Raw genomic sequence first — 576,716 nt, forward strand, 5'->3', positions numbered from 1 at the left:
TCATTGACTCAGTGGACACGAGTTTGAGCAAACTCCAGGAGGTAGCGGAGGACAGGGAAGCCTGGAGTGCTGCAGTCCATGGGGTCACAAAGAGTCGGACAATACTGAGCAACCGAACAACAACGACAGTTCCCCTGGGGCTAGGGGGAACCCAGCACAAAGTATGGTAAAGTTCCTGAGAAACATACTCAGTCCTGGGACTCTTTCTGGATGAAACACCATGAGCAGCTTCTAACCCTAGGTCCCTACAGTAAAGGAACATTATTATGTTCTCTATCATTCATTGAAGTTCCCTGATGGCTCTGGCAGTAAAGAATCCACCTGCAATGTGGGAGACCTGGGTTCAATCCCTGGGTTGGGAAGATCCCCCAGGGAAGGAATGGCAACCCACTCCAGTATTCTTGTCTGCAGAATCCCAAAGACGCTTGGCAGGCTAGAGTCCATGGGGTTGCAAAAGAGTCAGACATAACTTAGTGACTAAATAATACCAACTATTATCCACATCAGGGCTGCGGGCAGGAACTCTCTGGAGAGTTTCAATTCCATCTCAGATCAGAGGATCTTCTAACCTTAAACTTCTCAGCGAGCAGGGGCATTCTCAGGCCTGTCTCAGACACGTGAGCTTCTGAACTCAGATGTCAAAGTGAGCAGTGTCTCAAAGTTAAATTGTCTGACTGCAGAGTAATAAAACTAGATATTACTTTATTTTTTAAAACTCTGGCCACTTAGAAATTTAAAGGCACATCCCAAACAGCTTGAGACAAAGAGGAAATCAAACCCAACAATTACAGCAAAGGAAATAACAATAATGAGAATACTGTGTATTTTAAAAATCACACGGGAAATACCCAAGGCTGTAATCAGAAGTGCAAGTCATAGTATTAAATGCTACTGTTATTGTATTTTAAAGGATACAAATAAATGAGCTGAGCATCAACTCAGGAAGTTAGAAAAGACAAAAGAACAATAGGGAAAAAATACAAATAATTATTAACAAAGAGAAAAGGAGAAATATGTGAGTTTAGATTTTTTTTAATCCAGAGCAAAGATACAAAACTCTGAGGGGCTAATCAAGAAAAATAAATAAGCAAGATACATATAATTAGGAGGAAGAGAGTTGGTGGAATAACCACAGTGATGGCAAAGATTAAAAATAGCAAAGCCTCTTAGTCATGTGCAAAAATGTTTGCAGCATGTGCAAGGTTCATGTTTTATTTATTAAAATAGTTATTAATATTCCTATATAAAGCATACTTGAAAATGAATTTTAAAGCTGTATGATAGAAAAATGAGCAAAGGGCATAAATAAGCAACTCAGAACAGAATGAATACATATAGGCAACGGACATACCAGAAAATGCCCAGCCACACTGTAAATCAAAGAAGGAAACATGCAAATAACTGTGATGCCATCTTTCCCGCTATCAAATTAGCAAAGTTTTGTTTCTGAGGTGGTTCCTACTGTAAACGGCTACATCAGTGAGAACAGAGATGAGCTGAGCCAGGTGGTCTCCCATCCAGGTAAGAGTAATGTAAATTACTGAAAGACTCCTCGGAAACATTCCAGGTGAGTGTTTGGCAATCTCCTTTAGATGGAAAGGTTTCAATCATAACTCTCCTTTACAACTGCTTACAAAACAAGACCTGATTCCTGCACATTTGGAGTTTCCAAGATACCAAAAGAGTCAAATTTATGGTGCCCAAGGATGAGATCAACAGTAAAGAACTCACCTGCCAATGCAGGAGACCTAAGAGATGCAAGTTTGAAGCCTGGGTCAGGAAGATCCCCTGAAGAAGAAAATGGTAACCCACTCCAGTATTCTTGTCTGGAGAATCCCATGGACAGAAGAGCCTGGCGGGCTATAGTCCCTGGGGTCGAGAAGAGTCAGACACGACTGAAGCGACTTAGCACGTGTGCACGCAAAAATGAGATCAAGCCAAGAGGAGAATGCCTGGCTCCGGGATCCTGTTCTGCCACCAGCAACCTAGATGACCTTGACAATTCTTTTAATTTCTCCCAAACTCTACTTTATCACCTAAGTAATGCAGGAGCTAAATTTGACCTCTAAAAGCTTTCCCTCCCCCAGTCAATGCTGACATATTGTTTCATTTTCTTCTCAGCGCCAGGATCTTCTTGGTATGTTTAAGATGGGCATTTCTGCATAAGAGGCAAAAGAAAGAATAATGGAATGAGAGTCAAGAAAAATGGACATAAGTAAATTTTGTTTAAAAATTAATATAATATCTATAAGGGAACTATTTTATTATCAAAGTAAATGATTGTTCAGAATCATAAAACACATTTAATCAATAAAACTTTAGTTCTATATGCATTTATAGAAAAAAGTAAAAAAAAAATTGGAATTTTAAAATATTTCCTATATCAAATGTTTATAAAAGATTTGGTTACAAAGCTTAAATCTTTTAAATTTATGGGAGATGTAACTTACAGGCAAACAGAAATATAAAGTTGTCAAACAGAAAAAAAAAGAAAAATGGACTAACCATCCACAAAAGACAGTTTCTAACCTTTCCTCTGCTTCACTTCCTGCATTTCTTAAATGGGCTATAATGCTTTTGTATGTTAAAGCTCTCAATAAATATTTGCTGAATCCAAAGAATCAATAAAAGATATAGAAAGCTTATTTCTGTAAGTTTTTTTTCTTACTGATCTCCAAATCACTGGAAGAATATAATAAAATTTATATTTTGTTGTTGTTTTTCAGTTGCTAAGTCGTCTCCAACTCTTCGCGACCCCATGGACTGCAGCACACCAGGCTTACCTGTCCTTTACTACTTCCTAGAGTTTGCTCCAACTCACGTCCATTGAGTCAGTGATGCTATCTAACCATCTCATCCTCTGCTGACCCCTTCTCCTTTTGCCTTCACTCTTTCCCAGCACCAGGGCATCAGGTGGCCAAAAAGTACTGGAGCTTCATCTTCAGCATCAGTCCTTCCAATGAATATTCAGAGTTGATTTCCTTTAGGACTGACTGGTTTGATCTCCTTGCAGTCCAAGGGACTCTCAAAAGTCTTCTCCAACACCACAGATCAAAAACATCAATTCTTTGGCACTCAGCCTTCTTTACGTACATACTGATAAGTTGATGAGGGTCCCTCAGAAAGAAATTGTGAGTCAAGGAAGGATACACATGGACTCTATATCTTTGCTCTGTTACTTATCAGTGGCAAAAGCAGAAAAAAACACCAGTCAACGTGACCAGATAATCCAGAGCACCTAGTCATTCCAGAGGGGAGAAAATCTAGTCAAGCCAGTTGCAGGTGATTCTTCAAAGGTGAGAGTTACATGGCCAGTGCAGTCAGCCACGTGGACTCAACCATGTCCATCCACTCATCCACTGTCGTTCTCAGCCCCTTGGTCAGGATGAGAGGAACTGGCATGGGTAGAGCCACATTCTGGGTATAGCCACCACACCACTTGACTCTGTGAGAATATAGACTAAAGCCAAGTCACAAAGCAGGCCAGCTCAAGTTGGATTCAGCCGTCAGGACAACCCATCACATGCGTATCACAACTCTCCACGCTTCACCAACAACAGACATCATCAATCTTCCCTCCTGTGCCCAGAGGGGACCTCAGAATCCTTCACGGCACTGAACCTTCCAGCCCACCAGAACTACCTGAGGAGAGTCATCACACAGGAAAAAGTGTATCTGTGGTTTCCGGTTCAGCAAATACCTCATGTTTCAATAATGGGGACTATGAGCTGGGTTGTGTCCTCCAAAAATTCATACAGTGTTTTCTAAAGCCCCAGTGTGTCACCCCAGGATGCGACAGCATTTGAAGACAGAATCTTTGCACAGGTGGTTAGGGTAAAATGAGGTCACCTGGATGAGTCCTAATCTCATATGACTGAATCATCTTAAGAATAAATTAGGACACAGACATACACAGAAGGAAGACCATGTCCTCACACAGGGAGAAGACAGCCATCTACAAGCCAAGGAGAGAGGCCTCATAAGAAACCAACCCTGTTGTCATCTTGATCTTGGATTTTTGGCCTCCAGCACCATAAGAAATGAGATGGTTGGATGGCATCACCAATTCAATGGACATGAATTTGAGTAAACTCCGGGAGTTGGTGATGGACAGGGAGGCCTGGCGTGCTGCAGTCCGTGGGGTCGCAAAGAGGCGTCGGACATGACTGAGGGATGGAAATGAACTGAACTGAACCATAAGAAAATTAATTTCTGTTGTTTAAGCCACCCAGTGGGTGGTATTTCGTCATGGCAGCCTCAACAAACTAATACAGTGGATGTGCTGATAATTTGTTAGGTGAAAAATTACGTTACAAAAGAGTACATAAAATATCAGTTTTATGTAATTAAAGGTACATCTGTGTGTATGCAAAAGAGAGAGTGTACACTCCAAAAGGAAAATGGAACGTTATAGACCAAAGAGTTCACAGTGATTCTTTCTAGATGGTGGTACTACAGGGGATTTGAGGGAGCAAAGATGTGATTTCTTGCTCCTGCTAACCAGTGCTGCCTTTTCAGTGGCCATGTATTAACTGTAGCTTCCCTGGCAACTCAGCAGTAAAGAATCCGTCTGCAACGCAGGAGATGTGGGTTCAATCCCTGGGTTGGGAAGATCCCCAGGAGAAGGAAATGACAACTCACTCCAGTATTCTTGCCTGGGAAATCCCATGGACAGAGGAGACTGGCAGGCTACAGTCCATGGGGTCACAAAAGAGTCGGACACTACTTATTGACTAAACGACAACAATGAAATATTTATACCAGTGTACACATATCCAGCAGCAGCAGCAGCAACACATATCCAATAGTTATAAAAGCTAACCCAGAGGTGATACTGTGCGTCAGGCACTTGCTGTTTTATTTGTTTGAATTCATTTATCCTCACAATCACCCCGACCAGGTAGGGACATTTTTTATCTCCATTTTCCAGATGAGGAAACTGAGGCACAGAGATTAAGTGACTGCCCAAGATGATAAAGTTGACACATGGCAGAGTTAGCCTTCAAACCAGGTGGTCTTGTTTCACATCTGAGCACCCCAGCCTCCCCATCACTGGCCAACTCACTGCTTTCCTGAGAGTTTATCTGAACACAGTTTTGTTTAGTACAGCATGATATGATACAAGCGTACATGAACACACACACACACACACACACACACACACACACACACACCAGTCAAGCACATTTAGCTGTGCTTCATGGCTCAGCAAATTACCTAAGTCCTTTCCATTTAAGGCACGCAATTCAGTTGGGTTCAAGACCCCACACCTGAGAGGGTACACCCTTCTTGTAAACCTCAGGAGGAAGACCGGAGAAGCTCCATAAGTTCCAGGGTGGGGCGGTGACCCTTATGCTCTTGGACGGAAGGTAGGGTAAGCAACCTATTCATATTTTATAAGTTTGTTTAATGGAGCCTTATTTTGGAGGTTTATGTATTTTTAAAGACCATACAGCTTAGACTGATGGAGATGCGATGCTGATTCTCCTCTGAAAGCCAGAAAGCTAGAGAAAGCTTAGCTCTTCTGGGCCCAAGGAAGGACAGGGAATAGTCGCAAATGGATAAATGCCCATCAGAAGGAAACTGGTTAAATAAATTATGTTCATCCCCATAATGGAATGTATGCAGCTGTTAAAAAGAAAGAGCTCAGGCTATAGGTCCTGTCAAGGAAGGGTGTTCGTGATATACAGCTAAGGAAAAAAGACAAGCTGCAAACCACTGGGGATAATATGACGCTATCTGGTGATAGGAAATTGTGATGGGTGTGTTGTGCTTGCGTAATAATCGCTAAGGATATGGACCCTGGTCGAATCAACTGGAATTTACATCCCAATTCTATTACTTCCTAGCTGTGTGACCCTCGATTTTCTTAACCTCTCTGAGCACCAGATCCTTCACCTGTAAAATAGAGAAATCGTACTACCCATCCAATCCATGATGTGGTGTGAGGGTGAAATGAGAGATGGATGGAAGGGATTTACATTGGCTTGGCACACGAAGCACTGAAAAAGTGCTTCTAAGATTATGATGATGATATTTAGAAGGTCCATAAGGAAACCTGGCAAATTTTTCATAGTGTTCACCCCTGGAAAACAGTATCGAATAGAGCAAGGCTCTTTCTTACTGTTTACATCGCACATTGTAATTCTATCATATTTGAATTTCTATCATGTATATATTTGACTTTCCTCATTAAAATACAATAAAGCGGAGTTTTGTTTATTAATGAATAAAGCTGATTGCTCTCCTGAAAGAAATCATAGGACTCCTGAAGTTTCCAATAGGCTCATTCCTGGTTAGCTGCTCATGTTACAGCTGCAGTCCTGGGACAAGTCTTCTCTGTGAGGTAGAGAATAAGAGTGAGTCTTCCTGAATTGCTTAGGTGGGAATCAACAAAGTCATTTGCAAACTCCCAAGACATACACGTTGGCAATAAAATCTGCCCTAACTTGATTGCTACAGTCCCCTTATTTCAGTTCAATTCAAGCGCTCTAAACAGATAAAGCTGAGCCAAGTGAGCAAACCTACCAAAGTGCAGGGGCTTTGAGAAGAAATCAAATAGCAGCAATAATTTCTCAAATCCTTAAAAGTGTCAGGCATGATGCTAGATACTTCTGTACCATCTCATGTCATCTCTCATAGAAACCCTTTATGGTAAGTACTGACTGATCCCCTGTTTTACAAATGACACAGTAAAGGCTCAGAGAGTTGAAGACACTTGCTCAAGGACACACATCTGAGAACATCAAAGCCAGAATTTAATTTGATGCCAACCTGGACACAAAAAGAAATGGCCTTCCCTGGTGGCTCAGACAGTAAAGCGTCTGTCTACAATGCGGGAAACCTGGGTTCAAGTCCTGGGTTGGGAAGATCCCCTGGAGAAGGAAATGGCAATCCACTCCAGTACTCTTGCCTGGAAAATCCCATGGAGAGAGGCGCCTGGTAGGCTACAGTCTATGTGGTCGCAAAGAGTCAGACACGAACGACTGAGCAACTTCATTTTCACTTTTGGCCACAAAATCTAAGCCTTCCATGGTCCACAACCTGTGTACTCTGTCAGAGGGAAAATGGATGGACTCTTACATGGTCAGTTAAGACCTAGACACCCTCTACTATATAAATAATACCAAAGATGAGTATAAAATACTTCATGTTCACAAACTCTCTTGAAACTTTATGCCAGCTCAAATTCATTGATTCTGGGATCCCGTTCGGTTTTGTTTTGTGTCACGGTGATAAGTGTTTTGCAAGCAAAGAGTTTGAAGTTCTAGTGATTTTAGAAAGTTCTATTGGTTTTGTTGAGCACATTTCCTTATTGCAAGACTTGTCGAAATCATTGCTGTGCCAAGTATGTTTGATTACCTAAGAAGGCACGACTGAGTACAGTGCTACCCAGACTTACTGGTCACAGAACACTTGAAACCCTTTTCCTTACAAAGCATCTCCCAGAGCATAATTCACTTTGGAAAATGCTATCCCAAACCAGACATGCCTTCTTTTTTTCTTGCTTGCTTTTCCAAGCATGTTAAAAACACAGAAAAGTTTTAAAACATTTAAATCTAAACCCCAAAGAAAAATGATACATGGCTCTTCTCATATCATCCCTGTGCCTTCAAAGATCCTGTGCCCAAGATCCTTAGACATACATCTGAATATAAGAGAACTCCAAATGTAATGTAACCCCACCTGTAAGATGAGCCTATGCTTCTCCCAACAGGAAAATCTAAAACTAATTTTTAATTATATTAAAATTAAATTATTAAATTTTTAATAATTAAAATGTAATTATACCTTTAACTTAATTGTATGTATTTGGGCTTATATATATACACACATAGGCTTCTCAGGTGGCTCAGTGGTAAAGAATCCATGTACCAATGTAGGAGATGCAAGAGATGTGGGTTCAATCCCTGGGTCAGGAAGATCCCCTGAAGTAGAACATGGCAACCCACTCTAGTATTCTTGCCTGTAAAGTCCCATCAACAGAGGAACCTGGTGGGCCATAATTCATGGAGTCGCAGAGTTGGACATGACTGAGAGATTGAGCATGCATACACGCACATTTATTTATATATATATAATTATATATAATATATATTATATATATAACATATATTATAAATTATATATGTTATATATATAATATATATATATGCTGCTTAGTTGCTTCAGTCGTGTCCAACTCTGTGTGACCCTATGGACTGTAGCCCACCAGGCTCCTCTGTCCATGGAATTCTCTAGGCAAGAATACTGGAGTGGGTTGCCTTGCCCTCCTCCAGGAGATCTTCCTGACCCAGGGATCAAACCCAGGTATCCTGCATTGGCAGGCAGATTCTTTACCACTGAGCCACCAGGGAGGCCTATATATATATATATATATATATATATATATATTATACACACACAGACATAAACATATGTATATAACTTGACTTTACAACTTTTAAGGATTAGATGGAGTCAAACATTCATACTTATCATATGTAATTATTGAGTTTGAGATATACTTTTTAATAACACGTAATGTCAAATAATGTTGATGTAGACAATCTACTTTCTCCCACTCTCTCATACCATGAAACATTTTCATTCAAGCTCTTTGCCTGTATCTTTGTCTTAAGAAAGTCCCTTTTAGTGCTTCCCTGGTGGCCCAGTGGTTAAGAATCTGCCTGCCAATGCAGGAGACACAGGTTCGATCCCTGGTCTGGAGAGATCCCCCATGCAGCAGAGCAACTAAGCCCAGGCGCCACGCCTCCTGAGCCTGTGCTCTGGAGCCTGGGAGCCACAGCTACTGAGCCCGTGAGCCACAACTCCTGGAGCCCGCATGCCCTAGAGCCTGTGCTCTGCCACAAGAGAAGCCAAAGCCCCAAGAAGCCTAAACACCACGACTAGAGCCGCTTGCCGCAACCAGAGAAAAGCCTATGCAGCAACAAAGACCCAGCACAGTAAAAAATAAACTTTTTTTTCAGTAACCATTCTCTTTTTAAAAAAATAAAAAAAAAGCCCCTTCGTGTACCATCTCACACAGTGTTCAGCTAAATCACATTCACTTCAGCCCAAGTCATTTAGAATCGCAGCCACTTTAAACCTGTGCCATGTGCAATCCCTGGAAATGTTACTCCAGACCATAAGTACTGGTACAGATAACATGGCGACAGTCAGGACAGTTGTGTTTCACCCTCATTCATCTTGTAGGTGTCTCGACACGACCTCTATGATACCACTGCTTCCAGGGTTGTTTGTAAAGTCAGCTTTGGAATGCTGGTTTACACGGACATCAAACACTGGCATCCCTGAGTCATAGCTCCTGGAATTGCTGTTACATCTCTTTGGTTCTGACAGGTGAATGCTGGAATCTTCCAAAGACCCAGCTTTGGTGTCCAAGTCATTCGTAAACAGGGCTTTGCTAGTCTAAATAAAATCGCTGCAGGAGTGTCCCGTCATGTGACACACTTCGCAAGGACCTAAGTGTCTGCGGCATTTTCTCTGCTACAGTGTCGATATGGGAAGAACCTCTCATGTTATAGTTGGGCAGGTGCCGTGGATACAGAGGAAGTTGTTGTTTTAGTCACTAAGTTGTGTCTGACCCTTTGCAACTCCACGGACTTCGCCCGCCAGGCTCCTCTGTCCATTCTTGCCTCTGGGATTCCCCAGGCAAGAATACTGGAATGGGTTGCCATACCCTCCCCCAGGGGATCTTCCCAACCCAGGGACTGAACTTTCATCTGTTGCACTGGCAGGCAGATTCTTTACTGCTGAGGCACATGGGAAGCCCTGTATACAGGAAAGACCTCCCCTCTAAATGGAAGGCTATGCTGTGTCAGCAATGAGCGGCTTAAGCACAAGCTATGCACCCCAGCTTGAGAAGGAGTCAGGCCAGATCTGGCATGGGCCTCTTTCTGCCCAGGACCAGGAAGAGTGAGGGCAACAGAGGAAAAATTATTGACCTAGGGAGAGCATTCAATTGCAACCTCATGAGTAAATGGGCCATTTATCCCCCAGTCCGGAGCTCCTTGAAAAGGTGACCGTCCATCACTCCCTTGTCCGAGCTGCCCCTTGATGAGCTGTTCTATCAATGGGCTAATTTAGCTGATTACAGAGGAATTTGAGAGGAACGGGCCGCCAGAGCCTGGGTCTGGGCCAGCAGTGCATTAAGTCCGCCAGTGTCTCCATCAGCCCCCACTGGGGACCGATATGGGCGTCTTATTCCTGAAAACATGTCCCATCTGATGGGCTTTCTTTAAATTCAGCTCCAGCTTATCAGGTGCTAGGTGGAAACCCTGCTGCTACAGGGCATGGATTGTTCTGTCCTCCAAGTCCTTGATGGGGTAGGACAGCCTCTGGGACCAATGCCAGGCTATTCTCGGCTGCTGGTCAGCAGCGTGTCAACGCCCAGCTCCATAGGATGGGAGTGCAGGGAGAGATGCAGAGGCCCAGGCTGGACTGTCCTTGCTCCTTTATCCCTCTGACTTTTTACAGCACACAAGGTTTAGAAAATGCCCCCACCATCCTCCAACACAGGAGAAACTAAACTCACATACAGGAGGAACAGGGGCACAACCACGCTGGGAATCTCTCCACTCCTTCCAAAAGGGATCACCTGCAATCGCCTCTAAAATTTCCTACCATTCCCATCTTTGAATTAAAGTATTGCCCCATCCAAATATTCCACTTAAAATATGGAGTTATTAGCCATTTACACTTTAGTATGATGTAGTCCCTAATAGTTTCCCTAATGGCTCAGTTGGTAAAGAATCTACCTGCAATGCAGGAGACCCCAGTTCGATTCCTGGGTTGGGAAGATCCGCTGGAGAAGGGATAGGCTACCCACTCCAGTATTCTTGGGCTTCCCTTATGGCTAAGCTGGTAAAGAATCTGCTTGCAATGTGGGAGACCTGGGTTTGACCCCTGGGTTGGGAAGATCCCCTGGAAAAGGGAAAGGCTGCCCACTCCAGTATTCTGACCTGGAGAATTCCATGGACTCTATAGTCCTTGGGGTCTCAAAGAGTCAGACACGACTGAGTGACTCACTACACTATGATTTAATCTGACCACTCTTATTTAAGGTTCAGAGAACAGGACATACAAGGATATATCCAGAAGATAGAAATCTTAGATAGTTGGAAATCTAGAAAGGAGGGCTGAGGGATGCTATATGGAAGAATATTAAGGCATTTAATTCTCTGCACAGTTGGGTCACAACAGGTTTTGATGGAGGGGGAAGTTCAGTCAGTTCTGTTCAGTCACTCAGTTGTGCCTGACTCTTTGAGACCCCATGAATCGCAGCACGCCAGGCCTCCCTGTCCATCACCAACTCCCGGAGTTCACTCAAACTCACATCCATTGAGTCGGTGATGCCATCCAACCATCTCATCCTCTGTCGTCCCCTTCTCCTCCTGCCCCTAATCCCTCTCAGCATCAGGGTCTTTTCCATTGAGTCAACTCTTCGCATGAGGTGGCCAAAGTACTGGAGTTTCAGCTTTAGCATCATTCCTTCCAAAGAAATCCCAGGGCTGATCTCCTTCAGAATGGACTGGTTGGATCTCCTTGCAGTCCAAGGGACTCTCAAGAGTCTTCTCCAACACCACAGTTGAAAAGCATCAATTCTTCAGCACTCAGCTTTCTTCACAGTCCAACTCTCACATCCATACATGACCACTGGAAAAACAATAGCCTTGACTAGACGGACCTTTGTTGGCAAAGGGAGATACTAAAAGAGGAGGGAAAAAACACCCTAGCTCTTTGACTGAGAGGGATCCCAAATTCAGAACATCATGAACCTTCCTGCTCAAACTTCTATTTAAAGGAATAAGAGCACAGGCTCACAGAGGTAGCTATAACATGACTTGAGTATCATTCATTTCTATTAAGGAGGGTCTGAAATGACCCTCTCCCTTTTAATGGACCTTCCTATTAGGACTGTGTTGTTACACAAGTAATCACCCTTGTTTATTTCTCCAACTCAAAACCCAAGCCCTTTTGTATTATGCAGAAATCATTTGTGGCAAGTGACAGAAATATAATTGAAAAGTTCCAGTGTTAAGTAAGATGGTCAGGGTGAGTCTCACTGAGAAGGTGATACCTGAGCAAAGACTTGAAGAAGGTGGGTGAGGGGGTGAGGAGGTGGGGAGAATGGTGTTCCAGATGGGAGAAAGCAGCCAGCATCAACGTCCTGAGCAGGGAATGTGTCTGGTATAGTCAGACACGCCAAGGAATGCAGTGTGGCTGAAGAAGAGTAAGCAAGAAGCTGGACAGAGAAGAAACAAGGAATCAGATCCCATAGGAGCTTGTGACCATTCTAAGGACATAAGTGCGTGAAATGACTACCACAGCTTAGCCCAGAGAAGATTCCAAGAAGTGGAAGAGTGGGGACAAAGACAGCAATCAAGACGCTGGTGCTGATGGCAAAGATGCTAATGCTAATGGTGAAGATGCCGAGGTGGTGATGACGGCCGTGACGACCGTGACGTGATGTGATGTGGCACCCAGCCGCCCAGCGACAGCATCCTGGCTTCACACAGACATACTCTCACCTTTCTGAGCTGTGCTGAGGATTTCCAAATTAACACAGGCAATTTGCACTTTGAACCCATGCTGAGAAAACTGCTGTGTCAACACAGGGTGTTTCCTGCCACCACAAGTCTTTATCAAGTGCCTGACACCATTATCACCGAGAGGTCACCAGGTGGCACCCATTAGCAGGGCTCACACTTGTTCTGCTCGCACCTCTCTGTTCTTCATTTCCTCCTGATATCGGCAGAAATTCCCTGAATCCAACTAACCGCCCCAGTGGATATCGTGTGTTCCTCACGCATGGCCTTTTGCCCAGACCAAGTGGATCATATCACTGGGTAATAATATGTGGTGTGTGGGTCCAAATTATCTGGATGTTATTAACAATCACTGACAAGGCTCCAGGCTATCGGTATTGACATCAACTAACTGAGCGCCTGCCTCACCCTGACTCTTGACTCCTGGAAGCCATTCCAAAGTGTAACTAATCCTTCTCAGACGCCCAGCGCCCCAGCAGAGTGGTACCACAGCACTGCTTGTTCAGAAAGGAGTTTTCCAAACATTTCCAGCGCGTGGACACACACGTGGGAGGTTGTTGAGCTATCCTTTGAGAACGTCTCCTCCCCTTACCTCTGACCTGGCTAAGGGTGCTCCTCCCTTCACCTACACTCGTTTCCCGGGGACTTCCCTGGCAGTCCAGTGGTTAAGCGTTCACCTCCCAAGGCAGAGGGTGTGGGTTCGACTCCTGGTCTGGGAGCTAAGAACCCACATGCCTCACAGCCAAATAAACCAAGTTATAAAGCAGAAACTATATAACAAATTCTAGAAAGACGTTAAAAATGGTCCACTTTTGGGGGGTGGTGGGAAGAACATATCTTAAAAAAAATTTTTTTAAGAAATTCATTTCCCAAATCCATTGTGGCAGAAAGTCCCTTTTTGAAATTTAAACATGGAATTATCAAACTATTCGGCTTCCCAGATGGCGCAAGTGGTAAAAAATCAGCCTGTCAATGCAGGAGATGCAGGAGACGTGAGTTGGATCCCTGGGTTGGGAAGATCCCCTGGAGGAGGAAATGGCAAACCACTCCAGTATTCTTGCCTAGGAAATCCCATGGCCAGAAGAGCCTGGCGGGCTACAGTCCATAGGGCTGCAAAGAGTCAGACATGACTGAGCACATACCTACATATCAAATTATTCAGCATGTTCCAAACGCCTTTAGGAAGGTCCAGACTCTTTAGAACACTGGCAAGGCTCCCCATGACTTGGCCTCTGCCTTCCTCTCCGGCTTCATCTCCCACCAGGCTGAGAATGCAAGAGCTTCGGTACATACACTTCCCCATTGTCCAGGCCATTCAGGTCTCACGAGTCCTCCTCCTCCACAAATCCTCTGCAGAACTCCTCAGCCTGGCAGAAGCCCCTGCCCTGTGCACCTGGGTAACCAGTCCAGAATCCCACTTCGGCTCTTCCCACCTGTCCTCCTGTGTTTGGAAGACACTTTCCCATCTGCCAGGCGTCCTGTCTCATTCACCCGTGGGTCTCCATCTCTGGGGAAGGGGTCTACTCGCAGCAGATGCTCTATAACTGCCTGTTGCTTGAACAGCAGAACCAGTCGTGTGTTTAGTCAATTCCATCCTCACCTTGCCTTCTGAAGCACATGCAGATGTACGGTCCACAGGACACAGTACCAGGCTGGTTCGGCAGACCTGGGTCCAGATCTCCACTCCATAACTTATCAGCCGTGACTTCGGGTAAGTCAACCTTTCTAGTCCCAGTTTTCCTGTCTCTAAAAGGGAAGGGTAACACTTCTTACAGCTACACAGAGGATTTTTTTTTAATTTATGAGTTTTATTTCTTTCTTTCTTTTTCGCGGTGCTTGGGTCTTCGTTACTGCATAGGCTTTTCTCTAGTTGCGGCAAGTAGGGAGTACTCTTCCTAGCGGTGCACAAGCTTCTCATTTCGGGGCCTTCTCTTGTGGCAGAGCACAAGCTCTAGGTTGCATGGGCTTCAGTAGTTGCAGTTCCCAGGCTCTAGAGCACAGGCTCAACCGTTGTGGTGTGTGGACTTAGTTGCTCCTCAGCATGTGGGATCTTCCCAGAACAGGGATCAAACCTGTGTCTCCTGCATTGGCAGGCAGATTCTTTACCACTGAGCCACCAGGGAAGCCCTACTGCTACTGCTACTGCTACTGCTAAGTCACTTCAGTTGTGTCCGACTCTGGGCGACCCCATAGATGGCAGCCCACCAGGCTCTGCCACCCCTGGGATCCTCCAGGCAAGAACACTGGAGTGGGTTGCCATTTCCTTCTCCAATGCATGAAAGTGAAAAGTGAAAGTGAAGTCGCTCAGTCGTGTCCGACTCTTAGCGACCCTTGGACTGCAGCCTACCAGGCTCTTCCGTCCATGGGATTTTCCAGGCAAGAGTACTGGAGTGGGGTGCCATTGCCTTCTCCGGGGAAGCCCTACACTGAGGATTAAGTAGGATATTCTACTGAGTATTCAAGAAGTGCTAATAATCACTATTATTATATTCTCCATAATCGATGAAGGGGGTCATCATATCCTCAAAGCTAGAGATTCTTGTCTATTTGTTCACTGATATACCCGAGGCACCTACCATGGTACCTGACACATAGTAGGTATTCAACAAAGATTAGTTGAATGAATAAACAAGCTAGTCTTGCTAGACTGAAGGAGAAATTCCCTGTATCCCTGTAATCTTTAGATTCACACATAGGATTCTCAGGGCTTCCCAAGTAGCTCAGTGGGTAAAGAAGCTGCCCGCAGTGCAGGAGATGCATTCTATCCCTGGGTTGGGAAAATCCCCTGGAGGAGGGCATGGCAACCCACTCCAATGTTCTTGCCTGGAGAATCCCAGGGACAGAGGAGCCTGTCAGGCTATGGTCCGTGGGGTCACAAAGAGTCAGACACAACTGAAATGACCGACAGGTACAATTAGGTGTAGAATTCTCAAGATGTCTTTTTCCTATTCCCAGAGGTTCTAGTTTGGCAGGGCATGGATGAAACCCGGAAACCCAAATTTGAATGGGTTCCTCATGATCACCCCATTCTTTATCAGTTCAGGAACCTCAGAGCTACATGATTTAAGTCTCCATCACCTCCCCCTCTTTCTCAGCTCATCCCCTGTTCCTTTCCAATTGCAGTCATCTGACAGTCCACTCTTAGTCGCAGTCATGATCATTGCGCTGGGGCTGATATTACTTACGTCGGACACAGAGACCCAGCAGAGGCTTTTAAGTGAATACTTGGTAACAGAACAATCAAGTTAAAAGAGCAGTGTGACGCAGAGCATGAAATAGGAAAGTCTCGTGGCCAATTGATTTGGACCACACTTATGGGTTTGTGAAATGAATTTCATTTTCTGGACCAAATGGAAGCCCATCTTATAAATCACTGCCGCTCTTAGAGATTAATAAAGGAAACAGGCTTGATTAAGAATTCAGAGCATTGGTCCCATTGCAGATTTATAGACCCAGAGGTCTTGCCACAGGGATTTCCCACCTGTTGTCATTTAGGAAGATTAACCCTAGGGCTTCAAGCTAAAACCTTCAGGCCCAAGCCCTCCTGGGACAGTAAAGGTCGATTCTAGGAAACACATTTCTCCATGTACTTCCAACCCTTCCCAGAAATGAACTAGTTATGTGGCCTCTGACATAACGTTCTCTGGGATTTTTCCTAGATTCTGGACAGGTGGGGAATTTGATTTAAATGTCTTTCTGCATATCTGCTCAAACTTGGCAGAACAAGGTTGAGTCGAGATTTAAAAATAAAAGCAACAAGAGTAAAAGGTGTTTAGGGGAATCAACTAAATGCAAAATAATCTCCATTAGCCCCAGTGTTTGCACACCCTTCGTGTAGGAAGGTTTACAATGAGTGCTGAGGCATTTAGCGTCCAAGATCATCTTTGGTATTCCTTATCTGTCAAAGCCTGTCTGTGCTGTGTGCTCAAGTCATGTCTGACACTCTGCGACCCCACGGACTGTAGCCTGCCAGGCTCCTCTGTCCATGGGGTTCTCCAGGGTTGCCATTTCCTTCTCCAGGGGATCTTCCCAACCCAGGGATCGAACCCGTGTCCCCTGCATCGGCAGGCGAATTCTTTACCACTAGACCAAAAAGAGATGAACTCATGAAACTTGAAATGGAGTCAAGACCAAAAAGAGATGAACTCATGAAACGAGATGAACTCAAGACCAAAAAGAGCTGAACTCATGAAACATGTAGGGGAGGGCACGGGACCACACTAACAAGCTTTTGGGGACAGAATCAACTCCTGTTATTCTAGCGAAATGTCCTGGTTTGGGAACCAGGACACTTGTAATAAGTGTGCTCTGCACATAGGAAATCACGCTAGTTTGACATACATTTTACTCTTTAATATTTGGAGCCCTGGTGGTTTACCTTGCAGCAAAAGTTAGAAATCAGGAAGATGTCCATACCAGTGAAAAGGGAACACAAGAGAGGCTTTTGAGGTGCTGAGAGTGTTTCATTTCTTGATCTAGGTGTGTTCAGCTTGTGACTTTTTCTCAAGCTGTACACTTAAGATGTTCACTTTTCTGATATTTTTTATATTCAATAAAAAGCTAAACATTTAAAAAGTAGCACAAGGCTGTTGGAACCAAACGAGTATGTCTGATGCTTCTGCAGGGTTCTGGCCGGTTACTTAAGTCAAAACAGCAGTGAAGAAGCCTTCTGTGTAATTTGTTTCATTCATTCACACATTCTTGCACTCATTCATTCAATAGATGCTATGTGCCCACTCTGTTTATTCAACATGATTCTGCTTTACCTTCTTCAGGAAATTTGTCATTATCAAAAATTATCTTATCATTTATTTGTTTCATTTACTGGTATACCATCTGTCTCGGCTCCAATAGAATGCAATCTTATGAGAGCAGGAACCCCAGAGCCTAGGAAGTGCCTGGCACATAGTAAACACTCGGTGAATATTGGTCAGTTTCCCAAATGAGAGAATCAAAGTAGTGCCTTTAGCTCTGGAGTATCCAACTCAAATCTCTGTGGTAGCACTAAATCCCATGGTTATTTTAAGCCAGTGAAAATCGCTGCTCAGACCTCTCTGGCGGTCCCGAGGCCGGGAAGATCCCACAAGCCTCAGGGCAACTAAGCCCGTGCACCACAACTACTCAGCCCAATGCAGCCAAAATAACTTAATTGTTTTCCAAAAAGGAATATGTGTGTGCGTTAATTGTTAATAATTTTTTCTCACTAAGTCGTGTTCAACTCTTTGGGACCTCATGAACTATAACCCACCAGGATCCTCTGTCCATGGAATTTTCCAGGCAAGAATACTGAAGTGGGTAGCCACTTCCTTCTCCAGGGGATCTTCCTGACCCAGGGATCGAACCCAAGTCTCCTGTGACTCCTGCATTGTAGGCAGATTCTTTACCACTAGCACCACCTGGGAAACCCCGTGTGTGTGTGTGTATGTGTGTGTGTGTGTTTCTTTAACAATTAAAAAAAAAAAAAGACCACAACAAGATCTCACTTCATGGATGATAGGGTGACAAGACTAGACAAATGCTAGTAAGGATGTGGAGAAAAAGGAATCCTTTTGCACAGTTGGTGGGAATGTAAACTGATGTAGACACTATAGAAGACAGTACAGAATTTCCTTTAAAAAATTAAAAATAGAACTACCAAATTCTGGGTATATATCCAAAGGAATTGAAATCAGGATCTCAAATAGATACCTGCATTCCTGTGTTGATTGCAGCATTATCCACAACAGCCAAGACACAGAAGAACTTAAATGTCCATCAGCAGATGACTGGATACAGAAAATATGACATATACATGTTGTTGTGTGGTCACTAACTTGTGTCTGACTCTTGTGACCCCCATGGACTGTAGCCTGCCAGGCTCCTCTGTCGATGGGATTTTCCAGGCAAGAATACTGGAATGGGTTGTCATTTCCTTCTCCAGGGGATCTTCCCAACCCAGGGATCAAACCTGCATCTCCTGCATTGACAGATGGATTCTTTACCACTGAGCCACCAGGGAAGTCCCACCTTATTTAGACAATAGAATACTATCCAGCCTTTGAAAAGAAAGACATCCATTCTGCCATTTTCAACAACGTGGATGAACCCAGAGGACATTATGGAAAGTGAATTAAGCCAGACACAGAAGAACAAATACTGCCTAATCTCACTTATATGTAGAATCTGAAGTAGTCAGACTCAGAGAAACAATGATGCTGACCAAGGCTGGGGGAGGGGAAACAGAGAGGTGATGCTCAAATGGTACAAAGCTTCAGTGATTACAGTTAACGACACTGTATTGTATAATTCAAATTTTGCTAAGAGGATAGATCCTATGCTGAGTGTTTGAAACTTCTGAAGATGATGGATACGATTATAGCATTGATTATGGGGATGGCTCCATGGGTACCTAGTTATCTCCAGACTCATCAAGTTGTACAACAAAAATGTACAGCTTCATGTATGTTGATCAAACCTGAATAAAGTGGTGGGGTTTCTTTGTTATTATTTTTTTATACTGTGCCTCTTGCCACATGGGATCCTATCACCCCAACCCATGTCCCCTCCAGTGCAAGTGCAGAGTCTTACCCATTGGACTGCCAGGGAAGTCTCAAAGTAGTTTTAATAAAAGAAGTGAGATGGGAAAAAGTGGATGCTCACTGTATACGCTAGCTGTTACTTGGAACTTCCCAGCATGCCGCTTAAGTCTGGATGTTTGCTGGCCCAATTTGGGGATGTTTGTGCTGTTACTCTTCTCTATTATTTCTATTTCTCTTTTCTTCTAATGATTGTATATTGAAATTAAGTTAAATATTAAAATAAGATGAAATCATTGTTAACGCTTTGAAAAGAAAAACAGACAACTGACCTTCAGGGTAGAAGCTAGAATATAAAATCACAGACTAGCTTCTGAGGACCCTAGAGCCTCTTCCACCAAGAAGTCCTCCTGAATTCTCCTTATATTCCCAGAATAAGTCCTTTTATCTCACATTAGCCTAAGTCAGAATCTGTTTAAGCCAAGCGTTATTATCAACTGAATTTTGTCTCCCTGTCCCTCCCCCATTTCCTACTCAAAGCCTTAACCCTCAACTAAGGGAATTAGAAAGTGAAAGTGTTAGTCACTCAGTTGTGTCTGACTTTTTGTGACCCCATGGACTGTACCTCACCCCTGTCCATGGAATTCTCCAGGCAAGAATACTGGAATGGTATCCATTCCCTTTTCTGGTAGATCTACCCAACCCAGGGATCAAACCCAGGTCTCCTGCATTGCAGGCAGATTCTTTACTGTTTGAGCCACGAACTTTTAAGGAAGGAATTAAGACTAAATGAGATCATAAGTGTGGGGCCTTCACCCCATAGAGCTGCTGTCTTTACAAGAAAAGGAAGAGACTGCAGTGCTCTCTCTCTGGGTGCACACACAGGGAAAAGGCCCCGGGAGGACATAGCAGGCAGGTGCCACCTGCAAGCCAAGGAGAAGAGTCTCACTAGGAACCCACCCTGCTGCTCTGGGCTTTGATCGCGGGCTCAAGCCTCCAGAACTGTTTGAAAATAAATTTCTGTTTTGTAAGCCACCATATCCAGAGTATCTCGTTACAGCAGTCCAAGCAGGCTTACACACCAAGTGACTCTGGTTTTGTGGTTTTCAATTATGCATATTAGTTGAGACTCCACTAATACCGATGTACCACAAAAGGTCTTCCTGGGAGCAGACTTTATTGGCCCTTTAAGAGTAATTCAGGGACCTCCCTGGTGGTCCCTCAGTTAAGAATCTGCCTGCCAGTTCAGGGGACATAGGTCCATCCCTGATCCAAGAACTAAGGTCCCACATGCCATGGGGCAACTAAAGCCCACGCGCTACAATGACTAAGCCCATGAGCTCGGGAGCCCTTGTGCTGCAACTGCTGGTGCCCATGCTACAGCTAGAGAGTCCATGAGCCTCAGCCAAAGATCTCACCCTACTTGACACAACTAAGATCTAATGCAGCAAATAAATATTTCTCAAAAAAAGAGTAATTCACCATCAGTATATTAGCAGATGTCCCATAATCCTGCTACATGTGATCAGAGGGGGTTGCTAAAAGCAGCATAAACATCATCCATATTTACTTTCCTCTGGATCATTCATTCATCCAACAAACATTTATTGAGCACCAACTGCATACCCAGGGGTTCCCTGGTGGCTCAATGGTAAAGAAGGCGCCTGCAATGCAAGAGACATGGGTTCCATCCCTGGGTAGGGAAGATCCCCTGGACGAGGAAATGGCAAACCACTCCAGTATTCTTGCCTGAGAAATCCCATGGACAGAGGAGTCTGGTGGACTACCATCCACAGGGTCACAAAGACTCAGACGTGACTTAACGACTGAATAACACAACGTGACACAAAACTGCGTATCTAGCAGTGTGCTAGGCCTGGAGACGCAACAGTAAATGAGGCGTAGCAAATCCTGCTGCTGAGGGGCTGATGGTCCAGTGAACAGATATAGAAAACAAACAAGTGAGTGAGACCATGTCCAGGAGTGATAAGGGCTCTGAAGGAAATAAAATAGCGTGGCTCACAATGAGCCTGAAAGAACTGTAGGGGCCAGTCAACAGGAAGACCTGAAGACAGAACGTTTCAAGAAGGCGGTACAGGGACTTACTGGAGGGTCCAGTGGCTAAGACTTCACACTCCCAACTCAGGGGACCTGAGTTCAATCCCTGGTCAGAGAACTAGATTCCAACCTCCTACTTCACATGACGCAACTTAAGAAAGATCACACGTGCCACAGCTAAGACCTAGTGCAGTCAAATAAATAAATATTAAAAAAAAAAAAAAAACAGTCTCCTTACTTTAAAAAAATGGGTGGGGGGTGAGTATAACTTCAAACACCCTGAGACAGAAATAAGGACATGTGAAACCTCTCGAGCCAAAACTTAAAATCATCACTGGGCTTGAAAAAAGAACTCAGTGCTCAGTACCTATTTGTTGCTTGAACAGAAGAACCATTCATCTGTTTAGTCCCATGCCATCCTTACTTTCCCCACCCAAGCCATTGAAAATATACCAGAAGTCCCTAGAGCACTGTAGCAGGCTGGTCCAGCAGACTTGGGTTTGAGATCCTACCCTTTCTTGAGTTTGCCTGGTGGCTCAGTGGTAAAGAATTTGCCTGCAATGCAGGAGACTCGGGTTTGATCCCTGGATCAGAAGATCCCCTGGAGAAGGGAATGACTACCCATTCCAGTATTCGTGCCTGGAGAATCCCATGGACAGAGGAGCCTGGCAGGCTACAGTCCATGGGGTTGCAAAGAATTGGACACAACTGAGCAACTAACACTTTTGCTTTCACTTTTCCATTTCTTAGGGTCTAGTATACTTGCAAGAGTGGGGAGAACAATGTTTATCTAGATGGATGCTCTTTATTCAAAGCTTACCCAACCTTGATATTCAAAGTCCTCAGACCAGCAGCACCGGCATCATGTGGGAGTTTATTAAAAGTGTAGCCTCCCTGGTCCCACTCAGATGTACAGAGTCAGAACCTGCTTTTTTAAAACATCTGCGTGACCATTATAGGTTGAGACTCATTGCTCTATGAAACACTCTGTACCCATCATTTAATTCCATCCTTGGAAGAAAGACATTAAAAGATATGGACCCATAGGCAAAATATGACTACGTCATCCTCCCCCTCATCTTTGACTCATGGCAATTCTTTTAATAGCCCAGAGAAATATTAAATGACCATGTGGACTGCAGAAGCACAACTCAGGAGAAAGACATGGATCTGAAAAGGGCTTGGAAGGAAGGAAACTCAGAAATATTTGACCTTTGTTTTCTGTTCAGTTTATTCCTGAAATCAGAGTCAAAAGGGGACAATCAAAGGAAATTAGAGTCAAATTCCCCTGAGAACAGCCCAAACCAAACAGCCACACTGAGTCACGACTAGCATGGGTTACACACAGCTTCAGCATCTCCAGGCCTTCAGGAACAGAGGTCTGTCTTCCCCGAGGAATCAGGTTGGGATACCTGTGAGTCAGTGTTATCTTTGGTGGGGAGGAAGCCCTGGAATTTGATTAGATGCAGCTGGTGCAGCCAGGGGTCATTTACCCGGAAAATTAGGGCTGTCTTGCTTACACAGCCCTAAGTGGGGAAAGTGCAGGGTTGGTTGAAATGGCTTCAGCATCCATGGGACAAATTAAAAGGCAAAGAGAAGAATATAATCTATAATTCACGAGGCCAACCAGAGCAGGAGAACTATAACAGAAGGAAAAGTACCCGCACATGCAGGATGGGCTCCGTCGCCCAAACATCTTTGGGGAAATGATTATGATTGTTCTGTACGGGAAGGAAAAATGTTTCCAAGAATGAGTGAAGATTCTTATTCAGAAATGTCCATAAGCTGGCGTAAGAGATGGGACAGGAAGGATCTGAGTATCTATTTTACAGAGCATTTAAAGGTGGTGATGGCATGATCAATTACTCAGGCCATTTTCTAATTTGAAGAGCATCATGCACAAGGCAGATACTTCCATGCCCACCCCTCGATTCCCTCCTCCCAGGTCAATTGATTCTGCTCACCCTTCAGCAGCAGATCAGGAGACAAAGGGGGTGAACCCTGCCTTAGAGTTGCTCACAGAAGTTCAAAGGCCACCCTTGCCCACCCTCCCTCCCTGTCACTGCATTGAGATGGGAAGCCGCGAGGGAGGAACATACATACCCTACCCCCAAGGTCACAGAAGTGGAAAACCAAACCCTAAACAGTACAGATTCCCATACAGATTTAATTGAGAGTCCTCTAGACCAAGAGTCAGCAAACATTTTCTGTAAAGGCCCAGATAGTAAATATTTAAGACTGCAACTCATAAGGTCTCTGTAGCAACCACCCAACTCTGCTAAGAGTGGCATGAAAGCAGCTGTAAATGATGTTTTGAGAAATGAGTGTGGGTTATTCCAATAAAACTTTATTGACAAACACAAGTAGTGGGCCAGATTGGACCCATGGGCCAGAGTTTACCAACCCATGATCTAGAACAATTTGGTCCTGTCTTCTCATTTTACAAATAGAAAAACCAAGGCTCAAGGGGGAAATGACTTACCCAAAGCCACACACCTAGATCAAGACAGAGCATAAGCTGAAAGCTTAAAATGTTGACTGCACCTTTTAAAACTCTCTCCACTGTACTAGATGGTCCCTTCCTCCCTTCCCTCCTGACTTCTTCCTTTTATTATGTGCAAAACAACTAGGGATAGGTATACAAACACACAGTACATGCATTCATGCCTCCAGCCTAGTGTTATACTGAGAAACCAGTTTAAAAATAAGCTTACTTTCAGAAGTAGCCTTAAGTGCATGCTGATTTGTAAATATTAATATTCTAAAGCCACTGCAATTAAAGTATTAGAATAGTGCTGACCTGGAGCATGCAAAGCGTCAAAGATGCTTGCACCTCAGAAGAAAAACTATGACCAACCTAGACAACATACTAAAAAGCGGAGACATTACTTCGCCAACAAAGGTCCATCTAGTCAAAGCTATGGTTTTTCCAGTAGTCATGTATGAATGTGAAAGCTGGACTATAAAGAAAGCTGAGCACCGAAGAACTGCAATGCTTTTGAACTGCGGTGTTGGAGAAGACGCTTGAGAGTCCCTTGGATGCAAGGAGATCAAACCAGTCCACCCTAAAGGAAATCAGTCCTGAATATTCATTGGAAGGACTGATGCTGAAGCTGAAACTCCAATAGTTTGGCCACCTGATGGGAAGATCTGACTCATTTGAAAAGACCCTGATGCTGGGAAAGATTGAAGGCAGGAGGGAAAGGGGACGACAGAGGATGAGATGGTTGGATGGCATCACCAACTCGATGGACATGAGTTTGAGCAAGCTCCGGGAGTTGGCGATGGACAGGGAAGCCTGGAGGGCTGCAGTCCATGGGGTTACAAAGAGTTGGACACACTGAGAGACTGAACTGAACTGGAGTGTGCAATACTCTTAGAAATGTATTTTCTCTTTTCACAGGTATGTTTGCTGCTTAGAAACTAATCATGCTCATTGAAGGGGAAAAAAAAGCTCTTTAATGTAAATAACAGATGGAAGGAGAAATTGCCCATTATCTTGTTATTCACAGATAGCTACATTAGCAATTTGATGTATATTTTACTTTTCTATAGACATGGATATATATGTGTGTATATATGTATGAGGAGCTTCCCAGGTTGCACTAGTGAATCTGCCTGCAAAATGCAGGAGACATAAGCAACACAGGTTCAATCCCTGAGTTGGGAAGATCCTCTGGAGAAGGACGTGGCAATCCACTGTAGTATTCTTGCCTGGAGAATCCCATGGACAGAGGAGCCTAGCAGGCTACAATCCATAGGGTCACAAAGAGTCAGACACTACTGAAGTGACTTAGCACACAGGCACACACGCGCACACACACACACACACACACATATATGTATACACACACACATATATATGTATATATACATATATATATGTATATATATAAGTATATATATATATGTCTCCTTCCATCTTATATATATACTTATATATATACGTATATATAAGTCACTCAATCGTGTCCGACTCTTTGCCACCCCATGGACTGTAGCCCACCAGGCTCCTCTGTCCATGGGATTCTCCAGGCAAGAATACTGGACTGAGTTGCCATTTCCTTCTCCAGGGGATCTTCCCAACCCAGGGATCTAACCCGGGTCTCCTGCATTGCAGGCAGACACTTTATCCTCTGAGCCACCAGGGAAGCCATATATATGTATACACACACACACATATATATATACACACACACATATATATATATATATATACATACACACACATATATATATGTGGGTATGTGTGTGTATGCCTATGACGGGGGTTAGGAGGGTGGTAACAGAAATGAGATCTTTCTAAGGGTACCACTCTGCACAGGTATAATATTGCTTCTATGGTAAAATGCCTGTTCATTTCCATCCACTGAGTTACCATAAATTTTTGAAACACAGCCCATTCGTGAGTTGGCATTTATCTGGATCTCTCAAGAGCTTCTGGGGCCTCAGATGGAATGGTGGTGATGGTGGTGGGTGGAAAGAAGCAGGAAGACCCACGGAGATGCTCACCATCTTAGGAAAGGTGAAAGGTGAAGGTAGTCAGCTAATCCTTGAGTGTTTAATTTTTTAACAAGTTGCCTAATGACCTCACTGTTTAGGATGACTTTGATGGTCCAGAAATAAGCGTGCCACCATTACTAGAGGGTAAATTTTACAAAGATCCAGACCAAAGAGCATCTAAAGATAAACAATCCATGGCAGGGAAATATTTGGAATGGGCCTCCAGGGAATGTACCGAGGGTTTTTTGTTTTTTTTTTTAACCTTCTCCATCTCAGATTTATGAATCTGACAAGCAAGTAAAACATGAGACCCTCTTAGTCTAGGGGACTCAGGGTTGTGACATATAAAACCCCATGAGCTCAGAGGTTCCCTCCTCTTTGAATGGTGCCTCAGGTCAACATAAATCATCCATGTCCTGACCCAATTCAAACACAACCATTTTCTGAAGCTGGTGAGGGGAGGGCTTCATGATCCACATTGATTAATTCCATTTATCTGTTTTGGAGCCCTGGCTCTACACAAGCAGAGTCATTTAGGGTTTTCTCAGTTGTAAATGTGCCTGCATGTTCAGTCATTAAGTCGTGTCTGACTCTTTGTGACCCCATGGACTGTAGCCCACCAAGCTCCTCTGTCTATGAGATTTCCCAGGGAAAAATACTAGAGTGGGTTGTCATTTACTTCTCCAGGGGATCTTCCTGACCCAGGAACTGAACCTGCATCTCCTGCATTGGCAGGCAGATTCTTTACCACTGAGCCACCAGGGAAGCCCTCAGCTGTAAGGAGCAGATGCCAACTCTGGATTCTGTAACCAAAGCAGTACCTTCTTAGAAGATTACTGGATAGATCACAAAGCCTAAAGATAGGACTCAGCAAAGACAAGAAGCAGAGACTGTGTCCCAAAGCAGGAACTAATGATGACACTCTTCAAGGCATCACAGTTTGGATGAATCAGCTCCAACCATTTCTACTCCTTGCATCAATCTATTCAAGACTTCAATTTTCCAGACATCACAGCTGATCCTTCTTTCTGGTTCTCATGCTACCCTGTGACTCAGGGAAGATGGAACTTTGATTGACATGCCCACCCATGGGAGAGGTGTTGCTTCCCCAAAGCAAAATCAGACAGATATTACTGGAGAGAAAGGTGAATGGATGCCAAGTCAATGGAATTCACAGATGTCTGCCCCTGTAGGGGATATGCCAGGGTTCACAGCTGAAATGCACAGCGTCAGAGGAGCTCACAGTGCACATGGTTGATTGTCCCTTCATATCCTAGTCTATGATAATGTGATCACTCACCTAGAGCCAGACATCCTGGAATGCAAAGTCAGATGGGCCTTAGGAAGCATCACTATGAACAAAGCTAGTGGAGGTGATGGAACCCCAGTGGAGCTATTTCAAATCCTAAAAGACGATGTTGTAAAAGTGCTGCACTCAATATGCCAGCACATTTGGAAAACTCAGCAGTGGCCACAGGACTGGAAAAGGTCAGTTTTCATTCCAATCCCAAAGAAAGGCAATGCCAAAGAATGTTCAAACTACTACACAATTGCACTCATCTCACACGCTAGCAAAGTAATGCTCAAAATTCTCCAAGCCAGGCTTGAACAGTATGTGAACCGAGAACTTCCAGATGGTCAAGCTGGATTTAGAAAAGGCAGAGGAACCAGAGATCAAACTGCCAACATCCGTTGGATCATCAAAAAAGCAAGAACGTTCCAGAAAAATATCTATTTCTGCTTTATAGACTATGCCAAAGCCTTTGACTGTGTGGATCACAAACTGTGGAAAATTCTTGAAGAGATGGAAATACCAGACCACCTGACCTGCCTCCTGAGAAATCTGTATACAGGTCAAGAAGCAACAGTTAGAACTGGACATGGAACAATAGACTGGTTACAAATTGGGAAAGGAGTACATCAAGGCTGTATATTGTCACCCTACTTATTTAACTTATATGCAGAGTACACCATGTGAAATGCCAGGCTGGATGAAGCACAAGCTGGAATCAAGATTGCCAAGAGAAATATCAATAACCTCAGATACGCAGATGACATCACCCTTATGGCAAAAAGTGAAGAAGAACTAAAGAGCCTCTTGATGAAAGTGAAAGAGGAGAGTGAAAAAGCTGGCTTAAAACTCAACATTCAGAAAGCTAAGCTCATGGCATCTGGGCCCATCACTTCATGGCAAATAGATGGGGGAACAATGAAAACAGTGAGAGACTTTGTTTTGGGGGGCTCCAGAATCACTACAGATGGTGACTGCAGCCATGAAGTTAAAAGATGCTTGCTCCTTGGAAGAAAAAGCTTCCAAACTAGACAGCATATTAAAAAGCAGAGACATTACTTTGCCAACAAAGGTCTGTCTAGTCAAAGCTATGGTTTTTCCAGGAGTCATGTAGGGATGCGAGAGTTGAACTATAAAGAAAGCTGAGTGCCGAAGAATTGATGCTTTTAAACTGTGGCGTTACTGAGAAGACCCTTGAGAGTCCCTTGGACTGCAAGGAGATCCAACCAGTCAATCCTAAAGGAAATCAGTCCTGATTATTCACTGGAAGGACTGATGCTAAAGCTGAAACTCCAATACCTTGGTCACCTGATGTGAAAAACTGACTCATTGGAAAAGACCCTGATGCTGGGAAAGATTGAAGGTGGGAGGAGAAAGGGACGACAGAGGATGAGATGGTTGGATGGCATCACCAACTCGATGGACATGAGTTTGAGTAGGCTCTGGGAGTTGGTGATGGACAGGGAAGCCTGGCGTGCTGCAGTCCATGGGGTCACAAAGAGCCAGACACGACTGAATGACTGAACCGAACGGAACTGAATCCTAGTCTACCCTTCTTCCTCAGGCACATGTTGCCTAGGGGTAGGAGGGGAGGGAATGACTTGAAAGTGGCCTTTTAAGTCCCAAGAGCAATTAAGGGACTTAATGGAGATCCAGTGGTTAAGAATCCATCTTCCAATGCAGGGGACATGGGTTCGATCCCTGGTCAGGGCACTAGATCCTGCATACTGCAACTAAGACCTGGCTGGGCCACATAAATGGATAAATAAAATATTTTTTTAAATGTCACTTAGAGACATTTTAAGACAGAAGACAGTCAGTCTTCTCTGATTACCCAGGCTAATTAGCTCCCCTACCTCTACCCTTATACTCGTTGTACCCCCTGTTCTATGTAAAATGTACATTTTAAGACATTTAGGAGGTAGTCAGTCTTCTCTGATTCCCCAAACTACGTAGCCCCTCCACCCCCATACTCATTGTACATGTGCCTTCCCTCTGTAGCACTTCAAAGCTCAAATCGATGATTTGTTTTATATTTATCTCCCACCACCAGGTTAAGTCCCATGGTGTAGGGACTGTACCACCACCTTTATATATCATTTCTGGTGATCAGCACATATTACGACCTCCACCCATATTTGTCCAATGAATGAACCAGTCACAAACTAGTCACAAACAGTGTTGCATGAGGTTTACAGGCTCAGGTTTCAGAGGCAGACCCACGAGGTGTGAATCCCACCTCTACTCCTTCCCAGAGGAATGCTCTCAGTCTACGACTCAGTCTTCCCCTCTGTAAAATGGGAATAATAACATTACCTCCTTCCTCAGGGTGTCCAGCAAGTTAATGCACATGGAAAATGTACAACTTGCCCAGGGCAGGGCAATAACACAATAACATTAGTCCTTCGGCAGGAAACACCAAAATAAGCATAGGAATGATTTTTCAGAGACAAAAACCATGTTGCTTTTACTAAGTTTCAAGGCAGTGCTCTCTCACATCTCACAAGGTCTTGGGCCCTGGTCTCCTTTCATCCCTGCGTTTTGTATTTCTGGTTGGTTTGGCCAGGCTTCTCCCTGGAATGCAATTTCACACGGTGTGGGAAGAGATGATGTTCCTTGAAACTTCCGCCCTGTGGCTGTCCCGAGAGGACTCAGAGATACAAAGACAGATATGGCTCTGTTCAAAACCTGTTTTGAACATTCGTTGCACATACTTCAAAAACCCTGGTCCCTTGGACTTCTCACCCATTTACTCTTGGCAGAAAGCAGTTTCCTGCTTCTGCGACATTAAGGCTTTCAAGCTTAGGGGGAAAAGCTTTTTGGACAACAAACAGCCCTTTAAAAAACAATATTTTGATGAGTTAAGTGTAAATGAATCAGAAACACATGGATTAAGCTTCTCTTGAGGTACACATGGGTTTAATAATTATCGGAGGTGGGGGAGAAGGGAAATGGGGCTGGAAAAGCCGTGTCTTGGGTTTTATCAAATCTAAAATGTTTGAGAAGTAATTCAAGACATTCTGCACACCCCCAAATGTAGCCAGATTTTCCGATTCCACTTCCAAGGAGCCACACCGGATCTTTCTAGTAATGATCTGAGTGTTCCAAAGCGCCAGGGTTTTGTGGCTCTGATTGGCCGGGCATGAAGCTATGATTTATGAGACCATGCAAAGATTTATATATTGCCATTATAAAAAAATCCCTTCCAAACTGAACGGTACCCAAATGCAGCTTTATAAATATCTTTCCTGTTAGACGCCTCCTTTCTATTCACAAAACTCTCCTTCTCTGCTTTTTTCCCCTCCCCAGCCCCCCTTAAGCCACAGATTCCCCCATGAGGTCTCAGGCCAATGAAGAGAGAGGGAATTAATTTTACCACGGCTGAAACGTGTTTCGCTTTGGATTGAGTTTTAAATGACTTGGGTCCATATAAGCTGCGGGTCATAAGAAGGTTATAGCTAAAGGGCTCATAAGTTAGGTGAAGGGTGGAAGGGCTGGAATTTTATAAATGCTTATTGCTTTCATAAAAAGAAAAGCGAAGTTGTGTTCGTGACGAACACAGCCAAACACTCAATACATCAGGGCTCACCGTTTCCTAGAGGAAATGTCCTTCGCCGGTTTGGCCGGCTTCTGTCATCCTCCACTTCAATGACGTCATTAGCATTGGGTGAGTAACTTCTTCCACATGGCACCCTCCATGGGTCCTTCCCCCAAATAAATTTTGAGTTACTCATAGCTCGGAGGTACTCTGAATTGCATGGCTTAATGGGCAGCAGGGAGGTGGGTGAAAAGTGGTGGAGGGGAGGACTTTCTGGTTTTCTAATTCAGTATCCCATAGGTCTTGTTTCCAATGATGGGTTCACAAGCCCCCTCCACCATGGAGTACAGAAGTTATCAGGAAAAGAAGTAACAGAGTCAAATCAGCATGGGTTTCAGAGCCAGGTACGTGATTGCAAAGTTGGCAGAGTTGGCTGATTTATCAAATACAATTTCTAGGGGCCACTGACCCAATAGTGCTGCGTAGGAGAGCCGTAGCTCAAGAAACCTAAGTCATCTGTGTTAGTCAGCCATGCCACAGCAGTGCCGCATAACAAAATATCCCAAAATTCAGTAGATGGTAAGGACAATCAGGTATTCCTATGTTTTCAGATCAGTGAGTTGAACACAATCAGCAGAGATAATATGGACTTCAGCCTCCAGATTCTGACCATGGGCTCCAGGCAGTGAGGCCCTATATGCTTGGTCATGTCTGTCTCTTTGTGACCCCATGGACTGTAGGCCACCAGGCGCCTCTGTCCATGGGGTTCTCCAGGCAAGAATACTGAAGTGGATTGCCATTTCCTTCTCCAGGGGATCTTCCCAACCCAGGGATCAAACCTACATCTCCTGCATTGGCAGGTGGATTCTTTACCCCTGAGCCATGAGCCTGTGAACTGAGGTCAAATCTGTTTCAAGTGTCTTTCATCTTCCTTGTACCAGTGGTCACTCAGATCATGTGGCCTTCACCACATGTCACATTCCAGAGCTCAGATCTGCAATTCATTCTCAGATATAATATTTTTCAGATATTCTTGGGTCTATAATTCATGGGTTTCCTCTTCTGTAAGACAGGGTAATTTGATCTCCCCTGCACACCTCAGATGGTTGTCACCTGAAGTCCAAATGACCAAACAGTTGGGAAAGCATGTATACTTCATGAAGGCAGATTTTTATTCTTTATTTATGCTGTATCTGCAATCCCTAGAACACAGCCTAACACATAGTAGATGTTAATACATATTTGTATAATAATAATGAAGTTGAAACCCAAGCCATGGCTTCTAGAATCCCACTGGAGTGGATTGATAGCCCCATCTACCTAATAATGGGGTGGATTGTACAAACTAAAATTTCCCTGAGGCTATAGTCATTAGATCTGCCTTATTAATAGACTATGCATTCAGGATAGGTCATTTCATAAATTGAGTCATGATGGTGATGGTGAGTGACAGTAATAGAATCATATCATCCTCTAGAAAGAATAGACACCCAACTCTAACTCCACCAAAAAGGGGTGGGGAAGATTGGGATTGACATACTTGCACTATTGATACTATGTATAAAATAGGTAACTAATGAGAACCTACTGGATAGCACAGGGAACTCTACTCAGTGCTCTGTGGTGACATAAATAGTAAGGAAACCCCAAAACGAGGTGATACTTGTATACGTATAGCTGATGCACTTTGCTGTACAGTAGAAACTAACACAACATTGCAAAGCAACTGTACTCCAATAAATGCTTTTGAATAAATGACTTTTTTTTAATGAGATGAGGGATGTATTGTTCCACCTAACCAAAAATTCCACGTCAGGTCAGGCAAATTAAAACAAGGACCCAGGAATTAAAACAAGCACCCAGCTGCTCTCCATCTTTCCATTCTGTCTTGGAAAGTGACAGCTTAAGATGGTGTTAGTTCACTGCTGGACTTCTGAGCAAGACCCTGTGATGCTCATAAAGCATGGTTGCCAATGGCTCATTCTGAGGAAGTAAGAGCGTCTCCACTGGGCACCCCTGCAGAAGGGGAAGAACCCTAATCTTCAGAAACCAATCAGATGACTTCCCGCACTTCACATGCTCTGATTGGTTAGATATTCAACCCTGAGTCAATGACTACAGTCTGGATAGAGATCTGCTCATTGCTTGCGCAAGTTGGACCTGGGAGCTGGGTGTCAGGGACATCCCACCTGTGCTCAGTCGCACAGTCATATCTGACTCTTTGTAACCCCACAGACTGTAGCCCACCAAGCTCCTCTGTCCATGGGATTTCCCAGGCAAGAATACTGGAGTGGGTTGCCATTTCCCTTTCCAGGGGATCTTCCTGACCCAGGGATCGAACTTGTGCCTCCTGCATCTCTGTATTGCAGGCAGATTCTTTACCATTTGAGCCATCAGAGAACCCCTCCCACCAAAGCCTTGTGGCTGAAAGGAATAAATACCTGCAGAGAGAAACTCTAGGTAGTGTTAGTGGGGAAAGAGTGGCCTGAGTCCTGGTATATTCCATAGATGTCACCACTTCACACTCAGGTTACCTTTTCACAATTTCAAAAGCTCTTTCCCACACATCGTCCCTATGGAACCCTACAGAGGCTCTGTAAGGGACATAATAAAGTTATTTGGCTCTGGCATTTCCCACAATGCTCCCCAAGAGGGCATCCATCTCTTCTCAACTCTGCATTTGTCAACATAACATTGGGCGTCAGAATTAGCCATGGTGGGATATTTACCTGGAATGGGTAAAAGCTACAAATCATGACCTTTTTATTTTTTCATACCCACCAAGAGGATCAGAGAAGGATCTGTTTAGCATCCCCAGTCAATCCTCCACTCCACCTCCATAACAGGCTTCAGAAGACACAAATCTGATTAAAGCATTCCATATTAATCCTTAGCTAATTTGCCTTCAAATAATCTTTCCAGATTCATTCCCTTATTTATCCTTTGAGCTCCAACCATAACAAGTCATTCCCTATTCCTTAAAATACCAGGTGCTCTCTCAGCTCTATGATTTTGCACGTTGCTCCCTCTTTCAGAACACCTTTGTCACCATTCTTCACCTGGTGGACTCCTACTCCCCCATCAAGACCCAACTCAAATACTCCCATACTTTGCAACCTCCAAGCAGAGCTGGTGAATTATTCTCTGGAGTCCCATTTCACCTCTACTCCAAGACTTGTCATTGCAAACTTAATTACTCATTTACACATTTGTCACCCTCCTAAAAGACTATTTTGGTTCACTGTTGTCTTCCAAAGTCTTGCACAGAGCCTCACATACTGTAGGTCATTCCAAAATAATCCTCAAATTAACAATAGATAAATGGCAAAACCAATACAATATTGTAAAGTAAAATAAATTAATTAATTACACATACGTATTTATCAGCCATTATGTGTCAGACTCTAGACTTTGTGACGGTGACCAAACATGGTCCCTGACCTCAAAAAGCTCAGATGAGGCAAATAAGCAAAGATAGAGACCTAGCCTAATCATCATGACATCCCTCCCACCTAGCCTCTATTATGTGCTGAACATCTGTTTGTGGTAAGAATGACAAGTCAAACTCTTTTTTTTGGCCGATTGGAGCCAGTGGGAGAGCATTCTTGACTCAGCTGTCATTTGTAATACACCAGCGTCGCCCAACACTATTAAGCATCCTTGCAGTATAAATACAAAACAGGTTACAGACACACGGACCTTGATGTCTGGGAGCCAGCATGAAACGAATGACATCAACCCTCAGCAAATAGGAAAGAACAAACAAGCAGAGAAAGAGCTGCATGCTTCTTGGGGAGAACAGAATGGGTGGCACCGACTCGTCATGGGATCAGAGTACAGGGACACAGAGTACCGGGAACTCCGGCCAGCTGCCCTATTGGGGTGGGAGAAACAGCATGAGTCACCACCTCAGTCACACTCGAAACTCTAAGGAGTGTCTGGGGTAAGAGGTGTGTAAGGCACGGAGATGATAATTAGCCACAGCCAACATTTTTCTTCTGGAGCACCGTTGTATGCACCAGGCATTGTTCTGAGCATTCTCTCTACCAGGTCACTGAATACCCACAGTTAGCTTGATGTGAACATTCACTTGATACAGATTAAAAAGTTGAGCCTCAGAAGAGTTAAGTCACATGCCTAAGATTGCCCAGCCAGTAAACTAGAGGACTGGGTTTCCAACTCAGATTCTGTTGATTACTGAACCTGATTTTTCGCCATAGCTTCACACTAATTCAGAGAAGTTAGCCAAGAATACGGAGAAGGCAATGGCACCCGCTCCAGTACTCTTGCTTGGAAAATCCCATGGATGGAGGTGCCTGGTAGGCTGTAGTCCATGGGGTCGTGAAGAGTCGGACATGACTGAGAGGCTTCACTTTCACTTTTCACCTTCATGCATCGGAGAAGGAAATGGCAACCCCCTCCAGTGTTCTTGCCTGGAGAATCCCAGGGACGGGGGAGCCTGGTGGGTTGCCGTCTTTGGGGTCGCACAGCGTCAGACACGACTGAAGCGACAGTAGCAGTAGCAGTAGCCAAAAATACAAGACAAGAGTTGACCCTCTTCTTCCAACAGTGATCAAGTCTGGGCCAAGTGTGTGTAAAAGTTTGTGAATTAGTCAACCTTCAGTTTATTCTTGACTCTGAAGACCCTTTGCTTGGTCTTTCACATGCTCCTGTTCCTCGTCCTCACTGATGTTTTTTTCTCCTTTATTTCTGGGCTCTTAAGGGGGTAGATACAAGAAAAGATTCTAAGATCCTAAAGGAAGAAAAATCTACAATATAAATCCATAGCCTGAACAAATGGCCGGGGTAGACTATCTTGTCTGCCTCTTTGTTCAGGATCGTTTGGGGAGTGACCTTTATTGTATGGCAGAGTCCTGGAAAGACAGAAATGACCCCCTCCATCTGAGTTGCTGAGAGGGTTATTTACAAAGGTTTAGCAGATCAGGGAGAATCTATGAGGGACAATGTAGTACCCAGGAGCTGAGCACAGCTGGGAAGCATTCCTACCCTGGTTCTCAAGAGGGAAGGGGGAAAATGGTTACTAGAACCTGAAAGAAAACTGTAGATGAGGCAGCCTTGATTAAGAACAGAGCGTTGGTGGAGGGCCATGATCAACCTGGCAGGAGGAACCTGGATTATAAACACTCTGAGCTCCACCTCTCCAAAACCAACACACACCTCATGCTGGTTACTCCCAACAGCTGAATTCAGTCCAGAATGCAGATAACCCTACTGACACAGTCCAGTTGGAACAGCTTCCCAGAAAGAGAATGTGGATCTGGAAGGACTAACGGGAAAAAAAAAAAAAAAAAAAAGGCACACCCGATTTATGAAATCAGTCTCCCAGAGGTGGAGCCCAAAACTCACTTCCCCAGCTTCCCTTGCAGCTAGAACCTGATCATGTGGCCCAGCCTTTCAATCAGATGTGTTCAGGTGTGATTTCCATGGGGCTGAAAGGGGATGGCCTGGAATGCGCTCTGACATTGTGGCCTCCAGAGGGACCAGTGGCAGCTGTCTTTGTCGTGGTGTTCTCAGTATTGTTAGTGGGGCACGTTGCCCAGGTCTAGTGTAGCAACCCAGGAGTACGATACAAATGGTACAGGTTTTAAGCTTTATTTTCTGTCCAGGAAATTCAGTGAAATTTCTGATATGCTCAACACAATCCTTTTCTGCCTAAACTAACTAAAGTGGATGCTGTTGCTGACAACCATAAGCTCAGACTGATGCACTTCTCTTCTCCAGAATATTCTATGGCTCCCTCTTGCCCTTGAAGTGCTAAACCCCTTCACAGGATTCTCCAGAACTCAGATCAAATCCAACTTATGTTACAAGCCTGAATAAAATCTTCTCTACAATCCCACCTTCCCCTCAAGTGCCTCTCCAGTCACAAGCTCTTTATTACCTCGGTGCCTCCATAAAGGGTCACTCCCTCCCTGCCTGCCTAAATCACCATTTTCCCTCCTCCTTATTTAAAAAATTCAGTCTTTGAGAATGCAGCACAGTCACCTCCTCCATGAAGCCTTCCCATCCAGCCTCTAGGAAGATTTTGTGATCCTTTCTCTGTGCTCCTTCAGGGCTGGACTGACATGTCTACTGACATTCTTATTAAACTTTCATGTGTCGATCTGCTCCCAGTGAGGATGGGAAAAGGGTCTGTGTCTTAGGGTCTGTCATAATTTCCCAGGGCTGTCAAAACAGATTACCACAAACTGGGTGACTTAACAGAAACCAGATAGTCTCTCACAGTTCTAGAGGCCAGAAGGCAGAAATCAAGGTGTCTACAGGGTCTGTTCCTTCCAGAGGCTCAGTAAATGCTTCTCTCTCTCTTTAGTCTCTAAGTCGTGTCCAACTCTTGTGACCCCATGGACTGTAGCCTGCCAGGATCCTCTGTCCATGGGATTCTCCAGGCAAGAATACTGGAGTGGGTTGCCATGTCCTTCCTCAGGGGATGGGGTGGCGGCAAGAACATTGGAGTGGGTTCCATTCCCTTCTCCAGGAGATCTTCCCGACCCAGGGATTGAACCCAGGTCTCCCGCATTGTAGGCAGACGCTTTACCATCTGAGCCACCAGGGAAGTTCAGTAAATGCTTAGACAGGGTAAATGAGGGAATGGAGTAGATGGAAATTTTCCTTGTGGATCAAAACTCAGTGTCTCCTACCAACATTCCCTTTCCTTCATCCATGCCCTTGTCCCACTTCTCCACCAGGGGCCAGTCAAGTGTATAGAGCATCTGTCAGGAGAGAAGGCAGCTGCATGTCTATTTCTCCTGACCCCACCTCCAAGAGCCCCCACCAACTTTTTTTATATTGTTACTATTGTTCAGTAGCTCAGTCATGTCCAACTCTTTGCAACTCCATGGACTGCAGCAGGCCAGGCTTCCTTGTCCTTCACCATCTCCTGGAGCTTGCTCAAACTCACATCCATTGAGTCGATGATGCCATCCAGCCATCTCATCCTCTGTCATCCCCTTCTCCTCCTGCCTTCAGTCTTTCCCAGCATCAGGGTCTCTTCCAATGAATCGGTTCTTCACATCAAGTGGCCAAAGTATTGGAGCTTCAGCATCAGTCCTTCCAACGAATATTCAGGGTTGATTTCCTTTAGCCTTGACTGGTTTGATCTCCTTGCTGTCCAAGGGACTCTCAAGGGTTAACTTTATTTCTTTTTTAATTTATTTTTGACAGCACTGGGTCCTCGTTGCTGCGCATGGGCGTTCTCTAGTGGCGACGAGTAGGGGCTACTCTCTAGTTGGTGCATGGACTTCTTACTACAGTGGCTTCTCTTGCTGCGGAGCACAGGCTCTAGGGTGTGCCGGCTTCTGTAGCTGAGGCTCCCAGGCTCTAGAGTGCAGTCTCAGTAGCTGTGGTACTCTGGCTTAGTCACCCCTTGGCATGTGGGATCTTACTGGACCAGGGATCAAACTAGTGTCCTCGGCATTGGCAGAAAGATTCTTAACCATTGAACCACCAGGGAAGTCCCCCTTCACCAGCTCTTGAAGTCGAATGTTTTTATCATTGATGAATCCAGCCAGGCAAACAGGGTTGGCAGAAATTTCCCTTTCATTCCTAGACTATCTGATTTCCATGTTTCCCAGGTTTACTGAGGCATAATTGACACATAAAAATTGTATATATTTAAGGTGTAAAATATGATGTTTAGATACATGATATGTTATGAAATAATCACCATAGATACATGTGTATGTTATGAAATAATCACCACAATTAAGATATCCATCACTTTACTCACCTAGTTACTAATTTCTTTCACTTCTGTGTTGTGTGATGAGCACACTCAGGATCTACAGATTTATTCTCTTAGCAAATTTCAAGTATACAGTACAGTCCTGTCAATTCTAATCATCAGGTGGTACATTAGGTCTTCAGAACATATTCATCTTGCATAACTGAAATTTTGGAGTGGGAGAAAGGATTTGCAAACCATCTATCTGATAAGGGGTTAGTATCCAAAATGTATATAAGAAATACATACAACCCCAAAACAAACACACACACACACACACACAAATCATCATTACCTGATTAAAGAAACAGGCAAAGAGATGGAATAGATGTTTCCCCAAACAAGAAGTGCACATGGCCAACAAGTACATGGTAAGGTGCTCAACATCACTTACCATCAGGAAAATGCAAATCAAACCACAAGACATTATCTCACATCTGTTAGGATGGCTACTATCAAAAAGACAGGAGATAAGAGTTGGTGAGGGCGTGGAGAAAGGGAACCCTTGTGCACCGCTGGCGGGAATGTGAAGTGGTGCAACTCCGTGGAGAGCAGTATGGCAGTTCCTCTGATTTCTTTCGCACTTCTGGGCAAGCGATTGCCTTGGTATAAGTAGAACGTTCTCACGAGAGGTAACCTCAGCACTTCCCTTCACCACCCTTCTGTTCCAGCCGAAAATGCCCCCCTGGTGTCCATCTGGGAGAGGAAGTAAGAAAGAAGGAGGCAGCTGGGGATGTGAAGGAAGTTAGAGTGTGGAGACAGCAGCAGCTCAGACACGCACCTAGTGAATGACTGGACCAGGGTGTAAGGTAAGGACCAGAGAAAGAATGAATCTAAATGCAAAGTCAAGTTTCTTCTCTCTCGCTCAAAAATTAAGAATCTATGCTTGACACAGACAACTTCATGCAAAAAAGAGAAGTCAAAAGCAAGCCAGAGGCCCCAGGTCTCTGGTAAAGGAAGCTCACTACCACTCTGAGCTTTCTAAGGAACAATCCTTGTAGCACGTGTCAGTTAAATGCATGGGCTTTGGAGTTAGTCCCATCTGGTGGTGATTCTCTGCTCCAGCACTTGGCAGAGATGTTGTATTGGGTTAAATACCAGTGTCTCCAAATCTATGTCTACTTGGAACCCCAGAATGTAATTTTGTTTGCAATAAGGATCATTGTAGAGGTAATTAAGGTAAGGATAGCAAGATAAAACCATCCTGAATCTGGGTGAACCATCTATCCAATGAAGGGTGCCCTTATACAGGAAAGAAAAGAGAAGACACACAGAGGAACCCAGAGGAGAAGGCCGGCTGAAGACAGAGGTGGAAGTGGGTGTGATGAGTCTTCAGCTCAGAGAATGCCAGGCATCACTAGAAACCAGAGAGACAAGGAAGGATCTTCCCCACAGCCCACAGAGGGAACTGCAACTCTGCTGACCCCTTGACTTTGAACTTTTCACCTTCAGAATTTAAACAATTTCTGCTGTGGTAAGCCACCAAGTTTGGTGATCCGAAAATCCAATAACAGATGTGATGCCAGGCAAGCCATTTTATTTCTCCTCCCTAAGCATCTGTTTTCTCATCTTTAAAATGGGTACAACAGAAGACCTCCCTCGTGGTCCAGTGTTTAAGGCTTGGCCTTCCAATGCAGAGGGTGCAGGTTCAATCTCTGCTTGGGAAACTAAGGTCCCACATGCCTCCCGGCCAAAAAACCAAAACATAAAACAGAAGCAATCTTGTAACAAATTCAGTAAAGACTTTAAAAATGGTCCATGTCAAAAAAAAAAAAAATCTATAACAAAAAGGAAAAAATAGAAACCAAGAACAGTGTTTAAAAAAATAAAATGGATACAATAGTAACATGAGGCTGTCTTCAGGGACAAGGTCTTTAAAATTCTTACAAGCTCATCAACTACAGAGGGGAAACCCATGAACAGAGTATCCCCACACCTTGAGACAATTGTCTAGCACAGATATAGAGAAGAAGAGAGAGCAATGTATGTATCATTTTTGTGGATCAGTTCCAGACATCAGAGGGGAGAGCTGGAAAGGGCAGAATAAAAGCAGAGAAGACCTCAGATGATGTGGAGAGAAAAGGGACCCCAGAGATAGGCAGGAGAAAAAAAAGATCATGCTCCTTCTGGTGCTTCTAAGAGGGCCTAAGATACAGTACTTCATCTCTCTGAGCCTGTTTGTTTTTCCATAAAATGGGGATAATAATAGAATCCCTCTTGCAATATTTTTCTGAGGATAAAATGACAGTTGGTATAGCAAGTCCTTAAGACAATGCCTGGTATTCATTCATTCATTCATTCCACGCATAACTGTTGGACCCAGGTTTGGGCCAGGCACCAGGCAAGTAAGAAGCACCCAGTAAATTCTATCTGTTGTTGTTATTATTGTTATTGGGTGAACTGGGAACATCTGTGTTGGTCAAGGGCTTCCCTGACTGTGGAAGAAGGATGCGAAGGGACTAGCCATTTTCCTCTGCCTCAATCCCAATCAGCCTCCAAATGTTCTCCTCGGCACCCTGCTGAAGTACCATCCATCAGCAAAGATTTTTCAGGACCACAGAGGACTGGGGGTAAAATCGTCCCACCCCTGCACATGGACATCTGCCCTGAGGACACAGCCCTCACCTCCCAGAAATGCAACGGGAGTGATGGAACAGCCATAAATCTCACGCGTGACTTCAAGTTAATCAGTCACGCCACTCAGCTGAGAAACAGGACGCAGGGACTTCACAAGTTCCCTTGTGCCCTCAGACCCATGAAGAAAAGATCACTTCATTTGTTCATTCATTCATTCCTTCTTTCGATAAATAGTTATTGAGCATCTCTATGTGTTGGGAACTGTTCCAGATTCTGAGATGATAAAAGGGAAAAAATAAACAATGTCCCTCCCATCATGGAATTACCAGCTCTGTGTACTATACAGATAAGTATGTTATTTCAAACCATAGACAAGAAGTTATCCATTGTGATGAGAACATTTATAGAGGGATCTGACCATGGGGTCAGGAGAGGGGACTGATGAAGGCCAAGAGCTGAAGAATAATATGTAGGAGTTAAGCAGGCCAGGAGGGAAGTGGGAAAGTGTTCCAGGCAGTGGGAATAGCTGGTGCAAAGCCCTGTGGTTACAGGGAGGATTGCTGGAGGGTAGAGAAGGAGGAGGGCTATGGAGAAGAATAAGATAGGACTGGAAGGAGGCAGCAGGCTTGTAAAGTTAATGCTATATCTCAGCTCCATTTCACAGGTAAGAATCCAGATGTCCTTGACCTGTATTAACTTAGGACTTTTGGTTTTTTCTTTGCTTGCTTCCATAATCAAAGGGAAGATAAGGAGAGATCTTGGAAAGGAGATTGGAATAAGGTAGGGGTAAGGGATGGACATGCATGGCTTAAGCACATCTCCCCTCCTCCATCCCAGACAAGCTGATAGGCCAGAATATTATTATCACTTTGCCTTTACACAGCACTTCTGCTTTTCTTTTTTGTTTATTTTGTTTTAGGGTGTTTTGGGTTTTTGGTTTTTTTTGGTGGTGGGCAGGGAGGGTTTTCTGCTCCGCCCAGCATGTGAGATCTTAGGTCCCCTACCAGGGATCAAACAGAGCCTTAACCCTCTGGAGCACCGGGGAAGTGCCACACTTATGCTTTTCTATCTGTGATTTCCTTCAATTGTCAAAGTAAGAATTATTATCCCCATTTTCCTGGAAGGGAAACTGAAGCAATGAAAAGTGAAATGTCTTGCTCTGAAGCAGAGGGCCCCTGGGGCTGAAGCCAGGGTTGAACTCCACTTTTCTGACTCCTAATCCAGCGGCCTCCAGCTGCTCCTCTGGGGCAGCCATCTGTCTTTTCCCCACTTGTCTCATGCCAGACACCATCCCGTGCTAAGACTGTTCTCACAAACACATGGGTGACCCTGGAAGAGAACATCTTCATTCGGAGCCTAATTAACTCTAATCTGATTCCTTTTCAAGTGGCAAAGGTTAAAAAATGAATACATAATTGGCAGGAATTTCATTTTCAAGTACCTCTCTGTGGATCACGATGCGTATTTTCATCCTCATTCCCATACTTTTCACACCTGTAATGTTAGCCAAGTTTAGCCTTATGTCGCTGAGCCTCCTTTTGTAAAAAGACCACTCGTCTGAGAATCACATGAAAAACAAGTGGAGACCTGGACGCAACCCCTGGTGAATAGACTATGGTCTGCAGAGTTAGACTTTACTGTTGCTCTGAGGATGATTAGAACCATAAATGAGATTTCCTGAAGAATGTCCCTCATAAAGAGTCAAGGGCAAAGATTTCGCTGGTAGTCCAGCAGTTGAGAATCTGCCTTGCAATGCAAGGGCCATGGGTATGATTCCCAATCCAGTAACTGAGATTCCACATGCTGATGGGATCTGTAGAGAGATCAGCTAAGCCCAGTTGCCTCATAGGTTCCAAATGAAGATGTTCTTTTCCAGGGTCACCCATGTGTTCGTGAGAACAGTCTTAGCACGGGATGGTGTCTGGCATGAGACAAGTGGGGAAAAGACAGATGGCTGCCCCAAAGGAGCAGTTGGAGGCCACTCTGGATTAGGAGTCAGAAAAGTGGAGTTCAACCCTGGCTTCAGCCCCAGGAGCCCTCTGCTTCAGAGCAAGACATTTCACTTTTCATTGCTTCAGTTTCCCTTCCAGGAAAATGGGGAGGCAAGTGAGCCTGCGAGCTCTGGAACCCATGAGCCACAACTGGAGAGTGTGCAAGCCAAAATGAAAGATCTCATGTGCTGCAAGCAACAAAGACCTGACACAGCCAAATAAATAAACAATTAAAAAAAATAATCAAGTGTCAAAAAGACTCAAGTCACAAGGCAAGGCACCGGGCCATTTTGGAAAGACCCTTAGCAAACAAGCTTTGGGAAAACAACCACAGAAAATCAATTATCTGCTTTGGAAAAACAACCACAGAAAATCAATTATCTGATGAACCATTGATTAATCACGGGGGAAGATATATACGAACTTAAATTATCTGGGAGTGTTCTGCTCAAACGGCTTCTAAGTGAGCAGACAGACAGATGTCTGCTGAAATATTCCATGTGGCCACATCTTCCCTGTGATCATACTTCAAGGATGCTGTGTTTCCATCAGACACCTCAGCTCTCCTGGCTATGAAAAGAAAAATGGAGTTAACAACTCCCTTTTATTGAGCACTTATTCTTCCCAGATACCATGCTGGCGGTTACACGTTGCATTGGCAAAAAAGTTCATTCGAGATCCATACCATCTTGCAGAAAAACTCAAACGAACTTTTCAGTCAACCCAACACTTTAACATGTTACATCTCACATAAGCATCGTGTCAATCCTCTGTAGCATATATTCCTACTACCCGCACTTTACAGATAAGAACACTGAGGTTGGTTAAGCCATTCGCCCAAGTGGCAGAGGCAGGTTTGGAACCTTGGGCTATTTGGTCCTATATTCTTAGAACATTTTGCTCAATAGCCCCACGGATTGACATCCAAGCCCTTTCCAGATCTCAGAATTTCTGAGTTCTCAGGTGTAACCCCACCCTTATCCTTGCTTCCTGGAAACCCTCTCATACACATTATTCTTTCATAGGTCAGTCTTGGCAGCCCCAGGCAGGGTCAGGGGACAGGCAGGTCAGGAAAGTTGAGTTACTCGGCTATAAATTCTCATCTCTGACACACCCCTTAACTGCTTATCTTTGGAAAACGTGACCTGGGATAAGCCTAGGGGATGGCAACCCAAGTCATAAAGCAGATGGCCGGGGACACTGGGTGTCTGGGCGATGCTCCTGAAATTCTAGCCAGGTGATAGCAGCAGAGCAGCCCACTCTCCCCTCCCCCTGCCAAATGACCTGACCCAGAGAGATGCCACAGGGAAGTCACCAGAGATCTTCTCTCATCTGTCCCCATTCTTGCCAGATCCCCTCTGAGCCCTTACCTCGTCGTGTCTGTCCTTCACCCTCTGATGTGTTTCAGATGTGTGAATATGATATGAGAGCTCCGATTTCAAAGCCTGTGTGTACTGAGGCTCCAGCCTCTTGGGCCCCAGGCTCTTCATTAAGATCCTTTCCCATGGATGGATGGATGGATGGAACCATCACATATCATGGCAGTGGGGCCATCTTCCCAAAGGTCTCCATCATTCTGACAGAAAGGGCACCAGAAACCCCTCTCTTCAGAGTAAGGCTGGTGGAAGAAAGCTGGGGAAAAAATTAACCTCCAGCTAAACCCAGGAATGGGGCTTCCCTGGTGACTCGGTAGGAAAGAATCCACCTGCCAAGGCAGGAGATGCAGGTTCGATCCCTGAGTCAGGAAAATCCCCTGAAGAAGGAAATGGCAACCCACTCCAGTATTGCTGCCTGAAAAAAATCCCGTGGACAGAGGAGCCTGGCGGGCTACAGTCCATCAGGTCACGAAAGAGTCGGACACGGCTTGGCGACTAAACAACAGCAACCACCCAGGGATGAGCAACCAGAAAGCTCAGATGGCCACACACTGGGGTGAGGTGTGGGAAGAGTGCCCAGGGAGCCTATAATCACTGGAGACTGCTTTCCAACAGCAGTATCTTGGGAAGGACTCCTCAGACTCAGTTGTGCACCATCAACATGTGGGAAGAGCTTCTTAAATATCGTTGCTTGGATCAACCCTGGTGACTCTGGTTCAACTGGCCAAAAGTTGGACTTGGATGTTAGCAGTTGTAATTGTGTTTTTTCTCTAAGTTACTTAGGAGACTGTGTTAATTCTCTATTGCTGTATAACAAATTATCACAAATGTAGGGACTCAAGAAATACACATGCGTTGTCTCTTAGTTTCTGTGGGTCAGGAATCTGAGCATGACTCAGTTGGAGCCTCTGCTTCAGTATCTCTCAGGAGGCAACCAGGAGTGTGGTCTCATCTGAAGGCTCGACTGGGGAAGGATCCATTCTCAAGCTCCTGTGCCATGGGCAGGATCCAATTTCTGGCAGGTTGTAGGACTGATAATCTCAGTTCCTTACTGGCAGGTGGGACCAGTCAAACCTGTATTTCTCATGCTTTAAAAAAGCATATAAATCTCCCAGAGACCTTGCGAAAATTTAGATACTAGCTGGTGCCTGGAACTCTGCATTTCTTTCAAAGTCCCATGTGATAGGCATGCTGCTGGTCCTCAGATATTTAGAAGCAGCAAGGATTCAAGGAGTGCCATAGGCCCAAGCAGATGTTTTTAAGGTCCAATTCCTACCTCATCTTTAGCATCATTAGAGTTAAGGTGCCATACCCAGATATTGTAAAGCTTAAAGCTGAATCCCCTAGCACATTGGATTAACCAGAATCTCATATTCAGTAATGCATCACTGAACACATCTCCTATTTCCAGTCAACTGAGGTAGTCCCCAGACCCTAATGGTTTGGCTTTTGAGATTTCACTTTATAGATTAAAAGAGTTAATACATATAAATACATACACAGAATGTATTACACAGTGGAACTCCAATGATGTTACAGAAACATAACTTTTACTCTCAACCACCTAGAAGTGAAAAAAGACAAAACTTGGAAATAAAGAGAACAAACGTTGAGTTCCCACTACAGATTCTTTCAATTAAAAACACCCAGTGCATGTGTGCATGCTAAGTCGCATCAGTCGTGCACAGTGTGATGCACAGGAGCCCCCCAGGCTCCTCTGTCCATGGGATTCTCCAGGCAAGAATACTGGAGTGGTTGCCATGCCCTCCTCCAGGGGATCTTCCCAACCCGGGAACTGAATCTGGGTCTCTTACATCTCCTGCATTGGCAGGCAGGTTGTTTACCACTAGTGCCACCTGGGAAGCTCTAAAAACCATCCAGTACCCTTAAATTGAAAAAAGAAATTAAACTTGTTTTTTTTTTTTAATTAAAAAAAGAAAGAGACTTCCCTGGTGGTCCAGTGGTTGAGACTCTAAGCTTCCAATGCGGTGTCATGGGTTCAGTTCCTGGTTGGGGAAGTAAGATCTCACATGCCATAAAGTATGGCCAAAAAAATTTTTTTTAATTAAAAAAAAATAGATAAAAACATTCAGTGCCCTATTTCCTTGATTCTGAAAAAAAAAATTCTGAAATCCAAATATGCATTAAAACTGATGTGTACAGTTGATACAGTGATGTTTTTGTTTCCCTAAAACATGGCTAAAACTTGATTATATTATGATTGCAATCATCTCAGAAGTCTCCCTGCCTCCACATTTGCACCCTTCCATCCATCCACTCAGTGCTTTCTTGGTGGCTCAGTGGTAGAGAATCTGCCTCAATGCAGGGGACCCAGGTTCAATCCTGGGTTGGGAAGAGCTCCTGGAGGAGGGCATGACAACCCACTCCAGTGTTCTTACCTGGAGAATCCCATGGACAGAGGAGCCTGGCGGGCTACAGTCCATAGAGTTGCACAGACTCAGACATGACTGAAGTGACTTAGCAGCAGCAACAGCAGTCTATCCATTCAGCAAAGCCACCAGAGTGGGCCTCATCCTTTATAAGGATGAGTAAGTCGGATCAGGCCCCTCCTCTAAGCAAATCCCTGCCATAGGCCCTGTCTCACTCAGAGTAGAATGCAGAGTCCTTACTGCTGTCTACTGTGTAACCAGGTCCCTCGACCTCTGACTTTGTCTTCCTGCCCGCCTCCCGTCACTCACTCTGCTCCAGCCTTGCGGATCTCCTGGCTGTTTCCTGAATATGCCGAGCACAGCCCACCCCAGTGCCTTTGCACTTTTTGCATTTGCACTTCCTTCTGCCTGGAACACCCTAGTCCAATATTTGCATGTCTCACTTTCCTCACTTCCTCCACATCTCCACCCAAATGGCACCTTATCAGAGAGGTCTTCTGGGACTACCCTGCTTATGAAGACCCAGTATCCTACCTTAATTGACTAGATAGTATTGGGTTGGTCAGAAAGTTTCTTCAGGTTTTACCACGAGATGTTACAGAGAAACCCAAACAAACTTTTTGGAAAATCAGATACTATCCTTTGTTTCTCATCTGACTCCCCAAAGCAGAAGGTAGATCCCCCAAGATGAGGGCCTTTGCTTACTGCTGTGTCCTCTCCATCTAAATCCTGCCTGGACAATATTTGGAAGTCAAATACTTTTAGAAGAAATGATATGATAAATATGATCTTTAAAAAAAAAAAAAAAACTTCTCTATGACATAGTTAAGCAAAAATTGCTAACAGTGACAGATTTTATTTTCTTGGGCTCCAAAATCACTGTGGACAGTGACTGCAGCCACGAAATTAAAAGACACTTGCTCCTCAGAAGAAAAGCTATGACAAACCTAATAGGTATATTAAAAAGCAGACATCACTTTGCCAACAAAGGTCTGTCTAGTCAAAGCCATGGTTTTTCCAGTAGTCATGTACGGATGAGAGAGTTGGACCATAAAGAAGGCTAAGCACCAAAGAATTGATGCTTTCAAATTGTGGTGCTGGAGAAGACTCTTGAGAGTCCCTTGGACCACAAGGAGATCAAACCAGTCAATCCTAAAGAAAATCAACCCTGAATATTCATTGGAAGGAATGATGCTGAAGCTGAAGCTCCAATACTTTGGCCACCCAATGGGAAGTGCCAACTCATTGGAAAAGACCCTGATACTGGGCAAGATTGAGGGCAGGAGGAGAAGAGGGCAACAGAGGATGAGATGGTTGGATGGAGTTTCTGACTCAATGGACATGAGTTTGAGCAAACCCCAGGAGATGGTGAAGGACAGGGAAGCCTGGCGTGCTACAGTTCATGAGGTCACAAAGAGTCAGACACAACTAAGTGACTGAACAACAAATGAATAAAAGCTATTTATGACTACAAAGAGGAGAAATAGTATCATTTCAACATGCAATCAAGTGAAAAATAATAGAGATTTTACACGTTATATCATTCATGAGTCACATGCATTGCACTTAGCCCACCTCAGTTCAGACCACCCACACATTATGTGCTTGATGGCCACGTATGGCTGGTGGATGCTGTATTGGACAACACAGGTTGTCCTGGATGCAAATTCTCCTGCACGACTGTCATCTGAGATCAAGATAATTCTCAACCCGGCAATCCCTTCCCTCTCCCCACGGAAAGCTCCCATGTGTCCAGCTCCCTGTAGCTTTGTAGAACCACAGAAGAGTCTCTCCTGGCATTCCACCTGGGATAGGACAAGCTGAGCCCAGCCCAAGCATGCAGAAGGAGACAATGAGAGCATGGGTACCATGAGGTCAGCACCCTCTGCCAGCTCTGCTCCCAGGAAGCCTGCCCTGCCCTGCATTCTGTGCCCTTCCTTATGTCTGTCTTCTTCCTCTGGGTCAACATGAAGTGAGGAACACAGACCAGCAAAGAAAGCATTGAGTATAAATATATAGGTGTGTACAGCGGAGTGGTGGGGACTGTGGCTAACTAGAGCCGCATGCCCCGTCTGAAAGGGCTGCCTCTGCTCACCTTCCACCAATCTTGCTGGCAATCAGGACATGAGCCCAGAGTGCCTAGATTGCCCATCTTTTTAGGCTGAGAGGTTAAGATTATTAAATGTGATCTGATATTTAGTGTTGGATCAATAGATCTTTTTTGAGCAGACTTCATTTTTTAGAACAGCTTTTTAAATAATTTTTTTTTAATATTTCTGTACTGGCTGTGCTGGGTCTTCGTTGCTGCGTGGGCTTTTCTCTCGTTGCGGTGCACGGGTTTCTCATTGTGCTGGTGTTTCCTTGCGCTGGCTTCTCTCGCTGCTGAGCACAGGCTCCAGGGCAGGCAGACTCCAGCAGCAGTCGTGGCACACGGGCTGAGTTGTCCTGCTGCATTTGGGAACTTGCTGGACCAGGGATCAAACCCGTGTCTCCTGCATTGACAGGCGGATTCTTTACCACTGAGCCACCAGGAAAGCCCTTTCAGAGCAGTTTTAACAACTTGTTCACCGGAGACATATTAATACATCTTTTGTTACTGAATGTTATTAACCAGAGACGTTTCGATATTCACTTACTTAACAAATCACTAAGGCCACAGGCGTTAGTTTCTGCAGAAATCCCCTGGCCAATAATGTGTTATGTTCACAGCAAAGGTAAGCAGAAGGCACAGAGGCTTCCTATATAACCCCCCTAACTCCCTCACACACACAGCCTCACGCATTCCCAACATCCCCACCAGAGGGGGACATTTGTTACAAGCCATGAAATACACTGACTCACCATCATCACCCAAGTCCACAGTAGACACACTGTGGGTTTGGACAAATGTATAATGACAGGTATCCACTATGATAGGATCATACAGAGTAGTTTTGCTGCCCTAAAAATCCTCCTTGCTCCACCTGCTCATCCCTGATCAAAAGACTTAACACACCAAATTTAACTATGTCATCTCTAAAATCTGTCAACTGTGCCCTTGACTGTTGCTGGACCTCTTTTGAGTCATTCATGTACCAAGTATTTATGGAGTGTCTACTCTGAGCTTGGTCTGTATGCAGGCGATCTGGGTAATATTTCAGCTCCTGCCTTCCAGCAACTTATAGGTTGTCAGAAGAGCCAGGCTAGAAAAACCATAATGACAATTGTGAAACAATCTTGGGATCTTGATGACAGGCTGAACAAGACTTGGGGGTCAGGAAGGCTGCCTGAAGGAAGTGACATCTAAGGTTAGAACTGAGGATGCATGGAAAGAAGGGGATTGCAGGGGGAGGAAACAGATGTGAAAAGTCCTGGAGCAGAAGGGGAGAGGGATTAAGTAAACATAGGGCTGAACGAGACAGAGAAATTAGTGGGACCGTCCTGCTGGTCCAGGGGTGAAGAATCCTCCTGCCAATGCAGGGGACACGGGTTCGATTCCCGGTCCACATGCCACACAGGGCGGCTAAGCCCGTGAGCCACACATACTGAGCCCACACTCTACCGCCCATGCTCGGCAACAAGAGAAGCCACTGCAACGAGAAGCCTGCATGCTGCAACGAGAGGAGCCCTCACTTGCCGCAACTAGAGAAAAGTCAGCATGCAGCAACGAAAAACCCAGCACAGCCAAAAATAAACAAATAAATCAATAAATAAAATAAAAAAGAAACTGATGGCATAGAGCATCATTTCTAGCACGTATCCTGCTAGGAAGCCCCCACTGCTGCCTGCTGTGATGAGGAAAGCCATAGACATTCTGCCGGTGCCTAAACTGTCCCTGACACTTCCAAATGCAGGGGGCTCTTTCTGCTTTAATCCACAGAATTAGCTTCTGGCCCCACCAGTGCCATTCCCTGAATTGCTGGAGGGCAAAGGTCAATGCATTAAGCAGGGCCGATTAATACCCAGCCGTAAATCCCACGAGCACCATTTAAGCAACAGTAATATTTCACATGGGATTGCTCCAGACATCGATCAGCCCATCTTCGGGAGGGTGCGTGTTGTGTCCTGGGCTGGCCGTGTTTACGAGGCTCGCCAAGCCCTCCTGGGCAGCGCCCCCCACACATCACCCTTTGATCAGAGAAATCCAATAGCTGAGGTCTGGGCTTTATGGGCAAGCAAGTCTAGATTAAGGGAATTAACCACAGTTGATCACAATTAATAAAACGGTGCCTGGGCCCCACCACAGCGTGGCCCTGGGGGACAGGTTGGGGGGGGGGGGGGCGAGTGCAATAACCACCTGGGATCCCACCCAAAGGCCACCACTTCTAGCCTCCTCCCAGAGCTGCCCATACAAGGACACTGAGAGAGAGAGTGTGTGTATGCACGTATGTGTGTATTTCACCCAAACACTTCCGTATATTTTATTTTCCTATTCTCAACTTCCTCGCACCAACTTCAGTCTGAAATTTCCTGGAGAAACGGACCCCAAGACAATCAATTCATTCATTTCTCCATACAGTCATTCCTTCATCAAGTATTTAGGATGAATAGATGTAGCTGGCACTGTTGTGAGCTGAATTATGTCCCCCAAAGGATATGTCTAAATCCTAACCCCATTTACCTGTGAATGTGAGTTAATTTAGAAATAGGGGGAGCTCTGTTCCCTGGAGGTCCAGTGTGTAAGACTCTGCACTCCCAATTCAGGAGGCATGGGTTCAATCCCTGGTCAAGGAACTAAGATCCCACATGCCACACAGTGGCAAAAAAAAAAAAAATAGAAATGGGTTCTTTGCAGATGTCATCAGGTTAAGATGAAGGAATACTGGATCAGGGTGAGCCCTAAATCCGATGACTGCTGCCCTTCGAGGAAGACGGACACCCAGGGGTGAGGCCACGGGACAACGGAGGCAGAGACTGGAGTGATGCAGCCACAAACCAAGAAAGGCGAAGCATCACTGGTGACACTGGCTGCTGGGTCAGAAGCAATGGACTGATTCTTCCTCGGAGGTCACCAGAGGGAACCAGCCTTGATGACACCCTGGTTTAGATGCCTGACTTGCTGCGTCATGAGAGAATACATCTCTGCGTTTCAGTTTGTGGTGACTTGTTACAGCGGCCCCAGGACACAAGAACAGGCATCATGGTCTTAGCGATGAGTCAACCAGACCCAGCCTCTGCCCACAGGAGCCTCCAGTGTCCCTGGGAGACAGATAAAGATGAGGCCATTAAAACGCAATGTGGTGAGTTCTGGGAAAGAGAAAGCCCAGAGCTATCTGGTGGGCAGAGGAGGGGCACTGGGCATGGAGGAACCTGGGCACCCTCTCACATGTGCACTGTGCTCAGTCTCTAGGTTGTGTCCAACTCCTGGCAACCCCATGGACTGGAGCCCGCTGGGCTCCTCTGTCCATGGGATTCCCCAGGCAAGAATACTAGAGTGGGTGGTCATTTCCTTCTCCAGGGGATTCTCCTGACCCACGGATCAAACCTGCGTCTCCTGAATTGGCAGGCAGATTCTTTACCACTGAGCTATCTGTGAAGCCCTTAAAGTGCACGAAGACAAGTCAAACACATCATCCAGTCTGCAATCACGGAGCACAGACCTCCCTGGAATAACACAGAGTACGGTCATGTCCAGAACAGGGTAGGGACACCTGGAAGGAAGTCCCGATTGAGAAGGTAAATTTTGAGCTGGGGCGTGAAGCAGGTAATTTCAAAAACACAAAAGCAGTAATCGCAAGACTGAACATTTACTGAGTGCCCACTGTATGCAGCAATCACCATGCAGAGGGCTTTCAAATGGCTCGCTCTTTTTTTCCCTAACTTTTAATTTTATATTGGAATATAGCCGATTAAGAATGTTGTGATGATTTCAGGTGGACAGCAAAGGGACTCAGCCATACATACACATGTGTCCATTCTCCCCCAAACTCCCCTCCCATCCAGGCTGCCACATAACATTGAGCAGAGTTCCCTGTGCTATACAGTAGGTCCTTATTGGTTATCCATTTTAATTATAACAGTGTGTGCATGCTGATCCCACACTCCCTATCTCATCACCCTTTCTCCTCCCTCCAGCCCCCACCATTTGACCATAAGTCAAATGGCTACCTCTTTTAATCCACCTGACAGGCTGTGGGTGGTCCTGCCATACCCAATGGCCAGATGAGGAGTCTGGGCTGAAGGAGGTGACCTCATAAGGTCACACAGCTCTTCAGTGGCACAGCTGGGCTAAAAGCTCAGTTATGTCTTAACCTGAAGTCCATGCATTTAATCACCCACGCCATGCCATGCATCCTCTTCTTTTTCCTGAGTTTTGAACCAGAGGGTGAGGGAGGGAGAATCTAGGAGAAGAAATGCAAATCAGGCAGCAGTTAAGCCTCTGTTTAATTAAGGAGGGTAGTGGGGAGAAGGAACCCTGACCTCACACCACCGTGATATGACAGCATCCCAGTATCTCCCATGAAAGAGGTACCAAGCTCATCTATCAGCACCAGATGGACCAGGTGGGAAAATAAACCCCAGCCATCAATTCATATGGGCTTCCCTGGTGGCTCAGACAATAGAGAATCTGCCTGCAGTGCAGGAGAACTGGGTTCAATCTCTGGGTCAGGAAGATCTCCTGAAGAAGGGCATGGCAACTTACTCCAGTATTCTCGCCTGAAGAATCCCCATGGACAGAGGAGCCTGGTGGGGTTCATGGGGGTCAGAAAGAGCCAGGCATGACGGAATGACTAACACCACCCATCAATTCATGTATCCCATCCTCTTTAAAGGAGATCCATTCTGGGGTCTGAGAAGCAGGAGAGACATCAACTCTTCAAGACCAGTCTGATGCTTTGGAAACAACCCCAATATTCTAGAATGATCAATGGAGGAGGGTCTGCCCACCATGGGCCCTTGCCCCTCTCCTCCTTCTCTGTTCCTACTGCACACATCATGACTGCAGGTTTATTTGAAAGTGAAAGTGTTAGTTGCTCAGTCGTGTCCAACTCATTGCGACCCCATGGACTGTAGCCCACCAGGCTCCTCTGTCCATGGAATTTTATAGACAAAAATACTGGAGTGGTTTGCCATTCGCTTCTCCAGGAGATCTTCCTGACCCAGGGATGGAACCTGGGTCTCCTGCATTGCAGGCAGTTTCTTTACTGTCTGAGCCACCAGGGAAGCCATAAGGAAATTAGTGAGGTGTAGTAAGCATCCCTAAAGATGGCCACATCTTAATTCCTGGGACCTGTGACTCTGCTATGCTTCCGTGGCAAGGGGGGATTTGGGTACTGGGTAGAATTATGGCTGTTGCCCAACTGACGGTAACATACCCTGGCTTATCCAGGTAGACCCAGTGTAATCAGGGGATGTAAAGGGAGGTGAGCAGGAGGAAGAAGAGTCAGTTTCAAAGTGATATGATATAAAAGGCTCAACCAGCCAGTGTTGCTTTGAACATGGAAGGGGCCACGAGTTATGGAATGAGGGCAGCCTCAGGCAACTAGAGAAGGCAAACAAATGAATCCTTCCCTAGAGCTTCCAGAAGGACCACAGCCCTGTTGACACCTTGATTTTATTTATTTTAAAACCTACTTATTTTTATTTATTTATTTGGCTGCACCAGGTCTTCATTGCAGCATGTGGGATCTTTAGTTGCAGCATTCAGACTTTTAGTTGCAGCATGTGGGGTCCAGTTCCCTGACCAGGGATTGAACCCAGGTCCCCCGCATTGGGAGCTCGGAGTCTTAGCCACTGGACCACCAGGGAAGTCCCTGATACCTTGATTTCAGCTCAGAGAGACCACGTCTGACCTCCAGAGCCGCACATCCTGAGAACCCGGAGCAGTGCTTCAGGCATAGGAGCTGCTCAGTAATGACCTGTGAGTCACTTAGACTCCTCTTTCTTCCCATCTTGCTAAATATTACCACTTTCTGCACCAGCACTTATGCTAGAAACCAGGTCTTCACGAGCGTCCCCTGCTCAGTGCTGTCGAGGTCCCCACCTCAGCAGTGCTTCTGTTCATCCCCTCCTCTACATTTTCCCTGCCCGTATGCTAGCTAAGACTCTCAGCACATCTTGTCTGGAGTACTGCAATGGCCTCATGGTTAATTTCATGTGTCAACATGGCTAGACTATGATACCCAGATATTTGGTCAAACGTATGTCAGTTCATATGTCACCATAAAGGCATCTTAAAAAAAAATGAGATTACCATTTAAATCTAGATGTAGAGAATGGATTTGTGAACATACCAGGGGAAAGAGAGGGTGGAATGAACTGAGAGAGTAGCATTGATATACATATAAACACTACCACGTGTAAAATAGCTAGCTAGTGAAGACTTGCTATATAGCACATAGAGCTCAGCTCGGTGCTCTGTGACAAGCTAGAGAGGTGGAATTGGGGGTGATAGGAGGGAGCTGTATGTGTATATACATATGGCTGATTCACATCGTTGTACAGCAGAAACTAATACAACATTGTAAAGCAAGTATCTGCCAATTAAAAAAGTAAAAGAAGAATTTAAATATGAAATTACCATATGATCCAGCAACTCCACCTCTAGATATAGACCCAAAAGAATTGAAAACAGGAACTCGAACAGATATTTGTACATCCTCGTTTCTACAGGCATTATTCATAATAGCCACAAGGTGGAAACAACCCAAATGCTCATCAGATGATGAAAAAACATGAACAAAATGTGGTATCTATTAATACATACCATGCAGCATTATTCAACCTTTCAAAGGAAGGAAATCCCACCGCATGCTGCCACATGGATGTACCTTGAAGACATTATGCTGAATGAAACGAGCCAGACACCAAAGGACAAGCATTGCACAATCCCACTCATATGACCCCAAATAGTCAAATTTATGGAGACTAGTGGTGGCTGCCAGGGACTGGGGGAGAGGGGAATGGGGAGTTACTGTTTTCAGAGTATGGAGTTACAGTTTGAGATGACAGACGGTGATGATGGTTGGACAACATTGTGAATGCACTCCATGTTACTTAACTACATATCGAAACTCGTTAAAGTGTTCAATTTTATGGTACGTATATTTTAGCAGAAAAATTAAAAAAAAAAAAAAGAAATACAGTTGTATCTAATTTCCTTACCATTTCAGCCACTGGAAAGGCCCTAGTCTCCATGTCAAGGCAGAAGAATAAGTTTGCCAGAGGACACATAAAGAAGAAATCATTCCAGGCAGAAGTGAGGCAAGGAAGAAAAACCACTCTGCCCAAGTCATGGAGCAATTTTCATTTTCTTCTTTTGTTGCCACTCATGTTTTCAATTTTCTTAAATTGCTACATCTCTGGATTTTCAAATGTCAGAGGCAGAAGTTTTCTCCCCATGCAGAATCTCCCAGAACCCTGTCGTCAAATTATACACTGGACAATAATGCCGCTAACATTCATCTATGTCACCGATGAACAACATGTTTTATAGCAACTAGTCTTTTTTCAAAAATGCAACTTTAGGCCAAAGGACATAGACTTGGCCAAGGGACTGGAAAAAGAAGCAAGCAGAAAGGGAAATGTTTTTCAAGAGCTTTAAAGATGGGGAGAAAGAGATATTGGTGAGAAAACGTGAATTCTGTGGGAGGAAAACAGTGTAGTTTAAAGAACAGTATGGATTTATCCACTGTCGTAGGCAAAGGGGAGAAGGGCTGGGGATACACTTTGCAGGATTTAGCACAGTCATACAAGTGAAAAACTGACTACCATTACATAGACTTAGGGCTTCCCCTGGAGCTTAGCGGTAAAATATCTGCCTGCAATGCAGGAGACACAGGAGACTCAGGTTCGATCCCTGGGTTGGGAAGATCCCCTGGAGGAGGGCATGGCAACCCACTTCAGTGTTCTTGCCTGGAGAATCCCACAGGCAGAGGAGCCTGGTGGACGGGATCTGGTCCATGGGATCCCAAAGAGTCGAACACGACTGAAGCAACTGAGTACACACAGACTTAGGTAGTATGTAATTTTTTGACTCTTCCTCTTTATGCTTCCAAATCAAGGAGCCAATGTGATCCAAGTTGTGATACGAAACAGCAGGAATCTCATCAATGAGGGCTCCACCCTCTTGACCTCATCACCTCCCAAGGGCCTCATTTCATCATACCATCACCTATGGGTGGAGGCAATAAGTTCCAATATGGGAATTTGGAGAGGGACACAAACATTCAGACCATAGCAGAGGGAAAGACAGCCAATAGATAGAAGAACTTCCCTGGTGGTTCAGTGACTGAGACTCCACACTCCCAATGCAGGGGACCAGGGTTCCATCCCTGGTCAGGGAACTAGATCCCACATGCCACAACCAAGAGTAAAACAGGCTACAACAAAAGATCCCAAATGCTGCAACTAAGATCCAGGGCAGCAATAATAAAATTTGAAAAGCACATTATATGGGATGCAACATCTTAATAGACAGGAATTTTGTTTGGAGATAATGAGAATGTTTTGGAACTAAAAAAGAGGTTGGGCCACTGAATCATTCAGTTTAAAATGGGTAATTTATGTTATACGAATTTTGTCTCATTTTTGAAGCAAATGATCAAACCAACCACACTGTGGATAATTTAATCTCTTAATTATTTAAACTCAGTGCAGAACTTAATCTTGCTGGAGAAACTTGAGCTCCACATACATCAGTTATCTCCCCCATGCAGTGAGGGACCTGGGGCATTAATTTTCAGTCCAGGGTTGAGAACACTCCCTCTCGGGGATGTTATTTCCTTTTTTATTTTTCTTAATTAAATTTTTTTTTAATTTTATATTGGCATATAGCCGATTAACAATGTGATAGTTTCGGCGACAGCACAGGGACTCAACCATACATGTATCCATTCTCCCCCAAACTCCCCTCCCACCCAGGCTGCCACATAACATGGAACAGAGTTCCCTGTGCTGTACAGTGGGTCCTCGTTGGTTATCCACTTTACATATAGCAGTTCTAGCCGGCAATGGGAATAGCAAAATAAGAGGGCTCCAGCTGGTGGCGCTGAAGATAACAAAGCGCAGGGTCATGGGTGGAACAGGCGCCCACAGTGTCACCTGGGCCAAAGGTGTTCCCATCAACATCCTTGATTTTTTTTTTTTTTTTCCCTCTGTATTACATTTCATTGTTTGCAAACACCTCACGCCTTTCAGCCACTCTATCACCCACGGGCACTTAGTTTGTTTCTAGCCATTATTGTAAACAGTAGCTGAGAACATTCTTATTGCTCCTGGACATCCCTGCAGGAGAAAAATTACTAGGTCAGGGGATTATGAATTTTCAATGTGAGATGATGACACGAAGCTGTTTTTCAAAGCACTTGCACTGATTTGCATTCCCTCTGCACCTCACATCCTTTCTAACCCTGACTTGTCAGATTTTTTCAAATATTTTACCAAACAGATGAATGTAAAATACTATCTCATTCTGGTCTTGATGTGCCTGACAATTAATTGTTGTACAATCTCTCTTCATGTATTTATTAGCCACATATATCCTTCATTTGAAATATCTGTGTATTTTGCCCATTTTTCTATTGGGTTGTTGAGCTATACTCATTGATTTCTAAAAAATTCTTTACATATGCTTGATAATACTCTGCTTTGTGAGTTGTGTGTATTGCATTTTCTCCCAGTTGGTAATGTATCTTTCACCTTTTAACCTTTTAAAGTGTCTGTTGAGAGCAAAATTCTTGATTTTAACAGTGAAATTTATTAATCTTTTTTTAAAAAACTAAATATCTGACAACAGGGAACTGATAAGTAAAATATGGTATGCCCATGCAATGGGATATTGTATAGCTAGGAAAAATTATTTTGTTGAAAAATATTTTTTGAAACAGAAAGATGTTTGCAATTTAATATTAAATCAAAAAGCAGTATGTATAACAAGATCTCACAGTATGTTTTTGTTAAGTTTGATAATTTACCATGTTGACAAACTTGTGAGCTGATAAGCTGTCTCATTCATTACTGATGGATGGTGTACATTGATACAATCGCTAGGAAATGCAACTTGGCAATGTCTGTCTAAAATTTTAATGTATGTATAATTTTTAATATTCATTTTCATTAATTTATTTGGCTGTGCTGGTCTTAGTTGTGACTTGTGGAATCTTCAGTTGCAGCATGTGGGATCTAGTTCCAGGGATTGAACCCAGACCTCCTGTACTGGGAGCCCAGAGTCTTAGCCACTGGACCACCAGGGAAGTCCCAAAGATGGTATCTATCACACCCAATTTAGAGAAAACTGAGGCTCAGATAAGGTTAAGTCCATCAGGGCTCCTCACCCAGCTTTGCAGAGCATACATGGGGGCTTCCTGGAGGCAGCAGTGCCTGACCACAGGTTCTGTCACCAAATGAAATGAGATCAAATCCTGGCTCTGCCTCATTCTCTGTAGGAGCAAGTTGCTCAGGCTCTCTGTGCCTCAGTTTCTGCGTCTATAAAATAGGAGCAATGAAAGTACTGCCTCCTAGAATTATGAAGATGAGATACGCTCAGATGTGTTCATTGCTGCAGCCAGTGAGCCTTTTAAAAACATATATCAGATCACATCACTCTTCCACTCAAAGCCTTTCATAGGCTCCTATCTCATTTGGAATAAAAGCCAAAATCCTTACAATGAAGGGCCAGTTATCTCCCTCTGTGGTCTCATCCTTTAACTCACTCATCACTTTAACTCAGTCAACCAGCTTCCTGGTGGTGCCTCTGACACATCCAACTCCTCCCTGCCTGCAGGCCCTTGGACACTTTTTTCCCTCTGCCAGGAGGACTCTTCCCATAATACCCACTTCGGATCTTACTCAAGTGTCCCTTTTCGAGCCCATCCTTCCTGACCCTCTACCTCTTTATCCTGCTGGGTTCTCTCTCCCTGGCACTTGTCACCACCACATATCTGTTCATTGGTGTCTCGTCCTTAAAGATAAACCTGATGGAGGCAGGTATGTCCTCTGTTTCATTCATCACTGCATCTCGGACACTTAGAACAGGATTTCTCATCCTTGGGGCGCCTGGTAAAGAATAGTTCTCGCAAAAGGTGGGAGGGAAGGGTGTTTCAGGCAAAGGGGCAAAGCTTGCACAAAAGCAAGACCATGGGAGACAGTGCATGACCTCAGCAGGGAGACATGGACGGTTCCTTTAACGTGGCTCTACCACCTTGAAATGGAAAACGGCCTCTGAGCACCAGCAGCAGCTCAGATGTGTTGATCTCTTAGAATGCAAATCCTTCTTTCGTTCTTTCCTGGGGCTGCTGCTGCCTTAGTCTCCAGCCCCCAAGGCTAGAGGTATAGCCAGTACTCCCAACCAGCAGCATAGGGGATCTTGGGAGGACCTGTAGCTAACAGAATGAGAGGGAGACATTGGGGGATGAGGGAGGCCTCCCTGGAGCAAAGCCTCCTGGTGGAATATTGTCAGCTCATAGCAAGTACACAGAAAAAAAAAAAAAAAAAAATATATATATATATATATAGGATGGCCAAGTTCATTCGGGTTTGTCAGTACAATGTTGCACAAAATCCAGATGACCTTTTTGGCCAACCTATTATATATATATATATATATATATATATATATATATATATATATATATATATATATATATATATATATTGGAAAAGACCTGCATCTCTTCTACCCCTTTAAGAAAGACACCTCTGGACTCAGGCTGGAGGTCTCAGCAGGAAGCCAACACACACAGAAGGGCGGTCCAGCCAGATAAATAGACATTTATTAAGGTACTTGTCTCTGCAGCAGGAAACCACCATGGGGGTCGGAGCCTTCCCTCCCTAAAAGAGCAGGCATCTTGAAGAGAGAGCTGGGAAGAAAGCTTGATTTGAAACACTTGTCTCCAGATGGGACCAGTAAAAACAGCGGCCCTCAACCTGGATTCAAACCTCGCAGGAAAAGGAAGTGCAATGAATGGTTTCCTAGAACCTCCCAGGGCAGAAAGGCCTTCTCCAGGCCACCAGGCTGGGTACACAGCCTGAGCCTCCACCAGACGTGTCCCCACACAGCTTCCTCTGACTTTCTGGCTGGGGCTAAAATGATAGCCCTGCAGCACACTTTGTTTCTGCAAAGGGAGGTTGTCTGTGGAATGGAGCCAAGACGAGGTCTGAACAGGGAATTCCTGGCCCCAGTACATCCAGGAGGGGACCTCTCCAAGAGCCAGGTTGCCTCGCGCACTGGTGCTTACCTATCTTGAAAGCTGCATGCTCTCTCCTTCCACAGAGCCAGGCAGACTTATCTCATTTCGTCTGGAACATTCTCAATATTCTCTCCTGACCACCCCCACTACCTCCACCACCACGACCTCATCTTTTAGACCTCAGTCCACCAGGGAAGCCTCCTCTGATCACTGTGACAATTCAGATACTGTGTAATGGGCTCTCCTGTACATGCCCTGTCTCCACAATGTACACTGTCCATGCTTATCACAGCGGGCATTTCACACCTGATTCAGGTGTGACCGTTAATTGCCATGCTCACCATGAGGGCCATAGTGCCTGACACATAGTAGGCCCTCAACTAATATCTGTTTGATGAATAAATAAATGGACCCTGGAGGGAAAAAAATGTGAGTATACCTTAGGTAAGTGTCCAAACCCTTGATTGTATGCCTCAATGAGCAAATGAAAGAATGAATGAATGAGAAATGACTAAGAGAATGAATGAATGAATGAATGAGTGGATGGATGAGAGAATGAATGAGCCAAAGAATGCATGACAGATGAATGAATGAGTGAATGAGAATGAATGGGTGTATGAATGAATGAATGAGTGACTAAATGAGTGAATGAGTACATAAAAGACTGAGAAGGAATAGTGATGGTTCCCTCAGGGATCGCCCAAGGGTTCCCATGTTTTTTTCTGTCTTTCCTTTAGGTAGTAGAGTTTGGGATGAATATGACTCTAACCAAAACCTCTAAGAGAAGGAGGTCATTTCCCCAAGGGGCACCTGGTTGGGGGGCTTCCAGGCAGAAGCTGATCCCCAAGGGGCAGCTCTGTCCCTGACCCTTTTCACCTTCCCTTGTTCTGATCTTTATGGGGCCGTCTGCCTTTTAGCATCAAAGGAGACAGCAGGCCCCGTGATTTGTCCCACAACCGCTCTATAAAAATGTAATTACCCAATAACCCGCTGTCTGCAGAACAAACCATCTTCCTGTTTCTTCTCCCATAAAAAGCATTTGACAGCCCTGTTCTATCAGCTTATAAAACCTGGAGAGAGTTGACTTAGCCCTCTCTGGAATGAAAACCCTCAAGGCGGGGGAGTGTCCAAAGTGGGGAGAAACAACACCTCTGATCTCCTAGGCAGTCGGCTGCAAAGTCTCTTGGAGGCTTCTAGGGAAGGCAAGGGAAGGAAGTCATTGTGACCTGATCTGGGACTGGACAGTGCCAGACTCACCTAGAAAGGATGGGGGGTGGGGCTCGGAAATGCTAAGAACCCAGGCCTGCCACAAGCAGCACCCTCAGAGCTTTCTGGAAGGTCATGCTTCCATTCAATCACTCCACAAACACGGCTCAGGAGCCTACTACACACTGAGCAATAGGTGGGACCCTGAGGGTTCAGTACACCATGTCATTCAAGAAACTCATATCTATAAATATGTATTTATCTATGGAGCACTTTGATCTGAATGGATTGACATGCAAAAGGTGGGTAGAGTCCAGCATTACATGGATGAGGCAGGTTATAAAACAGTAAGGAGGGGACTTCCCTGGTGGTCCAGTAGTTAAGAATCCGCCTTGCAATACAGGAGACATGGGTTTGATCCTTGGTCAGGGAACTAAGATCCCACATGCTGTGGGGCAACTAGAGAGACTGCATGTCACAAAAGAGCCCAATGCTCAGCAACTAGAGAAAGCCTGCGTGCCAAAACAAATACCAAGTGCAGTGTGGCTCCATCTGGATTATCTGTGTGTTAGTCACTCAGTTGTGTCCAATCTTTTGCAACCTATGGACTAGAGTCTGCCAGGCTCGTCTGTCCATGGGATGTCCGAGGCAAGAAGACTGGAGTGGGTGCCCATTCCCTTCTCCAGGAAAGCTTCTCTACCCAGGGATCAAACCTGGGTCTCCTGCATTGCAGACAGATCCTTTACCATCTGAGCCATCAGGGGAAATAATGGAATCTGAGGAAAGGGTTGATAGAATTGTTCTTTATCTTGATTGGGGGAGCTATGCCACAGATTGAATTGCATCCCCTGAAAGACATGTCCAAGTCCTAGCCCACAGTACCTGTGACTATGATCTTATTTGGAAATAGAGTCTTTACAGATGTAATTAAGACAAGGATCAAGAAAGATCATCCTGGATTAGGGATGGTCCTAAATCCAATAAGCATGTCCTCAGAAGAGGACGGGAAAGGAGATTTGACACAGACAAAAGAGGCCATGGGAAGACAGAGGCAGATATTGGAGGGATGCAGCCACAAACCAAGAAACACCCAGAGCTGGAAGAGGAAGGAAGGATCCTCCCTGGAGCTTCAGAGAGCACTCATGCTTGTTTGCATGCTCCCATGTGCTCAATTGTTTCCAACTCTTTGCGACCTCATGAACCGCATCACACCAGGCTTTCCCATCCTTCACTATTCTATCTCCTGAAGCTTGCTCAAACTCATGTCCATTGAGTCAGTGATGCCATCCCACCATCTTATCCTCTGTCGCCCTTTTCTCCTCCTGACCTCAGTCTTTCCCAGCATCAGGTCTTTTCCTTAGTCAAGGGAAATGCAAATCAAAATCACAGTGAGATACCACTTCACACCTACTAGGATGGCTATTACCAAAAGGAAAACAAAATAACAAGTAAAAATGGTAAAAATGCAGAGAAATCAGAGCCCCCATGCATTAATAGTGAGAATATTAAATGGTGCAGCCATTGTGAAAAAATAGTTTGGTTGTTCCTCCAAGAGTTAAACATAGAATTACTATATAATCAAGCAGCTCCACTCCTAAATATATGCATGATAGAACTGAAAACAGAGGCCCAAACAGATACTTGTACATCAACGTTTACAGTAGCATTGTTCACAATAGTCAAAAGGTGGAAACAACCCAAGTGTCCATCAACAGATGAATGGATAAACTCACCTACAATGAAATATTATCCAGCCTTAAAAACAAGTGACGTTTTGACACCTTACTCCTTGGAAGGAAAGTTGTGACCAACCTAGACAGCATATTCAAAAGCAGAGACATTACTTTGCCAACAAAGGTCCATCTAGTCAAGGCTATGGTTTTTCCTGTGGTCATGTATGGATGTGAGAGCTGGACTGTGAAGAAGGCTGAGCACCGAAGAATTGATGCTTTTGAACTGTGGTGTTGGAGAAGACTCTTGAGAGTCCCTTGGACTGCAAGGAGATCCAACCAGTCCATTCTGAAGGAGATCAGCCCTGGGATTTCTTTGGAGGGAATGATGCTAAAGCTGAAACTCCAGTACTTTGGCCACCTCATGCGAAGAGTTGACTCATTGGAAAAGACTCTGATGCTGAGAGGGATTGGGGGCAAGAGGAGAAGGGGACGACAGAGGATGAGATGGCTGGATGGGATCACGGACTCAATGGACGTGAGTCTGAGTGAACTCCGGGAGTTGGTGATGGACAGGGAGGCCTGGCATGCTGTGATTCATGGGGTCACAAAGAGTCGGACACGACTGAGCGACTGATCTGATTTAACCACATAGAGGAACTTGAAAATATGATGACTAATAAAAGAGGTGAAACACAAAAGGACAAATATTATATGATTCGGCTTATACAAATTATCCAGAACAGAAAAATTCATAAAGATAGAGGTTGCCAGGAGTTGGGGGGAATAAGAGTTAGTGCTTAATAGGTATAGAGTTTCTGTTTGGGATGATGAAAAAGTTCTGAAAACTGATAGTGGTAATGGTTGTACAATATTTTAAATGTACTTAATGTCACTGAATTGTATACTTAAAATGATAAATTTTATGTTATCTATCTTATATATGTATATATAATATTTCTTTAAAAAAAATAGGAGAGATGCCTAGATGCTACTGAGGACTGGAGTGGTTTTTCTTTTCTTTCTTTTTTTTTTTGCTTTCTTCTTTATACTTTATGGTATTTTCAATACTTGGTTTACATGAATATATATTATATGAAGAATTCACAGTCTGGTTGGGAAATAGATTAGGAAATCAGCTATTATGGTACATGGTCATATACACACAGAGTTGGGGCATATGAATCAGATTGTGGGAATGCCATGGAAGAGTCTCCAGAGAGAGGGCAATAAGCAGGAATGAGCCAGGCAAAGAAGGGTAGTGGAGAAGAGAGGGTGTTCCAGTGGAAAACTGATATTGGAAATGCAAAAGACTGCCTAGTTTGATTCTTGGCCTGGCTACCTACTTGCTGTGTGTCATTGGGTCAGTTAATTAATGTCTCTGTGCTTCAGTTTCCTCTTCTGTAAAACAAGGCTCAATCATTGTACTTACCTCATATGGTGTGGTGAGAATTGAATTAATACATGTAAAGCAATTATAACAGAATCCAGCATATGGTAAAGACAATGTAAGCATTAGACTTTTTTTTAAATGACTGTAAAGGACAGGAAATTTCTGAAAATAGTATAAAAGAGAAATGGAATGGCTAAAGGAGCCTGGGAAAAATGCAATGTAAGAATTATCTTCAGTGAAATGTAAAGCAAATAAAGCCTTAGGGGAAAAGAAACAAAGGGAAATCACAAATCTGAAAATAAAGTATCTCATGATGATGGGATTACATTTTGGACCAAGATATTTATAGCTAAGAAAATTGAGTTAAAATGGGTTTGGACTACGTGAAAAGATGCTGAAAATGTATAAAGGAGTCAGGCTTGAAAGGCTGAATATAAGTCAGCCTCTTTGTTAGAGAAAGCTCCACTGTATTCAACATTTGGAATTGATGACTTGGTGGTTTCCTTTGGGGGAGAAAACATCTAGACATTTCCTGGTAAGTCTTCCTTCCTACCCTCCCTTGCTCTCAACGACCTTCTCTGTCAGCATAATGTCCCAGCTTGAGCATTGATGGGTGTGCGTATGTTGATGATATACAGGATATTAACAGTTTGGAGGCTCAGATCAGTGTCTGCCATCTTCATGAAGAGGCAAGCAATTCTACTGCCTAAGGACCCCTTACAGTCACAAATCACCATTCAATGAATTCCAGGATTTCAAAGCTGTGGCATAAATTTCCAAGCCAGAAGAGCAGTGTGGAAGCTTTAAGTGCTGGGTTTCAACCCTCCAGACTCCCTGGAACCACTGTCTGGGGTTCTGGCAGCATCAATGTGGCCCTTTCATCCTTCCAGGGGATATGGATAGTGTGTTAAGCCAATGAGAGACAGACAGCATGTGGTCGGTGAGTGGAAGCCACATCATGTACTTCAAGGCTCTTGGACTCTCTTTGAAATTCTGAATGGCAAATCTCTGCCCCTCACTCCTCTGCATGATCATCTTTTAGATGGGTACAGCAGTGTTTTATTCTGGCACAGAATGAAAGGTCTTAAAGTCTTTGAGGGAAGGAGGACTGGGTCAGTTTAAGTTCATAAATATTGGGACTTCATTTCACATTTAAGGGAAAGGGTTGGGAACATCCCTTTATCCATTAGCAATACATTCAGCTTCAAGTCATAGAATATTTCACCACAGTGCCTTAAATTAATAGGCATTCATTTTTCTTACACAACAAGAATTCGGGGGAAATCGGTGACATACTCTGATTCAGCAGCTCAATCAATGTTTTGACAGAAGAGCTGCCACAGCTCCAGCCACCACATCTAAATTTAAGACAGAAAAAAAAGAAGAAGAAGAGGGGGAAGGCACCACATGTGCCCCCTTTTTCTAGGAGAATAAGGTTTTCCCCAGACTCTCTTGCAACAGACCTTTTGGGCAAAACTGGGCCACATTCCCTCCAGCTATAAAGAAAACTGGGAAAGAAGGAGCAGAACTTAAAATGATTATGATCCAGAGCCTGGGTCTGAACTCACTAGTCATCATTGTACTGCCTTCACAGGCTGGTAGAGAGAATGAAATGAAACAATCTATAATAATAATATACAATGATCTACTGGCGCTGTGCTTGGCACACAGTGTATTAAACAACTGATAACTAGTACTCAAATTCTGAATTTCTGAGGTTCATTTCATGTCTTCTTTAAGTCTTCTTGGCCCAGGCTGTCTTTGGACCCAGCCATGCCAACTAAACAATCTCTAATAGGCGCTTTGAGATGTCCAAGATCAAAGTATGCCAGAGGTCTGTTCCTTCTTCTTTTTCCTTTCTACACAAATCAGGGAGTACCTAGACTAACATCTAACAACCTGTACATGAAGAAATACATAAAAGAGTGATGAGAAGTTTAATTCAAAATAGAGAAAGACAATGCACCCCCCAGATCTCTTAAAAACCATGGCTGTCGGGGACACCTTGAAATTAGACTCCGAGACTTTCTGCCTGGTTTGAACTATACATTTCTCAGGTGATGGAATTGGGAACATGTGTCTTGGTTCATCATCTGGGGCTTTGCAACCTCCTTGAGCCAAGTCTGGCGTGCTGCAGTCCATGGGGTGGCAAAGCGATGGACACAACTGAGCAACTGAACTGAACTGGGCCAAGTCGATAAGAGGAGTTATTTAAGTGACTTTGTATTCCATACCTAGGAGAGAGACAGAGGAACAGAGGAGGAGGAGAAGAAAAAGGAGGAGAAGGAGAAGAAGGAGGAGAAGGAAGATAAGGAGAAGAAAAAGGAGGAGGAACAGGAGGAGAAAGAGAGATTGAGCACATGTGTGGGGGAGGGGGGATGAGCAAGCAGAAATGGACCTTTGCCTAGAACCCGTGGTAGGCGTGGGGGTGTGTCTGGTATCTAATTTCTGTTGACATGTGCAGGAGAAGCACATGTGTGACCTGTCCTAGGAGGAGGTCAGAATGACCCACAAACAGCTGAACATTCCTGATCATTCCATTTCCAATCCAGGGGTTGTTTCCAGGAGCTCAGTAACTTCTGCCCTGCTCCACAGTGCCCCCCCACCCCCAACAGTCATGACCTCCTATGCACCCACCCCCAGTACCTCTCCCTGCCCATGGAAGAGCTCACTCAGACGTCAAGAGGTGGTCCAAAGGACCAGGAGGTGGGGGCGGGGGTGTAACACTGCAGGACTCAGAAGGTGACACTAGATGGCTTACTCAGAAGAAATGGAATCTGTCCTCCCAGGGACAGGCACCACTCACTCAGAGGCCATGAGCCACCGGGTATAATTAGACTAAAGCCCCAGCAACAGGCTGCGTGCCCCGTTCATGTCAGGACCCTGTTCCTGGCATGTGCTTCTGGTGCATATGTATTTCTGGCGTTATCTGGTCACTGATCCAGGGCACCCTCCCAGCAGAGAAGGGGTTGGCAGTGTGCTTTTTGGCAGTTTTTTTCTTGGCCATGGGCATGGCCATAACCATAATTCTAGGAAACCTAATAACAACAAATAGTTCATAATAACAATTGATGAGGAGAATAGAAATAATGATATTATAATCATAATGATCACCTTTGGAGGAGAGATTTTGTGACAGGTACTTGGCAAGGTATAGGTACTCAGTCGCTCGGTGGTGTCTGACTTTTTGCAACCCCATGGACTGTTGACTGCCAGTCTCCTCTGTCCATGGGATTCTCCAGGCAAGAATACTAGAGTGGGTTGCCATTTCCTCTTCCAGGGGATCTTCCCAACACAGGGATCGAACCTGTGTCTCTTGTGTCTCCTGTACTGGCAAGTGGATTCTTTACCATTGAGTCACCTGGGAAGCTCTGGCAAGGTATCAGGTTGGCCAAGAAGTTCGTTTGAGTTTTTCCATACAAACATACATAAAAATCCAAACGAATTTTGGCCAACCCAATATTTAATGCATGTCGTCTCATTGAACCCACCCAAAAAACCCCCTGAGGAAGGTAATATCCTCATTTTCCAGATGATGATAGAGAGGCAGGAATTGAACTCAGATTTTCTGGACTTACAAGCACAGATTCTTTTTTTTTTTTAATTAATTTTTATTGGAGTATAGCTGTTGATTTACAATGCTGTCCTAGTTTCTGCTATACAGCAAAGTGACTCAGTTACACATAACATATATCCATTCTTTTTAAAATTCTTTTCCCATATAGATCATTACAGAATATTGAGTAGAGTACCCGTGCTGTGTAGTAGGTTATTTATTTTTAATTGTAGGCTAAATACTTTACAATGTTGTGGTGGTTTTTGCCATCAGTCAGTTCAGTTCAGTTGCCCAGTCATGTCCGACTCTTTGCAAACCCATGAACAGCAGCAGCACAACAGGCCTCCCTGTCCATCACTAATTCCTGGAGTCCACCCAAACCCATGTCCATCGAGTCAATGATGCCATCCAACCATCTCATCCTCTGTCGTCCTCTTCTCCTCCTGCCCTCAAGCTTTGCCAGCATCAGGGTCTTTTCCAATGAGTCAGCTCTTCGCATCAGGTGGCCAAAGTATTGGAGTTTCAGCCTCAACATCGGACCTTCCAATGAACACCCAGGACTGATCTCCTTTAGGATGGACTGGTTGGATTTCCTTGCAGTCCAAGGGACTCTCAAGAGTCTTCTCCAACACCATGAATCAGCCATAGGTGTACATGTGTTCCCCATCCTGACCCTCCCTCCCACCTCCCTCCCCATCCTATCCCTCAGGGTCATCCCAGTGCACCAGCCCTGAGCACCCTGTCTCATGCATCGAACCTGAACTGGCAATCTATTTCACATATGATAATGGACATGTTTCAAAGCTATTCTCTCAAATCATACCACCCTTGCCTTCTCCCACAGAGTCCAACAGTCTGTTCTTTACATCTGTGTCTCTTTTGCTATCTTGCGTATAGGGTCATCATTACCATCTTTCTAAATTCCATATATATGCATTAATACACTGTATTGGTGTTTTTCTTTCTGACTTACTTCACTCTGTATAATAGGCTCCAGTTTCATCCACCTCATTAGAACTGATTCAAATGCATTCTTTTTAATAGCTGAGTAATATTGCATTGTGTAAATGTACCACAAGTTTCTTATCCACTCGTCTGCTGATGGACATCTAGGTTGCTTCCACGTCCTGGCTATTATAAACAGCAAGCACAGATTCTTAACTGCTATGTTCTATTGACAGATGACGGCTTTCAAAATATGCTGCTATTCTTCCAGCTTGAGAGTGTGTTCCAAATTCCAACCTAGGATTCTGAGAACTGGCTTTGCTGGATTCTAACCGAAAATTACTAGCCTTTTATCCTCTGCTTGGAGGCAGCCTTGCATACATGGTGGTAAGTAGTAGGAGAAAGTTTAAAAGGAAAATTGGGCCCTTTGGGGGCCAAAATTGGGGCAAAAATTGGAAGGCATTAAATAAGGTGCGTGGTAAAGACCCTCAAACAAACTGAGCTGGTTTCTCTTTTTATGTATGTATTCTGAACATCCTTCTCCGAGTCCAATTTTTGTAACAAGCCTCATATGCAAGTACTGGGACCCACGGAGTATTTACTAAGTCCTTGTTGGACACGGTGGACTTCTCGGGTGGCCCAATGGTGAAGAATTCACCTGCCAATGCAGGAGACGCAAGAGACGCAGGTTCAATCCCTAGGTCAGGAGGATCCTCATGGAGCAAGAAATGGCGACCCAGTCCAGTATTCTTGCCCAGAAAGTCCCATGGACAGAGGAGCCTGGCAGGCTACAATCCATTGGGTTGCAAAAAGTCAGACTCGACTGAGCACACGCTGGACACGCCAGGTGCTATAAGCACTCTATAAAATGCAGGCAGAGTCCAAGGAATGACTGTCTAGGATGGTCGAATCATCGTGACGGTGCAAAGATGCTCATCACTGCCTGCACTCCTTTTTTAATTTTTTTGGCCACACTGCATAGCACATGGTAACCTAGTTGCCCTACCAGGGATCAAACCCCTGTCCCCTGCAGTAGAAGCAAGGCGTCCCAACCACTGGACCACCAAGGAAGCCCCTGCACTTCTAATAGCTACAAATCGCTGTTTTGTAGTGCCTGAAGCAAGGCAGGTGAGTGGAAAAAGCAGATAATCTCATCTCTCAGGGTTTAGCATCCACAACCTTCCCACCTGTTCACGAAACAAACTTTCTCTGCATCTTCTTCCTGCTCTGAATGCATATTCTTAAGGTGAGAATGAACTGCCCTCCCCCATAACTTCAGAACCATCAGTGTCACTGGGGGCAGAGGTGCGCATGGAGCCTGACAGTCTTCTCCGATGGGACCCAGCCCAATCCCTCTTATGTCAGAATGCCTTGTTTACCCATTAGTGGAGCATTGGACACCAGCAGCAGACAGGCTGGCTCCAGGGCATTTAAAAGGTCACGGATTGAGAGCCCAGGAAGGCAATCAGCTGGGATTCTGATCAACAGAGCTTCCAGAGATGAGCATCATTTCCTAAATGCACCAATGATGTGCTTTGTCCTAGAGCAGAAGGGGACCCATCAGTCAGAGGTGAGCCTCTCTAGGAAATTATCTTTCTTGCCAGCCCTCCTTGGCTAATAACCCAGGGGCGCCTGAATCACTTTGACCTTGGGGAAACTGAGATAATGGCCTTGGGGGAATTTTCTTGGTAAAACCACTGCCTTGGAGAAACTGAGGCAGTAAAACTAAGTGGGACTCGTAATCCTCATACAGCTAGCAAGAACCTGCTATAGAGCACATGGAGCTCAGCTCAACACTCTGTGATGACCAAGAGGGGAGGAAAAGGCAGGGGTGGGAGGGAGGCTCAAGAGGGAGGGGATATGTACACTTGTGCCTGATTCATGGTGTTGTACAGCACAAACTAACACAACATTGTAAAGCAATTATATTCCAATTTTTAAAAAAGAATAATCTCTAATCCCAAACAGTTGAAATAATAAGGACTTAGACATAACAAGCACAGCTCTTATAAATCACTTGCAAGCATGGACCTAGTGGTAAAGAACCCACCTGCCAATGCCGTAGACATAAGAGTTTGATCCCTGGGTTGGGAAGATCCCCTGGAGGGGGTCATGGCAACCCACTCCAGTAATCTTGCCTGGAGAATCCCACAGACAAAGGAGCCTGGCAGGCTACAGTCCATAGAGTTGCAGAGTCAGACACAACTGAGTGACTTAGCATGCATGCACCAAACGTTCTTGCTGAGCTCTCTGGGTATATTCTCTCATTTAATATAAAAGCCCTAAGAGGCACTTACTTTTATTGCTATGTTATAGGTAATGCTAGAGAGGTTAAGTGACTCACCCAAAGTTAGCCAGCTAGTTAGCTGGTGGAGCTGGAATTTGAACCCAGGTCTCTAAATCTAGGTTGGCCTCATCCAACCTAGAAGGGAGAAAATGGATGGAATCTAGCAGATAGGAATTATAAAGTGTTAGGACAGAGAGCTTTGTTGTTTTAGACGCTAAGTCATCTCCGACTCTTTCGTGACCCCAGGGACTATAGTCCACCAGGCTTCTCTGTCCATAGGATTTTCCAAGCAAGAATACTGAAGAGAGTTGCCATGTCCTTCTCCAGGGGATCTTCCCCACCCAGGGATCAAACCTGTGTCTCCTGCACTGGCAGGCGGATTCTTTACCGCTGAGCCACCTGGGGAGCCCAGCACAGAGAGCTTGGTGAGGCCCAAATTGGAAAGAAATAGTATTTTTGTTCATTGTTTGTTTTTCCCAGCACAGTTCAGGTCAGAAAGTGCCCTGACAGGCTGAACTGGTCAGACTGAGGGTAATGGTATGATGGACATAGAAGATAAATGCTGATTCACCACTTGAATGTTTTATAGCTGGTAGAAAACACAAGGTGGGAAACTTGCTGGCTAGTATCTTAGAAGAAACTCTTCTTATTTCATATGAATAGATGTGGAAACTGAGACACAGGTGGAAATTGTCCTGACTTAGACGGAGCCTGGGATTATTGACTTTCTGGTTGCTAGAACACTCCTATTTCAAATAACAACAGTAATAGCCATAATAACAATAAAAACAGCCCACAATTTTCTGTGTGCTTCGCATGTGTCGGGCTCTGTGCTAAGCATTTTATATGCCTATAAATACAGCATTGTGCAAACTTCATCACAGCCTCACAAGTAAGTTCTAAGGCTCAGAGAGGTTGAGTCAACTGCCCAAATCACACAGTTAGTAAATGGCAGAAATAAGATTTTAAAATGTAGACAGCCTGACTCCAGAATCTGAGGTGTTTTCTGTCTTGTTTTGTTTTGTTTTTTAATTGTTTGGTCACACCATGCAAAATGTAGGATCTTAGTTCCCCAACTAGGGATCAAACCTGTTCCCCCTGCATTGGAAGCACAGAGTCTTAATTACTGAACCACCAAGAAAGTCCCCAGAATCTGAATTTGTTTAAACTCTTTGACTCTGCTTCTTTATAAAATAGCATTCATCAACAAATATTGATGGAGCCCCCATAGGATTCTGGATGAGTGACAGGTTCTGTCTCTCCTCCATGAACTCATCACTTCATCAGAGAAACAGATTCATATGTAGAGAATTGAATACAGTATAAAATGCTTCAGTGAGGGGACTTCCCGGGAAGTCCAGTGGTTACGGCTCCACACTACAATGCAGGAAGCACGTTTGAGCACCGGTCAGGGAACTAAGCACATGCACAGGGGTCTAAGGCCCCACATGCCGCGTAGTACTGTCAAGAAAAAGAAAAAAGAAACAGAAACGGTGGGCAGGTATAGGAGTTACCCTTGAGAGCACACTTCCCGCATGCATGACATCTTGTTACTAAGGCCAGGCTCGCTCTGCTCATCACACAAGAGGCCAGTGAATCCGAGAGATGAGGGGTTGAGGCAAGGAATATGCAGAAAGCTTAGCATAAGAAGCTTGACTAAGAAGATGGCAGACTAATGTCTCAAAATAACCGTCTTGTTGGGGTCTTGACACCAGGTTCTTTTATGGATCAGAGATGGGGGTTATGTGAAAAAACAAAGTAAAAAGGCCATTTAATCTTGCAAATATCTCCTAGAACGGCAAGCTTCAGGCAGGGGGATGTGTTAATTTCTTCATTCCTGCCATCTACAGGTGGAAAGGCTTCTCAACAAAGCCTCTTTAGTTAACAGTCAGGCAGAGGGGCAAGATTCTCTGAGGCAGGCCATTATGTATGATTATAATAACAAAAGCAGTTTTAAAAAAGGGGGGGTTAAAATCAAAGAAACAGATCTAGCATGGAAGAGTCAAAATTGACTCTTCCCTGTTACAATCTCTTGATCCTCACAACACATCCTGAGGAAGCTATCTCCATAGAAGCACATATGATTTGCTCAAAGTCACCCAACTGGTAATGCAAGGAGCCAAGATTCAAACTTGGGATAACTGACCCCAGTGCTAAGGAAAGTTCCTGACCACCATGCCATAAGAGTGCACAGGATCCCTCCAGGAAAGCATTCATCAAGGTAAGGCAGACTTTCCACTGGCCCATAGCTTTGTTGTCCAAAAGTTATGGTCAACTCGGAGAAGGCAATGGCAACCCGCTCCAGTACTCTTGCCTGGAAAATTCCATGGACGGAGGAGCCTAGTAGGCTGCAGTCCATGGGGTCGCTAGGAGTCAGGCACGACAGAGTGACTTCACTTTCAATTTTCACTTTCATGCATTGGAGAAGGAAATGGCAACCCACTCCAGTGTTCTTGCCTGGAGAATCCCAGGGATGGGGGAGCCTGGTGGGCTGCCGTCTATGGGGTTGCACAGAGTCAGACACGACTGAAGCGACTTAGCAGAGAGCAGCATGGTCAACTACTTCCTCTCAGAATGCAGTTCAAATCAACAAAACCCTAGGCTTCAGGAAACACTCCGTTTTATAGGACAGACCCTGTCCTTTAAAGGACAACTTCCCTTCCAGGTGTTTATAAATTCAAGGCCATTTTTGGACTCATGCATTTGAGGAAACCCTGGTGGCTCAGATGGTAAAGAGTACCTTCAATGCAGAAGATGCAGGAGACACAGATTTAATCCCTGGGTCAGGAAGATCCCCTGGAGGAGGGGATGGCAACCCACTCCAATATTCTTGCCTGGAGAATCTCATGGACAGAGGAGCCTGGTGGGCTACAGCGCATAGAGTTGTAAAAAGTTGGACATGACTGAAGTGACTTAGCCCAGCACAGCACATATCATGAAGGGGTTTCACAAGACCAAGTTTAAACTTGGTTCTCAAAATAGATTCACCTCTCCAATAAACCAATTCAGAATTATAACCAGTCTTGTTTAGGTAGCAGCAACCTGCATTTGTCCTGAAGACACAGTTTTTCCATATATTTTCCATATATTCACTCAAACGTTTTATTAATTGCTGGCAATGTGCTAGGCATTGTGATAGGCACTGGTGAACACAAGTTTTTAAAAGATAGAACTTAAAGTATCAGCAAAACAAGGGTTTCAAAAAATTAAGAGGAAAAATTTTTGAGTATTTCATATTTTATATCCCCCTAAAAAAACCATACAAGTAATCATAATAGCAAAAATTGAATTTAAGGCAATCATAATGTTTTCAGTACTCTAGGTCTCCAACTGCTTCCAAGAAAAAGACATTAGTCCCTAGTCTTTATGGAGCTGGATGAAATATATGTAGAAAATGTTTGAGCATGGTCATTTTTGAGTCAGACAGGACTTGGTTCAAATCCCATTTCTGCTACTTTCCAACTATATGATTTTGGACACGATCCTTAAATCATGAGTCTTGTTTTCTTCATCTATAAAATGTGAATAGTAACAACTTGCTCTTAGAGTTGTTATATGGATTTCATAAAGTGATGTCAATAAAGTGTATAGTCTAAATCAATATAAATGGAACCTCTTTTATGAGACCTTTCTTATCCATGGTTCTATTAGGTATCTATTTGTGCATAACAAATCATCATAAATTTAGTGTCTTAAAACAATGCACACTTATTACCTCACAGTGTCTGCACATCAGGAATTCAGGCATAATTTACCTAGGTTCCCTCTTTTCCAATCTCTCACAAGCTTGAAATCTAAGTACTGGCCAAGGTTGGAGTCCCATCTGAAAGCTCAACTGGAGAAGGTTTTTCTTCCAAGCTCACTTATGTTGCTGTTGTCAGGATTTAGTTCCTTCTGGGCTATTGGGCTGAGAGCGTCAGTTCCCAGCTGGCTGTCAACCAGAAGACACCCTCAGTTCCTTGTTACATGGATCTCCCCAACATCAAAGCCAGCCAGGGAGAGAGTCTGAGCAGGACAGAATTTACAATCTTAAATAATACAATCATGGAAGTTACATCCCATCATGTTTCCTATTTTACCTTGGTTAGAAGCAAGTCATAGGTCTTGCCCATCCTCCAGGGGAGGGAATTACACAAGAGGTGGGAGTTCAGGCCGGGGGAGGGGTGGGGGGCAGAAGCGGGGTGGGGAGGGGGTGGGTGGGGCAGTGGGAACCTTTTAGAAACTGTCTGCCACACCAGCTGACATTTCTCTCACCTTCAGCAGAGGTTTCTACTACTGGTGTCCTGCTTGAAATTAGGTGGTGTCAAATGGAACTCAGGACACCTTTGAACCCAAGTTATATTTATTCACCTAGCAAATATTTACTGAATATCTACTTATTCAACTCTACTGGTCTAGACATTGGATATACTGTTTAAAAAAACTTTAAAAAATAAAAAACAGGTAAAATCTCTGTCTTCATGAAACATACCATATTGGCAGAACAGGGAGGAGGGTTACAGAACACTCTCTGCACTATCAATAATTTATCATATGTGACTCAAGTGTAAAGTTTAAACATAAAATTTGAAATCCATGGTTTATTTCCAGAGAATTGCTTAAAATGTTTATTGACAATTGCAGTAACCACTGCCTCAGCGGAACAAGGTCTCTCCAAAAAGAAATTAATTTTTAAATAACTGGAAGTCTTAACTCATGCTAATTACATGAGTACATACATTTGTTACAGCTCATTGAAATGCCACAGCTAGAATGTGCGCATGTTATTGCATGTAAATTATAGCCCATTAAATAAATAAATAAAAATTCGTTTCAGAAAAAACTACCTAAGAAGTGCCTTGCCTGATGAAAGATTTTTCTAAATTGGCAGGATCATCAATAGACCACAAATTATCAGAAAATATTGATTATAACCTATAATTCATCATTTTCCTGAAATGAAAGTAAGAAAATACATTTTTTACATTACAAATATAGAGCAATTTGTAATTATATATATCTTTATTTTACAGCTCATTCAACATCATCTACCCATTAAAAGAGGACCAAGTCTTCCATGATTGTAATTAAATTCAGTCATCTTTGCTATTTTGCTGACTTTTCAGTTATTAAAAAACATATCACATACAAAATTTTTTATTTTGTTGTTATGAGTCGTATATGTCAAGATGGGACCCCATGGTGTGGGGAGGGGGATAAATTGAAAGACTGGGAATCACATATAAAATATATAACTAATAAGGGCATACTGTATAGCACTCTACTCAATATTCTGTAATGGCCTATCTGGGAAAGAATCTTAAAACAAGTTGGCTATATGTGTACATATAACTGATTCAATTTGCTGAACACCTGAAACTAACACAACATTGTAGTGAATATGTTGTTCAATAAAGTTCTTGGTGAATATGAAAAATATGCCTTTTATTTTTACTTAAAACCAAACAGACATTTTGATCAACCCAATAAATCAACTATACTCCAATAAAAAAAAAATTTTTTTTTAAGAAGGGACCCCAGAACATATTTTAACAGTTTTTTTTTTTGTCTCGTACACAGGGTTATTGTTATCATCTTTCTAAATTCCATATATATGCGTTAGTATACTGTACATATACACAATGGAGTATTACTCAGCCATTAAAAAGAATACATTTGAATCAGTTCTAATGAGGTGGATGAAACTGGAGCCTATTATACAGAGTGAAGTAAGCCAGAAGGAAAAACACCAATACAGTATACTAACAGTTTTTTAAAGTACATTACAACATGTAAATTTTAGCCTTTTGGGTATGTGGGTCTCCCCATGTCCTCTTGCCCTGGGTCTCAGAAATGTCCAGGGCAAGCCTGCCAAGGGGCTCAGCTTCCAACTCTGAAGGTCACACCAGAGCAATGGTTGAAAGTGAAACCAGAAGAATCACTACACGAAACCCAGCCATGCCCCTACACAGCTGTGTGACCTGGGCAAGGCCCCCGCCACTCAGAGCCTCAGTTTCTTTACCTGTACAATGGGGCTAACAACAAAACAATCTAGTAGAGATGGTGGGAGAGGTAAATGAGATAATGGTTTGTAAACCAGTTAAGCACTGGACCTGGTGAAAATGAGAAAGCCCTTGGTCTTTCTTTAAAAAAAAAAAAAAATCCTTTTGGGGGTTTGTGGTAGGGCAAATTTGGGAGGCAAAGAGTTTAGAGAAGTGGGAATGATTATGGGATAATATTCCCAGATGGTGCAGTGGTAAAAAGTCCACTTTTTCGATCCCTGGGTTCGATCCCTGGGTCGGAAAGATCCCCTGGAGAAGGAAATGGCAACCTGCTTCAGTGTTCTTGCTTGGAGAATTCCATGGACAGAGGAGCCTGGCAGGTGATAGTCCATGCAGTTGCAAAGGGTCGAACATGACATTCAAGGCAGAGGTAAGAAGTCTTTAGTGAGAACTAAGAAATAATTGGGGCTTAGCTCTACCCATGGTTCAGACAATGACTCAATGTGAGTGTGATTCCCATGGGGCCCAGGCCCACCTGGGGACTCAGGAAAACTGCATCACACACACTGGTGGCCACTAGCCCCTCCTAGGAAGCTTACCAAAATGCTGATTTCCCAGGGCCCACACCCCAAAAGTCTGATTTAGTAGGTCCTTGGGATGGGGTCCCAAGACTGATTTTTTTTTTTTTTTACAAGCATCTGCTTGTAAAATTACAAGCATTGTTTTCAGGGCAATTGCAAGAATCCCTGCCCTTCTCAGGTTCTAAGTGAGCCTTATTCATGTCACCCTTTAAAAATATGCATACTTGGTAATCAGAACACCCGCACCCCTCAAACTCCTGCATCTACCCAAGAGGGGCAGGAAGCCACAGGAGATAGCTTCTCCACCTCTGGCTAAGATCAAGCTGCATATCAGACCAGTGCATTGGAACCACCAGCCTTGGCAATCATGGTACATAGAAGAGCAAGAGATGAAAGCAAGCTGAGAACACAGGGCCTGGAGTAGAGGGAAGCAAACTTCTGTAAAGAACCAAACAGTATACAAATTCCCTGGTGGTCCAGAGGTTAGAGCTCCATGCTTCCAGTGCAGGAGTCATAGGTTTGATCCCTGGTTGGGGAACTAAGATCCCACCTGTGGCATGGTGCAGTCAAAAGGGGGGAAAAACGACCAAACGGTATGTATTTCAGCTCCACAGGCCAGACAGTCACAAAGGCGATGCACAAGCAGCCACAGGCCACACACATACAAATGGGTGTGGCCAGTTTCCAATAAAACTTTATTTACAAAAACAGGCAGTGGGCCAGATTTGGCCCATGGGCCATAAGCTTACCAACCCAGGATCCAGATTCAAATGGAATATCTGTGAAATTCCAGCTGCGCTGTGCTGTGTGTTCTTGTATAAGTTACCTAACTTCTCTGAGCCTCGGTCTCCCCATATGAAATTCAGCAGAATAAGAATACCAGATCCACAGTGTTGGTGTGAGAATCCTCACATTTTAAATACAAAGTATTTCACATCATTCTGGGAACTCAGTATACCAGGATAAAAGTCAGCTGTTAACTACTGTCTGGTCTAGAATGAGCGAGGCTCCATCCCTTCCCAGCTGGGTGACCTCATGCAGGTGATATAACCTCTCTGTGCCTGAGTTTCCCGGATATAAAATATGAATAAAAGCAGTTGTGAGAATTAAATGAGACAATTAATGCAAAATGCTTAGAAGAATGCCTGTGGGAAAAAAAAAGCACTCTGGAAAGTTAGCTTATTATTGTGTTATGATAAATTATAAATTATTATTTTGTTATTATATTTCTTACAGAGAAGAGATTGAATCAACAGAGTAAGGGGAAAAGTTCCTTTATAGCAAAGAAAAGAGCACCAAGATTCTTGCCTTTCCCAAAAGCTATTAAGACTTGAGCCTTTAGCCAAAGACACTGAGTGTAAAAATGTCTTTCTTTGCACCCACAGGTCAGCCAGGAGACAGCCACACTGAAACCAGCAGATTGGAAGCTGAATTGTATCCACCACACTTAGCTTTGCCTCTAAATTCCTACTAAAGATGAAACACAATATCTAGAACCTTCCTGGGAGCTTTGAGACAAAGCTATGGGATGAGATGGGAGGGGTATTTTAATGAATACCCCCCAGATTGTTTTTACCTGGTTTTAATCTTAGTTTCACATTTCTTCTATCCTTTATTTAGTCTCTAGAATTTGCCATCAGCTTGTCAAAGACCAGTGATGCCTCTTCAAATATATTCTCTTTTGTAATTTATATATCGAATATATGAAGGTCTCTTTGGCTGGGGGTTTTCCCAACACACACAGAAGCCAACTCAATTAACTTTCCTTAAGGAAATTCCATCGCCTTTGAGAAAAACAGTTCTTGATCCTCTCCTCTGGGCTGCTGCTCCAACACACACACACACACACACACACACACACACACACACACAAACACACAAACGCAAGTCCAAACAGCACTAAAGTAATTAAAGCAGCTGGGATTGATTGGGGTTCTGAGTGACCTTTTGGTAACTTACCTACGCCTGCCATTTAGAGAAAGAATAATTTATGATGCAAGTCGAAGTGCAGAAAACCAAGGCAGACAGAAAGAGAATTCTGATTAGCCAAGAGGGGTGAACTGTCAGGAAGGGGCCCCAGAGCCCCTTGTCAAAACAGGGAACAAAAGCAGTAAATGTCCAGGTTCGCCCAGACACAGACGCCTGCGGTTCCCAGGGTGAGTCTGCTCCTCTGGTTTGGAGAATCCAAGAAGTTCAGGGTTGGGAAGGTCTTAAAGGTCTCACTCAGCCCACTCATTTGACAAATGAGGAAACTGAGGCTCAGGGTAGAGGCTGACTCACTCCAGATTTGACTGTAGGTCATCTGCCTGTCGGATGCTACGAGTTTCCCACTTTATCTGGACCAGTGTATTCAAACCAGAGGGATCTTCAAATTCCAAAATGCCCTTTACTTGTAAATTATAAATAAGTTCGCGATTCAGATTACAAATTAAAATCGCAGAAAGCAAGCTCGACAACACATGGATTATTTTCTGCTTTGTTCTCTACTGTACCCAGAACCTAGATTAACAGCTGCCATGAGGTAAATAATGCATTTCTCTAGAATGAGCTTTCAGGAGCCACCTTTCCTGGATTCAACAGATGAACATAGGGCTGGGGCAGCTCTGTATCCAAAGTGCTACCCATTTGAGGGTCAGGAAAACAGAAGATCTAGATGCCACAGTATTGCAGCTGCATTAAGACTATTCCATTGCCTCTCCACCAGCAGTCCCACAGGCAGGAATGGCCACTGATGAAATCTGTGCCGCTACAAGAATAGATCAAACGGCTGAGACTCTCCTTAATGAATTCCCACCAGTGCCCCGCCTTGGCTTCGGCTGTTACTGTTACCTGGGAAATGCTTCACTGGCCTCTGAGTCTTCACATCTCACCCACACTTTAAAATCTAGCTTGTAGGACTTCCCTGGTGGTCCAGTGGGTAAGACTTCGTGCTTTCAATCCAGGGGGTGTGGGTTTGATCCCTGGTCCAGGACATAAGAGCCTCCATGCCATGCAGCATGGTCAAAAAGTAAAAAAGTAAAATTAAACCCAGCTCACGTGCTACCTCCTCCAGGAAGCTTTCTTTTCTTTTTCCTACACAGAAGCAACCCTTCCCTCTTTTGAGCTAACTTCCACACATCTTTTGGGACTTTGTTTAAATGTTACTTTGTCAGGGGAACCTTCTCTGACTTTCTGGATAAGGTTAGATTTTCCTACTTCTTATACTTTTACTATCACAGCACTGATTGTGCTTTCTTTATTATCTGTCTTTCCCCTTTGGATAGTAAGTGTCTTGAGAAGAGAGATCATTTCTGCTCTCTTCCACCATGTGAATTCCTAGAACCTAGCACAGTGCCTTAACCACAGGAGGCATGAACAAACTGAAGGACGGATGGATGGATCGATGAATGGTTGAATGAATCAATTAATGAATTAACCAATGAATGAATCAATATATGAATCACTTACATATTATTATCCAACCTCTAGCATGCTGTTGAATTTACTTCTCAAAGACAGAAGAATGCAGTGGTTAAAAGCGTGGTTTCCAACAGGCTCATAAACACAGAGAACAGACCTGTGGTGGCCAAGGGGACGAGGGTAGGAGAGGAATGGAGCAGGAGTGTGGATTAGCAGAGGCCAACTATTATTACAGAATGGATTAACAAGGTCCTATGGTATAGCACAGGGAACCACATTCAATATCCGGTGATCAACCATAATGGAAATGAATATGAAAAAGAATGTAAATATGCATAGCTGAATCACTTGGCTGTACAGTAGAAATTAGCACAGCACTGTAAGTCAACTGGAGAAGGCAATGGCACCCCACTCCAGTACTCTTGCCTGGAAAATCCCATGGACGGAGGAGCCTGGTGGGCAGCAGTCCATGGGGTCGCTAAGAGTCGGACATGACTGAGCGACTTCACTTTCACTTTTCACTTCCATGCATTGGAGAAGGAAATGGCAACCCACTCCAGTGTTCTTGCCTGGAGAATCCCAGGAACGGGGGAGCCTGGTGGGCTGCCGTCTATGGGGTCGCACAGAGTCGGACACGACTGAAGTGACTTAGCAGCAGCAGTAAGTCAACTATACTTCAATAAAATTTTAAAAATTGTGCTTTCTAGAGTGAGGCTGCCTGAGACAAAATTTTAACTCCATTTACCACCTGCATGGTGTGGAAGAAGCTCCTTCACACTTCTGAGCCTCAGTTTCCCCATCTCTAAAGGAGAACCATCGTACTGCCCACACATCACAGGACTGTTGTGGGTTTAAATGAGATCATGCATGTGAAGTGCTTGGCACATCACAAGTACTCAGGAAACGTTAGCTTTATTGTTCTGATAACTCTTTTGGCAAGAGTTGTCAAATTCATCTTTGTAAGGCCCAGTACCTGGCAGATACACACGTTTGGGTCTCAAAAAGACTGAACACTTACATGGATATTGTAAACCTCTCTGCCAGGACACTTCAAAACTCTGAGAATGTCAAATATGTCAGCTACATGGAAGGAAGCTAAAGGGAAATGACAGCTAAACATAATCCCTGACCCTGGACTGGGTCCTAAAAGAATGCTGTAAAGAACATCCTTGGATCCACTGACAGAGCTGATCTACAGATGAAGACGAGATGAAGGTACTGTGTAAATGTAAAGTCTCTCAAGTCGCCAACTGTAATATGCTTACATGAGGCTATCCACATATTACACGCTGAAATATTTAGGGGTAAAAGACCTTCATATATGCACCTTACTCTTACATGGTTCAGAAAAATGATACACATAGAGAGAAAAGGAAAAAGCAGAGTAAAATACAAGTGACTCCAGCTCAAGGAAGGATATACTTCATGCTACTTTTGTTCTGGAAATTTTTCAACAAGTTTGAAATTATTTCCAGATGGAAAGAGTTTTGCAAATTATGGAATGAATCTGGAACCACCAGATTACAGTTCTGGATTTTCAAATAATATTATAGTTACATCTGAAAAACAATCTAGTAAATTAATAATCTCCAGGCTTCCCAGGTAGTACTAATGGTAAAGAATCTGCCTGCCATTGCAGGGGGAGATATGAGAGATCTGGATTTTCGATCCCTGGGTCGGGAAGATCCCCTGGAGGAGGGGATGGCAACCCACTCCAGTATTCTTGCCTGGAGAATCCCATGGACAGAGGAGCCTCATGGGCTACAGTCCACAGAGTTGCAAAGAGTCGGACATGACTGAAGTGACTTAGCACGCGACTCAAACTAATCTCAGCAGATAAGCCTGCAGAGGAGGCAAACACTCGACTCCCCAACCCTTTCTCAGGGCAGACATTACTAATCAAGATGGCATCCTTAATTAGTAAATCCAGACACAACCTCTGAATCCTCAACACAGCTACTACCAAGCAAATAAAACAACTCCCTGGATGGAATAACCATGGACTTGACCTCCTTCTGAGAGCTTTCTGTTCTAATCAGGGACTCATCAGACTTCAAAGCCTTTCTAGTGGGGGCACCATAGCCCCTGGAACATCTAGATGGATGATCTACAAAGTACCACTCAAAGTCTTCTATACATTATTCCCATTGAAACTTAGGACTGATTTTACTTTGGTAAATTTACTAAGGTTCTATGTGGTCGGAAGATTCTAGCAGTCAGATTTCTTTGTCTGAATAGCATCTCTTCAAGGCCTTCCCAGGTGGCACTACCAGTGGTAAAGAACCCACCTGCCAATTCAGGAGACATGAGAGATGTGGGTTTGATCCTCAGGTTGGGAAGATCCCCTAGAGGAGGGCATGACAACCCACTCCAGCATTCTTGCCTGAAGAATCCCATGGACAGAGGAGCCTGGTGGGCTACAGTCAAAGGGTCACAAAGAGTCAGATATGACTGAAACGACTTAGCACACATGCACACCATCTCTTCAAACACACCTTCCAACTTGACAAGTCACTTTAACCTTCATGAACCTCAGTCTCCCCATCTACAAAAAGGAACATACAATAACCCTCCAGACTGTTATGAGGACTGGCCAAGGTAATGATCGTGAACATCTTATACCCTTTACAGCTAAATTATATGATTATAGTGATGGTGATTAACCACATCATCATCCTTCCATCTTTTTCTGCTCTCCAATCACCGCCCCCCTCCCCCCCACCACCCCGCCCAGTTAATGGAGTCCTATTTCTCTTTAGAAGGTAGGAAACAGCCTCTTCCCCAAACATCTCCAGCCTGGGTTCTTCAACAACCCATGGAGCTCTCCTGCCTTGAACCTGAACCATGCCTGAGTTTCAAGAGAGCAGTTATGTGTCCATTTTCTTCGATTATCAGTGAAAGGTTAAGTGCCCCCGGCCTCAGCTCCCAGATATCCATCTAGGCTTTCCATTATGAGCGGAGGTAGATCAACCGGGTCTGTGAGTTTCATTCTCTGGCCCTGGGCTCTCCAGCTAATAGAACCTCAGCCACTCTCTTGAAGGTAAAGCTTTATCTCCGGGCAAAGCCAACCAATTTAAATGGCACTCACAGCTCAGGCCCGCATGTTCATGGGCTCTGAGTACTCCAAGGAGCCAGAGCAATAAAATCTATTAGGTCTCCTTTGTCCCATCTTGTTGTGAACTTATAAGAAAAAGCCACTAAGAGGATCAGTACCCAGAAAAACCTTCATAATTGTGGCTTCTATGCAGCGAATGAGGACAATTACCAAGGCAACCGGCCAATCATTCTGGTTAAGGGCAGAGGGAGTTTATTCCAGAAGAGGCTGTTTCGAACCTCTATGGCACTGTAATCAGAGAGTAACCAACATTTTAAAAGGCCCTTGTGTAAAAACAGGAGGAACAGCAGGGGAGGCAAAGAGGAGAGGGGGGGAAGAAATTAATTTCCTCTTATTTCCTGCCTGCCTCATTGATTGCAGTCCAAAGGCAAAATGATGCACTCGCCCTGGTGCACCTGGGGCCATGGGGGCTGACAGCCAAGCCGGTGATGTTGTCTGATTTTATGCATGCATTTGTTTACTTCTTTTCCCCTCTGGATCTGGCACTTGCAGTATTGATCTCAAGACAGGTGCAGCCAGGGCGTCAGTAAGAATCACCAAAAAAGGTATGGAGCTTCTTTCAGTACCTTCTGGTCCCGTGAAAATAAAAACAGTAGCCCATCCTTCCTGACCCTGCCTCCATCACCTCAGTTGCTGATTTTGGCAGATCATTTTGTGATGAAAGTTGTTTTGCTCAGCAGAGTGTCTCCTATGAGTTTATGTTGGAAATCAGGGGAAACTGGGAAAACTCTAGATGCTTTTCCATCTTGGGGACTCTGGAGATTTTAGCTGATACTGAATTGGGGACTGACTTTTCCTGCTGGGCCATGAGAGGCTCCTGGGATGGTTGAGGACATGGGTGAGAATATATCTTTGGTCTACAGTCTCTGTGTTCTCAGCTCTGTGTCCCCATGATTCCTCCCTGCCTCCAACCCTCCCAGCCATGGGCAGTGACACACTAGATAACCTGCCCCGTGTTTGCTCATCTTCCTGGTAGGACTAGCAAAGCCATCCAGGGAAACAAGAGGCTGTCTTTTCCATTAGTGAGCCCCCATGATGTGAGGTGTGAAAGAGAGGTGTGCCCCATTGAAAAAAGTCCCTGATTCACTCGATAAACACAGGCCAGGCACTATTCTCTTAGCACCGTGTAGGAAATCATTTCCTTGTTTCTCCCCAACTAGCAGAGTCTATCATTCTAGTTAAACTGAGATAACAGTAATGAAAACAACAGGAGTATAATAATATGACCCCAGCAACAGGTGAATTGAACATTTGCCCTTATGTCACGATCTCCCTTAAGCCTCTAGGATATTATGGCATCAGTCAGGGTCCCAGCAGGAAATAAGTGGCACATTCAAAGGGTTTAACTGATGAGGGTTTAATAAAGGGTCTCTCTTTTTTGTAGATGGACAGCCATGTTTTTCCCCCCAGCTTTATTGAGATGCAATTGACGTGTGCGTGTGTGTGTATGCTCAGTCGCTGAGTGTGACTCTTTGTGATCCTATGCACTGTAGCCCTCCAGGCTCCTCTGTCCATGGGATTCTCAGGCAAGAATACTGGAGTGGGTGGCCATGCCCTCCTCCAGGAGATCTTCCTGACCCAGGGATTGAGCCTGTGTCACCTGCATTGCAGGCAGATTCTTCACCCACTGAGCCACCTGGGAGCCCAAATGACATGTAACATTGAATAAATTTAAGGTGTACAAAGTGTTGATTTGAGACATTTATATATGGCAGTAGGATCACCACCACTACGGGCTTCCCCAACAGCTCCTTCACGTCACATACTAACCATTTCCTTTCTGTGGTGAGAACATGTAAGATCTCCTCTCTTAGCAAATTACAAGTACATAATACAGTGTTGATAAGTTCTGGTACTCTAATAAAGGGGTCTATTTTCACAGGTGTGAACAGGGTTCAAGGAGTCAGCAAAGGATATTTAAATTCCTGGGGTCAGCCTTGGGTGGGGAGATGTTACCACCTGCAGCCAAATGAAGGGGCATAGGGCTCCCAGGCGAAGGACATGGAAGAGAGGCCACCCAAGAGGAGCTGGAGAAACAGAACAGCCCAGTCATTCCCTCCCTCCTGACCTCCAGCCTTTCTCCAGTGATTCCCACTGGCCAATCAATTGAGGTTGAATCAATCACCAACGGCCAGTAAGTTAATCAATCATGACTATTTAGTGAAGCCTTCATAAAAGCCCAAAAAGGAAGGGGTTGAGAGCGTCCTCGATGGGGAACCAAAACACATCCACGTGCCGTTTGTGCTCAGCTCCAAGTCCCAGGAGGCCAGAAGCCTCTTTTTCAGTATCTTGCCCTATGAATCTTTTCCATTAGGCTGTTCCTGAGTTGTTTTATAATAAACTAGAATCATAAACTGTACAGTCAAAGCTATGGTTTTTCCAGTAGTCATGCATGGATATGAGAGTTGGACCATTAAGAAGGCTGAGCGATGAAGAATTGATGCTTTTAAACTGTGGTGCTGGAGAAGACTCTTGAGAGTCCCTTGGACTGCAAGATCAAACCAGTCAATTCTAAAAGAAATCAACCCTGAATAGGGTTGAAATCAAGTCCTTCATTGGAAGGACTGGTGCTGAAGCTGAAGCCCCAATACTTTGGCCACCTGATGTGAAGAACCAACTCATTGCAAAAGACCCTGCTGCTAGAGAAGACTGAAGGCAAGAGGAGAAGTGGGGGGTGACAGAGGATGAGATGGTTAGATGGCATCACCAACTCAATGGACATGAGTTTGAGCCAACTCTGGAAGATAGAGAAGGAAAGGGAAACCTGGCTTGCTGCGGTCCATGGGGTCACAAAGAGTTGGACATGACTTAGTGATTAAACAACATTAATAAACTGGTAATCTAGTGAATTCATGGATTTCTTGAGTTCTGTAAGCTATTCTAGCAAATTAATTGAACCCAAGAAATGGGTCACTGGAACCTTCCATTTGTAGCCAGTGGGTCAGAAGGACTTCTGAACCTGGGCTTGCGATTGGATTGGTGTATGAAGTCTTGCACGACTGAGCCTTTGTTTCTTTTTTAATATTTATGTATTGATTTAGCTGTGCCGGGACTTAGTTTCAGTTGCAGCATGTGGGATCTAGTTCCCTGACCAGAGATCGAACCCTGGCCTCCTGCACTGGGAACATGGAGTCTTAGCCACTGGACCACCAGGGAAATCCTAGGACTGAGCTCTTTACCTGTGAAATCTGATTCTATCTCCACAAAGTTAGTGTCAGGATTGAGCTGACACCCTGCTGGTGTCTGAGAATTGCTTATTGGTGCAGGAAAGCTGAATTGGGGTCCAGAAACCTAATCTAGTTGGGATACTATTAGATGATGCTATGGCCAGAGGATTCAGGAATATTGGAACCCTGTCCCAGACCATATGAGGTCCCGAGGCAATTCCATGCGAGGGATGGACACATGGAAGGTGAATTTGGAGACTGACACTAAATTCTCATGCATAACTCAAATTATCCCAGGGGGTCATGGAAAGACCCACTGGTAACAACAGCCCTGGAGCTTCCCTAGTGGCTCAGTGGTAAAGAAACCACCTGCCAATGTAGGAGACACAGGTTTAATCCCTGGGTTGGGAAGATCCCCTGGAGAAGGAAAGGGCAACCCACTCCAATATTCTTGCATGGGAAATCCCATAGAGGAGCCTGGAGGGCTGCAGTCCATGGGGTTGCAAAAAAGTTGGACATGACTTAGTGACTAAACAACCACCACAATAGCCTTAGAACAAAAGCAGACCAGAGCTTTTTTTCATTTATTTCATTCCCTACATTTAAACTTACATTTCAGCATCACCAGTTTTTTTAACTGAAGGATGATTGCTTTACAATGTTGTGTTAATTTTTGCTGAACAACGTGAATCAGCTACATGTATATATTTCTCCCCTCCCTCTTGAGCCTCCCTCCCACCCACCCCCCGCCCCAATCAGTCATCACAGAGCACCGAGCTGAGCTCCCTAAGCACCTCCACTTTTTATGCAGGAATTCACCTTTTATTTCCCACCTGGATGATCACAACAGTCTTCTAATTGGGCTTCCTGTGCATTTTCCCTGAACTTTCTCTAATGTTGTTTACTAATGCTTTCTTGACATCTTCATTGAGGTACTGACAAATAAAGATGGTATATGGTATATGATTTGATGTCTGATATATGAATAATTATGGAAATAACTGCCACAATCAAGCTAATTAACATACTTCTGGTTGTGTGTGTGTGTTGAGAACATTTAAAGATCTACCACTTGGCAAATTTTAAGCATACTATACATTTTTATAATTGGAGGATAATTGCTGTACATCATGGCATTCTTTCTTTTGTACAACAACATGAATCAGCTATAAATATACGTATGTCCCTTCCTTCTTGAGCTTTCTACCACCCCCATCCCATCCCTCTAGGTCATCAGAGAAAACTGGGCTGAGCTCCCTGTGTTATATAGCACCTTCCCACTAGCTGTCTATTTTACACATGGTCGTGTATGTACATCAATGCTACTCTCTCAATTCATCCCCCCCTCTCCTTCCCCCACTGTGTCTATAAGTCCATTCTCTACCTCTGCATCTCTATTCCTGCCCTACAAATAGGTTAATCAGTACCATTTTTCTTGATTCCAAGTGCACAGATTAATACATGGTATCAATATTATTAACCGAAGTCATCCTGCTGTACATTAGATCTCTAGAACTTACTCATCTTGCATAATTGGAACTTCGTACCCCTAGACCATTGACCACATTTTTTCCTCCCCCACCCCTGGTAACTACCATCTTTTACTATTTCCATGAGTTTGACTATTTTAGGTTCCACATGTGAGTTCATGGCTTATTACCCTTAGCATAATGTCCTCATGACCTGCTTTGCCTAATAGAAAATGGTTAGGAGTGACATTTGGGGGTCCAGCTTCCACATTCATCCCCTGGGGACCCAGCACCATGCGGCAAAGATGCTGGTCCAGAATGCTGGAGGGAGAGAACACACAGAGAACCGAGACCCCCGTCTAAGAGCTACACCAATGGCCAGTTGTGTAAATGAAGTCCCCTCGGACATTCCGGCCCCAGCCGCATTCTCAGCAGATTGCAGCCGTATGAATGACCCTACCCCACAACCCCACAGAGAAGAGGTGTGCGGTCCTAGCACAGCCCTGGGAAAATCACAAAATTGTGAGCTAATAAACAGTTGCTGTTTAAGCCACTATCTCTTGTTTACAGCGAGAGATAACTGAAATAGTGCCTTTTAAACATCCATCCCCCAAGAAAGAGTTCTCCAGTCCAGTGGACTGGAACCTGAATTATGCAAATCAGTGATGCCCATTCCTGAGGTGGAGTAAAGGGGATGGCAGGGTGGGTGGGAGAACCCTTCTTATAGAAAGGAACAGAAGGACCAAACCTTTCATCCTTCAAAGTCCTGATATGTGTGTGCGGTTGTCCTGCAAGCCAGTAAAAGCAGTTCACATGAGCTGTTGAGTTTTTTATTGTATCAAAATACACATAACATAAAATTTACCCTTCTAACCATTTCAAGGTGTACATTTCAGCAACGTTAGGCACATTCACCATGCTGTGTGACCATCACCACTACTCACTGCCCCAACAGAAACCCCACAGTTATTAAGCAATCACTCCTCATTCTCTCTTCCCCTCAACCCAAGATAACTACTTACCTACTTTCTGTCTGTATGGATTTGCCCATTTGGGACATTTCATATAAATGGAAATATGCAATATAATGATCTTTTTTGTGTCTGGCTTCTGTCACTTAGAATGATGTTTTCAAGATTCAGCCATGTTGTAGCATGTATCATTACATCATTCCTTTTTATGGCTGTATAATACTCCTTTGCATGGATAGGCCACATTTTATTTATCTTTTCATCCGTTGATGGACATTTGGGTTGTTTCCACCTTTTAGCTTTATCATACAAATTTTGAACTAATTCAGTAGCTGTCAACCAAGGGTCCTTGTGATCCACCCTCAAGGGGACATTTGGTCCCGTGTGGAGACACTCCTGATTGTCAAAAATGAGGCAAGGTGCTACTAACATCTACTGAACAGAAGCCAGAGATACTGGTCAATGTCCCACGATTCACAGGAGAGCCCCACAAGAATGCTGCTGCTGTGACTATTCAGTTGCTCAGTCCTGTCTGACTCTCCATGATCCTAAGGACTGTAGCCCACCAGGCTTTTCTGTCCATGAGATTTTCCAGGCAAGAATACCAGAGTGGGTTACCAATTTCCTCCTCAAGGGGATCTTCCCAGTCCAGGGACTGAACCCACATCAACTGCATTGCAGGTGGATTCTTTACTGCTGAGCCATCAGGGAAGCCCTCACCACAAGAATACTCAAGACACAAATGTCCCCAGTGCTGTGGTAGAGAGACCCTGCTCTAATCCAACCTCTCCCAGCCACCATGGAGGTATGGGGACTATGCCACACTTTCCATTTAGTGTGGATTCTTTCAAAGCCCCCCTCCAATAAATGATCAACCTTCTCTCCTTCCCATCCCAGAATTCACAGCCTGGTGACCAGTTTAGAAATGTGAGATTCTTTTTTAACACCCACTATTTCCAAGAGGGAAATCAAAACAGAACCCTTGAAATCAATTTGCAGGAAAAAAAAAATAAAAGGATATTTCTGATGTTTTTCTAAGCTTTTCATCCTTTTTAAAAACAGGGGGGTCAAGTGGCAAGTGAAGAATAAAAGCAAGTGTTCAAAAGCACGAGCGACCAAAAGTCCACAGAAAATCAAAACAAACCCAGCTCTCAGTGTGCGTAATTACGGGTACAACCCAGTAATGAAAGCTTTATTGGTTTAATGTGATTCCATCAAGTACCAAAAAGCGGGAAGGAGTGGGAGAAAGAAAGAAAATGGATATGAAAGAGCAGAGGGAGGGAGGAGACATGAAAGAGGAATACGAGAGAGCAGAGAGGGTGAAACCAGGAGACACTGGTAATTAAGCTGCACGTTCCGGGTGTTGGACCAGTGTTTATTCAAAGGAGCAGCAGGAACAGACCTGAACACCTTCTCCAAAATGTGCACCTCTTCATTCAACCAACAGATCACCTGCCAGTGCTGTGTGCTTGACCCTGGTTTTGGTAGGGGGGATCCAGCAATGAATAAATTAGACAAAAATCCTGCTGCTTCCCCCTGGAGCTGACATTCAAGCAGGGAAAACAGCCATTCAATGAAATAGTAGGTGTGGGCCTTCCTGGCAGTTCAGTGGTTAGGACTGTGCTCTTCCACTGCTGGGGGCCCAGGTTTGATCCCTGATCAGGGAACTAAGATCCTAAAAGCCACATGGTATGGTCAAAAAAAAAAAAAACACAAAGAAAAGTAAAATACATTGTACCTTTGCAGAAAAAAAAAAAAAAAAAGCAGGGGGAGGGGACAGGAAGCACCAGGGATGGGGGAGATGCTAGAATTTTAGAGCAGGTGGCCAAGGAGGGGGTGATAATCTTTTTTTGACCATGCCACATGGCATGTGGAATCTAGTTGTCTGATTAGGGATCAAACTCATAACCCCTGCAGTGGAAGCACAGGGTCTTAACCCCTGGACCACCAGGGAAGTCCCAGGAAGGGGTGATAGATAGCAAAGATCTGAAGGAAGTGAAGGAGTAAGCCAAGGACAGATTTAGGGAAAGATCATTCCAGGTGGGGGGAAAGGATGTGCAAATGTCCTGGAGTAGGATGTGCCTGTGGAGGAAGAGTGAAGGGGTTAGTGTTGGGACAGAGCAGCGGGGAGGCCTGTGGGAGATGGGTCAGAGCCCAGGAGACCTCACTGGGCACAGGAAGGTCTTTGTTTTTCCCCTGAGTGAGAAGTGGGCCCTGGGTGGGGGCAGGGGGTTAGACATAAGATTACTCTCATAGGAATTAGTGTGAGGCACCAAGGGAGTGGCTGGTCCTGGGAGGGTCAGTTCCTCCAGGGTCAGTAAAAGCCCAGATATCATAGCATCAGGAAATAAAAACATGCTTAATACAGGGTGACCCACATCCAAGGACTGATCCACGCAGGAGTGTGGAGGTCTGGGTCTCCCATTTTCATTGCTGTATAGTATTCCTTAGCACAAATGTACCCAAATTCCCATTCTTCTTTAATGGATTTTGAGTCAATAGGCTTGTAGCAAAAATAATTTCTCCAAATGGCTAATAAACACATGAAATATTCTCAATATCATTAGTTTCCAGGGAAATTCTAGTTAAAACCAAAATGGGATACTGCTGCTGCTGCTAAGTCGCTTCAGTCACGTCCAACTCTGTGCGACCCCACAGATGGCAGCCCACCAGGCTCCCCCATCCCTGGGATCCTCCAGGCAAGAATACTGGAGTGGGTTGCCATTTCCTTCTCCAACCCATGAAAGTGAAAAGTGAAAGTGAAGTCACTCAGTCGTGTCCACCTTCTAGCAACCTCATAGACTGCAGCCTTCCAGGCTCCTCCGTCCATGGGATTTTCCAGGCAAGAGTACTAGAGTGGGTTGCCATTGCCTTCTCCAAAAATGAGATACTAATATATACCAACCAGAATGGCTAATGGTAAAAGTTGGAAAATACCAAGTGTTGGTGAGGATGTGGTCCCACAGTATTCCTCTTTCATCAAACCAAGCTGTGTGGTAACTGGGTTCCTGGATGAGAAAGTAACTGTGTTCCCCAAAACCAAAGGAAACCAAGAACCACAGCAATTGAGTACAGATTTTAAATCAACCAATTAGCTCTTCAGTATAAACACAGACAGCAGGCAAATTCACCAGCCCTCCCTCCTAAGCCCCTCATCCAGCCTGCTGTTCCCTGTTAAGGCTATAAACCCAACCATAGTTGAATGTTGTTGTTGTTGTTGTTGTTGTTAAGTTGCTAAGTTGTGTCGGACTCTCTGTGACCCCATGGACTCCAGCACACCCATCTCCCATAGTTCACTAAATTCATGTGCATTGCGTCAGTGGTGCTCTCTAACCATCTCATCCTCTGTTGCCTCCTTCTCCTCCTGCTCTCAATCTTTCCCAACATCAGGGTCTTTTGCACTGAGTCATCAGCTCTTTGCATCAGGTGGCCAAAGTCTTGGAGCTTCAGCTTCACCATCAGTCCTTTCAATGAATATTCAGGATTGGTTTCCTTTAGGATCGACTGGTTTGATCTCCTTGCAGGCCAAGGGACTCTGAAGTGTTTTCTCCAGCACAATTCAAAACCATTAATTCTTCAGCACTCAGCCTTCTTCATGATCCAACTCTCACATCCATACATGACTACTGGGAAAACTATAACTTTGACTAGACAGACCTTTTTGGCAAAGTGATGCCTCTGTGTTTGAATGTGCTGTCTAGGTTTGTCATAGCTTTCCTTTTAAGGAGCAAGTGTCTTTTAATTTCGTGGCTGCAGTCACCATCTGCAGTGATTTGGGAGCCCAAGAAAATAAAGTATGTCACTTCTCCTTTTTCCCTTCTATTTGCCATGAAGTGATAGAACCAGATGCCATGATCTTAGTGTTCTTCATGTTCAGTTTTAAGCCAGCTTTTTCATTCTCCTCTTCCACCCTCATCAAGAGGCTCTCAACACCAAACCAAAGGGGCAAAGATGGATATGCCATCTCTGACATAACTGTATGCTTGAACCTTGAGGCTGGAGAGCCAGCGGGCATGTGGATAGTCATCTTTCTTTGACATATTGCCTGAATGCAGGTCTGGTTGTTTTGATAGGCTTTCAAAAAATAAAAATTATAATCTAAAAGGTTACAGTGATGGATATTGAAATCCAAACCCTAAAAGCCTTCTGACTATGGTGTTCCAGGTGGCTCCAAGATATTTTTTTTTCCTTCTTTTTAATCTAAATCATGTTCTCAGACAGCACAGAGCCTGGTATAAATTCTCTTCTGCACTAATCTTTTATATACTTTTATGCTTGTCTGAGATGATTGAACATGACTCATTCATGGTTCTGTTTTCCACCACCGCTGGTCTCTTCCAGTCGGCAACATCTGGTTTTTTGCAGTAAAAGTTTCCCTTAGTCTGTCACATAACTCTGCGGTGTTCTGAGGAGAAGAGGAGTCTACACCAGGGGCTGGTCAAGTGCCAGGAACTGCCATGGACGATAGCAGGGCCGGGATCATCTCTACTATTTATCGATGGTGATATGAAACTGAAAGTCGGCTGAATAAAAACTGTCAGCTCTACAGTGTAGACTGATAGATTTCAACCTTTTATGTATATATAGAGAGAGAGTTTTTGCTGCAAATCCTTTTTTTCAAACAAAATTTCAATAAAATTGTGAAGAGTTCCTGTTCTAGGGGAGACACACCCTCCCCTTCACTCTCAAGACAAGTCATGAAGCCCCTTCTCTGAGACGCCAGTGTTCCCAAGAGATTCTCAAAAGCCACTGTGCAAAGCAGGTTCATACCATAGTTCTGGTTACCATAGGTTATCGCCAGGTGATCTTGATTTTTTCCCCCTGCTTTTTCTATATTTTAAATGCTCTACAATGAACATTTATAACTCCATCATCATAAAATAAATTGGAACATCTTAAAGAAAACTGGTATCGTTTGATACTCCTTAAACATACCCCATAAAGCATCAAGTCAGTCTCTGGCAATCAGTCTTTAAGTATAATAACCAAGTGGTAAATACATGCCAGGTACTGTTCTTGGCATAGAAGATACAGTGGTTAATACTGAGAGAGCAGCTGACTTCAAAGGTCTGACAGTTTAACAGCAGGAAGACAGATGCAGGAGGCTTCTGCCCAGCATCACTCCCCAGCAACTCACTTGAAGAATTCCCTGTGAGTTGGAATCCTCTGGGTCTAGAGACCCTAGTACTCAGAGAGAGGCTCAGTAATAATCCCAGGACTCAACAGTAATCCCACTCAACTCAAATCTATGGCTGCTTCCTGGTCACTTTGTGGAATTCACACCAGTCCTCCAGAAGGCAGAGCAATCAGCATGCTGGCATGGGTCACTGACCTTGATCATCATCAGGAGACTGGACTGTAGCACAATGGAATTTTTATGTTTTTTGTTTTTGTTTTTTATTCACTAAGTTGTATCCAATTCTTGTGACCCCATGGACAGTATAACCCGTCAGGCTCTTCTGTCCATGTGATTCTCCAGGCCAACAATACTGGAGGAGGTTGCCACTTCCTCCTCCAAGGGATCTTCTAGACACAGGGATTGAACCCATGCCTCCTGCATTGGCAGGTGGATTCTTTTATCTCTGAGCCACTGGGGAAGCCCAACACAATGGAGATAGGGAGGTAATTGCTTGTGTTTGGCAGTTTGCTAGGGCATCTCCTGTTGTCCCCATGCCTAGGAGTAACTGAACATGGATAATACAGCCACCCCGGCCTGATAAGGATGGGGTCACCGTGGGCTCAGACTCCTCCAGGATGAGGATCTGAGTCACCCCACCAGGCCAGTTGCTCAGACCAGAAGAGGGAGAGGGGAACCCGGAATGAATAGTGAGTGGGAGGAAGATGATGAGTGTTTGACATGGAAATACTCATGCATGTGATGGTTGATGACATGGAAACACTTGTCCATGGGATGGTTGATAACATGAAACCATCTGCAACAGTGGGGGCTCTCATCCAGCCCACTTCCCCTCCTCTTAGAAATGTCTTCAGGAATTGGTGACCAGAGTCCTGGAGATACTCCACCTAGATGAAATGAATGTATGTGAGAAGCAAATGGCTCTAAAGGGTGGATTGTAGCAGACAATGTTGGTGTCCTATCTGAACCCTCCTAGCTGGACTGTGCACCCATTCCCCCAGCTGCACTGTTGTTGGCTGAATATAACTCAGAGCTGACTCATTCTCCATATAATTGGCCAAAATGGAACCGCCTCTTCCAGGAGGCTAAGCTATCCTTCTGTAGGGGAGGCTGGCATGGTGGTACAAAAGCCCATAATGGGGTACCAATTCCATGGAGCAACTTACGTTCCAGATCATGAACTCCTTATTGCAAAATTCAGAGTTAAATTGAAGAAAGTAGGGAAAACCACTAGGCCATCCAGGTATGACCTAAATCAAAACCCTGATGATTATACAGTGAAAGTGACAAATAGATTCAAGGGATTAGATCCGATAGAGTGCCTGAAGAACTATGGACAGAGGTTCGTAACATTGTACAGGACAGTGATCAAGATCATCCCCAAGAAGAAGAAATGCAAAAAAGCAAAATGGTTTTCTGAGAAGACCTTACAAATAGCTGAGAAAAGAAGAGAAGCTAAAGGCAAAGGAACAAAGGAAAGATATACCCATCTGAATGCAGAGCTCCAAAGAATAGCAAGGAGAGATAAGAAAGGCTTCCTCAGTGATCAATGTAAAGAAGTAGAGGAAAACAATAGAATGAAAAAGACTAGAGATCTCTGCAAGAAAATGAGAGATGACAAGGGAGCATTTCATGCAAAGATGGACACAATAAAGAATACAATACACAACAAAGAAGAGAAACAGAACGGACCTAACAAAAGCAGAAGCAATTAAGAAGAGGTCCAAGAACACACAGAAAAACTATACAGAACAGATCTTATTGACCCAGGTAACCACAATAGTGTGATCACTCACCTAGAGTCACACATCCTGGAGTGCGCAGTGAAGTGGGCCTCAGGAACTATCACTACAAGCAAAGCTAGTGGAAGTGATGGAACTTCAGCTGAGCTATTCAAATCCTAAAAGATGATGCTGTGAAAGTGCTGCACTCAAAATGCCAGCAAATATGGAAAACTCAGCAGTGGCCACAGGACTGGAAAAGGTCAGTTTTCATTCTAATCTCAAAGAAGGGCAATGCCAAAGAATGTTCAAACTACCGCACAATTACACTCATTTTACATGCTAGCAAAGTAATGCTCAAAATTCTCCAAGCTAGGCTTCAACAGTACTTGAACTGAGAACTTCCAGATGTTCAAGTTGGATTTAGAAAAGGGAGATGAACCAGAGATCAAATATCCAATATCTGTTGGATCATAGAAAAAGCAAGAGAATTCCAGAAAAACATCTATTTCTGCTTCATTGACTATGTTAAAGCCTTTGATTGTGTGAATCTCAACAAACTGTGAAAAATTCTTAAAGAAATGGGAATATCAGACCACTTTACCTGCCTTCTGAGAAACCTGTATGCAGGTCAAGAAGCAACAGTTAGAACTGGACATGGAACAATGAAATGGTCCAAAATTGGGAAAGGATTACATCAAGGCTGTATATTGTAACCCTGCTTATTTAATTTATATGAAGAGTACATCATGCGAAATGCCAGGCTGGATGAAGCTGAAATCAAGATTGCCAGGAGAAATATCAATAACCTCAGATATGCAGATGACACCACCCTTACGGTAGAAAGCGAAGAGGAACTAAAGAGCCTTGTGATAAAAGTAAAAGAGGAGAGTGAAAAAGATGGCTTAAAACTCAACATTCAAAAAGCTAAGATCAAAGCATCCAGTCCCATCACTTCATGACAAGTAGATGGGGGAAAAATGGAAACAGTGACAAGAGTTTATTTTCTTGGGCTCCAAAATCACTGCAGATGGTGACCGCAGCCATGAAACTAAAAGACGCTTGCTCCTTGGAAGAAAAGCTATGACAAACCTAGACTGCATATTAAAAAGCAGAGACGGTACTTTGCCAACAAAGATTCTTCTAGTCAAAGCTATGGTTTTTCCAGTAGTCATCTATGGATGTGAGAGTTGAACCATCAAGAAGAATGATTGCCAAAGAACTGATGCTTTTGAACTGTGCTGCTAGAGAAGACTCGAGAGTCCCTTGGAATGCAAGGAGATCAAACCAGTCAATCCTAAAGGAAATCAGTCCTGAATATTCATTGGAAGGATTGATCTGAAGCTCCAATATTTTCGCCACTTGATGTGAAGAACCGACTCATTGAAAAAGACCCTGATGATGAGAAAGATTGAAGGCAGGAGGAGAAGGGAATGACAGAGGACAAGATGGTTTTAGACAGAGGACAAGATGGTTTTATGCCATCACCAACTCAATGGACATGAGTTGAGCAAGCTCCAGGAGATGATGAAGGACAGGGAGCCTGGTGTGCTGCAGTCCATGGGGTTGCAAAGAGTCGGATACGACTGAGTGACTGAACAACAATTGAGGTTTCTTTTTTCAAACATGTATCCAGTTGAAAAGACTTTCCTTTCCTAATGGAATTGGGGCATTTGCTAAAAATTGTGTCTGTGTGAACTTGGCTTCTGTTGCATTGATCTATTTGTCTATCCCTGAGGTCATACTCTTGCTTAGATTTTTTTCCCCCTGACTTACCATCTTTCCCTCATGCCTCATCTCCTAAGAGAACTCTCTTAATAAATTGGTTGGCTAACATTCCCATCACAGGCTCCATTTTCAGGGAACGAGATTTAAGATTGCAACAGACATGCAGGTTAATTGTTAAATGAGATACTTCCAGGTGCTAATCAGTACTAGGAATAAGTTAAATATGGTAATACTGCAGTAAAGGACTGGCTTGCCTGTGGAAAGCTAGTTTAGCAAAGGTGTCTCTGAGAAAGTGACATTTAAGTCAAGTCCTGAGTCATGACAACATAAGTGGATGGTTGAAAGGCAAGGAAAATAATCACTAGAGCCAAGATGGTCTAGGAACTGAGAGGGAAGAGTGTTGAATGTTGATCTTCAATGTCATGACTGAAGCCAGAAGCATGATGGTCAGAGAAATGGTAGAAACTGGGGCAGAGAAGAAGTTGCCAAGCCAGGAAAGAGTTTATTGAAAAGCCCTTCATATTAGCTGGGAGTTTTGATGAGGGAAGGAGTAGAGATCATTTCAAAGTGTCAGTTGTGTGGGAGGGAGGCTCAAGATGGAGGAGATTTATGTATACATATAGCTGATTCACATTGTACAACAGACAACACAACATTGTAAAGCAATTATCCTCCAACTAAAAAAAAACTTTTTTTAAATGTTTTTAAGTGTCAGTGGAAAGCAAAGAGTACACCCACCACATCTGCAGGTACTGAGTTCTTCAGGAGCTGGGAGAAACCCACAATCTCCCTGAAGAGGGCTGTAGGGGAAGGTGTCCTTAGGGACAAGATATACAGCCAAGATGCATATGGAGAAAGAATATGATCAGAATTTGAACTTGAACATGTAGCAAAATCAAATGGAGGACTTGTTAAAACACAGATTTCTAGGTCCCACCCCAGGGTTTCTGATTCAGAAGGCTTGAGGTAGGGACCCAAGAATGTGTATTTCTAATAAGTTCCCAGGTGACACTGATGATGGGAGACCAGGGACCACTCTTTGAGACCCACTGGCTCAGACAATACCAAGTCAGGAGACAGATAGTGGCTCAGCATTGGCAAGACCATGGACTGCTTTTGTTAATAAAGTTTTATTGGCACACAGCCATGCCCATTTGCTCACATGTCATCTGCAGCTGCTTTCCGGGTTCAGGGGCCGAGATGAGTAGTTGCAACAGAGGCTGTGTGATTTGCAGAGCCAAATATATTTATTAATACAACTCTGGCTCTTCATAGAAAAAGTTGGCTGATCTCCATTCTGTTTTATCACTAGACTTCTGGAGTTTCTTGATGGCGTGCCTAGGGGAGTTCAAGGCGACAAAGTACCCCAGATAAGGGTCATGATCTTTCGTAACCTAGTCTTTCCTGTTCTCTTCGAAACGGTAGGTCTGTGCTCTTAAAGATTATTCAACTATCTTTTTTAGCGACCTTCCAGTTAGAACTGGGGGCTTCTCTGGTTGGCTCAGTTGGTAAAGAATCTGCCTGCAATGCAGGAGACCACCTGCAATGCAGGAGACCAGGGCTCAATCCCTGGGTCACGAAGATCCCCTGGAGCAGGAAATGGCAGCCCACTCTAGTATGCTTGCCTGAGAGATCCCATAGATAAAGGAGCCTGGCAGGCTCCAGTCCATGGAGTCGCAAGAGTTGAACAAAACTGAGCGACTAACACTCACTCACTCAGTTGGAACTGAGATATTTGTTTTCGACCCACCAAGGTAATGATGTGGATTTTTAATAGAAGTATCTATGGGCCCATCAGACATGAGTCTTTACAAAACTCTAAGATGTAAAGAAATGCCTCTATAGAGAGAGTTGAACACATCGAGGTGGGGGGCTTCCCTCTTGACCCACTCTGGACCACCATCTGAACTGCTATCAATTCATAATGAAGACTTTAGGTGCCTGGAGCAAAATGAGAAGAGAAAGAAAATTTTTCTTTTTAAAATGAAGCTAACCATGCTTATTGTCCTTTCTTCTGAAAGCTTTTTCCAAATTTTTTGGTGTTAAAAATGTACTTTCTTTTAAAAAAAAAATGAACAAATGGTGATTTTTAAACAGCAGCTATTTTTAAATTTTTCTAGTACCTGCCAAACAGAGAAGGCAATGGCACCCCACTCCAGTACTCTTTCCTGGAAAATCCCATGGACAGAGGAGCCTGGAAGGCTGCGGTCCATGGGGTCGCTGAGGGTCGGACATGACTGAGCGACTTCACTTTCACTTTTCACTTTCATGCATTGGAGAAGGAAATGGCAACCCACTCCAGTGTTCTTGCCTGGAGAATCCCAGGGACGGGGGAGCCTGGCGGGCTGCCGTCTATGGGGTCACACAGAGTCGGACACAACTGAAGCGACTTAGCAGCAGCAGTACCTGCCAAAACAAAGAGTGGACACCTAACACTAGTCCAGGGCTCAGATGGCAAGGAATCTGCATGCAAGGCAGGAGACCCAGGTTCAATTCCTGGGTTAGGAAGAGCCCCTGGAGAAAGGAATGGCTACCCACTCCAGTATTCTTGCCTGGAGAACCCAAGGATAGCGGAGCCTGGTGCGCTACAGTCCATGGGGTCACAAAGAGTCAGACACTATTGAGTAATGGACACTTTCACATTAGTGCATCTGATTTTTCAGAAATTCCACTGATCTGTAAAATACCAAAGCGTGGGAAACAGTGTACTAAGATACTATAGCAGAACTGCAGTGCATGTCACCTCCTTTGCCCACACCCTAGAACATTACATTGAGTGGGATTCTACGGTCTGTCGGATCTCACAGGAAAGTGTGCAATGATCGATTGATTAGTGCTGTCTGCACAGGTGCAGGAAGTCAGCCTGAAGCCTGGGCTGCCTTCACCTGCCACCTTTAAACGAACACCATTATCAGCAAAAACACATTTCTAGATCTGATCTTGAGACCCAAGAGGTTCCATGAGCACAAAGCGTACAGCTTGCTCATAAACATGCCCTAAGACAATAAGAGGGAAATTGGGTGTAGGCACTAATACCCCCCACAGCTCATTTAAAGACCCCAGAGATGGCCTCAAAAAATAGAAGCAATCGAGTTATCATAAAGTAGATCCCACTTCCCCAGAGGAACAATGTTATACTTGGTGCACCCGGCCAATGACTGGGTCCCAAGCAAACCAGAACAGGACACAAAGTGGAACCATACATACACAATGATAACGGAAATAACATCTAAGATCTTTTTAACTCCCACCCTCACTGCTCTGCCAAAGAACCAAGTTTTGCCCCATTAGGAACGATGCTGCCCTCTTTCCATGAGCATGCACAGACTAGACTAGGTCACGAGCAATTTATAAGAATCTGCCTCCTTCAGGGAGAGACACGGATGACTGAGAGTCAGGGAAGGGAGGGAGATTCTCTTTATTTATCTTTGGAGCCCTTTAAACTCTCTACATATATTGCCTATTCACTAATAAGTTTCCAAAACTTAAAACCATCACCACTATCATTTCATAAGAATGTTTTCTAACCATGAAAAATAAAAGGACACCATCACAGAATATAAGATCATCTTTTTCCACAAAGAAGGGGTGGCAACTTAACACGGACTAAGAAATAAAACATGCAGTACAGTTTCATGTTTTGTCCAAATGCAAAAATAGAAACTTTCATTTTGCAATATACATTACATATAATTGTCTTAATAGAAGGTTGTTTTATGGGGGGAACACTTTGGTGATATATTTTGAAGTTAAACTCACCTAATTTCTTCCAGCCAATTATTTTCATATTGTTGACTGAAAAGCCGCTTTCCCCTATGAATGTAGAAAACACCCACAGCACCTTCACTGATCTTTCAGATCTTAACTATTTTGGGCAAAGCCAGAAAAATTCAGGAACCAGGCCTATAGGTTTCTGGCTATTTCTCCTGACTTCTCACTGCAGTCATTTAGAAAAAACAGCTACAGGTGTGAGTCGGAGAAGGTAATGGCACCCCACTCCAGTACTCTTGCCTGGAAAATCCCATGGATGGAGGAGCCTGGTAGGCTATAGTCCATGGGCTTGCTAAGAGCTGGGCACAACTGAAGCGACTTAGCAGCAGCAGCACAGGTGTGAGTTCCAACCAGCAAGTGTTACAAATGAATACACAATTTTTCAACTAAATAGTCTATTTAAAAAAAAAAAAACTAACCTACTAGCAGGCACTTTAAAGCCTATGAAAGTCTAAAAAGAGCCACATGAAGTACATCCTATTGGACCCACTTCCCAAAGGAGACAATGAAAGCTCAGAGCAGTTAAGTGACTTGCCCAGGAACACACAGCATGAAAGCAATAAAGAAAAATTCAAACCCCGCTCAGCCAGACAGCCAGGCTTACTCACTCAGAATGCATGTAGCTGGTGTTCACTCATGGCTGGCTCCCTTCTTGAACTTCTACTCCCAGTGGGTCCTGCCAGGAGTCTGCCAACTGAGGGAGAGAGCAGTCAAGACACACAGGCCTGGAACTGTTGGGGCTGGGAGTAGGGTTGGACACTGGCCCTCGGACTTGGCACTGCTTCCAGCACATGGCCGGAGTCCAGTTGGGCTTCTCCATAAATACAATCCCCAGTCAGGCCCCCTGGTCCAGGTACAAGTGAACTTCAACCTAAAGGAACGACTTGGGAGACACTAGGCCCCACGGGCTTGAAGAGCAGAAAAGGCCTCTGAGGATACATGCCTTCAAAACCCACTAGGCCAGGCCCCGTGTACCACTCCCTCCTCCCAGCCCCAAGCCTGGAAACCATTTCTTAAATATTCAAACATGGCCTCTAAGCTGGGAGATTAACCGAGACGCAGCCTTCTTATCGCAGGTAGGACTTTCAGAGGCCCTCCTGGTAGAACCGTAACAGGATCCCTCCAGGAGGGGAACTAATCACCCTGAAAGCTTCTGAGCGTGGAGGGGAGGCAGGAGCAGAGAGTCTGCCCAACCCAGGCCAGCCTCATCCCCGCAGTGACCCACATACAGGGAAGAAACCTACCTGCTGCAAGACTGGGCCCCAGCCTCCCCGAATGTGCAGAACCCAGAGCTGTGGACATGAGACACAAGCGATAACCAGGCCCATTTCATAGATGGGGTTCATCGAGTCACACTCAGAAAGCCCTCCAGGGCCCAGGACACCCAGGGTCCTCTTGCAGTTGTCCTAACCAGCATAGCCGGCCCATCTGAAGGATGCTCCACGTGCATGCTGGAAGCAGAAGGTTACAGTCAGGAGTTCTGTGAGTCAGTAGCTTGAATTCAGCCTCAGCAATTGTTCTCCTGGTGGTTTTTTGTTGTTGTTTTTTTTTTTAACAGCCCAGATTGTGGGCATTCTTTGAAAGCCCACATGCTTGGGATATCATGCAATGCAGGTAACTGAAAGAATTTGAACTTTAGAACCCCAAAGACCTGGGGAAGGGTCTCAACGCCTTAGGAACTGACTAGCTTCAGGTGCTTGATTAAGTCACGTGACTGCTTGGCCCCTATCCTCATCTCCTGAGTTAAAGTGAGAAAGGACCCCTACCAACGAGGCTGCTCCAAGGATTAAAAGAAACAAACAATTGTAAATCAAATGCATGGCCTTGCTGAAGGGCAGGGTGGCTGATGAAACTGACACAGGGGTCATTTTCAGGCAGGTCCCCTCTACCGGATTGTGAGTCCTGCTAAGGCAGGGTCTGGTGCTCAGTGAATTCTAATTGAAGGAAATCAACACAGAGGTATTTACAACTGCCTTTCTCATCTTCTGTTGCCAACAGCAGAATAAACATTCTCTTCAGGGGAGCCAGGAGAATAGATACTCACCCGGGCGTTGCCCTTCAGAAGCCAGTGGCATCATGGAACCTAAGCTGCTATTCTAATCAATACCTCTTTTTTTTTTTAACTCAAAAGATCTAAAGCCTGTATTTTTCCTATGTCCGTCTTCTTTAAAAGTTCTTTTTAGTTGCAGGATAATTACAATATTGTGTTGGTCTCTGCCATACATCAACAAGGATCAGCCATAGGTATACATATGTCCCCTCCCTCCTGAGACTCCCACCCCCCTCCCACCTCATCCCACCCCTCTAAGTTGTCACAGAGCCCTGGTTTGAATTCCTTGAGTCATACAGCAAATTCCCGCTGGCCATCTATTTTACAAATGCTAGTGTGTATGTTCGGAGAAGGCAATGGCACCCCACTCCAGTACTTTTGCCTAGAAAATCCCATGGACAGAGGAGCCTGGTAGGCTGCAGTCCATGGGGTCGCTAGAGTCGGACACGACTGAGCGACTTCACTTTCAATTTTCACTTTCATGCACTGGAGAAGGAAATGGCAACCCACTCCAGTGTTCTTGCCTGGAGAATCCCAGGGACGGGGAAGCCTAGTGGGCTGCCATCTATGAGGTCGCACAGAGTCGGACACTACTGAAGCGACCTAGCAGCAGCAGCAGCAGCAGCAGTGTATATGTTTCCATGCTACTCTCTCCATTTGTACCACCCTCTCCTTCCTTGGGCTTCCCTGGTGGCTCAGCTGGTAAAGAATCCACCTGCAATGAGGGAGATGTGGGTTTGATCCCTGGGTTGGGAAGATCCCCTGGAGAAGGGAAAGGTACCCACTCCAGCATTCTGGCCTGGAGAATTCCACGGACTGTATAGTCCACGGGGTCGCAAAGAGTCAGACACGACTGAGCGACTTTCACTTTTTCCTTCCTAAGCAACCCTCGCTGTGTCCGTAAGTCTGTTCTCTATGTCTGCGTCTCCATTGCATCTTTTTTTAACTTTTTATTTTGTATTGGGGTATAGCCAATTTAAAATGTGATTGTCTCAATTAAACAGCAAAGGGACTCAGCCATACATATACATATATGCATTCTGCCCCAAACTCCCCTCCCATAATCAATACCTTCTATCACAAGAGGTACACAGGGGCCATGTGGCCTGGTTTTTTTCATAATAATCCCCAATTTCCCAATGAAACAGACACTGTGTCATCTCCACGAGTTTGCCCAAGCCCTCTCCTGCTCTGGGAGTCTAGCCCATCCTTCCAGACTCAGTTCAGGTGCTTCCTGTCCAGTGAAGCCTCCCTACAGAGGAGGGAACCTCCCTCTGGCTCCGGACATGCTGACCTTCTCTGCTCTGGGCTGAGACACAAGTTCCAGACACACAGACCTGGTTCCCATCTGCTCTGGGTGACTGGGCAAACCACTTGATGTCCCAGAGGCTTGAGATTCCTGAAAAAATTCCCTAGAGCTACTGTAGACCTTAAACAAAAATATGTAAAGCACAAGACCTGGTACCTTAGGTACTCCTTCGATTAATGGGAGTTGTTCTTTTTACTGTGGACAAGGCCCATTTTCTCCAACTAAACACCCACCCCCCAACAGACACACACAGGTGCACCCCTCTAAACACAGGGGGTGCTCTGCTTGCCCTGGTTGGTAAATGGCTGGTGATGTAAGACAGCAGACAATGAATATCACACGCTCTCTCTCTCAAGAACCTACTATGTGCAAGAATCACACAAGGAGAAAAACAGGAATAAAGGAATGAGTTGGGGTCTGGACATGAGGGAGGCCGATTTGCAGGGAGAACAGGATTTGTCAGCTTCAGGGAACAGGACCAAGCTCTGAATCACCAATCTACAGAACTTCCTTGAGTCCCAGTCTTCCTCATTTGTAAGCATGTTCTAGGATCCACACCGTGTGAGCATTAAACATCCCGCATAAAGATCTAACATAGAGAAAATGTAAAAAATGTTAGTATTTATAAATGTGCTTGTTATTAGTGGTAATAAACCCCGGGAGGTATTATCACTGTGTACCTTGAAGTCAAGGGAGGAAAAAAGTGATGAAAGGAACCCGGGGCTTTGGGCTGTCCTTCTGTCTTCAAACAGAGCAAGGACCTGGGCTGGGACAAGTTGTGTGTGCTCAGTTAGGGTGTGCTCAACTGCAGGTCACAGACTAGATCGCCTTAAACAACCAAGTACAATTTCCCACCTAACAAGCCCAGAGCAGACTGCCGGGGTTCGCGAGCTCAGGGAGGCCAAAGTTCTGGATCAATATCACTGCAACTCTCTAGTCCTCCATTCCTAGACTCAGCTCCATGGTAGCCCTCGTCTGCCAGCCTCCAAAGCATTGGGGAGGGGGGGGGTGGGGAGGAAGGGACATTTCCCGGAACCCCTCACAGTCCCAGAGCTGCCATCAGGTCCCGCTGACCAGAGGTGGGTCACGTCGGTACCCAGAAGCCAAGGATACCTAGGCAACGGGACTGGGTTTACCGTGACTACTCAGAGTCTCGCGATGTTTCATCCCTGGGGCTGGGCCCAGCTTCCCTGCAAACTTGACACGCCCCTTTTTTTCCCGCAAGTGATGAGGTTCTGTTAGCAGGAGCATCAAGGAAGAGGCTGGCAGTGCCCAACACCTGGATGTACACATGGAAAGAGCAAAAGGCGGGGGCAGAGAGGATCCTGTCCCCAGTGCCCCCAGGAACTAAAGGTCAGTCAGAGCCTCAGGTGAGACTTATAAGATGCTTACTGTGTTCCAGGTCCACATGCCTGACACAGTAGAGGGTACAGGAAACCTGACTCCTGCCCGTAAAAGGACAATAAGGTCAAGTCACAGCTACAAGACACACACACAGCTGTCTAAAGAGTGGACGCTTCGATGGCTCCAGGCTGGTTGATTCTGTAGGCCTCAGTGTCCCGGGTCTGCAGAGTAAGGCCAGGGTGCCAGAAGAGGCAAGGGGGTCAGCCAGTGCCAGTGCAGAGAGGGTCAGTGAGCCCAGCCAAGAACCTGTTCCCTACACTTAGAACACTTACTTCTATGAAATGTCAGGGTTTGCCCCGGATGCTGGGCACAGAGGGAGGAGCCCTCGGCCCTGTCCTTCATGAGCTCACAGCCTTCCTGCACCTCACTCATTTCTGTACCCCAAGTACATAAAACAGCAACAGTAAATGTGTATCATTTGCTGTAAACCAAGCCCCACTTTGAGCACTTCACAGTGCTCAAATCTCAGTTGGTATAATCTCAGTTGGTCAGACAACCACCCTATGAGGAGGTACAGTTAAGGTCCACATGTAATAAATGAGGAAACTGAGGCAGAAGACATTACATACCTAGAAAAGCAGTGGGATGAGAGCGGTGTGAGTGAGAAGCAGGAATTCTAGTTCCAGTCTTGGCTCAGCCACAGACGTTCTGTGTGAGCCAGGAAAGCTCTCTCTGGACCTCAGCTTTCCTGCCTGTAAAAGGAATGATGCTCCATGAGCCAGAAGGTTCTGAGCAGGGGTTCTTGAACTTTGCTGCCCAGTAGAAACACCTGGGATCTTCCAAAACTCTGATACCCTCATCAGATCACAGGTCAATTAAGTCAGGAAGTCTGGGCATGAGAGCCAGGAATCTGCGATTTCTTGTTTTGCTTCATTTTTAAGTCATCAGGTGATTCCTACTTGCAGCCAAGTCTGGGGACAAGGATGATGATTTCCTGGCATCCTGTGAGAGTGCACAAGGATGGCCTGGTACAGAATGAAGACTGAGCCACAATTAAATATCCAGAATGGTCAAATCCATAGAGACAGAAAGCAGATTAGTTGCTGCTGGGGGCTGGGAGGAGGGGGAATAGACTGTTCACTGGGTCCGAGTTTCTAAAAGGAAATGGAAATGTTCCGGCCCTAGATCCAGGTGGTGGTTGCACAGCATTGTGAAGGTACTAAATGCCACTGAATTGCACACTTCAAAATGCTAAATTTTGTAATGTATATTTTACCACACACACACACAAAAAGGTTGAAAATGAATACAAATTCAATTGAAAATATGGTGTGTCTCTCAGAAGGTCAGAACTTTGTGCGCAAGCAAGGGAAGGAACAAGGTCAGAGCTGTCTCTGCAGGCAGACCTGAGTTCAAATCCCTAGTCTGCGACTTGCTAAGTGGATGCTGTGTGGCCCTGAACAAGTGACCTCACCTCTCTGATGCTCTTTCTGGCCTCCTCTATAAAATGGAGGTAAGAAAACTACTGACCTCAGAGAGCTATGCTGAGGCTGGAATGGGACATGTACACAACATATTGCTTAATGAATGAAAATTATTATTACTCAGAATCACAGGAAAGCACTTTAGGGATTTGGCAAAGACAGAGAATGCTGGGGCCCAGAGAGGGAAGGAACTTGAGCAGAGTCACCCAGTGGGGATGAGAGCCAAGGAGCACGAACATCCGGGTGCCAGCCTGGCCACCTCCCTCCACCCGCGGGGCCAGGGAGCCTGACTCACCTGGTCCCCAGGCACGGGGCGGGGCTGCCGGCTCTCACCTGGCGCTGCAGGCGGCCCCCACCCGCCACCCGCCTTTCATCTCCCCTCCTCGTGGCTCCGGGCGCCGCTTTCCCAATTGCCCAGGTGACGCCAGAGCCCGGGCTCTTGGCTTCCGCGGGGGGCGGGGCGGGCAGGTGAGGCCGCCACCAGGTGAGGCCGCCCCGCGGGAGGCCCGCCCACCGCACCGCCTCGCCTCCTCCCGGTCTGTGGCGACATCTGCTGGCCGTCTCCGGAGGGACACAACCTCTGCTCTGATTTCTGCTTCAATTCAGACTCAGTTCAGTTCAGTCTCTCAGTCTTGTCCGACTCCTCGCGACCCCATGAATGGCAGCACTCCACGCCTCCCTGTCCATCACCAACTCCCGAAGTTCACCCAAACTCGTGCATCGAGTCGGTGATGCCATCCAGCCATCTCATCCTCTGTTGTCCCCTTCTCCTCCTGCCCACAATCCCTCCCAGCATCAGGGTCTTTTCCAATGAATCAGCTCTTCACATGAGGTGGCCAAAGTATTGGAGTTTCAGCCTCAGCATCAGTCCTTCCAATTAACACTCAGGACTGATCTCATTTAGAATGGACTGGTTGAATCTCCTTACCATCCAAGGGACTCTCAAGAGTCTTCTCCAACACCATAGTTCAAAAGCATCGATTCTTCAGTGCTCAGCTTTCTTCACAGTAATCCCCATTAATCCCTGAGCACCTCCTAGGGGCCTCGTACCGTGTTAGGTGTCTGGGATTCGCACCATCCCATGTCTCCAGGAATCTCAGACTACCTGAAAGCTCAGATGCAGAGAAGACAAAGAAAAACTTGCAAATTGCAATCATTCTTTGCTCAGATACAGAATAACATTAGTTGGGGAGGTACCAGCCCATCCTCTCTGAGGAGATGTCCGTGGAAAGACTTAAAAGAAACCCAGAAAATCTCAGGGAAAGGAAGTCAAAGTAGTCCAGGCATAGGAAGACACCTGGCCTTTTACAGGTGAAAAGCCCAGAGGCTGGAACACCATGGCTGTGGTATGAAGTAGGCAGAGATCAGATGAGACCTGCTATCTATACTCTCAGTGTTCCCATGGGAAAACTAGGACCCGGGAAAAGGACTTTCCCTCTTAACAGAGTGAGGCAGTGACAGCCAAGCCTGGAGGACTCTTAGGCTCCACCACCCTCTCCAGCCTGGACTGCTGTTGGTATCCAAGGATCCATTCAAACATTTCTTGAGCAGTTATTTGTGTGCCAAAGACTGTGCTAAGCATTAAGAACAAAGTAGTAAATGAGACATATCCCTTGAGATCCTCCTAATCTAGTGAGGGCATCAAATCTCTCTAGGATGGTTAGACAAGGTTCTCCGTCCCCCACAACATACAAACCCAAAGGAATGAATCTCTAATGGTAGAAATCTGGGACAAGTAGAGGCCAGTAGAGGAGGTATCTCGGCACTCTCTAAAGCATACCATAGGAACAAATCATTTTAATCAGTCCCTAGCCCCAGGTTTTTTGTTTGACTGTTTTTGGCCGAAGGGATAGGTCAGAGGGATGGAGTCAGGATACACAGCTGGACCTCTTCTGAGATCAAAATCCTTGTGGTAGATTCAGCTCAGGGAATGTGTTGTAATAGGAGTTCACCCCCAGGTTCCCAGAGGAGAGAACTTGTGCTCAGAATTCTGTGAGAGGGTCCTTATTATATACCGGGTGGTCAGGCTGATGGGCTAGGGTGATCCACGCCCTCCTCCTCTTCATTGTCATCGTCTGGAATGATCATCATTGGCACTATTGAGAATTTACTCCCAACCAGCTTCCAGTCCTTGGTTTATTAAACCAAAGAAGGTTTATTAATCACCATTGCTGTCCCAGCATTCATTTGGGGTTGGGACAGACTCAGAAAGGTGAAAGCCACCTTTCAACAGCTCACAGAAGAGGCAGGTTGGTGTTTAAGCAAATTATTTCAACCTGGTGTGATAAAGTGATTACAACTGTGGTAATTTCCACTTGGGAGGATGGACGGAAGGCCGTGGATTCACTCTGCCTGGAGAGGTTTTAAGAGGGAAGTCCTACTGAACCTTGAAAACCTTCATCTAAATCTCTAGTCCTGTAGTTCTCAGACTGTGGTCCTGAAGCAGCAGCATTTTCACCACTCAGGCACTTTGTTAAAACTGCAGATTCTGAATCTGGAACTCTGGGGTGGGTCCCAGTGATGTGTGTTTTAGCAGCCCTGAAGCTGATTTTGATGCTCCCTGAAGACAGAACCTCTGCGTGAGGCAGAAGGACACAGCATGCCTGCGTGCTCAGTTGCTTCAGTTATGTCCGACTCTTTGCAACCCTATGGACTGTAGCCTACCAGGCTCCTCTGTCCATGGGATTCTCCAAGCAAGAAAGAATACTGGAGTTGGTTGCCATGCCCTCCTCCAGGCGCTCTTCCCGACCCGCGGATCAAATTCACATCTTCCTGTGTCTTCTGCATTGCAGACAAATTCTTTACCCACTGAGCCACCTGGGAAGCCCAAAAAGAGGCAGAGGAGCCTATAAATTGGTGTCTTCAACAGGGAACACTACTAAAGTTGAAATTACTAATTATTTTCACCCAGCTTTTACATTCCTTTTTATTTCTTTTGTCTCAGAATATTGTCTCATCTTAATTCTACATGTGTATCTGTTCTCAAAGACTGTCAGGACCACACCAAAAAAGAACAAGTGTGGTCAAATAGGGGACTGAATGACCAGTCATTAACTTGGGACACTCCTGTTACAGCACTGAAATTATCACATCCCATAAGACCTTTAAGTCATGGGCAAACCAGGACAGTTGGTCATCTTAAGTAGGAATTTATAGTTGTGCCTTACTGTGACTAAATATCAAACAACCCAAACACTGAGAGTATTGAATTATAATGTTGGCAACCTTTTTACGCCAGTCCTAATCCCAAGTTCAATTTTGTAATCTTCATCATAATCATCTTCATGGCTTCTGATCCACTTTAATAAAACTCATAGGCAAAATGTTACACACTTCATTTTTATGACTCAGGAGTATCCTTAAAACTTGACCGTAAGGTCGAAAATGTACATTCTACGGTAGAGCGATCCTGCTTTTAGGAGAAACTTCTAGAGAAATTAGGTGGAAGAAAGGTTAATTGGTGTATTGGTAGTTAGTGTCTTGAGAGATCCTTTTGCACTGAGATATGGAAACAATGTAAGTTATCATCAGAAGAATGGACCATCACATGGTACCAAAAAACAAATAAATCAAAGCTATAAGTATTTTGATTCAGCAGAACCCTAGGGGGCAATCCCAGGACAGACCCCTCCCCCAAATCCTCTGCTTTCAGCTCCTCTCTTAAGTACCTACATAACAGTACCTGATGCATATTTCCTGGGTAGTTTTTCATCTAAAACCCGCCACCAAATGGAAGAAATTAAGGACTTGAAGATCACGAGCACGTAGCCCTAGACCTTCTGACCCTTCAGGATTGGTCACCATCAACCAATCAGAGAATTGTCGGGAGCTGATCAGGTACCCTGGGACGCCCCTCCCTCACCTGGTCTTTTTTAAATGATTTGCTGGAAGCCTGGAGCTCAAGGAGCTCGAGGAGCTCGGGGGCGGGGGTGGGGTGGGGGCGGGTTTAGCACGAGCCACCTGTCCTCCTTGCATAAAGCTATACTTTCCTTCACTACAACGAGGTGTCAACAGCTTGGCTTTTACTGCGCATGAGCAAGGAATCCGTGGAGGCCTGTCTCGCGTGGATTCCTCGCGCGTGGACGCCTTGCCTGTGGCGTGTCAGAACCCGCAGCGGCGGCGGCATCTCCCGGGACCTAGCCAGCGGCTGCCTGAGAACCTTTGCCTCCAAGTCACCCCCAGAACTGGCCGGCGGGCGTCCCTGGCCCCTGGCACTTCGGAGTTTAGAGGTGATGCAGATGAGGCCCTCATAGTGGCCGACCGAAACGTCTTTGGTGAGTAATGGCGCTCGAGTGTGATGACGCCTGGGTACCCAGCGCCATAACGTTGGTCTTGCCTGAGGTAGAACTTTACTTGGGTCTTTCCCCCCTTGAACCCACCTTGGGCTTTCCTTCAGCCTCATCTCTGATGGGACTGAGGTTCTACCTCTCTGGGGCTAGGAAACTTTGACCCTGAGAGACAGACCTTTTGGCATTGCGGTAGATTTCACAACACCTGCGGTGAAGAGTTAATTATGGGTATTCAGATCTCTGTTTTCCATCTTAAAATCCCCCTACGGGTGAATTTTGCGAAACTGGGAGAACTTCAGCTATGCTATCAGAAATGAAAGAAAGTGATGTTTTTGTTGTCAGCACTGTGGGTCTCAGTTCTCCTTGAGATCTGGAGAACAGAGGCTTCAGCGGTTCTGCTACCATATCAAAGTGAGCATTTTCCATAGCTTTGGCTTTTATTAATATCTCGGGGGGAGAGGGGGTGTGTGTTTCCATACCTAAGTCCAAATCCTGTTCTCTCTTCCTGGTTTTGCTGAAATTGAGGCATGTGATTCTGAGCAAATGATAGATATATTCTTTTCTATAACTGTTGTTTGTTTCAACTGAATTTGGTGTTTGGAAACTGGGGGAACGTTTCTGAAAATGGTCAAGGTGGCCGGACAGTTTGCAAGGAGGAAGCTGCATTTCTCTTGTGTCTTTCAGATGAATATATCGGCCTGGAACCTCAGGAACTTACCTAGTAATCTGTGTTCCTGAGGCTGAGGAAAAATATATATTTTAAACTCAAGCAGAAAAATTGAAATCCCTGGTTCTGTCTTTATGTATTTGTAAAAATTAACTTGTAAAAATGCTCTATTTGAGTTAAAAGTAAGTGCTTACAAAATACTTCTAAGTATAAAAGATGCTAGCCAGAAAAATTGCAGTTTCACTTGGTCTAGGAAATATGTAATATCTAATTAGTATCTGGTATTGTCACTTCTTGGCCTTTTGGCCAAGATCTAGTGTAATATCTGGTATTGAAGCCAGTATAAGTTTGGTAGAATCAATACAGACATATATTTTGTTCTACCAAAATCCCATGGACGGAGGAGCCTGGTGGGAGGCCTTCTCTGGGGTCGCACAGAGTCGGACACAACTGAATTGACTTAGCAGTAGCAGCAGGTTACTGAAGATAGATAAATTTGTTACTTTTGTTGCAATTTGTCAGCGGAAAGAAACATTTAATTACCTTGTATGATGAAATTCTTATATGTAAATTACATGCAAATAAAACAACAGCTTTTGGGTGAACTTTTTACAAATAATTGTTTTAGGAATGTCTACTTAAAAATGATTTCTCTAGATAATGTGGTAACTTGAAATTTCAGAGTTGTGCTAAATTAAGTTAAATAATGGAAGTTTATTTTATAGTTAAGTCATTAGCAAGCAAAATTAATGAAACATTAATAACTGGATGGCTTCCCTTTACAGAGAAACTAAATGTGTTTAGGACTATTACTAAATGGTGCCACTGAAATGTTTTCTATTAAAAGCACATGTTTTTAGAAATTATTATTGGTATTTGTTTGACAAACTACAGAATGCTAATGTAAACGTTTATAAATACTTGGTTTTCACTAGAGATTAAGGCTCTTAAGAGTTGAAGATTCTAATTTAAATATGTAATTAAAGCAGTTAGACTAATAAAGGAAACACTTCAGTATACAGTAGGAAAATAGGATATATGTTTTAAGTAAAAGAAGGTATGAGGAAAGGAATTGCATCTTGTTAAGAAAAAGAAAGGGATTTGGTTCTGGAGCTGTTTGTTTCTAGATCGGGAAAAAAATAAAGGACAAAGCTAAGATGGATACAGAAAGCTGTGGAAGGTTTGTGGAAAGGGAGTCCTGAAAAAGGAGTTTTATGAATGGTCAGGCTGAGATTATATTAAACTAAGTAAATGGATTTTATTAAAAGTAGGCTGGTACAGAACTAGATTTTGTTCCTCTCTTGAGAGAATATGTTTACTTAGAATGCTAATTTTGATAACAGATTGTGTGAATTTCCTTGCCTTTAAGTGATCTGTATTTGCTTTTTTTAAATTGAAGAATAGTTGATTTACAATGTTGTGTTAGTTTCTGGTGTACAGCAAAGTAATTGTTTTGTGTATATATATACACACACACACATATACACATATATCTTTTTCATAGTCTTTTCCAACGGTTTGTTACAGGATATTGAATTTAATTCCTTGGGCTATACAGTAGGACCTTGTTGTTTATATACTAGTATCTGTTTATATGTAGTTTGTATTTGCTAATCTCAAACTCCTAATTTATCCCTCCCCTCACCCCCTTCCCCCTTTGGTATCCATAAATTTGTTTTCTATGTCTGAGTCTGTTTTGGTGGTAAATAAGTGCATTTGTATCATATTTTAGATTCCACATATAAGTGATATGGTATTTGTCTTTTTCTGACTTCAGTCGCTCAGTCATGTCCGACTCTTTGCAACCCCATGAATTGCAGCACGTCAGGCCTCCCTGTCTATCACCAACTCCCGGAGTTCACTCAGACTCACATCCATCGAGTCAGTGATGCCATCCAGCCATCTCATCCTCTGTCGTCCCCTTCTCCTCCTGCCCCCAATCCCTCCCAGCATCAGAGTCTTTTCCAATGAGTCAACTCTTTGCATGAGGTGGCCAAAGTACTGGAGTTTCAGCTTTAGCATCAGTCCTTCCAATGAACACCCAGGACTGCTCTCCTTTAGGATGGACTGGTTGGATCTCCTTGCAGTCTAAGGGACTCTCAAGAGTCTTCTCCAACACCACAGTTCAAAAGCATCAATTCTTCAGCACTCAGCTTTCTTCACAGTCCAACTCTCACATCCATACATGACCACTGGAAAAACCATAGCCTGGACTAGACGGACCTTTGCTGGCAAAGTAATGTTTCTGCTTTTGAATATGCTATCTAGATTGGTCATAACTTTCCTTCCAAGGAGTAAGCATCTTTTAATTTCAGGGCTGCAGTCACCATCTGCAGTGACTTCACTTAGGTCCATTCATGTTGCTACAAATGGCATTATTTCATTTTTAGGGCTGAGCAGTACCCTTATATATATATAATACATATTATATATATACACACATCACAGCCCCTTTATCCATTAAATTGTTAATGGACTTTTAGATTTCTTCCTTGCCTTGGCTATTGTAAATAGTGCTGCTGTGAACATTGCAGTACCTGTATTTTTTTGAATTAGAGTTTTCTCTGGGTATCTACACAGGCATGGGATTGCAGGATCATATGGTATTTCTATTTTTAGTTTTTAAAGGAACCTCTATACTGTTTTCCATAATGAATCAATTTTTCACTCCCAACAATGTATGAGGATTCCTTTTGCTATATATACCCTCTCCAGCATTTGTTATTTGTAAACTTTTTAATGATGGCCATTCTGACCAGTGTGACATAATAACCTCATGATAGTTTCAATTTGCATTTCTCTCAGTGATGTTGAGCGTCTTTGCATGTTCCTATTGGCTGTGTCTTCTTTGAAAAAATATCTATCCAGTTTTATGCCCATTTTTTATTGGGTTGTTTGCTTCTTGTTATGGAGTTATATGAGCTATTTCTGTATTTTAGAAGTTAAGCCCTTGTCAGTTGCATTATTTGCAAATATTTTCTCCCATTCCATAGACTATTTCATTTTGTTTAGGGTTTCCTTTGCTGTTCAAAACCTTAAAAGTTCGATCAGGTCCCATTTGTTTTTGTTTGCTTCTCTTTCTGTTGCCTTGGAGACTGACGTAAGGAAACATTGCTGCAGTTTCTGTCACTGTTTTGCCTGTGTTCTCTCCTAGGAGTCCCATGGTGTCATGTCTTTCAAGCCATTTGGAGTTTATTTTTGGGCTCGGTGTGAGGTTGTGTTCCAACTTCATTGATTTACATGTGACTGTCCAGCTTTCCCATCACCACTTGCTGAAGAGACTGTCTTTTCTCTGTTGTATATTGTTGCCCTTTGTTGAAGATTAATTGACCATAGATGTGCTGACTTATTTCTGGGCTCTCTATTCCATTCTATTGAGCTACATGTCTGTTTTTGTGCCCAAAATACCATGTTGTTTTGATTACTGTTGCTCTGTAGTATTGTCTGAAGTCTGGGAGAGTTATGCCTACAACTTTGTTCTTTTTCCTGAGTATTGGTTTGGCACTTCTGGGTCTTTTACAGTTCCATATAAATTTTAGGATTATTCTACCTAGAGCCAGACATCCTGGAATGTGAAGTCAAGTGGGCCTTAGAAAGCATCACTACGAACAAAGCTAGTGGAGGTGATAGAATTCCAGTTGAGCTATTCCAAATCCTGAAAGATGATGCTGTGAAAGTGCTGCACTCAATATGCTGGCAAATTTGGAAAACTCAGCAGTGGCCACAGGACTGGAAAAGGTCAGTTTTCATTCCAATCCCAAAGAAAGGCAATGCCAAAGAATGCTCAAACTACCACACAATTGCACCCATCTCACACGCTAGTAAAGTGATGCTCAAAATTCTCCAAGCCAGGCTTCAGCAATATGTGAACCATGAACTTCCTGATGTCCAAGCTGGTTTTAGAAAAGGCAGAGGAACCAGAGATCAAATTGCCAACATCCACTGGATCATGGAAAAAGAAAGAGAGTTTCAGAAAAGCATCTATTTCTGCTTTATTGACTATGCCAAAGCCTTTGACTGTGTGGATCACAATAAACTGTGGAAAATTCTGAAAGAGATGGGAATACCAGACCACCTGACCTGCCTCTTGAGAAATTTGTATGCAGGTCAGGAAGCAACAGTTAGAACTGGACATGGAACAACAGACTGCTTCCAAATAGGAAAAGGAGTTCGTCAAGGCTGTATATTGTCACCCTGTTTGTTTAACTTATATGCAGAGTACATCATGAGAAACGCTGGACTGGAAGAAGCACAAGCTGGAATCAAGATTGCCGGGAGAAATATCAATAACCTCAGACATGCAGATGACACCACCCTTATGGCAGAAAGTGAAGAGGAACTAAAGAGCCTCTTGATAAAAGTGAAAGAGGAGAGTGAAAAAGTTGGCTTAAAGCTCAGCATTCAGAAAACGAAGATCATGGCATCCGGTCCCATCACTTCATGGGAAATAGATGGGAAAACAGTGGAAACAGTGTCAGACTTTATTTTTCTGGGCTCCAAAATCGCTGCAGATGGTGATTGCAGCCATGAAATTAAAAGACGCTTACTCCTTGGAAGGAAAGTTATGACCAACCTAGATAGCATATTCAAAAGCAGAGACATTACTTTGCCAACAAAGGTCCATCTAGTCAAGGGTATGGTTTTTCCTGTGGTCATGTATGGATGTGAGAGTTGGACTGTGAAGAAGGCAGAGCGCTGAAGAATTGATGCTTTTGAACTGTGGTATTGGAGAAGACTCTTGAGAGTCCCTTGGACTGCAAGGAGATCCAACCAGTCCATTCTGAAGGAGATCAGCCCTGGGATTTCTTGGGAAGGAATGATGCTGAAGCTGAAACTCCAGTACTTTGGCCACCTCATGCGAAGAGTTGACTCATTGGAAAAGACTCTGATGCTGGAGGGGATTGGGAGCAAGAGGAGAAGGGGACAACAGAGGATGAGATGGCTGGATGGCATCACTGACTAGATGGACATGAGTCTCAGTGAACTCCGGGAGTTGGTGATGGACAGGGAGGCCTGACGTGCTGCAATTCATGGGGTCACAAAGAGTCGGACATGACTGAACGACTGATCTGATCTGATTTCTGTGAAAAATCTCATGGGGAATTTAATAGGGATTGCATTAAGTCTGTAGTTTTATTTGGGTTGTGTGGCCATTTCAGTAACGTTAATTTTTCTAGTCCAAGAGCACGGGATACCTTTCCATTTCTTTGCATCATCTTCAGTTTCCTTTATCAGTGTTTTTCTTCTAATTCTCGGCATGTAAGTCTTTCACCTCCTTGGTCAGGTTTATTCCTAAGTATTTTTATGCAATTTTAAAAAGAATTTTTTTTAATTGGCTTATGGTTGCTTTACAATGTTGTGTTAGTTTCTGCTGTACAGCAAAGTGAATCGGCTATATATATATATCCCCCTTTCTTGACTTCCTTCCCATTTAGGTCGTGACAGTGCATTTAAAGGTCCCTGTGCTATACAGTAGGTTCTTACTTGTTATCTATTTTATACATGGTTGTGTATATATGTCAGTCCCAATCTCCCAATTCATCCCACCTGCCTTTCCCCCTTGAGAGCCATACATTTGCTTTATACATCTGTTTCTACTCTGCTTTGTAAATGAGATCGTCTATACCAATTTTTTTCAGATTCCACATATATGCAGTAATACGATACTTGTTTTTCTCTTTCTGACTTCACCCTGTATGACAGTCTGTCTATATCTCTACAAATGACCCAATTTCATTCCTTTTTATGGCTGAGTAATAATATCCCATTTTATATATATATATATATATATACGCACCACATCTTCTTTCTCCGTTCCTCTGTTCTAGTTATTGTAAATAGTGTTGCAGTGAACATTGGGGTGCATATCTTTTTGAATTAATGGTTTTCTGTCAGTATATGCCTAGTAATGGGATTGCTGGGTCAGATGATAGTTCTATTTTTAGTTTTTTAAGGAACCTCCATATTCTTCTCCATGATGGCTGTATCAAATTACATTCCCACCAACAGTGCGAGAGGGCTCCCTTTTCTCCAGGCCCTCTCCAGCATTTATTGTCTGTAGATTTTGTGATTATGGCCAATCTGACCAGTGTGAGGTGATACCTCACTGTAGTTTTGTTTTGCATTTCTCTAGTAATTAGTAATGTTGAGCTTCTTTTCATGTGTTTTTTGGCCATCTGTATGTCTTCTTTGGGAAAATGTCTATTTGGGTCTTCCACCCAGTTTTTGATTGAGTTGTGTTTTTTTTATATTGAGCTGTTTGTATATTTTGGAGATTAACCCTGTTTCAGTTGCTTCGTTTTCAAGTATTTTCTCCCATTCTGCATGTTCTCTTTTTGTTGATGATTTCCCTTGCTGTTCAAAAAGCTTTTAATTTTAGTTAGGTCCCATTTGTTTGTTTTTATTTTTATTCTCATTACTCTAGGATTGCAGTCCCCAGCCTTTTGGCACCAGGGACTGGTGTCATGGAAGACAATTTTTCCGTGGACTGGGGAGGAGGGTTCTAGTTTCACCTGCCATTCAACTCCTGCAGCCCAGGTCCCCTAACACCCGGTGTTGGGTACCCCTCCTGTAGGAGATGAGCCAAAGAAGAGCTTGCTGAAATTTATGTCAAAGTGTGTTCTGCCTGTTTTCCTCTAAGACTTTTATAGGGTCTGGCCTTACATTTAGGTCTTTAATCCATTTTGAGTTTACTTTTGTGTATGGTGTGAGTGTTTTAATTTCATTCTTTTACATGTAGCTATCTAATTTCCCAGCACCACTTATTGAAGAGACTGTCTTTTCTCCATTGTGTATTCCGGCCTCCTTTGTCATAGATTAGGTGATCGTAGGCTTGTGGGTTTATTTCTGGATTTTGTTTCCTGTTCCATTGATCCATATTTCTGTTTTTATACAGAAATATAGTACAGGCTGAAGTCAGGGAATATAGTCTGAGGTCAGGGAGCCTGATTCCTGCAGCTCCATTTTTTTGTTTTTTTTTTTCTCAAGATTGCTTTTGCTATTTGAGGTTTTTTTGTGTTCCATACAAATAGTAAAATTTTTTGTTCTAGTACTGTGAAAAAATGCCATTAGTAATTTGACAAGGGGGCTTCCTAGGTGGCTCGGTGGTAAAGAATCCGCCTTCCAATGCAGTAGACTTGGATTCAATCCCTGGGTCAGAAAGATCCCCTGGAAAAGGAAACGGTAACTCACTCCAGCATTCTCGCCTGGGAAAGCCCATGGACAGAGGAGCCTGATGGGCTACAATCCATAGGGTCGCAAAGAGTCGGACACAACTTTTTAGCGACTAGATGACAATAACAATTTGATATGGATTGCATTGAATCTGTAAATTGCTTTTGGTAGTATAGTCATTTTCACAATATTGATATCTATTTGTATTGTCTTTGATTTCTCTCGTCATATCTTAGTTTTCTGTGTACAGGTCTTTTGCCTCTTTAGGTTTATTCCTAGGTATTTTATTCCAATGGTAAATGGGATGGTTTTCTTAATTTCTCTTTCTGATCTTTCATTATTAGTGTATAGGAATGCAAGAGATTTCTGTGTATTAATTTTGTATCCTGAGACTTTACTAAATTCATTGATTATCTCTAGTAGTTTTCTGATGGCATCTTTAGGATTTTCTATTAGGTTGATATAAAAGTAATTGCAGTTTCAGACCATAAATTTTAAGTCATTGTAACTAGGCCCAAACACATCTTTATTAATCAAGACAGGAACCATTACAATCAACACATTTTTGCCAACAAGAAATAAGACTTCTCATTCCTGTAGCATAAAAGTCCATGCTTCGGGATTCGATGAACTCTTGGTTGGTTGTGGAAGCATTTTCCCTGAAAAAAGTTGTCAAGATTCTTGTAGAAGTGGTAATCGGTTGGTGAGAGGTCAGGTGATAGATGATATGATAGATGAGGGAAAACGTCATAGCCTAATTTGTTCAACTTTTGAAAAGTTGTTGCGTGACGTGTGGTCAGGTGTGGTGGTGGAGAAGAACTGAGCCCTTTCTGTTGACCAGTGTTGCCTGCAGGCCTTGCGGGGTTTCAGTGCCTATCATTGATTTGCTGAGTATACTGCTATCAGATGTAATGGTTTCACTGGGATTTAGAAAACTGTAGGATCAGACTGCCGGTGACCATGACCTTTTTTTGGTGCAAGCTTGGCTTTGGGAAGTGCTTTGGAGCTTACTGTCAGTCCAGCTACTGAGCTGGTCATTGCTGGTTGTGATATAAAACCCACTTTTCATCACAGTCCAATCAAGAAATGGTTCGTTGTTGCATAGAATAAGAGAAGATGATATTTCAAAATGATGATTTTTTTTTGAATAGCATTTGGCTCCTGAGATACTCACTTATCAAGCTTTTTCAACTTTCCAGTTTGCTTCAGATGCTGAACAATCATAGAATGGTCGATGTTGATTTCTTTGGCAACTTCTCGTGTAGTTGTAGGAGAATCAGCTTCCATGATTGCTTTCAGTTGGTCATTGTCACCTTCCATGGCCAGCCACTATGCTGCTCACCTTCAAGGCTCTTGTCTCCCTTGCAGAACTTCTTGAACCACCACTGCGCTGTATGTTCATTAGCAGTTCTGGGCCAAATGCCTTGTTGATGTTGCGAGTTGTCTCTGCTGCTTTACAACCCATTATGAACTAAATAAGAAAATTGATTTTTATCTAACATCATTTCCATAGTCTAAAATAAATATGAAATAAACAGCAAGTAGTAAGTCTTTAGCAAAAAAACATAAAGCAAGAAATGTGCATTAAAATCATATGTAACATAACCATATTTATTGAGAATGTGTCCCAACATCAAGAGCAAATTTCAACAAAAACCATAGTTATGTTTGCACCAACCTACTATGTGTAGTATCATGTTATCTGCACTTCTTCAGGGCGAGTTTGGATTCCTTTTATTTCTGTTTCTTCTCAGATCGCCATGGCAAGGACTTCCAAAACTACGGTGAATAATAGTGGCTAGAGTGGGCATCTTTGTCTTTTTTCTGATTTTACAGGAAATGCTTTCAATTTTTCACCATTGAGAATAATGTGTGTTGTGGGTTTGTCATATATGGCCTTTATTATGTTGAGGTAATTTCCCTCTATGCCCACTTTCTAGACTTTTTTTTTTTATCATAAATCAGTGAATTTTGTTGAAAAGCTTTTTATGCATCTATTGAGGTGATCATATGGTTTTTATTCTCCAGTTTGTTAATAGGGTGTATGACATTGCTATTGTGTATACTGAAGAATCCTTGCATCCCTGGGATAAATCCCACTTGATATATGATTCTTTTACTGTGTTGGTGGATTCTGTTTGCTAGTATTTTCATGAGGATTTTTGCATCTCTTTCCGTCAGTGGTACTGACCTGAAATTTTCTTTGTAATATCTTTGTCTGGTTTTGGTATCAGGGTAATGGTGGCTTCGTATGAGTTTGAGAGTGTTCCTCCCTCTGCAATTCTTTGGAAGAGTTTGAGAAGGACAGGTGTTAGCTCTTCTCTAAATGTTTGATAGAATTTTCCTGTGAAACCATCTGGTCCTGGACTTTTGTTTGTTGGAAGATTTTTAATCACAATTTCCATTTCATTACTTGTGATTGATCTGTTCATGTTTTCTGTTTCTTTCTGATTCAGTCTTAGAAGGTTGTACCTTTCTAAGAGTTTGTCCATTTCTTCCAGGTTGTCCATTTTATTGGCATACAGTTGCTTCTGGTAGTCTCTTATCCTGTGTAAAGTGGATTTTTTTTAACTTTTATTTTCTGATATTTTATTGTTAGTGTAAAGGAATGCAAAAGATTTCTTTATGTTAATCTTGTGTCCTGCTGCTTTGCTGAATTCATTTATTCTAGAAGTTTTTGTGTGGAGTCTTTAGGGTTTTCTGTATATAGTATTGCCTTATCTGCATATGATGACAGTTTTACCTCTTCCATTCCAATTTGCAGTCCTTTTTGTTTCTTCTTGTCTGATTACTGTGCCTAGGACTTCCAATACTATGTTGAATAGAAGTGGTGAGAGTGTGCATACTAGTCTTTTTCCAGATTTTATCAGGAAGGCTTTAAGCTTTTCACTGTTGAGCATGTGGGTTTGTCATAAAAATTGATCATGTTGAGATATGTTCCCTCATTACTCATTTTTGGTAAGAGTTTTTATCATGAATGGATGTTGAATTTTGTCAAATGCTTTTTCTGCTTTTTCTGCATCTGAGATGATCAAGTGGTTTTTGTCTTTTCCTTTGTTCGTGTGGTTTATCACATTGATTTGCACATGTTGAACAATCCTTGTGACCTTGGGATGAATCTAACTTGATTGTATGACTTTTAATTTTATGTATTGTTGGATGTGGTTTGCTAATACTTGAGATTTTTGCATCTATATTCATCAAAGATATTGGCCTGTAATTTTCTATTTGGGTAATATCTTTGGCATTAGTATCAGGATGATGGTGGCTTCATACAATGACTTGCGGAGTGTTCCCTCCTCTTTAATCTTTTGGAAAAGTTTGAAAGGATCAGTATAAATTTTTATATGTTTGGTAGAATTCCCCAGTAAAGCCATCTGGTCCTGGACGTTTCTTTAACAGATCCTCTTTCACTTCTAGTAATTGGTCTGTTCAAATTATCTGTTTTCCTTCTTTCAGTTTTTGGTTGTATGTTTCTAAGAAATATTTCCATTTCTTCTAGGTTGTCCAGTTTGTCCTCATATACTTGCTCACAGTGTGGTACTTGTTATTTCTCATCTTTCATTTCTTATTTTGCTTCTTAGGCTCCTCTTGCCTCTCTTCTTGGTGAGTCTGGGCAAGGATTGTTGATTTTGTTTATCCTTTCAAAGAACTAGCTGTTGGGTTTATTTCCTTTTTTTTTTTTTTTTTTTCAGTCTTGATTTTATTTCTTCTCTGATATTTAGTATTTCCTTCCTTCTGCTGACTTTGGGTTTTGTTTATTCTTTTTCCAGTTCTTTTAAGTGGTAGTTTAGGTTTTTTGAGATTTTTCTTGTTTGCTGAGAAAGGCCCATATGGGTATGAATATCCTCTAAGGACTGCTGCTGCCAATAAATTTTGTATGGTAGTGTTTTCATTGTCAAATTTATCTCAAGGTATTTTTAAATTTTCATCTTTTACTCCCTCATTGACCCATAAAACTCTTCATTTTATAGATGAGAAAGCTGTGTCTCAGGGTGAAAGGCTTTAGCTCAGACCAGGTGCTAATACTACACTGGGAACATCATGCTGATTGATTCTGCTAAAATCTCTTGCCTAAGGTGAGAGACAACTTACTGCACCTCCCACCTGCTGCCACCCAAAGCCAGATGCCGTGTATTGCGGGTCCCTCTGAGATTCTGGAGGCAACAAGAACACGTCTGAGGGAGCTCCTTATCCACCTACAGAGCCACTCAGAAGGCTTCCAGCTTCAGTGGGAACCAGAGCAGAGAAAGGCTCTGCAGAGCATCTGGGCTACAGCATGAGCTGCTGACAACCCAGGTCCATGGTCTGGTGGACACACCAGTGCAGCAGAGGTTGCACAGAAGAGGGAAAGGAGAACACTCCCTGGATATTGTGGACTCCTTATACCACTGAACTGGCAAAGGAAACAAGTTAATTTACTGACAGAGGTTGATCCCTATTAGCAAGTGAAAATTAATAGGGATCAGTTTGAAGTGGGTGGCTTCAGTTCAGTGAGAGTAAGGAAGATGGTGTAACAAGGGTTTGGGTCACAACCACCAAATAAAGAACCCCCAGCAGCTGGCTAAGAGTGGAGGAAACACAGAATGAGGGGTGGGAGGATGGCAGCCTCACGACCACAATTCAGAAACAAGGATATAAGGACTTTGTATATTTTCTTTAGCTATGTTATAGGGATGTGTTTATTTTTATATACTAACAATTATATTTTCCTCCTTCCCATTATTTTACACATGACTGTTGGAAATTTATGATTTAGCCATTAGGGATTAGAATATTCAGCAGCACTGTGACTGAATTTCAGGGGTAATTTGTATATTATTAATCAGCATAGATTCAGTGACTCTTGAAACTGTGCATCCTGTCAATTTGGAGAAAAGAGTGAGAATTTATTTGTAAGAAGCATGGCTGTATCTTTTTTCAGATAAGAACATGAAGTTAATCAATTGTATATAAAATTGTATATATGGAAGCTGAATCGTGGAAGGAAGAGACTATGTTTTCAATTTATTGCCTCTAGTTCTAAATGCACCCTTTTTTGCCTGCTCTGTGGAGAGGAATCTGAGCTTCTAAACCTTGTTTTCCTTTCCCACATGGCACAATGTTACATGTTGCCAGCAGAGGGCGCTAGAGAGACACTGCAGGAGGAAGGTGGTTCTAGTGCTGATGGGTTGTTTACCAGGTTTCTCCTGCGCGCCCTCCAGTGGCCGACTGCTGCCGTGCGCAGCAGTCAGCAGCATCTAGGCTCCCTTCACCTCCGACCTGATCTCAGGGCACTTTCTGAATGGAGTGCCTCCAGGGAGACCCCACCCTATAATCGCTTTCCGTGACACCCTGGGAGGGGCGTCCACTGTGTCCCACCAGCATGGCACCCCAGCACTTCTGCCAGCTGGTGAACCACAGCCGTGTCCTCCCAACAAAGCCTGGATCTCAGCCCTGTTGGGGGATCTGGGTGTGGGAGTCTCTTGGGCGGTCTACCTCCGCCCTAGGGGGAGGAACTGCTCCTTAGGGCTGCTCTTCCTGGAGCTTTAGATGTCTGTACTTCTTATTCAGTTCACGCTAAGAACTTAGGACAAATTCAGACTGCCTGTGAGGAAGGGGGACTACCCGGCGCCTCTCGGGACTGTCCCCCCTCCCCTTCCCCCTCCTGTTTTCTTTGCCTCTGACTATCCCCCCACCACCGTTTCTCATCTGTTCCTCTCTGTCCCCTTCTCCTTCCTCCTCTTCCTTGTCTTATCACCACCCACCCTCCCTCTTTGAAAAGTAAGCAGCTCAGATTTTTGTGCACTTGAGATGCCTATTGCTTCAGAGCCTGGCAGAGGGCTCCTCTCTTTCCCTGTGATGACCCACCAAGAAGGGGTGGGCAGAGGCACAGGGCAGTCACAAAGGGCTGCATGGTCACTGCCCCAGCCAAGAGGCCCACACAGCACTGGCCTCCCTTCAGGCGCTTCCTGACACCTGCCTCTGCAGAACTCCTTCAGTGAATGTGGATTGAAAAATCTACACAGAAAAATCTGAGATCTCCAACCTGAAACCTGAAAGTATGAAATGCACAACCAGACTTAAGACTGGCTAAATCCCCTCTCCAGGCCTCAGTTTTCACATATGTAAAATGGGGAGGACTTTCTTTTCTTCACATAATTTTATCTTTATATTAAATATTTATTTATTTGGCTGTGCCAGGTCTTAGTTGCAGCATGTGGGATCTAGTTCCTCACCAGGGACCAAACCCAGGTCCTCTGATTGGGAGCGCGGTGTCTTAGCCACTGGACCACCAGGGAAGTCACCTTCAGATAGTTTTACCTATTTGAAAGGTTTGTAGAAACAGTTTCTCTGTTCCAGATACCATTCTAAGCACTGTATATTGATGCTGCTGCTGCTGCTAAGTTGCTTCAGTCGTGTCCGACTCTGTGCAACCCCAGAGACGGCAGCCCATCAGGCTCCCCTGTCCCTGGGATTCTCCAGGCAAGAACACTGGAGTGGTTTGCCATTCCTTCTCCAATGCATGAAAGTGAAAGTGAAGTCGCTCAATCGTGCCCAACCCTCAGCGACCCCATGGACTGCAGCCTTCCAGGCTCCTCCATCCATGGGATTTTCCAGGCAAGAGTACTGGAGTGGGGTGCCATTTCCTTCTCCACTGTATATTGATACATATTAATTGAATCAATATAACAAGCCAACACAGACAAGGCAATGGCACCCCACTGCAGTACTGTTGCCCGGAAAATCCCATGGATGGAGGAGCCTGGTGGGCTGCAGTCCATGGGGTCGCTAAGAGTCAGACATGACTGAGCGACTTCACTTTCCCTTTCCACTTTCATGCTTTGGAGAAGGAAATGGCAACCCACTCCAGTGTTCTTGCCTGGAGAATCCCAGGGACGGGGGAGCCTAGTGGGCTGCCGTCTATGGGGTCGCACAGAGTCTGACATGACTAAAGCGACTTAGCAGCAGCAACAAGCCAACAAGGGAGGGACTATTCTTCCCATTTTATAAGCATGTCTATGACACATTAATGAAACAAAACCAGTGTTTAAAAGTGTATGTGAACATGACATTTACTATTAAACCTGAAAGGGTTAAGCCCCACCTTGTTAAAAATCATAATCTCAAGGATGAAGGTGTTGAGGAATGCAAACACCGTCACTTTCAACCTAGGCTCTGGTGATGTTTGACTATAATGTGCATACAAGCATTTTGCAATAAAACAGATATTTCCAATCTGAATAATGAATGCATGAAATGCACAAACAGACTTAAGGCTGGCCAGGTCCTCTCTCCAGGCCTCAGTATTCCCATCTGTAAAATGGAAATGGCCTCTTCTTCGTGTTTTATGTATTTAACAAAGATTTGTAGAAACAGTGTCTTTGTGCCAGGTGCCATTCTAAACACTTTGATTCAGTTAATATGTATAATCCTTACAACAAGCTAATGAAAGAGGGGCAATTATTCTTCCCATTTTATAGATGGAGGAACTGAGGCACAGAGAGATTGAGTGACTTGGCCAAGCTTACCTAGCTAATAAATGCCAGAGCTAGGATTTGAACTCAAGCAGTCAGGCTCCAGAGCCTTGCTGTCATACAGTGTAGCAAAGAGTCAGTGAGAATGTATGTGAAATGCTTTTCATGTAATGTGTCACCCAATATTTGTGGAAGGTAAGAGGTGCTTCTCAGACTCTGCCTGCAGCGTGTGCTCCCCACAGCCCCCTAGAGTAGTCCCTGGCCCATAAAAGCCTCAGAACCCAACTGCTGGGTTAATGAATGTGCAAATGAACAAATCCACAGATGCCTGGACCATCACCTTACTTCTCTAAGCATATTTTGCATGGCAGCATCTAGCCCAGGAGCTAGCACATATTAAGGCTAAGGGATAAATGGGTGGAGAGAGCATTTGGGACACAAGTAGGGCATCAGGAAATGACTGGCTTACAGCAAGATGGTTATTCTTCTGTTTCCTTAAAGCCACACTCTGACTCTTCTGGGAGCTCCAAGCAGGCAGGGACCTTAGCCCAGGGCGTGGCACACAGTAGGTGCTCAGGAATGGGTGAAGAACAAATGGCTGAGAGTGGGGCCTGAGGGAACAGAGGGAATCGGAGCTGGGTGAGCCTCTGTCCTGAGAGCTCAGGCAGGATGACCCCAAGGTGCCAGCCTGCAGCCTCCGTGGGCAGCTCAGCATGGTGCCTGGCCATGCGTGACCTGGGAGAGAGGAGGCAGGATCTGCTCTGTGAGGGGAGGAACGTGAAGAGGAAGGAGCCGAGGGGGTGGCGAGAGCCCAAGCCCAGGCAGGGCTGGGAGGAAGCCTGCTGCCTGTCAGCTGTGGGTCTGCGGCCAAGAAGAACTTCCCTCACATTGTCTTCATGGGGCCCCTCCTAGGCTCCTGAAAGAACATACATGCAGCACCCCCAGAATCCTCCTTCCACACCCACAGCCCCAACATCCACCCTGTAAGGTCAGTGCACCCTAGGAAGAATCTCTCCCTTCCTGAAGCCCCCAGAGACAGAATTAAAATCAAGCCTTCCTTCTCCCTGTTCACCAGAACCTGTCCACTTCCCCTCCCCTCATGGAACCAGGTCCCTTTCAGCCTCCCTCCACCTCCTGCCCTCCTGGAGAGCAGGCTCCCATTACTCATTCTCACTAACATCCCCATGCTGCCAAGAACATGAGTCTCTAATTGTGCGGTTCTAGGCATGTCCATTAGAGCTGGGCTGTTAATTGTGCTGTTCCAATGTCTTCTGTGTTCTTACTTATTACCCAGCTGTCAACTGCTGAGAGGCCTGTGAAAATCTTCCACTGTTATTGTGCACTGGGGCCGTGTGACGTGCACCCAAGTTGGAAATGATGATAACTTCCAGTGAATTGAGTCTTAACATTACATTGTAAGCCTCTTCTTTTCTGACAGTGCTCTTTGCCATAAGGCTATTTGGCTGGATATGAATATAGTCATATAAGATTGCTAGTATTTGCCAGGCGTGTGTGTATTATGTACATTATCCTTGAACTTTGACGTGCCTTATAGGTTTAGCTGCATCTTCTATCAACAGTTTATAGCTGACTTTTATTTTTGTTTTTCATCCAATAAGATATGGCTTCTTATTGTTATTCCTAATATACTTAGATTTATTGTAATTGCTGGTATATTTTAATCTATATCTACCATCTTCTGTTTGCACTTTTTCTGTTTTTCCTATGCACTTCTTTTTTTATTTTTCTGTCTTCAACTTGATTGACAGTTTTCTGTTTCTTTTACTTTTCATGTTGGAGGCTGTACATTCTGGCCCTTTACTGTTGATTTTTAATTTTTCTCCATGGCTTCTAGCTAATTGTGGGTAGCTGAGTTAATATGTATATCTTCCTCTCTAGCAATACAAAGATTTAGATCACTTTTATTCAGATTATCCTGGGGTAGGTTTTATTTCCAAATGGTTTTATAACCTCAAAATACTCTGTTGTTGTTTTTTTTATAACTTGTACATTTTGATTTACCCATATGTATGGATTTCTCTTCACCTCTTCTTGCTATGGTCCATGCTTCCTCCTGCATTTGTTTTCCTTCTTCCTAAAGGATGTGCCTCAGTATTTCTATGTCTCAGGTAATGTTTAAAGCTGTTCTTTTGTCTGTTTGAAAATATCTACTTCAGCTCTCATTCTTCACTTGATAGTTTCCCTGGGTATAGAGTTCTGGGTTGTCAGTTACTACGTTCTCAGCAGTTTGCAAACGACTTTTATCCTCTGTTGTTGCTATTGAGACATGTGATGTCAGGACTTCCTTGCCAATCTTTTGTTTCAATTAAGGTTGTTTCTTTTGCTCTGTGTTCTGCAGTTGTATTATGATGTGGATGTATTTTTATGTATCCTTCTTGGTTTTTATATATGATCGAAAATTTCTAGGTATTTTGTAAACAGGGGGTTTGGGGTTTGGTAGTTCAGAGTCTAGCGGGGGTGGATCCAGAATCACTCTTGGGGGAGCCTGTGTGTCCCCAGCACTGCCTGGCTCAGAGCACACAGGCAGCTTGGGCAGGACAGGGTGCAGTCAGAAAGATCCCAGCCTCAGCTCTCAAGGGAGCCAGGCCTTCAGTTAACGCCCTGGGAGCAGGACATCAGGGTGGGAATAACTGACACAAGTAAGTAAGATCACTTGATAGACACTCAGTGATGCTCCCTCTGGAAGGGGATTCTCCTGACTGAGAGCAGAGAGGGGGAAGAACTCCTGCCTGAGGTGCTGAGAGAACAGGGATGGATTAGGGGAGGACCCCCTTGGGGAGCACACAGTCCAACAAGGCAGGGCTGCTCTATGTAACCGGGAAGACAAGGCTCCCAAGTGCCTGCCCCCTGCAGTTTTAGCAAACATGCACCCTAGTGGTAGGTGGTGCCTAGGCTGGTTCTCAGCAGCAGCAACACACTGATGAAACACTCTTCATAGCTACAAATTGATTTCATCCTCACAACAGGCTACTGAGCCCCCCCCCATTTAAACATGGAGAAACTGAGGCTCAGAGGGCAAATAGTGTAACTTCTTGTGCCTTAGTTTCTTCTTCTGTCATGTGGGATAATGGTAACAACCTCTATGGGCTGGTGTGAGAATGAAATGAGTTGATGTCTATGAAGTGTGTTCTGTAGAGCAGGAGAAGATAATAGGTGTTAGTGATGAATATTATCCACCTCACCCCAGAATCCAGCCTTCTCTTGGCCCCTCCCCACCCTCCACACAATGTCCTGCATCACTGTCTTCATAACATTTATCCCTGTATGAAATTACACATTCACTTGTGTGCCTGTTTACTGTGTCTTCCCCATAGATTCCTTGTGCCACGGGGACAGAGCCTCATGTTCGTTCACTCTGTCCCTGACAAGGTGGCACTCCATAGATGTTTCTGAGTCTGAGAGTAACTAAGCAACTGCTGGAGTCTGGATTTCAAGGAATCCCCAGTTAACCTAGATCCATGGGCCAGCCACTCACTCTGACCCATAGAAAGTAGCCTCTGAAATGCACATCCCTGGTCAGCCACAGCCACACTGAGAGTCACTGTTAACCCATGCAGCTCTCTCTCCTCCAAGGGCATCCTCATCCCTGGGCTACATTTATTTTCCGCTCCTGGTACTCTCTGTTTGGAGCTCTTTATAATACCTGTTGGCAATTATTGATTCCCTGCACAGCTGGGGAAGGTTCTCATAGGCAGAAACCAAATCAGTCATCTCTGAGTCTCTAGCACGTGCCAGGTATCTAGAAGGTATTGGAATGAAGGACAGAATATTGGATGACACCAGGAAAGGGTCACCAGATATAAGACACCAAGTTAAAACTGACTTCCCTGGGGGCTCAGTGGTTAGGACTCCATGCTTCTGCTCCAGGGGGCATAGAAGGGAACTAAGATCGTGGGTGTCATGTGTCAAAGTTTAAAAAAGCAAAGCGAATTCTGATGGATATTTTTAGTATTAGTATGGCCCAAGTATGGCATGGGATATACTTAAATGGAAAACCATTTTTTTGGTTCTCTGAAATTCAAATTTAACTTGATAGCCTGTACTTCCATTTGCAAATTGTAGCAATCTTATAGGAGAGGTACATGCAAGGGACAGGAAGGGGAGACAAGTCAAACGTGCCTGTGGGGCTGGGCTTGCTGGGGAGGTGGGCAGAGCTGGCAATGCAGCTGCAAGATCAGTGGATTCTAAAGTGTGACCTCCAAGTATCTGATCAAGAAAGGTGGCAAGGGCTTCCTTTCAACCCCTCTGCCTCTGGCCTTGTGAAGGGACAGTCAGGGCTACTCAGGGAGTGTGGCTGGGGAAGAGAAGTGGGATGTCAGGAGGATCACTCTGGAGAAGGGGGATGCTCTCGTTTCGTCGTCTGGACCTCTCAGCGGGCCATATCCCAGGTCCTCAGGAAAGGCGTGTCAGCTGAAAATACACACCCCCTAAGGCCAGCTCCACCCTGCCTTCCCCAAAGTAACCACACGCTTCAGTCATCAGCAAGGGTGTGACACATTGCATTCATAATGAGGAAACCTCCACACCTTACACAATTCAAAAACAAATACTCTCATACATTTCTACATATTTGGACAGATTTTCAAATTTAACTTCATTAGGTACTTTTCAAACATGCATGAAAGTAGACAGAAGAATGTAACAGTCACCCATGTATTTGTCACATGATTTCACAATTATCAAAATTTTGCCACCCTCCTTATACTGATATTTATACCCTCACCCTTCCCCCACAAGCACACACTTACTTCCTTTGTGAGTTTTCTTAAAGCAGGTCTCAGACATCATATCATTTTATCCAGTTTACAATTCTAAGGGGTTTACAAAAACACCACAGTTTATCATGAGTGTTGTAATCCCATTTTACACATGTGCAAACTGAGGCCTAGAAAGCTGAAGTTCTTGTCCAAAGTGACAAGGAAATGGTGGGGTTGGCACCAAGCCATCAAGACCCCCGAACCTGAGACTCCCCTTCCTCCATGAGGCCCCTCAACCAGCCCTCCTCCTTTCCCCCATGGCAGGGCTCCCAAGTCAGACTTTGATCTCTGCCAGGGCCAAATTCCAGGCAGAGGTCTGGCCAGCCAGCTCAGGCAAGGCGATTGATGGGGTGCTGATGATGTCAGGGTTTACAGACAAGAGCCGGGCTGGCCCAGGCCAGGCTGCTGAGGGCCAATTGTCAACCGTGATGGGAACCAGACACCTCAGCCCCCTGGGGCCTGGAGGAGAAGGTGCGGGGCCAGGAGGGGGCCTGGGGGTTTCTCACCCTGCAGCAGCCACAGACTAAAGAGTACACGTCAGGTGGGATCAGATGGTCTCAGTTCCTCAAGGAGCCTGAGGGTGTCAGGGGTGTCCTGAGGGTGTCAGGGGTGTCCTGAACCTCCTCCACGTGGGATCTAGCAGGAAGGGCTCTCGACTGAGTCCAGTGTTGGCCTCTGAAAATGACCTCAGACCCTGTTTCCCTCTCTGGGCCTCAGTCCACTCACCAATAACAAAAGAAGCTGAGACTAGATCAGGGGTCAGCACACGTTTCCCATAAAGGGCCAAATACTTCAGCTTTAGGAGCCACACAGCCTTTACTGTAGCTACCAGGTTCTGCCACTGTAGCCTGAAAACTGTCAGAGATGAGATCTACTGGAGTGGGCATGGCTGTGTTCCAATAAAGCTTTATTTACAAAAAGAGGTAGAGGGCCACATTTGCCCTCCAGCTGTAGCTGGCTGACCCATGGACTAGCCAGTCACTAAAGGCACTTTGATGGGCTTCTTCCATAGCTCAATTGGTAAAGAATCTGCCTGCAATGCAGGAGACACTGGTTTGATTCCTGGGTCGGGAAGATCCACTGCAGAAGGGATAGGTTACCCACTCCAGTATTCTTGGGCTTCTCTTGTGGCTCAACTGGTAAAGAATCCGCCTGCAATGCGGGAGACCTGGGTTTGATCCCTGGGTTGGGAAGATCCCCTAGAGAAGGGATAGGCTACCCACTCTAGTATTCTGGCCTGAAGAATTACATGGACTATACAGTCCATGGGATCACAAAGAGTCGGACACGACTGAGTGACTTTCACTTTCAAAGGCACTTTGAACTCTGAAAAATATGCACATCAGAGATTAGGGTTGACAAACTCCTATGCTCACAGGAGCCGGGCAGATAATGTGGATGAAGCAAAAGCCAGTGGAAGGCATTCAGGAGTGCTGAGGACTGAAGCAAAAACTACAGGCTGTGCCCTGACGAGAGGAGATGGCCTGGGGTGCTCCCTGCTTTAGCCAGTTGTTGCCAGGTGGAGACCAACTTACTCCCAAATATAAACGATTATTCAAAAGATGCTGGAAATCTGCTTGTTAAAAAATGTGAGTTGCCCCGTTTTGAAATGCTGGTTATAAACTCAAACTTGTAAGAAACATAGCGTGGCCACAATCCCATCACACTGTGTGCCGTGTTTGGCCCAAGGGCCACCTTTTGCCCTTCTTTCAGATCCTCCCCCCACCTCCCCACCTACTGCAGACACCAGGTTATGTTTGCAGAAGCACAGAGACTGTTTTGGGGGCTCACCTTGGTGGACTGGTGTTTTCGCCCAGCCTTGGACACATACAGGCTAATGGAAAAGTAAGAAATACTGATACGAAAAGAACCCCGGCCCAGTCACGGGCCTTCATCCCTTGGGGCCTGGACCAGAGAATCTCCTGGGGAAGCAGCTCTGCTGCTGACCTAGAACCAGTCATCTGCAAGGCTCTCCGTCTGAGATGGGGGAGCACCGAGGTTTTTCCTCTTGGCGGGAAGCAGGCAAGGCTGTCACCCCAGCCACTTGCCCTGATGTCCCCGATGGCCACCGGCTCAGCCTTGGAGGCGTGTCCCTCTGCACCGGCTCTCCAGGAAGGCCCACATTGCTCTGGTCCATCATCGTTTTCCTGGCTGGCACAGAAGGCGCCATGTTGCCAGCCTATGGGTGTTTCATTGCCAACTGTCTGAAAGGCAACATCTAGCCAAGATGTGCAACTCTAGAAGAGCTGTGAGAGGCAGAGGACCATGGGCAGAGACTTGGGGCTAGGCTGGGATGGGGGTGTTTAGCTTGAGGCCTATTGGTCTGGGAGCCATAAAAAATGCTAATTAATCTTCTCGCTGGTCTCAGGGGATAAAGTTAGAGCCAGAAATGAGTCTGGCACTGTGAAGACTTCAGAAAGATACACAGAAGCTCTGCCCGTGTGAACTGAGGAGAAAACAAGACACCTGCCATCTCCCTCCAGAGCCATCCAGTGGGGTCTGTCTTCTCAGCCACCTTTGAAAATCAGGCTTACTGAGGTATCATTAATTTTTAAAAATACACCCACTTTGGTGCAGCTGCTGTAGAAAACAGAAGGGAGCTTCCCTAAAAAACTATAAACAGAATGACCATGCCAGTTAGAAATCTCACTTCTGGGTATGAACCCCCAAAACTGAAAGCAGGGTGTCAAAGGGACACTCATGGCCATGTTCAAAGCCACATTATTCACAGTAGCCAAAGGTGGAAGCACCCCACCTGCCCATGAATGGACCAGCAGAGTATGGTCTATTCCAACAATGGAATGTTCAGATCAGTCAGTTCAGTGGCTCAGTTGTGTCCGACTCTTTGCAACCCCATGGACCGCAGCACGTCAGACCTCCCTGGCCATCACCAACTTCGAGAGTTTACTCAAACTCATGTCCATCGAGTCAGTGATGCCATCCAACCCTCTCATCCTCTGTCTTCCCCCTCTCCTCTACCTTCAATCTTTTCCAGCATCAGAGTCTTTTCCAATGAGTCAACTCTTTGCATGAGGTGGCCAAAGTACTGGAGTTTCAGCTTCAGCATCAGTCCTTCCCATGAATATTCAGGACTGATCTCCTTTAGGATGGACTGGTTGGATCTCCTTGCAGTCCAAGGGACTCTCAAGAGTCTTCTCCAACACCACAGTTGAAAAGCATCGATTCTTTGGCGCTCAGCTTTCTTTGTAGTCCAAGTCTCACATCCATACATGACTATGGAAAAACCATAGCTTTGACTAGTCGGACCTCTGTTGGCAAAGTAATATCTCTGTTTTTTAATATGCTGTCTAAAATAGAGTGTTACCCAACCTTAAAAAGGTTTTAAGGTTACTCAAACCTTAAAAGGAAGGAGATCCTGACATATGTACCACCTGGACAGACTTTGAGGACATCGTGCTCAGTGACTTAAGCCAGACAGACAAATACTGTACAACTCCACGTGTATGAGGTTCCTAGAGGAGTTGGATTCATAGAGACAGAAAGTCAATGGTGGTGACCAGAGGCAGGAGGGGGAGGGAGAGTGGGGAAGTGTTGGTTCATGGGGGCAGAGTTTCCGCTTGCAAAATGGAAAAGGTCTGGAGATCAGTTGTTAGCAAACTGTGAATGTAATGCTGCTACTGCTGCTAAGTCGCTTCAGTCGTGTCCGACTCTGTGTGACCCCATAGACGGCAGCCCACCAGGCTCCCTCGTCCCTGGGATTCTCCAGGCAAGAACACTGGAGTGGGTTGCCATTTCCTTCTCCAATGCATGAAAGTGAAAAGTGAAAGTGAAGTCGCTCAGTCGTGTCCGACTCCTAGCGACCCCATGGACCGCAGCCTACCTGGCTCCTCTGTCCATGGGATTTGCCAGGCAAGAGTGCTGGAATGGGGTGCCATTGTCTTCTCCGTGAATACACTGAGCCCTACTTAAAAGTGGTAAGGTGATAAGTTTTATGTTGTGCCTTTTTTTCCCTACAATTAAACTTTAGCATTTTAAATGACGCACCCATTTCATGTGTACGGTTCCTTGGGCCTCACTGTAGTCTAAGGTGGTTTTAAACTTTTTGCTGAATGAAAGTCTAATTTAAAGGAAATGATTCCCCCCATCCCCTAGATCTGGGCCAAGTCTAACCCTCTGTGGCTACAAGGAGCTGCTCCTACCTAGACTTCTAATCTGTCTGTGGGAGGGGACAGGAGGGAGTCAGGGAAAGACATTTACTTTGGCTTCTTGATTTCTAATCAGCTGCCCAGGGATTGAAAGTAGCAGTATGAACCATTGGGTTGACAGGCACACCCAGACAAACACAGCTCCCAAATACACCCACACCCAGACACACATACCCCCAGACACACACCCACACACCCCCCAGACACATACCCACACACCCCAGACACACATGCCCCCCAGACACAGCAACCCCCCTTGGCAGCTGCCCAGCCTGAGCACACTCCCCCATGTGCTGTAAATTTGCCAGATAGGAGCCAGGCTGCTCTTGAAAACCACCCCACACTTGTCCTTGGGTGTTGCCGGGAGTTTGTCCCCTGGGGCTGTTCACCCCAGTGAGAACTTCCCTGGAGAGTGAACTCAGATCAGCTTCCTTGACTTCTCCCTTCATACCCTCCTCCCACCTGGCCTTGAAGACCTTTGACTTTTGCCAGTAAAGAGTGGTCTATAAATGTCGCCCCCTGGTGGCACATCTGGGACATCACAAAAATATGTTGGTGCTTTTGTGTTCCATTGAATTCATTTAATTCCAAATATTTGAGGGGGGGAAATCATGACAGTGGAGAAAGCCAGAAGACACCTTAACCAAGTGATCAGATTCACGTCACCTTCCAGTGGACAGGGGGACAGCATGTACCCCCGACTATGGCTGTCTCAAGTATCCTTACCCCTCAAATCCCATTACTTTTGCAACTTCTTCATGATCCTAAATTATTTAAAATTTATTTCAAAATTTCAAAGTTATTTCAACATAAAAAGTTAGTGTGGGCTTCCCTGGTGGCTCAGTGGTTAAGAAATCCACCTACTGTTGCAGGAGACACGGGTTTGATCACTGGTCCCGGAAGATCCCACATGATGCAGAGCAACGAAGCCTGTGCCCCACAATTATTTTTTTTTAATTGAAGGATAACTGCTTTATAGTGTTGCGTTGGTTTCTGCCATACATCAACATCAATCAGCCGTAGGTACAGAACTACTGAGCCTGTGCTCTAGAGCCTGGGAACTGCAGCTGCTGAGCTCATGCACCACAACGGCTGAGGCTCACACACCCTAGAGCCCTGCTCTAGAGCGAGAGAAGCCACCAGCACGAGAAGCCGCACAGGGCAACGCGGGGCGGTCCTTGCTTGCTGCACCGAGAGACCGAAGACCCAGCACAGCCAAAATAAATGAGATACAATTATCTTTTAAAAAAATAGCGTGTTTGTGGGCCTTCTTGCTTATGTGGAAGGCACTGATCTTTAAACTGGGGATAGATATCTGCCTTCGTGGAACTTATGTTTTCATAGGAGAGAAAACACACACACAAACCCAGCAGTTGCCTCTGTGTCAAATGAAAGGGCTGGAAAGCAAAGTAAGGAAAGACAAAGGGTTGGGGGGAGCTGGTGGCTGGGGGTCAGGGGTGAGCTTTCCGTGGAGATACTCAGTTTCAGGGCCCCAAGTGGCTTAGGCGAGGCCCCATAAACTCCTTCACTAGTGGGCACTGTCGTGTGTTAGATCGCATGAGGTCCGTGGATGAGAAGGGGGTGCGTGTGTTTTTTAAGGGCTTCCCTGGAAGCTCAGCTGGTAAAGAATTCGCCTGCAATGCAGGAGACCCTGGTTTGATTCCTGGGTCGGGAAGATCCCCTGGAGAAGGAATAGGCTACCCACTCAGGTATTCTTGGGCTTCCCTGGTGGTCAGATGGTAAAGAATCTACCTGTAATATGGGAGACCTGGGTTTGAGCCCTGGTTTGGGAAGATCCCCTGGAGGAGGGCATGGCAACTCACTCCAGTATTCTTGCCTGGAGAATCCCCGGCGGGCTGCAGCCCACGGGGTCGCAAAGAGTCAGACACGACTGAGCAACTAAGCACAGGGCTCTTTAAACAGCTGGTGTGTGACACAGGCCTTACTAGGCAAGTGGTGGGTTAGCAGAGGCCTGCAGGGAAAGGTCTGAGTTTCTGGTGCCAGGAACAGGATGCGCACAGGTCCAGCAGTGGGCTTCTCACTCACAACACTGAGCACAATGGGACACTCAGTGTTACCCATGGACTTAACTTCTTTCTCTGCCCTCCTACAAGGGACACAAAAGTCGGCTTACTGCTGTGTCCTCAGCTGCCTGGCACATAGTGAGCTCGGGGATGATGATCTGCTGAATTAATGAATGTGTTTATGGGAGAGCTCACCCCGACCCTTCACCCCTAACCCTTGTTCTTGCTTTTTTTGCTTTCCGGTTCTTACTGTTGACATAGATGCGACTACTGGGCGGGTATGTGTGTGTGCTCTCCTTTAAGAACGTAAGTTCCATGAAGGCAGGTATCTCCAGTTTAAAGATCAGTGCCTTCCACACATGGAGAAGGTCTCACAAACACTGTAATATTTATTTTGAAATACTTTTGTATCTTGGAAAATTTTTTGAAATAATTTAGGGTCACAGAAAAGTTGCAAAAAGTAGGGATTCAAGCATTAAGGATACCTGAGAAAGGAGGTACTCTACTCAGTGTATCACGTCGGAGATACATGACGTCCCCCTGTCCTCTGGAAGGTGATGTGGACCTGATCACTTGGTTAAGGTGTCTTCCAGCTTTCTCCACTGTCATGATTTCCCCCCTCAGATACTTGGAATTAAATGAATTCAATGAAATACGAAGGCACCAACATATTTTTGTTATGTCCCAAATATTCCACCAGGGGGCGAAGTTCAGCTACCAAAGTTTACAAGCAGAAGGCAGGGAGTTTGAGAACTAAAGGTCAAGGCTGGGGGCGGGGGGCGGGGCGGTTGGTGAGTGGAGGGTTAGCTCACGGAGGCTAGCCTGAGTTTGCTTTCCCAGGGGAGCCCTCACGGGTGAACAGCCCCAGGGGACACACTACCGGCTACACGCTAGGGCCAGTTGGAATAGTTGGGGTGGCTTTCAAGAACAGGCTGGCTCCTACTTGGCAAATTGATAGCACACAGAGGAGTGAGCCCAGGCTGGACAGCTGCCCTGGGGGTTGATGTGTCTGGATGTTGTGTGTGGGGGTGTATGTGTGTGTGCCTGGGTGGGTATGCGTGTGTCTGTCGAGCCAGTGGTTCATGCTGCGACTTTCAATCCCTTTGCAGCTGATTAGAAGTTAAGAAGCCGAAGTAAACGTCTCTCCCTGGCTCCCTCCTATTCCCTCCCACAGACAGAAGTCCAGGTAGGAGCAGCTCCTTGCAGCCACAGAGAGTTAGACTTGGTGAAGATCCTGGGCAGGGGTGGGGGGAAGATAATTTCCTTTAAATTAGACTTTCATTCGGCAAAAAGTTTAAAACCACCTTAGACTGCAGTGAGTAAGGCACAAGGGGCTTTATGAATGAGGGCGTGCCCAAGGAGCTGCACACATGAAATGCGTGCATCGTTTAAAATGTTGAAGTTTAACTGTAGGGAAAAAGGCACAACGTAGAACTCACCACCTTACCACTTTCACGTAGTGCTCAGTGTCTTCACGGTTTGCTAACAGCACATCTCCGGAACTTTTCCATTTTGCAAGTGGAAACTCTGCCCCCATGAAACAACACCTCCCCACTCTCCCTCCCCCTCCTGCCCCTGGTCCCCACCATCTTACTTTCTGTCTCTATGAATCCACCTCCTCTAGGAACCTCGTATATGTGGACTCATACAGTATTTGTCTTTCTGTGTCTGGCTTAAGTCACTGCGCATAATGTCCTCAAGGTCTGTCCGGGTGGTGTGTTTGTCAGGATCTCCTTCTTTTTTAAGGCTGAGCAACATTCCGTTGTTAGAACGGACAGTACTCTGTTAATCCATTCATGGGCACGTGGGGCGCTTCCGCCTTTGGCCACTGTGCATAAATGCGGCTTTGAACTTGGCCATGAGTGTCTCTTGACTCTGCTCTCAGTTCTTGAGGGTCAATACCCAGATATGGGATTACTTGTCATTCTCCTCATAGTTTTTTAGGGAAGCTCCCTCCTGTTTTCCACAGCTGCCACACCAAAATGGGTGCATTTTTTAAAATAAATGATACCTCAGTAAACCTGATTTTCAAAGGCAGCTGAGAAGACAGACCCCACTGGATGACTCTGGAGGGGAGATGGCAGGTGTCTTGTTTTCTCCTCAGGTCACACAGGCAGAGCTTCTGTGTATCTTTCCCAGGTCTGCATAGCTCCAGACTCATTTCTGGCTCTTATTTTATTCCCTGAGACCAGTGGGAAGAATAATCAGCATTTTTTATGGCTCCTAGGCCTGTAGGCTCCACTCCCCACTCCAAAAAATAAACACCTCCATCCCGGCCAAGCTCCAAGTCTCTGCCCATGGTCCCCTGCCTCTCACAGCTCTTCTAGAGTTGCATGTCTTGGCTGGATGTTGCCTTTGAGACAGTTGGCAACGAGACACCAATAGGCTGGCAACGTGGCCCCTTTTGTGCCAGCCAGGAAAATGGCAATGGACCAGAGCAATGTGGGCCTTCTTGGGGAGCCAGCGCAGAGAGACACACCTCCAAGGCTGAGCTGGTGGCCATCAGGGATGTCAGGGCAAGTGGCCGGGGGTGACAGCCTTGCCTGCTTCCCGCCAAGAGAAGCCTCGGTGCTCCCCCATCTCAGACGGAGAGCCTCGCAGATGACTGGTTCTAGGCCAGCAGCAGAGCTGCTTCCCCGGGAGATTCTCTGGTCCAGGCCCCAAGGGATGAAGGCCCGTGACTGAGGCCAGGTTCTTCTTGATCAGCGTTCCTAACTTTCCCTTTGGCCTGTTGATGTCCAAGGTGGGCAAAAACACCAGTCCACCAAAGTGAGCCCCCAAAACGGTCTCTGTGCTTCTGCAAACACTGACCCGGCGTCTGCAGTGGGTGGGGAGGTGGGGGGAGGATCTCAAAGAAGGGCAGAGTTTGCAGAGGGTGGCCCTTTGGCCAAAGACAGCACGTGGCCAGTGTGATGGGATTGTGGCCACCCTATGTTCCTTACAAGTTTGAGTTTGTAACCAACCTTTCAAACTGGGGCAACTCACATTTTTTAACAAGCAGATTTCCAGCGTGTTTTGAATCATCACTTATATTTGGTATCCACTTGGTATAAATTGGCCGAAGCAGGGAGTACCCAGGCCATCTCTTCTAGTCAGGGCACAGCCTGACTAGTTTCCCTGCAGTCCTCACCACTCCCTAATGCCTTCTACTGGCTTTGCTTCATCCACAGGATCTGCGCTGTGAGCCCCAATCTGACTTGCACATTTTGCAGAGTTCAAATCACCTGTAGTGATTGGCTACTCCACAGGTTAACCAACTACAGCTGGAGAGCAAATGTGGCCCTTTACCTCTTTTTGTAAATAAAGCTTTATTGGAACACAGCCATGCCCACTCCAGTAGATCTCATCTCTGGCAGTTTTCAGGCTACAGTGGCAGAACCTGGTAGCTACAGTAAAGGCTGTGTGGCTCCTAAAGCTGAAGTATTTGGCCCTTTATGGGAAACGTGTGCTGACCCCTGATCTAGTCTCAGCTTCTTTTGTTATTGGTGAGTGGACTGAGGCCCAGAGAGGGAAAGAGGGTCTGAGGTCATTTTCAGAGGCCAACACTGGACTCTGAGTCAAGAGCCCTTCCCGCTAGATCCCACATGGAGGAGGTTCACGACACCCCTGACACCCCCAGGGCCTCCCTGAGCTCCTTGAGGAACCGAGACCATCTGATCCCACCTGACATGTACTCTTCAGTCTGTGGCTGCTGCAGGGTGAGAAACCCCCAGGCCCCCTCCTGGCCCCGCACCTTCTCCTCCAGGCCCCAGGGGGCTGAGGTGTCTGGTTCCCATCACGGTTGACAATCGGCCCTCAGCAGCCTGGCCTGGGCCAGCCCGGCTCTTGTCTGTAAACCCTGACATCATCAGCACCCCATCAATCGCCTTGCCTGAGCTGGCTGGCCAGACCTCTGCCTGGAATTTGGCCCTGGCAGAGATCAAAGTCGGACTTGGGAGCCCTGCCATGGAGGAAAGGAGGAGGGCTGGTTGAGGGGCCTCATGGAGGAAGGGGAGTCTCAGGTTCGGGGGTCTTGATGGCTTGGTGCCAGCCTACTGTGCCCCTCTCACTTTGGACAAGAACTTCAGCTCTCTAGGCCTCAGTTTGCACATGTGTCAATTGGAATTACAGCACCCATGAAACTGGTGGGTCTGTAAACCCCTTAGAACGTAAAGCTGGATAAGACAATGTCTCAAATTTAAGAATACTCAAAGGGGAATTAAATGTGTGCTGTGGGGAAGTGGAGAGGGCATAAATAAAATGAGGTTGGCAAAACAATAATCACTAAATCTAAGTGAAGACTATGTGAGTGATCATTACACTTTTCTGTTTTGTGGATGTTTGAAAATTTCCTAAAGAGTTCAATTTAAAAATTCTGTATAGGGCTTCCCTGGTGACTCAGTGATAAAGAATCCACCTGCCAGTGCAGGAGACAAGGGTTCGATCCCTGGGTCGGGAAGATCCTGCGTGATGCAGAGCAGCTAAGCCTCTGTGCACCACAGCTATTGAGCCTGTGCTCTAGAGCCCAGGAGCCGCAACTACTGAAGGCTGCATGGACCCTAGAATCTGTGCTCTGCAACAGGAGAAGCCACCACACCGCAACTAGAGAGGAGCCCCAACTTCACCACAACCAGAGGAAAGTCCATGCATAACAGTGAAGACCCAGCACAGCCATAAATAAATAAAATTATTTTTAAAAATCTGTATAAATCTGTAGAAATGTATGAGATAGTTTTTTCTTTGTTTTTGAGTTGGGGGAAGTAGCAGGGTTCCCTGATGATAAAATGTCTTACACCCCTGCTGATGTCTGAAGCCCATGGTTAGCATGGGGAAGGCAGAGTGGAGCCGGCCTTGGAGGTGTGTGTTTTCCCCTGACGCACGTTTGTTAAGGACCTGGTATATACTAGAGGCTGAGAGTGCCAGGTGATGAGATGAGAGCACCCACCTTCTCCAGAGTGATCTGCCCAACACTCCCTGAGCCGCCCTTCCTAAACATGCCCTGACTGTCCCTCATGAGACCAGAGGCAGGGGGTCAGCCCAGGCCTGTGGCCACCTTCCATGGGCAGATATTACGAGGCCACACTTTAGAACCATCTTGCTGCCGCACTGCCAGCTGTGCCCACCTCCCCAGCAAGCCCAGCCATGCAGGCACGTTTGACCTCTGTCACCCCTTCCTGTCCTTTGCAGGTGATTCTGCTATAAAATCGCTAGCTTTAGCAAATGGAAACACAGGATGTCCAGTTAAATTTGAATTTCAGAGAACCAATAGATGATTTTTAGCGTAAGCATATCCCATACCATATTTTATTGTTGTTCAGTCTCTCAGTCGTGTCCGATTCTTTGTGACCCCATGGACTGCAGCACACCAGAGACTTCACCATCCTGCCCTTCACCATCTCCTGGAGTTTGCTCCAAACTCATGTCCATTGAGTCGGTGATGCCATACAACCATCTCATCCTCTGTTGCCCCCTTCTCCTCCTGCTCTCAATCTTTCCTAGCATCAGGGTCTTTTTCCAATGAGTTGACTCTTCACATCAGGTGGCCAAAGAATTGGAGCTTCAGCTTGAGCATTAGTCCTTCCAATGAATATTCAGGACTGATTTCCTTTAGGATTGACTGGTTTGATCTCCTTGCTGTCCAAGGGACTCTCAAGAGTCTTCTCCAGCACCACAGTTTGAAAGCATCAATTCTTCGGTGCTCAGCCTTCTTTATGGCCCAAATCTCACATCCATATGTGACTATTGGAAAAACCATAGCTTTGAATATACGGACTTTTGTCAACAGAGTGATGTCTCTGTTTTTTAACATGCTACCTAGATTTGTCATAACTTTTCTTCCAAGGAGCAAGCATCTTTTAATTTCATGTCTGCAGTCACCGTCCACAGTGATTTTGGAGCTAAGAAAATAAAGTCTATCACTGTTTCCATTTTCCACATCTATTTGCCATGAAGTGATGGAACCAGACGCCATGATCTTCATTTTTGTAATGTTGAGTTTTAAGCCACCTTTTTCACTGTTCTCTTTCAGTTTCATCAAGAGGCTCTCTAGTTCCTCTTTACTTTTGGCTATTAGGATTGTTATCACATGCATATCTGAGGTTATTGATCTTTCTCCCAGCAATCTTGATTCCAGCTTGTGATTCATCCAGCCTGGCCTTTTACATGATGTACTTTGCATATAAGTTAAATAAGCAGGGTGACAATATACAGCCTTGATGTACTCCTTTCCCAATTTTGAACCGGTTTGTTGTTTCCAAATAACCGGTTTGCTGTTTGTCCAATTCTGTTTCTTCTTGACCTGCATACAGGTTTCTCAGGAGACAGGTAAGGTAGTCTGGTATTCCCATCTCTTTAAGAATTTTCCACAGTTGTTGTGATCCACATAGTCAAAGGCTTTAACATAGTCAGTGAAGCAGAAGTAGATGTTTTTCTTGAAGTCTCTTCCTTTTTCTATGATCTAACAGATGTTGGCAATTTGATCTCTGGTTCCTCTGCCTTTTCTGAATCCAGCTTGTATATCTGGAAGTTCTCTGTTCACACACTTGAAGCCTAGCTTAAAGGAGTTTGAGCATTACTCTGCTAGCATGTGAAATGACTGCAATTGTACAATGGTTTGAATATTCTTTGGCATTGTCTTTCTTTGAGATTAGAATGAAAACTGACTTTTCCAGTCCTGTGGCCACTGCTGAGTTTTCCAAACTTGCTGGCATATAGAGTGCAGGACTTGAACAGCATGATCTTTCAGGATTTTAAAAAGTCCAATTGGAATTCCATTACCTCCATTAGCTTTGTTCATAATAATGCTTCCTAAGGCCCATTTGATTTCACACTCTGGGATGTCCAGCTTTAGGTGAGTGGCCACACCGCTGTGGTTACCTAAGTCATTAAGACCTTTTTTCTGTACAGTTTTTCTGTATATTCTTGCCACCTCTTCTTAATCTCTTCTTCTGTTAGTTGCTTATAATTTCTGTCCTTTATTGTTCCCATCCTTGCATGAAGTATTTTCTTGATATCTCCAGTTTTCTTGAGATCTCTAGTCTTTCCCATTCCATTGTTTTGCTCTATTTCTTTGCATTGTTCACTTAAGAAGGCTTTCTTATCTCCCCTTGCTATTCTTTGGAATTCAGCATTCAGTTGGGTATATCTTATCCTTTCTCCTTTGCCTTTCACTTCTCTTCTTTTCTCAACTATTTGTAAGGCTTCTTCAGACAACCATTTTGCCTTCTTGCATTTCTTTTTCTTTGGGATGATATTATTCACCGCCTCCTGTACGATGTTACGAACCTCTGTCCATAGTTCTTCAGCCACTCTATCATATCTAATCCCTTGAATATATTTGTCACTTCCACTGTATGATCATAAGGGTTTTGATTTATGGCCTAGTGCTTTTCCCTACTTTTTTCAGTTGAAGTCTGAATTTTGCAATAAGGAGCTCATGATATGAGACACAGTTAACTCCAGGTCTTGTTTTTGCTGACTGTTTAGAGCTTTTCCATCTTCATCTGCAAAGAATATAATCAATCTGATTTCGGACATACTTATACTAAAAAATATCCATCATTTATCTGAAATTCAATTTTTTTCCATACCACGTGACATATGGGATCATAGTTCCCTTTCATGTCCCCTGCAGTGGAAGCATGAAGTCTCAACCACTGAGCGCCCAGGGAAGTCAGTTTTAACTAGGGGTATTATATCTGGTGTCCCTTTCCTGGTGTAATCCAATAATCTGTCCTTCCTTCCAACACCATCCAGATACCTGACATGTGCCAGAGACTCAGAGATTACTGACTTAGTTCCTGCCTATGAGAACCTTCCCTGGCTGTACAGGGAATCAATAATTGCCAACAAGTGTTTAAAATAGAGGTCTAAGCAGAGAGTATTAGAAGCAAAAAATGAAAGTAGCCCGGGGATGAGGATGCCCTTGGAGGAGACAGAGCTGCATGGGGTGACATTGACTCTAGATGGAGCTGTAGTTGACCAGGGATATGCATTTCACAGGCTGCTTTCTGTGGGTCAGAGTGAGTGGCTGGCCTGTGGATGTAGGTTAATCAGCAGTTCCTTGAAATCCAGGCTCCATCAATTGCTTAGTTACTCTGAGACTCAAACAACTATGGAGTGCCATCTTGTCAGGGACACTGAGTGAATGAACAGGTGAGGTCTTGTCCCCATGGCACAAGGGATCAAGGGGAAAGACACAGAACACAGGCATATAGGTAAATGAATGTGGGATTTCATGCAAGATAAGTGCTATGAATAAAATGATACAGGACACTGTGGTGGAAGGTGTTGAGGGTCTGAGGGGAGGGCTGGATTCTGGGGTGAAGTGGATAATATTCATCACTAACATTTTAACATTCCTTTTACTATTTCCTCCTGTATTCCTGCCTGGAAAACCCCATGGATGGAGGAGCCTGGTAGACTATGGTCCATGGGGTCACAAAGAGTCGGACACGACTGAGTGACTTCACTTTCACTTTTCACTTTTCCTACTCCTCCGAATGCTCTTCATAGATGAACTCATTTCATTCTTACACCAGCCCAAAGAGGTTGTAACCATTATTATCCCATATGGCAGATGAAGAAACGGAGGCACAGAGAAATTACACTATTTGCCCTCTGAACCTCAGCTTCCCCATCTTTAATGGGAGGCTCAGTAGACTGCTGTGAGGATGAAATCAATTTGTAACTGTGAAGAGTGCTTCATGGGTGCATCAGTGTTGCTGAGAACCAGCCTCTGCACCAAGCATCTATCACGTGGATACATATTTGCTAACAATTGGGGGAAAAGTGAAAGTGAAGTCACTCAGTCGTGTCCCACTCTTTGTGACCCCATGGACTATAGCCTACCAGGCTCCTCCATCCATGGGATTTTCCAGGCAAGAGTACAGGAGGAAATAGTAAAAGGAATGTTTAAAATGTTAGTGATGAATATTATCCACTTCACCCCAGAACCAGCCCTCCCCTCAGACCCTCAGCACCTTCTACCAACAGGCTTCCACTTGGGAGCCTCCTTGGCTTCCCTGTTACATTAGAGCAGCCTGCCTTGTTGGACTGTGAACTCCCAAAAGGGTGTCCTCACTTCATCTATCCCTGTTCCCTCAGCATCTGGACCAGCACAGGCATGTTGCAGGAATTCTTCCCTCTCTCTCGTTTCAGTCATGGAGAATCCCCTTCCAAGAAGCATCACTGAGTGTCTATCAAGTGATCTTACTTATTTGTGTCAGTTATTCCCACCCTGATGTCCTGCTCCCAGGGCACTAACTGAACATAAGGCTCCCTTGAGAGCTGAGGCTGGGATCTTTCTGATTCCACCCTGTCCTGACCAAGCTGCCTGCGGGCTCTGAGCCAGGCAGTGCTGGGGACACACAGGCTCCTCCAAGAGAGATTCTGGCTTCCCCTCCCTCTGCTATCCCAGAGCAGGGAATGTCAACCCACTCCAGTATTCTTGCCTGGAGAATGACAGAGGAGCCTTGTGAGTTATAGTCCATGGGGTTGCAAAGAGTTGGACATGACTGAGTCACTCACACACACACCACACTGTACTGTGGACTATCAAACCAAAACCCCCTGTATTTACAAAATACCTAAAAATTTTGCATCATATATAAAAACCAAGCAGGATAAATAAAAATAAATCCACATCGTAATACAACTGTAGAACACAGAGCCAAAGAAACAACCTTAATCAATGGAAAGATCACCAAGAAAGGACTGACATCACACATCTCAGCAGCAACAACAGAGAATAAAAGTCACCATCTGCAAAATGCTGAGAACACAGTAACTGACAGCCCCAAATTCTATACCCAGTGAGACTATCATGTGAAGACGGAGAACTGAAGTACATGTTTTTGTTTTCAAATAGACAAAAGAGATGCTTTAATCATCACCTGAAATGCTGAAATAACTGCTGGGGCATATCCTTTAGGAAGAAGGACAACAAATGCAGGAGGAAACATGGACCATAGGAAGAAGAGGTGACGAGAAAGCAGTAAATATACGGGCAAATCAAAATGCACAAATTAGAGAAAATAGCGACAGTGTGCTGAGGTTGTAAAACCATGCAGAAGTAAACCCTTCATGGGATTATCTGAATTAAAGTGTTCTAAATCTTTGTATTGCTGGAGATATGTATTGATATTGACGAACTTAGTTACCCATAGTTATCTTGAAGCCAGGGGGAAAAATTCTTAATTTCAGTGTCAACATTAAAATAATTGAGCAAAATACACAGCTTCAGTACTCTTGCCTGGAAAACCCCATGGACGGAGGAGCCTGGTAGGCTGCAGTCCATGGGATCGCTAGAGTCGGACACAACTGAGCGACTTCCCTTTCACTTTTCACTTTCATGCATTGGAGAAGTAAATGGCAACCCACTCCAGCGTTCTTGCCTGGAGAATCCCAGGGATGGGGATTCCGTCTCTGGGGTCACACAGAGTCGGACACGACTGAAGTGACTTAGCAGCAGCAGCAGCAAAGGAAAAAAAGAGGACATAGAGAAAACTCAGTCAATCCAGTAGAGGGAAGAAAAAAGAAATATATAGAAAAGACATAAAAGCACAAAAAGATGGTAGATATAGATTCAGTTATATCAGCAGTCACAGTACATCTAAGTTTATCAGTAACAGCAATAAGAAACCATGTCTTATTGGGTGAAGAACAAAAATAATAGTCAACTGTTCATTGTTTATAGAAGATGCAGCTACAACTATAAGGGCACAAAAAGATTAGAAATGCAAGGACTAATCTGGCAAACACTAAGAGCAAACTTGCATGACTATATTCATATCCAGCCAAAAAGACTTTATCTCAAAGAGCACTGTCAGAAATGAGGCTTACAATGTAATGTTAAGACTTAATTCACTGGAAGCTATAATTATTTCAAACTTGAGTGCACTTAACATCCCCAATCCACAATGACAGTGGAAGATTTTCACAGGCCTCTCAGCAGTTGACAGCTGTGTAATAAGGAAGTAAGAAAACAGAAGACATTGGAACAACACAGTTAACAGCCCAGCTCTAATGGACGTGTCTCGAGCCACACAATTACAGACTCAAGTTCTTGGCAGCACAGGGACATTTGTGAAAATGAATGATGAGACTCTGCTCTCCAGGTGGGCAGAAGGTGGAAGGAGGCTGAAAGGGATCCAGTTCCAGGAGAGGAGGGGAGGTGGGCAGAGCCTGGGCAAACGGGGAGAAGGAAGGCTGGATTGTTTTTCTTAAAATATATATTTTATTGAAGTACAGTTGATTACAGTGTTTCACGTGCACAGCAAGGTGATTCAGTTTTTATATACATACATATATTATTTCTGAAATTATTTTCCATTATAGGTTATTTTTTTTTTTATTCTTCCAATTTTATTTTATTTTTAAACTTAACATAATTGTATTAGTTTTGCCAAATATCAAAATGAATCCGCCACAGGTATACATGTGTTCCCCATCCCGAACCCTCCTCCCTCCTCCCTCCCCATACCATCCCTCTGGGCTGTCCCAGTGCACCAGCCCCAAGCATCCAGCATCATGCATCGAACCTGGACTGGCAACTCGTTTCCTACATGATATTTTACATGTTTCATTGCCATTCTCCCAAATCTTCCCACCCTCTCCCTCTCCCACAGAGTCCATAAGACTGTTCTATACATCAGTGTCTCTTTTACTGTCTCGTACACCGGGTTATTGTTACCATCTTTCTAAATTCCATTATAGGTTATTACAAGATATTGACTGTATTTCCTTGTGCTATACAGTAAACCTTTGTTGCTTGATGCATACCTATTTTTTTTAATTAGAAATCGAGCATTCTATTTATATCAAGTCAACAAGTGGCATCAAAATGTCATACATTTTTTAGTTCGGCAAAAATTCATAGTTTTTCTAAAATATATATTATACATATTACTTAGTTCAGTTCAGTTGAGTCACTCAGTCATGTCTGACTCTTTGCGACCCCATGAATCACAGCACGCTAGACCTCCCTGTCCATCACCAACTCTCGGAGTTCACTCAAACTCATGTTCATCGAGTCGGTGATGCCATCCAGCCATCTCATCTTCTGTCGTCCCCTTCTCCTCCTGCCCCCAATCCCTCCCAGCATCAGGGTCTTTTCCAATGAGTCAACTCTTTGCATGAGGTGGCTAAAGTATTGGAGTTTCAGCTTCAGCATCAGTCCTTCCAATGAACACCCAGGACTGGTCGCCTTTAGGATGGACTGGTTGGATCTCCTTGCAGTCCAAGGGACCCACAAGAGTCTTCTCCAACACCACAGTTCAAAAGCATCAATTCTTCAGCGCTCAGCCTTCTTCACAGTCCAACTCTCACACCCATACATGACCACTAGAAAAACCATAGCTTTGACTAGATGGACCTTTGTTGGCAAAGTAATATCTCTGCTTTTCAATATACTACCTAGGTTGGTCATAACTGTCCTTCCAAGGAGTAAGTGTCTTTTAATTTCATGGCTGCAATCACCATCTGCAGTGATTCTGGAACTCAAAAAAATAAAGTCTGACACTTTCCACCGTTTCCCCATCTATTTGCCATGAAGTGATGGGACCAGATGCCATGATCTTTGTTTTCTGAATGTTGAGCTTTAAGCCAACTTTTTCACTCTCCACTTTCGCTTTCATCAAGAGGCTTTTTAGTTCCTCTTCACTTTCTGCCATAAGGGTGGTGTCATCTGCATATCTGAGGTTATTGATATTTCTCCCAGCAATCTTGATCCCAGCTTGTGCTTCTTCCAGCCCAGCATTTCTCATGATGTACTCTGCATATACGTTAAATAAGCAGGGTGACAATATGCAGCCTTGACGTACTCCTTTTCCTATTTGGAACCAGTCTGTTGTTCCATGTCCAGTTTGAACCGTTGCTTCCTGACCTGCATATAGGTTTCTCAAGAGGCAGGTCAGGTGGTCTGGTATTCCCATCTCTTTCAGAATTTTCCACAGTTTATTGTGATCCACATAGTCAAAGGCTTTGGCATAGTCAATAAAGCAGAAATAGATGTTTTTCTGGAATTCTCTTGCTTTTTCGATGATCCAGTGGATGTTGGAAATTTGATCTCTGGTTCCTCTGCCTTTTTAAAACCAGCGTGAACATCTGGAATTTCACGGTTCACATACTGCTGAAGCCTGGCTTGGAGAATTTTGAGCATCACTTTACTAGCGTGTGAGATGCGTGCAATTGTGCGGTAGTTTGAGCATTCTTTGGCATTGCCTTTCTTTGGGATTGGAATGAAAACTGACCTTTTCCAGTCCTGTGGCCACTGCTGAGTTTTCCAAATGTGCCGGCATATTGAGTGCAGCACTTTCACAGCATCATCTTTCAGGATTTGAAATAGCTCAACTGGAATTCTATCACCTCCACTAGCTTTGTTCGTAGTGATGCTTTCTAAGGTCCACTTGACTTTACATTCCAGGATGTTTAGCTCTAGGTGAGTGATCACACCATTGTGATTATCTGGGTTGTGAAGCTCTTTTCTGTACAGTTCCTCTGTGTATTCTTGCCACCTCTTCTTAATATCTTCTGCTTCTGTTAGGTCCATACCACTTCTGTCCTTTATCGAGCCCATCTTTGCATGAAATGTTCCCTTGGTATCTCTAATTTTCTTGAAGAGATCTCTAGTCTTTCCCATTCTATTGTTTTCCTCTGTTTCTTTGCACTGATCACTGAGGAAGGCTTTCTTATCAGTACTTGGATGCAATCTCAAAAACAACAGAATGATCTCTGTTCCTTTCCAAGGCAAACCATTCAATATCACAGTAATCCAAGCCTATACCCCAACCAGTAACGCTGAAGAAGCTGAAGTTGAACGGTTCTATGAAGACCTACAAGACGTTTTAGAACTAACACCCAAAAAAGATGTCCTTTTCATTATAGGGGACTGGAATGCAAAAGTAGGAAGTCAAGAAACACCTGGAGTAAGAAGCAAATTTGGCCTTGGAGTACGGAATGAAGCAGGGCAAAGGCTAATAGAGTTTTGCCAAGAGAACGCACTGGTCATAATAAACATTCTCTTCCAACAACACAAGAGAAGACTCTACACATGGACATCACCAGATGGTCAACACCAAAATAAGATTGATTATATTCTTTACAGCCAAAGATGGAGAAGCTCTATACAGTCAGCAAAAACAAGACCGGGAGCTGACTATGGCTCAGATCATGAAATCCATATTGCCAAATTCAGACTTAAATTGAAGAAAGTGGGGAAAACGACTAGATCATTCAGGTATGACCTAAATCAAATCCCTTATGATTATACAGTGGAAGTGAGAAATAGATTTAAGGGACTAGATCTGATAGACGGAGTGTCTGATGAACTATGGACGGAGGTTCATGACATTGTACAGGAGACAGGGATCAGGACCATCCCCAAGGAAAAGAGATGCAAACAAGCAAAATGGCTGTCTGAGGAGGCCTTACAAATAGCTGTGAAAAAAAGAAAAGCAAAAAGCAAAGGAGAAAAGAAAAGATATAAGTATTACTTATATATATGTATGCAAAATTTTTCTATGTTTGATAAAGGCTTGAGAGAGAACATAAAAAGAAGAGATGTAGAAATTGGAAAACATAAACTAAATGAAATGGGAGCACCGAATATGAAGTAGAAAAAGTGAAACAAACTAGATAAAAGTAAAAGATCATCATGTAGTGCAGTTGTTTTTAAACATGACTTGCTCATTACAAACATATCTGGAGCTCTGGAGGAAAAAAGGCAATGCCTGGGCATTTGAATATTTCAAAAAAATTCAAGATAATTCTGATATGCATCTGGATTTTAAAAAGTGATTACAGGTTTTTCTATTAAATCCTAGTTTTGACAATACAGAGTTCTATTTTTCTGTTGACTTATCATGATACAATGGTATTAAATGAGTAATAGTTAGTTAATCACAATAGTAAAAGATGTTATCAGTTTTCACAGTCAATAGCCAGACAAAAAATAAAAGATAAGTACTATTGTAAGCCATAATGGGAACATGATTAACTTAATATAAAATAATTACATACAATTCGGGGGATCAAGCAGAGTGATGTGGTAAGTGGAAGTGTATACAAGAACATGTTTTGATCAGACTGCTCAGCTAGTCTCTGTCTTTTGGTTGGTGCATTTAATCCACTTACATTTAAGGTAATTATCAATATGTATGATCCTATTACCATTTTAATTGTTTTGGATTTATTTTTTGTAGGTCTTTTCCTTCTCTTATGTTTCCTGTCTAGAAAAGTTCCTTTAGCACTTGTTGTGAAGCTGGTTTGGTAGTGCTGAATTCTTTTGCTTGTCTGGAAAGCTTTTGATTTCTCCATCAAATCTGAATCAGAGTTTTGCTATGTAGTGTTCTTGGTTATAGGGCTTCTCTGATAGCTCAGTTGGTAAGGGATCTGCCTGCAATGTGGGAGACCTGGGTTTGATCCCTGGGTTGGGAAGATCCCCTGAAGAAGGGAAAGGCTACCCACTCCAGTATTCTGGGCCTGGGGAGTTCCATGGGATCGCAAAGAGTCAGACATGACTCAGCGACTTTCACTTCACTTCATTCTTGGCTGTAGATTCTTCCTTTTCATCATTTTAAATATATTATGCCATTCCCTTCTGGCTTATAGAGTTTCTGTTGAGAAATCAGCTGATAGCCTGATAGAATTTTCCTTATATGTTATTTATCATTTCCCCCTTGTTGCTTTTAATATTTTTCTTTGTCTTCAATTTTTGTCAGTTTGATGTGTTCCTCCTTGGGTTTACCCCATCTGGGACTCTGTGCTTTCTGGATGTGGTTGACTATTTCCTTTCCCATATTAGGGAAGTTTTCATCTTTTATCTCTTCAAATATTTTCTCAGGTCCTTTCTCTCTCTCCTCCTTCTGGGACTCCTGTAATGCAAATGTTGGTGCACTTAATGTTGTCCCAGAGGTCTCTTAGGCTGTCTTCATTTCTTTTCATTCTTTTTTCTGTATTCTGTCCTGCAGTGATTTCTAACATTCTGTCCTGCGGGTCATTTATCTCTTCTTGTTGTTGTTCAGTTGCTCAGTTGTGTCTGACTCTCTGCAACCCCATGGACTGTAGCATGTCAGGCTTTTCTGTCCTTCACCATCCCCCAAAGTTTGCTCAAACTCCTGTCCATTGAGTAGGTGATGCCATCTAACCATCTCATCCTGTCATCCCCTTCTCCTCCTCCTCTCAGTCTTTCCCAGCGTGAGGGTCTTTTCCAGTCAGTCAGCTCTTCACATCAGGTGGCCAAAGTATTGGAGCTTCAGCAGCAATCCTTCCATTGACTATTCAGGGTTGATTTCCTTTAGGATTGACTGGTTTGATCTCCTTGCTGTCCAGGGGACTGTCAAGAGTCTTCTCTAGCACCATAGTTCGAAGGCACCAATTCTTCAGTGCTCAGCTTTTTTTATGGTCCAACTCTCACATCCATACATGACTATTGGAAAAACCATAGTTTTGACTATGTGGACCTTTGTTGCCAAAGTAATGTCTCTGCTTTTTAATACACTGTCTAGGTTTGTCATTGCTTTTCTTCCAAGGAGCAAGCATCCTTTAATTTCATGGCTGCAGTCACCATCTGCAGTGATTTTGGAGCCCAAGAAAATAAAGTCTGTCACTGTTTTCACTGTTCCTCCATCTATTTGCCATGAGGTGATGGGACCAGATGCCATGATTTTCATTTTTTGAATGTTGAGTTTTAAGCCAGCTTTTTCACTCTCCTCTTTTACTTTCACAAGAGGCTCTTTAGTTCCTCTTTGCTTTCTGCCATAAGGGTGGTGTCATCTGCATATCTGAGGTTATTGATATTTCTCCTGGCAGTCTTGATTCCAGCTTGTGATTTATCCAGCCCGTATGTACTCTGTATGTTAGTTATATAAGCAGAGTGACAATATACAGCCTTGATGTACTCCTTCCCCAGTTTTGAACCAGTTTGTTGTTCTGTGTCCAGTTCTAACTGTTGCTTCTTGGTCTACTTACAGATCTCTCAGGAGACCGGTAAGAAAGTAAGGTGGTCTGGTATTCCCATGTCTTTAGGAACTTTCCATACTTTGTTGTGATATGCACAGTCAAAGGCTTTAGCATAGTCAATGAAGCAGAAGTAGATGTTTTTCTGGAATTCTCTTGCTTTTTCTATGATCCAGCAGATGTTGGCAATTTGATCTTTGGTTCCTCTGCCTGTTCTTCTGCCTCACTAGTCTCACTTATGCTGTTGATTCCTTCTCGTGTATTATTCATCTCTGTTTGCTTGTTCTTTAGTTCTTATAGCTCTTTGGTAAACATTTCTTTCATCTTCTCCACTGTTTTGTCTAGATCCCAGATCATCTTCACTGAAGAAGTGAAGTGAAGTTGCTCAGTTGTGTCCGACTCTTTGCAACCCCATGGACTGTAGCCTACCAGGCTCCTCTGTTCACAGAATTCTCCAGGCAAGAATACTGGAGTGGGTTGCCATTTCCTTCCCCAAAAAATATTTCTTTGAGCCCCCTTTTTTTTTGCGGGGGGGGGGGGGCAAGAATACTGGAGTGGGTTGCTATTCCCTTCTCCAGGAGCGCTTCCTGACCCAATAATTGAACCCGGGTCTCCCCCACTGTAGGCAGACGCTTTACCGTCTGAGCCACCAAGGAAGTCGAAAGTTGCTTATCTCCACTTCATTTAGTTGTTTTTCTGGGGTTTTATCTTGTCCCTTCATCTGGAACATAACTGTGCTTTTTCATAGTGAGTAACTTTCTGTAATATGGTTATTGTTTTAGCTGTTGTGGGATAGTGGTTCTTTCTTATTCTGTCTGCCCTCTGATCAGTGAGGCTAAAAGGCTTGTGTAAGCTTCCTGATGGAGGTGACTGGCTATGGGAGAAACTGGATCTTGCTCTGGTGGGTAGGGCCTTGCTCAGTAAAGCTTTAATCCAGTTATCTGCTGATGGGTAGGGTTGCACTCCCTCCCCTGAGGCAATCCAGCCCCGGTGTCTGCTTTATGGTAGGTGGTGAACTCCAAAGGGGACCTTCCCAGCCTGCTGCTGCCAGTGCCCCTGCCGACCCAGGAGGCCCTCCAGCATCAGCAGGTAGTTTTGGTTCAGTCTCCTGTGGGGTCACGGCTCCTTTCCTCTGGATCTTGGTGCATGCAAGATTTTGTTTGTGCCCCGCCAAGGGTAGGATCTCTGTTTCTCCCAGTCCTGTGGAAGTCCTGTCATCAAATCCCACTGGCCTGTGTCGACTGAAACAAAGATGTACAACTTGAGAGTTGTGAGTTAAGTTTTATTTGGGGCAAAATGAGAACTGCAGCCGGGAGGCAGCATCTCAGATAGCTTGGAGAGACTGCTCCAAAGCCGCAGTGGGGGAAAGTCAATATATAAGGTTTTGATGAAAGGGGAATTCAATACCATGAAGCACTCATTTTACAAAAGGTTTCTGTTAGTCATGAGACTCTGATGTCACCATGAAGGGATTTAGTGCTTCTCTAGATATGAGGAGATGCAAGGATTGAGATCATAAAATCTGTTCCTAAAAACATCCAACTATCTAAAACCAGTCCCACCAGATTCCCTGGAGCACAGACTGCCTCACTCCACCCTGAACCCTCAGGGGTTGTTGGAGGTCAGCAGCTATAATAGCAGCATGGGGTTCAGTCTCCATAGAGGTGGATGGCAAATGCCTTTGTTGTTCAATTGTTGGCAATGCTCTTGTAAGTGCCCATTTGTAGTTGACACCTGCAAGGCCAGATTCCCTGGGGATTCCTGTCCCTGTGTTGGATCCGCAGGCTGAGAAGCCCAACACGGGGTTCAGAACCTTCACAACGATGGGAGAACTTCTTTGGTATTATTGTTCTCAGTTTGTTACCATACCACCCAGTGGGTATGGAATTTCAGTTTATTATGATTGTGCCCCTCCTACCCTCTCACTGTGGCTGCTGCTTTGTGTTTGGACATGGATATCTATTTTTTTGGTGGGTTCCAGCATCCAGCATCCTCCATGGAAAAGAAATGCAAAAAAGCAAAATGGCTGTCTGAGGAGGCCTTACAAATAGCTGTGAAAAGAAGAGAAGCAAAAAGCAAAGGAGAAAAGGAAAGAGATAAGCATCTGAATGCAGAGTTCCAAAGAATAGCAAGGAGAAATAAGAAAGCCTTCCTCAACAGTCAATGCAAAGAAAGAGGAAAACAACAGAATGGGAAAGACTAGAGATCTCTTCAAGAAAATTAGAGATACCAAGGGAACATTTCATGCAAAGATGGGCTCGATAAAGGACAGAAATGGTATGGACCTAACAGAAGCAGAAATTAAGAAGAGGTGGCAAGAATACACAGAGGAACTGTACAGAAAAGAGCTTCACAACCCAGATAATCACAATGGTGTGATTACTCACCTAGAGCTAGACATCCTGGAATGTAAAGTCAAGTGGGCCTTAGAAAACATCACTATGAACAAAGCTAGTGGAGGTGATAGAATTCCAGTTGAACTATTTCAAATCCTGAAAGATGATGCTGTGAAAGTGCTGCACTCAATATGCCAGCACATTTGGAAAACTCAGCAGTGGCCACAGGACTGGAAAAGGTCAGTTTTCATTCCAATCCCAAAGAAAGGCAATGCCAAAGAATGCTCAAACTACTGCACAATTGCATTCATCTCACATGCTAGTAAAGTGATGCTCAAAATTCTCCAAGCCAGGCTTCAGCAGTATGTGAACCGTGAAATTCCAGATGTTCACGCTGGTTTTAAAAAGGCAGAGGAACCAAAGATCAAATTTCCAACATCCGCTGAATCATCGAAAAAGCAAGAGAATTCCAGAAAAACATCTATTTCTGCTTTATTGACTATGCCAAAGCCTTTGACTGTGTGGATCACAATAAACTGTGGAAAATTCTGAAAGAGATGGGAATACCAGACCACCTGACCTGCCTCTTGAGAAACCTATATGCAGGTCAGGAAGCAATGGTTCGAACTGGACATGAAACAGCAGACTGGTTCCAAATAGGAAACAGAGTATGTCAAGGCTGTATATTGTTACCCTGCTTATTTAACGTATATGCAGAGTACATCATGAGAAACGCTGGGCTGGAAGAAGCGCAAGCTGGGATCAAGATTGCCGGGAGAAATATCAGATATGCAGATGACACCACTCTTATGGCAGAAAGTGAAGAGGAACTAAAAAGCCTCTTGATGAAAGTGAAAGTGGAGAGTGAAAAAGTTGGCTTAAAGCTCAACATTCAGAAAACAAAGATCATGGCATCCGGTCCCATCACTTCATGGCAAATAGATGGGGAAACAGTGGAGACAGTGTCAGACTTTATTTTTCTGGGCTCCAAAATCACTACAGATGGTGATTGCAGCCATGAAATTAAAAGACGCTTACTCCTTGGAAGGAAAGTTATGACCAACCTAGATAGTATATTGAAAAGCAGAGATATTACTTTGCCAACAAAGGTCCGTCTAGTCAAGGCTATGGTTTTTTCCAGTGGTCATGTATGGATGTGAGAGTTGGACTGTGAAGAAAGCTGAGCACCGAAGAATTGATGCTTTTGAACTGTGGTGTTGGAGAAGACTCTTGTGGGTCCCTTGGACTGCAAGGAGATCCAACCAGTCCATCCTAAAGGCGACCAGTCCTGGGTGTTCATTGGAAGGACTGATGCTGAAGCTGAAACTCCAATACTTTAGCCACCTTATGCAAAGAGTTGACTCATTGGAAAAGACCCTGATGCTGGGAGGGGTTGGGGGCAGGAGGAGAAGGGGACGACAGAGGATGAGATGGCTGGATGGCATCACTGACTCAATGGACATGAGTTTGAGTGAACTCCGAGAGTTGGTGATGGACAGGGAGCCCTGGTGCGTTGATTCATGGGGTCGCAAAGAGTTGGACATGACTGAGCAACTGAACTGAGCATCCTCCTATTGATGGTTGTTCAACAGCTAGTTGCAGTTTTGGTGCTCTCATACGAGGAGATGAGTGCACGTCCTTCTACTGTTCCATCTTGGAAGGCTGGGTTTTTAATTCTGCCTCTGGGGGCTTCAGGCAGGGAGAGACTCTCTCTGGGGTGCAGATACTTGTAGGGTGGGTGTTGGAGTTTTCTTGGGGAAGGAGGACTTTGGGTGGGAGCCTGCATGTATTTTCCTCCAGAAACCTTTTCCTTGAGGTCAGGAATCTGTTTTCTGGAGGAAACTGGGAGGAGGTCCCCCCAAAAGACATGGTGGGGGAAGTTCTTGGCCTCAGTCCCACAGGTGACAGCCAGCAGGCTTCTTCTCCAGCCACCCCCTCAGCTCCTTCCCCTAGGGCTGAGGTAGACCCCCACACACCCAGGCCCCCCAACAGGGCTGAGATCCAGACTTTGTTTTCTGAAGGGCATGGTCATAGTTCACCAGATGGCAGAGAAGTGCTAGGGTGCCATGCTGGTGAAACATGCCAGAAACCTGCCCCTCCCAGGGTGCCAGGGGTCTTCCTGGAGGCGCTCTGTAAGCGGAAGCTGCCCTGCGGAGAGGGCTGTTGGTGGAGGGAGCCTCTGGGTGCTGCTGACTGCCCTGCACTGCAGCAGCCGGCCACTGGAGGGCGCACGGGGGAAGCCTGGTGAGCAACCCATCGGCCCCAGGAAGAGCCCTGTCCTCCTGCAGTGTCTCCAGCGCCCTCTGCTGGCAACATTGAACATTGTGCCATGTGGGTGGCTCACTGGGTAAACAGTTTGCCTGCAGTGTAGGAGACATGGGTTCAATCCCTGTGTCAGGAAGATCCCCTGGAGAAGGAAATGGCAACCCACTCCGGTATTCTTGCCTGGAAGATTCCATGGACAGAGGAGCGTGGTGGGCTACAGTCCACAGGGTCACAGAGAGTCAGACCCAACTGAAGTGCCTAACACTTTCACTTCATGTGGGAAAGGAAAATGATTAAGAAGCTCAGATTCCTCTCCATAGTGCAGGCAAAATTGGGTGCATTTAGAACTAGAAGAAATAAATTGAAAACAGCACAGTCTCTTCCTTCCATGATTCAGCTTCCACAGGTACCCTGCCTCCACATTGTAATTTTATATACAACAAACAACTTTATGTTCCTGTCTGACAAGATACAGCCATGCTTCTTACAAATAAATTCTTGCTCTTCAAAATGAGGAGATGCACAGTTTCAAAGGTCAGTGAATCTATACAGACTAATCACATACACATCACCCTGAAATTCAGCCACAGTGTCACTGAATATTCTAGTCCCTAAAGGCTAAAGTTTAAACTTATCGGCCAACAATCATGTGTAAAATAATAGGAAGAAAGAAAAAGATGACGGTTAGCACATAAAAACACACACATCCCTATAACACAGCAATAGAAAACATACCAAGTCCTTACAGCCTTGTTTCTGTAGTCGTGGTTGTGAGGCTCAGTGATCCATACAGCTTCACCCTTCCTCCTCTCATTTTCTCTTTCCCCCACTCTCAGCCAGAACTCCAGCTGTTGGAGGTTCTTTACTTGGTGGTTGTGACCCAAACCTTCGTTTCTGAGTTTTTTGAGTCCTCAACCACCCTGACATTGTCGGCTGCCGTGTTTCTCCACCCACCTTCACTGTCTGGCATGGAAATGCTGGGGTCCACAGTACCCAGGGGGTGGCCTCCTTTCCCACTTCTGTGCAACCACCGCTGCACTGGTGTGTCCACCAGATCATGGACCCTGGTTGTCAGCAGCTTGTGCTGTAGCCTGGACGCTCTGCAGAGCCTTCCCATGCTCTGGTCCCCACTGAAGCTGGCAGCCCTCGGGTGGCTCTGGACGTGGGTAAGGAGCTCACTCAGACATTGCCTGCAGAATCTAACAGGGCCCGCCACACATGGCATCTAGCTTTGGGTGGTAGAGGGTGGGAGGTGCAGTAACTCAACTTTGACCTTGGGGGAGGGGTCTCCACACATTCCAGATCACTGTGCCCCAGACTCCTTACCGAGTAGGGGTCCCCGAATGTTTGTGGTGGTTGTCTTCTCTCTCTCCTGTTTGTATGACTTTTGAAAGCATCTCAGACCTTGCTACTTCCTGCTCAGTAGAGCCGATCAGCGTGATGTTCTCAATGTCGTGAACCAGGAGTATCAAGGTCTCTGTATTAGGGCAGAGAACTGGAGAATTGGGGCATAAAAGGTTGAAGACATTGCAACTGGAAAATTTTTCTCAGCATTTTGTGTTGTTATTTAATCACAATTCAGTTGCTCAGTCGTGTCTGACTCTCTGTGACCCCATGGACTGAAGCATGCCAGGCTTCCCTGTCCATCACCAACTCCTGGAGCTTACTCAAACTCATGTCCATAGTGTCAGTGATGCCATCCAACCATCTTATCCTCTGTCGTCCCCTTTTCCTCCTGCCTTCAATCTTTCCCAGCATCAGGGTCTTTTATAGGGAGTCAGTTCTTTGTATCAGGTGGCCAAATTATTGGAGTTTCATCTTCAGCATTGGTCCTTCCAATGAATATTCAGGACTGATCTCCTTTAGGATGGACCAGTTGGATCTCCTTCTAGTCCAAGGGACTCTCAAGAGTCTTCTTCAATGCCACAGTTCAAAAGCATCAGTTCTTCAGTGCTCAGCTTTCTTTATAGTCCAACTCTCACATCCATACATGACTACTGGAAAAACCATAGCTTTGACTAGACAGACCTTTGTTGGCAAAGTAATGTCTCTGCTTTTCAATATGCTGTCTAGGTTTGTCATAGCTTTTCTTCCAAAGACCAAGTCACAGTAAAGCACATATATAAATGCCTGCTAATGATGACTATCCTGGTTTGCCCAAAACTTAAAGGTGTTCTAGAACATGGGCCTTTTACTGTTAAAACAGGACTGTCCCAGGCAACTCAATGGTTAGTCACTTTATCCCCTGTTTGACTACTCTTGTTCTTTTGGTGTGGTCCTGACAGTCTGTGAGAACAAATGCACTCGTAGAAGTAAAAGGGAATGTAAAAGCTGGGTGAAAAGAAAAATCAGGAGTTTCAACTTCAGTACTGTTCCCAGACCCTGGGGTCATGGGAAATTGTCTTGATGCTTAATGAAAACACCTATTTAGAGACTTCTTTGGTCTTTCTGCCTCACGCAGAGGTTCTGTCTTCAGGGCACATCAGAATCACCTGCAGGGCTGTTAAAACGCAGATCACTGGGACCCACCCCAGAGTTGCAGGTTCAGAATCTGCAGTTGTAACAAAGTCCCTGAGTGGTGGAAATGCTGCTGCTTCGGACCACACTCTGAGAACCGCGGGACTGGAGATTCAGATGAAGGTTTTCAAGGTTCGGTAGGACTTCCCTCTTAAGACCTCTCCAGGCAGAGTGAATCCATGGCCTTCTGTGTCCTCCCAAGTGGAAATTACCGCCTTTGCAACACTTTTGTGACACTGCGTTAAAATGATTTGCTTCAGTATTAACATGCGTCTTCTGTGAGCTGTTCAAGGGTGGCTTTCACCCTTCTGAGCCTGTCCCAACCTCAAATGAATGCTGGGACAGCTGGAAGCTGGTTGGGAGTAAATTCTCAATAGTGCCAATGATGATCATTCCAGACGATGACGATGAAGAGGTGGCGGCCATGGGTCACACTAGCCCATCAGCCTGACTGCCCTGTATGTAATAAGGACCCTCTCGCAGAATTCTGAGCACAAGTTCTCTCCTCTGGGAACCTGGGGGTGAACTTCTATTACTAACACATTCCCTGAGCTGAATCGACCACAGTGATTTTGGTATCTCAGAGGAGATTCAGCTGTGTAACCTGACTCCATCCCTCTCTGATCTAATGTTTCAATTCTGTGAAAACCTGGGACTAAGGATTGATTAAAATGATTTGTTCCTATGGTATGCTTTCAAGAGTGCTGAGATACCTCCTCTACTGGCCTCTCCTTGTCCCAGATTTCTACTATTAGAGATTCATTCCTTTGGATTTGTCTCTTGTGGGGGAGGGAGAACCTTGTCTAACCATCCTAGACAGGTTTGATGCCCACACTAGATTAGGAGGATCTCAAGGAATGTGTCTCATTTACCACTATGTTCTTAATGCTTAGCACAGTCTTTGACACATAAATAACTGCTCAAGAAGTGTTTGTTGAATGAATGAATGGATCCTTGGATACCAATAGCAATGGAGACTGGAGAGAGTGGTGGAGCCTGGAGAGAGCTCTGGGCTGAGTCCTCCAGGCTTGGCTGTCACTGCCTCACTCTGTTAAGAGGGAAAGTCCTTTTCCTGGGTCCTAGTTTTCCCGTGGGAACACTGAGAGTATAGATAGAAGGTCTCATCTGATCTCTGCCTACTTCATACCACAGCCATGGTGTTCCAGCCTCTGGGCTTTTCACCTGTAAAAGGCCAGGTGTCTTCCTATGCCTGGACTACTTTCACTTCCCTTCCCTGAGATTTTCTGGGTTTCTTTTAAGTCTTTCCACGGACATCTCAGAGAGGATGGGCTGGTACCTCCCCAACTAATATTATTCTGTATCTGAGCAAAGAATGATTGCAACTTGCATCTTTTTCTTTGTCTTCTCTGCATTTGAGCTTTCAGGTAGTCTGAGATTCCTGGAGACATGGGATGGTGCGAATCCCAGACACCTAACACCGTGCGGGGCCCCTAGGAGGTGCTCAGGGATTAATGGGGATTAATCTGAACTGAAGCAGAAATCAGAGCAGAGGTTGTGTCCCTCCGGGGATGGCCAGCAGATGTCGCCACAGACCGGGAGGAGGCGAGGCGGTGCGGTGGGCGGGCCTCCCGCAGGGCGGCCTCACCTGGTGGCGGCCTCACCTGCCCGCCCCACCCCCCGCGGAAGCCAAGAGCCTGGGCTCTGGCGTCACCTGGGCAATTGGGAAAGCGGTGCCCGGAGCCACGAGGAGGGGAGATGAAAGGCGGGTGGCGGGTGGGGGCCGCCTGCAGCGCCAGGTGAGAGCCGGCAGCCCCGCCCAGCGCCTGGGGACCAGGTGGGTCAGGCTCCCTGGCCCCGCGGGTGGAGGGAGGTGGCCAGGCTGGCACCCGGATGCCAGTGCTCCTTGGCTCTCTTCCCCATTGGGTGACTCTGCTCAAGTCCCTTCCCTGTCTGGGCCCCCCGTTCTTGGTCTTGTCAGGTCCCTGAGGTGCGTTCCTGTGGTTCCGCGTAATAATGACTTTGACTCATTAAGCAGTGTGTGGCGTGCATTTCCCATTTGAGCTTCAACACAACTCTCTCCACCTGGGTTCCATCCCTGGGTTGGGAAGATCCCCTGGAGAAGGGAACGACCACCCACTCCAGTGTTCTGGCCTGGAGAATTTCATGGACTATACAGTCCATGGGGTTGCAAGGAGTAGGACAGGACTGAGCAACTTTCACTTTCCGTAACTCTCTGAGCTTGGTAGTTTTCTTATGTCCATTTTACAGAGGCCAGAGAGAGGATCAGAGGTGAGGTCGCTTGCTCAGGGTCGCACAGCATCCACTTAGCAAGTTGCAGACTAGAAATTTGAGCCCAGAGTCTGAGTTCTGGTGCTGTTCCTCCCCTTGCTTGCTCACCCTGTGAGAGAGACACCCTATTTTATTTTCACAATTCTATATCAATGTATCTCAAGAAAAAAATTTTTTTTACATATCCACTCTTTTAAAAATTCTTTTCTGGGACTTCCCTGGTGATCCAGTTGTTAAGAATCCACATGTCCATGCAGGGGACACAGGTTCAGTCCTTGGTCAGGGAATTAAGATCTCACACGCTTCGGGGCAACTAAGCCTGAGTGCTCTTGAGCTCATGCTTTGCAACAAGAGAAGCTACCACAGCGAGAAGCCTGAGCACCACCACTAGAGGGCAGCCCTGCTCGCTACCACTGGAGAAGGACTGCGCCGCGCAAACACCGGGCACAGCCGAAACAAGCAAACGGGAGAAAATGCTTTTCCATGCGGGTCATTACAGAGTATGGAGAAGAGTTCTCTGTGCTCTACATTTTCCCTGGTGGCTCAGACAATAAAGAATCAGCCTGCAATGCAGGACATCTGGGTTAGATCCCTGGGCTAAGAAGATGCCCTGGAAAGGGGAATGCCTTCCCACTCCAGTATTCTTGCCTCGAGAGTTCCACGGACAGAGGAGCCTGGCAGGCTACAGTCCATGGGGTCGCAAAGAGTCAGACTTAACTGAGCAATGAATACTTTAAACTTTTTCACCTTCAGTGTGTATATGTCGATCCTAATCTCCAAATGTTTACCTCCCCTTCCATTCCCCTTTCCCCCGGAATCATAAGATTTTTTCCCTACATCTGTGACACTATTTCTGTTTCGTAAATAATTTCATTTGTACCGTTTTTTTTAAGATTCCGCATAACACCCTATTTTGGTTGAATTACTTTTTATTTACTCTCAATGCCCTCGCCTCTCCCACCCCCTCACTGCTTTTGGGGGCTGGCAGGCAAGGGCCACCTCGGAGCTGAGTCCAGGAATTGAAGTCTAGAGAGATGCAGTGATATTGATCCAGAACCTTGGCCTCCCTGAGCTCACAAACAACCCTGGACTGGACTTGTGAGGTGGGAAATTACTACTGACTTGGTTGTTTAAGGCCGGCTAGTCTATGACCTGCCGCTGGGCACATCCTAACTGAGAGAACTCTTCCCGGAAGGAGAGCACAAGGGCCAGCGTTCCCTTCATCCCTTTTCTCACCCTTCACGTCACAGCACCCAGTGCTGCGCCTTCTGGGGCTGAGAGCCACTATTTAGAGCCTGTTGAGGGTGTTCATTGGAGGGACTGATGCTAAGGCTGAAACTCCAGTACTTTGGCCACCTCATGTGAAGAGTTGACTTGGAAAAAACTCTGATGCTGAGAGGGATTGGGGGCAGGAGGAGAAGGAGACGACAGAGGATGAGATGGCTGGATGGCATCACTGACTTGATGGACGTGAGTTTGAGTGAACTCCGGGAGTTGGTGATGGACAGGGAGGCCTGGCGTGCTGCGATTCATGGGGTTGCAAGGAGTCGGACACGACTGAGCAACTGAACTGAACATTTTTTTAACACTTTCTCTGTGTTAATACTTTATGTGGGTTGGGTTTTTTATTGGACTATTATTGCTGTACAGTATTATGTTGGTTTCTGCCGTACATCAGCATGAATCAGCCACAGGTATACACAGCGATTGTTTCATCTATTGCTCACAGAATCCCATGACGTGAATCCTGGAACTTGTTTACAGATGAGGAAGCCTGGGACTCGGGAAAGACCTGCCGCTTGATGGTTGAGAGCTTGGTCCTGTTTCCCTTGCAAATCCTCAGCCTCCCTCACGTCCAGACACCCCAGCTCATCCCTTTATCCCCATGTTTCTCATTGTGCGATTCTTGCTCAGAGTATATGCTTGATAGAGGCAACGTGGGGTTCTAAAGTTCAAATTCTTTGTTATCTCATTCTGCCTTTAGGGTGATAACCCAGGCATGTGGGCTTCCAAAGGATGCCTGTGCCCTGAGCGAAAAATGCCAGGAGGATTGCCCTGGTTGAGTTCAAGCTACCGACAGTTCAACTACTGACTCACAAAACCCCTGACTCTCTAACCATCCTTGTCCAGCACGCACCTGGAGCATCCTTCAGATGGGACGGTAGGCCAGCCATGCTGGATTGGACAACTGCAAGAGGACCCTGGGCATCCCAGGCTTTGGAGGGCTTACTGAGCATGATTTGATGAACCCCATCTATGAAATGGGCCTGGCTATCGCTTGTGTATCATGTCTTCAGCTCTGGGTTCTGCACGTTCGGGGAGGCTGGGGCCCAGTCTTGCAGCAGGTAGGTTTCTTCCCTGTATGTGGGTCACTGCGGGGATGAGGCTGGCCCAGGTGGGGCAGACTCTCTGCTCCTGCCTCCCCTCCACGCTCAGAAGCTTTCAGGGTGATTAGTTCCCCTCCTGGAGGGATCCTGTTACGGTTCTACCAGGAGGGCCTCTGAAAGTCCTACCTGCTATAAGAAGGCTGCGTCTTAGTTAATCTCCCAGCTTAGAGGCCATGTTTGAATATTTAAGAAATGGTTTCCAGGCTTGGGGCTGGGAGGAGGGAATGGTACACGGGGCCTAGCCTAGTGGGTTTTGAAGGCGTGTATCCTCAGAGGCCTTTTCTGCTCTTCAAGCTCGTGGGGCCTGGTGTCTCCCGAGTTGTTTCTTTAGATTGACATTCACTTGTAGCTGGACTAGGGGGCCTGACAGGGGCTATATTTACGAGAAGCTCAGCTGGACACGGGCCATGTGCTGGAAGCAGCGCCAAGTCTGAGTACGGGCCAATGTCCGATCCTGTTCCCAGCCTGAACGCGCCCAGGCCTGTGTCTCTTGACTGTCTCCTCTCTCCCTCAGCTGGCAGACTCCTGGCAGGACCCACTGGGAGTAGAAATTTGAAGGGAGTCAGCCCTGAGTGAGCTGACCATATGCATGCATTCTGAGTATGCCTGGCCATCTGGCTGACCTGGGTTTGAGTTTGTTTTTACTCCTGTCCTGCTGTGTGATCCTGGTCAAGTCACTTAATTGCTCTGAGTTTTAATTGTCTCCTTTGTGAAGTGGGTTCTGTATTATGTACTTCACATGGCAGTTTTCAAACCTTAGGTTGTTTAAGTGCCTGGAATATGTTAGTTTTGTTTTTTTAATAAATTAGTTGAAGAAATATATATTCACTGTCTTGCTGATGGGAACTCACACCTGTAGCCACTCTTTTTCTTTTTCAAGTCCCCAAAGTGATAAGGTGTAAGAAATAGCCAGAGACTGGCTGAGAACAGGCTGAGTTTCTGAATTTTTCTAGCTTTGTCCTGAATAGTTAAATTTATGAAAGATCAGTGAAGACACTGTGGGTGTTTCCCACATTCATAGGGGAAAGCAGATTTTCAGTCAATGATATCAAAATAATTGGCCAGAGTAAATTACATGAGTTTTACTTCTGTACCTAACCACTCTTGGATCTGCTCACCCGTGAGCAGTAAATCCCATCTACTGACACCTGGTGGTCGTGACGGCAAGTGCAGCTTTAGTGTAAAGGTGCCGATAGAAGGCAGGCAGGTGGCCCCCTAAACCCTGAGCTCCCTGAAGGCTTTCAGCAAAGCCCTTTAGGAGGTGAGGTGAGGGAGGGGCTTCCCGGGTCTGTGATCAAGTCGTGCACAATTCTGTTACTGGTTGAGGTGAACAGTCTTTAGACACCAGAAGGTCAAGGACTACATGCTCATGATCATAAAGTCGTTAAATTCTTCCATTTGGTGGTTTTCAGAGCTGAAAAATTACTCAGGAGATATGCATCAGATACTGTTATCCAGGCACTTCACAGAGGAGCTAAAGTAGAAGATATGCGGGAGGGGTCTGTCCCCAGGAAGGCCCCGTAGGGTCCTTCTGAGTTAAAATACGTATAGCTTCGGTTCATTTAGTTTTGGGTACCACGTGATGATCCCGTCTCCTGTTGACAACTTACGTGTTTTCCTAATTTACCTCCCCACTCGCGCTATCCGCTTTGGTAACCATCAGTTTGTTTTCTGTGTCTGTGAGTCTGTTTCTGTTTGATAAATAAGTGCACTTGTATCATTTTTTTCAGACTCCACATATGAGTGATATCGTGTGATATTTGTCTTCCTCTCTGTGACTTCCTTTGCTTAGTATGACAGTCTCCAGGTCCATCCATGTTGTTGCAAATGGCATTATTTCATTCTTTTTTATGGCTGGGTAATATTTTATTGTTTATTGTGATCCACACAGTCAAAGGCTTTGGCATAGTCAAAGCAGAAATAGATGTTTTTCTGGAACTCTCTTGCTCTTTCCATGATCCAGCAGATGTTGGCAATGTGATCTCTGGTTCCTCTGCTTTTTCTAAAACCAGCTTGAACACGTGGAAGTACGTGGTTCACATATTGCTGAAGCCTGGCTTGGAGAATTTTGAGCATTACTTTGCTAGCATGTGAGATGAGTGCAATTGTGCGGTAGTTTGAGCATTCTTTGGCATTGCCTTTCTTTGGGATTGGAATGAAAACTGACCTTTTCCAGTCCTGTGGCTACTGCTGAGTTTTCCAAATGTGCTGGCATATTGAGTGCAACACTTTCACAGCATCATCTTTCAGGATTTGAAATAGCTCAACTGGAATTCCATCACTTCCACTAGCTTTGTTCGTAGTGATGCTTTCTAAGGCCCACTTGACTTCACATTCCAGGATGACCTGGCCTCTTGAGAAATCTGTATGCAGGTCAGGAAGCAACAGTTAGAACTGGACATGGAACAACAGACTGGTTCCAAATAGGAAACGGAGTATGTCAAGGCTGTATATTGTCACCCTGCTTATTTAACTTACATGCAGAGTACATCATGAGAAACGCTGGGCTGGAAGAAGCACAAGCTGGGATCAAGACTGCCGGGAGAAATATCAATAACCTCAGATATGCAGATGACACCACCCTTATGGCAGAAAGTGAAGAAGAACTAAAGAGCCTCTTGATGAAAGTGAAAGAGGAGAGTGAAAAAGTTGGCTTAAAGCTCAACATTCAGAAAACAAAGATCATGGCATCCGGTCCCATCACTTCATAGGAAATAGATGGGAAAACAGTGGAAACAGTGTCAGACTTTATTTTTCTGGGCTCCAAAATCACTGCAGATGGTGACTTCAGCCATGAAATTAAAAGACGCTTACTCCTTGGAAGGAAAGTTATGACCAACCTAGATAGCATATTCAAAAGCAGAGATATTACTTTGCCAACAAAGGTCCGTCTAGTCAAGGCTATGGTTTTTCCTGTGGTCATGTATGGATGTGAGAGTTGGACTGTGAAGAAGGCTGAGCGCTGAAGAATTGATGCTTTTGAACTGTGGTGTTGGAGAAGACTCTTGTGGGTCCCTTGGACTGCAAGGAGATCCAAGCAGTCCATTCTGAAGGAGATCAGCCCTGGGATTTCTTTGGAAGGAATGATGCTAAAGCTGAAACTCCAGTACTTTGGCCACCTCATGCGAAGAGTTGACTCATTGGAAAAGACTCTGATGCTGGGAGGGATTGGGGGCAGGAGGAGAAGGGGACGACAGAGGATGAGATGGCTGGATGGCATCACTGACTCGATGGATGTGAGTCTCAGTGAACTCCGGGAGTTGGTGATGGACAGGGAGGCCTGGCGTGCTGCGATTCACGGGGTCCCAAAGAGTCGGACACAACTGAGCGACTGAACTGAACTGAACTGGAGTATTGTATTGTATCCATGCTGCTGCTGCTGCTAAGTCGCTTCAGTCGTGTCCAACTCTGTGAGACCCCATAGACAGCAGCCCACCAGGCTCCCCCATCCCTGGGATTCTCCAGGCAAGAATACTGGAGTGGGTTGCCATTTCCTCCTTCAATGCATGAAAGTGAAAAGTGAAAGTGAAGTCACTCAGTCGTGTCCGACTCTTCGCGACCCCATGGACTGCAGCCTACCAGGCTCCTCCGCCTAGGGGATTTTCCAGGCAAGAGGACTGGAGTGGGGTGCTGTTGCCTTCTCCATTGTATCCATACCACATCTTATTGATCCATTCATCTCTCCTGATGGACATTCAGGTTGCTTCCATGTCTTGGCTAGTGTAAATAGTGCTGTGATGAACATCGAGGTGCGTGTATCTTTTCAAATTACAGTTTTATTCAGATATATGCCCAGGAGTGTGATTGCTGGATCATGTGTCAACTCTATTTTTAGTGTTTTAAAGAACCTCCACATATTTTCCATAGTGCTGCACCAATTTGTATTACCACCAGCTGTATAGGAGGGTTCCCTTTTCTGCACACCCTCTTCAGCATGTATGATTTGGAGACATTTTGAAGACGGCCATTCTGGCTGGTCTGAGGTGATGCCTCATTGTGGTTTTGATTTGCGTTTCTCTAATAATCAGCAGTGGTGAGTGTCTTTTCACGTGCTTGTTGTCCATCTGTATGTCTTCTTTGGAGAGATATCTACCTAGGTCTTCTGCTCAATTTTATTAGGTTCTTTGTTTCTGCTTTTTTTTTTATTAGGCTGTATGAGCTGTTTGTATATTTTGGAAATTAATGCCTTGTCAGTAGCATCATTTTCCAACGATGCTTGGTCTGTAGGTTGTCATTTCATTTTGTTAATGGTTCCTTTGCTGTGCAAAAGTTTTTAAGTTTAATTAGGTCCCATTTGTTTATTTTTTGTCTTTGCTTCCATTACTGTAGGAGATGGGTCCCCCAAAATATTGCTGTGTTCTATGTCAGTGTTCTGCTTACGTTTTCCTCTAGGAGTTTGATCGTATCCGGTCTTACCTTTGGGTCTTTAATCCACGTGAGCTTATCTTGTGTATGGCGCTAGAGGCCGTCCTGGTTTTATTATTTCACAGGCAGCTGCCCAGCGTTCCCAGCACCAGTTATTGAGGAGACTGTCTTTCCTCCACGTGTATCTGTGCCTGCTTTGTTGTGGATTAATCGATCACAGTGTGTGAGTTTATTTCCGGGCTTTCTGTCATTCCATTGATCTATGTCTGTTTTTGTGCCAGAACCACACTCCTTTGATTACTGTAGATTTGTAGTATACTCGAAGTCAGGGAGAGTGATTCCTCCAGCTCTGTTCTTCTTTCTCAAATTCGTTTTTGGTTTTCAGGGTCTTTTCTGTTTCCATACAGATTAAAATTTTGTTTTAGTCCTGTGAAAAATGCGATTGGTTATCTGGTAGGGATTGCCTTGAATCTGTGGATTGTTTTGGGTAGTATGAACATTTTTACAACATTGAGTCTTCCAATCCAAGAAATTAAGGGATTCTCCAGTCCCTTTATTTTCTGATATTCTGTTGATAGTGTATAGAAATGTAACAGATTTCTGAACATGAAGTTTGTATGCAGCAACTTTACTGCATTTATTGATGAGCTCTATTAGTTTTCGGTTGTATCTTGAGGATGTCCTACGTATAGCATCATTTCATCTGCGAACAGTGACAGTTTCACTTCTTTTCCAGTTTAGATCCCCTTTCTTTTCTTCTGATTGCTGTGAGTAGGACTTCCAAATCTGTGTTGAATAAAAGTGGTGAGGGCAGGTATCTTTGATTTGTTTGTGATCTTAGAGGAAAACCTTTCAGCTTTTCACCATTAAGAAGGATGTTAGCTGTGGGTTTGTCATATATGGCTTTTATTCTGTTGAGGTTGATTCCCTTTATGCCCAATTCCTGAGGAAATTTTATCATAAATGGATGTTGAATTTTGCTTTTTCTGCATCTATTGAGATGACCTTACAGCTTTTATTCTTCAGGTTGTTGATGTGGTATAACACATAGATTTTAAGAATATTGAAAAATCTTTGCATCTCTGGGATAAATCCCACTTGATCATGGTGTATGATCTTTTTAATGTATTGCTAGAGTAAGTTTGTTAGTATCTTGTTGAGAATTTTTGCATCTATCTTCATCAGTGATATTGCCTGTAATTTGCTTTTTTGTGTGATATATCTTTGTCTGGTTTTGGTATCAGGGTGGCCTCATAAAATGAATTCAGAAATATTTCTTCCTCTGTAATTTTTTTGGAATAGTTTCAGAAGCAGAAGTATTAACTTTTTCTGTAAATGTTGGGTAGAATTCAACTGTCAAGGCCACTGGTCCTGGACTTTGGCTTGTTGGGAGTTTTTAAATTACTAATTCCATTTCAGTACTGGTAATTGGTCTGCTCGTATTTTCTACTTCTTCCTGGGTCAGTCTTGGGAGATTATACCCGCCTGTGAGCTTGTCCATTTCTTCCGGGTCGTGCACTTATCGGCGCACGGTTGCCTGTGGTCGTCTCTTACCCTTTGTTTCTGCGGTGTCAGTCGTTACTTCTACTTGCTCATCTCTGGTTTTATTGGTTTGGGCCCTCTCCCTTTTCCCCCTGATGAGTCTGGCTAAAGGTTTATCAATTTTCTTTATCTTTTCAAAGAACCATCCCTTAGTTCCATTGATTCCTTTTTTTTTTAAATCTCTATTTCTCTTATTTCTGCTCTGATATTTATGATTTCTTCCTTCTATTAACTCTGGATTCTGTTTGTTCTTTCTGTAGCTGCTTTCGGTGTAAGATTAGGTGCTAAGTTGAGATTCACCTTGTTTCCTGAGGAAAACATGTCGCTATGAACTTTGCTCTTACAACCGCTTTTGCTGTAGCCTAGAGGTTTTAGACCGCCAGGTTTTCGTTTGTGTTTGTCTCTAGATACTTTCCGATTTGCTCTTTGCTTCCTTCAGTGATCCCTGGTTGTGTAGTAGCCTGTGGTTTAGCAGCCTTGGTGTGTGTGTGTGTTTTTTCTTGCTGTTGTTTTCTTTGTAGACGTCTAGCCTCATAGAGTTGTGGTTGTAAGAGGTGCTTGATGTGATTTCAGTTTTCTTAAATGTACCAAGGCTTGCTTTGTGGCCCAGAGTTTGATCTGTCATAGAGAGTGTTCCGTGTGCATTTTAAAAGAATATATATTCTGTTGCTTTTAGATGGAATGCTCTATAAATATCAGTTCAACTGTTCTGATATCATTTAATGCCTGTGTTTCCTTTTTGCTTTTCTGTCTGGCTGAACTGCCCATTGATAGAAGTGTGTTGTTAAAGTCCCCACTATTATTGTTACTGTCATTTTCTCCTTTTATGTCTGTTAACATTCACCTTATATATTGAGATGATCCTATGTTGGGTACATATATATTTATAATTGTTATATTTTCTTCTTGGGTTGATTCTTTAATCATTGTGTAATGATTCTTTAACCACTGCCTCTTGTAATAGTCTTTATTTTAAAGTCTATTTTGTCTGATTAAATATTACATCTCTGGCTTTCTTTTGATTTCCATTTGCACAGACTATCTTTTTCCATCCCCTCACTTGCAGTCTATATGTGTCTCTAGATCTAAAGGGAGTCTCTTGTAGGCAGCAAATATGACTCTTATTTTTGTATCCATTCAGCTAGTCTGTCTTTTGGTTGGAGCATTTAGACTATTTACATTTAAGGTAATTGTTGATATGTGTGTTCCTATTGCCATTTTGTTAATTGTTTTGGATTTTTTGATGTGGACCATTTTAAAAGTCTTTATAAATTTGTTACAATATTGTTTGTTTTCTGTTTTGGTTTTTGGCTGCAAGATACATGGGATCTTACTCTCTGAACAGGGATTGAACCCATACCCCCTGCATCAGAAGGTAGAGTCTTAACCACTGGACCACCAGGGAGGCCCCTGGATTTGCTTTCATAGGTCTTTCCCCCCACTTCCTTTGTTCTCTTCTCATTTGATGACAATTTTTAGTGTTATCTGTGGATTCCTTTTGCTTTTGTCTGTGTTTTTTGTTTTGTAGTTACCATGTGGTTTTTGTATAGGAGACTTTATTTAGATGTGCTTGTTTTAAGTTGATAATCTCTTAATTTCAGGCACATTTTAGATACACTGCATTTGTAATCGCCTCTCATGATTACTGTTTTTGTTTTTGTATTTTACATCTAATCATTTTCTGTATCCCTTAACTGCTTGTTTGTGGACACAAATGACTTTACCCCTTGTGTCTTTTAACCTCCCCACTGGCTTTGTGCCCGGATGACCTCCTACCTTTATTGTAAGTTTGCCTTTCCTGGTGAGCCTTTCTATTTTGCAATTTTCTTGTTTCTAGTTCTGGCCTTTTCTTTTCTGCCTAGAAAATTCCTTTGGCATTTGCTGTAAAGCTGGTTTAGTGATGCTGAATGTTTTTGGCTTTGCTCATCTGTAAAGCTTTTGATTTCTCCATCAGATATGACTAGATCCTTGCTGAGTATTCTTAGTTGTATGTGGTTGTTTTCTCTTTCATCACTTTAAAAGCCTTATGGGAATTCCCTCACCCAGAAGTGTTCCAGGTACCTCCTTCACCCTGCAGCTCAGAGACAGATCTGAGGGCTTCAACTCCAACGACTGAGGAGCAGACCCTGCCCCCGACAAGGGCTGTGACAACCCCAAAACAAAGAGGAGGCCTTGCTGACACCCGGTGCAGGCTCTGGTCCCCACACCACCAGCCACACCCCCTTCAAGGGGATAATGCCCAGCACACACTGAGGACGCACACGGACACTAAAAACAGCCTTTGCACCAAAAATATTAGACTCCCACAGCTGCACGGGGATGACCCACAGGAAGAGCAGCCCTTCAAGACCACTGTAGATGGCTGTCTCTTCTAAACCCAAAGAAATATAAGGAAAATGAAGAAATAAACCCATACACATATGATCAACTCATCTTTGACAAAAGTGGCAGTATATACAAGGGCTTCCCTGGTGGCTCAGATGGTAGAGAATCTGCCTGCAATGCAGGAGACCCAGGTTCGATCCCTGGGTTGGGAAGATCCCTGGGTTGGGAAGATCCCTGGAGAAGGGAATGGCAACCCACTCCAGTATTCTTGCCTGGAGAATCCTATGGACAGAGGAGCCTGGTGGGCTACAGTCCACGGGGTCACAAAGAGTCAGACACGACTGAGTGACTAACACTTGCATGTTCGTACACAATGGAGAAAAGATAATCCCTTCAGCGAGTGATATTGGGAAAGCTAGATCTACAGTGATACTCATTTCTCTAGTTCAGCCATTTTACCTGTGGTTTAATTATTCCAAATGTAGCCAGTACTTTGAAATAGCACAGCATTTGGGAGGTCACTTAGATTTTTTTTCTTTAATGTGGACCAATTTTTTTGTCTTTATTGAATTTTTTCAGTATGGCTTTTGTTCTATGTTTTGGTTCTCTGGCCACAGTCATGTGGAATCTTAGTTCGCTGACCAGGGATTGAACCCCCACTCCCTTTACTGGAAGGTGAAGTCTTAACCACTGGACCACTGGCAAAGTCCCTGGGAGGTCACTTTAAAACAGTTTTATTTTTGTTTTCCCCTGACCCCTTTAATTTATTCTACAGTTACAGTTATTCCCTCGCTCCTAGATAGAATTTAGGGGAGGCCTCAACTTCTCTGGTCACTCTTACGTAATGGTAAGTGTTCTGGTCCCTTTAAGTTACAAAACATAGGGACTTCCCTGGCAGTCCAGGGGTTACAACTCCACGCTGTCAGTATAGGGGGTGCAGGTTTGATCCCTGGTCAGGGAATTGAGATCCCACTTGCCTCATGGCATGGCCAAAGAAAAAAAACCAGTAACAAAACACACTCTCGGCAGGCATTTGAATCTCACTGTCATGGAATGCTTCTGTGAGTTCTTTGGAGACTTGCCAGCCCATAATGGAGGTCCCTCCCTGGGTTTCTCTGATATGGCAAAAGTATCGTTCACAAAGCTGGATAGCTGCATGCCCACAAATGAAGTTAGAACCCACCCTAGCACCATACACAAAAACAGTTTCAAAAGGGCTTAAAGACATAAATATAAGACATGACACCATAAAACTCCTGACACCATGACACCATAAAACAGAGAACATAGGCAAAAATTCTCTGACTGGTACCATAAATCATACCACTGTTTTCTTAGGTCAGTCTCTTAAGGCAATAGAAAAAAAAGCAAAAATAAATGGGATCTAATTAAACTTCTAGGCTTTTGCACAGCAAAGGAAACCATACCCAAAATGAAAAGACAGATGACCGAAAGGGAGAAAATATTTGCAAATGATGCAACTGACAAGAGCTTAACTTCCAAACGATACATACAGTTGATGTAACTCAGTAACAGAAACCCAAAGGATTCAGTCAAAAAAGAAGGCAGAAGACCTAAATAGATATTTCTCCAAAGCAGACAGATAGATGGCCAACAGCACATGAAAAGATGTTCAACATCACTAATTATGAGAAATGCAAATCAAAACTACAGTCAGGTATCACAGCACCGACTCAATGGACATGAGTTTGAGCAAGCTCCAGGAGCTGCTGATGGACAGGGAAGCCTGGCGTGCCGCAGTCTACGGGGTTGCAGAACTGGACATGACTGAGTGACTGAACTGAACTGATCACCTCATACCAGTTAGTGCCCATCGTTAAAAAGTCTACAAATGACAAATGCTGGGGAGGACGTGGAGGAACGAGAAGCCCTCCTACACTGTTGGTAGGAATGTAAATGGGTATAGCCACCATGGAAAACAGTATGGAGGTGCTTTAAGAACTAAAAATAGAATTATCATATGATCTTGCAATCCCAGTCCTGGGTATATATCTAGAGAACACTGTAGTTTGAAAATGTACATGTACCTCCATGTTCATGGGCTTCCCTGGTAGCTCAGATGGTAAAGAATCTGCCTGCATTGCACAGACCTGGGTTCAATCCTTGGGTTGGGAAGATCCCCTTGAGGAGGGCTTGGCAACTCCCATATTCTTGCCTGGAGAATCCCCATGGGCAGAGGAGCCTGGTGGGCTACAGTTCATGGGCTTGCACAGTCGGACACAACTGAGTGACTAGGCACACCATGTCATAGCAGCACGGTTTACATTAGCCAAGACATGTTGTTCAGTCAGTCAGTTACGGCCTACTCTTTGGGACCCCGTGGACTATAGCACGCCAGGCTTTCCTGACCTTCACTATCTCCTGGAGTTCTCTCAAACTCGTGTCTGTTGTGTTGATGATGCCATCCAGCCGTCTCATCCTCTGTCGCCCCCTTCTCCTCCTGCCTTTAATCTTTCCCAGCGTCAGGGTCTTTTCCAGTGAGTCAGCTCTTGACATCAGGTGGCCAGAGTATTGGAGCTTCAGCATCAGTCCTTCCAATGAAGTCAGGGTTGATCTCCTTTAGGGTAGACTGGTTTGATCTTGCAGTCCAAGGGACTCTCAAGAGTTTTCTCCAGCACCAGTTTGAAATCATCAGTTCTTCAGTGCTCAGCTTTCTTTATGGTCCAACTCTCACATCTGTATGTGACCACTGGAAAAACCATAGCTTTGACTAAATGGACCTTTGTTGGCAAAGTGACGTCTCTGCTTTTGAATACACTGTGCAGTTTGTCCTGACTTTTATTCTAAGGAGCAGGTGCCTTTTAATTTCATGGCTGCAGTCATCGTCTGCAGTGATTTTGGAGCCCAAGAAAATAAAGTCTCTCATTGTTTCAATTGTTTCCCCATCTATTTTCCATGAAGTGATGGAACCAGATGCCACGATCTTAGTTTTTTGAAGGTTGAGTTTTAAGCCAGCTTTTTCATTCTCTTCTTTCACCGTCATCAACAGGTTCTTTAGTTCTTCTTCACTTTCTGCCCGTAAGGTTGGTGTCATTTGCCTATCTGTGGTTACTGACATTTTCCCCAGCAATCTTGATTCCAGCTTGAGCTTCATCTATCCCAGCATTCCGCATGATGTACCCTGCATATAAATTAATAAGCAGGGTGACAATATACAGCCTTGACATACTCTTTCCCAATTTGGAACCAGTCTGTTGTTCTATGTCCAGTTCTAACTGTTGTTTCTTGACCTGCATACAGATTTCTCAGGAGGCAGGTCAGGTGGTTTGGTATTCCCATCTCTTTAAAAATTTCCCACAGTTTGTTGTGATCCACACAGTCAAGGCCTAGTCAATGAAGCAAAAGTAGATGTTTTTCTGGAGTTCCCTTGCTTTTCCTATGATCCAAGAAATGTTGGCAGTTTGATCTCTGGTTCCTCTGCCTTTTTAAAATTCAGCTTGTACATCTGTAATTTCTTAGTTCACATACTGTTGAAGCCTAGCTTGAAGGATTTTGAGCATTAACTTACTGGCATGTTTTGAAATGAGTGCAATTGTGTGGTAGTATGAACATTCTGTGGCATTGTCTGTCTTTGGGATTGGAATGAAAACTGACTTTTCCAGTCCTGTGGCCACTACTGAGTTTTCCAAATTTGCTGGCATATTGAGTGCAGCATTTTAACAGCATCTTCTTTCAGGATTTTAAAAAGTCCAGTTGGAATTCCATCACCTTCACTAGCTTTGTTCATAGTAATGCTTCCTAAGGCCCACTTCACTTTGCATTCCAGGATGTCTGGCTCTAGGTGAGTGGCCACACCACTGTGGTTTCCTAAGTCATTAAGTCCTTTTTCTGTACTATTTTTCTGTGTATTCTTGCCATTATTTCTTAGTATCTTCTCCTTCTGTTGGGTCCTTACCATTTCTGTCCTTTATTGTGCCCATCCTTGCATGAAATGTTCCCTTGGTGTCTCTAGTTTTCTTGGGGAGATCTGTAATCTTTCTCTTTCTATTGTTTTCCTCTAATATTTTTGCATTGTTCACTTAGGAAGGCTTTCTTATCTCTCCTTGATATTCTTTGGAACTGTGCATTCATATGGGTGTGTTTTTCCTTTTCTCCTTTGCCTTTCGCTTCTCTTCTTTTCTCAACTGGTTGTAAGCCCTCCTCAGACAACCATTTTGGAAGAAACCTAAATATCCATCAACACAATTAAGTAATACTCAGCTATTAAAAAGAACAAAATAATGCCATTTGCAGCAACATGGATGGACCTAGAGATTATCACACTAAGTGAAGTTAGAGAAAGACACATATCATGTGGTATCACTTAATCACTTACATGTGAAATCTAAAATACGATACAAGTGAACCATTTACGAAACAGACTCACAGACTTAGAAAAGAAACTCTGGTTGTCAAAGGGGAAAGTGGAAGGAAGAGAGATAAATTAGGGGTTTGGGATTAACATATACACATTACAAGATATAAAATAAACAATAAGGACTTACTGTGTGGAACAGGGAACTATGTTCAATATCCAGTAATAAACCATAATGGAAAGAACATACACACACACACACGTGTATGTATACACATATATGGAGCTTCCTAGGTAGCGCTGGTGGTAAAGAATCCACCTGCCAATGCAGGAGACACGAGAGACACGGGTTCAGTGGCTGGGTCAGGAAGATCCCAGAGGAGGAAATGGCAACCTGCTCCAGTATTCTTGCCTGGAAAATTCTATGGACATATAATATGTAACTGAATCACTCTGCTATATACCAGAAACTGAACATTGTAAATTACATATCCTTTGTTTAAAGAAGATTCCAAACTGGAGACAGGAATGGGTTTGCCCATTGCCCGGGCTGGTTTGGGGAGTGCATTTCTCTGCGGGGCTCTTTTAGAGGCTGGTTCACTCTGTGTCACAGATGCTGGCCTCCTCGGTCCTTAGGATATGGGAGCGCGGGGGTTATCTCTTCGCCCCCTAGCACAGGGCCTGGCACCTGAGAGGCACAGAGTATCTGTTGACAGAATCCTCAAATTCCTTCTGCAGATGTGTTACCGTTCTGTGAAGTGGCTTCTGCCTTTGCTATGGAGAGAAGCGTGTAACTAAGGGAGCTGCTCAAACCTGCAGGGCAGTATCCAGGGGAAAGGGGGACAAAGACGGACAAAAATTCTGCTCTGATTCACAGGTCTCCACAGGGCCTGGGAGGTGCATACAGCTGCGTGAGTCTTGAGAGAACAGGATGGAGGTGGAGTTAGGACTCGTGGTTAAGGAAGGATTTTTTTTTTAGATGTGTACATGTAGATAAGTGCATTGTGAATGTTTGTGGATTGTTGTAAGGCAGTCACTAACTGAAAACTAAGGTTTCTCTTCAAAATGTTTTGAAAGATAAAAACAATTGAGTTCATACACAAAAAGGTTAAACAGAAAAGAGAAAGGAAGCAAACAAATCATATGTGCATTTTTAAAAACTGGTTGACAGGTCAAAGGGCAACACAGAACAGGAAACGCAAATGGTAGAAATGGCGCTGTCGAAAGAGATTGTAATTCTATGAAGCAATGAGACGCCATGACTTGTATGAAGAGCAACTAACACAGAAAGACAAAGGTTGGAAATAAATGGTTGGTCAAAGATAGAACCAGAATTCCAACTAAAGGAAATAGGGTTGGTAATATTCATATCAAAGGATAATTTAAAGCGAAAAATCTATGCAGAATTCATTATAAATTATATAACAGATACATCATAAACCTTTATGCAGCAATAATGTAGGGTAGAGGGAAAAAAGGACAGCCAAATTGCAGTGGGACATTTAACTCCTACTATCTGGATGTCAGCTGAGGTCCAGACAGAAGATATAGAAAATATATTGATACTTGAGACAATTAATCCATCTCAAATCTTATATTCTGGCACTGTACTGTCCAGTGGGATAGTTAAGTGTGTGACTTGGAAATGTGAACATGGCTGAGGGGACTAATTTTTAAATTTTATTTTATTTTCATTAAAATTTAAAACCTGAAGCAGCATACAATTTTTTGGTTAAATTCAGCCTGTTTTGATACAATTGTATTTTGCTTTAACCACTGAAAATTTAGCATCCAAATTAGATACACTGTAAACAAAATATTGAATTTTGAAGACTTAACTGCAAAAATAAGAATGCTAAATATCTGATAACTTTTATTTCACATTGAAATATAAAAATTTAGCTATATGGAGTTAAAGAAAAATATTATTCAAAGTAATATCCCCTGTTGTCTTCACTTTGTAAATGTGGCTACTAGAAATTATAAAACTACATTTATGTGGCTCACGTTATATTTCTGTTGTGTTAGTTACTCAGTCTTTTCCAACTCTTTGTAATCCCATGGATTGTAGCCCACCAGACTTCTCTGTCCATGGAATTCTTTTTTTTAATTACTTAAATTGGAGGACAATTACAATGTTGTGATGATTTCTGCTGTACATCAGTGTGTATCGGCCACAGGTATACACGTGTCCCTGCATCCTGAACCCCCTCCCACCCTATCCCTCCAGGCTGTCATGGAGCATCGGCCTTGGGTGCCCTGCGCCATACATTAAACTCCCACAGGCTATCTGCTTTACATATAGTAACATATGTGTGTGTGTTAGTCACTCAGTCGTGTCCGACTCTTTGCGACCCCATGGACTGTAGCCGGCCAGGCTCCTCTGTCCCTGGGATTCTCCAGGCAAGAACACTGGAGTGGCTTGCCATTCCCTTCTCCAGGGGATCTTCCCAACCCAGGGATCAAACCTGGGTCTCCCAGATTGCAGGCAGAGTCTTTACGATCTGAGCCAACAGGGAAGCCCAGTAATGTGTATGTTTCATTGCTATTCTCTCAAGTCATCTCACCCTCTCCTCCTTCCACTGAGTCTAAAAATCTGTTCTTTGTCCATGTAATTCTCCAGGCAAGAATACTGGCATGGGCAGCCATTCCTTCTCCAGGGGCTCTGAGGGACAGAGCTGAATAGGACACACCTTGTTTTGAAGGTTTTGGAGACTGTTTGCAAAACCCAGTCATTATTAGATTATGTGTAGTAAGAGAAAATTACAGTCCAAGAGACTTGAAATCCAAAGAGAACTTTCCTTTATTTAAAAAAAAGCAGATCCAAAAAGAAAACACCCGAGTCTAAAAATAAAAATGAAAACATTAAACATCAAAACCTGTAGGATGCAGTCAGCTTTAACATAGTCCCAGAGCAGTCATTTTTATCCCTTTAAGGATCAGATACCGCTGAGAATCTGATACAATAGATCCCCACCCTAGAAAAAATGCAAACACAAAGAATTTTGCTTGTAACTCCAGGAGGCCCACACACATCCAGAAGCCCCTAGGCTATAAGTGCCTGTATCATCAAAACGGAAAATAAATTAACTAAGCAGGCAATTAAGATTCAAGGAAAATAAAACCCTCAAGGAAACTAGGAAAGGGAACAAGATTAAAAGCCAGGATAAATAACAGCAGAATTGTTAAATCCATGAGCTATTTCTTTGGAAAAAATCAAAACTAAAAAACAGCAACTGCTAGAATAATCCATCAAGAAAGGAAAAAGAAAAAAATGCATAAACAGAAATGAGAAGGACCATACATTACCAAAAACAGCAGGTTCAAAATTAAGGGAATACTGTGCACAATTGCATAGTAGTAATATGTTGGAAAACTCAATTTTTTCCCTGTAAAAATTCAAATTTCCAAAATTGGCATAAGAAATAGAAAACCTAAATCAATAACAGAAAAATAAAAGGAGTTCTTCTATTTTCTAGTATATAAAATATATATTTTCTGCTCCTCCAAAAAGCAGCAGCAGGTGGTGAATTTGCTGGTAAATTTCAGTTTTGATGTGTATTCATTCCACTCTTTCAACAAACGTTTCCCGTGTGCCTACTCACAGCATTAGTATATAGTCAGCCCAATCTGAGGTCGTTTTTGTCATTTTAAGTAAACTCTCCTGTTCACAGAAATGACTGGAAAGTCATTAGTTCATCCCATGAGAAAAAAAATGACCTTGATTCCTAGACCTGATAGGGAGATAAATTCCTAAGTTTTGTAGTGATAAGAGGTCAACAGGAAAAAAAAAACAAAACCTGGTGTGTGCACATAGATAGAACTACATAAACATTCTCTTCTACAATTAAAAATCACACACTTAAAGGAGGCAGATAGTAAATAATTTTATATATTAAATAACATAAATTAGTAAGAGCTCCATCAAGCCTCTAAGTAAACAAAGTAAGATTTAAATAAGAGAAGCTAACTTGTAAATGCTTTCTGAAAAGTGTTGGGAGCTCAAATTAATTAAGACAAGGACCATCTTACATGTTAAATGGATGACCCTTCCACAGCAAACATTTCCAAGTCAGCCCTCTCACTTTAGCTCTGGCAGGGCCAGTTCTCCTGAATATCATGTGGTTTTATGAAACAGGTAAATTGAAACCTGCTTAATTTGCAAGCAAGGAGACAAAGACATAAAATAGGGAGTACTGGCCAGAGAGATGCTGAAAGGGGCTGTTATAATTTCAGCGTGTCTGCCTGTTCTGAGGTGTGGGTGATTTTAAACGCACCGCGACACACCTGCTTAGACTCCAACCTGAGCAGAGCACCAAGTTGCAGCCCGGACAAACGCTGTTTCTAGATAACTAAAACATTCTTTCCACACCTCCCTGCTTGCCTTAAAAAGAAAAAAGTAAGACTGGCCCAGTGTCTGCATCTGCATCTTCCTTGGTAACTAATGTTCACTGAGGAAAATAACCTTAACAGAGAAAAATCAGGACTTCAGTCTTGCCAAGCTTTCTTCCTCAACTTTTATTCTTACCTGCTTTATTACTTTGTTCTGACTAGAAGCAGTTAAGTGCCAAAAAAAAAAATCTTTTTTAAAGTTGACCTGAGAATTTCAAGTGAAGTGGTGGGACTTGGTAAATCTGGTTCCAAGCAGAGTTAAGATGCCCAGGGCAACTGTTGTAACCCTGTAATTACCAGACAAAACAGAATTTTATGATGGTGTCTCATTAGGTATTAATGACATGAACTAATTCCTGGTAGAGTGACCTTTCCTTTTTGTCAAGGGGATATAAACAAACTAATCATAATCATGTATTACAAGATAATGTAATACATGAAAATCGCATCTTGTTAGGACTGTAGCAAGTGATACATTCAAAAGGGAAAGAAATCTTTATAGAACGGTTGGTGGTGTGTAGATGACAAGGAACAAAATCTGTTTCCAGTATGTCTCACACACACAGACACCAAGTCTTATGACAAATCTGTCCTTAAGAACTATTGACAAACTGCACTTTTTTATAAAGATTTTTCATGAGCTCTTTGATACCAGTTGGGAACAAATTCCTGGCCCCAGAACAGGGGCCAGGACATAAAACTATTGGATGGCATGGTTTGGGGGGAATGAACTGGTTTAAGCAGAATCTGAGCAGAGCAAATGCCTGGAGGCCGATGGCTGGAATGACAGGTCAGACTTACCTACACGGAATCTGCAAAATGAATGAATTTGATAGTTTTTTCTGTCTTAGAGATTTCGCTACTGTTGATGTTGGTATGACTAATAATGTTATGAAAACAGAGTTCATAGTATAAATAAAGTCAACATTCATTGGTTGTTGGATTAAGTGCCATCAGATGTATGAGCACAGAACCCAAGAAAATGAATTGGTTGGAAAAATACCACCTAGTTCTGATTTTTACAGGGACACAGGAACAGTTGGACTGACCCGAATTCACAGAATCTACGAAGTGCGCAGTTGTCGGTGCTTTTTGGCCAGGGGCATGTCCAAGAGGGCTGGGAACTAGGTATAAAGCAGTGGTAACTGGATAAGACAGAGATCAACATTATCTGTTAACCGAAATGGTCTCACTTTTCTCAGCCTTCTTCAATAGTACAACTATAGTAACACGGACACAGCTTTTGTGCTGGCATGGAACTGCCCTCAACTCAACTGCAGAGGAAATAACTGAGGCTGAACAGTGGCAACAGTTTTATCTGTAGGTTCAGAGTTAGAACAGTGTATATTGCCCATGAGCTGGAGGAAGATTAAAGGCAAGGTCTTTCAGCTTACTCAGATTTTGACAGTAGGCTCTGCCAAGTCCTGGTGTTAAAACTACTTTAGCGAGTGCTTCTGCCCCGATGGTGGTTTCTCCTACGGAAAGGATCCAAGGAGAGCACGAGGCAGTGGGGCCATGCAGTCAGTGAGTGTCTTGTTTGTATGTGTGCTGGGTGGCACACAACTGTCATCAGCCCGTGTGCTGGGAAAACAGTCGAGTTGCAACTGTTGTTTCTAAGGAACAACAAAAGGGAACTGGCTGAGCCCATGAAGAGACAGGAGCAGAAAACAGACTTGTAGTCTAGGACTGACTGCAGCCTTAAGAGCTGGAAGACAGTAGATCATTGTTGGAGCGATCCACTCAAAACAGTGAAGGAAAAACACCAGAGCTCCAATTCCAAAGCTGTGTATGTGTGCTCATTCTAAACCTTGATCCATGAATGCACTTGTATCTTGGAGTATGTGAAACCTATAACAGCTATCAGATGTAGTGATCAGGGGAGTAAAACTTTACTCTGGAAGGCAGAGCCTGGCTCCCGGTCAAGGGCTGTTCAATCCATAGTGCATAACACCTTTTGAATAGGCGTAATCATTTTTACTACAAAAGCAGGATGGAAGGGGGAAAAAAAGCCACTCAATGTTTCAGTAATTCAATAATTTATTCCTCTAAAAAAGTGTGTAAAAGTATATAGCTCTCATTCACAAGGTATATATGAATGACATTTAAAATGGAGGCTTTTTAGTATTGTTTCTTTTATCAAAGTCTTTTAGTGTACTGTACCAGCGCTATACTGTAGTTTTTTTAAATGAACTTCACATATTTTTGTATTCTTTCAAATTGTTTGCTATATATAAAAGAAGCTCACTGCAAAATGCTTGAAGGAAAAAGGAAACAAAAGAAATTCAGAACTTCCCAGAAATGTACAGCTTTTACATTTAAAAAAGGTTCTGAAATATACATACAAGCATGCTGGACAAACCCACCCCTCCCCTCCCCATGTCCCCTCTTTAGTTCAAACCAAGGTAAGAGTTTTGATTTCTGCAGAATTTCCAAAATTAAAAATAAAAAAAAAAATAAAATAAGTTCTCACTCTGTAGCAAATCCAGGGCTTGTACATTTCAGATTAATTCAGTAAAAAACTCACAAGTAAAATAATGCATATTTAAGGGAAATATTATACAGACTTTTTCACACAGAAGTACATAATAAGATTTTTTTAAAATCTATTGCCATTCATTTATTTTTGCACAAAAACGTATAAATATGTCACCAGCTTTTTCTTAACTTAAAAAACTTAAATAAAAGACACCAGATGAAAACTACCCTTTGCTGCCTTTTTTTTTTTAAAGTTTTTGTAGGGGTTTTTTAGTTTTTTGTGTTTTTTTCTTTTTTTGCTGAGAATTGGGTTTCTAGAGAAGAAAAGCCCCTGCATTAAAAACAGCCCATTAAAAAAAAAATTCAAAGTTCTGATGAATTCTGGGAAAAAAAGCAACCCCAAAGTGGTAAAAGATTACAAATATCTACTTTACAATTTGTCTTCTCACCAAGATAATTTTATACAAGTTTACAATCTTCATCATCTTATGCTCTTCAAAAGGCCTTGAGAATTTTTCCTTTCTGATTAAGAAAAAATAGCACTGCAATATTTTTAAAGTCAATTTTACACTGTACACATTAGATACAAATGGTTCGATATATCAGATTTTTTAACCTATACATTGCGAAAGTCAACCCCTCCCCCTCAATTGGTGGTACAGAGAACAAAATTATCCATTTACAAGTGATTTCTCTGCTTTCACATTCCCACCACACATTTTTTTTTAATGTTTTAAACGTTAGATTATTTCAAGAAAAATACTTTTACAAAATCATCAGTTATTACATTTTTTCTTTTTTTTTTTTTTTTGTTAATAACCAGAATATGGAAGTTTCTTGGAAGAACTTTTAAAATCTGCATGATTCTCTCTACAGATGACTAGAACTCTACAGCCTGACCAGAGTGGCTCACGGGAGGCAAGCCCACACCCACTGCCCTCAGATAGAAACGCACAGCAAGGTAGGGGGTAGAGACGGGGTCTTCAGGACAAGCCGCTCAGGCCTGGGGTGAGGAGTCATAAAATACTTCAGTTAGCCTTAATGCTTTAAAAAGGCATGTTTGTTTTTAAAAAGTTCCACCACAAAGGCTCAACTTCAAGTACTAATTTAATGGTTAAGTTGTAATATTTCTTTGAAATAATATTCCTATGGTCCAGAAAAAATTCACCATATTTATAACTGATGTTATGAACGAACACTTTTGATTGTGATATGTACATGAGTCCCTTTTGATCTAATGAGAGGAGAGACCTGGCTTTCAGTAAGAATTCACTAGAAAATATGTTTCCACTGTGACTATATAAAACTAACGAAGGTACTTGCCTCCATGGCTCTGGGGGGAGCCTGACTGCCTTCTGTGTAAAAATGTCCTTCATGAAACGCTGGCCACTTCTAATAAGGAACATGGCAGAGCGTTTACTCAGTTTGTTCTCGACAAAACCTACTGCTGGGTGGTTTGAATATATTATTACTTTGTAGGCATGATCCTCCCCAATTTGTATTCACTCCTTTTCCGGCTTCTAGGACAGAGGTATGTAGTCAAAGAATCCTATGGTGGATCTGAGTTGGGTTTTAGCTACTGTACCTGGTCCTCGCGAATTAAAAAAATAAAAATAAAAGAAGTCACATGACAGACAACCTAAAATAAATAAACAAAACGAAGACGTCTCCAGACCGCTTGTATCCACACACAGGTATAAAGTCAACCAAAGCACTCACGCCAGTCTAGATGGGAGCACGAGAGAGACAGAAACCCTATGATGAAATCATGTCCTTGAGCTGGTTCTTATTTTTCAAAAGTCCCAGATTATGGAGTTCAGGTAACCCACAGGCCATACACCAGGAACTGGAGGGTTTCCTCGAGGGCTACACTGCCCATGTTAAACAGAGACTGAAAACACAGACTCTTGTGCAAAAGGACAAGTCTCTTCTATTTCCCTCTTAAAAACCAACAGAAAAACTTCCTGTGGCCCAGTGGTTGGGGCCGCACACACTGTAACACTGGCTGAAAGTCACTGCTCGTGGAAGCTTCCAGGTCCATGAGAGGAGTGTCAGCGAGTCACTCTGGTACTGAACACCGCAGAAATGACATGTGCCTGTTGAGAAGGAATCACAGTGCGGGACTGTGCAGAGTGGTCTCCAAAGGAGGAAGTGGGGTATTTCAGAGTGTCGCAGGTTTCTTGGACTGAGGTTGCAGGGAGAAGGAACTGAGCCAGAGAGAACAAGTGCTTTTCCAATTAGAGTATATTCATGATGGCATTGTACAACTGAGTGAGCACCACAAAGTGGACGGGAAGGCAGGAGGTACGGTCCTGGGTGGCCGGATTGCACGTGAGCCACGACAGAGCGTTGTACTGCTCCAAAACAAACCTGCCGGAGAGAACACACAGGTCAGGGTGCCTGGCGGCCGCAGGACAAAGGCATGACCTCATTCTGTAAGTGGTCCCGCGCCCTAGCCCGGAGCCTGTCCTGACTCCCCTTCCTTCCAGACCTGCACTGTCGGATACGGCAGCCACTGCCCCTCATCAACTCAGACATGGTATATGCAGAGAACGGGCTCAGGGGTTTCAGGGACTGAGTATTTCAAAAAAGAGAAAATAGCTCATGACTATTTGTACATTGATTACCATTCAAATGATACTATTTATATGATCACTATCATATATTTTTATATATTACTAAAATTTCAAAATTTTTCTAGTAGCCATATTAAGATGGTAATTATGTGACTCACTTCTACTGGATGGTGTTGCTCTAGAGGCTCTGGAAGCCAAAATCATGTAGATTAGGTTCTTGCTTTAATTATAATTTTCAAATCATTTAAGAGTTAGGAAACATTAGAAAAAGCTTACATATCTTCTCAAGGTATATGAAGCATGTTTATAGCTTGCTAAAGTGCAAGAGAATTCTGAGAGGTATTTCCCAACCATGGAATTTGTTTTACTTTATTTATATAATCTATTTCAGGGAGGGTAGAAAATGTGTTCAAAGTCAAGTGCTTTAAGCTTCAGACGTGGTTTTCTACCTATCCACGCCTAATCTGATCTACTTTCATCACCATGACTGCCGCTTGGGAACAGGAAGTGACAGCAGCGGTGCTCATGCCCAACTACCGGTGTGACGACGTCTGCTGCCCTGTCTGTCTGTCTGTCCGTCCGTCCAAGGCATGCGTTGGAGGGATGTGGTTTCTCACTGGCTAATTCGACAGTGCTCCACTGCACAAAAGGTAACATCTCTTCCACAAACACCACATTTTACTCTTGTTTTTCCAAGGTGTTTTTCATTAAAACATATAATTTCAAACTGTACTGCTATGTTGTCTAGGTCTGAATCTACCTTAAAACATCAGACGTGGTTTTGGAGTCAAGAGGATGTGGAACCCGCTGAGAATTCCTGGCAGGGAGAAGTTCGTCCGTCTGTGCTACAGAAATGTGGTGATGCAGCGAAGCCTGGTAAAAGAACAGAGAATGTTACTGTTCGGGCCTAGTCAACTTGGGAAGGAAGCCCACGTCTGCCAGCAGCAGATACTATCTAAAGTCCCTTAGGAGTCAGGGCTTCTGTAAGTCCCTGGATTCAAGCTGCTCAGTAACCCCAAGGTGATTCCAAATAACTCCATATCCTAGAATAGAGAGAGGGAAAAAGCTATTTTTGCAAATGCCCTACAAATAATTAGTGTCCCTCCACAGGTTTTAATCTGCAGAGGCCCACAGTCTGGGTGTGGCTGACGGTGTCACTGTGATCCTCTCTCCTGACCTCCGTGCTCCGTCACTGGCGTACTGCCCTTCCAGCGTCAGTCCAGAGGCACGTGCTATCCCACCTGGAGCACCATGCCAGAGCCCTGGGTTCAGCAGGTACCAGCATGTTCTATCAACTATGAAGTTCCCCATCAATCTTTAGCATAGTTTTACTTTATTAATTTTGAAATATTTAAAGCAGAGGCCACATAAATGTTTGATTCTCCTTCAAAAGGTGACTTATTTTAAATGTTTTCTTTTCCAGCACAACTATGAACCCATAGACTTAGCATTAGCAGTCTGTTGCCACCACTGATCACTCAAATGACCAAATGACTGATCCCATCCCTGGGCAATGGGAACCCCCTCCAAGTTGGCTGTTGGTTCTTAGAAAAGACTCTAATAATCTTTGGTAACTTCCATGCTTTTAGGCATGAAAAGATGTCTCAGGACATCATGAATTTCTTACTTTGGTCCTGGAATCAGTCATTCCTTAGAGAACTCTTATTCTTTGAATGGTAAGTGGTGTTGAGAAATCATACATGTGTCAAGAAAGGTGTTTATTGCTACTAAGCTATCATCTGTAAGTCTTTTCAGTAAACAGAGCTTAAAAATGTATATTTTTTTAAGAGAGGAGAAGATAATAATTCTGACGGTAAAGATTATGGATTTTTAATATAAATTCTTTGATTTCATAATACTGTGTTAAAGTCATCAGGAAAAGAAAACTGTTTTGGTTTTAACCATCCAGGTGTATGTGTGTGTATCACGTGGATTCCTCTGTGGTGGGACTTCTGCATCAGAAGGGGTATGCCACAGTCCTGCCGAAAGAGTATGATATTCAACATCTGCATTTTTGCCAATCTATGGATTTCTTCTAGGTTCTTTCACCCAAAGTGAAGTGAGAGATCTTTTGCTTTTAACTTTAATTTGGAGTAAAAGAAATATACAGGAAAGGCATGCATAAACATAGGGTTTTTAGCTCACTCCTGCCCTACTTCTAAAAAGAACACTGGCCCCCATGAAGGGGAGGAGGAGGACAAGCAGTCATTACTGACCTCTCCCTCCCCAGGCGTAACTTCCCTGACGGCAGTAATCCTACACAGAACCACAGGGTGACCTGAGGTCTCCTCCCTGGGGAAATGTCATTCCTCTGTGACATGGTTTTGGGTTCCTCTCCTAAATTCTGCTCTCTGCCTCTAGCTGTAAGTAAAACAGCCTCAGATTTCAAGTAGACACGAGAGAATCAGGGAACAAATTCTCACCAAATTTTGAGTTTTAAGTCATTCATTCCGCCGCGCCTCCCCCCACCCCCCCGCCAAAACTTCAAACATGACACCAAACCAACCTTTAGGAAGAGGGGACACTGGTTCTGAGCCTGGGGACATGATGACCAAAACCACTGGGGGAGATTCTCGGCTTTGGCGGTTGACACAAAATACCCAAGGGCTAGAGGCTGCTGTTTCAGCTCCTCGGGTGCTTCCCTAGAAAGAAGACGCTCACCCTGGCTCTGAAAGACAAAGTCCCAAAGCGTGATCAGCATTTATCACCAAAGAAAGCTTTCTGTAAAATCTTTTCAAAAGAAATCCATATAACTGCCATGCACACATGACGGCTCTAATTGTGGGAAATCATCACGTAAGTGTAGTGAACATCCCCATACACAGAGCTGAATGGTTTTTATTTTGATGAGAACTTTAAAAAAAAATCTACGCGTAGCAACTATCAAATATACAATATGGTGTTTTTAAATGATTTCTTTCTGGCTGTGCTGGGTCTCTGTTGCGGCGCGTGGGCTGTGGAGCACAGGCCGAGCTGTCCCGCGGCACGTCCTCCTGGACCAGGGATGGACTCTGTGCCCTGTATTGGCAAGCGGATTCTTAACCACTGGACCACCAGGGAAGTCCCTACAATATGGTATTAACTATGCATTATTACATCTGCAGACACTTCTTGTGTAACTGGAAGTTCGTCCTCTCTGACACCGTCACCCAGGTTTCATCAGTTCACCGTGCACACTGTAGTGACCAGGCTGGTAGCACCTCACACAGATGAACTGATGGAGAAAGGGCGGCAGGGGAGGCAGTGTCTGCCACATCAGCCGAGTAAACAGACTTATTTTCTCTGCTTCCTTTTCTGCAGAACATAAAATCTGCTCCATGGCATTATTAGATAACAAACTAACAATGCAAGGAGTGGACTCTGACAGCTGAAGGCGCCGCACCACCACACCCATCTGCTCTTTCCCCTGCAGTCACCCAAAAACACACGCCTGACTGTCCACTGTCAACAGGTCGTAACAACTCAAGGGTCTCTAACCTGCCAGCAGTGGGAAGTCTTGTTTCAATTTACAGCAATCCCAGGAGTAAGAGATTTTTGTGAGAGCCTTACTGGGCGTTTTTTTTTTTTTTTAATTGACATTTTCCTCATCTTTGACTCTCTTAGCTAGCCTCAAGAGTTGAAAATGTACCTTTTATGCAAGCAATAATAAGTAATTCATTTGTTCTCAAAAGCCTTCTGTTTCAAAGAAAAAAAAAAACCCTCAACTACTACACCAAGTTGTAGCAATTCTGAGTTGCTTAAGAAAAACTAACTGCAACTTTGAATGCTTTCTCCTGTTGTAGCCTCTTAACTGAATATCAAAGAAGGGTTAATGGTTCAGAAGGAGGAAATGCTGAAAGCCCGTCAGAGTTACCCGGCTGCAGGCGTTCAGGAGTGGAAAAGGCCACCTGACCAGCTTCAGCACAGAACTGTTTCAAGTGTGACATTCAATGGCTTGAGGCGCCAACCAAGGGAGAAAAGACAGCACACCTCTGCTTCTCACAAAACTAACATACTTCAGTTACCAATTCTTTGTTAGTGGACAGGCTGAATTACAACCACCAGTACTGGTAGATAGTTGCTAGTATTTCCATTTCACAGTTAAGGTAACTATGGCTGAGAAAAGTAGAGTAAACTTGTCCAAGATCGCACAAGCTAGTGAGCTGTAACTCAGAGCTGTGTTTACCAACCTCCAGGGCACACATTCCTCGCTGCAGCGCTACTGGCCTCCAGAATCACGGTAATCCTAAATTCAACCACTCAATGCAAAAGTTGTGTTCTTGGTCCCCATCACAATCTCCAGTGAGCCAATAAATTGTCATTAACGGGCAAATGCTTGAGGAGGAAGTCAAGACACGTACAATCTCTTCCTCCAGAAGGGAAAATTAGGGGGCAGGCAGTAACATGAAGGCAGACTACTGAGTTGCCGTTCCTTGGTCTCATCTGCTCTGTAACTCAAGTTTTCCATCTTCTCTTCTCTTGATTGTCCTTCAGTGAACTCAGGGCTGGCAATAAAAGTCCCACCTGACAGAAACCTAAGTCCTTTAAGAACATCTTTGTGTCTAAACGAGGGTAAACAGATTGCTTTTACTTGTCCAGTTTAAGATATTGGACAGCTATTTTTCTGTGTCCAAGCCCTCAGTCTCTTAGTATTTTAAGTATAAGACCAGGATAAGGCATGCATCACCTAGCTTTATGGCAGAACCTTTAATGCTTCAATCTTCTGCTAGTTCACCTCTAATATCCCTAGGATATTTAAAGATGAAACTAGTTGTAAGCTCTGTTTTGTCCCTTAATACTCTGGCATTAACATGGACACGTCTCCAAAATCAGCCACCTGTGGGCTCTTCCATTCCTGCAGGCTGGCTACACAGGAGGTCGGACTGCCTAAAAAGGTGGAAAACACAGACCAAGACAAGGGAGGCCTCTTTCCGAATAACCATCAACAGTGTGTTCTTCAGTTAACACAGTTATTCTGCATGTTGAATAAGCAGGATTATTGAACTAGTCTCTGAAAAGCTGCTGTTTTGGCAAAAATATTACAATTAACTGGGAAACGGCAAGCAACCAAAATTAATTTTTGCTCAGAAAACAATTGCAAAAAACTCTGACAGCTGTAATGGACTATTCTTCTGATTAAACACAGTCATCAGGAATGGTAATACATTTCTTTAGAATTCCTGCCTTTGCTCAAAATGAAACAACAGAGCCACACTGACTTCACTTGTATCAGGACCACCGGGAGGAAAGGCGGATGTGGTAACGGAGGTCAGCACCTCTAGGGGCCTTCCCTCAAGGCTGCGGTGGGTTTAAACGTGCCAAGTTTCCCAAGTCATGCTTACCCGACTGTGCTGAAAGTGAGAGCCCACGCCGATTCCAGACGGAGAGCCTGGGGAGGGGACTGGGGAGGAGTTAGGAGAGGAATGGAGATTCCCAGTCATTAATATGCCAATATCATTGTCCATATCATCTGGGAATGGAAGGTCAACAAACATGTCATCTAGAGGGGAGAGAGAAAAACACAAAAATTAAAAAGCTCATCCACAGCCCCGACTTAAAGCAAAACACAGTCTGCTGGCCTAGGGCTGTTCTAGGTATGCATCATTAACCACTTAGACTTAACGTGTGCCCTTTGGGTTCAAGGTGCTGCAAATAAGCCTTTCATTGTGTCCTGTCTCTAGTGATCTCCTAGTGTGAAGTATGCACAGAATGGAGAAGTAACATAAAACTCCAGCCTCCAAAGGCACATAAAACATGGCAAAACAGCTAAAGAAGCAATTTAATTAGTAAACAAAATTAAAACTGACGCCATCCAAGAAAACAGCACACTCCATCTATATATCCAATTAGCATCTAAAAACACTTAAGGCTGAATTAATGCATGCTAATAGGTGTGAACTTGGCCTGAAACTGGAGGCCTCTTACACCAGCAGATCAAAGCACACTGATTTCCCTAGGAAATTCTCTCCTGTATCATAGAAGTAAGGCACACACACAGCAGAGAACCTGGAAGGTATAAAATGGGAAGCCTCGTCACCAAGAACAGTCCCGCTGGTTCTGGTTCTGTATTATGACCCCACGATCATGCTACACATCTAACCTGTGTGCACACACGCAGGGTGATGGCCTTTCACCCTCCCCCTTTAACGGGAGCAAATGCTGCTAAAAACCCCTCAAAAAACACTGTAAATGGCTGCATAATATTGAGCATTTTACAGTTTATACTCAGTTAACAAATGCTTTAAGATATTCAAACCAAGAATATCTATTAAGAATCATCAACTAAGGAGTTGTTTCAGAGCGAATTAGATGCTGTCTGACTACTGCCCAGTAGTCTTCACCCATTTCAAACCAGCTAAGAAATATTCATTGAAAGAGTGACATCACAGCACAGACACTTTCTGCCTTTCATTTCATGAAAAACAGGAGAACGTTAATTACCCAAGAGAGGACAGTGTTTATATGGCCTTGGCAATGGTATAAATGAAATCCTCAAGACCGAAAAGATGCTTAGCCCTCCAGTTCCCTCATGCTCTATAAGCTGTTCATTACAACACAGAAGAACCTGCCGCAGCGCAGTGACTCCTTGCATTTTGGTGAAGGAGTCGAGCTGCACTGTACCCACTCACCATTGTTGGGGCTAAACCCATCTTCATTGGGATAGTTGGCTGGAGCCACCTGGATGGTTGACGACGTCGGGAACACCAAGATGTGTGTACAGGAAGCATCTTGAGGGGTGTTAAGCTGAGATGACTGCATGTTCAGTGCAGTACTTCGACCAAAAACAGAGCCCATTGTGACAGCATCTTAAAAGGCAGGGAAAAGGTATTCACTCCTTTTGTGTAGCAGTGAACAACTCCAGAAATACATTTTAAGAGGACCTGAGCTGGACTGATATGAGTCTGACACAAGTGCCATGATGGACACACATTTAAAGTTGAGCCCATTTGTTTAAATATTTTCAAGAAACTGACTCAGAGCATTTACCTATGATAGCCCAAGCCAGATTTCACATTAGGAAAGTTAAGATAAAATTGGACTGAGCCAACCAAGTATGATTTAATTAAGTATTTCTAAAAATAAAACCTTCTGTTCTCCTGTGATTGCTAATAATTTATAAAGGACTGTTCTCCCAACAGCGCAATTCTGTAGAAATGATACCATTCAACTAAAAATTGTTAAAATGCATATTCATTGAATGCATACTATATGCTAGATTCTATACTAAATCTTTACTCATCTCATTCAATCATCAAAGCCAACATCATGAGGTAAGAACTACTACCCCATGTCATAAGGAGGACAGAGCACAAAGAAATGATGTAACCCGCCCCACAGGCCGGGGTCAGGCAAATAATTCGCCATGACTCCAAGAGCTCTCGATCACACTCAGGACTCAGGCTCTCTCCCAAGTGATGGTTAACAGATAATAAAGTCACAAACCACTCCCTTGGAAGAGACCAAACGGTTTCCACTTTTGAGCCTTGAGTACAACTGTTTTTCATAAGGATACAATCTATATTTGTGTGTGAACTTCAGAATAAATGGACTGAAGTACTCTGATACCTAATTAAGAAAACTGACAAGAGAGTTACCTGGCATCACTACAAAGGAGCCCTGGGGCTCCATGGCAACCAGGCAGGCACTGAGGATAGAAGGCGAGTCTGCGGCAGAGATTCCACACATCCGGCACACGTCCTTGAGCCGTTTACTGATTGTCTGTAGTGAACATTCTCCGAGGAGGATACTCCAATCTGGAATCAAATACCACAGTCTCACACAGTCTTTGAAATGCATACTGATGTGAGCTTTGAGTGTTTTACCAGTTCTGCCTGATAATTGAATTTCCAGGATTGGGCCCTAAAGGGAATATGTCTTTATACAGGTTCCCCTCCTTGCTACAAAGAAAATGTCACTTGACCTCGATTACACTTCATTAACAAGGGAACAAAGGCCCACCATTATGGAGACTGAGGTTACGTGGGGGCCCAGCACAGATGCAGGCACATGTGCGCGTACTTTCTGTTGGGGATGCCAGTCTATTCTGCCCTTTCTCCTTCTCCAGGCCTGGTTCTTTCACACCCTCATGGATACTTTTCCTCAGAAGAGAGCACAGCTGGGGGCGAACCTCAGTTTGGTTTACTGCTCTAGGTTGGTGGTTTCATCAAAGGCGAGCAGCAGAAGGAACCAAGGGGACCCTTTCCTGGCATGCCCCGAACAGCTGGTAAGCAATGGGTCCAAGTAACATGCTCCAGATAACGCTACATTAGCTGTTCAGATTAAAAAGGTGGCACAAATTTTCTATTGTTTGTTTCTTGCCCCCAAACAAAGGCAGGATATCTCATCACAGAACCGCAGAGGGTAATGTTACTCTGGGAATTGAAGAGCACTCGGCCCTCCCTTTATTCTGACCCTGGACACACAGGAGCCCATCAGTGTGACATGGGTGCAGCTGTGCACTGTCACACCTGAGGCAACACCACGCCACCTGTCCACCGCCACATGCTGCTCTCCCTTAAAAAGTTTAAAAAACCCCAAAACTTTCACGAAAATTTCATATTCCCAATGAACAGTGAACAGAAGTGGCTGAAATAAAAAGGGTCAAGGAACACGGAGGAGGGTGTATGTTGAAAAAACCACAGAAAAACCCGAGAGATGTGAATTCAGTATTTAAGAACCAAATAAGAAAGAAAAGCCAGTATGATTCTTTTTATCACAAACACTGTGGTGATAAAGAATAGAGATTCACAAAACCGAAATCTGTGGACCCGTATCTGCTACTGCCCCACAGAAATGCAAGGTGGTGCAGAGCTCGGTTCCCCAAAGGAAGAAGCTCGTGTCCTGGACACTAGGCTGTTTCCTGTGTTTACTCCTTGAAGGCACGTTTTCTCTCAGTCTTCTGATGGAGCCCTTGGTCACACTTGTGTCCCTTCTAAAAAATCATACAAGGGAGGGCAACAGCTCTAATAATTTTCCAAAACACCAAATAACTAGACTACTAGGCTATATTTTCATCTCCTCTACTTCTTTTCTATCATATTCTAACTTTTCCCAAGGGTTAAGAGTAGCTTAAAGCCTTTAAGAAATAAGATTGACTAAAAGGTATACTATGAGAGAAGATAGGAATTCTGACAGAAATGAAATGATGAATCCCCTAATGAATTAGACCTCCAGGCTACTGATACAGACTCATTATAAGTATAATATTCTTTTAAAAATGAAAAGGGTGATATTTTTCTCTTGGCCTAGAGTATGATTTAATAATAAAAAAAACTCTGTGTATAAGAAGATTCCTAAACAAACACTTAATACATATTATATATTTGTATAAACTGCTGTTAAACCCTAATAATTAACCCCTCTGGGCACTTGATACAAGACGAGTTATCTCCATATCAGGGGGTTTATTTCAGGGTTTCCCCAAATACCTGATATAAATTTCACGTAAGAAATACTATGCACACTCCAATACAAGGGTCCACAAGGCCAGGTCGTGCCCACCACCTGATGTCAGCAAGGTCTCTGAGAACACAGCCATGCCCACTCAAGGGGGTACTGTCTGTGGCTATTGTGACATACAATAGAACAGCTGGGTTGCTCAACATGACCAGCTAGCCTGCACAGTCCAAAATATTTACTATCTGGCCCTTTACAAAGAAAGTTTGCCAACTCTGCCCTAATATACACATGAAACATGAAAACTACCAGGCTAATTTGTGACACATGCTTGCTTTTGCACACACCTTAGAAAAAATTCACATCTATATGCGTATACTGGACTTCTTATAGATACGCCATTGATAGGCCTTAAAAAAAGATAATCTAGGCCTGTTCAAATAAAACTGTACAAGTAGCTCCACGAGGATAATGAATGAGCTGGGCTCAACATCAGCCAAGGCGGCTGCCAGTGGTCAGTGGTGTTACACGGCACTTATTTTTATTCCTTTGTTGTATTTCTTATAAGGAATATAAGTTGGGGGATTCAACTTTTAAAAAAAAAAACAAAACACCTGTTCTCTTAAATTTCCAGACCACAGACTATCAGACAGTGGTGATGTTTTATAAAGATGGTTCAAATTTGCAACTACTTGTCCTTGTCAACAAGGACTATCTTGTTATCACGCCACTGAAACAATACAGTCTCCTCACCATCAACCATCAAAAACAAACAAGCAAATGCAAGTAAAGGCTGTATATGACGTTTACGATCATCCATAATCTGATATAAAATTTTCCAGGTAAAACTGACTTGTTTAAAAAAAAACAACAAAAACCACTTGTTCTTCTCACTGACTCAATACACAAATGTTAGAAACTCTAATTTAGTGTCCCTTTTATAGATTAATATAAAGAATTATTTTTCTGCTAGGTTCAATATTTAAAATTTTCTTTGTAAATGATTCTGTTGCTAATAGAAAGTCTAAAAATCACAAGTTTACCCCGTACATTTAGAAGAATCAGAAAATATAACGTGCTCTATCTACTCTTACTCCCAACTTTACTGTTTTCTCCCTCAGCTTAGTTAATGACGTTAGCTCAGCCCTCTTCCTTTCCTTTGCTTCAGGAATTTCTCACCTTTGAGTTCCCCGTGGCCTAGACGCCCGAGTCGCCCGATCACAACTCTCCAGGGCAGAGATGTCATCTGGACAATACCGACGCACCATTCCCACAACTTCTGCAGTCCGATCTTACGTGCAGATACTTTACTCCTCCGTGACCTCAAATAAATGGAAAAGGGTCCCCAAATGAGTCAGAGCTATTACTCAGTACGACAAAACCAAGAAAATTCCAAAGAACCCACCCACATGGTACCCAGTGCATTTAGGTGGGAGAGTTAGAAATATCCATGAGCTGAGAAAAGGCACAGTGTCAGTCTCCATGCACCACGAACACCAAGGCTCCTCACCTGTTTGGTAAAGCAATATTTACAATACAAGTTTCTAATAATTCTCCATGGAGATCAGTGCAGGAAGCCAAAAGCCAGCGCTGGTCGTGAGACAGACAATAGCCCACAAAGAGCACGTTGTATTTCTGGCTCGCTTCACCGAGCGTCTCTCCCGGCTCTGTCTGCTTGTCTTTGATTGGGGCCAATATAAAAGGAGGGGAGTAAAGCTGGATCGGGCTGGGCCGCTGAAATAAGAATCAAAATCAGAATCAGTAACAACACAGAGCAACTCAATTTGGTGTTCACAACAAACCCCATATAGCACTGAGGGAAACCAACAGGGAGAAATGACAACAGACTGCACCCCGACTAGTCCTATAAATAAATAATGATACAAAAAGACTGTATAAGTCACATGAGCTGGGGAACTCAAGCCAGTATTTCTTTATGAAAATAAATAATTGGCCCAACTTAGTCATTAGGAAAGTCATTAGGATTAAAACCACTATATACCCACCAGAATGTCTGAAATACAAAAGACAGACAACATCAAGTACTCATGAGAACAGGGTGACTAGAACTCTCTCTCACTGCTGGTATATGATGTGCTTTGGGAAAGTATTGACAACAGCCTTAAAAGCTGAACAAACATGTACCCTCTGATCCCCACCCCACAAACGCACATATATGCTGACAAAGGACAGGTATAAGCATGTTCCTAACAGTATCCATTTTAATAGCTCAGAAAAAAGCACACAAAACTAACAAGCCATGTGGGATGTGTTACTTCTACCTTCTGATCAGCAAGATGTTTGTGGAAGCAGGAAAAAAGAATTCCAAAAAGAAATGGAGCAACCAGAAAAAAGATGAGTTAATGTTTGCAAATGCAGAAGAAGAATTTTTCTACAAGAAGACAATCCTGAAATTCAACTACTCGGTGCAGGAGGAGAGTGACACATGTCTGGGAGGCCGATGGTCCTTTGATGATGTACCAATGAAGCCCCTGCAAACTGTGATGTTAATTCCAAGCAACAAAATGAATTAAATTATGGAAAAACTGAAAGAACATCTGTCTGTCTAACCCATCTCCCATGGACCATGGTGGGCTTGCTTCTGTTCAATTACCAGAAGACTTGGTGGAGGCTTACTTAAAAACTCATGATTTTATTCAGATGAATGTCCTCTTAGAAAAAGTAGGGTTCTGTCACCCGTGTGCGCGACACATTTACAAAATATCTTTGCTTTTTAAAATTTTGGTCAAGTTAAGAATGGCTGCTTAAAAACTTTTCTAGTAATAAGAAAAATATGGAGTAGCAATTTAAAGAACTCAATAAAAACTTCTACTTTTAGTTTTTAAATTAAAAAAAAAAAAAAAGCTCAGAAGAGAAAACAACCTAAATAACCATCAACAGTAACATGGATGCTAAGCTGTGATAAAATTACACAAGCAGGGCATCAAATGGCCAAGAGAATGAAAAAACCATCACAGGCGACAAAATGGGTAATTCTCAGCACTGAATCAAAGTCACACACAAGACTGTAAACTATAATTCCATTTACATAAAAGCCAAAAAATGGGCAAAATTACACTGTTACAAGTCAAAATAGTGATTACCACTGGAGTGACTAGAAGGGATGTTGGAGATGGATGCTTGTTATGCTTTATTTCTGGCTCTTAGTTACTTAATATTTTTACTTATAGAAATTCAGCAAGCAGTACACTTATTGACTATGCCAAAGCCTTTGACTGTGTGGATTACAATAAACTGTGGAAAATTCTGAAAGAGATGGGAATACCAGACCACCTGACCTGCCCCTTGAGAAACCTGTATGCAGGTCAGGAAGCAACAGTTAGAACTGGACATGGAACAACAGACTGGTTCCAAATAGGAAAAGGAGTACATCAAGGCTGTATATTGTCACCCTGCTTATTTAACTTACATGCAGAGTACATCATGAGAAACGCTGGGCTGGAGGAAGCACAAGCTGGAATCAAGATTGCCGGGAGAAATATCAATAACCTCAGATATGCAGATGACACCACCCTAATGGCAGAAGGTGAAGAGGAACTAAAGAGCCTCTTGATGAAAGTGAAAGAGGAGAGTGAAAAAGTGGGCTTAAAGCTCAACATTCAGAAAACGAGATCATGGCATCCGGTCCCATCACTTCATGGCAAATGGATGGGGAAACAGTGACTGACTTTATTTTCCTGGGCTCCAATATCACTGCGGATGGTGATTACAGTGATGAAATTAAAAGATGCTTACTCCTTGGCAGGAAAGTTATGACCAACCTAGATAGCATATTAAAAAGCAGAGACATTACTTTGTCCAGAAAGGTTGTCAAGGCTATGGTTTTTCCAGTGGTCATGTATGGATGTGAGAGTTGGACTGTGAAGAAAGCTGAGCGCCTAAGAATTGATGCTTTTGAATTGTGGTGTTGGAGAAGACTCTTCAGAGTCCCTTGCACTGCAAGGAGATCCAACCAGTCCATTCTGAAGGAGAGCAGTCCTGGGTGTTCATTGGAAGGACTGATGCTAAAGCTGAAACTCCAATACTTTGGCCACCTCATGCGAAGAGTTGGCTCATTGGAAAAGACTCTGATGCTGGGAGGGATTGGGGGCAGGAGGAGAAGGGGACGGCAGAGGATGAGATGGCTGGATGGCATCACTGACTCGATGGATGTGGGTCTGGGTGAACTCCGGAAGTCTGTGATGGATGGAGGCCTGGCGTGCTGCGGTTCATGGGGTCGCAAAGAGTCGGACACAACTGAGCAACTGAACTGAACACTTAAGACTGGGCACTTTTCAGTATGTATATTATACCTTACTATGTGTATGTGTGTGCAATTTAAGAAATCAAAGCATTAGCTGTTACCGAAGACAAATATTTTAGATAAACTGTGATGAAATTTAACCTTTTTGTTTACAGCTATTACATACATATCGGTATTTAGTAGACTACAGCAGGGGTCAGCAAACTTCTATAAAGGACCGGACAGCAAACACTTTAGGCCTTGCGAGTCTCTTTCACATAATCCTCTCTTTGTAAAACTGTAACTATCACTCCCATCTGACTGCTAATACACATGCAGGCTGCAGGCTGGGTTTAGCCCACAGTCAGAGTTGCCAGCCCATGAACTACAGCATAAGAAACAGTAATAATGCAATTACAGAATTTTGAAGTTAAAGGAGATTTTAGAGATAATTTAACCGAATTCCTTTATTTCAGGGATACAAAGATATTCAACAATTTGTTCAAGTTTTAAACCTAACCTTATCACTGATCCATTCACTCTCCACAGACCTGGAAATTTCACACCAGAAAAACCAAAAACACATAGCCACATAAAAACTCATACACGACTATTTAGAGCAGCATTAGTCAAGGAAATGGCAACCCACTCCAGTGTTCTTGCCTGGAGAATCCCAGGGACGGGGGAGCCTGGTGGGCTGCCGTCTATGGGGTCCCACAGAGAAGGACACGACTGAATCGACTTAGCAGTAGCAGTCACAACAGTCAGAAAGTGGAAAAGTCCACACGTCCATCCACTAATGGGATAAACAAGTTGTGGTCCATCCATATAATGGAGCATTATTTAGCCACGGAAGAAGTGCCATATGTGCTATGACATGGAGGTACCTTGAAAACATGATGTTAAGTGCAAGAAGCCACACATAAAAGCTTACATGTGGGATGATTTCATTTACATAAAACACCCAGAACAGGCAACCCTACAGAGACAGCAAGTGGGATCGTGGCTCCAGGAGCTTGCATGAGGCTGTGCCACTGCAGAAACTGCGAATCCCTGGAAGCAGAGGACTTGCATCTCGCTCACCGCTGCATAGTCGACACCTAACACAGAGTCTGGGAGCAGACACTCAGCTCCAGCCACTGAGTGAAAGTGAAATTCTACCCGCAGACTGAGGGAGAGGCCGCGCCTAGAGGTGAGCCAGGACCCTCACGCAAGGGAAGACTCAGAGACCTCAGCAAGTATTCATGATGTTTGGTTCTTAGGTTTTTAATTAAGTCAAACAATTGATTTCTCTCTTCCTGTTCCAAAGCAAAAGGAAAAAAAGCATATTTTTGCAATTTATTTTCATCTGAGCCTCACTGTGTCTCATGAACTCTCACGGTGTTCTGCCAGTACGTTATATAATCTTTTAAAACATTACATAATGCCTTGGGATATCTTAATATAGGCAGTCAGCCTTTACTTACTCCTATGAAAATGCAGACTGCTATTAGCTGTCACTTGAAATTGTGATAGCTTCTTATGAAAGCATAAGGAATGACTGCATCTGAATTGTACAATAACCACAAGAGGTAAAGAACTAAAAGATTTAAAACACATACAGAAAGGACAAACTCATGATTTCCAGACACAAGTAAGAAGCAGAAACGGATTTATTACAATTCTAGAAAAAGCTAGTAGAGAAAATAGATGACTTGCTCACCAAAGTAAAAAAAACACAAACTCAACAAACTAACCTAGAATTGCCAAAGACAGAACTTTTCTATAACCCCAGGGTGGATGTGAGCTGTCAGCTAAGCAGTTCCTTTCCCTGGGACCAAGCTGACTTGAACCAGGTTACAACAAATGCGGTATAAGTAGTACGTCATTTTTTTTTTTTTTTTTTAGTTTTCCAGAAAAACATTACCGACTAAAATTAGCTATTTGGGTATTAAGTTCTCTAACAGTAAAGCACTGTTTGCTGGCTCTTATTAATGGGTAATTTTTCATGCAAAAGTTGTGGAATTGATTTTTGAAGGCTTTGAAAGTCCTCAACACTGCCCTGTACATCTATCTTCAGGAAAAGATGATTTAGTAAAACAACAGCAGTATACAACTCTTGTTTAAGGCATGTTTGCCTTGGTGTTTTGGAGGTACACATCTGTAGAAGATAGGGTTAGGAAGACGGAGAGAAAACACATCCATCCACACACACAAGCACAGAGACCAGGGGAGGAGAAAGCATCAGAAGGTGAGGGGTCCGTGCGGAGTGAACACATACAACAGCTGCTCCAGGAGGAAAGAGCTGGGGGAGGTGGAGGTAGAGAGTGATTCGAGACACAGATCAGCTTCCAAAACTAATGAGCAAAATAAACATAGGAAAGCTGAACATTAGTAAGTAAAGTAAAAAGGGTAAGTGTATTGTTGCCTTAGATGTTACATCAAGAAAAAAGCAGGAGTTTGCTTGCCTCCTTTCTCAAAAAATTATACAAGTTCAGAGAAGTTATCTCCTCTATTTCAACTTAAGGATTAGAGAAATCTACCACTCTTATATAAAGGCAGAAGACAGAACAAGCAAGTAACTCTCCTGGCTTGCATCTTTAGTATAAAAGCAGTCTTTGCCAATTTCTGCCCTGCTGCTGCCTACCTCCGGGTTCTTGAGAGTCATCTCAATGCTGGCGGCAGGCCCAAATCCTGTGAGGGATTTAATGTGGATCTGTGTAGGCAGAGGTCGCCTGCACTGGCAGTACACTGAAAATGCCATGGACTTCAAGTACTGGATGTAGAAAACTTGCTCATCCTTCATTGTCTGCAGCATGTACTGGCAAGGCACAATCTACAGACACAAATACAAACAAGACTGGAAACAGATCTAACATGCTAACAGGCAGCTGGAAAATGAAACGGCATGCATTCTTTATTTGAATGGGGGAGGCAACTTTAGTCTTAAAATACAGAAATGCCAAACAATATAATTCAATCTTAATTCCTTTCAGTGACACAAAGTCTTACATTACAACTAACAGCAGTTTAAGAAGGGGTGTCACTCTGCTAGGCAAGTTACACTGTCACTTAGAAATTACCCTGTTCCCATTTTAAGGATAAATTCTCAATTTATTGTTGCTATGCCCTCAAATTTTAAAACTTGCTTTAAAATATACTTCTCAGTTCTTACACTTAATATGCACGGCATCACTGGAATTATTGTCTAATCATGTGAGATACAAACTTTGATGAAAAACTATCAACAGACTACACCAGGAGCTTTAAATTAATTCTATAGAAATGACTTGAGTTAAAAGGGACAGTAATACAAAAATCTAAACACCCATCAATTTTCACCTATTAAATTATAAACTTAAAAAATTATTACACTATGAAGTTGGCAAAGGTGCAGTGAAAATGAGCATGCTCATCCACTCCTGAGAGAACTGTAAGTAACTGTAACCTTTTGGGAAAGGAATCTGGCATTATTTATCAGTATCTTTATCTAAGAATCCACTTTAAGAAATACTTGAAATATAAAAGAGAGATTACACATAAAGATGTTTATTCTGGCAGTATTCATTTATTTACTGGTCACACTATGCAGTTTTCGGGACCCTAGTTCCCCAACCAGGGGCTGAACCTGGCCCCGGCATTGGAAGCACAGAATCCCAACCACTAGCCTGCCAAAACAGTGAAATGGTAGAAAAAAATTACATGAAAATATGATCTCAATTGTGTAAATAAACACAGAAAAGAGGTTAGAGAAACAGCAAAATACTAACTAATAATGTCTGAATCTAAAAGGTTGAATTAAGAATATTTTTTTTTCTGTTTTCATATACATACAGTTAAAAAAAATGTATTCACATTCATAAAAACAACAAAGTAAATAAACTTGCAGTTAGTTACCTGGAGAATGAAAGAATTTCTCATATGCTCAGGTAAATTATCCAGCATTTCTGTGTAGCAGCGCATCAAACTCAACAGCCAAAAGTTTCCGGAAGTGGAGTCTTCCTCCGCAGTGTACGTGAAGGGGTCCACCATGTAGATGACGACAGCCGGAGGGTAGGCTTGGCTGTCTGCAGAGTCAGGCTCCGTGGGAATGCCTATTCTCTCCCTTTCTGTAACACTGCACACAGAGCCACTTATGAGATGTGCAACATAAATTATAAAAAATACATCAACTCCAGAGCAGACCGACTCCCTGGACAGAGATTACAGAGTAAATGCAACATCAACAGGGAACAAAATGAAGGCAAACCCAGTCAGTCAGCACCAAGATAGATGGAAAATGACAATGTGCTTCTCTAAAATGGGAGATCTCTTTTCACCGCCATGGTTTCCTTCTACAAAGATGTTTTATAATGCTGTTATGTTAATACGAAGAGGTTGAAAGTCAAAATGTTAGTCACTCAGTCGTGTCGGACTCTTTGTCCAACTGTAGCCCACCAGGCTCCTCTGTCCATGGGATTCTCCAGGCAAGAATACTGGAGGGGTTGCCATTCCCTTCTCCAGGGCATCATCCCAACCCAGGGATCGAACCTGGGTCTCCTGCGTTGCAGGCAGATTCTGTACCATTTGAGCCACCAGAGAAATATTATTCATATAGTATTAATAGTAATATTAATTACACTAAGTATATTAATTAGTAAGTACATACTATTATACTAGTAATACAATAATTACTAGTAAGTTTGTAAGAAGTTCTCAAATTTCTTAACACTGAACTATAGACTGACAGGTGTTACCTTCTTTGGGGAAGAACAGAAATACAGTGCTTCACTAGGTTTAGAGACGCATGAAGTTGAGGGGGCTGGGGCACAGAGGAAGGGTAGCCCAGGGGTCCAAGCCGAGGCCACTCGGCTCGGTCAGAGCACTGTACCTTTCCTGTCCATCCTGGGAGGGCTGCGAGGAGCTCTGCCCAGGCTCGGTGTCTCCAGCGCAGCCCAGGCTCCCTTGCGTTCTCTCTGCAGTGCTGGCCCCAGTGCTGGGGTTCTGCCCCCCGACACTACCGCTGAATCCTGAGGAAGAGGTAGTGCTGATCTGGTTGATGATGGGAGCAGAGGCCGATGTGGAGACTGGGGGACCGGTGGAGCCAGAGGCCGAACTGCTTGCAGCCGGGTTCAGAGAACTGCCGTTGGAGGTGGGATTAAACGCACTGCCCGCCGAGGGCGCGGCCGAGCCTGGATTTGAAGCTAAAGGCCCAGCGCTCCCAGGTGGCACTTGCGCCTGTGCTGCTGCTGGTGGGGTCTGGTACTTAGGTGGTATCAACAGGCTGCTGTCGAGCTGCAGAGTGGCCAGATAAGGTGCTGAAAGAGGACACACAGAGAAGTGACTTCAGGGACGTCCTGCAGGTCTGGCTGATGCAGACACTCAGAACAGTCACTTTCTAAAGAGCTATGCTTCCAGGCTGCAATACTCTGGTTCTGACACCCAAAATGCTATCTCCACACTGAAACACAAGCTTGTAGATAAACAGGGAATAAACATGGGGCCACTTGTTATAAATTCTGGAAGAGCCTTCTTTGGAGAACAGAAGAAAAAGGACAAAACCAATCATTTCGTTTTCAAGAAAACCAATCATTTTCCTTTCAGACCAATTCCACACACCTTCACTAAAAACTGAGAGGCCATGTATTCTCAGACATCATGGTATATTATGCTCCTATGTGTTTAACGCCTTATAAGCTAGGTCTAAGATTCTCTTGATAATCTGGGTTAAAATTAACCAGTTAATACCAAATCATGCTGCTACATTTTTGAAACGTGGAGTAAATTAGATAAGACTTCTTTAGGCTACTTTAAATAGCTTTTCAAGAATATACATGCACATGAAAACTAACATTTAACTACTTAGAACAAAAAGATTGTGCACTCAGCCGCGAACGATTCTTTGCGACCCTATGGACGGTAGCCCGTCAGGCTCCTCTGTCCATGGGATTTTTTCAGGTAAGAATGGGGGAGGGGGGAAACAATCTGATAGTCTACATCTCAAATTTGACTTTGTCACGTAAATCTCCATTTACCTAGGTGATGGCGGCAAACTTGCGCATAAAGTTTGAGTCTGGAATGATTGTCACTCTCCTCGCTGCCCCACGGCTGGCTGAACCACTCGCTCACGAGCTCTTCCGTCAGCTTCTGCGCCACAGTCCTCCCCACACGCATGATTCCGTCGCGCAGCACTTTGCAGATGGGCTTGTGCTGCCCGAGTCGGCACATCTGACAGAACACAGTAGACCCCACTCAGAACAGGGACCCTCCCTCCTCAGAGTGCACCGTCAGCCGCTGAGATGCCTGACACACACATGGAGGCATCTTCCTTCTTCACTCAGCGTTTCCACGTGCAACCAGACCAGTAAGGTATTTGAATCTGCTCTCCTGTCTTTCCAAACCCTGGACCAGCCTCTCTAAGGAAAAATGTTCTTTCTGAAGAAAAAAATAAATGCTTGTTCACCCCAAGCACCTCCTCCCCAGCAAGGGAACACTGCTGAGCGCTACCTGACTGCTAATGGTCAAATAAAGAGCCGGATTCCTGCCTACGAAGGCTGACGGAGACATATGTCCACTGAAATCTCTTAAGTAATCCCTACTCTGGATGTTCTCCCATAGGATAACACTAACATTTTATGGGCCATCTGCTACACTGCTACATTTGGAGATCCCCAAGAGCAGAGGCCACTAAAGCAGTGGACATGCTGACTACTTTTTAAAAGTAAATAGTTGTTTTAGCACAATGAGATCCTATTATTAACCTCCAGAACATTAAAGGGGTGCTTATGGTAAAGAATGAATACAATATGTCTGCAAAAAGTAAGCTACTTAACTACATGCTCACTGGCAGGAGAGCCCATATAACTAGCCCATATTAGAGCTGATGAACAGAAGGCTTACCAAACCCCTAAAAAATCCTCTAGTGTACACTCCTCTGAAGCAGGTATACATTACTGCCAAAAGAGCAATTCTGAAGTGATCGGGTAATCCTTTTATGTTCTGTAACTTACGCTGAGAGCTTCATTTAAAAGAATGACTGGGCTTTAAAATTGCTTAGACAAGTTTTCTGCATTAGGGTAATTGTGATTCAGTATTATTATGCATCATGGCCCAGGCACAGTTTAGAAATTACTGTTTCCAAGGATTTCCTTTGGTGGCTTAATTGATGCCATTATTTCAGACATAAGCGCCTTCTCTTTTCTCTGAAGCAACATGTAAATTTACTATTTCATGTGTACTCATACATTTATAGATGGTCAATTTCTGTTATGGAATACTTTTGAAATTCAACTTGGCATCTTATTTAATAAACATTTTGGTAATGCTTATATTATGTCACAGCTCCAAACACTTTATAAACATTAATTTCATTTACTCTCATCAAATATGAAGATTAATTAGGAGGATAAGGTACAGAAACTTTAGTGTATATGTACTTTAGCAGAAGAAATACACACTAACTCTTTAAAGACAGGTATGATTCTAATTTTTCAAAAGTAACAGGACTTTATACACTAAATATACAAAATTATCTAACATTACTAGGGTTATTACATTATTAATCTGTACCAAAACTGAGTTTAAGATGTTTAAATAAAACATAACAGGGACATGAGTCACTAAACTTCTATGTGATTCAGGAATTTTCCAGCTAAACACTTTTATACTGTTTTCAGGAACTCCCCCCACCCCCAAGAGTAGATGTATTTTCTTTTTGTGAAGTTCTTCTTCTGAACAACCACTAACCCCCGGTGAGTAGTCCTTTTAAACTCAAGCACATAAACGGGGGGAAAAAACAGCTAGTAAGACTGGTAGAGGAAAATCTTTTCAATCTAATAAAATATAAAGCTATGATGGGAAAACAATGTACTTCCTGAAAAACTTGCCAACTTATCCTTTTCTTCGTCCTCCAACTATGTGCAAATTTTCCTGGAGATCTATTTTGAAGCTATTTATCCTTTAAAATTTAGCCACAACTAGAAACAGTCCGAGGCCCTGCATCATACAGACGACTTTCACCTCTCGTGTCTCTCTCACCTCATATACAGCGCTCAAGTCCCTGAAGAAAGTTTTGGCTCCTTCGAGCAAGGCCTCGTTTTCTGGACACACCACAATATAGGCAACATCACGGTGGCCCCCGTATGGGTCCAACAGCAGCCTCTCCCAAAACGGCAAGGAGAACGGCGAGATGGTGAGGAAGTCCTTGTCGTAGCCTACCAGCAGGGTGGGGATGGGCAGCGGCTCAGGAGACTCTTCAGAACCTAAAACAAGACTGCAGCTTAGGAAAGCTCTTGCGAGTCCGTTTCCCGCTACCTCCACCACTGCGCATTCTCTAGCGATTTGTCTTAATTCTGGCATCGGACATTTTATTGTAGGCTGACATGATACTCTTAGTCTTCAAATCCTCTAATTAAATGGCCCCTGATGAAGAACTTTAATTAAATGAGTCCGAACATGCTTATAAAGGTTCAGTGAGTGCAGAGCAGAGCAGGTTAGTGTTAGTTCTCTGAACAAAACGATCTACCTGCCTCTAAGACAGGCACTCTGGTCCTGACTACAAAGAAGCTGTCAGAACTAGTTCAGAGGTTCACCCAGATGAAACGGCAGTGAGCACTGGGAAGACGAGATTCTAACAAATAGTCTAGTTAGGCATTGTTTGCCCCATTGACCTTGATTATGCCAAAGACATTAAGAAATAAGTTATCTCCGAAACTGACTATTGGAAAACAAGGAGATTATAACTGTAGTAGTCAGGAGGGAAAAGATTCTATTTTGTCAGCAAAGGAAGACTTGACAGTAACTAAAGCTGCTCTTTTCACAGAAGAAAAAAATCCGAAAGAACGTCAACAGGGAGAAAGGTCTACCGTAGGTTCCCCGTCCTGCCATCTTGTGGAACTGCTGCCAGGTGAGTGGTCCCTGCACGTGCTGGATGTTCTCCCAGGTCCTGCCCGTGCGCTTCTTCTGGATGGCGTCCTGGAGAAAGGGCTGCAGGGACAGCAGCGTACGGACCACGTCCTGGGAGGACAGCATGCTGATGTCTAGCACTGCAAAGGAAAACGACAGAACAGGACCCGTCAAGGCGGGCTGGCGCAGCCTCAGCAACAGGCCCTGACAGAGACGTCACTAGCAGTAGAGACTCTAAAATACTTAGTAATAAATTTTATTATTATTGGAAATAATAAAAGGGGAAATAAAGTTATTCTATATAATCAAGGCTAACTATAGAACTGCCTAAAAGTGGAAAGGTAAATAAGTCTGACTTTTTAAAACCATACAGACCTGTTTCCAAGGGTATTCACAAGAAAAGAGAGCTGCAAAAATTTCTTAATGATTGCTTCATAATTACTTTTAGTTTCTTAATTACTTTTCAAAAAATTATCTATTTCTGTATGGCTATGCTGGGTCTCTGTCGCTGTGTGCAGGCTTCTGGTTGCAGTGAACAGGAGGCTGCTCTCCAGTTGCAGTGGGGGCTTCTCACTGCAGTGGCTTCTCCTGTGGCGGCGTGCAGGCTCCGAGTACAGGCTCAGCAGCTGTGGCGCACCGGCCTAGTGGCCCCATGGCAGGTAGGATCTTCCTGGACTAGGGTCAAACCCGAGTCCCTGCACTGGTAGGTGGATTCTTAATCACTAGATCACCAGGGAAGTCCAGTTAATTACTTTTGTTTACAAGTATCAATGTTTATCTGATTATATGATGAGTGGGAAAAGGAATTTAAAAAGAAGCTTAGAACAGCTAGAGAGTCACGGTTTCAGAACACACATTCTTCCTGCTAGCAGGAGGACTCCTTAACCTCGAACATGAAAACCTCTGAAACTCTCCCCAAACTGCACGTGCATGCGTGAACACAGGTGTATTTTTTTCCCAGGGGGGAGAGGGTCCATACTGCTCACCAAATTCCCTAAAAGATCTGAAGGAAGAAGCACTGAAGTTGGAGGTGGTCAGCTATGCGCCTGCAGAGCGGGGGCCTCGAGACCTTTCCTTGCTCTCACTTCCCCGGCTGGCGAGGACGGCGGCACAGACGGAAACCTGTGACCTATTTACCAACCGAGCCCGGGACACACGGTGTGAAGAGTCTGGAGACATTCTCAGGTGCGCCCTCAAATCAAACACAGGCTGCAAACCCAGGGCACAGAGGTTTTGTTTTCATTTCTCAATCTGAAGCGGACTTCTCAGGAAATTTCATATACAAATCTGGATTTCCAGCTTCTCTTGAAAAACTGGAAAACGATCTGACAACCCTGGGGCTGAGACCACCGCACTGCTAGAGGACCACCATCTAGAGTCGAGGAGCTGCCTCTTTCAGGCAGTTTTTGACACCCCTGCTCTGCTGCCTGCCTGAGACTGAAGCAGAATTAACCTCCTTTATCTTCAAGCCTGTGCTTCTTTTCTTCTTACAGTAAAGAAAAAAGTAAAGTACTTCTTGTACTCATGGTTCTATCCAATGTAGGAAAATGACAGACTAAGAGAGTTACAGGTTAAAGAAAAATAAAAGCAGAGGCAATTCTTTGTGAACTCTATTCCTATGCATGCAAAATAGGATATTGTGGAAGGACACTGCTGTTTTGCAAAGCTGGCTCTCCACATAATTTGTTTACACAATCTGTCTGGTACTTTCAGCATCTGAATTTAGAACCCACATCTCATCTGCAATAAAACATGCTATTCTTCATATCCAAAGATGACACTACTCATCCACCCACCCAGACTGCTTTTCTATCTGAAGGCCACTATCTAATAAAAGAAACCACGTAAGATAATCACCCATAATTCTTTAGGGCAAAGACTAATTCATAAATTCATGCAGCAGCCATTAATCCAAGGCTTGCCAAGTATAAGGCATTGTACTTAAACCTTAAGGAGTTATAAAAATGAGTATAACCCTTGAAATATTTTCTCAGGCGTCTCTACCTCCCAGAAGTCTCCTTGCTTATATAACCTTCTCCTCTGCAAGACTGAGGATGATTCCAAAAGTAGGGTCCATGTTTCTTCCATTCATAGAATCCCTCCAGCTTGGCCTCTGCTCCCACAAACAGCTCTCACTGTGGTCAAAAGACCTGTTTAATACTTATCTTAAAAGCCTGACTTACTGAATGCCTGCTGACCACTCTCTTTGTGGAGCTTGGTTACACAGCAGAATGCAGTAAAGCTCTAAGTCAGGCCCTCCTCTGGCTCCACACCTGCTTCCTCCTCAGTGAGGCCTCCTCCTTCACCACGCCCTGACCTGGGCTACCATCCCTGTGCCGTCCACTCCCCTTCCCCTGAGCTCCACGCCATCAAGTCCCAAGTGTCCACCTGGACATCTCAAAGGAGATCTTTAAAACTTACTTCCCAAACTCAATTATGACCTTTAGACCCAGTCTTTCCCCAGAACACTCATTTTTGACCAACATGCCACCATCTGTCCAGGTGTACAAGTCACAAACCTGGGTGTTTTCCTTAATCTCTCTCTCTCTCTCTGATCCCCAAAACCCAACGCATTACCAAGTCCTGCCATAATACCTCCCAAACGGCCCCTGACTGTTCCCACTTCTTGTCCATCTCCTGTGCTGGGACACTAAGCCAAGCTACTGGTTCTTCATCTGCGGCAGGAACTTCTCAGTGTCCTTCAACCCCCTCTTGCCGTTTTCTAATCCTCAGTCCGCATTCCAGTCAGAGTCCACTGTTTCTGAGTACACAAATCTGATGGCAGTGTCTCTTCATAACCCATCAAGGACTTGTTAAAACTGAAGACCCAGGGCCCAGCGTGTTCCCAAAGGCTCTTGATAATCTAGCCCTGCTGGCCTCTGGGCTCGTCTGAAGGCCCCGCACCCTACTTAACTGTGGCCCTCCACACTCGCCACTCCTGCCCTCAGTTAACCTGTACCCAGCGTTGCAATCTCAAATATCACTGCTTCTTCAAGAAGTGTCCTCTGACACCCCATGCTTTCATCACTTATAATGGTTTGCAGTTATATGCTTATTTGTTAGTTGTGTGATTCATGTCATTTTCCAAAATAGATTAGAAAGTCCCTGAGGGCAGGTACCTTGTCTCTTTCATTCACCACTTTCTCCCCCAGGACACATCACAGCACAGATAGAGAGTGAATAAAGAAAAGGAACAGTCAGGTGCTCAGCACTCTTAGAGCCAAACTCCAAAAACGTTTATCACCTGGAGTTTTTAAGACAGTGACATCCCCAGGAGCCCCAACATAAAGTAAAACGTGATTACTGTTACCAGAGACATAAAATACTGGAAAATCAGAGGAAAGAGAAAGTACTCTGTAAATGGACAGAAGGCTTCCTGGAAGAAGTATCATGGAAACTTGACCCAGAAGGGTGTGCAGATTATCAGTCTGTATAATCTAGATCAGGGCTCCCCAATCCCTGGGCCACAGACAAGTACCAGTCCGCGGCCTGTTAGGAACTGGGCTGCACAGCAGGTGAGCTGGGCAAGCGAGTGAAGCTTCATCTGTATTTAGTCACTCCCCATCACTTATATCCTCCTGGTCGGTGGAAAAATTGTCTCCCATGAAACCGGTCCCAGGTGTCAAAAAGGATAGGGACCGTTGATCCCGATGACTTTTATCCCACAACGTAATTACTCTTCTCCAAATGTGTTTCACATGAAACATTTCCCCATCCTTAAATTTCGAATTTCAAGATAGCTCTCACTTCAGTTGTGTCTATTTTTTAAGAAATAAAACTTAAAATTTTGTCACATAAAGTAAGGCAAGTGTGGGAGTTATCGTCATGCCGAGACAGTTCTCAAAGTAAATCTGTACTCCGGGAAACCTACCATTGCTGTGAGGCCAGGAGTGCACAGTGGCGCTTCTCACCAGGGCTTCATCCACTTTGCCACCCGTGGGATTATCCACATACTGCCGACCCTGCTCCAAGGCATTAAAGCATTCCGTCCAGTAATCATTATTATCTGCCTGCACCCGGTCGTAACTCCAGCTCACGCAGGGAAGGGTCTGGCGGCTGCTGGAGGAAATGTAGTCTAGGAAACTCAGTGAAGCAAAAGGCTGTGTGTGTTGGTTCTGCAAGAGGAGGAGAAGGCTTATTGGTGGCTCCTGGGGTTTTCTGGCTCCTTCCATCTGAGGAAGGAAGGTGGTCTGACACATCATTAGGCGCCTTTCAGCAGCCTGACCAATGTCAGAATTCTTCCCAAAAATATCCAACTCATCTTCCAGGAAGAGTCCTGAATTGTAACCAAGTTTGCGATTCATGATCGCACTAAACCCACAGGTGCAGCGGTACTGGTCCTCGTTGGAAGAATCAGGGATGTAGAGCCCGACATCTGCCCCTTTGATGTTCATGTTGCAGGCACAGATGCAACAGCTGTCAAAGTTTCTGTCTTTAAAGATATTCATCACAGAATCCGAAAGAATCAGGGTGACATAGAGACTGTGGGCTTCGGGGATTGGCTGCATGGTGGCAGGCTCCACAGAATTGAGAGGCCGAGTGGTAGAGGGGGTAGAGGCTGGTGAGCCCTGGTCGGTGCTGTCATACTTCACAGAGCCCTGACCACTGGCAGTGCCCCCTCCTCTGGGAGTTCTTGGTGTCCTGGGGGTTCGTGGTGTGGGGACAGAGAAGCGAGGGGTTGCTGGGGATGGTAAAACTCCTGCTCCACTGTTGCTGGCTGGGGCAGCGCTGTTGAGCGTCACCGGCGTGTTCATCTGTGGCGTGTTCAGATAATCTGGATCTGCCAGGCTCCCGACACTAGGCACATTGCTGCAAGAGAGATGGCACCTCGTGAGAACAGGGGGCAGGACACGGGTGCCAGACACACGCCTCAGCACCCCAGCCCGGCCGGGCCATTTCTTATTTACACGTGCTATTGCTTGGTTTATTTGGTTTTCTTTTCTTTTTTTTTTTTAAGGATTCAAAGGAGTCAGTGCAGTGTGTGGAAAACCAAGCAGCAAGGTATGAAGAGTAATTCAATACAGCAGTGCCCGTCCACTTAGTCCACACTTCAGCAAGCCTCCTCTTCATCTTTTGAGGAAACTTTGGCTATTTTTAACAAGAAAACATGATACTGCGTTTGGACAAAGTAGTTCTGAAAAACTCTAACTACTAAATAGAACTTTAACACATGAGTTCAGATGCCAAATTAGCTAGAAGACCATAGATGAAATTCCCATCTAATTTGCAATTACAATTTTGTCCTTTTTTGAGACTGAAAGTCTGCCAGTGTACTTGTTCTCTGAGGCTATAATCTACATGTGATTCTATAGTAGTTATAATCAAACGCACATGAAAATTTAACATTTTTTTAGTTTCCAAAAAATGCAGTCCTATCTAGCTTGCATTTTTATTGTAATGAGTGACCATGAGGGAATTCTATTTGAGGAACCCATTGGCCAGTCATATATTACAATTAATACAAATGTTACACATGCTGCCAAGAGGACTTGGTCTTAATTAGGTCTGTGCACGTAAGTATACATGCCACATCAAAGTGTCCCAACTGCTAACAGGCTTCTGCGGTAGGCAACTGCAGTTCATTTTCTATTTTCCATACGCCATGCAAAACAGCACCATGATTTTGAATTCCCAGAGACAATCACACTGTGCTGTTTTCTCATAAGCAGTGACTTCTGTCTGGAACAGCCACAAAGAAAACAAAACAGTGTCCATGATTTTGTAATAAAAGTTCTTATTGTAATAAAATGTTCTTGATATACATTATTAGAGGTACCCGTAAAACAGATTGGGATCACTCTTTCCAATTGGAAGGTATCAAAAGAAATAATATTTTTTAAATGCTTAAAATTCTTCTATTAATACTGTGCTTAAACTAATGTTCCTCCAATAAAGTACATATTCATTCACTTATAATTTGAAAGAAGAATGTCATAAAGTAATGGCTCTTTGAATCATTTTCTTTTGATTTTTAATTAGCTATGCCTAACCTACCAACCTGAAAATCCAAATCAGGCTCTGCAAAGAAATGTTCAATCTGAGGCACAGCGGTGTCTTTGAGTGCAGATAACGAGTGACCCAGAAACCTTGATCAGCAATCACTGCTATCTCAGAGAGCAAAATAGTAAGTGTGTAATAATGATCTTTACTCTAATTGGACTCCTTTCAAATTTTCCTGTTCAACAAAACTCTAAAATGATTATGCAGTTCAGATCAGAAAAGGAACTACAACGATTAACTGAAAACCTAAATAATTAAATTGCTCCCGAGGCAGTAAAATGGTTTATTGTGTATAGGAACCTGACTTTTCCCATTCAAGAAAAATGAACTGAGGACCAACCAACCCCATGCTAGTTGCTGGGTATGCAACAGTGAAAAAAAAAAAAAAAGAGGAAGGAAAGTCAGTGCATGGCAAGTATGAGAGGCATCAAGAGAGTGTTGGTGTGTTCTGTAATAAAGCGGGAGGACTTCCCTGCAGCTCAAACAGTAAAGAATCCGCCTGTGATGCAGGAGACCAGGGCTCAATCCCTGGGTCAGGAAGAGGCTCTGGAGAAGGGAATGGCAACCCACTCCAGTATTCTTGCTTGGAGAAGTCCATGGACAGAGAAGCCTGGCAGGCTACAGTTCGTGGGGTTGCAAAGAGACACGACTGGGCAACTAATACACACACACACACACAGACACAATGACACACCCACACACACACAGAGTGAAGGAGACCACAGCAGGACGACTTCCCACAGTCCACAACTGTGCAGTCCAGGAAGTAAGGGAACCACCAGCCCCATGTGCTGCACTTAAATGCAGTCTCGGTCTCAACGAGCCACACGCACAGCTACAACACGAGGGTGGTGGGCGCCACAGTGGAAGGTGCAGGGACGCTTATTTCATTCCAGAGGGTTCTGTTAACAGCGCCAGTTTCGAATACCAAGAATCTCTGGGGTGGCAGACAACAGATTTAATAGATCTAAACAATTATCTAAATTATCTGTTACAGAAACTATCATGCAGCAAAGGGTTGTGTGTTGCTGTTTTGAGGAGCTTGTGTGTATAAGAGGCTAGGTGGTGGAATGGCTTCTGAAGCGGCTGCGCTGCTTGTGCTCAGCACGCTAACCCCTGGGGTGCTAGTTGCTGCAGCCGTGCGGGCCAGTCTGAGGTGAAACAAGCTGGGACACAACTGGAGAACGGCAGCCGAAAATAAGCCAGGCCCTGCCCTACAGCGTGCTTCTGGGCACACACTTTCATACTGCTGGTGGCATGTTGCTTCCACAACCATTAGTTCTCAGAGCGTTTCAAAAATCTTGTGCCTGAAACTCCATTTTAAACAGGAGAAGACCTAGATAGAAGGATCCCTTAAGGTCATACAGAGACTAAACAAAAAAGGCAGGAATTCAAGTCCTGTGACTCCATGTACTTCTCCAAGTCTAAGGTTCTTTTAAAGTACTTCGCTGTCACAGTTTCTCGTTCCAATACAGACTTTACACAAACATAGGCTTTATAAAGCCTGCTTATAAAATTAAAGTTGATTTCATTAAGATGATTTCTATACAAGGTCACAAAAGTAGCCCACAAACTGGACTACAGCATAAATTTGTCTTAGCTTTTAGAATGTAACTCTGAATTAACTGTCAACAACTTTTTCTTTGGCGGGGGGAGGTGGGCCACATGTCTTGCAGGATTTTAGTTCCCTGACCAGGGATTGAACCCAGGCCATTCACAGTGAAAGTGCCGGTTCCTAACCACTGGACTGCCAGGGAATTCCCAACTATCAACATTTCAAAAAGGAAATGTACATTAAAATCTCTCACATTCCTGCCTGAACAACTCCCTAAGGTTGAATAGCAAAAAGAAAAAAATAAAAGTCCCTTTAAAGGGGGCAATACATACTCTCAAACAGTTTACTGTTGGCCCCACTGGCCCCACTGCCCTCCCAGTGACACTGGGTGTCAGGAGTGGCTAGTATTTTGCTCTGCCCAGTCCACTCCATCCACATACTGCTTACTTGGTCCTGACAGACATTTGAGTTTGTGGCCTTTTACTTTAAAGCATTTACATTATGTCATTAAGAAATTATCAATCAAAGGGAAAACTAATTCTGCAGTGTTGAAGTCAGAATGACAGGATGAACTACGTACAAGCTATGATAAATACTTCCTTTTCCCTCCCCCGTATCATGGCACTGTTCTATTGCTGCTTTCTTGTATGACAAAGGGTCAGCAACAGAAATTAGCATATGAATACTTAACCTTAAAGTGCCTTAAGTAAACACATCTGAAATCATCAAAGTGCGTATTAAGGAGTACTTACCACCGTCACCCTAAAAATATTACCCACTCCAATCTACTGCTTGGTTCTGTGACAGACACTGATTTGACACTGAATGACCATAAACACCATGGTTCTCTATACAAATAACCTCAATTTTCCCATATATATGAAATTTAGTTTAGAAAATAATATTTTCAACACAAAAGAATATGCACAAAAACATGAATGGCCGATAAAGTTTCAAATGAAATGTTGTCATCATGTAAACTAAATACTTAGGTTAAATGATAGAAATCCTATTAAATATGGCAGCCGACTTGACAGAATCCCAGCACATACTTGTAGCCATCTCTAATGAAAGTGGCCGCAGGTGGCATGGGCAGTTGTTCAATTTTAGGAGGGATTGCCCATGAAGGCCGAAACAGACAGGCATCAGGAATCTTCAGAGGTAGCAGGCATTGGCTCGGCAACATCTTCAGTGGAGCAAACATGGAGGATCCCACAAAAGGCTGAAAAGTTGGAACTTTGTGCACGTACGAAAAGTCCTGTGACAACAAAGTGGGGCTGGTGATCAAGCTGGTAAACAACTCGAGGACATACCGTAATAGCAACAAAAATGACTGAATTCACTATTTCTCTTATCTGATCAATGGAAAAATGTGAATGCCAACATTTAAATTAATCAAAAGACACTAATTAATACGCCAAGTGATATACCACATGATCTAATCCAGAGAACCCTTAGGAACGTATGTATATATTGCATACAGACAGTACTATTTTAAAGAAGTTGTAGAAAAATGTGCTTTAAAATCACCGTCTTTGTATGGGCTTCCCAGGTGGCGTGAGTGGTAAAGAGTCCGTCTGCTAATGCAGGAGATGTGAGGGATGTGGGTTCGATGCCTGGGTATTCCTGCCTGGAGAATCTCATGGACAGAGGAGCCTGATGGGCTGTGGTTTATGGGGCTGCACAGAGTTGGACACGACTGAAGAGTCTGAGCATGCATGCCTGTCTGTGTACAGTAATATCCCGGCAATTACCTTTATTTCCTCTGGCTTGGGACTTCCTAATCCATCTTCCACTTCCATCTTGAATTCAGTGAGCTGTGTTGAAACCATACTGACCATGGGGCTTTCCATCATGCCTAATGCTGTCACTGTCTCTGAGCTGATCCCATCTTTATAATTCATCACAGGAGAAAATGCAGGGTGCTGTTCCAAAGAAGGAGGGGTGGGGAACATCCTCTGCAGGTCTGCAACTGCTAAAAATAAATAAATAAATAAGTAAAATTTTTAACGGGCCTGACTTCTTTAAAAAAAAAAATCCCAGTTCATAATCAGGCCCCCTAGTTGGCATCAGAAATAATGTTAACTGAATGGGCATATCTGTTACATAATAGAATACTAATAACGGAAGTTCCTAAGAAGGCCATCAGCAGAAAATTAGCCTTTGCTGAATCTTTACCACTGTCCTCTTGACGCTTTATAATTTGGCTTCACGTTAATTATGTGAACAAAGTCTACATAAACATAATTTTTCCCCCCTTCTAACAACTGATACCCTGAAAAATCTAAGGAAACGAAACTTCATAGTCAGGATTAATAATCATACCTAGAACAAAAGACAATTTATTGAAAATCAACTGGGGAAAAAATTGTCTTTTAAGTAATATTTAGAACAGTGATTCTCAACCTTTTTAAAAAAAATCATTGTTATATACCTGAGGTTAACCATCATTTCCAGTGTCTCTTTAAGGCACTGATTCTTAGAGTAGTAGTGTATGGAATGAAACGCAAGTTGTGGTTATGAAATCTGGCCACTAGGGGGTGTCACGTACAGCAAATGTATTTGCATATTTGGAGGCACAAGTTTAAACCAGTGATCTGGAAACATATCTAACTCCCCAGTTCTCAACCACACTGCTCTTTCTAGCAACTTCAACATTTAAACAGTAACTACTGTCTATAGTAGTGTAATTTACTGTAACTACTGAACAGATGTTAACACGACTTACAGCACTGAATCAGAACTTAATAAAGAATAGCTGCCCTGTGCTCGCGCCTGAGGCAGAGCTGTACAGAGGAGCGGCAGTGGGCTGGCCCCCCACTCAGGTGGTCCCACCACAGCGCTGCTGTGTCCTGGGCACTTCCTCCCTCCGGGCCTAGCTCCTTCATCTAGAAGGAAAGGCTTGACTAGGAGTGTGGTTCTTATTAGGCTTGCTTTCTTCCCTTTGTTTATGGAGGGAGGGGAAAGCCTCCACCCAATGGAGCAGAGAAGGGTAAGAAGCTCTGGATTAAATGATTTTTACCATGTTTCCTAGTTAATTATATAATCCTGAATAATTTACCCTCTCTTGGCCTCAGGGACCAACAAGGGGAGAAAAAGGCCAATAGGCAGGGTTTCAGACCTCAACTTTTACTTCCATTAGAGAAGCTCCACTTCTATTTAACTTTTATAATAGAATTCTGTATAAGATTTCATTTGACAAAACAGTACCTGCTGCTGCTATGGCAAAAAAGTTAAAAAGAGAGAAAAGAAGAAGAAAACCTATTGTAAAACTCCCAAGATGATCTTCAAGTTACTTTCTTGCTGTAATAGTATTTGACCCGAAGATCATATAACAATTCACAGTATTAGGGATACAAGCCAAGCCAGAAACTATCATAGAACCACCGGAGAGATTATATAGTTGATAAGTCCTGCAGCTGAAAAACAGGTCTTCAGATGCAGCAGCAACCAAATCAATACACTTTTTAAAAATAAGACTAAATAATACAGAAAAATAGGTTATTCTTGAAATATATACATCACCTTTAATTTTTGGTCCCTATTCCTTTTCCCAAGCCAAGGAGCAGCTACTGTTCAATGTAAATATAAAATTAATTTGTAAGCAGAGTGTTTTAAAACATGTGTCTGCTTCATCAAATCTTCAAACTCCTATTATATTACAGAACTTAATTAACAAAGCAGATATTTGGAAAATAATGAGACTATATAAATTCACTTTGAGTTAAAATGACAATGAACTTAAACACAGCCCTTTCCTAACTTATTAAATATTCAAGCTATGGTACAAAATGTTATCCCAAAATTATTTTATTCAATTTGTTTTCAAATTTTCTCTGAGAAATGTGAAAAAGGCATTTGCCATTTAGGGCTCCTCAATTTTTTCGATGCTACCGAACAGTTATATATCTCAGTTTTCAAAGCCTCAGCCACCTTGATCGTTTTTGTCAAAGGTTAAGAGAGAACACAGACCAAAAGTATGGATAAAATGATTTTTCATTTGCCAGAGATTTATGTTAGAAAGCAGTCTTCACCATTCTCATTATGAGCTATTCATCAGGAAGGCTCATAACCTCTCTATAGCTTTAATTTCCTCATCTACAAAATGGGAATAGTATCTCCCTCATATTTTCTGTGCACGTTAAATGAGATAAGGTATGCACAGAAATGAACAGTTTGCCAGGTCCATCTAAATACTCAGAAAGTAGTGAGAGTCAGTAATAATTAGTCCTCCCTGCTAATTTTGGTTTGATTAGAAAAAGATGGAAAAGGCTATTCAATCACAGGAAATTCCTGAGATGACCCTAGAAAGTTTTGAGATGAAAAACAGGGAACTGGACTCAAAGTAGGTAAGGCAGAAAGAAAACAGAAACCTACAGAAACATTCTGGTCCTCTAAAATAGAAAAATATTGCCTGTAGTAGAACTGCCTGTTCAATTTTCTTCCCATAAAATGACTAGAGTGAGTGTGAGAACAGCTACCAGGGCGGACTGGAGTTTACGAGTCTTGCCCACAAAGCTCCACTTACTCATCCCTGCCTGTCCTCAAGACCTGCTGCACCTCAGCAAGAACTCACCAGTCAGGGCACTGTCCATTTCCTACCCTGTATATCAAGTATTTATGCAGAAGACCGAAGCCTTCCGACAGAAGCATCATCACTAAGATTAATTTCTCAGTATTTGTCCCTTACAAATAGTAAGCACTCTTGTGGAATAAAAAGCCAATTCAAAAGTCTGACTCTTTCATTCTGCCTCCTCAAAGTCTCATACTTCAAACTGACATGCTTTCCAAGATAATTCATAACTGACTGGTTTATAATAAAACCTAAGAGTAATGTTTCATTTTAATTAATGTAACAATACTTACTTAACACAGACTTGATGCTAAATTAACTCTCACTGTTACTATATGTTGATTTCTTCATTATTACATATGCAAATGAGTAATTATGGACCTATGCTGTGCAAGGCAGGACCCACTAGCCACATGGCCATGGAGCATTCAAAAGGGGGCCCCATCCATCCTGAGATACGCTTGTGTGTAAAAGGTACCTTGGATTCCACAGAGTTAATACAAAAATGGAATGTAAAAATCTCAGTATTTTTATGCTGATGACATAAAAATGACATATTGGATACACTGAGTTAAATAAAATATACTATTAAAATTAACTTCACAGTAAAAAAAACTTCTTTTTACTCTTGAATGCAACTAACAGAAAATTTAAAATCACCTTGTGTGGCTCTCATTTGTGGCTTCCCTCGCACTTGTGTTGGATGGTGCTGCTATTCTAGACATTAAGTGCTATGTCTTTCCACTTCAATGTACAATAAGCTACTGTAGAAATTAAGAGCTTTTTGCCATGCTATTTTCATTGTCTCATCTTTGAAGGAAATACTATGTATATGTCCCCCCCACACATGCACACATACTCTGACATGTTCATCAGGTCCTCTGACTCTTATTTATCTATGTTTTCCTGATACCAATATTTTTGCAATATTTCAAATTTATTAATTCTTATATCCTGTACTTTATCATAAAATTCTGAGTAGCTTCTTATTGAAGCAATTCCTTTTGGAACAGAAATGAGAGAAAAAAGAGAGAGCACACCATATTCTTTACTGGCAATGACACTAACCAGCAGGTTGGTTTGTGAGTGAATGATCTTGAACAAGTTTTCAGACATTTTAACATCTAACATGATTACATATTAGAGTGTCAAAAAAAGCACAGCAACTGGTTAAATGCAAGCGAAGAATTCATTCATCTGCCTTACTCCAGATGAATCTACTTTAATAATGTTTCTTTTAATCTGTGAGTTTCATGTTTGTAAAATTCTGCAGTGCAGAGTAATAAAAAAAGAAAAATGTTTAATTAAAAAAACTACAGCAACTGGCTGGCTATCATTATTCATTTTCATACATGTCATGCTTGAGAAAGCTTTGCATATTTTAAAAAGCTATGGATCCACTAAAGCTGTCAAAATCCAATCTCTGTATACTTCACACTTCTACATTTGAGTAAATCAGCAGTACATTTATAGGTTCATAAAACTTTTTGACTCATCCCTATGACATGGTGGTTTTTCCCCTCAATTTGTTCTCATTACCAGCTGAAGTTAATGAGAAGGTATTAAAGAATGATTTGCAATGGAATTGTGTTTCGGTTCCAGAGTACCCATATAAGCAACCTTGACTTTCTTCTCTCTTGTAGAATAATGTTTCTTAGGAAAAAAAGGAAGTTTCTTGTCCGCATACATAATAAAACTAGTTGATATCTTTAACGAAACACAAAATCTTCAATATCAATCAGAAAAAGGACCATAGAAAACAAATATTCATTACCCTTGTATGAATTAAATTTATGAACATGGAAACATTCTACACAAGCCCTTACGCCAGAATGTTGCTCTGAAAACCACTGAGCAGCATCTACCCTGCTGGGAGAGGACCAGGAGAAAAACAAACCGAAACACGTGTTTCATAGTTTAAACCATGAAAGTTAATTTGAAAACAAAAGAATTTAAATTTAAATGGGTCTCTTAGCTACCTGCCACCCTAGGAATACCAATATATACAAGTTTTAATTTATTTTCAGTATTCTGTTAGAATGAGAAAAAAAAAGGAGGGGACTCAGATGAGGCACCACTGAGGATGAGAACATTATGTATGTATCACGAGCAGTGAGCTGAAGCTACATCTCCTTTCCTTACTCGGTGGATAAGGAACAGCAGCTCTTCCGTCCTTCCCAAGAGGTCGGTCTTCTGTCCCAACTGCAGGCATTTTTGATGAGCGCAGTGCAGGTGACACAGCCTAAGAAGAGATTAGTAATTATTAAAACCGAGCAGCACATTTGTATATAAGCAGGGCGGTAGTTAGCTATTGCTTAGAGTGTATGGCTATTGATATTTTAAAAACACACTTCCTTACAAATTTTCACCAGGTGAACGTCTAGAAATACTAGCAGACAGTGACACAGAAGAGATGACGACAACCTTATCAAGTATGAGAAACGAACTGACTGGGTCTTCTTGTCACGGGTCAGGGGAGGGCAGACTGCCAGCTCAGCAGAGGTCCCAGACCTTGGGCCAATTCCCTCTCCATGAGGGAAGCAGTTTCAGGGACACAATAATCACATCAAGCGGGTGCCTCCAAGCAGTAACTGGTCATCAGTCTGGTTTTCCTTCTGTTTGGAAGCAGGCAGCTAAAAGAGATGACCTCAAGCCCTCCCAAGCTATTACTCTTATTTTTCACCACACACACACATACACATGAAAGATACTTCCTATTCCTATTTCTTGGGCTTCCAAGGTGGCTCAAGTGGTAAAGAATCCACCTGCCAGGTAAAGAATCCACCTGCCATTGTGGGAGATGCAAGAGATGCGGGTTCAACCTCTCGGTTGGGAAGATTCCCCTGGAGAAGGAAATGGCAACCCATTCCAGCATTCTTGCCTGGGAAATTCCATGAACAGAGGAGCCTGGTGGGCTAGACTCTGTGGGGTCACAAAGAGTGACAAAACTTAGTGCTCAGTCACAAAACTTAGTGACTGAGCACACACATTCCTACTTCTACAATTACTATTCACCTTCAGGGAAAAAAACCCCTTACCTCATAAAATTATTGAAATGTATATTCAATACATTTGAAGAAGGTTTTTCCTTGATTTGCTAAGTTCAGTTCAGTCGCTCAGTCATGTCCGACTCTTTCTGACCCCATGAACCACAGGACACCAGGCCTCCCTGTCCATCACCAATACCTGGAGTTTACTCAAACTCATGTCCATTGAGTCGCTGATGCCATCCAACTATCTCATCCTCTGTCGTTCCTTTCTCCTCCTGCCCTCAATCTTTCCCAGCATCAGGGTCTTTTCAAATGAGTCAGCTCTTCGCATCAGGTGGCCAAAGGATTGGAGTTTCAGCTTCAATATCAGTCCTTCCAATGAACACTCAGGACTGATTTTCTTTAGGATGGACCGGTTGGATCTTTCTGCAGTCCAAGGGCCTTTCAAAAGTCTTCTCCAACACCACAGTTCAAAAGCAACAATTCTTCGGCACTCAGCTTTCTTTATAGTCCAACTCTCATATCCATACATAACTACTGGAAAAACCATAGCCTTAGCTAGATGGACCTTTGTTGGCAAAATAATGTCTCTGCTTTTTAATATGCTATTTAACTTTTAGTCATAACTTTCCTTCCAAGGAGTAAGCATCTTTTAATTTCATGGTTGCAGTCATCATCTGCAGTGATGTTGGAGCCCCCAAAAATAGTCTGCCACTGTTTTCTCGTCTACGTGCCGTGAAGTGATGGGAACCGGATGCCATGATCTTAGTTTTCTGAATGTTGAGCTTTAAGCCAACTTTTTCACTCTCCTCTTTCACCTTCATCAGGAGGCTCTTTAGTTCTTCACTTTCTGCCATAAGGGTGTGTCATCTGAGTATTTGAGGTTATTGATATTTCTCCCAGCAATCCTGATTCCAGTTTGTGCTTCATCCAGTCCAGCATTTCTCATGATGTACGCTGCACAGAAGTTAAATAAGCAGGGTGACAATATACAGCCTTGACGTACTCTGTTTCCTATTTGGAACCAGTCTGTTGTTCCATGTCCAGTTCGAACTGTTGCTTCCTGACCTGCATACAGATTTCTCAGTGGGCAGGTCAGGTGGTCTGGTATTTCCATCTCTTTCAGAATTTTCCACAGTTTATTGTGAGGCACACAGTCAAAGGCTTTGGCATGGTCAATAAAGCAAAAATAGATGTCTTTCTGGAACTCTCTTGCTTTTTTGATGATCCAGCGGATGTTGGAAATTTGATCTCTGGTTCCCCTGCCTTTTCTAAAACCAGCTTGAACGTCTGGAAGTTCACGGTTCACGCATTGCTGAAGCCTGGCTTGGAGAATTTTGAGCATTACTTTACTAGACTGTGAGATGAGTGCAATTGTGCAGTAGTTTGAGCATTCTTTGGCATCGTCTTTCTTTGCGATTAGAACAAAAACGGACCTTTTCCAGTCCTGTGGCCACTGCTGAGTTTTCCAAATGTGCTGGCATATTGAGCACAGCACTTTCACAGCATTATCTTTTAGGATTTGAAATAGCTCAACTGGAATTCGATCACCTCCACTAGCTTTGTTCGTAGTGATGCTTCCTAAGGCCCACTTGACTTCATATTCCAGGATGTCTGGCTCTAGGTGAGTGATCACATCATCATGATTATCTGGGTTGTGAAGATCTCTTTTGTACAGTTCAGTGTATTCTTGCCGCCTTTCCTTAATATCTTGTGCTTCTGTTAGGTCCATACCATTTCTGTCCTTTATCGAGCCCATCTTTGCATGAAACATTCCCTTGGTATCTCTAATTTTCTGGAAGAGACCTCGAGTCGTTCCCATTCAATTGTTTTCCTCTATTTCTTTGCACTGATCACTGAGGAAGGCTTTCTTAGCTCTCCTTGCTATTCTTTGGAACTCTGCATTCAAATGGGTATATCTTTCCTTTTCTCCTTTGCTTTTTGCTTCTCTTCTTTTCATAGCTATTTGTAAGGCCTCCTCAGACAGCCATTTTGCTTTTTTGCATTTCTTTTTCTTGGGGATGGTCTTGATTCCTGTCTCCTGTACAATGTCACAAACCTCTGTCATAGTTCATCAGGCACTCTGTCTATCAGATCTGGTCCCTTAAATCTATTTCTCACTTTCACTGTATAACTGTAAGCGATTTGATTTAGGTCATACCTGAATGGTCTAGTGGTTTTCCCTACTTTCTTCAATTTAAGTCTGAATTTGGCAATAAGGAGTTCATGATCTGAGCCACAGTCAGCTCCCAAATCAAGTCCCTTAAAAGGCAAAATTATCTTTAAGAATGCAAATGAACTGAATGCAAGATAAAGCAAAAAAAAAAAAAAAAAAAATCTCACAAATAGAAGGCCTTTTATTTATGTTCACTTACTCAATGGAGAATCCCCATGGACAGAGGAGCTTGGAAGGCTACAGTCCATGAGGTCTCAAAGAGTTGGACATGACTGAGCCACTAAACACACATTCAATGTTATAGAGTTGAAATGTGAAACTGAAGTCTGTGAGGTGAAAACCCAGACAACAGTTTATCAATTCCAGTTACTAATAAGATGAATTAGCAAAATGATCCTAAGGTAAACTGTTCCTTTGATTAAATGTCAGGCCAGAAGTCAGAGTAGAAACAACTGTTCCAGAGAAATGAAAATCAGATTAAAAACTGTCCAATTCTCCTTTGTATATTAACACTACTAAAATATATTCAAAAAAACAGAGTACACATCTCTTCATTTAGTCAGTAATTCATAATTTATACAGAGAGTAAGGATGATGGTTCAGAGCAGAGACGAAATTCACTAGGGATGCTGGCTATGAACAGAAACTGGGCAACTGTACAAAGCTTGGTTTTTTCTTTCCTTCTATCTCTCTTTCTACTTCTTTTTAATTCCTTTACTTTTCACACTTTCTTCTCACCACCACCAAACCAAAGCATCTGAACTAACCCTCAATGAAACCACTCCTAGATAATATATGGCTTTACAGACACAATTAGGAACAAAATGGATCTCCAATGCCTGGGTCAAAGAATAAGGACGCGTCATTTCTTCTAACAGTGTTTTTCACATTGCCACGTCCTTTTCTTCATGCAGCTACTCCCTGAATTTAGGTCCTCGTTTTTCAATCCAACAAGTTACCACATAGTACTCTTGCTTTCCATGTATCAGACTGATGTAAAACAGTACCCACTTCTACCAGGTCAGCTCCCCACTCAGCAGCCTTCAGAAGAGCACATTACCGTAAAGTCTGAGGTCCAAAGCTCGAAGTGTGGCCAAGTACCTCCCCAGCCCCAGCAATCTTTACCCCCAACTCAGGAAACAGATCAATGTGCTCACTATCCCACAAGGCCCCAGCTAGTTCATTCTCTTTGCTGAACCAAGACTCCTTCCAGGCTCAAACACACATCCCTCCCCTGCCTCTCACTAACCAAGTCTTTCCACATTCCAAGTCAATTTCATTTTTTGAGGTCACGACTATTCCATCTTCTAAGTACTTGGGTTTCTCAGGTGGCACTAATGGTAAAGAACCAACCTGCCAATGCAGGATCAAGACGAGGGTTCAATCCCTGGTCACAAAGATCCTCTGGAGGAGGGCATGGCAACCCACTCCAGTATTCTTGCATGGAGAATCCCACGGACAGAGGAGCCTCACGGGTTACAGTCCATGGAGTCAGAAAGAAGTACTTAGAATACTACTGGTGTACAGTGTCTGTTAACCAGATATATTTTATTTTAAAGTAAGAATGGGCTTTAGAAACCTGATTCCTATTTAACCTCCAAGCCTTTACTTAAACACTGCTTGCCTGTTGCTTCATACGTGAACAGGTAGCAACTTTAGATTCAGATAAATTACTGCACTCACAAGGCTAAGTATATTTTAAACTTTATTTATATGCTATTTCTCCTAAAGTCTGTGAGCACCTCAAGCTTAAGACTGGTAATTTAATTTTATCTATAAACCTAGAGAACCTGCCACAAAGGAACTGATCATTAAATAATTAACAAATATCACGTCAACTGGATGGATGGGAAAGTAAATATATAAATGAAAGAAAGTGGACTAATACTTTGACTTCATTGAAGAGCAGACCTATCTTACTCATCTCTAGGTCCCCCAGAGATAACAGGGGCACTTCTGTTTACACAAAGATACAGGCTTAGTTAGGATGATGACAGCACACGTTTCCTGACTCAGCTCAGCTGTTCTCCAGAGAATTATAAATTCTTATCTGTCACTTTAATCATATGATGTGCTGTGCTGTGCTTAGTTGCTCAGTCATGTCTGACTCTTTGCAACCCCATGGATTGTAGACCACCAGGCTCCTCTGTCCAATGGGCACTCTGCAGGCAAGAATACTGGAGTGGGTTGCCATGCCCTCCTCCAGGGGATCTTCCCAACCCAGGGATCAAACCTAGGTCTCCTGCACTGCAGGCGGATTCTTCACCATCTGAGCTACCAGGAAAGCCCAAGAATACTACAGTGGGTATCCTATCCCTTCTCCAGGGGGTCTTCCTGAGCCAGGAATCAAACCAGGGTCTCCCACATCATAGGTGGATTCTTTACCAGCTGAGCTATCAGGGAAGTCCAATCACATGATACCTTGTATTATTTAATGTCTACGTGTATAAATTCTATTTCCTGACTATGATGTCATAATCCTAGAAAGTATAAATCATATTTGTAATTATCTCTCTAAATGCTGACTATTCTATGACATAAAGTTCAATATCGTAAAATTCAAAAAGTTCAGTATGCCCCACTCAGTTCAGTCGCTCAGTCGTGTCCGACTCCTTGAGACCCCATGAATCGCAGCATGCCAGGCCTCCCTGTCCATCACCAACTCCCGGAGTTCACTCAGACTCACGTCCATCGAGTCGGTGATGCCATCCAGCCATCTCATCCTCTGTCGTCCCCTTCTCCTCCTGCCCCCAATCCCTCCCAGCATCAGAGTCTTTTCCAATGAGTCAACTCTTTGCATGAGGTGGCCAAAGTACTGGAGTTTCAGCTTTAGCATCATTCCTTCCAAAGAAATCCCAGGGCTGATCTCCTTCAGAATGGACTAGTTGGATCTCTGTAGTCCAAGGGACGCTTAAGAGTCTTCTCCAACACCACAGTTCAAAAGCATCAATTCTTCAGCGCTCAGCCTTCTTCACAATCCAACTCTCACATCCATACATGACCACAGGAAAAACCATAGCCTTGACTAGGCAGACCTTTGTTGGCAAAGTAATGTCTCTGTTTTTCAATATGCTATCTAGGTTGGTCATAACTTTTCTTCCAAGGAGTAAGTGTCTTTTAATTTCATGGCTGTAGTGACCATCTGCAGTGATTTTGGAGCCCCCCAAAATAAAGTCTGACACTGTTTCCACTGTTTCCCCATCCATTTCCCATTAAGTGATGGGACCAGATACCATGATCTTCGTTTTGTGAATGTTGAGCTTTTAGCCAACTTTCATGCCCCACTACATGGCTATTATTTTTAAAACCTAAGCTAAAGGGACTACATAATACATTCCTGTTAGTCTCATATTGAGGAGTATAAAAAAAAAAAAAGAAAGATTTTAATATTTACAACAGTAATAACACTAATGGAAAAAAGCCATCAACAAACAAAACCCAAGGGTTATTATTAGAGAGTATACTAACAAGTTCAGAATCCTTTCAAGGTACACAAACATTTTTGAAGAATATTTAGAACCTGAAATATGAGCTCCCAATTCAGTAGACCAAACTATAAAGAAATACTGAAACACTAAGTCCAGCCACTGAAGTGCATTTTTTGTGTGTGTAGCTACTGCAGACTCACCCCAAGTTCGTCGTCATCAGAATTATCAAAGATGTTGTCTAAGTCATGAAGGGAAGGTGCCAAATCTGTCACCTGTGTGAGGCTACTGGAGCCTGCCCTGCCAGCAGCGTTGTCCTGCCGGACATCTGTGGGAAGGAGGCAAAAGGCACCGAATGAGCAGCTTCCTCAAAGGAGAAGGGGTGAGGAGAGGGCAGTGAGCAAGCCCTGCCTGCCAAATGCTTCCTTACGCTGTCAGTCAAATCGAGATACAACTAGTGCCAAATATACTTATCAGTTTTGAAAGAACTGAAAAACAAACTATGAAAATATATTACAGATGAGGTCAAATCACTGCTATTACAATCAGCACATAATGTTAAATAGAGAAGCATCTTCCTCGCATTTATTTTAGCAACAGTCCAAGTGAGGCAAATAATCAGTGTACACACCTGTTTTAGTAGAACTGAAAAGGGACATGGCATTTTTCCCTTCAGGCACCGGCGTGGAATGACCTGGTGTAGTGACATCCTTGGTACCAAATCCATCCTCTGACTGTGTAATAAATTCAGCCAAACAAAACACATGAACAGCAACCCAAAGTGTGGAATATGAGGGAGAACACAAAGAATTAGAGGGCAGAATGGAACTTGTTATGAGCACAAGTGTGATAAACCATGGTCTATGCAACCAAAGGAAATAAAAGATATGTCCTCGTCCCTGATTTTAAACTGAAACCAAAAACTCCCACACTTGCCCCTCAATCTGAGTCAATCAGGATTTTATGCCTCAACAGTACTGGTGGGGTTTGATCACAGACCTGCCATGGTGTTAAAAGCTGCCTTTAACATATTTTGAAGGCTGAATTATGCTTCAAGCTTTCTGGATCTAGATAGGTGTAAGAAGTATTCTCTTGAACTATACTGGTCTCCTTTCATTCTCTTATTTCCTCTGTTCTTAAGAATATTTCTTTAAATGGCCCAGTATTTTAGAATGTTTTAAAATTTAAGGCTAAAGACAGCAGACACCCCCAGTACTCATTTTTGAGATAATGAAACCAGTAAAATTATACTGACACAGTCTTGGAGTAGTGATGATATTAATTCAGAGAAATTAGAGGTAAAGCGCTTAACACAGTAAACAGTGAGCGCCTGATAAATGGTAGATACTGTCACCAATATTCTTCCTTACATTTTGGAATAATAATTAAAAAGAAATAAGCAGGGAGCATAGGCCAACAAGAATTAGCATATGAGAGGAAACATGCACTGTACAAGCTATAGCCTGGAAGCTGTGAGGCTTCATTTATGTTCGGCTGACTTTTGAACAAAGGTGAGCCATGACATAAAGAGGAACAATACGCTGTTCGATACAGTAGTACCAAGAGCATGAATATGGGGACAGAGCAATCAGGCAAGACTATCTCAAACATTCTGCCTCGAAGTCTTCCCACACGTGTTGTACTGACATAGACTGAAACCCACTCCTGGCTGGCCTCTCTCTCTCTTATGCGGTACCTTATTCTTTTTCAGGGAGTCTTTTTCTGTCCCTTGTTTGCATTTCTTGTTCGCAGTAAAGATGTATTTTATGTCGCCATCCTCGAAAGTATACGGGTCGTTGACTTCTCCCAAACTGTCTCCAGGTTGTTGTGACAGAGGCAATGGGTCAAGAAAGTGGAGGGGCTGCATCTGGGGCTGCTTGTCTTGCCAGACTTTAAACCGTTTGTTAGGTTGTGCTAAGAGTCTGGAAGGGGAAATGAATAACGATTTAAGCAAGAAATTGTAAAAAGACCAGACTTTTTTTTTAAGCAACATTTGTGATTTAAAAGCATTTGGAAGCTTAAACTTTAACAACAACAAAACTAAAAAATTCACCTTCAAGTGACTCTGAGAGACTATATTCACAGTTAAATAAATCTTAGTAACCTTTGTCACGGCCATATACTTTTGTCTCTGATTCCACTGATTTCACTTAACAGCAGAGATGGGCTCTGGGGACAGACTGTCTGGGCACAAATTCCATCCATGTCATTTACTAACTGCATGACCCCAGTTTCTTTCTCAGCTATGACATTAAAGGTGGCAATATGGCTGTGGTGAAGATGACATGAGATAATCTGTATAAACTGTTTAGAGTAACAGGTTGCTCAATAACACTCTGAAGTATTACTACTAGATGCATGATATACACATGAAAGCATGCAAAGCCTTCTAAGTGTCAACACACAAAGAAGGCACTGACTGCAATATGGAAAGTCCCATAAAGCTATATTCTTTGATTAACAAACACCAGACCAAAAATGAATTAATTCTAGTTAAGGAAATCTTACAACGAAACCTTTACAGGCCAGCATTTAAATAATGACACATATGATAAATATCACGTTGGATAAAGCATTTGACTTTTAAACCCTTTCCAGATGCAGAGTCTAGAATGGTGAAGAAAGAGCTCTTCAATTTTGGATCTGAAGGCCCTGATTCCTGGGAACCTTGGCCTTCTGTGGGTGGTCAGGGGGTGGGGTGGAGGATCGCCTTACCTTTGCAATGCAGTGCTCTCTGAGGTTACCTCCGTTTTGGCATCGCACCTCTCACCCTGGAGCTCTGGAGGCCGGAACTCAGCATCATCAACAGATGGTAGATGGTAACTGTGCCACCACTTATCTGACGACTCTGGGTTCGAGGGCCTGATCCCACAATATAAGGCGGTCTCACTGACCTCTGCCGTGAGAGGCACTCTTTGGCCTACGAGGACGGTCCGGTCATCCAGAGCAGACAACTGCTGGAGTTCGAGCCCATTTCCATAGAGGGCTGGATTCACAGGGACAGAGGGTGGGTCCAAACTCTCTGCTTCCTGACCTCGAGGCTGAGGGCTGAGTGTTGGCGGCAGAGGGGAAATAGGGGAGTGAGGTGAATCCATAGGATTCAGATTCATTTGCTTGCTTGTATTTCTGGAAGGCACGGCCATTTGCTTATCATACTTCCTACTGCTAGCCACCTCTAAGGAGGAGTCTATCCCTGCCAAGCCTAGCTTCTGTCCCGGTGGATCTTGTTCCATGCATAACTCTTCGGCCACAGACGGCCTGTGATGAAATGGTATCAAGGGTCTCTTTTGTAGCTTGTCTCCCTTGTCCTGTCTTTCTGTTGTTTTGTGCTTAGAAGAAGCAGGAGGTGGTAAAGATGAAGATGATGATGGTCCTGCACTGAACCCTGGTTGTGATATTGTGGGAGGTCGACTGGGGCCTACTGTACGTTTTAAAAGTTTATGCCTGAAATGAGAATGAAAATGAAGTAAGTAAATACACAGGTGAATATAACTATACCATTCTAATACTACAGAAGAGATGCCTCTGACCAGGTTACACCTTTTCAAGAACATGTTATACACACTAATACATCCAAATGGACTCTAGGTGTTTTAATAATGACTAAAAACTGCAACACACTCTGATAAGAAATAATGAACCAATTGCATGCAAGTAGATAAGAGTTGAACCTTAAGAAATATTCGTTAAAATGCCTCTAACCACTACAAAAATACTAATTTGAAAATTCCCAAATCTTCCAAATTTGGTGAGGGCCTCAGACAATCTATTCACATGGTAGTTTAAAACCGAGACCATTTGTCAAGAAAGGCAGCAAAATAAAGCTTCCAATCTCTATTTTACAACACCCAACTAACTCCAACAGAGAATGGTTTATAAAAGCTTAGAGTGCTGTAAATCAGGAACAAGATAACTACGCAATTCTCCCACAAAGTGTGAAACTAAGGGTCAGTTTTAAGAATATTTAATAGGATAAATATACTAAGAGCCTTATATGCTACTATTATTCAAGAAAGAAGGGATAAAAGACAACTTTAGATCTTACAGAAATGTGCTAAAATGAGACAGAAGTAAAAAGGTTGTGAGTGAATATGAAAACAAGACACACATATACAAATGCATCTGTCCCATCTAAGTAGGAGCAGCAAGTCTGCTCACAACCTAACACACTTCTTGGCAGGCATGGGTGTGAGAAACTGCTCAGTAAGGGCCTACTAGATAATGCTAAGGTTTAATCTGCACAAAAAAGTTATACAGCAGGTCAGCCAGTTCCTCCCAATATATAAATCATTCCCAGGAAAAACGTAAGCTCTCCTGCCAGTGTATCAGTAACTCTCTGAGGCCACTAGGGTGGCATTAAATTACTGTTGCATTGCACTAAACGATGCCCTAGTGGGCAGTAAAATGGATTTGTGTGGCATAATGGGATGGTTTAGTGGGACAGCAGGATGGCCACCCTGCCCCATAAGACCATTAAATAGTGTGAGGAGTGGACCATCCCATAATGGGTTCGGTAATCCTGCAGTAGATAATCTGAAAACACTCTTAGAGCCCAAGTCTTAGCTACTCTTAAAAAAAATCCTGACTTTGAAGAAGTCAGTAGCTTAAAGCTACTGTCAAAACGGCAAAAACTGGACTTTAAATCTCCAGTACCACACTGAGAGATGAATGTCTCACCTGAAAATATCTCAATTATATCTTCCAAGGGTGCTTATTTTAAGACCTAAGCTCTGAAAGTCTTTTACATAAAACTTTTTGATGTGGATTTTCTCCAAGACCATTTAACCACACTGATCTTTTGAGATAGATATTTTATAGTAGCCTTTTCAAAGTAAGGACTTTGTGCAAAGTGGATAATCTTATAAAGTCATTTTCTTCTACTACATTTAGCAACTTAGCTACGTTGTGGAACCTTCAGAATAAGGGATACACCAGTAAGGAACAGACCATTACTGCACATCTGTGAGTGGGTATGGGACCTCCCTGAAGCCGGCAGCAGGACCATCAGGCTCACAAGGCTAACTATGTGGCAGAAGCTGGGCCAAGAGTGTAGAAACATATGGTGACTAAATGAATAAGGAAAGCAGAATGACTGTAACAGACATTTCAAAGGAAGTCAGTGTGAAACGCAATGATAAAACTGATCTAGAAAACTAAGGAAAATAAATGATAGTTCTAGGCCGAGGAGGAGAAAACTGACAGAAATGACTGCAACAGGGTACCTGGTTTGACGTCAATATTAAGGGTATATCTTAAAAGCACTTTGCAAAATACAAGACTTGAGTACATGTGAGAAGTCAGGTGTAGAGATAAATATTTAGAAGTCAATGGAATGGAATGCATTTTTACAAATAAGATCTGAAGGGTATAAGAATTTGGTGAGGAGACAGAACAGTACCTCCAGAGGACAAAAGAAAAAGAGTTATTTATTTACACTTTAGGTAAAAATAATTCAAAGTACTGAATAAAAATGTGATAGAAATCAGTAAAAGGGTTATTTTAAAAAGTGAATAAATCTAGATTAAGAAAAAAGGCAGGAAAATATAAGAGGAATGCACAAGTGAAGTTAAATACACTAAAATTTTTATCCTATGTACTTTCTAAAGGTGGACCATAACCTGGCTGTAAGCTGTTCAGAAGTCAATGTTATTAGGAAAATACCTTTTTTCCCGAATAATCACATGATTAACAATGGCCTAGAGATGAAAGCAGACCAGGCATTCAGCTGGTATACCATTCCTATCCTGGGACTAAAGAGATTCTCATCAGCTCAGAGAAAGCACCCTTAATGAGCAAAGAATATCACCGAAAACATCCTCCTTGAAAAATCAATCAAGGGTTTCAGTAGGTAATTAAAACAGCATCTCTCAACAAAAAGCTGACTACCAAGGCAGGGCTTGATAAAAGAGAATCAACTTATAGGAAAGAGGAGCGGGGACAGGAAGAACCTGTTAAAACTTTTGCCAATGTGTATAAACAAACATGTGCACTCACATGTATATGCTCGCAGAGATTCCTGGGCATCGTGACCTCCTCCCCACCCGGAAGCCAATTCATATATGCCACATTAAGAACCCCGTGGTCTCAACTAGAGAAATAGATAGCCAACTTCCAAGTACACTTATCTCAACTGACCTTTGTATAAGCATTGAGCAGTATCAAATGGAAGCAAAGCCACTCTAAGTTGCTAAGAGAATATTCAGAAAATAATTTGGGTTTCTACTCAAATATCTAAACGAATGAGCAACAATTCTTTCCTCAGAATATCTGAGGAAATATTATTTCCTCAATAATATCTGAGGCTTTCCTCAGGTATTATTACCACATATCTACTTCAGTCATCAAAAAACACCAGCACTAACAAGAAAAATTTTCTCTGGAAGGTCTATTTAATCCAAGTTCTATTAATTCAAGCCAACTTGCTTGATATTTATCTCAACTTTATAATTAAGAGTAACTAAATAAACTCATTTAAATGGCAAAAGATTGTCTTGTTAAACTGATGCCTTTAGTTCTAAAGAAGTTATCCTGAAGAAATCTGTGGGAGCTATTTGTTAACAGAGTCAATTGTCTAAAAAGGCCCAATAATAAAACTGTATCCTTTACATAGAAACAAAACAAAAAAAAAACAACAGCAAGCTTTTTTTCCAGCACTGGAAGTAGAAGGTTTATAAAGAAAACAAAGCAAAATGACGTGGAAGAAGTGGTCTGAGAGACCAGGAGACAACGAACAAAATGTACTATGATTCTGTCCAATTCTATCCGATTACTGCTCTGCCTCGGCCCCTACCTACCTAGAGCAAGAACAGCTGACTCTTTGGGTTGGATCCACAAAATCCCAAGTAGCAGGATTGTTAGCAGGCTCTTCTTCAAGAGTTGGAGTGGACATTTGGCTCCTCCTAAAAAAAGGTTAAAATATGTGGTTTGTATAAACATGAGATAATATTCATACCCCTGGGGAGGAAAAGGATGTTAGAAAGACATGAATACATCTTACACAGTAACAGTATCCTGCCGATAGACAGTTAAGAGCAACCCAAGGTGTAGGGTTGGGCGGCAGAGGGGAAGTCAACTACTCTGTCTGTGCACCAGAAGGAAAATCAGATTCAAAATATTTTTATTTAAGATTAATATACATTTTAACATGGGTGGCACAGATAGCAATGAAAACACTATCTGGCACTATTAGCAGCTATTTTTTAAAAAGTCACCTAAATTCTGGAGAGACAACCTAAATCTTTAAAAATTATCTTTTCATAGCATCTATGAATCATATACCCTCAGACAGATTATTTTTTGGTTCTGTTTGTTTTGCTTTATTTCTTTGTTAGACTGTTTAAATCACTCTGAAAACATCTACATTTACTAGCATTTAAGGGCAGCACTCCATGTATATAATGTGAACCAAAATACAAGAATCAAAGATGTCTCCTACATAATAACTGGCAGCTAAAAGACATCTATTGCTGCATAAATAGGAACGCTGGGCAGTCCCCCTGCACTGTGGATCCTACTACAGCTGATGCTGCAGCTCACTGATGGCTCTGCAGGGACTTTGCTTGCTCTCCACCCTCCCCTGCCTTTCTGGGCATCTCACTTCCCCGTGCAGTGCTGCTGATAGAAGGGCTCTGATCTGTTAAGAGTGGAAAGGTTAGTGGTGATAAAAATCAAAGATGCTAAATGAAAGAAAAAGAAAATGTTAACGTGGAAATTGTTGAGGCATTGCAGACAGAAATGAAAATATCTGTACCAATAATTTTAAAAGAAAGGACCATTTTTAAGCAAACAGAGCTACCTTTTAAATTCTAGAACATGACATGATTTCCAACTGCAATTATTTTAGATTCTTTTCTACTAAATCTTTAGTAGCCTATTCTATATGTGTTAGTTGCTCAGTCGTGTCTGACTCTTTGCAACTCCATGGACTGCAGCCCGCCAGACTCCTCTGTCCATGGAATTCTCCAGGCAAGAATACTGGAGTGGGTTGCCATTCCCTTCTCCAGGGATCTTCCCAACTCAGGGATCGAGCCTTGGTCTCCTACATGACAGGCAGATTCTTTACCGTCTGAGCTACCATTCTAGAGCCACTAACTGGGAGATAAATATATAGTGTGAATTTGTTAAAAACTAGGTCCGAGGTCAGAAGGACAGCTCTTAAATGTGTATATATAAAGCTTTGAAGAGTAGTCACTTAAGAAACACTGACTTAACTTCTAAATGAGTCCTTTGGAATTACTGACAAAAATGTCCATATTTGTTCTGCTCCAGAGAATCAAGACTCATTGTTTACTTGTATCAGTCAAAAAGGTGGACATCTCAGTCATATCAAAACATGTGAAAATATGCTGAATACGTTTACAAATTCTTGATAGGTGAAAAAGTGTTTACTGACTACTGTTTGACATTATCATCCATGCAATTAAAATAATATCTCGTCTTAGAATCAATTCCTACTCTTTTCCAAAAATATGTTAAGGAAGGAGGGAAGGAGGTCAGAAGGGATAGACAGGAGGGAGGTGGACAAGAAAGGGAAGCTGGGTAGAGGAAGAAGAGAATTTCCCTGAATCAAGAAACAGAAGCACAGCAGCTACTAAACACTTCTCTAACTCTCATCCGTTTAGTTGAGAAATACACTGTCAATTAAAACATGGCAATGAAGGTCATTTTCCTTTGTAAATAGTGAACACTCATTAGTAGGTATACAGGGAAAAACCATACCCACAACTATTCTCCTGATATTCAGGGTGAATCTCCAAGTCAGCTGTGCTAAAAAATGTCAGATGAATACCATGACAATCTTAAGATGATAAAGAACTTCACAATTTTCCTGGACCAGCAAATTATTCTAACATCTTTGCTTTGAATTTTACCCTATTATGATCAGAAAGATGAGCTAACAATGCAACGACCCCCTCAGGGTTTGGTCACGCAACGGAGCCGTATGACTGATCTTCTTCATGTAGTAATAAAAGGCATGTCAGGTAAACCACCACCCAGACAGAAGGGAAGCACATACTTGGACTGGGTTCTGTTGAGGATGCATTCCTTCCAGACTCGATGGACCATGTGATTGTGGAGTTTTGGAGGAATCTTCCCCGATCTCTTTGGACTGTGCATAGTTAGCATCCCCCCGTCCTGGGCGCCCAGGTGGCTGACAGCACTCTGTGCACCTCCACTCTCACCTGGGAAGGAAAAGACAGTTTGGAAGGTCAGAAGTTTCTGAAAAGGCCTCCTCGTGCACAGACTGCTCAGGGGATCTTCCCGACCCAGGGATCAAACCTGGGTCTCTGGCATTGTAGCCAGGTTCTTTACCGTCTGAGCCACCAGGGCAGCCCCTCATTCATTTAACATAGACATCTGACTGCTGAAACTGATCACGGCAGCTTTGCTGCTACCCCTGACAATAACGCTGTCCACAGCTATGAGTAGATCTGCGTCAGTATAGCTTTCAGTCACGTCAATACCCACACTCACATACCCGCAATGGCATATCCATCAGAAGGCATTCCTACTCAGAGGTTTTGGAGATGACTTACACAGGAGGACTCAAACATGACACCGTTAAAGATATAAACATGCATGGATTGTCTGAGTTTTTAAATCTCAATGCAGTAAATGAGTTTCAAGACAGAAGAAAACAGTAGAGGGAGCTTTATGCTCAAGCAGCTAAAAGGCTGCAAAGCAACTGCACACAGTGCCTGGGTAGGAGAGAAAAATCCTTAACAAGGTCAAATTTCAAATCTGCATGTGGAACTGTTCATCCTTGTGCCTGACACCACCTATGCAAGCTAATACTAAAAAAAAGAGAGACTGACTCAACATTTTATATCAGAGGATTAGAAATTCACTGGTTTCTAATATTTCCACTTAGAGTTTCCAACTGTACTTGGTATGCGATACATTTTCGGTGCCATGCATGCTAAGTCGCTGTCACGTCCCACTCTTGGCGATCCGATGGACTGCAGCCCACCAGGCTCCCCTGTCCACGGGATTCTCCAGGCAAGAACACTGGAGTGGGCTGCCACTTCCTCCTTCAGGGCCATTTTCTATGATGCCTACTCTAACTGTTGATAAGATTAGTTATTGGTTGTAAATATTTTACTACTTTCATCTCATACAAGACAAATAATGAAGTCAATTTTCAGTATTAAATTCTGATTCGATTACTTTTATCTATTTGATTTCATAAACATATTGAGGGTTTTATTCCTGATAGAATTATGATGCAAAATATCTCAAATGAAATAATTTTAAAGTGCTCTGAAATCCTTCACTTTCATGTGAAAAAGAAAGAAGCAACCTAATATTACAAACTAATATTTCTTGGTATCAATGCAAAACCACCATTGTATGGAATTAACTGGTTAGTCTCAGTTCCACTTTTTTAATAAAGCAAACCCCAATGCTTACATTCTTAGGAACTGAAGCTTTCTTGTTCCCCAGAAAAGTACTGTTATAATATAAATGAGATAAATTAACAGAGACAAGAAATTTGATCTTTCACTGCTATCTTTTAATCTTAAAAGTTCTCTAACTTGGCTCACAGGACAAAATATTTCATTCTGACTTTACAATGGATTTTCAAATGCCTATTATAAAACTAGGCAAAGTAGCACAACAAACAGAAGTAGAGAGCATAGCCCTTTGACCCCAAACACTCAACAGTATAGCCAAACAGACCATCAGTCCATGGTATCATAAGGGAATTATTTATGACCAAAACAGGAGAGGTTGTGGGGAAAGCCAGCCAGACTCTTTTCTGATTGAAGGTAGGTTAATAGTTTTTCAGTAGCTTTTAATGATTTAACTAAAATGTGGGTGGTATCTTACATGGAATTAAATGAGACTTGTATTACATGTTGTTAAATGCATATTCAATGCTTCTCAAATTATCTCCATAAACAGAAGAGGCAAGCTGATCTATCTATTCACACAAGTCAGAACTCTGGCCCTCCCAGGTCCCGTGCCAATCTAGGAGACTCTTGGCCATTTTAAGAGGCAAAGTAACCCTCTTTGTCCTATGCCCAGGAAAGCATGGCAGTGTTCAACATCATTCAAGTGCAGAGTGACGAGGCTGAGCAGGATTCTCACAGATGGAGCATTAAGGGTCCTAAGCTGTAATTCGATGTTATGATGTATAAAGCTGGACAAATTAATTTTATGACAAATACATCAGTCACTCTCATTCAGTGTTTCTGTTTTAGGAAATAAGGAGACATCAAGAGATTTATTTACCCAGGGTGTAGCACAATGATATACACAGAGTAGAAATCTAAAGATCTATAGTTGTAAAAGTACACACCTGAAATCCACCAGAATAAAACATTTTTTTCTGAATTATGAATTTAAGAGTTCTGAACTAATCAAAGGTCAAGGCATCATGCCCAGAGCAGGCCTTCAATTTTAAGCTGAACACAAATTTTACTAAATACCAGGCAAAACAGTAACAAATGTAAACAAAAACTGATGACTTCTGTAGTTTGTTAAAAATCCAAACTTCCATATGAAATATGGTTAACATTTTTCAAAATACTGACAATTCTAGACTTATTAATATGTCTTCTCTATGGTGTTATTATAATTATAAAAAGACTATACAAGCGTTTTTCTGCTTTTTCAGTTTAAAAGTAGTTTTAATAAAAATCAACTGATGGCAAATCCTTTCACAAGGGATCGTCCAAATTCTCTGCTCTACTGTATTCAGAGCTGGATGTAGTACATTTTTTCACCATCTTAGCAACTACAAGGCTCTTAAAAACAAAGGCTAGGAATTTCCTGGCAGTCCAATGGTTAGGACTCTGTGCTTCCACTGCAAGGGGCACAGGTTCAATCCCTGGTGGCAGAACTAAGATTCTGTAAGCCGTGTAGGCCAGCCTAAACAACCCACCAAAACCCTAAACCCCTAAGGTTACAAGTTCATTTCTATGTCCCTCACACAATATCTGAGTTATTCCTTCCAGATAACTTAATGTGTGTGCTATGTTGCTTCAGCTGTGTCGGACTCTTTGTGACCCTACGGACTTAGCCCACCAGGCTCCCCTGTCCGCGGGATTCTCCAGGCAAGAACACTGGAGTGGGTTGCCATGCCCTCCTTCAGGGGATCTTCCCAACCCAGAGATCGAACCCACGTCTCTTACATCCCCCGGCATTGGCAGGCGGATTCTTTGCTACTAGCAGCGCCTGGGAAGCTGATAACAATACTGTGTGTTAAAACTGGAGTTCTGAGCACTTCTTTGAATTCTTGTACTACTGTTTGTATATTGCTTTATTGTTTATCAAACACTGTCAGGTACATGATCTAACATGTATAACAGTCCTGGAAACTATATAGAACTTAACAGAGAAGGAAACTGGTGTTCAAAACAAGTAAGAGAATTAAATAAGGTCACTCACGTAGTAAAAACTAAAGCTAGGTTTTAAAAGGTGTGTTCAATCACAAAGTCTATACTTTCCCCCAATATGTCATTTAACCATGCACATTTACTGAATGTCACTACATGTCAAGCACTATGGCAGCAATTTTTAAATACTGCCTTATTTCATTCTCATGAAAATTACCACATGATGAACATGTATCATGCTTGATAGTATGTTTTCAAAGTTTAGAGGACAAGACTTCGTTTACTGATGTTCCTGCCAATATGGCCCACATTAAATACCTATAAATAATCTTACTTCAGCTCAAGTGTGATGATTATCCTTTTCTTAGTGACCATATTTTCAATTAAAACGAAGTCAACTATAACAACAACAAAGTTAATATAGAATATATACTACTCGACAAAGGAAACATCTTCCCAATTTAAATAATTTCTGAATTTTCTCAAGAAGGAAGAATCTTGAAATGGGCAAATTTTTCAAGTTAATTAATATCTGTCATTAGTGTAGACAGATTATTGAAAGGACAAAGTATTTATTCAGAGCTCTTGGATGTCAGACTATCTTTATAACAAGAAAAGAGAATTCACCCAAGACTTGTCCCTGTCTAGCAACAGCCAAGTGGACAAGCACATCAACTATTCTCTGATTTAGTATTTTTCGCCACATCTCGTCTCCTGATTGCATGTGTGTGCACGCATGCACATCAGTGTAAAAGGGTAGATGCATGTGTAGAACTGAAGAGAAACAACGAAGGTGTTTAATTGGAGTAAAGACGAATAGACACAATTAAAATTCTGAAGCACATCAATTGTTTACAATTTTCCTTCTCTATTTTGTAAAATCCCACATTAGTCTATTTCCATCTCTTCCACCAGGAATTTCTCCGTGTGTTTTCTCATCTGTTCCGTGGCAGGGGTGCTACATGACTTTCTGGGATCTCTTCCCCCCAGGATGTTCCTGGATCGTACTCACCCATGATAGCCTGTTCTGGAGAAGTGGGAGGGGTGAGAGGCATCCCGCAGTTACTTGGGTCCTTCACGCTCCCAAGCCCCTGCTGCCCAACAGTAATATGGCCCCCGGTACTGGCCACACTCTGAGGAACTGGGATGTCATTCTGAGAGATCAGCACAAAAGCTGAAGGATAAACCATCCGAACACCACCTGTGAGGAGAGCGAGCGAGAGAACAGGCCTGAGGAAAAAGGTCATGCCAGACTGCCAAATTTATTATTCCAGTGGTCAGAGTCAAAGCTCACTGGTGAAAATGAGACTCTCATTAGGTACTGTCAAAAGTGATAGGTTCCATCCTTTCATAAGTTAATAGCTATTTAAACATGTGTTCCAACATTATCATAATAGCATTTGGAATACAGGGACCATTGGTGCTTCAGGCAAGATAACTACTCAGCAAATACCACTGTGTCAAGAGAATTCAAAAAGATGGGGAAATTATGGAGATTATTTTTGATGAATCTGAATGATTATCTTTTTAAATTAAGCAAGATGAAGAAGACAGAATTAAGTTCTTCAGGCAAAACATTTTCTCTTACCAACAATTACTTCTACTGCCACAGGGAAATCATCATCATATCCCAACTCTTCCTCTTCTTTCATTTCTTCTTTCTTTTTCAGCACCATTGGGTAGAAATACTGCCATTCCTCTATCAACTTACGGGTGGCTGGGTCTGACATCTTGTATGCTTGGCCTGTTAGCGTGCCGTTTAAGCCATAAGGACTTACCAGTACTGAAGCAGACAGGAGAAACATGTGTTACACATCAGAGTAATAATTCCTACTTAAGTGTAATGCTACATACACGGTAGTTTTAGGGTGAGGCATATTATCATTTGATGTATACTGCTCTTTATTTCCTAACTCCTTTTTAAGTGTAATTTTAAAAAATTTCTAATTTTAGTACTTTTTATATGCCTCTCAACTCAAATCAATTTTTGAAGGAAATCAAATGGGAGGAGATATAATTAACACCATCAGACAAGTACATCAACACACAATATATAAGCTATCTATACATAAGCTATCTACATATTACCTATCTATACATTAAAGCATATAAACATCAATTTGGTAATAGCTCATACAGTGTGAATACTGAATCTTCCATGACAGAAGACCATTCAATACATATATCCTGAAACCAGCCTGGGACTTGAATGCTCTCCCTATGATTTCCTGAGACTTCCTAATATTTGAGGTAATTTAAAAATAATACATAAATAAAACGTCTATTGGCAGAAAAGTCTTAATGTACCAAATCTGAAACATAATGTTATGTATAATTTCGGTTACAACTATTTTAGAGGTCTGCTGATTAAACAACTCTAAAATAAAATTTATTTTACGTAAAGTAAAGGACTTAAAAAGTCCTTTTCTCTTACTCTTTTACCGTTTGACCTTGATGTCATTTTCACTGAGCTAGACACAAAAATGCAGTTAACATAACACTGTATAACTCAGTTCTTATTCTCACAGTGAGTATTTCGACATTTCAAATAACACTTTTCTAGGGATAAAAGTCACTTTTCCTTAATTCTGATTTATAAAAACAAATCTCAGCATAAGCATTAACTGGGAGGTCCTTTTGGGAGACAGTTTTTTTGTTAACTGCTGGATGATATGTCACATCAATCAAGACAGAGATGGTTAAAGACATCACATATTTCGTGTTGCCTTCTGCTACTCTGTATGGATACAAATGGAGAAATACTGATCTAAGCAACACAGCTAATCAAGGGCAATTTTCCTGTTTTAACACTTCTAAGAAATCCCCACATCAATATGATTAATTATGTTCACTATAATTGTCTATATACCAACACCTGCCCTAAGAATGTAACTTCTCTACACCAATAATGGGAAATAAGCAGGATAATGCCCCACAAAGTCTTCCATGATTCGAGATATTAGTAACAAACCAGTAATATTTAAAGTAAGTAGTCTACAGGGACCAAGTATGGCCAATATTATCTTTCCCAACTTAGAAGCTTAGTCATCTTTTCTCATGACTAGTAATTCCTTTTGTTACTTAAAGTAAATGCTTTTATTTTGCTCCACAAAATCTAAAGTCAGATGATCCTCAGCACTTTCAGAGTCAAGGAAACATAGTGTTTAAATAATCCTGACAATCCACAAAATGAGCATATTGTACAACTCAAGTGTACAGTTTGAGAACTAGGCTGTTTTGAATAATATAGCAGTTCATACATAAAACATCCAAAAAACTACAGAATAATAAAGTACACAGTTTAAAATGTGTTGCTAGATGGAGGAAAATGCAGCCAATAATCAGGACAAAATTACATGAGGTTCAATGTTCTTTTTTACCTTAAAAAAAAAAAAAGGCTTAACAATCTTTAGGGCAAGAAAAAGCTGATTTCATCAAATTAACTTACAATCATTTGTATAAGACCAAAAACCAATATACATAATATGGAGGCTAAACACTCATTTGACTATTATATAAATACTTTAGTCAATTTTATTAAAAATATTTTTTAAATTACATTTTGTGATATACTAAGGCTATTTCAACCAGGCATCTCTAGAATTGATAAGATTAAACTAAAAAAAAAGTTTCTATATGGTTCAATTTAATATTATAACATTTAAAAACAGTTATTTATAGAAAATTATGAATTCCAAAGACAAAACCAAAGCTTTAGAATATATAGCTAGAAAAAAAGAAACATGTTATTTTGGTGATATCTAGGTAATTAGTTGAGCATTCATGAATACATGAATGTAAGTTAAATGACAACCAAATATCTACAACCAACGCAGTCTAAAATTAAAAGAAAATAAGGTATTAATAAAGAAACTACAGACTATACAACTCCAGGAATTTGATTTTGGTTAGAATTTCAAAGAGTACAAAGCTTAATAGTAACTCTCTGTTAGTCATTACAGTCCTAAAACCATAGGACAAAGAAAACAAGGAAAACCTTTAACTTATAAGATTTTTGATCTTCAGGAAATCCTCCACACTTTATTCTTCAACACACTTAAGACCATGTTGTAGCTGAGGGAAGCTTTCAGTAAAAAAATGAGCAAGCTATCATCACTTACTTGTGGTCTTCCCTTTCTTCTTCAGAAACTAACCCTTCCTGCTTAGCTCAACACGTCCATTTCAGATACTACCTCATTCCATGAAACTTCACTGGGCAAGGTGGCTATCCACCAGGTAGGGAGTGGTGGAGAGGAGGAACATCATTGTTTACTTACCTTGAAATGGTGCAGGTGAAGACTGAGCCATGTGGATATGCTCCTCGTTGATCAAATAAATTGGCTGGTGTTGGGCAATCTCCACACTTGTGCATACATTACTTTCCCCGTGAAGAAAGAATGTGAACGCACAGGACAAATGCTCACTAGAAAAAGACAAAATGAGAAACTCAGCTCTACATTTTGGTGGGAAATAAATAGGTGCTAGACACAGAAACACAGACGGGACACAGCTTTACTTTATCGAGCCTGCCCTAGATGGTATTAACAAGCACAAACTTTCCATTGCTGTGGACAAATAACAACGGTAATTAAAGATGCCAGATAAATAGAAAGTTAGGTCTCACTGCAAAACTGGAAATGACTGTGTAGAACGCTTTCTGCTTCCTTTGCACAGATTCTCCAACTATAAGCTCCCAAGGACAGGAAAAGAACACGTTTTTCTACCTTCTTGTGTGTTACTATCTGAACTGGCTTTTAAGTGACTAGGAACGATGACAAAGTAGTTTTGCTTGTGTTTGGTATGACGTAACAGTAAGATCAAGTTTACAATCTTATACCATTACAATAAGGTTATTAAACTTATTGATCTAAAGACAGCAATTAAGAACACTACTATATGTAAATTTCCAATATACAACTGCTAAGATAATATGTTTCTAAATGGACTGGTGATTGATTATATTTAATTTTCACAATTTACCTCTGATCACAAAATTTTATTAAAGCATTCCACTTCTCCATTTTCCACACAATTTGCTAAAAATTGAAAAAAATGATGTGTCTTGGAGAAAAATAATTTCAAAATTACTATAGTGGCACATTCTTTCAAAGTCGTTAATTTTGGCCTTAAGTCACCCATAACATCTCCATTTCTCAAGACAGCTTATAAGAACATTTGCCTGATGAACCAAAATCACTATATTCTAAGCAACCACCATTTGAAAACTCATCTTCCAAGATTTCCTTTTTTTCAAAAGTTCTCTAAAATATTATAAAGTATATTTTGAGTACCACTCATAAAATTAAAATTTAAGTATAAAATTATAAAATTTAAGTATAAAATTATAATGATTTTGGAAAACTGAAATAAAAATGACAACACTTTCACTCTATTCCTACAGGGAAGCATATATTAATATAGTCTTCCTTGACAAGTACGTTGCAATGATCTGAGAAAATTTTGTGTTTTACTCAAATGTGCAGCTTCCTCAATAGGACAGACACACCTAGACTTGATATTTGGGTATTTAGCACAACAGAGTAATCGTAAGATAATAAACTGAAACTTCTCCTTGGCACCTTATGTCTAAGTTTCAAGTTCACAAAGAGGAAACAATGCATGTAATTTAAATGTATACAAATATACAGGAGTGTCAACATGTGCTGTCCTTCATTTATGGAAACGACACTGAACACATAGCATCCCCCAAGCACAACATTATTCCAGGCATGTAAAACACTAACATACGCATCAACTGACTGTGGACTGGTCGTTTTCGTTTGTAAAATCCAGTAGAGAAGGAGGATCTGACATATCCCTCTCATGCTTATTAACCCAAGCAGTCATCCGAATAGTAATAAGGCCACTGGTGAGAGTTACAGATTCTGAGTACAGCCCAGAGCGCACTTGCTCTTCTACCAAATCCCAACTGTGCATGAACACAAACACAACCTACCTTTGTCTATCAATCAGGAAGTCAGAATGGTACAAGAAGTCTGAATAGTGACAATGAATAAAATATGGTTCATGTCCTCAAGGGGTGTATAAACTAAGGCTGACATAAATGCTTATCAGTACAATAAAGTCAAGTACAGAAACAGAAAACCAAAATGCCATGGGAAGGCTAAAGTGTACTGATTTTTTCAATTTCGAAGTCCAAATGCTTCAAAGAAGATGAAATCAGATGAAAGTTTGATTTCAGTATAGAGAAAAGAAAAAGTAAGAGAGGCAAGGAATAGATGTAGTTAAGAACAGGATATAGCTTAGAAATTCTAAAAGGAGGAGAGACAGGACGTGATGGGAAAGGAAAAAGAAGTCTGAAAAAAGAAGTCAGAGGTTACCCTTGAGACAACCAAAAGTCTTCCCATGTGAAAAATAGCGGGGAGCCAATTTAAGGTTTGGTTTTTAAAAGTTGGCTCAATCTAAAGAATCGAGATAAAAACCTCAAAATAGAATTCAATTTGAATTTGATATGTTCCAAAAGAGGCTCAGAGGTTAAAGAGTCTGCCTGCAATGCAGGAGACCTGGGTTCGATCCCTGGGCCAGGAAGATCCCCTGGAGAAGGAAATAGCAACCCACTCCAGTGTTCTTGCCTGGAGAATCCCATGGATGGGGGAGCCTTGTGGGCTACAGTCCACGGGGTCACAAAGAGTCAGACATGACTGAGTGACTTCACTTCATTTCACAAAAGACACAGAGAAACACAAATGAAAACAGTAGGAAGTCAATCAGTGACCTATTTTCTATATTGATAACTTTTAAAAACAAAACTTTTTTTTTTTTCTAAAGAGACAAAACTACACAAGAAAAACAACAAGTTATGGGGGAAATAGAACAGAAGCCACCAGTAACTACATAATGTTTGGTAAGTTACTTTACTGTTCTGATCACAGCTTCCTCATATGTCAAATCAGATGCTGGCACAAATCGCTGCCCCTTCACCCCGAGAAATTCTCATTCAGAAGGTCTAGAATGAGCCCCAAGAATCTGCATTTCCATCCTATTCTCAGTGCTGCTGCTGCTACTCCTAGCTCAAGGTTCATGCTTCAAGAATCACTGAACTTTATGGCAAATAAATCCTTTTCAGCTATAAAATTCTTTTTTTTCCCCTAAGATTACAAGAAACAAGAGGGCAAGGAGGACAATACTGATGACCTAAGGAGGCTTTTGCCACTTCTAAGACTACACAGATAACACTTACAGCATTGCCTGTAATAGTTAACAACTACAGACAGACAAAATGCCCATTTGTAAAGGACTGGTTAACCAAACTATGATACATCCTTACAAAATAATACTGTGTAACCACTTAAAAGAAAATACTGATACATAAAAACCTACCACATAAACCCATAAAAGATGAGGAAAAAAACAAGGTACAAAATTGCTGTGAATCATATACACCCATCTGTATAAAAATGCGAGAGTGGGGAGAAAAATATATGCACACACAATCTGCTTACCCTGGCATAAAATTTCTCTGGAAGGATTCACTTTAAAAACCTAATAATTTTGGCTGCCTTTGGGGAATGCAGTGGTATGACTAGGGAATAAAGAAAGGATTCTCAATACTCTTTTCTACTTTTTGAATGTGGGGCCAGGGGTCACACAGAAGGTAATGGAGGCAGGATCTGAAGGAAGCCCCCGCCTCCCGTCCTGTGCAGTGCCTGCTGGCCCAACTAGAGGAACCCAGTCTTTCATCTCACCACATTTGGCTCTTAGTTGAAGCCTGCTGAGATCATCTTTGATTCTGACTCTGTTATCTAACATGCTGGATATTTAATCAGCAAGCATCAATATCTTTATCCATGTCAGTGCTAAAAATGGTGAATGAGACTATACTGAGGAAAGAATCCTGAGTCACTTTATCAGGTAATTTTCCAGTTACAAATGCTCCCAAGTGCTGCCATTCATGTACAGTTTCTTGTCTACAAAGGACACTCTGAAAGATTACTATGTCAAATGTCTTTATACAATACAGACACATAACAACTACCGTATTGCCCTGATCTACAAACCTGCCTAAAAGCCAAATTCAGGTTGTCTGATATAAAAGTCAACTCTCCTCATTTTACAGATGAGAAGATAAGGATAAAAAGTATGGCCTGCAAATGCCATTCTTAGAAGCATAGCTGGAATTAGACTTGAAATTTAGGGATCCTTCCTCTCCTTTTCACCATACACCTGTCTGCTGCTGCACTCACCTCACTCTCCCCCAGAACGCTAGAGGACTACAGCTTTCCTTTTCTCTGTGAAGGGACTCCCATACTCTCTGCCACTCAGGAGTAGTCTTGATTTCCACAGCTTTACCTGCTCTTCACTACAGCACGCTACTCTGTTAGGGCTCCCTTATCTTTCTCCCTCTATTGACTAAGGTCAAATAATCAACATGTAAATAAAATGATTAGTATAATAGTAGCATTACTACTGATATCACTAAATAACCAATCTATAAATAACTCTGGTGTTATGAAGACGACAACTGTAAGGTGAATTTGGAAATACAGGTATAATTTATTCACTATCAAAAAGATAAAGATCATCTGAATGGCTGAAAAATACTAAATCCATCTACGTAATACTTACACCAGACATGCAAAATTAAACCACACCCATGGACCTCACCAGATGGTCAACACCAAAATCAGACTGATTATAGTCTTTGCAGCCAAAGATGGAGAAGCTCTATATAGTCAGCAAAAACAAGACCGGGAGCTGACTGTGGCTCAGATCATGAACTCCTTATTGCCAAATTCAGACTTAAATTGAAGAAAGTGGGGAAAACCACTAGACCATTCAGGTATGACCTAAATCAAATCCCTTCTGATTATACAGTGGAAGTGAGAAATAGATTTAAGGGACTAGATCTGATGATAGAGAGAGTGCCTGATGAACTATGGACAGAGGTTCGTGACACTGTACAGGAGACAGAGATCAAGACCATCCCTAAGAAAAAGAAACACAAAAAAGCAAAATGGCTGTCTGAGGAGGCCTTACAAATAGCTGTGAAAAGAAGAGAAGCAAAAAGCAAAGGAGAAAAGGAAAGATATACCTGTTTGAATGCAGAGTTCCAAAGAATAGCAAGGAGAGATAAGAAAGCCTTCCTCAGTGATCAATGCAAAGAATACAGGAAAACAATAGAATGGGAAAGACTAGAGATTTCTTCCAGAAAATGAGATACCAAGGGAACATTTCATGAAAAGATGGGCTCGCTCAATAAAGGACAGAAATGGTACGGACCTAACAGAAGCAGAAGATAGTAAGGAGGGGTGGCAAGAATACACAGAAGAACTGTACAAAAAAGATCTTCACGACCCAGATAATCACGATGGTGTGATCACTCACCTAGAGCCAGACATCCTGGAATACGAAGTCAAGTGGGCCTTAGGATGCATCACTATGAACAAAGTTAGTGGAAGTGGTGGAATTCCAGTTGAGCTATTTCAAATCCTAAAAGATGATGCTGTGAAAGTGTTGCACTCAATATGCCAGCAAAGTTGGAAAACTCAGCAGTGGCCACAGGACTGGAAAAGGTCAGTTTTCACTCCAATCTCAAAGAAAGGCAACGCCAAAGAATGCTCAAACTACCACACAATTGCACTCATCTCACAGTCTAGTAAAGTAATGCTCAAAATTCTCCAAGCCAGGCTTCAGCAATGCGTGAACCGTGAACTTCCAGACGTTCAAGCTGGTTTTAGAAAAGGCAGAGGAACCAGAGATCAAACTGCCAACATCTGCTGGATCATCGAAAAAGCCAGAGAGTTCCAGAAAAACATCTATTTCTGCTTTATTGACTATGCCAAAGCCTTGGACTGTGTGGATCACAATAAACTGTGGAAAATTCTGAAAGAGATGGGAATACCAGACCACCTGATCTGCCTCTTGAGAAACCTGTATGCAGGTCAGGAAGCAACAGTTAGAACTGGACATGGAACAACAGACTGGTTCCAAAAAGGAAAAGGAGTACATCAAGGCTGTATATTGTCACCCTGCTTATTTAACTTCTATGCAGAGTACATCAAGAGAAACGCTGGGCTGGAAGAAGCACAAGCTGGAATCAAGATTGCTGGGAGAAATATCAATAACCTCAGATATTCAGATGACACCACCCTTATGGCAGAAAGTGAAGAAGATCTAAAGAGCCTCCTGATGAAAGTGAAAGAGGAGAGTGAAAAGCTGGCTTAAAGCTCAACATTCAAAAAACGAAGATTATGGCATCCAGTCCTGTCACTTCATAGCAAATAGATGGGGAAACAGTGGAAACAGTGGCTGACTTTATGTTTTTGGGCTCCAAAATCACTGCAGATGGTGATTACAGCCATGAAATTAAAAGACACTTACTCCTTGGAAGGAAAGTCATGACTACCCTAGACAGCATGTTAAAAAGCAGAGACATTACTTTGCCAAAAAAGGTCTGTCTAGTCAAGGCTATCGTTTTTCCAGTAGTCATGTATGGATGTGAGAATAAAGAAAGCTGAGAGCCGAAGAATTGATGCTTTTGAACTGTGGTGTTGGAGAAGACTCTTGAGAGTCCCTCGGACTGCAAGGAGATCCAACCAGTCCATCCTAAAGGAGATCAGTCCTGGGTGTTCACCGGAAGGACTGATGCTGAAGCTGATACTCCAATACTTTGGCCACCTGATGCAAAGAGCTGACTCATTTGAAAAGACCCTGATGCTGGGAAAGATTGAGGGCAGGAGGAGAAGGGGACAACAGAGGATGAGATGCTTGGATGGCATCACTGACTCAATGGAGCTGAGTTTGGGTAAACTCCAGGAGTTGGTGATGGACAGGGAAGCCTGGTGTGCTGTGGTTCATGGGGTCGCAAAGAGTTGGACACAACTGAGCAACTGAACTGAACAAAAAAAAGTAGAAAATGATATTGCAGGTGAATACAAATAAAAACAAAGCTGGTATAGAGATAGTAATAAACAGTACATTTTAAAAACTTAGGTTCATCATTACAGAATAATGAACAGAGAAATTCACTAAGAAATTTAAACAATCTTGAGTGTGCATGTACACAGCCATATGGTACACAATATAACTTAGAAATATATAAAGAAAAAATGGCAGAATTACAAGGAGAAACTGACATATCTTTAATTGATAAGTATTTCAATATACTTTTTTTCAGTATTTAATAAGCAAATTACTTAGAATACCAAAAAAAAGACAAAAATATATAAACAAGTATGTATGTTGGCTTTTAAGAAATAAATAATCTGTTCTTTTCCAGGGACACACAGAAGATGTACAAAAAAGGACTGGGAACTAGGACATAAGACAAATCCAAAGTTTCAAAGAATTTATATCACACAGACTATACATTCTTTAATCATAGTGCAATTTAGTTAGAAATCAACAGTTTTTGCTTTTTTTTTTTTTAAGGTTAAAATAAAATCCCTTTGTTTGGAAAGTTGAATACGCACTCCCTAAATAAATCATGGGTTACAGAGGAAATCACAATGGAAATCACAAAATGTTTAAAACTGAATGACAGCAAAAGTAATACATGTCAAAATCAGAGAGATACAGTGCTTAGAGAGTAATTTATATCCTCAGATGCCTAAAAGAGGGTCTTAAAATAAATGAGATAAGCCTTCAAATCAAGAAGTTGAAAGGGGCAACAACAAAAAACAAGTCAACTCAATGAAACCAGAAGGCTGAAAATAATGACAAAAACACAAAAACTAGAGGTGGGGGGAGAAGAGAGGTAACAGAAATGATTAACAAAATGAAACTTGTTCTGTGAGCACATTAAAAGAAGACAAACCACTAAGCCAACTGATTTGAGGAAGGGAAGTGGACAGATGCCTATGCAGCAAAGAGGGAGGGGTACCATCACACAGTCCTGAAAACCAAAAGGAGGAAGCACCACTGAGGCATTGACCACGCGGCGTCAAGACTAGACGCTTACTGCAAAGGCTCTGCTGCTTCCTACACCTCTGCTGCTGTGCATGCTTTTCTTTCGTCTAGAATAAACTTCTCCCATCCTTCATCACCTAATTCCTTCTCATCTTTTCCAAGAAATCATCTTTAAAAGTTCCAGAATTGGCAAAATGCACCCAAACTACTCTGTATATATCTTGGCCAAAGCTTCTCAATGCTCGTTAAGTTTTACGTCTAGTGCACCTGACTAACTTTTGTGAGGACAAAAGTCAAGTTCTATCAATCATTTTGTATTCCCACGCTTAACATGGTGCTTAGAATGGGAAGATGCTGCATTAATCACTTGCGTTTGTGATACTTTGTACCTTTCCTCTAAAATTTTCTGGCATTTTATTTGGCGAGTCTGAAATAACCATGGAATTCTGAGTCATGAGACAGAGAAGAACAAGAGGGAAAGGGGGAAAGGGAAAAAAAAAACACAAAAAATCTGTGATTTTCCAGTCAAGAATACATTACGGGAAACCTACCCCTGGTCTTGAGAATCTCTGACAATCTCTCCATCTGGTCTTCTAAAGGGAACCTGCTTGGGGGTATCACCGACAGCTGTGGAGTATAACATGGTATGACTCTCACTGGGACCCAAGACTGTATATTTTGCACACCTCACCTACATTTCTGTAATTCCACATTATTTCCTACTCTGTCACTCTCCTTAAATCCCATCTTTCAGAGTCCAATATCACTTCTACTTTTTCCATATAAGTTCTTTTACATGGCCTTCTACAAAGGCCTCCCCACTCCAGTGTTCTTGCCTGGAGAATCCCAGGGACGGGGGAGCCTGGTGGCTGCCGTCTGTGGGATCACACAGAGTCGGACACGACTGAAGTGACTTAGCAGCAGCAGCATACAAAGGCCTTCTCATATAAGCTCTTTTCACAGAGACCTCTTTATTCTCTGCCACTAAGAGTATTTACCTCTTGTTTGGCACCCATATTATCAAAAGAACTCACTTAATTAACAAGGATTTACTAAGCACATCTATCTATCTTGTATCAAACACTATGCTGGACTTAGCCATGTAGAAATAAGACCTGAATCAGCCCTTGGGTTATTTTATGTTCTTTTATGCAAAGCACCAAAAAACTTTAAAAGGGAATAGAAATTTGAAGACTAAGAAATTCTGGTAGGATGCCCTCAGTTAAAATTGTGTACTTGAATGTTAGAGTTCTCAAGAAAGGGCCAGCATCATTACATGATGCTTCAGGCAAGAATTCTGGAGTGAGATGCCATTCCCTCCTTCAGAGGATCTTCTAGACCCAGGGATCAAGCCCATGTCTCCTGCACTACAGGCGATTCTTTACTGCTAAGCCACTGGGGAAACCCATCCAATGATTCCATCATCCACCTTATTTCTTTCACAAGACTTTGTCGTAATTTGCAATTGGTTATTTTGATGGTCTCCCTCATCATAAAATAAGGTCCCCAAAAGGAGGAACCATGTCTTTCCCACTGTCCTCTGAATCCTCAGCACCTAGACATATAAGACTTAGTAGTCACTGCACGGCTAAATGCAGTTTTAGTCATAACCAAAGAGTACTTTTCTTTTAGCAAGTTCCATCATGAGGAGAACAAGAAAAACTGATGTGCACAATGAATATTTTTTAAGTGGGAAGATTAATTATTATTAATAGGAGGGGAATGTAATTTCCAATGACAGGAAAACAAGTAACTTTAAAAACTGTTTACTTGGCAAATATAAGGGATTGGTGTAGGTTGCATCTGTGTTGTTGAGAAAAGACTTGCAAAAATGCAAAAAAGGAAGAACTATTTTCCAGATCATTTTACTCTTAGAATATTCTAAATCTTAAGAACAATTTTTTTTTTCACTTCTTACACTGAGTTTTCAGAATGCAAGTATTACATGTGCTTTCAAAATGCATTATGAATATTAATAAACTCCTGTTCTTTTCAGGGTGTAAAAGTGTTTTGATAACAGATTCACAATGCAGAATGCATTTAGATAATTTCACCTAAATGCTTTTTGTGTTATGAACTTATTATCTTAAAATTTTCCAAGTTGTCATTAACCAAATCTCTTGCAAGAGGTAATTTGCCTCACTCTATAGATCCTCATTTGGGAATAGTTTGCTAATGTTACTTTATCATTTTCTTTTCTTAAAAATATACCATTTACTTTGTCAGCCTTCACAAAGACTATGGTGAATCCTTTGCTCATTGGCATACTGACCTTTCTCTTATTGAACAGTTTTTAACTTTCATCTCCTTTTTACAAGATGGTGACACTATAATATTCAAATAAGAGTTGATCAAATTATTTTATAAAATCCTGAGATCCTTTCACCATTTCATGTATCTTCCCTTCAAATTAGAAGTTAAACCTGATTACAAAGGCAATGAAAATGTCCTGAAAAGTTAATGGCACATAATTTAAATAACAAAAAACAGGAGTACTTGCATTATAACTGTTAAATTATCAAGTACAACATTATGAATAATCACCCTGCTAAAAAAGTTAATCAATTAAATTGTTTGAATACAAAATTGCCCTCAATGAACAATTTTTCTTCACAAAGGTATATACATTTGTGATGCACAGGTATATATATGCATGTAATACATACACATGTGCATAAATTTATAAACATACACACATGCACATGAGAAATTAAATCAGTGAGCTCTATGACCATTCCCTTCTACCCTGCCAAACCTCAAAGCCCAGTTGGTCCTTGGCAGTAAATTCAGCACGGGAGTGGTGCAGTAATTCTTCCCCATCACAAGGTACTGCTCCTGGTCTTGCAGTGGTAACAGAGCAGCAGCACCTCTTGCACTGATGCAAAAACAGTGGGCCAGTGGTCTACAAGACTGAATGTTCCTCCCTGGGTGCCTCACTAGGAGCAAATGACAGTGTGCAGGCTCTGACTCAGTATGTCTTTGATCCAAAGGCAGGAAGAGTGTGACAGGTTCTCATCCTGATGGTACAAACTAGATAAGGTAATTTTCAAGATGCCAAAATTGACATAACAGTTACTCTAGTCAGTGAAGTGTGCTTGAAGAAGCTGGTATACACCATATTTGAGGAGACTTACGAAAGCTGTCTTATTTAAACTCTCTCTTGACGTTACTAAACTAAGCCAGATTATCTAGTCTCAATCGCTGGACAACCCTTGGAAAATTCAATGGGAGTGTGCCTGGCAGAGAATACAGATGAAAGTGACATTTATACTAGGGAACTCATAACTACTACAGCACTTTTACTGCTCACTTTAAGACACGCTTGGATTCTTTTCTGTTTTATTAAGTATAAAACAAAACCTTTAATCCATTTTTTCATTACTTTAAAAGACAGTAACAAAGTGGGGGAAGGGGGGAAGGTAGAGTAATAGAAAGGTATAGGGAACCATAGAGATTTTCTACCATTTTTCTCATTAAATATTGATACCAATTAGGCATTATATATTGCTAAGAAAAAGGCTGAACTGACACTAAAATAGCTAAGACATACATATATATATATATATCTGAGATCATAAACCAGCCTTTCTCTGTTGCTCCTTACTGCTAAACTGAAATGCTATTTCTTCCCAAAGTACAAAATACATGTGAATGGTACCTCTTAAAATCAGTGACTGTTTGCTTATATTTTACACAAACGTCCAACCACTATGACAGATTCTGCTGCTGGAGGAGGAGCCTGAGTGGCAGACATGGTGGAGTTCTTGCCAGCTTGAAAGAAACATAGGGACAGACCTCTGACATCTGTCTAGATTCCCACAAGCAGCTCACAGTGGGAGAAACGACCTGCCAGAAAGCATAAAGCAGATGGGAATTCCACTATGCCATTCATCAGGTGAACAACAGCAAGTACGACTTTACCTATGTGATCAAACAAAAAAACCAAAAAAAAAGAGAGAGAGAGGATAAAAATAGAAAGAAAATTATTAATGAATAAGTGCTAGGCAAACAGGGCTTCCCAGGTGGCTCAGTGGTAAAGAATCTGCCTGCCAAGCAGGAGACTCGGATTTGGCCCCTGGGTCAGGAAGATCCCCTGGAGAAGGAAATGACAAGCCTCTCCAGTATTCTTGCCTGGGAAAGTCAATGGACAGAGGAGCCTGGTGGGCTACAGTCCCTGGGGTCACAAAAAGTCTGACATGACTTAGCGACTCAACAGCAACAGCAGCAGCCAGGTATACAGCCTTTCTGCTGTCACAGAGTGTCATTTTTCCATACTCCATTACTACACTTTTCATCACTTACGAGTATCAACCCTCACTAGTTTTTCCTGCCTCATTACAATGATCATATGCAAACTACCTTAAATACTTCCAGAACAAGATGAGGCAGGTAAAAGAGACAAGGATCCACGTTGAGATTTTGCTTCTCTCTCATACCCCAATTCTATTTAAGGAACTGATAGTACTACAGAGTTAAGTTATAGTATGTATGCAACAGGAGCTAATACATAAAGAAACAGTATGATGAAATTATTTTATGTCTCTACTTACAATGACAGTTTTAGTCATATTTTAAAGACATTGTCTACGATAAATAAAACAAGAGAAACATCTAACTTCTTATATCGCTCTAATTCACGTCTAGCAGCTGACACTCAGTGTGGCTTGGCAAGTTCTTTAAAGGCTTTCCAACATTTGGCATTAACCAACCAGAGAGCAGAGTCTTTTATAATCAGCACTGCTGCAAAATGTCTCACTCACCAGTACTCAAAGGAGGTCACAGATTTCCCAGCTAAAGGAAAATAAAATTGGAGCTGACACTTACTTGGTAGAATGCTGTTATCAGCAAGAATTTATCCTCCATACTCTTCCCATGCCACAGGCCTACACCAGAAGCTACGTTTTCCTTTTCTTTAATCAAAACATAGTGCAGCCTTTAATCACCAGCACTGCTTGCCATCCCAACTCCCCTATCCCTAACACAAGAAAAATAAATCTGCTGGCTAGAACCAACAAAAATAAACATTAAGATGCTTCTACATTTTTCTTTCAATCTAGTTAAGACTATGAAGTCAAAGAGAGCTACAAGTTGTGTGATATGTTTAACAAATTCCAAACAGAATTAACCTTGATTCTTAACAGTTGAAAACAATTTCTCCTAAAAATTCAGCAGTGATGATATACAAAGAAAAGTCGTTAGTTGCTGTAAATAAGGATGACATTAGCATCTCACTTAAGAGCAACAGAAAACACAAGATCCTTCAGGTGATGGATGGAGCACCTAAAAAGTTAGTGTATACTCCAGACACCCAGTAGTATTCATTCTTCAAACTAGTCTACTATATACAGTAGCTACATAAGCAGTTATTTAATGACAGTGATATACATTCAGTATCTGGTCATCATCAAAAATCTGAATGCTTAAAATTATGGATGTTTCTTCCTTTTTTTTTTTAGAGTACCAATTTGCAAAAGGTTTAGGGGAAAAAAAAATTCTGATACAGAATCACCTTTCATTATCAAGAATCATTTGCTCAGGCAACTTTTGGTTTATTTGTTAATTCTACAAATACACAAGCATTGCTCAAAAATGCCAGGTGTACCACAGTGAAGAAGGCCTATAGTCCTGACTCCCACAGAGCTGAAATCCTAGAAGCTAGGGCAATCAGAGAGTTTACAAGTTTTTTTAAAAGATAATTTTGAGACAAAAAGCCACAAAGAAAACAAATAAGATGGCTGTGTTTAACAGCGGCAGTGGACTGAGGAAGGGGAGAAGCGACGACGCGTTAGATGGGAGGCAGCAGTGGGTAAGGGAGGGGTCTCCTTTGAAGAAAGGCAAATGAGAAGTCAGCCCTGGTGAGACAAGAGAGAGAGAACTTTAAGTAGATGGTCATACAAAAGCCAGAAGTACAGAAACAAGCTTACTGTATTCGGGGAACAGAATGGCTTGCTGTGTGCTAAGTCACTTCAGTCGGGTCCGACACTCTTTGTGACCCTACGGACTGTAGCCTGTCAGGCTCCTCTGTCCATGGAATCCTCCAGGCAAGAATACTGGAGTGGGTTGCTATGCTCTCCTCCAGGGGATCTTCCCAACTCAGGGATCAAACCTGCATTTCTTACATCTCCTGCATTGGCAGGGTTCTTTACCACCACCTTGGAGGTAAGTACAAAATGAGATCAAATAGGTGAGCAGGGGCTGGATCATGTAAAGCTTTCAATACTGAGAAGGGGCATGGATTTTATTCTAAATACACTGATAAACCCTGCAGGATTTTAAGCAAAGGAATTACCATGGTCTCATTTATATTTCGAAAGGATCACTTTTAGTTACTTTCTTGATAATTGGTTATGAAGGAGATACAGGAAGACCAGCTGAAGGCTGGTTTAGAGAAAGGCATGGTTGAGAGTAGGTTGGCAGCAGTGAAGACTTAGGGGGACATGGATTTAAAATCTATTTCAAAAATGCGGCCAACAGCACATGTAGACAGGCACACTATGAAGGAAGGTGGATGCATCAATAAGGAAGGAGGTAAGATCGAGATATCACATGTGAAAGATGTTCCTTAACGACAGCAGTTAAAGCCAAGGGGATGAGTGGAAGCACACAGGTCTGAGTTTGAAAGAGTCCAGATACAGAAGAAGTAACGCAAGTCAACTTCTATTCTGACATCCTCAGGTTCTTTCATGGGGGGGTGGGAGGAGTGGGGGAAAGGCTACCGTGTTTTTAGTAAGACAGTATGTGAGGCATGTTTTAATGATCTTTCTCCAAACAATAGGTGAAGAGAAAATAGAAAGCTATAGTGTACTTTTCTTAATTTTTGTTTGTTTTGATGAGAGAAGCTCCCCCATACTCCGCCTGCACATACTCACTCCAATTTAGGGTTTAATGAATTTAACTGAATCAAACTAATCCATTTAAATTTTCTCCTTTCAAAATCACCTTTAAAAAAAGATTACTAGGTTTAGTAATAAAATTAACTGAAAACAAATAATGAAGTTATAAAATAATATTTGATTCAAATTATCATCTGAATATCAAGTTTTTCTATTTAGTAATCACACCTAGAATCTAACATCATGATATTAAGTAACAATAAATGAAGTAATCACACAACCTATTTTACATTAAATTTGGAGATTTCCACTGAAAGTAATTTTCCCCTTTCATTATGCTAATAAAGGTGAGGGAGAAATGTGTTATCGTTTTTCTATAGATCAGGCAGGGTCACCCACTCAAAACACAAGACTCCATCACATCTAGCACTCTCTCACTGAATGACTTTGACACAGTATTCTTTACTGACTTTAAACATATATCAGGACTGGAAACTACCTAAACTCCCATCAAGAATAGAAGAGATAAATCAACCCGGGCACAGTCACACAATGGAGTACTCTACGGCAATCAGAATAAGTGATCTACGACTGCACATACAACCTGAATAACTAAAACAACGGTGACCAAGAGAAGACAGAAACAAAAAGATACCTACGTAGGATTCTATTTATATGAAATGTGAAGACACACTAAACCGCTGGAACAAATGCTCATGCTTGGAGGGGAGAGGCAGTGCCTGGAAAGGAGAATGAGGGAGGTTTTCCGGCTGCTAGTAACATCTATTTCTTGTGCAGGAACAGGGGTGTGTGTGTGTGCGTGTGTGCGCGTGCACACGTGCGCGTATGTGTGTTAGGTGCTCAGTCATGTCCGACTCTTTGCAACCCCATGGACTGTATGAACTCAATTTGGAAAGACTCATTGAGCTTTATACACTTACGATATATGTACTTTTTGTACTGTATATTATATACATCAATAAAAAGTTATACACATGAAATATGAAAGATATATAGCAAAATGTTAACATTCTGGACCTCATCAGGTTAAATGAGTTGTAAAAGCATGAGTATTTATCTTATTGACTATGATAAATAGAATAATGATTTCCCAAATATGCTTGTGTTCTAATCTCCAGTACCTGTGACTATGTTATGCTATACAGCCAGGGGGAATTAAGGCTACAGATGATTAAGGTTACTAATCAAATAACCTTAAAATAGGGAGATTATCTGGGATTATCCAGTGGACCCAATGTAATTAAAAGAGTCTTTAATTTATTGTTCAAAGAGGCAGAAGAGTCAAGGTCAGAAAGACCCAACAAGCCACCGCTGGTTTGGACAGCAGAAGGGACTCACAAACCAAGGAATGTGGGCAGCCTCTGAGGCTGGAAAATGCAAAGAAACAGATTTGCCCCGAAGGCAAATCAAAAAGGAATTCAACCATGCCAACATCTTGGTTTTAGTCTAGTGAGACCTGTTTCAGACTTCTGATTTCCAGAACTGAAAAGATAATAAATCTGTAAATAGAATGTTCAGTTTAATTCTGGATGCCACATTTTAAAAGAATATTAAGTAACCGGAGCACACTCAAAAGAGAATAACCAAAAGCACTTAAAACCACCCAACATAACAATAATTGAAGGAAATGGAGATATTTAACAAATAGATAAGACAACCTAAGGAAGAGATACAATGAAACACAAGCCACAGTTAAGCATAAAATGTTATGAAACCTATTTTGTTTAATATGATATTTTATAATGATTGCTGCAACAGTATGTGCTATCCTCAATTGTGGCAAATATCAATTTCACACACTGGTCAAAATTTCATGGTATACCAGAGAACTCAGGTACAGTGGTCAAGCACCATTGATAAAGACTACAGAAAAATAGATTTCAATTCAATATGAAGACTTTCTAACTGGGTTTTTTAAATAAAAAATGGCTTACAAGAAGGGTAATATGTTTGCTTCCCTGGTGGCTCAGATGGTGAAGAATCTGCCTTCAATGCAGGAGACCTGGGTTCGATCCCTGGGTTGGGAAGATCCCCTGGAGAAGGGAAAGGGTACCCACTCCAGTATTCTGGCCTGGAAAATTCCACGGACTATTCTATAGGGTTGCAAAGAGTCGGACACAACTGAGCGACTTTCACCATTATGTCTGCTATACCTAAGGGTGTGGTGGAGGAAATTCAAGCATATTGAAAAGGGAAAGGATGATCTTCAATGGTGCCTTCAATCCTCAGATTCTGATAATTCTACAATTTGATTCTCAGGTAAGTTGTGCCTATTTTAAAATATCCCATATGGGATGATTACTCAGAAGCAGAATACCGAAAGGCAAAGTACATCAAATTATAAGAGAAACATGTATTGAGACAGGGTAAAGAGAAGTATCTCGAAGACACCATTCCTGAAGCTTGAAATGTATACTGCTAGTGAAGTCATAAATACAAACTTTAAAGAAAAAATTTTTAACTCAAGTATAGTTGATTTACAATGTTGTGTTAGTTTTAGGTATACAGCAAAGTGGTCCAGCTACATATGTTTCTTTTTCAAATTCTTTTCCATTATAGGCTATTACAAGATCCTGAATACAGTACAGTTCCCTGTGCTAGACAGTAGGCCCTTGTTGTTTATGTATTTTATATATAGTGGTATGTACATGTTAACGCCAAACCCCTATGAATTCTCAATCCAGTCAGCCAAACCAAACTGTTCTGCTCTCCTTTTGTTACCAGGATTACTTTTTGAAAGCAGAGCTTACATGAATACCTATTTATTAAAGAAGCATTATAACAGAGGTGAATAAACACAGATTTATTCTCCCTGGAAAGGAGACATGAGGCTGATGCGATAACCTTCAAGAACAGCATCCTGTCAGACTGAAGTATCAGCTTGTGAGTCAGAATGAGAAAAATCAATATCAGTTGAATAGAAAGTTATACAAAATAAGGAAAACTTTCACTGGCGATAGTGCCATTACACTGCTTACCCTCAAAAGCTGACATCTCAGTTCAATTCTCCCCAAGGATAAAGGGTTGTATTTACCCTGTTGCAGGTGTGTTAGTCGCTCGGTCATGTCCAACTCTGTGACCCCATAGACTGTAGCTCGCCAGGCTCCTCTGTCCACGGAATTCTCTAGGCAAGAACACTGGAGTGGGCTGCCATTTCCTTCTCCAGGGGATCTTTTCAACCCAGGGATCAAACCCTGGTCTCCTAAATTGCAGACAGATTCTTTACCATCTGAGCTACCAGGGAAGCTCATTTACCCTGTTAGCCAAAGTCCATCTTGAACAATGTACTCACAGAAAGTAAACTTTTAAATTTCTTATTCAGTAACAACTCCTATGCCTGGGGTTATCACTGGTAAGAGTTCTTAGAAATAGTCTTTCCCTGGAGATACTTTCAGTGACCCTGGAAGAATTACCACCTTAAAACTCAATGGATGGTTCCATCCCTCTACCCTTTTAATCATTATACGCTGAATCCCCTATGCATCAATTAAGCACACAATAGAGTACAGTACATAAAACCACAATAAGCAATACAGAAAAAAGGATTAAAGCCATGAAAAATGTATTAATTTATTCTATGCAATGCACTTGTAATTCTCCCACTTTCAGTCAAGATCACAGTACAGTTTAATAGTCTGGTTCAGGGACCAATTAATCCTTTTATATTTAAATCAATCACTGACTCCTCTCCGAATAATTTAGCTTCTACATGCTGCCTCCCATTTGATGTCTTTGGGGAAAGAGCACAGTTAACACTATGTGGCACATTAATCATGTTTGGTAATAGAAAGAGAAATGCATTACCAGAGAAATCTCTTACGGAAAGTAGAACATGCTCTAAAACATGTTAGCATAATCAGTGTAAGTGTCATCATTTTCTTAATTAAAGCAGGCAAGTTAAACCTGGAGCCAAGAATGCACCCTTCAGCTGCCTTTTCAAGGTATGTGTAATGCATGTATCTGTTTATTTTGATTATGTATAAAATCTATATCCAGACACAAAACCACTCTATACAGCCCCTCCCCCAACTGCTATCAGACTGCTCTCTTCCCTTCCAACCAAAATCAGAATGACCTGATGATGCTCAAACAGTGGGAAAGGGGAGAAGTAAAAGAAAAGCATGTACCTTATTCAAACTGGTCTGTGTTTGGCACCATGCCACAAAGCTCTGTTTTCTTCCTTGAGTAACTCTGAAGCCTAATTAACAGGGTTAATCCAATGCCATAGTCATGTGTTGCCTAAATTCCTTACCACTGTATGTAAAGAAGCTGTCCATATTTAAGAATATTTTCTCTAAATAAATGCGTCAAGAAAGCATTAAGAGTTCATGTGACTTAGAATTCTACTTACTTTGACCAACAGCAAGAGAAGGAAGTGCGCCTTTTCTTTCCTGGATCTTCCTTGCCACAAGAATAATTTTGTATTCTAGTGGCCACACCATGCATTGCAAGCAAATGCAGGGTTTAGTTTCAGAAGTTCCAAAGCAAACATAAGTACTTTTCAAAGGGTCCATAAGTGAGTATTTTCAAAAAAATTTAACCGATTAACTTTGGATATAGATCCAGAAGTGAAAACCAGTGGAGTCTGTATCTTGGCATAATCTAAACGCAGTGCTGACTCAGGAGCTCTGCCAGTTCAAACAGCTCCCAAGAGAGGAAAGCACACAGTCAGTGTTAGCTCTGTGTTCACTTCACACCAGCACAGAGAAATCAAATGGTAAAAGTTTAAGGTCAGGTCTATAATACTAGTAGGAGGAATAATTTTAAAAGGGGCCATGATATACGTGGTAATCTGAACTTGAAGAGCACACACCATCTACAGAAAGAAATTCAAAAGCCTGGCTACATTAACTGTCACATTGAAGACTTACTTCGCTGGCTATGTGAACCGTGACAACCTCTGAGACTTTGTTTGACAACTATGACCTACAAATAATCATCAGGTGGAAAAAGAATGATTGTCATTACTCTCTAATCCCTAGAATAGTCACATCAAAGAAACATTTATTAATAGAAAGAACACAAGTCCTTTGTCTGTTTTTCATCTAGGAATGGAACAGAGCACTACTAATCAAGATTAAACAAGTGAACCAAAGCTCATCATCAAAAACCATCATCTTGGCCCTAGAATATGAAGTCACACCAGCCAACAAGCTACCATCAGCAGGACGTGTCTGTCTTAGTTTGAGTTCATGGTGGCTGGGATTCACTCACAGTCCTCTCTGTCTAGTTTCCTCTTGCTAAGCAAGAATTGAATTCCTCTCTCTTGTGCCACAGACAGAGAGGTTATAAGAGACCCTCCAGATTACTTAAAAAAGGAAATCCCAGCAGTTAAATTCAAGGGAGAAAAACCTTCTGTATGTGTTTCGGCAAAATGCACTCTTGTTCTATTTCAGTGACTCTCAGATGGTGAATCTCAACAGGTAAAATGCTACATGCTTTCTGGATTCAGTTCAGGAGACTGTTCGAAAGAAGATCATAAAATGCTAGACAGTCTTTTTGAACACTGATGTACCTTTCTTTTCTCTTCTCTATTTTTAATCTAGCTGTCCTAATTCTGGGCCTAAATAGCACTGATACCCTCTGGCTGAGACAGCAAGTGAAAACCTTACCACATCCCCAGAGGGCTCCTTTGTCAGGTCAGGCCCCATCCGAGCTGCTCTGGACAATTCCCTCCCATCATCCTGGCAGCAGAGGTTGCACAGCTCCTACATGGGGATCACAGGTACTTCTTAAGAGCCCCAGGTATGAAAGCTTCTCTCCCTTTACCAGGCTGTGCAGACTTAGGACTATGGACAGTCATTATTGAAATCTACAGTGTGACACAAAGAATGAGGCACTGCATATTTGGTGTTCTTCTATAAATCTTATACTGAACATCATTTGATTAAAATCAAGATACCAGAATGTCAAATAAATAACCCAGAAAGTATTATGACTACCAAAGAGGATTCAAGTTGAAAGTTACTATTATACCAGCAGTCATCTTTAGGCAAGTTACCAGTAAAAATGGAAAAGCAGCATATTAATGCAACAAAACTATTAATGCAGAAACAAGCTTTTAACCAGTCTTTCAAAATCACCAATAACAAGACGTAATAGGTAATCAATAAAAATTAGGTGACTGAATGGTGATATTTCTAAGTCAATATACTATAAAATCTACTCTGGAAGAGACTTTCGCAGGTTTATAAAACATCTTAGTTGTAAAACTAATATTAAAATTCAACCATTTTACTCTGTTTATTCTCTAACATACCATGTCTAAATCAAATATGATAGGCTGGTTTATAGTTCTCACACAAGGAAAAGAATTCCTGATTCTTCTCTTATTTTCAGAAGTTGAATCAGTTAATTTTAAATAGTCATTGTTAAATACACACACACACCACACACACACACACACACATTGAGTATCTATATGAAAGGCCTTGAATTCTCCTCCACTGACTCATTAAAAAAAAAAAAAAAACACACACACACACACAAGAAATTGTTAACACTGTGATGCAAAATCCAAGCCAACGGCAAATAATTCTACCTCCCAAAGTAACAGCTGGAATGGCCATTTAAAAGACACTTAATATCTGTAATGCATTTATCTTATATTCCATTATCTTCTCTGATAAATGAATCTGAATAATTCAACAAATACAACTCCAATAGTACTTCATATATGACTATTTTAACAGTATGTATGGAATAACACATGAAAATGTAATGAAATATACCTGTTCATAAGGAAATTTTTAGTTTTTTAGGAATCTGTACTATTTATTTATTTTTTATTTTTAAAGGTTTATTGAAGTATACTTCCATGTGTGGCTTACAATGCTGTGTTACAACAAGGTGACTCAGTTATACATACATATATATATGTATGTGTGTGTGTATACACACTCTCATATTCTTTTGATATATACACTCTCATATTCTTTTCTATTATGGTTTATCATAGATATTGAATATAGATCCCTATGCTATACAGTAGGACCTCGTTATTCATCCATCCTATATACACTAGTTTGCATCTGCTAATCTCAAATTCCCAACCCTTTCCTCCCAACCCCCAATCCTCTTTGGCAATCACATGTCCGTTCTCTACATCTGTGAGCCTGTTTCTGTTTCATAGGTATGTTCATTTGTGCTGTATTTTAGACTCCACGTATAAGTGATATCATATGGTGTCTTTCTCTTTCATAAGGAAATTTTTAATAGCAGAGAAAATCAGTATAATATTTCTCTTCTGTTTCCATCTGTGTACAGTGAATTAAATTTTCTTTTTAAAAAGAAAACTGAAAATGCATTACTTTCCTCAGACACAAGGAGGACAAGCACCCTACTGACAAGGACATAAAAAAATTAAAGATAAAATTATTGAGCTAGCTGCTTTACAAATTTATAGAAAAATATTGAAGGGGGGGCGGAAATCTGCTGCTTTCATTTTATTCAGTAAGTGGATTTCCTTTAGTCAACATATCTGCCTAGCTTAGCTACATGGAACAAGTGATATGTTCTTGATAATCAATATAAATTAAGTTAAAATAATGTCAGTGATTAAAAACACAAAATTAAAGGAACTAGATTAAGATAATGGGGAGCGAGACGCTGACAGCAGTAACACCATGCAGAGACAGCTCAAGGATGTTCTCTCCAGGGTCTCTGAGCCAGTTCTAGAGATCTCACTAGTAGCTCCTGTCCCACTTTTTCCTCTAGCAAAGTCTTCCTGATCAAACCCCAGGGCTCAATACTAGAACTCTTACCCTGTCCTTCTATCTGAATAACCTTCACATTTTATCTGAGAGACTCGACGGTTAGAAGCAGGGTTCTGTTCTCCCTTCTTGCTTTCTCTTTCAACAGTATAGAAAGGCTACACGGTATTAAGGAAAAGGGAAGCTTAACTCTAACATTTATGGAATGTGTTTTTATTCAGGTTAGTTTTTACTTGGTTTTATGAGAAACCTGCAGAACACCTGTATTTGCAAAGATGCGTTACTTCTACTTGTTCCACTTAAAACCTCATTTACTACCATCTAAAAAATCTGGGGACAGAAACTTGGCAGAGAATAAAAAAATCCCTGACTAGCACTAGTTATAACGGTGGACAGGGAATCAAGGGTAGAAACAGTCATGAGGGCAGCTCTCCAGAAACCACTGTACATCATCCTGGGCTGAGTGTGGGCTGGGTACCCAGCTCAGCCTTGCCAATCCAGTTTCCTTCCTAACACCTGAAACTGCGATAGAGCGAGTTCTCATCTCTCCATTGGATCGCACCTATTAGAACTGGTAGCGCCGGGATTTGTATGTGAGCATTTCAGGGTAGGGGTGTGAGTAAGGTACAGGAAAAGGATAGGAAATCAAAGTATCAAAAGGTTAATGCAGGATCTCAGAGTGAAGTGATGAAAACTTAAGATCAGAATATGACAGTGAAAATCAAAAGGAAATAGATTTTATAGGGAGACAAACCAAGAAGTCTGTGAGACCATAATGGTCACATTCTTCTATTGGTAATGTTTAAGACATAAACCAATTTATAAATCAGAAAGAATCTTCGTCTTTTTAAATATCCAGGAAAATTAGTTTTCTGCAGAAAAATGAGCTGAGTTATCCACATCTTACTTGCAGTCTTTTCTTACGCCTTCTAACTGGGAGGTGGGACAGGGCATCAAGTTACAGACAGCCATTACTATTAGAGATTTCTATTTTTAAAATTGCTGTTTTCTAATAACTTTTTTTTTTAAAGACAATGATACTTACATCATCTCTACTTAACCTTGTTCCCAAGGAAACAGCTAACTCTCAAAATCAGACCCTGCATAATTACTGACTACAAAGAAAGTATGTTACAATGAGACACTGCACTTTGGCAGAATAAAAATGACCAGCTTGGTTTTGCCTTCATATCAAACAAGTCTCTGATTTTCATACAGAGAGCAAAACTTTCTACCAGGCATATGCTAACAGGACCAGGTTACATTACTTAACATGTTCTCAAGTGTGGAATGCTACTATTTTCAGTGGCATTCTATTCTAGATTAAAACAAAGATGTAACTGAAACCACTTTTATTTTTAGATACTAGCGACTGACTCTTTTGGAAGAAACTCAGCTTTGAAGTCATTCTATTAAAGTGTAAGTAGAGATAACTGCTCATAAACCATCACAGATGAACATATTTCCCATGACCAAAAGCTCAAAATTAAAATGACTTGAATTTTAAAAAGTTTATACAATTTAAATTAGTAAAAGAACCTAACATCAACAAAGCATAAATCTTCTTGAATAGACTACATAATTTCTAATAATATAACTGCGAATCTCCTACCTTTTATAACTAGCCCTTTTCTAGAGAAAGCATTTAAAATGTTGATGTATCCAAAGAAAGAGAGATACATGAATCATTTGCAGATTTATGTGGGGCTTTTTTTGGTTAAAGATTTAGAAATATTTAAACTAGGCAGGTCTACTAAGTCACTTCAGTCGTTGAATCTAAAAATATAACATGCATGGACATTTTGCCCAAAATATGCAAATAGTAAAGGAAAGCTGGTTAATTAAAAACTCAGCCTCATTTACCACTATATGGAACAAACTAAAATACACATTAAGAAAAGACCTGGGAGACAGAACCTTACTGAAAGTGCATGCATCCAGGGCCCTTCCATATGGGGAGAAATGGTTCTGAGAGAACAATGAAAGGACTGATGACAGCATTTCAGATGTGACAACTGAGATTCATGACGATGGCCCCACATCCTCCGGGAACTATTAAATATATTCTGGATATTCTGATTACAAAGAGAATTAGGGAACATATTTGAGATTTCTTCAAAGAAGAAAATGAACAAGGAATTTCAAGAGAGAAAGAAAGGGAAAGTGAAAGAAAAAAGGGGAGAGCAGAAAAAAGAAATAAAAAAGGAAATCCCTGGAGAATAAAATTCTAGCACAGGATTTTTCAAACAGTAAGGGTCATGAAACCAATTTCTTCATGTTGTTCAATGGCTAAGTCATATCCGACTCTTTGTGATCCCATCAACTGCAGCATGCCAGGCTTCCCTGTCCTTCACTATCTCCCTGAGTTTGCTCAAACTCATGTCCATTGAGTCAAGTGATACCATCCAACCATCTCATCCTCTTGTCTAAATTGAAACCAATTTAGTGGATTTCAATCAAAATCTTTTTAACTAAATATAACAGAATAGAAAGTGTAATAGAATTTCAGACTTGTTTTAAGAAAGGGAGAGACACAAACACATACATGCTGACTGCAATATAAGATTCATTTCTCTGAACGTAGTTAAGAATAATTAAAAAGTTTCCTGAAAGATCAAATATTATGGTAAACCTCAACAGAACATCCAAATAACATGAAGATTTTTCATTATATTGGCCTTTGAAAGAGAATGCTGTTAAAGCCCCAAAGGATAATTCACAACTAGATTCTTCTAGGTCTAATTATCCTTGAAAGTTAAAATTTTGACTCTGGGAGTTCAATAACTCCTTTATGATACAAGAGACAGCACTGCTTTCCTAATGCTGGTATCCCAGCATGCCAGGACAATATATGCACTTAGAAAATAACTGTGAAGATGCACAAAATCTGAAAATAGTATAACAATTTCATTAAAAATTTATCAGACAAGTCTGCACATGCTATAAAACTTCTCTGTGTAAACACAGAATAGGCACATCAAGACAAAAACTCTCTATAAACTAAATGTATCTACTGATGGGAAATCAAGAACCAACATCACTGAGACATTCTAATACATCGGTGGCAAGAAGCCAAGCCTGGTTAATACAAAAGCAGTAAATTTAAAGACTTCTCTCTCTGAATTAAAAGCACATCGTAGTTAGAAGATGGCAATTCTTTTTTTTCCCATTAAATAGTTATGCAAGCTCCATTTATATATATCCAAATTCACTTGTTCTAAACTCATAGTTCAAGAAATATTCATTCTTAAAACTTAATAAAATACTAACTTTTAAAATACTTAACAGTATAGTTTAAAAATTCTGCACAAAACTGTTTGCATGAAAAACACACATAAAAGTACCTAAATCAGGAAACCAATGTTTTAAAGTCTAATCCCAAAAGATAGGTTATTTGTGATTCTTCAACATCATAAGCAATTCCCACAGAATAAAAATTATGAAAAAATATTATATAATACCAGGAAACAGAACACATATTTTGCTAAGATAAAATAGTAGAATCCAATTAGTATTGCATTTAAATAATTTTTTAAATCCAGAAATACAGTTTTACTCTCCCAGTAAGGGGAATAAATCATCTGTATGATCTCTATGATTCTAAAATCATAATTGAAAAATTAATTCTAATTAATCTAGATATTAACTCTGTCATTAAGGAGTAAAAGCTGGCTATACGGTCACATGCAAAGAGTAATGACAAATGGCAACACATTTTATCAAGAGATAATCCCTAAGGAGCCATGATAATTGACATGAAGGCAAGAAACAAGGTGAACCACAGCCATACTTGTAGCATCTAAAGAGGTATATGCTGAGAAATCACTTGCCAAAAAACCAGAATCAAATGACAGCCTGCCGCTCAATTTAACAGCAGCAGTCAACTGGTTTTCTGTTATTGAAGTCTAAAAGTATATTATGTGCTCAACTAACTTTCAAAAGCACACTTCATATGGCTGAGAAGCAGACTGACTGTTTCTTGGGGTAAATGTCTTTCATAGTGTGAAGGAGTCATTAGGGGGCAAGGATTAGAATTCAAAGCCTTGAGTGACTTGTCTTTTGTGAGCTCAAAGAGAAGACCTGATACACAGGAGAGAGAAACAAAAAGGTCAGGCTGAAAGGATGATGAAAGAGTTTAGAAATACAAAGGTTGAGAGTGAGGAGTGTTGTTAGGTCCAATATTGCAGGTACTGGGTCTTACTAGGACAAAACCTCGATTTTGGATGCGTAAAGCCATCTGCTTGGTTCTGCAAGAGACAGAGCCTTCAAGTATTTAATAAATGGGAAAACTACTCCAAGATTTTACTGAGTTTTGATGAAAAAATTAATTCTTCATTATCCATTGAGAAAAATGCTTTGGTGTCATTCTAAAATAGTATTAAATCAATTGTGATCTTTGTAGGGAAAAAAGCTGGAAAGCATCATTCACTCTTAAAGCTACCCAGTTAATAACAAAAATTACTAGTCGTGTGCTGGACTCTGGTTTGCATTATATGATTTTGACAAATTACTCCAATCTTATTTTGCTTTATCTAATATTAAAACCTGGCTATACGTTCCATCTCTAAGACATATTTAGAGACTGGGAAGAGAGAGCAGAGGGAAATGGTTTGGAGTGCAGAGGAGAAGCAAAACAAGTAGGAAAAATTAACAAGAAAGAATTTTCAAGAATAATTGATATATGAATAATTGAGAGCTTAATGTCTTTTAATTAAATGAGGAACTCAAACATATTTCAACAAAGCAATGGGCAATGTAATGAATAATGTTAGGTAAAACCTCATCTTTAGTATCTTACCAAAGCAACAGAAAAACCTAAGGAATTTTCTACAATCCATTATTCCACTTATTAGGCAAATACCTATCTTCAAGAAAGGTTTACAGAAAAGTTCTCCATGTGTCATGCAGTATGTAAAACAAAACTACAGTACTAGAGTTTCTTAAAGAGTAAAAATCATTTTTTATTGGGTGACTTGTAAATTCTTAGAAAGGAACACAACTAGGGAGTTAAAAATATGAGTAAAACAATCTCTATCCTTAAGCAAATTATACTCTAGGAGAAATTTAAGTATAATAGATGGTACAGATAAATACCAGAGGACAAGTATAGGTTTCTCTAAAGCACCAAAAACAATTCTTCTACCTGTGGGAATCCAGAGGTGATGTAGAGGACTTAGGACTAAGGCTGAGCCCAAAGAATTTTCAGTGAGATAATGTGAGACTGAAAGCTTAGGAAGGAAGTCACTGCAGGAAAGGAAATACTAATAAATAGCTAATGTTTACTGAGTGCTCACTTTGGCAAGCACTATTCTAAGGGCTTTATTATCTCCTTAAAATCTCACAGTTAATTCTGAGACAGGCATTATGTTATTATCCCTATTTTGAAGTGATAAGAAAACAGAGATATAGAGTTAGGGTAACTTGCCCATGGTCACATCATTTGTCAAGAGTAGGGCCATCTTTCAAATTCAAATCTGACTTCACCAAAGCACTGTACTCTCAAAAGCATTGAACTTTACAACCTTAACTGAAATGGCATGACAAAAAGTAGCTTTCATACATATCTTAATAGCTAGACATGTCAATATATATTCTGTCAAGTTGAAATTCTTTTAAAATAACACAACTATCAGTAAAAAGTTCACAGACACCAAAATGGTTAAAAGAGACAATTCCAAGTGCTGACAGATGCAGAGAAACAGAAAATTTCATACCCTACAGATGGGACTCTATATTGCCGAAGTCACTTTTGGGAAACTACTCGACAGTATCTATTAATATTAAAGGTAAACATCTGTAGGTCCTCAGTTAACACACCGTTAAGTGTAAGGATCAGTTCCACCTACTGCTGGTGATGATAAACTCAAAGTCTAATAACTACATTTGTTTTCTATGAATTCCCCACATAGCAATGACATAAAGAAGAGAATCATTATGAGATTCTCTAAGATTCTTTAAGAAATTACATTCTATCTCATCATAAATGATTGCATAATTAAAAGATAAACTTAATATCTTGGGTACTAATTCAAATTGCACCTAATGATCCTAGAGAAATGAATTACTAGAGATAAAAGATAAATCTTGCTTGGGTTTCTGATCTTTATTTCTATCCTTAAAAATTAACAGACCTCTTTAATTTGTCTTTCTAACTTGGCAGATTTACTAAAATCAGGAGTATGCTGCAGTTACTTACATGTATTTGGTTACTGTATTTCCTCCACAACTAACACAAATAGTAAAAGAGCAAACAGTTCTGGTAAAGCAATAAAAATAGTCTTTTTTTTTTTTACTGTTTCCGACAATTAAATATATAACTGTAAAACAAAGTTAACCTAGAAGCAGAAGTGACCATCAGGAGAATCTCTGGAGAAAAGTAATGAGTGATTTAACAGAAAATGAAGCTGGCTAACACCTGAAGGATTAATGGCAGTAGATTATTCCAAGTTGCTCAGACACACAGCGTATAAAATAAAGCCCTACGAGGCAGTCAAGAGTCCCAAAGAGATTACATTTAATAATCCTCCTGAAATGGCAGAGGAACATTCTACACAAAAGTGTGGTGTCTGTGATGTCAAGGATGACAAAGACAGTAGCAGTAAACCCGAGAAGCCAAATCTCCAGCACCCAAACTCCAAAGTTCTCTCTGCCTTTATTTTGTGCAGCAGAGCTAATTAGCTGCCTTAAATGAGTATTCAGTATTCACATGCTATCCAGAGTTGCACACCATCTCTGCCATCAGCCTTGTCATCAGCACTTAAATTCTAGGTAGTGACCTAATAAAAGAAGATGTAGCATTCTATTTATGAGATATTGGTGACTTCTCTTCTGCCACTGGATAAGCTTAGTGTATCCTACACTCAGACTAATGGCCCTTATTACAATCTCTGAAACAGTTTACACATGGAGATAGTCCAAAAGTAAATTTCAATACTTTTACATTCACCTGGCAAAATATGATCACTTTCGTCAACTATTAAAGATAACTCTGAGTTCAAAATATGCCCTGCTTTTCAAAAATTTGATATTCAAAGTATCTAAATTTAGGAAGGAGACTTCGGTTTTGTTTTTAAAAAGCTCTGATGGTTACAAAAGGAAACTTTACAGGCGTATTTTAAATCACTCAGCTATCTATATCTAGCACATTTATAAATAGGATTCAGTTCATTAAAATGTATTTTTTTTAATGTATTATTGCATATGTTTCTTGATCCAATGTCTTAACGCATACTGAAATAACTATCATTTAGTCAAGGACTCATCTAGAACTTCACTAATTTTTCTTATCTCTGGCAAGATACATAACAGAAAAGTTTTTAAGCCTTTTAAATTACTAAAATAAGTCAATTATAGCCACTCAAAAGACATACATTATATTTCCTCCCGACTAAGAATTCAGCTAGCACCCTTACCCTGAAAAGTGGCAATTATTTCCTACTGGACAAGTTCTAAAGAAAAGGCATCAGCTTCTGATTTGAGGCCCACATTCTTCTCAGCTGATCTGATTTCTCATTTTAAGAAGTGAACAAGGACATAAAGAAAATATACCTTCATTTGTTTACTTTCAACCTAAGCAATGTTAAACTTCTAAAATTCAAAAATACTATTTCCCTCATATATATCCTGGAGATAGGTCTATATAATTATTGTGCTCACATGTCTGCATAAGTAGCAAAATTAAAACAAACGTTGAGATTATTGAAAGTACAAAAGAAGTTTATACAATAGCGTGAATTGGCAATAAGACCTTTCACTTTTTCATGTCTACAATGGAAAAGAAACAGACCACAGGTTAAGGTGGTATCTTGTTGGCCATCTATATAGCTATTTTTAACTCCCCCAATATTTTTAAGGTCATCAAAAGAAATAGAAATCTTTCTTTCAGAAGTTGCTAATAACTGTTTTTAATCAGTGTTGCTAGAAAAAGAATACCATCCTATAGGGAAAGCTGAATTAAAAACAATGTAGCCTACTATAAGACGACAGCACAGTAAAGTACATAGTGGTTTATGGACTTCCAAATTTAACATTGATGTATTCTCAAATATTATTATATTCCTCCATTCCCCCTCAGTAACATTCTAAAACATCAGTAGTTTTTCATCCCTTTTAGTAGAATGACTTACAGCCACAAATGTAAAATACAAATACATTAATTAAAGATCTTAATATGGTAAAAGTATATACAGTTGTTTCTAACAAGAAGCTGTTATGCTTATAAAGACATGTGAAATAATCATTTTCACTTACAAGTTTATGTTAAATAGAAATGTGCTATTATTTTTACCATAAAAAAGTTGTTATAGAAGTCATCAATGTCATAATTATCACCTTAAACAAAATATCTGAAAAGTCTTTGTCTTTTCTCAACTGTGAGGCAAAATAACCCCTGCAAATACTATATAATTCCTCATATGAAATTCATATATTTTGAGAGAAAAGTAAAGTAAGTTCAAGATATTTCCTATAGATTCCCCAGGAAACAGTCCAGGATCACCCTCTTTCAACTTGGAGCACGTATCTATCTGTGTATCATTAACGGTATCTGGAATTGTGCCAAATAGGCAAATTTCTAATAAGCCTCAAATTTTAAAAAATTGTTTTATTTTGAAAAATTTAAAAGAAAACAGGTAGAAGGATAGCAATCAAGTACATTTTTTTTCAGATCGGATTAAGTGGCCAAGAAGTGTCACTTTGTATTAAATATACTTAGTATTTAAAAATCTGAGAAATATTTTAAGGTCTGAGATATTAAAAAGCAACCATATATACACCAATATTTTGATAATTTAACTACAAAATACATTTATTAGATTGCACTGGGGGAAAAGATTCTAGATTAAACCATATCTTAAGTATACACACATCAACACAAATGACACTGGTTTTATGGAGCTTTGACTTTTGCAGAATTATTAATTCACTGAAGATAAACAGCAGGGAAAGCACAGAGACGAGAAGAAAGTTAAAGTGTCGTCTTTAGGATGAGGAAGTGGAAGCTGAGGACAGGGCGTAAGAGCATCTGTGTCTCCTGTTGTTCTCCACTGTGCGCTTTCCTTCCTGTTCCATCTCTGAGGCTCAGCTAACATTCACAAGCATGCTAGCCACTAACTCAAAGCCTTTTTGTCACAAAAAGAATATAAGTAACTTTTTTCATCTTCAATTTAAAAAATTATAATTTTAAAGAAATTTGGGGGAAAGGTTTCTTTCTTTCCATTTTAAGTCATGAGACACCTATTTCTAAAACTTTCATTTTTGTTCTAAATTAAAATTCCACCTTCTAAAGTTGTCCACATCAATATTTTTGGCCCAGATGCATTTTTTTTTATTTTAACATACCCTGTAGTTAAACATAACATGTCTATTTAAATGCAAGGCTATATACAATCAATTCTCAATTGTTCAGCACTAAGAAAGGCAATGTCAGAGTGTCTCACAATTGGGCAGGACCGGGTTCAAATGTGATCCATTATTAACTGTCTCAAGTTAATTAACCTCTCTATTTCAGTTTTCAATGTTCTAAAATAGAGATGATAAAGCACAGCTCACAGAGATACAAACATTAAACAAGATGTGATCACACTCTGGATATAATAGTTATTGACTAGAAAGGAAAATCCACTCCAGAATCCAAATAACAAGGTATTACACAAGCCACATCCAAACACTGATACCTTAAATCAATTCTGTGCCACTGGTTTTTTAAACTCTTCTGAGCAATACTGGGGCTTCCCTGGTGGCTGAGAGGTTAAAGCATCTGCCTGCAATGCGGGAGACCAGGGTTCGATCCCTGGGTCGGGAAGATCCCCTGGAGAAGGAAACGGCAACCCACTCCGGTATTCTTGCCTAGAGAATCCCATGGATGGAGGAGCCTGGTGGGCTACAGTCCACGGGGTCCCAAAGAGTTGGACACGACTGAGCGACTTCACTTTCATTTTCACTTTCTGAGCAATACTGCCTTCCTTTCATACCAAATGTTACAGCGCATTCTGATCTACTTCAAAAAGCAAAGACCAGAGTGGCCTAGGCTGCACTGAAGGCTATTTTCACTCAGATGGCCTCACAGTCCTGCATACCACACAAAGTCCCAGAGCTCTTCAGACTCTCTACCAGAGAACTGCTCCCTCTATGGCAGTCAAGCCTGTGTACATGATGTCCCATATATAGAAAGCAGACACACTTTGTGCCTTTCCTGCCTTCTTGCAAAATACTGGCTCCTCCACTTTATTATCTACTTTATTCCTCAAAATAAGCTCAAGATTGTTCCACAGGCTCTATAAGACAGTCCAGAACAAAACCCTCTCTCTGAACATGAACTATTCTTCCTGTCCATTCTTCTAGATGAGGGTCCACTCATCTCGGAGCAGCACTTTGTTTGGTATTACTTAACTTGGGGCACCTGTCTTCTCTGCAGACCTAGTCGCACTCACAAGGTATGTGTGAGCCCCTGACAGTCCTGAAGAGAGCCCTGCAGATCACTTTTTTGTATTACTAAAAGGCAGAGTGTGCTCTGAGAAATGGCGGGGTGGGAAGAGTCATTTCAATTATGCAATGTTTGGGATTATTTAAGCTACAGACTCTGACTTAGATAAATTAACATCAGTAGAGCCCAAGATTAATCAGGCAAAAGCCTTTTTTAACTGCTACCATTAAAAAAAACTGACTGGAATATACCCATTTAAAACTGTACTACACACATACACACACTTAGTGCTGTTAACTGTGGTACTGCTATGTTATTAACACAAACATACAAATAGCAGTATTTACTTCTTATGGAGAGAGGTTAATTTGATTAAACTTCTCTGCTCTTAAAATCTTTGGAATTTGGTGCCCCGGATGTCTGGAGCATGAGTGCCTGGGGAAGAGAGCGTGACTGAGAAAGAGGATCGACAGCTTAGTTACGTCTTAGACTGAGAAGGGCGTTCCCAGGGTCTCTCTAGTACTCAGCTTGTCTAACAGAGGGCTGCTTCGGCGAAGGCAGACAAGGAAGACTGCTTAAACACACAACAAAGCAACTGAGCCTTCCACAGCACTAAGGTGCCAAGACAGCAGATTCCTCTCCTCACAGCTCCTCCATCTGACACTGCTTCAGCACTGAGACTCACCACACCAGTGCACGGTCAAGCTCTGCTTTACACAGCGCTGTTCAATTATAAACAGCGTGAGGACAGGGGCCACATCAGTTGCCCACATTGTTAAAAGCCCTCGCATCCATCATAATGTGTGGCATATAGCAGGCTCTTTAAAAAGGGGGGTTTGGGATGGGAATCTATGTATATGTACACATATATGCTGAGTATAATAAATGGATGGCAAGAATAAAGAAAAGCGCTTTCATGCTCACCATCACATCATACTGATTTTTTTTTAACAATATGACCTGAAGATGGAGTTTTAAAATTATGTTATATGTAAGATATCACATTAATAAATTTCCTGCAAGGCAGGATGACATGTAGAATATTTAATATTATTTCTGACCAGGTCTAAGCTTTACTTATAAACAGTTTTTAAGAGTCTGAAGAAAACATGATTGCAATACAGTAGAATCTTCTGCATTCTGGCAGCACATCAAAAACCTGTCCCAACAGGCCTAATGCTGCATGGTCAGCGAAGAGGAAAAGTGAAAGGAGTCTTCTACTTTGCTGCTTCTCTGAAAAGGGAATCACATTAGGCCATTAAGTAGTCAGATACATTATTTTATTGCTTGCAAAACCCCTGGGTAATAAAGAATGAGTACAAATTGCCACAGGCAGTTTTGGAGGAAAAACAGAACTGTGCAAAACAATGACAGCTGCTCCCCGCAGCACTGGACGACTGCAGTAAAGAAAACAGGGCATCGGCTGCAGTCTTTCTGCTCAAGTGGAGCGCGCGGCCATGTGCAAGAAGGGGCTACATGAGCACCTGATTCTGCAGGAGCCGGGTGCACAGCACAGGGAAGAGAAGGGTGGGAAGAGGCAGATGTAGTTTGTAAAAGCAACCACAAGTCAGAGTCAGTCACACACATACATTTTAATTCTCTTCTCAGTAAGACGACCGTGGGCAGCCACCATGAAAAAAAAGCACATGCCCCTGGGAAACACATAAGTAAAAAGGTCAATACTTTTTATTGAGGGGAACATTAATATTTTCCCATGGAAATACTAAGACATAAAAATAAAGAAGGATATTTCTTCAACATGGTCTATGATCTAAGGAAATAATTTCCAGGCAAAGAAAACCAATTTGTGTCAGATCTCGTATGGGGAAATAGCAAGAATGAGTGATTTATTTTCATGGGGTTCAGAGACTAAAACTGGACTCGTATCTTCAACCTTGCTTAAAAGATGTTATAAAATATCAGATTTATTTCTAAAAACCACTGCTTTACTTTAACCTCTTTATTGTGCTATTTTTAAGTACTGTGTGAGACCTTTATTTTACACACTACTATACTATCAAACTTTTAGAAAAAATTACAAGAACTCTTCAGTATTACAGTAATAAAAATGCAAGAGCTTTGCTTTTAATTATAGAATCTCATTACAAAATCATGAAAGAATTTTATCTGTAACAAAATAGAGAAAACCCTTATTTATGAATTTTCAATTTTCAAATTTTCACTGAAAAGAAGAAAAATCTCTAGTGCAAAGGAATCAACTATACCAGTGACCAACAGATGGCACAGGTGGTCACAAGCAGCCACTTTAGTATCTGCTCTTTCAACTGAGCAGGTTCATGCTCAGTGTCACGAAGTTTTGATAAGATGACTAACCCTATCATGTTTAATAAGCAAAAGAGCAGCACAAAGAAAAAATGCGTGGTCAACAGAAATGAAACCCAAGATCATTTCTAAATCTAAAGGCAATGAGGAAATGATAAGGTCAGGACTTCCCTGGTGGTCCAGTGGTAGGACTCAGCACTTACACTGCTGGGGGCCTGGGTTTGATCCCTAGTCAGGGAACTAAGATTCTGCAAGGCTGTGTCATGTGGCCAACACAACACTGAAATGTGTGCTAGAAAACAAATCCACACAATACTGAAATGTGTGCTACAACAACATAGTTCTCTATGATACCTATTTTGATCATCCAATCACAGTTTACCTGCTTCAACAATTCTACAACGGTCCATATTAGTGCACTTTGGGAAAAGACTCTTGGATAGCACTAATACTGCCAACAGGCACCTGGTAACACTGGCAGGAAATTGCAGGAGAGGGAAAATTCGAATAAACCATTTTGACTACATACTCCTATCAGCTAAATAAATAAATAAATGAGCAGACATCACCAATATGGAGCTATTCATTTACTTTCTAATTTTCCACACTTAACTGTATTTCATTGAATGTAAGATATGATAAATTGTAGATACTGTTATCTTACTAACGCTAAGGAATAAAAAGCACTAATTACAATTATTAAGTAAGAAATACCACAATTTGAGATGTTAAGATGGTGGTGAGGGGGAGGAGATGCATTTTAGAGCCAAAGAAGTGTAGGGAGTGACTAGCACTTGATGTGTTGTGTAAGATCTAAAAACTCCAGGAAATACTGAAGCAAAGTTAAGACTGGCATATTGCAGTCCATGGGGTCACAAAGAGTCAGACATGACTGAACAACAACAAAATATCCACTAAGGTGGAATTTTTAATAGAAAGGGAGAAAAGACACGAAGTAACATTTTTATCCATGCACTTTAACAGATTTGTCTTCTGTTTGGAGATCCTTATCAGAATACAGGATGAAAGGACACTGGCAGAAGATGAGGTGAGATCTCAACAAATGGTTACTGAATGAAGAAGCAAATGTTTTATCTCCTCTACTGGGTTTATTACACATCACATGAACACGATCTGTGATGAACTCAACAAGAAGAAAGGAGAAAAAGCAGACCACAAATATTTCTCGTGAATTACCACCCCTCTTAACTTCTTCATTCAGTTCAGTTGCTCAGTGGTGTCCAATCTCTTCATTAGAGTAATATAACTGTAGGGGTAAAGAGCACAGACTTCAGAGCCGAACAACTCTGGTTTTGCAGCATGACTATCTGTGCCACTCATTATGAAAATCACTACAGACACTTCAGTGATCTCACCTATAAAATGAAGATAACAGTTCTTATATCACAGGATTAAAATGGGGGATTAAATGAGAAAATGCACACAAAGCTTTTAGCAAATTCTCAGAACTCAGCAAGACTCAATGTATGGCAACATAGGGATCATTTATTCAAATTAATTTCATCTTTTAAATTACTTTAGATTATCTGAGGTGAGAGATGCAAAGATGGTATCTGAAAGTATTTGACTTAAACATCAGTCTTATTCACCAAGACCATGTTTAGATGTCCCTCTAACACAAATATTCACGGGATGAATCCTGAAATCAAAATCCATTTTTACCTATAAATCTGAGGGAAAATCAAATTAGGGAATGGCACCAAAAATCACATACTGCCTTCTTATTTAACACCAGGACAGCACTGAGGAGTGCTCTGGGCCTCAGATGTGTCTGACAACTGACAACAGTAATGGGAACAGCAAAGAACTCTCTCAACAACACAAAGCCAGAAGAATCTCCCCAAAACGTCAAGGCTCATTTTAACAAGATCTGGTTTTCTTAACAAGTGCCTTTGACACAAATACTAGTTTAAGTAAGAATGTATTGATAACCTGCCCTATAAGAATATATTCTACTGATGACCAATTTTCAAACATTAACATTGTCAAATGTAAACACTCCTGACACATGGTTTAGAATTTCCGAAATGGTCAACTAAAGAGTTCCACCTTGGCATAAACCCAAAGGTGGATGGCAAAATACTGACACTGTTTGTGGTAAGCAGGAATCACTGGCCTATAAATTTGCTTCCTGACTCCCACTGCCTCTGTTTATTACCTTAGGACTGGCAATAGCTTTTCTCAGAGTAAGAAATCCGAGTTCTACGTACAAACTTGAATTGACTTTCCACATATGCTTTTCAGAATGTCAGTGCTTTGGATTCAAACTCTGAAACGTTACATTTTAAGGACACTCAGTCTGTGCCCTCGCTAGGACTGTGAGGATTCTAACCTGAAATAATACCTATCACTGCTACGCACAACCATATATATGCTAGCACGGGCATCACCTTTAATGTACTCATGGTAGCCCACATTAAAAAAAAAAAAGCATACGTTTCCAAGATATAAAAATCTAATAGGGAGGAAAAAGACAGGCCCTCAATTTGAAGTTCACAACCAAAGAGCTCTGGGTGTAACAAGGGAACCTGGGCACAAGAGCCAAGGTACTCAAGAGAATGCAGCACTCATGACCTGGTCCATGCGAATGACAAAGATGCTGCTTCCAAAAGTGACTGAGAAAAACTCAAGGTCCAAGGGATATGGAGGGTCTACTTTATTTGAAGATCTGACATCTTCCCATTGCAACAGTTCATCAAGTGGACACCTCTTAACAGTCAGAAACTTAGTGGCAGAAATGAATAACACCAAAGGAATCCAGAACAGCTCTATTAAAGCTGATACTTGGAACCAAGACTTGTTGGCCAAACACATCCCTCATTTAAAACAAGCCTAACCTTTGTCTTTTTTCCTGAAAGATGATATCCACCCTGGCTTCCTTCACTCAAGTCCTGACAAGTTTTTCCTTCTTTTGGCCTGGGCTCCTCATTTCCAACCTGCAGGTGAACTGCCTAGTCCAATGGTAAAACCCTGCCTGTCCCAAATTCTTGCTCTGGCTACCCAGTCTTAACACAGAATCCACCAAAGTCAAAGGCACTGAGGTAAGAGCAGAGATATGGGAGAGCAGGAAGTATGAAGGCAGGCTGAAAGCCCAGCCCCTTTAACTTGCTGGCTGTCCAACTTTGAGTAGGTTACTTAACCTTACTGCACCTTAGGTTTTTACATCCATAAACCAAGGGTAATTATTACCTAATAGGATTATTATCAGAATTAAGTAATCTTTGAAAAAATGCTTATAAAAGCAGTATACAGTACTACTTTAACCAGTAAGTGCTAAGATATTATTTCCATTTATATATTTTACATAACAAGAGGTTCACTGGGGGTAAAAACTACTGCAAGAATAGCATGTGTTTCTTATTCAGCCAGCTTTACAAAAAATAAAAACTAGTTAATATCAATTGTATCTCAATAAAACTGGGAGAAAATTTAAAGAAATAAAAACTATAACAGGATCATTCATTGATTTTTCTATCCACCTATCATCCACTGACTTATAGAAATCCTGAACAAAAGACTGGACCCTGTGCTTAACTCACTAGTCATCAGTCAGCCAAGTATAAGTCAAATACCATCAAACAGGGATGGAAGGGGCGAGGGGGACTTCCTGGCCACAAAAAATAACTTTAAGAATCCATCGCCTCTTGCTATCTTTGGTTCACAGGCTTCACAGAATCTGTGCCAGGTATCATTTTGTCTCACACCTTCATTTACAGATAAAGAAATTGGTACCCACCAAGATTTGTATAGGACTTTTATCATTATTAATAAGTTATTTTATATGAATGCAAGCATCATACACATTTGGTATTCTTGATTACTTAGAAGCACATGTTAAATACTATAAGAAATCTCAATGTGAGTGAAAATATAAATCCATATTCAAACAAATATTTTTGCTGAGTTATTGAAAATTAGGGGAGGTCCCACTTATTGGTCAAACATAAATAATACAACTAGAAACAACAATGGAAAAAAAATTTTCCCGTAACACCATTTGCCAGAAATGGTATTACTAGGTGAAAGGTAACATGAATTTTACAGTTCTTGTTTTGCAGTACAATATCACTATCTAGAAAGACTGGATTCATTAACATTTTTTTTAAAGCGTTGCAGTAAATAAGTGTGGAGGCAACCCTTAAGTGTCACCAGCCTTGGTTTTGTCCATTTTATTTTTGCTTCATTAATATATATGAATGTATACTTCCCATTTATTTCCATCTGCATTTATTTGGGGGCTTCCCTGGTGGCTCAGCAGTAAAGATCTGCTTGCAATGCAAGAGATGCAGGTTCCATTCCTGGGTCAGAGAGATCCCTGGCAGGCTGCATGCAGTCCATGGGGTTGCAAGAGTGTTTTAATAGGATGGGTGAACAAAACACTTCTCTTGCAAACTTTGCCTTCAAGATTATTGTAAAGACTGACTGAAACTGAGTCTTTGTTTCATAAAAAATGGCTGTTTTTTTAATCTATTAACCATTTGCAAAGAGAAGGGTCTAATTAATGTGTTCATTTTCAGTATTTCCTAGATATTATACTTGATATATTTATCATGATCAGACTGTTGCTATTATTTTTATTAGTAATGCTGGTTTTCAAGTACTTTTTGAAAAATTTTTAATGTAACTACCAAAATACAGATAAATTATTATTGGTTCAACAGGATTTCTTTTAAGCTTCATTTTAAAGTACAGCCAAGATAAATAAGTTTTTTTGGTGTATTTATGCTTAATGAGCATGTTTCATTTCACATTTGACTTCAGTGCCTATATTTTGATTAGCAGTTTCAGGTTTTTTCCATATTAACATACACACCTTTCTCAGTTTATTATGTTTATCTTCTCAATAATTTTATTTCACTCAAACAAGTACTTGTTAAATTCATATACAGCCCACTCTATTCTAAACTATGTATCTTACGTTTTTTAGGGAGGGTGGGTGGGTAGGAGAGTAGTTGATGGGTACTAAGTATCATAAAATTTAAACAACTGTTACTTTTTTCATGACTTAGAAACAGGTAATACAATCCCCCATATGCCCTTTTTACCCATTAGAATCAGGCCTGATTATTTTTTCACGCATACTTGACTATAATTACGTCAAGTTTTACATAGCATAAGCATCAGTCACTTTTGATAGGATGCATTAAAGGCTAAACTAGATAAAATCACTGCCAGGGGACGTGTCCAAATGCAAGGGCTATTATAAAACAGGTACTTATAATTCCAACGCACATTTTTGGACAGCCCAGAATTTAAATCTCAGAGCCACAATCACTAGTTGTGTGACCTTAGGCAAAGCACATAATCTCTCTGAGCTTTACTCTTCACATCTGCAAGATAATCATCTCTCTGTAAAGGTTATTATGAGGATTAAATGAAGGTTCATTTGACTAGTAAATAAATGTTAGGCACACTTCTAAGCACTTTGTAAGTATTAACTCATTTAATTTTCGTAACAATCCTGTGGTGTAGGAACAACAATTACCTTTCTTTTATAGATAAACTGGAAAAAGAGACATTAAGTAACTTTACTTACCTAAGGTCACACCACTGGTGAGCAGGAAACCTAGGGTTTGAATCCAGGCAGTCTGACCTCAAAGTCGACACTCAAGTACCGCACTAAAGTGCCCCTCAAAACACTGAAAGCACTTGCCCGGCACCCAGCATAATGGTCAGAACGATGATAAAGCACACAGTGCAAGGCTGGGCACAGAGCGCACAGTCCCCCAGAGGCCCAAAGATGGCTGAGGGCCACAGTGTTAAGACGACATATAAAATACACAAGTACTCCAAGATTAAACTTATACCCAGTACAGAAATCTCTAAAAATACAAATTAGTAACACTGCTCTAAGAACGTAAAAAGTAGTGAACTGTATTAGAAATCACTCTCCGCCACTGAGAGCCTAGTTTTTTCTCTTAACATTGTTAAATGAATCTTACAAATAACTAGCAGTTGAAACTTGGTATGTGAAACTTGGTATGTGTGTGTGTGTATATATATATATATATAGCGGGTTATATAATGAGTAGCCATTTCTTTCTCCAGGGTATCTTCCCAATCCAGGGATAGAACCTGTGTCTCTTGCACTGCAGGCAGATTCTTCACCTGCTGAGCCACTGGGGAACCCCCAAGAAATACAAGGGTAGGAAGAAGAAAACAACAATCACTAGTACTTCAATATCATCATATACAGTTTGAGATAAATATTTAATTTTCCGATGATGACAGCTATAACACTTTCTTTCAATTCTGAAAACAGATGAAATTTCATGAACTCAACTAATGTCAAGATGCTTCAAGACAGAAATGTTCTTCAATTGAGAAAGAAGCATTAACTCCACTTACAATTGTTTTATATAAAGAATGCTTTCTCCACTCTTTATGCTTAACGTAAATTAAGTTCAGTCAACAGACATGATTGACTGAATCCAACTAACTAAAATGGTTTCTAAAACCATTTAAATAAGTTTCTATAAAATCTGAGTCACATGTTGAGAAAGTGATTACTAATTAATGACAAACATTGGAAATAAAACTCATCCTCTTTCATTGTATAGATGACACCAAATCACTCACTTGGCGTTGCTCTAGCGTAGTATGTTTCAGCTTGGTTCCATATATGCTAACGAATTAGAAGAAAAAAGGAACTTCTGTTCTTCTAAATTGGGTACCCTGTGAAAAACAACTTTCAGGCAGAGCCAATACTATTCAGATGGATACCTATTCAAAAGGCATTTATTTACACTTTCAGTATATTAACATCAACAGTCCTCATAAGCGAGCCTTCAAATTCCAAGCCCTGTACTAGCTAGCAAAGGGCAAGAAAAGTAGTGTTGAAAAATATTCAAGTAAACTGCCCTTTCCCTGCCATACTCAGAACAATACTTTTATACAAATCAAACAAAACTCTTACACAATCTTTCTGGGTTTTCTACCATAATAACGGCTTAATGTGATATGATTTTTTTCTTACTCTAATTTACAGGACAAGTAAGACTCTTAACGTATCTTTCAATTCTCCAAACTAGTAATAATTAAGTTTTAATATTTAAAATAATCTTTTTAAGTATCTTTTTTTGCCATTTTAAATCTGTATACCAAATCAGTGAGCTCAAATAAATCCAATTAGTTAAAGGCACTCCAACTGTGGTAAATCAGCATTCACATCAGTTTTGGGAAGCAATTCCTTTTATTTCAGGAAACTTAAAACTTTTAGGTTTTCAGCTTTTATATCTCATTTGATTTAACATTAAGCTAGCGCTGGTTTTTATTATATGTTCAAATAGGTTTCTCAGCAAGCTATTGATCTGCTATTTGAAGAATAAGCAGGCTTGCCATCCTGCAGATACTTTTGTTGACTGAGATACTTTTGATACATCCTGCAGTCGTGTCCAACTCTTTGCGACCCCATGGACTGCAGCCAATCAGGCTCCTCCGTCCATGGGATTTTCCAGGCAAGAGTGCTGGAGTGGATTGCCATTTCCTTCTCCAGGGGATCTTTCCAACCAAGGAATCGAACCTGGGTCTCCCACACTGCAGGCAGACACTTTACCGTCTGAGCCACCAGGAAGATCAAGATACTTTTGTTAACAAGCCTTAATGCCCTGTTTTTAACTGTACTTGTTTAAACACAAGGAATATTTTCGTTATATTTCATATACAGTGACAAAACAAGGCAAGGATTCTTCATATAAATGAATTTTATAAAACTGTAGAGTTCCCTCAAACTTCACATGTGTTTACATACCCATGGCTGATTGCACACTATCTCATATTATACTATGTCAAGGTAACTGGCAGATATGATTCCTGCCAAATCTTGCCCAGTAAGCACTATTTCACACGGGCCATGCTCTGTCCCCTGACACTACACCACCAGCAGCACCACCACTTAAATTCCAATCAGTTTCCTGCCTCAAACTTCATACTCCAATTTCCAGCCATACCCCTCCCCCTGCCCCGGGTATGAGGGGGACTATTGGCTCATAAAATTAGCTCACTCAAGTATGCAGAACAGAGCTGTAATCTGATCTGAAATGTGTGGGAACCTGGTTCCATCTTGCAACATAACATAATTTTAAAATTTCCCTTTAACTGGAGGAAACGGATTAATAGGAAATTTGGCACTTGAGTGGACCAAACATTGCAGGAGGCCCAAGTAGATTCTTGTCTGCTGGGAAAGGTGGTCAGGACCAACACAATAGCTTTTGAGTACGAAGAAAAACAACTTGATTCTCTGAGAGCAGAATGAAACTAAAATTAAAATCATACGCATTTACTATGGAAAAGTTCTTAAAAATAACAACCCCCTCACTTTTTTAATGAACTGTAATGAAAAATTACTTTATTTAAACCCAAATATTCAAGTATCTGTTGCGTGCCAGGTGGTTGATGGATTGGATTTTTTAAAGCAACTCCTTTAGAACACATATGAAACACACCTGCTATGATACACAGTTCACTTTTAAGCCTATAAAATGAATTGAGAGGCAGTGGGAAGAACAGAAATCTAAAGGTTGGAACCACTTACTGGAATTAAACACTATGGACCTCTGTGCAAATCACTTAACCTCTTATTTAAAAAGCTAAGGAGACTTTCTTACCTCACAGGTTCTTCCAACTCCAGTCACATAACAAACCAGATTCTTTTATTAAAAAGTAGCATTAAGTAGTTTGAAAGTCCACACTTGGAAGCTAGGAAACTGGATTAAAATGTAAAGTGTTTTAACTTTTCTTAATTTTATGGTAAATTAAATAAAAATTACTAATACAGAGATACAATATTAGAGTCCTCTGAATAAAATTCTGAAAGAATACCTAAGAGACCATTCACAGGGACTACCTCTTATGAGTCTGGGAGCAAAACAGCTGAAGAGGGAGGTTTTTGTTGCCTTCTAAACTACCTAATTTTTCCTAGAGCATTTATTACTTTTATAATTTTTTTGAACCTCCAATTTTTAAAAAACTCAGGAGCACGTAAATCATCGCAGGCTATGTAACACAGCAGAAAGCACAAGGGACTACGGACGGGGAGAAAAGGTGACTAGTCTGCCTCTGTCTGGCTCTGTGAGCTTGGGAAATACATTTGAGGTACAACATTATAGCTTTCTTATGAAAACAAGAATGAGACTGCTCAGTGTGTTACTATCCCACTGGACTCAATTTTATATTAACTGGTCTTAGGTTACTTTTCTCTCATTTAGCCATTAAGTGTGTCCATCAAACAGTGAAATAACAGCAGGACCTAAACAAAAGACAGAGTGCAAATTAACTTCCCTATAATAAAAATAATTAACAGCCCCCCGCCCAAATCTAACCGAGTTCTGAAAATGTTTCATTTGCGGAAAAGAAAAGAAGGTATAAAAGATATACTTGGTGAAAACCTGAAATCTATTACTGACAAAGGTGAATAAATATACACTTGGACCTAGACCTGAATGTTTTATTAGAATGCTTTCCAAACATATGCTAGAAAAGTAATTAAATTTAAAAATTATTATCAATCACATAAATTACAACTCTGCTGGAGTTAGGATATTGTCTTGTTTCTGAATTGACTGATGGTCATACTTTCTGTCTCTAAATATTAACCCCATTATGGATTTCCCTAAAGATGGATCTGAATGCATGAAATTATTCTTTGTAGTTTAACATTCGCCCTCTTAACAGACAAAACTAAGGTTTGTTATTTTATTGTCCTTCTCAGCTTCATGTGACCAATACAAGGGTTAGGTGGTTATCAGGCAGCTTTCTCAAAACTTCCTACCAACATGCATCTCTTTATTGTACTTTTTCCCCGTTTCACACCTCTTGAATAAAACATATTGTTAAATATTAAAACTTAAAGTTTTCTTAAGCATTTAACCTATGTTCAATTTTTAAGCTTTGAAAGAATGCTTTTTCTCACACCTCATCTAATACATAAATGAATAAATGACGGGATGGTAATAATTTTCTCCTCCGAAATTCTAAATTTGGCTAAATGCCACAAATAAAGTGTATTCTTAAATTACTATTAAGCACCAGTCGCTGAATATTTAGGCAAAACTTCAAAAGATGGGTAGAAACTCACCTCTCTGTACCCCTGATCTCTATTCCTTTGACCCAAGGATTCAAAGTGACACCTAGAAAGACTTCCAGTTTGACAGTGCTAGGGGAAGAAGCAAACCAGGTGATGACCACAAGGGAGCCCTCAACTGAGCAGCTTGCACCTTAGACCCTTAGGCCAAGTGCCCAACCAATGCCCAAGGCCTGGAAACTCGTTCTTCCTTCTAAATATGCATTTAAATGTCCTACTTGGGCTTTATAGTGCAAGCAAGGTCTGTAAAAGAAAAGCAAGATTAGGAATCTCCTTCAAAACCTTGAACACTGCCATCTCTGTCTTTTCTTGTGTCCCTTCTCCACAAAATAGTTTTCCATTGTCTGCAGTTAGTCCAGGAGGTAAAAAGCGAAATCATTTGTTTTTTATTTGTTCTTTATGACGTCACACCTAATAGTAAGCCTGTACTTTTTATCTTTCTCTAACTTTTTTCATTTTTTGGAGGAAGACAGTACTTATTCTTCGTTTGTTGAAATCATGGGCAAGAGCCCTGGGAGAACAGAAATCCCGCTGTGCCCTGGTCGCAGTCTAGTCTCACTCACCACCACTCCTTACAGGCTGAGGAATGCTGGTGTTGTTTAGTCACTAAGTCGTCTCCGACTCTGTGTGACCCTATGGACCATAGCCCACTAGGATCCTCTGTCCATGGGATTCTCCAGGCAAGAATACTGGAGGGGTTGCCATTTCCTTCTCTAGGGGATCTTTCTGACCCAGGGATCGAACCTGTGTCTCCTGCTTGGCAGGCGAGTTCTTTACCACTGAGCCACAATAATAAGACACAAGGACCCAGCAAGCAGTTTGCAGAAAGGTCTTGCCCTTCTCCTGGAAAATGCACTCTTAGCTCTGGCACTTTTTAACTCTGTTACTAAAATTCTCTAGGTCTCCACGATCTCATCTGTAAAACCAAGGTAAATGACACAAAGCTCCAAGTATGTAATGAAGACTGGAAATAATTTATGTACAACATTTAGCACAGTATCTCAATTAATAATATTCCTAACTTACAAATATTAGCTCCCTTTCCTTCCAACTTGAAGTTTTGCTACTGAATATCTCTATCTTAGTTGGCTTTTTATTCTACCATTTCAATTTGACTGTGAGAACACATCCAAGCCTATACTGCGGACTCTGGGAAGCATGACTGCCTTTCTGCTGATGCCTTCTCTTTGAGTCTGAAGTAGATGCCAATTGATTAAACCCACACAGAGAGGCCAAGTGGCACCAGGGAGCGCTATAAAGAAATCCCTGTTAATTCTATAATAAGGCTTAGATGCCTCTCAATTGCAATAATGTGAGACATTGATAGGTTCAAAAAAAATTTATCATGAGCAGTAAGAGCCTGCAGGTTGTAAATGCTAAAATCCTTGGCAAGAGAGAAAATAAGACAATACAAAAGGCACTAACTAAAAACAGTCCCAGACTATGTTAATAAAATCTGCAGAAGCAAGGAGTCAAGAGCAAGAGGGAAAAGTTATAGATGAATCTCCACAACTCAGTGGCCAGTTTGGACTGAGCCATCAAAAGAAGTTTGGTATTTCTGTTTAAGATCTTTAATTCTCAGGACAATGTTTACTGGTGGCTCTTTTGCAATTCTTAAATTCTAACAACTACTCTAACTATTTAGACATTACTAAAATAGCGTTTAAGTGTCTTATCTGTACTCACGAACTATTACAAGTAATCAAAGCTTCATTAATGTAGAAATCTGTCATGGTTTTAAACTTGCTATTTTGATGTTATGCTCTTTCAAAGAACATATCCTTAGCCCACATTCATTTACCAAAATAAATAAAAATCCCAAATCTATCATTGTGGCTTAAGGACAGAACAGTGTCTACAGGCAAAATTCACTTGTGGCTCAGCTCTCTACCAAAAATGAACACCTAGACAGTTTCTTAGTACAAGCACATAAATTCAGTGATACACAGGTCCTGCAAAGCAATTCATCATCTTTCGTACATCTTGGGCCCACAACAGAGAAATGTCATAAAAGAACTTCTATATAACTGTCGAGATCACTTGAGGTCTCCTATTAGAAACTATCTCTTATCTTCCACCGTACCTTCCTCTTGAGATGTCAAGTCTTTGCTTAAGACACCACTGGGATATGTCTCCTTGCTATTCTCCTCTCCACGATTGTACCCCAAGTCACCCAAACCTCAGATCCGACAAAATACAGTTAATTTCATGAATCTTTTCTCTCCACTAGAACCCACATCAATATCTTACAATTTTCCCCTTTAGTGCTTAATATTTCACAAACCAAGACACTAATTATATATAGTGTCTTATCTCTAATTGCTTTAAGTGTTTATATCTTGCCTTCCTGACAATAGTAAGATCTTTGGAAGGACTTTGTCAAGTTATTTTATCCATGTTGACCAAATACCAAAACAAAACCATTAAAACAACAACAACAAACTGTTAGAAAAGCTGTTCACAGAACACAGATAACAAAGTAAACAAATCCTGAAGCTAGTAAACTTCCTATATAGTCCCATAGGTACATACTTGGATTGATCTTCAATACATCATTACTATAAAGTGAAATAAAGCAATGGAACGATGGGTAGGATGCGTGCACCATGTGGTATACTATGTGCACAGAAAAGGGAAATATACACACTGCGTATCTGCATAAACTCATCTCTGGAAAGACACAAAGAACCTGGGGGCTTCCCTGGTGGCTCAGATGGTAAAGAACCTGTCTCCAATGCAGGAGACCATGGTTTGACCCCTGGGTTGGGAAGATCCTCTGGAGAAGGGAATGGCAACCCACTCCAGTATTCTTGCCTGGAGAATTGCATGGACAGAGGAACCTGGTGGGCTACAGTCCCTGGGGTTACAAAGAGTCAGACACAACTGAACAACCAACATTTTCATGTTTTTCCAGGTTCAACATGATTTAACACTAGGAGAAAAACTGACTGGGCAGTAAGTGGAGGAGATATTTTCACCTATGTAATTTTGTGCTGTTTAAATTTTACACTATATACATTTATTTCCCATTCTACACAATAATTTGAATAGGATAAAATAGCTTTTCGGTTAAAGAGAAAACACTGCCAGATATGTACATTTTAGTGAATTATCATGAAAGTTAAAATGCTATGCTGTGCATGAGATTTACTATGATAAAGACACATACAAAATCATCTCTTGGGTATCCATGGAGATTCTAAATTCTAGCCCCTATATTAACTCTGTAATTAGATAAATATTTACCTCAAAAAATTTATTTACAATCAATGATCACTCCTACATTAAAGGTATAATCATTAACCTTACTAGTGAAGTCAGCATGAAAAACTGAGGAAAAATAATGGTTGTGAAACTAGAAATGCCTAGACCTGAATCCTCGACTTTCTAGCTATGTGGCTTCCCAGCCAATCACTTTAGCCTATCCAGACGGCAAATTTCCTTTTAAGGGCAGAGGTCTTCAAATTTAGGTACCAGGGCCAACTACATCCCATTGTAACTGAGAGTGGGGGTTCAGCTGCTTGCCTCTGGAAAGTCAATAAAGAGGCCAGTTGGTGAAAAGAAGAGTTTGCTTTATTTCAGAGGGTGGCAACCAGCAGGAGAGCAGACTCCTGTCCAACGGCTAACTCCCCACCACTGACAATCGGTGGGCAAGAGCTTTTACAGACAGAGCGAGGCGGCAACATGTAGAAACAGCACCATTAGCTCTGACAGTCATCTTGAAATTGGTTTCTTTGAGGCCATTTCTTGGAATTAGGGTAGCTTATGTCTTGACCAGAGTCTGGTCATCATGTAAACTTCCACCTAGTGGGGATTTTAATATTTATAAGACAGCTCAAAGGACATGGCTTAGAATATTATCTATAACCCCTGAGGTCCTTGACTTTGCTCATTAGGTCTCCTTTGATGATTTTTGTTTCTCCATTTTCTCACTTCTTGGATTAAACATATTCTTTGGATAAATTTTTCCACAGACAAAAGGCAAGCTGGGGATATGAGTGGGGTGAAGGTAGGGGAGGACCATTAGGTCCTGCTCCACTTCATGGTCACCTATTTTTTTGTAAATAAAGTTTTACTGGAACAGTCTATTGCCTATTTGCTAACATATTGTCTATGGCTGCTTTTCCAGTGCAGTGTGGGATGTGACTAGTTTTGACAGAAACCATATGCCCTTCAAAGCTGAAAATATTTACTATGTGCAGGAAAAGTTTACCTGCCCCAGCCTAAGAATAAAATGCAGACAAACCACATCTTTGTTGAAATTTTTTTAAAGTGCAGGAATGCTAAGCAGGCAGCAGGTCAAAACTACTTTCAAAATAACTTGAAGACATTATCCTTTTCACTCTGATTTTCTCCAAGTGCACAATGGAGTTTTCCAGAGACTACACGGTGTTTTATGTCACAACAAACTATAAGCAGAAGCAGACACAAGAATACAGCTGTTTTCCCTTAAGCCAGACTTTAAAGACAGTCACAAAAACAGTGCCACTCTTCTAACTAAATATTTTCATCTTTTAAAAAGTGTTATTTTAGTTTAAAAAAGTTATTTGTGTTAACATATAATGGCCTTGTTACTGTTATTTTTAAAATTTATAAACATTTTAACTTTTCCAGTTTTATTTCTTTAAATACTGAAAAGTATAACCCAATAAACAAAAGCTCTATTGGGTGTTCAATAACGTTCACAGGTGTTGTGAAGTCAAAAAGTTCAAGAAACTGCTATACTATAGCTCAAATGTATCACAGCGCCATGATTAACTGGCCTACTAGAACAGTCTATACACTGGGCACGGACTGAGGATAAACATGAGGTAGTTTATTAATCATGGACAGTACCAGGAAAATCAATGGCACTACCACCATTCTGTGCAAGTTGTTTCTGAAAGAAAATTTGACAATTTGCATTAGATACTCCTTGGAGTACTTTTTAAAGAAATTTATTCAAAATTCTGAAATAAGGTCAATGGAAGACAGGCTGTCCTTACAATACTGTATTGGGAAAACAGCTAATCCAAGGATTAGCTAGTGTCTCAGTTCTTCGACTATGTACCCAACACCTCAGAACACTGCAGTAAATTCACACGGATGTGCCAGGATATTTTAGATTGGCAAGGCCAGGGGAATAAAGTGACATCTGTTGGACTCTACACAAACCACTAGCTCAAGGCAGTCTACAGTCTCAATATTACACTATACTGCATTCACGGCAATAAAGTCAGATCAGTAGGGACAGGAAATAAGAGCAGTGACAGCCAACTGGACTCCAAGGTCTGGGAAGCTGCGGTGCTCAACAGACACGTGTCCTATTTATAAGCAGTTCGAGGTAAGAAAAAAAATAAATTTTATTCTTTCAATTTATGTACAATATTTGTTCAAATAGCTACTAAGTTGTAGGTGCATAAATACCAATTAATTTTCTAGAAAAAGCTAGCTACTCAAATGATCTCTGAATTGGTTTTCACATGTTACTTGTTCTTTCACTAATTAATGAGTTGATTAAAATATATGGCATTTATTCATTTTATATTTGCAGTAGAGTCCAAATTTTACCTATCATTCTTCACTCCATGTCAAATATTCTTATCTAGATCATTCTTCTCACTTCAAGCTACATAAGTGATAAATGTGTTTAAGAAGGAAAAAGAATAGAAAACAACTGTCCCCTTTCTGGCACCCTTATGAGGAACAATTGGGAAAAAAGCGAAGTAAAAAGCAAGTGCAAAAATATGTTTCTAGAAGGTCTGACAGATGCCTATTCAAGCAAGAGGAAAATTCGGGAAGTATCTACTACTTTTAATTCATGCTTTATATAAATAATACAACTTTGACATATATGTGCTTAGTTGCTCAGTAGTGTCCAACTCTTTGCAACCCCACAGACTGTAGCCCACCAGGTTCCTCTGTCCATGGGTATTCTCCAGGCAAGAATACTGGAGTAGGTTGCCATGCCGTTCTCCAAGGGATCTTCCCAACCCAGGGATCAAACTCAGGTCTCCCACATTGCATGTGGATTCTTTACCATCTGAGCTACTAGGGAAGCCTTCTGATGTATCAGTTCAGTCGCCCAGTTGTGTCCGACTCTTTGCGACCCCATGAATCCCAGCACGCCAGACCTCCCTGTCCATCACCAACTCCCGGAGTTTACTCAAACTCACATCCATCCAGTCAGTGATGCCATCCAGCCATCTCATCCTCTGTCGTCCCCTTCTCCTCCTGCCCCCAATCCCTCCCAGCATCAGAGTCTTTTCCAATGACTCAACTATTCGCACCAGGTGGCCAAAGTACTGGAGTTTCAGCTTTAGCATCATTCCTTCCAAAGAACACCCAGGGCTGATCTCCTTCAGAATGGACTGGTTGGATCTCCTTGCAGTCTAAGGGACTCTCAAGAGTCTTCTCCACCACCACAGTTCAAAAGCATCAATTCTTCAGCGCTCAGCTTTCTTCACAGTCCAACTCTCACATCCATACATGACTACTGGAAAAATCACAGCCTTGACTAGACGGACCTTTGTTGGCAAAGTAATGTCTCTGCTTTTGAATATGCTATCTAGGTTGGTCATAACTTTCCTTCCAAGGATACAAATAATATTAAATAATCTGAAAATGGAAAAATAAAGTGACACACAATGCTATTCCTGAATTATGATCATTTAATTCTGAAAAGCTGAAAGGTTTCATTCATAATACAGTGAAGAGTATATAAAGTGCTATAAGAATCTAGGAAACTTATGAAATAGATTTTAAATAACCTGTCAATCCATTCATTAAGTATCTCCCACTTAATCCCCAAAACAACCAATATATAGACATCAATATACCCTTATTATTATTCCTACTCAGAGTTTAGGGGGGCAAAAAATAGGAACCGAAACACAGGATACAGCAAGTGGATCATTTTGACTATGTACACTAACAGCATAACCAGGAGTCATAACACAGTCCTAAACTTCTGTCATTTATGTCCAAAGGAGCAGTCTGTTGGATGGTAGATGCAGGCCCATCAGTAGCACTTATAATAATGTATATATTTGTGCATCCAATTCCTGAAAAAAAAAATCACAGGTACACGAAGTTCTAATTCCTGAACTCAATTCTGATGAATCTGAATCCTTACATGGTAGGTCAGGATGACTGGTCCTTACTCAGCTGCCTCATCCTGTCTGATGTCATCCTCACATCAACTCCAACCTGGCAGCTCAGGGACTTCAGCTGCTTCTGAAAATATCTTATGTGTTCAAAGGAGTTACAGGAGCACTACATGAATCCTTAAAAGAGATCAGATATACAATGTGCCAATGGCCCAACTGAAGGCTTCTTCTCTATGATATATATACTTGGAGGAATTAAAAGAGCTCTGAAACTTAGGAAGCTTAGTTTACAGTAAATCAAAGCACAAATACAGAATGCTTTGTTCCACAGCAGCTACAGAACATACCCTGTATTGTACTTCAAACAGAATCAAATGATACTTCGACTGAAGCATCCTCTGGTTTGAAATGCACTTAGCAAGTACTTTATTGAGTCTTTCCTGGGTATTTTTAACTGCATATATTTCTAAGGGTTGGGGTAAAGGGAGGCCTTGTCATTATTAGGGTCCTTTATTAGTAATTTATCTTTTTGAACCTACAAAACATGCACAAAGTGATCAAGGTTAATGCAAGAGAGTACATGTTTAATTTAGCACATGAACATAATCATGTGTCTCAAACCAGTAAAGTTTTTAGAGACCAGGTAAAGGAAAAGCTACAGGGATAAAGTCAAAAAGTAAAAGCATATAATCCCATTTTTTCTATTTTCACAAACTGGGTATTTAAGGGCTATCACAATGTCTTATTTCTTTCCTAAAAAACTCTAGTTGAAATCAAGGCCTAGAAATAGTCAAGGATCCAATAAATCATTAGGAGAAGAAAGTGGTCATTTCAGGGATGTGAACCATACACTGATATAAAGCTTAACTTTTAGATCTTGAAATTATAAATAAGAAACAAAGGAGGGGAGGTGGCATGCTTGCACTGAAATTGATGTAATACTTTAAAGTCCACTGAGACAAACCTCAAAATTCTCCAGCTAACAGTCCAATTTTCTCCTTCAGTGAAACGTACCTTCTACAGTCTTTTTTTTTTTAACAATTCACCTAACAGAGAAATACTTTAGTCAACTGTCTTCAATTATACATACTAAGATGAGATGTTTCTTTGTTTTCTTACATTTTCAGTACCAGATAAACTCAGCAAACAACACTGGGTCAATTTCAGTGGTACATAATAATGCTTTAAATGTTCCCCAACAAGGTTCTTTCTAGGCTCTTCTGTGTGCAACCAACTAGAAAAGCCTCCTTTTTTCTATGAGGTCTGTTAAGAACTCAAAACATGTTAAGTCTGTTTCCACTAGCAGAATTGCAACTCACAGGCCAGCAACAGGTGGCAAAGTCCAACAGGGTAAAGTCTGCTTTCTACTTATGGAATACTTAAACTAAAGTAACCATCATAAAGAGAGCCCAACTGCTCAAACCTGAAACAGGAACAAATCACTAAATAATATTGAGAAAAGACTCATGCAAAACTGACAATTATAAGAAACAAATGTTTTAACCCATTTATAAAAGGTAATAGTTGAAAATGGGAATGTAATCTTAAAAACTTTGATATTTTGTTTTACATTAAATCAATTTTAAGACATTTTTTAATGGATTCTCATCTTAGTACAAATTCAAGAGAAAAATAAAAAATTTTAAATAAAACACACACACACACACACCAAGAATAGTAAAAACATACTATTGATAAATATTGAGGTAAAATGTCAGGGAAAAAAACAGCTAGAAAAGTTGCCTCAGGGGAGCAGCTCAAAGACGAGAGATCAAAGTTAACTTGAGTTGCCAGAGAAGACAGAAGCAGGGTGGCAGGGTGGGGGAAGAATGGGAACAAAAGAGAAAAGGAGTTGAAACCATACTACTAGGAACTGGGAAGGGCAACTCTGTCTGGACAAAAGGCTTCTGGGGAACAAGAATGCCAGATAAAATTCGGGTAACACCCTAAACACTGACACCACATTATGGTCTTATACAGGAGAGCGCCTCACCAAAAGCAGTCGAACAGAAGGATACAAAGGGTATTTGAAACACGAGCAGCTTGAAGTCAGAAGATCCAGACAGGCAGAAGACTGTAACAACAGACCAGACCTGAACAGTCCAACGGAAGCTTCACAGTTAACATAATTTAAGATTTCATCTGAACACTCACAGCTTCCATATTCTTTAGCCATAAATATTGAGTTATAATACCTCAAACTTACACAACTATTAAGGAAACCCTACATGAGAAATAACTGTCACATTCTGTCAGGTTCTCAGATAGAAACCTAACACCTTTGAAGAACCACACTTAATAAAAGCTTCATTTTTATAATGCCCTATGTCCTCTAACAGTCCAAATACATCAAAGAAGTAAACCAACTACTTATAAATCCCACTGGTACCTAAAATTTCTTCTCCTCTCTTGCTAATCTCATTATGAACATTATTACTGAAACTAACACAATCCCTTTCTCTAGACACATTCTTGAAAACTTTCAGACCTTTTGGAACAGTAATCAAATCCCTTGAATTGGTAAATAAAGGAGTTACTTTCTGCTTACAGCCAAAACAGAAACACAATGAAAACAGTATGTTTCTGGTGGTAGACAAAGAAGGCAGAAAAGATATATATGCGTGTGTGTGTGTGTGTGTGTGTGTGTGTGTGTGTACATACACCGAGGACTTGTCCAGATTCTACAATTTCCCTGGAAACATTTTAGAAATAATAAATGCTAAAACTAAAGTCCACAGGATTCAGTAAGTCCCACAAGGTCAGATAGTTAATGGGAGACCATCCATATTTCTGGATGGAGCAGTGATCAAGGATAGCTCTGTTTCCAGCTTAGTTTCGGTCCTCTAGCAGGAATTAAAACAATGCTATTCACAAAACCTCTTCAATGTATATATATGTTCAACTATATATGTATATGTTTACAGATATATAGGTACATTTTTAAGGAAAAATCCACCTGCAATGCAGGAGACATGGGTTCAATCCCTGAGTCAGGAAGATCCCTTGGAGAAGGGCATGGTGACCCACTCCAGTATTATTGCCTGGAGAATCCCATGGACAGAGGAGCCTGGCGGCTACGGTCCACAAGGTTGCAAAGAGTTGGACATGACTGAAGAGACTTAGCACAACACATCTCTTACTGTAGGGTGTTTAAAATCCATTTTGAAACTGGACAGTATATATTTAAACTGTGAAAATCCATTACTGATATTCAGGATATAAGTCTTTATTGTGTACTTTTTAGACTACTAATAGGACAAAATCCAAAAACCAACATTGATGATTGCCTTTTGGTTATTTTTTAAAAAAGGAAAGTAATTTTTAAAAAGTGAACAAGCTACTTCTGGTTGAGCCAGTCTTTCAATTTAACACTCTAAGCATCACGTCTGTGAAAGTACAAAGCAGAGTGCGTGGTATATGAAGGATACTTTTAAGAAGGATAGACAGTATCACTAAGACTCATCAGAGGCTCTTATTAAATGTCTCCTGCCTTCCTAGTAATAGATCCAACAGTTTACCACTGTGCAGATACCTGTGACAAAATATAGCAAGAAGTCTACATTCCTATCTTCATTTCAACTCCCATTTATAACTTAGGCTACCACGACCTGAAATTCACTTCAACGAAACTGCTCATGTCATGTCCATCATGACTGCCTAACTACCTTTTAGAATGTATTTTACATGTCCTCACTGGTAGAGACAGCTGATTACTCTTGACACTTTAGAAATTCATGGCTTTGGTGATACCAAACCCCTTGGGTCTGTCTCCTTTCTCACTGACCTTCCCTAGCCTCCTTTATGTATCACTTTTCTCTACCCATCCTGTAAATGCAGATGCTCCCCAGGACTCTAACCTCATCTTCTCACTTTTCATACAATTCTCAAATTCAAGAGACAGATACATAGTACCTTCTGATATATCTTCCATCAGATAAGCTAGCAGAAAATGACTACATATTTTATAGATCCACCAAAAGCAAACAAAAAATATGGTAAAATTATTATGTATGATTAATACATCCAAATTGTCCCATTACTCTTCTAAATTAATTTCCCATCATAAATTCTTATAGGCACCATACACGTGCAAATTAAATTTACATGGAAAATTACAAGGCTATCACTAATAACCTTATTTTTCTGGACACCAATAAGAGATTCTCATTACTTTTCATAATGAAGTGCCTGTTTAAATATCTGCTTACCCTCTAGTGAGATCCCTTTCCCTGAATTTTTATCTCTGCATCTCAAGAGGGAAACACAGATGACTGGGGCTATAAGGAAAGTACAGGAAAGAGGAAGATGGAAAGGAAAACAAGAAGAGGTGAAGAGACAGGGGAGGGTGAGGAAAGAGAGGGAAGGAAAGTTTTAAAGTGCTAGAGAATACTGGTACCTCAAAACATTCCATCCTGTTACACAGAAACTAAAATCAAAGGACAAGTACATCTCTTGCACATTAGGTAGTATAAGAACATAAAAAGGAAGTTACAGAAATAATTCCAGGCTTAAGGGTCAAGACAATATCCAGATGAGACGGCACAAAAGCACTCAGCGTAATACACTTCCCACTGTGTACGTGCATGTGCGTCCGCTGACAGCACACACAAGAGTAATGAAAAGATCTGAAAACACGTGAGGCTACTTGGAGCATTACCCAAGAGCAGGGCAGGTTTGCCGATGAGGAAGAGATGGCAAATTAATTCAAAAAATGCACTGGCAAGTTCGTATTTGTGTTAACTCAGCTACCATAAATTTGATACCAGGAAAGATCAAAGAGCCAAACTGCTATTGGGGACAATCAATTATTCTGTTAAAAATGGCATTCAAAGACTAAGGAATATAAACTTCAAATTCTGTGGCAGTCAAATGTGGGCTGAAACTAGACTAAAGTAGAAGATTGACATCTTTCCAATAGAAAGAACCTCCCCCACTGGATAATTTTTACGTTATCTTAAAAGAATATTTTTTTACTGGTTTGTTTTTAAGAATACTCTGGAAGTATTCTTTTTCAAGTTCAACATACCTTAGAAATCAGAAATTTTATTTGTTTGATGTCAGCTGTCACAACTTTTTAGGACAAAGCCAAGTTCTCTTTCCTACTGATTATATTTCCAAGAATGAGTAACAAGAGACACACTACTATAGCAAAAACAAAAAATGATATAAATTTCTTTTATCTTCCTGGACCTGCCTGGTCAAATCTGTGTGTGTAAATTTATACACATATATAATTTTTCTTTAATTATCCTGAACATCATCTCATATCAAACTTTGAGAACTCTAATTTCAGAGTCCTTTAACAAATAACTTATTTTTACTATCAATACAGAGAGAAATGATAGCTCAAAAAATAATATATTATTAATCAAACTCATGAAACCTAATCATCAATATATTCTTTTGTCGCCACTATTAAGAGTTATTTTAGCTTACTTAAAATATGCAGTGTGTTAAGTGGTGCTTTTGATCTAAAGTATCTATATGCTAGTATCAGTTTACTTTATATTTAGAATATTATTGTTTACAGTATGTTCTTTTTATTTGGGTCTAATGATATCAAATTAGGGAATTCCTAAAAATATTAATTTGTACATACAATGCATTTAGCATTTGCAGCAAATTTTCCTCTCCATTGGTATTAAACTGGTATGTACAAAAAAAAAAAAAGGAAAAACAACAAGAAGCTTAAAGAAGATTAATTTGTTCTTATTTCTCAACTAAATTATAAACTAGTCATATAAATTAACTCATTTAATCTTCACAATAATCCTCTAAGATATCATTATCAATTTAATAACAGCAAAAAATATAAGTTCAACTCAGAAAAACAAAACAACTTTTATAAAAGCAAATAACTTGTAAAAAGAGGTGTAGGATGTGATACTAACTCTTCTAATCCTAAATGACCTCCCCTACAGCACTACCCTATCCACCCAAAATGACTTAAACACTGAGATTCTATTCAACATCCGACAAGATACTCTATTTTCCACTCAGAGAACAAGAGTGAAAAAGTCATTACCCCTAATAAAGTTTTATTATACCATATGCCAAATTTTTTAATAGAATCTTTGCTTTAAAATGTTTTCTAATCGTTAACACCTTCCAAAATAGCTTTTTAAAAGTATCAATATTTCTACATGAAAAGTTGCACAAGATTCAACTACAACTATAAAGTCTTAAAAATAATAAAATAATTTACACAACTCAGAAATCAATAGCCTCCCAGGTACACAAAATCAAATATCCAAACATATTACATGTATTATTTACATCTGGTTTGCTCAAGTTAGGAAGACTCTGAGTATCTAAATAAAGTGTAAAGATATACAAGCTATAAAAGAAGTACATCTGACTGTTAAACATTATTTTTTATATTAAAATAGTAATTGCTACTCCTTCAACCACTCCTATTTCTACATTTAGCTACAATAGCTACTCCTATTTCTACATTTCCTCTTCATCCACAAATTCCTCACAAATCATCACACAAATATCTGTACCTTTTGGTCAAAACTTTCAGGACTGGCTCAGTTAATTCATCAGAGACCAGTTGTGAGAATGCACACTGAGCATGGAGAGGCGCGCTAAGGATGGCAAAGGAGAACCCTACACTAAAGCAAGACCATGCATCACCATTCAGACTCTCCAACAATAAAAGCCCAAACTTTAACCAGCAGGAAAGTTAAGACCTCTATAAATTTAAAGAAAATGCTAAGATGAATTATGTCCATGAAACATTCATCAGTTAGACGAAATCAGTAAAAATAAAAGGAAAAAGAAGTTCCTCTCCATCATTCAAAGCATCTGTAAACAGAATCACACCCAGACACATTAGTACCTTTTTTCTAAAAATCATTATCCTTTTTCAGGCAAACTTTGATACCCACAATACCTACTACCTACTTAAACACAATTTTAAATAAATGCTAAGTGTACTAAAAGGGGAGAAATATTTCAAGGAAGTTAATGATGATTTGGAAAAAGAAAAAGAAAAGTCAATCCCTAATTTATCTGATTTGAAAAATCCCAATTTTCATAAATTAGGTTTAGTTAATACGGAGATTCCACAACCATTTAAATCAAAGCTTTATGACATACAGATTGGAGAGAAGGCTGGTATTATCAGAAGATGAGTCAGAGTAGCCAACTGAAATTCTGGCCAACTAACCAAACTGAACCTTCCATAAGGGCTTCAAGAGCTCTCATCTACAGCCACTAGCTGGTACCCTTAGCTTAGGACGACTTCACAGATAGTAAAATAGAATCAAGACTGTGTCCTCAGTTCTATAAAAAATGAAATAATCACCAACTTCCCATTAAACTCACACTGTGTTCAAAGGAAAGTGAGATAAATATTAGATTTTGATGGTTTTGGATTTTGATTCTGGCTTGATTGATCTAAAATTCCACGTTTGTTTAGTATCAAAGACTGCCTTTAAAGCCTTGCATATGATACATGATGGTAAAAAGTTTAGGACTGTTTAGATAAGTAATTCCCAGTCCTGGTCTGGTAACTATCAAGAACGTGTTGACCAACTTTTAAGGGAATCAAACAATTCTATAAAAACTGTTACCATTTTAATTCACTTGACTATTGATGTAAAGTTATGCCACATAACACTTTAAGGAATAAAGATAAATTAGAATAATGAGAATAACAAAATAGAGTAATTCAATTCCAAAGAGTGTGGCTATAAGGAAATCAGACATGCGTTACCAATAATTCTTCTAGCTGAATTTAATATTTCATAAAAACTTAGTAATAGAGTATTTAATAAAATGTGATCCAGGAATCTTTTTCAAACATCAAACTATTTCAAACTATTAACATTATTGGAAAGTAAATAAAAGCTGCTTCCTCCATTCATCTCTTCTCCAAAGATAGTTGCAGTCAAGCAAAAGAAACCAAAAGACCAAAAGCAATGCAAAGACTCACCTTTTGTTGACTGGCTTTTCATCTTTTTCATAGGGTCGGACAAACCATTTCCCAATCCTAACGAAGTTCTTATCCATTAGGCACCTACAATAATTATATCAAGAATACAGTTTTAATAACGAATTAGCAAGTCACTGAATCAATAATCAGATAAGATCCACAACTGAAAATAAAACCATTACCAATTAAATTGGCAAAATGTTTTCTCATCACTTAAAATTTTTACACTATACTAAACTGAAAGAACTTTCTGACTTTGGGCACAGACTTCCATTATATATTATTCTTACACATTAAAAAAAAAAAGAATTAAGTTGAAAAATTCCTGAAGCATTTTACACTTCTGAATTACTTCAAGTTCAATCACACCTCTGTGTGACTTTAATTCTTCTGTGATCAAGAATGTTGGGAATACATACAACATTTCCTATGAATACCTCAGAGAAATTCTTCCAAGTGTCTGATGCCCGTTTTTGCAAGTTTTAATGCTGGACTTGCTTGGTGTGTGGCAGTCAATTCTTTAGCAGGGATTTTGGTAACAAAAGCATACCAGAGCCTCTTTTTTTTAAATTTATTTATTTTAATTAGAGGCTAATTACTTTACAATATTGTATTGGTTTTGCCATACATCAACATGAATCCGCCACAGGTGTACACGTGTTCTCTTCAACTAGGTACTTTCCTTTTGTAGATATGGTAAAGCATTTCATTATGGCTTTGCCAAAACAAACAAACAAACAAACAGAGGAACTGCAGTCATTTCTTCACTAATGAATATTTGCTTTCTTCATATCTAAATTGTGCCCTGCTTCAGTTTTCACACCACTTTATGTACATTATTTTCCCATGTCAAGTCACAGGGTACTCCTTCTGAATACATGTTAATGGCAACTGAACTCAACTGATATAATACCAAAAATGCATACAATTCAACTGAAGTGACAACAATACAGATAGCCATGACCAAGTTCACTGGAATACAGGCAGATGACAACTATATCATAACTTCCACCCAGTCAATTGTGAGCTGCCATCATTTGTAAAGAATATGACTGATTTTGAAAATATAAAAATGTGGGAGAGAATGTGCATTTTGAAATTGATGAAATACAGTAATCTCTAACACTATTCAATGAAATCATACATATTTTGTAAGAAAACCTGTCAGAAAGGTAGATGTAATTCTTCTACACAAGGTTGTACCCACCAGCAAAAGAGCTGCACAGAAGTTCTTTATTGAATATTCAGGCAATTCTGCACGTGGCTTTTGCCTCTGTAATTCCCACTCCATCAAGGAGGATGGAAACAATTCAAACCTTCACCCAACTCATTACAGATTAGATGCCTTAGTAAATGGCAATAGTTTCTGTTGGCCACAATGTAACTCCCTGTGGGCAGAGCCAATTTAAAACAGTGTTGCATCAAAAAGCCACTGGCTTCAACTAGCTTTATTTTGAAAACTATTTCTACAACAAACTTCCTTAATTTACAATGAAAAAAAAATCATTTTCAAAGTAACCAGACTGTTCTAAAATTATAAATAAACTTGCTTTTTAGGATTAAAGACTGTATGACTCCATTAAAGTTAGAATAGAAAATAAGGAAAACCCATAAGATGGAAGTGCTCAAGAAGCAAAACTAAAAAATAAAATTAACAGTTTATTCTCTAGTTAAGGGACTTAATTGCATTTTTTAGGTAGATGACATATATGCTGTCACATTCATGCAATTCTTTATTCATTTTTAAAGTCCAAGTTTATCTTGTAATTGATTAATGTTTCTTTATTCTCCAAAAGCTATTACTAAATTGAAGGTATATCTTAAAATCAATAATGGAAAGCAACAGGACATGTACAGAGTCACACCAAACATTAAACACTGTCTTCTACTGACACTCATCCTCACTTACTAAATACCATTTTTAAATAATGTATTCATTAGCTTATAAGTCTTAAAGGTCAGAATTCAAAAAACCCATTTGTTCAATAACAGAGAAAACATGAATTTACAGTTTATGGAAAGAAAAAACTCCAAGGCTTTTGACAGTATAACATCTCTCATTAAAGAGGACAACGTGTAGTCTGTTTCAAAACCCCTGCCCTTCTATGAAGTAAAAGCAACAAATTCTATTCACAATTTTCATTCCAGCACAAATGAGGGACTGGAGTGGAGGAGCAGCAATGCACAGCCAAGGACAAAGGCAAAAGGCAAAAAGCTAATGAAAATGCTGAGGGTCTACTCTGTGCTAATACATCTCCTGGAGTTTCCACTACAGATCATATTTCTTTGTCAGGCAATGTCAACAAAAGGTTATTACCACTAATACACAAAACAGCTATGGAAACGACTGCTCCTTCAATCCAAAAACATCTGGTTCCAAATCAGAGTCATAAATGACTTTTGTGATTTTTCAACCAATAACCAGTGTCTACATGATCAGTGATTTTCCTCGCACTGGAAGGAAAACATGAGAATGCACAGTTGCACTGGATGAAGCCATGTTTTTAATACTGTTCTAGATCTGTGACTGCCTGCCTGCCTGACTTCTGCATAAGGGAGCTATCACAAGTAACCCTGTCACCAGTGATGTGACAGAACGTTAGCAAAGTCACCAAGTACCTCAGAGAAGTCTGGGACCAAATGAGTGAAGATGCTGAATGTGCTCCCTCTCTATCCTCTGACTCCCAACTCAATAGAGAAGTACAGACATGCTGTTAGATGTAGAGATGGGTAAGAAGTTTCTTTTTAGTCAATGAACAGGTTAAAAGAACTCAGCAACTATCATTATTAATTTTTATACTCCGCAATCTCTTAAATCTCCACTATGGCTGACCCAAAAAAACAAACAATCTCTCTCACACACACACACTCTCTCTCTCTCTCTCATAAACACACACAGTGATACACATGAATCCTTCAAGACTAAGCAGTACAGAAAGTATTTCCGTCTGGAGTCTTGTGCTTTATGCTATGGGAGGAACTGTGAGAAGACATGTGGCTCTGCTAAGAAAGACAGTTCTGCCACCTGACTGATACCTGGAACTATGCTGGCTCAGTAGCAGATAATATATTGAGATACTAATAAGTCCTTGCTTCTCAATCATTTTGGGGTCATGATTCATGTAATATACTTCGTATATTTGGAGTCATGATATGCAATATGCTTTATGTTCTGCTCAAAAGTAATAGGTGCTCAATAAGTATGTCAGAAATGAATGCTATACGCTGAGTATTTTCCTATTCACAGTGTAATACTGAAACTCCTCTTGTTTGTAACCACTAATCAGGGGCAACCTCACATTGTTATTTGAATTTTCTTGTGTGTATGTGTTTGGGGCAAATATATATATTTCATTTCCTTACAGCCCATCACAACTCACTCCAGACTAAAATCATAGTGGATACTCAATATGTGGAAAATTAGATCAGATCAGTCGCTCAGTCATGTCCGACTCTTTGCGACCCCATGAATTGCAGCACGCCAGGCCTCCCTGTCCAGTGTTAACAATGTTTAGGAATATTGGCACTAGTATTCCTATGCTTTAATTATACCTGAAGAACAAAATTAAGCTTTTTTTTTTTTTTTTTAAAAGAGAGAGAATGCTGTGCTATGCTCAGCTGTGTCAGACTCTTTGCAACCCCATGGGCTGTAGCCCGCCAGGCTTCTCTGTCCATGGGACTTCCCAGGCAAGAATACTGGACAGGGTTGCCATTTCCTTCTCCAGGGGGTCCTCCCAACCCAGGGATCGAACCCTTGTCTGCTGCGTCTCCTGCACTGGCAGGTGGATTCTTTACCACTGGACCATCTGGGATATCCCAAAAGAGATAATGCTAAGATATAAAAACTACAGTATATCAGAAATACAATTTCCCTCTTTTATACCGTATTAACTTTTATTCTTTTTGAGAGACAAAATTTATATTTAAGTTGACAAATATGTAAACCTAGAGATATACCTCATCTGCCAAAAACTGCTTTAAATCAACGTTACAAATAGTGCTAAGAATTTCTATCAGTTAACTCTGGCTATCCACTCAGTAATCCCACTCATTATTGTTGAGATTTAAAAAATCACCTTACTACTAAAATATGACAAAATTCTGTAAAGTAGTACAACAATGTCTTAAAAGATCACAATGTGCTTTCAGATTTATAAAGTGTTCTGTAAGTAATATTCTAGGTAAGTATTTCTTTTTGGAAATAATCCCAAGTCCCCTACTACCTCCCTAAAAATCACTATTTCAAGAAGAGAAGAAACAGGAGCCAAAAAATAAAAAAGAAATCCAGTTGTGTGTTTGTGGACACATGATTCTGCATCATGCCAAATGGTTCTAAATAATTAAGTTAATTGACTACAAGAACAACCTGACTCTGAAGTTGGCAAGCCCCAATCTCTAATCCCACAACAACAGGCAGACTTGACGTAAGATCACAAGAGCCACAGCAGTAACCACAGCATAAATCAGCAATCCATTTCCCAGGTAGGATAGCTGGGAGGTTTAGAAGGGAGCCAACACTGGCTGCGGCTCCTTCTGAGCCCTCATATTCCATAGGCACCATAGCTTTCCTAGATACAAAAGTCCAAGGACAGCATTCCTCCACCACATGCTCAACTCAACTGCCCCTTTGTGCAAGCATCTACTTACAGGGCTGTTCAAATACACCAAATTTTATGTAACTTCATACCTCACCAGCAGTAGTCTTCACCTCAGCAGCCCAATCTATATCAAACATGTATGCAAAGAAGTATTTTCCCAAGAAACTGCAGTGCTCCCAATTCCCAACTAAATAAAAGAAACCCCATTTTTGTGACTCCATGGACTGTAACCTGCCAGGCTCCTCCATCCATGAGATTTCCCAGGCAAGAATACTGGATGGGCACCTATTCCCTTCTCCAGGGGAGCTTCCCGACCCAGGGATTGAACCCAGATCTCCTGCATTGCAGGTGGATTCTTAACCATCCGAGCCACCAGAGAAGTCCAATTTAAGGTTAAAGACATCTTTTTCAACGGATCCCTTCTATCTTCAGTACTTCGGGTTCCTACTGTGCCCGAGTGGATGCTGTCTCTTCCAACCAAGTAATCCCTATTATTTCCATCCTCTCCAAAATCTCTGTAAGGCTAAGGCCTTTTGTAGGACTGGCCTAACCTGAAAAGCCCATTCTACAATAGTTTTGAACATTTAGTGTCTGATCCTACTCTCTAACCACACAAATAATAGTAATACATTTATATTTAAAATTTAAAGTCTTAATCCTTTCCCAGTCCTAAAAATATTAATAAATATTTTAGGTCTAAAGCCTTAGGTCTAAAGCCTCATCTTTCTAATTCTTTTAAAGAACTCTACACTGCAGCAATTCAATAAAATGAGAATTTATTAGTCATTTCCTGCTCTAATTACATTTATTACCCCAGGACCCTCAAGGTTGCAGTGTTACATCACCATTTCTTCAACTAAGGCTGCACTACTCACTATCCTCTACTGAATGTATTTATCATTTTGAAATATATTTATCATTTTGAACTACCACATACAAGGACCTTGCTCATCTGCCCTCTGATAATCACCTCTACTGGATCACAATACCATAGGGTATTGAAAGCTACTAATTTACAAATGCAATATTATTGTTATCATATAATTCTAATCCTCTCCATGTTATTTTTAATGTCCTTTTCCAAATTGAGTATCTTCACTTAAAATACCAACTCTTGGCAAACTTAGAAGCTCCAGACCAAAGGCAATTTTACAGCTGTGTTATAAACTTCCATGGGGGGAATATGCCAACAATCCATTAAAAAAGCAGCACCAATGGATGACTCGGAAGAGCCATTATGTTTTACAAAAATCAAATACTCACAGATTAAAGTCTCCCTAAGTAAGCATGGGGACTTCCCAGGTGGCTCAGTAGCAAAGAATCCTCCTGCCCATGCAGGAGACTCAGCTTTGACCCCTTAGTCGGGAAGATCCCCTGGAGAAGGAAATGGCAACCCACTCCAGTATTCTTGCCTGGACAGTTCCATGGACAGAGAAGCATGGTGGGCTGCAGGCCATGGGATCAAAAAAGAGTCGGATATGGTTTAGTGACTAAACACCACCAAGAAGTAAGCGTGGACTGGACAGAGCACAATGGCATCAAAAGACCCATGTAATCTTCCACTGTGTGCAAACCAATGATCTGCATTTTAGAGGAGGGAAGGGGGGGGATGGGGGGGAAGAGGGGAGAAAACCAAAAAAAAACCCCTTTCCATCAAAATCAGCTGTGTTTAATTCTAAAAGCTTAAGAAAATTAAAATTAAAGTATACTACCACATATACCCACACATAATTGCAATTTGACAGTATCATGGCAGGCATTTTAAGTATGTCTTCAAAGCTACAAAAGCAAGATTTTCCTAAGTCCCATATATGGTGCAAATCACTGAGGCAATAATAAAAACTCTGGGTGATATGAACTACACACATTTCCTGAATTTGTTTTAAAAGCTTTTCAATCAAATGTTTCACTTCATTTAAACAGTTACTTGGGAAGGTATGGTACATTATGGAAACTATACAAATTATAAGAGCAACAGCCATTATATCTGTAATATTAAAAATGCCAAAATGAAGAAACGTCTGAAAAAAGACTACAAGTTTTTGTTTTCCAAAATTTATTCACAGCTAAAGTACTTTAGTACTTTTCTATTAATGAGGAGTGTGAGACAACCTAAACCTAAAATACAAAGTGTAACCTTTGACAAGTTCATTAGAAATACATACAGAAACCCATATGAAGCTGCAAAGACTGATTAAGAACAGTTTGAAATAGAGCATTACTTTAAAAGAGAGTGAGCAGGCACAAAAAGGTGAGGTACAGTGGAGTCAAGTCAAACTGGCAGAGATTCTATAGGAATAAAAAAAAATTAATGGTATTTTATTATTCTAGTCATTTTGCCAAAAGGGATAACTGCACATTAAGAAAACAAGCAGCACCCTTTCTCAGAAAGGAGGAAAAATAACAATGATCGTATGATATAAAACTTAGAAGGCCTACATACTTTCAGGTACTGAAAATGACTCAGAAATCACAGGTGAAGAAAATACCGAAAGAAGCCAACATGGTCAAAGGTTTTAAAAACATGTACACATACACCAATAGTTGTGTTTCAGAAACGTATCTGGTTTTAGTAATATAACTAGCACCTGTTTGGAAGATAATTCTTGGAGAAGAGCTTAATTAAGAGACATGGTAGACTGTATCCTTTTCCCAGTATGTGCTACCCCTTCCTTTCCACTGACATCAAGCTTGGCCGTGGGACTTTAATACCTCTCAGTGATAGTTAATACTTTCTCACTCACTGACTTTAAGCTTGGTGGTAAATGTCCTAGTCAATGAAATATAAGCAGATATGCCATGTACCACTTCTGAACAGAGGCTTCAATGGGCTATTACATATTTTGCCATTGCTCTTTGCTCTTTACCAGGAGTCTTTGACAAGGGGTGCCCCAACCGTATAATTCCTGCCTGGAGGGAAGAGGATACAGAGAAGGGCTGTAGTAAACGACTCACAATGGACAAGAAGCGTGAGCAAAAAATGAACTTCAACTGTCAGAAGCCAGTATGGCTTTCAGATCTTTTGTTACTGCAGTGTAACTGAGTCTAACCTGACTGACTGAAGTTGTTGCTGCTGCTGTTCAGTTACTGAGTTATGTCTGACTCCGTGCAACCCCATGGACTGCAGCACACCACGCTTCCCTGTCTTTCACCATCTCCTAGAGTTTTGCTCAGATTGACTAGAGAGGCCACTGCAATACTACATGAAACACCCATGAAGTCTTAAATTAGGCCAGTAGCAATAAAAAAATGAAGAGAATTGGACTGACTAGAGGAAATCCTAAAAGGCTGAAGGAAAGGGTGAGGATATATATAGTAAAAATATATAAGGATATATAGTAAAGAACCACAAACAGAAAAAATAATTAACTCAGTGTGTGCAAGCTAAACTGCTTCAGTCACGTCTGACTCTTTGCAACCCTATGGAATGTAGCCTGCCAGGCTCCTCTGCCCATGGAATTCTCCAGGCAAGAATACTCGAGTGGGTTGCCATGCCCTCCTCCACGGGATCTTCCCGACTCAGGGGTTGAACCTGTGTGTCCTGTGATTCCTGCATCACAGGCGGATTCTTTACCACTGAGCCACTGGGGAAACTCCAAATTAACTCAGGGGACCAAGCTAGTGAACAGGCCGCTACAGGGAAGCTGGACTGATGAATTATATACAACCCCCAATGAACAGAATCAAGATCAAGAAAAGAAAATTACAGGGATACAGATTTCTACTCAGCATAAGAAACTTTGTAACAGTGAGTACTCAGAAGATAAAAAGAACTCCCTTGGGCAGCGAGGCTCACATAATCAGAAGTACTCAAGGAAAGGACAGATGACCACATTAACAAGGATATTATAGAATGGAATTCCATAATTAGCTGGGTAAACAGACTATTAATGTTGTGTCCAACTGTAGCAACAGTAACATCAATACTTCTGTTAGCTAATATTAATAGCAGTTAACCATTTATTGAGCTCTTTTAACAAGAAAGTTACTGTGCTGAGGAAACCAGCCCTTCACCCTTTTATAGGTAAGGAATAGGAATTCAGGTGACTTAAATCGTCTGCCCATGTCATATATAATTAGCAAAGCCAAGACCCAAAATATCTCTTGCCTCTGAAGACAGGCAAGAGATGGACTTTGAGAAATGGGTGCCACTGGAAAGACATATAAAATTTCAGATATGTTAGCTCCTGTCTGACACCTTGATGGAAAATGCTCTACAGTAAGCAGTAGTGAGGTGGGTTGTTTTTTTTTTTTTTTTTTTTCTTCTGTTTCTGTCTTTTTTAATACAGATGACACAGGCCAAATATATACGACATACTGTATGCAAATACAGAAAAGTTACGGGAGAAATGAGTAAATGAAAGATTTACTCAAGAGTAAATGAAAAATATTTGAAGTCAAATTACCTTAGAATTTAAAATCTAAGGAGTTCCCTGGTGGTCTAATGCTTAGGATTTAGTACTTTCACTATTGTGGCTGGATTCAATCCCTGGTAGGGTAAATGAGATCTCACAGACTGTGCAGCACAGCCCAATAAATCAAAAAAAAGATTAAGAAAATCTCTACACAGTATCACTATAGTATTATCTAAGCACTAATCAACAGTAACAGGGAATGAACTGATCTTACTCTATGTGAAGTTTACAATGGGACCTTAATTTCTATAATGAAATTATGTTTTATGCATCACTGCAGTGACCCATCATTCTGTACACACTAGCAACCATATAGAAGATCCATTTATATGACTACTGCTAAGCTGTGACAGCTTCTCAAAATAGTTAATGGAATTACTTTTTAATTAAACAGTTTTGTATGTTAAAAAAATTAAGAGAAGAAATAAATTGTAGGAGCTTTGTTAAAATGCAAACTGAAGGGAAAAAATGGTTCAGGAAGCACAAGTACCCTTCAAGTGATACATCCTTTGATGATGCATTTCAATAACCTCAGTTTTGGCTTTCATGCTAGAAACTCTAAACATATTCAACCTGGGAAACAAGTCAATCTTATCTCAATAGAAATGGAGAGATAATCTCATCAAAACAGAAAGTCAATCTTATCTAAATAGAAATGGAGCCCTGGTGGTCTAGTGGCTAGGACTCCATGTTCCCAATGCAGGGGGCCAGGGTTCAACCCAGATGCAGCAACTAAAGAGTTTTGTGTGCCTGCCGCAAAGACTTGTTGAATAAACAACTAAAAAAAAAAAAAAAAGATGTAACAGAAAATTGTTCAGAATAAGATAGTGAACTGTATTTCAACAAATTTAGGTTGTAAAGAGAGAAGTAAGTTACAGCAAGTGGTCTAAGCTATGAGAAGAACAAAAGGGCAAGTATGTATTGGCCAACCCAGCTTCTACTGACAATGAATAAAGACAGCTAAAAACAACCATGCAAAATGCTTCCCTGTCTCATGAGTAGGGTAATTTTCACTCACAGAGCACAGTTAAAGTTTGATGAAAAGAGAACATTATTTTAAAGGACAAAAAACTATTACAAATTTTCAAAAGAATCTCAACTCATCCATTCTAATAGTAGGAAGGGAGCCAAACAGCATAATTATTCATTATTTTCTCAAAGAAACACTGTTTTCTTTGCTTCAAAATAAACTTATATTAGGATCCAAATCAAAATATGCCAAATAATACTTTATGGGGAAAAGGAATTAAAAATTATTGAAAACAGGTCAAGTATTAAGTGGAAGGCATCATATACATTATCTAACAAAACGTCAAAATGCATAGTTCAGTTCAGTTCAGTCGCTCAGTCATGTCTGACTCCTTGCAACCCCATGAATTGCAGCACGTCAGGACTCCCTGTCCATCACCAACTCCTGGAGTTCACTCAGACTCACGTCCAGAGAGTCAGTGATGCCATCCAGCCATCTCATCCTCTGTTGTCCCCTTTTCCTCCTGCCCCCAATCCCTCCCAGCATCAGAGTCTTTCCCAAAGAGTCAACTCTTCGCATGAGGTGGCCAAAGTACTGGAGTTTCATCCTCTATTTAATTTAAAGGGAATTAACGAAGACTTAAGAGAGGTCAAGGCAACTGTCCAAGTAACAGACCCTGAAACCAAACCAAGATCTAACCCAAAGTTCTTCAGAACTCAAGCTTTATTACACGTCACACTGCATATGACACAATTAACTTTCTTATAAAATAAGGAAGTTATTTCAAACTGACCTAGACTACATTTTCTAAGCAGTTCTATTGTAGCACTATAACCCTAGATATAGCTGAGATAAAAACAAAGGTACTAAAACGCCCTTTCAGTTTTGATCACCTAAAAGAACTATATATAAACTCAGGGAAAGAAATACAAAGTTTTTCCCATAGAAATTCTTAAATAGCCCATTCTTTCTCTTAGCTCTCTCCCCTTAAAACACCATCCAGAGCCTGGGACATACTCTTACATGGAAGTAAAGAAGTGCTCAAATGAGGAGGACAGGTCAAAAAACCACAGGAGCCATCATGAAGGGACTTCCCCCAGACAAATCCAGAAGAACTTACACATCAAATTAAGTGATAATAATAAACTATAATTCATTGAATAACCAGGAACCCCTTTTTTTCCAAAATTATAAAGATAAAAAGATTAAGTGAGACAGATAAATGCATAAATCTATGGAAGAAACTGAAAATCTTTTCCTTACAAAAGAATGCCAACTAAATAAAAATAGAAGGAATGGTACATTTGAAAATTAACATCAAAGTCACATAGTAATAAATGATATACAAGAACCATCAATAGAAGCTCAAACAAGTGATTTAGATTTTGATAACGAAAAGGAACACTACACAATTGTATTTGATCACACGAAATGCTGGGAGGGATGGTTCACAAGCTGGAATCAAGACCACCGGGATATATATCAACAACTTCAGATATGCACATGATACCATTTTAATGGCAGAAAGTTACAGGAGAGTGAAAAAGATGGCTTAAAACTCAAGATTAAAAAACAAAGATCACGGAATCTGGTCCCATCACTTCATGGCAAACAGATAGGGAAAAAGAGGAAACCGGGTCAGATTTCATTTTCTTGGGCTCAGAAATCACTGCAGACAATGACTGCAGCCATGAAATTAAAAGACTCTTGCTCCTTGGAAGAACAGCTAAGACAAACCTAGACAGTGTATTAAAAAGCAGACATCACTTTGCCGACAAAGATCTGTATAGTTCAAGCTGTGGTTTTTCCAGTAGCCATGTATGGATGTGAGAGTTGGACCATAAAGAAGACTGAATACCAAAGAATTGATGTTTTCAAACTGTGGTGCTGGAGAAGGCTCTTAAGAGTCCCTTGGACTGCAAGGAGATCCAACGAGTCAAACCTAAAGGAAATCAACCCTGAATATTCACTGGAAGGAATGGTGCTGAAGCTGAAACTCCAATACTTTGGCCACCTGATACGAAGAACCAACTCACTGGAGAAGAACGTAACAGTGGGAAAGACTGAGGGCAATGGGAGAAGGGGGCGGCAGAGGATGAGATGGTTGGATGGCATCACTGACTTGATGGACATGAGTCTGAGCAAACTCAAGGAGACAGTGAAGGACAGAGAATCCTAGCATGCTTTCAGGGGGTTGCAAATAGTCGGACACGACTTAGCAACTGAACAACAATAACATTGGATCTGGCCACAAATTACTTATTAATATCAAAGACAGAAATAAGGATCATAGTTAACAAGTCCTTTTCTATGGTGTCACTACTGAAAAAGTATACAGTACATCTAATCATGAGGGAAATATCTCAAATTGAGAGACATTATATAAAACATATGGCCTGAATCCATCCAAATGTCAATGATGACCCCAAGGGAAAAAAAAAAAAGGAAAAGTTAAGGAACTCTTCCAGATTTTAAAATGACCTCAGAACTAAATATAATGAATGATTAAGGGCTAATCTTGGGGGGGGCGGGGGGGAGGCATGCGGGAGAGAGGTTAAGCTAAAAAGAACATAACTGGGACAGATGATAACAGCTGAGTTGAACTACAGATTAGATAATGGTATTTTATCAATGTTATATTTCCTATGGGCTTACATGAGAGGATGTCCTTGTCCTTAGGAAATGTATGCCTAAATACTTTAGAGTTATAAAAAATGAATCTCAACTGTGCAAATGACGTTTCAGGGAATAAATCTGAATGCACTCATGTGCACGCACAACACACACTGAGTGCAAAGCTGGGGGTGGGTGAGAGGGTGAGGAATCACATGGAATATAAAGCAAATTGGGCAAAAGAGAAACTGTAAGTGAATCTATGTAAAAGGATATATGGAGTTCTTTGGGCTATTTCTAAAAATTCCGTAAGTCTGAAATTATATCAATATTAAAAAAAAAACGAGAAGTTTATATAAAATTTCATAAAGTTGTATGTGAAATGTTTTGAGAGCTACAGGAACCTTCTGAGTATCTAGCATTACACTAGGGTGTCAAAACCACCATGCTGCCGCTCCTTCTCTTACCTTTCTAACAGATTGTGGATCGCTTTGAAGAGCAGCGTCCGACATTCATAGGAAAGGCCATTTTCCCAGAGTCCTTCTTCCACAACTGAAAACAAAACAAAACAAAGCAAAACAAAAAAATGAACCAGTAAGCAGGGCATCCAAATAAAAATAAAAGAAACTTTAAAAATATTTTTCTAAAGCAAAGTTAATGAGTTAATTTAAGTAGATGAACTTACACTGAAACAGAAAATAAGTTCAATCCTTGCCCAAAGTCATAAAATACTTATGTACAGAGGGAATAATGTCTCAATTTTAAAGTTACTGAAACATGGGCATGGCACATCCCCCTCACACAAAGGTCTTACCAACCTGCCTCTGCAAAGTCTGAAACCATCCAAAAATCTCAAATTACTCTTTCTACCTAATAGTGCCTCAAAGATTAATTTTACTAAGGTTCTACTTAAAATAACAAAATGGCACAGATTAATACAAAGGTAATCATGCGTATTTTCAGAGAGAAAACCAAAAAAGAAAATCCAAAAAAAAAGGAACATTACACAAATTTCTCTAAATGTTTTGAAAGCAGGTATCTGAATAGGATTTTTAAAACATGGTTTTAGGGAGAATGTCAGAAAATTAAATCTTAATATAACATCAAATTCATTTCCTGAACTCATAATTTCATTAATGTTTAACATTTGGCAAAGTTTTAATATTTGTTTAATATTTGCCTTTGAAATATGCTGCAGCATCACTTGAAGAGCCGCAAGGAACTTTAACACCAGAGAATCCAACAGACCAACAATATACCTCATGCATTCCTAACATTCTTTTCATATGTAAAAACTATAAAATGCCTGAGAGAAGATAGCTAATTTTCTTCTAAATTACATTAGTTCATTTCAACACAGCAAAATATTCAAAGGATGCAGACAACATTTGCAGATGAAAATTTTCCTCTCCCTTTTTAACATGCTGTCTTGACAAAAGTACTCACCGGAGAAAATTGTAACAGAATTAAAACACATGTTAAATCCACAATGTACTTTCCATGCATTTACCGCACCAACTATCTTTCAAATTGCATCTCCTCATTCTCCAATTAGAATTTGAAAAAGTATACTTACATTTGGGGGTTTTTCTCTATACGAATTTTTTTTTTAAATGATAAAACTGTGTAAATATTTCTTTTCTTGGGATGTCAGGTAATTTTTTTATCTTCCTATGTGGCTTATCATGACCTACCAGATTTTTCCAAATTAACCTCTGACAAGAGACATTTTATACTATTTCTAACTAGATAAATGGAAATAAAAGTATAGCAAATAAACATTCCGGCTAGCAACAGACTATCTCTGCTCAGGACAAAACATCCAAACGTTTTCTACAGTCCTGTAAAGGCATCATGAATCTCTACTTTCACACATTTATCTTTGGGGTTGAGCTTTTCTGAGTGAGAAAGCAAGCTAATATATTTCAATGAAAGGAACACCCCATATTAATTTGCTCTTCTTTCCTAACATAAGCTAAAAATTCCTAAAACTTAATAACAAAGCCCAGCTCTTCTGAATTACTCTTCAAAACAGTCACTGGTTTCAGCTTTTTCTATAGTCTTTAGTGCCATAAAGAGTGTTGATGATGCAGTATTTATGAAAAAAGTATCCCATTCGTCCTTCCAAGATTTTCTTCCAAGTTGGTGGCACCTATTCTGCACATTAAAAACACAGGAACTTTTATAATTAAAACCTTCACACATACTTTAGTGTAGAATAATAGGCCTCAAATAAATTCCAACACCAAATTATCAACAGTGTCATTTGCTTCAACCACACTGCTTTCCTTTTTCTCTCTTTTTTCCTTGATATATTTTTGAAGCACACCCCACTCCAAAGTACTTCAGTATATATAAAATTTGAATCTAAACAAGGTCTATCAATTGCCTGTCAAGTTGTATCTCTTAAGACTCCTTAATCTCAACATCTCATCTCCTTTTTTCAAACATGGCATTTATTTATTAAAGAAACCAGGTTAGTTGTTTTATAGAATACCTTGCATTCACATCTGATTGTTTCCTCATCATATTCTTTAATGTTGGCACTACTTTGATCTTAACAGAAGACGTCAAAGGAAAGCTCTCAGACAACAAGCAGAGCTCTATTTCTTCCTCAAAAGATCCTCAAATACTTTGTTAACTGAAATGTGGAAGGGTTATAGCTATCTGGTCATGCACTGTGGAATACTAAACAAGTTTTAGCATGCACAGGTAATGCCAACTACATCACTGTGCTATGATGCACAGTGATCTTATCCTGATTTCAAGAATTTTTAAAATAGGCCTTAGAAATTTTTCTTTGAAAAAAATCTTAAAAGAGCAATTACAACACACCTACACCTAACATCATACTGTTAAAACACTGAATGTTTCTCCTAATATCAAAAACAAAGCAAGGCTGTCTGCTCTGATCAGTCTTCTTCCACTTTACAGTGGAGGTCTCAGCCAGTACAAGAGAGTAAGTACCAGGCATACTAACTGCAACAGAAGAAATGATCTTTATACAGATGACGTGACTATTAGAAAATCCTAAAGGATCAACAAAGAAGAGCTACTAGAACCAAAACTGAGTTTAAGTTAGTTAAGGTCAATAGACACAAAATAATCATATTTCTATACAATACAATGAATAATTAGAAATTTTTCACAATTTGAGTACTATTTACAATAGCACCAAATCCCATGAAATTCTTAGGTGTAAATCTTATAATTGGGAGACTAACACTACCTAACTTCCAGGTTAACTATAAAGCTAGAATAAATAAGACAATATGGTACTACAGAGAGGACAGATACACATACAGATCAACAGAACAGAAGTCAGTCCAGATATAGACCCACAAATATACTGTCAACTGATTTCCAACACAGCTTGCAAAAGCAGTTTTGTTAAGAAAACAGTCTTTTCAACAGATGATGCTAGGATTAATGAATATCCTGATACAAAAAAATTGAGCCTCAAACCATACCTCCCACCATATAGAAAACCTCAAAATGGATCATAAAATAAAATGCAAAACCTAAAACTATAAAACTGTGAAAATATAGGAGAAACCTTTTATAAGTTTAGGTTAATCAAAGACTTCAAAGCTGACACCAAAAGCATGATTCATAAATAAAAACTGTTAAACAGAGCTTCATAATAACTTAGCTCTTTAAAAAACACAGAAAGTTATAGTAAGCTATAGAAAAGATAAGCCACAGATGGAGGGAAAACAATTACAAATCACATACCTGTCAAGGACATGTATTCAGAAAATGCTGTTGTTGAAAAAAAATCTCAAAACAACACAATTTTTAAAAAAAATTTTTAGAGAATGGAGAAACATTTGGACACTTCACCAAAAAGATATACGAATGGCAAATAAAAACATGAAAATATGCTCAAAATATCATTGGTCATTAAGGAAATGCAAATTAAAACCACAGTAAGATATCACCCATTAGAATGGCTTGAAAGAAAAACTGAAAATCCTAAGTGCTAGTGAGCATACAGGTAACTAGAACTGTCCTATACTGCTAACGGAAATGCAATATTAGTAAAGTCACTTTGGAAAAGCGGACTGGCAATTTTTCAGAAGTTAAACATATGCTTTATATACAGCTTAGCAATATCCCTCCTAAGTATATATGCAAGTGGAATAAGAACTTAGGTTTACATGAAAAACTGTAGCAATTTTTTTTTGCCCCCATAGTTGACAAAAACTAGAAACTACCCAAATGTCTCTTAACTGGGGAATGGTCAAACACTGGAAAATCCATACACCGAGATACCATTCAGAAATAAAATGAACTACTGATACACCTAAAACATGAACGAGTGTCATTCAAGTGTTAGTCGCTCAGTCGTGTCTGACTCTTTGTGACCCCATGGACTATAGCCCACCAGGCTCTTCTGTCCATGGAATTCTTCAGGCAAGAATACTGGAGTGGGTTGCCATTTCCTACTCCATCTGATACACCTAAAACATGAATGAATGTCATTAGGCTAAATGGAGAAAGTCACACTTAAAAGGCCACATGCCATATGATTTCACTGGGTGACATTCTTGCAAAGGCAAACTTGAGGTAACGTGAACCACTCAGTGGTTTCCAGGGATGGGGTGGTGAGAGGAGGGCTCATAACATAAAGACATGAGAAAATGGGGCAAGGGGCATGGAGGTTGGGTTGGGGGTGCTTCTGGAATATGCTTAAACTGATTTTTAAAATACATTTTTAGTGTTGAAAATGAGAACAGAGTGTGAATTATAAGAACTCCTACTCTAAATATGTATTCTAAACATAATTGTTTTTATTCAAAGGATTGTGTATATTTGATTAACCTAAATTATTAAAAGCAAAAAACAGTTGTAAACAAAAAGAGACCACAGACCCAACCACAGTAGTCCTCCCAAACAACATAATATACTATTATCTATAGTATGTACTCTATGTTAATCACTATAAATAATACAAAGAGAGAGTCTCTTTCCTGGCTCACTCTGAAAAGAATCTGCCTGCAGTGTAGGAGACTTGGGTTTGATTCCTGGATCGTGAAGATCCTCTAGAGAAGGAAATGGCAACCCACTCCAGTATTCTTGCCTGGAGAATCCCATGGACAGAGAGGCCTGGCCGACTACAGTCCATGGGGAAGCAAGAGACAGACACAACTTAGTAACTAACCCACCATCATAACAAGAGATGAAAATAATTCAGAAAGATGTTTTTGCTTTTTAAATATTAAAAATATGAAAAAGTATCTTTATTAGTATTATTAATTAAATTCTCATGTCTCCCTATACAGTATAACAAAATTTAGGAACCAATGTAATAAAATAACAGGGAAGAAAGTAGTAACATGAAGTAAAACAGATTCCTCCACATTAAGCTCTTGTTTAAGAAAAGTATACTAAAGCTGAAACAATAATAGAAAATTATGAATTATCCTATAAGTTAACCAGTAAATTTTTAAATATAAGTCAGTAAAGGTAATTAAAAAGGATACAGTGTTTGAACTTCATATAAACATTTAAGTTTCATAAGTCATATGATTTATTGCAGATTTCAAAGCAGTCAATAATTTACTAGAAGTCAGCAACTGTGATCAAAGATTAACCACTGTAATAAAAACCATCAATATAAGCTATGGATTTAAGGATAATGCATTAATATACTAACCCTTTTAATTAACTATTTATATATACCCAATAAACTTGTAGAAAGGAACATTAAGTCAGAACATACTTTATTTCTATCAATTTCACATACAGAATTTTCAGAAATACAAGAGTGATCAATCTCTAAAATTCCAAAAGAAGCAAAATCTAGAATGACATTTTTGGAGTCTGGTAATAGATATTTGGCCAATAATCACTGGCCAACCGTTCTTGGCTATAAATCAGGAATGTTCTCAAAAATCAAACAGACTTTGAAAACCACTGTGAGGCAAAATTACTTTAAATACTTTTCAAATCTGCTATTGAATGCTGAAACTCTTTTCTTTTAAAACACTAATAGGAAAGCAAAATAACTTAAACAGTCAAGGTTAGTTTTCTCTTCAGGAATAAACAATCTTTCTCATTTAATTGAGGCTTCATGTACCCAGTGTGAACCAAGCACTCCATCAGTGCATGCAGATGCAGGGGAAGGGTCCTCTTTTCACAACACTCTGAGACAGAGTGAAAGGACACGCAGCATTCCTTTTTCTCACTCAATACCTGACTTCTCCCCAACACTGCAAGCTGCTTACTTCATGAACTCTGGCTGGGAACAAAGATGGTCAGTCACCCCTAACAGGAGACGAAAATGCTGATTCTCCTACAAGTGGGACAAGGATCCGTAAGCTAAATGCTAGGTGCTCCTACACCATAATTTTGACCCTAGATCTTGGGACACAAAAGGGAGTGGACAGAGAGAACTTTCTGTCAGCACTAAAAACAGAGGCTGCAAGATTAAGTTTCCTGAGGTACTGTAGCATCAAGGGCTTGGTGGTGATAACATAGTTTTCTCAGACCACATATGCAGCACTGATCCTAAAAGACAATACTCAGTATTCTCTTACCCAACTCCTCTTCTTAGTTTGCAGCTAAAAACACTGACCAATATACTTTATTCTAATCTTCATTTGAGAAAACTAAGGCTTAAAAAATAAACTTCCTGATGGTCACATAATAAATTAAAAAATCTGGTGTTAAATGTAACTACACTCAACAGGACTTCCCTGGTGGCTCAGATGGTAAAGCGTCTGCAGGAGACCCGGATTCAATCCCTGGGACGGGAAGATGTCCTGGAGAAGGAAATGGTAACCCACTCCAGTATACTTGCCTGGAAAATCCCATGGACGGAGAAGCCTGGTGGGCTACAGACTGTGGGGTCACAAAGAGTCGGACACGACTGAGGGACTTCACTTTCACACTCAACAGCTAATGGGATCAAATCATTTTGTATCTACTTTTATAAACAATAAAGTATACAACTTAGTCCATTAATTAAACTCCTGAAGGGAAGCAATTTATTTCCATAACTGCACTGACTAGGACATCGCAGATACTCATAAACCTGTTTTAAATTGACTTGTTAGTATGTGTGTCCACATCTTTCAGATTTCATTGGAATTCGTTTCAATCTAAAATCTTATATCTAACAAAGAGGATTAGCAGCAAAGATGGGATTCAAATCCAAGTTTTCTGACTAACGCCCAATGCTCTTTCTACTATTACACCATACTTCTCCGTAAGTTTTTGTTGTTAAACTGCCCCACCCCAGCTTTTATTCTCATGCCAAGTAGAAAGGCAAACTTCACACTTAAATTTCCCCTTGGATTCATAATTTGCACCTTAAATTAATGTTTTCTAAATAACTGTAAAGTAACCTATTCAAAGGTTAAGTAAAACTGAAAGTGCTTCTGCAATCTATTTGTACAGATCCATGATAAAGTCAAAGAAAATCACAGATTTTTAAAATTAATATATCTGACACACCCCCCACCCAAGGTAAAATTTAAACCAGTACTTCATTTACTTTATATTGTGATTTTCCAAAAAGTATTCTTTTTTTGAGGGGGGGTGGTGGGGGGCTGGCAGACGGAGGAGTTAAAAAGTAGCTAGTCTAGGTTAAGATGCTATAAATGACATGAGGTGCATTTACTACTTAATTCTCTATCTCCCTTCCAATTGGACTGAGAAGAAAAGCCAACTGCCAAGAAGTTTTACAAGAAGGTAGGCAGATGCTAGGCCCTATCCTTAAGAAACCTACCATCTCCCCAGGGCACACTGTCTTCATCTTAAAAAAAAAAAAAAAAAGCCTTTCTAATTCTTTTGATCTTTCAAGTTTCAACTTAAAATGCTTATTAACTCCTTAAGAATATAAATTATCAAGAAGACTGTCTCTGTAGAATACACTTACTGTATATAATGGAAAATTTTTTCTAAAACTTTGTTAACAGTCTCAGGAAATAAAAGCAACAAAAGAAGTAAAATGAATGCACCAAAAATGACTGGCAAACCAAATAAATTCAACCAAAATAAATTCCTAAATTAAAACATGCTCTTGATGTTTTGTGGTCGATTAAAGCCAGACTGAAACTGAAAAATAAAATTAAGTACAACCATAACTGCCTACTTACAAAGAAAAACAATTTTGGCACTAAAGTTATCTAACTTAAATTGCAAAAGCTATAATCAGAATTTGTTCAAATGGCTGTTATTTAACCTTTTTTAATATACTAATTCTCATAATCAAATATTTAAACTGTGAAACTATTACATAAATGTTTTCTTTTAGTGGAGAGACAGTGTTTTAGAAGCAAAAATTTAAATAGCAGTAATTACTGCTTAGTTCACAAATAATTTTTTTAAATCATCACAAATTGTACTACAAATTCTTTCAACTTTGCTAAACATGGTTCCTTGCAGAATTAATAAGCTTCTTTGAAAGAAAAATCATATAAAACGTTCAGGGGGAAAAAAAAGTCAATATGGCAAAATATCAAAGCAGCATATACTTCAATGATTTTGTGTTTCCCAGCAGAGATCACGGAAAGATATCTCTTCCAATTCGACAAATGAAACTGACATACTTTACTTGAAGGGGGAAAAAAGGGAGGAGGGAGAATGGAATAGGGTAAGGGAGGAGCATAAAAATTGTGAAACCTTCAAGAAATTCAAGCTCATGCTTTTAGAATTCAGGTCACCCTGCCTTACGCAGTTTAAAAGTAGAATTACTTTCAAAGAATACATATTTCCTCAGAGCTATGATACATATTTCCTTTTAATGTATCATATTGCGGCAACAGCTGAAATGAACGTCTAGACATCAAAAACACTTCTTACTCCCACCTACTGCTTTTTTACCTCAGGCATCAAAACTAATGAAACCTATTATCCAGAACATTGAGTTCAGTAACCACATTGGCCACTGCAAATACTGGAGGGGGGAGGGGCACTTTCCAGGGATGGCACTCCTGATTCAGCCATTAAAATTACTGAAAATCAAATTGTGTGCCAAACTCCAGAAATACACACAGATTAAAGCAAGGCACATGAAACAAGAAGATTATTTCTCAGTTAGATTTCAGAAGCAAAATGATAAAGATAATACAGCTCTGAATCCAGAATTTATAATTTTCCCACAGCCTTTGTGGTCAAACCTTTATCTGCAATATATAAAAAAGCCCACTAGATTTTTTTTTGTTTTTCTTTTTTTTTAATTAAATCTACTACCTAGGAATTATACTTAGCAAACATAATAATATTTAACAATTTATCATTTATCCATTTAATTTTAAGGGTTGCAATAAATATTTTCAAGATAAATAGATGGAGATTTTTGAAGTATCTGCTGTTTCTTTTTCTAAATTGGGGTATAGCTGATTTACAGTGTCTTCTTAAAATTGACTTATAAAAAAACTGAGTAACAAAGTAGCATAATGCTACATTAATTCTGAGATATAGCACAATACCCATAAAAAATCCAGTTACATACAACACTATTGATTGATCACAGTTATGCTGCCATCGATTTGCCTTGTAAGATCTATATTTGAAGTCATTAATAACTAAATGGACTGACTTATTACTTATATAAAATCAACCCACCTAGAGCTCTGATTTCCCTGAATTGTTCATGGATGTAGAATACTTGCTATCACTTAACAAATCTATGTTGAAATGGATTTTAACTTTCCCAATGTCAATTAATCAATCAAATAAGAATTTGAGATATAAGGTATATATCAAAATGGTCAATTTGTTTCGACCTATTTGCCACTTTACATGATGACGAACACTGACATTTATCAGACAGAAGCACAGCTGTAATTCAAAATTTTAACAGTATAATGTCTAACTAAGGAATCTCTAACAGCATGAGTTCTCTGCCAGTTGCAGGATAACCAGAATTTTAATGACGGTTTCTACACACCACTGAAGCAGTTGAGACATGACCTAAGTTAGCATTTCAATGGATCACAGGACTCCATGAAAAGCCACTGAACTTTAAACTGAAGGAGACCATAAAACTAAATTTCTAGATAAATTGAACAAGACTTTCAAAAAACAACTGCTACAGAAAACAGTCAGGCTGCTGTGCTACTTTAATAGCTACACAATGAAAAAAAATCTTGCACAATGGCTGTTACTGACTTCGAAGAACTAAACTTGCCCCCATTTTTTACTCCTTTCAAAGATTTTTAAGTAATTATTAATTTTTATCCTTTCAAGCTATTAATATGCTCTTAATTTTATAATACACATAAACAAACAAAGGCCTAGAGGAACAGCCACTGAAATTAATAGAATAATTATTATTTTCTTTTTTACCTCTTTGTGTATGTTAGCGATCTTCTTTAACGAACATGTTACTTTTAAAAAGAGACATCATATCTGAAATAGATTTTTTAAATGTCTACTGTTGTTTATTAAAGAGCAGTATATTTAAAAAAAAAAAAAAAGCTACGTGCTCATAAATTACAAGAAAGGTAACATCCTCAGGACAGGAATCGCCACAAGATAAATTAAATTTTGAAAAAGGAAAACCAGACATATGATTCCGTTAGAATATACATTTAAACCCATCAATACTGCAAAATGAACATTTTATAAACTTTCTCTAAGACAATGACTTTAATGAAGATGACTCAACTATTGATTTCAACATTGGCAAAACTGAGCAGTAAAAATTAAAAATATTTCCTTCCACTCTTCAGAAACAACCTGATTTGAAACACAAACACACACCCACCCCCACCAGACTGCATGAGCGCACACACACACACCCACCCACCCACTCACCCACACACACACACACACACCAGGCTGCTACTAAAATTTTAACAGAGAAAGTCTCCAAATTGCCTTTTACACTAAAGCTCAAACAGTTGTCTGTCACTGCTATTACAGTGAGTAATCCTTGCAGCTGTAAGTGTTTGAAAGGCAGCTGTCTCATTGGCATTCTCTCCCCACCCCCACTCATCCAGCATTTCTGTTCTTGCTACAATAATCTTAAAGAGCATTTTACAGGAGGCTTAGCCCTGGCTGAGGGCACTCTACGGCGTGACCGAGAGAACATGGAAACACGATTCATTAGACACGCCTGGAGTGATAACAATGGTGCTGCTTCTTGCTGCCTTTCATTTCGTACATCAGGCTGAGACTAATGCATTCTCGTTACACAACAAGCACATTTATAGACAGGAAAAAACTGTAATCACCTTTGATTAAGAGACAGCATATTTTTCCTATATGAGCCGCCAGCCATACTGACAGAGTAATTATTTTTTAACTGACAGGTTAAAATAGCAAATGTAGCAAAAATAACATCTGCCCAAAAGAGACAGAGAGATGACTACTATAAAGACTTCATACACAAAGGTTTCTTAGACCAGGCTCAGTGCCATACCCTTGAGAACTGATGGGTACCTGGGCTTATATTTAAGCTACACAGTCTATGAGAAATAGAACAGGCCCTTTAAGCAATCTCAATCTATACACCCAATTCTTTATAGGTAAAAATTACAGAATTTCGTTGGTCACTTTATCTGTAATTATTACTGACCTCCTTTCTACTTCTTTCACCACAGTACTACAAAATTCAACAGTACTATTAATCTTCTTCTCATTTTCCATTATACAAAATAATTTATCCTTTTACATAAAATGCTAGCCCAAAACAGAAAATCTGCTTTCTATCCAACTGTAACATCAAAAAAGTGTAATTTTGATTAAAAACAGGGATATAGAATAATTATTTTCTATCACCCAGCTTCCTCAATCACTGCACCCAATAAAGGTTTGAATTGTACATATAAAAGAATATAAAAGACCTAATTTAAACTGAAAAAAGTCGTAAACCACATTACATTGACAATATGTAAAGCCAATTTTCTTACAGGATTTCTTACTTCTTCACATACCCATTCACTTGCAGCCTTTTGTGGTTCATGCATATATGTTGCTCACTTATTACTTATGGGGAGCTTGGTAGTTTAAATTATTAGCCAGAAACTAAAAGATTATACATTAGCCAAAAATATTGCAAAGTATTTTTTCAAGGTTAGCAGACTGCATAATTAAGCATTTTTTAAAAGATGTTTAGTTTCTCTTTTAAGCTTTCTATGATATACCTCTATTTTACACCGAGAATGTGCTACAAAACTACCAAAACATTTTGTACATGTGAACATTTGCTAAAACATTAAGGAACCAAAAGTGAGCAAATAACTGAAAAGGTCTGGTTCACGAAACTTTTGAGTTCTAAAAACAGCTTTAAAAAACAACAACAACAACAAAAAAAAACGGTTGTGTAGAGCAAATGAGTTTTTGTAAAGCAGTAAAATGTTTAAGTAATGTTTAGCTGCTGGATTATAGGTTTGCTGACCTGTGCCTCTACCACACCAAACTAGAAACTAGGAAATATGCTGTTCATCTTTGATGTGTCTGTAAGAGGACCACTGAACGTCTAACATCTAAACACAGTGTGCTTTGAAGAGAAGTCTGATGTGCATCACAGTACATCAGAATTACATAAGTTTAAAAATTTTATCATCTGGAATAAAATAACATCTACTACAGAAGGTAACAATCATACAATTTCTATTCTACAGGTGCCCAAGTCTCGTCTCTCTTATTTTGGTCTCTCTTAATTATTTTAAAAAAATCAGTATAAATGAATTCTTACTTTAATAAATAACCTGCTGTTTTACATTGGAGAAGGCAATGGCACCCCACTCCAGTACTCTTGCCTGGAAAATCCCATGGACGGAGGGGCCTGGTGGGCTACAGTCCATGGGGTCGCTAGGAGTTGGACACGATTGAGCGATTTCACTTTCACTTTTCATTTTCATGCATTGGAGAAGGAAATGGCAACCCACTCCAGTGTTCTTGCCTGGAGAATCCCAGGGACGGGGGAGCCTGGTGGGCTGCCGTCTATGGGGTTGCACAGAGTCGGACACGACTGAAGCTACTTAGCAGCAGCAGCAGCAGCAGCTGTTTTACATATAAATTTCCATTATATTAATCTGGCTCTTAGAAGGATCTCAAATCATTATTTTTACTTTTAAAAGCAGGCCCGTGTAAGTCTGCCCTGAAGTCTTCAAAGTTAGTTTATGCTTTAAAAAAATTTTTTAAACAACCTATTAGAAAGCATTAAAAGCATCCCAAAACTTTAAATTCAAACATACACAGAAAGATGTTGCCTTTTCCCAAAACTTTTAACAAACTTTTAAACAGTTTCCAACTCATAAGCAAAAAATTTATAGATGATCTAAGCACTCCAACAGAGCCAACATTCTACTTCATGTAGGTGTTTCAACACTATAAGATTCCTTTACAGTAACAAGATTCAAATACAAAAACTTGCAAGCGCTTTGGGAAATGAAGATCAGTTATTTACCCAGCGGTGTGAGTGAGTTCAATCCTATTTTCTTTCTAAACTTGGCCAGAATGGCATTTGATTGGAGGGTAGGGCAACCCAGTAATTTTGGATCGGGCACAATCTGGAGCTGGGAAGGGCTGAGTAGGTTCAATAACACACGAGGCAGTGGTTTAGTCCCTGTGATCCTGGGAGGACGCTGTCCTACGGAAGAGCCCCAACAAGTCTCTAGTCTTTTCCATCTCCACATTAAAAAAGTAGTACGCCTAGAGTTTTATACAGATATAAATAATGGAGTTCTGCTACCGAGGATTCATTTGAAAACATAAGTAAGTACAAAGAGTTTGCAAAGAGGACAGAACTTGCAAACCACTGGAAAAGGAAACGGAGTAAACAGGACCAGAAACCCACAAAGACTACTCTCTAGCACTACTACTCTCTAGCACTACACTCCCCGGCGCCACAGCTTTTTTCACACTTATCTGCACTCTTTTTGAGTGTTTCCAGCCCTCCAACTCCATGATTCTAAGGATGAGTGCTAGCATATGAGGAAGCCTGCCAAGACAAAGTGTGAGGGCTTCAAATACAGAGTCCAAAACCCAGTATGCAACTGAACACTAAAGTTAAGCATTACTGGTTAATAGACTATACAGACTAGCCATAGAATTTATCAACCACTTAGGCTTTTCACAGGGGAAAAAAAAAGTATGTTTCTCTCAAATTATTAACTTATAGATGGCCTTTCTGAAAACACAGTATTAATATTTACTTCGTCAATTGGTGTTTGTCCATGATGAATCTCCTTTCCAGTTTTTAAAACCTGCTATTATAAAGTACAATTAAAAGTTACCATAATGACCATTTATCACTGAAGGGAAAAGAAGAGAGTTTTGATAATGAAAAACAAACTCAAAAAGCTTCTGGAGTGCTGGTAAAATTTCTCAGGAGCTATATTTTAGATGTCTTTGTAGAATAATTCATTTATCTTGAATGTAAATCTCTATCATAGCTCACAATTTTAAAGTATGTGTTCAACTATGCTCCTAAAACATAAAAAATGTATATGGAATAAAGAAGATTAAATTTTAATTGCATATACACTATAATCACAACTTTTAAGAATGCATGTCTAAATATCTTAAAATGGAATAAAAAAACATAGTCATTGTTATAAATTTTAAATTTAAGTACACGCTTGCAGGCATGCTCAGTTGCGTCCAACTCTTTGTGACCCCAATCAGGCTCCTTTGTTCATGGGATTTCCCAGGCAAGAAACAGTACCGGAGCGGGTTGCCATTTCCCACTCCAGGGGATCTTCCCAGGCCAGGGATCCAACCCAAGTCTCTTGTGTCTCCTACGCTGGCAGACAGATTCTTTACCACTGCGCCACTTGGGAAGCCCAAGTACATGGATACGCTCCTTAAAATAAAAGTAAATGTCTTACCTAAAATATGCATTCCTAAAGGGCTTAGCAAATCAAATATTTATCAGATAATAAAGAAAATAGCCTAAAAATAAAATGCAGTAAACATGAAACAGATATCATCTGGACAAAACATAAACTAACACTTTGTTGGGCTTCCCAGGTGGCGCTACTGGTAAAGACCCTGCCTGCCAACGCAGGAGACCTAAGAGACTGGGCTTCCATCCCTGGGTCCCGAAGATCCCCTGGAGGAAGGCATGGCATATACTCTGTAAAGTACATGTATTGTTGTTACATTTCCTTTACAATACAGCTTCATCAAGAAGCAAAAACTTCTAAACCGCTCTCATTGTTTTCACTCTTGGTATTCTAAGCCCACTTTTCGTGAGGTGATCTTTCCAAAACTTAAATCACACCATTGCGTTCTTCTGTTTCAAACTCTACTCCAATGGCTTCACGTGACAGTAATAATCTATTTAAGCTCATTACCACAGCCTACAAAGTTCCATCTGATCTCATCTCTATCTCTTTCATCTCCCATGAGCTTACCAGTTTCAACAGCACTGACCTTCTGTTTCTGCAACAAGTGAGGTTGGAGGTTTTTGCCCTTACTTTCCCCTGGGATTGCATGTCTGGCTGGGTTCAGATCTCAAATCTCAACCCAAAATGTCATTTCCTCCCAGAAGCTTTTTGCTAAATAACCCCCTTACCTAAAGTATCCCTATCCTTTCCTAGTCACTCACTTTTTCACCATTTGCACTGTAACACATGATCATATGAAATTATTCATTCGTTTACTGTCTTTTATCCACACAGAACAATGCCACTTCCAAAATACACAGGCGGAATGTCAATACTTGTGTACTTACGATATCATACACTGTGACCTCAAAAAAACCAAAACATTCAGAACTTCTCTGGTGGCGCAGTGCATAAGAATCCGCTTGCCGATGCAGGAACACAGGTTCAAACCCTGGTCTGGGAAGATCCCACATGCTGACGAGTAACTAAGTCCATGTGCCACAACTATTGAGACTGTGCCGTACAGCCCACAAGTCCCAACTTCTAAGCCTGCATGCCCCAACTACTAAAGCTCGAGCACCAAGAACATATGCTCTGCAGAGAGAAGCCACCACAATGAGAAGCTCACCAATGAGACCTCACACTTCAACGAAGAGTAGCCCCAGCTCACTTCAACTAGAGAAAGCCTACGTTAAGCAACAAAGACCCAGCCCAGCCCAAAATAAACAAATAAATAAAATTACTTTAAAAATAAAAACATTCAAAGTGGAACAAAAAGCAACCCATCACCCAAAGACAATTTAATGTCACTCAGCTTTTCAGACAAGGGAATTATATACAATATGGTAGCATGGTATAGCATGAGTCTAAGGTTTTTAACACTATGCATAACAGACACTTCATAGAAAGTGTCTTTATCTTTATTTCTACTGATGATTTAAGGCAAGTTGTACACATTCTCACAGTTGTGGTTTTATACAGTTTCCATGGAAACCAAATAGGGTCATAATTAAAGCACAAAAACATTTCTAAAGAATCAAGTATAAATGAAAGATGTGATGCAAATAAGATTTTATATGAACCCATGATCATTAACAAGATTAGAATGACTAACGAGAAGCATTCTTGAGGGGAAAAATCAATTGAATTAAGTTAAATTACAATGCTTTAAAATAATGGCAATAAACTATCACAATTTAAAGCAGTTCATGTAAGGACGTGAGCCTATGTTTTTTTGTGCTAAAATCAGATAACTCTAAGTTATAAAACTTCTATCCCAATAAGGAACATTTAGAAACAAAACGAACTCATCATCTTTCCTCAGCATAACTGATGCTAGTAATCAACTATAGATGGTTGCTATTAGTATTATTATTGACTCTGTCACTATAAATTTATAATGTCCTCTAATTTCTGACTGTCAGTCATATTCATCAAATTTAGAAAATAAAGTTACACAATTATTTAGCAACCTTAAATTCACATTATATGTTGATATAACTATATATAAACGTGTTACTTGTTTCAGTCTATAAGGTACGAGCCAAAAGTCTCTCTATAGTTATCTGAAGCTACATCTATAAAGGCCACAGGAACATGTTTTTTTTTGGGGGGGGGGGCGTGGGAAGGAATGCAAAAAAAATTTTTTTGGAAGAAAAATACCAAATTTTTGGTATTTTGGTAGAATCCATTTCTATGTAAGTTTTGGCAATGTTATATGGTTTTCTGAAGTTACCATCAGTAGCATTATTCTCAACTTACCTCTGGTTTATTCACGGACCAAATTTTGTGATTCTCAAACAAAATTTTAACTAAATTTTTAAGTATAACTTAATCACTTTACCAATAGTAAATTCTCAATTTTAGAGATGATATTTAAAAGATTTCTTTTATCTATTTGAAGACAACTCAAATATTATACTTTGAGCTAGTTATTAAAAATCCCATTTTCCAGAGATGTTTACAAATGAAGGTACATAGAGAAGAAACTGAAACACAATGGCTCTTTTAAATTGACTAGACAACTATTCACTGTTCACATTCATTTTGTATCTTGCAGTCTGGAAAAGCTAAGGCTCCTTTTAACTTTCAATTAGTCATATGCTGTCCTGTTTAATTTTTTTCTCTGACCATTTTGCCCTTTTGAAGGTGAACTCAAATTAAGTCAAAAACATATAATACACTACAGTAATTTGGAAGTGGATTTCTGCCTCCCCAAACCAGACATTATGCCTTGCCAAGGGAAAAACTGTATAAATAAGACTATTCACAAGATAGGAAGCATAAGCAACATGCCCATTTACCTTCAGGGTAGTCACTGAAACTTCAAAGCACCATGAAAGGCAGCATCAATGCTTTTGTCTAAAAGATCTCAGAAAATGTAAGTTATCTTGGTTTCATAAATATCTAAGACTTTTCAGGAAACAAACAGGTTTCTTAAATTCATAAGAAACTGCCTAAACATCTCTTATTAGCAATGAAAACCACAACCTCTTTCCTTGAAGGTGATCATACTTACATAAGTTTAAGGGAAAAAAATTTTTTTGGCCACAATGGAATAACATAAAAATGTTTTTACACTTGCTTTACTTTAGTTCAGGTTAAAAACAACTATTTTAAAAATAAAACTCCAGATTGTGCAGTTTCAATTTTCCACTGCTCATTTTCTATGACAATCTGACCAAGAATTTCCCTGGTGAGGAAAGAAGATGATATCTGAAACCTTATTTTCAGAAAAATATCTGATTACATATCCAGTTTTTTCTGAAAACACTAATGAAAAGGTAATGATATAATAAACTGAAAGTTGGTTTTAGAAATGAGCAAGTGAAGCTCATCTAAAGGCCAGAAAGGACTTTCTGGAAAGAATGATAAGCATCTTGGAATCTCACAACTCGCACACACTGAGCTCCAATCTGCAGCCATTTCCCTCTGAGCCAATGCACTTGATGGGTGTGATAACAGATGGATCACTATATCTGCCAACTTCCTGTGATGTACTGTATGGGGACTGATAATTTAGTGACTACAGAAGTCCTACAACAGACAATGCAAGCAATCCTGGCATTCGGTAAGTAGCTGCATGCAATCCTTTGACAGTCTGTAGGTGTTGAATATATGCGGATCATTGTACAATGTAAGCTCTCTGCAAGTATCTATGCCATCTTGAAAAAAGGAAGAAATTAAACACTGGGCAAGCTAAGAACTAAATAGAACAAACAGGAAAGAACAAATATACTTAAAGTAACACTTTTTACTCAAAAAATATGAAAACCATATATTGCTCAAAAAGTTATTAGAGCCTCATGACCAGGTTAACTAGAAATATATGTATACACACTGTAGGCCTAATTTTCAGGTTTCACAACCAGGGTGATACTGAAGTTTGTGTCAAATAATTCCTTGCTGTAGGGAGCTGTCCTGTGCATTATCCCTGGTTAATGGATGGTTAACATCACCCCTGGCCTCTACCCAGTAAATAGCAACAGCACCCTACCCCCAGTGGTGACAACCAAAAATGTATCTAAACACCGCTAAATGTCCCCTGGGGGACACCACCACCACCTCGCTGAGAAGACAGTCTAGAACTGCTGCTGCTGCTACTGCTGCTAAGTCACTTCAGTCGTGTCCGATTCTGTGTGACCCCATAGACAGCAGCCCACCAGGCTCCCCCATCCCTGGGATTCTCCAGGCAAGAACACTGGAGTGGGTTGCCATTTCCTTCTCCAATGCATGAAAGTGAAAAGTGAAAGTGAAGTCGCTCAGTCGTGTCCGACCCTCAGCGACCCCATGGACCGCAGTCTTCCAGGCTCCTCCATCCATGGGATTTTCCAGGCAGGAGTACTGGAGTGGGGTTTCAATTCTAATGTTTACTTTGGAGTGGAGGGAGAGAATACAAGGAAAGTGGAGTGTTTATTCATGGAAAGCATACACAAAATACTCAAACATAATCTATATAGTGTGGATCTGCTAAGCACATATTACTATGAAGAGGAAAGGCCATCTAGAGATTTGGTGGCTAAATTGTTCACCAGGTTATGAAGGGAAATGAAAAGGCAACTTCCATTAACAAGCATGAAAAGTGAATTCTCTCTGCAAAACAGGAAGAAAATCATAGCTCTGCTACAACACTATATACAAATGATACTGACAGTACTTTTGTCACAAATCCTCCTCAAATAAATTCTTCATTATGTCAGGCAACGATTTACAGAATTGTCAACTTTAACAGATGCTCAGAGATGAAACTCTCCAGGTTTCACGTTCTGGTTAAAAAAGTCGTGTCTGTGCACACACACACAAATGTATGTGCATGTATATAGTCAAAATCCAAGTGTAGACACATTTGAAAAACATGGGTACTGAATTCAGTATGACCATCTTATTTTACTTGCACATCGCTGGAACCTGCCAAACGTACTCAAGTTATTTGGGAGAGGATTAGTTTGTCATTTTTGCAGCACCTCTAATGTAATGCTCTTCTCTAAGTCTAAAGCACAAAATCTCTTTTAAAATATTATTTTACAATACTACACAATATTAGCACTTGGAGTAAAGTCCTATAATCAAATTAAGGATGCTATTTGCACAAGGAAATGCAGTTTTCTTTCTCCTCATTTTCTGTCTGCCTACTCTTTCTGCAATTTCACTACTGAGCAAAAAAGGAGGACTAAAAGTGGGGGTGGGATAGAGGGATGATGAGAGGAACAGACTAACCAGGGGAAATGAACTCAACATTACTTACTGCTGCTGCTGCTAAGTCTCCTCAGTCGTGTCCGACTCTGTGCGACCCCATAGACGGCAGCCCACCAGGCTCCCCCGTCCCTGGGATTCTCAAGGCAATCACACTGGAGTGGGTTGCCATTTCCTTCTCCAATGCATGAAAGTAAAAAGTGAAAGTGAAGTCGCTCAGTCGTGTCCGACCCTCAGGGACCCCATGGACTGCAGCCCACCAGGCCCCTCCGTCCATGGGATTTTCCAGGCAAGAGTACTGGAGTGGGGTGCCATTGCCTTCTCTGACATTACTTACTACACAGTTGCAATTCTTTGATTAGGAACGAATTTTTGAAACTAGAGATTTTTGAAAATGATGAGTAAGCTGGATTTACTAATGATAATATTGTCACAAAAAGAAAACTCGTTGGTAATCTGAAAGGAGGACATGAGTGAAGGGGCAACTTTTCCCTCAACTAGCAGAGGCCATTAACAATAATGAACAAAACCAGAATTGATTTCTGGCAGGTCACTACACAAGCAGTCTTTGGTTTCAAATTCTTGAAGGGCATCCATAAAACATAGCACTTTATCCTGGAACACTCACCCTGCCAGTCAGCACTGCCTTAAAGTCCAACCCTCGGCTTCACTCTACAAATGCAAAGGCTCAATCTAAGAGTAGAAACAGGAACTCCTAACAAGGTGGGAAACGCATAAGCATGGAGAAGCACTTGATCCAGGATGACTACAGACCAAGCTGGTAGTGAAACTCATGCTCCGCTCAAAACTGGCTTCAAGATCATGCGACCCTCAGATACAGACAGACAGGCCCTCAACACCACAGCTCACCCAGCCAGATACCATTTGTTTTCCAAAGATGGCTGACACAACATATTCCGTCCTGTGCTGTGCTTAGTCACTCAGCCATGTCCAACTCTTTGCAACCATGGACTGGTAGCCCACCAGGCTCCTCTATCCATGGGGATGCTCCAGGCAAGAATACTGGAGTGGGTTGCCAAGCCCTCCTCCAGGGGATCTTCCCAACCCAGGGATCGAACCCAGGTCTCCCACATTGCAGGTGGATTCTTTACCATCTGAGCCACCAGAAAAGCCCAAGAATATTGGAGTGGGTAGCCTATCCCTTCTCCAGCAGATCCTCCTGACCCAGGAATCGAACCAGGGGTCTCCCACATTACAGGCAGATTCTTTACCAGCTGAGCTGTTCTTTTTACATTGTGACACTGTCACTCTTCTCATCAAGGAATAGGGAGTATGTCACCTTCCCTGAATCTAGATGGCTCTCTGTGAGTGCCTCAACACACAAAATTTGGCCAGAGTGACACCATGCTAGTCTCTGGGTTCAAAGCTTCAAAAACTGGCAGTCTCCATGTTCTGCCTCTTGGAATGCTCATTTTTAGAATCCAACCACCTCGCTGTATGGAAACCCAGTCACATGGAGAAGCCGCAGGTGGTGGTTCTGGCTATCTTGGCTGAAGTTCTAGCCAATAGATAGCACCAGCCACCGGCTATGTAAGAAAGATATCCCCAGGGACTACCAGGTCCTTGCCACAGAGTCACTTTTAGTCTTGGAGTCATACTGGGAGTCCTCAGACATCCTGGAGCACAAACTAGTAGCCCCTGTTATGTCTGGAGTTCTGACCCATGGAGTCAATGGGTATAAAAAAATAGCTGGGTTTGTTTGTTTTTTGCCACTAAATAACTTATCCAGTGCAATCAGCATCCTAGGCAGAGTAGATTCAGTACTTCATTCACAAAAACAAAGCTCTTACAGTACTCACCCTAGTCTTGCTATATAACATGATCTGGATGATTTATTGCTGGGTGACAAATCATTAAGGTAGCATACTGACAGTGAAAATATTATATTTTAAAGGTTCTGATTTCATTACCAAGTACAATATAAACAAAGATGTAGAGATTCAGTGAAACAAAATAGGAAATTTGTAATTTACAGTATTACATATAGGACATTTTTATGAGAAATATTATGATGTAATGGAACACTGGAGTGGTATTCAGACAGATGAGTAAAGACACAGCCAGGCAACTCTAGCACCCAGCCATTCAGGTGTTCCAGTTTTCCCAGCTGAGGCCCCAGACACCATGACTCAGAGGTAAAACCTACTATATGCCCTGCCCAAATTATTGATCAAAGAATGTGTGAGCATTTTAAAGTTAAAAAAAAAAAAAAAGCTATTGTTTACACCACCAAGTAGAGGGTGGTTTGTTATGCAGCAGCAGATAACTGGAGCAAATGATAAGGGGAAGCCCACTGCAAGGAGGCAGCAGAGGTAGCATTTGTTATATGAGAAACAAATGCTATCAGGCAGGCAAGCTAATGAGGGTGTTAAGAAAAAGCTGTCCCAAAAGGGAGAACGAGTATTAAGTCCTAAAGCAGGAAGGAACCTGGAGGCATGAGAGACGTCAAGCACGTGGCAAAGGCTAGATGATGCAGAATTTTGTACGCCTTGATGAGTTATTGAGAAATTATCTTCACTGTACAAGGAAGTCACTGTAATGCTTTAAGTAGGACATTCTTTCAAAGATCCCTTTGGCTGCTGTGTTTCCTGATGTTAAATACGGAAACTAAACTAAACACCGTGATTCCTTTAGGTCTACCATGCATACACTCAGTGTGTCTCAAAACTGGGTCTCTAGATAACCCTTAAGTTCTCTACAAAATTAAATAATCTTTTAAAATTAATGTTGATTTGGGTCCACTGAATGCCACCACACAATTTCTGTGTGCATGCATTCACACCTGTAAGTCCTTCACTGAAGTCTAATGAGAAAAGTACAAGACTCAGTCTATGTATGTATACACTCACATACAAATGCGCTAGACGTAGTCACACCACATGAGGGCCTAATGAAGCTCCAGGAAACTGTGCAAAGGAAAGTTTTACATGAGTTCCAGCAGGAGGAAATGGTGGAAGAACTGAGTCATCACACCATTCACAAAATAGGCAAGTCAAAATTAACAGATCTCTTTCAAAACAGACAGTACCAAACTCTTACAGAAAGTTATATTCAGGTAAACATCAGGTAGCATAAAATGCTATGATGTTACTCTGTATTTTTACTGGTCATACAGTTTTGATGGTTACATTTAACCTGTAAAATTTTTACAGTTTAAGGTTTTATAATTATATATGCTATAAGGGATTTATTTTTCAATTAGTCACGCTGTCTCTAAAATCATAATAAAATGCTGCCATACATAATGTATGAATGTATTATACATCTGTGACTTTCACATCATTCAGTAGACACATGTTATATGTTCATTTTCATCAACATTTTATTTTCCTGAATAAACTTAAGATCCCAGCTCATCTATGTCAATTATTTTAAGTTAGCATAAATAGAAGGGAACTGAGGCAAATCAATGGCAAATAACCAATAGTTATTTTGAAATAATTCTGTGTTTTAAGAAAATAGTCTTCTCCTTCCAATATGTCTTTACTTGACTAAATATTTTTCATTCTTCAAAGTCTAATTCAAGTACCACCTCTTTGTATAAACATCCCAGACCACTCCAGCACAAATACTTTTCAGTACCTCTAAACCCCCACATAATGTCTACACCCTACCTCGGCATGCTTCCTAACACTGTTAGCTATTCCATGCATTTGTCTCTTAAGATGGCTGATGAGGAGATGACAATGTTGCTACAGGTGCTATGATGATGATGACAATGGCAGCAGCTATCATTCACTAAGTGCTAATTTACATTCCAGGCACAAAATTCACTCTGTGGTCATCTCCATCTTACAGATAAGGAAACTGAGGTTAACAGTAATTATGTAATTGTCTCAAGGCCACAAGAACTAATGAAGGAACCAGAATTCAAAAATTCTGACTTGATTAACCAGAGTTAATCAAAGCATGGGCCTTTGAAATATCAGAGTCATAGGAGTGTGTGTGTTAGAAATTCTCAGGTACCCCAAATTACACTAACGTCTCAGGGAAATGGTCTTGAGAATCTAGTAACAAGCTTCCCAAGTACATTCTTATGTATGTTGAAGATTAAGAAACACAATGCACCCAAATAGCACTGGGTGCCTCCATTTAGACTATTTTTTGAGTCTACAAACAATCTGAAATAGCTCTCCTTTAAGTAAAGAATACAGACAAGAGTAAGCCATTAAATTTTTATAGCTGTTAAAGTCTAAAAAGATCTAATTACAAAAGACACAGCTGCAATTATTAAATTTTATAAAACATAATCCCCATTCTATAGGTATGTATAGCCTACACTTAGAAAACAGTAATAATTTTCATGGTTTTCAAGTATTTTTTTTAAACATAAAGGTTTGCTGGTGGTGTTCGTATAAAGCCTGGAAGAGTTGAGTTCAGGATAGAGATTGGATGGCAATGACACAGAAGGCTGACAGGGAAAAGACTATAAAGAAAGGGAAAGAACCAAAGATTCCTTGAGTGGTTCCTGTTGTCTGTCAACCCCCTATTCTGCAGGAAAAGCAAAGGTCAAGCTAGAATGCTCCCAGAGCTACAGTGTCTTTTCAGAATTTTATGATTCAGTGAGGTGGTTGCTGAGTTAAACTACTGTCTTCCTATACCAAAGATCTGTCTTTGTCCATCAGGATGGATCTGGGGAAGGTCAACTTACACATGTCTGACCTTGGTCAAGTCGTATGTCTTCAAAATACATCTGCAATATTGTGACCTATCAGAAAGATGTGAAAGGTGTGAAATTTTTATTCTATAGTATTTCCTTCACTCTGTTCTGTTTAACCAATGATCTAAGGCACTACAGTTAAAGGTGTCTTAAGACAACTAAAATCTCTGCCTTAGGATGTTTTATTACGTAAGAAAAGAGGAAAGAACCAATATTTTCAAATCAAACTACCCTTAAATGCCTACTTTATTAGTAACTACTGAAAATTAGAGCAATTAATACATTTGATTAATGGAGGACACCACAAAACCATAATATAGTTGAGAAATATTTCTGATTCTCTGAATCTACCATTGCCACCTTAGTGTTAGGTCGAGAAATGAGTGGGCTACAGATGACAAACTGAGCTTTTGATATGCCAACCTCTCACGCTGTTTAACCAAGGGCCTTTGAACCAAGAAGATCATAGAGCGTATTTCTCAAATTTTAACCCAGCCAGCATTTCAAAGTTTGAAAACCAGGAACTTTATATAGTGTCCTATATTTTACCTATTTTATCTATTACATAAACTAAAAGATAAATCACAAGGTGATTCAATGATGGATTGGTGAAAACTTGGTAGGTTTTCCAAACTACACTCAGCAGGAAACAATGAATCATAATGCAGATTTTTTTTTTCAAATAAAGACATCATGATATCTAGAGAAAACACTGATTTTCAGCAGTCAGTATTATAATTCCACCAAGGGGTGCCAGTTCATAAGGGAAATAGTTTGTCATGTAAAGTCAAACCTAAAATTCTTTGTTATACCTACCCATTTTTTTTTAAAAGAAGCGATAAACGACTCTCCTACAAGTTACCATAATGTGTTGTTTTTTTAAAAAATATCTTTCCAATCTGGTTTTAAACTCCTTAAGGGTAGAGAATGTGTCTTCTATCTCCTTTGTTTCATAGAGTAGGTAGGACAAGGTAGGAGAAGGCAATGGCACCCCACTCCAGTACTCTTGCCTGGAAACTCCCATGGATAGAGGAGCCTGGTGGGCTGCAGTCCATGGGGTTGCCAAGAGTAGGACACAACTGAGCGACTTCACTTTCACTTTTCACTTTCCTGCATTGGAGAAGGAAATGGCACCCCACTCCAGTGTTCTTGCCTGGAGAATCCCAGGGACGGGGGAGCCTGGTGGGCTGCTGTCTGTGGGGTTGCACAGAGTCGGACACAACTGAAGCGACTTAGCAGCAGCAGGACAAGGTAATATGTGCTTGCTGAGTATTTACTAGATGAATCGCTGGATGTGAACTGTTCCAGTTTCCAAGTCAGATAGGACATTTAAGTGTACTTTCAATTTTAAGTGTACTTTCTTTTTATAACTTGCCTAGGAACAAAATTACCTGAAAAGGAAAATTTGCATAAAGTGAGCAAAAAGCATATCCTCCTTTTTTTCCCCAGCATACTCTGTCCTCATCTCGCTTTATCTTCCTCCAGAGCACTTACCACCATCTGACATGCTATATATTTACGTGGGTACATTGTCTGATTCCTTATCCCATCTCCTACTAGAATATAAGCTTAATGAAAGCAAAGATTTCTATGCTTTGTTTCAAAGCTATATCCCCAGGGCTCAGAACATTCCCTGGTATACTGTAAACATTCAATAAGTATCTGTCAAATCCATCTTCAGAGTTCCTTAATGGTGAATGAACTCTTTTTATTTCTTCCAGCAGCATCTTTAGAGCTCTGATTTGATACTAACAAATGAGTAAGTCTTTTGGATATGCTATATGCATGTAAACAAAAATTATTTCATCCCTTATGAAATACTGATATCTTTGAGGTGTTTTATGTATATATATATAGCAGGTACCTGAAGAAAGGCATATTTAAGATAGAAAGCCATCACATACTCATTTAATCACAAAAAATGATCCAGAAAAGCAGACAATTACTAAAATTGGTTTAAGACCATAGCCTTCAATTACAATTGGTCATCCCTCATGTTAAACATCTCTCATGCAGCAGCAAAAGCCTGATTCAGCCCTGACTTGAAGAGTATAACAGTACCAATACTATTCCTGTAACTCCTTAAATTATTTCAGTGGGGGGGTGGGGGTGGGGGTTCTAACTAACATTATTCCTAAGCAGCAAGAAAAATGTCTAGAATGACATAATCATAACATTTTATCTAATTAAATTTTAAATGTCTACTCGCTTTGCTTGACTGTTAAGCTGCAGGTACTACAGGTACTACAAGGTCTGTCTCCTTCAATCACAAATTATTTCATTATTTGCTTACTCAAAAGAACAAAAAACAAAATCTGTTCCCTGTCCAATAGAACATAATAATCATGACTGCAGAGAGATGACAGGGCTGAGCACAACAAATAAATATTTGTTCAACTGAATTCAATACAGAGATTAAGATGCCAATAAAACTAATCTTCAATCTACAACCTTATTTCTAGAGAATTCAATTATCATATTAAAGATCCATACCAGGAACTTAATAGGAAAGCAATTAAGTAAGCCTCAATTAATCTGTTAACATTGTTTCAAACCAATATTAAAGCTATGCATAACCAGTTATTGTAATTACATAAATGAAGGGCTATAAACATTAGGTGGCAGCAGCAGTACACTGTACTCTAATCCTGAAATTGATCTTTTTATACCCTCATATATAGAAATCTGATCCATAAATGGGGCTACACAAATAGACTCACAGATAAAATGTGCAAAAGGAACTGAAAACACTATAATAAAACACAGTATCTCTTAGTATCTAGATTCCTCAAATTATTCTTTAATGAAATAATTGAGCAATTTCAAAAAGCAATTTCCTATAAACATACTTAAATTTTTGTTTTATATTGGTTCTCTCATAATCTACATCCAACCAGCCAACTGCTACCTTCAAAACTGTATGTACAATATGACCACTTATCACCATACCAATCAAATCCAAGCTACCATCAGCATTCACCTAGATCATTACAACCACTTCCCTGCCTCTGCACTGTCCCTCCCCATCCCAGCCCCAACCAATCTGCTCTCCAGAGGGTAGCTAGAGGGATCCTTTAAAGGTCACCTCATGCCTCTGCTCAGAACCCTTCAATGGCTTCCCAACTCAGAGGAAAGCCCTACTTTGTCTTCAATACTCTATGTGGATGCACCCCACCCCCATGCACGCCCTACCCCAACTTCACCCCTACTCCTCTTCACACTCACTCGGCTCCAGGCACACTCATCCTTCATCAGGTCAACAAGCACTCTCCACCTCAAGAGCCTTTGCGTTTACTCTTCTCCCTTCCTGGTATGCTCTTCTGACAGTCATGCCCAGTTTTTCCCACACATCTCCGTCAGATGCCACTGTAATCAGTGAGACTTTCTCCTGATCACTCTATTTAAAATAGCAGCTATGTTTCTTACTGCTTCACTTTTCTCCCGGACACTAATCAGCATCTGACACACTTTATATTTTGTGTTCCTTTACTATCTCCTCTAGAAATTGAAAGCCACAACCATCAACATTTCAGTACGTTTTCTTCACTGTTTGGTCCAGAGCTGTAAACAGTACCAGGTACGTAAGTAGTGGCAGTCAACTATTTTCAACTATTTGACTCCTGCTGTCAAACAAGCTTATAGCAATAATTTTACAGCTGGTTCTTACTTAAGACGTACAACTGCCTGAAAAGTTCAAGAGTGCTATTGGTTTATTTACTGTTTTTAAGTTCAAGTATGCATAATCCGAGTATGTGTATGTATAAAAATGAAGTGATATTTTTTAAATACATACATTTTTAAAGCAGTAAGAACTTGAGTCAAATGTGTTGCAGTGACCTAAGGAATTATATTTTTATGTTAATATTTTCTTTAAAATACAATATACTGATAAGTTCAAATTATATATATATATCTTTTAAATAACTATTTTTAGTGTCTTCAAATATTAAGTTCTTCCACTCAAATCAAACAGGTGAATTCAAAATTGCCTGTTAAATTTTTAATCTTATCTACTGACAAGCTTTGTGGCTTCAGGCTCTGCTGGTTTCAGGGAGAGAAAGAATTACAGGTTTGCTCTCCACTAAATGACTCTATAATCGGTGCTGATTGCTTAATTCTGAACTACATCAGTAGCTAACCACTGATTATGAAATGCCTGGATCTAGTTTATTTTCTTTACTGTTTACATTCTGTAGAATAAACATTTGAGCAAGAGATGGAAATACTAAAGAACCTCAAGGAATTTTCTTTATACCTATAATATACCTTTAAAATTCTCACATGCCCTTTGTTAGGATGATCAGTATTAGAGCTAACCTCTTAAGTGGCTTTGAAAGCATCTCAACACATACGTGAGAGAGTCATCACTGTCACTTATTAATTGTAATACGTGGCAAGGGCTTTTTTCACAGAGCATACTTGTACATGTTCCAAAGAAAAGGTTACAAAATTGCCCAGAAAAGGTTCTTGTTTTTGTTTTGCTTTGTTGCTGTGCAGAGTAGGGAAGCAGGAGAGGAATGGTAACACAGAATGAATAGAAATCAGAAATTTAACAAATGTGGAATACTTTCTTCTTTCTGTGTCAAACTACAGGAGGCTACCTGCTCCTTTGCCATAACAATGTATGCAGAAAATTATCATGCCACAGTTTACCCACATAACAAGTAAAATGCAACACAAAATTATTTCTTGGTCATAAATTAACTAAAAAGAAACAAAAGATAACCAGAGCCATGGGAATTCAGGTATACCCATGACTGCTTGAGGAGAAGACAATGGCACCCCACTCCAGTACTCTTGCCTGGAAAATCCCATGGACGGAGGAGCCTGGTGGGCTGCAGTCCATGGGGTCGCTAGGAGTCGGACACGACTGAGCGACTTCACTTTCACTTTTCACTTTCATGCATTGGAGAAGGCAATGGCAACCCACTCCAGTGTTCTTGCCTGGAGAATCCCAGGGACAGGGGAGCCTGGTGGGCTGCCGTCTATGGGGTCGCACAGAGTCGGACACGACTGAAGCAACTTAGCAGCAGCAGCAGCAGCATGACTGCTTGAAGGCTGGCTTAGAAAGATCTCAATTAATTACAAATAGGTTGTGTTCCAAAATGTAATTTGTAAATTCACTAACCTGGAATTCAAAACTGTTTTCTCATAAGAACAGTGTTAAATGTAGCAGTTAGGTTCCCAGTTTGTCCATAACAGCTGACACTACCTTAATTTACACTTCCTCTAAAGAGTTAATTCACCTCCATTACTCTTCTCAGGGACCCCTTACTTCTAAAAGGTTTTAATTGTACATTCATTGACTTTTGTAGTCTAAGCTAGACATCACCACTTTATATGCTTTCTATATATTCCTATGAAAACAAGAAAACTGCAGGCCAAGGCAAAAAAAAAGAAGAGTGACTGACAATACTTTCTGTCCTTCGTGTATCTGGAAAGAGCTAGACCCTGATGAGTTTGTTCGCCTTCATCAACAGGATAGATTAATGTTACAAATCCTAAACCATGTAAAGTGAGTATACAAAACTTGTTTTCAAGCAAAAAGAAAATCACAGTACTTTCTACCTTTATAAAATCAGGTTATTGATTGGCTAAAAGAGACCACACACACACACACATACTTCCTTAAAATTCCCAATTATTTAGCCAATGCCATAGAACTTAATAAAAGCCAGGTGGTTAGACAGAACCACAGAAAAGGCACATATGCAGCTTATCTTTGCTTTGGCTTTCCCTCTACCCGTGGGTTCCACATGCCACACACTAGCAAGAATCCTGACTGAACTGAGAAATTCTTGCTATTGCACTGTCCCAAAGGCTTAACTTACCATTTGGAAGTACTCACTCCATGATTCCACGTAAAGTAATGCTTGAAAATCAGCGTTCTTCATTCCTAAATCAAACTTAGCAGCAACAAGGCCACATCCTCATCTAGGGTAAGGAAGCAAAGTTGCTGTCCAAGCATTCCCCCAAATTCCCCTATCTCCTGCTGTCCTGAAGGGCTTCCCTGGTGGCTCAGATGGTAAAGAATCTGCCTGCAATGCAGGAGACCTGGGTTCTATCCCTGGGTCAAGAAGATCCCCTGGAGAAGGGAATGGCAAACCACTCCAGCATTCTTGCCTGGAAAATTCCATGGACAGATGAGCCTACTGGGCTACAATCCATGGTGTCACAAAGAGTTGGATGCAACTGAGTGACTTTCACTTACTCCATTGTCCGGAAGAGCTTGGCTCCCCTACTGTCCAACTCTAAAGCAGATTTCAGATACCTTTTCTGAAATTCTGGGTGATTCTGACTTAGATCTGAGGATCTCTGTCCCAAATCTATTCTTCAATTAAAAAAAAAAATGTTCTTTTTTTTTTTTTTTTTCCTTTAATGAGAGAGCCTACCCCAAAACATGGAACTTTGGCTCAAAGCAGTCTCAATATAAATTCTTTGTACTAAAAATCAATTTGGCTAATATAACTAATAGCTCACCTACTGAACTTTTCATCATGAATCCATAGCCACTATGAATGTTCTCTAAAACTCCAACTACTTCATGGAGAGACTTTTTAAGGATTCAGTTCAGTTCAGTCACTCAGTCGTGTCTAACTCTTTGCGACGCCATGAACCGCAGCACGCCAGGCCTCCCTGTCCATCACCAACTCCTGGAGTTCACGCAAACCCATGTCCATCCAGTCAGTGATGCCATCGAACCATCTCATCTTCTGTCGTCCCCTTCTCCTCCTGCCCTCAATCTTTCCCAGCATCAGGGTCTTACTGAGATAATATCTAAAAGTACCTAAAACTGTCTCCAGCAGAGGGTAAATGTTCCATAAAAGATTATGGTAGTCTGTGCACGTAAGCAGTCTGACTGCTAAAGCTAATACATTCAACAGACTTAATTATTTGCTACCTAATAATCAACTACTATGCTACACTGCTTTCAAGCAGCAATTCATGGCATCACCAAAGCATTTCTGCCGTATGGTTGCTCCACTTAATTCACCCCATACCACTTACAAAGGTAATTACATGTGTCTATGTGCCTAACAAAATAGCAGTGCAGGGCACAAGATTGTTGTCAGTATACTAACTTCATATTATGATCCCATTACCTTCACATGGCCATTTAAATAAAACTGGCTTATCAAAATTATCCTCTTCAGATCAATAAATTACTGGTGTGGTTTTTTTTCTTTCCATAAGATGGCTCTAGTAGTGCTTAGTTCTCTAAAATCATTCAAAACAATTCCTGGATTGGATTGTGACAGCTGTCATACGTAAGTGTGCGTTTAAAAAAAAAAAAACTTTTCAAAACCGGGGAATTTTTGTGTTGAAAATTTTGTGAATTTCGTATTAAAGATGAAAAAAGCAATATTTTGGCATATTATGCTTTATTACTCCAAGAAAGGTAAAAAGGTAACTGAAATGCAAAAAAGATTTGGGCAGTGTATGGAGAAGGTGTTGTGACTGACTGAATGTGTCAAATGTAGTTTGCAAAGTTTCCTGCTGGAGGTTTCTCACTGGACAATGCTCCATGAACGTGTAGATCAGTTGACATTGACAGTGACCAAATCAAGACATTTATTGAGAACAATCAACGTTATACCATGTGGGAGATAGCCAACATACTCAAAATATCCAAATGAAGCACTGGAAATCATTTGCTCCAGTTCGGCTATGCTATTCATTTTCATATTTGGGTTCCAAATAAGTTGAGCAAAAAAAATCTTGACTGTATTTCCACATGTGATTCTTAACAAAATGTTCCATTTTTAAAATAAATTGTGATGGGCAATGAAAAGGGGATACTGTACAATAATGTGGAATGGAAGAGATCGTGGGGCAAGCAAAATGAAACACCACCAACCACACCAAAAGCTGGTCTTCATCCAAAGAAGGTGAAGTTGTGCAGATGGTGGGATTGGAAGGGAGTCCTCTACTATGAGCTCCTTCTGGAAAACCAAACAACTAATTCCAACAAATACTGCTCCCGATGAGACCAACTGAAAGATGCACTCGACAAAAAATGTCCAGAATTAGTCAACAGAAAACGCATAATCTTCCATCAGTATAATGCAAGACCGCATGTTTCTTTGATGTCAGGCCAAAAACTGTTACTGTCTGGCTGGGAAATGGTGATTCATCCACTGTATTCAGCAGACATTGCACCACTGGATTTCCATTTTTTGGTCTTTAAAAAATTCTCTTAATGGAAAAAGTTTTAATTCTTTGCAAGACTGTATAATGCCCCTGGAGCAGTTCTTTGCTCAAAAAGATAAAAAGTTTTGGCAAGACAGAATTATAAAGTTGCCTAAAAAACGGCAGAAAGTATTGAAACAAAATGGTGAATACCTTGCTCAGTAAAGTTCTTGGTGAAAATTTAAGTTTCTTTTAGTTTTACTTAAAAACCAACCCAAGACTATCCATTTTGGCCAACCCCTACAATCCACCTCATACCAAATAGGGGAGACAAATTTCTGAAAGACAAAGTGCTCTTTAGAGGAGACGGAAGGAAGTTTAGTTATGCTGTGTCTCCTGGTACACTGTTTGATATGGCAATGCTAACGTTAACCAAACCAATGGTCTAAATGGCAGATGAAAACTGTCCAAAGGAATCCTGACACTTAATCTCTGTGGACATCAGTATGCTTCAGGAGTTCCTTATCATAGGCTGACAAACCACCAAGATGGATTTCTTAGAACAGAGTCTCAGGATAGCTGGATCTTTAAAGGCCCCTTCCAGTCCTGAAGTTCTAAGTTCTTTCCTATTACTATGTGGCTTTCAGAGTAAATAGCATGTAGTAGTTTCTGAGTAACTGTTGCAACTTTACCAATTAGCCTAAGCCTAGTGAGGGAAAATTTTTTTAATTCCCCATATAATAATGTTTTAATATCATGCTCCAGGTTATCTGCAATATCTAAACAAATCAACAAACAAGAAACATTGAATCCCTTCCTATCTGTGACAAGAAATATTTAAAAACTGTATTAACGACAATTAAGCAGTCCCTTGGAACATGCAGGTTCGCACCATCAACCCTTGATGCAGTGGAAAATCTGAACCCAGCGTTCCACATCCCTGAATTCCACCAAGAGTGCATTGTGTAGTAGTATTGCATCTACTCTGGGACCTATGGAGTTCAAACCCACATTCAAGTCAATTGTACTTTAAATTTTTAAGAAATCTTCTAAGTAGCCCCAACTCAAGAAGAGTGACAAAGGCACAGACCAAAATATCAAATGTACATCTATGACAACAAAGACAATCACCTGTCAAGTATCTGTGGTATGCAGTTTCCTGCAAGAAGGAACTACTGGAGCTGTAACGATAATTATACCCCTGGGCTCATGCCTGCAAAGATGACAGGAGACATATATTCACTTAACATTCAACAAATATATGTATCTTTGCTGATTATTATGTACCCTTGGCTGCGCAGCATGCAGGGACTTCTCCGACCCAGAGATAGAACTTGTGCCCCCTGAAGTGAAAGCAGAGTCCTAACCACTGGACTGCCAGGGAACTCCCACAACCAATATTCAGTATGCAAAAATCTGTGTTTAGTTAGAAATGCTGGGGGCGAAGGCGGTGGGGGGGAGGTCCGCAGGGGTGCTAACCCACTGTATTAGTTTTTGCCGGGTTTTGCAAAGGAAAAAAAAAGGAAAGGAATGGAGGGAGGGAGGGAAGGAGGGAGGGAGGAAGAAAAGAAAAAAAAGCAGGGAGCCAAATCAAAAACTTAACAGAAACTGTTTTGCTTTTCCTCTTACAATTTTAAGGACCAGCCATATTTCTGAAGCCCTGATATCTCTTACTATTCCACGTTCAAACAGCACCTCACTTCAGTATGTGCTAAGTCGCTTCAGTTGTGGCCAACTCTTTGCGACCCCACGGACTGCAGCCTGCCAGGCTCCTCTGTCCATGGGATTGTCCAGGCAAGAACACTGGAGTGGGCTGCCATGTCCTCCTCCAGGGGATCTTCCCCATCTAGGGATCAAACGCACATTCTTGTGTTTCTTGCACTAACAGGTGGGTTCTTTACCACTAGAGCCACTATAGTGTCCAATTTGACATTATATTGGATCAAAGCATCTAGTTTTCCTCACGGCCTGCGTAAACTGCTGATCGTGAAACTTAGAACTGCCAGAGAGCTCCATCTTATCAGACTCTTCACATCATGAGTAGTTGTTACCAGTATCAATAAAATATAAAACAGAATTGTTTTCCTGTGACTGCTATCCTGGCTGAACACAATCCCTGTAAAAGGTATGGGGAAATAAGTCCACACCTGGAAATCTTTACCAGACAACAGAGCCCTTTCTGACTGAAGAAGGCAATCTTGCACTGATGAATCTGCCTCAGAAGTCTTAATAGCAAGTTAAAATCACAGAATGCCAGTGGGGGGAGCAATTAAGATAAGCACAGATACGAAGATTTAGTCTTCTCCCACAAATTGGGAAAACAGGGCTTATAGGATAGCTTTTATAGGATGAAAAAGGATAATAAAATTGTCTTTTTTCCAGGGGGCGTGGGGGGGAGGTAACTCAGAGAGGTATGACATTTCCTTCATTTTGGTTTCTAACATATCCATAGTGACATAAAAAGATGCCCTTATCTCCCTTGAATTGTATAACATACCAATTAAGTATATACATTAAGCATATACATTTAATAAATGCACATATGGAGATATTTAGCTGTCAAAAAAATGGCTCAAACTGCAAAAATCTTTCAAAGACCTAATTGGAATCAGAGCTGACATTGAGATTGCTGCTATACCAGTACGGCCCTAAGCCAAACCTCTTGTTCTGGCTGACCATGCAGACTGTGTCACTGGACATTAACTTCACACAACACGCAACAACCACCAAGTGTAGCCCTCTTGTGTCTGCCTAAGGCCAGATTCTACCTTTCCTCACAGGAGAGTAGATTATCAACGTACTCAAAATACTACAACAAAGTCTTGGAAAGAAACCAGGAGGACAAAAAGTCACTTCTGTTCTTCTTAAAGTCTAGATATTGTCATCATTCAGTAAATCAAAGTTCTATAATGAGGTGAGAAAGCCTTAATTCGCCAGGCCAGCATTCCAAATCTCCCAAGCATCCATCTTGGTCCTGTCTTCCGCTTCCTGAATACACCTCTGTTCTCCAGCTTTTAAATTCCCCTACCTGCTCCCTAAACACGCTCCACTGACACGCAGAGTTATCTATTATTTCTGGAGTCTCCCACTGTACTCAAACACACTGCATTTCCTAACTTTTACTGTTATCTGTGTAGGATTCTAAAGCTGGGAAGATAGTGAAAACTTACTTTATTAATGGATACTTTAGAATAATGGAAAAAATATAAGCTTTGGAATTAGACAGGGCTTGATTTGAAACCCAGATCTGCTGCTTCTTGGTTATATAGTCTCAGGCAGATCATTTATTTCTCTCAGTAGGTTTCCTCTTCTGTAAATACAATCTATAATATATCACTACCAGTTATTCAAAGAATTAGAGCTAGTGTATGTAAAGCATATGGCATTATACTAGGCACATAGTAAGGACCTAATACATGGCAGTTATTATTGTCATTCAATTTTGTACACCCCTTCACTCCATTCCCAAAGGTCCATCACATCGCCTTAATGTTTTTTTTAAAAAATGAGAAAATTAAAATGACAGAGAATAAACTGGACCCACAATTTCATCTTAACCAGGCTTGATGCAACCAAAATCATGGGGAGGTGTGGGTGGGGTACTGTTTAATTCTAACACTCTGTTATTCAAAAGAAATGTGTCTAAGTGGTCTCCATGAAGATGCCAATTTTCATATAATTGGTTAAGAGATCAGACATGTCTTAAGCTACTATAGAAATGTCAGAAATGTTAAATGCTTTAAGTGAAAGTGTTTCTTTACGTTCTATCTTTAAATTGCTTCTTCGATGAAAAAGAAAATTATTTTAAAAGGTATCATGAAGAGACCACATTAAGCAGGGGGTGAGGACAGAGATTTAACAATAAACATATACAATGGAACTCCTCTGTTGCACTGCCTGTAGGAAAATACGGGAGTGCTGTATGTATCCCATGGAGAGGCCTGAACCTGAGCAACAGGAAGCCACGTTACAACAGACCTCACTGCAGAAACAAACCTAGAGCAAGTTTTGGAAAACCAGAATTAACCATCATGTCAGTAAAATGATGCCTTCTATCAACAGTGGCTATGGAAATGGAGCAAATCAATGGATGTTGATTGTTAAGATTCCCAAAGATGATGATAAGTACAAAAACACAGGAAAGCAGAGGATAATGTAGCTCTCTAAGATATATCCTAAATCTAAAAATTAGATATTTCCTAAATTTGAAAGATACTCAATTCAAATACATCAATGCTCAACTTCTATTCCCTATGCTTTCTCACCTCTATACTTCCATTTATTTTCTTCAGTTTGTCCAAGATGTCTGAAAGATAAATTCTGCTTCTTTGGATCATTCAAAGACCATTTCTTCCCGCTCCCCACCACTACCACAATTTCTTCAGCATTTCACCTACCCGGATTTGTAGGACTTTCTTGCTGCCTATGACATGGAAATATCTTTTGTTTCACAGATTCTCTCTTCCCCACTGGATTATAAACTCATTGAGGTCAGAATGTTCTTATAAAGCTCCAAAGAGTTGTAAAAGAATAAATATTTTCAGAAAAAGTTTGTTGAATGAAAGGTATTAAAAGGTAATTTTTTCAAAGTCTGGAATTATTTTTAGCATAATCACGTTCTAGCAGATTTGCATTACTGTTTCCATATCTAAGCAAACTTAAATAATAATAATGGTTCCTATCGTGCTAATATAAAGTGAAAAAGTGAAAGTCAAAGTCACTTAGTCTGTTCCACTCTTTGGGACCCCATGGATATATACAGCCCATGGAATTCTCCAGGAAAGAATACTGGAGTGGGTAGCCTATCTCTTCCAGCAGATCTTCCTGACCCAGGAATTGAACCAGGATCTCCTGCTTTGCAGGCAGATTCTTTACCAACTGAGCTATCAGGAAAGCCCAAGGAGCTAATAAAAAGGTATTATTTTGTGGATTTGGCAGAGGGGCGAAAACAGATGATTTAAAGGGTCAAATTCTGTCTTCAGATGCTCTAACTTTTGGCATATGTCTACTACTCAAAGAAATGCAAGACACAATTTAATAACATTTTATACAACACCTTGGAGGCTTTCTATACATTTGCCCTCTCTGCTTCCCACTTCCTTTGCACTGGGGCCTCAGAAAGCAAAAGAGATCCTGAGTCGAACTTGGAGTCACAGGACCCAGTCTTTGCAAAACCCAAAGAAACAGAGAAACACGAGCAGGGGATAAAGGTTGAGAGCTGTTCAACAACTGAAAACAAATGTAAGAAAAATACTAAATGAAACGTGAATACTGCAGTGTGGTTATAAGAAAATATTTTTTTTTAAAGAATCATAATGAAATAATATATAGAACTTGTTTTAAATTTTTCAACAAAAAAAATGATGAAGCAAATATGGCAAAACACTCTTTTGAGGTGTTCAGTATAATATTCTATCTAGCTTTTCATATATTTCAAATTCTTCATAATAAAAACTAAAAAGAATTTTAAAAACTTGAAAAAAATATTGAGCTGTGAAGTGTGGATTCTGGTCCCAGCTAGGTCATGTACTGATGGGCAAAGATAAGTAAAGTAAACCTCTGTGAGTCTTAGTTCTTCATCTGTCAATACTACTAAGCTTAAGAGTTATTTCAAGATTAAATGAGAATGTAACATAATGAGGGCAGTGCCATCACACAGTAATTACACCATATAGGTTAGCTACTATTATTGTTAGTATTCCTGCTGGAAAGTGCAATAACCTAGTTAAACAGTTTTATTTTCCCGCTGTATACAGAACTTACTGCTGATGGCAGCAGGGGTACCGGGAGGAAAAGATCAACTGTCTTTCTCTGGTCCAATATTTGTAAAGAAACTACAGTGGCAGCTAAAAGCCACAAAATTAAACAAAGAAAGGAGGAAGCTAAAGCACCACCTCCCTCAGCAAGAGAAGACCTAGAGCTTACTACGGTGACTGACAGCTGCCACAAATCCCCACTGCCACGAACTCCACCTCCACAAACACAGAACTGGAAGCAATCAAGCTTTGTGAAACAGCAGTAATCTGACATGGCATTAACAATAAAAATCAGTTGCTATTCACACAATAAAAAATTAAAGGTAAGAGTTATGTATGCTTAAAAGGCCAAGAGCACATTAAATTCACTCTCCTAGAAGAAATGATGGTCAAGATTCCAATGGGATATGCACATGGGAAGCAAATGATTTCTCTCAAAAGAAAGAAAAGACACATCAGCTTCTACTTCAACCCATCCCCCTACTGCAGAAAAATTTTGTAAGCAAACAGAAAAACCTTCTAACTTAAATATGCAAAGGTTATGTTTAGCTTAATCCTTCCTTTTGTGCTTAGAATATACTTGCCCATGAGGACACTGAAGACTTACACCATGGCCTCACAGGTTCCTTTCTTCCCCAAACTGACAACATTCAGATAAAAAGAAACAATCCCTTCACTAAAAATAGAAAACAGAAAAGACCGTAATACATATCAATGTCAGTGAAAGGAAATTCAATGAAGAGTAGACCTAACACAGCAACAAGAAGAAAAGTCACTGCTGCCTGGAGCATTGTTCTTATAGCAATAGCAGAAATAGTGATGATGTTCACATTAACAGCTTATATTTAGTCTTCTAAGCTAAGTGCTGTGCTAAGTGATTTACTTGCATTAACTCATATAATCCTCAAATTCAACGAAGTATTATGACTTTAATTCCCCACTTTGCAAATGAAGATGAAATTTAGTGGTTTTGCCAAAGGTCATACAGCCAGAGATGGGATTTGAACCTGGGTCTATCACCAAAGCCCATGCTGTTAATTAATGAGACACAGGCTCTCTTGAATGGATTCCTACAGCTGCCATAAGCCTGGAGCTATGACTCTGGTATTGCCAAGGCCAATTAGAGGCACTGACAATGATAAACCACAGTCATCTTGCCGCCTTCCAATTTAAAAAAAAAAAAAAAAAAGATGTTAAAAACTAATTCTAGTAAGTATACTTTAAAAAGTTCTTTTTGTTTTTTTTACCATTAGTTCCATGCAAAACACTTACTTTTCCCATGTTGTGAGCTTAAATTCACCTTATTCAGAAACTTCGGTTTACAATGATTCATTTTCTTGTGCTTTCAGATAAGTAAAGCACTATTGTACTAAGAATGAAAATTGAGCCGATAATGATTAAAAGAGGTACCGGTAATTCAACAAAATAACATGAAAAGTATCAACATAGCATAAAATATACCCACTCCACTTTTACTTTGTAAAACCTATTAAAAGAGGTAGATATTTAACCCCATCCACAGAAAGTAAGTACCCAAATTTTAAAAGTCATATTTTTTTAAAAAATTACTTTTTCGGGCTCTGAATACTTCCAAATCCCAAATGTATTTTAAATTAATAAAATTTAATGAAGGAAGCCCAATGGGGTAGATAAAGCAAATGTACCACAGTTAAGTCACAATATGTATATCTCATGTTTGTTCATGAAAAATGTTCACAGCTGAAATACTGTGATCTTTTGATCACAGCCTATTAGTACTATGGACAGTGCTAGGATTCATTCCACCACTGGGAAAACATTTTACCAAACAATATCTTAAAACAAGTATCTGGTTCATACTTATCTATGACCACGATTTTAAAAACTAACTTGAAACTGCTGACATATTAAGTATTCTTATTGGTTCTATTCATAGAATTTTTTTTGTTCTTCAAAACACAAAACCATAAATATATTGCTCCTTGGTTCCAAGTATTCATTCTTTCATTTTAACAAAATAAAGATATATAACTATACGTATCAATTGTATGAATATACAGTATATATTTAAATGATTAAAATAGCAAGTTAACAAGCAGAATTTAACCATTTCCACTACTGTATATGTAAATTTATACTCCAATTAATTTTTTACTCAACTCAATAGAGGAAAAATATCTGCATGTCAATTATTTCCATGCTTCTACAGACAATTCATTCTAGAATGCTTTTTTCTTAAGTCTTTTATTCAGTATAAGAACTTTTCTCCATTCTGTTATTGTAAAACTGTCATGATCTCATTTCTCAAAAAAGAAAGTAATATCCGTTAAGTCTGTATTACTATTAGCCACGTTAAGGTTCAAGTTCACTGACTTTAGTTGTGTTTTTGCAATGGTCCTAAATATCTCTCCAACTATATGATGAACGTCCTCTAGCAAAAATAGTTTTAACTTTTCACTAAAGCATGTATTATACCTAATATTTGAGTACATCTATTAAGATCCCATTTTTTGTCTCCAAATTAACTAATGAAAGAATAGTGAATTAAAGGCAGTGTTAGTCGCTCAGCCATTCTGACTCTTTGCAGCCCCACAAACTGTAGCCTGGCAAGCTCCTCTGTCCATGGGATTCTCCAGGCAAGAATACTGGAGTGGGTTGCATTCCCTTCTCCAGAATTAAAGGCAGCAGAGAATAAATGCGAAGTGTATCCAATGCCTAAGAAAAAGCTTTAATAGTCCAAAATTAAATTCAATACATCTGAGGGGAGAAAAGTGATGCTCACTGCAAATCAAACAACACTGGTAAGTACACTGCAGGCCAGGTTTCCAAGCACCAGCCACCCCCTTATACACCAATACCAAAGTGTCAAAAGTATAAAGAACAAATATATGTGTATGTATGCAGAAGCAATAAGGAGAGGTAAGTCAGATTTAGTTATTTAAACCAATGCATGTTATTAACTTTGAGAATCTGAAAGAAAGAGAAATAGAGAATATATGTGACTCACTGTAAGAGAAAATTCTTAAAAAATTTAGCATTTGCAAATACAAAGAAATACTTAAAACAACAAAATGACAGACATAACTTAGAGATGAAGTGGAGTAAGAAGAAAAAGAAGAGATAAGAAACCAAATTATTGCTTATGTAATTAGCATTTTGATGACGTTGATAATGGCTAAAAGATACTGGACATTATCTTGTTTATTAATTTCCATAACCCTCAAGGTAATACTATTAATATCCCCATATTACAGATGGGGATACTGAGGCACATAAAGCTAAAGTAACATTTCCAAGATCACATGGTTAACAAGCGGTTCATTTGGATATAAATGTTTTCCTATTCTGTAACACACCCAGAAATTTAGAAGAAATGGTTCATGTCAATCACCAAACAATAGTCTTTAACATCTCATTTCTCTTTGGAAACCAAAAAAAATAATTCAGTTTCACCTTCCTCTAACACAACTTTCTAGGAAATAATTTTCTTTATTGAGTTTTCTCTAAGTTTTAAAAGAAGGGCAGCGTTAAGAGTTAAAGGTCTATAGTGTTAAGCTTCTTAAAATAAATAAATTAATTCTTTTTCCTGCATCACTGAATACAACAGGGTCAAAATAGGGGCTCTGAGATTTTTATGTCCAACAAATGAAGGTCCCAGTCTCAAAGCTTACATAGACATTACAAAAAATGTTTCGGTGGTAAGCGTTTATTTTAGTATTGGCTGTCTGCCCAGAGAATACCAGAGTACATTTTAACCAAGTAGACAGAAAATAAAGTGGGACAGATTTGAACTCTACTAAATCTACTAAGATCTATGTAACACCACAATATAATTTCCTCTCGTTACTTTTAATATATAGTTAGACTAGGGAGGTGACCAGGTAATTTTTTTAAGTTCAATAATTCATATCTGATCATTTTACCTTACAGTCCATGTTCTTCCATACTTCAAAGTTATATTTTAATTGAATTTCGGAGATTAAAGGAAAAAAAAGCACTAAACCAACAATGGTATCTTGTTTTGTAAGGTAACATCTGTGAAAAGGATATAACATTAAAAGAGCACACAGGTTTATTTAACTGTCTGCAAAGAATTAGAAAGGTTGCATTGTGTTTGTGAATACATATAAATATGTATAGTTATCTATAGATCTTATGTGCAGCATGTATACATTTAATTCCATAATACCAGCTTTTTTTGCTTTTAAAATTAAATCTTGAACTTTATGCTAACCAGTTCTCAAGAGGAAAGAATTATAAATGTGCCACATCCTGTTCTTTATTTCAAAGTGTCAGCGTGAAATAATAAAGAGCTAATGTGGTCCTAACGATTACTGTACATTTCATTAAAATTTCATCTCTTTGTCCCATTTAAGGACTCACGACATGCTTCTGGCCATATGGAGTCAGTTACACAGACTCTGATTTCGTCTCCATAAACATTATTTCACTACTTGCACAGGAACAAAAATAACATAAACTAAGAAATAATTTACACCATTTTTATAGCCAAGTTTTCCAATGATTCCACTACAATTCAAATCATCAATGTATCATGAGGTCAAATTTCATTACAATGAAATCAACGGAAATTTCAAATATTTCCCAAAGGAATACAGAAATCCCAAATTCAGTATTCACTAGCTTACACTTTTTTAAGTAACAACTAATTTTTAGCTTTTTTAAAACTGTTATGACGTATGTGAACATACATTTTAATGTTGCTGAATGAAACAACTTGGTCAATACAGTTAATACGAACCATGAAAGCATCACAGTAGCGACCACACTTCCTCTCTAAAGGTTGGCAAGCGTTACAGCAGCCTCCAGAAGCACTGTGGCAGAGCAGGTCACAGCGCAGAGCAAGAGCGCCGAGAGCCTGCCCCTACTCCTTTACATGGAACTGGACAAGCCATCTCCCTCCCTGGACCTTGGTTCTCACTGGTAGGAAGAAACGGAACTAGATACTTCATTCGCAAACTTTTAAAGCAGAATCCTGGCTACAATTATGCCACCAGAATAAAAGAGATAGAAGGAGACCTGCACCGAACTCTCTCCAGCAGCAACTCATGAGGCAGTGCCAAGCAAGCACCTAGGGCCTCAGCAGAGTGCAGTCAGACATCTGGGGCAGTTGAAAATACTTATTACTGCTCAAACACTTTCCAGCACTTAACTCCCAAATGCTTTGTGCTGAGATTAAACTAACGCAACCACATGCATTGCTGCTCCCAAAAATATCAATCAGAAACTGGATAAAGCAATTACATTCAATAAATATTTACTGAATATCCACCAGGAGGTAGATCCTGAGGATTAGTGGCAAATAAGACATAGTCCCTCCCCGAAAAAGAGCCTTGCAAGCTATAGGAGAGACAGGTACAACCAACTATAATACAAACAGGCAAAATACTGTGGCAGCAGCAGAGCGCTACCAAGACACATAGGAGGTCAGTTTACGCAAACTGGAGATGTCAGGCAAGGACTGTCAGAAAAAACTGCATATAAGCTAACAAACCAAATGTATACATCATAAATGACAGTGTCCTAACTCCAGTGGATTCACTCACTTTTCTAACCACTCCTCCAAGTCTCCCCCTTACGCCCTACACGTTCCAACCTTCTCACCCTTACTCTGCTGTTCTCAGTAAAACTGACAATGGGTATGTCCATGTAAGCACTTCTTTTAAGGACAATAATATGCTTTCAAGACTGAGTGCTTTATGGAAACATCCACATGGGTGTGAGTTAACACAAGAGATGTGTGGAGGTGTAAGGTGCGTGGTTATTTTTATAAAATCGGTCCATGAATTTCTACTGAGGGTAAGGGCCATAACTTTATGCTTAATATATTAAGGTTCAAAGATATTCTGAAAGTTCCAATGTCATCACAGGTATTAATCTAACATAGAAGTTAATTAACCAATGTTTTGAAAAGATCTGAGTCAGTACTATATATAAACTATGAGATCTTTTTCAGAATCAATAAAATCACGTCTCCAAATAACCCTATTAGGGAAGTAATATAATTTGATTAATTTGCTATCTTGACCTTCAATTTTTGTATTTAATTCCTTACAAAGTATAGTTTGGGGCAAGTGTTTTCTTCCATTTTTCTCTTTTACAACATCTTAACATTTTAATTAATGAAAAAATTCAAGTTCAATTGGCCATTAAAGTCTTATGAAATCAATTCCTTTTAAATGCAAGATACAACATTTTACAACTCTCAGATAGTAACAAATATGAAAAAGCTGCTTAATACATACTTGCAAAAAAATTTTTTTAATTCATAAAGGTTTAAGTATAATAGAAGACACCCAAAGCAGGTATTTACTATCAATAAGCTAATTATAATCAGCTCAGTTCAGTCACTCAGTCGTGTCCAACTCTTTGGACCCCATGGACTGCAGCACACCAGGCCTCCCTGTCCACCACCAACTCTCCAAGCTTACTCAAACTCATGTCCATCAAGTCAGTGATGCCATCCAGCCATCTCATCCTCTGTCATCCCGTTCTCCTCCTGCCTTCAGTCTTTTCCAGCAACAGGGTCTTTTCCAATGAGTCAGTTCTTCACATCAGGTGGCCACAGTATTGGAGTTTCAGCTTCAACATCAGTCCTACCAATGAGTATTCAGGACTGATTTCCTTTAGGATGAACTGGTTGGATCTCCTTGCTGTCCAAGGGACTCTCAAGAGTCTTCTCAAACACTACAGTTCTAAAGCATCAATTCTTCAGTGCTCAGCTCTCTTTATGGTCCAACTCTCACATCCATACATGACTACTGGGAAAACCATAGCTTTGACTAGATGGACCTTTGTTGGCAAAGTAATGTCTCTGCTTTTTAATATGCTGACTAGGTTGGTCATAGCTTTTCTTCCAAGAAGCAAGCGTCTTTTAATTTCATGGCTGTAGTCACCATCTGCAGTGATTTTGGAGCCCAAAAAATAAAGTCTCTCACTGTTGCCATTGTTTCCCCATCTATTTGCTATGAACTGACAGGGCCAGATGCCATGATCTTCGTTTTGTGAATGTTGAGTTTTAAGCCAACTTTTTCACTCTCCTCTTTCACTTTCATCAAGAGGCTCTTGGGTTTTTCTTCGCTTTCTGCCATTAGGGTGGTGTCATCTGTGTATCTGAGGTTATTGATATTTCTCCCAGCAATCTTGATTCCAGCTTGTGCTTCTTCCAGCCCAGCGTTTCTCTTGATGTACTCTGCATAGAAGTTAAATAAGCAGGGTGACAATATACAGCCTTGATGTACTCCTTTCCCAATTTGGAACCAATCTATTGTTCCATGTCTAGTTCTAACTGTTGCTTCTTGATCTGCATGCAGATTTCTCAGGAGGCAGGTCAGGTGGTCTGTTATTCCCATCTCTTTCAGAATTTTCCACAGTTTGTTGTTGTCCACACAGTCAAAGGCTTTGGCATAGTCAATAAAGCAGTAGTAGATGTTTTTCTGGGACTCTCTTGCTTTTTCGATGATCCAGCGGACGTTGGCTACTTGATCTCTGGTTCTTCTGCCTTTTCTAAATCCAGCTTGAACATCTGGAAGTTCACAGTTCACATACTGTGCCTGGCTTGGAGAATTTTGAGCATTACTTTGCTAGCATGTGAGATGAGTACAACTGTGCAGTAGTTTGAGCATTCTTTGGCATTGCTTTCTTTGGGAGTGAAATGAAAACTGATCTTTCCAGTCCTGTGGCCACTGCTGAGTTTTCCAAATTTGCTGGCATATTGAGTGCAGCACTTTCACAGCATCATCTTTCAAGATTTGAAATAGCTCAACTGGAATTCCATCACCTCCACTAGCTTTGTTCGTAGTGATGCTTCCTAAGGCCCACTTGACTTCACATTCCAGGATGTCCGGCTCTAGGTGAGTGATCACACCATCGTGATTATCTTGGTCATGAAGATCTTTTCTGTACAGTTCTTCTGTGTATTCTTGCCACCTCTTCTTAATATCTTCTGCTTCTGTTAGGTCCATACCATTTCTGTCCTTTATTGTGCCCAACTTTGCATGAAATTTTCCCTTGGTATCTCTAACTTTTGTGAAGAGATCTCTAGTCTTTCCCATTCTATTGCTTTCCTCTATTTCTTTGCATTGATCACTGAAGAATGCTTTCTTATCTCTCCTTGCTATTCTTTGGAACTCTGCATTCAAATGGGTATTTCTTTTCTTTTCTCCTTTGCCTTTAGCTTCTCTTCTTTTCTCAGCTACTAATTATAATATCACCCTTATTAATGAAAAATATATATTAAATCCAAAATATTCATTAACTACACCTCTCTTTATATAATAAATATTTGTGATAACTGCATTGTTTATAAGGTGAATAAATTTTAAATGTACATGGAAAGGGTTTTTACAAAGATTCACAATAAAGGTTTTCTAAATAAAAAAAGTACATACATATAACACACCATACTTGCTTAGAGGTGAATTAACCTGAAATTGTATTTTTAAAACTTTTATAAAACAGACTAATATAAACTGACTTTCCAGTAATATCTTCAAGTTGGCAGGCCTTGGCTTCCCTGGTGGCTCATAGGTTAAAGTGTCTTCCTGGAATGCCGGAGACCCAGGTTCGATCTCTGGGTTGGGAAGATCCCCTGGAGAAGGCAATGGCACCCCACTCCAGTACTCTTGCCTGGAGAATCCCATGGAGGGAGGAGCCTGGCGGGCTACAGTCCCATGGGGTCGCAGAGAGTCAGACACGACTGAGGGACTTCACTGGCAGGCCTTTAGCAGTAATGAGACACACAATAGCAATGCATTTTCAAAGCCTATAATATCACAAGAATAAAACAATGATTGTTTCAACCACAGAAGGCATCACATGATAAAAGAAGTAAAACTGAAACTCTTGGGGAAGGGGGAAAAACACTTTAAACTACAACGGCAAGTTGGCCTATGTAATACTGATCATAAAACTTCACATATTTAAAAAGATACACGTCCACTCACAGATTCCTAAATTATACTGGGTTCAAATATTGTGGGTGAGCTTACTTCATGGGGACCTACTTGCTGCTCCTTGTCCATGTCATTCTTCTCCCATCTGCACTATGTGCCAAGGCACATAACCATGTACATCAAGAAAAAGAATTAAATCATTTCTCCCACTCAGTTTTACCTTTATTACTTCAGAGATTGGCCCTCCAAAAAGTATTTAATATTCTCAGACCATTCACTCATGAGCTGAACCCACCTGTCGATAAACAATTCAACTTCCTCAATCAAAATTCTATGTACACAAAAGAAAACAAATTCAACAACAAAAAGAGACTTAGGAACAGAGCAGTAAAATATGAAGGAGAAACACTTTTTGTTTATTTAACTGCAACAGAAGCTGCTGCAGCTGCAAAGAGCCTCTTCTGACTGATGTGACATGAGTCCCTACATTTTAAAACAAGACACTTTGAACAGATGGCTATTTGGCTGAAGTCTTCAGGCATTATCTCCCACTCTCAGTCACATTTGCCAAAGAAGAGGGCAGTAGGTTTCTGCTACAGCTTCAGTATTTGTACACTGACAATTACACACAGGACCACAGCTTAGTGATAAATAACTGCTACCATAAGTTACATCTGTAAGGGTGTAAACTAGTTTCAAAGACACAGCAAGAAGCAAAACAGTAAAGCCTAGGTAACGAATTCATTTAAGTGCCTTAAATGTAGGCTACAGCTAACACACAATTCAAAGACTATTCTGTACTAATAAGTGTTTCAACTTACGGTCACTTTTGGTCATTTGTTTATGTCAGAAGTTTACGCTGCCACAGTAATGACTAGCAAAATGTGTAGCTGGAATATAAACCAATTAAGGATCACCTTATACTCATACATTTTTAATCAGTCTCCCAAAAGCACATTACAATGCATGCTTACGAATACTAGCCTTCATATAGCTGCTTTCGGATTATATCTGTGTTAATAATCCAAAGAAACAAGCAGCCATCTGCACTGGTGCTGCAGGAAAACAGTGGGATAAATAACATCCAAGCTTCTAACGCAATAACGTGCTAGAAACTGCTTCAGAAAGGGGCTTACAGCGATTTAAAAAAACCAACAACAACAAAAAAGGCATCATCACTTCCTTGGAAGACTATACAAGCTTCCTGAGCGGAATGTCCGTGCCTGCCCTCTTTTTGGTCACATCCTCTTCTATCCACCCTGCACACTAAATTCCGCCCCAAGTCACACATGTGCACACATTCCCTCAGCGCCCCCACTCCCAATCCTTGCTTAAAATATGTAACACCGATTCTCCTAGTTCTTAGGATAAGTCCTTATCCTGTCTGGAGAGGCATCTGTAACCCAGCTGTGCCTGGTCTGCGCCCACTGACACTCAGATCTATCTCATCTGATAACACTCTCTCAGGCACTTTCTCTGCTAGAGCCACACTGGTCTTCCATTCCTGCAATACACAGAGCTTCCTGCTACCAAGGGCTACTGTCATATCTGCCACAGAAATACTGTTACTCCTCTCTTCATCCACTTCAAGTCTACTCTACTTTCACATTTCAGTTCAAACACCACTTTCTCAGACAAGTGATTTTCTTTTATTAAATCCCATACTATCTATATAGCACCATACAATCCAGTTTCTGTACTTATGGCAGTTGTGATTTTTTTGTGTGTATTTATGTGACTTTACTAATGCCTACATCTCCCCAACGGTTTAAATTCAAAGACTGCAAAAGTTCAAGTGTGTTTGCATCCACCACTATATTCCCCAGTGCTTACAGCACAGTGACTGGTACAAACTGAGCAATTAATAACTGCTGAGTGAGTGAGTGAAAACAGGTGATTAAAAAATCAGTATACATCTTTCAGTAAGAAAATTTATTACCACATTTTTCAGTTGCAATCCCATAACAATTTACTTTCACTGAATTGGAAATTTGGCAAAACTCCTCTTTAGGGATCAAATTTTTCATCCTTTGACTTCGAGCATGAAGATAAAATTCTTCATATATAAACCCATGAATTTACATCATAAAAATAAGAAGCTATTCTAGAATTAAATCTTTAAAAACTAGACTGTGCTTCAGAGAGACAAAGGATTAAAGATGAATTTATAAAAATAAAGAAATGGATAGGAAAAGGGGTAGAAAAGAAAACTCAAAGTAAAGCAACTTCCTGAAGGGAATAAAATGGTTTATAGAATATATTTTAATTCACTAAGATAAGAAGTTAGATAAAAAGATACTAGGGTTGAAATTTTTGGCAAGAAAGGAATAATATCATTTTTTATACATAAAAGGATCCCCTTAAAAGAAGGCAGATTAAACAACTGATTTTTTTTTTTTTTCATTTTAACTTGGGAAGCAGATTAGATGCCAGCCTGTTAAGGATGTAATACTTTAATATAAAAATGTCATTATCAACAGCCCAGCAGATACTGTATAATTCATTTTTCCTCATTGTAGTTATACTGATTTAGGATGTGGAGGTTTAATTTTTCCCCATAATATTTACACTTCTTAAAATCTTGTTCTCTAAGTAAGGGCCATCACTTACAAGTGCTTGTTTTATGCAGAGATTATTCTGAAGTGTCAAGAGATCAATTCATCACATTATGTGTATTCCCTTACAACACAATTTACTAGAGAGACTTGACTACACAATGTCAAATAGTAACCAATTTTAAACTTAGCTACCTTAAAAAACACTGTGTTACAGCCATGTAGACATTCCAGTGTGTTCCTTTCTCACCTATATTTTTATTTCCTTGACTTCCTTATTCATTATTGCTTCATTGCTAACATTTCCTTTTGATGTGTATTGATCACACTAATAGCTATAATACTGTTTTTTGTGCCTGGAACTGATGGACTGTATTTTATAAAAATCTATATGAATTGACCAACAAGCTTATTTAATGATGTTTATTCAAAGGAATGACATTTTCTAGACATTTTCACCACATTTAAAATATTCAAGATAAAATACATGTTAGCTTTTTAAATATATATATATATATATTATAAAACTTAGAAAATCTTCTAACACTGTAACAAATTCACCACATGTAAATTTTCATAGACCATCTAAGCTACGTGTACCAAGTCTATCACCAATATCTATTAAGACAACCTGATCTTGTGCTACACACCTGTTGGAAGTATAAAATGAAGATCTTTATGTGAATGTAGTTCTTTAAGTTCAAAATGAAGACATTTTTATTCCTACATATAAAATCCTAAATGTGACTACATTAGTTTTATCTAAAGATTTAACTAAATTAGTCATGAGGACAAATAAGAGTACTAAACAGAAGTAACACACCTCTTTAACTCCTAGAATAGTACCTGGTGCTTAAGAAACATTTTCTAAGTGAATGAACAAATAAACAGCACAAATCTTTGTGCTGAGAAACTATTAGGCTCCTCCCCTCACGTATTTCCTGGCCTCCAATCAGAAGGAAGGTGAGAAAATTAAACCTGTCTTAAATGTGAGTAACCCCAAAGCCTATAGAATCCAACCAAGTCTACAAGAACAACTGTTTAATCCCACAAGATACTCCTGGAAGTCTCGCTGTTTTATAAACCTCCAAGATGCAAACTAAAATTAGAATTTTCTTCTTCAACAAGCCTAAAAAGACAGTCATCTGTTTAAACAATTTCAACAATGGTTGTAGGAGGGAGTAAAAAAAAAAAAAAAATTGCCAGGCCTAGGCCTGTAATACAGACTCTGAAATACTTTTTAAAAGAACATGATACAAATGGAAACCCACCAGATGCTACAGACAAGGTTGGGGGTGAAGGTGGGGCGGGGGAGCAGGGGGACACTCTCTGAAATGAAAGACAATAAGAAGCATAAGTTGCCTAAAGGAGTCTTCAAAATGTGACAGGACTAAGATGTCTGGTGAGCTGAATCAAAGTGATCAGAGTTTGGCCTTAGAAAAACATTACAGCACTGAATCAATTATGAGACGATGGGGTTTGGGGGGAATATATATATATATTTATATAAATATATATATATGTATTTTAAGAATTTAAAAGGAGCCTGTCCAAAACAGAAACATGTAAACATAACAGACACTAGACAGCAGGGAGGTGCTCACTACTGCGCAGCAGGGACACAGGATAACATGTCCCAGAAAACAGTTAATTCCTTTGATCTCATGTTCACCAAGCAATCCTTTAACACTGCTAATTTAGTTTCCCAGGTACCAAGACACAATGAAAAAGCATGTTGGAGAGCAATGAGCTTTCCCAATTCACTCCACTGTCAATTAACTGACAAGCACTGAGGATTATAAATCAACTTCTTTCTGAAAGTGTCTCAGGTCCCCAGAGCTGGATCATACCTAGGCAAACTGATGAAAATATACAGCTGAAGTCATGCACCGAGAGTAATGGATCCCTTTACACTTATATATCATCACACAATATATTATTCATAGGAAAAATAACTATATTCACCAAAATTAGTTGAGTAAAGGGGTGCTGATTTTCATTATCGCTAACCACTTTTAAGTCTGCCTTAATAGAAGACAACTGAATTGTTGATCTGCTTCTAAATGCAATACATTGTAATATGCTGTCTTGGTTAAAGTTTACAAAAAAAATCCAACTCCATGCAAATAGGTACTTGGAGAGGAAAGGAACATTTTAATAATCTTTAGAATTAGCTGTGTTATACCAAAAGCTGATAAATGGTAGCTTCTAAACATTAGTACCATCTAAAAACCTGTATCAATGAACTTTCCATCATCTGTCACATTAAAACCCCACTGTTTGCCTTGCCCTCTAAATGGACCTGTTAACTCAATGCATGATTTTGTAATATCATGCACTGATTGTCTGGAAAATACTCGTTCTGAGTTATGCAGATCTTCTATCTGCTGACACATTTTACCATTAAGTGAAGTCACTCAGTCGTGTCTTAACTGTTTGTGACCCCATGGACTGTAGCCCACCAGGCTCCTCCATCCATGGGATTTTCCAGGCAAGAATACTGGAGTGGGTTACCATTACCATACAATATCCAAATATAAAATCACACTTACTGTTATCTCCAAAGATCTCATCAGAAAAATCTTTAGATATTGGGAACCTAAGAAAACACAGTAGCTGATAGAAGTTTTTAAACTATAATTTTCACACGAAATCACAAATTTTATAATAAGCAACAAATATGTCAGTCTTCCTTGACAAGCTCACTTCAAGTTCATTTTGGAGAAAACATCTGCCTAATACCTAGGTCTGAAACTATAGTTTGTCAGTTGCCTTTTGAAAACCAAGAAAGCAGCTTGTTTAACACAAAATTCAGATAACTGTACAAATGCTTCCCCCTGAGATAACCACCCTGAGCATAAGTGTCTGACGTATGTATATGCTTGTTAGTTTCCCTCATAGGATATTAAAAAGACACATACTCAAGGGTTAAGATTTAATACAGTTAATAATTTTTATGTCTTGATCAGTGACACTTAAACATAAGGTACTGTCTTCTTTGAATGTGTGGCAATGAAGAATAAAACAATGACAACTAATACAGTTTGATACCTCTGCCTTAATTTCATAAGGCACCTGCAGTTTGACACACCATTGCTTTTGCACCATCGGCACAAATTTCAACACAGTGAAAAAGGCAAATATTACAAAAATTGTTTTCAGTTCCTGAAAGAGACTAAAGGACTCCCTCTCACCCCTGTGACTGCATACCACATTTGAAACTGATGGATTATAAATCGACTTCTATGGGCTGCTGAGTAAGCATCTAAAAAACTTGCACTGCAAAGGCTTGTTGTTGTCGTTCAGTCGCCAAGTGGTGGAAAGCCCTGTTAGAGATAGCCAAATGGCTTCTCTCCCAGAGATTTGTTTTTGCTGGGAAGATGGAGGCTCCCTACCTAATGAGACAATGGATTTATAATGACCTCTATTCTTATACTAAGTTAAATCTGTAGTCCTGTAACTTACATCCACTTCTTGGAAAATAATACAAAATAATTTTTTGTTTACAACAGAGACTATTTTATAAGTCTCTAAAAGTCCAACATGTGTTTTCTGTTTCCTCTTTAGGCTAAATATATCTAATTGCTATAACCATTCCTAGTATGACATGGTCCCCAGACTTAGCCCCATCCCAACCAACCCTTCTGTCCTGTCATGGCTCCAGTTTTCAAAGTCCTTAGAATGAAGCTTTCCAACATGAGCATCTAATTCCAGACATGGCTGATGAAGAGAGTGAGCAGTAAAACTACTCAAGTACCCTGACCTGAATACAATGCTTATATCAAGACAGACTAGGTATCATGTAAACTTCATTAGGCACAGACCAAAACATCTAGCTTCTTTTCTTTTACTCACAATACTGTCAAGCCCCAGCTCCTCCATCTATACCTGTCAATCTGCTTTTTTAAAACCTTAATGCAGGGTTTCACCTTTATCCTTATTACATTTTATCCTGTCAATCAGATATACTGACCAAAGATAAACTTTTAAAAACTCTCAACTTTATTATTATTTTTTAAATCAGCTTTAAGCAGATTTTATAAATATGACTTTTCTCATTATCCAAAATTTCCGTTGTTTTTGTTTCTAAATTAACAAGTGCTTAATAAGACAAAAACCACAGGCAAAGTCCAGGGACATAAAACTGCAGAATCTCCTTCTGGGCCATGAAAGACTCAATCAAGACCCACTTGGGTATAAGTTCCCCAACACATATCCCTAATTTGCACAGAGGTTAAAATTGTGTGCAACTGCTTACCTCCAAGTCCATGACTCAAGAAAAGGACCAAAGAGTTCCTTTCTAAAATGAAAGAATCACGTCTTCAGATGTAAAAACTTCAGTCAGATACCAGTGATCTTCTCCCTTCACCTTCAATGAGAAAGGTCGTAGCAAAGTGCAACTGCAACTTGAGTAACTAGTGACATCACTACCAAAAAGATCCTTTTGCCATATATTCCAGACAAGTAAATATATCTGAAAGAACATCTTCTAATTTCTATTCTCTAGAAATTAGAAACCTCCAGCTTTCAATAAATGGCCACAGAAACTGAAAGTACATTTTACAGAATTTAGGTGATCTTCTACTCCCTACTAGATACTTTATCTGGAATACTAAGCATCTACCCCAAGGCAAAAAAGCATACTAAAAAAAAAGATCTGAAGTCAAAAACTTCTTGAGCCCTAGCTTCACCACCTTAAAACGGAGTGGTCATGAGCCTTCACTTCACATCTGTGTAATCCTGAATATGTACTGGAACTTCAGTAGACTCAGAACACTTCATACATCATAGCATAACTGTTAAGAATAATAATTGAGGTAACATACAGGAAGATGCCTCATAAACTGTCTAGCACAAAGGAAAATTTCAATATACATGAGTTTCCATCCCTCTTGACACAGTGTCTTCCAAGGAATAAGCATTCCCTCATTATGCTTCCTTCCAAATCATTTAAGGCAAAAAACAAGTGTTCTTCTGAGCTTGCACAGAAGACAACAGTTGTCTCTCCCAGTCCCAGAGCTAACAGCTTTTATAGACAGCATTACAGATTGTGATATGATTGATCAGAAAATATGCCTTGCTCATCTTTGGAGACAGGAGCATGGCACACTACAAGTAAAGAAAAAGAAAAAAGAAGTTTGCCAAACTAGTGATCCTCAACCTAAGAAACTCTCACCCACAGAAAAAAGTACAGATTCAAACTGAATTTTTTTCAATCCAAAGCACCTATCATGTTTTTAAAAACATGAATCTAAGATCTCAAAGTAAGAACTGCAATGGTTAAACGTAACTTGGCTAACCACAGCACTGTAGGTGTCCTTTCAATGTCATTATCTTCACATACAGCAATAAAACCACGACAAGCAGAGAGAACGACAAAGTCAAGAAACGATGTCACCATGATTCAGAAACAGACATAGGACTGTCTTATTTTAACATGGCAGGATACAGGGTAGTAAAAGAGGTATTTTAAATATAGTATGATAAAACACATATATGCTACAATAAAAAGTACACATCCTGTTTCATAGTTTGTCTCTGTCTTCCCTTGAAAGCATGGCAAGACAATTTAATCAGAGATGTTTAATATACTACATTTCCTTTCCTTGACTCCCTTACAGAGTGTTAGATATCAAGATAAGAGAAATGTGAGATGCAACAAAATTGGTAAATGTTTCTAAATATTGGCCCAATGACTGACAAAATATCACCCATACAACCAACTCTATTATCATTTCCACCTCACCAAATTAACAAAACCAAATATATCAGTATCACACAATTTGTATTACAGGAATCAAAAGGAAAAAGGACTATCTATATAAGGGGTCAACTGAGAGAATAATCCTATACAGGCTACCCACTCCAGTATTCTGGCCTGGAGAATTCCATGGACTGTATAGTCCATGAGGTCGCAAAGAGTCAGACACAACTGAGCGGCCTTCACTTTCACACTATATATGAGAAAGAGGAAGAATGGCAAAGCTAGGATGACCCAGTGCAAACACTTACATTAAATGTGAGAACAATACTCCATATTCGCAGGTAAAGGTTAACCAAAGTTCTACACTACATAAATGGACAAGATAATAACCTGAAGAGATGAAGGTTTTTTACTGGCTAAGCAAAAACATTTCAGCTACAAGTATACAAATTAGAAACAATCACCACATAATATAAAACTTTTTACATAATTTACATCCACTTTTACAGTTATTCATCTGTATTCCCAATATGATTCTTATTTTCCCCGTGTCTAAGTACTTAGAAATAGTAGTTTGACTTAAATCTCAGACTTTCACATGAAAATTTCTCAAGTATAATTTTAAAATTTCATCTTATATTGACATTATTAATTTGGTACCCAACCACACTATTCTTACTATATTTAATAGGCCTCTTTCATTACTGATTATCTCCCTGCATAGTTAATTTTGTATTATTAAAAACACACCAAAATATAAACCTATCATATAAAAAAAAGTAGCACATTAAAAGAGTACATTATCACATTTAGAACTCAGTGTCCAAATATTTACTAACAGCAACTTGAATTTTACGACAACAATTATTTCACTGAAATGTCCAAAGCAAAATTCTTAACATAGATAACAGAATTTTCAGAGTTACCTCTACAGATTTGTGTTACATTTCTGATGGCCAGATGTTATACTCCTCTATGGTACACAACAAAATACTTTGATAACAGAGTATTTTGTACTGAAATATTTATACAATTTGACAAATGATCCTAATTTCACAGTTAGGAAGATCTAGAGTCTTAACGACTTGCAGAGCTAACTGTTCTTTGAGACTGACCTACAAAGCTATATGTAATAAATAATTCTGAAAATTAAAGTCAAAATTGGAGCTAAATTCAACTATGTAACTATGGAAAGCTATGCAGTCATTTGAAAGAAAAAATATCAGTTTCCCTACTGTTAGAAGTATCCAATATACAAACTAAAGAACATGAATATATTTTTATTAATACCAAAATAACACTGTAATCCTGTGATACAGTAATACCATTCTTAACCACCCCTTCGGAGAAGGCAATGGCAACCCACTCCAGTACTCTTGCCTGGAAAATCCAATGGACAAAGGAGTCTGGTAGGCTGCAGTCCATGGGGTCTCGAGGGGTCGTGAAGAGTCGGACTGAGCGACTTTACTTTCACTTTTCACTTTCATGCATTGGAGAAGGAAATGGCAACCCACTCCAGTGTTCTTGCCTGGAGAATCCCGGGGATGGGGGAGCCGGGTGGGCTGCCATCTATGGGGTCGCACAGGGTTGGACACGACTGAAGCGACTTAGCAGCAGCACCAGCAGCAACCACCCCTTACCTTGTCTTCACCTCTTTTGTACAGAATAACGTCCTTCCTGATTGATCACCTACTGAGTCTCTCACCAAAGGTGTATCTTAATCAGCCTTGCAGTATGCAGCACATATTAGGAATTCCAAACTTTGGGGGCTCAAACTCAATATTCACTCCTAAGATATTCTGATTACTTAGCATTTGAAAGGGAGTGTGAAATGAGAAAACATCTAACATCTTTTTGTTAAGTGGGTTCTGAATTAATATAAAGAACTTATTGCAGACTATACAGTTTTGCTCTGTAAGCAAAGCAATCTATATCAGAATGAATTTTTGTGAAGTGAATTAATATTCTGCACTACCCATTTTAAAGTATACTTATTTTCTCCATGGAATATGCACTTTGAAAATACATACATAAATTGTTTGTATAAAAGGGGAATACTGAAAGCAGAACAGTTATTCAAAGCGGAAAGGTAATGAGTAATTATGGTTTTGCTTCTTAGGTCCAAAATTGTTTAAGAAGTTCTTCCCATACAGGATGCTCGGGGCTGGTGCACTGGGATGACCCAGAGGGATGGTATGGGGAAGGAGGTGGGAGAGGGGTTCAGGATGGGGAAGGGAACACGTGTACACCCGTGGCGGATTCATGTTAATGTATGGCAAAACCAATACAATACTGTAAACTAATTAGCCTCCAATTAAAATAAATAAATTTATATTAAAAATAAATAAAAAATTAAAAAAGATTTAAAATCTCCAGTTACTTATGTGTGTATATGTACATGATGTTTTTACAAAAGGGGAGCAGTTTCATGTCAAGAAGTAGTGGAGACTTTTTCTTAACTCATATTGTAAAACAGAATTTTAATATAAACTCATTCCGCCTGTATTTAAACTCAGAGAAACTGTTGACGCAGATAAAAAATAATATTGTGTATATGGGTTAAGGATAAGTGGGAAGGTTTCTCAAGGTCCAACAGTCGTGTCAGTAGTGGGGACATTCATGTACCTGAGCAGGACACAAACTGCTTCTAAAATGTTACAGGAGAGTACAGTAGAAGAAAGAAAAGGGAGAAGGAAGGAGAAACCAAAAGATTCAGGGCAAAATCCTCAAGTACAGTACAGATGATATGGCTGTTCTCCATGGAACACTCACTCACTGCAGAATTAGTCGCTGCTTACCCAGCTACCACCAGCTGTATTTTGAATCTATATGCATAGCTATTGACAAGATTTTAAGTAAGTACCTGAAAGGGTTGTTGTAGAAGATGCCAATAACACAACAGTAAGCACCAGCTAAAAGATGCTGGTCATATCTCATAACTGTCAACATTCTTTACTTGAGTATCTCTATAATCTAAGTGATTTCCTTCATGGCCCTCTTCATTCCAAACTGCTAACTGGAACAACTTTTTAGGATTTCACCTCAGTCTCTGTGGCTTGACCACACTGCCTTGGTCATAAAAGTCCAACCTGGTGCAGTTTACAACAAAAGACTCTATTATTGCCTATCAGTGCAATGAAACTCAAGCAAGTGGAGAAGAATGCAAGCCAAGAAAGTGAGGCTCAACAGAATGCAAGGACAGAAATATTTTCTGAATAGAACAAATGGTTAGATGTGCCCAAAGTCAAATCAAAAAGAATGAGAACTTCATTTTTTAAATAAGTCGACTGGGTATACATAGAAAAATATGACTTGTTGAATAAGTCTATAAAGATTACAGCTGACCATGTCAGGCTGAAGTGTTACTGGGATTGTATCTTGATCGATCAAGATAAATTTCTAAAATGCCAGTGTTGCAGTGTCAACCACCACAGAACAAAGACAAAACTACACAAACAGCCACCTGCCTGCCATTTGTTCTTTCTCTCATGACTTGACTTTGCACTTCAATAGAGAAAGTAACTGGAAAATAATTTCCACAGATGCAGAACTCCACCTCTACCCAAATGCCAGAACCTCGGTCGCTCTTCTATTACCATAAATCACTGGTACTCAACCTGAGGCAATTCTGACCTCTAAGGTCAAAGTTTTTGATTGTCAAGACTGAGCAACTAGTGAATCAAGGCCCAAGGTGTGGCTAAACATCTTACAGTGCCCAGGACAGCCCTCTAAAGGAAGAATTATATAGCCCAAAACGTCATCAGTGCCAAGGTTGAGAAAACGACACAGATGGATTATCCACGCTGCTAACAAGTCCCTAAGAAGATGCCCTAGACCCCATCCCCCTCACCTACTGTAAGACACAGGTTCAGTAATTCTAAGTATCACTATTACATCAATTTGTGTGCAAGAAAAGGTGGAATCTTAATTAAGGGGATCCAAAAGATATTTATTTACAGTAATATATATTTTAAGCTGTCTTCAGCACTAATCAAACCTAAAGGGCTAATCAAAACTGTAGCAGTTCCTCCTTACCATATAATTACAATGTTTATATGTAGAAAACAACTTCTAAAAAAACTTGGAAAGGAGTTCCTTGTTAAATAGAAACATATCTTGAAATTTTATCTAAATATACCATTTATGAACATTTTCTTTTTTAAGGAAGAAAAAAAGGTATAATCTAACTTCTTAAAAAATTCTCATTCAAGCATTTGGTCCTCTGTTTGAGATTACACATGACAACACCTAAACCTAAAATTCCTTTGCACATCATCCAACTGGAATCTGGCACCAGAAATTTAGACAACAAGAATATAAAAATACTCATGTTATCACAAATTACACTGGAAAACAATAATTTCTTTAAAGGAAACCAAAGTTTTAACTAAAATAATGTTTGTGAGATGGAACAAAAAGTGGGGGGAATGTATTTCTACAGATTATGCCTTCAAAAAAATGGAATACTAGGAGAATCTCAAAATAAACTTTTTTGGGGGGGGGGCGGGGCGGGGAGGCCATGGTTAACGCACCCTTACTACCTTCCCTGGTGGCTCAGAGGTTAAAGCGTCTGCCTGCAATGTGGGAGACCTGGGTTCAATCCCTGGGTTGGGAAGATTCCCTGGAGAAGGAAATGGCAACCCACTCTAGTATTCTTGCCTGGAGAATCCCATGGACGGAAGAGCCTGGTGGGCTGCCGTCCATGGGGTTGCAAAGAGTAGGACACGACTGAGCGACTTCACTTCACTTTCTTTAGTACCAAGAGTAAGGCCTAAAATCATAATTCAAATTGGTATTACCACAGTGAACCTCAGGCAACTGGAAAACGGTGGAGTTCGTAACCCCCAGGTCCCACCACCTTTCTTGTCCCTCATTCTCATGCCTTCTCCTAGATAAAATTCCGTGGTCACTCATTATAGTCACTGTGCATGAACCTTCAACTGCCTTGGCCCTCTCTCATGTCCTTGTACACTCTGACACAACTCCAGTTAAATCCAACTCTCCACCTAATCAGTGCCTCAACCTACAGTTGAATGTGACTACATGAAACCCAAACCCACACAAACTGGTGATACTTTAAATTCAAAACCACAACTTAAGTGGGCTCCTGCCATCATGCAGAGAATTAAATCACTTTTCCAGAGGCCCTTCACTTTACTGCTCACGCAAGACTAACCCTTTTCTTCTTTGCCCTCTACAAGCCTGTGACATCTCTTCCTCTATCTTTGCTCTCAAGTGATGACCTTGCTTCTTTTTTCAATGATAGTTAAAAACCACTGAAGGAGAAATTCCACATTCCTCATCTACCACCTACTGCATCTGTATTCATCAATTCTTATCTCCTCTTTTATTACACAGATATGTCTTTGCTCTTATCTAAAGCCACCTCTCACTTCTGCACTTTCCCCCACTTCCTATGGCTTACTGAAGAACACTGCTCCAGCAAATTCTATCTATCCTCTCTGCTTATCCTCTATTCTACCTGTCAATTTCTCATTCTCTACTGTATTATTCCTGACAAACAAAGCAAATAAAAAACAGAAGGGAGAAACAGAGAGACACAGATACCTTCTCATGAAATCCTGGTCAGTGTTCAAGGACTATCCCCTTTAGAAAGTGCTTTCTCCCTTAAAGTTCCAGCAGAGCACCATCAGAGCACTTTGATCACCCTGCTAACATGCTGCTCTTCAAGTACAAAGATATACGTTTGTTGCCCTTCTTGAGATTTCAAGTTCCCTGAGGTGTGTGAATGTTCAGCAAAGGAAGGAAGGAAGGAATTTTTGCATATATTTCTTGCAGTTTACAAATCTGAAAAAACATTACCAAAAATCTGTTGAGAGAAAAGTTGATTTAAACCAATGTATTACAAGCACTTTAAAAAGGTCAGAGAAGGATTTGAACTTAATGGGACTCCACAAGTGACAACAGTTTGTAACATACCCGTTTGGGTGTAAATATCAGGAAATGAGTTCACAGTGGTTAAGGCGGCTATGCAGATTTCGACTGTGCTAAAACCTGAGATTTTCACAAACCCTGCTGTGAACAATTAAATATTTTAATAAACTTCTTAAATGAAACATCACCTATGAGCGACTGTTCAGTTCACAGATACTTAAATATAGGACTGGTGGGCTAAATTTTTAAATGCACATTTTAAAATCTCAATCTGTAAAACTGAGTTAATGCATAAAGTGGTATCATAAAGCATACCAAATAAAATGACTAAATACCACCAAGGAGGACATTTGATTTTTAAAATTCCAAATTTTAAATTTCTGAACACCACCTAATAAATTCCTTAACTGTCAATTCCTAGCATTTATAAACAAATATGCACTTTAGTACTAAGACCTTTAAGTTAATTCTATAATACAAGCAAAACAACCACTAAGGTGAAATGTCAATTTTCAACTATAAGATAAATACTCCAATATGTTCACAATCTCTGAAAGTTCACTTTATTTCTGTTTTAAAATTCATAGGAGTCAATGAAATTAAACAGCACTACTTTTTAGTGTGTGGGGAAAGGGAAATTAAGATCAGATTCTTTCTTAAACGGGTTATAAATTCTCCATGTGTTAAAAAAACAACAAAAAAAGAAAGGTGTGTGTGAAGAAGATGAACAACAACAACAAAACAACGGAGACCTTGGGAAATAGAACTTTCCTTGAGATAACTGGTTAGGACAAACTCCAAAGTTTGAACATTACACCAAGCAGAAACCAGAGAAGTTCTAAACACTTTACAAACCACCATTCCAACCACCCTTAAGCCTCATTTCAGGATTACTGCCGACAGTTTAACCTCACTGTTGCACTGCTTCAGTGATGAGTCCAAAGAAAAGACAAATATGGGGTTTCAGTAAATGTACTCTTCATGGGCTATAGAGAACACCCTGGAGAAGTCTGCTCAACATTCAGAAAGTCAGAGCCCCTCTGGTAAGGTTGCCACAATCTTTAGTTAAACCTTAAACTTTTAGAATAATTACAATCAATCTGAGGTCAAATATGGTGAACAATATTCTCCTGCCTATTAAATAACAAAAACTAACAAAAGTAAATTAACAATTACAGAATATGGATGGTATGCAAAACAGTTTTCAAAAGTGCACAAATGGAAACTGAATACTTTCAGGAAATGTGGAGTTTGTAAAACAAAGAAGAGAGGGATGTTTTCAGCGAAGTGGCAACTAGCCAACCTCTCATTTTGAATCAAATCTGTCACTGAAATGAGGTTTTCCAGGAAGCAATAAGAATAATAAAACTTCAGGCTTCAAAGAAACTCAGCTTAAGAAAAAACTATGTGGCAAATACTCAAAACATCAGTAAAGTAACAATAAATCATTTATTCAACTTGAAATCTGAACAATTTCCGGAAATGTCAATTAAACCAGATCTCTATTTAAGCAGCATGTCTGAACTACTTTTCTGATGTCAAACATTCACACACACACACACAAAATCAATAAAAATCATTATTTTAAATCACATATCTAAAAAACATAACTATTTATCACTTGGTTTTTCACTTGGCACTGTTGGTTTTTCAAAACAACTAAAAGTCACTATTATTAAAGTTTTAATACTGTGTAAAGTTTACTTGACAACCACTACCAAATATTTATGACCCATGCCTGTTAGAAACAGCACTGTACATGGCAATGGGATTTCACACCTTTAGGAATATCATCCTAGTTAGTGTCTATGATGTTGAGGAATCACAAAAGGCCTGAGAGAAGCAAGCACACCCAAAAGATTTGTTTTGTATTATCAGCAGGAAATTTTATCACCAAGAAATTTGAACATACAAACATTTTTATTCTTGAAGTGTCTCATCTGATAAAAAACTGTTGAAGACTGGCATAATTTCAATCAAACTCTGAATAACTACACAATCTGTACTCTCTTACAAAGTAGTGAGCAGAAAGTAGTAAATTGCTCTGGGCACAATAAAGGACAGAAATGGTATGGACCTAACAGAAGCAGAAGATATTAAGAAGAGGTGGCAAGAATACACAGAAGAACTATATAAAAAAGATCTTCACGACCAAGATAATCACGATGGCGTGATCACTCACCTAGAGCCAGATATCCTGTAGTGCAAAGTTAAGTGGGCCTTAGGAAGCATCACTACGAACAAAAGCTAGTGGAGGTGATGGAACTCCAGTTGAACTATTTCAAATCCTAAAAGATGGTGCTGTGAAAGTGCTGCACTCAATATGCCAGCAAAGTTGGAAAACTCAGCAGTGGCCACAGGACTGGAAAAGGTCAGTTTTCATTCCAATCCCAAAGAAAGGCGATGCCAAAGAATGTTCAAACTACTGCACAATTGCACTCATCTCACATATGGGGTCGCACATAGTCGGGACATGACTGAAGCGACTTAGCAGCAGCAGCGATGCACAAAATTCTCCAAGCCAGGCTTCAACAATACGTGAACCATGAACTTCAAAACGTTCAAGCTGGATTTAGAAAAGACAGAGGAACTAGAAATAAAATTGCCAACATCACCGAAAGAGCAGGAGAGTTCCAGAAAAACATCTATTTCTGCTTTCTTGACTACGCCAAAGCCTTTGACTGTGTGGATCACGATAACCTGTCGAAAATTTTCCAAGAGATGGGAATACCAGACCACCTTACCTGCCTCCTGAGAAATCTGTATGCAGGTAAAGAAGCAACAGTTAGAACTGGGCGTGGACTGACAGACTGGTTCCAAATTGGGAAGGAGTACGTCAAGGCTGTATATTGTCACCCTGCTTATTTAACTTGTATACAGAGTACATCATGTGAAATACCGGGCTGGATGAAGCACAAATTGGAATCAAGATTGCTGGGAGAAATATCAATAACCTCAGATATACAGATGCTGCTGCTGCTGCTGCTGTTGCTAAGTCACTTCAGTTGTGTCCAACTCTGTGCAACCCCATAGATGGCAGCCCACTAGGCTCCTCTGTCCCTGGGATTCTCCAGGCAAGAATACTGGAGTGGGTTGCCATTTCCTTCTCCAATGCATGAAAGTGAAAAGTGAAAAGTAAAGTCACTCAGTCGTGCCTGACTCTTAGCGACCCCATGCACTGCAGCCTAACAGGCTCCTCTGTCCATGGGATTTTCCAGGCAAGAGTACTGGAGTGGGTTGCCATTGCCTTCTCCAAGATATACAGATGACACCACCCTAATGGCAAAAAGTGAAGAAGAACTAAAGAGCCTCTAGATGAAAGTGAAAGAGGAGAGTGAAAAAGTTGCCTTAAAGCTCAGAAAACTAAGATCATGGCATCTGGCCCCATCACTTCATGGCAAACAGATGGGAAAACGACGGAAACAGCGACAGACTTTATTTTCTTGGGCTCCAAAATCACTGCAGATGGTGACTGCAGCCATGAAATTAAAAGACGCTTGCTCTTCAGAAGAAAAGCTATGACCAACCTAGTCAGCATATTAAACTTTGCCAACAAAGGTCTGTCTAGTTAAGGCTATGGTTTTTCCAGTAGTCGTGTATGGATGTAAGAAAGCTGAGTGCCTTTGAACTGTGGTGTTGGAGAAGACTCTTGAGACTCTCTTGGACTGCAAGGAGATCCAACCAGTCAATCCTTAAAGGAAACAACTGAAGGACTGATGCTGAAGCTCCAATACTTTGGCCACCTGATGCGAAGAACTGGCTCACTGGGATGCTGGGAAAGATTGAAGGCAGGAGGAGAAGGGGATGACAGAGAATAAGATGGTTGGATGGCATCACCAACTCGATGCACATGAGTCTGAGTAAACTCCATGAGTTGGTGATGGACAGGGAAGCCTGGCGTGATGCAGTCAATAGGGTTGCAGGGAGTCGGACCCAACTGAGAAATTGAACTGAACAGAGTACCTTATGATACTCAACAGGACAGCTGATCTTGACATCTAACAACATTCAAGGTCTAAAGTTCTAAAGCATACCAAGCAAGCCTCTTGGTAATCTGGTCCCATCCCATCTTTTTGATCTATTTCCTATTATTTCTGGCCCAGATACTTATTACAAAAATACCAAATTTTGTGGCCACATGTTTTTCTTTCTCTATGCCTTTATTCATTGTATTCTCTTTCCCTGAAATAAATAAATTCTCTTCATTTCAGCATCACATCCCTCTTTCAGCACTTCCTCCTCCACAAAGCATTCCCACTTCTCCCAAGCAGCAATAATCTCTTTTGAATTACCATAGCCATAATTATTTCATAAGCATCATTTTTCATATACCATTATACTTAATATGTTTCTCTCCCCTACTTGACAGAGTGTCCTGTGACCAAATCACACCTGCTGAATAAAAACCATCAGGGTGCCATAGATCACAAAGCCAGAAGAGATCTGGTATCAAGTGAATAGAAAAAAGCAAAGTCTTCCCACTCACCTGTATTTTAATTCCTGTTTAGCAGCTTTATTGCTCAGCAAATTGTTTTCTGAGGAAAAATTTATATGGGTCCAGTAAGTTAAAAGTTAGATTATCTCACTTGGTTGTCACAGAAATCCTAAATTAGTTATGTGAAACTAACCCATTATACAGCTGAGGAAATGAAAGCCTGTGATTAAGTAACCCATTTCAAGGTCATTACAGCAAGGAGGTGGAAAGCTGGTACTACAGTCCAAGCTTTGTGATACCTGGTTTACTGCTTTGTTTCATGACACTATCCCCGCTCTGGATAATCACAGCAAAGCTAAAATACAGAACTTAGCATAGAGGCAGACAGACTAAAGAGCCACTTTTATAGTTTTCTCTAGCTCTAAGAGTCCACATCCAAGGTATTTATGATAGATTTGGCTCCTGCTGTTCCTCTAAATGACTTTCCAGAAAATGCGTTTCCCAAATCCACACTTTGCCATTCAAAAGTCTAACCCTAACTAATCTGGCCCATGTTTTCTACCGCTCTCCCAAACAAACTTTCAGCTCCCCACAGCTGCTTACTGCTATGCCACATACAGCACATGTAAATACTCACTGCTTTGTGCTCAGGCTGCTATCACATTCCTATGTACACTTGTGCTAATCTTTTGTGTTCTCCAGGCAAACTGCCCTAATGACTCCAGCTCACAGATTTTAGCCTATTACTTATGAGATCACATTACACGTTTTATTATAAGTGCTCTCAGTTCTCTACAGAAGTCAGTATAAAGTGGTTAAAACCAAAGACCCAGAGCCAGATGCCCTCCTCTTCCACTTACGTGTCTTCTGGGAGTTCTTAACATCTCTATGCCTCAGTTTCCCCATGTATAAACAGGAAATCTTAGTATAGTCTCTACCACACAGTAATGATATGATAAAATGAGTTAATACAAAAAAAAAAGTGCTTTGAACAACACCCAACATGGAGATGATGCTTCAAAGTTACTAGCTATCATTGCCATTTCTTCCAGTACCACAGTTAGTTTTATCTCCTCAGAATTATTTAACTATTCCACAATGCTAGACACATATTGTTTCATTTGTAAGTTATATTTTAATAACATGCTTTTACGTCTTTCCCCCAAAAAATCAATTTATATTTTCTGAGATCTCTTTCATTTTATAAGGCAAACCAGTACATGTGAAAAACTTATTTTTATAATATAGAAAATATAACTATGGTAATCATAGGGGATTAATAGAGGTAAATATCCACTCCATTAAATCTGGAACTCTGTACTGATTCAACAGTTCCATTCATTTAATCAAACACTATGCAAACTATTAAGAGTTCCTTCTGACTTTAACAGCTAATTTCTCAGAGAAAAAGCAAGTGCCTGCTAAAAGATCTTAATAATCCACAGGGCCTGGAGAGTACTGCCTTTTTTTCTTTTTCTTTTTAAAGTTAAAAAAGGCTTTTCCTCTCAACAGAAATCAATGAAAAGCCTCTTGAACACAGCAAGAAGATAAGGTTGATTTTAGCTACAATGTAAGTCACTACAGAATTTCAGAGTGCCAATAATGGTGTCACTTTTCTCATTCACTGGACTTATTCCTATTTTTTCAGGACTACAATAGTCTGTGCAACGTTATGAACTCCTCACCAGTGTTACATTTCACATAACATCATTAACAAATTATATATATATTAAAAAAAAAAAATCACTGTCCTATCACAGCTGCTATTATTAGTCCTGAAAGGAAATCCTAAACATGAAGGGAAAAAAATTGTATTATGACCAATGAGGCCAATTTTACATCTCTAAAACCATATATTTTGAGTAGTTTGAGGATAGCTAAGTACTCATGTTTTTTAAAAAGAGGGGGAAAAATCTGTGCCCGTATTATTCAAGGATCCTCAATTTTAAACAACCGTAAAAAGATGAAAATAGCTGTGGAAATAGATGATTTGAGTTTAAATTTTACATAGCCAGCAAGTGATACAGATGCCAAGCAGCTAAGTAAAACATAAAATAAGTGCCTATCGAGTGAAAGGGGAAACCATTCACTTATATTCATTTTTAATTAAGCATTTCACTTTGAGATAACTGTATATTCACATGCAGTTATAATAATAAAAAAAAAATACCAAAGATCTCATGTACCGTTTATCCAGGGTCCCCAATGCTAAGTGCTTACAAAACTATTACATAATATCACAATTAAGACACTGACATTGATACATCAAGATAGAGAACATTTCCACCACCACAGGATCCCTCATGCTCCCACTATATAGTGTGCTATAAAAGCACACTAGCTTTAGCCCTCTCCCACCCTGACCTAAACTCCTGGCAAATACTTATCTGTTCTCTACATCTACAGCTAAGTCAAGAATGCTAGATAAATGGAATCAGACAGTATGTATTAACTTCCAGGGTTAGCTTTTTCACTCAGCGTAATTTTCTGGAGATTCATCCAGGTGGTTGTATCAACAGTTTACTCCTCTAGATTAAACTGTAGTATTCCATTGTGGAATGGCTATATCACAGTTTAACCTTTTTTCCACATATTGAGGGATATCTGAGTTGTTTCCAATTTGGAACTTTTTATGAATAAAGCAGCTATTTGTTTATAGCTATACATGTAAAAACCTGTTTTTATGTGAACAGACATTTTCATATATCAGGGATAAATGCCCAAGAGTACAGTTCCTGAGTTGTACGGTACCTGTACATTTAGTTTAAGAAACCACCCTGACAGGATTAGAAAGGTGAACCACTCAGGAACTCTCTGCACAGTGGTGCAGAAGAGCAGACAATCAGTGCTGTGCTGGCATTAATCCCAGGACCCACTAGCAGCAGTGGGGCACCACCAATCTAATACGAGCACAGGTGCTTCGTGACGAATGTTACTAGCATGTTCAACTGCATAATGTTCTAGCACTGTATTCTGAAAGACATTAATTTATTAAATAAATTGTATATATTTTAAAAAAAAAAAAAAGGTAACCATCCAGCTATTTTCTATAGTGGCTTTGTGTACTATTTCAAAATCCCACCAGAAACATGTAAGTAATCATTTCTTCACATCCTCCCCAGCATTTGATGTTGTCACTATTTTTCACTTCAGCCACTACGGTAGGTATGTAAGTAATGACTGATTATAATTTTAATCTGGATTTCCTTAATGGCTAATGATGCTGAAAAGCTTGTAATACACCTTGTATATTTGTCTCAACAAGTCTTTTGGCCATTTTCTTCTATATTAACTATTTGGTTTTTTACAACTGAGCTTTGAGAAATCTTTACATATTTGAGACTAGGCCTTTGTCGAATATAGTGTTTGCTAAGACTTTTCTCACATTTCAGCTTTTCATCCTCTCAAAGGGGTTTTCTGCAAAGCATAAGTTTTTAAAATAAATAATCAATTTGTTAATTTTTCCTTTTATAAACTGTGCTTTTGCTATTGGCTCTAAAAACTCCTAGATCATAGAAATTTTCATACTCATTGTTTTTTCCAAACGTTCTATAGTTTTATATTCAATGCCTGTGATTCATGGAGTCTTTTTTTTTTTGGTATAAGGTATGAGACTTGGGTCAAGGTAATTTTTTTGGTTGTTTTTGGATGTTTAATTACTTCACTACCAATGGTTGAAAAGGTGTATGAATTTTCAGCATATGAGACCTATACACTTTTTGTTAAGATTTTGGGGGCAATTATAAATGGTCCTGGATTTTCAGTTTTGTTTTATCCACAGGTTCATTGCTAATATATAGAAATAAAAGTGATTTCTATATGTTTACCTTGTCTCCTGTGACCTTGAACTCACTTATTTCTAGACTTACAGGTCTTTTTTCTTTTTTTGGTAGATTCCTTGGAATTTTTTACAAAAACCATTTTATCCACAAACAGGGACAGTTTTATTTCTTTCTGATCTGCCTCTTCTTTCTTTTTCTTGCCTTACTGTACTGGCTAGAACATCAACGTTAAAGTGAGTAAGAATGGTTAGACAACCTGGCCTTGTTCCTGGTCTTGGGGGAGGGGCAGAAGTATTCAGTGTTTCATTATTAAATATAATGTAAGCTGTTCGTTTATGTAGATGCTCTTTACAAAGTTGAGGAAATTCCCCCATTGCTGTTTTTCTAAGAGTTTTTATCATAAATGAATATTAATTTCTGGACTTGAGTTTGTCACAATTTTCAAAGGGAAATGATGAAGAAGTTGCTCTGAATTAATCCTCAACTGTTTGCTCTTTAAGTATGAAGTTTGTGAACAGAGAAGATTGCTCACTACATCAAGTCTGAATTAAACTGCATTTCTTTTTACTATATAAATGTATACCTTACATCAACAGCTTCAAGTCCTTCCCCCCCAACCCTAGGAAGCAATCCAAAAACATGATCATTTGGGCAACATGCAACAATCTAATACTTTTTGTTGAATTAATTCATTAAAACTAAGTACTGCTTTGCTTTCCATGTTCTTAAAAGTTCACTTTTTTTTTCAGCATAAAAAGTGATGTACTATTTTAAACATATGAAAACAACACAATTTGACCTTGTCAATGGAAATATGAGTGGTTTTCTTATCCTGGGATGTTTCTGCTGCTACCTTGAAAATCACAGCTTAGCTCAGTCAAGTAACAGTCATTCCCTGTCAAATACCTAAAACAAAATTCTATCCTCTAATCACTATTAATCTAGTGTTAAATGCAATGGTACTATGAAGGAGTACCACTCAAGGATTAGTGGTGAAACACTAATCAAACTCTGAATTTAAACATCCATTTGTTTTTAACTCAATTTTAAAACTTAGAATTTTAAGAGCATAGAAATCTACGTTTAATTTAAAGTTAAACTATAGCATCAGAATTTAAAAGCCCAATTATTTCAAATCACCAATGGACTATCAAAGGGAAGACAAAGGAGAGGCAAATACACCCAAAGTATTAATAATCTGCATCCTACCTAAAACTGTATTCATTTCCTTAGTCTTAATAAGGGCAATAAATAGAAAAAAGTAGTTAAAACAACTATGATAAAATAGTTTACATTCAAATGCTAGAAAAGCAGATACAATTATTAAGTTAAGGTATCTTAAAAGTTTTACATCCAAAGCCAAAAAGAATACTAAGCTTAGAGGGCTATGGAAGCATTGTGGCTATTGCCTTTGTAGAACCAGCCCCCTCCACATACCCCTCTTAGTGAAGACACCCCACTCATAATCTACCATAGCCAGGCACTTCTGCACTCCAAACGACAGAGCATAACAAAACGCCTTTTAAACCAAGTATACCAAAATTCCAAAATTGCTAGTATAGTTGGAGAAAATTTAACTCTCTAATTATCTATGTTAGTTATGTTTGCTTTAAAGATAAATGAAGTAAACAGGATCTCTACCTGCGTAATCTAAAAGAGTGAACAGAGGAAGCAGAAGAAGACAGAAATGCAAACGCAAAACAAAACTGAGAAAAACAGAAATGAAAATTAGTAGAATATACCACTAGTAAAAGGTTTTACTGTATATGATTTCATAGGACTTTTTCTGAAAATGCAGAACTGTTCTTAAGTCACATAAGACATCTTAAGTTACATAATATATATTGGGGACCTGAATACACCAGTGTTAAATTTGTATTACAAACCTACTCAGGAAGTGACTGGATAGTTCAATATTCTTCAATTTCCAGGACAGTGTGACAAGAACAAGTAAAGCAAACAAGAAAAACTAGTCTCTTTCTTTATACTTCACCACTAAATTAAACAAACCATGTAAAAACTAATTTCTTTTTAAAACAACCAGAAGTATTTTTCAACGTAAATATTAAAGTATGATATTGCCAGTATTTTCTCTTAGAACCTAAATTCCTAAACCTAAAATTTAAATAAGCATAAATATCAACTGAAATCTGTCTATATATTAATTTATCATTTTAAGAGTAACTTGAAATGTGAGCATCTCTCTCTTAAAAAAAAAACTCAAGTAGTATATAATTAAATACATTATGAAATCTAGTCAAGATGAAGACTTAGCATTAAATAGAAATCTCAGGAAAATCCAGCCCCTCTCAATCACCAATATACCCCCAAAAGACAGGCAAAAATTCCTAATTCCTCATAATCAGAGTCCCCAAATTAAAGGAAAAGGCACAAAGAAATGAAAATCACATGCATGCCTCAGAAGGAAAGCACCATGATACTAGCCAGTGACAATTAGAAACTGCCTCTAGTCCAAAGGAAAAATACAATCCAGGGAACTGATTACTTGACAGATGTATCAAAAATCGGAATATTAAAGGAGAGTTTGTTCTGTATTCTACTTTTTAACAGAGAGAGACATAAATGACAAGGTAGAAAGAAGGAAAAAGGAAGGGAAAGAGAAGGAAGAAAATCCTGTCTGTAGCCACACCTCTATTTTTTTAAAGTACAGGATGATTTCTAATTATTAGAGGGATAATAAAAATCATACATTTTAAGACTACTTCATCTACAAATTTTTAACCCATCTGATCAAATTCACTTTCACCACACTGATAAGTACTTCAAAAATATAAAGCCCACAAAGTAAAATAAATTTTGGCTGAACTACAGAAGGATAAAAATTTGTACCTTACAGAATACAAAAAGATTCAGAAGATTGTTTAAAAAAAATATAAAAGGAGTATTAAATATAAAGTATGACTGGGAATGTAATAAACTAGAATCCATTCTAATTTTTCAATTAATTTAGTTATTCCTGAAGTAATAAATCTCAGGACTTTCAGTCAAGCAGACATCATAAATTGCTCTGAAAACCCATTCTGCTCCAAATATATAGCAATGATAAGATAAAATAGACAAATTTTAAAGGCATAAATACACTAAAAAAAAAAAAAAGACAAACACCATGACAAAGAAACACATAAGAGTAAGAGGGATTTAAGCTGTGAGCCTCCTGGGCTCTTGTTTTAGAAGGTATCAACAGAGGCCCAGATTTCAGATTCTATGAGCAAAGAAATAAAAATGGCCCACCCAAGACTAGAGCCTAGAGCTGAAATTGGGCTGAAAAAAAACTGCTGGTAATAGCTGCCCCGGGATAAGTAAGTTGTGTGCATGTAAGTGTGGCTTCTAGACTGAGTGCCTAGGAAAGTGAGACTATCCAACTTGACACATAGGACCTAAGCCACACCATCTAGTTGACTGGCTAATGGAACAAAGACAGACCGAGCATCAGGGGTGGGCAGTCATCGGTTTTGGATTGGGGGTTGGGGGAAGGGACAGTAGGAAGAACCAGTTAAGAACACCTGCAAAACCACTAGATAAGAAGAGTAAGAAAAGACAGGGGGCTGGGGGGGGTAGTGACTTCTTGACAGTCAAGTTGTACCATGACATATGAAGAAAACTAGTAAGAAAGACAGTCCACAAATACAGCAACTAAAGTACTTAATTCCTCCAAACAAAACAAAATCAGGAAATACACCTGAAAAATAGATGTTTGATAGTTCCTAAAAGATAAATATTAGAAAACATAAAATTTCTTTTATAAAAGGAAAAAAGTCAAAGACAAGCAAAACCTAAACAAGAACAGGTAGAAATGAGAGAATCAGGTAAAAACTTAAGTTTATAAGTTTTAAATAAGTAATGAAATTAAAAATTCAACAGACAAGAGAAAGTTTAAACTGGGAAAGCTGAAAAGGAATTCATGAACTAGATGATAATAATGAGGGATGTAACAGAGTTTTAAAAAATATATACTATGAAGGACTCTGTGGGAGAGGGAGAGGGTGGGAAGATCTGGGAGAATGGCATTGAAACATGTAAAATATCATGTATAAAACAAGATCCCAGTCCAGGTTCGATGCACGATACTGGATGCTTGGGGCTAGTGCACTGGGACGACCCAGAGGGATGGTATGGGGAGGGAGGAGGGAGGAGGGTTTAGGATGGGGAACACATGTATACCTGTGGTGGATTCATTTTTATATTTGGCAAAACTAATACAATTATGTAAAGTTTAAAAATAAAATTAAATTTAAAAAAAATCAAAATACCCAATAGAACTGAACACATTAAAGTTTTTAGAATATAAAAAAAATATATATATATATATATATACTATGAAGGATAGATACAGCGGTTTCAAAATGTATTTAATAGCAGTTTCAGAACAAGCAACGGTAAGAGATTAACCTTCTATTTGTAGAAAAAAGAAAAATCACAATGAATCATACAGTATTCCAGACAGATGAATAGTTTTCATATAAAAAATATTCACAAAGGGTACATTTTAAACAGCAGGGGAAAAAATACTAACAACTCATCTGCTGCTGCTGCTAAGTCACTCCAGTCGTGTCCGACTCTGTGCGACCCCATAGACAGCAGCCCACCAGGCTCCCCAGTCCCTGGGATTCTCCAGGCAAGAACACTGGAGTGGGTTGCCATTTCCTTCTCCAATGCATGAAAGTGAAAAGTGAAAGTGAAGTCGCTCAGTCGTGTCCGACTCCTAGCGACCCCATGGACTGCAGCCTCCCAGTCTCCTCCAACTCATCTAACCTAATTTTAAAACTATATTTTGAAAGTTGACAAGATGTAATTAACAAAAAAGTTCCACTCACCCAGTCTTCATTTGCAACCCAATAGTCCTCCAAGTTCAGTTTCTACACTCAGAGAAATGAGGCACCATATCAGAGTGCTTTGCTTGTCAAAGTGCAGTAATAAAAATTGTGATTGGGATAGAAGAATAATAGAATAGTAGATTATGCAACTGAATAACAACTGATTTCCAACAAAAAAAGAAATTTTCTCGTTTACTAAAATCACATAAATCAACAAAAAGCAAAAACCAGTGCTATCAACAATAAATTATTCAAGCAAAAGTATCGATTAAATTTCCCCTCTAAGTTTAAAACAAGTTGTCAGAAAAACTGTAATGCTGACAATGGGGCCTGCATTTACACTCACGTTTTTGGTAGTTCAGCTATCTACAAGGCTGAAGAATTTGACAGTTTTACCTGAAAAGGTTAAGATACACAACTGGTTAAAGCTAAGATACACAACTGGTTAAAGCCTTGTGTGTTTTAGCAGGACGACTAGATTAATAAAAAGTGAATTAATTTTATCATTATACAGACATGGATTCAATCATCTACACTAATCACTTATTTTGATAGAAATATGTATTTAGAAATCATTCAGAGATAAACAGAGTAGTTGAAGACTACACAAGAAAGAAACACAGACTATAGATAGAACATCAGTGTCTTCATCAAGACAAAGCATATTCTTTGCTGGTGATAAACAGTTTATTCACGTCACTTTAGTCTAAAACTCCACCCAGGCGATCCATAAAACTACTCCAGTGGATAAAAATACAGCAGCAGATACGCAGCCTGACTGCAAACACGGAACTGTGTACGCAGCAGAGTGCCTGGCCTTGCTAACGAGAAAAGTTCAGGCACTTCTACGGTCTGACAGTAGAGAAACACTCCATGCGCTTTCTCAGTTATCTATAAATGTCAGTAGCCCTCTGGCTCACTGCCATAAGGAGCTCTTATCTCTGTTCTCTGCTTTATCTCTTTGTCCATTCTTCAGTCATTTAGCACAACCACTACTCTATTTTCATCAGTAAGATGTTCTTCTGCAACAAAAATGGGAGCTCCAACTGCTTCAAAAGCAGTTACTCACCAGCTGCTAGCTAAAATCATGAAAATTACAAAGCAACACTTTGTGGCTTTTTTAATCAAAGGAGCATCACATTTCAAACTGACATTTACCACCCAGCAATCCACCCTCTTTTATAGTAAGCCAAATATATATACACACACATATATGTATTAAAACGTTCACATAAAAGCAATCACTCTGATAAAAAGTTTATAGACGTAACACTTACTTAGAAAATGTCTATGAAATCACAAACTCATTAACAGTAAGAAATAACATCAACAGTGTTTATTTAAGTATGACAGATAACCAAAATACGAGCTGTTATTTATTACTTTCCTTCTACACACCAAAATCCCAATAATTTTTTACTGAATGTAAAAAAGAAAAAAAAAAGAAAGTATCTCAACCTTTCTTCTGCTTAGGTCTGAACTGTATCATCAATCTAACATTACATCCTGGCTTCATTCTGCCCTTTCCTCCCCGCTGACATAGAATTCTCTGTCGAGTGACCTAAGAGTATTCAATGTATCCTGTGTGTGTCCATATACTAAAAAAAAAAAGTAAATAGAAAAGATAAAAACATGCCTTTCTTACATTGTACCGTCTGCTTTGAGTAGCTTTTCCTTCCTCTTCTAAAGGATATTATTCTTTTTTTAAAGGCAGTAGCTCCATCCAGTTTTGCTAAGTTTTCATCAATAGGCAAAAAGAATAAACTGCTTTCTTCCTGTGATCCCATACAAAATTTTAGGCCTGCCTCTTTACATTGAGACTTGTCTGACAACTCTGCTCACCAGGTTGAGGGCAAGCAGAGTTTTGCAACTGGAAAAGACCCTGAGCAGCAGTTCCTGTTGTCATAAGTTAGAGCATGATAGCTACCTCTTTTTCGGCAGCAATCATTCTGCCTGACACCTCCTCTAGCTAAAAGCTTCTTCAAGGCAGGGCCTCAAGAAACGTCTCTTACCACATAGAGATTGTAGCTCTCCACATAACAACCATGCAAAAACTGCTTGGTGAATAATGAAAATTGAATCTATAAACACACTTTGAGAAAACTAGTACAATGAGTTACAGTTATTGTGTTAGATAAAGACACAGATGCTAAGCAATGTAAGATCTTACTAATACAATTACACAAAGTCACTGTCTCTACTAGTCTCTCTAAGCCTTATTACCCACCCTCTCTATCCCTAGGAACCATTAAAATGTAGATATTTACAGCCCAACACACTGATTCAGGACTGTAAGGTATGTACAGGTTGGTGTCTGATCCACTCAGAGAAGTTATGATCTTCTTCTCTGATGTTCCTTCTATCTGCTCTAAGCATCTGATATCAGCCTCCTCCAGAATTCCCTTCCTTCTCCAGTCCCATATGCCTCTCCATCTCTTCTACCTTCTCTTACAGATCAACTTGTACATCAGAGGACTGACACATTTTATACAATGCTAGTCAGCCAGGGAAACACATTTTATTCCATGCAGTAAAGCAAGCTTTGATCTTTAAATAGACTTTATAAACATAATCTCAGGCATTTCTGCCTAAGAAAATGGAGAAGAGAGTTCACACAAAAGTGGTACGGGCTTCATGCATACTTTATTTTATGTCAAGTAGCTTCCTATAGCAATATCCTCATCTGCAGTAAACACTAAGGTCTTATTTAGGAGTGCTAAATTGTGTCACCCTTGAGGCTTACAGAAGCTCATCATCTGACTTTTAAACATTGTCTATTAGAAAAAAGTTTCATCCAACACCTAAATTTCTACTTTCACTAAGTGTAAAAACAATAGCACTAAAGCACTTTCAGGAAAACAGTTCCCATTTTGTTAAACAATCATCAAACTTTAAGACTGAGACTACAACAGTTCAGTTCAGTCCATTCACTCAGTCATGTCCGACTCTTTGCAACCCCATGGACTGCAGCACAGACCTCCCTGTCCGTCACCAACTTCTGGAGTTTACTCAAACTCACGTGCATTGAGTCGGTGATGCCATTCAACCATCTCATCCTCTGTTGTCCCCTTCTCCTTCTGCCTTCAATCTTTCCCAGCATCAGGGTCTTTTCCAATGAGTCAGCTCTTCGCATCAGGTGGCCAAAGTACTGAAGTTTCAGTTTCAGAATCAGTCCTTCCAATGAGTATTCAGGACTGATTTCCTTTAGGATGGACTGGTTGGCTCTCCTTGCAGTTCAAGGGACTCTTTAAGAGTCCTCTCTAACACCACAGTTCAAAAGCATCAATTCTTAGGTGATCACTTTTCTTTATAGTCCAACTCTCACATCCATACATGACTAATGGAAAAACCACAGCCTTGACTAGACGGACCTTTGTTGCCAAAATAATGTCTCTGCTTTTTAATAAGCTGTCTAGGTTGGTCATAGTTTTCCTTCCAAGGAATAAGCATCTTTTAATTGCATGGCTGAAGTCACCATCTGCAGTGATTTTGGAGCCCAAGAAAATAAAGACTGCCACTGTTTCCACATCTATGTGCCATGAAGTGATGGGACCAGATGCCATGATCTTCGTTTTCTGAATGTTGAGCTTTAAGCCAACTTTTTCACTCTCCCCTTTCACTTTCATCAAGAGGTTCTTTAAATCTTCTTCACTTTCTGCCATAAGGGTGGTGTCATCTGCATATCTGAGGTTATTGATACTTCTCCCAGCAATCTTGATTCCAGCTTCTGCTTTATCCAGCCCAACGTTTCACATGATGTACTCTGCATACAAGTTAAATAAGCAGGGTGACAATATACAGCCTTGACGTACTCCTTTTCCTATTTGGAACCAGTCTGTCAGTCCACGTCCAGTTCTAACTGTTGCTTCCTGATCTGTATACAGACTTCTCAAGAGGCAGGTCAGGTGGTCTGGTATTCCCATCTCTTGAAGAATTTTCCACAGTTTGTTGTGATCCACACAAAGGCTTTGGCATAATCAATAAAGCAGAAATAGATGTTTTTCTGGAACTCTCTTGCTTTTTCCATGATCCAGTGATGTTGGCAATTTGATCTCTGGTTCCTCTGCCTTTTCTAAAACCAGCTTGAACATCTGGTCATAGTTCACGTATTACTGAAGCCTGGCTTGGAGAATTTTGAGCATTACTTTGCTAGCGTGTGAGATGAGTGCAATCGTGCGGTAGTTTGAACATTCTCTGGCATTGCCTTTCTTTGGAATTGGAATGAAAACTGACCTTTTCCAGTCCTGTGGCCACTGCTGAGTTTTCCAAATTTGCTGGCATATTGAGTGCAGCACTTTCACACACCATCTATTAGGATTTGAAAGAGCTCAACTGGAATTCCATCACCTCCACTAGCTTGTTTGTAGTGGTGCCTCCTAAGGCCCACTTGACTTTGCATTCCAGGATGTCTGGCTCTAGGTGAGTGATCACACCATCGAGACTACCTACTTACATTCTTTGGGGGTGGGGAAGGTGGGGAAATGTCAAACCTGCATCAAGAGAAATAATATTTTGATCCAGTATCAAATTCTACTCTTCTCCACATTCCCACAAAGAAAGAAATGTATCTACCCTAACACCATACTTCTCACATTTAAGAAGCTAATCAACTAAAACTATTAACTTCATACAGTAATCAATAAAAAAGGCAAATTATCATCTCAAGAAAATAATTTCAAGTTCAAGCTTATAATATGAGCATTCTCTTGCCTTCTCTCTTTTTGGCCACACTGCACAGCTTGTGGGGTCTTAGCTCCCCAACCAGGGATTGAACCTGGGCCCCCAGCAATGAAAGCACTGAGTCCTAACCACTGGAGGGGCAGGGAATTCCCTACATGAGCATTTTCTATCCTAGATTGTTTCTTCTATGTAATATAACTTAAATCCGCAAAGAGCCAAAATTCTTTGTTACGGTTGAAATAAAGGAGGAAAAACAAACATATTTTAAGCAGCCTGTTAAAAAATTCATATATAATTAAAATCACTTACCAACATAAAAGTTTGTTTGATAAAATGACACCAATCCTCTGCCTTTTTAAACAGTCTTATTTCCTTCTTAGACCATGAAAAAAGGAATAATGGCCATGTGGTAGTCATTCAACATTTCCAAAGCACTTTTATACTTTCTACAATGTTAACAATTCAATATAATTTAGCCATCGTTCTTATCATAGGCTGCAAAAATGATGCTATTCCAAGACATCAATTATATTCACAATAAATTATCACATTTATTAGAACAACAGCATTTATAGTTCAAAATAATTTGAACCATCAAGAGAAACAAAGAAAATAATATTTCTCACCAAATCTAAATTTTAAAACTCTTGGGAATTCATTCAACTAAAAACTGTTCAACTACTGCTGAAATACTTAGTCAATACTATGCTAACAGTGTTCGTAACATATATGGAGACTGCCCTCAATGAGTCTACAGTCCGCTGGGAGGGAGCATGAAACCCATGATAACACAATGATACATATGAAGCATGCTTCAAAGACAGTACCCTCACTGAAACTCACCTTCCTATTAATGAATTTTAATTGTCTTAATGAGTAAATGTTATTGATAAAATTAAAGAACATTAGTCACCAAGTTGAAATTTTACAATAAAGGGCTGGAGGTAGATAACATCATATAAGTTCCTGTCACACAGTAGATACAATGGCTATTGTTCCTGTAACTTAAAAACAGAGTGAGGAACACACATAGGCCCAGCCTCTGAGTTTAAAAGAAATCCAATTCGGAGAGAAGGTTACAAAAGAAGAGCAGTCATTCTCAAGATAAATTAATAAACATTCAAGCTAGCCTTGAAGCACTGGCAAAATTCCAAACTGTAAACGAAAACTACACAAAGACTGCTGACTCCACCAAACACAACAGCACACATCCACTGGTTTGACGGACAGGCCCCTGTGGCTTGTCATATGAAGAGTATCTGACTCTACCTAAGTCTCAATTTTCTCTAAGGCATTCTATACCTACATTGAAAATATCATTTGGAAATATTACGCACAGAAAGTATCAAGGAAAGAACGTCACAAAATGAAATCAGATAAGCCCATTGTTAATACCATACAATCTATCATATGAACTTTCGTGATCAAATGTATCCAAATAACGGCTGTAAAAACCAAGAAACCCTGAGATGGATAGCTTTCCTTCTCTGGAAAAAAACTGGAAGAACAAGGAAAAATAATAAAAACAGATAATAAGGCAGGGAAAGAAAAATAATACATGTGTACATCAACATATTTTATGTAAAAGTGACTCAAATGTTCAATGAGTATAAAATCTGTATATAAAAAAGGTAACTTTGGTCCACAGTCAACAACATGATAAATGTACTTAATAACAGAGGTCAAACAAAGGACATCAACCAGGAAGCAATGTACTTCAGGGGATCTGCCCTAGGGAGCTCCACCTCCCACCAACTGTACAGTTTTAGAAGTATGTGCATAGGTGGTTTTCCTAGACCACCCAAAGCTTTCCGCAGATCTCAAATGCATAAATGACCTAAGAAAGCTAAGAGTTACTCATCTAAGACTGTAAGTTTCCAACATTCCCAATGTTAATTTTCCTTCACAATGAACAACAATAAGAAAACAAGCTAAACGCTTAATAAGGTTAAAACAAGCTATCATAAAACTCAGTGGAAAATTTTTTACAGCAAAAGAGAAATACACTGTATTCTCTTTGTAAGTTGGAAATTTAAAGTTTTATGACACTAAACTAGCTTCACAAAACAGATGTTGTTGCCTATGCCATTTAATCAATTCAAGTCACATTCCTAGAAGACAATATAGCCATCTGATGAGTTCAGCGTCAATGGAATGAGCCAAATCCACACAACAGCATTTTACAAAAATAATCAGTGGTTTAAAGCAGGGCATGTGCAAAATTTCTGAAATAACACATACATAATTCACTGCCAAACTCAGATCAATTCAAAATCTGCAAAGGCAAGAAGCATTATTACGGCTCTGAAACCCATATTCAGTAAGGCTGTGTTCAGAAAAGTTTCATTTCAATTTCAAGAAAGTAAATGACTAGAGAAGTTCAATAATGATTTTGGCAGATATCAGTATCCCTCGTTCAAAGCAGAAAAATTTTACACAGCTCAAGATTCTTTAAAAGATAAAGAAAAGCACCAATTTATAGAAACTGAGTCTGAATTTAGGGATGAAATGTCACCTACTTGAGAACTATAACACTGCATCCTCTCAAACATTACAGCCATCTAGACAACAGAAGCAAAAGAGCACAATGGAAAAGTAAGGAGAAAGCACAGCCTTATTAGAGGTCAGGCTGTCATTCTGGCTCTGCCACCAGCAAACTGTAAGGCAAGTTAACTTTACCCCTTTATGCCCTGGTTTACTCAACAAAGTATTACCAAACTGAATCCAATACCACATAAAAAAAAAGATCACACACACGATCACGTGGCATTCATCCCAAGTTCACAAGGATGGTTCAACACATGCAAACCAATCAATGTGATACACCACATAAACAAAAGACAAAAACCACATGGTCATCTCAATAGGTGCAGGAAAAGCATGTGACAAAATTCAACATCCATTCATGATAAAAATTCTTGCCAAAGTGGGTACGGAGGAAATGTATCTCAAAACAACAGAAGTTATTTATGACAAACCCACAGAGAATGCAATACCAGTGGTGAAGAGTAGAAAGTCTTTCTGCTAAAATCTGGAACAAAACAAGGATGCCCACTCTCATCACATCTCTTCAACATAGTATTATAAATCCTGCCACAGTAATCAGATAAGAAAAAGAACAAAAGGTATCCAGATTGAAAGGAAAGAGGTAAAACTGTCATTACATGCCAATGATACAATATGATATACAGAACACCCTAAGAACTCCGGGAGAGTTGGTGATGGACAGGGAGGCCTGGCATGCTGCAATTCATGGCGTCGCGAAGAGTCAGACACCACTGAGCAACTGAACTGAACTGAAAGACTCCATACAAAAACTACTAGAACTGATCAATGATGAATTCAACAGAGTGGCAGGACACAAGATTAATATACAGAAATTGGCCGCATTTCTTCACACCAGCAATGAAATATCAGAAAAGGAATGTTTAAAAAAAAAAAAGTAACTTTTAAAATAACAGCCTCCAAAATAAAATACTTAGGAATAAACTTCATCAAGGAGGTAGAAGACTCATACACTGAGAACTGTAAAACATTAATTAAGGAAACTGAGGGGGTGTGCTCACTCAGTTGTGTCCAACTCCTTGCAACCCTCTGGACTGTAGCCCGCCAGGCTCCTCTGTCCATGAGATTCTCCCAGCAAGAATACTGGGATGGGTGCCATTTCCTCCTCCAGGGAATCTTCCTGACCCAGGGGCTGAACCTGCATCTCTCACATATTTTGCACTGGCAGGTAGATTCTTTACCATTAGTGCCACCTGGGAAGCCCAAGGAAACTGAAGTGATTCAAAGAAATGGAAAGATATCCCATGCTCTTGGACTGTAAGAATTAATATTGTCAAAGTGGCCATACCACCCAAAGCAGTCTACAGATTTACTGCAATCAATATCAAATTACCCATGACCTTTTACAAAGAACTAGAAGAAATAATCCTAAAATTCATATGGAACCATAAAAGACCCAGAATTGCCAAAGTAATCCTGAAAAAAAAAAAAAAGCAGGAGGTATAACCATCCCATGCTTCAGACAATACTATAAAGCTGTGAGAATCAAAACAGCATGATATTTATACAAAAACAGACAAATGGATCAATGGGACAGAATAGAGCCCAGAAATAAACCCACACAGTCAATTAATCTTTAACAACAGGGGCAGGAATATATAACGGGAAAGAGTCTCTTCAGCAAATGGGAGTTCTACACCCACATGTCAATCAATGAGGTGAGAACACACTCACCATACACAAAAATAAACTCAAAATGGCTTAAAGATCTCAACCTAAGACCTGACACTATAAAACTCCTAGAACAGAGGCCATTCTCTGACATAAATCACACCAATGTTTTAACGTTAGTCTTCCAAGGCAACAGAAATAAAAACAAAAATAAACAAATGGGTAATCAAATTTACAACCTTTTTCACAACAAAGGAAACCATAAACAAAATGAAAGACAACCGACAGAATGGGAGAAAATACTTGCAAACAATGGCAACTACCAAGAGCTTAATTTCCCAAATACACAATACAAAGAGTTCATACAACTGGACAACAACAACAAAAATAACCTCATCAAAAAAGAAGACAGAAGACCTAAGTAGACATTTCTCCAAAAAAGAAATACAGATGGCCAATAGGCCCATGAAAAGATGCTCAACACTACTAATCATTAGAGAAATGCTAATCAAAACTACAATGATGTATCACCTCACGCTGGCCGAAATGACCATAATTTTAAAATCTACAAATAACAAATGCTGGAGAGGGTGAGGAGAAAAGGAAACCCTCCTATACTCCTGGTGGGGATGTAAATTGGTGCATCCCCTATTGAAAACAGTATGGAGGTTCCTCAGAAAACTAAAAAGAGAATTATCATATGATCCAGCAATCCCACTCCTGATCATCATGTGTGTGCACTCTGTTGCATCTGACTCTTTGTGACCCCATGGCCTATAGATCACCAGGCTCCTCTGTCCATGGGATTTCCCAGGCAAGATTACTAGAATGGGTTGACCTTTCCTTCTCCAGAGGATCTTCCTGACCCAGGGATCAAACCTGCTTCTCCTCCACTGGCAGATGTGTTACCACTGAGCCACCATGGACTACTTCTCAGCCATAAAAAAGAATGAAATAATGCCATCTGCAGCAACCTGGATGCAGCTAGAGATTATTATACTAAGTGAAGCTAGAAAGAGACAAATATTATATGACATCACTTATGTGTGACACAAATGGAACCTAACGATGAAATAGAAACAGAATCAGGACACAGAAAATAGACTGTTAGTTGCCAATGGAGTGAGGTGTGGGAGAGGGACGGACTAAGAGTTTGGGACTAGCAGATGCAAACTAGTACACACAGGATTGATAAACAAGCTCCTACTGTACAGCACAGGGAACTAGATTCAATATCCTGTGATAAACCATACTGGAAAAGAATATGAAAAAGAATGTATATATAACTGAGTTGCTCTGCTGTACAGCAGAGACACAACACTGTAATTCAACTACACTTCAATAAAAACAAATTTAAAACAAATAAACTGCCTGAAGCTGTGATGCCCAAGGAACCTCTTAATCTCCCCTAACAACTACCAACCCTTAACCACCCCACAGGCTCAAGCTTTCCTTAAAAGACAATTTTAATGCTTTGCTGCTGCTAAGTCACTTCAGTCGTGTCCAACTCTGACTCCATAGACGGCAGCCCACCAGGCTCCCCCATCCCTGGGATTCTCCAGGCAAGAACACCGGAGCAGGCTGCCATTTCCTTCTCCAATGCGTGAAAGTGAAAAGTGAAAGTGAAGTCGCTCAGTCGTGTCCAACCCTCAGCGACCCCATGGACTGCAGCCCACCAGGCTCCTCCGTCCATGGGATTTTCCAGGCAAGAGTACTGGAGTGGGGTGCCATTGCCTTCTCCAATGCTTTAGGAAAATTTAAATTCCTTCTCACAAAAGGCATGGCAGTAAACACAAGAGTCTCAAAAATGTAAAAACATCTGGCAAAAGAAGGACAAAAGAAAGAAATTACAAAGGTTTACAAAAGCACTGCTGTTCAGGACCCAATGCTAAACATACCTGGAAACCAGAGCAATGAACTTTGCTAAAACTTTTCAGATCTGATTCATGACTGCTTTCCACAGAAATCTATGTAGAACCTGTAGCCTGAGTTTCCTCACCTGCCAAGTCGTATGTATGTCTAGGGGATGGGAGTGAGTATGCATTAAAATCAGCAGCTTTCAAAACATGTTCCTCTGAACTCTCAGGTCCTGTGAAAGTGCCTCACAGGTCTCGGGACAAATGTCTTCACACCACCTTCAAGCAGGCAACCCAGTTGTATTGCTTTATGTATGATCTGGTTTTACATTAAGGAAAAATCACGTAAGGATTCCATGTAAGATTCTTACAACTAAATTCTGGTTATAAATGTTGGCAAGTGATACACAAAATAAATGGTTCTTAAAGCTCTGACACTCTATGATTTGATGGCTATCATTTTGAAATGGAATTTAACAGTAAAATGGGATTTGCTTTATAGAAACTTGCTTGTGCTACAGATTCAATGACAGATTACATCTATTTAATACTATATTTATCCCCACCTCAGGACAAAGGTAACATCTAAAATGTTATCTTCATCAAGTTTTAGAGGGAAATACCAGAAAACTGACGAGAAAGTCAGATACAGAAATGCATGTGGTTTAATTCATCCATGTCTCTTGTAAGAACTTTAATGTGATTACAATCATAAATCCCTGCAATTCAATTATTGCTAAACTTAGTGTTAATTTACAAACGAGTTGCTTTGAATTTCTTCAAAGAAAACCTACATATGAAAGGAAGAATATACAGAAATTCCCTGGCACTGACAGATTTAAAGTTTTTTTGTTTCAACTAGTCAAGAGGCAAAGGAAGGGCCACCGTCATGTAGTAAACTGCATTTTGCAAAGGCTAGACTGTGAACTGCTGGCACAGTGACACTGGTGAAAGGGAGCAGTCATTTCACTTGCAAACAAGCTTCACTAGTAGACTGTTTATGATTTTTTTGCTATTGTTTATTTCCTTCTACCTGTTGTCAGAAATACAGTAACTTTCCTGAAGCTATTGTTTTAAAAGTTGCTTTTTTGTTTTAATCAAAAATGGACACAAAAATAAAAACCAGCCAATTGCTAGAGCTGGTGGTAGATGTGAAGAGGTCCAAGGAATGACTAGTGTTAGCCAAAAATACAAGAGGAGGAAAGTCACTGGTGACCACTCAGACTTAGGAAGTGAACCAGTGACCCATAGGCTCAGTTAGAAATAAGAAAAAGCCATCTGCAGGAGTATTTTTGGTGAGTGGACCAGGCAGGACAAAAATTATATTTTATGGAGGAAAATTCTATGTCATAATGGTATATTTAAAAAAAAAAAAAAAGTGGGACTTTTTTTTGAAGAAGACTTCAAGATGTACCTCTCTCAAATAGATTTTATAGACCACAATCTTAAAATCTGTCTACTTTGACAGAGAAGAGAACTTAACAGAAACTAACTCAGCATAAAACCCTAGTGATTTGGACCAGCTGCTCAAGAGTTACGAGCAGCCAGATGTAAAGTGAATTGCTGCACTCTGCTGTCACCTGCGATAAGGACCTGAAAGGGCCTTCCTGATGAGGAAAGACTGCTGTCTCAGGAGCCATGCTGCAGACGGCTCAAACCAGCTCTCCTGGTAGACCTCTTTTTCAGTGTAGATGGATGTTCTGAGTCCCAAATGAAAACATGTAGCCAAAAACCTTGTCTCTAGTATGTGTCCTGGAGTCTGACTGCTGCCATAACTTTTAATATAGAACCTTGCTGCATTCCCCATTAAATGCTCTCCTAGTTACAACCCATTTCTTTCCATCTTACTTTCCACTATGTATATCTTCCTTTGGTCCACCCCTTCTTTGTTTTAACCCACTGTATTTCCTATACCTGGCTGCTGCTCTTAATCCCAAACTTCCCTCGTCTTGTGTGTGTGGATCCCAGCTTGCTATCTTACTTTCATAAACTAATCCAGTCAGGGTCCAAGACAAATTGGCAGCAGACAAGACATGATCCCTTTCGGAATATATGAAAGGGCTAAGATTAAAGAATAGGCATAATGTCATTGACAAGAGAAAGGAACGGTGTGCACTAATGTGGTGATCACAGCTGGCGCTCACTCACAAACACCAGTTCCTTGCCATCTCCTCTCATGGTGACCCTAGGACACTGTCCAGGATTGGAAAGGGACAGCCCTCACTCTCAACAGCATGTGGCCTCCAACAATAGCCCATTCACAAAAAGGACCCAGAAGCCATCTCGCACAGGCTTTTACTGACTGAAAATAAGACAAGCAACATCAAGAAGGATGACAACTGCAACTGACTGAAACAATCTGTTTAAATTCTTGAGTTAAAAACATTCAAAAATAAACACTCACAGGTCAGTTCCTGAAGAACAGTTGACTATCATTCCTTAAAGAATTTTCTTCAAATACTAGTCATATTACACCTGCTGTTTCAGTAATAACTCTAGTAAGATTTAAATGTTCTATTCATAGGGAAATGGAAGCAAAACTAATCTGCATACTCTGCATGAAGAGTAAAGCAACAGAAAAAACATAAAGAAGAAATAGCATTATCTGGTCAAAGCCGTGATATAAAAGATGGAAATGTTAAACCCCTCTCCCTCCACAAGAGTCACAATGTGTATTTTATGCATCCCAATCAGCATTTTTGTATATATATGTCCTGACTTTTAAATCTATGCAAGAATCATCAATGATTGAGTAGAGTTCTGAGAATCTAATGGTTTTTTAAATTGCCAACACTTTAGGTACCTATTACCAGCGGACTTTAAATACTGCAAGGATACAGAGCGGACAAAACTTTGAAGTTTCTGATTCTAGAGGATAAATTACAAACCAAGGAGATAAACACTATGTTCAACATCATTTAAAAACTTCTATTTTGGACTAAACCAGAACCCTAAGGCCACACTGAGGAAATATTTTTAAACTGTCCCCAGAAAAATCACACAAGCTAGAGTTTATTCCTCTTGAACTTCATGGTTTTGCTTTAAAAAAAAAAAAAAAAACTACTACAAAAACTGTGCCATATTATTGACCTCAGGACATTTCTGAAGCCTTGTCTTGCTACAACCAAGACCATCTCACACTTTTTTCAAACTGTGACTCAAAGGAAAAAAAAACCACTCTTTACTTAGTTTACATAACTGGAGTATGTAAATCCAACCATCCTCTACCATGCTTTCCTTCCTAAGTATTTGTCTTAATATTCCTCATTGCTTCCTATCAACTGCTGAGCGAGTAGTCAGATAACTATTAGGGCCAACCTCCTACCACAGTGAGGTTTGTTCCAGACCTACTTACATGGTCCCAAAGCCAAAATAAAACCAAGATAATACTTCCTCAAATGATACAGAGTCCTCCAACTGTGGTAAGCCCTGAAGATTTTCAAGCAGTTCTACTATAATCTGGGCTCTTAATGCTAATAACACTTTACCATGGAATAACCAAAATGATGGTTCCTCCTGAAATACTCTTCTAAAAAAACACTAGGAAAGTTAAAACAATTCTAAAAACTCTAAGAAAGTTAACTATTTTTCCCCTAAATTTCTCTAATGTTTTGGGCAGTCAACTGCCACAAACTACACTAAGCCAATTTGAGTGAAGAAAAATTCAACTGCTTTTCCTTCCCATTTCAACTTACATACTACATGAGATACAGCAGCTTGGGAGGGAGGGCAGGCAGGTTCAGACTAGAGAATAAGGCTTTTAAGTATGATGAGTTAGCAGAGGCACCTCAAAATGAATTCCAATCACCCCAAAAGCATACAGACATTCTCTAAAAGACACTCAAAGGATCAGAATCTTCAGCGAAATCATTTAAGGACAGAGTGAAATTGAGACTGCACATGGGGATCTTCAGCTACACAGAAGGACAGGAGACTGCTTTGAAATACTGCCACATTTACATTCTCAAGAAAGTCAGAAAAATCACAAAGCACACGGGATGAATAACATTCTTTCTTCTCCCAAAGCTCTGAGGGCATTTAATCAATGCTTTTTGAGTGAACTGCCTTATTTTATGCAAAAGCTGAAATAAGGTGGCCAACGGGGTGGCCACATAGGGCAACTAAGCACGTACCACAGCTCCTTAAACTTCTTTCTACCATTTCTCCAACACGGAATAAACATACCCAAATCAGTCTTAGAAGCTTACCACCATATACTCACGTAACATTTCTGTAACGGTATAGTTTAGCCCTAAAGTGTAACCACAGGTCTTTCCGGGAAAATGTGTACGTTCTGTACAGCACCTGATATTCTGTGCACAAAAGGACAACGAAAAAGCCACCAAGGATTCTAAAATCCGAAACTGGCACAATTGTATCCACCACATTTATATCTGCCCACAAGCAGAAATGCACAAAAATAAGCCTCCATAAATCATGCCTGGGTTTAGGAAAAATGTAAACTGGCAAGATCACAAAGAAAGAAACCTCTAACTACAGCTAATGCAAATGGAGAGGCATTTATAAATGAAAGCTCATCAGGAGATCAAGATAAATCATGCGAAAAGGAGATGCTGAAAAGCACTGTGAGGTTTACCACCTGAAGCTGTCAACTTGAAGAGCCTAGGAAAATCATCAAGAAAACTAATTCCCTGCATAGTAAATAAGCTCACCACCATTTCAAAAAGGAAGTAAGGGAAGAGAGAGAAGGACAGAAGTTTTCCTTAAGTCCTCCCAGGCCAAGGGACTTAGGGAAAACTTCCGGACACCCTTATTAAAGCTCCCAGTCAGATGAGGAAAAACTTTCTACCACATTCCTGCTCAATGGTCTTCTGTTAGAACACTTTAGTGCCTCCTCAAGGTGCTATTTCTGCCCTTTCCAACCATTGCTGGTTTTCCCCCATAGCAGAACTGCTAATCAAACCTTCCATAGAGATGAAAAGGTCTCCATTATCCAACAGGGTGGCCATGTAGGACAACTAAGCACCTGTAATGTGTCATGTGACAGAGGATCTGAGTTTTTCATTTTATTTAATATTAATTAATTTAAATTAAACAGTCACCAGTGAAGTGGCTGCCATGCCAAATAATGCAACTCCAGAGTCAAAGTAATTTGATACTTTATTGTTGAAAAAAGTTTTACTGATAAAAATGTACCTTTTAAGGTGGCTGATCGATTCAAAAAGGTGTATAAACTCAGGGGAAAAAAAAATTTTTTTTTCTTGAGTACATTCCTGTACATATCAGTTACACAGGGTCCTCTCTACTGAAAGGCAGGCATATTCCAAAACTGCTCTATTTATACTTTAAGACAGCCAAATTTTGGAGTTAGGAATAATTTTTATGACATGCACGAAAGGTAAGTAACAGAAGAAATACAGTACAAAAATAAACCTAGAAAGTTCCAAAATTTTTCTTAGTTTAACCTTTTTAAAAATAAAAGTAGCAGGAATTCCCTGACAGTCCAGTGGCTGGGACTTGACACTTCCTGCCTGGGGCGGGGGCGGGCAGGGTTTAATTCCAGGTGGGAAAACTAATATCCCCTAAGCCATGGTGCGGCCAAAAAAAAGTAGCTACTTATCACAGGTCCCAAACTACTAATCACTACATCCCTATTAAAAAGTTTCTTTCTCAATTACTACTGTATGATATTTTAATCTTACATGTATCATATTTTAACCTTTGATTACATTCAATTTTAAAACTTCGTTATACATGACTGTGTTAGGTAGCATTTCCTAAGAATAATGTGACATATTCTTATAAAGCAACATGAAAACAGGACTATAGTAGCTCAATAAATAATTACTGAAATAAGTTAAAATAATGAAAAACAGCCTTTTAAAATGCTTACTAAGTATATATGTACCATTTTCCCTGAGGAAGCCAAATCTACTAATCATATTATACCTCTGTAATTAAATCTTAAAGTTTGCAAATAACCTCCTCTTAGAAACCCATGAGATTAAGCTGCTAATTTTTTAATAATTATATTAAGTTAATTTTTATAAATTATTAAAATTGATACTATTATTACTTCCCTACTTGAACAAATATAACTCAAGAAGAATACATTTTGTCATGGGAAACCATCAAAACTTCTAAGAACCAGAGAACCTGACCCCACAATTTTCTGGTCTTTTCAGCAGAGTGTACTATGATGCTATTTCTCATAACTTGGTTTTTCTACTAGAAAGAGATTTTTTAAGCCAAACAATTACAGATAGTTAAAATTATTCCATAAATATAGTACATATGGAGCATGTTAAACAAAATCTAGTTTTCCAATTTAACATGGTATTCAAACTTCACTTCCTGCAGCTCATATAGCCAAAACAAACACACATACACACAACTTTAACCAGCCTAAGCAAAACACATGTACAGAAAACAAAATCAAATATGTTCTGCCCTAATCATCAAATTATACTTTAAAAAAAGGCTTTCTATAATATCAGGAAACTCAAGTGATTCCTAAAAATACATAGTTCTTATAGACAACGAAACTACTGCAGAAAGGACACTGAGAGAATTACAACATACATTATCACTTTCCTTTTGAAACTAAAAATCCCAATACAATCTCAGAAAGTCAAGAGTAACGCTCAAGGCAACTCCTTGACATGCTGCCATTAGATCAAGTAGACTATCTTCTGAGATGTTGCTATGGCAATCAGCGATGGCTATCCTAAAAAGAAAAAAGCAACTACCACTGTTAATTATAGTCTCAATACTAGCATCCAAAAACAAATCCAATACTGGAAGAAAAAGCATTTGTAAATGAAGCACAAAGCCCACTGTTCCCATCATTTGTGTGGCCTGATGAACTTTTACAGTTTAAATTTTACTTTTCAATAAACCAAGTAGGTTTTCTTCCCACCAATTAATTCCCCTTCACAAGGATGCAGAGACCAATGGACTGAGAGATGCACAGCAAAAGAAGACGAAAGGGAGACCTCCCAGCTATGTATAACAACCTCTGCTTCCAATCAAAGGCAAAAGCAAGTATGGGAGGCAAATATTTTAGAACTAAAAAATAAACACTAAAATTATTTGCAAGTTTCTCGTGGAGTACAGGTTATTTTCCCTAACATTTTGTAACTATTCTTCCAAATTCCTAAATTTGATGCTTCTGATTTATTTGTACATAATGATCACTACCAAACAAAAGATCCTTTATTTCAAAGGGTACTGGTGAAGACTAAATTTAGGTACAAGGTAGAAAAAGCCAAGAAAAGCTCATTGGCCCAGAATTTAAAGTTTGTATCTAGGAAACAAAGCATTACATCCATCCTGTACAGTTCCATCGGTTACCCCCTGCCCCACCTCAACACCCTTTAAGGGAAAACAAAAACAAAACCTGAGGTATCTTTTACGTCACAGAGTAAAATGTAGGATTCCTTAGTGATGTGAACAACTCTACTAGAGACAAAGTTCTGATTTCCCTGCCCCCCCAATCAACAGATCAGGTTAAATAACAACTACATAATATAATATCCTCCTGCCAGTATGTTGCAGTCATGGTAACAACACAACAGCAAAATACTAAGCTGTTTCTTTCCCATCTGACTCATCTTGTTATGTAATAACTCAATTCTGAGAGTCAAGAGCCATTTAATGAAACTGGAATTACTTATGAAGAAACCATCTATCTTCTCTTAAGACTGTCAAATGATCTTAAAAAAAAAAAAAAAAAAAACAAGGGAAAAGGAAACATAGCTTTGCAATATCTATTTCAAAGGTGTGAAGCTAGATCAAATATTTTCAAAATATTAACTAAAAACTGAATTAACCCCAAATCAAAATTTCAATATTTATATTCGTCCCAAATCTGGATTAAATATAAGTAACACTAAAATTCCCCCCTATTCAGGCATCCACAATATCTAAGGAAAACATGGTTTCCAGAAACAGTTTCTTTCTCTTGGTTTCCTATCAAACAACTTAAATAGGAGTAAGTAAAAATGGTTAGCTCAAATCACTTTATTCAATTTGTGAAAAAAGTAAATATAACAGCCCAGTTCACATTATATCTAAAAGCTTTGGAGGAAAAAAAAAAAAACCACACACAACTTTTAATCTAATTCATTGTGATTTCTATAAAGTGACCCCAAAGTATATTTGGTTAGCTTAGCTCTGCACTACTTTATCACCAAAAAATATCCTCATACATAATAATTTTTGCTGCCCAACAGGATAATGTCTTTATTGGACTGACCAACTATATTTAGGCTGCCTCATTTGAAAATGTATACCCACCAATCTAGCCTCATAAAACTATCAAATAGTGTATCCTAATATTTCAGGGGCACTCTTAATTTTACAAATTATCAAAATCTACATAAAAATTTCAAAGGGTATCATTATATATGTACAAACTGAATAATAGATTAATTTTTTAAGTGTTACAATAAAAACATTTCAGGGGCAGGGGGTGGTTTAAAATATTTTATTTTTCCTTTAGCTATGCTCAATAGTATATTATAATACAATCTTTGTTCTCTTTCACCCACAAATGATGTTGTCTATGAAAATCAATACTGCCTTTAAGTGAACATTCCCTAATACCATTCTTTCAGAAATGACAAAATCATGTTTACAGGCTCTTCTTCTCAGCAGTCTTAGAGAAATCTGTCACCTTGCATTCCATATAACTCCCAGTGGCTTTGTCCGATGTCTAAGAGATAAAGCCAAGGAAGCCTCGCACAATCTGATTCCTACCTACCTTTCCAGCCTCAACCACCCTCCCCTATCCAGTCACCTCTTCTACCACATATTCTACAAGCCCTGAACATTTGCAGTTAACTCAACCTCAATTCAACTTCTCCTGCCCTGTTAAAATACAAAAACCTAAAGAGTGCTGAGATCATATCTCACTTTTAGATCCACAATGCTTAACTAAGTATTTAGCAGAGAGGAACAAATCAACAAATTAAAACACAGATAAATTCAATATTAAGAAATCAAAAAGCCAGATTAAAATACACAAAAATGCTATTTAATGGCTCTCGGATTTCACCAAGGATGATGGAACAGACTCCTAATATTCTCCTTGCCACCAACTTCCTTGCTCCATTTTATGTAACGCATTGCAGTCAGATTAATCCTTCTAACTGCTCTGGATTCTGAAGAGATCCTGCTAATGGTCTACTGAATGGTGCTAATTGCCTTAACCCACTATTCAAGGTCCCCTATTATTTGAACTACCTTTCCAATCTTATTTCTTGCTCTTTTCCTTATCACTCCTTTCTCAATCAGTTCAGTTCAGTTCAGTCACTCAGTCGTGTCCGACTCTTTGTGACCCCATGGACTGTAGCACACCAGGCTTCCCTGTCCATCACCAACTCCTGGAGCTTGCTCAAACTCATGTCCATCAAACTGGTGATGCCATCCAACCATCTTATCCTCTGTCGTCACCTTCTCCTCCTGCCCTCAGTCTTTCCCAGCATCAGGGTCTTTTCCAGTCAGTCCTTCTCCACAGCCAAGCTGAAACCCCAGCTATGACCAAAACTTCTCTACTATGCTTTTGTCCTTGGTTCATCACTTTCACTAGATTAACTTCTCTTCTTCCAGCCCCTGAAAGTCACATGTCCAAAATCAACTTTCTAAAACGTTTTTTTTTTTAACTGGTCAATGTAAGAAGCACACAGCCATGAATCCATCCTCTTGCATTCCATACTCAACAAACATCCCATTCAATTTACGAGAATTACAGCTGGTAGCTTGAGAGACGGTAACAGTAGCAAAGACCAACATGCTATTTCTATATCTGATTTCACACTGAAAATCCCCAACAAAGATGTACCTAATTAGCAAGGACATATGGTATGTGGAATACATAAAAACATGTCATAAATAATGTATGACAGCAAAGTTGGTAATAAGGACAGGAAACTTTCGGCAAAATCCCGTTTGTCTTCCACATGAAGAAAGTTTTAATATTCTGACACTTTTAACAAACCTAGCAACTTGGGAAGTCTTAACCTTTAGCTTTACAGAATATTCATTGAAGACACTCATTCAATTGACTTGAAATGTCTTCTCTCACCCTCTGAAAGTTGTCACAATCTAAAAAGACACTGCAACATATGAACAAGTCTAAGAAGCTGCTTGGGCACCCATCTATCTAGATAAAAATATAACAACCTATGTAGGAAAGAAGCAGGAACCCAGTGAGAGAAGTTGAGTTTTTACAACCTTCTGTCTTTTGCTATTAAACAAGCAACACAGAAAGACAATATGGGGATGTAGGAGAAGATAAATAACTAAGCAACTCTTTAACTGCAAATCCAGCTGTCTTGAATCCTAACTACACATCTCTTGAGTTTCAAACATAAAATCAGTCAAGTTTTACCACCCTGCTCCCACAGGGAAAAAAAACTTCATGTCTAGCTTATCTTTCTATCATCTCAAGATAATGGCATCTTACAAAAGAAGTGCCTAAACATTTTTAACGAAAGAAAGAAATCCCTTATGTCACAAGAGGAACAGGACACTTTGAGGAGGAAAAGAGCTTGAACAGAGCAGAAGTACTACCCAGATCAGAGCATTTATAACACTGTACTGAGTACTTATCTAACTGTCCCACAAAGAATAAATCTGAGAGATCAAGAAGTGAGTTGTTCAACTTACCAGTGAATGCTGAATATCTAGCACATTATCTGGCCCATGTTCATACATGAAGATTGAACAAACAAAAAGCAAGAGTAAAGAAAACTCACTCAAACCTCATGAGTTCCTGAGAAATGTATCAAAGTAAGATGATCTAAACTCAAATTTTCATTAATTAAATTCTTGGAAAATGAACAACAAATTATGTATGTATGGAAGGCAATAACCATGTCATCCCCAGCACACAGGACAGTACCGAGCACTCAACAAATGTTTGTTGAAATGAATTCCGTACTTTTCTCCTCCTCCTAGTATAAGAAATATAAAGAGATTTGCTAAAATAACTACCTAATTAGCCTTTTTCTAATTGAATCTTTGCTGGGTCATTTTAGGAGATACACAATTTTATTTTAATCCAGTGGCATATGGTGATCAAATTTACCTCAAATAACACTTTTTTTTAAAAGCTAAACGAATAAAAGATGGGATTTTACTTTTTTCCTAACTTTCCTTAATAGTGCCCTTGATCTTAACCTGAATCTATTCTATAAGCTAAAAAAGTCTCTTTAAATCTATTATTCAGTACATTGGGCAATTACTATCCACTCAATATTACTTCCCTGGTGGCTCAGACAGTAAAGCCACAATGTCTGCCTACAATGTGGGAGACGCCAGTTCTGTCCCTGGTTTAGGAAGATCCTCTGGAGAAGGAAATGGCAACCCACTCCAGTACTCTTGCCTGGAAAATCCCATGGACGGAGGAGCGTGGTAGGCTACAATCCATGGGGTCGCAAAGAGTTGGACACGACTGAGCTACTGAACTGAACTGAACTGAACTGAAATATAACCAAGTCAGGATTAGTTTTTACTCTGTTCAAAATATCAGGCACTTGAAGACAGACAACTCCTGCAATGCCAACAATTATAATCATGTCAACTAGCCAACATTTATAACAAAAACATGCTTTTTATATCCAACATGCCTTTATCCTAACTCTGGAATTCACAGTTTGGTACTCTGTGTACTTTTTGGCATTTTCCAGAAATTTAGTCTCCAGAAAACAGTTTCATACTTAACACACCAGGATTTTTTTTTATGACATTAACACCACACTTCTGAGAAAATAATGAAGTTGTTAAAGACTCTCTAATATCAAATTTCTTCTCTAAATAACCCAAGACAAAATTCAGTGGAGTACTTACCAACATTTTGCAAAGCAGTTAAGACTAGCAGTTAAATATTCTAATGCTGGTTTTAGCAAAGAACTGACTACATTTAGAATTCCACGGTAATTTTAATTTTCTTTACTACTTTCAGAAATCAAAAAGCCCACAAAGGATGACTTTAAAGACTTTCTCAATTATAAAAGGAACACAAATGAGTTGGATAGATAATTTTTAAATGATCGAAACAAATGTATACCTCGAGAATTTACATCATAGTTCTTATAAGTTAGAAAGAAAGTATCATTGGATACTTAAAGCACAATAGTTAATTCCATACATCATTTTAGTTAACTCAAAATATTCTGGAAGAATATTAATAATAAGAGATGGAATTTATTCTTTTCCTATATATAACTGTACTGGTTTTTAATTTATATTGAATTTTAAAAATATATAATCAAGGAAAATGAAATAAAACATTTAAACATGAAAATTTAAGTTATATTTATGTTAATGTAGTACATATTTCTGCCACATTATAAACTTAAGATAGATCAGCATTACAAATATATAAATGATGAAATAAATTTATTTCAGAAGAAAATAAATTCTACACCCAACTCATTCATTTCATGAACCTTTAAATGATCTTTAGCACTTCTTAAAGAGAAATATATAAATATGCAGATTGATTCATTTTTATGTTCATAATGTGACCCCAATTAAAATCCCAAGATAGCCAACAAACCAAACTTTCAAAAGCATTTATCTACTGTACATCAATTGTAGTTTAAATTCTGTAATTTCACATTTACATCATTTCCAAGGCAAAATAATTTTAAAAACAAAATGTTAACAGCAAAATTGAACCACAGTTATTCAAGAAATACTCAACCTTCTAAGGCCTAAAGATTGGATTCCAGAAAACTCTTGTTAAATTAAGTTCAGCTGCCAAACATCTTTTCATGTGAAACATCACAAATATCTGTAAAGCCACCTATGTAGACTAAAACTATAATATATGGATTAACTTTGCTGTGTTAGTGCTGTTATAAACTGATGAATCTTTTCACAAAACACATATTCAATAATCATAAAAATCTGAATTATTGTTCCAATGAATATTTTTCCAAACTCTATTTTCTTCTACTAGAGACTTTCAAGAGAAAACTACGAACTCATTATTTACAAGGGTGACTTCCATATTTCCCACTTCTTTCAGCAGGACACCTAAATACATACATTGATTAAAGCAGACTATGACCAAAGGTTTTTTTGGTTTGATATACCTAGACTGCTGCTGCTGCTGCTGCTAAGTCAACTCAGTCATGTCCAACTCTATCCAACCTCACAGACGGGCTCCCCCGTCCCTGGGATTCTCCAGCCAAGAACACTGGAGTGGGTTGCCATTTCCTTCTCCAATGCATGAAAGTGAAAAGTAAAAGTGAAGTCGCTCAGTCGTGTCCGACTCTTCGCGACCCCATGGACTGCAGCCTACCAGGCTGGTCCGTCCATGGGATTTTCCAGACAAGAGGACTGGAGTGGGGTGCCATTGCCTTCTCTGATACCTAGACTGGCAGAGGTTAAATTTTATAGTCCATACACACAAGAGTTAATCAACCAAATAAGATGCCAGGTAAACTCTGGGGCACAACACTTAACCTTAGGAAAACTAAAAAGCTGGAAAAAGCTATGTGACTCTGCTATTTAAATAAACCATCTCAACTACTAAACAACGGAACTAAAAAATTCAGTGGTTAGTTCACAGTCCCTCTAGTGTTCAACTAGTTAAATTAACAGTCTCAAAATGGTAAAGATTGCTGTTTATTTCATAACTATTAAATCTGTTCCACATATTAAATAAAATTGAATTAAAAAAAAAAACAAGGTACAAAAACATATCAACAAACTCTGAAATCTTTCCCTTAAATCATTCAAGTTAAGATATAAAAAGAATGAATGAATTCAGAATCATCTTCCACTGCAAGATTGATAATCAAGCACCCAGCATGATGCCTGGCACATAACAAGTGAACTATAAATATTTGATTGTTGTCTGGTTCCTACTTTCAACATATAATTATTTCAAGCCATCATTTATTTTTGGTTTATTACTACTATAAAATTAGAAACAATAAGCATAAATAAAAACTACTCTGCAAATAAAAAAAACAAAATGTGGAAGAAAAATAGGCTTATTATGGCATGTAACATGAATCTGTAGTAATCCTTGTTAGTCAAATATTCCTGCCAATTGTCTATATGCAACAGTCAATAAAAAGTAGAAAACACTCTGGTCAATTAATAATTCACATACACCATACACTTACCATAATTTTCAAGGATCAGATCACCATCCCTATTTAGAATAATACAGAATACAATTTTAATTTTTTATTCTAAAATCCCTTCAGCACAGGCATAAGTATTATCAACCATCCTTGTACTGCCAAACCCAAAAAAACAATTATGAGACAACTTTTTGAAAAATCAAATGGCTACATGTTAATTTAACTAAGATGACACAGACAATGTCAGGTGAAAAAGAATTCAAATTTTATCTACAGGCAGAAATTATGACCAAAACTATGAATTATAAAATAAGTTCATAAAGATTTAAATATTTTCAAAGCAGAGTTCATTAAAGGAAAAGTATGACTATGAAAAGCATTGATTTACACAGCACTTAAAATCTATGAACTTTCCCTAGTTGCTTCATGTTGTATCATAAAGTAAAGCTGTAATTCCCATAGTATAGACAAGAATAAGTCAAAGCAAATTTAAATGACTTGTCTCTAATGAGACAAGTATCACAAGGAGAGACAAGTTGTGAAAATTCAAAATTTTTTTTAGTTTACTTATCATACTTACGGTCTCTACCTCTATAAAGATAAAAAATAATAAAAGAATGCTCAATTTCTTCCTGGCCTCTGCTACATTTTGGATATGTGAGAGTGAACAGGAGGGAGTAATTCACAACCCATGACCTATACTTCTGCTGAATGCCAGCTGAGCTAAGGCGACAAATGGAAACAGAGTTGTAATGGTTCCTAGCCAAGAGGTTGTGATTGCTGAAGATGGAAGGGTTCTTCAAGCATTCTCTGTGAGACAGGGCTGCATTTCATGTGTGGTCAAATGGAATTTCAATTAACACAGGAAATTCAAGTAACTGCCGGTATATATGCAAGTACATTTACAAGCATCTTTGGAGGGACAGATCAACTCTGTGAATAGTTTTCGAAAAATGCCATTTTAGAATTATAGAACTAATTAAGTAACAACTTGCTATCTCAAATGTTTAGAAATTAATAGAACCAAAAGGCTATCTTTCTAACAAAAGAACAAAAGATGTATATTGACACACACACAAAAAGTCTGTCAAGGATTTCACTGAAAATGTTTGCCTAATAGTATACTAACTCATTTTATCATGTAGTCTATAGACATGATATTTAAAGAGGTCAGTAATTAAGGATTTCGGAGTGAGAAAGCTCAGTGAAAGCTTTCAATCTGATTCTATAGGAAAATATGCAGTTTACCAGTGAGCATCTCAGCCAAGCAATCTTAGCTAATGATTTCTACATAGCAAATATGAACTCTAAGATTGGGCTGGCGATTTATAACATAGAGAGGACAGCCAAGGTCATTCAATCTGTGACATAGTTATAAGTTAACAAGGCTTCTGACACATAAATATCATTAAGCACTTTAATCCAATAAACAGTGCTCTTCCAAAGCCCCTGTTCTACATGACACAAGCTTTTTTCCCACTGCCCAATACTTGCTATCTACGAATGAATAAAATAATTTATGGAAAATAATTCAATTCAATTAAGTTTAATAAAACCTTTAAAATTAAACTATGAAAAGCAATAACTCCCCCCAAAAATGAAGAAAATTATACTACTGTCTTCTTAATTTGGACTTAAAAGAGAAATCAATGCAGCAAGAAAATCTTTCAAATGTGGTCATATACTTTCTTTACAGGTCTTCTGTAAGAGCATGTTTTCCTATGCGATCCAGAATACTACAAGGACTTCATAGTGTGCAATGATGCTAAACTGATAATCTTCATACAAACTTTTCTTGCACTCATTCATTTACTAATTAACTTATCCTCTAAATATGTGCCAGGAATTATGTTGGTCCTGCAGTTACAACAATGGGCAAAGTCAGATGCAGGTCTTACCCCCAGCACATTTCACAGCCTACAGGGAGCTTCCCATCTCATCCTATCCAAAACTTCCCCAAATCCCCAACTACCTATTAAGTCCAAACTCCTCAGCCTAGTATTTAAGCTCCATCACCATCAGGCACAAGCACGCAGTTTCAATCAACTTATCTTTAACTCTTCCCCCACAGATACTGCAAACTTTCCTACTCTGTCTCTTTGCACGTGCAATTTCATACACCTGAAATGTTCTTGCCATGACACAGTCATATACCCAAATTCTACCCACTCTTTAAAGTTCAGCTTAAGAATCAATTGTTCCTCAAAGTGCTGCCTCTTTCCAAATAACTCCAATAAGACTGTGTGTGTTCCTCTCAGGACATTTGCAATAATGCTCTAGGTACATGTGTTGTGTCCCCTATTAAGAGTGTCTGTTTCTGAAGAACACAATATGTTTCTCATTCATTTCATATTCTGTACAGCACCTAAAATAATGCAGACTCAATAAATATCTGCTGGCTAAATACATGATGGTAACTCTAAATATTAAAGATCATTAAAGAGCAGTAATACTTTACAAAGCTGAAAGGATGCTTTAAAAACATCCTTTTGTACGTTATTTTACTGCTGTTACAAAATACTATAAATTGAAACATGGGGGCAATTGAGCTGAATCAGTATTCCAGGACATCTGAGGAAGATGTTCTTGCCCAAGTGTATTCTACCTCATTGCCCAACCATGCTGTGCATCAAATTGATATCTGTGCACATCAGGACTAATCACAGAGAGCGCTTCATTTAAGTCATTTAACCCTTTTATTGGTAAAATTTGCTTTGAAAAATTGTAAGTCACTCAGTCGTGTCCAACTCTTTGCGAGCCTATGGACTATAGCCCACCAGGCTCCTCTCTCAATGGGGATTCTCCAGGCCAGAAAACTGGAGTGGGTAGCCAGTCCCTTCTCCAAGGGATCTTCCCTACCCAAGGATCGAACCCAGGTCTCCCACACTGCAAGCGGATTCTTTACCATCTGAGTTACCAATGGCTTATGCTTATTAAGAATGGGTTTAAGGGCTCTGGCTATCTGAGTTCTGGTTAATGAAACCTTTTCTATAGCAACCAGGTATGTGTTCCAACCCCAGATGTGCTACTGGAATCAAGGGCTCCTCCTTGTTATACTCTTCATGAAACCAAGAAACGGCGTGATAAATGTCTCCATAAAAGTCACTGCCAACAAATGTTCCTTCCTTCCTAAACCGAGTTGCATGTAATTTGTCCAAGAATGCCAAGGCAGGCGCCCTTTCCATTATTAATATCTGCTAGGCTACTTTTAAAATAAGTTAAAAATACACTGCCTAAAACTGAACTGACAGTATCCAAATTTTTCTCCTTTAGACTAAATATATTTCAATGTGAATAATCTGCCCTCTTATAAATAGCAAACATCAAAGCTGCTTACATTTAAACAAGCCCAAGATTACCAGTAAAAAAAATAATCTTAATGAAGAGACCTCATCTTGATGATGTTCACACTTTCCTTCTTCAGGCAGTCACTCTACAAATATTTACTTATCTCCAACTGAAGGCATAGAATAAGCCTTCAAGAAGATGAGCAAAAAGTCTTACCTCCCCCTAAGGCTAGTAAAGCCATAAATAAAGCTAATGTTTTAATGAAATATATTTTCCATATGACATTATATTAAATATGAGGAAGGGGTTTTTCATGACAAATCTGTGAATGCGCTACCTTTCAACTTACCACTGTATACACACAATCCTTTTCAACACAAAAGCACTCTATCCAATTTTTAATCTTAATATTTGTTTTAAGTCAAGCCAGTTTTGCTGCATGATCAACTGCAAACCACAGGTATTATTCTACCACAACAGCCTGGCAGCTGGCTCATATTCAGTTACACTATCACAGCGCGCGCACACACACACACACACACACACACACACACAAGACTAACTGTATGATCATGTGGCTACTGCAGAAGGCCTTCAAGCTCAATCCTAGGTGGGCCTCAAGAGGATAATGCTTATTCTGTTGAAGTCACAGACAAATCACAGTACCACAGAGCCAGGATCAAAACGAGACCCAACTATACCAAGAGTACATTTAATCAATATTGGGTTTATAAGAAATAGGTTATGTGGCCCAGTACTTGTGGGAAATTGTACAGAAATATGTACACAGATGAAGCAGTAAAGAGAATTACTGAACACTTACTAGCCATAATGATATTCAATGAAAAACTCCTCAGGTAGCATCAGGACAATTTTAGGCATGAAATATTTAAAGCAACAGAATCCAATTTCATAATTCTCTAGTGCTTAAAACATTTCTAAACCTTTGAGATCTTTTGGGAGGAGGGAGGAAAGAAGCATATACTATGTGTTATTTCTGCCATTAAAACATTTTTTATACAGAACAAAAAATTCTAGCTCCTAACTGAATCATTTTGCTGTTCATCTGAAACACTGCAAATTAACTATATTCCAATATAAGATACAAATTCAATTTAATTTTTAAAAATACTAATAAATAAATAAAGTCAAAAAAACATAAGCCCTATGTCCAGAATTAAGCAAGTCAGTGCTCTATCTGTAAGTTCAGAAAATAGATTTTATTAGATACATAGATAATAGAACTCTAATAGTTTATTTTAAATGATATGGTAGAACTGAATTACTCTATGAGTAAATCACACAGTTTATGTTATATAGAGCTTTAGAGACAATAATGGTTTTAATTAAGGCATAAAGTATGGATCTGAGTTCCATTACAACTAGTGATATGACTAGGTCATGGACTTTTATAAGCATCCATTTCCCTATGGGTGTGCTAACTCAAATGTATGAATGGACAGGACACTCAAGGAGTCCTCTCAATGATGAACCACCAAGATTCAGCCCCACTTTCTTCCTTCCTTTAAAAAACCTAGTTTTATTTTAGAGACTTCTAATTTTATCTTCTATACAAAACACTTCAAACAGTAAGACTGACTGAATATGTCAGCAAAGGATTTTCTTGTAAAGTGTGTAGCAAGAAGTGTTTTGTTCTCTAATGTGTAATTTTATATCTACATCACTCAATTTTAATCTCCAAATACGTATTTTTTCTTGAATTAATTAGGCCTTTAAATTAACTTTTTCTCCAATTTAGCACATTTTAATTTCTTAGATCAATCTCTCTGAACAAGAGATAAAGAAATTGCTTTACTGGACAAAGAAATCTTTATAGTACTTTAATGCATAGGAACCTATTTTAAATCTTAAAAGTATTCTATTAAAATAGAACAAGATTTTGAACCGTGTTCATCACTAAAACTACTTACGTATCAAGCAAAAAGAAAAAAACAAAAGCTGGAATACACCGAGAAAGTTTACCTACTTTTAGGTTAATTTGCAACCCTACTTGTGGTGGTGACTTTAACACCTCATTACTGGGGAGTTTTATTCAGGTTTACTTTATAGAGTAGGTAATTTTATATATAATGCTTATACATACTTACCAAAACATAAATCTACACACACACACACATACCCTGCAAATCAAATGATTTAACTTTTCCCTAAAGCAACCATCTTTAAAGTATAATTTTTCTTACCGTTTAATTTTCATATCATTAGAACATAAGTCCTTTACATGCTATTTCACTACAATCTCTATATAAATGTCTCATTTTTCATAGAAAAAACTAATTACATGGTTCAGTAAGTTGCCTGTGGTAACACATCGATTTTATTTACATTCAAAAATTAGACTTCAGCTTATTCTCTCAATTTCAAGCACATTTAGCTTAATAATTCTATCTAATCCATTACATCTTTTCTTATTCTTCATATGAAAGAATTCTGAAATCTTAACCATCATTTTACAATATAAATTTACTGCTTACCAAAGTCTTAATAAGTATTTTACTTTCTCTTTTAAAAATAAAATGTATAATTTTCTATTAAATCTTTCAGTAATTACACACTAGAATCACTTGTATAATCATACAATGAAAACTATTACTATTTTATAGTTTTTTAGCAAGCTAATTCTTTCAAAACAAAACACAGTGAAAACAAGGAATACTTTATAACTACTCAGAACTAGCTACCATTTACCACTCGGTTCATGTTTTCCATCAAAGTGTTTGCTTCTTTTGAAACATAAATGTATTTTTCTATTATCCTCCACAAAGCAAATATGAAAATTAAAGTAACATTTACTTTTCAGATACACTGTGTTAACAATCTCAAGAATTATTAATGCCATGTAATGAAATCTCCATATAAATGTTGATACATAAAATATTAATATTAGAAATCTAGAATGTTGTAGAATGGTATAATTCACTTGTTTTCAAAAACATTAGATTTATACACTTGAAGAATAAATAAATGCAAACAATGTGAAAAAAGCTTTTTCAATCTAGCCAGAGATTAATTTTAATGAATCATAAATGAACTATCAATAATGACAAAACAGATATAAAAGCAGAGTGGAAAGTCAGGGATCAGAAGAAATTTCTTTAGAAGAAAAATTCAAACTAAATGACGTTTTACCTAATTTCATTCCTATTAATTTTATATGTAAAGGTGTCATTACGTTCAGAGAAAGCAATTCTTTTTCATTGCAACTGAGAATAAATCCATTTACAATGCTGACTAAAATTCATTTCATTTAGTCAAAGATAATCAGAAATCACCAAAACCCAACTGAAAATTCACACTGTTAAGATACACATACATGGTAATACATTCCTGTGTAGACATACTTCATTGTCTATGATTTTATGAAAACTCAATGCCAACACTTCTCTTTTTAGTATTCTAAGCAATAAGTGGCTATTAATTTTCAGAGTTTGGCTTGATCAACATAATCTGCCTTTGCGAGCTCTTGAATGTTTTTCATCCTTTCTTCTCTCCTCTGCCTGCCCCCCATCTTTCTCATGACTTCAGAACAATCTTCATTTGAACTTTTAACTGCTTTTGTAAAAGCAGATGATTGAAGAAGTACTCTGTCTTTAAACAGGTTCAGGTTCTTCCTCAAGCCAGAGTGAAAAGTTATGGGGGAAAATAACAATCACAGTCTCAAAGTTTTGCCCCAAACTTAACAGTTACAAAAGTAGGAGGGCATCTTTATACTGGATATTTACACCTCACTGAGAATCAAAAACAGAAATAATAATGCCTTAACTAGGTTTCAATCTTCTCACATCATCAAATAATTCAAAATTTCAAGTGTATTTATTATAAATCAACCTTATGAAAGGATAAACCATGCTATGTTAGAATCATTTAAGAGGTTTTTCATTCATTCATTCAATGAACGTTATTAAGCACATACACAACTAATCTGTGTAAGATACTTCTTCTGGACCAGGAGTTCTTTGGGTCAAGCCATCTCCAATCCCTAGAAGTCTGTGCTTGCTCTTTGTATGATTTTGGGACTCAAAGATTGCATGTCTTTCCCATTACTGACTAACAGGCAATGAAATAACCAAACAATTGTGTTTATAAAATGATTCTGTTTGGTAAATAAGAAGTCAATTTAGCATAATATATTATTCTCTAAAAATCAAACTGAAAAATGTGGCAAAGAATTTAGTCAAGCAAAAACAGCCCAGTTATAATAAAATAAAACGGGCAAAAACTATCAATATAAAGTTTAGTACATAGTCATTGGTATTTTTCAATTTAAATCTGTATCCTAAACTAAAAACATTTAATAACTCAATTCAGAATAAAATATTACAATATTATGGTCTTCCTGCCCATATTCAATATCTTATATATAATCTTTCTAATTATCTTTCTTGATCAGAAACCTGTAACAATTCCTCAAAATCTATCAGATTAAGTCCTTGCTTCAGTGAACTCCACACTATGGCCCACCTCCCCACTTTTTGTTTCCCCCAACTATCTCACTCATATCCCACGTTCTGGGCAAGCCTGCCTCTTCCACAGTTCATTCACTGCCTGAAGGCCCATTTACAGAGGCTACTTTCTCTGACTAGGGCAAATTCCATTGCAACCTATGTAACAGATGTATCCTGTAAGACACCGCAAGCCTCACAGCCTCTGGGCTTCACCCCTATCTCCCTATCTCTTTCCCTGAAGTCGCATCTGATACTTCTGCGAGATCCCTAACTTAAACATTTGGAGCTTACTCCACTATATCATCATTATGGACTCATTTAGCTGCTTCCCCAGTAAGACTGTGAGCTCCTTAAAGATGAGGATTCATTTTTACACATCCAGGGCTGATCACAGCTCTTGCCTAATAGAGACTAAATAAACAGACCAGAAACCAAGGTTTCTCACTAGGACTTACAGTGTTCTTGTGAAAACTTTATAGAACACTTATTTATGCATTAGTCCTGGAATTGAGGGCTTCCCTGGTGGCTCAGACGGTAAAGAATCCGCCTGCAATGCAGGATAGCTGGGTTCAATCCCTCGGCTGGGAAGATCCCCTGGAGGAGGACATGGCAACCCACTCCAGTATTCTTGCCTGGAGAATCCCATGGACAGAAGAGCCTGGCGGGCTACAGTCCATGAGGTCGCAAAGAGTTGGACACGAATGAGCGACTCAGCACAGCACACACCTGGAACTGAATGTTTGCTAATGTGGAAAGCAGTCAATATACTGTATTTCTCTTATATACTTACAGTGTTCCCTGCATTATACATATTTGTGTGCCTGTCTTATATCCTTTTCAGACTATAATTTATCAAGGGTAGAGATTTCAAAACCCTATAATTGGACCTGCTGATACAGGTACTTAGAGATGGAAACAAGGAAGGAAATACTTGTATATTCAGTATTCAGCCAGTGTCCTTTGATACCTCTATGTGGAAAAGGCAGTAAAGTTACAAATCTACATTACAGGGATCCAACAGAGTCAAATCTTAAAGTTCTGACCTCTTTACAACATAATTTAAGGTCTGTTATGAAATTCTGTTTACAGACTCTATCTAGACAAATTTCCTATGAATAGGAACATCTTCACTGCTCTCAGTTTATTATTCTCAGTTATTCGACATTAACAAACTCAAAAATGATTACTTCAATCTAAAAGTATACTTTAAAAAACTAGTATTTGACAAACATCAGCAAATAGTGAATGTTATACCACATAGACCAACTGCCAAAATGTTTTCATTTTAACGTCTGAGTTAATTGCTGGTACTGAAGTAGCAGCAGTAGTCACAATTCTAGATTAGCTTGCTCTCTGTGCTTTTCTGAGTACTTAAACATTTTTTATTCTTGTAACCCAGTTTAGAGTGAGGAAACTGAAGCACGAATAAGGTAAATAACTAAACCAAAGATACAGAGCAAGCAAGTCAATAAGCAGGGATTCAAACCCAAACCTCTGAACCACTATGCTATACAATATAAACAACAACTCCCTGAACAAGAGCCCAAAAGTGTTCATCCAAGTGACAGAGACCAGTTATAAACGTATCTTAGTCTTCTCATAGACTATTTCATAGGTATTTTAAGCAATTGAACAAAAAATGTAATATAAAACTATGTGTATCCTACAGGATTGTTCTCCTTCTGCATATACTTAAATACAATGCTTTGTGACATTTCTTAGTAGAATGCTATTTGGGCTTAACTGTAAAAACAAAGGTAAATGCCTAATAGCATAACTAAAAAGCATTTTTTTAAAGGACAGTAAAATGTCCCTTAAAAATAAAGAATGCTACAAATAATGGTACCATTATCTTAATATTAAAGGACCCTGACAAAATTTACTTTAGTCAAAATGGAATCATTCTTACACATACTAGAGAATGAAACAGATCGAAAGTATCCTAAATCTGTGTGACTGCCATTACAATACTCCCCTGGTATCCTTTTTTCATGATTGCTCTACATGTCATATTCTCCCTCACTTGAAACAAAGCAGTCTTTATGTCACTCGTTTTTCTAATTAAGTTTCATATATTTCCTAATATTAGTTGAAACGTGAAACTACTCTTTGCAACCACTTTTACCTACAGAAAAGATCATTTGCCTTGATCTAATAACTTTCACACTTTCAACATGTTAAAAAGAGTAGATGTACTTAACAAAGTTATGATTGTTTCATCACGCTAATACTTCCCTGGTGACATACCAAAAAATAAACAGTTTACACTGTTTTCAGACTCAATAGGGAAGAAAATTAAAACGCAATCATTCTCAGGCGAAAACATTCATAAGACACCGTTAAGTGAAAAGGGCTGAGTTAAAAAACAGTATGATACCACTTTCATTTATACACAGAAACACCAAACATTAAAACTCTGCTTTAGACTTCGGGATTCTTGTTTTTTTGTTTTCTTCCTTTGGCAGTTCTGTTTTCCTAACTTTCTAATTAAAGTGTAATATTTCTGTAATTTATAAAACGATCTAAAAGAATTTAATCTTAAATATGTACCACAAAAAACACTTAAAACATGAACAAATGTACATAGGCAATCTATAGCAACTATAAAATATTCAAACAGGCTACATCTTTTCGTTAACACAGTAACAAAATTCATGAGAAATAACACAGTAACTTAGCAAGTTATTTCTAAAAACACTGACCATGTGCCTTTTTGGTATGGATAAATAACTTTATACATCAACTAAATAAGCTTAAGTAATAGTTGGGCTTGGTTTCATCTTCATTATAAAATGATTATTTGTGTTGCTAACAGTAAAGACCAGACCAAAAAGTTAAAACATAAAGGATCAACAGGGAAAAAGAAAGAGAGTGAGACTGAGTCAGAAACAATCACAGAAAATGAAGGGGAAAGAAATGGAAAAAAAAAAAAAAAGTTATATTCCTCTACCATGTGTGCAAAATACTGTGAAAGAAGAAAAAGATATGCTTTGATACTTAAATGGACAAATATAAATGCTATCTTTTAGGAGGTATTTTATTTTAAAAACTCTGATTAAACGGAAACCAGATGTTTAAAACTAATTTTACCTGAGTTCACTGCAAACTACATGTAATAAGCTTTGAGATGTACATAATTCTGAGATTTTGCTGACTAACCAGCTAGGTAAGCAATCTTACCCAGAATAGATTCTTATATATATATAAACCAAATACTCTAAAAAACTATGGGAGAAAGGTTTGAGCTGAACAAATGGACCATAAAGTAAACAGCTCAATTAGTCCACTGTGGTTTACTGCCCTCTGGCTGTTGTGGCAGGAGATATCACAGATAAAAAAAAGTGGCTGTAAAGAAAAGCCAGGAAGGTGTCAAGCAGAAGTTGGCGGGAAATCCTTTAGGGAAATTTAGATGCTTTAAAATAGATCCTCAGATACATTAAAATTAGTTTTACTCCTTCCTATAAAAAAAAATTAAATATACGCAGTAACAAAACATTCAAACACTAACCAAAATTTTTCAACCACAAATTAATAAGAGTAATTTAGCCATTATAACGGAGAAGGCAATGGCACCCCACTCCAGTACTCTTGCCTGGAAAATTCCATGGACGGAGGAGCCTGGTGGGCTGCAGTCCATGGGGTCGCTAAGAGTCGGACACGACTGAGCGACTTCACTTTCACTTTTCACTTTCATGCATTGGAGAAGGAAACGGCAATCCACTCCAGTGTTCTTGGCTGGAGAATCCCAGGCACGGGGGAGCCTGGTGGGCTACCATCTATGGGGTCGCACAGAGTCGGACATGACTGAAGCGACTTAGCAGCAGCAGCAGCAGACGTTATAAATGCTGGCTCTAGGAGACTAAGTCCAAAAGAGTTAATGACCTATCCGAACTAAAAATCAGAATTAGCCCTGATTTAGAAAAATTCTTTAGCATACTAGACGAAAACATTTAAGGAAAGAGGTAAAAAAGTTTTACTAGAAATTCAAAGAATATCAATAAAATTTCCTCTGGTTATAAATTGGTGGTAAATACAAAAAGTATCGATAGCTCAGAAAAATCAAAGTCTTATACTAATTCAAAATTTCCAGATATCAGAGGTAATCTGAAGTTAAACATTAGGCAGCATTAGAGCAAATAATTCCTGGAATCACCTACTTACATAAAAAGCAGGAACAAAACACAGGAAAACATGCTACATCAAAACCAGAGTAGATTCTTTACATAAATCTTTCTTTAAATATACTATGCAATGACACCTCATAGTTCTGTCCAATAAGGCTTGCACTAAGTTTCTATTATCACTCTACAATTTTCCACCAGAGCTCAGCTGGCAAAAACTATAACAGCACGAGTCCAAAAAGAAAAAAAAAATTCTTTTCATTTCACTGACTTGCTCTAATAACTCACATTTCACTATCATTTTAATACAGTAGATCTTAGCCTCAATTCCAACCCAAACACCCAGGGGACACTATACTTTAATAGAGTGGCTCTCAAGGTACTGAGTCCCAGTATGAATGGGAAAGAATCTGAAAAAAAAACAGGGGTGGAAAGAAAAGGGGTGAGAGTAAAGAGGTTCCTTTGACACAAATCCATTAAATACTTGGATTTTTCTTCTTAGCAAGTCTTAATAACCTTTTCAGAATTTACCACTATTCAAAACATATATAATGCAGATAGTTTTTAAGAAAAAACAAAAAACTTACCCTGTAGTTCATGATGTATTACACCCACTAGATTGGGTTCGTCTCCCCACCAGAATATCCATAACTCTTTGCAATCTGGTTTGACATCACGGCGCCATACACACAGCAAGTTGGCTTGGAGACAGCGGATGAAACTTAACAGGATTGGATCATCTTGGGCTGGGGCTGAAATTATGGGTCCACAGTCCCCGTGCCCTCCAAAATTGTACCTACGCCATTTGATTCCTGTGAGTTCAGCCTGGAAAAAGAAAATTACAATTTTGACTGTTTTCTTCACATAAAGAACACTAAAAACAGGCTTCAATACAGAAAAATAAATCTGCTAATAATATTTACAAATTTCTGTCAATCCTTGATTTTTTTTAAGGGGGTAGAAAGTTCATTTCTTCCTATCAAGATTTCTAAATACATTATGTATCAAAATACAGCAAAAAAGTAATCATTTCCTGTTGAACCGTTTTTTATCTATTATTTACTATAAAGTCCCTATACATAAAACTTTCTATATTATTATTCCTTATTTAACTCATAAATTACATTTAGAAATCAAGAGTCTGTAGAACTGAAATAATTTCTTTCAAAGAATTTCCTCAATTTCATCCCATCCAGAAACTATAGTTTAAATCTTTTTTAATTGGGGAAATACAATGCAGTAACATAGTACTTCATTATGAAAGCCAAAATAACCTGCTAATAAACTAATGGAATGTTATCGGCAATTTATTCCTGCTATTTAGTGTGTGGCACACAGAAAAGCTTTCCTTCTATAACAATTCCCTAGTGCAGTTTGGTCTTTTGTTTTTAAAACACATTTTGAAACATAGTAACTTTAAACCAGCTGAGAGCAGATCCTCTATCTTTGATCTGTCTTGTGAATTTGTATTCTAAAATTTCTTAAGTATTAAGTTTAAAAAGAACGAAGTTTCAAGGATGTTTCAACACAAACAAAAGCTGAATTCCTTACTTGACTAGGAACTACAACTATGCATTCAAAACTGATAGTAAAACTTATTCATAACATAATTCTGTACCAAAGAGTCCATGTATCCCTTGCATTTAACCCTTACTCACTCATATTCCCCCTCCTCACACCACTCCCAACCACCAAGTTAGTAATTTTTGTCAAGTTGCTTTTCGAAAAACAAGAACCACAGGTGAGAAAAGTAACTGTTACCTTCTACTAGCATAACTAAAACAAGCTGAAGTCCTAAAACAATCACTATAAAGAACATCTCCAAGAAAAAATTATCAGTTTTCTTCAATCCCCAAAAAAGCATCACTAAAAGAAAATGATTCCAAAAATACAAACACCCAAACTAGAACTGTCTGAAATTCACTAATTTTTCCTTTCACAGTATGAGATGTGGAAATCTAATCTTTAATGAAAATTCTCAGTAAAACCTGGTCTTGGCATCATTTAGGCTTTCTCTTTGGACCACTTGGTTTTTCCTCCAACTAAATATACCTGGCCAAGGAAAAGGTTCAAACAAAAAAGTAAACTAATCACACAAGAAATAATTACTTTCCATTATCATATGAGAAATAATTATCAGCATACTTTCCTGTTTTTCTGTACCTAAACATTTTGAAGTTTACATGTTTTCATATCCTTTTTCATTTACTATAAATATTTTTTATATTACTAATTACCATTCAAAAATAATATTTTCATACTACTCACTGCTTGGAGAAAACAATTTATTCAATAACAACTGGACAATCTTCATTTTTCTCACTATTATAATTATTATAACTGGAGAACATCCTTGAACATTATTTTCCTCAATTATTTCCTTAGGAGAGATTGTTTGATGCAGAATTACCAAAGACTACAAATATTTTAGTCTTTGGTAAACTCACAAAAGAATGCTACCATATTGCTTTTCAGTAGTCTCATCAACACAAATAACCTCCTCCCAAACTGCCTATCTTTAAAAACTCCTATCAGTTTAATAAAATGGTATGTCCTTGTACTAACTGGTAGTCCTCATTCCACTTAGAGAAAATCATTATCATATATTTGATCTGATTTGAGCCAGTTTTCCTGGGTTTGACTTCCAGCTCTGTACTTATTAGCTGGAGGCAGAAGTATCCAGCAAATCATTTAATCTTGGTCTCTCAGTTCCCTTACAAGTAAAATGAGAATAATGGTATTCAGAACTGATCAAATGAGTTAGTATACACAGACAGTGCTTAGGACAGTGCCTGGCACAGGGCCAAAAACATAAATGATACTGCTGTCATTACTAGTATAGTTGTACTGCTTCCCTTCAGTTGTCTGTGTTTTCTATCATATAGATTTGTTTCTTCAAATAAAAGCAATATGTATGTATCTGTTTATGTTTTAATCAGAAAGCCAAAGATCAAGCTTTAAATATGTATCAAAGAAGGTATTAAATAAAAAGACTATGTGGGAGCAATTGAAATCAGAAAAGTAGAAGACTTGTTCAATCACTCAGTTGTGTCCAACTCTGTGACCCCATGGGCTGCAGCCAGCCAGGCTCCCCTGTCCATGGGATTTGGGGGTTGCCATTTCCTCTTCCAGGGGATCCTCCCAACCCAGTGACTGAACCTGCATCTCCTGCACTGCAGACAGATTCTTTCCCACTAGAAGACTAACTTTTCTTTCATCACGTAAACAAGCATTCTATGCCCAAGGATCCTGAGGAAGTGAGGGGAGAGGGAGGTAAGGGGGGGAATGAAAATATACCAATGAATGCGAACCACTCAGCAGTCCATCGGGTCACAAAGAGTCAGAAACAACTGACAGACTAACACTAATGTTTACACTAAACGTATTTAAAAGGTTAGAAAATTTAAATATATCAGATATTTAAACATCAGGTGAGTCAGTTCCCAAGAAAATCTATGAACCGCAATTTACTCACAAGAATACTTTCACCTGTAACATCCAATATGGCTCGGCAGACAAAAATACTTGGCTTTGATTCAGGAGAATGGTTTCCTAATCCTAGCACTTCCACTAACTTCCTATCAGTGCTTCTATGGTCTCAGTGGTAAAAGAAAGCCGCTGCCACCTGCTCTCTATCTTTATGGAGTTCTTCTAGCAAGTGATATAATACAAATGCAAGTGACATTACTTCAAAGCTACAAACTTAATCTCTTTATAACTAATTCAGCCAGAAGTACTAAAAATGTCCAGTCATTTAAAAACAATTTACCCCTTTACCTTAAAGCTAAATATCACTATACCAATCTTCAACGGAAAATGTAACAATGAAACACCATTAAAGCCTAACATATATCTAAGTATAAAATGAATGTTCAAAGATTTAGCTTTACATTTTGAATTAGTGATGGACAGGGAGGCCTGGCGTGCTGCGATTCATGGGGTCGCAAAGAGTCGGACACGACTGAGCGACTGAACTGAACTGACTGAACTGAAGAGGAAAAATGATTGAAACACTTTGTCCATGAAAAAAAATTTTATCATGGATATAGATTCAATTACACTATTAAAATGTCCTTACATGCCATGATCATGTTTATAGTTAAAAATCAATTCCACACAAAGGTCTGGTGACCCCATTTCTGACAAATGTATATCTCCAAGACTCAATATTCTTGAGGCAATCCTTTAAAATATTTCTAGATGCAAAATGTCCCCAAAATGAAACTATTTCTCACTGTCAAAGATAACCAATCCATATTTATACTTAAGATTGTTGTTGTTCAGTTGCTCAGTCGTGTCCAACTCTTGTGACCCCATGGACTGTAGCCCACCAGGCTCCTCTGTCATTGGAATTCTCCAGGCAAGAGTACTGGTGTGGATTGCCATTTCCTTCTCCAGGGGATCTTCCCGACCCAGGGATCAAACCTGCATCTCCTGGGTTGGCAGGTGGATTCTTTACCACTGAGCCACCAGGGACTCCCTAAGCTTAAGATTACATAGTTTTAAAAATATAGAATCAAAAGTATAAATATATAAATATTTTTATTCATCACCTACTTAATACCAGGCACCACAGCAGGGTCTTCACATAGAATTTCTAATATGAGGCACCATACTAGGCTTCATATGTAATTTCTACATATGAGGCCTTCATATGTAATCTCTAATCTTGGCCAACAGCTAAAGAAATTAGAAGTCAGAAAAATTAAATAACTCTTCCATAACCACACAGGTAGCAACTGGCAAATCCCAAACATAACTGAATTTAAAGCATGAATTCTTTCTACTCTGCCATAATGTTTCATAGGGCTAATGGTAACAAGTAGCCCTAGAGGATTATAAAATAGTACAAAGAAACTGTCATCAACTCAAGTTAGCAATGACAAGACCTCATGGCCATACATTCCAATTTAAGAAAGTTCATGAATCTTTCTTCACTCTTCCTGAGTTATTAAGAAAACTAGTATAAGACTGCTCACTACACCATCCCATAAACAGAAGAGATTAATTTCACTCAGATAATTACATACTCCTGTACACATTACCACTGTAAGACCATAACCACACAAGCTAATTCTTAGGGTATGTATAACAAACCAAGAAAATAACTACTCTAATAGTAACAGAGACTGGAGGGAAGTTTTCTCAGCAATGGCTAGTATCAGCTGCTAAGGTAGTCAAGGTCCTTGGGGAATTGAACTTAACCAGAAGAGACTCTCCCAGCCAAAACAGTAGCTCAATTCAGAATGGTTCTAACTAAATTGCAACAGAATCAGGATAACTGCATTTTCTTATGACATGAATGTATTTAAAGAAAATTTATATTGAATCTTACCATCCTAATCTTTAGGTACTAATGTAAGAAGTGAGCTGATAAATTTTCCCACTGGAGGTCACTTATTTGCACTGACCCACTGCAATCAGATCCCTTGTGACCAACATACATCAATACTTGCAAAGTGGCTCTCCAAAGTTAACTGTATTCAGAGGCCATGGAATAGAGTAAAACTAATGTAACTTGACGGAGAAGGCAATGGCACCCCACTCCAGTACTCTTGCCTGGAAAATCCCATGGACGGAGGAGCCTGGAAGGCTGCAGTCCACTGGGTCGCTAAGGGTTGAACACGACTGAGTGACTTCACTTTCACTTTTCACTTTCATGCATTGGAGAAGGAAATGGCAACCCACTCCAGTGTTCTTGCCTGGAGAATCCCAGGGACGGGGGAGCCTGGTGGGCTGCCGTCTATGGGGTCGCACAGAGTCGGACACAAGTGAAGCGACTTAGCAAGCAAGCAGTGTAACTTGAGAAGAATGAACCCCGGGTATGTTATGGAAAGAACACTGGCTGCAGGTCAGGAGACCAAGGCTCTAGTACTAGTTTTTCAACTATTTAGCTAAATGGTATCAGGAAATCTCCATCTTAGGGCACCTTGGCAAGGTGATACGGCTGACCTAGATACTATAAAGAGCTCATGTCTTCTGACCCAAGCTAATTACATCCCACTCACAAACGTGACTTGTAAATGAAACTGACCCTCATTAGAGACATTTGAATTTTCAAGAAATAGGTGAAATAAAGATTTCTCAAACTACAGAACAAGCAGCTTAATATCAATCCTTGGCAGGATTCTAGGATGATCTGTAGAAAAGGCAGATGTGATCATCTGGGACTAACGTGAGTACATGAGGAAATTTCAAGTCTGCCTCACACCACTTCCTCCTGTGATAGGGTTACTACGCTAGCAGATCAGAAAAATATAGCTAACAAACATATTAAGTCACCTCTCAACGAGTCAAAGGAAAGAAAAAAGTTAGGATAACAGAAAACGTCTGTTAAAACATAACTAATCAGCTCCAGGTAAAGATGGCAGAACAAATACACACATCTGCTTTTGCTCGCTCTTAAATCCCTCAAAAAACCCAGTAAAGAAGTTTGTTTCTTTGTTTTGTTCCCTTAAATCAGAAAATCACAACAGTAGGTAGCAGAGATGAGAGCATCCAGATTTTTAAAGGTAAGTAGCCAACGCTCAAGAGGTCAGGAGCCTTATAGTACCTAAGAAAACTGAATCTGGGCTGTGGTGAAAGCAAAGCTACAACCCAGTTTACACAGAACGATAAACACAGGTACAGTCGTCCCTGAGTATCCATGGGGGATTGGTTCCAGGACACTCCACAAATTATCAAAATCTGTGGATGCTCAAGTAGTTTAAATAAATGGTGCATAATTTGCATTTAACCTATGCATATCATTTAACCTATGCATATAATTATCAAACAACTAAAAGGGCTCTTAGAAATTTTAAAACAATGATGCCAGAAACGATAAAACATCCAGAAAAGGGCTGGAAGATAAAGTTTCTCCCAGAAAGTAAAGCAAATAAAAATAAATAAATAAAAATAGGAGGGTGGGGGGAGATAAAACTAAAGGATCAGCCCAGGATGTTCAAAACCAAATAAAAGAGCTTTCAGAAAGGGAAAACACAGAAAACGAAAGAGGAAATGACCAATAAAATGATTCAAGAAAATTTTGAGGGGTGAAGAGGTAAGGGTGGGGACAAAAATGCAAATTTCCAGATTGAAAGGGACTCACAGAAACCATATTACTGTAAACTTTCAACACAATGCAGACAAAGACAAGCGCCTCAAAGCTCCCATATAGTAAAACGGGGTCAGGAATCAGAAGGATTTCTGACTTCTCAACAGTAATACTAGAAGCAAAAAGGCAATGGTGTAGTATCTCCAAAATTCTAAAGAAAAAGTATTCCAAACTAAACATCTATGCCGATCTAAATTATCTATGAAGTGTAAAAGCAGAATACATTTTAGAATATGCAATGTGTTTTTTAAAAAAATAAAAGGCACCCTTTCTTAGGAAGCTACTGGAGGCATACTCCATGAAAAGGAGGGAATAAACCGTAAGTAGCCATGAGATTTAGGAAATAGATTCAACATGGGAGGGAGCAAACGAAGCCCTAAGATTACAGGAAATAATCAGATGATCCCAGGTTGTGAACTGTGCACCAGTTAGAGGGCAACCAATCCAGATTATAAGAGGTCAGATGGCTCCAGGGAAGACCCTGTCACAAATCTGGAACTGCCAGAACACCGGATATTTGAAAGTCTTTTAAATGGAGATTCAAATATTAGGCAAAAGGTTTGGTGATGAATTAGTAAAAAATACATAAAAAAGTAAACAGTCCAAAAGCAAGCAAACAAAATCCAGATAATTACCATCTTCAAGTTACACAGAAAAGAAAAAGTAATCAGAGTTTACTCGATGGCTCTGCCATATATTAACATAATCAAGTGAATGTTAACACTGAATACTGAGCTAACCAAAATTACAATACAGCTATTTTGGTGAAATGGAAGGATGGAAAAGGCATATTTGCTTAGTAGGCGGGAGACAGAATAAGCTAAATCTTGATTTTCAACAGTGGAAGGTTCAGAATTTTAAAATCTGAAAGTAATTATAAACTGTATTTAGAAACATTTAAAAATTAAGATAATGAACAAAAGTAGATAAACACGTATGTCTCTGGAGAGGGTAAAATAGGGGCCAGGAGTAAGGGAATGCTATTCACTAAACCTAGGAATTCCCTGGAGATCCAGTGGTTAGGACTGACTGTTATCACTGTCAGGCCTGGGTTCAAATCCTGGTTGGGACACTAAGACCTCACAAGCAGTGTAATGCAGTTAAAAGAACAATAAAAACCTTTTAGAACTATTTGATTCTTTAACTATGTCAGAGTACAATTCTGTTCTAAAATTTTAAAAAACACTAATCAAAATGTAGCAAAATATTTAATACATACAAAAAGTTAAAACTAATTTTGAGAACTCACTTATACATTTTTACAGACTGATTTTAGGCAAATTCTTAAGCTTCAGAACAACTTAATATCCCATGAATTGTGTTGCAAAGCCAGAAACTTATTTTACTGGGGGTTAAGATAACTGTTGTTATCTGTTTCTTCTCTCCATTTTTAGACTATTAAAACTCTAGGTGGGCAGAGACATGCTTCCAGCTGCATGCTCCCTCCCATCTAGCTCCGCTCAAACTCTTCCTGCTCCCAGACGAGAGGTTTGCCAGGGATCACCTCCACAGAGGCAAGGAGCACAACAGGGCACTGGGCCTCTCATCTGACTCTCATCCAACATGGTATTTTCATGTTGTGAGAAACGCAGTACGGTAACTCCTTCCATACAATAAGTTGTATGTCACACATACATACCTTTGCTGACTCATAATAACTTTTTCCCTCAACTGTAACTTTCTTCCCAGCCCTCAGTTTACCAACACTAATTCAAAAATATAAAGATTTTAAAAATGGAGTGTAGCATGAGTGGAAAGGGGTGTTTTATTTGACAATGACCTAAACACAAACAATGTGAAGTAACTTATTTTAAAAGTTACTGCCATCCTAAGCTACACTGATAAATGTATAGTATCTAGATCCTATATAACAGATTTTAAGAGTCACTAGTCAATCCTGCTTTCAACTCCTAGCTCCTTAGTTTGAGAAAAATCTAGATAAGGTGCAACAAATTAACAGATTAGGATGAGGAAATCTAAACATGTCATATGGCTAGAGGTTATATGGCCTCATGTTCCAATTCTTTCAATCGAATAAATAGCAGAAAGAAAATAAACCCACAGCTGAATTAAGTTGAATGAAGTTAAGAGGCTGAAGAAATTTGAAAAATCTTCAAATTTAATCACAAAGAAGACTGACATAGGAAAGATGAAATCAATTTGCTCAGAACTGACCCAAGTAGTAGCAGACAATCAAATGGAAAAAACTAAAACAACAATGAGAGCTCACTGAAGAAAACAGCCCTGACTGGCATCCCTGAGAATCATAGGTATGGGGGGTTAGCGAGAAGCTGGTCAATGCTAGACGTGGCTTCAAACATCAAAGAGCTGGTTAAACAGTGTGATTTATAAGGTTCCTTTCAAACATGAAATACGTATCTCCTCCCTTTCAAGCATACGACTTCGTAACTCTAATATCATTTGTATCTCAGTCAAGTAGCTCAGGGGGTAGCAAACTAGGGCCTGCAGGTAGGCCACTTATTTTGTAAATTAAGTTTTATTAGTACACAACCACACCACGTATTGTCTATGGCTGGTTCCACAATACAACCATGCTGTTTAACCTGAAGTAATGAACTCTCTGGTTCTCTAAGGAAAAGTCTGCTCATCCCTAAACTAGGATAATATACACAGGCAAATATGACACTTAAAATATAAAATAAGAAGCACCAGAATTATCCTCCCACCATAAACAATCAAAAAACCAGACCAAAAAAAAAAAAAAAAGGAAACTGGTTTCAGATACTGGACGGCAGACAACACAAAGGTAGAATCTCTGAGGTAAAGAAAACCAATGAAGCAGGTCCTATAGAGTCTACGGTAACTAGAATATATTAAAGTAGATCACCAGAAAAGACAGAGTTTATACAGAAAAAGAGCTCCAGAGATCTGACAGGGTCTCTTCCAAGGCTGTTCCTAAATACCAAGTTGCACATTTAAACAAAATTCAACAGGTGCCAGGCAACCAGGGAGTTCAGTGAACTCAGAGCAATATAAACCAAAAGAAAAAAGAAAATCAAAATATATACAATCAAACATCTGAAAACCTGAGATAAAAAGGAAAATCTTCTGCAATGACAGGCAGGTTCTTTACCACTAGTGCCACCTGGGAAGCCCCAAAAAGAAAAATCTTAAAAGCTGTCAAGAGGGGAAAAAAGAAACACATTACATAAGTAGAAGCAAACAATATTTACAACAGATTGCTCAAAAGAAAATATGCAAGCAGAAAATAATGGAACTTGGGACTTCCCCAGTAGTCCAGTACTTAAGAATCTGCTCTTCCCATGGGTTCAATCCCTGGTTGGTTAACTGGGATCCCATATGCGACACTGTTAAAAAGCAAACAAACAAACAAAAAAAACCAACAACTGAACAAGCTGAAAGAAAAAAAATCTCCACTCCTATAACTCTAGATCAAGCACAAATCTTTCAAAAATGAAGGTAAAATACTTATTTTTTTTTTAGATCAACAGAAACCAATGGACTTGTACTTTAATAAATGTTAACTACAATAAATGCTTTTTAAAAAGTTCTTCTATTACAAGGAAAATTTATCAGATGGAAACCTAGATCTACACAAAAGAATAACAAGCACCAGAAACAGTCAATATATAAATATAAATCATGTATTCTCATTTTGAAATTTCCTGAAAAGCTAATTAACTGTTATTGCAAAAATAATGGATCATGGACTGGATACTGGATATAGAAAAAAAATTTAAAACAACAGAACAAAGGCCAGAAGGAGAAAGTGGATATACATTGTTCCATTAACATAAATGAAAAAAATGCACTATTTAGAGGCAAACAGTAATAAGCTAAAGATGCACATTATAAACCCTTAACCAGTTCTTAAAAACTAAAGAAGCATATCTAATAATGAAGACAATATGGACTCATTCCCAAAAAAAAAAAAGTACTCAAAATAACCCAAAAGTGAAAGTGAAGTTGTACAGTTGTGTCCAACTCTTTGCGACCCCGTGGACTGTAGCCCCCCAGGGCTCCTCCGTCCATGGGATTCTTCAGGCAAGAATACTGGAGTGGGTTGCCATTTCCTTCTCCAAGAAAATAACCCCAAAACAAGGAGAAAAAGACAAAAAAAGAAAGAAAATGGGTGCAACAGACAAGAAAAAAGCCAAAATAGCTGATTTAAACCCAATCATATCAATATAATTATACAATTAAAAGACACCAATTCTCAGAGTGGATAAAATATTTAAAGGCCCAACTATATACTGCTCACAAGAAAAGCACTTAAAGAGTGAAATGACATAAAAAGGTGTATCAGGCAAGCATAACTTCTAAGAAAACCAAGTGACTACATTAATACCAAAGTTGACTCCAAAAGGACTATTACTAGGACGAGAGAAATTTTATAATGAGAAAATGGCAATTCTTCAAGAAGACATAAATCCCAAATGTGCAGGTATCTAATAACAAAACTTCAAAATATATGAACCACAATACAGATATATATATCTAAAAGGAGAAATTGACAAATCCAGAATTATAATTGGAGACTTCAACAGGCCTCCTCTCAGCAACTGATAAAACAAGTAGACAGAAAATCAATAAGGATATAGAAAAACATGAACACTATCAACCAACATAACCAAACTGACATTTATAAAACATTATAACTCAACAAAAGACTACACATTTTTTTTTCAAATGCACATGGAACATTCACCAAAAGAAACCATATGCTGGGCTATAAAATAAATATCAATGTATTTTCAAAAGCTGAAATCTCTGAACAGAATTAAATTAGAAATTAACGAAGTATCTTCAATGCTCCCCTACCCCACAAATAACTTTTAAATAATGCACAGGAACACCTCCTGCCAAAAAAAAACACAAGGGAAACTAGAAAATATTTTGAACTGATTATGACAACAAAATATACTGAAATATGAGGGCTACAAGTAAAACAGTGCTCAAAGAGAAATCTGTAGCATTATATATTCATAGCAGAAAGGAAGAAATGTATAGAATTGCTCTAAGCTTCTTCCTCCGGAAGTTAGAAAAGGTATAAATTAAATAAAATGCAAACTGACGGAAATAATAAAGCAAAGAAATAAATGAATTATAAAACAGACTAACAAGAGACAAATCCAATAAAATGAAAAGCTGGTTATTTTAAAAGATCAATAAGATTGACAAACTTCTCACTAGGTTAATCAAGAGAGGTAAAAAAAAGACAAATTACCATTATCGGGAATGAAAGATGAGAAATTACTCCACATCGTAATGACACTGTAAAGATAATGTAATTACTATAAACAACAGTATATCAATAGTTAAAACTACTTAAATGGACTTCTTTGCAACAATTACAAAAGTAACACACACACACAGACCTACATAGCCCTTTATTAAGAAGTGGAATTCATAAATTAAAATCTTCCCTAAAAGAGTTCTCTAAGGCAAGATGGCTTCACTGGTAAATTCTATTCAAACATCTAAGGAAGCAATACCACCAATTCTACACAAACTTTAAAAAAACAGAGGGACTACTTATCAATTCATTTTTAGGAGACCAACATTACTAAGACCAAAGATGTTACAAGAAAAGAAATCTACATGTCAATATCTTTCATGATCATAGATTTAAAAATCAGTAACAAAATATTGGCAAATCAACTCTAACATTATATAAAAATGATAATACAGGAGTTTATTTTGGGTATTAAACTTAGTAGCATTAGTTTGAAAATCCATCAATGTAATTTCAGTCAAGTTTAGTTCAAAAACTCATCAATAAAATACCCCATATTAACAAAACTTGTGATCAACCCAACAGAGAAAACATTTTACAAAATTCAACACCAATTCATAGCAAAAAGATTAAGCAAACCAAGAATTAAAGGAAACTCTTGCAACTTGATGTACATTCTTAATACATTTCTATTCAACTTTGAACTATAGATCCCTCCCAATCAATGCAATAAATAAAGCAAGGAAAAGAAAAGGCATACAGATTAGAAAGGTGTAACACATCATTTTTATTCACAGACAACAGCATCATTTACATTTAAAAAGATAAAGGGACTTCAGAAGAGCTACTAAAATTAATACAGTTGACCTTCAACAAACACAGGTTTGAACTGTGCAAGTCTGCTAAAATGCAGAATTTTTTTACTACTACAGCACTACATGATTCATGGTTAGCTAAATCTGTGGATGCAGAACTGGGGATATGGAGGAACCATGGGTATGTTATAACTGACTATAAATTATATTCAGATTTTCAACTATGGGGATGGTTGCTTCCTATAACCTCCATATTGTTAAAGGCTCAACTGCAATTGAATTTAGGGAATTTACAGTGTGTGGGATAAATATTGGGCTTCCCAGGTGGCTCAATGACAAAGAACCCGCCTGCCAATGCAGGAGACATAAGAAACGCCAGTTCGATCCCTGGGTCTGGAAGATCCCCTGGAGAAGGGCATGGCATCCCATTCCAGTAGTCTTGCTTGAAGAACTCCACGGACAGAGAGAGAAGCCTGGCGGGTTACAGTCCATAGGGTCACAAAGAGTCGGACACGACTGAAGCGACTTAGCATGCATGCACAGGATAAATATACAAAAGTTAACTATATTCTATCAATACATACTGCTGCTGCTAAGTCGCTTCACTTGTGTCCGACTCTGTGCGACCCCATAGACGGCAGCCCACCAGGCTCCCCCGTCCCTGGGATTCTCCAGGCAAGGACACTGGAGTGGGTTGCCATTTCCTTCTCCAATGCATGAAAGTGAAAAGTCAAAGTGAAGTCGCTCAGTCGTGTCCAACTCTTCATGACCCCCTGGACTGCAGCCCACCAGGCTCCTCCATCCATGGGATTTTCCAGGCAAGAGTACTGGAGTGGGGTGCCACTGCCTTCTCCGATCAATACACACTAGCAGTGAACCGGAACTACACAGAACTACAACTTAGCACTAAAAAGGAATTATCTACTTAAACAATATGAAGCCACACAAAGGGGACTATATACTATGTGATTCCATTCATAAAATATCCTAGAAAAGGCAAAATGAGTCTACAGTAACAGAAGATCAGTGGTTGCCTGGAGGTGGGGGATAGTTTCACTGACTACACATTCATCAAAACTCATAAATCCGTACTGCTTAAGATGGGTAATATTTTACTGTATGTAAACTATACCTCAATAAAGATAATAAAAAATGTATTAAATTAAAGAACCTACTTTAAAAAATTTCTCAAAGGAAAAAAATCTATTTTTAATATAGCCAAAGTAACCATATTGTGTATCTCCAATATAAATGAATCTTTTACAAAGTATACAATATTTTCAAAAAATATTATTTTATAACAATAGTTATTATTTTCAATTATTATTATTAACATTTTCATATAGTTATTTTCATGCCTAACTATATCAGGACACTGATTAATGATTTATATTTATTAAACTTAACTAAAAGAGAACTCTTATGAAATACCTGGGAACTATTTAATGAAGTTCATTAGTGACATTGGGATGATTTCTTATCCAACTGCAATAAGACTATAAATAAAAAATTTACATTACTTTCTCTGTATATCAGAGATTGTTAGCTCCCTACCCAAGCATGAATGGCTCCTTCCTCCACAGAAACACACTCCAGTGCTGGGGAAAACAATGTGCTCACTTGAAGAACTACATTTCCCAGCCTCCCTGAGGTTAAGTATGGCCAGATGCGTTATAAAGAACTTCCTAGAAGTTTCCTTTAAAAGGAGGGGTGTGGCCCTCCTACAGTTCCTTCTCCTTCCTATCTAGAATGTCACCAGGATGATTAGAGTTTGAGAAGCCATCTTGGACAATATGCTACTTGTGATAAACTAGAGATGATGGAATAAACAAGAAAGGACGAGCCTGGGTCCCTTGATGACTGAGAAAAGTAACCAAGCCAGTTCTAATGCTGCCTCCTGGTTGCATGTATGCAAAAAAGGAAACTTCTACCTTGTTTAAGCTATTTTTATTTTGAAATAAGCACATGATTATGTTACTATAATAAATCGTTTCTGATGAGCATTTCTGCAACTGGTTTTTCATTTTCAAAAAAATTTTTCGTGAGATGATGAGTTTTTTTGAGACTATACAGTTACCTAGGTTTTTATCTTGCCCAGTCATTGACCAAAACAATAAACCACCCTAATTTTTCAACTGATTTCTCTATTTGGAATAAAGTAGTCTAGGAGAAAAAAAAAAAAACCTGTCTATCTGTGGGAAGAAATTTTAAGCTGCGTTATTACTCCATTAATCTCTGATGAAACTTTTTAAAAATGTAAACTGTGTTATCACTCCATTAATCTCAGGCAAATCTATATGCTCCAGTGACTTCTACCTTCATGCTTATGCTAAATTATATGGTCTACACTGTTAATATTTAAAAGGCTCAGGAAAGAAAGAGACCAATAATGTCTGGAATAGCTAGGAAGAGCTTCACAAAAACTCTAAAAGGATTTAGACAAGAAAAGAAAGGAGCACACAATACAACGCACCAGGTTAAGTGCTCAGGCTTTTAAGTCAGTGACTCAGCTCATGACTGGCTGGCTGTGTGACCTAAGGCAAGTCACTAGAATCTCGCTTCAGTTTTCTTATCTGAAAAATGGGAACAGTAGTATCTATCTCATCAGCATCTTGATGAGAAAATTTATGTAGCTGGCAAGAAGTTAAGCAATTCCAGGCATTCAGTAAGCACTTTTAGAGCAAAAGCTCTGACATGAGAATGTGTGCAACATGTGAAGATCTAACCTGAAATAAAGATGCCTGTTAGTGAATGGTTGGAAATTTTAAATAGAAAAAGAAAACAGAAGGCTTTCTAGAGATTAAATGCTTTTGAAAAATAAGAAAATTCACAAAATATGTATACCCGTTTGTATAAAAGCATTCTCATAATCTCATTAGAAATAAAGAAACTGCAAATTTAAATACTGAGATATTTTCTGCTCAGAGTATAAAAATTTAAATAAGTTTCACAATAGGTGAGGATAGAGGAATTGGGCATTTACATTATTGCCCAAGGAAATATAAACTGACACATCTTTCTGGAGAATTTATGGTTTTAACTATCAAAAATGCATAACTACTTGTTACCGAAAAACTGAACTGTAATATTTCTCACAGTTGATGGTTAAATAAACTGTACATCCAATCCTGTGAAACATGATACAACCGCTTAAAAAAATAACAGTGAGGTATATCTAAATTTACCTGGCAGCAAAATATTTACTCGAAAATATTTTGAGACTTTGATTCTATGACTTTAATATTTTTTAAATGTTAAGTTGAAGTGTATGTTGCAGGGAAAATGGGAGAATTAGCCCCACCTGTAATTTTTTTAACTACAAATACGACCATCTTCAACAGAATGCATAAACTGTGGTACAAGAGTAAATGATAATTGCACATTGTTGGAACATAGTATTAAATAAAAAGGTAAGTTGCAAAGGAATATAGTTCATTCATAAAAAGTTCCAAAACCCAAAACTATATATATGTGTGTATATATATATCACACACTAAATTCACATGATTAAAACTTTGTTTAAAAACAGATGATAAAAATAAAATCCAGAATAGTTACCTCTGAAAGGATAGAAAAGAGAATGGAAAGCAATCACAGGACTTCACAAACGATAAGATGTTCTTTTTCTTACTCTGGGTATTTAGGTACATGGGTGTTCAATGTATCATGATTGTTTGTACCTTACGTACAATTTATACATGCTATTATCTAATGGAAACAATTTTGAAACTGCAAGTTCATAAGCACACAAACATTTTTTAAAAACCTGGAATGATAAAAAGTAAACTAACCTGGAATGATAAAAATTAAACAACTGGTAGTTACCCCTACATGGGGAAGGGGAACCTCCTGTTACCAATATTGAATTATTAACTTATAAAATTAATTAAATTTATAAAATACTCTTCTCTTTCAAATTATAATTATGAAAATGGTAACCACATGGAAAATATGTTAGTGCATACAGCTGAATAAAGAACTGTATTTACCCTGTGATGATATCTGTTTTTCAAAAATTGCACGTTAACAAGAATAAAAAAGTTGTGTGTGTCTAACACACAGAGATCTAACGGTGTGTCTGGATTATGTAGGCACTTCATGCAGTTTAAATTTCTTGGAAGTTTTATTTCTTGGAAATATTTTGTATTTCATTAGTACGACCTCACTTGGAGAGAAATTACAGAAAAATGCAACTGCAAGAAAGCCAACTCTCCACCTCCAGGGTAGCCAAGTTAAAAATCTAGCGCATGGGAAAGCTGAATGAATTACAGCCAATTGACAATGGATAGCACATGCTGTGCCAGTAAGTGCACTCAAAACAACTGGAGAGGATCCCCACCACAGCAAGGAGATTACATCAAAAGGTTCTGAAGTGCATATGTACATTTTAGCGCTTAACTGAGAACTGGTGCTGCCAAGTAAAAGTGCAGCGGGTAGGGAAAGCTCCAGAGCACAGGGAGTCCAGGAATGTGCTGAAAAAGGAAAGGGGCAGGGAGGGATGGGCAGAAAGTGAGGGACGAAGGGAAAACTTTTCCCAACATGTGAGGTGGAAATCTGACATGGCGTAACAATGATACTCTTATCTACAAAAATATTGTCGAACCAGAAACCTAAGTGCTGAGGGAAGAACAGGATGATAGGAATGAAAATTTAAAGGAACCAAAAATCAGAATAAAGAAGAGGTGTCAAAGATACACGCTGTTTTCTGGTTTTTACAACTGTCCTCTTAGTTTATCCACTATGCCAGTTCCTAAAAACCCAGCAGCTTCCACAAAGGCAAGAAGAAAAACAGGCGTAAAGGTCTTTTTCATCCTCCTACCAATAATATCACTAATATGAAATTAATATAAAGAAAGCCTTTAAATCTTAATATAAATAAAACCTTTAAATAAAAAGACTAAGTGAAAACCACCCAGAGCAGATTCACAGAGGGAAAATGTAACCTGCTTTCTGAGCTCACCACTATTAAAAGCAGAAGCATCACGTAGCAAATGCTGGTAGAGCCACCGCTGTCGGGGTACACCCCACCTATTTCCTTTCTGTCAGAGTTTCTCCACACCCATTTCTGATCATAAACATTTCAAGAGCTCTTCCCCTACCAAAATATTCTTCATGACCACCTACAAACCACCACCATTCATCACCCACACCTCTCCACCCAGCCTACCAGCCTTGCCTTCTCCTTCCTTCCCCACCTTTTTAATTCACCCCTTCTTGCCCCTAAATCTTATTCTCTATTTAAGAGAGAACTCTTGTTCCCACTGCCTCAAGTCTTTTCTGAAAATAGGCAGGTTATAAAGGCTAATGTTTGTTTTTACTTTTTCCCCACTATCTCTTATCTTTCTGCCCCCAGCTCTTGTCCATAATTAATTTTAAAACTGTGACTTCCACGGGGCATAATTTAATAGCAAGAACTCAGACTCAGTGAATACTTTCACATACATATATGACTATGATCAAAGCATAGCTCTTTTTAACAACTATAGCTCATGGATGCCGCTAACAGTTCTTTGTTTTGTATAAACAAGGACACAAATGCTATAAAACCAAGAATATCTGTTTGCCATTTGATTCCTCTCCTATGACAAAATTTGGTAACCAACTTCTGTCAATTCTACCTCCAAAATATTACTTGATACCATTTCTTTCTCTTCATTCCTACTGACCCTGCATAATTTCTCAGATCTAGACTATCCTAAGAGCCTTCTCTCTGCCTTTGGGGTTTCTCAGCTATTACAGCTGACACTACACAGAACCCACATGAGTTTTCTCTCTGAAACATAAATCTGGTCAGGTCATTCTTCTCCTCAGTAGCCTTCAGGCACTCCCCTGTGCATACAGAATGAACTTCCAGCTCCTTCATGTCATCCAGTATAGCATCAAACATCATCTTTCAGGATTGTCTCCTATCTATTATAAGCATTAAATAAAAATAAGTAAACTCAACAAAAGAACAATTTCCAAGGGTATCTAGAAACAAACTCTTAATATATTATGTATGTAATTATTTATGTAACTGATAAATTTATTTATCTCAACCACATACTATTACCTCCAAACTCAACTTTTACAAAATAGCTAAAATAAAGTTCTATCCACCTAATGTGTTAAAACTGAATTTCACTATTTCAAATATTTTTTATTTTCAATTCCAATATTAAAATGTAAGGTGGACAACAAGGATTCTAAAATCAACAGTTATCTTTTAAATGAATGTTAACACATATCCACAGATTTCTCAGTTTTCTGGAATTTGTTAAAGTCAGCTCTTGGAGTTGTTAACAGCGTATCACATCTACCATATGAGAAAGTTTGACAACAAAGTTTAAGTCACTTTAGAAGAAAAGCACCTACCTTACTGAATCCCATTTGTTTTCCATCTAGACTATTTCTTGAGTTCACCATATAAACTATCAAGCCAGGCTACTCATCTTAACACAGTTATTAGAAAAGTTTCCTAAAAACAAGTACTTCTTTTTCAAATCAAATTTATAAAATTTACTAAAAAAGACAGTTCATTAGCTTACACACAGCAAAGGCTGGGTTCTCATGAGAATCATTCTGCTGTGTAATTAAGTGTTGTAGGAGCTTGCAGACAGACTCAAGAACCGCACCATCTGTCTGGGTTGCAAAGCGCGGTTTTACCATGATATTACCAAACAGCAACAAAGAATCATTTTCATACATATCTCAAGTAATTTACAGACAACTAAAGAATTTGTCTATTTAGGATCACAACACTTGATTCAATCCATACCCATGATAACACTTTGTTATGTAAACCAATACTCTTTGAAAAATGTTTTTAGTAACTTAGACTTATATACTTAGTTTTTAGTAACTTAGAAGGTAAACATTTATGGTCTTCAGTAGCTACAATGTAGATTTATGCTCTGGTATAAATTCTAAATGTTAAACTGTTCAGGTGTTAAATACATCTGTAAAATTTAAAAGTGCCTGTTATTTGTTTAGAATAATATTTAAAATCTATCCCAAATATCTACAGATCTAGGATTACACTGCCACACTTTTTGACAGGATTTCAATTCTCATTTTTTAATGTGAGAAATATTTTTTAAAGAGAAATTATTATAAATAAAATCATCTATGTAACATGAAAACCATAGGAATACAGCTGATTGAGAAAACTCTCATGATATTCCTGAATTCAAAAGCAGAAAATAATCCTTGCCACTGCAACTCAATCTAAATAATATAAGCATACCTGCCACAGATCAAACATCCTCTGCACCACCTCCTCTAACACTGAATGTTAAGGCAGACCATGAGAAAGTAAAATCCTAAATACGCACGTAAGTGCTAATCTTTGCTGCCTCGTGTCCAGTTCTTTGTGACCCCATGGACTGTACCCCTACAAAGCTCCTCTGTCCATGGGATTCTCCAGGCAAGAATACTGGAGTGGGTGGCCATTTCCTTCTCCAGGGGATCTTCCCAACCCAGGGATCGAACGCAGGTCTCTCACATTACAGGCGGATTGTTTACCGTCTGAACCACCAAGGAAGCCCATAGTTGACTATGTGGGCAGCCTCAAATGAGTAAAGCAACACTCAGTGGACAAAGGTAAGTTACTTTGGTTTCACAGGCCAAACTTTCCGTTAAAACCTAAAGAAATTGTCTCAATGGGATACTTTATTTATCCTAAGGCTTTTCTTTACAATTACTTCCATTTAGCCAAAATTGAGGAGGCTGCCGACATGGCTCAGTGTTAAAGAATCTGCCTGCCAATGCAAGAGACACGGGTTCAAACCCTGGGTAAGGAAGAACCCCTGGGGAAGTAAATGGCAACCCACTCCAATATTCTTGCCTAAGAAATCCCATGGACAGAGGAGCCTGGTGGGTTACAGTCCATGCGATCTCAAAAGAGTCAGACACAACTTAGCGACTAAACAAGAAGCCAAAAATGAAGCTCAGGAGGATGCTGACGTTTGCTAGACAGACACAGACAGAGCACAACTTACAATTCTACTCCTCCTCTTCTGATAATCCGCCTTGATCCCCAGAGAGCAAAAATGGCACTCCCAATATGTAGTCCAATCAAGGGACCACTAAATCCACCTCCACTGAAACTGTCCTGAAACAAACACACTGCAGCACCAGACAGAGAACCTGGAAGGCAACTGCACAAGCAAGGAAGGAGCTCTTGGCATACATGCATCATGTATGCAATCCAGTACAGCTGGCCTTGAACTGCCTGCCCTGAAGAGTGGAAAAGTCACGTGTAACTTCAGTCAGCTCTCCTTATCCATGGAACTCAATCCATGGAGCAGGTCACATAATACTGTAGTATTTATTTATTGAAATACACCTAAATATAAATGGACCCATGCAGTTCAACCCCATGTTGTTCAAGGGTCAACTGTATAGCCAAAAGCAGAGTTCTTCCCAGGACTTCTGCTCAACACCAGTAAAACCCCCATCAGAAGGCACTAAATTACTGACATAAGCAATAATTTACAGCAAAAAGCAGAACCAAGAGAAGAGAAAAGACACTGACCAAAGAAGTATACTTTAAAATAAGACTTTTCAGGACAGCTGACTAAACTGTCTCTAAAAGAAATTCCAAAGGAAAAAGACCAAAAGATACTAGACAATGGCATCAATATCTGATCCATTTCAAAGGAAAAGCTTCTCATTTGGGCACATGTGTTCTAGTTCTAGTGTGACTAGCTCAAAATTAGTTTTGTAATTGTGAAGTGTACAACCAAAGGAAGTGACATTTGACCTACTTAAAACAACCATTAAAGGAAAATAAAAACAAAAATGGTTGATAGTAACAAGAACATCAAGTAAAATGCAAAATTTTTAACTAAAAAAATTTTTACATGTTTATTCAGGCTCAAGCTCAGTATCTTTTAGTCTTTGAACTTAAAAAGCACTCAAGCTGCAACTGAGATTGTCCCACTGCCTTCACACTTACTCATTTCTTACACCCTCACAGCTTTTATTTCTCAGGTGTCTTCCTCTTCTCCCAGTGCTAACCCCATCACCTGGGTTCTTAATACCATCCCCAGCCTGACTGTTTCATTGATTATCAACTACTCTCGTATCTTTCATTTTTCTTTCCATCTCTCTACTACAGTTGCTCCTAACCTACAAATACAAATGAGGCTCTGGCCTTCTGAAAAACTGCCTTCATCTACCTTTCAGTCTCTCACCCTTCCCACTCCCATATCACCGCTTGTTTCACAATCAAGTTTCTTCAACTGCGAAGTGTACCATTTATTCATTTTGCAAGCTGCTGTAATTCAGGTTCTACCCTCAATAAGCATAGTTAATGATTTCAACCAAGTACCAAGCTGCCCAAACAGGAAACTTCCTCATCTTCCTCTCCTTAACTCTTTCCTTCAAGGTCCACCACAACTGTCTTTGAAAATTACGATTATTCCTTCTTTATTATTTTTATATCAGATAAAGCAAATTATATTGTCTACTGAAAACACTTTAACATATATATTCATGACTTGAATGTCTAGGCTTCATGAGAAGTAATTCTAGACCAAAATCTAATTTGTTTTAAATGCACAAAATTTAAAGAACGATAGGTTACACGGCTCAACAATTCCAATTTGTCTATGTAAGAGAGCAATCCTAGAAAGGCTTTTAAACATATTATTAAATGTAATACCATTTAACACACTTGTTTTTCCTCAATTCATTTCTCATAATAGTTTCTATATCATCTTGGATTATCTCCCACTTTTAGTTTCATATCCCATCTGCTCATTTAAGATTCACGTCTGTCCAGTTTCTGAAATATTTGTCACTTTAGTCATTAGCATTTTGCGTAATATAGCACTGTTTTTTAAAGTTCAAAACTGAATTATTTTAGAAAACTGATTATTTTAACATCACCACTTCTTAACCTAAATCAGTCTGCCCACACTTCAAATTTTCCACCTAACAAAAAGCAGATTTCAGTAAGTTTTTTGTACTGTTTTTTTAAAGGGAACCAAGACCATAGATTAGAAGTGCTCTCCTATACACCACTTAGGAAATATTCTCAAGGACAGACAGAGTTGACAACTGAGCTTCCAAAGAATATGCAAGCTTTCCATCCCCCTCTAAGAAGCCATATCCATCGATTCCTTCAAGACCCAGTTTAAAATTCCCAAGTTTTTCTGGTTGAGTTACTATGCTCCCTGTTCACGTTGCTCTCCCTCTCCACTTACCATATACAATCTTATAGAAACTAAATATCAATAGTATATACATGCAGGTCTTTATCCTACATATCAAACCCTTTGTTTAGTAGCTAAGCCAGCTGTCTCGGACTCTTTTGCGACCCCATGGACTATAGACCGCCAGGCTCCTCTGTCCGTGGGATTTCCAAGGAAAGAAATCTGGAGTGGGTTGCCGTTTCGCTCCAGGGGATCTTCCTCCAGGGGATCTTCCAACTCACATCTCCTATATTACATGCATATTCTTTACTACTATTTTACTACTATTCCCTAGGGAAGCTCATTAGCCCTTCTGTAAACCCAAGCCAGATTTCAAGCATTTCTAATGTATGTACACTATTTGAAAAAAAATTATATACATCCTAAATTTCTCAAGCATCTGTTGTTCAGTTGCTTAGTCGTGTCCGACTCTTTGCAACATGGACTGCAGCACACCAGGCTTCCCAGTCCTTAACCGTTAACATTCAAAAAAATTGTCTAAATACTTTATTAGTTACCCCATCCAATCTCACCCCCAATTCCCTTTGCCCTTCACTGAGGCTCATAAGTGCTCATTTATCATATAAAATAGCAGGTAGAAAAGACTGTCTTTAAGGGTGAATGAAGGAAAAAAGAGAAGAGAAAAGCTAAAGCGCAAAGATGACACCACAGAACCTGTTACTACTCCCTCCATTTTAGGGAGGACATCAGCAAAGAGGAAGCAGCAGCAGATACCCTCGGAAAGGAAAGGGACTATCTGCTTAAATCCTTGTTCCAAAACTGTTCTTCCCATTGGGGAGAGGCCACCCTCACCTCTCCATGCCCTCTTCAAGACTCTGTTTCAGACAGCTATCCTCTCCTACCCTTCAAACATGCCCAGAGTCTGGGTGGGCCTCATTCTCACTGCCTGGAGCTAAGATGGGTTTTAGGGAGGGCCTGCTCTGACAGCCAGCACTATAATCAGAGGAAAGGTACTCCTAATACCCTAAACTTTCCCATAAAAATGCTCACATAAATATCATCTGAGTTCTATAATACAAGTAATTAAGTACAATACAATAGGCTACTATCATTTGTAGCGACAGAATTAAGGGTAGGTTTTATTTAAAAGCAAACTTACGAACAAATTAACTTTTTCTAATATTTAGAATGCTGGAGACCACTACATGTAAAATTCTACACTTTGGATAAAAACTTAGGACACTGTTCATAATCAACATGACTAAAACTACAGACTGGGGCAGAGGGGCTTTCCTTCCTTCAACAAGGTCTAAATATTTTTAGATGTCACCACATTATTAAATGGAAAATAGAAACTGGCTGGCAGTTGAGGATATATACTTTGTTCAAAACAAAGTAAGGATTATGACATGTGTGTCACACTAAAATGTGATTTAGTCTTTAAAAAGAAAAAGATATTTATTAAGTACTATTTCTGACATTCCCTGAGACAAATCTCAAAATGTTAATAGAACTGCTATTTAAAGTTCAAAGAGCACTCTGGAGCTGCCAAGGAATTAATAGCTTAAACTACCAAATAAGAGTCACAGTTCAATCTCCAGTCTCAGCCAGTCAGAGCTCTGGGTTGGCACAGCAAAATCACCCAGCTTATTAAAGACACACTGTGCAACCTGAGAATCATATACACAAATGAAAAGCTGTGACATCTCAAGATGGCTCATTTATAAAGAAAGACACAAGAACAATTTAATCTTCTGCTCCCCTCAAAAAGCACAAATTCAACATAACTGCCATACTTAAAACAAGTAATTTTGCTGTTCCACTTCCTAGTTAACTGTCTAGGGTTACTCTATAACTTGAGTTGTAATTTGCCAGAAAACTCTTACTACTAAAAAACATTATCTAGTCGTCCAAAGTGCTTTCCTTAAAAGATACTCAAAATGATTTCTCACAAACTCCCGTATTTCCATCAAGTTTATAGGAGAAAATGAGGCACAGAACCATTATGTGACCAGATTTAGTCACTAGTTTAAAAAAAAGGCGGGGGGGGCGGGTGTTGAATACCACTCAACTTTCCCTATTACCAGTTTACTACCGTTTTACTGAGCTCATAGAAAGTTATCTTATAACTGAAGATTAAGCAAAAGCCTTCTTACAGGATACCTCTTAGAGAATGAAAATGGAGGAATTTTGGATCAAACCTCAAATAAAATCTCCAACAGGTTCCAAAATCTATTAGATTGCTACCACCTTACACAAAATCTAAATAGGAACCAAATTCCTACTCCTTTGGGATATAAGCATGCATCTCTTGATCAGCTGGAAATTTTTAAGAAAGATTTTCTAGAACTCATCTAAAATATTACCAAGTAACAGTACATACAGCCTAAACAATGTATGTTCAGAACACACAGCTGAACAGCTAAATAAACCTCAAAAATAATAACAACATGGTGTGATCAGGGCCTAAATGGGTAATGAGAACTCCCTTACGAAACAAGGTGGGAAAGAGAATAGTTGTCCAGTCATTCATTCATTCAACCGAGTTAACAGTATTTAACTATGAAGGGAATGCAAAGATGGCTTAGACAGGGTCACTGCCCTACGGAAGTTCATATGACTATCAGAGGTAGACAGAGGAGGTAGATGGAAGGAGCAAGAGTGACAAGTTCGATCTGTGGGTGTCAAGGAAATCTTCACAGGGGGATGACATTTGACCTACTTAAAGATGAGGAGGACTGTGCCAAACATATATGTGTGCAATAGAACTAGGAGCTGGTTCCTGAGTTGGACATACGTATGTTTTTCCTTATTTCTCTTTAGAACATTATTACTCAATCCTGTGAACTGCCAACACAAAATGCTTTTTCACACCTATTTTACTCTTGTGAATACCTTACTTATTAGCTCTCAAATTAAGCACAGATGGACTGTGGGAACTTTATGTGTCATGCAAAAATACTTCCTCAGAAATACATCAATGATGGGAGTGAGGGGAAGGATCATGGTTTTCATGCAACTTAATATGTTTTATGTGAACAATCTTTGTAATTTCCACTAGTATTATAAAGAATTCTGTGCATAATTAATATTTTATTTGAAACAAATCATTTCTTCAAATTTAATTTTAATACCAAATGTCTTAAATATATCCAATTAATGTAGTGATTTAATACAAATCAAGACAATTATTACAGTAAAGAGATCTAGCGAAGATTGAGAAAACATGTTTACCTGAGAATTTACCTAATTCTCTTTATCTTCCTTTTCATTTTTTAAATTACAAATTTAAACAATGTAAAATAAAGGCACAAGTGAAATTTTAAAACAATCAATTCAGGATGTTCCTTTAACAGTAATGGAATTTCACTGTACTTGGAAAAAGTACAAAATGCAGAAAGCTGTCGACCAGGGCTCTGTACTATTTCACAGTAGTAGAAATACAGCTTTAATAAGACTACCACAATTTATCTAGAATGAGAAAATAAACATTCAGAAATATACATAATAAACTACAGAGTATGGAAATGCCAATGGCGTAAACATTCTCCCTTGGACACCATTGATTCTTCTAATTCTCATCTAGAAAGAACAACAACAAAAAAACCATCTTTCTTGACTAGAATCCAAATGTACTCTAAGACATTTTATTAGCTTAAAAAAGGAAAACAACTTTATTCCAACAAACATAACTAAAACATGTTAATACAAATGCAAGTAAAACAGGAGTTCCTAAAAGAAAACTATGATAGCCAATTTATGACAAGAGAATCCAATCTATAGTACAGATGATTTCAAAAATTAAGTACACAACAAAGTAGTGCGGTGAGGGAGCTGCCTCTAAAAGAAACACCAATCACATATTAAAAGCATTTAAAACTATTTTTGTGTAAACTAAAGCAAAGATAGAAAACCATGCTGATGTACATAAGTGACTTTATACTCAACAAAAATTGAGCACACATACATATTTCATTCATGCAAATGAACACGAATTTACAATTCCTCGTTTATGTTAATATTTACCAAGATTAATGGAAAATCATCTCCCCTATGTAATGAAGTGAATTCCCCCAACAGAACAAAGCTAACACCTTCAAATCTTTCGAATAAACAATGAAAGCACATACTATAAAAGGAAATTATCTGAACTGGATAGAAGTTAAATGACTCAAGAGAGAAGGAAAGTCCGAAATTCCAGTACACATTACAACCGTTGATTCATTAATTCCAAATCTCTAAACCAGTTCTATGAAACAAAAATGTGTGCCTGCAAATTTTTTAACTACCCCCCACAGCACATTTTTAGACTACCTACCTAATTACCTCATTTTGCAATGCACTAAATGCAATTTCTTGAAATAGCAATGTTTACACAATGACAAAATAGAAATTCTGGTAGCCACAACACACACTCTGTAAAGCAAGTTAGCACATAACACATTTTAAATAAAGGACAATAAAAGAAATGCCACAGAAACTCTTTTTCTCCATTTCTAATAAATGGCTGCAATGCATAGCTCAGTAGTAACATCTAATATTCAACCATATTACTAATTCTCATAAACTTCGTCTAATCTCTTACAGTAGCTAACTTCTGTGAAATAAATATATCATCCACTTTCAAAACAACAATAAATCAGTACCTTCTACTACTATTTCAAAGGAGAAGATTATGCTTTTCCCCTACTGAAAACAAATTAAACCATTCAGAAAAATATCTAGTCTAGGAATTCCCAAGCGGTCCAGGGGTTAGCACTCTCTTCCAGTACATGGGTTTGATCCCTGGTCTGGGAACTAAGATCCAAGCCGCCAAAAAGAAAACAATCTAGTCTATCTCTGAATCAAACTTTGGGAAAAAGCTGAATTATTTCAAAAAATCCAGATAAATAACCTTAATACTATTTACACTGAATTTCACCTCAATTTTAAATAACTTAAACATTACTATAGAATATGCCTATCTTTTGTCAATATATAATACATAGACTATAGTATAAAGTGGGGATAGAGTATTTTTCTTATTAATCAGAGAAGACCTTTGAAAATGTTTGATGAATACAATTAATTCAGAATTAACTAGGCTAAATTAGCCCGTGAACAAAAAAGATAAATCTTTCCATGCCTAATTAATATAATCCACTACTATATTCCAAAGAATATAGTAGTGGATATAATATATAATCCAAAATATTCCAAAGAAAGTGCTAAACTACATAAGCACCTGGCATAAACTCAACACTCATTGTCGTAAGGCACCCCCTGCCTTTATTCTCACAAAGCAGCAGCCGCAACCTAACTTCCTCTCAATGAACTAACTCTTCAAGCAATAACACAGCAACATATTTTGTAGCATACAAGTCCTGCGTACATTATTTTCTCTTTAAAATTATGAACTCATCACACGTACAAATGGCTCTTTAAAACGGTCCAGTAAACTGCTATGCTATGCCTTAAATTGCTGTCTATTATGTACTTAAAAATATTTACTAGCAATTGGAGGTTAATACAGCAACTACTACCGGGTAAGCAATTATTGCTATTAAAAATATATAAATATCATTAAACAAAATGAACCATCATGAAAAACAGACGCTTCACGTGTAAATACTAACACTGGAAACTCAGATAAAAAAATACTCTGTATCAAGTATTGGCATTTGAGAAAATTAATCATTCCTTCTTCCTCATTTTCAATTGATGGTCCTCCCCATCTGGTTCTAACTCAAAAGAACAAATCTCAAAGTTTCTACAACTATCTTCCCTCTCTGCAAAAAAATAAAAATAAATCTCAAGAAAAAAGAAAGCAGGTCAATGAGAGATTATTGTAAAATCTTCAAATATTGAATGAATGGTCCTTAATAGGAATTATGTACTAATGTGTATTTCAATTTAGGAAGGAAGAATTTGATACCATCCCCCAACTACCCCATAATTAGGAAGATTCTATGCAAATAAAACAATAAGAATGTGGGGCATACATAACTAAGAATTAAACTGCCCTGTGTCAAAGAGTATATATATATACTTTATGAAGGACATAAAACCACTTTTCTCTGTATCATCTTGAATAAGAAAACAGAAAGAAACAAAAGTAAAGATATACTTACATCAGGAAATTATAATATGTCTTTCCACAAGGGTGAGTTGACATCCCATAGAGCATTTGTACACTCTCCAAAAGGGCAGATTTAACACACTTAACTGAATTATAACTGAGTGAATACATAACAAGAGTCTCCCGGAAATGTGATGGACAGCATGAGAAAACAGTTCTGAGTCACAAAGGCACAGTCAGGCAAGCATTTAATGCAGTAGCTACAAATCTCACAACTGCCAAGAATAACCCATATCATGTATGCACAATGGCATTTTTCACATGTTAGGAAAAGAAGCAGGGTTGACAAAGAATTTAGGAAATATGATGATGCCATGCAGTAGAATATCAGAAGACAAACTAAGTAAAGGACTAACAAAAATCTTTAAGGCATCTGACTGCCCAAATCAACTCCTGCTAAGCCAGGTGAACACCTTGAGGTAACAGAAAGTGGGTGGGTCGTTAATGTGGTACAGAACTTTATCAGCTCTAGCTTACATTTCAATCCACATTAATAAGAGTATTTAGGTAAATTCTCTATAAGCAATACTTTTCTCTGCTCAAAAAAACTACAGGTCAAAAAGAAAACTATATGCTAATATTATATACTAAGAGTTTTTATAATACATGCTTTATTTTGAACAGGTGATGATTTTATCTCCTTTGGAATTAATTATTCTATACAATGTATTTTAGGCAACATATTTTTGAAATTCCAGGTTGCTGCTGTATCTGATTTTCAAGAAAATGCTCAATTTGGAGCAAGAAAAATTTACAGTATCAGCAGCTCCTTAACGGATTTGTAATTTTTTAATAGCCAGCTATCCAACCTCCATCTATAAGAGAATACAGACATTCCACCGTCTTTCAAAAAAAAAAAAAAAAAAAGCATTTCTGCATTTCAAAGTTGCTACCTAAAGAATAATTCTGTTTAAAAAAAAGTATACTCAAAAATCATTCCTGGTTTAAGCACAAACCTTTAGAAAGTCAGAAAGCACAGAAGTATACAAATTGTTTCTCTCCTACAAATTGTACACTCTCCTACAAATAGTTTCTCCAAAACATTTAAACATCTTTAGAAACATTATCATTCTTACTTAAGCTTTAAAAAAAAAGGGATAAAAAAAGAAATGATATATACTAAAGACTGGCTACACATGTATTTTCATTCCTACATGAAAGGTACTGTATACAAAATAGCCACATATATACAAGACATTATCAGTCAGCATGATATATGGTAATTTGGGGGAATCTCTCCTCACTAACACTGATCTATTTGGTCATTTTAATTTCCTGATAAAGTGTCAATGCGGTCACCAGTCACCAAACAAAAACCATTTAAATACCCCTTAGTCAATGTCTGCTAACCTATGGAAGTCCCTGAGAATCTGAGTGATACTAAATGAGAGACTGAGAGAAGAAAAAAAGCAAGGGGAAGTTATCACAGGACTGAAAGGGAGAATCACAACTTGTAACTGAATTTTAAGATTAAATATCCAAAAAAAATGTGGGGAGGAAAAAAACTGACCTGCCATTACTACAGTAAAAGCACAGATACTATGTCACTCGGTCTCAGAAGGTAAAAATAGCTTGTCTTCATTTTTTTTAATCTGTATAATGAAATATATTTAATAAAGCTTCCATTTGAAAAGTTGGCAAGAATTTGTATTTCTCCACTAGTCTCTAAGGGAAAAAAAAAAAAAGCATCTATGCTACCCATAATTAAATGTAACTAATTACAATTTGAACACTAAATTATGTATCCAGTGTAAACAAAGATTAAGAGGAAATAAAGCTCTATGTACAGGAGATGTTATGGAAAACAATTTCCAAAATGCATCTTCTCTAAAGGCAGTCCCCCAAAAAGGGTACACCACTTAAACAAAGTTAGGTTTTTTAAAGTCTAAATTAAACAAACCGTTCAGCCAATTTTCCAATTATATTCCACGCTTGAAACATAATTGCCTTACATCTGTTTACAAATCTTTGCTCAATATTTAAACAAATTCGTAGTCTCCCGGGCACATAGCTATACATACAGTTACTCATGCACAAAGCACATATTTAAAGACCACGCACTGCAATTATTAGTCTAAACGCCAGGTTTAACAACGTGAATGTTTTCAGAGCTAGGTAATACGACCCAATAAAAAAAAGCAAAGATGGCATTTACCACCAAATGTCACTGCCACCGCCAGGAAAGAGTTGCTGGAACCCTATACATTTTTAATTTCGATGAATCTAGACGCCGTCGTCGAATGCCAGGCTTCCAGGAGAACAATTGACACCCTAACTGCTTTAAGATTAAGGCAGGCGATTCAAATCCAAAGGAAAAGTTGTCAATTATTAGAGAGAGAGCGCGAGAGAGGCGAAGGCAGATAAAAGCGATGTTATCAAACCGCCCAGCTTGTTGCTTTGTGTGTGTGTGTGTGGATTCGTTGTGAGCAGAGAGAAAACAGTTTTTAAAAGACACAGGAGGAGAGAAAGAAAAAAAAGCTTTCTCCACCTTCCGTCGGCTCGGTGCAATGGCTTTAAGGCTCTCCAGCGTAGTAAGCCCCGAGAGGCAGGCGGCTGTCGATGTTTACAATCGCCGGAGCTTCGGGTGCAAGAGTCCTTTACTGACACAATCGCATTCAATCAACTGTTTTCGGGCGAAATTGCAGGTGTCATTATGGAATTTTTTAAAAAATTTAAAAGGCGGGCGGGCGGGCAGCCGATCCGACACAAGGGGGAAAAAAGCTGCTTATCGCAGGCGCGGGCAACACAAGGCAAAAGCCTTCCACATTTAGGAGGGGAAAAGAGGGGGAAAGGGAGGGGAAGGGGAGTGCGACTGCAACAGAGGGTGGGCGTTCGAAGTGCGACCCAGAATCCGCAGCTTTGAGACTTCCACATGCAAATTCCACGCCGAGCGCCGCGCTCACAAATGATTTTTAAAGAGCCAAATAAACACTGGATGGGATCCAAGGCGAGGGAGAGACGATCCAAAAGGGGGAGAATCGGCAAGAGAGAACGGCGGGGAGAGGCGAGGGAGGGGCGAAGTCCCGGCGGCGGGAGGAGAAAGTTGGTCGGCGGCGGAGGTCGACCCCCCCCACCCCACGGCACAGCCCCCTCCCCGCAGCCCGGCTACTCACCAGCGAGAAGAGGTTGGAGTGACAATCCTCCAGGCTCGCCCCGTTCGCCACCCAGTTCGCTGCCGCAGTCATGATCCTCCGCGAGCCCGGCCGCCAGAGCGGGGCATGTCGGAGCGAGGCGTCCGAGGCGAGGCCGGGCCGGGCGGCGGCGCCTCGCCGGGGAGCGTGGGGCGGCCCGGCCGCCGCCGCCGCCGGGGGAGGACGCGAGGGCCGGCGGGCGGGCGGGAGGCGCCGCGGCGACGCCGCGCCGGGGGCGGCGGGCCCGGGCCGGCGGGGGGGTCCGCGGCGGCCGCGCGGCTCCTTCCTGCTCGGGCGGCGGCGGCGGCTGCTCCCGCGGCGGCGGGGGGCGCTGTCCGCGCGGCCCGGCGCCCTCCCCGCCTCTCAGGGCCCCCGCTGCCTCCCGGGCCGGCGCTGCGGGCCGGCCGCCGCCTCCGCCTTCCCTGTTCCTCAGCCGCCGCCGCCGCTGCTGCCGCCGCCTTGTTTATCTCCAGCCACCGACTCCCCCTCAGCCCCCGCCGGCGCGTGAGGGGAGGCGAGCCCTGGAGTCGCCGCCGCCGCTTCGGAGCCGCCGCCGCCGCGGAGCGCGAACTCGCGAAGGGGGGGGTGCGGACGAAGCCAGCGGGCGACCCCGGCAGCCGAGCGACGTCCCCTCCTTCCTCTTCCTCCCCCACCCCCCCCTCCTCCCCAGTCAGCCTCGCTTCTCCTCCCTCCCCGGGCTCGCTCGCTCTGACAGCAATGGCGGCCGCCGACCGCGGCTCGGCCCGCCATTGGCTGGAGCCTTGTCACGTGACGGGCGCCGGCTGCTCGGGGGGGGAAATGGAGGGGGCGGGGGAGGGGCCGGAGCGGCGGCCGCGGCTGTTCGCTGGTGGCGCTGCTGAGCCGAGTGCGGCTGGATTCTCCGGCGGAGAGAGGGAGGGAGACGGAGACAGAGAGGGAGAGAAAGAAGTGCGGGCGGCGCGGCTCCGAGGCGGGCGGGCAGTCAGCCGCCGCGCCGGCCGCCCCGCGCCCCGCCCCCTCGGGTGCACGAATCTTTGCCGGGCGCGACCGCGAGCCCCGGGAACGCCCGTGGCCGTAGCTGTGGAGGGCTCGGGGCCCCTTGCCTGTGCCCTCGCTCGCCCCGGCCGACTGGGTGGCAGAGGCCCGCCATGGGCCAGACAGCAGATCCAAGTGCTTCGGAGTGTCTCCTTGAGGTGTCACTCCGTGGTCCGCGTTTTGCAGATGAGAAAACTGAAGCACAAAGAGCTTAAGACACTTACCCGAGGTCGCTCAGCTGGAAAGAGGAGGGGGTGGGATTCGAACCCCTGCGCTCAGGCACACAGCGAAGCGAAGCTCTTGCATTAAGATTTTAAAGCCTAGCCCAGGAAGTGCTTATTGTGTACCATGCACTATGCACTGAATCCAGAAATGCCTTTTAAGCCCTTACTCGTAGGCGCTGTGTGCATGCATGCATGCATTGCAGAAATGCTTTCTGACCTCTTGCTTTGTGCCAGGATATAAATATATGTGTTTTTTAAACTACCAGACACTTCTGGGGTGGATTTGGGGCAGACTTTCCCGCCTGGCTCCATTCAGTCAATAACCAACATTTCCCAAGCATAACAGCGTGGGAGTCCAGAGAAATAACAGTATGAGGAGGCTCTCTATCAGACCTCAGAGCTCATGCTCCCCGCGAAGGTGGGAAGGAGATAACTTCTTCATTAACAAGCCCGCAAACGTGGAAAAGCCAGGTGGATTGGATTAAAACAGGGACGAATGGAAAACAAGAAAGAAGCAATGTGATAAAAGGAGAACAGTATTAGATATATGAATTGAGCTTTGGAATTACCACAAATTACTGCTAAAGCAAAACTCAGGAGTAGCATGTTATAATGTGTATTATCATGACTGACACTACGGTATAACGAATGTACCTACATTATTTCACATAGTCCTCAGAACAACCGCATTAAGATACTGTTATTATCCTTAGACTGTAAGTCAAAGCTCAGAAGTGCAGTGACACCTCCAAGCTCTCCCGTTAGTGAGCGGCTCAAGCCCAGGTGTATCTGGCTTCAGAGCCCAAGCCTGAGTCCAGAAGGTTGTGTCAACAAGTGCCTATAGATGACTCTGGCACCCATGGTTGTATTACCTTGTCACAACAGTTTAACTCTCTGAGCCTCATGTCCCAGTCTGTCAGAAAGAGATCCCAGTTGCTGACCCGCTGACTTCAGAGCAATTTCATGCATTTCTATTAAGATGTATTGATGCAAATGGGGGGAAAAGAGCACTTTTTCAACATGCATGATGTTACTTGGGTCTGAGCAATCAGAGTGATGGTCTATCATATCCAGGTGTGTTTCTATGCCAGGAGGCTTTCATCTTACATAACTGGTCAACAAATTCTCATTCTTCAGTAAGTTTTTTTTTTTTTAAGTCTCCCAAAGCAACCTAATTGAAAAATGATAAAAGGACATGGACAGTTTACAGAGTAGGAAAGACATATTGCTCTTAAATATATAAAAAGATGTTCAACCTCACTTGTTGCAATGGACAGAGTGTTTGTGTTTCCCTAGAATTAATCTGCTGAAACTTTGATCCCCAGTGTGATGGTATGTGGAGACAGAGCTTTTGGCAGGTAACTAGTTCACAAGGGTGTGGCCCTCATGATTGCAGTAGTGCCCTTGTAAGAAGAGACAGCAAAGACTTCCAGCCTTCAAACGCTCTCCCTCCCTCCTTCTTTCTCTTTCTCTCCCTGCCTACTTTGCCCTCCCCCACCTCAACTGGCTCTGCCCTGTGAAGACAAAAACCAAGAAAAGCATTCTTACAAGAAACCAAATTGGCTAGCACCTTGATCTTAGACTTACCAACCTCCAGAACTGTGACAAATAAATTTCTCTTTTATTTGTTTAAGCAGGTCAGTCTATGGTAATTTGTTGGAGCGGCCCAACAAGCGGACTGAGACACTCATCATAAGAAAAACAGAAATTAAAGCTATAATAAGTATTGACAATATTTTAAAAGCTTAGGCAACTGTGAAGGGAAGCAGAACTCGTACACGCTGTCAGTGGGAATATAAATTAGCACTGCAGCTTTGGGTGTCAATTTGGAAAAGAGCAAAATTTATAATGCACCTTCCGTTTGACCTAGCAATTCTGCACAGATGTGTAAAGACCTATAGAGCAAGGATGTGAACTAAAGCCTCTTTGTAGAAAGCAACTTCCATGTCCATCATTTGGGGAGTAGTGAACAGTATAATTTAATTCCATGCAGCTGTTAAAAATAATGAGTTAGCACTATGTATACTTATACAGAATAATCTCAAAAAGAGATTATTAATTGAGATATCCCTGGAAGGTTGCACCAGAGATAATGGTAATATCAGTTTTCTCTGGGGATAGAGAGAATAGGGAGAAAAATCACTTTTCACTGTTTTGCATTTTTTTAGCCAAATGTGTATATTACCTATTCAATACAGTAAGTTTTAAACAACACAAATCAATAGATAAAATTGAAATCAAATTTTGGAATCAAATAAAAATAAATAGAAAGCAAATAAAGCAAATTGGGAGGGAAAAAAAAAAGAGAAAACCTCATCTAGGGAGAGCTCTTCGGCTGTCAAAGCAAAAGCCCCAGAGTGGAAAAGAAAAGGCCAGAAGTGCAGTGTGCAATTGCCTCAGCAACATGAGTAACAGAATGAGGACCCAAGAGAACTGGGTTCTAGTCTCAAGTGGGCCCCTGAGCAGCCCTGTTATCTTAGACAAACCACCCGACCTCTCTGGGCGTTTCCTCCTGTGTGAAAAGGCAGCCCAGGTGATCCTCCATGCTAAGTCATTTCTAGCAATGAAACCCTTTGACTCTGCACTGTAGAGATGACTGATAAATATCTGCAGAGCCCTTAATAGAGAAAGCAATGGGAGTTGATGGATAGCTTCAGGAGATAAAATCAAAACAAAAAAAAAAGCCATGCTGGCGACTAGGCAGCAGCAAGACACCAGGCACTTCTGAGTCCAGTTCCCCATGTGGGGGGCTCATAAGAAGCATCCTCGTTCATGACGTTCATGAGTTTCCCTCTTTGTGAAAATGCCTAACTGCCCAGGCAGGAAATGGATGGGCCCCTCTGCACAAGTCTCAGGTCCTATTCTAAGAATGACAGGTTAGTTCCCTTTCATGGTTACCAAATGTCATGGCAGAGAGAAAATGGAAGCAAAAACCTGACCGGAGGAGGAACCACCCTGTTAGAAAGACCACAGGAAGCTGCCACAGCTGCAGGGTGGGAGTATTTTGTAGGAGTTAAGAAGATGGCTTCAGAGTAAGACACACCTGGGTTGCAGTCTCTGCTCTGTCATGTGCTAGCTGTGCAGCCTTAAGCAGGTCACTTAACCCCTGTTCCATGAGTTGACCTCCCAGAGCGATAGCACAGAGAGAGATCTGAGCACAGTGATCAATAAATCACAACAATCACAAGTCACTTGTCTATCCTAGTACAACGGAAGGTAGCATCCAGTCACCTCACTTGGAGGTTTTTTCCCTTCAACCTTAGTTTCATTGGATGTAGTTTATCGTAAATAACAAAAGTAACAAAATGCTAGCTGTAACAGGTTAAACAGCATGGGAGCATGCCAAGGAAAATCTCTACCACTAAGATCACCAAACTCAACCAAATTATTAGGAGTCCTTATTTGGCTTCCTCCAAGATCATACCAAATCATATTGGTTGGCCCAATAAAGTTCCTTCAGTTTTTAAGTAAAAATAAAAGACACATTTTTCATTTTCTCCAAGAACTTAGATCAACAACGTATTCACTGTTTTGTTCCAATACCTTCTGCTGTTTTTTAGGCAACTTCATAATTCCATCTTCCCCAAACTTTTTATCTCATTGAGCAAAGAACTGCTCCAGGTGTCTTTTACAGTCTTCCAGGGAATTGAAATTTTTTCCATTAAGAGAATTTTGTAAAGACTGAAATAAACGGAAATTTGAAGGTGCAATGTCTGACGAATACGGTGAATGAATCAGAACTTCCCAGCCAAGCTGTAGCAGTTTTGGCCTGGTCATCAAAGAAACGTTTGGTCTTGAGTTATCCTGATGGAAGATTATGTGTTTTCTGTTAACTAATTCCAGAAGATTTTCGTCGAGCGATGCTCTCAGTTGGTCTCACTGGGAGCAGTACTTGTTGGAATGAATCGTCTGGTTTTCTGGAAGGAGCTCATACTAGAAGACTCCCATCCAGTCCCACCATATGCACAACCTCACCTTCTTTGCATGAATATCGGCCTTTGGTGTGGTTGGTGGTGGTTAATTTTGCTTGCCCCACAATCTCTTCCATTCCACGTTATTGTACAATATCCACTTCTCGTTACCCGTCACAATTTGTTTTAAAAACAGAACATTTTCATTACATTTCAGTAGGGAATCACATGTGAAAATATGCTCAAGACATGGGTTCAATCCCTGGGTCAGGAAGATCCCCTGGAGAAGGAAATGGCCACTCACTGCAGTATTCTTGCCTGGAAAATTCCAAGGACAGAGGAGCCTGGCAGGATACAGTCCATGGAGTCTCAAAGAGTTGGACACGACTGAGCAACTAGGCACACATGCACACAGATATGTGGGACCCAAACATCACAGTAATTAACATAACCAAGCTGGTGCAGGGTTTCCCTGGTGGCTCAGATGGTAAAGTGTCTGTCTGCAATGCAGGAGACACAGGTTCAATCCCTGGGTTGGGAAGATCCCCTGGAGAAGGAAATGGCAGCCCACTCCAGTACTCTTGCCTGGAAAATCCCATGGACGGCGGAGCCTGGTAGGCTACTGTCCATGGGGTCGCAAAGAGTCGGACACGACTGAGCGACTTAACCTCACTTCTTCACTTCACTTCAAGCTGGTGCAAATGATGTTCAATGCTTGATTTGGATATTTTGAGTATATTGGCTATCTCCTGCATGGTATAATATTGATTGTTCTCAATGAATGTCTTGATTTGGTTGCTATCAACTTCAGCTGGTTTACCAGAACTGGTGTGTCATCCAGCAAGAAATCTCCAGCACCAAACTTTGCAAACCACTTTTGATACATTTGACCAGTCACAGCACCTTCTTCATACACTGCACAAATCTTTTTTTTTTTTGGTGGGGGGAAGGGGGGTTCAGTTGCGTTTTTAACCTTAAAACAATAAAGAATACTATGCCAAAAATGTTGCTTTTCTTCTTCCATCTTCAATATTAAAATGGCTACCCAAAAATTCACCATTTTTGATAAGTTTTTTTTTTAATGCACACTGATAGAACAGCTGTAATGATACAATGTAATAAAACTGTTTCAAATGAAGTTAGATAACTAAGCATTACTACGGCCATCTTACAGAAAAAAAAAACCAAACTTTTGGCCAACCCAGTACAATTTAAACACACATTCCTAAGAGGATTTTTTTGTTTGTTTTTTACAAAAATGGGATCATGTCACATATATTACTTTGCAAGCTGCTTTTTTTTCACTTAACAATTTATCACAAATATACCCCTAGGCCTATATATCTAGATCCAACTCAGTCTTTTATTAGTTGTATAGTGTTTCATAGAACACCTGTGCCATAATTTATCCAATTATTCCACTATTTCTGAACCTTCGGGTGATTTTCAGTTTTTTTTCAGACTCTAAATAAGGATGCAGTAAATATCCTCATCCATATTTCCTTATGAAGTGACACTTTTATTTCTGTAGAATAAAGTCCCCAAAATAGGATTGCTTTTTTATTGTTAATAAATGTGTGTTTTTATTGTTAATAAATACAGCCGGAAGACTTTCCCCAAAGACTGTAGCAATCCACACTCCCTCAAGCAATAAGGGAAGACAGTATACTTCCTCACCACCCTGCCAGCATTTGCGTGTTGCCAGTCTTTTTAAATTTTTGCCAACCCCACAGTAAAAAATGGTGTTGTTGTTGTCTGGATTTGCTTTCTCAAACTCCAGCGAGGCAGATCGGCTCTTGGGTCTCTGGACCCTTTGCATTTCTTCCTGAGGGTTTTTTTTTTTTTTTAAATGCTACTCTCAAGTCAGCAGCTGAGACGAAGGAGAACCAAAGGTAGTCTCAAGGAGACCAGCCAGGGGTTGGGCTCAGTGACAAACACGAGTCTTGGGTCCCTCTCACCTGGTGTGGACAAGGCCGTTCATTCTGTAATTCCAGAAAGATGTTTCTAGATGCTTCCATGTGGCATGCCTATCCTTTTCATTCCTTCACTTTCATAATTCAATTTTTAAGTTGAGGTTTTTAAGTTACCTCTGAGAGAATGGTCTTATACCAATCAAGCTGGGCTGCCTTGGGCAATAACAGCTCTGCTCATAACCACCAAGGATTTCCTAATTGTTCCAACCTCTCCCCTAAGACCGTGCAAAGGATGAAGTAAAAACAATAGCAGTCGTTGCTGGTTCCGAGCGTGGCTTGAGGTCTGGGGAAGGGCAAGAACATCAGTGCTGGGCCAGACCCCAGCTCTGTCTTGGACTCTCTTGAGCTGTTGGCCAGTGACTTGACCTTTCTGCACCTCAGTTTCCTCATCCCTAAAGCGGGGTCGTCCTTGTGTCTGCCTCTTAGAGCCACTGTGTGTATTCAGTGCGTGCACACAAAGCACTTGGCCCCCACCCAACACATAATAGGTGTTCAATAAATATCAGTGACTCTTCAGACTCAGAGCTTTTATAAAATGTAGGTGGAGACAGAACTCCAACAAACACCACCAAGAAGATCATTTAAGCAATGATTTGAGTTTTTAAAAATCCCAACGAGCTTAAATTAACTGTACTTGGTGGCATTTTACCTATACCTACATACAAAGGACTCTTGCTTCTGGTAACGCGGATTTTTGAATGAATTTAACAAACCACGATAAAGCGCTTTCAAATAGCCAGTAATAAGGAAGTGTGTGAAGGTCCCTGAAATCTTTCTTTGACTACTCTGCCTCTTGACCCAAAACAAGTGACCACATTCATACATTTTCGGCCTCCACTACGTTCACATGTTGCAGGCTATGACCATGGCAGGTGGTGAAATATATCATATGAAACTAAATTCTGTTTCCTCTGGATGGACCCACATACATACACACTCTCTCTCTCTTTCACTCTTTCTCTCGCAGTCTGAATGTCCTCGCTTACAACAGCCAATTCTGGTTTGAGGCTGAACAAAATCGTCTTTAAGAGAAGAGGGTGTTCAAGAGGTGGATTCTGTAACTTTTCCTCTCCAGGGCTGTGCAAGTGTGAATTCAGTGCTCACAAGAGAGGCTCACAGTCAGGCTGTGCTCTGGGAGGGGAGATGCCAACTTCTCTGGCAATTTTGCCAGCCCATCTCAGCCTTTCTGCTTTCTTGTACTCCAGGCCAGACCCAAGCATCCAGGGGTTTTGTAAGGAAGACAAACATCTTTTTGCTGGTGGCCTGAATCAGGGACTTCAGCCGAAGTCTGGATAGGTGAGAAGGCAACTGATCGAGCCACCCAGGCCATGTGATGCTGCTTTTTGAGAAGCGGCATCCAGGTCCTGTCACGTTAGACAAAGGCCACCATCCTCCAGGGACCCTACCCGTTCCCTCCAAACTGTGGGCACTTTCCGTTCCCAGCCTGAGAGGACACTTTCCTGCTCCCTGGCGCAGGTGTGCGGGCTGCCTGCTGGCTGGGGCCCTGCCTGGAGCCCAGACCTTGCTTTCTACAACAGATCATTTTATTTAAAGGCAACCCTTGGAAAGAGCATGGTCCTCACTCCAGCAGCACTTTGGAGGCAATAAAAAAATGCCATGGTGTGAAACTTGAGTCATCACTTTGTCTTCATGTGGCCTCAGTGACCGGTTCACCGGGCTCCTCCTGTCACCTGGGTTATGGGTTCCCGGCAATGATGAGGCAAGCAGCTCATCTCTCCAGCTTGAGTCTCAGTTTCTCCTTTTTAAAATGGGCTGCCAACCTCTCAGGACGCTGGTGAGTTATAATCAATTGTTTTTTTTTTTAATTGCACACACAATTTCTCAATTTTCAAATGTGCTGACTGCAATAGTCTGTCAAGGATGGAAATGGAGTACATCTAGAGTTGCTCTGTTGCTGCTGTCGGTACAGATCGCTTCCCCAAGGAAATAAATTACATTTCATTCTCTATATATTGTTTACTTTATAGTCTCTTGATCTTACTTTGCTGACTTCTTGTTGTAGATTTTTCGGTAGCTTGGTTCCCACTTAATCACAACAGCTTCTGTAAATGTTAGCGAGTTGTGTTATGGGGATTTGCTACCGGCGTTTCACAACGGTTGCTGAACATAGAAGCCCCTTCTTTATTCTACCAAAAATGCCTCGGTAAATATTCCCTTCACTTAAAAAAAAAAATAGACCCTTAAAATGATTTTCCAACGAGCGGACTTTATTTCATGTTCGCCATGCAATAACTCAAAGAATATTTTGCATGGTTCTGTATTTGTGGTTTTATGAAGAGGTCACTGTTTACACAGCATGTGCACCCCGATGAGCCGGTTCATTATAATCTAATCAGACACTTCCCAAGATCACAGTGGAAGACAGGCTTTCTCCTCCCTAGCAGAACTGTGTGGTGCAGCCAGAAAAACCAGCCATTTACTCGGTTACAACCCTCCTTACTGTACCACCTTTCCAGGAGGGTGCTATCTTCCAGATGTGTTTATGGAGCTCATTTTATGCCAGATATCTACTTGCCACAACTATCTTGAGGTAGGTTTTATCCCAGTCTACATTTTATAAGTGACACAGCTGAGGCTCAGAGAGGTGAAGTGACTTGTCTGAGGTCACACAGCTTAGAGGAGCCAGACAGGATCTGAAGCTTGGCCACTGCTGCCTTCTGTACTCAGATGAGGTGAGAAGACTTCCCCATGCTTAGACACCCTCTGCCTCTTATCTAGGCTTCTAGTCTTCTTCATCAGCCCCGTGTGCCTCCCCAAAAATGTTCCAAGAGGGTCTGGAGAAATACAGTGCCAGAAATACTCACCAGCCATCTGCTCTCTGAGCCTCAGTCTTCTCATCCATAATGTAGGCATAATTATCCTGGCCTCTCTGGAAGAGTTGGTAATAATAATAATAACAACAAACACGGACGTATGTATGGAGCACGTCCCTTATCCCAGGCACAGGGCCAGGTACTTAACACCATGAGCTTGTTTAATCCTCCTGTGAAAGAGACACTATTATCATCCCATTTTGCAGATGGGGAAAATGAAGAATGAGATAAAAATTCCAGAATGTGCCACCACCAAGTCTAAGCCACTGGCCTCTCTGCTCATCCTTCACTCCACCCTCACTGTATTCTCTTTTCCACACAGCAGTTGGAAGGAGTCTAACTAAACCCAAGTCAGATCAAGGTCATTCCTCTCTCCAAACCCTTGCATGACTCCCACCTCATTCAAGGTAAAAGCCAAATGCTCCTTCACCGTCTGTAGGACCCTGTGTGCCCTGGCCTCTCGCTCTCTTGCCACTGTCCCTGCGCACACTTGGCCACAGGCCTGTGACCTCCCTGGGGCTCTTCTCACAGATGCAACCGCAGGGCCCTGGCCCTCGCAGGCCTCTCCACTCCTCAGCTCAGTGGTCCCCATAGTGATAAGATCCCTTTGGGCCTCTGTACCTAAGACGGGGTGCCTCATCCCTCCCTCTGGCACCCCTCACTCTGTTCAGTTTTCTCTTAGCATCTAAAACCCCCTGACTTATATTTGCTTCCATATATTTTTGCCTGTCTCCCCCTCCCCCATTAGAACATCAGGTGATAGAATATAAGGGCTTTTTTTTCCTCTTATCTGTTCATTGCCACATCCCCAGTGCCTGGAACATTGTTGGTATTTAATAAATGTTTGTTAAATGAATTACAAAATAACATTAAGTGGTAAGTGTTTGGTCTGTGTCTGGCACAGAGCAAGTGTCAACAAACGGCTGTTACTATCAGAGGTGTTAAACCACCTTGGGCCACGGACAGTTCTCCACGACAGGAGGACAAGGGTCATGCCAGCCCTGAGCCTCATTCCACCTCCATTCAGAAAACTTAGTCCCATGGGAACTGCTGAAGGGCCATCTCCCCTCAGGAGCAGCTTAGAGGGGACAGCAGCCATTCCTCACCTGAAAGTAGGGTGGGGGTCCCAAGCCAAAGAGAAGGGCATCCCCCAGGCTTCTCAGGCTCTGCGAAGTCACACTATATCTTTGACACCTTGAGTGGACAACTGCCCTCCAGAGCCAAAATTAGGGTCACGTGATGTGCCTGAGCCTCTCAGGTGAGTTCTGTGCCTCCCCGCAGTAGCCTGGCCGGCACGGAGGATGAAATTTTGTATCACAATTTGATTCTCCCTGTAATTTTGCAAGTAACACTTGCCCTATAAAATATTCAAACATCAAAGATATGTGTAATTTAGAAAATGAAATACCCCTTTCCCCAACCCAGATAACTTACTGTTAATAATTTGGCATGATGGATATTCACCTAGACTTTTTTTCCAAAGCGTATCCTAACATTATTATTATTATTACTTACAAAGATGGGATCATATTGTATGCACCTTTTGCACTTCAGTTTTTCCCCTTAATCAGGTTTACTGAGGTATGACTTACATATAGTAAAATTCACTGGTCTTAGTGTAGCGTTCTTAGGATTCTCAACAAAGCATCATCAGCTGTGTAAGCATCACCACAATAAAGACTTAACACAGGGACTTTCCTGGTGGTCCAGTGGCTAAGACTCTGAGCTCCCAACGCAGGGGGCCCAGGTTCAATCCCTGGTCAAGGAAGTAGATCCCACATGGTGCAACGAAGAGTTTACACGCCTCAACTAAAAATTCCGAGTGCCACAACTAAGGCCCGCTGCAGCCAATGAACTTATTCATAAGTGGTTTTCTTTTTAAAGGCTTAATACAGTTCTAACATCCTCTGAAATTCGCTTGTGCCCCTTTGGAATCAACCCCTTCCTTCACGCTTTGTTCCTGGTAATGACTAAACTGTTCTTCGTCCCTAAATTTTACCTTTGCCAGAATGTCATATAAATGAAAATAGTGAGTATGCGGCCCTCCACTAAACATGATCCATTTTGTTGCATGAATTAGCCTCTCCTTATTTTTTATTGTATATGATATTCCGTTGTATAGCTGTACCAGGTTTTGTTTAACCACTCATCAGTTGAAGGACATAAGGTTGTTTCCATTTTGGGGGTGACTACAAATAAAGTCACTATAAACAGTCACACACAAGTTTTGGGGTGAACAGAAGTTTTCATTTCTCTTGGGTAAATACTCAGGAGTGGGATGGTTGAACTATAAATAACTTTACAAGAAAATGCCAAACTATTTTCCAAAGTGGCTTTTCCACGCTCCTTGCTTTTTTGTAAGCTCCATGAGGCCAAGGACATTGTCTCCTTTCTTTACTCCTGCATCCTCTGCCTAGAGCAGTGCCTGGAACTTAGGAGGTGCTTGAGAAATGTGTGGAGGATGAAGGAACCCCAAGCCTGCAGAGTTCCCTCCACCTGCAGAAACGTAGAATCACATCATTAACCCACCAGGGGCAACACCATGAATGGTGCTGCCTGGCTGAGTCTCACGTGTCTCCGCTAGTCCTCCTACTGTGAGTCCTTGGTATCCTCCAGTTTTTTCACTTTAAGACAAGGCTACATTTCTTTGCAAACTTGTGTGTGAGTTTCCCATTAAAACAAATTCCTAGAAGTAGAATTGCTGAGTCAAAGTTTATGAAAGATCACAACTTTCATAGATTCTGCAAAAAGGTTATGCCAATTTATACTTTTGCCGAGAGTGGAGGAGATAGCCTGCTTCGGGAGATTACAGGCTTTGCCGCAGCCTCACCTACACTGAGGATGGTCACTTGGGATAAATATGTTAAATCTATGTTGCTGGAGGTCTCAGGGTCATCAAGATCAGGGCTTCCCAGATTTTTGGATTTCACATGTGGGTACACTCTCCAGAAAGAATGGTGGAGATCCACGCAGGACTGCTAGCTTCTTGTTTGGCTAAGCAAAGGCATCAACAACAAAAAAATCAAGACCGAAACAAACCTATCTATAAAACATAGCACCACCTCCTGTGGTGTCAGAAATAAAAGGACATTTTTCCCCACTGAAAGGCAAACGTGGAGAATAAAATCAATCTAATTGTGATCCGGCTGGACTTGTTTTTTTTTTTTTTTTTTTTCTGATTTCACTGTGAATTGGGGAAAAGAATGCAGCCTGGGTCTTGCAGATGAGTTTGGATAGGAGCCTGGTTAATGCCAGCAGGCCTGCGTAGGTGACCCTGCGAGGGCTTTAAATGAGAACAACAAAAGATAGTTGGGAAAAAAATAAAACGAAATTGAAAGGGGGAAAGAAATGAAAGTGTTATAATTAGTTAATTGGGCTCAGTTCTTGTGGTTGTAGCTTTATCTCCCCCGCTGTGCATGGAGTTCTTCTCCACATCAAAGACCATTGATCGCCTGGAGAATTGGAACCACTGTTTATGGAGTGCTTTGAAGATGTGAAGTACTGTTTAAATGCTAAGTATTATTATTATTATTATTACTTTAAATTTTAAATACCTTTTTTTTTGGTGCTGATGGGAATTTTTCATATATTTGCCATTTTTATTTTATGCTGAAAGGGAACTTGTCTGTTAAATCACACCTCTATTCAGGCTGGGGTGGGGCAAGCACTCCGACATACCTTTGGAATATGGAACTGAATTCACCATTCTGTCCTTGTAAATTGTGTTCTCTGGGAAGATGAACGCTGTCAATCCGATGCTGTCAGTTTATGTAAGAACATGTCTCGAGATCTAATTGAAATACAGTCTCTTTCCAGGCAGGGTTGATAGAGTTATCACATTACAGATTTTATTTGACTCTGCATCTCAATTCATTCCTTTGTATAGTTTCCAGATTTCTTCATAAAACAGAATTAGACACAGTCTTGACATTAGAATTTCACGAAGAAGCAATCAAATCCAAATTACTTCGAAGAAGGAAAGGACTATAAAAGTGACTAAACAAAATGAAAGGGAAAAAACCTTCTGGAGGGCCCTAGCTCATGAATTAATTTTCTGATTTGGTCCTTGGGACAAGTCCAACTTAATTTAGGAGGTTGCCTGACTTAAAAACATGAAGAAAGACTTTTGCATCTGTGGCTACTAAGGACTTAAAGATAAATATTGTAAAGTTTGAAAGTTTTGTTTACTTTTCACCCTCACAAGTTTTTTTTGTTTTTTGGCATAGAACTCAAGACAGTATCCCTCTCATGCGTTCACCGTGTGCTAATAGATTTTTTTTTTGAGCATTAATGGGGAATTTTTTAAATTAAAAAGTCATCAGAGCTTAAATGAATCATCCGGCATAAAACTTGGATCCAGAATGAAACACAGTCATTGGGTCTTTGCAATTTCCTATGGTAACCAAAGACCAAACTGTGTTTTAAAAACTCTTCTAGTAATGAGATTCACAAGAGGTCTCAAGTTACTAAGTGGCTTTGAGCCTCTTTTGAAACCGAAGTAAAGGAAAATCTCATTAATTTGAACTGTGCTAATAATGGAATTTGTTATAAGTCAGCCTGGCCTAAGCTGCAGTTTACCTTTGGTCTACCTGTGAAGAAAACTTTACAGTGTAACCATGTAAAGAAGGTTGTGTAAAGAGTGTCTCATGTCTTTAAAGGAATAAACCGTTTTAAGGCTTTTAGCACCTCGTCTTACCCAAAGAAATTCCTGCCAAATCCAGATGAGTTTTAAATGTTGATTAGAGCAGCTGGGAAGTAATACTACTTGGGAACTCTTTCTTTGTCAAATTCTCCTCTGTACTCAAAAGAAAGAAAGGTTCATTTTGTTTAAGGATTCTAAACAGGCCCTTTAATGTAGACGGATCTCTTAACCTGCCCTTCATACATACTGTCATGAATGAATGAGGTTTTATTGAAGCAGTAGCAAAGATCTGTAATTACAACCACCAACAAAGGAAGGAATTCAATAAAATGCGTTTTTCCATGACACTTATATGTGTCAGGCCATGTGCAGCACTTTTTAATTTCTTCATGCGGTGCCTGGTAACTAAATAGGTTCTTACTAGATGGTCACATTTACTATTAAGTAATCTGTGTCTTCTTCCAGTTACAGGAGGACATTAACACTTGTTGACCTCATGGCTATCAGTGGATGGATAAAGGACAGTTAAAGGAAAAGGAGGAAAATAGAGGTAAAGAAATAGATAATAGATGATAGATAAGGATGGATGAGGGCTTCTCGGGTGACACTAGCGGTAAAGAACCCGCCTGCCAGTGGAGGTAGATGTGAGAGACACAGGTTGGATTCCTGGGTTGGGAAGATCCCCTGGAGGAGGGTATGGCAACCCACTCCAGTATTCTCGCCTGCAGAATCCCTTAGACAGAGGAGCCTGGCAGGCTGAAGTCCATGGGGTAGCAAAGAGTTGGACACGACTGAGTGACTTAGCCTGCACACATGCAGGGATGGATGGAGAGAGAAACACATGGATGGATGGACGGATGGACAGATGCACACAAAGCAAAGAAACAAGAAGTGGCACTTTGGGCACGCTAGCCTGTTGCCAGTGAATGGCTCTCTCCATCCAGTCAAGAACTGTGGCAAGGCACAGTTGAAAGGTGGCCATGTACCAAGAATGACACAGCCCTTCTGGCGGTTACAGCAAGCTGGCTTAGGAGTCTGTATCTGGTGCTCCTCCGGTGAGGTTCCAAGGTCTTATTAAACTCCATTCAGTAATTTCCCTATCAGACAGATAAGGGGGTCATTATAAGTGCTTTCACTATTAAGTATAAATGCTGTGATGAATGTCCTTACAAATGGGCTCACTTCTAAAGGAAGTGAATAGATAGGTAGATAAATGATAGATGATAGGTAGACAGATAGATAGATGGGAAGGAATAAAGAAGGAAGGAAATAAACAACCAAAGAAACAACTGAATAAATGAATTATGGTATGTCCATACAAGAGAACACTACTCAGCAATAAAAAGGAATGAAGTATTGATACACAGCAACATGGACGAATCTAAAATTACTTATGCCAAGTGAGCTTTTCATAGCTTCAGTTTTCTTATCTGTGAAATGGGAATAGTAAGTAGCGTTGTCCACAGAGTGCCCGTGAAACAAGGGCATGCGAGGCTCAGCACAGTGCGTGGCACGCAGCAGCGCCAAGTGAGAGCTAATTTCATTTTAGTTTTTATATAGTAGTGAGGAGGTGAAGAGCTTGGACTCTGGATTCAGGCTGATCCAAATTCAAACCCCAGATAATTGCCCCTGGGCAAGTGACTTCATTTCTCCAAGCTCCAGTTTCCTCCTCTGTAAACGAGAAGTGATGCCAACGCACCAGTCAGCAGTCTGGCAGGAAACAGAGGGCACACTGAAATGGAGTAATCTGAGGTGAGTTTAATATTAATAAATTATTTGCACAGTTGTGGGCAGGGTTTGGGGAGACCAAGGCAGAGTGCAATACCTGGGGATAGCAGAGGAAGGCGCTATTCCTGTCTTGGGTCTATAGGAGCAAGGAGAAGGGTTCATTCCAGAACCTGGAAAGGGGAGCTGTATGGAGAGAATCACCCAAAGGAGCCAGCCTACAGCCACACAGCAAGGACGAGTCTGGAGGGGTGGGAGTGGAATTACTGGCCCCAGTTCATTGCCTTTCTTCCTCTTTTCTTCTTGTGCAAATCCGATCAGAGGCCAGAGTGCACGGGAGCCGACTGGTGCCATCCACCCAGGTCAGCCTCCTGGGCTCAGAGCAAGGGTAAAGGGGGGCCAGCAGACCTAGAGGGGCAAAGAGATGAATACAATATGCAAAGGTCCCACCTCATAGGATCAGTAGGATGAACTGAGTTCATGTCCGTAAGGCATTTGCACATAATGAGGCTTTGCAGTCCATGCTTACCCCAGAACCCACCCCAGCCTGGGTTCTTGAGGTTGGTGCCAGGCCAGCCTTGACCCAACCTACAGTGCTGGGAATGCAACTGAGCTGATCTACTGCTACATTCTGTGTTTACTTAGAGAAAACTTGGCAGCTGAGAGCAAGAAGAGGTTGACTGTGGTTTTCTGCAACAGCTGGGGGGTGGAGGGGAGGTGGAGAGAGGGGAGCTGGAATCTATTAGGACGCCTGAAAACCAAGAGACCCCAGAGCCCAGGAATCTGAGAAGAGTCCAGGTCGAGGGCCGAATCGGCCTGCATTCTCTTTGCCAAGGGAGCTGTGGATTTCGGGGGCTGAGCAGCAAGCCCTGGGACCTCATCCCCACGGGGCCGGGCCATGGAACAGCCCCCTGTGCTGGCCACGTGGAATGTGCCACTCTTGGAACTGAGGCTTTTGCTTTTCAAAATTGGCTTGTAAATCTCTGTATAGTTTTCAGGGTTTGGGAATTTTATTTTATCTGGATTAAAGTCATGTTCTGCTTTGGCATCCGAAGGCGTTTATGACTGTTAAAACAAGAAATGAAAAATATAGGCCTGGAATCGGCAAGGCTGCCTCCTGCCAGACTCCTAGGGGTTTGTCTTGGGGGCTAGGTTGAAGGTTTTCTGCCCCTTCCCCTGCCTGCTCTGGTCTTCCTTGGTCAAGCTGGAGCTGACTGAATCCAAGTACCGAACACAATGCAGGGAGAGTCCATCAAGAAGAACACCTCTCTTTTTCCTTAGGTGAACTTTACCACTCTCGCCTCCTTCTGGTTCCACCTCCCCTCACAGCACACCCTCTTCTAGGTCATTGTTTAAAGGACTTTCCCACTCTCACTGTCACTTGGCTTCGCTTGGTCTAGGGGGCAGATAGCTTAAGACTTTTGCTCCATCATTTTGGGATAACTTTGAACTCCCCAAATCGCAATTTTGGGCAAGATTGAAATAACTGCAATTCCACCTTCTTTGGCCTACTTTGCCATCTTCTCTGTTCCCTCTGCCTTTTAAAACACACACACACACACACACACATACTTCTTTCCTAATGGCAAAGGTTATAGATGCTTCACGAAGAACACTTGAAATGCAAAGAAAAGCACCCACGGGGGGAAAGAAAGCAAAAAATCACGAGAGAAAGTCACTCAAGCTTTTGGCAAAGATTGTTCTAGTATTTTTCCTCTTCTCCATTTATCTAAAATTTATCTGTTTTAAAAGTATCACAATGTGCAATCTTGTCTCCCGTATTGTCACTTGTATGTTGGGAGAATCTTTGTATTCCTACAGATAATGTGTTGTATTTTATGACAGTAACAATAATGATTGCCATTTATTAAGCACTGTGGTTTAGAACTCAGCCTTTGTAGACAGAGAGATTTGGGTTCCAATCTCAGCTCAGTCAATGTCTAGCTGTGTCTTTGGGCAAGTTACTTAATCTTGCTGGGCGTAAGTAGGTGTTAATATATAGTAAGTGTTCAATAAATTCCAGTTCATATTCCTATGGCTGTGTTCAGCAGTGATCCATATAGACATTTGTCTGTGTTTTTCTTTTCATGAGAGTGTTACATGCAGCATTCTCTCTAAATCAGAACTTTGCGTTCCACAGCATTTGTTTCACGGTAAGCAGCTAGCTGATTTTCAACTTCTATCTTCCCTCAAGAACACGCGACAAAATTGGCAGTCTGTACTATGCAAAAATTCACCCAGAAATGGGAGAGAGGGACATTTGCACAAGCTGGGTTGTGTCTACAGAATTAGAAGGCACATTTGGACTAATTTTAGTGCTAAAAATTGGAAACATTGGAATCATGCTTCATAGGGAAGGCAAATTCTCAAAAGTGGTGAAAGGAACCCTCAGGAAGGTTTGAATCGGGTACCATCCCCTCAAGGTTTGGGCACCAGCCCAAGCTGTACACAGGTCTCGGTTTGTCTGGGAGTTGAAAGGTGCAGGCGGGAAAGAGTTAACCGTCCTTCCAGCCTTCAGGTTAGCAGTGACCAGGGAGGTCTCCTTCACGTGCCTCTTCATTGTCTTGGCTTTCCCGGCTATCTGCTGTCCATTGTGTGGCCAGAGATAATTTTGATCCCGTGACTGGGCAGTTGCTGTGTTGGGGCCCGCTGGTATTTTGTCCTTTGGGATTTCTGAGAGGCACGGGCCTCTGTGATTGGCCTCACGTGGGCAAAAGCTGCACACAACTCACTTTGTATCTGAGGAGCCGGAGCAGGGGCCTTACTCCTTTTTTGTCGCAGCCAATCAGGCTGGGGCTGAGAATTTATGAGATGAAGGGGAACCACTTGGAAGAAAGACGCCCTTGTCTGCGGGCCTGGCCATTGCTCGCTGGTGCGCGTGGGGTGGCTGGGAGGGGGTGGGCCGGCAACCCTGGGGATGGATGGGGAAAGAAAGAAATCTGAGCAACCAGGGTCAGGAGTCTTTCTGGGAGCAGGAAAGAAAACTGAGCAGGTCGCCTTGCAGGTGGGGAGCCAGAGCCCTCCCCACGGGTCAGGGAGGAGTGGGAACATCACATCTGCCTGCAGACCCCATTCCGCCACAAGGGCAGAACCAGAGAGGCGAGGTCGAATCGCTTCTAGAATCAATCCCGCCAGCCAGTAACTTAGACGCGGTAATATCTCCATGGAGGCTTCTCATCTCGTACCGCTTCTCATCTTGCTGGCCTTATACATTTTTGGCTTCTGATCTCTGAACCTCCGTTTCTTCATCTCTTAAAGGAGGTGGTTGGTTAATCACAATCCCTTGCTCATGGGACTTTGGGAGTAATGTGTGGAACACATTCAGTACAGCTCCTGGTATGAAGTCAGTGCTGAATAAGTAGAAGCTATTATTAATGATGATATATTTGGTTTCAGAAGAGAGTAGTCTGTTTTCATGAAAGCTCAAATTAAAGTTCATTCATTCACTGGTTCTTTCATTCACTGGTTCAGGTGATCAGTAAAGACTGATCAGGGCCTTCTACCTGCTGGTTATTCTACTGGAGGTGATGATAATAGTCGCTAACACTTGCTTGGGGCTGACTCTGAGTTAGGCTCTACTGCCAACCCTTCATATATATTAACTTACACAGACTTCACAAGCAGACCATTGGGTGGGAACAGTTTCTAATATCTGAAAGTAGAGTGTTCCTACAACACTTTGTAAGCCAAGATTGTTTAAAGCAAAGAAGCGATTACTTTAGGATACATTGCTCAGCAAAAAGCAGAGACATCACTTTGCTGACAAAGGTCCATATAGTCAAAGCTATGGTTTTTCCAATAGTCATGTACAGATGTGAGAGCTGGACAATAAAGAAAGCTGAGCGCCGAAGAACTGATGCTTTCAAACTGTGGTGCTGGAGAAGATTCTCGAGAGTCCCTTGAACAGTGAGGAAATCAAACCAGTCAATCCTAAAGGAAATCGTCCCTGAATACTCATTGGAAGGACCGATGCTGAAGCTGAAGTTTCCATACATTAGCCTCTTGATGCCAAGAGCCAACTCATTGGAAAAGACCCTGATGCTGGGAAAGATTGAGGGCAGGAGGAGAAAGGGGCAACAGAATATGAGATGGTTGGATGGCTTCACTGACTCAATGGACATGAGTTTGAGCAAACTCCAGGAGATAGTGAAGGACAGAGAAGCCTGGCGTGCTGCAGTCCATGGGTCACAAAGAGTCGGACATGACTGAGCAACTGAACAACAACACATCTTGTTCATGTGGACTTCCCTGGGAGCTCATCAGTAAAGAATCCACCTGCCAATGAGAGAGACTCAAGTTCAATCCCTGGGTCAGGAAGATCCTATAGAGAAGGAGATGATAACCCACTCCAGTATTTTTGCCTGGGAAATCCCATGGACAGAGGAGTCTTGGATACAACTGAGCAACTGAGCACACATGCACATCTTGCTCACAAATTCACAGAATGAATTGAAATAAAGCACAGATGCTCACAAAGTTCAACACTGTGGCGACTTGATGCTGAGATGCCAAGGGTAGTTTCTGGAGAAGAAAATTGGAGCTGCCACTGCTGCTGCTTGGGGGCACCTGTTGCCTCTACAAACAACCAAACAGCAAAACAAACAGTGAACACTATTTTGGCTTTTAGCCTTTTTTCTGTAAAAGTGAAAGTCCTCTTCACATTTCTTTCAGTTACTGATGTACTGATGGGTGCTGGTGTGAGTCTTTGGTAAAAGTGAAGTGGTGTGAAGCAAATTTCTGATAAGCAGGGGACACCTGTGTTGAGAAAATGAATTTGGTCAAGATCACAGAGCTAGTAAGGTTAGAAGCTGAGATTTGAACTAATGTCTGCCCACCTCTCAAGTATGTGTCTTAAATACTCTGCCAGCTCTAAACTAAGAAAACAACACTTGACTCCGGCCCCACCCCCTCAGGGCAGTTCTGTTGGCTGGTGGCTATTGTATTAACCAGGACGGTTCTAGGAATTCAGAGTCTAGCTGAAGCCATTTGTGTTAATCAAGGCAGTAAGTGTTATGCTATCCATTCAGTTCAGTTCAGTCGCTCAGTCGTGTCCAACTCTTTGCAACCCTGTGGACTGTAGCACGCCAGGCTTCCCTGTCCATCACCAACTCCTCGAGCTTGCTCAAACTCATGTCCATCAAGTCGGTGATGCCATCCAACCATTTCATCCTCTGTCATCCCCTTCTCCTCCTGCCTTCAATCTTTCCCAGCATCAGGGTCTTTTCCAATGAGTCAGTTCTTTGCATCAGGTGGCCAGAGTATTGGAGTTTTAGCTTCAGCATCAGTCCTTCCAATGAATATTCAGGACTGATTTCCTTTAGGATGGACTGATTTGATCTCCTTGCAGTCCAAGAGACTCTCAAGAGTTTTCGCCAACACCACAGTTCAAAAGCATCAATTCTTTGGTGCTCAGCTTTCTTTATAGTCCAACTCTCACATTCATACATGACTACTGGAAAAACCATAGTTTTGACTAGATGGACCCTATGGCTCTGCCCAAGTTCCAAGGGCATAGGGAAGTCAGCATTGTTGTGGGGTGGGGGCCTGTGCCCAGGTCAGGGGAGGCTTCCCTGAGAAAAATCTTCTCTGAGCCAAGTCTGGAAGAAGGAGGAGCTGGCAGGAGGGGAGGTATTCTCAAATTCACCCACATAGGCTGGGTTTCACAATACAGATGGTGCTCAGTCAGGACTTTGGTGGAGATTGAAACCTGTAATCAAGACCCAGGGTCTTCTCTGAGCTATAGGATAACCAGAGCTTCCCCCTGAAGGATGAAAGAATATTGGATTCAAGAATCTGTTCACTGTGTTGTTGTTGTTTTTCTTCAGTTTACAGGTATCAGCTTGTGTTTGGCTTCTAACCATCACCTCTCTGAGGATGTGAAAACACCAGGAAAACAAATCTGAAAGATTCACCAGCTCATCAGAATGCTTTGTCAATATCATGTGACGCTAAATGTCCAAGAATCGTGAGCCAGCTGTAGGCAGACAAAAGGAGTAGTAATAATAATAAGGATAATGATGATAATAATGAAAAACAGTTACCACTTATTAAGACACTTACTTTGTGCCAGACCCAATCTTAAGTGCTTTCGTGTATTGATCGTCTCACACAATTTTACAATCTATTCTCTACATGGCAGGAGAGTGGCCTTTTTAAGACATAAACTCTAAATCAGATCATGCTAGTCTGTGGCTAAAAACCCTTAAGTGGCTCCCCATTATATTTAGAATGAAATCAAAGTTTCTGGCCCCAGCCTGCCAGGCTTGTCCCCTGTCTACTTCTCCCCGTTTGCTTCCATCTATGCACCAAGCTCCAGACACATAAGAACACTCTCTGGTATAAAGCGCTAAGCTATTGTCTGCCCCAGGACAAAATTCACCCTTACCCTCCACTAGAATGAATGTGCCGGCGGAGAACAAGGACTTTGTTTCTTTGCTCACTATTGCATCATTAGCTCCTACGACGGTAAGAACTCAATAAAAATATGTAATTGAAAACATTTCAATCCTATATACTAGGCATTATTATTCTCATGTAACAGATGAAGAAATTGAAGGTCGGAGTGGTTCATTTGCTCGAAGCCACACGGCTTGTGAGTTTCTGACTCCGTAGCTGGAGGAATCTGTCCATTTCCTCATCAGCCAACCGTGCCGAGGCTGCACACCTACCCCTGGAGGACGAGCATCCTTCAAGTTGTGGTTTTCATCCTTTCACTCTGCAAACAGTTCTGGTTTGCCTCACTTAGTCCTTTATTGCCTGGACCTGTCTATATAATAAGAAACCCTAGCCTGCATAACAACCCAGTTTTCTTCTGGCTTTTACTTTATGTTTTTCTCTGATCATAAAAATGAGTATTGGAGACAGACTGGAAAATATAAGGAAAACATATAAAAAAGCTGGGGGAAAAAACCACTCATGACTGCACAACCCAGAAGCAAATGGGTTAACACTTTGGTTTCTTGATTGCCAATCTTTTCTATGGTCCTGATCTCATTATCTATATGTAATTTTGTGTCCTGCTTCTATCCTTTAACACTCTATCTTCAGAGTGTTCTCAAGGCATTGCAAAGTTTTCATAAGCATTAAAGCTAATGGTTGCGTAATACTCCTTAGGTACACTCAATTGACTCAATCATTTTTTTTAATTGGGGGGCGGGGTGAGATTCCCTTTTCTTATCTTGCAAAGTTAGTAAGCCAAAAATAGGGCTTAAATGTAAGGAGGCACATATTACAATTATGATTTAAAAACAAAGAGATGCTTGGACAATGATGTTTCCCTTTTGAGGTCAGACAAGGGAACATTTGGGCTTCCCTGGTGATTCAATGGTTAAGAATCCGCCTTGCAATGCAAGGGACGCTGGTTTGATCCCTGGTCCAGGAAAATCTCACGTGCCACAGGGCAACTGAGCCTGTGCACCACAACTACTAAGCCCATGCTCTGGAGTCCACAAGCTTCAACTATTGAGCCCATGAGCCGCAACTACTAAAAGCCCACATGCCCTAATACCTGTGCTCTGCAACAAAAGAAAGGGCTTCCCTGCTGGCTCAGACTGTAAAAGAATCTGCCTGCAATGTGGAAGACCCAGGTTCCATTCCCAGGTTAGGGAGATCCGCTGGAGAAGGAAATGGCAACCCACTCCAGTATTCTTGTATGGAGAATTCCATGGAGCCTGATGGAGGACAGAGGAGCCTGGTGGGCTGCCGTCCATGGGGTCGCAAAACAATGAGAAGCCCTTGCACCGCAACAAAAGAGTAGGCCCCCCTCACCACAACAGAGAAAGCCTGCACGCAACACAGAAGCAGCAGCACAGACAAGAATACTTTGTTTGTTTTTTTTTTTTAAAAGAAAAAGGCACATTTGTATGCCATCAGAATAATTATTGCTATTATTTTATCATTTCCTGAGATTTCATAGTATATTAAACTTGCAGATATTCCAGAGAAAATTGTGGATTATACCTGAATGTCTTTACCCAAAGTAAATGTTTTAGGGGTGTGTTGACTCTTGGGAAAATCCCTTTGGTTGCCTCATCAGGGATACTTTCTTAGCCGCTAATCCTTCCCATGATGGGATCCGGACGGTAAAGAACCCATCCTCCTGCCAATACAGGAGATGTAAGAGACACGGGTTCAATCCCTGGGTCAGGAAGATCCCCTGGAGAAGGGCATGGCAACCCATTCCAATATTCTTGCCTGGAGAATCCCATGGACAGAGGAGCCTGGCAGGCTATAGTCCATAGGGTCACAAAGAGTCGGACACGACTTAAGTGACTTAGCACATAGCACAGCTTTTTAAAATATAGCCATTGGCAAGTCCCTCGTCTTGCTGGTGATTGGTTCCATGGGGACCACGTGACCCCATTCTAGCGACTGAGACCGTGAAGGTGGGGAAAACTCTCCTTGCTCCAGGAGGTAGAGTGAAAAATGGCTGGGATTCTAGAGGCCAGAAACCAGGGTTCAAGGTCTAGCGTTAGGGCCTAACCATGTCACGTGCGTTTGGTCCCGTCACTTCTCTTCCCTGCAGAATGAGGATCATAGTCCTTGCCTCAGAGAACTGTGAAGGTCAAATGAGGCATCTGACAGGGAGGGTGTGTAGTAAACTCAAAAAGGCCATAAAGTTGTTTGGAATGCTTATGATCCAATGAGTTATGACCACAGTGGCTATTTAAAAAGACTTAAAGGTCAGTAGAGCCAATGTTCTCCAGCTCAAATCTTTAAAAGACTTGCTCTTGTTATAAGACGTTATATATAAACCAGATTAGCGGGTCCTCTGCTTGTCATAAATTCATGGGGATTTGAAAGAGTGGGTGGCATAGGCTGTGCTGGTTGCCTACCCAGTGTCCTTGTCCTACTTTGCTGTGTCCTAACAAAAGATCTGTTGGGGTCAGGCATTCGCCTTGTCCCCATTCAGAACGTGACTCAGGGCGAAGTGACTCCACCCCCAGCTGCAGGGGTGGGCCTGATTGGTCAAAGAGTAGTCCCTCTTCTTGCCAGTGATTGGTTCCGTAGGGACCACGTGACCCCATTCTAACGACTGAGACCTTGAGTACGGGGAAACGTCTCCTTTCTCCTAACAATTTATGACTGGAGAGAGTTTTGTTTTCCTCTGGATGCCCTACCTTGAACTCTGGTCGCCATCTTGCTATCAGAATGGGGGATGAAGGCAACACGAATAGGGGAGGGGTCCAGAGAATGATGCTGGATGTGTTAATAATAACAACAACAATAATAATAGCAGCAAACACTTTTTGAGCATTTAGAGCTTTACAGGTACTATTCTCAATGTATTATAGGCTTTAGTTTAGGGGGGCAGCTGTACCTATTTTGATGGCAGTGAACCTAAGAATGGTTTTTATATTTTATTATGATTAAAGAAAAAAATCAAAAGAACAGTATTTCACAACACATGAAATTACATAAAGTTCAACTTTCAGTGTCCATAAATAAAATTTCATTGGGCCACACTCATGCCCACTCATTTATCTGTTGTCTACCATTGCATTCATGCTATAACAGCAGCGTTGAGTGGTTGGGCAGAAACTACCAATTACCTTGCCAAGAGCAAAGCCTAAAATATTTACTGCCTGGTCCTTTATAAAGTTTGCCTGCCCTTGCTTTAGCACAGACAACAGTACTATATGAGTCAGCGTACTATTTCTAGCCAATTTTTAACAGATGAGAAAAATGTGGCTCAGAGAGGTTAAGTAATTTGCCCAAGGTCACACAGCTATTAAGAGCGGGACTTGAGATTCACTACCAGACAGTCTCGCTCTAGAGCCAGTGTTCTTAACCTCTTTGGGAAAGAACCTGTATTCGCAATGACATTGTTGAGATGTTGAATCAACCAACCCCAAGCCTGCCTCCCTTGGGATTTCCATATTCAAGAGGTACTGTGTTAGCAAAACCAGTTTGAGACTGTGTTTCTGTTCTTTGTAGGTGAAAGCCTCCCAGCTAATGCCATGAGGAAGCACCTTAAAGAGGTAAGAGCAGAAACAGAAGGCAAGCTCTTTGGACCAACTGCTTTCTTTCCTCAGTCAAGAGAGTAAAAGCTTTCTTTCTCTAGGCAGTTCAAGTCTCCACAAGTTCTTCCCTTTAAAAGGGATTATGAAGGAAATCCTATTTTAGGATTGCTGCTGCTTTTGGCAATCTGCAATATTAGCCTGATGAGGAATTACACTCGCTAATAAAATATCTCAAGTTGGGCTGAGTCTAATTGTTGCGAGTGCTGGTTGTAATAGCCTGTCACAAGGACTTCTATGCCAGCGCATCCCTCGCTTGGCTACAGCCCATGTGGAAAATCAATTTCCTCTAAATGTTTGAAGAATGGCACAGAAGGACCTGATTTCTTTTCCCTCTGCTGGAGTCAATCTGGAGATAGTGAGCCTATGAGATGAGTGAAAACAGCTATGATTACAAGACGCAGGGTAGAATGCCAAGTTGAGCAAAGCCTGATCACAAGCTCTGAGTTCTAGACTTTATGTCCGGAGACCGCAGACAATTACATTTGTGTCCCAAATCAACATGCTCTTGAAAAGTCACAGAACAGAAAGGATCTGACTTTAGCCCAGCTATTTCACTTCTAGGAATCTCTCCCACTGAAAAACTCCTATAAGTAGGCAAGAATATACAAACAGGGGGTTCCTCACAACCTCCTTTGTGAGGGTGAAAAACTGGAGGTAATATAATTATCTGACAAGAGGAGACTGGTTAATTAAAGGGGGTATTTCCAGGCTATGTACCCATTAAGAAGAAACAGATAAATCCATATGTATTCATGTGGAAAGATTTTTGTGATACGGTATTGAGTGGAAAAAAAGAAAGCTGAAGACCAGTGTGTGTAGTATAAGTTTGTTTTGGTTTAAAAAATGTGCACATTTATATGCAGATGCTTGTACATGTAGAAAAAGGTATGAAGGGATACACACCAGCTTATAGATGGTGGTGGCTAAACCCAGAAAGTGGGAATAATGCAGATGAGAGGGAAAATGCTCCTTCTATATTATTGAGATTTTTTACGAGAGTATATGAGTTTGACAATGATAAAGGAAATAAAGAGTTGACTTTCTGGCATGTATGAATAACACTGTACTCACCACCATTTCTGAGGGTGCAGAAAATCAGCCTCAATTCCACAGCACTTACCATCCAATCAAGTCACAGATGTAAGTCTGTTACATATCCTAATCTGACGGGTCATAGCTCCTCTTAGTTTATAGTTGTCCCAAAGAGACTTCAACCTTAGCTACCTGCCTGCCAAATCAGAACTAACCCAAAATGTCCTGCTACCAAGGCCAGAATTTAAAGATTTACTTTAAAAATCAATGGCAAAAGATATGTAATATAAAATGTACTATTTTAACCATTTTCAAGTATACAATTCAGTGGCATTGGGTACATTCACAGTGTTATGCAACCGCCAGCACTGTGTGGTTCCAGAACGTTCTCATTACTCCAAAAAGAAACCTCAGGGACTTCCCTGGTGGTCCCGTGGTTAAGAATCTGCCTTTAAATGCAGGGGATGCTGGTTCGATCCCTTGTCAGGAAACTAAGATACCCGTGGGGTAACTAAGCTTTCCTGCTGCAACTAGAGAGCCCATGCTGCAATGAAAGATCCGATATGACGGAATGAAGATCCTGTGTGCTGCAACTGAGAATTGATGCAGCCAAATAAATAATTTTTTTGAAAAAGGAAACCTCATACACATTAGCAGTCACTCTCACTCCCCTCTGCCCAACCCCTCTGAAACCACTAACCTGCTTCCTGTCTCTGTGGATTTGCCTATTCTAGACATTTCATACAAATGGAATCATACCACATGTGGCTTTCTATGTCTGGTTTCTTTCATGTAACATGATGTTTTCAAGGTTCGTCCATGTTGTAGCCTGTATCAGTACTTCATTCATTTTTATGGCTAATATTCCATTGTATGGATAGATCACAATTTATGTGTTCATCAGTTGATCCACATTTTAGATGTTTTTATCTTTTAGATATTATGGATAATACTGTGAACATTTCCCATACATATTTTTGTTGAGCACCTGTTTTCTACTCTTTTGTGTATACACACAGGAATGGAATTGTGGGGTGATATAGTTAACCTTATCAAGATTTGCTTTTAAAATCTCATAGAGCTTCCTTGACCATAGGGGACATAGCCTGAATGGGAAAAACTTCCCCTAAGTTCTCCTAAGTTTCTCTATCATGTCCCCCGAGTCTAGGCAGTTAAGTACATAGATGAAGATAACTACTATGTAATAACCTTATCTATGCTTTAAAAACCATCTGCTAAGATCTCACTTCTAGGATATTCCAAATATTGCTATCACATGAGCATTTGGGGAACTGTTATTCAAAGTACATGAAACAAATAGTTAACCCAGGATTTCCCATGAAAGTTTCACTTTCTGTTACCACTTGTGGGAATTCAATAGTTCTGACTATTACTAAGCACAATGGCACTAACTTTGAATTGCTGAAACACCAGACCAAGTGAACAGGATCTTGAAATGGGCTTTTGCTCAGTGGTAGCTTGCAATTATCAGTGTATCTTAAGATGGGCTTAACTTGGGATCAGTACAAAGTTGGGATTAACTAACCATAGCAGTTAAGTTGCTTTGGGACAGTAGGACCTGGATTCAAGTCCTAACTCTGCCATTAACTAATTTACCCTGGGAAAGTCACTTAACCCTTCTGGGTCCCCCAGTTCTCTCCTCTACAATATGGCTATAGGACATACTTCATGGCTTATTCAACAAACATTTATTCTATACCTATACAGGCATTTACTGACCAAAACACAGCAGTCCCTGGTCTTGTGGAGAGAGGCAAAAAATAAACATAACTAAAAGTAATTATGAGGTAGTTAGATGGTGATACATTTTATGAGGAAAAAATAGACCAGAAGGGCTGTGGGAGGGTCTGCATTTTAAATACTGTGGTCAGAATAAGCCTCCCTAAGAAGGTGACATTTGAACAAAGACTTGAAGGAAGAAAGAGGATAAGTCGTGTGGGTGACTGGGAGGAAGAGGAACAGGTGTGCAAAGGCCCCAAGGCAGGAATGTTCTCTCACATTCACAGAAAGTTGAGGAGACTGACTGGTATGCCGGGCCCAGCATGTATTTTGTGCATTTGGGGGAGAACAAAAGAAGCTGATTTTGTGGGCTTTTGGGGAAGGACTTTGGATTTTACTCTGAGAGAGAAAAGGAGCCCTTGTAGGCTTTTGACCTGAGATGACTTCTACCTCAAAAACATAATTTAATCTGCTCTGTTGAAAGTAAAGCACAGAGAGACAGGGGCAGCAGCGGGCAGATCAGTTAGGTGCGTTCTGCAGTAATGCAGGTGAGACAAGGTGGTGGCATGGAGATGAGTAATGGCAGGGCTCGGAATACATTCTGAAGGCAGAGCCAACACAATTTCCTATCGGGAGGATTAAATAAGATAATGCAGTCAAAGCTCTCATCACAGAGCCTGCATGTAGTTAATACAAAATAATGGTAGCCGCCTTTATTATCAAAGTGGGCTCCCTTGTAGGGGCAGATTAGGAGCTAAAAAGAAGTGAGCAGACTTGCGTTGTGGTCCAGTGGTTAATAATCTGCCCACCAATGCTGGGGACATGGGTTTGATCCCTGGTTCTGGAAGATCCCACATGCCAAGGGGCAGCTAAGTCTGTGAGTCACAACTGCTGAGCCCATGTGCCCTAAAGCCTGTGCTCCTCAACAAGAGAATCCATGTCAAATGAGAAGCCCGTGCACTTCGACTAAAGAGTAGCCCTCTACTCGCTGCAAAGAGAAAGCCCACACGTAGCAACACAGACCCGGTGCAGCCAGAAATAAGTAAATAAAAAGAAAGTGAGCAAAAGAGACCATATTCAGTTTCCAGTGTGATTTTCAGTGAGTCATAAGACCACCAAAGGTAAGGAGGCGTTGACACAATGAAGACAAGGACTTCTGGACCTTCCAGAGAACTGGAAAACCCAGAGCAACAAAAACTGACATAATTTAGGCCAAAAATAGAGATTTTAGATGTCAAGTTTTTCAGATAATCGCAAAAGCTTCCTTTTCAATGCAGTGGTAAAGAATCTGCCTGCCAATGCAGGGGTTGCTAGAGACTCAGGTTCAATCCCTAGGTCGGGAAGATCCCCTGGAGGAGGAAATGGCAACCTGCTCCAGTATTCTTGCCTGGAGAATCCCATGGAAAGATTGGTGGGCTATACTGGTGGGCTATACTCCATGGGGTGGCAAAGAGTCGGACATGACTGAGCACACACATACATAGTGTGTGGAAGGCAACATCAGTCAGGGGAAAATGTTTGTTTCTAGATTTCCTTGCTTTGGAAATATTTACTGGTGCCATCGTTGCAGCCCAGGTATTTAATTTGGGGTTTTTGATTGAATGCCCAACTCTAGAATTCCTTTCAGGAAGAAAAGCCAATTGCCAGGAGACAACTGGATTCCTTGCAGCTCACCTTCTCTTTGTTCCAAATTTCAGAGACGAGATGAAAGGTCGTTCTGAGACTGATAAAGATGGATTTTTCCATGGGGGATGCCAGCATTGCTCCTCGAGCCTCTGGCAATTACGCCTCCTGGAAGCCCTCTGCCAGCCTCTTCCCATCAGACATCTGGCCCCAGCAGGAAGAAACGAGGACCAAGGCACTTATTTTGGTTTTGACATCGGCAAAGGAAGGCTGATTAAATCCATCATGAGAGCAGATGAAAAGCTAGCAAACAGTATCTCTCTTCGTTGCATCACCTGCATTTCTAGATCAGGCAAAGGTCTTGCTTCCTTTTTTTTTAATTTTACTCTGGATTAAGGTGTGATTTTTTTTACAGTTAATTAATTAGAAGATAATAATGCCAGTGAGCTTATTGCTAATTATTTGTATCTGTACTTAATATTTATAAGTGTGCTCAGTTCTTGCGAGCTAACATTTGGCTTGTCAGATGTGTTAGTCATTGTAATTAATTGAGCCCGTGTATGTTAAGCGTCTGTCTACAATGTGGGAGACCCAGGTTTGATCCCTGGGCTGGGAAGATCCCCTGGAGAAGGAAATGGCAACCCGCTCCAGTGTTCTGGCCTGGAGAATCCCATGGACAGAGGAACCTAGTAGGCTACAGTCCATGGGGTCGCAAAGAGTCAGACACGACTGAGCAACTTCACTATATCCCCATATGTTCACTGGGTAGATTTCTAGGAATAGCAGCAGATATGAAATGTCTTCACTGCCCTGAACTTATCTTGATTTTTTGTTGTTGTTTTTTTTTTTTGACCACACTGCATGCCACGTGAGATCTTAGTGCCCCGACCAGGGATTGAACCTGCACCCCCTGCAGTGGAAGCATGGAGTCTTAACCACTAGAGCACCAGGGAAGTCCCCTGCTCTAGATAGAGAAAAACTCTGGAGGTTGGATCCTTTGGGTGATGTTCATTCTTTACCTATCAGGCCTCTTTCCTCATTCCTCTTGAGATGCTCTTTTCTGTAAGACCCTCCACATCCTCTCTCTCGTGACTCCCCTCTCCTCCTTCATTTCCTTTGTACCACCAGGCCCAGCTGCCTTGCTTGTGGGGGTCTGGTGCAAAATAAAAATATGGATCCCGTTGGTCAGAAATGATGAAGAATGTCAAGACAGTGACAGCAGAGTATTAAACCCAATGTGCGGTCCTGGTGACTGCATAGGTCACACGCCAGTGAAACTGGCCTGCATGCCATGGTTGCCTTTTGCTTTTTCCCAAAAAGCATCTTCCCACCAGAAAGCACCCCATCCCTCTTCTCTACAGCTGAAACAGGGCACAGCACCCAGGAGGGGCTCAAGAAATGAGTAAAAGATTTTCCAAATCCAAGCCTGAGAAAAGCAGAGCATAATCATGGAGCTCTCCTGTTTTCCTCTGGATGGGTTGGGTTCTATATTGATGTAGAGGTGATGGTCACAGGGGGGTAAGTGTTAATAGCTCAATTGTGTCTGATTCTGTGCGACCCCATGCACTGTAGCCCATGAGGCTCCTCTGTCCATGGGTTTTCCAGGCAAGAATACTGGAGTGGGCAGCCATTCCCTTTTCCAGGGGATCTACCCTGACTCAGGGAGCAAACCTAGGTTTCCTGCATTGCAGGCAGATTCTTTACCATCTGAGCCACCAGGCAAAGCCATGGTGGTGGTGGGGGTGGGAGGTGGTTGAGGTAAACATTTGTAAAAACTCATCAAACTAGACTTCAGAGGACTGCACTGCACTGAGGATCATTGCACGTCAATTAAGTGGGCCTAAAATAACCCCCAATGCTCCACGTTACCCTCAAGACAATCTTGTTTTTGTCATACAAGGTCCTTCCTCAGGGGGCTGTTCATTGTTTTTCAGTCCCACCTCCAGCACTTCTGGGCTCCCTGTTTCCTAGCTGTGCTGGCTGCCTGCTCCTCCATGCCCTTCCTACTCAACAGCTTCCCAGTGGCCCAGGAGTAAAAAGTCAAATACTAACAACCAGTATGGCATCAGCACCACCAGGGAAGGACTGAGGAGCTGAAGTGGAGTCCTGGAGCTTCCTGCTGTGCCAGGTATTAACCTTGTCTTCTCTGCATTATGGGAAGGGGATGGAGGCCCAGAGAAGAGAGTGTGAGGTGGAAAGTATGCGGTAGGCTGTAGGCACTGGCTATTTATCCATCAATACAAAGGTTGGAAGGAAAGCTATGACAAACCTAGACAGTGTATTAAAAAGCAAAGACATCACTGTGCCTACAAAGACTCATATAGTCAAAGCTATGATTTTTCCAGTAGTCATGTACAGATGTGAGAGCTGGATCATAAAAAAGGCTGAGCACCGAAGAACTGATGCTTTCAAATTGTGGTACTGGAGAAGACTCTTGAGAGTTCCTTGGACTGCAAGGAGATCAAACCAGTCAATCCTAAAGGAGATCAAGGAAACCAACCCTGAATATCCACTGGAAGGACTGATGCTGAAGTTGAAGCTTAATACTTTGGCCACCTGATGCAAAGAGCTGACTTATTGGAAAAGACCCTGATGCTGGGAAAGATTGAAGGCAAAAGGAAAAGGAGGCAGCAGAGGATGAGATGGTTGGACAGCATCACTGACCCAATGGACATGAATTTGAACAAACTCTGGGAGACAGTGAAAGACAAGGTAGCCTGACATGCTGCAGTCCATGGGGTCACCAAGAGTCACACACAACTTAGCAACCGAAGGACAGCAAAGGTAGTCAAATATATGACCTGACATAGCCAGGCTCCTGAACATCAACCCACTGCCTAAAATGAGGGCTAGGTCTTTCTTCTCTGTCGACACTTTCCTCTTCCTCCTTCAAGTCTCAGCTTATGGGTTTTCTCCTCCAGGAAGTCTTCCCTGACCCCAAATTCTCTCTTGACCTCTCCTTCCATAGCATTTACCACACTGCTCTAGATGAATTGACATCTGTCTTCTCCAGCTCTTTAAGGCTGAGTCAGTGTCTTCCTAGTTCCAAAGTCCAATAAGGTGCTGGACACAGACACCTGGGTATACACATGAGTGAAGGGTTCTCTTTTGGCTTTCCTGGTGCATGGCGCAGACGCAGATAAACTCGCATGGAGGGATGTATGCATAAATGTCCCCCATACCTCATCTATCATTCCTTTAATCGAGGCAGTGGGGGGTCTTGGGACATGGGTTTGGAGAGAATGTATTGCTGCAGCTAAAAGGTCTCAGGCAACCCAGAGAGATCTTAGCCCTTGCTGGCAGGCATGCACAGGCAAGCGACTTGACCTTCCTGAGCATCAGATCGGGTCAGTATTGCTCTGACTTCACAGGGTTATTGAGAAGCTCAAAGGCAATAATACCTGCAGAACACTTAGCCTTCAGCAGCTCTGACTCAAAGAGAAGTTGGATCTTGTTCACCAGGGGGCCTGAATCAGTGACTGTGGTCACCGGACAACAGGAAAAGAGGCCATCTGCCATTTGTAGCTGTCTCGAATAAGCAGCTCTGATTTTTGCCTTCCGTGAGCTACCCAGTCTCCTGGGTCAGGCAATTGCACAATAAAAGTGAACTTTTCTCTGCAATAAGAATATAACTATTGGCAGATGTCACTGAACCGAAATCTGGAAGACAATAAAAATGGGCATTTTCTTGTGGGCCTCCAACTTCCTGTTTCTCTGCAGGAAGACCCCAATTTCAGCCCCGAGAGAGAGAAGAAAGTGGTCCTCAATCATAAAAATCAAGAGAGAAACCAATGCGTTGATTGCCTTCCCAATCAAAATGCCTTGTTTTCTGCCTTTCTGAATATTCCGCCCAAGAATAATTCTTGGCTAAAACATGGCATAAATTGTCCCATTGCCCCATGCTTCCTCCTCCTTCCAAACCACGGTCTCCCAACAAATCCTGTATTCCCAAGAAAAGGCAGTTTTGCATCCTGCCTGAGAACTCAGACTCCAGAGTCAGACAGACTGGAGTTCCAGTCCGCCCCTTACTGGTTCCTGGCGTGAAATCTTAGTCAAGGTTCTTAACCTCTCATAGTTTTTTTTCCTACCCTGTTCGGTGAGGAAAGAACGGTGGAGCTTCTGTGAGGACTAAGTGACACTAAGTGGCAGAACTTCGTGAGTTTTCACGAAGTATTGGTTGTTGTTATACTCACTGTTTTAAAGAGAGGATATGGGATGGCAAAAATATTTTAAATGCTTATAATAAGCTCTGCAGACCTGCAAAATTTGGGAGACTCTCATTTTATAAATCGTCTCATCTCCCGATGTGGTAGAAAAGATTTAGAATCAGTTCCTTGGAATCTGGGAATGTGATCTCACTGGAAAAAGAATCTTTGCTGATGTAATTTAGTTAAGCATCTTGAGATAAGAAGATGCGAAGGGGCCCTAAGTCCAATACAAATGTCCTTAGAAGAGAAGGGGAGGAGACCTGTATGAAGACCATGTGGGGACAGAGGCAGAGATTAGAGTGATACAGTCACAAGCCAAGGAATGCCAGCAACTACTCAGACAGGGAAGGATTCTCCCCTAGAACCTTCAGAGAGGGCAGGAGCATGGCCTTGCCAACATCTTCGTTTCTGGCCTCCAGAACTGTGGGAGGATACCCTTCTGTTGTTTTAAGCACCCTGTTTGCAATAACTTGTTATAGCTGCCCCAGAAACTAACACATCTTATGGCATCTTTAACAGGGAATTCAATATCTTGCCTCACAGGGTTCTAAGAATAAAGAAGGTGATGCTGCAGGTTTGCTGCCTTGGGAATTTTGTTAGAAGCCAGCATGGAGCCCTCACAGCCTGATCGTTGAGAGCAGGCAGACTTGGGCTCAAATTCCAGCTTCCCTTTTAATTGCTGTTCAGTCTTGGGCAGGTGACTCAACCTCTCTGAACTTCACTTTCTTCATAGGTAAAATAGGAATTGTTGTTCAGTTGCTCAGTCATGTCTGACTCTTTGCGACCCCATGGACTGTGGCACACCAGGCTTCCTTGTCCTTCACTATCTCCTGGAGTTTGCTCAAATTCATCTTCATTGAGTTGGTGATACTACCTAACCATCTCATCCTCTACTGCCCCCTTCTCCTTTTGCCTGGCTTCATTGAGTTATGCAATCCCCATTGCCAACAACAAGGCTGTGATCCATGAAGGGGAAAATAAGAGTGGTAATATTCTTTTTGAGTTAAATAAAAAACTCAAAAAGTTTTTGATTTAACTCAGATGACCATTATATCTACTACTGTGGGCAGGAATTCCTTAGAAGAAATGGAGTAGCCATCATGGTCAACAAAAGAGTCCGAAATGCAATACTTGGATACAATCTCAAAAACAACAGAATGATCTCTGTTCGTTTCCAAGGCAAACCATTCAATATCACAGTAATCCAAGTCTATGCCTCAACCAGTAACACTGAAGAAGCTGAAGTTGAACGGTTCTATGAAGACCTACAAGACCTTTTAGAACTAACACCCAAAAAAGATGTCCTTTTCATTATAGGGGACTGGAATGCAAAAGTAGGAAATCAAGAAACACCTGGAGTAAGAGACAAATTTGGCCTTGGAATACGGAATGAAGCAGGGCAAAGACTAATAGAGTTTTGCCAAGAAAATGCACTGGTCATAGCAAACACCCTCTTCCAACAACACAAGAGAAGATTCTATACATGGACATCACCAGATGGTCAATACCGAAATCAGATTGATTATATTCTTTGCAGCCAAAGATGGAGAAGCTCTATACAGTCAACAAAAACAAGACCAGGAGCTGACTGTGGCTTAGATCATGAACTCCTTATTGCCAAATTCAGACTTAAATTGAAGAAAGTAGGGAAAACCACTAGACCATTCAGGTATGACCTAAATCAAATCCCTTATGATTATATAGTGGAAGTGAGAAATAGATTTAATGGCCTAGATCTGATAGATAGAGTGCCTGATGAACTATGGACGGAAGTTCATGACATTGTACAGGAGACAGGGATCAAGACCATCCCCATGGAAAAGAAATGCAAAAAAGCAAAATGGCTGTCTGGGGAGCCCTTACGAATAGCTGTGAAAAGAAGAGAAGTGAAAGCAAAGGAGAAAAGGAAAGAGATAAGCATCTGAATGCAGAATTCCAAAGAATAGCAAGGAGAGATAAGAAAGCCTTCCTCAGCGACCAATGCAAAGAAATAGAGGAAAACAACAGAATGGGAAAGACTAGAGATCTCTTCAAGAAAATTAGAGATACCAAGGGGAACATTTCACACAAAGATGGGCTCGATAAAGGAGAGAAATGGTATAGACCTAACAGAAGTAGAAGATATTAAGAAGAGGTGGCAGGAATACACAGAAGAACTGTACAAAAAAGAACTTCACAACCAAGATAATCATGAGGGTGTGTCACTCACCTAGAGCCAGACATCCTGGAATGTGAAGTCAAGTGGGCCTTAGAAAGCATCACTATGAACAAAGCTAGTGGAGGTGATAGAATTCCAGTGGAGCTATTTAAAATCCTCAAAGATGATGCTGTGAAAGTGCTGCACTCAATATGCCAGCACATTTGGAAAACTCAGCAGTGGCCACAGGACTGGAAAAGGTCAGTTTTCACTCCAGTCCCAAAGAAAGGCAATGCCAAAGAATGCTCAAACTACCACACAATTGCACTCATCTCACATACTAGTAAAGTAATGCTCAAAATTCTCCAAGCCAGGCTTCAGCAATACGTGAACCGTGAACTTCCAGATGTTCAAGCTGGTTTTAGAAAAGGCAGAGGAACCAGAGATCAAATTGCCAACATCCGCTGGATCATCGAAAAAGCAAGGGAGTTCCAGAAAAACATCTATTTCTGCTTTATTGACTATGCCAAAGCCTTTGACTGTGTGGATCACAATGAACTGTGGAAAATTCTTCAAGAGATGGGAATACCAGACCACCTGACCTGCCTCTTGAGAAACCTATATGCAGGTCAGGAAGCAACAGTTAGAACTGGACATGGAACAACAGACTGATTCCAAATAGGAAAAGGAGTACGTCAAGGCTGTATATTGTCACCCTGCTTATTTAACTTCTATATAGAGTACATCATGAGAAACGCTGGGCTGGAAGCAGCACAAGCTGGAATCAAGATTGCTGGGAGAAATATCAATAACCTCAAATATACAGATGACACCACCCTTATGGCAGAAAGTGAAGAGGAACTTAAAAGCCTCTGGATGGTGAGTGGAGAGTGGAGAGTGAAAAAGTTGACTTAAAGCTCAACATTCAGAAAAAGAAGATCATGGCATCTGGTCCCATCACTTCATGGGAAATAGATGGGGAAACAGTGGAAACAGTGTCAGATTTTATTTTTGGGGGCTCTGAAATCACTGAAGATGGTGATTGCAGCCATGAAATTAAAAGACGCTTACTCCTTGGAAGGAAATGACCAGGAAATCAACCTAGATAGCATATTCAAAAGCAGAGACTTTACTTTGCCAACAAAGGTCCGTCTAGTCAAGGCTATGGTTTTTCCTGTGGTCATGTATGGATGCGAGAGTTGGACTGTGAAGAAAGCTGAGCACCAAAGAACTGATGCTTTTGAACTGTGGTGTTGGAGAAGACTCTTGAGAGTCCCTCGGACTGCAAGGAGATCCAACCAGTCCATTCTGAAGGAGATCAGCCCTGGGATTTCTTTGGAAGGAATGATGCTAAAGCTGAAACTCCAGTACTTTGGCCACCTCATGCGAAGAGTTGACTCATTGGAAAAGACTCTGATGCTGGGAGGGACTGGGGGAGGAGGAGAAGGAGATGACAGAGGATGAGATGGCTGGATGGCATCACTGACTCGATGGACCTAAGTCTGAGTGAACTCCGGGAGTTGGTGATGGACAGGGAGGCCTGGTGTGCTGCGATTCATGGGGTTGCAAAGAGTTGGACACGACTGAGCAACTGAACTGAACTGAACTGAATATCCTTTTTAAGGAAATATTTTATTATTTTTTGGCTGCAGCAGGTGGCATGCAGGATTTTAGTTCCCCAACCAGGGATTGAACCCATGCCCCTTGCAGTGGAAGTAGAATCTTCACCTCTGGACCACCAGGGAAGTCCCTGGAGTAGTGATATCTTTATATCATGTGATAATGGGATGATTCAGAAAATACATCCGAGGTGCCTGGTATGCAGAAAATGCGACGATGACTCTTTGGGGGAAATCCATCTAGCTTCTCACACATGTGGCAAGATGCTGACGTGGTTATGGAGTGACTATGGCCATGGGGAGCACGCAAAACTAAATGGCATCGTGAATGGGCTGACCCCGTGGTCATTCCTGGTTAGCACAGCTAGAAGGAAGGACTTGGCTATCTCAAGTGCCTCGTGAGACAGCCCACACTCAGACCTCCTACTTTATTGTTCCTGCTGAAATCAGAGGGGACAGAAGCCTTGAAAGCCAGCCCCAAGTGTTGCTCTGTGTCTGCCAGGAACCTTCTAAAGGTGATGACTTTTAAACAGGCAGTGTCGATTCCAAGGCCGGTCCTGCTTCCTCAGTGTGTCTGTGTTCAGAAGGCCCCACCATCCGTGACCCTCCTACTTACTTCCTAGAAGGGGCACATCCTTTCCACTCAGTTAAAAGGACATTTTTTCCAATGAAAGCGGGTCATATTTCAAGTTGCATTGCCAAGGTATTGGGAGCCAGTAAAAGGGGGCATTTAACACCGTATTTATTTTGACTGGCAAAACAGGTCACGGCTGTAAAAGAAACAGCTCTTGAGAAGGAGGCAGCCTCGCCGACTCTGGGCTCACTCTTCCTACCCACACACACACTGTTTAAAGCATTCCAGCGCTGCTGCCAACCTTCCTGGCAGTGCTCTTATTTCTTTACATGTATGTTGCATTCCATCTGTTTAATGTGCTCTCTGTGCCATTCGTGGATTTTGGCAAGGCCTGGCGAGGTGGCATGGCATGCTGAAGCTTGTTCTAAGCAAAACGGGGCACAAGGCAGAGGGAGGTTGGAGGCTGATGAAGGGGTCCTGTTTCCCCTTTGACTCGGGTGTGGGGGGCGGCACCTGGAGTTGCAAAGACTGAGGGGGAGTCGCAGAGCAGTTTTTTCTCCAGATGTGGTTGAATCATGTGCGTGCCACTACAGCAGTTCATCCTTCGTGGGGATTTTGGGGTGTACTTTTACAGTTTCTGATATGTGGCCAGAAAAATTAAAGTGATGGAGGAGGGTAACTGTGGGGAAGTTGACTCGTGCTCATGAATCTGGGATTCCACCTGGAAATCTTCTAAAGCGAAGCCAGAAAATGCCAACACCTGGATCCAGTGGGCCCAAGGCCTGAAGAAAACTGAACTCCATCTTTACATTATTCTCAAGAACCATTAAGTACTTGGTTGGAGAAGCTGAGGAGACGTGCTGTGATTTGGATCCTATTTCATCCACTTGGAAGACGGGAAAGCCAGGTTTATGTACCGCCAAAACATCTGGTGAATTCAGCTAAAGAGAAAACTCACCACTCCAGTTGCGGGGTGGGGGGTGGAGGTGGGGACAAACCCTTTAGAAACAGTTGTTGGGTATTGGTTGACCAAAAAACATCCTGTCGATTGACTCAAATGTTCACTTTTCCATTGGTTCCTGTCGAGTCCAACTCTTCAGAATGAGGAAACGATGAAGATTCTGGGCAGAGAAACAAAGATTCGGGGGTTTAAAAGACACAGAAAAAAGACACGTTAAGAAAAAGTTTGAGTGCACATTTTTTTTTTTTTTTTTTTGAGTCCAGCCAAGAGTGTGAACAGAATCCCCGTGTTAAGAAATGGAATTACTCACCTGAATCAGGAGAGATGACATGGTAAAGGAAAAAAAATAAGATCTAGCCTCCTAATAAGAAACAGCCACATGTGGAATAAAATTAGTGCGAATTGTGTAATCCCAGTTGGCCAGTTGTAAGAACAGGGAGGAGGAGAAAGGAGAACGGGGAACATGTTTCAGATGTGATTCAACAGGTCCTGGAGCCTGTCCTGACCCTCTGGGTTGGAATTTCTGACTCCCTTCTCTGCCTTGACTCAGAATAGGAAACCGTATCCTGACCGCGCGTTTCTTTTTATAGAATTAAACTTTCTTGCCAACTTCCTCTGGAGCACAGGATCATCCCTCCTCGCCTCTAAACAATACGCCAATCATCAGATGGAAGTGAGGGTGGGGGGGGGCGCGGGTACTGACCTGTTTGCACCAAACATAACCCAGACCCTGAGCAGAAGACAAACAACGGGAACGGAGCTTGGCTTTCATACCCGGCCTGGTAAATAAAACGTGTTCTTACAGGTTGGAAAACCGTCTGGCTCATCTTTTGTACTTTCTCTTCTTTCTCCCACTTCTTCTAACTTGGATCTCATCAGTCAGCTTTGACGTGGGCCAAGTTCATGTTTGCCAGATACTGAGTGGATAATGGATGGTTTGTAAGATTAGTAATAGGTTAGAGATGAGGAGTCAGGCAGCCAAGTGTATACTGGATGTGTGTGTTGAGATGACTTCTCCCAGTTTCCCACCCAGCCCTGAGAAGGGCTGGCCCTGTGCACCCAGCTGGCCATGTGCGGAGGGGATTGAGGGGGGTGGGGACAGGATCCCTTGGTTTCAGTCCATTCGGGCGCCATATTTGCACTGGGGTGCGAGACTCCTAGGATACTCTCTTGCCTTGGCCAGTCAGTTAGTGGAGGTCATTTCTTGGGGTATAAGATATACTGAGGCTTGAGAGGCCAAAAGGGACATTAACAGAATGCAAAGTGTTTAGTAGTCCCTCATTAAAAATGGATTTTGTTTTCAATGCTTTTGAGGAGGGAACAGTGAAGTTGGAAACTGTGCTTGTAATTGGGAGCAGGTCTCCTGCCAGATTCTAACAGCTTCAAGGGATATCCAGTTTTAGGTTTACAGTACTACATTCTGGCTCATTGCAATTGCATCTAAACGTTGCCAGAATGTGTCATAAACTACAAAATCTGTACAGAAATGTATCGACATAATGGCTCTGTAACCTTAAATCAGAGCGCTTGGGGAGCAGCGTTTGTTCCCAGCAGGATTGTTCTTGCTTTGTCCCGTGTCAGACTTGGGGCGCCTGGGACAATTATCATTCATGGGATTCCAACTCTGGTCTGACCAGTTCTCTCGGCTCTTAGGACACCATGCTAAAGGACTCTAGATATAATGCGTCTTCCTTCAGCTCCTCCGTTGACCAGGCTCCCTCCAATCTCTGAGCCTCTGCTAGTGATAGTCCGCTGTCAGGAACCCTATTTTCCTGGTTGACCCCCCAATCCAGCCCTCAATTTACAGGCTCATTTTTCATGGAAGCCTTCCCTGATCCCTCAGAGTGGGTTCCTTTGTAGCTGTCTTAGTCCATCTGGGGCTTGTTGTTCAGTCTCTCAGCTGTGTCTAATTCTTTGTGGCACCATGGACTACAGCATACCAGGCTTCCCTGTCCTTTACCATCTCCCAGAGTTTGCTCAAACTCATGTCTGTTGAGTCAGTGATGCCATCCAACCACCTCATCCTCTGTCACCCATTTCTCCTCCTGCCCTCAATCCTTCCCGGTACCAGGGTCTTTTCCAATGAGTTGGCTCTTCACATCAGGTGGCCAAAGTATTGGAGCTTCAGTTTCGGTCTTTTCAAAGAATATTCAGAGTTGATTTCTTTTACTGGTTTGACTGGTTTGATCTTTCTGTCCAAGGGGTCTCAAGAGTCTTCTCCATCACCACATTTCGAAAGCATTTGGGGCTGTTATAACAAAAATGCCATAGGCTGGTGGCTGAAACAACAGACATTTATTTCACACAGTTCTGGAGGCCAGGAAATCCAAGATCAAGGCAGAGTCAGTGTCTGGTGAGAAGTGAACCCTCACCATATCCTCAATGTCCTCAAACATGGTCCCAAACACCATGCCACGTCCTCAAACAATAGAGGGTGTGAGGGGGCTTTCTGGGGTCTCATTTGTAAGGGCACTAATCCTGCTCATAAGGACTCTGCCTTCATGACCTAATTGCCTCCTGCCTTCATGACCCCACCTCCTGAGACCTTCACATTGGGGGTTAGGATTTCAGCGTATATCAAGACTATAACTTAAAACTTCTGTTTCAAGTCTGATTAGAGCTGCAACTTCTCATACTATAACTGGGTGCACACAGATCTCCTGAGGTGGTGTCAACGTGCAGAGTCTGATTTAGCTGACCTGGGGTGGGGCCTGAGTGTCTGCATTTCTAACAAGCTCCCAGGTGACGCTGATGCTGCTGGTCCATGGACCATACCCTGAGAGCAGTGGTACCGACCTCTCTCACTCATGGTTCCATGAGAGAAGAAAATCTGACAGAAAATGAGTTGAGCTTCTGTTTTCTCATTCCTCCTAAGGATGGTGCTTAACTAGAAGCATTGACTAGAAGTTAGTTCCTTACACATCTTGTCTGCATTAAGGTTAGGCTTTTCAACTTCCATTCGGTTGACATTTAGGGTAAGGGGCTGTGTATCATGGGATGTTTAGCAGCATTCCTGGCCTCTACCCATTGGATGCCAGTAGCACCCTCCCGCAATTGTGACATCCAAAAAGGTCTCCAGACATTGCCCAAGAACTCCTGTCTTAGGACTCTAGGGCATCTTTCTCTGGCATGCCCAGCTGAGAAAAGTGGAAAGTCAAAGAGAGTGTTTTGTTCATGGCTATAGGCCCATTGTCTAGCACAATGCTCTCTATATGGCAGGCCTTCAATATGTGTTGATTGACTGTCTGAATGAATGAATGAACGAATGAAAATGAATGAAAATGAACTTTCAGATCCTGCTTGGCTGGTGGGTGAACAGAACTGCCTTTACACAGCCTCCAACCTCCTCCGCTCCTTTCTTCCCCTCAAAAAACAGTACAACTTAGTGGGCCAGTTGTCATCCAAGGCACAATTTTTCTAAATGTAGCATTTTCCAAAGTAAATATCCTTTTGAAAAAAATATAAAGAAAGATTCTCATTTGAGATCTGTTTTTAAATGTCTCCAATGACTAAAATCCTCTTACAGTAAGTACCCAGAGAGTTGCATTTGCTTAAAGAAAAGAAAATGCCATTTTTAGTCTCAAGTATAGAAAGTACTTGAAAACCATATACTACTTTTTTTTTTTTTTTGCATCTGACTGGGCAGATTATAAAGTGGTAGAATTAATTTTGGTTCTAGATTGTTTCTAAAACTCCATCTCAGACTGAGGACTTATAGATAAAGTAAATCAGGAACTTATTTGAAAAAAAATTCCTATAGTAAAAACACAAAGAATTTGAGGGAAAAAAACAGCAGTTATAAGGATTGGAGGGGAGAGGAGAGGTAATTTTATACAATTTCAAGAGGAAAACTGAAAATAAAAATAATCTGCACCTTACTCAAAAACTACAGACTGAGGTTCTATTAAGAGAAGAGGTTGAATTCATTCAATTTGCTTGTTTCTACGTACGCAGAGACTTCAAGTTTTTAAACCAAATTGCTATGGAGAAAGCAAAGCTGACCTCTCCCTCTTCTCTTTCAAACCTTTGGTCAACTAGGATTTGGAGCACTGAAGAGGTTTCTGGAAAAGGATACAGTGGTGGCGACATTCCACGCTCTTCAAGTATTATTCTTTTTCACTTAGCAGAGGCAAAAAATCTTTTTTTATCTTATGTGCTTACTCTGAAATCCACTGGTAGTGGCTGTATGTGTGGTTTGGGGAAAAGAGTCATTGATCGGTAATGTCTGCCGTAGGCAGAGGAGTGGAGAGTAGATGTGAATCAGCTGTGTATTTGCCATTACTGGATCCTGGTATGGTCTTCTCTATCATAGGTGTTTTAGGAAAAGAAGGACATCAAGGAGAAGGCCCTGCCCATCTGAGAATAATGTGCATCATTCTGTGTCACAGAGACACACCAAGACAATGTTTCAAATCAAGAAAACTCCTGAGACAGAGTGATGCAGAAATGCACTCTGGGAGCACATTTCCCTTTCTCCTCTGGATGTATGGGAGAGGATACCATATGCATGTCCTCCTTCTCAGGGGCAGGATGGCCAGGACATTGCCTTTCCCCCATCCAGATACCCTACATTCGACTCTCTCACCGTGACACCATATGCTGCCAAAACCACACATCCTCCTTCCTTGGAAAAAGGCCTTTTCATAAGACTTATTAAGTCTGAATATTAATCATATTCATCATTATTCAGTCTGCCTGCTGTCCACAATATTTAAATGAAGGAAAATTTAAAAATGGAAAAAGACAAGTTTAGGATTTTCAAGACACTGATGAGTAAGAAATGATGGGGAAGAAAGCAACAGTGACTGTAAAAAAAGAAACATCTTAGAGTGAAAAAAAAAAAGAATCCACAAATAGACTCAACTTTCAATATTAGTCTTTATTTAAAAAATAAGGGGAAGGATGATTAAAGAGATGAATTCACTTTTGAATAGAGTCCAAATGACTTAAGAATTATTTGGATTCAAATATTTCAGTTGGACAGGGAATGATATTAGAGTTATGTGATACATTAGGGGCTAAAATGAAATGGAAATATTTCTTTTGTTTAAAAGCAATTTTCTGGCCTGTGTGGTCCTTGAGAATTTCCTAGGTTGTAAGTGCCAACTACCATCCCCCAGCTTTGTTTTGGACACATGGACTCCTAGTTCAGATCCACTCTGTTTTGGGGGGGAAATGGAGTCTGTATTTGTGAGAGCTCCTTCTTAAAATCACGTGGCTATGAGGAAGGCTTTCCACAGAGAGTTGAGAGGTCAGTAATTTTGAATCCAAATTATGAAGTTTTGATAATCATGATATAGCAGGATCACATCTGAATTGGTGCTGGCTTCAGAACCTCCCCTCATGGAAGATAGCCGCATGAGGTCTGTCCCCGGTGAGTGGGGCTGAAGTGGAAATTCCAGTTTGGGAAGACAGGAGGCAGGTGGCCCAGCAGGTCTCCAGCCACATTTCAAAAAACAGTGCGTATGTGATAGAACCCAGCAAGCAAGATGCAACTATACACTCACCAAATATTTGTTTAGCACCTACTTTGTGCCAGGCCCTGAACTAAGAACTCTGACATATGGCATCTCATTAAACTCCCACCACCCAGCCCCAACCCCTGACAAGCAGACCATCCAAGCAGACTCCACCCATCTCTCATTCCTAAACGTGGATTTGATAGTTACCTTACAGCAGGGTTTCTCAACCTCGGCACTAGTGGCATTTTAGCCTGTGTGGGTCTTTGTTTTGGAAATTGCCCTGGGCACTGCAGGATATTTAGTAGCATCCCTGGCTGCTACCCGCTGGATGCCAGTATCATACCCCATCCTAGTCATGACAGTGCCTTTCTAGACATTGCCAAATGTCCTCTGGGAGAGGAAAAATTGCCCCCAGTTGAGACCCTCTTCCTTGAACACAGAATGGTTTGAATCCTCAGGCAATTGTAGGTAAACTTTCCTTTTATTCTGTCTAGTGGTCTGACTCAGTGGTTCTCAAACCCAAGTTGTTTGTATATAATACCATATATACCCTACTTTATGGGCAGGTCATTCTCAAGTGTACCTTGACCCCATCCTTTTTTGCCTTATGTGCTGACATGAGAACCTAAAACCTCTTTTAAATTTAACAACCCCAGTCTCCTGAAGAGCCCTGCAGTGATCACAAAGATCTTTCCAGGACAGAATCTCTCTTATGCCCAAGCTTTTCCATGGAGCCAATGGTGATAACTGCCATTGCTGAACACTCCCCATGGTGTCCCACCATCTCACTAAATCCTCATGTTTACACCATTTCTGCCCCATTTCAAGAGAAAACACTGACGCTCACACAGGGTAAATCACTTGCCCCAAATTCCATGGCTAGTGAATGGTAGAACCCATTTGATGCCAAGCTGTATGACTTTTCAATAGAAAATACAATATGCACAGCATACACTCAATAACTATTACTGACTGTTTACTAGTGGGAAACAAATCTGTCTACTTTGATCACGAATAGTCATTCAGAATTCTTTCCCTGAGCTGAAGAAGCCTGATAGGATTGCCCAATCCTCCCACCATCCCAGCTAGCAAGGATAGAGCTTTTCAGAATGTATATATATATACACACACCTCAAACTGTGTTTCTCTTCTGCAACACAAAACAGAAACTACCCAAACATGCATTAACTAACTGTCAAAACAAAACAGATCATTTCCTTTGGAACTACAAAAAGACTGGAGTGTTGGCAGGTACTACAGAATAACTCACCATCACACTTGCCACACCATAGTATCATTACACATTTCTACTATATTTTCCCACATGGCTGAGTGCTTCTTGACGTCAGGGACTGACTTACTCATCATCACTAGACCCTGTTCCCATACTACGACTGTAGAGTTAGTGAATAACACATGAATACCCTTTTTAACTCAACATGAATATTTTATCTCCATTCTCTCAGTAACTGTGGGTGGTATATATTTTCAAGAGCCTCTTTTTCATAGGAAGAGACTAAAGTTGAAGGAGATAAAGTGACCAGTAACAAGGTCACCCTGTGGAAAATTGTGGACTCAAGTCTCATGCTTTGAACTCCAGATCTTATGCTTTTTACAAAGAGGGCTTTCAAGGTCAAGATGGGTTGGGATCCCCAGGTCCTAGCCTTGACCCTGATGTCTAACATTTCTGAACTGTCTTACTATGAAGCAAATTAAATATAGGGAAATTGCCTTCTATAAGCCTTTAATGTTCATGGATTCAGACACACAATCTGGTGAAGAGAAAGAACAATGTAACAAGTACAGGTGGTTCCTATAGCAGAATATGGGATAAAGGCTTATCCAGGGTGACCTTTGGGTGGGACCTGAGAGAATGGCCAATCCCTTGATTCTTGAGTTTCTTCTTGCGTGTGGCCTTTGGCTGCCCTGACTGGGAGTCCAGTGTTTATAAATGTTTTTAAAGTATTTAAGGGTCAGTATTTTTCATACAACCTGACTCCTAAATACAAAGATACTGCTTTATCTGGTACTCAACCAAAGAATAATGTGGGATAAACTGACTGGGCAGAACTTACTAGATTGAGAGATGGTCTACAGGTGACCAACATGGCTGCTTCCAAAGGGATTTTTGAGGGATCACCAAACATGTTGATTCTTGACCCCAAGATATACCTGAGAATTACTGGGGCAACATCAAAATCAGATCTTATACAAGAGATCTATGAAGCTACAAAACAAGAAAGAAAGACAACTTGGACATCTTTTTTGAGTTCTAGACATTTTTCTTTGACGTTCTATATTTTTAGCCCTATTTCACAGATGAAAAACTGAAGTATACAGAGATTCTGTACTTTGCCCAAGAATGTAGCTAGGAGGTGACAGAATCAGTATTGGAACCTCAGTAGTCCAGGCCCCCTACACTAAACCACATTCCTATCTCCCCAACTAGACAGTCATCTCCAGGGGACTTAGACGGGAGTTTCTCATCTTTCTGTCTCCTTCAAACCTGCCGCTATCTTGTAAACACTAGGATCTCAGTAAAGCTTGTTTTGATATGAATCAACCTCTTAGACTGTTGACTGGCCTTTAAAATTTTTTGATAAGGGAAAAAGAACCATTACCCAGGAGGCTCAGTGGTAAAGAATCCTCCTGCCAATGCAGGAGACTCAGGTCAGATCTCTGGGTCGGGAAGATCCCCTGGAGAAGGAAATGGCAAGCTACTACAGTGTTCTTGTCTGGGAAATCCCATGGACAGAGGAGCCCGGTGGGCTACATACAGTCCATGGGGTTGCAAAGAGTCAGACAAGACTGAGCACACATGCATGCACCCAGGAGCTCAACATTTTAAGCAATCTATAGCTTGGTAATCACACCAAAAGGAGTGGAAACTGGGTGATGAAATGAAATATAAATAGAATCAACATTATCTGCAAAGCACTATTATAATGTATAACAGTGGCTTGTCTGCTCTCTATAGAAAACACAACCTGTTTGCAATGTTTTGTTTGTGTTACTGTTTCTGTTAGTATGAAAGGATTACAGATAAAGAATTAAATATTTTAGTGAGAATTCTATTAATCGGGGAAGGAGTTGAATGTGGACCTATATTAGTGCTAACTCTGAAAAAGGCTTTCCAAAGCCTGATTGTGTGTTGGGGGTAGCAGGGGAAAGGCTTAGCCTACTCAAGACAACTGTTTTTAAGTAAGTTGACAACCACTTTGCCGGGGTTCCTTTAATGAGCTAATTATAAAGGGCTCTTAGGTGTTCACTGCAGCCAGTCCTAGAGGAGCTCTACTTAAGAAACACTGAATGAGTCATTAGCACCTGAAATACTATAAACACTATAGACTCTTAGAACATATAATGAAATGAATGTATCTACCACTTCAGAGTGATCTGGTGAAGTCAGGACTTTTTCAGTTGCAAGCAACAGAAAACTAACTCCAATTGGTTTAAACAGAAAGGAATGTTTGTTAACATTAGGCAGAGCTGAGCCCTTGTGCTTAAAGGGATGTCAGCAGGAATCTAACTTTGTCCGTTTCTTGCCTTTTCATCCTTTGTGTTTGCTCCATTCTCAAGCAAGCCTAAATGATGTTGAACCATTCCTGACATTTTCAGCCTTACATTCTACCTGCTTAGCATCCCAGTGGAAAGACAGCACTCTTAATATCAGCACTTCCGCCAAAAATCCCAGGGCTAAGATTCTTTGTCTCTGATTGGTGTAGCTTGGGTCATATGCCCATCCCTGAGCCAATCCCAGTGGCCAGAACAACACTGTACTCTTATTAGTCAGGACCGGGTCATGCCTACCTCTAAAGCCAATACATGGCCAGGCCCACCTTGAGCCACAAGGATCTAGGGGAAGGGACCATTTTCCCAGAAAAATACCTGAATTCTGATGCCAATGTGGGCAGGGGTACAGAGCAGGTGGATGCTGGAGCAGGCAAAACCAATGAACGTTGGAACCTTCTCTCTAAATTATCTCCAACAAGCAAGGTGTTACCAAGCAGGAGAACTTTACAGGTGTTATTTAGATATTTGCTCAGATATCTGAGGTTTAAAACATGACCTGTATTGGCTACATTATTTTGGAAATGTTTTTCTGCAAATTGTACTCACCCACATGGCTTGAAGTTTTTGGGGTTTTCTGTCTTTCTGTTTGTGTTTTTTTTCTAATTCTTGGAACTAGTCCTTAAAAAAAAGAGGAACAGAAATACCACAAAATGATTCAAAACAGACAACTCTGAGAACAGACAGAGATGGCAAATTAACACACTGTTGACATTCCTCCTGTCCTGATGACATTTCTTATGTTGAATAATATTCTCACGGTTCCTTTTTGCCTCTCCATTTTTATGTTAATAACCGTGTTTCAAGTTACAAAAGCAGTAACAACCTAACTCAGGAGGAATTGAGCACATCCGGAAAGCACCACGGTGAGCACATACACACATATACCCACATATTATCACCCACCATTTTAGTTAGAAACATTTATTTAATAAGTACCTTGCCCTTGGTATAGTCCAGAAACCATCCTAGCCCCATATCAAAGATGAGGAAGCTGAGGCTTACAGTGTTCAAGCTGGTAAGTGGTGGACCTGGGAACAGAACTCATGTCTGTCTTATCTCCAAGCCCTCATCCTTACCCACCTCTGTTACTCCTCCATTCTATCATATTACCCAAAGATCTCCAAAATTAACCTTACAAAGATGACATGATGTTCATAATGTTTTACAGCCTGCCTTTTCATATACCACATTCTCCCATGTTATTTAATATGCTTCTATGCAGTTTTTTTTGGACTGTATTGAATCTGTCATATGGACATGCCATAATTTACTCAACTAATCCCTGATTATTGGATATTCAATTTAGTTCTAATTTTTCAGTATTATATTAATGCTACAGTGAGCCACCTTGGAGGAACATTTTTTGCATACATATCTGATTGTGTCCTTATGACAAATTCCTAGAAGTTCTGGATCAAAGGGATTGGGTATTTTTAGTGCTTTAGTGTATTGCCAAGTTGTTCTTTAGGAAGGCAGGCCCAGTGTACAATTCCACAGTAACAGATGAGTTTCTGCTTTTCCACTCTTTGCCACTTATGCCTCTTCCTCAGAGATTACCAGCCATTAGTTAATTGTGCCTCCCACCCTCCGAAATGGGGAACACTGCTCATACTCAGTCACAAAGTCGTGTCTGACTCTTTGCGACCCCATGGACTGTAGCCCGTGAGACTCCTCTGTCCGTGGAATTTCCCAGGCAAGAATACTGGAATGTGCTGCCATTTCCTCCTCCGGGGGATCTTCCCAACCCAGGGGGCACACCCAAGTCTCCTGCGCCTCCTGTATTGGCAGGCAGATTCTTTACCACTGTGCCACCTGGGAAGCCCAACTGGGAACAGGGGCCTTTTCAAAGTATAAATCATTTAATAATATTCAAATGGTTGAATGCAAATGCAGGGGTAAAAAATTGTCAGTGATCACTTGCATCCCTATCATTGTTACTGCCTCCATTGGGAAAGTTCATAACCTTTCTTCCCCAGCCCTTGGGACTGGATCTGCAGCCTTGGCACAGGACTCTGGCCAGTACCATGAAAACAACTCTTGGTCCAAGTCAGGAGTCACGCACTGATTTCCGTGAAGGAGGCTGTGAGGCTGACCTGCCATCATGATCCTTGCTTATGACTGTGTCTTCTGACATGAGCCCAACTTCCCTTCCTCTGGAGATAACCATGCTGCTTTGGGGAACCACTGTCCGTTGTTCGTGCCCCATGGCGGGTCCTGATTGGACCTGCCCTGGGCCTGTAATGTAGCTGGCCTCAGAACACAAGCGAATCAGACGTCTTTCAGAGATTTGAACTTGAAAAACTAAAACAACTGAAGGCAAGTGGAGAGTAGTTGAGTCCATTAGAGGGAAGGAGGGGGCTTGGGAGGGAAGATCTGAAGCTCAGGATTCTACGGCTCTATGTCAAGCAGAAGCTTGGAACATCAGAGTAGTGCTCAATATGTGTTTGTTGTCAAATGAATGAACGGCTTTGCTTACAGTGAATTTTTTTTTTTCTACTCAGTTCAGCACTCTTTCCTCCTTTTTTCTGACAACACCTCTGATGGGTAATTCTAAAGCGTCCTTCTAGTGGGAGGAAGGCAGCCTCCACTATGTGTGAGTTGACACTGTCCCCTGGACCCCCCTGAGCTGGGAGGTGAAGTATACCCCTTTAGCCTTAGGACCTCTCCATGGTGTGTCGCCAACATTCGTTTTCTTCCTCACCCACGCTCCCCCTGGCTTATCTCCATTCCCAGGATGGGCTCTGTACTTCCCATCCTTTCTGCGTTTACTGTTTCTCAAGCCTAGCCTACTTCTCCCTCCATCTCTCCCTATCGAAATCCTACAAGCCCAGCACAAAGGTCACCAAACTTTTCCTGCTCTGCCCTATTTGATTTTCTTCAAAGCACTGGTCAGGACCTAAGACTCCCTCACTTCTTTAGGTGATTATGGTCTGTCTTCCCGACCATGAGGTGCCTGGCATGAGATCTTGTCTGTCCTGTTCCCAGCTGCACCCCCAGCTCTTAGACCAGAGCCTCGGACACTATCAGGGTTCAAAAAACCTGTCTCAACTGACCTAGCCTTAGGGATATTGCCCAAGCAAGGCCACCCAGGAGTTGGACTCTTGAATAGAGGGTGGGCACCTGCTTCCCAGGTGGCTCAAGTGGTAAAGAACCAGTCTGCCAATGCAGGAGATGCTAAAGATAAGGGTTCGATCCCTGGGTTCGAAGATCCCCTGGAGGAGGAAATGACAACACACTCAGCATTCTTACCTGGAGAATCCCACGGACAGAGGAGCCTGGCAGGTTCCAGTCCCTGGGGTCGCAAAGAGTTGGATGCCCCTGAGCATGAGCACGAGGGGAAAGGGGATCTGCCGAGTCATCTGTTGGTTCCACGTCATGGCCAAGGGCCTCAGGTCTGCTTCAGTCCACCCTTTTCCTAGGACCAGCTACCCCCACAACCTTCCAATCAAGTATTTACTTGCCCATGTGGCTGTTTCTGCTCCTTGCCATCCTAAAACCCTAAGCACATACTGATCTCCATAACTAAGGTTCATTTACTATCTTCATCCTCAGCAGAGGGTGAAGCTGAGGCATGGGCTTGCCCCCACATCCCAGAGACAGCATCGCTTGTGGGCTTTGAGGAGCTTTTCCTGAGTTCCTGTTGAATGTGGCTGATCAACAGCCAACTCAGAACAAGATGGGGCCCCTTCACTGTTTTCCAAGTGCCCACGCTGTTGTTGGTGGCCTGACCTCTGCCTGGTAATGAAGAAGTGACTGTCATTCTCGGGAAGCAAAGGGCCAGGTAGGAGATGTTGCATGCCATCTGGAAAGGTGAGGACTGAGTTTGTTCCTCAACGGCTTCCATAACTGAAGGAAACAAAACCAAGGCCCTCTCTTCTTGGGCTTGGGTTCCTCCTGGCTCCCACACTTATCACAGTCTGTCTGATGTTCTGGGTCCACGTGCCTTTACAAAGAGTTAGACATGACTGAACACAAGTACAAGGGGAAAGGGGTCCTGCCGAATCATCTAGTGGTCAGATGCTCCTATCCACTCTGATTGGACTCCGTACAGAATTTATGACATAATGTTGGGCTGATTTCTTGACCTGCCATCTGTCAAGACCCGTCATTCATTTATCAAATATTTATGGAGCACCTACTATGCATTGCCCTATTCTGGATAAATCAGATCCCTGTCTTGTCAAACTTACAACAGGAGGAATAAATAATAAGTAATAGATCACAATAAATGAGTAAATCCTCTAGTATATTAAAGGGTTATAAATAGACCTTCCTTTCTCCAGAAGAAAAAGTAGAGCCAGGTAAGGGGCTGAGGAAGAAGTAGAGAGGCTGGTTACAGTTTTAACCAGGTTACGGGCATACCTCGAGATGTGAGGTCAGTTCTGCATCATCATCATAAAGTCAAGGTGGCAATAAAGCAAGTCACATGAAGTTTTTGGCTTCCCAGCGCATGTAAAAGTTATGTTCACACTACGCTGTAACCTATTAAGTATGCAACAGCATGATGTCAAAAACCAATTACATACTCTAAGGATACTTTAGTGCTAAAAAATGCTAACCGTCATCTGAGCCTTCAGTGAGTTTTTGCCGCAGTCACATCAAAGGTCACCACAGAACACCATAACAAATATAGTAATGAAAATGTTAGAAATATTGCTATCCAAATGTGACAAAGAGATACAAAGTATGCCAATGCTATTGGGAAAAATGGCGCCTATAGACTTGCTCAATGCAGAGTTGCCATAAACCTTGAATCTGTTAAGAAAAAAAAAAAAAAGGCAAGATCTGTGAATCTCTATAAAGTCAAGCACAATAAAAGGTCTCAGTGAAGCACAATAAAAGGCCTATACTCAGTGGTGGCCTCACTAAGGAAAAACTGGAGGAAAGAATGGCTGGGTCACATGGATGCCGGGGTCCAGGGCGGGGAGAAGGGTTTTGCAGGTCCAGGGACCGCCAGGTGCAACGTCTCTAAGTGAGGAGTTTTAGAACCCAGTAGATTGGGGTTCCACTCTCTAATGCTCTTTCTCTGTGTGCAAGCTCGGGAAAGTTAATTAACCTCTCTGAGTCTCAGGGTGCTTATAAGAGAAATGGAGATAAAAAATGAGATAATACCCACAAAGCAGGTTGAACAGGGCTAATTATCAGTAACTGTGACGAACAGGCCCTGCCCGATCCCAGAGATGTGGAAATAACTACAGGAAAGTCCGAGGTAGCAGCGGGCAGTAAAGCGTGATGATTAAGAGCATCAGCTGTCATTTAGTAGTCCTGTGACCTTGGGCTAGTTTATGTAACCTCAGTCTCCTCTGTTGTAAGTGGGATAATAATAGCAGCGACATCAGACTGTCATTGTGAGGAATCAGTGAGCGAATCCTGGAACGTGCTCAGGAGGTGGGCTTGGCTCTGAAGAAGCACTCGGTGAATGGCAGCTATTTTTTTGGCTGAAACCATGGGGAGAGAGGCATTCTTTTCTCCGTAGGATTGCTAAACTGGTAGCATGTGAGCCGGGAGCTGCTGGGGACCATCGGTGGGAGGTCTTCCCTGCAAAGGAAGCCAACCCAGGGAAAGCAGAGCTGAAGGGTGGACAGAAAGGGACTTCTGACAACTTAAAAAAAAAATGTAACTTTAAAAATTAACCCAAAAAACTTACTGTCAGGGGCTTGCGCCATACACACATTCAGCTTGGGCAAATCCAATCTGCCTTGGTGCAAGTTGGTTGCTTGCCTTGGTGATGCAGTCCTCAGGAAGCAAAGGGCCAGGCAGGAGGGGTTAGGTGCCAGCTGGAAAGGTAAGGACTGAGTTTGTCCCTTGGTGGCCTGTAGCTGAGCGGGGGGGACGGGGTGGGGGCTCCAAGCCAAGCACCCCATCCTTCTCCCTTCTGGTTCCCGGCCATCCCAGTGTTTAGCACCTTTGGATGCCCTTTTTAGACCCTCTCAAAATCTCACCAACTTGCACATTAAACAGTTAAGAGAAGGCCTAATAACAAAAAGCCATGATGACTTATTCTCTGCTTTAAAAGGATTTTTTTTTTCATTGCACTAGTGTTGAAAATCCAGTCATATGTCTATGTGTGGGAGGTATTGTTTATTCATTCAATGGATAACTCCAGCTGCACTCTGGACATGCGGGCCCTCGCTGTGACTCTGGAGCCCAACTCGCCCCCGCCCAGCCCCCAGACCCCAGACCTCGGCCGCCTGCAGGTCACAGTGGAGTCGTCCGCAGTTGGTGACCCCCAGCCCACTGAGAGGGTCCACCGCTCCCTCCTGAGGGCCACAACCTTGTCCTGAAAGCAAGTAACACATACATCCGTGGATTTCCAGCTTTATGTGTGACTAAGTGTCACTTTCTAGGAAACTACTGAGTTACTACAATTCACTAGTCATAACTAAAATTAGTATGTTACTAAGGTTTACCAAGATCTCAGCTGCAGCATTCTTCTTGGAAGGCTGGCTCCTGCTCTGTGCTTCCCAACCTTGTAGAACTCCTACTACACAAATTGGAAAGGGAACTGGGGATGGAGACTGAATGGCCTTCAGCCACACCTAAGTTAACCAAAAGGGGCAAAAGAGCTTGAGAGCTACTGTTCAAGGATCTGGAAATTCAGAAATCTCCTCTCTGGGGTGCTTTAGTGACACCCCCCCCAACACATTTCAATAGCCCTGATATTTCCAGTTGCCTCTACATTAATAGTGATTGCACACATTTAAACCACAATGAGTTACCCACAGAACACATTTTAGACCAGTATCCATAAATAAAATTCTAGTTCTGACCTCCAGATGCCTAAAGAACTCCATATATTCATTAAGACTTTAAAATGGGGACTTCCCCAGTGGTCCAGTGGTTAAGAATCCACCTACCAATGCAGGGGACATGGACTTGATCCCTGGTCTGGGAAGATCCCACATGCGGCAGGGCAACTAATCCTGACACCACAACTGAACCTGCACGCCTAGAGCCCGCGCTCCACAACACGTGAAGCCACGCGATGGAAAGCCCGGGCACCACGACTAGAGAGTAACCCCCTGCTCTCCACAACTAGAGAAAGCCTTCCCACGGCGACAAAGATCCAGTGCAGACAAAAAAATTTTTTTAAAGACTTTAAAATATATCAGGCGTGGGTTAGTTCTGGGGCATGCCGTGAAATCAAATCTGTCACCTTCCCTGTCTGCATTAAGCTTACAGTCTGGTCAGAAAAAGACATGACACGAGCAAACAGCAAAGCAATTATATAATTCCAGGGGTTTAAAATACTAAACAAGGTACTAAGAATAGCAGGGGAGGCCCTATTTAAACACTGTGATCAAGGATGGTGTTATCAGCCAGGCTTCTGTGCTTGCAAGCAACAGAAAATGATGCTGGAATGTGGTTGCAAAAATGTGAGATGACCCACAGATACAATGGAAAACCGGACAGGGTGCTGGAAGAACAGGAACCAGGGAAATGCTGGGAATCCTGGACACAAGAGGAATGAGATGTCTTAAATACCTCAGACAGGAGGTATCATGGCCAACCATTTCCTATTCTTAGTTCACATGAGTCAAGGGCCCCTCCCTTGCTGGAGAAGTAGTGGAAAGCCAGGACACCTTGACTGACAGCTGTTCCAAGACCACGTGGAACAGGGGGAGGGAAACAGGGGGTCCCATGGCGGATCCCATTGGCTGGCCAGACCAATATACTTCTCCACCTCCTTCCCTTCTGCATGTTTCCATTGTCAAGCCTGATATAACCTAATTCCTCGCCTTCCACACCTTCCTTGCATGAATAGGTGGCCACATATATGACACAGGTCTGGCCAATAAGACAAGCTGCTGGGGGTGGCGGGGAGAGGGTTCTGGAAAAGCTTTTTGTTTTTGAATAAAAGGGACAGAAGTTACCAGTAGCACCACTTTTCTCTTCTTCCTGGTTGGAATGTGGAAGAAAAACAGCTTGGAATGTTAGCCACCAGCCTTCTTATAGACCACAAGAGCAAGCCCAAGAGAAGTACGGAGATACTGGTCAGGATATTACTGTGTTGCCAAACTCTGAAATCACTTGAGATCTTGCTTTGTGAGAAAAATAAACCACCTTTTTTTTTTTTTAAAGCTACTGTTTGTCAGGCATTCTTTTGTTACTTGCAGCCAACTGTATTTTCAGCAGATTGTGGTAGATTGTACTACTCTTCCCCAACCATTGGCTTCCTTCCCTATAGCAAGCTTATACACTCGTTCACTGGTGTGTAAACTGCAACCCCCACCCCAGAGGTGGTCTATCCTTCCCCATCTTGACAGACTGGGACATGTGACTTACTTAAGCCAATGGAGCACCAGCAGATATGCCTGACATTCACATGCCAAGTCTGAGTTAATAGCTTTAAGAGAGTGTAGAGAATTCTCTGGTGGTCCAGTGACTAAGACTCTGTGCTCCCAATACGGGGTAGGGGGGGCGGGGAAAGGGTTTGATCTCTGATTAGAGAACTAGATCCCACATGCCACAACTAAGAGCTTGCATGCCAGAACTAGAGAGCTTGCACGCCACAACTAAGACTGGGCAAAATAAATATTTTTTGAAAATAAAAACACTTCTTTAAAAAAAAGAGAGCGTGTACATTTTTAGTTGTTACCTGCTGTTTGCCATCAACCACAAGGTAACTTGTCCCAGATAGTGGCTTCTCCTTCAGCTTGTATCACGGAATGAGAGATACACGGAGCTGGAGCTGCAGTGGCTAAAAGGTGCCATACAAGAAATAAACGTTTGTTGCAGTGACCCACAGTGTTTGGGGCTGTTTGTTACTCTGACGAAGCTGACCAAAACACTGTAAATGATGCTTGTACCTGCCCCACCCCCGCCCCCACCCAAACTGGTATGGATGTTGGGCAGGCAAAATTACTAGGTATCAACTATTGAAGACCTTGCTGAGGAAGTGGCAAGAAAAGCTGAGGCCTAAAACCTGCAAAATAATCATCTAGTCAAAGAACCAGGTGAAGTATTCTAGGTCAGAGAATCATGTGCTCAAAGATCTGAAGTAGAAAAGTGCTTGGCTTTTTTAGAAATTGGAAGAAGGTCAGCATGGCTGGAACATCCTCATTCTTACTCCTTAATCTGTGTCTCTTTTCTCTATTTTTAAGCCTTTAGCTTGGACTCGTGTTTCTAGTGCCACTCTGATCTCCTTGGACTTGCTGACCCAACTCAGATTCACTCTCCTTGACCATCCACCTCTCTAAGGATTCAGCTTGCAGTCATTTCTGGCTCATCCCACTCTTAGCTCTTTGGGGTATCCTTCTTGCCCACTCCAACTGTGACCCCATGAAGCAAACCCTAGACTGAATCCAGTGGAGACCCTCTGGAAACACAAGGCCAGGCATCAGACAAGGTGGACTTTCTTCCCAGCTCACTACCCAGGCTCATTTTGTGGGGCTCCAATTCGGCCCCAGGGAAGGAGAAATCCTTCTGCATATCTCTTAATTGGTGGCCACACACAGCTCGTTAAGCTTAATTAATGAGCCTTTATCAACTTATTTTTGATGCCTTGGTGGAAAGTTGAATTCTACGTGCAGGCTGGGAAAACAGATGGATGGGTGTGTCTGCATGGTTCTCAGTGGTAGGTTGAATTCCTGGGAGGCACTCATTGGATCTTCAGTTTAAAACAGTCAAAATCCCAAGCTTACTAAACTGAATGGAAAATCTGCTCCTAAATCCTATGAAACAGATCCATTTTAAGATACCTGCCTGCCCACAGGTCCCATTGCTGAGGTCCTGCCTGCCCCCAGGAGGCCCTGGAATGCTTCTCGGAGGCTTTCTATTTCTCAGGAGGCTTCTCGGTTCTTTATTGATTCTCTGTCCTTGGTTTCTGAGAGAACTGTGTCTTTACAATAAATCTTGTCTTACTTGGGGGAGACCGAGCAGGTTTCTGTTTCCTTCAACTCAGGATGTTCAGCCTAGACCACCTGCTTTCAATTTTGCCCTAAGCTGTATTATCTGGTAGAGACCAGAGTGTCATTATCTGGAGAAGGGCTGTCCGCCCATCTTCAACTGATCCTTTGGGAGAAAGTTTGGCTTTTTTCATAGTGGAGTCAAGGTGACCCTAGCAAGAGGAGGTGAAGAAGGATAGGGAAGTGGAGACTGAAATGGAAACATGACATTGGAGGCTGATAGAGGAATGGAAGATTCTGGTGGTGCTTCTAGAATTTAGAAACTGGGGTGACTGGGGGCCCTACTTCAGCCTTATTTTTAAACATTTGAGTGTAAATGCTTTCGGGCAGGAATGCACTTAATTTTTTTTTTTTAATGTGGGCCATTTTAAAAGTCTTTATTGAATTTGTTACAATATTGCTTCTGTTTTATGTTTTGTTTTTTCTTGGCTGCAAGGCATGTGGTATGTTAGCTCCCTGACCAGGGATTGAACCCTTACCTCCATGCATTGGAAGGCTGATTCTGAACCACTGAACCACCAGGGAATTCCCATGAGTGCACTTTTTTGTTCACCATAGTTCTCTCTCACACTTCCTATTGTATTCTACCCAAATGTTTCCTTCACTTCAAGTCATATTATTAATACTTGTCTGGCTTCAGCTAATTGAGATTATCATCTGTGCTTTACGTAAAAAGCCTGGTGAGAAACAGTTAGTAGAACTCTATCATTCAATTCAACCCTGACTTCACACTTGAAATCTTTCCACCAGAGTCCCTCCCACTTTATCAGCCTCTGTTCATCATTTTCATATATCTAATGTGTTCAAGAGTCACGTGCAAACCTGCACTGAAAGTAAAAGGAGCGTCTCACATTGTTTTGGACTCAAAAACAGAGAACTAATATTTCTCACCAGTTTGCTGAAGCTTGAGGAGGAAAATAACCCCGGCTATCCCTTTGGAAGGGAGAGGGCTCTCAGTGGGAATCATTTCTGCCTCTGGGACCATCTGACTTCTCATGGGAGGAAAAACCAAAAATACCTCTCTAAAGAGCAGGGAAAAAAGAAAACCCACTCTGGGACTGCCATGATGGGGAAGCCCAGTCCAGGGCAGTGCTGAAGGCAGGGGGCAATGGTAAGAGACTCTTCAGCTGCATTCCCCAGCTCGGCCTGAACTTTCGACCCCATTGTCTACTCTAATTACTGGAACCAGCAGGATTAATTCCTCGACCTACTTTCCAGTTCTTTTTGCTGCCACAGAGCGATAAGGCCTCACTGGGTTTCTCTCTGTCATTTTAATGCAGCAGAACTCGCTGAGAAGTTACATGTGAACTCGAATTTGAACCAAAGGAGCATCTCATTTTTTGAACTGAAGAAAGGGACTCAGGATAGCTCCTTTTTAGCTGATTCTGACATTCGGCTTCTTTAAAGTTACTCAACAAAGAGCAATCAAACACAGGAAAAAATCCCCTACTTTGAGAACAATTGGAGATAGAGCTAAAAACAATGTATCATTTTATATGTCCTAAATTAGAGTAAGATTTAACCTAATAATAAGTGCTGGTGAGGTTGGAAGAAATCTATATGTTCACAAGTTGCTGGCTGGCACAATTTTATAATATGGCAATATAGCAGGGGCCATTAAAAACATTGCTGTCCATTGATCCAGTAATCTCATTCCTGGGAAGTTATCCAAAGGAAGTGGTTCAAAAGAAGGAAAAAGCTGTATACATAGAGACCTTCCCAGCAGCATAGAGACAGGGGGTGGCAAAATAACCTGTGGGCTGGCTGGCAAGTCTATGGACCAAATTCAGCCTAAGACCTGCTAAGACCTGTTTTTATATGACCAACAAGCTAAAAATGTTTTTCTGGTTTTTTTTTTTTTTTTAAGAATTATGAAAAGATTGTTAAAGCAAACAAATAAAGGATATGTGAAGTGCTGACCCTGGAGGAGGAGAAAACTGGATGAAGACTATAAAACAAGGAGAAATGTTTATAATACATTAAACTTTGCAAAATATAAATGGGATGCTTGCCATGATATCAATCATGTAAAAATTTGTCATGCCATACAGACAGGAAGAGAATGCAAAAAAATGAAATCTGTTGTTTGTGAGTAATTTCAAAGGTTTATTTTTCTTAAAAGAATTCCTTCTTATTGGTTAATTATTTTTTATTGAAGGATAATTGCTTTACAGAATTTTGCTGCTTTTTTTTTTTTAAAGCATTCCTTCTTATTGGAAACAGCCCAGATGTTCACGGGGAGGGAGTTAATTGTGTGAATGCTATTTCCTTATGATGGAGTACTATGCAGCAAGCAAGAATGATACTGTGGGTCTGCTTTTACTGAGATGGAAAGGTACTTAAGATGTATGTCGAATGAAAACACACGTTTTACAGCAGTTTGTGCAGTGTGCTCTCGTTTATATATGGGCACACCTCATTTTATTGCACTTTGGTCTATTGTGCTTTGCAGATATTGCATTATTTGACAAATTCAAGGTATGTGCAACCCTGAGTCGAGCAAGTCCATCAGCGCTATTTTTCCAGTAGCATTCTCTCACTTTGTGTCTCTGTGTCACAGGTTGGTGATTCTAGCGATATTTCAAGTTTTTGATTATTTTTTATATTTGTTGTGGTGATCAGTGAACTCTGATGTTACCGTTGCAAAAAGATTGACTTGCTGAAGCCTCAGATGATAGTTAACATTTATTTAACAATAAAGTATTTTCTTTTTTTTTTTTTGGCCACATAAGGCGGGTAGGATCTTAGTTTCTGGACCAGGGATTGAGACTGTGCTCCCTGCAGTGGAAGCACAGAGTCTTAACCATTGGACCACCAGGCAAGTCCCAATAAAATATTCCTAAGTTAAAGTATGTACCTTGTTTTATTTAGACATCATGCTATTGCACACTTAATAGACTACAGTATAGTATAAACAACTTTTATACGTACTGGAGAAACTGAAAACTGCATGAGACTCGCTTTATAGTGATACTAGCTTTATCTCGATGATCTTGGAACTGAACCCAAAGTATGTCACCTTTATATCTCTATCTATAAGGGTGGAGAACAATCTGGAAAGACAGACATTGAATATGTTTATAGCAGTTATTTTGGGGTGATGGGATTTGTGGCAAGCCTTTTTTCCTTTTACTATTAGAAGGTTTAGGGTTTTTTTTTATTTTTTTGCAAGGATCATTTATTATTTTTAGAATCAGAAGGTATTTTCATAAAAATTAAAGAATGTTGTGAAGGGCTTCCCTGGTGACTCTGGTAAAGAATCCGCCTGCCAATGCAGGAGAAATGGGTTCCATCCCTGATCTGGAAAAATCCCGCATGATGAGGAGCAACTTAAGCCCATGCACCACAATTACTAAGCCCACTCTCTAGAGCCCAGGAGCCACAACTACTGAGGCCGGAGCACCCGAGAGCCTGTGCTCTGCAACGAGAGAAGCCACCGCAGTGAGAAAACGGCACACTTTTAACTGAAGAATAGCACCCGCTGTCTGCAGCTAGAGAAAGCCCACATGCAGCAGCGAAGACCCAGCACAGTCAATAAATAAATAAGTAAAATTATATTTTTAAAATGTTGGTAAAATATTTTTACAGTAGAAAAAGAAAAAGGTGCCATTTACAATGCTGCCGACGTTACAGGAATCGAAGCAAAAGTGTCCCTCGGGCTGCCGGCTGCCTTGTCACACCGTGTCCACCTTAAATGCTGCGTCCCCCAGCCCGAGGCTCTCCGACACAGACTGAGGTCACCAGGGGACTGAGGCTCTTGCTTTGGGTTCAAAATTTAAAGTGACACCAAAAAAATCTCAGTAGTCACGATAAATATTTTAATCCCATTTTTTTTTTCAGAAATTAAAATTAATGGGGAAAAATCCATAATGAACAAAATATTAACATTTTGAATAAAGACAGGATCGGTATGACTGATTTTCCTTTTGCCTCAGGCCACCATATTGCTTGGTACACCACACTTTTACTGATCCTGTCCTTATTTAAAATGCTGATATTTTATTCATTATGGATTGTGGAGCATCGTTTTTATTTTTAGAAATATCATATTGGGCTTCCCTGGTGGTCCAGTGGTGAAGAATCTGCCTGCCAATGTAGGGGACACAGGTTCAATCCTTGCTAGGGGAATATCCCACATGCCAAGTAGCAATTGAGCCCACACAATGCAACTATTGAAGCCCATGTGCCTAGAGCCTGTCCTCCTCAACAAGAGAAGCCACTGCAATGAGAGGCCTGCATACAACTCGAGTGTAGCTCCTGCTCACCACAACTAAAGTCCACAGGCAGCAACAAATTCCCAGCGCAGCCAAAGATAAATAGATAAATCTTTAAAAAGTATCGTATTAAAATATTACTTATCTTGATCCTGAATTTTTTGGCACCTCCTTAAATGGACTGAAAAGCATCGAATTGTGCATTCAAAAGATCTTTAAAATATATAAATTATATCTCAGTGGAGCTGTTTAAAAACTATTTGTGGCAACTGAAATTTAAATTTTATGTGATTTTCACATATCACAAAATTATTCTTTTGATTTCACTCCTCCAATTTACAGGTGTATAAACTTTCTTAGTTAGTGGGTGATACAAAAGGGGGTGACTGTCCCAATTTTGCCCACAGACCATAATTTGCTGACTCCTGAGTTAAAACATGGGAAGTGCTTGACATGGAGCCTGACAAGCAATAGTTTAAGCTTGAAAGGAGTTCACTGGCCTCTGAATCTGTTTCTTCTGATAGAGGATGGGCTCACGCTAGCCCATACCTATAGTATTAATACCTATAATACCTGGAGTAAGTTGAGGGAATGGAGAAGGCAGTGGCACCCCACTTGAGTACTCTTGCCTGGAAAATCCCATGGATGGACGAGGCTGGTAGTCTGTAGTCCATGGGGTCGCTGAGGGTTGGACACGACTGAGCGACTTCACTTTCACTTCTCACTTTCATGCATTGGAGAAGGAAATGGCAACCCACTCCAGTGTTCTTGCCTGGAGAATCCCAGGGACAGGGGAGCCTGGTGGGCTGCTGTCTATGGGGTCGCACAGAGTCGGACATGACTGAAGCGACTTAGCAGCAGCAGCAGCAAGTTGAGGGAATACAGGCTGTGCACCTAGAATAGAATTTCCTTTTGGGGTGTTAAGATTGAGTTTCCTTACATAACCAGGAGCAGGGCTGCTGAGTGAGGCCCCAGGCAGCTCCCTCTGGAGGCCCAGGGGGTGCTGAGCCAGCTGCAGTCACTACTTTTCTTCTCATCACTCCTTGGTCTCGTCCTCCCTTCCATAGTCCCTGCTTCCCACTCATATTTCTCAGCCGAGTTTGTAATGACTGTCCAAGCAGCCGCCACCTAGCAGCTTATCTGCTTCATTACTGCATGACAGGGCCGTAAAACTGCAGATAACCCTGGCTCTCTGGGCAGGAGGGCGGCTGCCTTATCAGACACCAGCTACAATAATTAACCACGCGGGGAAATAAAAACAAGTATCAGACAGTGGATGCCTCATACGTGACCTAAAGCCCCTGACTCCACAGAGACTATGGGCTCTGCTGTTTCCTTATGGCTCTGATGCTGTTCTCACTGCAGTTTTCCTGAAATTTCCATCACCTGAGCTCCTGTTCCAGCTGCCTGTGACTTCTGAGTTAAAAACCCCATGTCTTAACCTCTCGTTTATCATTCACTTCTATCTAGCTTTTCATGCTCCCCAATTCTTCCACTTCAATTTGTCACAGCAGACCATCAAGGAGGAAAATGGACTAATGAGGCCTCCATCATGGGCTTTTTGAGTGGATTAAATGAGACAACATACATGAAGGGCCTGGCTTGACGCCTGGCCCACAGTGGGTCTTGGTGAACAACTGTTAGTATCATTTCAGTAGATATGTGTTAAAGAGCAGTGCCTAGGATTTGCAGGCCTGTCCTTATTTCCAGGGGTACAGACTGTCGATGGGTCAAATTTCATCACCCCAAATGTAATCAATATCTTGCCCTATCAGAATGGTTTGTAATCAATTTCATTCATTCATTTATTCAACACTGAGGGGCTTCTGTACCATGTTAAGTAATTTGAATTCTTCTGTGGGCTTTGGAAGCATTGGCATTGAAAAAAGCAATGGACTTATCAAAACTGTGTAACAACATTTAAGCTCTAAGCACTCTTCTAGACAAGAGTGGTATGGTTCCTGTCCTCAAAGAGCTTAAAGTTGAGATGTGCAGCCAGGCACACAATGTAAGCAACTTGCAGGAAAGAGGAATAAGTTCAGCCTAAAGGTTGAGCTATAGCTTCTTCCTGTAGGGGGAAGAGTGTGAGTTGGCTTTGAAGGAAAAATGGCCAGGGGGGTGGGGAGGTGAGTGGGGAGTGACCCAGATGTGAAGGGGTCTTGGTCATCTGAACACCAGCACAAGGGAAAAGCAGAGATGGTCCTTGTGATTTCAGCATATTATTACACCAGCAGCTCTTTCTTAAATGTACTTTGAAAGGTTTGCTAGGTTCCTAGCTTATTTTAGGAAACTAGTTCTGACATGACTGAGCCACTCAACTCACAGCACAATTTCTGTTTGGTGAAAAGATAGACCCTCACGTGTTTAGCTGTTGTAATGGTTTTGGTTAGTCAGTGCCAAAGGTGATCCTGGCGGATTGAATAGGGTTGATCAAAGACAAGCTTTCTGGTCAGAGCCAAGAGCACCAATCGAAAGCATCAAGTCATGAGTGTCTGGGGTCTAGAGTCAGGTCACCAGGCAGGTTGAGCAACTGAGAACTCAGGAGCTGGCAGTGAGGCTAGGACTGGAACACGGAGAAGCTGGCCGCCCCTTTCTTAAGCCAGAAACATGACGTGGATTCCTGGGTGGAGGAAGAAGTGCCTCCTATCCAACCTGGCAGGCTGGGGCATGTCAAGGCCAGAGGAATGGGTCTCCAGCTGAGATAATAAGGGCTCATATACCCTGACACTTGATTGTATCTGTGGCTTCCACTCCACTGCATGCCCTGTTTCCTCACTAGACCTGGCATTTTGTTTCTCTGATTCTTTCTTGTGAGGTCTTATTTTTATAACCTTCTTCCTTTACTCACTTGCTGCTAAGAATAAGGTAGAAAGATGAGAGGGCAGGAGGCTTAAAACTCCAAGGGGCTGTGGCTCCTTCTCCCCACTGCCCCTCCACCCCACCCCATGCATAAACATTTGCTGAGTGAGCGACTGAATGCACCAATGAGCGGGTCCTGCAGATTCCATCCTGCTACTATCTGTGCTAATCCATAATCATTTCTATTTGACTTTGGAATGCATTATGTAATTTGAATTCTGCAAATTTACCTTCCTAATTAGGTTCTTCTTTGGCTAACACAGAAATTACTTTGCACAGATTGAGTGATGGTGGGGGAATGTTTGCTAGGTGTTGGGATCATTAGGTAGATAATCCATATATTGGCAGTCAAGAGCTGTCTATATCAGCAAGGTCAACTTGATTGATATTTGAGGCATGGGGAGTATGTGTGTGCGTGTGTATGTGCGTGTGTGTGTGTGTGTGCGTGCGTGTGCGCATGAGCCTGGTGTTCTGTTTCTGTATTAGCCAATCCATGGAAACTGGGTCTACTTAAAGCCCTACCTTCCAGCTCAGTCTTCGTCTAAACTTTCTGTCCTGTCCTGTCACTGTTCTGAGAATGATGAGATTGCTCACAGCTTCAAAGCTCCAGAAAGGAGTGTGATTACACCTGGTCCTGCTCATACTTCAGGACCTCAATGCCAGGGACTAGGTTCCCAGGTTAGTACATTACATGCTGGGATGCTGCCTTATCTAACCCCTGCTTGCCCAGTGCATATTAGGATGAGTGAATGGATGGCTGGATGGACAAACTCTTTATACAATAGGTCCCCAGTCTCAAATCTTGGTTCTCCAGGAACAATTGCTGATGTATTGACTTCTGTGCCATCCATCCACCTGGATATCCACTGACTGACCCTTCTGTTTGAACTGGGGCTGTGTTTTACTTGGACTTTGATTACTAGAATCTACTTTCCCCTGGAAAGTATCCCAAGTGCCCAGCCCAGCTGGCGATTCTTGGCCCCGTGTGCCTGGGTTTAGGATGCCCGGTCCCTGAGCTTGTTTCAGTGTTTAGACATTTGATGGGGCCTGACCTGGCCACGTGCCTTTAAGCTGGCAGGTCTCACCCCAGCCACATGGCCAGTATTCAACACAAACGAACCACTGACACTGTCAACTCACTCACAGCCTTTGTCCTGGATCATTTTCCTTGACCTAGCTAGCTTGCCTTTCGTTCCTAACATCCTCTAGGTTTATCTAGCCCCTAGATTAACATTCAGATTGATTTATGCTTCCATATTGGCTGTGATCTCGTAATTCCCTCCTGAGCAATGGGTCACACTTGACCTCCTACCCCAGAATTGTGTTACTGAGCTCTGCCTTCTCTCCTCAATGAAGGTTCATGCCAATCCCTTTGATTACATCACTGTTGGCAGCTTTGGGTTAACATTTGGCCGAATCCGGGACTCTATATCCATGGCATCTTGTAGCCTTCTCTCTCCTGGGTCTATTCAGCCTCGGGAATGACAGCAAGATGTCTACACCTGTGGATCTGCTTACAATCCCAACACCAGCCTTTCCTGATCTCTCTTGGCAGCTTTCCTTCATCAAACATGTATCAAATACCTACTATGTGTCAGGCACTGTACCAGGCTCGAGGGATTTAATTGCATCCTAGACATAGTCATTACATGCATCCTGAACGCAGTCATTACATGAAAGCCTCTCAGGGAGACAGACATGTAAACAGGCAACTGCAATGTAGCTTGTCAAGAGCCAGAACAGAAGGAAGAGATCTCTGTGAACCATCACAGCACCTCTCAACAAGAAGTCGTAACTAGAACAAAGGAGATGAAAATGGTGCCAGACGCCAAGTGAGTGCCAAAGGAAACCCCAAGGAATTGCTGCCCCAGAATTCTCTGCCCTGGAAGACAGAGCCACTTCCCCCTCTGGGGAGAGGCACTGAGGGTCCAGGAATGGCAACCATCAATGCCACGTGAGTGGTGATAACTGGGCTCTGAAGGGCAAGCCAGGCGTACTCCCCACAGAGGGAGACTCTATTGAGCCTCCCCTCTCCAAAGAAGTGTTGCTCCAAAGCAAACCTGGTGCTTCTGCCTAAAAGGAGAGTGTTGGAGAAATTACTGAAAATACAATGATGTTCAATTCTGTCTCCAAGATAATGGGGACAGGGCTTTGAAAGAGCTCTTTGATTCTAAGAAAAAAAAAAATTAGAAGGAAGCTGAGCACTTGTCTCTGTGAGATGAGAAACCAAGAGACAACGCAGTATGGCAGTCCTGGGGTCAGACCATGTCAAAGAAAAGAGCAAAACAAATGCCGTAAAAATAAGGTTTGTTCCCCTCTCCCCCACATGCCTATTCTTAGCCGATACTCACAGCATGGCATCTGGAAATCTGAACTCACTAATTTGAACTGTGTGAGGAGAGATAGTCTAAATGAGTAAGTGGTTCAAATGTTAGAATTTATTTGGAAAGAAATGATTCAGTTATCTGGAAGAAAGTATGATGCCAAAAAAGCAATGTCAGGAAGTGGGGGAGGGGGTCTCCTTAAACAAATATATGATGTTCATTTGGTAAAACAGTATTGTGTTCATGAAATGATGCCTGAGGTCCTCAAGAAACTGCTTGCCCTTCCTCTTCCTGTCTGGATGGGCTTCCCCTACCATCATACGACCTGCTTTGTTGAGACGACATTCACTCTACTCTTCCCCTTAGAACACGAGGTGGACAATGTGTAGGGAGAGAAGCTTCTCAATAAAGAAAGGGCCCCAAATGCCTCCCCTCTTATGCTTGTTACTGTTAATTTCCTTGTCAAAACCCGGTGGGATTTAAAGCAAAAGGATTTTATTAGGGGAAAGGTCCATGTGAGAAAAAACAGGGAGGAAGCCATGGAAGTTAGGAGGATTATCAGACCCCCAGTGAAGAGGAGAGGAAAGGCAGGTCTTGTGGGAAGCAACCTAGACTGTCACGCAATCTGAGGAAGATTCATTTGGCCAGGCCCATGGATCGCAGCTGCTGTGCTCATTCACTGGCTGGGAGCAGCAGCCCTGGGGATGTCAGAGCCAGCACTGGGGCCCTCGATCAACTCCAAGTCCTGTGGTAAGAGGTCCTCAAGGCACATTATCATGGTTGCTTCATCTCTCTGTAGTTAGGGTGGCTTCAGTTTCAAGTTTAGATCTGTGAATGTCTGGACTAGGGGCTTCTGCTTTTGGGTATGAAGGGCAAATGGAGAGAGAAGGTTTGCATGCTAAAATATTTCAGGGACTCCCCTGGCAGACTAGTTGGTTAAGACTCTGTGCTTCCAATGCAGGAAATGTGGGTTTGATCTCTGATCAGAGAACAAAGATCCCATATGCTATGTGGCACAGCGAAAAATAAATAAAATATTTCAGCTGCTTAGATATTTCAATAGTTTGTGAAGATCATTGGGGTAAATATTTAAAAAATTAAGGCAGAGCTTCTCAAGGGTAGTCCTCTTCTGGCAGAAAACACCTGTTTAAAAGTCTTTATTTCTGCCCAGATCTGTTGAATTAAAACCTTAGGGGTTGAGAACCAGAGGTCTAATAGATGCCATATTTATAGATAGTACAAAGTAAAGAAAATCTTGTTTGAGGTTATTTACACCAGACCCAAATTAAATGATACCTAAATGAAATATGACCATATTTTAACATCAGTCTTCCTACTTTTTCCTTGCCACTAGTAGCTACATACACCCTTCTGCTTCAGATTCCTTCTGCTTCCCAAGTCCTCCCTTCAGACAGCTAAGGGGAGGGGGGAGTTAAGAACATTCTCAGAAAACTGGGCTTCAGAGAAAGCAGTAAGATTACTCAATTGTTTCACTCTTGTTAATTTGAGGGTCTTAAATTATGCATGTTGTTGTGCTCACATTTGCATGTTCAATTCACATGCCTGAGCTACCAGTCAGCAAGATAAAAATCAAGCACAATAATTTAAGTAACCTGGGTCTGATTTCTCCTCATCCAAATTTCAGGGCTAACCGTCTTTGAAACAAAGAATAGATAATTAAATCACTTGGGAAATGCAGGAGGCGTGCTGGTGGGGTCAAGAAAGGAAAGCACAGGTCACGGAGCCAACTCCTGCCTCCATCCCTTGCCGATGCTTTCTCCTTCCATGCCCCGCTGGATTTTATAACCTCTATAAGGTAGCTTTCCCAGAAGGGACTGACTGCCTTGATTCCAGTCCTTAAATCTAGCCAGGCAGGGAGGCCAGAAGTGGAGTTTGTCCTCTGTCTGACGTGGGTAACCTTGATAGAGAAACCACCACAATAGGACCGTCCTGAAATTTGAACCAATGCGAGCAAATATGCAGATTAGGAAGTTGGAGCCACCGTCCACTGGCGGATTGCTCATGTGACTTCACAAAGACCCTGCCCAAAAGTGGCCAGAAGTGCTGTTGGCAAGTTTCTGGGCAAGTTGCAAAGTTTTTAATAAATTGTTATTATTATTACTATTTGTATATGTGAGCCCCTTAAAAAAAAGAATCAGCTGGTCCTATTTTCCTGAATTTCCTGTGTTAGGAGAAAAGTGTTCATGTACTAGCCAGAGCTGAAGGACTCAGGGCCGAAGAGCATTTTGTTCTGTGTGGTGGCTCTGTCCCTTTACTTAGGGCTGACTTGGTGTTTTGAACAAACATGACATGAGGGAAAGCTGTGAATTCCAAACGAGCCATGGGGACTTCACGAACCTCTGCAGCTTAGTGATGTCTGAGAAGCCCCAGCCTGACCTAAAGTTTATGAGCCAGCTCAGTGGAAATCTTTGGCTGCAATCTTGACACCAAGGCTCAAGACATGCAGGCATAGGAGTGTGGGGCCTCCTTGACTTCCCCTACCTCTCTTTGCCAGGTTCAAGGCAAAGGTAGAAGCAAGTTCTCTGACTTGTGAGCTTCTAGCAGTTGGCACCTCAATGCGAGGTTCCCAATTTCAATACCTCTGAAGAGTTGAAGTCTGTTAGAAAGGAGGGAGAAAGCTTATGTAGAGAATAACAAAATAGGTATAACTGCTAGCTTCACACACCCTGAAAGCTTGTTTTTCCCAAACAACTGTCCTTGAAATGTCTGGCAGCTCCTATGACGCTATTTGGTCTCCTAGAGCCACTAGGAATTTTTCCAACATCTCTCACCACAGGAACCCCTCCTCCCCAAATTGGCACAGGCGGGAGATGTAACACAGCTGAAACGTTTCATGGGAGTTGGGGGAGGCACTCTGTGTTGTTTGGTTTGTCCAGATACCATTTTATCTCCTGGGAATAGCATCCATTTTTCCCCCCCACTCCCTTGGGGGAATCATCCCATCATTGCTGTGAGTCTTTCTTTGGATTAAGAGGGAGCCCCACCCCCAACTGTAGAGACTGGAATGTGTCCCAGGCCTGGCTGACCTGTTTGTCCCATTGTCCTGGCTACACAGGGATCAGGACTGAGCATGTCATGTGCATGTGGTCCAGTGATGGTCAATCCAGGGACTTTGATAGGAACTTTGTGACAGTAGGTGCTCTCTTTTCGCACTGAGATTGCTAAACTGACAGAGCGCAACCATGGAGTTGATGGTGACCATCTTCGCCCTTACAAAGAAAGAAGCCATTCAACAAGGAAGTCAATACCAAAAAAAAAAAAAAAGAGCTAAAAGAGAGAGAGAGAGATTTCTGATAATGTTGTTTGAATACCTGGATCCAGCTGTGCCTGAAACTAGAAATGGGAAATTTTAGTTAATGGAGCCAATATATTTTCCTTTTGGTATAAGTCAGATAAGGTTGAGTGTCTGTTAACTTGGTAAAAAGAATCCTCACTTAGATATACAATCACCGGGTAAGGCTTACTCTTACATCTCAAGGATGGTTTAGGGCTAGATTAGTCCTCTTCCTGTGTGGTTTCTTCCTGGTTCCTTCTGCTTAGCTGGGGGCAGGGCAGTGGGGTTGATTTGATGACATATAGGTGACAGATAGAGGAGACTGGTTATTCTGGAGTGGTACAGCACAAGGATCAAATGAAGGGTACTGGGGTCCTATTAGGGCTGGGAAACTAACATCACCTCGCTGACCCCCACTTCTCTCATCTGTAACATGGGGAGAGCGAAGGTCTCTCCCTGCTGTGTCGCTGTTCTATGCACAGCATCTGGTGCATAGTAAATGCTCAAGAAATAGCAGCCATTAGCTAATTCTAGACAATCAACTACAGAAAAGATGGGCTTTTCCCCCCAGCCTCCAGTACAATGTGGGAACAAGGGAAGGGAGGGCTCTGAAAGCCTTCACTGCAGTTCTAACCAACAATTCAGAGCTTCTGTTGACACTGCCAGCCGCAAGCACCTGCTAAGCGGGCAGCATGCACCTGCCACCTGCCACTCCAAGAAGAGATTCCTATCCAGCCAGAGCAGGCGGCCTCCCTTCTAGGCCAGATCCTGGCTGTGTGTGGAGTCTGCAAGCCCGCCCACCTGTTCTGAAACCCCAGCTGGGCTCTGTCCTTCGCTTGTCCCACCTCCCACCCCCAGCTTCCTTCCTTGATCCCACGCCTTCCACGTTGCTGGCACTGCGCTAGGATTCACAGAGTGCGCAAGGAAAGAAACCTGCATCAGTAAAGCACCTCCCACCTGCCACACAATTGCTTTGCTTATCTGTCGGTCTCACGAACCTGAGAGTAGTGTTAAACACACCGATTTCACAGAGGCACGATCTGAGAGCACTTCCCGCCATGGGTGATGGAGTCAAGATCTGAATCCTGGCGTGTTTCTTCAAAGCCCATATTCTTCTCTTTCTTCTCACAGGCTGCCTACCACAACAGAGTGTAGATGGAGGCATGATGTCACATTAAAAAATGTAGTGCGCAATCACACTTGTGGCACGTTATCTCAGAGAAACGAAAACCAAAGTTCACATAGAAACCTGTACATGAATGTCTACTGTGGCTTAATTCAGAATTACTAAAAACTAGAAACAACCTAAATGTCCCTCAGTTAGAGGATGGGTTAAAAAAAATCTGTGGTACATCCATACTATGGAATATTATTCAGTAACAGAAAGGAATGAAGAACTCGGATGCATCTTGAGTGAAAAAAGCCAGTCTCAAAAGTTTGCATACTGTAGGATTTTATTTATGTAACATTTTCAAAATAACAAAAGGGAGAATAGATTAGCAGTTGCCGGGGACTGGGGGAGAGGAGTTGTAGCTACACAAGGATAGCATGAGGGAGCTTTGTGATGACAGAATATTTCTTTATCTTGATTGCGATGATGTTTACACAGATCTGCATGTGTTAAAACTGCATAGAAATGTCCACATGCAGGACACCGGAAACCAGCAAGATCTGAATAATTGGTCAACTGTATCAATGCCAACTCCTGGTTTGTATATTACACTATAGTTATGCAAGATATTCTCCTTGGGGGGAATTAGGTAAGGGTACATGGATCTTCCTTGTCCTTTTATTTCTTTTTTGAAACTTCCTATGAATCTATAAAAATTAAAAATTTTTCCCTTAAGTTAAAATAACATAATTCCTAGCACAGAATAAATGCTCAGTAAATAGTTGCTATAAATACTACTAGGATTCTGGCTCTTATGTAGCCATATGCATGGAGTAGGGAGACAGATATGTTAACAATTGACTCAAATACAGAAGACAGAAAGCAGAGATGTGCAATAGAAACATACTCAGAGCCATATACATAGTTAAGTTCTTTCTAGTAGCCGCATCCAAAAGGCAAAATGGAATAGATGAAATTATTCAGATGAAATTAACTTTAATAAGATAGTTTATCTAACCCAGTATACCCCAAACAGTATCATTTCAACATGTAATCAAGATAAATATTAGTGAGATATTTTACTTTTTATTTTTTGGTACCACATCTTTGAAATCTGTGTGTAAGTAGTCAGCTATACCCCAAAACAAAATAAAAAGTTCAAAAGAAAAAAAAATAAAAAGTTTAAAGTAAAAAAAATCTGTGTATTAAGTATAACACATCTCAATTCAGACACTAAATTTTCATTGAAAATACTTGATCTGTATTTAGATTTTATAATTTATGGTTGAAAAACTAGATTCACATGCCCAAGTTGTTCCAAACATACTTAGTTTTCCAATAACTGAATGCAATATTAGTTTCTTAACTTAAATTTAAACTAATTAAAATTAAGTTATTTTAATTAAGAATCCTGTTATTTAGTTGCACTAGTGGCTGCCTTTGGCTACTGTGTTGAGCAATGCAGGTAGAAGGGGGTGTGGGCTAGACAGAGGATTCCAGGTAAGACTATAGGGAAGTGACGCGTTTGAGCCAGGCCTCAAAGGATCAGTATGATTTTCACAGGGAGGGAATATGTCAAGTACACAAATCACATGGACAAAAGTAGGCAAATTCTTCTGGTTGCCCACGCAATATCTATACCCACTTTCCTTAGTGACCTAACTTTGTTTTTTGTTAAGTGGCAACAGATCAACTAAAAAAGTCTACATTTCCCAGCTTCCTTTGCAGATTGTTGTTGTTCAGTTGTGTCGACTTTTTGTGACCCCATGGACTGTAGCAAGCCAGGCTTCCCTGTCCTTCACTATCACTTAGAGTTTGCTTAAACTTGTGTCCAGATATACAAGCCATTTCTGATAAACAGTATGTGGAAACCAGTTGGGTAGAGCTTTCAGGAAAGCTTTTTAAAAAAGGGTCAACTCAGCCACTGTACCCTTTTGCTTTTTTCTCTTCCTCTTTCTGCATGCCTGGAATGAAGACATGATGGCTGGAGTTGCACCATTGATTTTGTGACCTTGATAATGGCAACCATAAACCAAGGATAAATGAGAAAAAAAATGAACATGGGACATTGATGATTTTGAGGACACAGTATGCCAGTCCTGGACTTCTGTTTAAGTGAGAAGAAAATAAACCCGCATTTCTTTAAAAACCACTGTTATTTTATGTCTCTGTTACCAGTAGCTGGGGCTTCTCAGGTGGCACTAGTGGTAAAGAACCTGCCTGCCAATGCAGGAGACGTAAGAGACACAAGTTCGATCCCTGGGTTGGGAAGATCCCCTAGAGGAGGGCATGGCAATTCACTCCAGTATTCTTGCCTGGAGAATCCCTTGGACAGAGGAGCCAGGCAGGCTACAGTCCACAGGGTTGCAAAGAGTCAGACATGACCGAAGCAACTTAGCATGCACACCAGCAGCCAAGCACAATTCCTAACCAATACAAGGTATGAGTGGAGAAGAGAATGGCAATCCACTCCAGTATTCTTGCCTGGAGAATCCCATGGACAGAGGAGCCTGATGGGCTACAGTCCATCGGGTCGCAAAGAGTCAGACACGACTGAACGACTACACCACCACCACCACAAGGTGTGAGAGTGATGGGAGAAAAGCAAATAGTTTGGTACAATTGGTATTTCATAAAACCATCCTGGGAAAATTATTTACGTATTGAGTACTGCTTCACAGAGCTTAAAAAGTATAATTTACCTAATCATTGCTGCAATAAAATTGTGTTAATGAGGAAACTGAGACACAGGGAGAATTAAGCAACTTAGTCAAGGTTGCAGAGCTGACAGGTAGTGAATCCGGGCTTCAAGTCCAGGCAGTATGTCCAAAGGGCTGCTGTCTTGGACAAAAGTAAAGGAATTCTGTCTGAATAACGTGAAGAAAAAAAAAGAAAAAAAAAATAAAAAAAAATAAAAAAAAAAATAACGTGAAGGAGCTCAGACTAGGTTTGGACACATGGACCTTGGCCTAGATGTTCAGAGCCTTCAGGCCCCTGTGGGTCTCTGAATACCAACCTCAGCTCATCTGTTTGGATGTGCCAGGCCGTGTCCCTCTACTTGACTGCACCCAGACTCTGGGCCATGCCTCTGAGATTTGCTTACTCCTTCAAAGTGTGCTATGTAGCCTCAGGGAGATGATCTCTTGGCTGGATATCATATTCTCTGATTTTCTCCCAAGCTTTCTGACCCAGCAGGGAGCTCCCTCATTTTTACCCCAAGTACACTGGCTTCCCCTGGGGGCCCCACAGCATCAGAGGTTGCAGGAGCCTCACTGGGGCTGATGCTCATAGGTACGCCAGGCCAGGGGTTCAAAGCTGTCTCTTCTGATTGGCAGGTGGCCATACTTGTGCTGGTTATTAAAGACATGTAATAATGCCCTTGCTTGGGCTATAAACTCTGCGTCTTCACAGCTATGGGATCTTGGAAAAGTCACTTCACCTCTGAGTTTTAACATGCTCACCTATAAAGTGGGACTATAATACCTCCTGTGATCAATGAGGCTGCAAGATCAGATTAGGCCTGTAAAGAACTCAGCAGCTCACCTAGCTCCTTGACAGGGCTGGGTAACTGGTAGTTACTATTATCCTGCTAGAGATGTCTCAGCTCAAGAGTCCACAGGTCAGCGTTATTGTTTCCTGGGTCTTGAACTTGAAGTAGGGAGCATCTTTGATAGCGAACAACTGCAATCTCCCGGCTCTGAGCCTCAGTTGGTAGGTAACGTGGAAGGAATGCTGGTCCTGTTTTTAGATGATCTGGGGTCTCATCCTAGCTCAGGTCTGATGTGGGACAAGGTGCCACTAAGATCTCTGAGCAGTCTTCAGTGGGGAGATTGTAGACAAAGACCCACAGGGGGCCAGGTGGGCTGTGCAGATGGGAGAAGTGGTGTGGGGGGTTGGGTTTCAGATACAAGGAGAGGGGGCAAAAGTAGTAGGGATGAGGCAGGGGTGGAGAGGTTCCTGTCTTAGAGTAGGCCAATTCTACCAGCCTAGAGTCACTAGCAACTTCATGAAGGGAAGGGAGGTAGATATGAACATCTATTAAGCTCCTACTCTATACCAAACTCTCTCTATATTATCTTATGTAATTTTAATAACACAGTTCAAGGAAGGCATTTTAATCCCCATTTTATAAAGACAGAGATTAAGGCCAAAAGAGGGAAATGACTTTCCCATGAGTCACACAGCTGGAGGCAGCTGAACTGCCATTCAAACCCAGGCCTGACTGTCCAGAGCGGGTTCTTTTTGATTCCTTGAAAAATGCCATTTGGGGGTTTCCTTCTGAGGGTGCTGCTCCTCTGACTGAAACTTCCCCAACTCCTGTCTGCTTTCCAGGCCAGCTCCTTCTCATCCTGCAGGCTTCCGTTTAAACATCACCCTTTGGGGAGGCCTTCCCTGACCACTCCCTGCCCTGGGGCCCCGAACAGGCCACACCTGCCCGAGTTAGCCTCTCTCACTGAGCTGTTCCCTGCGTCACAAGGCACAATCACTTATTAACTTTTTGTTTGCTTCCTTTATCTAGACAAAGGCTTTACTCCCAAGGAGCTCGCATTGACATGGAGAAGAAAGACACGGAACCCAGAAACCAGTAGTTATCCAGGATGGCGATAAGTGCTGAGAAGAAAAGAAAACTAGGCAACGGGCTGGAAAGCGACAGAGAGGGAAAGGGAAATTTAGAGTGGGGGTTGTCAGGGAGGGCTTCCTGGGGAGGCAATATTTTCGATGAGATCTGAAAAGTGAAAAGGAGTGAGTCATATGAAAATCCAGGAAAGTTAGCTCCAGGCAGAGGGAAAAGTAAGTACAAAGGCCCTGGGGTGGGAATGAGTTTGATGTGTTCAAGAAGTAAAAGAAAGCCAAGTGGCTAGAGGTTGGCAGTCCCAGGGAGGGTGACAGGAGATGAGACAAGGCCAAAGGCCAGATCATAAAAGGCCTTAGAGGCTGAGCTAAGGAGTTGGTTCATTGCTTGGTTAGTCTCCCACCTAGGCTGTGAGCTCTACAAGTGCAGGGCCCTTGCTCACCACTATATGCCAAGACTCTAGCCCAGTGCTGGGCACATGGCAGATGCTCAGTAAATACTGTCTGAGTCAATGAACAAATGTGTTCACACACTGCCTTCTACACTCAACACCTTCTCTCTGTGTATTTCACCATCTCTTTCCCCCAGGCTTCCTGTTTTCTCTTCGCTGTCCCCTTCACCCTAAGCCCCAGCTTTAAGAATGTACCCTAATCATGTGAGATTATTTACCCACAAAGGCTCAGGGGTCCCCCTTTCAAGAAGGCGTGTATTTGCATAGCGCATTGCAGAAAGTGAAAGTGTTAGTCACTCAGTCGTGTTCGACTTTTTGCAACCACATGGACTGTACTTCAATAGGCTCCTCTGTCCATGGAATTCTCCAGGCAAGAATACTGAAGCCATTCCCTTCTCCAGGGGAGCTTCCTGACCCAGAGATTGAATCCAGGTCTGCATTGCAGATGGATTCTTTACCATCTGAGCCACCAGGGAAGCCCATTTCAGAAAGCTCCCTCCAAATCTGATGGCATCAGATGGTGGAATTGCAGGCCCATATGTGTCTGTGTCTACTTGGAAGTCCTAGTTGCCCCCTCAGATCAGTGCAAGAAGGCGACCCCAACCACCAGCTGCTAGGAAACCCGGTCACATCAATAATTCCTATGCCTAGCTCTTACACCAGTGCCCGAGGGAGCGGGAAGTTAATTAGCTTTGCTAGAAAGGGCCTGTGAAATGTGTGGGACTCTGCAGACTTGAGAACCCTTCACACTCCAGGCACAGCTCTGCATTCCAGCCCCAGCCCTGGCTCACTAGGCCAGATCTTACACCTGTTCATGGTGTGGGGTGGTATTTACAGACAGTAGACACTCGTGGGTCAGCGGGAGGACAGGGATGGGGCCACCCCTGCGCCGCGTTTGAGTTGTCACAGAGTTAACTTAATGATGAAACAATCACCATTCATTCTCCCTTCTCCTGGGAGTGCAAATGGCTTTATAAACACCAGGCCTAGGGCGAACGTGGGGAGGCGGGGTAAGCGGTTTACCTTGGGTGGGGAGTGAACCTTCAGTCCATTAAGGGGAGTCTGAGAGCAGAAGTTAATGGTCCCTCCAGGCCTGGAAGTTAATTCGGCCTTGAAAAGAGTTCTCAAAATCCATTTGCCTACCACTTTGGCCCACACTGATCTCCACGCCCTGCCTATGCCTCCTTGTAACCTCTCCACTCACTGTTCCTTGGTCTGATTTTCTCCAAGATGCTGGCCCAGGAAGTCAATGACCTTAGATTGGGTTTCTCAAAGTGGGGAGTACCTTCTTCTGTATGCAACACAGGTGATGTAATGTGAGTGAAACGCTTGCCTCTGGTCCAGAATTTAAGGTGCTGACAAAAAACTCAGTCATCAAGATAAAATAAGCACAAGCAATATTAGAAGAATTAAGATTCATGAAAAATATCTATGATGAACAAAATAACAAAATTTATAATAAGTTCAGGATCTTATTCTCACTCACTCGGACCCTTGCTCAAATGACCTTGACCCTCACTCATCTCCCTATAACCCTGATGCAAGATGATCTTAGATGGCCCGCATGTGAACTTTCAAAATTTTAATACACACTTTTTTTTTTTTTAATTACAGCAAGTGATCCCAGCTTTCTATTCATGGTAGGGATATACCATTTCTCGTTTATAAAAAAATAGTTTTATTTATTTATTTTTGGCTATGCTGGGTCTTCACTTCTGCGTGGGCTTTTCTCTAGTTGCAGTGAGGGGGCTGCTCTCTAGTTGCGGTGCTCGGGTGTCTTATTGGGATGGTGGTTTCTCTTGTTGTGGAGCACGGACTTTAGGGCCTCTTGGTCTTCAGTAGTTGCAGCATGTGGCTCAGAAGTTGCAGCTACTGGGCTCTAGAGCACTGGCTCAAGAGTTGTGGGGCACAGGGTAATTTGCTCCGAGGCATATGGGGTCTTCCTGGATCAGGGCTTGAACCAGTGTCTCCTGCATTGGTAGGCACTGAGCCACCAGGGAAGCCCCAATTTCTCTTTAAAAATACATTGATTTTAACAAATAATTTAAAGAAATTTATTGAGTAAATAATAGGATGGGGCCAAGGTCCTGGTGGGGGGATATTTGGTCAAAAGCTTCATCTGTGATCCTGCCGAAGGCAGGGCCAAACTAACCTTCTCTTCTGTTCTTTGTTGTATGAAGGTGACTTCTGATTTATAGCAGGAGCTTAAGAAAAAGAGAATGGGCCTTATTGGAAGGGTGGCTTCAACAGTCACCAAGTCCAGCTGAGCCTCATACTCCTCACCTCTTGAATGGGGCTCACAACATTTGCCCCAGAGGGCTGTGAGGTTTATAGGAGATGACTATAATGTGCTCAGTGGGGATCAACAGGGCCACACCTTGATTTTTTTGTGGGCTCCTTTCCTGGAGAAGGGAATGGCTACCCACTCAGGATTCTTGTCTGGAGAATTCCATGGACAGAGGAGCCTGGCAGGCTGCAGTCCATGGGGTCGCAAAGAGTCAGACACGACTCAGTGACTAACATTTTCCCCATTAAAAATACTAAAAGTTATTTTTTATATCTGCATAGTTATAAAGATAAAATGCAATCCACTTTAATTATTAATATATTCACCTTTATACCAACACAGTCAAGGTATGCATCTTGCTTATTTCAAGAAGTATTTTGGTGGGGGGGGCGTGGATTCCTGAAAGTACCATGTCCACAGGCCTTGTGCCTGCTGTGCTAGATGGAGAGGCCAGCGCTGGGCACAACAGACAAGCATTTACTCTTTTAATCTTCACAGTGCCACAAATCAGGCATTAACTAGCTCCATTTTATAGATGATGAAAAGAAAGTCCAGAGAGGTTCAGCAACTTGCTCAAGGTCACACAGCCCCTGAGTAGCAGGGCAGAGGTCTGAATACAGACTCCTCTGATTCTGGAGTCTGCCACGCTGCCATGCCCCAGGAAGTGAGAGAATCTGGAAGGCTGCCAACATGAGCGGCTGTGTCCCTTGGTAATGGAAATTGTGATTACATCTGGGGCCGGCTCCTGCAAGGCCTGCAAGGTGGAGGCCATCTACGGGAGGAACCCAGTCTCCTGGCCCCTTGGTTGCCTGCTAGTTTGGGAAGGGGCTGGGCAACACGCGCAGGCTGGTTCCTTGAGAGTCTCTGGGCATTTAAACTCCACCCTTAGGCAGCGAGACGTGCTCAGGGCCTCTGAGACTCTGAGGACCAGACTCCAGCAGACTGGGCTGCAATTTGCTTCACAACTCTGTGTTCTTGAAAAAGACAAAGAAAAAGAGAAGAGGAACTTTGGATGCAGACCAAAGCCACTCAGGTTTTCCGCTGTGTCTTCTTGCAGGCTCCTCAATGAGGAGGGCCTGACAAGTGTCACCTGAACGAGGGGTCAGAGCCATTCCCCTCCACGCACACGACACTGCAATTTTAAACAATTGTGGCTTGAGACAAAGATCCTCCCAGGGAAGAAAAATCTAACCGAGTTTGCAGTTTCTAGCTCCGGCACTTCTTGAATTATACATGGGCAAAACCCCCTTGAAGGCTGCTTTTTAAGCCGTGAGGGGAAGGCATGTAATTTTGGTCTCTGGCATTCTGCTAGAACACTTGCTGAAAGTGGGGGCCCCTCCCCAGCCAAGTGGCGTTTGCCTCGAAACCAACTGGGGGACGTTTGACGCCTCAAATAGCTTCAAGCTGCCAGCTGAAAGGATGCTGAGGGAATCGGTTTTCTCTTTGCCACAGGCTTGTCTCCTTAGGGGCCTCTGTCCCTCGGAGGCTTTTGCCTTGCCGTGGCAGCTGTGACACTGACCACAGACATCCTCCTCCTTCCTGGCTGGGAAGACGGACAAGTGCTATATTCTTCCGGAAGGGAAGGCAGGGGGCTGGGTGGGGGTCTGCAAGGTGCAGCAGGTCCAGCCAGGCCCATTCCAGTGTCCTCTGGGAGGTGGCAGCTCCAGGTCCAGACCGCCCTGACAGTACACTGGGTCCAGAAAGAATGGCGCCGTTTCTGGTCCCTGTAATCGGGCAAACTGTCTCCAGTGATCTGCAACTGTAAAATGCAGCCTAAAAGAAGGGGGTTCCCAGCATTCTTCTCCCACGGGGGATTGCCCCAGGACAGTGGACAAGGGCATTTGAGGATTCTAAGTTGACTGGGATCATTTGGGTCATTGGTGGCTTAAAGTGAGGGCCCTGGTGACAGTCCTGGGGTTTGGAATGGTTCTTTGTAACTTATTAGCTGTGTGAACCTGAGGTTACTGCACCTCTGGGACCCTCAGTTCCCCTGACTGTAGAATGGGCTGATCATCTACTTCAAAGCATGGCTATACAAATGAAATGCATGCTGTGTGCCTTTAACACAGCAGTAGGGCAGATTTGAAAAAAAGTGAAAGTGTTAGTCACTCAGTTATGTCTCTTTGTGACCCCATGGACTGTAGCTCACCAGGCTCCTCTGTCCATGGGATTCTCCAGGCAAGAACAGTGGAGTGGGTAGCCATTCCCTTCTCCAGGGGATCTTCCTGACCCAGGGATCACACCCAGTGATCTATATTTGCAAGCAGATTCTTTACCATTTGAGCCATCAGGAAAGCCACCAGAAATGGTGGCTATCATGATCATCTGCATGCTGAAGATAAGCAAATGACAAGTGGTGTTAGTTCCCATTGGTAATTCAGAGGGGGTGTGTGTGTGTGCACGTGCATGTATGCATATGTGAGTGCCTGTTCCCTGAGTGTGAGTATGTGTGTTTGTGCATTCGTGAATAGGCTCCAAGCAAAGGTCAGGGGAAGAGTGTTCTTGTTCCTAGACGTGGAAACTTGAGAAGGGCAAATACTTCATTATTTAGATTCAAAAGCTACTCATTAGACGAGACTCGGGCACTTAGAAAGAAGAGCTGACCTACAAGTGTAAAATGTTATTATAAGTAATGACAATGATTATAGGATGAGGGTTGAACAGAGAGAGGGAGCCCGAGAGGTTAATGTCCATTAACTACAACGAATTAGGAGATGGTGCTTCTGCAGACACTTCTGGGTGAAACCTAACGGTCTGTTTATTTACCTCACGGGGAGCTCTTAGCACATCAAAAAGGTATTTAAAACACCCCCCCACTCCCCTTCCCGCCAACAATTAGCTTTAGGAAGAAGAGTAAATATGGACACAATTTATCACTCCAAGAGAGCCCTGCTATCAGAGATAGATGCCGTCAGTTAAATAAAACAGACACTAAGACTTGCCAGAAAGATCAACCCAGAAGCAATTTGCTCATTTGCTGATCATCAGTGGACAGTAGGATTTTGGGGGCCCATCAACAATTTATGTCTTTCTGCTGATTTTTGTAACCTGAATTACATGTTTCTTTTTGCTTCCAGTGGGGGAAGGAAGACTCAGGAATGGGTTGAGGTGATTTCAGTGGCTTTGTCCATCTGTAATTTTAAAATGTAATAGAAAGAAGTTGAACACTGAAAGAGTCACAGGATTGGGACTTCATTGTAGACGGTCCAGTCATCCTGATTTGCCCGGGACTGAGAGGTTTCAGTGCTAGAGCCAGGAGAGGGTTGGTCACCCCATTTATATCCCCTTCCCGGGGTTCCCAAGTGTGAGTATCGGTCAGTCCCAGTCGGAGTAATAGTGGGCAGAAGCTGGCTTGCCTCCCCTCATATGGCGAAACAGACTGTGAACCCATTAGCAGCAGGAATGTGGGGTCACGTGGGACGAGTGCGGGGGAGCTGCGCACACCGAGGTAAACGTGCAGGGAGACCTCTGACAGGTTAAGGCGCTGGGGCCCAAAAGCTGATCTTGTACAGATTGCTTCTAACTTCCCAGAGAACTCTTGGAAAATTGCAGAGCCCAGTGACACTGCAGATTCCAGAGTCTCTGCCCTCCCCACCCCTGCCAACAGGTATCTGATCATGTTTTATAAACTAGGACAATAATGCACACTAGATACTCAAAGTGCCCATCATTCTATCATTTCAGCTGTTCCCACTGCTTCTGAGACTTTTGTATATAAATATCTCTGTGTGTGCGTTCGTGTGTACATTTCTTGACATATTTACGAAGTCCCAGTTTTCCAACCTTCAGGGCATAATGCAAGAACTATTTTTCATCCTAATCTTCTGTAATGACATGTTTTATTATACCATTTCAGCTGTTTCCATTGCTTTTGCTGTTTCATGTTTTATGTATTTTAACTAATGCTTTAATTTTAGGACGTTGTGCCCTAAGGTGGTTTCACAAAGGCTCACTTTGGAAAAGCAATGGGGATTCACAGAGATGGCCGCTGGAGGCTCTACCCACACACAGCACGGCACAGAAGCAAGAGGGTCCGAACGCAGGGCAGGGAGCAGACACACTGGGAGGCAGACTGTGCAGGCCAGCAGCCTAAGGGCCCAGCGTCCGCAACACCGAAACGTAAGGGGAGCTTGTGTTCGCCCAGGGCTTCGGCCCCACTTGGCACCTGCGAACCCCCTGGGTTCTGGACAAAGCAGGATGGTCGGTCACCCTACCAAGATGGTGGGTTTGATGCTTGAATATCCTGGTTCTTAGCAGGAGCGGGGCTTTTGGTGTGACACAGAAAGAGCCTGGAGTTTGGAATGCGCTCTTCTTAGTTTCAAACCCCAGCTTCGTCCATGCTTTAATAGTCATTTGAATCTGAGGAAGTCACTTAAGCCCTCACTAAGCCTCAGTTTCCTCATTTGGAAAATGCGGCTGGGAAAGCATGTTGTGCAGAAGTGCTATTAGGGATGGAGGAAGTGATGTGTGATCTACACCTGGTACATCATCTCCTGGTTCCCCGATCTCACAATTCGCCACAGCAAATGCTCAAAATCCACGTCCCGTGGCAGGCCACCACCCAGACCTCCCAGACTTGGGCACCGTGTCCCCACAGCCTGTGCAAACCCATTGGCAGTGGGGGCTAAGGAGTATAAGAGGCATAATAATAATGGTAATAATTATAATATAATAATTATAAAACAGTACATTTTTAGTTTGCCAGGCTCCTCTGTCCATGGAATTCTCCAGGCAAGAAAACTGTAGTGGTTGCCATTCTCTTTTCCAGGGGGTCTTCCCAATCCAGGGATTGAACCCAAATCTCCTGTGTTCTTTACCGTCTGAGCCACCAGGGAAGCTCAATAATGGTAATAATTACAATTACAAAACAGTATATTATAAAATACTTTATCATCATAAAATATTACAGTAATCATGGTGATACTAAGATGGCTTCTGTTTACTAAGTGCTAGCTATTTGCCAGGCAAGCCCTGTGTTACACATTGCCCTTCCTCATCCCATGTACTCTCCCAGCAGGACAGCTGCTGGGTAGGTGAGATCATAACTCCCATTTTGCAGATGAGGAAATGGAGACCCAGAGAGGTGAAGACATTTACCAAAGACTACATAGCAAGCAAATGTTCAGTGGGGCACTGGGAGCCACATCAGGGGTACTCCAATGTCCATGCTTTTTAGCATGAGGCCCTGGAAGAAAAGCTATGACAAGCCTAGACAGCATATTGAAAAGCAGAGACATCACTTTTCTGACAAAGGTTCATATAGTCAGAGCTATGGGATTTCCAGTAGTCACGTACGGATGAGAGCTGGACCATAAACAAGGCCGTGCACTGAAGAATTGATGCTTTTGAACTGTGGTGTTGGAGAAGACTCTTGAGAGTCCCTTGGACAGCAAGGAGCTCAAACCAGTCAAGCCTAAAGGAAACTGATCCTGAACATTCATTGGAAGGACTGATGCTAAAGCTGAAGCTCCAATACTTTGGCCACTTGAAGTGAAGAGCCAACTCTTTGGAAAAGACCCTGATGCTGGGAAAGATTGACGGCAGGAGGAGAAATGGGGTGGCAGAGGATGAGATGGTTGGATGGCATCACCAGCTCAGTGGACACGAGTTTGAGCAAACTCTGGGGGATAGTGAAGGACAGGGAGGCCTGTTGTGCTACAGTCCCTGGGGTCACAAAGAGTTGGACATGACTTAGCTACTGAACAACAACCTGCAGCCTCCTTGTCTAGAAGGAGTGCAGAATCAGTCAGGGTTGTAAGGCACTGAGAAGAAATGGAGAGGAAAGGTCAGTGGGCAGAGCTGAGAAGCCCTTCTGTTGTCGGGCCTCGAACACACACTCCAGCCTGGAACAATCCCAAGGTAGGGCAGGGGCAGGAGCCTGATATTTGACACCTGCCTTTCTCATCCCCCTTTCTCACCTGTACCCACTGCATATCCACAGCCCACCCACCTATCTCTGGGCCTATGCATGTACGTGTGGTCCGTGAGCATAGAACATACATATATGACTTTTAGCTCTTGGAAAACTCGTATTCACCCTGCAATGCTCAGCTCCTTCATGTCCAGGCCCGTGTCTCTTTAGATTCCCACTAGTGGCTTCTTTACTGACTTAATGGTAGCATCTGCTCGTGCCTGACATGAAATGATGGAAAGTTGGTGGGAAGTTCGTTGGTCAAAGTCTCCGCTGTCTTGCTCACCCTGTCTAGATGACAATAAGCCAACGTGTTTCAGACCCTGAGTTTAATTTAATTAATGGGGTCCCAGAAGCATCATCACTTCTATTTTCTAGATGATGGGTAAGCAAACTACAGCCCCTAGGCTAGCTGCCTGTTTTTGTAAATAAAGTTGTACTAGACACAGCTACCCTTGCTCATTTATGTGTGTCCTCGGCTGCTTTCACACTACAGCGACAAGGTTGAATAGTTGCCGCAGAGACCGAACGGCCTGCAAAGATGTTTACTATCTGATCCTTTGCAGAAAAAGTATGCTGGCCTCTGTAAATCAACGTGAAGACCTGAGGTTCAGAGAGGCTTAGCAACTTGCCCCAGTTCACTCAGCCAGCCAAGGGCAGCCCTGGGGCTCAAACCTGAAACCCCAGCCTTCAAGGTGGTGCTCTTTCTATGCCCCAAATGCTATCCTGGCTTTCTTCCAAGTCCTCTTCCAAAGACATCCTCAGGTGCTCAGCATCAGACCACATAGCGGAGGCTCCCTCCTGCTTGGGTTGAAGGCCAAGTGCAGCGGCTGATCAGAGTCACCTGGACTCGGGTGTGAGCACTTTAAGGCACACTGGGGCCCAGAAAAATGGGAGTGGGCTGGAGAAGATCTTTTTTTTTTTTACAGGATGAAAATACACTTGATAAAGAATCTCACCTCACCTGCCGACTCATTTCCCAAGCACTTTACAGATAAACCCGTGATGCTAAGTGAATCAGTCTCTGCTTCGCTGCCCTGCTGTTTCCAGTTTCAGAGGGGCCAGACCCAGCACAGCTTGCAAGCGGCAGGGCCTTCCTTGGGTCTGGAGACCGCCCCTCAAAGGAGGAGACAAAACTCCTTCCCATGTCCCACAGCCAAGATCCTCTATGTCCCCCTCCCCTGCGCCCCAACCAGCACCCACCTTCCCCATTTCAACCCTGCAGCCTCCCTCTGCCTGCGTCTCCAGGGGTCTGCTTCCCCACCCAGCCCTGGGAGCTCTGTTTCAACTGAGATACAATTACAGATCACAGTCCTTTTCTTCCTTTTTCTTTTTAATAAAACTGTTTTGTGTCTCCACCACCCCCCCTTCCTGCATTCCTCCCATCTTAGTCTTCCCCTCTCCCCCTCCTGTAGGAAATGTCTTGGATTCTCTCACTGGGGTGTAATGGTTAAATTGCTACCAGCTGATTAAACAGCAGAAGTTGAAGCTATAATCCTTGGTGTTCAGGAACCCGGGGAAGCAGAGACGAGGGCCCTGACCTGCTTAGCCCCCCTGACCCCCTGCCATGGGCCCGCCCTAGCTCCGCTCTTTTCATTTGTCCCGGGCTGATAGAATCCTGGGGCGGGGGGCGGGGTGTGGAATGGGGTTGGGGGAGGAAAAGGAGAGGAGAGGCAGAGACAGGGGAGGGAGGGAGGTGATGCCTCCCCAGCCCTGGCCCAACCTCGAGGAATGTCTGTTCCCACCTCTGTCCCTTCTCTGCCCCCCAACAAGCCACACACACACACACAAACTGACACATATACATACAGACATTCTCACATACACACATGCTCACACACACCCAGACCCCCAAGCCACACACATACCCTCAGACACACACACACTCACATGCACATGCAGACATTCTCACATACACACACTCATGCTCACACACACCCAGACCCCCAGTCACACACATTCACACACTCTCACCCAGGCACTTTCTCACTCTCTGCAGAAGGCAGACCAGGTGAAGGAGAGGACCCACCTGCCTTGCCCCTCCCTCCTCCAGGGAACACTGTCTCCCCACCTGCCCCACCCAGGAAAGGATGGGGAAGACAGAGAAGAGTGAGCTGGGATGGAGGGTCAGGGGAGAGGGAGGAGGAGAGCTTTTTGGTGATGGGCCCACTTAGGTTGGACCCAGGCTCTGCAGGGGCCCGGGGGTTTCGGGACAGCCCTTCTTCGATCTTCTCTGAGCCTTGTTCGCTGACTGGGGTGACAGCCACCTCACAAGGCAGCTATGAGGATGAAGCAAGTGAATACAAAGCATCATGCCCAGCCCATCACAAAGCCTGTCTCATCTCAGATGGCCTGGGCTGAGGGCTGGGGTGCAGGGCAATCGTCGTAACCTCAAATACATCACCTTCAAATACACTCACCCCCTCCCCCCACCTGCTGGCAAGTAAAGCTGTGTGCCCCTGGGCTCCTTACGGGACCCCTCTGGCCCTCAGCTCTTCCCCTGCAAATTGCCATTGCCATGCTCTCCTCACAGGCCTGCGACAACTGGATGTGACCCTGCACTAGCCGTGCCAGGTTCCCAGAGGCTGGGGACCCCTCAAGGGAGTCTCTCTGTTATGGGTGGTGTGGTTACGAGTGACGTGGTTGTGAACTCAACCTCTGGGTGGAGAAGAGCAGGAGGCAGCGAGCCTCCTTGGGAAAGTTTATTTCCATGGAAAGTGCGGTTCAGATGAGGGGAGGATCCGGCCTAGACTCACCCTCCCCCACACTTACTCAGAAATCAGGAGAGCCCCGGGGTGAAGAGGGAACTGGCTACCAGCACAGGGAATGTCTGCCCCTCCGTCCAAATACCCTTGGAAGCGACCTTTCTCTTCCCTTGGGGGAAAGAAAAGCCTCCGTCTTAGGGTTCTCCAGAGAAACAAACTCTCTATCTGGAGACACGTGTCTCTGTCATTGTATCTATATAGGTAGTTCTGTATAGAGAGATATAGATATGAAATAGATATCCTACATGTAGGATAGACATAATATGTTATTGTTGTTTAGTCACAAAGTCATATCTGACTCTTTGTGACTCCATGGACTGTAGCCTGGCAGGCTCCTCTGTCCATAGGATTTTCCAGGCAAGAATACTAGAGTGGGTTGCCATTTCCTTCTTCAGGGGATCTTCCCAACCCAGGGATCGAACCTGTGTCTCCTGCATTAGAAGGTGGGTTCTTTAGCACTGAGCCACCAGGGAAGCCTATACGTGATATAGATCAATCCACATGTAGATCTGGGTGTGCAGCCAGCCTTCCCTACCTGCGGACTTCACACCCCTGAACACAGAGGGCTGCTTGTATTCACTGTGCTATGCCATGCTAAGGAACTTTAGCATCTTTGTTGGGTGTTTTGTGTTTTTTTTTTTTTTTGCCTGGAATCAAAACTGGGCTGTGGTAGCTAAAGCCCAGAATCCTAACCAGTAGGCCACCAGGAAACACACATATTTGAAATTTGTATCTGTTGGAACCAAGCCCCACATATACCAACGGACATTCATAAATATAGATCTGAGATAGATATCACATAACCTACATCTATCTATATCTATCCATCTATTGAGAGGGAGAGAAAGAGATGTATTCCAAGAATTCGGCTTGCACAATTACAGAGGATGAGAAGTCCCACAGCCTGCCATCTGTCAGCTGGAAACCTGGGAGAGCTGGTGGTGTAAGTTCCAGTCCAATCACAGGAGAAAACTGCGTCCAACTCAAAAACTAGCAGGCAGAGAGTGAATTCTCTCTTCCTCTGTCTTTTTGTTCTATTCGGTCCTTCAAGGGATTGGATATGGAAGGGCCATCTGCTTTACTCAGTCTACACATCCCGATGCTAATCTCATCCTTAAACATCTCAGAGACACACCCAGAAAGTGCTTAACCAGGTATCTGGGCACCATGTGGCCTCATCAAGTTGACACATGAAATTGACCATCACAGCCTCCAAGTCGGGGAGTAGGAGAGAGTGAAGGAGAAGGCTCCTCGAGGGCTGAGGGTGGGGCCCGTTTCTGTGCAGTGGGGGTGATTAGTGTCCCCCCAAACTCACCCCCCAAAAGGGACATATCTGCAGGGGAGGGATGTGGTGAAAGATGGAAGAGAAGGCAAGCGCTGGCTTCCTCTGCTGCCAGCTCACAGGTAGCTGTGCTGAGGGAGGTCCGAGAGATAGAACCTGCTGTCTCAGGGGTTCTTTCCTAGGCTGAGAGTCCCTGGTGAGGTGGGGTGGGGTCTGAAAATTGCACCGGTGTAATTATGGGAGAAAGAAACTCTGGTCACAGCTGGTTTGACCAGAACATTCTTCCTGTGTAGGACCTGCCCTGAACTTGGTGTGTGCAATAAGCTACTAAACCTGGCTGTTTACCTAGAGGCGGGGCTGAGGCAGGTGCCCAGGGCTCAGAATTCAAGGAGGCACTTGCTCACGGAGTCATGCCAGGGCCCAGCCCAACAGTGGCATGATCATGAGCCTGAGTGCCTTCTTACATTTTGCCCGGTGCTTGCCTCACCCCTGTCCTGCCCTGCCCCCAGGGGTAGGTAACTTTTCAGAGAAACAGGGGGCATTCTTGGCTACTGGCAGCAAGTGGGCTTTGGAGCCACAGAGATCTGGGTTTCAATCCTGGCTTTAGCTGCTTACCAGCTGGGTGACCGTGGATGGGTCTATTCTCTTATTTGAACTCAGTTTTCTCATCTATAAAATGGGTATGATACATTAAAACCTACCTCAGGGGCTGTGGTGGGGATTAAATGAGAGTCTGCCCAAGAAGTGCCTGACACTCAGTTAAGACTATTGTTACTGTATTTGCAGCTTGGAAAGAGGAAGTTGGGAGGTAGCAATGGGAGTACTGGCTGCATCTGGAGGCAGATCAAAGGTGGCCAGCCAAGCTGATGAGCCGGTTGGGTGTACCTTCAGAATGAACGATAATTGGTCATTTCTTGTTTAAGAAAAACCCGGGCTCAGACTGGAATAGCAAGGCAGCTCGTGCGTGCAGCTCTTTAGGAATCTTCACAGCCCTTTACAGGAGTCACACTTCCCTGCCTCTTCCTCCTGTCTGGAGTGGAGCCGTGATGCTCCTGTGGGCTCCTGTGGGCACCACCTCCTGGTGGGGGGCGCTGAAGACAACAGTCTCAACTCCCCACAGTTTCAGCTCTGAGGACATGAGCTGGTCACCTCCTGGTGTCCTGGTGCTTCTGTCGGAGACACAGAGGACGTTGGGCTGGGTCCCTGGCGATAAGGACAGGTTGGGTTGAGCAACCGCATCTGTTCCTTATCCAGGCGACCGATCTTTTCTGAAGTGCAGCTCTGGCTGATGCCCTGCATCGCGGGGGAGGTTCTTACTCCCACCACCCGTGAGTTCACAATTCTCCAGGCGGACGGTAGTGGGCTGTGAGGCCCCACAACTGCCGCCTGCCCCTCGAGGAAGGCAGACAGGGCCTCACATCATTGACCTGCTCTCACTTTTCAAGCTCATAGATTTGTCCTCTTGGCCCTTGTTCCCAAAGAGAGAGAGGAGAGACTTACATCCCAAGCAAGGAGCAGACCCAGAGTTCCTATCTGGGTTTTTTTTTTTTTCTTTTAAGGGTGGGGCTGCTCATCAGCCTGAAGCAAACCCCTCCCAATCTTCCAGCTCAAACTACAGCCCTCGCTTGCTTGCTTGCACCTGGCTTGAACCCAGCTCCTTAATCTGTCCCTCTGCTAGGGCTCCCAACATGATGACGTTCATGATGGTTTGTGGAAAAACTGTCTTCCACGAAATCAGTCCCTGGTGCCAAAAGGTTGCGGACCGCTGCCCTGGGGTATAAACTCTGAAAGAGCAGAGAGACACAGCTATTATTTTTTCAAAAGAAATTATATAAACTTACAATTAAATAAATAAATTCTGTTAATAACAAAGGAAATAAGTATTCAGAACTCCTCACTTAATCAATTGACTGCATTATTCTACTATCTATGCTATAGAGATTATTTACGTCTATTACTTCTATGTGGGGAAGATACCATATGGTATTTGCTACTGTACCTCTATCTGCACATCTTTTCCTAACTCTGCATTCAGTGAACTCATATTGGTAGCTTGAAACTGGCCACAGTGAGAGTCTTTGCACCACAGCAATTGGCAAATGCTGCAAATCAGAGTTTTCCTTCTGGAAGCCAGTTATCAGATATTTACCTGTGCACCAGTGGTCACAACCTTAGTGGTAGGTATTAATCATTTCCCTTGAACAGATGAAGCAGTTAAGGCTCAGAAATGCTAAATGATGTGCCCAAGGCCAACTGCTAGGAAGTGATGGGGCTAGGGTAAGATCCAAGTTCAGGCCATTTCCACTGCCAGGATACACCTTCATGTCTCCTGAAGACAGGAAAAAAAAAATCCAGAAGCTCACTTTTTTCCAACTTACCTGATCTCCAGCTGCTGCCTTGTCTTTGGTGAATGCCAGCCATGCAGAAGACCTCTGATTCAGAGAAGAGTGGTAGGTAAATCCTTGGCCTGAGAAGAAGGGAGAGAAAAAGACAAAAAGACAAGGTCAGGGGCTTCCCTGGTGACTCAATGGTAAAGAATCCACCTGCCAATGCAGGAGACACGGGTTCGATCCCTTATCTAGAAGATTCCACGTGCCACTGAGCAACTAAGTCCGTGCGCCACAACTACCGAGCACAGGCCCTAGAGCCCGTGAGAAACAAGGACTGAAGCCCGCGGCCTCGAGCCTGTGCTCCGCAACAACAGAAGCCACTGCGGTGAGAACACTCACCACCACGAGAGAGTGGCCCCTGCTCACCACTAGAGGAAAGCTGTGTGCAGTTTTGAAGACCATGCACGGCCAAAAATAAATAAATAAATAAATAATAATAAAGAAGCAACGTCAGGTTTTTAACAGACTGAAATCACATTCCACTCACCTAAGCCTTCAAGACGGAGAAGGCAATGGCACCCCACTCCAGTACTCTTGCCTGGAAAATCCCATGGACGGAGGAGCCTGGTAGGCTGCCGTCTGTGGGGTCGATAAGAGTCGTACACGACTGAGCGACTTCACTTTCACTTTTCACTTTCATGCATTGGAGAGGGAAATGGCAACCCACTCCAGTGTTCTTGCCTGGAGAATCCCAGGGACGGGGGAGCCTGATGGGCTGCCGTCTATGGGGTCGCACGGAGTCGGACACGACTGAAGCGACTTAGCAGCAGCACCAGCAAGCCTTCAAGAGCTAGTACTAGGTTGGTCAGTTAAAAGTCATTTCATCTCTAGAGTCCCTGTGAGGGTTATTTAAAGAAGACTTAACAATTAATCTCTCACTTATCCCAAGAACAAAACAAGGTTTCCCACCTCCAACCTAGCCACTCTTTTCAAAATGGAGAGGTGTGGTGTTAAATTAATGTTATTAATTGCGGATTGCAATTGCAGAACTCTGTGGACCTGGCATGGTATATTGCATCTTTCAGTTACATGTGTATTTTAATGTAGACTCAAGGTCCCTCTTGTGAAAGAATCATGAGCTCAGCAAATAGTAGAAAAACCTGACACTCATCGGTTGGTAAATATCATTTGTTCTGTCTCTGGGAGGGCAGAGACCTTGGCCCGCGTGCCCTAGAGAGATTGGATCCTTACTCCTGAGAATTATATCATCGAAGGCAAGCCCGTACTAAATGGCTAGAGAGCAGTGAGAGAGGAAATGCAGATGCTAAACAAATCTGGAGGGCAACTCAACGACTATTAGCTGAGAGAGGAAACCTCAAACAACACTTAGAAATCATTCATATATACTTTCAAACTAGCAAAGTTAGCAAGGAAGGAAATAACTCCAGTAGAGGTCAACGCTGGGTAGGATTTGGTGAACCAGACATTTTTAATTCAGGGTAAACAGTACAACCTTCTAGAAACAAGCCAGGTAGATAATGCTTATCCTGAACTTTGTGTTCACTACAAATGTCCTCAGTTGTTTTGCAGAGGCCTTTGCTACTTTGTCCATCTTGGACATGGAAATCACAACCATTTGTAACTTAATCACACATCACTTTTGCTGTATTCTGCTGATTAGAAGTCAGTCTTTAGGTTCAACCGTCAGGAAGAGGGAATTATACAAAGGTGTGAACAACAAGAGACAAGGATCACGGGGTGGGGTGAGGGGGTAAGAAGGGATCTTGGAAGTCTGTCTACCACACACTTGTACAAGCCAGAGGTGAAATCAGCTCCTCTTGAACTATGGTGGGTAGAGAGTGGAGGGAGAAATCTTCCCAAGAAATATTGGGATGCTTTTACCAGGAGAAGGGTAAGTTTATATAATTTGTACAATAGTTTGCTATTTATTTAACAAGGGATCAAGAGGTACATGGTCCCTCTCACCAAGAGGCACATGGTACCTCCCACTACTGTCAGGGCTCAACAGTGTCATCAGAGATCCTAGGTTATTTCCACTTTTTTACTCTCCCAGTTTCAGAATATCAATACTGTCTGTCTTCATGGTTGCAAGACAACTTGCCACAGCACCAGACATCACAGTCTCATCTGACAGTGTCAGATACAGGATGAGAGAAAAAGGAGAAGGAAAGAGAGAAATTATTCTTAGGTAATTCTTTTTCCATTGGGAAAGAAAATCTTTCCAAGACCACCCTCCCACAAGACTTCCTATTACATCTGTTTGAGTAGAACTAGGTCACCTTCCCATCTCTAAACCAATCATTGGCAAAGAGAAATAATACTGTGTTTTGTTTTTTCTTTTCCCTCAATTTAGGTATGACCCATTACTGGACACGCAGAGTCAAATACAACTGAGCATGCACGCATGCACATTACTGGACCTAGACAGACTGCTGTTCTGAACAACATCAGGGGAATTTATCACGAAAGAAAAAAGAAGGGGTCATTGGTGAGTGACCAAGAAGAGTGTCCATGACAGTAATGATGATTATCCTAGGCATGTTTTTCTGGCTACCTATAATCCACCAAGTCCTGGACTAAGCATTTCATATGCATTATCTCATTTGATCTTTGCAACCACCCTATGAGACACGGTCTACCTGGTACTCATTTTTTATGGGTTGAATTATGTCCTCTCCAAATTTGTATGCTGAAGTCCTACTCCCCCCCACCCTACCCCATCAAATACCTCAGAATGTGACCTTGCTTGGGTCATTGCAGGGATAGTTAAGATGATGTAATTAGGGTGGACCCTTATCCAATATGACTGGTGTCTTTTGCAAAAGGGGAAATTTGGACACAGAGAGAAGGAAGGCAACAGGAAGAGGTGCAGGGAGAAGATGGCCATCTAAGGAGAGAGACTTCGGACGGATCCTTTCCTACACAGCTCGCAGAAGCAAGCAGCCCCGCCGTCACTTTGATTTTCAGCTTCAAGCTTCCAGAACCACGAGACAATAAATTCCTGTTGTTTAAGCCACACAGTTGGTAGCACTTTGCTACGGCAGCCTTAACAAACAAAGATACCATTTTCACAGAGTGATGGCTGGGAAAGTTACGTGAATTTCCCAAGCACTCATTCCAACCCAGGTCTCTCTGACCACAAAGCCCATGGTCCTAACCACAAATCCTGTATCCTGCAGGAGTGGGGAGCTGGAGAAGGTTTGAGTGGCCCAATGGAGCCACGTTTCGGGTGGAATATCATCACTGCAGAGATCAAAAAGTTCCTTTTTGTGTCTATTGTCAATCTCTTTTATCCCAGGCTCACAGCCTCTGGCCTGGTTTCTAGGATACAGGCAGAACCCCTCCTAGAGGCCTCCTCATAAAACCCCCTGTGTGGACAAGAAGCAGGTAATTAAGTCCCTTCCTTTCTAGGACCTGTGGTCTTGGTCTTTGATCTTTCCTCGCTCCGCCCTGAAGCTTCCTTGGCCAATGAAGGAGGTGTGAGCAGGGTGTGAGAATGGCAGGGCGAGGGTGAGTGTCTAAGGGGACCCGGGACTCACCCAGAGCCAGGGGGATAGGGAAGGTGTGCTGGCTGGAGGCCTGACCTGCCACACATGATGTGGCCATGGCGACCCCCGTCTACCCAGCCAGGGGCTGACGATGCTGTATCTAGCCTCCTTCTTTGCTCCTGAGATCCAAAGTCACCCGATAGTTTGGCGTCTCTATGTACCTCCCCACCTTCAAAAATGCGTACATTTATATACTATGTTTTTTTGGTTAAAAAAAAAAAAAAAAAAAACATAGAGAGAGGGAGAGCGAGAGACTGAGAGCTGCTTCTTTTATCTCCAGTCATTACAAAGCTCCTCTTCCCATCCCAACCCTGGCCCCGGGGCCACCTCCCTCATCATTCTCTACTCAGTTTGCAAGGCTGTTATTTCTGCCAAATGAGTCACTGATGTGGGAAAGTTAATTTATTTTGGCAGACTTCATCACTGCTCTGAGAAATGGACTGTGCACCTATTGATGCAGAAGACACAGGTTATTGTGATGATTCATTCATTCCTCTCTGCTTTCTTTCATTCATTCATTCATTCCCAGAGCACATGACCATCACTCTCACAGATACACATGGGCAGACTCACGGATTGTTTTCTATCTCAGGGAGTAGATATGAGGCTTACATGAGGTCATGTATGTAAAATGATTAAATAATAATAATAATTATAATAATAGCTAATCCTCACTTGAGCACTTATGTTTCAAGCTGCATGCTAAGTTTGCTTTTTTTAAAATAAATATGGCAATAAATCAAGCAGGCTTTATTTAATGCCTTTAATCCTGTTGCTGCTATCTGGGGCAGAGATGATGATTATCTTCATTTTGGAGATTCAGAGACTGAAGCTCAAAGGGGTCAAGGTGACCTGGTCACAGTCATTACATGTCTCATAAGTGGTAGAGGGAAGTCACGTCCAGCTCCATCTTATCATGACCCACATTTATAAGGTGTTGGCCACGTGGCAGGTACTGGACTTACAACATGCTTCTCCGCTCCCAGTCCTCTTGGTTTTTCACAGGAACTGTGACATGGGGACTGTGATTAGCATCTCCGTTTTCCAGCTGAGCAAACCTCGTTTTGGAGAAGCAGGGCAAGTTGCCTAAGGAGGCATGGCTATTACTCAGAAGAGCTGGGCAGAGAGCAGGCAGTGAGTGGAGAGCAGGCAGTGAGCGGAAAGCAGGCAGTCTGGGCTCAGAAGATGCTTTGCCCTCACTGTGAGCCAAGAGGTTGGTGCTTAGCACATGTGTCCTGTTCTTATTGACCACACTCACCATCAGCACCATCAACACTCCTTCTGACGTCTTTACATGGTCCCAGGCACATAGGTCCTGTGACAAGGCAGTGCTGTGTGCTCATCAAAACCCCATGTCTTCAATCTTTGAGACACACAGATGGACCCCAGCAGTGAATTGGGTTCATGCCACTGAATTCTGACCAATGGAATGTGTGGTAAGTGATGAGGGTCACTCCCAAGCCTGGCCCTAAAGAAAAGCCCATGATCCTCTATCTGCTGCTCAGATGCAGAGGATCCTGTGGAACATTCTGAGATCCTAGGGGAGGGTGGAACCACTCAACTGGAAAATGTCCAGGTCCCTGGGTGACTGTCTGAAGCCAAGCTCTTCCAACCTGAGCCATACTGGACTGTAATGTGGACCTCAACCTTTACTGGCTATTTGTTATAGCAGCTAGCCTATCCTTACTCATACAGATGTTACTGGAAGGATTTTTGATATAATGACATTCTGATCTAGGGTTTCCTTGGGAAAAGGCTCACCTCCACCAGAACTCTAGCTTCATAAAGGTAGAGTCCCCTGTGTCAAGTGCAGGGCCTGACATACCTTAGATCTTCAGGAAATACATCTGGAAGTGACCAAATGGACCTCCCATCTCAGAGGTCCTTGGACCACTGGGAAGCTTCCTGGATGGAGATGCAGGAACAAAGTCTTAATCATGCTACCTAATCCTCCATCCTTTCCCAATACTCATGCTAACTAAATACCCTTTTCCAATTCCCTGCATGTCCCTAGTAGAGTGCTGGGGAGACAACCCAAGCAGTAACTTATAGAACTTGCTTGTCAAGTCTGATGTCATTCTACAAATATCAAGCTGACTTCATTCCATCCAACCTGGCTGTCAAATCTGGAAAAAGCCAAGCAGAGTGGGCTCCAAGCTGCACACACTACATTCAGATGTTTACAGAAAACCAGTGCATGAGGATTTGCTCAAAAGCTAAATTTCCTCTTAGCCAAAGCCCAGAAATACCTTTTAAACCCTGAGCAAATAAGCCAGAGAAGAAGGCATTTTCCCTCTGATGGAGCCCTTAGAGCCTGGGAGATCTTCAATTTTGCAAGGAAGCAAGCTCACTGCAGAAAGATGTGCTGCACAGTGGAGCCCTTCACCACCCACAACCAGCCCCTTCAAGAACTTCCCCTTTAGTCCCAGAGCACATGGCATGTACGGCCACAAGCCCCAACCCTGATTTCAGGCTGTGAACAGAAGCTGTGACATGCACATTTAGGTCCACTTGGAGAGATGTTGACTTCGAATAAAATTAAAAGGAGCCATTGTTTTTTTTTTTTTAATTAACCAATCAAACAAAACCATTTCCCTATGGGGTGTTGAACTGAGTGGGATGTATACTGAACAAAGCCTGCTAGAGCCGCCATTGACATGGGGAATATTGCCTGACATTTATCAAGTTCTTAGGAGCCAAGTGATGGCTTTCTACAGAAACCTGGTTTCATCCTCACAACAAACTTCTGAGTCAGAAATGGCCGTTATTACCTCTTCTACACATGCAGAAACAGAGGGGCACAGAGGTTCAGTCACGGGTTCAATTTCACACAGCCAGAAAGCAGCTGTCCCAGGATGCTCACTGAGCATGTCTGCAATTAGCCATGCATTAGTCCCAGCTAAAAGGCCAACTCAGCTGGGCCACATGATCTTGGGCAATGTATTCATTAAATAACTTCTCTGAGCACCTCAAGAATAGCAGTTACCTAGTTTATAAATTTAAGTGAGATGATATATGTGAACATTGCTAGAACGGTCATTGGGTCTTACGGCCTTTCATCTTGCCTGTTGTTTTATTTGTAAAGTGCTATTCAGGCTGCTGGTGGTGGGAAGCAGGGGTCTGCTCCCATATCCAGATGCGTCAGAGACCCTGGGGACCCAAGACCAGGAAGCAGCCAATTCCTGGGGCCTGAGTGCATTGGCAGCAGTGGGAAGAAGTAGGAAGTGACCATGGAAGAGTGAAGAGAATTTGGCGGGAAGAGCAACGAGACCTTCAAATCCATCAGCAAAACCAGTGAAAGTGGCCCTCTAGATCCAGTGGGATGTGGCCCTATTGGGTACAGCCACAGGGGTACCCCTTCTTTCTACCTATAACAGGGAAGATGATGTGTTTGATCAAGAACAATGCAGACAGAGGAAAGCCTGTGGACCACTGGGGTGATCGGGGCAGCGTTTGGGAGAAGGAAGGGGCCAGTTGAACAGGAAGAAATAGGCAGTGTTTGAGTTTTCTGTGGCTGCTGTACCAAATGACCACAAATTGCTAGCTTAGAACAAGAGAATTTTTTCTGTCTTTCAGTTCTAGAGGCCAGAAGTCTGAAATCAAGGTAGTGTCAGGCTCACACTCCCTCTGAAGGCTTGGTGGAGGCCTCTTCCTGGCCTCTCCCAGCTGCTGGCAGCTCCAGACATTCCTTGGCTTGTGGCTTCATCACTCTAGTCTCAGCCTTTCTTTTCACGTGACCTTCTCCTCTGTGTCTCCCCACCTTCTCTTTTCTTCTCTTCTAAGGACACTTGTCATCACATTTAGGGACCCCCCCCCTGCAATTGTGGATAATTTCATCTTGAGATCCTTAACTTTATTACATCTGCAAAGACCCATTTTTCAAATAAGGTCACATCCACGAGTGGAAGTATCTTTTGAAGGCCACCATTCAATCTGCTACAGGCTAAGGAAATAGACGGGTTCATTTGCTCCCTAAAACTTACAATCATTAATGATTACAAACATTAAAAAGCACAGAACATAAAATAACAGACATCCATGTACCCAGAACTCAATTTAACAGATGTTAACATTTCCCCATAATTGCTCTGATTTCTGTCTTGGAAAAGAAAAAAATATAAAACACAACAAATACATCCCTTCTTTTCCTTCTCTCCTTAGAGAGAACCACAATCCTGAATTTGGTCTTACACTTTTGTGCATATTGCTATACTTTCCTTGCATGTGTATGCAACTTTAAAGAATTGATAGTATTAATTCCTGTGTGTTTTTAAAGTATTACATAAGTGCTATCACACTGTATCTCTATAAAAACCTGAGGCTTTATAAAAATACAATTCACATATCATAAATTTCATCCTTTTAAAGTTTACAATTCAGTGAAAGTATGAAAGTGTTAGTAGCTCAATAATGTCTAACTCTGTGACCCCATGAACTGTAGCCCAACAGGCTGCTCTGTCCAGGGAATTTTCCATGTAAGAATACTGGAGTGAGTAGCCATTTCTTTCTCCAGGGGATCTTTCTGACCCAGGGATTGAACCCCGGTCTCCAGCATTGCAGGCAGATTCTTCACTGTCTGAGCATTCAGTGGCTTTTAGTATATTCACAGAATTGTGCAATCATCAGTTCAGTTCAGTTCAGTTCAGTCGCTCAGTCATGTCGGACTCTTTGAGACCCCATGAATCGCAGCACGCCAGGCCTCCCTGTCCATCACCAACTCCTGGAGTTCACTCAAACTTATGTCCATCGAGTCGGTGATGCCATCCAGCCATCTCATCCTCTGTTGTCCCCTTTTCCTCCTGCCCCCAATCCGTCCCAGCATCAGTCTTTTCCAATGAGTCAACCCTTCACATGAGGTGGCCAAAGTACTGGAGTTTCAGCTTCAGCATCATTCCTTCCAAAGAAATCCCAGGGCTGATCTCCTTCAGAATGGACTGGTTAGATCTCCTTGCAGTCCAAGGGACTCTCAAGAGTCTTCTCCAACACCACAGTTCAAAAGCATCAATTCTTCAGCGCTCAGCTTTCTTCACAGTCCAACTTTCACATCCATACATGACCACAGGAAAAACCATAGCCTTGACCAAATGGACCTTTGTTGGGAAAGTAATGTCTCTACTTTTGAATATGCTGTCTAGGTTGGTCATAACTTTCCTTCCAAGGAGTAAGCGTCTTTTAATTTCATGGCTGTAGTCACCATCTGTAGTGATTTTGGAGCCCCCAAAAATAAAGTCTGACACTGTTTCCACTGTTTCCCCATCTATTTCCCATGAAGTGATGGGACCAGATGCCATGATCTTCGTTTTCTGAATGTTGAGTTTTAAAGCCAACTTTTTCACTCTCCTCTTTCACTTTCATCAAGAGGCTTTTTAGTTATCTAATTCTAGACCATTTTCGTTACCCCAGGAAGATCATAATCACACCCCTGCCTTTCTTTACCCTCCAACCTCTGGCAAGCACTACTAGTCTACTTCCTGTCTCTACTAATTGGTCTATTTGGGACACTCCATTTAAATGAAATACATGTGGTTGTTGGGTATCTTTAATTTAGCACCAAGTTATTAAAGCTTCCCTAGCAGCTCAGACAGTAAAGAATCTGCCTGCAATGCAGAAGATGCAGGAGACAGGAGTTCAGTCCCTGGGTCAGGAAGATTGCCTGGAGAAGGACATGGCAACCTACTCTAGTAATCTTGCCTGGAGAATCCCATGGGCAGAGGAGTCTGGCGGGCTACAGTCCATGGGGTTGAAAAGAGTTGGACATACCTGAGCAACTAATACCAGTTTTCAAAGTTTATCTGTGTTGTACCATGCATCAATTCTTCCTTTTTATGACTGAATAATATCTTATTGTATGGAAGGACCATATTTTGCTTATCTCTACGTCATTTGATAGACATTTAGGTTGTTGCCACTTTTCGGCTACTTTATGATGTTGCTGTGAACATTCATGTACATGATTTTGTGTGGATGTATGTTTCAGTTCTCTTGGGAGTGTATTTAAGAGTGGAATTACTAGGTCACACGGTAACTCTATGTTTAACTTTTTGAGGAACTGCTTAACAGTCTTCCAAAGTGGCTGTTTCATTTTGCTCTGTCCCAAGCAATGATGAGGGTTTCCAATTTCTGTGCATCTTTGCCAATATTTGTTACTGGCTATCTTTTTTATTATAGTCATCCTAGTGGGTGTGAAGTGGTTATCTCACTGAGGTCTAGATATTCATTTTTCTGATGGTAATGACACTGAGCACCTTTTCACATATTTATTGGCCATTTCTGCATTTTCAGTTGAGAAATATTTATTCAACTCTTTTCTCCTATTTAAAAAACTGCATTATTTTTATTTTTATTGAGTGGTAAGAGTTTTTAAAAATGCATTCTGGATACAAGTCTTTTATCAGTTACATGATTTGAAAATATTTTTTTCCCTTTCTGGGAAAGAACGCACAAAAATTTTAAATATTATGTCCAACTTATCTATTTTTTCCATTTGTCACTTTATTTTTTACTTTTCATGTCATTTCTAAGAAACCACCACCTAATCCAGGGTTACAAAGATTTATGCCTATATTTTCTTCTAAGAATTTTATAGTTTTAGCTCTTACATTGAGGCTTTTGATCCATTTTGGGTTAAATCCTGTAGATGGTATAAAGTAGGGTCCCAGCTTCAGGCTTATACATGTAGATGTCTTTCTTGTATGTGCCCCAGTACATTTTGTGGAAAAAATAGTTTTTTGGCCACTGAAGCATGTCTTGGCATCCTCGTTGAAAATCAATCAAATATAAATGTAAAGGTTGATTTCTGGACTCAATTCTATTTCATTGACCTATACGTCTGTTCATACACTAGTACCACACTGTCTTGATTAGAGTAGTTTTGCAGTAAGTTTTGAAATAGGGACATGTCAGTCCTTGAAATTTGTTCTTTTTCAAGAGTTTTGGCTCTTCTAGATCTCTTGCATTTCCATCTAAATAGTAGCATCAGCTTGTCAATTTCTATGGAGAAGATGGCTTGAATTTCGATAGAGATTGCATTGAATATTGAATTAATATTGAGATTAATCTGAGCAGTACTGCCATCATCACATTATATTATATCTTTCAACTTATAATCATGGGGATTCTTTCAATTTATTTAGGTCTTTAATTTTTCAATGGTATTTTATAGTTTTTAATATTAAAATCTTATACTTTGGTTAAATGTATCTCTAAGTATTTCATTTTTTTATGCCATTATACATGGAGTTGTTTCCTTAATTTTGTTTTCAGTCTGTTTATTGTTAATGTATATAAACATAATTATTATATATTGATTCTGTATTCTACAACCTTGCTTAACTCACTTTAAAGTTCTAATAATTTTTATCTTTGTTTTTTGCATTTGTGGATTCCTTATGAATTTCTACATACAAGATCATTCCATCTGCAAATAGAGATAGTTTTACATCTTTTCTAATCTGGTTGCCTTTTATTTTTTCCTCTTGCTTAACTGCCCTAGCTAAAACCTCCAGCACAACGTTGAATAGAAGTGGTGACAGTGGATATCCTTGTCTTGCTTCTGATCTTAGAGAGAAATTAGTCAGTCTTTCATCATTAAGTATGAGGTTAGCTGTAGGGTTTTTCATAGATGCCCTTTATCAGATTGAGAAAGTTCCCTTCTATTCCTAGGTTTTGAGTGCTTTTTTTTTTTTCAGTCATGAAAGGATTTTGGATTTTGTCAAGTACTCTTTCTGCACCTATTGAAATGATTGTGTGATTTCCCCCCTTTATTCTATTAACATGGCACATTATATTGACTAGTTTTTTAGTATGTTAAACCAGTCTTGCATTTCTGGGATAAATCCCACTTGGTCATGGTGTATGATCCATCTTATATGTTGCTGGATTTAGCTTGCTTTGTTGAGAAATTCTGCATCTATATTTACTAGAGATATTTTTACTAGAGCATACTATATTTACTAGGCCGTACTACAGTATGGTCTGTAATTTTGGTGTCTTTGGTTTCAGTATCTTAGTAATACTGGCCACGGGAATGATTTGGGATGTATTCTCTCTTCTCTGACTTTTCTGGAGAGTGTGTGAAGGGAACAGTCTTAATTATCCCCTTTTAACATTTTTAAAAATTATTCTTTACATGTAAGGTAGAATTCTCCAGTGAAGCCATTTATGCCTGGGCTTTTCTTCATTGGAAGTTTGTTTAATTACATATCAAATTCTTTAAATTTTAATGATGGTTTTTCAAAGGTCTAGCATATGGTCTCTCCTAGAGAATGTTTTATGCGCACTTGAGAAGAATGGTCACTGATGTTTTGGGGTAAAGTGTTTCATAGACACCTAAGAGGCCTGGTTGGTTTATAGTACTGTTCAAGTCTTCTATTTCTTTGTTAATCTCCTGCCTTTTGGTAAGTACTGTATTGATATCTCCAACATTTATCACTGCATAGTCTAGTTCTCCTTGCAGTTCTGTCAGTTTTTGCTTCCTGCATTTCAGGACTCGGTTATCGCCTTGACTGATTGATTTTCATTATGAAATGTCCTTCTTTGTCTCAAGTACAGTTTTTTCTTAATGTCCATTCTGTCTGATATTTGTATAGCCATTCTAGTTCCCTTTTGGCATGATATACTTTCTTCCATCCTTTTATTCTCAATATACTTGCGTCTTTGCATCTAAACTGTTTACATAAGTAGCGTATAGGTGGATTTTAAAAATTCATCCTGCTCATTTTTGCTTTTGAGTGCTGTGTTTAGTTTCCTGGTGGCTCAGATGGTAAAGAATCTGCCTGCGATGAAGGAGAACTGAGTTTGATCATTGGGTCAGGAAGATTCCCCTGGAAAAGAAAATGGCTACCCACTCTAGAATTCTTGCCTGGATAATCCCATGGACAGAGGAGCCCGGTGGGCTACACGCCATGGGGTCACAAAGAGTCATACACGACTGAGCGACTAACACTTTCACTATAAGGTAGAGTTTAATGTAATTATGGATGAGGTGTCTGTAATTTTTCTATTTGTTTTTCTATGAGTCTATGTCTTTTTCTTTAACCTCTATTCCTCTATCACTGCCTCCTTTTGTGTTAAATATACATTTTCCAGGGTACCATTTTAATTCCCTTGTTCTTTCTTTTGCTACATTTTTTTGAGTTAACTTTCTTAGTGATTGTCCTGCAATTAACACCTTCATTTAAAACAATCTGCTGTTGCTGCTGCTGCTGCTAAGTCGCTTCAGTCGTGTTCGACTTTGTTCGAGTTCAGACTAATACCAACGTAATTTCAACAGTGCACAAAAACTTTATTTCAAAATAGCTGTTTTTCCTTACCCTGCCTTTGTGTTATTGCTGTCTCACAACACAGTACACAGAAAAACTACATCTTTCTCATTATAAGCCCACCAACACAAGTTAATAGTTATTACTTTATGCTGTTCTTTTAAATAACAAAGGAAAAGAAAAGTACTTTTATGCATTATTTCATATTTACCAATATAATTATCTTTACTTCTGCTCTTAATTGCTTTCTGGGATTCAAGTTAATGCCTAGGGTGCTTTAACGGTAACCCACTCCAGTACTCTTGCCTGGAAAATCCCATGGACGGAGGAGCCTGGTGGGCTGCAGTCCATGGGGTCGCTAGGAGTCGGACACGACTGAGCGACTTCACTTTCACTTTTCACTGTCATGCATTGGAGAAGGAAATGGCAACCCACTCCAGTGTTCTTGCCTGGAGAATCCCAGGGACGGGGGAGCCTGGTGGGCTGCCGTCTATGGGGTCACACAGAGTCGGACATGACTGAAACGACTTAGCAGCAGCAGCTTTAATTTTAACCTGAATGATTCTCTTTAGTATTTCTTGTAGAACAAGTCTCCCAGCAATAAATACGCTTCTTATCTGTCAATGTCTTCATCTTCATTTTTGAAGGATAGATATACTGGGTATGGAATCCTTTGTTCACAGTCTTCCTTTTGGAACCTTGAATATGTCATCCTGCTGCTTCCTAAACTTAATGATTTCAGATGAGAAATCCATTGTTAATCTTAATGAGGTATGAGGTAATGAGTCACTTTTCTCTGCTTTCAAGATTTTCTCCTGGTCTTCCCTTTTGACAGTTGGACTACCTGTGACATATCCGTGTCCAGATATGGGTTCTTTGAGTTTACTCTACTTGGAGTTTGTTAAGCTACTTGGATGTGCAGGTTAGTTTTTTCTTAAAACAAATTTGTGATATTATTTGAATATTCCTTCTTCCCTTTTCTCTCCTTTCTTTTGAGGACTCCCATTATACATTCAATGGTATACCACAGGTCTCTAAAGCTCTGTTCATTTATCTTCATTCATTTTTCTTTCTGTTGCTCAAACTGGATACTCTCAATTCACCTGTCCTCAAGTTTGCGAATTCTTTCTTCTGCCAACTCAAATCTGCTCAAGTTCATCCACTGAATTTTTCTTTCTAATTATGGCATTGCACTTTTCAATTCCAGAACATCTATGTGGTTCTTTGAAAAGTAATTTCTATCCCATTATTGATATCTCTATCTGGCAGTACTTCATCTCATGTATGTGTGCGTGCTCAGTCCCTTCAGGAGCGTTCAACTCTTTATGACCCCATGGACTGTAGCCCACAAGGCTCCTCTGTCCATGGGATTCTCCAGGAAAGAATACTGGAGTAGGTTGCCATGCCCTCCTCCAGGGGATCTTCAAACCCAGGAATCAAAACCACGTCTCCTGTGTCTCCTGCATTACAGGCGGATTCTTTACCACTTAGCCACCACGGACACCCACTTCATCTCATCCTTTTCTTTTATCCTTTAGACTTGGTTTCTTTTAGTTCTTTGAACATATTTAATACAGTTTATTTAAAATCTTTGTCTGGTAAGTCCAATGCCTTGGCTTCCAAAGGGACTGATTTCTGTGTATGAGCCATATATTCTGATTTTTTGAATGTCTAATATTTTTTATAGAAAATTGGACTTGTTAGTAATATAGCAACTCCAGAGATCAAACTTTCTCCCCAGGGCTTTTGCTTTTTGTTGTTGTTACTGTTTGTTTAGTGACTTTCCTGGACTTATTCTGTAAAGTCTTTAATCTTTGTTTTGCATAGTCACTGAAATCTCTGCTCTGCTATCTTAGTGGTCAGTTTTTTTATTTAACAGAGATTTTCATAAATACCTTGAACCAGTTAGTCTCCCAGTCTTTGCTGAAGGTTTATGTGTGTTGGGTTATACTTTTCATGCTCTGGCAGGCACTTTTTTCTAACTGCTTTAATCTTAACTTGTGCTTGTACACAGCTCTTCAAGGTTAGTCAGAGTTGAGCTATAAGTGACCCACTCCAGTGTTCTTGCCTGGAAAATCCCAGGGACGGGGGAGCCTGATGGGCTGCCGTCTATGGGGTCGCACAGAGTCGGACATGACTGAAGCAACTTAGCAGCAGCAGCAAGGTATTTATGACCATACACACAGTCTTGCATGTATGCAAGACCTTCCGAATTCCCAGGTCTATATCAGAACTTTCCAAAGCCCCCTAGGGACAGTTGTTACTTTTTCTGTTGTTTGATCAGCTTCTTTTAATCCCAAATGGTAGAACTGCCTTGGGTGACTGTGATGTTAAAAAATTGCCACTGACTGTTTTTGACAAATGCTATGGAGACAGATCTGGGAGAGCTCTCTGTCAGGTCAGATAAAGACAAGACCTAAGAATGGACCTTTTCAGCAAGCCACCAGACAGGTTATATGGTGACAGTTCTCTGGGAATGGGACTTTTGGAGAGCTCTAAACCCATTTGATCCCTCTAGCAGCTGCTAGCGGGGAGAAAAGTGGGGTTAGGGTAGGTAAGTTAAAACAAGGCAAAACTCATTGTTGTCACTGAAATTCAGTCATTAAAATTAATCTTTAGATTGCTGTAAACCTTTAATTTCCAGAGTTCTCAAAAAGTTCTTTTTGACAATTTTTTATAGTTCTCATTGCTTTTATGGAGAAGCAGGATTTCAGAGGTCCTTTCTCTTCCATTCTGAAAGTGCTCCTAGCTCAGTCAGTCAGTTCAGTTGCTCAGTCGCGTCCAACTCTTTGTGACCCCATGGACTGCAGCACTCCAGGCCTCCCTGTCCATTGCCAGCTCCCAGAGTTTACTCCAACTCATGTCCATTGAGTTAGTGATGCCATCCAACCATCTCATCCTCTGCCTTTCCCCTCTCCTCCTGCCTTCAATCTTTCCCAGCATCAGGGTCTTTTCAAATGAGTCAGTTCTTCACATCAGGTGGCCAAAGTATTGGAGTTTCAGCTTCAGCATCAGTCCTTCCAATGAATATTCAGGATGGATTTCCTTTAGGATGGACTGGTTGGATCTCCTTGCAGTCCAAGGGACTCTCCAGAGTCTTCTCCAACATCACAGTTCAAAAGCATCAATTATTCGGTGCTCAGCGTTTTTTATAGTTCAACTCTCACATCCATACATGACCACTGGAAAAACCATAGCTTTGACTAGATGGACCTTTGTTGGCAAAGTAATGTTTCTGCTTTTTAATATGCTGTCTAGGTTGGTCACAACTTTTCTTCCAGGAGCAAGCGTCTTTGAATTTCATGGCTACAGTCACCATCTGCAGTGATTCTGGAGCCCCCAAAAATAAAGTCTGTCACTATTTCCACTGTTTCCCCATCTATTTGTCATGGAGCAATGGGACCAGAGGCCATGATCTTAGTTTTCTTAATGTTGAGTTTTAAAGCCAACTTTTTCACTCTCCTCTTTCACTTTCATCAAGAGGCTCTTTAGTTCTTCTTCGCTTTCTGCCTTAAGGGTGGTGTCATCTGCATATCTGAGGTTATTGATATTTCTCCTGGAAATCTTGATTCCAGCTTGTGCTTCATCCAGCCCAGCATTTCTCATGATGTACTCTGCATATAAGTTAAATAAGCAGGGTGACAATATACAGCCTTGACGTACTCCTTTTCCTATTTGGAACCAGTCTGTTGTTCCATGTCCAGTTCTAACTGTTGCTTCCTGACCTGCATACAAATTTCTTGCCACCTCTTCTTAATATCTTCTGCTTCTGTTAGGTCCATACCATTTCTGTCCTTTATTGTACCCATCTTTGCATGAAATGTTCCCTTGGTATCTCTAATTTTCTTGAAGAGATCTCTAGACTTTCCCATTCTATTGTTTTGCTCTATTTCTTTGCATTGATCACTGAAGAAGGCTTTCTTATCTCTTCTTGCTATTCTTTGGAACTCTGCATTCAAATGGGTATTTCTTTCCTTTTCTCCTTTGCCTTTCACTTTTCTTCCTTTCACAGTTATTTGTAAGGCCTCCTCAGACAACAATTTTACTTTTTTGCATTTCTTTTCCTTGGGGATGGTCTTGATTCCTGCCTCCTGTACAATGTCATGAACCTCCATCCATAGTTCTTCAGGCACTCTACCAGATCTAATCCCTTGAATCTATTTGTCACTTCCACTGTATAATCATAAGGGATTTGATTTAGGTCATACCTGAATGGTCTAGTGGTTTTCCCTACTTTCTTCAATTTAAGTCTGAATTTGGCAATAAGGAGTTCATAGTCTGTGCCACAGTCAACTCCCAGTATTATTTTTGCTGACTGTATAGATCTTCTCCATCTTTGGCTGCAAGGAATATAATCAATCTGATTTCGGTATTGACCATCTGGTGATGTCCATGTGTAGAGTCTTCTCTTGTGTTGTTGGAAGAGGGTGTTTGCTATGACCAGTGCATTCTCTTATATATAAAATTTGACAACCTGCTTTGTTCTCTTATAATTGCCTTTTTATATGAGACCAAATTTATTCATTTTAACTGCTGAATAGTATTCTAATTTGTAAATAAAACACCACATATTAATCTACTCTCTTAGTAAGAGATAGTTATTGTTTTCCAAATTTTGTTCTTATCAATAATACTATAATAAACATCTTTGTGCATGTCTATATGAGAACTTCTCTAGGACATACATGTAGAAATGTATTTGCAGAGGCACAGTGTATATGTATCTTTAGTTTTATGTGATGTTTCTTTTTTTTTTTTTTTTTTTTATTTTTTAAATTTTATTTTACACATGCTCCCCATCCTGAACCCTCCTCCCTCCCAACCTCCCCATACCATCCCCCTGGGCCTTCCCAGCACACCAGCCCCAAGCATCCAGCATCGTGCACTGAACCTGGACTGGCATCTCGTCCAGG

General features: G+C 41.2%; 1 protein-coding gene, 2 long non-coding RNA genes and 1 other non-coding gene across 6 annotated transcripts; 2 read left to right on the top strand and 2 right to left on the bottom strand.

Moving 5' to 3' along the window:
• Nucleotides 1-103,044: 103,044 nt before the first annotated feature.
• On the bottom strand, nt 103,045-108,191 carry LOC113907482. The gene is made up of 3 exons (XR_003515210.1): nt 108,069-108,191; nt 103,981-104,187; nt 103,045-103,430 (listed from the first exon to the last, which is right to left on the bottom strand). It is a non-coding gene; the product is annotated as an uncharacterized LOC113907482 (long non-coding RNA).
• An 80,458-nt stretch (nt 108,192-188,649) lies between these two features.
• MED13L (mediator complex subunit 13 like) lies at nt 188,650-466,536 on the bottom strand. Of its 2 annotated transcripts, none has more exons than XM_027566693.1 (31): nt 466,373-466,536; nt 434,461-434,698; nt 323,033-323,117; nt 309,970-310,053; nt 249,975-250,120; nt 247,286-247,480; nt 246,710-246,898; nt 242,373-242,538; nt 240,151-240,255; nt 236,072-236,800; nt 235,053-235,278; nt 233,988-234,090; nt 233,560-233,684; nt 226,908-227,007; nt 221,947-222,164; nt 221,245-221,450; nt 216,509-217,446; nt 212,598-212,777; nt 211,771-211,994; nt 209,769-209,961; nt 208,625-209,051; nt 207,652-207,871; nt 206,402-206,590; nt 201,043-201,266; nt 200,712-200,854; nt 197,732-197,890; nt 196,766-196,942; nt 195,479-195,636; nt 192,664-192,825; nt 190,918-191,030; nt 188,650-189,951 (listed from the first exon to the last, which is right to left on the bottom strand). In XM_027566693.1, exons 1-31 carry the CDS (start codon nt 466,442-466,444, stop codon nt 189,819-189,821), a joined length of 6,627 nt encoding a protein of 2,208 aa, XP_027422494.1. In that variant the 5' UTR covers nt 466,445-466,536; the 3' UTR covers nt 188,650-189,818. The 2 variants fall into 2 exon arrangements, with proteins under 2 accessions (XP_027422494.1, XP_027422493.1); XM_027566692.1 differs by having other exon boundaries at nt 221,947-222,167.
• On the top strand, nt 213,352-220,490 carry LOC113907484. 2 transcript variants are annotated; one of them, XR_003515211.1, is made up of 2 exons: nt 213,352-213,822; nt 217,595-220,490. It is a non-coding gene; the product is annotated as an uncharacterized LOC113907484 (long non-coding RNA). The 2 variants fall into 2 exon arrangements; XR_003515212.1 differs by lacking the exon at nt 217,595-220,490 and adding an exon at nt 213,937-214,250.
• On the top strand, nt 285,006-285,077 carry TRNAV-UAC. Its single transcript has one exon. It is a non-coding gene; the product is annotated as a tRNA-Val (tRNA).
• Nucleotides 466,537-576,716: the final 110,180 nt, after the last annotated feature.

Source organism: Bos indicus x Bos taurus, chromosome 17, assembly GCF_003369695.1.
Source record: "Bos indicus x Bos taurus breed Angus x Brahman F1 hybrid chromosome 17, Bos_hybrid_MaternalHap_v2.0, whole genome shotgun sequence".
In the NCBI taxonomy this organism is placed as follows: domain Eukaryota; kingdom Metazoa; phylum Chordata; class Mammalia; order Artiodactyla; family Bovidae; genus Bos; species Bos indicus x Bos taurus.

Excerpts from the sequence above, each read along its gene's own strand:
- MED13L (XM_027566692.1), bottom strand. The coding sequence starts at position 466,444 with ATGACTGCGGCAGCGAACTGGGTGGCGAACGGGGCGAGCCTGGAGGAT. Across the intron at positions 434,699-466,372 it reads ACTCCAACCTCTTCTCGCTG|GCTGAACTCACAGGAATCAA; the intron begins GTGAGTAGCCGG and ends TTCTTTTTCCAG. Across the intron at positions 247,481-249,974 it reads TTCACCTGCACCATTTCAAG|TACTGGTAAGTCCTTATGGC; the intron begins GTAAGTAAACAA and ends TGTCTGCTTCAG.